This window comes from Labrus mixtus, chromosome 9 (assembly GCF_963584025.1).
Source record: "Labrus mixtus chromosome 9, fLabMix1.1, whole genome shotgun sequence".
NCBI classification, from domain to species: domain Eukaryota; kingdom Metazoa; phylum Chordata; class Actinopteri; order Labriformes; family Labridae; genus Labrus; species Labrus mixtus.
In genome coordinates, this window is record NC_083620.1 from 8,104,144 (window position 1) to 8,675,671 (window position 571,528).

General features: G+C 44.0%; 30 protein-coding genes and 1 long non-coding RNA gene across 39 annotated transcripts; 16 read left to right on the plus strand and 15 right to left on the minus strand.

Moving 5' to 3' along the window:
- Nucleotides 1-925: 925 nt before the first annotated feature.
- si:ch211-11n16.2 (zinc finger FYVE domain-containing protein 1) lies at nucleotides 926-10,132 on the plus strand. The gene is made up of 12 exons (XM_061045634.1): nucleotides 926-1,151; nucleotides 2,787-3,068; nucleotides 4,040-4,262; nucleotides 4,371-4,588; nucleotides 4,710-4,816; nucleotides 5,432-5,540; nucleotides 5,762-5,859; nucleotides 5,961-6,078; nucleotides 6,701-6,871; nucleotides 6,980-7,166; nucleotides 7,297-7,395; nucleotides 8,337-10,132. Exons 1-12 carry the CDS (start codon nucleotides 1,044-1,046, stop codon nucleotides 8,567-8,569), a joined length of 1,953 nt encoding a protein of 650 aa, XP_060901617.1. The 5' UTR covers nucleotides 926-1,043; the 3' UTR covers nucleotides 8,570-10,132.
- A 6,841-nt stretch (nucleotides 10,133-16,973) lies between these two features.
- numbl (NUMB like endocytic adaptor protein) lies at nucleotides 16,974-69,946 on the minus strand. 2 transcript variants are annotated; one of them, XM_061045628.1, is made up of 10 exons: nucleotides 69,858-69,946; nucleotides 69,527-69,699; nucleotides 31,619-31,769; nucleotides 29,591-29,665; nucleotides 27,535-27,609; nucleotides 25,319-25,459; nucleotides 23,973-24,162; nucleotides 23,190-23,459; nucleotides 20,523-20,702; nucleotides 16,974-20,400 (listed from the first exon to the last, which is right to left on the minus strand). In XM_061045628.1, the coding sequence occupies exons 3-10, from the start codon at nucleotides 31,742-31,744 to the stop codon at nucleotides 19,262-19,264; spliced, it is 2,196 nt and encodes a 731-aa protein (XP_060901611.1). In that variant the 5' UTR covers nucleotides 31,745-31,769; nucleotides 69,527-69,699; nucleotides 69,858-69,946; the 3' UTR covers nucleotides 16,974-19,261. The 2 variants fall into 2 exon arrangements, with proteins under 2 accessions (XP_060901611.1, XP_060901609.1); XM_061045626.1 differs by lacking the exons at nucleotides 69,527-69,699; nucleotides 69,858-69,946 and adding an exon at nucleotides 44,553-44,955.
- A 3,948-nt stretch (nucleotides 69,947-73,894) lies between these two features.
- Nucleotides 73,895-85,201, minus strand: coq8b (coenzyme Q8B). The gene is made up of 16 exons (XM_061045635.1): nucleotides 85,094-85,201; nucleotides 84,356-84,534; nucleotides 84,061-84,193; nucleotides 82,967-83,169; nucleotides 82,325-82,391; nucleotides 82,076-82,150; nucleotides 80,826-80,945; nucleotides 79,998-80,083; nucleotides 78,963-79,103; nucleotides 78,794-78,875; nucleotides 77,917-78,010; nucleotides 77,172-77,313; nucleotides 76,721-76,828; nucleotides 75,986-76,051; nucleotides 75,677-75,763; nucleotides 73,895-74,756 (listed from the first exon to the last, which is right to left on the minus strand). Coding segments are annotated over exons 1-16 (1,890 nt in total). The 5' UTR covers nucleotides 85,095-85,201; the 3' UTR covers nucleotides 73,895-74,450.
- Nucleotides 85,202-87,050: 1,849 nt separating this feature from the next.
- On the plus strand, nucleotides 87,051-99,766 carry fbxo46 (F-box protein 46). Its single transcript, XM_061045625.1, has 3 exons — nucleotides 87,051-87,461; nucleotides 95,362-95,986; nucleotides 96,073-99,766. Exons 2-3 carry the CDS (start codon nucleotides 95,507-95,509, stop codon nucleotides 97,885-97,887), a joined length of 2,295 nt encoding a protein of 764 aa, XP_060901608.1. The 5' UTR covers nucleotides 87,051-87,461; nucleotides 95,362-95,506; the 3' UTR covers nucleotides 97,888-99,766.
- A 1,616-nt stretch (nucleotides 99,767-101,382) lies between these two features.
- On the minus strand, nucleotides 101,383-110,005 carry slc5a2 (solute carrier family 5 member 2). The gene is made up of 15 exons (XM_061045632.1): nucleotides 109,872-110,005; nucleotides 109,711-109,782; nucleotides 108,558-108,662; nucleotides 108,375-108,434; nucleotides 108,184-108,288; nucleotides 107,976-108,081; nucleotides 106,973-107,053; nucleotides 105,698-105,927; nucleotides 104,982-105,117; nucleotides 104,744-104,851; nucleotides 103,864-104,014; nucleotides 103,161-103,329; nucleotides 102,847-103,062; nucleotides 101,865-101,997; nucleotides 101,383-101,782 (listed from the first exon to the last, which is right to left on the minus strand). The coding sequence occupies exons 1-15, from the start codon at nucleotides 109,968-109,970 to the stop codon at nucleotides 101,580-101,582; spliced, it is 1,974 nt and encodes a 657-aa protein (XP_060901615.1). The 5' UTR covers nucleotides 109,971-110,005; the 3' UTR covers nucleotides 101,383-101,579.
- A 2,302-nt stretch (nucleotides 110,006-112,307) lies between these two features.
- Nucleotides 112,308-118,296, minus strand: si:dkey-260j18.2 (uncharacterized protein LOC325231 homolog). Its single transcript, XM_061045633.1, has 5 exons — nucleotides 117,993-118,296; nucleotides 116,914-117,067; nucleotides 116,667-116,745; nucleotides 115,582-115,809; nucleotides 112,308-115,376 (listed from the first exon to the last, which is right to left on the minus strand). The coding sequence occupies exons 2-5, from the start codon at nucleotides 117,065-117,067 to the stop codon at nucleotides 113,879-113,881; spliced, it is 1,959 nt and encodes a 652-aa protein (XP_060901616.1). The 5' UTR covers nucleotides 117,993-118,296; the 3' UTR covers nucleotides 112,308-113,878.
- Nucleotides 118,291-295,592, plus strand: sars2 (seryl-tRNA synthetase 2, mitochondrial). Of its 2 annotated transcripts, XR_009674099.1 has the most exons (17): nucleotides 118,291-119,607; nucleotides 120,999-121,094; nucleotides 121,384-121,413; nucleotides 121,552-121,692; nucleotides 121,903-121,957; nucleotides 122,065-122,128; nucleotides 122,259-122,364; nucleotides 122,470-122,517; nucleotides 123,409-123,517; nucleotides 123,678-123,723; nucleotides 123,813-123,900; nucleotides 124,473-124,585; nucleotides 124,739-124,832; nucleotides 125,086-125,178; nucleotides 125,263-125,328; nucleotides 125,582-126,488; nucleotides 295,522-295,592. XR_009674099.1 is itself a non-coding variant. In XM_061045644.1 (16 exons), exons 1-16 carry the CDS (start codon nucleotides 119,341-119,343, stop codon nucleotides 125,720-125,722), a joined length of 1,557 nt encoding a protein of 518 aa, XP_060901627.1. In that variant the 5' UTR covers nucleotides 118,291-119,340; the 3' UTR covers nucleotides 125,723-126,642. The 2 variants fall into 2 exon arrangements, 1 of the variants encoding a protein (XP_060901627.1); XM_061045644.1 differs by lacking the exon at nucleotides 295,522-295,592 and having other exon boundaries at nucleotides 125,582-126,642.
- Nucleotides 128,860-138,427, plus strand: LOC132979811 (uncharacterized). Its single transcript, XM_061045647.1, has 6 exons — nucleotides 128,860-129,025; nucleotides 133,072-133,112; nucleotides 133,212-133,281; nucleotides 134,472-134,537; nucleotides 134,622-135,586; nucleotides 136,692-138,427. The coding sequence occupies exons 1-6, from the start codon at nucleotides 128,980-128,982 to the stop codon at nucleotides 136,758-136,760; spliced, it is 1,257 nt and encodes a 418-aa protein (XP_060901630.1). The 5' UTR covers nucleotides 128,860-128,979; the 3' UTR covers nucleotides 136,761-138,427.
- LOC132979817 (inositol-tetrakisphosphate 1-kinase-like) lies at nucleotides 137,881-144,136 on the minus strand. Its single transcript, XM_061045655.1, has 10 exons — nucleotides 143,788-144,136; nucleotides 143,455-143,479; nucleotides 141,848-141,970; nucleotides 141,612-141,729; nucleotides 140,717-140,818; nucleotides 140,553-140,593; nucleotides 140,280-140,445; nucleotides 140,061-140,128; nucleotides 139,030-139,192; nucleotides 137,881-138,950 (listed from the first exon to the last, which is right to left on the minus strand). The coding sequence occupies exons 1-10, from the start codon at nucleotides 143,868-143,870 to the stop codon at nucleotides 138,817-138,819; spliced, it is 1,023 nt and encodes a 340-aa protein (XP_060901638.1). The 5' UTR covers nucleotides 143,871-144,136; the 3' UTR covers nucleotides 137,881-138,816.
- On the plus strand, nucleotides 144,148-149,542 carry LOC132979831 (proteasome subunit alpha type-6-like). The gene is made up of 7 exons (XM_061045674.1): nucleotides 144,148-144,451; nucleotides 145,044-145,138; nucleotides 146,987-147,068; nucleotides 147,226-147,381; nucleotides 147,576-147,754; nucleotides 148,530-148,624; nucleotides 148,776-149,542. Exons 1-7 carry the CDS (start codon nucleotides 144,376-144,378, stop codon nucleotides 148,831-148,833), a joined length of 741 nt encoding a protein of 246 aa, XP_060901657.1. The 5' UTR covers nucleotides 144,148-144,375; the 3' UTR covers nucleotides 148,834-149,542.
- LOC132979845 (uncharacterized) lies at nucleotides 151,841-164,343 on the minus strand. Its single transcript, XR_009674103.1, has 2 exons — nucleotides 163,287-164,343; nucleotides 151,841-153,015 (listed from the first exon to the last, which is right to left on the minus strand). It is a non-coding gene; the product is annotated as an uncharacterized LOC132979845 (long non-coding RNA).
- LOC132979824 (homeobox protein otx5-A-like) lies at nucleotides 170,026-174,942 on the plus strand. 2 transcript variants are annotated; one of them, XM_061045663.1, is made up of 3 exons: nucleotides 170,026-170,825; nucleotides 171,956-172,122; nucleotides 172,346-174,942. In XM_061045663.1, exons 1-3 carry the CDS (start codon nucleotides 170,726-170,728, stop codon nucleotides 172,982-172,984), a joined length of 906 nt encoding a protein of 301 aa, XP_060901646.1. In that variant the 5' UTR covers nucleotides 170,026-170,725; the 3' UTR covers nucleotides 172,985-174,942. The 2 variants fall into 2 exon arrangements, with proteins under 2 accessions (XP_060901646.1, XP_060901647.1); XM_061045664.1 differs by having other exon boundaries at nucleotides 170,032-170,825; nucleotides 171,971-172,122.
- LOC132979934 (piggyBac transposable element-derived protein 4-like) lies at nucleotides 199,710-201,165 on the plus strand. Its single transcript, XM_061045757.1, is given in 3 exon segments — nucleotides 199,710-199,897; nucleotides 199,951-199,997; nucleotides 200,000-201,165. Coding segments are annotated over 3 exon segments (1,401 nt in total).
- LOC132979822 (gap junction delta-2 protein) lies at nucleotides 237,229-262,264 on the minus strand. The gene is made up of 2 exons (XM_061045660.1): nucleotides 260,976-262,264; nucleotides 237,229-238,694 (listed from the first exon to the last, which is right to left on the minus strand). The coding sequence occupies exons 1-2, from the start codon at nucleotides 261,044-261,046 to the stop codon at nucleotides 237,845-237,847; spliced, it is 921 nt and encodes a 306-aa protein (XP_060901643.1). The 5' UTR covers nucleotides 261,047-262,264; the 3' UTR covers nucleotides 237,229-237,844.
- Nucleotides 269,099-279,097, minus strand: nop53 (NOP53 ribosome biogenesis factor). Its single transcript, XM_061046106.1, has 12 exons — nucleotides 278,870-279,097; nucleotides 277,330-277,406; nucleotides 277,032-277,131; nucleotides 275,387-275,589; nucleotides 275,080-275,135; nucleotides 273,640-273,735; nucleotides 272,625-272,726; nucleotides 272,368-272,529; nucleotides 271,951-272,126; nucleotides 269,889-269,955; nucleotides 269,448-269,524; nucleotides 269,099-269,298 (listed from the first exon to the last, which is right to left on the minus strand). Exons 1-12 carry the CDS (start codon nucleotides 279,070-279,072, stop codon nucleotides 269,238-269,240), a joined length of 1,380 nt encoding a protein of 459 aa, XP_060902089.1. The 5' UTR covers nucleotides 279,073-279,097; the 3' UTR covers nucleotides 269,099-269,237.
- On the plus strand, nucleotides 280,451-287,188 carry LOC132980157 (histone H3.3A). 2 transcript variants are annotated; one of them, XM_061046108.1, is made up of 4 exons: nucleotides 280,451-280,588; nucleotides 285,126-285,269; nucleotides 285,439-285,592; nucleotides 285,765-287,188. In XM_061046108.1, the coding sequence occupies exons 2-4, from the start codon at nucleotides 285,142-285,144 to the stop codon at nucleotides 285,891-285,893; spliced, it is 411 nt and encodes a 136-aa protein (XP_060902091.1). In that variant the 5' UTR covers nucleotides 280,451-280,588; nucleotides 285,126-285,141; the 3' UTR covers nucleotides 285,894-287,188. The 2 variants fall into 2 exon arrangements, with proteins under 2 accessions (XP_060902091.1, XP_060902092.1); XM_061046109.1 differs by lacking the exon at nucleotides 280,451-280,588 and adding an exon at nucleotides 284,040-284,194.
- LOC132980156 (histone H3.3A) lies at nucleotides 280,455-282,976 on the plus strand. The gene is made up of 4 exons (XM_061046107.1): nucleotides 280,455-280,588; nucleotides 281,531-281,674; nucleotides 281,840-281,993; nucleotides 282,076-282,976. The coding sequence occupies exons 2-4, from the start codon at nucleotides 281,547-281,549 to the stop codon at nucleotides 282,202-282,204; spliced, it is 411 nt and encodes a 136-aa protein (XP_060902090.1). The 5' UTR covers nucleotides 280,455-280,588; nucleotides 281,531-281,546; the 3' UTR covers nucleotides 282,205-282,976.
- Nucleotides 290,285-304,239, plus strand: rinl (Ras and Rab interactor-like). 2 transcript variants are annotated; one of them, XM_061045618.1, is made up of 11 exons: nucleotides 290,285-290,570; nucleotides 290,707-290,872; nucleotides 294,546-294,657; nucleotides 296,355-296,427; nucleotides 297,294-297,382; nucleotides 297,488-297,570; nucleotides 299,262-299,463; nucleotides 299,809-300,516; nucleotides 300,609-300,926; nucleotides 301,058-301,189; nucleotides 301,979-304,239. In XM_061045618.1, the coding sequence occupies exons 1-11, from the start codon at nucleotides 290,470-290,472 to the stop codon at nucleotides 302,446-302,448; spliced, it is 2,454 nt and encodes an 817-aa protein (XP_060901601.1). In that variant the 5' UTR covers nucleotides 290,285-290,469; the 3' UTR covers nucleotides 302,449-304,239. The 2 variants fall into 2 exon arrangements, with proteins under 2 accessions (XP_060901601.1, XP_060901602.1); XM_061045619.1 differs by lacking the exons at nucleotides 290,285-290,570; nucleotides 290,707-290,872 and adding an exon at nucleotides 292,245-292,374.
- Nucleotides 304,240-310,561: 6,322 nt separating this feature from the next.
- meis3 (myeloid ecotropic viral integration site 3) lies at nucleotides 310,562-321,722 on the minus strand. Its single transcript, XM_061046110.1, has 13 exons — nucleotides 321,268-321,722; nucleotides 320,862-320,965; nucleotides 316,548-316,687; nucleotides 316,052-316,226; nucleotides 315,896-315,946; nucleotides 315,761-315,811; nucleotides 315,504-315,653; nucleotides 315,169-315,277; nucleotides 313,636-313,781; nucleotides 312,997-313,073; nucleotides 312,137-312,195; nucleotides 311,936-312,022; nucleotides 310,562-311,719 (listed from the first exon to the last, which is right to left on the minus strand). The coding sequence occupies exons 2-13, from the start codon at nucleotides 320,871-320,873 to the stop codon at nucleotides 311,520-311,522; spliced, it is 1,257 nt and encodes a 418-aa protein (XP_060902093.1). The 5' UTR covers nucleotides 320,874-320,965; nucleotides 321,268-321,722; the 3' UTR covers nucleotides 310,562-311,519.
- A 12,736-nt stretch (nucleotides 321,723-334,458) lies between these two features.
- Nucleotides 334,459-342,877, minus strand: LOC132980159 (thymus-specific serine protease). Its single transcript, XM_061046111.1, has 13 exons — nucleotides 342,609-342,877; nucleotides 341,886-342,061; nucleotides 341,525-341,624; nucleotides 340,612-340,741; nucleotides 339,634-339,757; nucleotides 339,200-339,277; nucleotides 339,009-339,056; nucleotides 338,795-338,914; nucleotides 337,886-338,050; nucleotides 336,702-336,843; nucleotides 336,433-336,612; nucleotides 336,202-336,356; nucleotides 334,459-335,486 (listed from the first exon to the last, which is right to left on the minus strand). Exons 1-13 carry the CDS (start codon nucleotides 342,676-342,678, stop codon nucleotides 335,409-335,411), a joined length of 1,566 nt encoding a protein of 521 aa, XP_060902094.1. The 5' UTR covers nucleotides 342,679-342,877; the 3' UTR covers nucleotides 334,459-335,408.
- Nucleotides 342,878-346,737: 3,860 nt separating this feature from the next.
- Nucleotides 346,738-347,621, plus strand: LOC132979912 (lysophosphatidic acid receptor 6-like). The gene is made up of 2 exons (XM_061045737.1): nucleotides 346,738-347,370; nucleotides 347,490-347,621. Exons 1-2 carry the CDS (start codon nucleotides 346,738-346,740, stop codon nucleotides 347,532-347,534), a joined length of 678 nt encoding a protein of 225 aa, XP_060901720.1. The 3' UTR covers nucleotides 347,535-347,621.
- Nucleotides 347,622-362,664: 15,043 nt separating this feature from the next.
- On the plus strand, nucleotides 362,665-363,587 carry LOC132980160 (lysophosphatidic acid receptor 6-like). Its single transcript, XM_061046112.1, has 2 exons — nucleotides 362,665-363,336; nucleotides 363,456-363,587. The coding sequence occupies exons 1-2, from the start codon at nucleotides 362,707-362,709 to the stop codon at nucleotides 363,498-363,500; spliced, it is 675 nt and encodes a 224-aa protein (XP_060902095.1). The 5' UTR covers nucleotides 362,665-362,706; the 3' UTR covers nucleotides 363,501-363,587.
- A 1,671-nt stretch (nucleotides 363,588-365,258) lies between these two features.
- Nucleotides 365,259-366,497, plus strand: LOC132980162 (lysophosphatidic acid receptor 6-like). 2 transcript variants are annotated; one of them, XM_061046114.1, is made up of 2 exons: nucleotides 365,277-366,045; nucleotides 366,165-366,497. In XM_061046114.1, the coding sequence occupies exons 1-2, from the start codon at nucleotides 365,416-365,418 to the stop codon at nucleotides 366,207-366,209; spliced, it is 675 nt and encodes a 224-aa protein (XP_060902097.1). In that variant the 5' UTR covers nucleotides 365,277-365,415; the 3' UTR covers nucleotides 366,210-366,497. The 2 variants fall into 2 exon arrangements, with proteins under 2 accessions (XP_060902096.1, XP_060902097.1); XM_061046113.1 differs by having other exon boundaries at nucleotides 365,259-366,497.
- Nucleotides 366,498-368,054: 1,557 nt separating this feature from the next.
- On the plus strand, nucleotides 368,055-368,954 carry LOC132980164 (lysophosphatidic acid receptor 6-like). The gene is made up of 2 exons (XM_061046117.1): nucleotides 368,055-368,766; nucleotides 368,886-368,954. Exons 1-2 carry the CDS (start codon nucleotides 368,134-368,136, stop codon nucleotides 368,928-368,930), a joined length of 678 nt encoding a protein of 225 aa, XP_060902100.1. The 5' UTR covers nucleotides 368,055-368,133; the 3' UTR covers nucleotides 368,931-368,954.
- Nucleotides 368,955-371,339: 2,385 nt separating this feature from the next.
- Nucleotides 371,340-378,648, minus strand: LOC132980163 (integral membrane protein 2C-like). The gene is made up of 6 exons (XM_061046115.1): nucleotides 378,401-378,648; nucleotides 376,679-376,822; nucleotides 375,690-375,878; nucleotides 375,066-375,176; nucleotides 373,680-373,830; nucleotides 371,340-373,460 (listed from the first exon to the last, which is right to left on the minus strand). Exons 1-6 carry the CDS (start codon nucleotides 378,491-378,493, stop codon nucleotides 373,369-373,371), a joined length of 780 nt encoding a protein of 259 aa, XP_060902098.1. The 5' UTR covers nucleotides 378,494-378,648; the 3' UTR covers nucleotides 371,340-373,368.
- Nucleotides 378,649-379,849: 1,201 nt separating this feature from the next.
- Nucleotides 379,850-392,977, minus strand: cab39 (calcium binding protein 39). Of its 2 annotated transcripts, none has more exons than XM_061046118.1 (9): nucleotides 392,482-392,977; nucleotides 388,195-388,350; nucleotides 387,572-387,736; nucleotides 386,176-386,294; nucleotides 384,330-384,498; nucleotides 383,912-383,971; nucleotides 382,997-383,062; nucleotides 381,954-382,097; nucleotides 379,850-381,870 (listed from the first exon to the last, which is right to left on the minus strand). In XM_061046118.1, the coding sequence occupies exons 2-9, from the start codon at nucleotides 388,306-388,308 to the stop codon at nucleotides 381,682-381,684; spliced, it is 1,026 nt and encodes a 341-aa protein (XP_060902101.1). In that variant the 5' UTR covers nucleotides 388,309-388,350; nucleotides 392,482-392,977; the 3' UTR covers nucleotides 379,850-381,681. The 2 variants fall into 2 exon arrangements, with proteins under 2 accessions (XP_060902101.1, XP_060902102.1); XM_061046119.1 differs by lacking the exon at nucleotides 392,482-392,977 and adding an exon at nucleotides 390,163-390,662.
- Nucleotides 392,978-395,530: 2,553 nt separating this feature from the next.
- her8.2 (hairy-related 8.2) lies at nucleotides 395,531-397,302 on the plus strand. The gene is made up of 4 exons (XM_061045703.1): nucleotides 395,531-395,816; nucleotides 395,941-396,036; nucleotides 396,131-396,209; nucleotides 396,577-397,302. Exons 1-4 carry the CDS (start codon nucleotides 395,754-395,756, stop codon nucleotides 396,930-396,932), a joined length of 594 nt encoding a protein of 197 aa, XP_060901686.1. The 5' UTR covers nucleotides 395,531-395,753; the 3' UTR covers nucleotides 396,933-397,302.
- A 4,198-nt stretch (nucleotides 397,303-401,500) lies between these two features.
- Nucleotides 401,501-404,011, plus strand: her13 (hairy-related 13). The gene is made up of 4 exons (XM_061046120.1): nucleotides 401,501-401,635; nucleotides 401,803-401,889; nucleotides 401,997-402,078; nucleotides 402,777-404,011. Exons 1-4 carry the CDS (start codon nucleotides 401,549-401,551, stop codon nucleotides 403,241-403,243), a joined length of 723 nt encoding a protein of 240 aa, XP_060902103.1. The 5' UTR covers nucleotides 401,501-401,548; the 3' UTR covers nucleotides 403,244-404,011.
- Nucleotides 404,012-411,252: 7,241 nt separating this feature from the next.
- Nucleotides 411,253-427,867, minus strand: LOC132980167 (period circadian protein homolog 2-like). The gene is made up of 22 exons (XM_061046121.1): nucleotides 427,728-427,867; nucleotides 423,216-423,785; nucleotides 421,484-421,576; nucleotides 421,032-421,186; nucleotides 420,672-420,793; nucleotides 420,355-420,556; nucleotides 419,655-419,706; nucleotides 419,191-419,333; nucleotides 418,960-419,038; nucleotides 418,698-418,804; nucleotides 418,267-418,420; nucleotides 418,074-418,182; nucleotides 417,674-417,953; nucleotides 417,213-417,372; nucleotides 416,990-417,123; nucleotides 416,605-416,811; nucleotides 416,235-416,480; nucleotides 414,910-416,144; nucleotides 414,565-414,787; nucleotides 414,163-414,400; nucleotides 413,895-414,045; nucleotides 411,253-413,765 (listed from the first exon to the last, which is right to left on the minus strand). The coding sequence occupies exons 2-22, from the start codon at nucleotides 423,668-423,670 to the stop codon at nucleotides 413,607-413,609; spliced, it is 4,704 nt and encodes a 1,567-aa protein (XP_060902104.1). The 5' UTR covers nucleotides 423,671-423,785; nucleotides 427,728-427,867; the 3' UTR covers nucleotides 411,253-413,606.
- A 7,075-nt stretch (nucleotides 427,868-434,942) lies between these two features.
- pik3cb (phosphatidylinositol-4,5-bisphosphate 3-kinase, catalytic subunit beta) lies at nucleotides 434,943-496,877 on the minus strand. 2 transcript variants are annotated; one of them, XM_061045598.1, is made up of 24 exons: nucleotides 496,585-496,877; nucleotides 483,862-483,941; nucleotides 464,102-464,297; nucleotides 460,390-460,618; nucleotides 458,550-458,779; nucleotides 454,465-454,644; nucleotides 453,288-453,455; nucleotides 450,777-450,863; nucleotides 449,888-450,142; nucleotides 449,680-449,776; nucleotides 448,724-448,854; nucleotides 447,847-447,897; nucleotides 446,912-447,100; nucleotides 445,491-445,612; nucleotides 444,048-444,191; nucleotides 443,821-443,920; nucleotides 442,587-442,783; nucleotides 442,384-442,493; nucleotides 442,185-442,263; nucleotides 440,337-440,504; nucleotides 439,131-439,254; nucleotides 438,910-439,055; nucleotides 436,882-437,014; nucleotides 434,943-436,658 (listed from the first exon to the last, which is right to left on the minus strand). In XM_061045598.1, exons 3-24 carry the CDS (start codon nucleotides 464,258-464,260, stop codon nucleotides 436,521-436,523), a joined length of 3,237 nt encoding a protein of 1,078 aa, XP_060901581.1. In that variant the 5' UTR covers nucleotides 464,261-464,297; nucleotides 483,862-483,941; nucleotides 496,585-496,877; the 3' UTR covers nucleotides 434,943-436,520. The 2 variants fall into 2 exon arrangements, with proteins under 2 accessions (XP_060901581.1, XP_060901580.1); XM_061045597.1 differs by having other exon boundaries at nucleotides 450,777-450,866; nucleotides 496,585-496,876.
- Nucleotides 496,878-510,919: 14,042 nt separating this feature from the next.
- Nucleotides 510,920-512,555, minus strand: foxl2a (forkhead box L2a). Its single transcript, XM_061046122.1, has one exon. The coding sequence runs from the start codon at nucleotides 512,317-512,319 to the stop codon at nucleotides 511,399-511,401; it is 921 nt and encodes a 306-aa protein (XP_060902105.1). The 5' UTR covers nucleotides 512,320-512,555; the 3' UTR covers nucleotides 510,920-511,398.
- Nucleotides 512,556-571,528: the final 58,973 nt, after the last annotated feature.

A 571,528-nucleotide genomic window follows, 5' to 3' on the forward strand; every position in this document is an offset into this window, starting at 1 on the left:
GCAATGAGGGAGGGAAGGAAGGAAGGCAAGAGCTCTGCCAGGACTGTAAAGAGCAGCAATGCTGGAATTTCTTCCTCTTTGTCATGTTAGCAGCAGTGGCGCCGCTCTGAAGCCATTCAGTGACATGTGATATTTATAGATCTGTGCTAACAAATATTTAATGAACATTAGCAAGGAGCTCTAGCGTAGCAGCACTACCGTGTTAGAGCTCCACGAACAGTTAAAAGGAAACTTTGATTCTGTGTGCGTTGCTTTGATTGAGTGATTGAATTTAATACTTTAATAGGGATGATGCAATTCAACACAGTTTCAGTACAAAGCATGACCCTGATGTGCTGCATGTGGAGTTTATAGCTATTGCTTATGTCCAACTCGTGTCCCTAGCTGGGCCCTATGGGTAAACAGAGTATAAATATGCAACATCCAATAACATAAAATCACATAACACTATATGAGGATACATTAACATACATATGCCACAATATGACAATACAAAAATTCTATAAATAGAAATTTAACACACAAAAATTAACATTGGGTACAGCTCTGGTTCCCTTTTAGCCCGTATTTCACCTTTTTGTGGATTTGTGAGTTATGGTTTCCATTCACCATGCTTGACATTACCCTGATTTTGCACAACTTCCTATTTCAAAATATGTACTAAGGAATAAATATAGTATGGCATCATTTTAGATAATGTATCTAAGTTTTAAAACTCAATTACAGAACACAAACATGATTGACAGGTGCCTGATGGAATCATCTTATTTTATGTTTTATTGTCCCCCTGGTTGAGTGAAATTTGTTGAATGGCAGGCTTTGTTGCATTCTCCATTTTAACCACAGGGTGGTGCTGAAGTGGCGGATTTACACGTAGATACAGTACGTCTTTACGTCACTGTTTACGTGCCTTCTTAGCTCCTCCCACAGCGCTAGCAGTACACGCGCTGTTGTTGTCACCGACTGTCAATCAGGAGTCATGATCAACTTTCGTTTTCGCCGTCACAAATACGGTACAATAACCGGATCGTAACTGATCGAACATGTCAGAAATATTGCTGAACAAAGGTGAGAGTATAACGAGCAGTCCAATGAAGGCCGAGGAGTGTGTCCGGAGCTTCCTGCTCGTGGATGAACAAGAAAACCTCCAGGTAAAGTTAGCTAACATGTAGCCGCTATGCTAACACGTAGCCTCTGTGCTAGGGGAAGTCATGAGAAAACACGTTTTATTAAAGGTCATTAACCAACAGGTGTCAGTGATGCTAGAAGATGGTACATGAGCTCTAAAGATGTCTCATCTTGTTAACTTAAATACATGTTACAAACAATGTCTCATACCATCTTAAAGACAGCAGCAGAGTGGGTTCTTATTGGGAAAGTCCCGGATGAGTCATACAGTCCAGCTGACCCATAGGGAGTCAACCTTTCATTGTGTTGTTGTTTTTACTGCAGTACAAAGTGTAGGCTGATAAACATTATTTATCTCCAGCCCAGAAGCTCATTGTTGATGAACGCAGACTTTATTTGAGATTTGTTGTGGTGGTTATAAGAAAAGCTGTTCTGTTCTGCAAAACAAACAAAACGAGTCCACTTTAAGTGAGGACAGAAGACATTTAAACTTTTAAACTTTAGCCTGAGCTGCATATATCAAACTGTATTGTGGGCTCATGTTTTTTTTGTATGGGTGGGATGTGTATGTATATATATATGTGTTGTGTTGTGTGTTTGTATGTATGCTGGCTGCTGGAACACCTACATTTCCCTGCTGGGATGAATAAAGAAATGCTTACTTGTAACAAATGGCCGCTGATGCGTTCAATGTCCAGTCGAGAATCACTTTTTTCGTCAAAGCAGACAAACAAACATTTCACGCCGCATCTCATTGACCTGTTTGAAGAAAAAAAAAAACCTGTGTCCCCTCCCTGTTGCGTGACCTCACAGTGACATACTGACCCTTACCCTGATTGGTTGGTAAGGTGCTTATACGCTGATGTTCACAGAAAACTAAATCCTACAGTGAAATGTTTTCCAGGCTGAGTATTGTCTCAGAGATGATACAACATGGGTGACCTAGTTCTTTTCTTTTGCTTAGCTCAGGCTTTCCCAACCTTGGGGTCCCATGAATTCAAATGGGGTCGCCTGAAACTTTGCAATATTGATAAATAAAAAAAAACATGATGTAGCATTCTGCCCTTAATTAAGCTTGTTAATTAAGGCTTTTTTTGTCCTGAACAACAACGCCTTAATTAACAAGCTTGGGCTTTGTTGTCTGAACTGAACACAGGCGATTGTGCGCCCTAGCCAAAATGCCAAAATTGGACAAACTTGCACTATCTCTTTTTCTATCTCAGTGAAAAGGGTCCGCACCGTGAGAGGAAGGGAGAGGTGGAGGGACAGGAAAACAAGAATTTAAATTGATCATCTGTTCTAGTGAAGCTCAGGTTTGAACCCTGCAGACTGTAGTCTCAGACCGATGCTGTCAAAACCAGTCTGTGCTTCCAACGTGTGAGATTTTAGTGTGAGGTTTGTCGTCTTTTGAAGTGTAAAAATGTTGTTAAGGCGGGATGATCTGTTGCAAATATTAATAATCCTGAACATTTGAGTAAATTAATATAAGAGGAATTTCCAGAAAGTATGACGTCATCATAAAGAAAGACTCAGCGGCCTAAACTGAATCTGACTTCCAGCGTCCCTGTCATGGCGCCAGTGATAAGATTGTGTATCTGTTTAAGACTGCTCAGCATCCTCTGCCTCTAAAGGCTATTGGTTTGGTGTTCCCCCTCCAGGTCCGCGATGAGTCCCAGTTTTTGGACAAGCTCGGCTGTGGAGACGTGGAAGGAGTGAAGGTCCTCTCCATCTTTGGCAACACGGGTGATGGCAAGTCCCACACACTCAACAACATCCTATTTGATGGCGAGAGTGTATTCTACACCTCCAAGTCCCCCAGCTCCTGCACAGTGGGAGTGTGGGCAGCGTATGACCCTACCCTCAGTCTGCTCGCACTGGATACAGAAGGCCTGCTGGGGGCTGCAGCCAATCAGAACCAGAGGATGAGGCTGCTGCTGAAGGTAATTAAAGTGTTAGTAGCTTTGTTTACATGTACACAATTACTTCATCCAATCAAAATCATTCTGATTGGGGATTCCAACTTCACTGTTTTCATGGACGCTAAATAAACGTGATTTAATTATGATGCATCCATCAAGTGTTTGATCAGAAGAAAACCATTATGACATGCACAGAGCAGTCCTGCTGGTCTGATCTGGAAAAATGATTTGCTCCTTCCTGTACATCAGGTAGCAGACGTGTTTCTGTCAACGAGGGTGTATCAAAGTTTTTATTCAATGTGTGATCCATTTCAAGCCAAACTCAATCCCCGCTGTATATACTGTATATTTCCAATTATTATTTTCGGTTTAGTTCTAGTTATCACGCCAGAGTCACCGTGCAACTATACTCTCCCTGTGATGTAAACAAACACAGCCATGGCGGCATGTCTCCAGAAGTTGCTCCTGCATTTCCCCCCTCGCTGTGCAACAGAGATTTAATTCTCCTCCTCTCTCGCGTCTGCGACTTTAGATGTTTGTATTTTATTTGACCTTTTTCTTTACTTTTTTTTTTCTTCTCTTCTTCATTAAGTTGCAAGCTCAGCAGTAGGCTACATAATTGCCCCGCAATCAATAAAAAAGGAAATGACTGCGGGGCTGCAGGACCTTCAGACATGCGCAGTGACAATAGATTTACTCCAACCAGGAAGACGCAATCGGGTCAAGTGTGTACATGGACATTGATTTGAACAGTGATCGGCATAAACCGCCCCTCTCGATGGGAATGACATTATTTTCTTCCAGAAAGAGCCGGATTGGATCAGTCTCTTCTGGTTGACGTTTTCACATGAATCATGCTTTTATTCTGATTAATTGTGTCCATGTAAACATCACTGGATGTAGAATTCTCTCTTCATGATAAAGCATAATTTCCATGTTTTTATTGCCTTTGCACTACTACATCTATATGTCCTGTTTGTTTTTTTCTCCAGGTGTTGGCGGTGTCTGATATAGTCGTGTATCGCACGCGAGCAGAACGCCTCCACAACGACATGTTCCTGTTCCTGAGCAGTGCCTCGGGCGCCTACCTGAAGCACTTCACCCCGGAGCTCAGGGCGCTCTCCAGCCGTTGTGGACTGGATGTGCCGCTGTCTTCTCTTGGGCCTGCAGTTATCATCTTCCAGGAGACGACACACACTCAGCTGCTTGGTTATGGTAGGGGAGAAAAATAACCAGCATGCATTTATCCTTTAGCCTTTCCAAGATGCCCTTTGATGCATTAACTGTCCCACTAGGATTCACCCGCTTTTCTTTTCTTTGCAGATTCTAAGGTGGCCGGGCACTCCGACACACTGCTGCAGAAACGTTTTCATGACCTGGGCTTGGGGACGGAGGCCTTCAGCTCTGTGCAGTATGTGGGCACCCAGACAATTACACCTCCCACTGATTACAGCAGGCTGCTGGAAGCCGTAAGGCAGCAAGTAAAGAACACTCACACTCGCTCCCCACGGCAGCCTGGGATAGTGTTTCACGCTCTGGAGGTAAGTGGTGAACCAATACCCTCTCAAATAGACTTTAAAGTAAGCTTTGCTCCTTGTTTGAGTTGATGTGATTGTCTCTACTCGTATTTTCCTTCATCTTCCCTTTACCTTTTTTCCTTAGGCACTGAGTGATCGTTTCTGTGGGGAACTGTCCGACGACAAGATGACCCTGTATTCTTTCTTCCCCGACGAGTACTTCACCTGCTCTGCTGTCTGCCTGAGCTGCAAGTAAGTCAATAGAAAAAAACTATTGTGAGCAGGAACTCACTATTTTATGTCTTCGGTTTCACTCTCATGTCACTTAAAGGCAGGGTGGGTAATTTTCTCCAGATACACTTTTTAAGATTTTGGTCTTTAGGTCCTGACAGAAATCAATAACTCATGTGCTTTGAAAAAGGAACAATGAAAATCTAGCATCTGTATCAGTTTGTAAGCCTGTAAAAACTTCAACCATTGTCTGCCACGAGGTACCAATCTGATGAACCAATCTGACGCCTCCCTGTCTCCCTGCTCATTCTCTACCTCTTGCATGCACTAACCCACAATCAAATCATGAGCTGAGGTCCGCTTCTGGACTTAGGCGCTTGTGCATGTAAGTGAGGGGCGTGGCTTTTGAGGGAGCACAGAGGGGAGGGGGTGGGTGCAGACGGAGCACAGAGGGAATGCTACTTTCAAAATCATGCTAGTCTTTCGAAAATGACCAACCCTGCCTTTAAGTATGCCTGAAATCTGATCACTTTTTGGTGCACTGAAGACGCATTCAGGCATTTTAAGAAACCATACAGCTGTCTCTGACTTCTGTTATGTTGTTTTGACACTTTCGGTTGTCTGTCTTGTTTCCAGCATTCGCTGTAAAAATGGAATGAACCATCTGAGAGACAGAGTCCCCCACATGGCAGATGGACTTTGCCAGTACGCACACCAGTATAACAACAAAGTCCTCATCTGTAAGGTGAGTGACTCCTGACACCAGTTGCTCTGACTTGTACTGTCAAGCTGTGATTCAAAATGAGTGGTCTGGGCCCCTCCTCCTCGGCTCATCGCCCCCATAAACACACCCTGTACCCTGTAGTGTGTACGTTGTGGACTAATGATGATTTGAATTGATGATTTCACAGAGGCAGGCTTGGAGTCTTCTTTATAAATATCTGTGTCTTTGTTTTATGTCGACAGAGGTGCTATGAGGGGGGCAGAGAGGTGATCGTTGTCCCCAAGACGTCAGCTTCCTCTGACAACCCGTGGTTTGGACTCGCCAAGTACGCCTGGTCAGGGTAGGTAGATACACCCCACCCACCCCCCCCCCCCACCCCTCCACACACGTGTTAGTTGCCTTTCATCCAATCATCTCGTACTGTCTCTCCATCTCTCCCAGCTATGTGTTGGAGTGCGCTAGCTGTGGTGTTATCTACCGCAGCCGACAGTACTGGGTGGGAAACCAGGACCCTGAGAGCGGCGTGGTGCGATCTGAGGTCAAGCATGTTTGGGAGGGGGTGAGTACTCCACGCTCCTCCTCTTCCTCAGGTTCAGAACTTAAATAATTTCTTGGTCAGCTGGTTAGATTTTGTTTTATTGTTAACGCACTTCCCTATTCATCGAGGTCAAACCAGGTCATCTGAGCTGGCAGCATTTTTACAGCTTGCTTCCTCATTGGCTATTGTTTCGTTCCACCTGACAATCCACAGAGGTTGAGCTCGGCCGACCTCGGTGTTCTCCTCACACATCAGGATTTCTGATCAATATTTACGATTTATTTTAAATCGGGGCGGGGGTTGAAATAACTCTAAGCACACCTCACACCACAGGAACATCTGGCTAGATCATCTTTGGATCCATCAGATAGTCGGGCCTTTGCTGACTTTGTTCGGGGGGAATTGGGCATAAAATCGGCCGAATTATCATGTAGTGTGTACCCCGCCTAAGATAGAGGTTTCTTCTTTCCATTGATCGCTGCTTCATTGAGGACACAGTGATTCTATGACTGACTTTTCCATTCATCCCATTTCCTCAGTCTGTCTCTCATCTGCTTTCTCTTGTAGCAAACGTTTTCACTTGTTGACTCAAAAACTCAGTTGACCGTTCTGTACTGTGTTTCCTCCCTTGTTTTCCTCTCAGTCCGATACTTTCCTGTCCACGCATCAGAACGCTGCCCAGATGGTCCTGGACGGGATGAACTACATGATCCAGTCAGTGTCGGGGTACAGCACCGGCCCCACCAAAGCCGTCACCGGCTGGCTCACTGACCAGGTGGCCCCCCCGTACTGGAGACCCAACACAGAGATCACTGTGAGTATGAAGAGCTGAAGCTGATAAAAACAACAACACTGCAGATTAAGTTCAATTAATTAAGTTCTGACCTTTGATCACCTTATCTTTCTCTCCTCCTCTTCTCAGGCCTGTCATGGCTGTCAGAAAGTGTTTGCGGAGGCGGAGAGGAAACACCACTGCCGATCATGTGGTGAGGGGTTCTGCCATCCCTGCTCCAGCCACAGGATGCCCGTACCAGAGAGAGGCTGGGGCAGTGGTCCTGTCAGGGTGTGTAAGGCCTGCCACAGACAGGGGGGGCCAGCTGACAGCCAGGGTGAGAAACAGGGAGAATGAGTAGACAAAACATTGTGTTGACTTGAAATAGATCACCTGCATCATAACCTAAAATCTTTGTGTTCTGTCTATCAGTGTCTCTCTCTCATGTACATGCATCTTTCCATTAGTGTGTAAGGTGGAGCCTCGAGGTCTGATTGCTCGCAGGGTGACGGAGGTGGCCCAGTCCACGCTGGATATGGTGACCACAGCTGTGGACTACCCGCTCTGTGAGTGCAGCTGAATTACAACACGACACATTCTGACAGCGCAGAGCAGCTGGTTACACATTACTGGATGGTTTTAGACATCATTCTAATTTTTAAATTGTATTGTGCAAGTATATGATTTGGCCTGTTGTGTCATTAATGACATCACCACTGGAACCTTTTAAAGATTTATTTTGGGGCTTTTTTGTGCCTTTTTTTAATGGGCAGATAGGACAGTGGATAGAGTCGGAAATCAGGGAGAGAGAGTGGGGAATGACATGCAGGAAATAAGCCACAGGTGGGAGGTGAACCCGGGCCCCCCGCTTGAGACGACAGCCTCCATACATGGGGCGCGCACACTAACCACTGCGACACCGGCGCCCCTACTGCTGGAACCTTTTAAAGGGGACATATTATGAAAAATCCACTTGTACAGTGTTTTTGAACATGTATTTGGGTAACCTGAGTGTCTACTGACCCACAAAATGTGAAATAAACCCATCCAGTCCTTTGTGTGTGGTCAGCATAAGTCTTACAACACAGAGAAAAATGCTCTGTTTCAAATGTGCTCTCCTTGTGATGTCACAGTAGGATTCTGGAAAAAAAATACCCTTCTCTTGTATCTCCACCCATGGACTCCACCTCCAGCCTAGAGCAAAACATTTGCGCAGGTCGGCCATTTTTATTCTCGCTACAGAAGAGTGATGTCTACGGGGAAAACTCAGGGGGAGCTCATTGCATTTAAAGAGACACACACACCAAAACGGAGCGTTCTGAGAGAGCTGGTTTATACAGGGTCACAAACCTCCTCTGGTGCTTGATTCATGTTATATTTTGACCAAAGCACAGCACAGATGTTTCATTTAGACCACAGGGGGCTGTTTGAAAAGGTGGAGTAGGGGTATAATATGTCCTCTTTAATTTGTTATGTTTATAGTTGCTGTTCCTTTCATTCCCTTCAGGTTTTGTGAAAGATGTGGCTCGACCGGACTACTGGGTGCCAGACCAGGACATCACACAGTGCCACCAGTGCTCCAAGACCTTCACTCCAGCCATGTCCAAGCACCACTGCAGGGCCTGTGGACAGGGGGTGTGTGGCCCCTGCTCCACACACATCAGGCCTGTCCCGTCCCGAGGCTGGGACCACCCGGTCCGAGTGTGTGACGGCTGCCACGCCCGCACAGACAGTCTGTGAAGTCTTCCAGATTTAAAAAAAAAAAAAAAAAGAAACCTACTCTCAAGTGCACTCGGTCTTCCTCAGATGATCCACAAAGACGCTGTGAATCCTGGTCACACTGCGAAACAAGGAGGATTCAATCTGTGGAAGTGGATCCGCCTTAGTTTTGAAGCTTAAACTAGTCCACCTCCCGTCGCTTTAGAAGTGCTGACTACAAGGATCAACTTTCAGTTCATCTGCCTTCCTACAACCTTTGATTTGAACTGACATGAAGAGACATTTTACATGATCGTAAAATCCTCCTCTCTTGTGAAGTCTGACTCCTCTGGCTCGTTTTTTCGCTGCAGACGAACAGACCGAAATGTTTTAGTCCATACATAGAATAGATTCAAAGGTAAAAACAACAAAGGAATTAAAGGGCGAGTGATGTAACTAATGTGTAGTCGATGTGAACCCACACATGGTGGAAGCAGAGCCTTCACAGAAGTAGACACTGTGCAGAGCTTTCTTTGTTACTGTCCTCCTCACAGACAAAGAAAAATACTCTGTGTTTGTTGTCCCCGTGTGACTCCAGACGGAGAGAGTTGCAAGACGAACAAACACAAACTTCAGAGTGTGCCTTCATGGGAATCTTGACTCCTATTGCTGTAGCTGCTACGTAAGATTTGCAGTCGGGGGAACTTAAAGTCCGTCTGTACCAGGAGTGTTAAGATTATCAATTTACAGCCTCTCACATAACTCTTAAAGGCAGGGCTGGTCATTTTCAAAACCTAGCATGATTTTGAAAGTAGCATTCCCTCTGTGCTCCCTCAAAAGCCACGCCCCTCACTCACATGCACGAGCACTGTTGCTCCAGAAGCGGACCTCAGCTCATGCTTTGAGTGTGGGCTAGAGCACGCAAGAGGTAGAGAACGAGCAGGGAGACAGAGAGGTGTGTGATTGGTTCATCAGATTGGTACCTCGTGGCAGACATTGGTGGAAGTTTTTACAGGTTTACAAACTGATACAGATGATGGATTTTCCTCTTTCCTTTTTCAGAGCAGATGAGTTATTAATTTCTGTCAGGACCTAAAGACAATTTCAACCAAAATCTTAAAACATGGATCTGGAGGAAATGACCAACCCTGCCTTTAAGCACTGCATTTACAATATGGTGAGATCGATAGTGTCAGAAAATGTGTAGCACAAGTTATAGACATTCCAATGTATGGACAAAGATTTGTTCGGAAGTAGATGCACTTTCCTGCGGTTATTGTAGAGCGTGTGTTCTTTCTGAAAGCTCTCTTCATGTAAGTCTTCATTGTATAAATGTCAATGTAAAAATGAAACTTTCTCCACAGCAGACTGGATGCATAAACTCTGTTTTATCTGTCATTTTCTTCTTAAAGTTGTTTTTTTTTCTCACTAAAAAGTAGCAACTGACAATCAGTTTTTATCTCGTTCATAAATCAGGCTCATCAAAATCTAAAGTATAATCTCCTCATGACGACTTGATGCTTTATTTGCAGCAGAGTATTAAACTGTGAGGCTAAAGTTAATATTTGGAAACTGAAAAATTAACAAATTCAATAAAATCACAAATTATGAGAAATTTGGTGACTATTTAATATAATGTTTTAATTAATTTACACCACAAATGAATGATGAAAGCATCTCTTGTTATCTGAAGGCTTCTGTGGGTGGAGGGATGGTGTTTGCAAAACTCTCATTATCACATTTTTATGCAAAAGATTCACATCGGTTATGATTCTAACAGCTCGCTTCTTGTGCTTCACGTTAGAAGAAAATAATCCATTTATTTTATTCTAATCAGAAATGGATGTGAAGGTGAGACGTCCTGCCCTCTGCCTGCATGTGTTTGGGTTTGTTTGGCTTCCTGGCTTGGCAGACAGTAGGCGGAGTCAGGAAGGCCTTAAGTTAGGTGGGTAAACCTGAGTCTCTCCTCTCCATCCCGGACCGCCACCAGATGGTTTGTTTTTGTTTGCACTTCACAACCCTACACTCATCCATACATCGCATTCATGACTGATTTACATATTTATGATTGTCTTAAGTTTAAAAATTACTTAACTTCCTTTAAACCTTGTTTCTAGTGAGATACCCTTCTACACGTTGGGATAGCAGAGATCATTTTCAAACCAGGGGCGGTGTTGTTGCTGCCAAATGACAGTTTCTCTTTGTATAATCGAGGCCGTTCTGCAGACATGCATCCATATATCAAAGTCTAACTCATTGCATTTGTTGTTTTCTCAAGATCTCGGCTTTTTATCTCTTTATCTGGAGATAAAAATGTGATTTTAACATAATGCAAAAATGTTTGCATGCAGTTATTTTCTAAATGTATTTTTCTTGAGTTTTTCTCAGTCTTGAGTCAGGTTCAAGCTGTCTGTAAAGGTTACTGGAACAACTGTACGCCTACAGACACGAATACATAACAGGGGCTTGAGCAAATCCAAAGGGATCTACAGCCGTAGTGGTATAAAATAGGTTGTTGGGTAAATTTTGTAATGCCACATTTGTACACAAGGGCGCACTACATGAGCAGAAATAAAGCAGCTGCACCATGGTAAATATTGCATGAGACCACCCACTGCTAACTGTCCTGGGTGAGTCCCAGCAGGGGCAATCTACTATAAGCTGTCCTATTTGGAAGTCAGAAATTAGCATCTCTGCTACTAAGTTATTCATGTTTTAAGAGGCTCAAATGGCTCCTCATAACCAGAGCTGATCATTCAAAGACGGTACAGAGGACGGGAAACATACTGTTGTAATCCTCGGCACATGAGTCACATGTAATACCAGCAGAGATGACTGAGTCTGTACATGAACGCATGCATGTGTTTATTGACAGATGATGTCATAATGCATCATCCCCACATCATACTCGGAGGAGCTTTACGTGATTACATAAGAACGAACAGTTGCAATAATTCAGAGTGATCAAAGCCTTCGCAGAGATGAGATTAGAAAAACAGAAACATTAGAGGATTTTCTCGGGTTGTTGACAATCTGTCATCTGTGCGATGGCAAACAGTGACTGAGGAAATGAATCAGCTTGTGACTAAGCACTCGACTGACTACTCATCTCCGTCTCCTTTAGGCTTGTTAGGTAAAACAAAGCGGCCTCCTCCATTTCTGTGGCATCATCACTAAATAAACCATCAACGCTTGGATGGTAGGAACAAAGCAAACAATAGTCAGGGGGGGGGGAGCTGACTGGCTCTCGTCCTCTTTGGCACACAACACTAATGAGTGACAGCTGCTGGCAGGGGGGGTGGCATGAGCTGACACTGTGTGTGTGTGTGTGTGTGTGTGTGTGTGTGTGTGTGTGTGTGTGTGTGTGTGTGTGTGTGTGTGTGTGTGTGTGTGTGTTTGTGCATGCAGACTGCAGCTCTAGGTGTGCCTTTGTTGTTTCACAATCCTACAACACACCAAACTTTAACACACCATCTTGTCTTGACCCATGCCTCACTCTCTGAGGCTGAGAACTGAAGCAAGAAAACTGCAGTTTCCTGAGTGGCCACTTGAGACCTCATATTAAAATGCCTTTCATTACAGCAGAGTTAAACATGTTTACAGCCTGGTACAATCCGCATATAGGTCTCTGTAGCATATTCCTGTCCTCATGACAACTGAACTGGAGCTGAACTTTTATATAACTCACTCAAGCAGATTATAGAGCTCCATCCATCCATCCATCCATTTTCTTCCAATTATCCGAGGTTTGTGGTCTGCGAGCGCAGTAAGTCGGCCCAGACTTCCCTCCCCCCCAGCAACGTTTTCCAGCTCCTCCTGGGGGATTCCAAGGTGTTCCCAGGCCTGACGGGATAGCCCTGTGAACTCTGAGTCTACCCTGGGGTCTCCTCCCGGCTGGGCGTGCCCGGAAAAAACCTCCAAAGGGAGGCATCCACGATTATATAGCTTAATACACATAATTAAGGGCACTGGCGGACTCAGGATGTTTGAGGGCAGGGGGGGGAAATATTTTTTAAAAAGGGCACCTGCTCTATGATGTGGGGCACCAATGCACCCTGAAGGGCACTTATTGTCCACTAAGAGGGCATATAAGAGGGAACTCGTCCACTTCACTTTTCACGTTTTTTCTGGACAGTGAGGGTCGAACCTGCAACTTTCATAGACAGTTTAGTTCCCACTATGATAAAAGTGTATCCTCTAAAATATAGGGAAGACAAAGCAGCTTGCAGCACTCTGTGTGCACTGATGTTAAAACCAAAAGTGTGCATGATCACACCTTTTTTCCATCACATTTTAGATTGCTCCAAACCCTGAAGGATAATATCAGTGTTTCTTAGCGTCTGAACATATCTACATTCACATCCACACTCAACCTCCTGGAAGCTTGTCATAGCCTGATTTCTCTTTACACAATCATTCAAATGGATCACTGCTTTACCTCTTTAAGCCTCATCCTTAACATATCCGTTATGTAAAGACCCTCGCATGCTTCTGGAACCAGCTGTTTACCAAACAATAGGCAAGCTGCTGCACTAATCAATACCGAACACATGCAATTAATCACTGTAATTACTTCCTCCTATAGCTTCAAGACCTGCAAGGTCACGTTGCAAACACTACATCCATTGCAATTAGCAGAATCACGTCTGTGTGTTTGCAGAGAATATCAGATGTGCGTACCTTTTGTGTTGTTTAGTTGTGATAAGGAGAAGGTGTGTGTGTGTGTGTGTGTGTATGTGTGTGTGTGTTGCATTGATGCATTGTCCAGCGCTGATCTCACAATCCAGGCACGGCCCATTACACAAAACACCATTACTGAGTGTGCTCTCACACTGCTGTCACACACTGCCATCACACAGACAGATGCTGACACACCTGATCACACACTGTACGCTGCACACATTCTTCTTTTCTACACCTACTTACATGCATCCAAACTTCCACACAAATTTGTTAATAAATATTCTTTTTTGCAGACAACCACTAAGAGCAGTGAAGACAGAGAGGGAGCAATGATTGGAAGCAAAACAGTGACACACACACACACACACACACACACACACACACACACACACACACACACACAATAACACACACCCTCTAGTATTATTAGCCTATAATCTAATTACAGTTCTTGGCTGCTTCATATAAAAACCTCTGACTTATAAAACAAATAAAGGACAGGGGAAGTCTTCCCACTGACACATACACACACACACACACACACCCACGCACGTACACACACGTACACACACGTACACACACACACACACACACACACACACACACACGCACGCCTACATTTGTCCTACCTGTCTTGAGAATAAATTAGGGTGAACCTGTATCTCCTTTCATTCTGGCACTTTAAATTTTACACCAAGGGGACATTTTTCGCCGACCGCAGCACTTTTCATCTGTTATAAATTACTCTTTCATGGCTGTGTAGCCATGGCAACCAAGCATCATCATCTACTATGTGGGCTGTTGCCACCAACTTTTTCTGTACAGTAAAATACACTGTGAACAAGAAGGTGTAGAAAATTAACTTAAAGGTGTTGTTATAGTTATTTATTAAAAATTCAGATATCTACTGACTTTAATCCTAAAGTGACCTTCCTACGTATATGATCAGACATTAAGGAAACATGCTATGTTGAAGTGCTGGCTTCTCTGACAACAATGCAGCAGCCAGTATGTCCTCCTTCTAACTTTAGATTCTGCTCCTGAATGCTCTGGATTTGTTTGGACCAGAGAAGGTAGGCGGTTTTAAGACACCCCCACACGGCCGTTTTGGACGCCCCTCAGTTTGTCAGATATGAGAGCAGTTATCAGGTCAAACCAACAGGTGTTGCAGTGATGGAAGCGGGCAAGAGAACTGGTTCAGATAGAAGTGATTGTACCCGACCTAAAAAGCCTCTGCATGTTTCTAATAAGCTCCACGAGCAGAAACGTGCTCAAACTAGGATCAATATTGAAGATGCTTTTGAAAAATGGAGAGAGGTTAGAACACAGAAAGGTTTACAGACCCATGCAGAGCTGACTAAACACTGAAGCTTCAGTCCACCACATGGCAACCCACAGGTATATCGGCTCTCGAGAGGACGAAGACATTTTTGTCAAGATTTTGTTTGTCATTATCAAGCGGCAAACTCATTCGTTCAAAAATGAATCCAAAACGTCAGTTCATAAACCTGCAGTTCCTCGAGTGTCCACTTGAGGCAGGCTCCAAAAGCTCACATACACACCTATTCTGTCCGAAAAAAAAAGCCTGTTATTACACCAGAAATGTTTACAGTCTCGTGCAGGTCAAAGCTGGCAGTTAAAGAGAGAGGAGGGAGAGACTGAAAATCTTGCCGCTTAAATAGACCGCTCATTAGGAGGAGGAGTTGTCAGGTGATTGTTGAAACTGAGGCATGACGAGTGTGGAACCAGTGCAGCTCGAGGTGACTGCCTGAACTTGCTCGCAGGCGTCGCCTCATTTGTGTGAAATGCATCTGACTTTAGATCCATCCCATGTTCAGATACATTGTTGTCTTCATAAAACTCAGTTTGATCTTTGTTGTGTTAATGGGTTTTAGAAACCACCATTGCCAGCTTTGCCCTGCACCAGAACTGAGCATTTACTTTCAACAACATCATCCACCTGCAGGCTCCGACGGGGGGTTTAAGCTATTATCTCATCACTCTTCAAATTTCTGCCGCCGGTGAAGTAAATCTACGAGGAGTCATGAGGTTGGATCTATAGACGCCATACTCAAACGATGCTTTTCTGCTGCAACCACAAATGTGAGTAGTCTAACTGTGATGGCCTTGTAAAAACTGTATTTGATTGAACTCTCCAATAGGCAGCACAGAGCGCAATGAGGGAATAACAGTACAAAAAGCTATTTAAATGATGCATTCAGCATCTTTAGTTTTTATCACAACGGTTAGTATCTCTGATGATTCTCCTCCTTTTCCTCCTCAGCATCACACACTCACTGACTCTGTCCCAAGAGGACAATGGCCGAGTGAGAGTTACTGCTACCACCACTCTCAAGAGCTCAGTGTGTGTGTGTGTGTGTGTGTGTGTGTGTGTGTGTGTGTAGTAGTCAGCCCCATTTCTCACGACCCTTAAGAAGAAAAGAGGCCTTGTCTCGTTCCATTAGTGACCTGAGCAGCAGCAGCACCGCTTGGCCCGGCTGGCTGGAGGACAGTGTTGGTTAGACAGCAGTGGCATCCTGGGGCTGGTGGAGGGGGTTGGGGGGGGGGGGGTTACACTGAGAGGAGAGAGACACCGTGCAGATGAAAGGACAGTGTTGAGCTGACATACAAGTGTAATAAGGATATGAAGAGTCAACTGTTTCAATCCGTCACAGAAGCATTTTCTTTGATTTTGTCTTTAGGTGAAAGGACGACGACTTTGGGCCAATCTGCAAATGTGTCTTCAAAAGTATTCAGCGTAACAGTCAGTTTTTATGATAATGCAGCACTTTAATCATGTGTCCCAGTTGCATGCAGACAGTCTATGGCCGTGCACCCATCGCAGATGATAAAAGTAACCACCCCCTCCTACTCGCACGAGTGAATACAAGCAGGAGAACTCTGGATAATGACTCAGGCTGTTTTCACATCTGCACTCCAAAAAATATCTAGATAATTTCAGGAGGAATACTCTAGATATTCTCCTGACCTGGTTGTTCACACATGCACCTCACAGCTCGACCAAAATCTCTGATATTTTTTGACCAATCAGATTTATTTCATGAAAACGTTGTACCGTTTGGACCTCAGAAGGTACATAACATGTGACAGAACAAAGAAACCCAACAAACAAACACGTTCCAAAAGTGCTTTAGAGACTTTTTGACAGACTTTTTTTTCTAGGCACACAATTGCGACCCATTGAAAATAGCTCCAGGACCCACAGTTTAGAACCACATATGGCGCTATGAGAATATTTGCTTTTATATCTATGCTATGTATAGTTCAATGGAATCACAATATGAACTAAAGAGCGGAGAAGGACACGCTGGAGAACAGAACATAATGCAGCATGTTAATTATGTGCACGGAGATCGAAGGCGGTCGTGTGCAGACAGTCTATGCACTGACTCCAGTCACAGTATATAAACGTCACTGTCCCTCTACTGACTCAAGGTGAAGTCTCCTGAGAATATCCTGCTGCGTCAGCTCACTCTGACTTGCTGTGGAGAAAATACTAGGGGTCAGGCAGGAGACACTCCGGGTGAAGACCGAGTGAAAAATTCATAGTGTGAAAGAGTCAGATCTAAAAATGAGAGACAGGAGCTGAGAACCTCAGACATAAATGAAAAGCAATCAAAGGATACCAGAAAGCACAGAGAGATAACTTGAAAGAATCAAAAGGTCATAAAAGGATGGAAAAGAGGAAGAGACATTTACAGCTTTGAAGGGAACAATAAGCAACAACGAAGACGCGAACATGTGTAATATTATATTACTTTATTTATCTTTTGTACAATGTAATTACAATACAAATATGTAGGTTTAAATACAAAAATTCTGTAAATAAAGATTAAAAATAAATTCCACTGGTTTGCTTTGTTACCATCACTAAACTATGGTTTTACAATCAAGTTTATGAGGTCATTAAGTTTGCTTTAACGTGGAACATAATGAACCTACATTTATCATTTGGAGGGCGTGCAAACAAGAGTTGAGGACTAAACTAGACTTTCAAAAGAAATGATTTCATGAGTAAATCAGTTTGTCTTGTAGAGAGAGCGGGAAGAAATATCAATTGGTCCAAAAAAAAACCTGCGAGGACACAAACGTCTCAGATCTCCGAGAGGCAGCCTGTCAGACGGGATCACTGCCACAGGAAGAGAGCCAGTAAGTTAATTAAACTGTGGGGAGTTAATAAGCAGAAAACCTAATGAGTGGCCGTCCATATCCTTATAATTCAATTACAAAGGGCCGTAATAAGAGCATCTCTGGTCATAGAGAAAACAGAAATCATAGAGACAAAAAGCCCTTCTCTAAAGAACACTTCTGTGCTATGTCGCTCTTAAACCAGCCTGAACCTCATCGCACGTTTCAGCACAGACGTTATTAAAGTTTGAACTCTTTTTGTAGTTGCACACACTAAGAAGGAATCGTGTTTATGACCCTGTTGTGTTGTTTGATGAGTTTGAAGAGTTGAGGAATATGATGTCAAAACACATCATAGAGTGACGGGATGTTGGCTTAGCAGAGAATGAATAAGCCTTTGTTCCCAATTTTTTTCCACAGACTGTCGCCCAATCAAATCTCTGTTACCATCATATTCATTTTCCTTTCATCAGACATCCTCCACCTCATTATTTCAAGGTATCACTCCTTTCTCTCCTTCAGTCTTTCACATGCAGTTCATCCCTTCTTGTTTTCTCTTGCAAGCTTTTCTTTAGCTCTCCTCTTCCACTTTGATTTACTAAATCACAAATCAGTCTGCGTCACTCATGTACCTCCTCTCTTTCACCTCTGATAATGAGCACAGTACTACACAATCATACCTTATTATGTGATGAGATTATACCCTGTGTTTGAACATATTAAAGGACTTTTTTTTTGAGTGTAGGAAAGTCGAGCAACCAGTTGCACAGTGATGTAGATTTTTTTCTTTTTTTTTTGGTTTGTTTCCACTGAGTTATAAACATTCCTTGGATGTTTCGGGAGTAAAATGGAGACTGCTGTGCTGTATTGTCCAGAGTGTCAGAGTGATGCATATCCCGGTAGGCTAACCCTTGAAGCGAAGCTCTAGGGGCAGAAATGGAGCATAGAGCCAAAGTGAAGCCATATTGACACAACAAGCCTCACCGGCAGTGAAGCGTTTATACGTGAGAGGCTGACAGGTGGAAGAAACATGCTGCTATATACACTACTGTGTCATACTGTTGCTGTTGCCTAGCTGTCAGCTCTTGCTACTTGTTTCCCCCGCTTCTGCTGCCCTGATACCTGTCTGCTACCTGTAGTTTCGCTCCTGTTAAATAAATATAGCTCCTGGAACACTAAAAATTTAGATTTGCATGTATATATAACTTGTTATAATAAAAAAAAGAATTACAATAAATAAAATAATTTTCGCCATAAATCTCAACTATTAGTAAGTCCTTTCATGTTGAAATGGCCGGGTCTTACATCATTGGCAAGTCCTTTCAGGTATCCAGACATTTTGCTGTGCTCGGTTAAGATCAGCATCGGTCTGATCATCTCCTCTGCTTCTCTGCAGGTCTTGTGATGTAGCCATATCTGCTTAGTTATCCCCAATATTCTCCACCAGATAAAAAAAACAAAACATCTCATATGTGGATTGGAAATGCATCTGGATGGAGTCCCCTTTGCAAAGAAAGAAACCACTGAGGTGCCCCCCCCCCCCCCCACATTGTCCTCAGTGGGCACATACAGTACATCCTGGGACTCGCAGCAGGTAAAGCAAAGCGTGAGTGGCGATGTGAACTCGGGGAAGAGAGGTTAGCGGGATGAAGTGAAAAGATTCAGCCCATTTAGCGTAGTCATCTAGAAACCCGACTTTCCAATGGCAGCCCAGCAATCTGACAACTTCCTCCAAAACTCTCAAGGGAGTGCAAAGAAAGCAATAAGGATCATAATAGCATTGACTCCAATGAGGGCTTTTAGCAAGTTACCAGGCTGCCACAGGTCCGGTGCTAGGCTAACTTGAAGGTTCTGCATCCTGCTGTCACTAAGCAGAGATGCTGGAATTGGTGCCAGGCTCCCTCAGGCTTTGATTCCAGTGCTAGAGCTACAGCTTTGGGAGGACCGATCTGGCTCAATCTCAAAAGTCTGTTGGAGATTGTTGGAAAAAGGGTTGGCGGCCGCAGCTGGCGCCACATTGCCAGGATGAGCCGCTGGCTTGGCCTCCAGTGCCGCCCACTTGGCCTCAAATCGATCATCGTCTTGCGCAACGGTCGGTGCTGGAGCTGTTAGCTGGCTGCCCTCTGGCGGCCAATTGCTACTGCTGCTGGAGGTCCCATTCTGCAGGTCCATCATGCTACTGTGCGGTGGGAGGCCATTAATAGTTGTTGATAATGGCGGAGTGGAAAACCCTCCAGTGTCCCCAACTGCTACTGGGTAAGAATGGTGCTGCCCAACTGATCCAAGTGTTCCCACTTTCGGTCCTATTCCTGCCGAGCCCATGGTGCCCCCTGCACTGGACGAGCCTGTAGCTGTGCAGAAGACGTTAGCCACCATTTGTGACGGTGTGATGCCAACCACAGGCACACTGGCATTGGGATAGGTCATACTGCTGGCCAGGCCTGGCATGTAGGTCTGCATAGGCACAAAGGCCGGTTGGACAGGCTGACTGGCAAACATTCCCACAGGGGCTGGAGTGACATCAAAAGCCAAAGGAAAGGGCTGCATGGAGCTGGGAAGGGAGCCTTGAGGGATGGGGGGCTGCATCATGGGTGCCCCAGTCATGCTTGGACCGGACATCGTGGGAATTGACATAGAAGGTAGAGACATGGGGGGGCCTGTTACTGGAGGGCCAGGTATTAAGGGAACTGATGATATTGATATGGGTTGGAGGGGCAATGGGACCTGACCTGAGAGAGCGGAAGGGCCCGAGATGAGGGGTTTTGAAATGTTGCCAATGGACAGGGGGATGGTGGAAACTGGGGCAGCTGCTATGGCTGCCTGACTGGACATGGAGGGTGGTCCAGGGATTGTGGGGATTGTGGAGCCAGGGGGAGGAGTCTGTTGAGCCTTGACTGCCTTGGAGACCTCCTCCAGCCATCTCTCGGCTTCGGAGGGTGTGCGCCTGTGACCACACTGCATCTGCATTTGCATCTGCATCGCCACGGAAACTGGAGGAGGAGAGTGAAGCGGAGGCTCCGGCTGCACCCAGGAAGAGGTGGCTGGAAGGATAAAATTAAAGACTTTGTAAGCAAAGTCTAAACATTTAATCACCACTGAGTTCAGTTTAGAATGTGTTCTTTAGAAAATCAATCACACTATTGATCTAATGCAGATTTCTTACCCTGCATTGGCGCAGGTGGTGGAGGCAGGATAGGGGGGACGGGGCAGGTTGGAGGACCATTTGCAGACAAAGAGGGGTTGGTGAAGATCTCGTCTGATGGCTTGGTGAGCGCGGCGTTCATCTGGCCACACAGAGCGTTAATACAACCCTCTCCCTCGCCTGGCAACCCCATATCCATCTCTGGTACCAGCGAAAAGGGGAGCCACATGGGGGAAGGTGAGGTGGGAAAGTTGGAGGATAGAGAAAGAAAGGGAAAGAAATGGAAGCAGAAGAGAGGAGAAGAGGGAGATAAAATATGCATTAGTTTGTGTCAGAGACCCAGTTATCATCAAAAGCCTCCAAACTGGAGCAGATGAAGGCTTTGATGCCGGCCTCTGCTGGCCTGAAAAAAGCATCACAAATACAAGATCGTCAGGACGAACATGATATTGTGTTAATAACCAGTTTCTTCAAAATAAAAAGGTTCAAACTCAGTCAGAACATTGCTAACATGCCAAGCTTAACAGTGTAAACTATCCTATTGTAAGTAGAGCTACTATACTTGTACATAACGCTGACTCAGCAAGAGCTATTTTGCTTGGCTTATCCACATTTTCAAACCATCTGTAACTGATCTGACCAGTGACGGGTTAAGCAGCATAATATTCCTTTCTGACTGCAGCTTTGAGCCTCTCCTGCGTGAACCACAGATATTAATAGATATCATATTGAACTCCTTTTTCTTTGTCCACTGGTGTTTGTTGTTTCAGAGAGAAATGACGATCCTTTCTTCTTCTATTCATTCAAAGAAAACATTCACTATAGAGATACAAATTCTGTAAAGATGAATCCATATGCTGCAGAAAGGGACCCCAATAATTTAAAGTATTTCTGATTCTGATATCACTTTCTTAGCCAATCACATCGCTGCAGGTTGGCTGTTCAACGTGAGTCTGGTTCTACACCAGATTTCTGCCGGTTAAAAGGAACATTTTCTTCATTCTTCTTTCATGAAGGAGTTTGTGGTGGGTCCTTAGACTAGACCAGTTGAGAACCACTGGTCTAGACCAGATCTCAGCGTGATGACTTTAGCTATAAACATGATTAAACAATGATTGACTGAATGACAGATTAAAAGAGGGGAGTGATGACAATCCATTACAGTTTGAATTGATGTGGAAGAGTGGGCTTAAATTGAAGTTATTAAACACATGATAAGCTAGGGGCGCGGTAGCCTTGTGGTTAATGTACACGCCCCATATACGGAGGCCTTGGTCCTCCAAAAGGGTGGCCCGACCTGTGGCTCCTTTCCCACATCTCATTCCTCTCTCTCTCTCTCTCTCTCTCTCTCTCTCTCTCTCTCTCTCTCTCCATTATTTCTGACTCTATCCACTGTCCCATCTCTAAAATAAAGGCATATAAAGCTCCAACAAAGCAACAAACATGGTAAGCCATGATTCGTCAAACCCTTTAACCTCCGTGCTGCGACTTTTCTTACACATGAAAAGCTCTCTCGTACTGTGAGCTCTGCGTTCCTACAGGCCTTGAATTATGTAGAGGGTGCAGAGGGTGCTGGAGTCGCGTGTGTGCAAGGTCTCCCATAAAAGATACAGTAGAGACCCACCCTGTGATCCTGCTCTTTACCTAGACACCTCGATGTCCCACAGAGTTCAGAAGCACTCTAAGCACAGTGTGTGTGTGTGTGTGTGTGTGTGTGTGTGTGTGTGTGTGTGTGTTTGTGTGAGTATATGTTTCTTTGAGTGCAGTGGCAGGTTCAAGAGCGGACAGAAGGCTTGCTGAAGGCTAACCAGGACAGCTGAATGACCGCACAGATCAATACACTCATTGTTCAGAAAGTCACAAGGGAGCAGGGAGGCCGTGGAATCGACAGCTATACGGCTAAGTGTGAGCATCTGTGTGTCTGTGTTCGTGTGAACTAGAGAGGTGAAGAGAGGTTTCTGCATGAAGGATTCAACCTGACTGAAATGCAACACTTCTGATTGTTCACGCTCATCATCGTGGGGTAATAAGAGACAGAAGTGAAAGAGGTAAAAATGAGAAATAAGAGTGAGAGTTGTGATTTAGTATTCCAGTCAGTCAACCTCTCTCGTCTGTCGTAATGATGATAATCAGCCTCGCCGCTCAGCGCTCTGATCCTGTGGCACCACACCGAGTGTGCGTGTCTATGTATTCATGCTCCTGTGTGGATGTATATTAACCTGTGAGGGATAAGTCACCCGCACAGAGGTTTGACTCTGAGGACAACACAGTGCAAGTCGAAACGTTGGTCCTTTACATTTGAATGAATTGCCTTAAGTGATTTGTGTGCTCCAGTGTTTCCCTCAGACTCTGCCTGTGTGAAGGAGTCCATTGAATCATCTTTTAGACGTCTGAGGTCTTTCTCTGAGAGCACCGACCTCCGACTGTGGAGGGGGCTGAAGCCCAAGAGATTCCTTCAATAAATGAAATGACTTTTCGAAATATTAATCAAACTGTATTTCTGTTCTTCCAACATTCCAGATATTCTGTTTTTGAATTAAAACTTAATGAATCCCACTGCAGAGACCTTTGTTTTCTGCTGAAGGGCCTAAGACGTTCACATAATTTCCCACCCGGCCTCTGACTGAGGAAGAGGAAGTTCAGCCAGTTCCTCATAGTTACTCTGACCTCAGGAAAGTCTCCACTCACCAGGGTTCTTGGTCTGGAAGTCGGTCTTGCGTTGCAGTGTGGATGGCAGGTCGTTGAGGCGGAGCGACAGCTGCCTCTTAAACGGAGAGTTCTTCTGGCTGAGAGCAGGAAATCCCCTGAACGAGCCCTGCCGTACCAGCTGCTCAATGGGCGCGTGGCGGCGAGGAATGGCATGAGGCCCGCCAGGTGCTGATCGATCCATAGGGGAACCCGCTCCCTCGGGTGGCGAGGCGTTGCCAGGTGGGAGGACTGTGATTGCAGAGGATTGGTCTGGTGGAGGAAACGAATGCATGGCCATTACATTACTCCCATTTTACTGAAATGTTTATTAATATGCAATGTCCCTGTAAAATAAAAAAAAATAAAAAAATAAAAAATAAAGCCCCTATCATATAAGGTGTATATAAAGTGGACGTGAAGTCTGGATTCAAAAGTGAAGACAATGCAGAGATGATTGAATCCTGCATTCTCGCTAATGGCCAGCAGGGGGAGACTCCACTTGTTGCAAAAAGAATTTTGATAGCATGAAACTAGCTGTGAAAATTAGCCTACTTCATTAGTCATCAAATTTTTACCTCAGCATTAATTTTCCCGACATGTTTATGGTCTAAATCTGTAGTTCGAAGTCTTCTTCAACATAACATGATGGTATGGTGACCGTAAAATACTGAACTCAGTATTTGCTCTTCAAATGTGTGACCTTTACCTTTTTAGGCAATTTTTCTAAATGACACGAGAGCAGAAATGCACACCGTGAGTATAAACCCCCGCTCCCTCGCTCACCTTTCTTCTTGTCCTGCATTTTGTCATCGCGCTCGCTGCTGGATGAGTTCACTCGGAAGGAGCCGTCTCGCACAAAAAGGGTGCGAATGGCGTCAAAGGAAGCCGTCACGCCGCACTCCTTCTCCCTGCGCTGCTTCCTCTCCAGACACGCAGCAAATGCACAGCCGACCGCATGGCTCAGTCTCTCGCCCTAAGGAAAGGAAATTCAGACAATCCAATAAAGTTTGATGTACACCATACACAGTTATATTAGCGCTGTGAAATTAGACTGACATAAATGATAGAAAAATCAGTTAGTGGTGCAGCTTCTTCCTGAAGTCTTTTAAATTAAAATAGACGTTTGTGCTCGTCGGCACTAAATGGAACTAATTTGAAACAAGCCATTTGCAAAGGCCTCCACAAAGACTGCTGAAGAAGAGACAGTTTAGTTGCAGATGAGCACATAGAGATACGGAGAGTGTGTGATGGAAATAGAGACAGAAAGAGATGGACCAATAACCCCACAGGCTTCTTTCTAATCCCCTCTCCTAATCCCGCAGGTCTGTGGCATGCTCGCTTCCGTCCACATTAATAATCCTACTCACAGTCTAAGCTGATGAAACCGCCGCCGTGTTGGAACAGCAGTGCTGCAGGACGACTTTGATTTTGTTGCAGATGGTTTTAGAAAACAACCTCAAGGTCAGCGAGGCATTACATCGCAGAAGGTTATAAATCACCAAACAAGTAGAACTACAGGACAAACAAAATGAATGTTGTAACCCATTTGGTCTGTTCTGAATATTTCACTTCAACTGAACTTGATCTGCTGGCAATGCAGAAGAGTACGGGTGTTTTCTAATGCGTGCGTCCATATGTGGGATATATGGTCGGTGGCACAAATAGTTATGTATCAGACTCTTGCATGTGAGCGTGTGATTGTGATGTTTTTTCTTTGTGTATGAAGGCCCTGTCACACCAAGCAGACGGCAAAGAACTAGTGGTCTTTTGTCGCCTTTTGTCTTGGCCAAAAAGTTGCAATTGAACACACCGCAAAGACTACAGCAGATGGCCAATCACCACGTACGTTCTGCACATGCCTGAGAGGAAGCCCTCTCACTGACCGAGCCGATGCCGATTCAACATGTCCGGTACCAATAAAAATAGCACCACACCCCGATTAAAATGTGTGAAATTCATAAAGGTTGTAATTTCTTATGCACACGTTGATGCCAATAGGCCCTTGACTTTCAAAGAAACGGTGAGAAGAAGTAGCTAGTGGAACATGAGGCAGAGGATCGTCGACTGTTTGTTTAGAAAACATCCCTGAGGGGGTAGGTGAAACATTAACTGCCCCCCCCCCCCCTCACCGAGTCTTTGATAGCCATGAAGCAGTGGCACATCCACCGTCTGGTCGTCCCGTCTCTACAGATGTAGGAGAAGGCCTTGTCGTAGTTCCGATCAGGAGCGCAGAACGAAACCTTCTCTATGGTCTGGTCCACGATGAGGTCCTGTGGAGGAAACGAGAGATGCAGAGAGGTCAGAGGAAATCAAGTTGTCCCAGCAGGTGGATCACATCAAGACCCATCTTGTGTCTTGTGTACCAGCAGCTTAACCTTTGCCAGAAGACAGGAAGACAGATCCAATAGATGACACACCCCTTTTCAACCTCAGTTAACCCCCTGAGTGCCGCCTCACTCCACCCTATTAACACGTCTACCAATGACAGTGTCCATAGACTAATAACACCGAACCCCCTTTTCATCACCGGGATGTTTCCACCACTCGTTCCTCCTTCTACAAAAGCGTTATTCAGCCGGTCTCCAGTGTCTATAGTCACTATAGAGGAAACTAAGAGGGGCCCTTTCCTTTTTCTCTGTGTACATTCAGGCCCCCCCCCCCCCCCCCCCCCCCCCCCCCGGCTCCCCTCTTTGACTCACCGACGAGTGGGAAAACAAGAGGCGAGAAGGGGCAGAAAGAGAAAGAGGGTTCACACACTCATCCACTCACTCACTTCAAGTGTCGCAGAAATCAAAGTGTGTGCGGATTAGGAGAGGAAGGGAGGACAGGGAGGGAAGGAAGGAAGGAAGAAAGGAGACAAGAAGGAGGGACGTGAGGGGGGAAGCGGAGCAATACGCTAGAGACATATCTTTGTATCTGAAGAGTATATTTGATGGAAAGTATACGAACAAAGAGTGTGTCCATGTGTGTTTGTGTGTGTGAAGGTGACTTAGATCATGTCCCTGCACGGCTGAAAGGAAGAATAGCAACATATGACGCACCGTGTCTCATCTCAGCAGAGAAGCCTTTATGGCCTAAACACAAAAAAGACTTGTCTGTTCTTTCTATTCATGCCTGATGAAGGTCGTTCTGCACACACACTTACTGTAAATACAGTACTTTTCACCCAGTGTGGGAAAGTGTCTGAATAATGGTGGTGTGGGCGTTATAAGGCATGCATTGCTGATTCATAGACGGAGGCTGAGCTGATGGTGAGAGGTGAGAAGAGGGAATAAAGAGAGTGAAAAACTTTGATGTGATTGCTTATATAAAACGTTGAAAGTGTCGAATTCCAAGTATCGAATATGTGCTTGTGTGTTTGCAGAGGAATGAGATAACGCAGGTTTGGCTGCACACAGTATTTTATTTTCTAAAGCATCATTTGTTTGTTGATTTGGGATTTGTTCATGATCCTCCGTTAATACGTGCGGATGAAAATATCTCACTGAAGGCAGGGCAGGAAGGAGATTAAAGAGGAGGGAGAGAGGAGGAGGAGGAGGAATATGGGATGTGAAGAGGGGAGGTCATGTGTGTGGCCTCTAAAAATAAGAAAAAAGGGGAATTTGAAAGAAAGAGGCTCTCTCTCTCTCTCTCGGCTATTCTCTGCAGCTCTTTATTCTGCTCTGCTTTGAATAGAAGCACAGCGAGCTGCACTCACTCTGCAGGATGCCTCCCAAACCACCAGACACTCCTCAAGTGCATGTGTGTGTGCCTCTGTGTTTACTCGATCTCCCCTCCTCAAGAAGCACCCTAAAGCTAGACACCATGAGTAACATATGTCAGCTCGGAAACTGCACACACACAGATCCAGGCTGGCCTGAGAGCATCAAGGAAGTAAATGTATGGTGGCTGTCTCTGCCGTTGGCCTTAAGGGGGGAGGGGGTCATCAAACTGGGACAGAATGAGACATTTGTTGGTGGTCTGAGGATAGAGAATGAATCTTTAGAAAACTGAAACTGAAGAAATGCGGCCACCGATAGCGGTGAAAGAGGGTTCACACACTCATCCACTCACTTCCTTCAAGTGTCGCAGAAATCAAAGTGTGTGAGGATTAGGAGAGGAAGGAGGACAAGGATGGAGGGAAGGAAGGAAGGAAGGAGCGACAAACAGAACGACTTTTCTCACAACTATTCAGGAAGCGGTTCAATTTGATTGACAGGTTGATGCCGCTAGCTTTCTGTTAGGTGTCACCTCGTCTAGTCACTGAGCCAAACCTCTGACCTTTGTGTTTGTTGTTAGCACCTTGTAATCAGAAGCACCACACACACACACACACACACACACAAAAAAAAACTTGTTTACTCACCTTAGTTTTGTCATCCACCACCCTGAGTCCATCCGCTGAAACCCACAGCACTGCTTTGACTGTCTTTTTCCCGCTCTGGAACACAGAAACAGAAGCAGTAGAGTAAATAATTCATAACTTTTAAGGCAGGTGCATTTTAACGGTTATGAGAAGTGATCATTGCATCCTTAGCACATGATGCAGCGGGGAGTTAAGAGGGGCGGGATGGGGAAAAGGTAGAAACTGTGCCAGCTGGTACTTGGAATCATTTTCTCCCGAGGAGGGCACCAAGCAAAGCTAATAACACACCCAGCGTGGGCCGGGCTAAAAATACATGGCAGAAAAAAACAGCAACTCAACGTGAGTGCGGAAGAGTGTGTGCTGACTCTGTGTGTGTTTGCGCATGTGTGTGTATGTGTGCGTGCATGTGTGTGTGTCAGGGAGGGAAACAGAATGCAGGATCACTGCAGGAAATGGTTTTGAAACCCACGGCGAAAGCGACAAGGAGCCTCGAGTTTAGCATAATCCCACTGAGGCGAGGTGAGGAAACTGAGAGAGGCAAAGAAAAGAGCGGAGGAGAAGAGGGGTAGGCTACATGACGAGGTGGAACGGGATAATGCAAAGCAAACGATAAGTCTGGGAGAAAGTTTAAAGCGTGAGAAACTGCAGAGAGGTGAGGACGCTGCTAAAGAAAATGCTGACATGGATGAATGGAAAGAAAAGAGTCGTCAGAGAGCAAGGAATAAAAATAAAGGAGCAGGCTAATGAAAGGAAAAGGTGACTTTGTTAGATACAGTTATTATTGTCTGAACGCACACGCTAGATGATTCAGCCAGGCTGTAATGCCACACACCTGCCGTTTGTAGTAACGCTTCCACAGACACGAGATCTCACAGAAACTTACATGATCAAACGTACCAACAGAAGAACATTGCAGGGGACTTTGTCACATTTTTTTAGGGCGCTACCCACACATTTAGCTGTGTTGCACGATCCTGCACGATCCTTACAAGTTATACTTTGTTGTAAAGGTGACTAATCAGGCTTTCCAACGATATAAAACACAACACCAATCAGTATTATTAAAGGGGCGAAATAAGTGACCAAAATAAAGTTTCCAAATGTTTTTTGAGGAGTTTATTTTGGACAAATAATCGGAACACGGCTTTTGTCTAAAAAAAAAAAATAATAATAATTGTACCCGCCCTGATTATTCAGAGCCCTAAATCTGTCCTAAAATCGTCTAGTGTGCAGCCAGCCTACAGTCAGACAGCAGCTTCAGCATCAGCGAACAACGAAGAAATGAAAGTTCTTCCCTGACGTTTTGTCCAACCAACTCATGCTTGGGATGAAAGTCTATTTTTTGGTCTACTGATTACCAAAAAAAGAAAATACCACACGGATGTAAAGACATCGGTAAGTTTAAGGTTTGTATGCAGCACGATGCAGTTTGTAAAAAAAAAGTTATGCTGCTTCTTTAATAAGCTTCCTGACACTCCTGCTGACCTCGTCAGAAAGTTTCAGCAGCTTCTAACTTCCAGAAAAATGAAATATTTATCATCCCAGTATAAACTTTATTTGTATTCGTTATATTAGTTTGATCGTTTCCGTAGTGAAAGATCAATACTGTGCTTCAGGAAAAACAGCCACACAAAATAACGTGGACACTATGCTGCATCGACTTTCTTCTCCCAAAGCTCCAGAAAGAAGTAAGGAAAGGAAAATAACAAGACCAGAGAGGCACCTGCAGAGAGTACAAACGTATGTGTGTGTGTGTGTGTGTGTGTGTGTGTGTGTGTGTGTGTGTGTGTGTGTGTGTGTGTGTGTGTGTGTGTGTGTGTGTGTTTGTGTGTGTGTGAGCTCACTCGGGTCGATCCTTTGGGAATGAGCTTTGAGCAACTGGTTCTTTAATGACCTCCAGATAAGTGTGTGAATCCTTGAGGTTATAGCGTTTTGTGCAGCCTCTACAACTAAATGAACCTCCAGGGCTGCAGCAGTGGGGTGTGTGTGTGTGTGCAAGCTGTGTATGTGTGTCTCTCTGCAGGTGTGTGTGTGTGTGTGTGTGTGGGATACTTACAACTTTGAGTTTATTCACTGCCTCCTCACATACATGCATCCCCCTCGACTCCTCGACCTCCACCAACCCCAGGTACTGCACGAGAAGAAGAAAGTAAAATGCAATTTAGGTATTTTATTTCCACTGTACGTTCATGTTTAGTAATATCCCTCATCAATACACCAAGAAAGCACGACTGAGCAGATCCTAAATATGATATAAAGGCAAGAAAACTCTTTTAGACTATCAGTATTTTTGGATGTGACAGGCAAGCATCAAATAATCCCCAATATTGTATTTACAGACGCTCGTTCTGCTGATAATAAGGACAGGAGAGAGAGGAGGCAGAGATGTGAGGAGGAAAGATTAACGGGGCAAAACAGAGGAAGAATCTTAATAAGAGAGTGAGAGATTTTTTAAGGCTTCACTCTTCACTGCCCGTCACATCACAAACTCTTTGGACCGTCGGAAACATTTTTTCATCAGCCTTGAATTTCTCTCTTACTTCTACTTTCTCCAGCGAGTCTGCGGCTTTCTTCCTTTCCTATATATCTCGTTTCATATCGTCACGTTGTCTCTCCGTCCCCTCAGTGTGCCCTCATCCCTCACCCTGTCATTTCCTGTGGAGTCCCTAATCTATTTTACACCGCCTCGACGTCTGCCCTCCCTCTCAAGTCTCCATTATATCTGCAACACTTCTGCAAATCTCGCCACCTCTCAGAAACAGAAAAAGCATCAGGTTGATGCTGCTTATCTCTACATGTCATGAGGCCATTATTGAGCCTCGTATTTGCACTTATTACATACGAGCCTTTAATCATGGGTCTAATGGTTTCTGATTCAAATCATGATTTGTTTCTCTAAGGATCAAACCGAGACGAACACGACCTGGAAGATGCTGAGCAATTATACTTCCTGAATGTAATGTAGACTTCATATAGACGTTCATAGTGTGTCTCCTCTCATTGTTAAATTTACTTTAATGTGTGCCTCTTGGTGGAAAAATGTACAGGAGAGCTAAGAATGACATGCTAGTCAAAACAAATGGTCATAATTCACACCCTAACTAACCATCAAAGTAATTAAAACGTCAGCTCAGAAAGATAATGACAAAATATCTGTTTGCACAGCATGCCTCGTCTTTTGTCTCTAGAAACAACTTATGTTGGCGGAACACCAAACGACTTGTAAAGCAATGTTGGAGTCAAAGATACATTTCCTGAGTAATTTCATGAGAGCTTTGCGAGAGTTAGGGCGCACTCCTTTGGTCTCAGCTGTCCGGTGTAAGGTGGTGATAAAACTCAGTCCAAGCTGTTTTAAGACGGTCTCTCTTTCTCTTCTCGACAGATACAGAACATGCTTCACCAGCAGCAAACAGGAAACAGAAAAGTAGTAAACATGGACGCTATGTGAAGGAACGTGCTGTTCTCCTGGGCTGTTGAAAAGCAGGAGAAACTAACCGGTGGAGTTGTGGAGAGAGCAAGAACGCCTCTTTGACGCGTCGTCCTCTCTGTACCTCCGTAGAGTGAAGGGGGACAGAAATTGCTGCGGCCCACGAGATCCCGTTGAGCATGCATCCCGGTGGCATCCCCGGATTATACCGGGAATACAAACTCAATCATTATTTTCTGGATTTCGAGGGCTGCAGTTATTCCCGTCCACACTTTTTCCCTCTCCGTTCTATGGAGGTACAAAGAGGAGGACACGTCAAAGAGACGTTCTCCACAACTCCACCAGTTTCTCCTGCTCAAAAGTATACATTTTCACCAAGTGCATGGTGGGAATCTAGTTGTAGTCTTACAATTAGTGACCAGGAAAGATCCTCAATCTGTGACTAAAACTCTGAAGTCTTCTCGTGTAAGGAAGTCACACAAACACATCAACACCCCTGTTTACCATTGTTTGGTGATATGACAGGATTTTGTGAGAAATCTTCTCTCAGTGCATTCGTTCAGCACTTGTTTCATCAGTGGATCACACAGATTTAATGACTGTTACTTCATACTGCTCATGAACAAAGCCGAACTGGCCCGAGCTTCAGATACTCACCCGAACAGGGAAATTACATTTGCCCTTTCGTACGGCCTCCTCGTCAGCCTGCCACTGATACGGTCTGCTGGCCTCTGGCAAGCAGGTGCCTTTCTTCCTCCTCAGGCTCTGACGAAGCTTGTTCATCTCCGGGGTCACGTGCTCCCTGGTGCTGCGTGGACACAGAGAGGGACGTCTGCTCAGTTTGGTTTTCTTTAAAGCAACATGTTAGATCTGCACATTTCTCCACAGACTCAAAACACAGGAAAAAAAAAAAACACACACCGACTGACTCCCCTCCTGCAGAAACTACAAGGGGCATTCATTCAGCACTTGTTTCATCAAACAAATGGGCAAATTAAACCCTAATTAGAAGCAACAATGTGAAACCATAATGTGAAGAAATGCCACTCTAGAGCTTTGTGCAGACACTATAGAGGATTATGAGTGAAGGGGTGGATTTCATTGATTAGCTCAAGCTCATAATGCTGTAATCATCCCTAACAAGGCAGTGAGTATATAAGCGTCACAAACACTTCCCGCCATGATACTCCATTGATTCCCTGTTCAGAAACAAGCTGTACAAATCACACAGGTGGAATGCTAATTAACACAGTACTGCACATATATTAAAAATATCACATTTATGCAATGTACAACTCTTGCTTTCATCTCTTAAAGAAACATAAAAAATGCTGAGCGCATGCTGAGGCACACACACGCGTGCACACACACACACACAAGCCTATCTGCGCTGCTTAATTAGACCATTCAGCCCGCTGGCCTGTTTAGCGATGCTAATTTCCCGGCATAATGAAACATGAAGCCATCAAAACATGACCTGCTTAAAAACGATAATTACTGTTTTCATTCCTCTGCAGTCACATCCCCCCCCCCCCCCCCTCAACAGAAGACCTGGACTGCTATAAAAACATCTCTCCCAGTGTGCATCCTCTGACACTGAATCAGGACTGAATAAACACCTCCTGAAGTTTTCATTTGACTGCACGGTTCATCAACGACCTGTTTTTACCGGGTTCAATCCACCCAAGCCAGTCTCTCTTCTCTCTTTCCCTGGCTTGCTACACACTGACTAGACCAATGTTTTTCAACACGGGGGGGTCACCAGGGCGGGCTAGGGAGGTCCCAGAAACTTGGACGAAAGAGTTGAAGAAATGGAACATACACATAGAAATCAAATTACAACATAACTTGTGAAAATTACTTGAAAATGTTTTTGAGATATTAATCACTGCATCACTGCATGCTCTTGTACTTTTGATTGATGTAAAGTCAGAAATAAAAAAAAAAGATATTGAAGTACTAGCCAGCCAATCACAGGGCTGACATTTAGAGACAGACAACCAGACACACTCACATTCACACCTACGGGCAATTTAGAGTCAGCAGTTAACCCAACGAGCATGTCTTTGGACTGTGGGAGGAAGATGGAGTACATGGAGAGAACCCACACATGCACGGGGAGAACATACAAACTCCACACAGAGAGGCTCCTGTCAGACAGGGATTTGAACCAGGAACCTCCTCGCTGTGAGGTGACTGCGCTAACCACTGCACCAACTTGCTAAATGTTAACATAAATAAGGAAATATATTTAGAAGTTTAAAGTCAGATTTTTTATAGTTCCCATCTTAATCTTAATGTACAGGAAGCGGGAAGACATTTTAGAAATCCTGCATGAGAAAGTTCTGTGCAAGAGGGTAATGCTCCTTTGCATGGCAAATTTTAGTGAACCCCGGCACCAGACGATTATTAGGCCCGATTTTAAAAATAAGTTCAAACCGTCCTCATGTCTGTGGTCTGCAACGTTTTTAAAATCTGTTCAAATTCACCTTGGCTGTGTCCAGACTAAGTTGATAAGAGACACACCAGCAGGCTTTAGCTTCAGCACACTCCTGGCAAATACAAGAAAAAATCAAGAGCAAAGCACTGCAAATAAAAACAGCAACATTTCAGAGGGACAATAGAACTATTTATCTCTGTCCCCAGCTGTTTCTATTCCCCAATATCTCTGGGGCTTGGCGGAGTAAAAGAAAACAAAGCTGTATAATTTCCTTACCATCTGGTTGCCCCACGAATCACCATCCTGGGTTTAACAAGTTTGTTTAAACACACAAGTATCACACTGAAAATATGAAATGTTAGTGTAAAGGCAGTGAAGGGCCTCTTTACTCTGCTACACTGGCCAGGGTTTATAAGCAAGTATATATACCCGGACAGACATCACTTCTCATAATCACTGCTGTGTTCCTGGTGATGGCTGCCAAAGGCTGGTGTGCTGGAAATGCCAGTAAGTAGATGTTCTCGTATGTCTGACACACACACACACTGTTGGGCCTCTGTGTGTGTAATGCATATTATTCAAATGCAGCAGATCAGGTGGCTTTACTCATTTCTGGCATGTGTGTCATGCAGCCTCTGCCAAGTGCAGGGCAGGCACACACAAACAAAAACACACGAGTCCCTCTGCAGCTCGACGCACAAATATATCCCGGCTGGTGCCAGGCATTTCTGGGCAAAGTGCCAGCTGAAGGGCACCTGGGTGTGACGTGAGTGTGTGTGTGTGTGTGAAATATAGTCGATGCATAATGCAACACATGTGGGGATAGGTCGGGTAGGGTGGGGGGACAGATAGGGAAATCTGGGAATACAGCATGCCCTGTAACTGCCCTCATATGGTTTGGGACAGCAGAGGAGGAGGAGTTAGAGAAAAGGACTGGTAACTGATTCCAAGCCACAGGGGACGGGGGACACAGAAATGAAATGATGGGAACCGAGGGGCACAGGCTCTCGGACTAACGACAAAATCAGTAACGAGGTAAGAACACATGAAGCTATCCCGCTGGTCACGTTTCAGTCATCCAGTTCTGTGAAAAAGGAGACATGTGAGCGGTCGATAGCAGCATGAGAGGCCAAAAAGAGAAGAGAAAGAAAGCAAAAAGAAAAAAGAACAGAAACGTTTAGTGTTTGTCGGAGGTCTCAGGAGGAACGCCATGACGCTAAGAGACAGTGCCATGATGGCGGATGAGCAACAGATGCTATGATGACAGTTGTTGCCTCTATATTGATACCACTTGTCATTGGAAGTATTCACAGTGGAAAAGAACAAACTGGCAAGCAGAAAACAAAACGATGGTGCTTCACAACATGCAAGCAGGATATTAACCCAATCACCTACGCGCTCACTCTGGCTGTTTTTTTGCTGAATATTTCCTGCTGCTTGCGTTCATACATCGACTCAACCTGACTTCATGCAGACATTTTACTATGAGGCTGGCAGGAAAAGCTGGTGAAAAACCCAGCTCAACCATGGTTCAGGTGTTTTGTGCAGGAGGATCTAAGACTATGAGCTGAGTCAGGCTTCAGTGAAGAGAAGCTGTAGGTCACTTCTCTTGCTGAGCAGCACGGCATGAAATGAGCAGAAATAGAAGGTAGAAGGACTCTTTTAATAGAGAGACACATTAGGGTGGAGACATTACCCAGCATGCAGCATGCATAGCTGTGATCTCACCCCACAACAAAACAACATCTGCATGAGAGAGAAGGACGACAAGCGGCAGACAGACGGGGTGGGCGGGCAGGCAGACGAGGATGAAAAACATCAAAAATAAATCTATAAATCAATGGCACAAATGAAGTCCCGCTCTCCTCATAAACCCACGCAAGACTCTTGAGCACTTCAGCGTAGACTACACAAACAAGAGGCTTGCTGCCAAAAGCCCACAGATTTGTTCCCCATCCAGGGTTCCAGTTAGCATCCATCTGGAACGTATTGCTTCAGAGGAGATGGCAGGAGACACGTCTTACGATCATTCAAAGTCATGTCGTCTCAACCCGAGTTAACCCCCCAATCTCCTCTGCTCCATTCCCAAATTCTTCTTCTTCTTCTTCTTCTTCTTCTTCTTCGCTGGTGCTACACTCAAAGTCTCTACTTTGCAACAACGGACACAAAAATGAGCCTGAAACGTCTGCTGCTGGAGGAAATGGGTTTAGCAGGGATGAATTTAGCAAGAAAAAAATCGCCTACGCATACAGATGCATAAAATGTGGAGGGAAATTGTGTCAACTTTTTAAGTAGGAATTTTAACTGTTAGTAGGTCGGGACATTTGTGTGTTTTTCTCTTTTTTTAATATCAGCCTGTCACCTCTCTCAGTCTGTGTTAAGACTGCATGAACTCATGTGTGTCCAGCTGTGTTTAGTGATTGCCAGCAGAAAGACTGATTGATATCTTTGGCGCTCTCCTTCTCTTTCCCACACACACACACCGATGTACATAAACACATAGACACACCCACACCCACACACACACTACACACATAGTGATCCTTTTGGTCCAGATGTTCTGTGTACGACAGCCGCTCAGAATTTTTTGGCAAAACGGCTTGCACTGCACTCCACCCTCACACTTCTTCTCCACCCAGATGCTCTGAATACACACCTCATATGAGGAGGAGGAGGAGGAGGAGGAGGAGGAGGAAGAGGGGGGTGGCTAAATACACACACACACACACACACACACACACACACACACACAGTGAGTCATTGCCACCTCACATTACGGTAAGCCATATGCTCTTGAAGCTCCAGAGAGACAAGGAGGGGATGGCGAGGGGAGTGTGTGTTTTAGTATGTGTGTGTGTGTGTGTGTGTGTGTGTGTGTGTGTGTGTGTGTGTGTGTGTGTGTGTGTGTGTGTGTGCAGGGGATTGTATGGGCTTAGTCATCACCGAGCTGACCACTTAACATGGACACCATGTACCTCGGTGTTTCCTTCTCTCTGTTCGCTGGAGTTGGAGCTGTGAGTTGTCGGTTGTGGAGCCGAGGAGCTGCTGTGTTTTTAATCCAAAACGTTTCGGATGATTCAGAGTGAATTCAAAGTGGGAGTTAAAGCATCGACTGCTTGATATAACGCAAAGCTATCACTGTTCGGTTTCAGGCATTTAAAAAAAAAAAAACCTACGCACCTGACAAGCATGAGAACCGCAGTGATTTATTTTTACCCTTATTTTTGTTTTTTCAAAACCTTTCGAGCATAACAACATCTTCTCCCCACAGTGATTGGATTTCAGTCCTCTTTTCTTCTAGCATGATCTGTTTTATTGTCCTCATAAGCACCACAAATATAAAGGCTGAAATAAACCCACTTAAGACTATAAAGGCAGCATAGCACCCAATGTAAGAAATAAAATAAAAGGATTCTTCAAAAACGAGAAACACGTAAGTGAACAAATCCAAAATGTTTTATTTATTCATTAAAGACAGCACACTTTTTCCTTGCTTCCCGTCGTTCATGTGCTTCCACATCCTTAAGACAGGTATAAAAACATGCCTCACAACAGAAAACACCTTTGCACATCCATTTCATAAGGCAGGTGTGTAGAGCAATGTGTCCATCAACAACTTAAAGGTAAACTCCTGCACACTGTCTCTAACTTACAAACATTTATCGTAAGGCAAATAAACGCCATTCACAAATATAAGAATTTCCGGTCGTTCCTGCACTTCAACTTCCTTAATACAGGTGTATAAATCGCCTCATAAATATAGGAATTCATTTGAATGATTGAAACGTTATGGACCGATTAGTGCGTTGTGGTTACAACACTTGTGGAAACAAGTAAAAATCTCGTCATAAAAAACAAAAGGCCTCATCAACATGTGATCAACACATCAAAACAGACAAAGACGTGTTTCATAACTGCAGGATTAATAAATAATGTATTAACCACTAAGTGACCGGCTAAGTCGTAGATCTGTTAACGCCTTATGGCAGTTTCCGACGACTGCAGACTACCTGTGCAGGCGCCAAGTGACGCATCATCAACAAAACAAAGGTTGGCGGTGGCGGCAGTGAACGCGTCTTACTTCTGAAATGATAAACAAACTGAGGTTCTTTTTGTCTTGTTTTTCAGTTTTCATGTGAACTGCAGGATGACGACCCTCGCCCACCAGTCCAACCATCGCTCCCTTGTCCTAGTGACACCAGTCAGAGGTGAGGACGTGTTTCATATTTGCGAACACTCTCGTCCCCTGTTGCTGGAACTGAAGCCGTATCTGCAACGCCATGTTTGCATTTAATGCTAAGCCTGCCATAATCCACAGTGGTCTCATTGTTCTCAGATTTCAAAGTTGCCGCGGTTGAGGGATGAGGCTCATAACCGGGAAACTCGAGTCCATGTAAACGCACTCAGTGATGACTCATCATTGCTCTCACAGTCAACAGTTATGTTAGATAATAGAGTTATATTTAAAAACACATTTAGACTCGGGAGCATTATGCTGACACACAGGAAACTGACCCAGTTTCAGGCCCGTGCAGATTTCAACTGACACCGAGCGACCTGGATAGAGACACGGGCGCTCTTACTTTCATCCGAAAATCCCTCTGCCCCTAAATCTCACACTACAAGTGACAGGTGGTCAGTGTGTGTGTGTGTGTGTGTGTGTGTGTGTGTGTGCGTGTGCGTGCGTGCGTGTGTGTGTGTGTGTGTGTGTGCATGAGAGAGAGAGATTGAAACACAAAGGGGAGTGTGGTGCAGCGGGGATAAACCAGGGCACTCGTGTTTTGACTGGAGCCTGACCCAGGACGGAGCGCCCTTAATTCATTGCAGTAGTTAATACTGCTAGATGCACGTACGTCTGCTGGAACCAACAGTCTAAAATGTATTTGAACATCGTCACCATCGAAGCGCTCTTACACGTCACATTCACCCACTGATGGTAGAGGCTGCTATGTAAAGAATCGGTCAGTACTCATTAATCCCATTCATACACATTCACACGCAGCAGCGAGAGCCACTTGGGGTTAAGTGTCTTGCCCAAGGACACGTCGTACACGTGGCTGCAGGAGCCGGGCATCGAACCTCCGACCTTCTGATGTGGAGACGACCGACTATACCAGCTGAGGCACAAGCGCCCCTGCTGCAAGTTAGTTGATGGATGTTGATGGAGTGCTAATTTAGTTATTTGTTATATTTGTTATGTTGAGATGTGCGACCTTGTTGAAAAATGCCACCATAGCACAAAACGATAGCAGAGGCTATATCCTTTTGCACACTGAATATTACATTACTGTCACTTTATTGTGAGCGGACAGCGGGATTCATTAATTCACTCACTCCATATGCATCGAGTGTCTTGAGCAAGTTTTTTTAAACTACTCGCTAAATGTACACTTTAAGGAAACAGGAAGCATGTTTGTATACTCCATCATAAAACCTTAGAGGAGGCATTTCTCCTCGACCGAATAATGCTCCCTGTACTGCACAGAGCGGCATGGCAGCACCAATCTCTTTGGGTAGCACTTTCCAATAGAACACCGACCTCCGTACTGAATGCACAAAGACTGGAACTACTTCTATTAATTCAATTTGAAAACCACAGTATCTCTAACATCTAGAAAGCCATGACAACCCAGTTAGAAAGCTGGTTATCTTCAATATTCCTCCGTCAAATTAACTGCTAGAAAAAAAACAGATATATCTTCCAGTTCCATCAAGAAGTCATTTCTAAATGAATTGAGGGAACAGAGCTGCAGAAAACAGTTAGCACAAGCCTCATCTGTGACCAATGTGAAACGCATAACGCCCTCGGGTGCTGCAGCTACAGTGAGCAAACATAAAGAAGTGAAAGCCTCGCTCGCTGCAGCACATACAGAGCAGTCTGAAGCCGTATGCAGTGCGGAGTGTAGGTGGTTTGTAAAGCATACTTTCTGTAAGTGAGGAGGCAAACACAGCCGGTTGTTTTTTTGTGTTGAGATCAGGAGTGTGTCGAGTGACTGATGGGCAGTGACAGCTGAAGCAGAGCCGTGTGTTTAACCATCAGCCTGGCACCCACTGTGACTATTGTCTCTGTCAATCTCTCTCTTCCTGTCACAGTCTTTCTCCTTCTAACACACACACACAAACACACACACACACACCAGGCCTATACCTACTCTTTAAGAAGCGGCCTGTGAATCCACATACTGTGTAATGGAAATTAGGAATCATCTACTCGTGTGCACACATCCAGCCAAAAATGCACATACAGGTGCAGGACAAAAAAAAAGTACTGACTGCAGAAAGCAGAGAGAAAAGACTGTTTGTCTCCTGCCACATTTGCCAGAGGAAGGTGTTGCAGATTAAAATGTTGCTGAATAAAACTGCCATCGGGAGCTGACCAGTCTGCGGACCTTTTCTCTTTTTTTCTGCCGTTTTTTTCTGCAGAGCTCATTCTGTGCGGCGCTGCAGCTCTCAACATTTCTCAAAGCAGTGAATAAAATGAAACACTGGCATGTCCTTGATTCTTTTTTTCCCAGGTACTGCAGGATGAATTATTCACAGAGTCAACTGTATTTGCTCGCGTTGACAGTTTCCAGTGCTGAGTGTAAGGTTATTTATTCAATGTAACAGAAAGAAAACAGGGAGACACTCACTGTTTTATATATATTGTTATCACCTACAAAGACCTCCATAACCTCGCTCCCTTCTAGTACCTGTCTGACCTCCTCCACCCGCACTCTCAGGTCTGCTGACATAAACTTCTTGTCCCCCGCCTGCAGGACCAACCATCCTTCCTGGGGGGGGATAGGGCCTTCTCCATTGCCGCTCCCACCCTCTGGATCTCACTCCCAAAAAAATCAGTTGCCCCCCTAACTCTCCTCCTTCAAGAAACCCCTAAAAGCTGATCTCTTTTACATCACCTACAACCACTAACAATCTCTGTTCTCGTTCCTTCTTCTCTTGGACTATTTCTTCTTTGTTTTGTTTTGTTTTGTTTTGTTGTTGTTCTTTGTTAAGCGTCTGAGTATTCAGAAAAGCGTCAAGTGGCTTGCTTTAACTCACATTTAATGAGGAATTATATCGTTCATTTTGTGTTTTTTGTTCCACAGTCTGTGAAGATGTGTCATCAAGAAAGATAAAAAGTTAAATGAATGAAGAGGAGGATGAGCCCGAGTGTCCCACTGTCAGAACGGTGAACGCCAATTACCTCAACACTGACGGGTAGACACACAAACACATCCTGTCCTTCCTCTGACCCTCTAATGCAATATGATCTTTCAGGGGGTGGGGGTCGGCGCTTCATGGGTAAAGAATGGGGAGCTGTCTCAATATAATTATAGGTGGGTGGTCTTCTTGCATAATGAGACTGAATGGCCTCTGTGACTCAGTGTGGGAATGTGTTGCACTATTACAGTAACAGGGGAACGGAGGAGCTGCAGAGAAATGTCACAGCCTGACGATCCTGGATGGATTCTGACACTCAGAACTCTTCTGCATCCAGTGATTAGGTCAAAGAGGGAAAGGGGGGGGGGGTGGTAAATGCACAAACACTGACAGTGGTCCTCGTGTTTTATCGAATAACCAAGAAAAATAAGCGTTTTGAGGAAAGTATACAGACTGTATCTCAGAAGTTGGTGGGGAAGTGTGTGCAAACTGCATCCTTTCGAATGGCCAGCAGGGGGAGACTCTCTTGGCGACGACAAGAAATCCGACTGCATTAAACCGTCAGGAAAATGAGCCAACTTCTCAGGTGATTCATCTGCACGCTAAACACTTTTGTGCAGAGACAACTCTGTTTACTGTTTGGCAAATACGTATATAATAAGTACAATGTTCAACTAGGAGGCAGGCTAACACACGAGCAAGGCCGCTCACAACGGGGCAGAAAGGGGAAAGCTTTCAGGGGCCCAGGCACATGGGGGCCCCCTTAGGGTGTGGTACATTTAAGCAATCATAACAAATGTTTTTAAGCTTAAATAATCAGCATTACCTATAAACACAACAAAGACACACGTTTTATTCATTGTTGCCTGTTTCTAAATGTGAATCCCCCTTTCTTAAAAGGGTAGGAACACAAAGTTTTATGGACATTAAAGCTGTGGGTGAGCCCATTGAAAGTAATGTCAGGCTGTGCCAGGTGCAAAGTCAAGCTGCCAGAATAGAAAGGCGGCATTTGACCCCGAAAGTAGCTTGTTAGCAAATGTTTTTAAAGTAAGCTCTAAAAGCTGATCAGAGCTAGGCAGAGGAGGTGAATGTGAGCCAGGAGGCTAACGCTAATGCTACTGATCCAACAGGTGTGTAATGATATTATTTAATGACACCTGTGGAGGGCCCATTCACTTGACCTTTCAGGAGGCCAGCCATTTCTGTAGACGGGCCTGCACATTAGCAATCTGCAAGAAGTTTCTAATTTTGTTTCAAAATAAAAGCAGGTTTGTATCCAAACAGGAAGTTAAGTACCCTTAGCTTAAGACATTACAAAGTTAAGATATACGATGGAATTTTATAATCGTGATTAACTTCTGAAAAGCAGCTGACATGTAGTCGTTTGACAGCTCATAGTTCATTCTCTTCCTGCCTCGCTCATTTAAGACACAAATTGAGTTAAAGGGACGGCGAGCGGGCCGGCAACGCTGGGAGTCTGAGAAAACATCCTGCAATTAAAATGATCTGCTTCCCAGTCTTTTCTGCAAATAGGGTTTAGCTGAGAAATTTCAAGTGATTGTATAAGCTTCACAGAGAGGGAGAGAGAGAGAGAGAGAGAGAGAGAGAGAGTGTGAAGCCTAGGAGACATGTGTGGAAGCTGCGAGAGTCCCATGTGTGTATTCACACGCACACACACACACACACACACACACACACACCAACACACACGCACAGACTGCTTCCACACCTATTATCCTTTTTCCTCCCTGCTTGTCATGGTGCTGTGTCACTGCCCCTCCCTGTCTCTGTTTAAATTCACACCCACCAAAGTTAAGCCTTGAGAGCATTGTGTGTTAGAGTGTGTGTGTGTGTGTGTGTGTGTGTGTAGGAGAGAGACAGAGAGAGGGCAACCTTCTTCCTCTCTCTTTTTGTATGAAATCTACTCTTCTTCTTCACTCTGCACATTATTGCATTGCTGCACAAAAAGTCTCTGCACGCTTGATTGTGCTTGTACAGGTGTGTGTGTGCTCTTGTGTGTGTGTGTGTGTGTGTGCGCATATTGGTTCCAAGACTCAAATGAAAAGAGAGAAAACAGATTAACATAACAATCCCCCTGTGCCCTTGGAACAGCAGGCAGAGAGGGCACCTACCGTAATAGCTTTATGTGTGTTTGTGATTTTATGTGCACCTGTGTATGCGTTCATTTATGAATGGCGTGCTCCTGCATTCATGACAAGGCGTTATGTCTGCATGCATGTCCCTGTGTATCCGTATCTATGATGGGAAACAGGCGTGTGTGTGTTTGTGTGTGTGTGTGTGTGTGTGGAAGTTAATCCAAACACGGTGCAGCCATGCATGAAGTAGAGCAGTCTAGTCGATATGCTCCACTATCGCTGCGCTGCGTTCACACTTTGTATTCCTTCCTATCAGTCTAGACCAGTGTTACAGGCCTGCTTATCATCTGTACTACATGTCTGATACGACAGAGGAGAGTGTTATACAAAGCCTCCTCTCGGGTCAAAGATGAGACCCACAAACCAGGAACATTATATATACAACTATTATCATTCTAACAATGCTGGAAAACTCCATATTTCCACTAACTGACACTTCCTGCTTTAGATGAAAGTTTATTCTGGACAATGGGAGTTTACTTTAAGGACTTAAGAATCCAAACTTGATATCAAAATGCACTTCACTCACACATGTTCCTGAACTAAAGACCCTATTGTTGCCGCTGTAATTTCTCAAAGTGTTGTCAACCCCACCCTCGTGTTTGCATTGTGCTGATTTTACGTCAGCCTCTTGGGTTCAGAGAAGAGCGCCAAGTGATCTGGCGTGGCTCTGCAGCTGAACTTGGAATTTGTGTCTCTCTTAAACATTGATGCATTGTTGAAAAAATTCACATTGTGCAAGTTTCCTTCCCCTCTTTTTAAGACTTATTGAGCCTGTTTTGTTATGCTCCTTTCTCTCTTCAAGACGCTCAAGTTATACATTTTCGCTGAAGGTGATGATAAAAGAGCAAAGCTGATAATTAATATCTTCTCTACTTGATTTTTTCCTCGCACGCACTCACTTCCCTGATCCCATTTTACACCCTTCCCTCTCAAACTTTCTCTCTTTCACACCTCCCTCCTCTCATCCTCTCCCTCCTGTTGAGTCTCCGTCCTGCTGATCTTCGTTTGTCCTCGTTTCACTCACCACACAGGTCTCTGTCGTCTGCAGTTTTCTCACTCTTTCCCTTGCTCTCTCTCTCTCTCTCTCGCTTTTTTTTTTGCAGCACACATGAGAGCTGTCCTATTCATTATATAATCATGAGGGCAGAGAAAGAATAGAGTGGAAGAAAAAGAGAGGAAGTGTTACATTTGGGAGAAACTGTGAGTAAACCGCGCTCCCATCAGCCTGTTAGCATTAGCAGGCTTAAAAACACAAATCTAATCTATAGAGGGATGTATGAAAGATGTGGAAGGGCACAAAAATGAACAAAAGCACAGAAATGCATGCACTTGCGTCATACCAGAGCAGAAAAATGTTGGGTGTTTGAATCAATCTAGCAGGTTTAATCTCTTCCATATGCGCATGGGGGCTAATGCATCTGCTTAGGCTATTAGCTGCTATGAGCCCTGTGGATACAGGCTGGACTAGACCTATTATCAGTTTGGCAGCGACTGAACATTACCACTGTAGCCAAAAGCAAACAACAACAACAGCCACAACAAACCAGAGCTATCAGCAGCAAGTAAAATCACAGATTTCTCGCAGACCTCAACAGAGCCTGCAGATTTACGCCTGTTTAAAAAAAAAAGGGTCAACTTTACGAGCAGAAAAAAAAAAAGAGGCTAAGCTGAGAAAAATGGCCAAAGGTGTTGAATGCGATGATAACAGTTGACCCAGTTTGAAACCACAATACACCCAGGTGCACAGTCACACACAGAAATGCACGAGAACAGATAAATGTATGTGTAGATTCAAAAAGCACCTGCAAGAACAACGCAGTGCACACCTCCTACTCTGTATTTCACTCACCTGAGTTCGATGGCCTCCCCCATCTCGCCACAAGAACTCATCTCACACAGAAAGGTCAGCAGATGAGAGGAGATGCAGAGATGACAAGCTGAGAGGAAGTAGTCCCTCGGACTAGCGGCCACAGCATTAACAACAGCACAAGAAAAGAATCAGGAGGAGGAGAGGAGCGAGAGAGAGCATGTGATGATATTACGTTCAGAGTGAGGGACGGAGAGGAGAGGGAGCGCAGAGCGAGGAAGAGAACCACACCTCTTCTTAAGGGATTAACTCAGAAAAAAAAAAAGAAAAGAAGCCGGTGACATTCACAAACGCACACACAGTGATGCACCCAAACACAGTTAAACTGACCACAAGCCAGCATGGACGAGCGTCTGGTATGCGGATACACACAAACAAATATGGTGCACGCACGCACATACCCTCACAGCTGCTCTAAAAATAAAGACAAATCAATGTTTGATGCTCCAAATCCTGGGAGTGAGGGACGGAGGGAGTGGGAGGATAGAAAGAGAGAGAGAGAGAGAGAGAGTCAAGGGGAAGAAAAAAGGGGAGGGGTGATTAAGCGAGCCATGGCTGGTGGTGACACAGTTTTCTTTACTCTCCATCTGCTATGGGCGCACTGGTCAAGAGTGCATTGGGGGAGAGGGCAAGAACTGGGGCTGGAACCCGGGGACAGGCGCCACAGCTGGAAATAGGGACCGGGGCCAAGGCCGGCGGATCCGTTTAAATGGAACTCGGCCTGGTAGTATGTTTCCACGGGGGTGTGACTGGACAGGAGGGAGAGCGCGGCTTCCCGGTATTGGATGCCGAAGGGTAGGCCGCAGAAATGAATCAGGCCATGTTCCCGACAGATGAGGAAGGAGTGCTTCGCTGTGTGTTCAAGCTGAAGGAACAAACCAAAATCAGCTCCAGCTCCTGGCTGTAAGAGCATTGCAGGGCTTCGGTTTGCACAGGTTTTTTGGCTGCGGATTTTAAAGCTATAGGAAATATTTGTTGGTGCTGTGGTGAAGTGAGGATTGCCTTCCAGCGTTGTCATAATACTCAGGATCACTGTAAGACAGCAGAGCCAGCGGGACTACATTCAAAGTCATGCACAGGGAGTAGGACTTTTTTTTACAACCATTCACAGCCCAGATGGAGGAAGGGCTTTTCCAAAAGTCAGTTCAAAAGATTCATTAACAGCGTCCTTAGCTCGGTGTTCAGATCAGAAGCCGCCAGTAACAGGATTCAGACTTTTTTAAGCTAACTCAGAGCTGTGATTGAGTAGAAAGAACCGTGTCTGCGGCGTGTTTGAGATACTATAACCCAGTGTAGTGTTTTGTGTTAATGCTCTCCGTCTTCTCACACATAGCTTCCATGATGCCAGTTTATCCCCTAAGCTGTTTAACCTGCCACACTAAGAGCCAGAGATCAACAATGTGTAGGAGCGAGAGGGATCACGGCGTCCTTGTTATGTGCTAACTTTGTCCCACGTGTCGGTCACAGGCTTAGCGTCCCGGGTATAAGCAGCCAACTGGCATCATTCATTCAACACCATTCCTCTTAATGTGCATTGACAGAGGTGACAGGCCTAACTATGACTCTGATTAACTTAAAGCTCCTGTGAGGAGTTTTCTGGCTGGTTAGGGAACAGATTGAAATTAATATTGAAGCCTTTTTACGACCACCAAAATCAAACGTGACCATCAGCTTAAATAGCGAGCAGTTCTATACTGTGAGTGTGGATGTCTGAAGCTGCTGCCGGAGAGTGAGTGTCAAACGATGTGTTTGAGGGCCTCTGTCGCCCATTTTAGAGCCAAAACCAAAGCAGTTCAGCGCTTCCAGTGCTCAGCAGCGCCCAGTGGAAATAAGTTCAACTGTTGGAACACTGCCACACTCATCAATGTCACTTCCCCCTCATCGACCAATCAGAATCAAGAAGGGGCTTCTGATATCAGCTTTGTCAACAACAATGGCCAAGAAGAAACTCATCTGACTCGTCCTTTTGAGGGAACACATTTTAGATCTGGAGCTGATGATAATGTCAGGAAAAGTTTCTTGCATATTTTCTTGGTGATATCATCATCATCATCATCATCAACCTTTATTTAAGTTCTCGAAGAGATCATTGAGGGCGACCCTCATTTACAATGATGCCGAGAAAACATGCATAAATGATAAACAACGAGAAATGAGATAAAGCTACTACAGAAAATAAAATCAATAAAAGAGCAATAAGAACAATAAAATATATCTACTAAAATAATTTAAAAGCTTGAAATGACTACAATGATAAGTCAGTAATTAAAATCAAATAAAACAGTTACAGTCAGGTATTGGGCGGTTAAAAATAATATTTATAAAGTGTCCATAAGGGATAAAAGTGCTCAAATTCAGGTCCTGTTCCAGGAGTTTGCAGCACTAACACTATAAGCATATGTCTTTGGGGCAGAAGTAGTTCAGGGAACCGGAGGTGCCAGGGCACTTCTCCAGCTAAAGGAAAGAAAGAAAAGAAAGAGCCAAGTCATCTAAAAAAGACAAAAAGGTCACTATCAAGGGAAGAAGACGTCAACAGGCCCAAACTGCATGCCGCCCAGCAGACTTTTTGCGTCTGTAGAGTTGTCCAAATGTACAAAAAAGATAAATATATGTATAAGCCTTTGGAGCTAAGACAAACATGTACACAATCAGGTTCATCCCAAACTCATGTACATTAGCAGGGAACATTTTAGGCTACAGATCAACCCTGAGAGTGCAAAGTGACCGGACATGTGAACATTAACGGCACTGTGTCGTCTCAGTTTGATGGAAAGCTCGGGGGACACACATGAAGGGGACGCACGAGGACGTCTACGATTCTGTCGACACAATATTTTCAGACAACTGGGTGGATTTTTATTGTTGAAAGTAGACAGCAACTAAGATAAACATAAAACCCAGCTTCACCTTGAGGTGTAAATTCTGATAATCATTTTGCGTATCTGAAGTGAATCAAATTTCCTTTAAGCGGATAGTCAACAACTTTTAGTGTTTTTTAACAGCTTTAGCCTTTTCTGTTCTTGTGTTGCAAGTTCAAGATGATACAAAGTCGACTTAAGATAGAACTGCTGACATCGAGCTTCTCTTTAAATTCACCATTTGTTTATTATCACGTCAACGTTTTGTGTTCATTGTTAACATGTCCTCCTCCTCTTTTCCTTTGGTACTCCTCCTCAGAGCGAGCTGCGCGGGAGGGTGAGAAAGAAAAGGAATCTAAAATTAGTGACGAGAGGAGAAGACAAAGCCACAGGAGAAGACAAAGCCACAGGAGAAGACGAAGCGGCTTCAATTTGAAACTCCTAAGAGTCCTAATGTGATCTCTATAGGGCTGCACATTAGTAGAATAGCTGCACGGCTCTCCTGTGGATGTGCTTGTGTGTGCAGGTATCTCATGTCCATGCATATTCATCAGCGTGGTGGTGTGTATCCATCTACTTGGCAGACGTTGCCATAAGCCTTTAAAGCCTGCTGTAAAGTTATAAAACATGATCTCACACACCAGGTGGTAGCAGACAGACATGCCTCCTGATCACATTAAATAAACCCTCTGGCTCGTGTCTCAACTGAGCTTTTCCACCCGCTGGAGACAAAACAGAGAAACCTAATCGTGTGTGTTCCATGTGTGTGTGTGATCAGTGTGTGTGTGCCTGTCGGCGAACATGTTAATCTGAAACTCTGCGGTCTTACAACCAGCATGCCTCAGTGACTCCACAACAGCCTTATTACTTTAACCAACACTTTCTGAGTGTAAATTATGCTCCCTACATCTCATGCACAACCAAAGTTAATTATAAGTGGGTTTACAAAATATCAATTATCCAAATCTGTGTGCTAATAAGCAAACACACAATGCACCAGTGACCAGCATGGACCAAAGCACACATTTTAAAACAGTAACAAGCCTTAACCTACTTCCTGTAGCCTCTCTGGGAGCTGTAACAGCAACGTGATAAGTTATAGGCAATATGAGTATTTAATGAATTCAGTGGAATTTTTTCTTAGGGCCACTTTGCCTTCCAGTTTCTGTTTCTTTATTTCAACAAACAGTATTCAGACTATTCACTTAAAAATCAGACCAGTTAATGTTTCTATTCATGAAGCGTTTTGAATTTAGTTTGAAAGGAATCTAGTGTTCGGCTAACTTTGAGTGCAAGCCATAGAGTGTGTAAAAAAAATGGATGACAAGATAGCTCCCTTAATGTGAAGCCAAGACGTCCGGTGCTCCCCCTTCTGGCTGGCTGCAGTAAAAGTCATAAGATAAGCCTCGCCTCCTCCATGTTAAAGGAGAAATATGTAACTCTAACACCTAGTGTTTAAAATGGGTACTGCTGTCTAAATTCTAAACATTGTAGAGAGCTGTCTCCCCCCGCCCCCTCCTCTCTAGAGTCGATGCTCACACAGGTTGCCATGTGGTGGACACTGAAGCTTCAGTGTTTATCCAGCTCTGCATCGGTCTGTAAACCTTTCTGTGTTCTAACCTCTCTCCATTTTTCAAAATCATCTCCAATATTGATCCTAGTTTGAGCACGTTTCTGCTCGTGGAGCTTATTAGAAACATGCAGAGGCTTTTTAGGTCGGGTACAATCACTTCTATCTGAACCACTTCTCTTGCCCGCTTCCATCGCTGCAACACCTGTTGGTTTGACCTGATAACTGCTCTCATATCTGACAAACCGAGGGGCGCCTGACTTTCCAATTTCCAATAACTCCACACTCACTTTTTTAATTTATGGATCAGCCAATCAGCGCTGTCAAAGAATCCCCTGAAATCACAACTTTTATTTTCTTTTGCCACGCTCGGTGAAGCTGCACTCAGATGGACACGCTGTCGAATAGGGAGGTGTGGCAGCTAAATCCACTGCCTTATCTTGACAGACTGCGTATCGATTTTTGCCTCTGGTCAATACCACTCTCCTTAACTTCTTCTGACTCTTCCCTCATCCGTCTTTCCTCTCTCCATCGTCATATACCTCCATTATCCCCGACTTTGCTTTCTCAAAACCTGTAGTTACAGACAAAGCCTCATTGACCTGATGGAGGTGTGTGTGACTGTGTGTCTTTAAGAGACTTTGGACACACACACACACACACACACACACACACAAAGCCTAAGTGTGTGTGTGTGTGTGTATGTGTGTGACATGTAGGCCTAAGTCAGGTGTTTGGGACAACTCGGCAGCAGCTTGACTTCAGACCTCACATCCTAACTCCACATCTCTCCTCCTTCCCAATCAACATCCAAGCTCCGACACGCCTTGATGGGCATGCACACACGCGTGGACCCTGTGAAAACCTCGCTGCTGCGTGGCAGCTGGGTCCCATGGCAACCAATGGTATGTTTTTTTTGTGGGCTAATGGAGAGAGAGGAAGGCTAGAGGCAGAAGGAGATGGGGGGGGGGGGGGGGACTGGTGGATATTTGGGAGAAAAACAGCAACAAAAATAGAAGAGAGGAAGGCAGAGGAAGTAGCATGAATACACAAACCCACACACACACACACATCTCTTTCACTGGGCTGAGATCAGATGAGAGCCAGGAGAGAGAGACAGACAGTAACAACATTGTGGGTGAAAGAAGACCCCCCTCCGCGCTGATCACAGAGAGATCTTCCCGGTGAGGAGGTTTTTTCAGAAAACTGAAAATTTCCCAAATTTTTCAGGGTGAGCTGCATGTGTGAACTTTTGTTCCCTAGATTTCCAACTTTGCATGGACGCATTCTTTGCAATTTAAATTAAATTTGGGGATTACAATGAAAAGTGGTGCGAGTTTGAAGTGATGAATATCTAATGATGACGATGATGCAATAACAATCAATAATATTGACCTGTTTTCAATGAGCTGTTTTATGGATTATAATCTGATGTATGACAGGACAACGTTTAGCAGATCCCAGAGGTACTTGGATTTTATTATCAATTTAAATCACACATAACTGGTTTATGGCCTTCAGCCTTGTAATTTCTAAAAGTTGAACTCCCTTATTATTCCCTACGTCCCCCGTCTGTATGGTACCACATCTTTGCATCAGTATTAGTGTGTAGTTTTCTATTTCAGGGACAGACTATGTTCAAGGAAGTAGAGAGAGAAGGAGAGGCCATGGTTGCCTGTGTAACAGCACCCCTGCTGGATAGTAGGAGTAACACACCCTCACAGCACTGAGCCAGACGCTTGTGTGCTTTTTGTGACTGTGATATTATCCAGGTCACTTTGCATGACCTGCACCTCTGACCTCCTGTCAGGTCCGTCCAGACGGAGAGACTTTTTCTCTCTATGTTTTTGCTGACACATAACTCGAATGTGTGCACTGAATGCAGAACACACAGCTGTCTCCCTGCGCGCACACACACACACACACACACACCATGTCAAATCACCTTTTCTGCAGATTTCTGGGGTTCACTCCAAATACAAAGCAGGCATACATAATGCATGTTTATGCATGTAAAGCAACTAGATACAAGAGCAGAAATCAATAACACTTTTAAAAGCTTTTAACATCCTCGCTCCGTGTCTGACTGCCCGTCTGAGGAGCTCCGGTTTGTCTTTGCATTCCTAAACAGGAAACATTTGAAAGACGACAAAGTGATTATATGTTCTGTATTTAAAATGCAGATCTGTTGAAATTAAATATGCGATTAAATGAATTATTGCTTACTTCAGATAGCCGTTTGAATTAATAAATAACCGCTTTTGCATCTTTTTCCGAATCTTCTTTGGTCATACTACAATCTCTGCTCTGCATCTACGTATTTATTATCCATCTGTCTGTCAATCTATCTATGTCCATGTGAGATGCACCATCTGTCTGCCTGCCCTCATATCTGTGAGTCTTGCAGAGTTTCCGTGTCACAAGGAAGCTGTCACCTACTTTTAGCCCGCCACTTTCCCACTAAATCGTCCTCATGGCAACATCTGGTGACACAACAAAGATAATTTCTGCGTTGCAGAGTTGTTTTCATCTCTGCAGCACAGAGCGAATAAAATGTTCTGAAAACTGCAAAGAGACATGAGAAGAAAAACTTACAGTCAATCTGTGTCATCACTGCGCTGGTAAACAACGATGCCACTGACCAGGTTTACAGCGCTTTGGGGAGTTTGGGGTGTTGTGTTGTGGAGCTGCAAGACTTCATGACCTTCACGGGGGGGGGGGGGGGGGGGGGGGGGACTCTTATCGAGCGGCACTAAAAGCTTCAGCTTGTCAGGCAGAAGCACAGACAGAGGAAATTGGTTCAGAAATTCAGGCAGACGCACGGTGTGCCGGCGCTGCAGCACACTGCTCATGAAGGTTTCTGGAGGCCCTTAAATCTAAAAACATTTGGAGTCTCATAATAACATCTAATAACCATCCATCCACCTGTTATAGGGCTTTCACACTTGGACAAAACTCCTGAAAACTTGAGCTGTATGTGCGAACACAAACAGCCGAATTTATCACTCTGACTTTACCTGGAGTTTCTGCTGCCACCCCCCGAATGTGACCGCAGAGAGTGTATGCATGAGACCGGTTCAATCTCCATGCACACAACAAAACTGCTTCTTCATGTTTATGTCCACCAGTATGCGCTTCTCTACTCTTTAGTTCATATTGTGAATGTGTCGCTCTACACATGACATTGATATAAAGGCAAAAATTCTCATAATGGCGTCGTTTAGGGGACTGTTTCTTTGTCTGCCACTTCCGGGTGAGCTGCATGTGTGAACACACAGACTCATTTTTTTTTACCTTCTTCTCCCTTTAAGTCCCCTGGTAAAATTTCAATAAGAAGTCAGGGTGAGCCGATGTGAGAAGGCAACGAGAACATTCACTGTGGACAAGTAGGAGGGTGTGATGATGTATATTTCATGTGAACGTGGCGACCATTGTGGAGACAGCTTTTCTGGATGTACGTTCTTCCTCGTTCTTTCGTTCTTTACGATTACTTTGATAGGAAGGCAAAAACTGCCATCATAGCAAAAAAGCAACTCAGGCAGATTTGAGGGGTCGGGCTGTCAGAACTTTTCTCGACATGTTCAGGACTGCATGAGAGTGGCTTAATTCAAGAGGATTCAGGAAAGAAAAACTGTATGGATGATAAACTCAGGAATAAAAGAATCAAAGAAAGAAAACAGAAACAAGAAATCAACAGAGACAGTGAGGTAAATACATCCCACAGCAACATCCAGAAACTCTGCCATGTTGCACCTCCAGAAGGACAGCAGTGGAGAAGAGTAAACAGTGGTGCGGTGAAGACCCTCAGAGAGTCCGGGTCACCTAAGGCCAGAGAGCGAGAAAGAGAGACAGCGGAGGGACAAGTGGACTGGTGTTTAGGCCTGTTGCTAGAAAACAGGCTGTCAACAATGGTCACTTTGACATCCCGAGGAGAGGAAACAGAACATTCTTGTAGTCTCAAAGATAGGAGCTTTACATCTTATAACTCTAACAACACACACACACACCACTTGAAAGCAAAACAAAACCCCGTCAAAAGCACAGGGAAGCCAACCTCAATAGGCTTCATGCCCCCCCCCCCCGAAAAGCGTGGCGGGACAAAGGCGACGGATTCTTTCAGAAACCGAGAAGTGTGCGTGTGTGTGTGTCTGTTTGTGTGTCTATGTGCAGTCACTACAGATTACAGACAAACACCACAGATGGCCAGCGCGTCTCGTCTTTTCACCGCCACCACCGCCGAGAATAATGGGCAGCGGTGGCCCCTCCTCCTCCGCTGCCTTTCTCCTTTGACAGCACGTGTGTCCGTCAAATGGAAGCGTGTGTCTGGGACAATGGCAGCGAGACAAAGAGCCCGCCTACCCCCCACCAGGAGGCTGAATAGGGGGGCACGTGGGCCTTGTCATCGAGGGAACAATAGCTCTAGGGGAGAGGGGGAGAGAGAGGGTGTGGCATCCGTGCACCCAGGCTGCACCTCACTGGGTTGGTGAGCAGCAGACTGGGTGGCCTGAGTTCAAATTTGAACTTGTAGGGTTGGATTAGGAGGAAAAATAAAACGCAGCAAAGACAGGAAGCAATTTACAGATAAAGATTTTTTTCAGAAAAGAGTCTCTGTGCGTCTGTGGATGCTCACAAAATGTCATCTTAGTTCTGTTAATGTCATAAAAAGGAAGTAGATGCTTTATTTAGTTGCATGTTTCAGCTCACATACCACCATATTTCATATTTTCACAGAGTTTCAGGACAGTCTGTCGCTGGAATCTTCCTGAGTTGATTATTATTACCACCTATCCCTCACAGAGCGACGTTTCGCCGGTCAGACAGAGAGGATCTCAGGAGGCAAGACATGACATCAAAGAAACACGGAAATCCAAGATGGCAGACAAGGCGACAGAGTCTGACACTTTGACAGTTTTTGCCGTTATGTCAATATGTGAAATGAAGATGTATTAACAGTGCCAACTGGAAAAGAGCAAACTGGCCAGGTGCAGCTTCATCCTGTGCACAAAGACCACACCGGTTGCATTACATCAACGTTATGTCTGTGATGTTTCATGAGTGTTTCCTGCTGCGTTCACACATCGGCTCACCAAGATTTCACGTGGAAACTTTAGGGGGCTGGCAGGAAACCGTCCATGCAGATTCAGGGTGAAAAATATGCCCTGCAGATCATCCTAAAAGACTTTGTGCATGTGTAAAAACAACAACTGTGAGTGTTTGCTTCAAACCCGCACAAGAATCTGATGTGCTGTGGACTGAACACACCTGAGGGGACCTTTCCGTTTACTTCAAGTTAAAGTGTGTTTTGGTTCTTCTGTTGGAACTCTGGCTCCAGATGACATCAGCATGCAGTGCAATATGTTTATGACAGAAGGTGTTTTGGTTTTGAGATGCTTGAGACATGGCGTCCATCTTTACGGTCAATGGTATGAATGTGTTATACCTTTAATTTGCTACGTTCACTGTCTTAGGGCACATATTTTTACAGAATAACATGTTTTTTGCTTTCAGATTTGTGTAATTTGTCTCTTCATTATGTCTTGTACTGTAAGCCCACATGTCTCCATTTCAGAGTCTGACACTTCAACAAAAGCGTTTCAGTTCTACTTTTTCATCAGTTTCCACATAGCTGACGCGTATTTAAAGAATCAGCTGCCCAGCTCAAGGTTATTTCAAGTTTTGGACAGTTACATTTCATAAAAAGAAACTGATGACTGAAAGGAAAACTTTCAGAAGGGGTGTTAAATATTCACACTGTGACTTCCCCTCACAGTATAACTGATGCTCTTTACAAGGCATTCACCAGAAGAAACTAAGTCCGCCCCTGAAGGGCCAAGACCCAGCTGGTGGATTTACTCCAGCCTCAGGCGTGTGCTAGCTGGTCCAACAGAGTCCTAACACATCCATCGGCACTCCTGAGACACCTTTGATGTGACTTATTGGATTACTGACTCGCCTGGGTTAAATCTCTGCTGGTAATGTGCATGTGTGCACAGTCAGGTGCATGCACACTTGTTTGTAAATGCAAAGGGGATTTTTCTTGTTTTTATCCTTGGGGGTCAAAGTGCACAGTGGCAGGGAGGAGAGCAGAAAGCTTGGAACAGCTGGGCTGAGTCTGCAGGGGGGGGGGGGGACAGGGCCGAGGGAGAGCTGAAAGGGGGGAAGGGGGGGGGTAATACAGGCGGGCAGGCAGGCTGCTGACGGACCCTTTTGAGGCAGCAGCTGGTTGGATTGGGGGTCTCACCAGCTGTGCCTTCGCTGACCTCTCCCCACACTTCTCAACCTCCTCTCCAAACTCAACATCCCCTCCCCCCATCCCCCCCGAATGTAGCCAGCAATGCACACATGTAGAAACCTCGCACAACCATCTGCGAGTAGGAGGAGAGTTGTCTCTGCGATTGCTCCATCACAGCGTTGAGACACACTGGGTTTAAAAACACGGCACCACGCCCCGAACAAATCCCCCAGAGAGAGATGGAACTATTCTTAACCCGACATCTTCCAACAAGCCTCCTCTGACGCCGCAAACCCAGAGACGGCTTCCCTGGATAGATCACTACGGTTCAAAGCCTGTGACTCATACATCATTGTGACACGAACAAGAGAATCAAAATAACCTGCAACAGAGGAGGAAAAGAAGGCGGAAAGAGGCTTATTTTTACCTGACATCTTGTGACATCTTCTAGGGATTTAATAGTTATGCTTTAATAAGCAAATTTCAGTTCACTTTATGTTGTCTCATAAGATCAATGAATACAGATTTTGTGTCAGTTAACTAAAGTTCATTCCTTTTATAATAAATTATTTATACTCATTTCAATGGCAAATTACAACGATTCAGTGGCAAGCTTATCTTTTACTAAAATCACCCTGCGATTCCAACAGCAGCGCTCATATTTCACATCTCAACACACCTGAAAGAGAGAGGCTAACTCATGGATCTCTCCGCCTTCCCTGTTTGCCGCCTCCTTCATTATAATCTGCAGCCATGCAGGCTGACAGCAGATCAACGCTCATCGGCTCTGATTTATGCGCAAAGAAAAAGTTGCCTCATCTGATGCAGCCAGCATCAATTCAGAAGTGCTTATTCAGAGCCACACTAAATCAAGTGCATCCACGGCGTAATTGATTCAAGCTCTGTTCTTGTTTTTCACCCCGTCATGTGTAGCTGCTGGGCTGAATCTGCTGTGTGGGGGGAAAAAAACATAAAGAGCGAGCGAGAGAGAGAGAAACAAAGCCAGAGCACGGTTTGCTTTGCAGAAAGAGAAACTGAACATGAAATATCAGGCGCAGCATCAGGCCCTAAGTTATGGAGGACCTTAGTTATGGAGGACCTTTTCAAAAGCACTGACAAAGTCGAGTAGGCTACATCACTTCAGAAAATAATACCTGATTTCTATTCTAAAATAAACCAGAAACAGCCTTTCATTATCTACAACGCTTTTCCCATTCGAGGTTGAGGGGCTGAATCCGATCGTAGCTGTCATTGGACAAGAGGCGGGGTTACATCCTGGACTGTTCACCTGTCAATCACACGGCTGACATAGAGAGACAGACAACCAGACACACTCACACTCACATTCACACCTACAGTCAATCTAACGAGCATGTCTTTGGACTTTGGAGAGCTGGTGTGTTCCCTCCAGCCAATGACAGCGCACAGGTGAGTTTAGGAGCGGATACAATTCAAACCGGTGAATATGACGGACGTGGACGTAGCTGCATAGAAGAGTAAATATAATCACGGTGAGGGTAAACGTAGAGTGGATAAAGCTCGTTCCAAAACAAGGGTGAACCTTGTGTTGTCTTTCACCTGCAGATGTGGAGTTGGTCTGCTTCCTGTTGGACAGGCAGGCGGCAAACACCGGCGGTTAGCTTGTGCTGGCGTGTGGTAGCTTACAGTGTAGTAACAATACAAGCAGTAAAAAGTACACACTACCTCCTGCAGTGAGTGTGACGATGAGCCGAGGAGGAGAGGCCAAGTTTGAATGATGCGCAAGCTGCAAAGAACATTTCTACTCACTCCACCTTTAAAGCATACAGTAAACGTCTTCAACCCAAACTCCTGAGTTCATTCGGTGTGTGTGTGTGTGTGTGTGTGTGTGTGTGTGTGTGTGTGTGTGTGTGTGTGTGTGTGTGTGTGTGTGTGTGTGTGTGTGTGTGAACATGACAGTGAGTGACGAATCAATTTAAAGTATCTTGCATACACATTATTTTGAAATCATGGCTGCTTAGTGCCTGCAGCCCACGACAGTGACTAACTGAGAGCAATAACATTTGCTTAAGTGTGCATCTTTTCAGCAAGTGTATATAAATCTGTTTTGTGTAGGATTCCCTTTTAAAGTCAGGAGACTTCCAGGAAGAGTTCTGTTTATTGGCAAGCAAAGTCCTGTTCACTTTTCTCCCCCTCCTCCCCTCCCCTCTCCCCCCTCCTCTCCTCAGTCTCTTTACCCTCAAGGATCATCAGTGTGAATATTAGATAGTGACAGATTGTATTAGATAACACAGACCTACATAAAGCCGTGCAGAGATTCACACACAGAGGGAGCTTTAGGTCGAACTCTGTCAGTGCAGTTTGATTCTCGTTGAACATCCCATATAACAGTGCATATTTCTGTTTCACGTCTAGTTAGTAGACAGTAAGAAGACGACTGATACACATGGGAATAAGGAGCGCATGCAGCACACTGGGGGGACCAAACCAAATCTCTCCTAGCTTTACTTTGTAAATCTGAAGCCTCAGGCGATCACCGACATTCAAAGACTTTCTTCACCAGTTAGGCAAGGTTTAAAAAAAAAAACAACTGTAGACGCTCACCGAGGGATTTGTGTGAATGATTGTGAGTGACAGAAAACCTCAGTGGAGACGAGCGATTGGCAATTAATCAAGTTTGTATTTCAAGCAACGATTTTGGCTTCCCCGCGATCCCGAAAGCAAAATAATCGAGATTGCTGCATAACGTGTTGACCAGCCTCTGATAGCCAATGAGAGCCTTAGTTGATAGGAGGTTCCCGCCTCTGTTCTGATGAATCTACACCAAGCAAATTGGACGCAACGGTGTCCATGACTGACATTTCTTGTAGCCAATGAAATTCTGAACACGTTGACATGCTGCTTCACTCAATAACTCGCATCCCGAAAGCATGGAGGAACATTTGTAACGCCAAACAGAGGGCGATCTTCTGCGTTATTTGAACAGTAGAAACACATTCTGGAACGACGGAGTGTTAGCTTTCAGAAGAGACCTTAATGGTGCTTGTCGTCTAAACTGTTAAAGAACAGCATTTCATTTCCTCGGGGTAAGTCTGGACAGGCGTTTGAGGCCAGTTGAACAGGCTCCATAACATCCAGTGGAATTAAAAGGGTTGAAACTCGCAGCTAAATCATCTCCTCGTGCACGGTTTGACTAAGCAACACCTCAGCAGAATGAAAAATGCCTGCAGTATATCCTCCGCACAGCCTCTGACTGCGACACGGGCTGTGGCAGTTCGCTTGCAGGATGTAAACAAAATCCATGTGAGGGGAAAAAGAGCTTTGTGTTGTCAGTCTGTGGATGTGACAGAGAGAAAGAAAAAAATAGTTCAAAGCTGGTAACACAGCTGAGAAGAGGGGGTTAAAAGGGGGTTGAGATTTTCCTCTGACTCTGAGGAATGCGGAGCAAGAGTAATAACGCATTCCCTATGTGGAGCACAGTGAGCAACATGGGAAGGAGAGCATGTACGCACACTGACAGCGAGTCTTGGACTGCTCTCTCTCTCTCTCTCTCTCTCTCTGCACATATCACGCAGCCATCTGGTCAACTGGACAATCCAGGACATAACTGTGGCAGACTGTTGTCCGGCCTGCAGCCATTTGTTTTTCATTCCCCTCACAATCGTCTCCCCGACTCCCGTCGTTTGAAAACAGGGAGACGAGGGGAGGATGTGAAATGTGAGGGATGCAGGGAGGTTTAAAGAGAATGGTAGATGCACGCTCACCTCCCCTGACATATTGACTTCACAGAGCGGGTGTGTAGTGGTCTTACAGGGTGAGACATGAAGGGAGAGAGGCTCCTCTCATCACACCGTAGTGTTCTTATTACATCAAATCATTTCCGCACCGGCTGGGTGTCGCCTCGGCATCTCCACAATATTCCTCTGTGATCTGGGGCGAGAGCAGACGTGGCCTGTGGGAGGACAGTCTCTATACTTTTCTATTGATCTCCTTGTTAGGGCTTGTTGAAGCCTGAGGAGCCTGGAGCCTCATCCATTAAAACATAACCCAAAAGTAAAGAGTAAAAAAGAGAGAGAGAGAGAGAGAGAGAGGGCGAGAGAGCACTCTGGCTTTATTCTCAATTTCATCATGCTTGTAGAGTGATCTCAGAGTGAAGCCGTGAAAGCAATATCAGAACGGGTGGTGTTGTAGGTAATGATGTAAAGTAGTTTCAGCTTTGAAATGTAATAGAAAATCAATGTGGATGAATGTTTTTGGTTTCCCATCCCAAAAGGGCTTGGATGACGGAAGACACAGGAACCTTTTCTTACAAGAAATGAGTTTGATGCGGCGAGAGACCGATAGGCGGATAAGCTGTGGTTGTACTTTCACGACTTCTCTTGTGCTTTATTTTGTATCTGCTCCCTCGCTATGTCTCTCTCCCTCTCTATTTCTCTCTTTCCCTCTCTCCCCCTCGTCTCTCTCTCTCACTTTAATCATTGAGTACATATATTGAGTTTATTTGGGAGGTCACTTCTCTTCTTGAAGAGGGAGAAGCAGAATTATTGTTTCATTAAAGCCAAGTAAATAACATTAACCTCATTATATCTCCAATCGGCACAAAAAGCCTTTGCCCTTTTAGTCTTAATTCCATCATGCACATTTGCTCAGGGTTGGAAACGTTGAACATATAAATAACCTGCTTAAAGCTCTCGTGAGGAATTTTCAATTTGTATTGATTTTGGCGCCCCCTGTGGACAGAGCAGTACGTCTTCTTTCTTTGCAGATTCTTCCCTGCACATGTGTGATAGTAGGGGAGTTTTTCAAATACATAAATCTCAAAGTCATTGCACATTTTGGTTATGCTTGCAAAACATTCAAACCAAGGTCTCCACTCTTCTTCATCTGTTCTTCATTACAAGCCATGAGTGCCTAGCGTACTACCTGACTGACTGGCGAGATATACAGAGCAGGAAGGCCCTGGCTTGAGTGTCTGGCTGATTTACAGGCGTTCTGGGTGGCTGGCCTCGCAGCAAACAAACCCTGAATACCTGCCGGGCTTGCTGGGTTTACTGGGAGCACTGGCTACTCATCTTCCTACAGTGCGGACAGACAAAGGCAGGTCTGTTCCTCTGGGAGCCAGCAGGCAGCGGCTGCCACTTCCCCTGACCGGGAGCGAGACGGGAGGAAAGAGATATGGATGGAGAAATTGATGTTTTGAGAGCAAAGGGAGAGGACAAAGAAAAGATAAGGAGCAGAGTAGAAAAGACAGAGGGGAGCTTTTTAACGACTGAGAGGAAATTGGCAAACGGCTGAGAAGAAAAAATTAGGGAAGAAAAAGAGCGAAGGTCTGCAGGTCAGACGCTGCTTTATAGCGGTATATCGTCCAATATGGTGTAATGACCTACAATCTATCAAAATGTTGCTTTCTATTTGCCCTTTTCACAAAGTATTCGCCTCACAGCCTCCGAGCAGTCCCAACAGGAACAATCCACTCTAAATGCTAACGCTACAATCTCCATGCTTGTTTTTTTTTTTTGGTTTTTTTAACTCTAGCTCCGGCTTTTTCTGCATTACTGCAGCTCATCTGCGAAACAAGACACCTCTCCCTTCTCCATTTTCCCTTCTTTCATCTCCCTGTCTGCTCTGTCCATCTCTCCAGCACCTACGATGGCTCATCACCTCGTTCCTCTTGGCCTCCAGCCTGATCCATCTGCTCCAGCAGATAGCTGCTGTCGTGTGAAAACCAGTCTGGACGGTTTGGATTCCCCGGGACTTCTTCACTACATTTTTTTTTCTTCTTTAAGCTATTGTGCATTTTTCTCTCTTTTATTTTACATTTTAACTTATCGTCTTTGGATAGGCTGTCTTTTGACTGCTTCACTGTAGTTAAATCCAAATCATTTTCAAAGAAACTAACAGACTGGACAGCTTTGAGATCATGATGAGCAATGATGACTTTTGCATTGTAAACAAATAAAGTAAGTGAATTAGCTAACACTTGTGTCATGTTTCTTCTTCTTGTTCTTCCTCCTACTCTTGATCCCTGCTGTGGAACGTTAAGAATGCAGCAGGAGTCACATTTGTCAGCTGAGCTGTCAATCATGACCTTAAATCCACTTCTTCCTCCATCAATTTACTAATTAAAACTGAACTTCTCAGAAAAGTGAACACTTAGGGCATAAATCAGCATGCTAACCACTAACTATGATGACAGAAAAGCATGTTTTTGACGTGTATTTCATTTTGGAGCTTGCCCCATTTCCCCCATTTTTAAGGGAGGAGACGACCACCCGCCCAGCCACCACCATCAAACTGTGTCGTCCCCACAACCACCGCAGTCCTCATTCATGCACGGCCTGCTCTGACCTCCACCTCAGTCGCAAGGAAGAGTGGACAAGAGGAACATGAGGAATACAAAGGAGAAATCCTTCCTGCATCTATCCCATTTTTCTTAACAATGACTATAAGGTCTGTAACCCGCTCTCGAGATAACACTCGTTCTGAAAGGTTACAGCTACAGCCAGTCAGCTCTAAATCTTTTGGCTTCACTTCCATGGGGGGGATGTTTCGTCCATCTTTTTATAGTCTGTGGTGTCTACTGAAGCTTTGCAAAGCTTAGCAAAAGAAAGCGCTCGCTCCTCTCCAGCACCTCCCTCTCCCTCCAGATACGGTTGCTTCTGGCTAATGCCAAATATCCAACCTGAGGTTTTTATATTCGCAAGTCATTGTGATGTCACAGCTGTTGCATCCATCAGTCTAACTCCAGAGCATCTCTAAGATGTTGTTTCTAATGAATAGCCTCTAATGTCAGGCAATGAAGTCTGACTGTGGGATTCAACTGTGACCCTTCACTACTTTATCGTCTTTTTCCTCACTTTTTACATTCCTGTAACGACTTTCAGAGTGTCTGTAGCGCTCCTGTATGAATCTACAGCTCTGCAGTTCAGGTGTTGTTTTTAGTATTCTTCCTGATATTTTTATCATCCTCGCATGTGTTACGAGCTTTACTACGCCTTGATTTTCATACTCCATCTCATACTCTTTTCCTTTGTGATCTCGATGCCAACAGCTGGGGGAGAGTGCGCCGCATCTGGAGCACAGCTGGCCACCACAGAAAGACAGGCAGAGGGGACTGAGAGGAGAGCAGGAGAAAAGAAGGGAAGACGAAGGGCGATAGTGTGATAAGAAAATCTATATTGAGGTGTATTAGAGGTTGTTGAGTGGCGCAGGAGTAAAGCGGGACAAAGGTAAAGAAAAAAAAAAAAAGGAACAATGAGGAGTGAAGTGAAGGTCACAACACCTGCAGATCTGAGCGATGAGACACAGAAACAGCAGACCAGAAAAGATTTAAAGCATAGATACTGGATTAAAAAGACGGGCTGATGGACAGACAGAGAGGACGAGAGTACAGCGGTGTTCTAATCAGCTGCGTTGCTGTCAGAGCTCCCCGCCATAGCAACCCATGAGTCATAGCAGCGGTAAACACAGCAGAACGTTTGTATAAACCAAAAAGCCTCACTGGCACATTTACACATTAACAAGCAGACTCTAGCAGGAGGTGGGCCACAAACTGGTCAGCACAGAAAACAACATGTGCTGCTTACAGGAGGTATTTTCTTCCCCTTCACTTATAACGGAGATTACGTCAACTTTACAAGGAACTTGTGGGAGTCTGGGAAACTAAAACCACAGGATTCCTTGTGATTTTCTTTACCCAGCGAGCAGTGAGTGGGAATTCAATGATGTCAACAGGCTGAAACAGGTCTGAACGTCTAACAACTCATTTCAACTGTTTTTCAAAACATCTAAAACACTGTTTGACATCAACGTGTCAGAAACAGTTTTGTTTCATAATTTTGATAACCTTTTTATACTTCAGCATTGAAAGGGTGAAGGAGATGACGACTGTGTTACTAGTCCAAACTCCTTTTTAGGCGATGCATGTTGGTGCAGTGGTTAGCGAGGAGGTTCCTGGTTTGAATCCCCATCGGACAGCAGCCTCTCTGAGTGGAGTTTGCATGTTCTCCCCCGTACTCCGTCTTCCTCCCACGGTCCAAAGACATGCGCGTTAGGTTAACTGGTGACTCTAAATTGCTCCTAGGTGTGAGTGTGAGCGTGGCTGGTTGTCTGTCTCTGTATGTCAGCCATGTGATTGACTGGTGAACAGTACAGGGTGTAACCCCGCCTCACGGCCTATGACAGCTGGGATCGGCTCTAGCCCCCCTGCGACCCTGAACATGAGAAGTGGTATAGATAGTGGATGGATGGAAACATGTATAAAGCACTTTTTGGGCTGTTTTATGTTACCAAGAAAGTTTACAGACATCGACCCCGAGAGCAGTTTACGCATGCACAGATACTTTCCAGCTCTGACTCCCTAGACACATAGAGACCCCTGGGTGCTGAAGTATTTGATATCTGACAGGATTTGGCATTTATAGAAATGCCAGTAACTGATGTTGGAGAGACTGGGACTCGGATGCAGGGAGATCAAGTCCCAAAACAACAGGCCTACCACGCATGCTTCTTTAGTGACTGTCATGCACTTCTCATTATACAATAAAAAAAACATTTCAATCTTCATGCTCCTATTTGAGCCTGAATCTAGATCAGCCCTGTCATGTTCCAACTCCACACATGAACATGGACGCACACCCAAAAAACTTTAGCAGCAGGCATGAACCATTTTTCTGTACTTGTTCTTTCTTCAGCTATAGCGGTAACTCTTCTTTGCTTTCTGATGTAAACCTGCCATGTCTGACACACACACATACACGCAGGCATGAACGCACACACATCTTGAATCCTTTGCATGTTTCCTATATGTGCAAAACACTCCCGTCAGCTGTCCTCCATCCTTCACTCCCGTCTCCGGGTCTCTGATTCCTACAGATCCAGTTGTCACCCCGCTCCTGCCTTCCCGCCTCACTCACTGCCTTCCCTCTCTCTTCTTCCCTCTCTCTCTCTCTCTCTCTTTCCTTCTCTGCTCCTCTCATAGCGCGGTGAATGGGCCCCTCTGTGCTCTGGAAGATTTAACTTGGATTCTATCTGTCGCTCACAATCTCTTTCCCTCTGCGTCACTCTGAAATAGTGCAGCAGCAGAGGAGCAAGTGTCATATTAACAGCAAGACTAAAGCTCAGCAGCACACTCACTGTAGGCGACTGGCTTTGAATTATAACACAAGAGTGCAGTGGGAAAGCCATTGTACGTGGGCTGTAGGCACTGTAAATAACACAAGATCAGAAGCTAACGACGCTGGTTTTCCTCTGATGTATTGCTGTGCAAAAGGGCAATCTGAGCATATTTACCTCCACATTTAGATCAAATAGAGAACCATGAATATGCTATCACAGGTTATTTTAGTCAAAGGGAGGGCGGAAAGCATGCATACTATTCTGTCATGATATTCTTCCATACTTTCACAAAAATCCTATCAAACAGGAAGCACACTTTATGACACATAAATGGCCTTAGCTAACTTACATAGAGCTGTAAGCAGGCGAGCGTGGTGATCTGTGGACATGTGAGAGACACTATTCTTCCTGTTGAAAGTTGTTGTACTATTAGATCGACTTTGAAACTGCAAATTTAAGGTAGGAATGTTACATATCGTTGTTCTTAAAGCACTCTTTATTAGAGATTCACTACAGAAGTAACATGTGAGAGCCAAGCAGTGGCTAAAAGCATGTAGAAGGGCACAGATCAATCCAGACCCTGAGGGATGGATCTGCTGTTCAGAAGCTTGTTTTAGCATTTTTAGGTTTTTCACACACACACACGAGCCTCACTGAAGTGTTGCATCACAGCCTCAACAGTCACACAAGTCTAAACAGGCTGAAATAGGTCATCACAGGAAGATAAATCAAAAGATGAGACAAACAAAACGCGACCCTGGCAACTCAAAGTGACAGTTATTAGTTGCAATGAGCGCCCCACTCGGAGTTGTGGCTGCCAAAAAAAGACCCATTTCCACTTTCCTTGTTATCTGCAGAGAATAACGCCAGTGAAGCAAAGAAATAAAACTGCTGATCGCCAGAGAAACAGGGGAACACACACACACACACACACACAAACACACATCACCAAACATGCAGAGAGAAAAACACAAATCGCTGCCTTCACACATGAGTGTCCACTAGACGGGCGTTCAAATCCATTGTTCCAATCATTTATCAATCCAGATCAACATAATGCACGGTAATAAAGGTTCACAGATGGACACATAGATGAAACAACACGCCTTTCTTTGCACTGTGAGCATGCCATTAGCGCGTGCAGTAATGGAGGTAGATGAGGGAAAGGAGTGGTTGCATTTAACTAGCCTGCAGAAATCAGATAACTCCACTCAGCACATATTGAAGGCACTTAGGCATCAGACAGAGGGGTTGGGAGTGTGTGTGTGTGTGTGTGTGTGTGTGTGTGTGTGTGTTTCTGTGAGTGTGTGAGAGGAAGGTAGAATGACGTACACATAAATGTTTGGAGGACAAGTCCATGTTTAGTGTCACAGGTTCTGTGCAGACTGACATAATCACGTCCAATGTGAGCTCCTGCCAAAAGAATAAATAAAGACAGCAACCAGAGAACAAATGGTTCCCAGCATCCCTGTTCACACTTCTTGCTCTCCCTTCTGTTCATCCATCTCCCTCTCGTTCTTTTATATTATCTCTCTCTCTGTTTATCTCTGTTCTTCCAAATCCGCAGCCTCCATCTTTTTCGCTCCGCCTCCCTTCATTTCTATTCTCCCTCTTTCCTCCTCATCACCCTGCTCTGTCTGTGAAGCACTTCCCCCTTTCTACCACTCATCTCTCCATCATTCCTCTCTTCTTAACCATCATTTGAGTACCCCAAATCTCATTATCATATTTTATTCATCTAATGAATCCCTCCACCAGAATTATTATTTTTTGCATCCAAAATTGGGCCTTCTGTTTCGGGACCGGGAAATGTGACCTCAAAGCTCCTGTGAGGATTTGTTGCTGGTTATTAAACTCTCTCGTTGTGACCTACAAAAGCACACAAGACCATCAGTGACAAGATCGATCGCTTGTATAATGTTATTTAGAAGAAACAGCTGCCATGGGGTAGGTGTCAGGAACTCTGCAGGCGCTTTTAGTTGCAGGGTTCGGTTTAACTTATCGCACTGAAGTTTAAATCTAAACTTTTTGTGCTCGTGCTCCTTCAGCATTAAGGCTCAACAGTTCATCCAGGTAAATATCCTTGTTCCCCTTCAACTGGGCGAGCCCCTGACCCGCAGTCTAACAGAGTGTCCAGAGGTCGGTGGGACTCTGAAGGGAGCCCAGCGTGGTTGCCGGCAGTAGCAGGGCCGGGCCTGGAAGTGAAGCTGCTTGTTTAGCAGACCCACCCTGACCAGCACAAAAGGGGGGCTACACCATCCTCCACCACCAGCCAACCCAGACAGCACCCTGATTGGCCAGCTGGATGACCTTTGATCGCTGCTGTATTGTGGTCTCAGCTGCACCAATCCTCCCCCTTTGGGTGTGTGAGCGTGTCTGCCCGTAAGTGTGTGTGTGTGTGTGTGTGTGTGTGTGTGTGGACAACAAAAGAAAGCCAAGTCCTAATGCAGCAATCAGCGCTGTGGAAAAGGGGAAGTGGTCAGAGGGGAAATGGAGTGTGTGTGTGTGTTTGTGTGCACTTGTGTGTGTAATGCTGCCGAGATGGATGTGCTGTAATTATTATCTAGTTGAGCTTGACCTGCAACAGTGATTAGCTACATAACAGCCCATTTATATCCAGCAGCCATCACATGCTACCACCTCTCCATCTCAATGTTACAGCCAGCCTACAGGCCTCATATGGCCTCAGATTTCAACTGGTCGTTGTCATCCTCCAACGCGTGAACTCAGGACCAAACCATGGCTTCAGTGTCAAGCAACGGATTTAAACAAGTTGTACTCATCCTTTAGCTCCAGCCCAAGACCAAATGAAGGCTTCTTCTCGCCCTAAAATCAAACATGATACCATTCTTAAGCCCAGTGTTATTCTAGCCCTGAAATCAAACATTTCATTGTCACCATTAACTCGAAGTCCAAGACCAAAGCTAGGCTTCTTCTAGCCCTAAGATTAAACATTTCATTATCAACCTAAAGCCTAGGCCAGGACTAAACCTTCTTCTAGTCCTAGATTTAGACCAATCTTTTAGCCCCAAACTTTGATCAAACCTAGTCTTCTTCTAGCGATAACAAAAACCATGTCGGTGTCCATCTTTAGCCCCAGTCCAAGACCAAATCCAGCCTTCTTCTAGGCCTTTAATAAAACAAATACCCTTCTTTAGTCATGTCCAAGACCAGACCCAGCCTTCGTTTAGCCCTGGATTGAAACCAAACATTGTCCATTTTTGAGTCCCAGTCAAGCAGAATGTTTACATGCACTTAGAAAAAGTTTGAATTGTGTTAGTCTGACTAAAGCTGGACTTTAAAAATGCATACTAAGTAGAATTTTAGTAGAAAATTGAGGTTAGGCTAACATGGATAATGCTGCTGGGGATCGATTTATTCTGCATGTTTACGCCTCAGTTGGACTCAAAGTGGCCTTGACGTTGTGTGCATGCTTCAGAGTCGCCTGCCTTCGGATAATGCCTGAAGTTAGAGTTGTCCGTTTCACCGTTTGACATTAAAACAGTTTGCTGCTTGCTAGCTTGTCAACAGGAAGAAGGTCCAATAGTGACTAGTTGAAAGGGGACATATTGTCACCTACTGTGGAGGAGTTAGACGTTTCCTTAATAAATAAATGTATACTGGGACAAGGACAGTAGTCCAAGAAAGTGGCCTAATCAATCTTTACCATGGCTCAGTTTAACTGTGCATGTAAACGTACGTATGGAACAGACATTGCCTTTCAGCCCCATGCATCTGCAGACCAATCCTAGCTTTCCTCTTCTTCCAACTCCAGACCACACCTGACCATTTTCTAGGCCATCTTAGCAAAGCTTTTGACCAAACTTCTTACCCAAGCATTCGAAGTTCATTAGCCAATTTGTTCGACCTCTGGTGCTATTTTAAAAAGCCCAAACTTGGCCTATCTCTGACCCAAATGTGGCCCACCTCTAGCCCGAGATCTAGACCAAACCTAGCCTTCCTCCTTCCTAATGTTAGGCCCAAAATGAGGTCTTTTTAAAAACCTTGTTCTGGGTCCTGCATAGCACCCCAGCCTGGGACGGCACTGTCTTTGCAGTATGTCCACGCTTACTGTCTGAACACACCCCATGTGACTCTCTCGCTGTCTGTCTCTTTTTTTTCAAAGGCAGTTGGTCAGGGTAGACCACCCCCTAACATCATGACAGGCTGGGTGAGGAATGCCATGTCATGGAACAGATGGAGCTCCTCAGACAATAGAGCCTCATGCATTAACTGGCCCTTTATACCCAGGCATGTGCCAAGAGTGCAAGGGAGGGTGTGCATCACTGCCACAGTGTCTAAAGTCATTTAAAAGCCACACTTTTTATTTCTCATCTTCACTGAATCTTTTTCTCAGGGAACAGGAAGTGTGAGCACGATCACATGAAAGTATACGCTTTCTGAAACATGAGTGGAGTTGCTCTCTGGAAGTTTAAAAACGATGCAAAACACAGAGCTGGCAAGGTCGTATGATGCAATGGAGCGAGATAGAGACGATCCTGCAGAGAGTAATGATTATAAATGTATTCAAACTGAGGGCGCGTGTTTCAGTGGCCATGCTGTCCCGCAGAAAACACATGAAAACACCGCAAACCCAGAGCCAATGATCACCCAATAATCAACGTGACTCCTTACAGATTTATCCACAAGATCTTATTCTCACGCCAATAATGACGCAATTACGTCAATTCCATACATTTACATACCAAGTAAGGTTAAAGGTCCATATTATCTATAATAAGGCATAAAAGTTACACGTTTTATCCTAACCTGACATGACGAGAGAATTTAACATCATGGCTATATCGGGGCAATTTCCGAGCTTGTAGTTTTGCTAAATCCAATCAGACCTTTCTCTTAATTAGGAGTCCCTTTGCTGATGCATTGGCGATGTAAACCGCTATCAAAAGGCTGGAGCTGCCACATTTCATTCATATCACACACATATCCATGGGCCCATTGGCGAGATCCTGATCCACACTAAAAGAGCTGTAGTTGTATCCAAACAGCAGAACTAAAACACATCAATCATTACGAAGCAATTTGGGCGGATGATCTGCACTTCTCCGTGGTGGATTTATGAATCAAAAAAGAGGTTTTTTGTTTTTTTTATATAATCGGGTCTCCAAATGTTCCAATCCTGGAAGAGTCAGCAGCCTAGACAGGGATGCCAGATTGGACGGAAAACCAGTGAACTCACCCAAGAGAACGACGGATGATCGGCTCGCCGCTCCCCCTCGGTGTAAATCCAGGACCCCGGACAAGTAAAATAGCCTATTCACCAGAATAATCTGCGATGCGTAATTTCACAAAATCCTTCTGATCCGCACTGTGAGAGCGATGATTGGAGGCGATGTGGAGCCGCAAATCAGCCTGGTCGCAGCACACACACACACACACAAACACACACACACACACACAAATAAAATTAAAAAAAAAAGGTTTACAACAACGCTTCAAGTGGTATTTCAGGGGGAAATTAGCGTATCTGTAGTAATCTCGGATGCTTTGGTTGTTGACTGTGCACTTACTGAGCAGCTTCCCCCGGCTCCACCCGCTAACCCAGCCTTCCCAGTGCGCCCATTGGCACAGACGCCCGGACATGCAAATCTACTCTCCCCATTGATGTTTTCCAGAAAAGAAAAAAAAAGGGGTAAAAAAAAAAAGCAGGGATAGTTTTCAGTCGCTCCACTGCGCCACCGTGTGGCAACTCATATACTGTGATAATGCCATTAGGGCCTTTACTCCAATTTCCCCTGTAGGGAAATTCCCTTCTGCTTTCAGAGAGTAGCCTAGATTCAGCTGCAGACTGGACAGCACAGGGAAGAAGGAAGAGATTTTAACAAGAACCTGTTTTTCTAAATTATATTAGTTTAAATGATTCATATTTATCATGTTGTTATGTTGTTTGGGCGGGTAGGTTTCCAGCCTGTCTCCATAAAAAACTATCATATTAGCTATTTTTTGACATTTACATAATTTAAGATGTAAATCAAAATTCGTATTTACCTGTTTCTTTGAGAAAAATGTCAGTAATTCAGATTTTCATAATCATTTAACTAGATAAGATAAGATAAAATAAGATAAGATATACTTTATTCATCCCAGCAGGGAAATGTAGGTGTTCCAGCAGCCAGCATACATACAAACACACAACACAACACATATATAACACATATATACATACATATCCACCCAAAAAAAAAAAACATGAGCCCACAATACAGTTTGATATATGATATATGCAACTCAGGCTAAAGTTTAAAAGTTTAAATGTCTTCTGTCCTTACTTAAAGGGGAGTCGTTATGAAGTGCAATTGCAGTAGGTAAAAAATCTGTCCTTTTTGCAGCTTAGCTGCCGTAGCCTCCCACTAAAAACACTCTTTTGTTCACACATGAGATTGTGTAAGGGATGCATGTTATTGTCCATAATGTTCAACAGTTTCTGTATCATCCTTCTCCCCATCACCACCTCTCCAGCACAGAGCCAGCCCTCCTAATCAGCTTGTTAATCTTTTTAGAGTCACAAGCCCTGATGCTGCTGCCCCAACAGACGGCTGCAAAGAAAATGGCACTTGCCACAACAGTCTGATAAAACATGGATAACATTTTGCTACACACATTAAAAGACCTAAGCTTCCTCAAGAAGTAGAGTCTGCTCTGACCCTTCTTGTAGACGGCCTCTGTGTGCTGCTTCCAGTCCAGTTTATTGTTCATGTGCACCCCCAAGTATTTATAGCACTCCACCACCTGCACCTCATCCCCAAGGATAGAGATGGTGCTTAGCTCAGGCCTGTCCCTCCTAAAGTCCACCACCATTTCCTTGGTCTTTGTTACATTTAACACCAGGTGGTTCTTCCCACTCCATGCAACAAAGTTACCCACCAGCATCCTGTATCCAGCAGAAGATCATGCTGTACAGGGCTTGGGTTGGGAACCGTAGGGTCACCGGGTCAAGTCCCTGGCTGTGTGGACCAACATATGGAAGGTAGTCAGGTAGCTGGAGAGGTGCCATGTCACTTCCAGAGTACCACCAAGGTGCCCTTGAGCAAGGCACCGGACCCCCAACAGCTCTGGTGCGCTCCCTGCAGTGCGTATCTGACATCTCTTTGGGCGGCTGTGGCTCAGTGGTAGAGAGTCGTCGTCTCTCAAACAGAAGGTCGAGGGTTCGATCCCCTGCTACTCCCTGGTTGATGAAATGTGCGACAAATTAAAGAGCTTCTCCAGAGTCCACAGCCTGTTTCATAGTAAAAGTCAGGAGATTAAATAAAAACCCTAATACAATAAGATAACCAGAAAGCATCACGATTAAATCCTCATGGTCATAAAAACTAACAGTGAAGTTCCACTAAAATGAAGCCAGTTCTGCTTATATAAAGTAAACAGTGAAAGCATGGCGGGCAGAGAGTCTGCCCCACTATGCCCTCATGTTTTCTGTGACCCCCGGTGGACCGTTACTCTAAAATAACATCATTTTTTATTTAACCACGTAAATTATTCTCAATCTTGTTTTAGTGGAAACATCCACGGAGATTAATCTTTGTAAATAAAGCGGACCTGGGAGAAACAGCCCCTCCCCAGGCAGTGCAGCATTCGTCCAGATGAAAAGAATGTGAAACTTGGGGCAAAGACGAGCACAAGAACTGAATCCAGCTGCTTCTTACACGCAGAGAAAACACTCCAAACTTTCCATTGCGTGAAACTTCAAGAGAAGAATGTGCTTTTTTCTTCCCTCCACATGTGCTGCGCTTATTAACTGAGGCCAAGTACAAAAAAAGGAGGGATAAGTAAACTGTGATTTTGATGTAGTGCAGCAGAGCCAACCAGCAGCTGCACGATAACAACGCTGAGCACAGAGACACTAACAGCAAGTGCTAATGGAGACACAGTAAGAGTGTGCATCTCTCTCCTCCTGTGGTGTGATCAGCACTTTGTAGGCCGCCTGCACTCAGCTCTGTAGTGCTGTGATGGTTTGATTGTGGACAAAAACAAGACAGCGCCGCCTTCAAACCAAAATAGTTTCTTGAGAAAAGACACATCAATGCCAACCATTAGCTCAGCTCGAACAATTTGCAGAGCTAAAAGCATTGCAACGTGATGTCCAACGGTCAATACAAGAACAGTGTGGGCGGACAATGAGGTCGAACATGGCCTCCAGTCAATGACGTCTTCCCAAAGAGGTCTGGGACTGAAATGGAAATATCAATACGGAGTGAAAGAAGTCCTTATTGGCTCACAGCCTCTTCTTGACACCTGCCAGTAAAAGCTCTATGAGAAACAGAGACTAATCTCCCATGTTTTATTTCATGGAAACAAAAGCAAAGCACGCCACACATCTGTCACACACACAAACAAATGCCCTGAAATAAAACACAATTTTCACATTTCTTGTTGTTGTGGAATCCACGTTATAGAGCGAGCGCCAATGTGTCTGCAAGTCATCCCATTTAGAAGAAAGCTTCATTTTTGCCAACTCAAAAGTTGCACACAGAGTCATCCTGAAAGACAGAAGCACTTGGCAGCATCAGACAGGCAACGCATGACTTATTATGCATCTTATTGTGCATCTTCTTATGTGTCCTTAAGGCAGCAAACAGCCACTCAATTGGGAATCTGGATGACTGTGCTGTGCGTAGATGTCAGGGTAACTCTTTGTATTAAAGGTGCACATGCTCACCATTAACCAGCTGCTCATTTGAATTCACATGAATAGCACATTGGCTCGTTTAAAGATCATATTCCTCTCTTATTCTGCCATATTATTTATAAGCTACATTCTATAAATGCAAAGGGCAACTTACGACTTCTCTCTTAATCGCCTTCCAATTATTATTTACAGTATGAAAACGTTTGCAGAGTAAGGCATAAAGAAATGCTTTGAAGGTCCAATCAGTGGGATGTGTAGTGAGTGAAATTATAAAGTGATCTTACTATATGATCAGACATTAAGGAAACATGCTATGTTGAAGTGCTGGCTTCTCTGACAACAATGCAGCAGCCAGTATGTCCTCCTTCTAACTTTAGATTCTGGTCCTGAATGCTCTGGATTTGTTTGGACCAGAGAAGGTAGGCGGTTTTACGACACCTCCACACGGCTGTTTTGGACGCCCCTCGGTTTGTCAGATATGAGAGCAGTTATCAGGTCAAACCAACAGGTGTTGCAGCGATGGAAGCGGGCAAGAGAAGTGGTTCAGATAGAAGTGATTGTACCCGACCTAAAAAGCCTCTGCATGTTTCTAATAAGCTCCACGAGCAGAAACGTGCTCAAACTAGGATCAATATTGGAGATGCTTTTGAAAAATGGAGAGAGGTTAGAACACAGAAAGGTTTACAGACTGATGCAGAGCTGGATAAACACTGAAGCTTCAGAGTCCACCACATGGCAACCTGTGTGAGCATCCACTCTAGAGAGGAGGGGGCGGGGGGAGACAGCTCTCTACAATGTTTTGAAATTAGTCTGCAGTACCCATTTTACATAGTTAGATTTTGCTCCTTTAAGAGCCTCCTAATTAACTACTGGTAATTAGGAGGCAGTATGCTAATAACATGCATGCTAATGAGCAAGAAGTTAATGTGTGACCTTAATATAGAGTGTAATTGAAGAGCACAGCAGCAGTTTACAGTACATGTAGTCTTTAGAGAATCACCATACAAAGGTTCCAGGTTGTATACCGTTCGCTGTGATGAAAGGCATAACCGTCAGGAAAACATAATCACACACCCAACAACACTCAAAATCTATTAAATAATCCTCTCTTCAGTGATTTTACAGATTTGTTTACATGATAGAAGCATTTCAGCTTCAGCAATGTCTCTGTTATGGCACACGTGTCACCATTATTTACAAAATAATCAAATGCCACGTGGTAGTTGTTGAGTACTTGTGTTTACAAGTAGGTAAAGACGTTATTGGGGGAGTGTGTGTGTGTGTTTTGTAGAGGGTTCATGATGTGAGTTAACTGCAGCACAGAAGGGAGACAGGTATAGAGTCAAGCATGGTCCATGGTCTTAGTCGAGCCTGATCCAGTTTTTCCACTTGTAGATCAAGGCCTCCATGTTTCTGCTCCCTTCTCTTAGCAGTCCACTCTGAGGAGTATCGTTGCAGTGACCTGGTCTCCGAGCGTCTATGCAGCAGCCTTTGCCACCTGCTCCGCCTGCCTCCTCTGGTTGTAGGCGTTGTACACGTCCAGGAACATGTCCTTGCACGATATGCGAGCGTTCAGTTTGGAGCAGATGAGGAAGGAGCCGGCCATCTTGCGGTGGAGGGAGTACGTCTCCTCTGGTGGTGGGGTGAGACGGTGGCGCAGCATGACCGGCACGAGGCTCTGGATCCGTTGGGTGGTGCTTTGGGTGCCGAAGTCGAAGGGCTCTGAGGACGTGAAGGCTTCACCGAGGATCATCACAGCCTCTACATGAGCATCTGCGAAGGCCTGGTGGAGAGAATGAAGAACTGTTACAATGGCTCTCTGTGTGAAGGAGAGCAAACAATGTCACACAAACTGACAACAAGCTGCAATATGAGCTTTTAATCTCTGAAGATGTTTGAGGAAATGTTTACTGGAGGGTTATGTCCTAAAAGGAAAAGCAGGCAGAATTAAGGGCGCACTCTCCTGAGCATGGTCACCTCTACATACGTCACAGTCTTTATCATAAACATGTCAGTCATTCCTTTCCCTGCAACGTCATGTGTCCACCAAATATCTCAGAAATTCATTCAAGAATATAAAATCACTTTATTCTCTACAACAGGGGTCTCCAACAGGCAGCTCGGGAACTACCAGTAGCTCGCGGGCAGGTTTTCAGTAGATCGCCTATCGGTTGACCGACTGTTAAAAAAATTTAAGAAAATCTGATGACAGTAAATGCAGCTCTTCCCACTATTCATATATTTGGCCCATAAAAACAAGTGTAAAGTAGTCATGTTTTCTTGGACATTGATGTGATTTTTCAGCAACATAGCTTACTATGCGGCACAAAAAGAAGTGTAAAATATTCATGTTTTCTTTTTGGACCTTGATGTGAATTTATGATTATTGATAAGCATACATACAGTAGCTTAATTCAGCTGATGTGTGCTATGTAAATAAATGCAAGCGATTTGATGCAAGTAGCTCTTGGCCACTTTCATTTTTTTCAAAGTAGCTCTCAGATGAAGAAATGTTGGAGACCCCTGCTCAACAAGATACATAAAATAGTCTTAAGAGGAGACGTAAAAAAATCTTGAATCAAGTTCAGATAGTGTCGGTAAAGTAGGAGGAGACACATTCATCTGAAGAAGACATTAGAGACAGAGGAGGATAAAGTGTATCAAAAATAAATGAGCACAGCGGCAGAGACTAAAATACCTCACCTTGGCCTCGAAGCCTGTCAGAAATTTCAGGTCCTTGGATTTGGAGAGGACAGTAGCTCGATCGCCCACAGACGCTGCGTGCACCACCTGAACACACAGCACACAAAGTGATGACACGGATGTTACGATCATGTTTATTCAAAGAGCTCCGCTTTAAGCACTGCCAGACTGCAGCAGCTGCAGGTAGCAGAACGGGTACACACACTTGTGATGGTGTGTGACTGTTTTCACTGGTGCTTCATTATTCACAGATATATCTTGTAGAAATCCTGTTCTGAGGTTCACTGGCTGCTGTCAGACTCATCGTACCTGTATGTAGTCATCTGTGAAGGACTCTGGGTAGCTTCTGCATGCACCGAAGTCCAACAGAACAACCTAAAGACAAGATACAACTGTTAGGCCTCTTGCACAATATAAGGTTTATGCTCTTGTAGAAACATAAACATATTTATTTAAAGGGGACATATTATGAAAAATCCACTTGTACAGTGTTTTTGAACATTTATTTAGGTAACCTGAGTGTCTACTGACCCACAAAATGTGAAATAAACCCATCCAGTCCTTTGTTTGTGGTCTGCATAAGTCTTACAACACAGAGAAAAATGCTCCGTTTCTAATTTGCTCACCTTGTGATGTCACAGTGGGATTCTAGTAAAAAAAAAAAATACCCTCCCCTCCTGTGTTGTCTCCGGCTGCCATGTTTTTCCCAGGGGGCACGCTGACGAGTTGCCATGGAAGCTTGAAGCTGAACTCGTGTCGGCACCCGTTGGCACACCCGCAGGTTGAGGAGGGGCTCATTGCATTTAAAGAGACACACACACCAAAACGGAGCGTTCTGAGAGAGCTGCTTTACACAGGGTCACAAACCTCCTCTGGTGCTTGATTCATTTTATATTTTGACCAAAGCACAGCACAGATGTTTCATTTAGACCACAGGGGACTGTTTGAAAAGGTGGAAAAAGGGTATAATATGTCCTTTTTAACAAGGAATCTCTTCCTATGTGAGACAATGCATTCACAACTTGACCACCAGTCTCCTCTCACCTTGTTGGTGTCCGAGTTGTAGAAGAAGTTAGACCAGTTTGGATCCGTCTGCATGAACCTGAACTCGAACAACTCCCTGAGACACAGCTGGAGGATGCTGAAACAGATCTGCAGGCAAGAAGAGAGCAGAGGTTTTTTGTTAATCATGTTGTTTTTACTTGTACTCTAGCATATTGAGCACGCACCATAGACTGTGTAAATCCTGGACGAAGACTCAGTGACGTCACCTATCGGTTTCTGAACATTGGATGGGCGCAACATTTGGAATGCTTTGTCGAGGTAATTTTCAGTCAACCTAAAACCAGACTAAAAGCTGGAGCTGAGGCGGCCTCCTGCCCCCTTCAGTCAGCATTCCCAGTGCATCCTTCCCATTGCAACAATATTGAGGAAATACCTCCACAAATGGGAACCAGGAGCATAAAGAGTGAAAAAAAAAAAAACTCAACCATACCTGGTTCCTGGTCTCTTGGTCTAGGTCTACACAACGGTCCAGTGGGACTCCCTGTACCAGCTCCATCGCCAGCACCCTGCGGCCCGACAGCTCATCGATCACCTCAGGGACTTGGAAAAACTCCTCTCCCTCCAGCAGGGACCTGGAGGACAGACGAGGATGTTGGAACAGAAAGTTAAAAACACATTCGGGTGCCGGTTTTGCTCAGAGGTTGGATTGTGCGCCCCGCTTAGATGTGCTACTGTGGGCCCTTTGCTGCATGTCATCCCCCACTCTCTCCTCCCAACATTTCAAATCTCTTCAGCTGTTCTATCGACGCTGTGTTGTGTGTTGTGATGCATTCGAGTACTGCAGGAAATTTGATTATTTACAGAATTGGTTCTGTGTCTGTATTATTTTCTCTATTTTATGATGATTTTTGTCTCCAACCCTGAAGGGGGGATGGTTAGAGCCAGATACTTGCCTCTATAAAAAATAGTTTTCTTTGATCTATGAGAAGGGAAAGGTCAGGAACAGAAAACAGGATTTAAGCTGTCTTGAGTTTGTTTATGTTGATAGTTTTCAGCTCACTTTTTCTTTTTTCATCTTTCCTGGTTGCACTTATTCAATTATTATTATTATTATTATTATTAAATTATAGTCCACCGATTGGGACCCTCAACACTGCCTCCTAGGTCACCATAAACCCCCTGACTACACTACCCCACAGGTAGGCTTTAGGGTCCAATACACAACACAAACCTACCTGAACTTCTTGGCACTCTCCGCTTCCCTCTTGTAGTCACACTCCCATGCAAGCTCCCTCTGAAGAACATCCAAGCTGCTGTCGGCAAACAGACCTGTGGTGAAAAATAAACAATACAGTAATGTGAACTAAGTGAAATACAACAGTGAGATGTTTGGTTAGAACATTAGTGTTGGAGATTCAGCATAACAGGGAAACCAGTAACATGTAACTCCTCTTCTGTTTGTCACTTACTGACGATGAGCTGTGAGTACAGCACCACCTTCTGGTCTAAACGGAAGTTGTGAAAATGCTTTAATGAGAGGACAGAAAGGAGAAGCATGTGTACTCAAGAGGGGCATTCAGAGGGACGAGGCGCTTACTGTTTTCCCAGGGAGCACCTGTGCCCCGAGAGAGCACAAAAAGACATTTAGGGGCACGATGAACACGTATCAAATAATGTGTTTTTCTGTAATATATGTATATATTTTTTTATTTAAAACGGACAAAGCTACAAAAGACGGGTGAGGCGATGAACCAGAGAAAATGACATTATTGGCATTGCCGTGCGCAACATGGCTACTACTGAAAATTGTACTTATAGGACGTAAGAAGGTATGTTTTGAAAAATCAATTATTGGACGTTTTGAATCGATTCATAATCTGAAGAAATGATTCTGACGCGAATTGACTCTTTCCAACAGCTCTCTCATTTAAGACGAAGAACTCATTCATCAACTTTTAAAGTTGCAACAATACGACGTGGCAGCTGCCAGAGCCTTTTATGTGTAAGTGCCTTCACCTGACAGAAGTAGCTGCATTCAATCATTAAGGCATGTGTATAAACAGTTTATCAGTGAAGGCAGGAAGCAGAAAGATGTATTGACGCAGTCGTTACCTTCTGGAAGGACCACGCTCATTTTCAGAACTGACATCAGGTTATTTATGTCGCTGCTGATGCTCTCTGCAACTCCAGGGTACTGAGGGAGTCACAGGAAGGAAAATCAATGCAGGCGGAGACAGACAGACGTTATTAGGAGAGATGGAAATAGAGCGTGTTTTATTACCTGGATCTTCATGGCGATTTCTCGCCCGTCTTTTAATACCCCATGATGCACCTGGCCAATGGAAGCCGCAGCGAACGGTTTGTCCTCATAGGATGAAAGCTTCTCACGCCAGCCTGCTCCCAGTTCCTCCTCCAGAACTTTCTACACATTCAGAAAAGTGGAGAACACTTTCACTCTCTAAGGCACCAATGAACAGACAGACTTAAAAAGAGAGACCGGGGTCTCTACATGTTTCTAATGCTCCTCTAATCAGAAACCCTCACAGTCTATAAGATGACACATGGTGCGTTCCATTTGATCTCGGAAGTCGGAAACTCCCGGAGTTACCGGTCTGAACTTCCATCATAAGTGTGTGAGCTTGGGGCGCTGGTGGCGCAGTGGTTAGTGCGTTCGCCCCATGTATGGAGGCTGTAGTCTTCCAAGCGGGTGGCCCAGGATCGAGTCCAGCCTGTGGCTCCTTTACCGCATGTCATTCCCCACTCTCTCTCTCTCCCTGATTTCTGACTATCCACTGTCCTATCTCTCCATTAAAGGGACAAAAAGCCTAAAAACAAATCTTTAAAAAAATGAAGTGTGTCAGCTGGAGCGCCGAGACAAAGGAATTCCTGCAGTAATTTGACGGATTCACTCGCGACAGCACAAGATAATACGATATATGTGGTATTAAACTCTAAATAAACCTTAGAAACACACAAACCGTCATTTTTCTGAGTGTTTTATTCTGAAAATAAACCGGATGTTTTAATGTTGTTATGGTGTCTGACTTCCTGTCCTGCTTGTTCTTTTTTATGCAGAGACGCAGTGCAGCAGAGCCAGTGGAAGCAAACACACCGAGTTAAAATCCAACATGGCGGCTACCTGCAACATCAAGTTTTTGTGTTATTAAATCAATCACACCGATAGCATCGTACATGTTCTATCTGTGGACATGTACGGTTAACTCGGGTGTGATGTCATTCCCAGCTTCGAGATCTGAGGGAAATGGAACGCACCACAGAAGTGTCGGACGCAGACGGGGGAGGAGGTCATGCTTACATTCATCTGCCAGGTAGGCATGAAGTCTGCGCTCTGCCGGACCCTCTCAAAGATCCTCTGCAGCTGGGGGTTGATGAAAGAGTTGTCTGGAGGAAAAATCATGAAAGGCTGTAAGAAGGGAAAAAAAAGGTGCAGTACCTGGAACTCCTCAGTGACCATGAGAACATCAGCATCAGACCCGTTTCCACCAAGCGGTCCGGTTTGGTTCAGAACAGTTTGGTACCCTAACCCCTCATCTTGCTCGTGTTTCCACAGTTAGCTGTTACTGTAAGCCGGAAAGTGATAGCTGTGTCAGCTAAACAAAGGGCAACAATGGAGGACATCCATGCAGATTTCTGCACCTTCGAGGTCGTCCACGGGGCTGAGCTACACGCCGCCAGTAGTCGCAGATCACAAAAAAAACAGCCTTGAAATTACTCTCTTGAAATCCACGGGATTTTTAAGCATGACGCGTTTAGTGTTTGTTCTTTATCACAGCAAGTGTCAGAAGTGACGATTATTTCAACCAATCAACAGACTCCAGTGTGTCTGGCTAAAAGTAAAAAAGTATGACGATACGGATTGTTTTTTTTTGGTACCATTCACAACTTTTGAAGGTGGAAACGCCAACTGAACCGTACTGAAATCAACGGGACCGCTTGGTGGATACGGGATTATAAAGTATGATTCAAAGTGATGCTACTGCCACATTGTAGGCATCTATCATTTCTGTGATGTGGAAATATGACACTTGAAAGTCAACTGGATTTAAAAAAAGGTCGTAATACATGTTGTAAAATAAAAATGGATCAAATGAAATGGATTATGCCGGTCCAGAACAGCGAGTACCTTGAATGCTGAGCATCTGTCCAATCTTGAGAGCGGCCCCACGGACCTTGCACAGTGTGTTGACTATTCTCTCAGCGTTGGCCTCTGACAGGAGCGGAGAGTCCAACAGCGCATTCACGTCTACAAAACAGAAAACATGTACAAAAGCATAAACGAGATGAATCTGCTTGAGGAGTTATCTGGTTCCCTTTTTAAAAACCTGTGTCCTACATTAACCACTCTTCACTGAACATATTCTAAAGGCTGTTTGTATGTTCTGGTCCAGAGCTTGGCAGGTGGCGACATGTTGAGAAGAAACTTCTCTGGGGCTGACCTGGGGGGGAATACTGCATAGTTCACAGAGCAGATCATTAAGAGATCGTGCTGTGAGGAACACGGCTCACTGACCAATCGGTTCTCATGATGGTGGAGGTCTGTGCGCTGATCAAGAGAGGGGAGAGAAACATGGAGGACACTGAGTGTGTTTTCCACCTGTGGCTTGATCGCTTTGTTTGGATTCAGACGGGAAAGTGAAACATTTTTGCATATTTCCTTTGAGCCATTTTGTGCTCACAGTGCAATATTTTAAAGCGTGCCAAATCAAGCCCCAACGCAGGGCTGTCCGTACACCATTACATCATCGCTTCCATTTCCCAATGTGTAGGTAAACAAATGCTATGAGTTCCAGTTGCACTTTGCATTGTGGGACACCGCAAAAACCTAACCTACCAAAAAAAAACAAATCGTGGGTTGCCTTGCAGCAGCGATGAGGTCAAATTCCTGTCAAATGTTTGACACTGCTCCCAAAAACACAGAATACTGTTAACAAATTTGTGGATCAGCGCATGAGCGAGAGGTTTCACTGTTTAATGTGTGCTCCTCTTAACTGGTGACCTTGAGCTGCAGCTGAACTAAAACGTCTTGAACATTCAGACATATGATGAATAATGAACTTAAGGAGAGAAACATTAGTTATTATATTCAAATCTATTGTTCAATCATTTATAAGCCTTAATTCACTGTCTGTGTCTCAGTTTTGCCTGAATTTGTCGCTGCAGTTGTTTTTTGATTTTGGATTCTGTTTTTAAACTTCTTCATATTTGCTTAATACCACAGGTCGCTCTGAGTTTGTAAAATATGATCATAGTAGTAGTATGGACCCCAGATGCCCATCAGTGTGCTGCATGTGTAAAAAAAAAAAGAAGTTTTTTTTTTTATAAGCATGGAAGGAGCATCAGAGGACAAGAGAAACAAGAAGAGGACATCTTTACCTCCTTTCTTTTTTCCTCCAAGCGACTGTTTTGCCACCTCTGCAATGGCACCAATCCCGAGTCCTACAGCCAGCCCTGCAGCGGCGAGACAGAGAGACAAGAGATTTTACATTAAGGGCCACTTAACACACCTTTCCTAGGTCATAGATCTGTCCATCGATGACTAACTTGGGTTGTTTGAATGTTTATATTTCTATGATACCAGCAAAAAAGCAAGCTTTATATTTTAAATGAGCGTAATGTTCTTACCACCGAAATTAACCAGCCTGCTGATTCTTGTGGCGGGCACCTTCCTCTCTCTGGCACGGTCGCTCAGCTGAGGGAAGATGTATTGTGGTTATAAAATAATGAACACATCAATTATCTATAACATTGATGATTAGGCGTTTGGAAGCGGTTTTGGAAGCGTTTGTGCGCTGAGAAGGAAAGCGCTGCACGTCCAGCCTGTCTCCATGACAACAGTCTGTTGACAACGGCCGCTGTATGACCGACACTGCTCTGTTACTTTTTACTGAATGTTTTATATTTTAGATCGTTTTTCACCCGATCAGATATGAAGCAAAGAGGATGTGAGTACAAGACACGATCTGTAGGAGGCTAAAATACGGGGAATATCATACATTTAGAAAAGAGCGTCTGTGACGTCAACAGCGCCTTTCTGAAAAGTTGAGAGATCTTCAACTTGAGCACTCAGAGCGGCCGCACAAAAACGGCAGAGCGAGTATAAAAAAAGACGCTGGGCGCTGCGCATTTTGTCCAGGAGGCCGCTTTCTGCTGCGACCGCTCTCTACTCTACAACTGAAAAAAAAGACGCTGGCACTGAGGAAAAAATCTTAGGTGGACACGGGGCCTAAATCTTGTTCATAGAGACGAGTTAGTTTTTAAACCCACCTTCTGTCTGGCAGGTTTGACCAGCGACTGCTTCGCCTCCCTGGCTTTCTTGATGTCCTCTGGTGTGAGTCTGGCCACCACCGTGTCGTGGACAGACCGCCTCTGGTAGTAAAACCTGTGGAGAGCGGGCGATGTGTGGAGGAAGCGAGCGCTCTGTCCTGGCCATCCTGTCCCTGCAGAGCCTGCGCCTGGGGGAGGAGGACCTGATATGGGAGTGTAAGGGCAACGTTATAGAGACCCGATCTACTGCTTTAAAGTCGTTTTATATACCGTAGGCCCTGTGTCTGGCCTGTTGACCCTCAAGAAAAACCATATAAGACAAAAAACAGAGAGTGTAGCTGCATCTCAAGTCTCTTAAATGCTGTCTCCTCACTCCTCTGTTGAACCGGAAGCAGTTCCTGCCCCCATTTTAAGGAGCACGCAAAAGCCACTAAAGCTGCTCGGAGAAGAGAGGAGAGAGGTAGGTTGATCGGAGCGATGAGCGAGGATACATGAGAGCAGAGTTAAAGAAAACATTTTTACCGATGAGTGGATATCACTCTGTGATTGGACGCTGCAGAGGATCAAACTTTAATGACACTTCTCAACATCACCCAAGTCTAATAGCGGAGAAAAGACGGACCTTAAAACAGACGCTAAACAGACACAACGCACTTGAGCCGTGGAAATGGTCTGTGTGGTTTAAGCAGAACGCCATGCACAGAAAAAACAGACTGCAGGTTGTTCATGTACGGGTGTCTGTTACCAGGTAACATACAGAGACTATACACCGTTATCGTGAGTATTTTATTAGAATTAATAAAGCGCTCATGTGTGCAAACACAAACAGCTGTTAAAGCCGCCTGACAGCTGATGTCATTATCACAAACAGGCGTTGCTCCTCTTGATGCTTCTTCTTTATGATGATAACTAATAAAGTGTAAAAAGTTATTCCACGGCCGACCTTTTTACCCACCATGAGTTGGAAATGACCGCAAGTGGCTTTTTTGATTGTAAAATTCAATACAATCCTGTTACATTCGACGGGGCCAATGACATTAAAACACATGTGCCAGACTCTTTTTCCACCCAGACTTTACTGGCGTCTACAGTACCTGTTGGCGTCTCGGCTGCAGCTCCGGCATCAGTCGGGAACTCTGAGCCCATGGCCCATTTGGCCGCCTCATCAGGGTCCACGTTCTCCCAACCTTCAGCGTCCGGGAACACATCCTCCTTCACTGACTGTTGCTATAGAGACGCAGCAGAATTGGAGTAGTAATTATAACCAAAAATGTACTCGTGTAAATATAACTTGGGCTGCATGTAGTTGGTACCTTAATCGTTATTTAATCTTTACATTGTTATTAATTAAGTGCAGATAATGTGGGTGTCACAGGTGAAAGTTCATACCGCGTTTCCGCCCATGAAGGTGCCAACCAGACCTTCCACCACATCCTGCACAGCTTTGACCCCTGCTCCCATGGTGGAGTTGCAGGTCATTAACCGAAGCTGTTCTCCCTGAGTGTTGACCATGGCGGACCCCACTTTACCTGCCCCACGCAGCACCTGCAGGACTTCTGAAAGCATCACTGCACACCAAGAGAGAGAGAGAGAGAGAGAGAGAGAGAGAGAGGAGAGGGTCAGGCTGCATTGTGTAAATGTTGAGGGTGACAGTAAAAGAAAATGATTTACAGGGCACGCCCACCAACAAATGTATCCTAAGTGAGAACATATTTGAACATGCATAATACATCCGAGTTGATATTTCTTTACGAGAAGCAGAATACGGGATTATAGGGCAAACATGTTGAATGTACTCATCATGTCAGGTAGTTTAACCTTGGCTGTGTCAGGTTACATGCTAATGTCTTATGAACACGTGTGGCTTAACAGTGTAGAGAATAACTGCATTAAATATAAATAACAACACATTTACACAAACGTTATACGACAACATCACGACACACTCTCAGCCACCTTTAATAAAAGTTAGATATCCCTGTTTATTGTTGGTGTTAAACAAGTTGTGTAAGGCCAGCAGAAATCACAAGCTGGCGAAACATTCAAACACATTTTCACGAGGGTTAATTATTCCACCTGAAGACAATAAACTATTAAAACACACAGTATGACAATAAAGAGACTCACTTTTTATTTAACTACGTTATCCAGGTTTTTCTCGGTGGATGTCCTCCTCCACACCACTCTATCTTCTCTGTTTTGCAACGAGTCAAATCCCGGAAGTTGAAATTTAACAGACACCAACCACAGTCCGACCTTTGATATGTAGGCGGGACCAATATGACATGTAATCATTATGCCAATGGCAGTACAGAACATCAGATGGAGGCGTGTCTAGTGGGGCTGATTGTCCAACCACAGTCCTCTGAAGGCGGGCTTAGAACGGCATAACGTCAAATGAAAAATTAGCGGGGTGACGTTGTGGTGAATCCGTTCGTGCACGTGCAGCTGTTAGCAACAGTTACCAAACAAGAAAGCGGAAGTAAAGCATACAAATTAATATTTTATTATAAATCTCTTTATATTTCTAAGCAACGTTTTACGGTCATAAATGTAAATTTACCAGAGTAAATCCCCACTTTCTGTATTTTCATAAAAACTAAGTTATGCATTAAAAAAAAAAGAAATTGTGAATTTGTGCTCATAATTTAATTTTTATTCTTAATGTAAACTTCCTGTTTAGTTGTCATTGTCATTTTTTGCTTTTTATTTGTTTCATACTTCTTTTTTAATTTATGTGTTTTCATTATTGTTCAATAGTCTTTTACACCTTTTCCTACACAGGATATATTTTTTATTTTCTTGGTATAGATGTATGGGTTTTATACGGGGGGGGGGGGGGGGGGGCTGTACCATCACTGGGAGTGTACTAGTATAGAATAAGCGTATCTGGTTTGGGCATAAAGCAAACTTATATTGACATTAAGGTCTCGTTCTACTTCAAAGAAATACTGTTAGCAGATGGATGGATACATGGGGGGCACACTGTGCATTATCTGGCCCTCTGCTGGACAAAGGAGGTGCTGCAAGTTTTTCTTTTTTACTCCAAGCAAATATGAGCAAAACATAAACCACACAAAACACTGTATTTCCCCCCACCACCTTTACTGTTGATCGATCTGTTTCTGCTTTAAGGATATTTTTTACAGACTGGCCTTTAAGCTAACAGATCATTTTATCAGAGCTCATGTGTGCATATCTTATCTTTACTGTTTCATTTAGTTATAACCTACATTTGACATTTGCTCTTTTAACTTGTGTTGTGTTTTAACTGAAGCTCTGAATGGTCTCTTTTAAATTGCTTCTGTAACGTTAGCATTTTGTACTCCAGTCTCGAGAAGTGCTCTACAATTCAAAGTATTATTATTATGACCATATGTGGTATACTGTTAGTGTATAGGTATATAAGTATATGATGAGGGTTTAATTTGCCTGTGCACTTGTCTTTTTTTCTTAATAACATCTTTATTTAAATGATCATTCAGGAAAATGAACAATTTCAAATTCTTGCTCTTAGATTTCACAAAATGTACATCTGAGTTGTTTGTTTTCTGTGAGAGGTCAAAACAATCATGAGATATGGACATCCATTAATGCAGTAGTTCCCAACATTTTTCTCTTTGATTATTTTCCCATTATGCACTTCAAAAAATCAAAATAATAAAATTTGAAAAAAGCATTTAGTTGAAATACAATTTGTGAAATTTCGATATTTTCTTTCCATTTAATGTTAATTTTACGTAGCCCCTGAAGTCCCAACAAGTGAACAAAAATATCTTGTGTGCACAACATGATATTTATTTATATAAAGACTTTTGTCTCTAAGTGCATACAAAAAAAACCCTCCTCTCGTTGTTTATTTCTCTGCCTGGCTCTAACCTTCTTCTAGAATTGAAACTGAATTTAATTATATTATTTATTACACCTTGTCGACACAGTGACCTTTAGTGGTTGTGATTTTATGGGATGTCCAGTGTAGTGACAGTGAGAGGGGGGTCGGGGGGGGCAGTAGAGGGAGGGAGCAGAGCCGACGCCATATATGGGCATACCACCGACTCTGCTCTGCTATTGGCTGATGGCTCTATGCAGCTGCTTGTCAACAAGATGGCCTTCCTCCTCCTGCCGTTTTGACACTGATTATTTTGGTATCCCCGAGAACATACCGTAAAAAGCTTGTGTCACTTCTAAATAGATAGCGGGAGAGCGACTGCTCGGAGTCCTAACAAGGCATACAGTCAGCTAGGCTTTGTCCAGACAACTGACAGGCACACCAGCCTCGACAGAGACCATCACTACACAAGGTTGATAACAGAAAGTCGACGTTAGCCAGCTAGCTAGCTACTAAGCTAGCTTAGCTACGTGGACACGAATAGTTAACTCGTGTCACCTGCATTCAACCAAACTGGTTTGTCTCGGGCGAAATACAATAAGGAAACACTTGTCATCGACAGTTTGCAAGTCAAGAAGATTTCCCCCGTGGATTAACCTTGCTAAGGTGAGTAAAGGAACGAAACGTTCAGCTAATATATATTTTTACCTTGTTAGCTCGCTAGCTAGCGCTGTCATGTTATTATGCAGGTAAGTTGTGCTATCCAGTTAGCAAGCTTGTTAGCCAACAGCGGGTCTAATTTACTACATTAATAAACCAATTTAAACTATTATGCTGCTATGAACTTTGATTTTTAGGTCATAATTAATGTTAAATATCAGCTGACTTAAACATACCAGGTGCTGTTTATAAAGAACATGAACATTTTACTACGACGGTCACTGTTTGATAACAAGTTGTTGTTTAAAGTCGAGCTGTGGTGATTAATAAATGTATAATTAAATATCAGAGGAATCTGTTGATGTTGTGGATGTTTGGGACACAACACTTGTTGTTTGTAACTAGAGTTGAAGTTGGTATTATGACATGAAGTATTGTAGGGTTAATAGGAGAAGTGATATTAAAGTGTCCCTCAGGCCTGCGTCTGAACTTAACATACAGTAAGGCCTACATAATGATTGTCTTTACATACTAGTTAACTTTTTTAATATTGAATGAAGGATTCTAATGAATGTACAACACAGCCTCGCAATCAGACAGATAGGCTAACATATACAAGTCCCAGAGTAAATCACTTTAAACATCAGCAAACTAAATTAACATGTTGTCAGTGCTTTAATGTGATCAGTCTTGAGGACTGTCTGAAGAGATACTGTCAAACAATGTTTGTTTGTTTTTATTTATATCCCAGTTAGCTTTTGCATGACAGCAGCTCTATTCTTCCCGATTTCCAAAATGACACTACAACAATACGCATAACATCACAGTACAACCAACAACAATATAGCAGTATAATGATAGCACTGAACACACGTCAAAGTAAAACATACAATTACTACATAATAATAAATGAAACTATTCACCAATACGTATATACACAAAACAAACACGCTCCTTACTATTCACCCACACTTAGACACACACACACCCACACAAACATGGGAGAAAATAGAAAAGCTCAGACCATGTGACCCTAACTGCAAGACTACCAATTACTGAAACTCATCTTTAAATAATGATCTTTAAGTTACTAATATTGTGGTGTTGTGTGGTAGAAAAAGGGAGTGAGTTCTTTCATTGCTCTGTACATCAGAACTTTGAACTGATGTGTTGGATTTTGGAAAATGAATAAATAGGATAATATACTACGTATGTTGAGACAGTGGCCTTTGTGATTGCAGAAACAAATCTTGAATCAAAGTCTTGTGGCGATGTTGCAGCAGATACTCCCACAGACAGTCCCTCACAGTCAGACAGCCACTCTTCCTAGGTGTCCCGACAGAAAGGCGGCTCTCAATGTAATAATGTTTCTGAGCAGACTGCTGGAGTGATGCACTCAGCTCCATTGTTCTGCTGACAGTTTGCTGCAAAGCTGGCCTGCTGGCTGCGCTTCTGTTGCATTGTCTCCACAGGCGCGCATGCAGTGAGGGAGATTGAGCTAAGATGTTTTGGCATGCTTGAGTATTATCATTCGTCAGCTTTGGGCCATCTGGCTAAAATGCTGTGAAAAGTGCGAGAGGACAGTTTGAGTGATGCTGAGTTGGAATGGCACTATTTTGTATTTACTTCGGTAAAGTGGTATACCAGTTAAATTAAAGATTTTAATTTATGTGGCACTCTAGGTTCAGATAGTGTCTGTAATTTATGCAGTGAAAATATGATCCTGATGAGGTCGGTTGCCAAACTGCTATTGGTTTGTGTAGGGAAATGATTCACTCTAGCAGAAAATAAGGTTTCATATGTTGGGGAAAAACCTGTCAGTATCTTGCAGATGCCAACAGCTGGATAGATATTTGTGAAAACATCCGCATCTTGTAGATGTGTTGTGTGCAACAATTTTGTGAAATTGTACAGATTTTCCCCTCTCTGACTGCAACAGTAATCCACAAGCATTTGACTCTTAAGCCTCGTTTACACTTGCACAAAACTCCTGAAATGTTCACTCAGGCTTCATCCGTAGTTTCTCCTGCCAGCCCCCTAGTATTTGTTTCTGCAGAAAGTCAGAATGAGCTGATGTGAGAAGAACTCAGCAGGGTTAAAATCAGGAGAATTCACCTCGAGCAAGTGGGAGGGGGTGGTGATGTTTATAACCTGTGATCAGTGCGCAACTATAGACTGTCTGAAGCGTCCGTTAAGATCTCAGTGCACGTAATTAAACCGCTGCATCATCTTTTATGACAAACAGAACAGAAAGGATTTCAGGGCAGTCCTAGTGAAATTCTCTAGAAATTTTAAGGATTGCATATGTGAAAACAGCTATAAAGAACAGTGTGAAAGGCATTTTTGTATTTAGGCATTTTTTCCGCAATGTTGAGAAAAGCTGGAGCGAAAGCTTCCAGGGGAGTAATGATGCACACAGTTACCGACATAATGTACATGGCTGTATGTGTTTTTTTGTAAAAGCTTTAGTAGGACCATCACTGCACACTTTCACACTGCTACTTGTGTCACTAAGGTTGAACATGTCTTTCCTGCTGGCTTCATTTTGAAGTGATAATTATTCTATATGTGTAAATAGTTCAGTGATAATAGATTCAGAAATGTCTTCATTCTCCTCTGGCTGTGTATTTGTCAGACAACTTAACACCTAATGTTGCAAACCCTGGCACTACAGTGTTGCTGCCGCTGTGCTTGGAAAGGATTTGAAGGATTAGGTTGATGCAGAAAGCTTAAAACCAAACCCAAGCCTTCAGTTGCAGGGGCTGTTTCAAACGAAGAGAAACAAGTAAAAGTAGTTTCAGCACTAATTTAAGCCAACCATTTGGGAGTAATGCGACGCTATAATGGGAATATTTGTCTTTATATCAATGCTATGTGTAGTTTGACTGAATCACAATATCAACAAAAGAGCGGAGGAGAACATACTGGAGAACAGAAAACATAATGCAGCAGCTTAATTACGTGCACGGAGAGCATAGCAGTCATGTGGAGACCGTTTATGGTCGTGCACAGATCGCAGTACTCCCCAATGAAGTACTGAAAATGGATTGAGATTGGATTGACTCTCTGACCGTGTGTGGATGTGAGATGGTGGTATGTGACCGTGTATGTGAAGTCTCTTAAGCCGTTTTCACATATGCACATCTCAAAATTTCTAGGGGATTTCTGAAGGACTGCACCTGAAATTCTCCAGACCATCTCTGTTGGTGGGGGGGGGGGGGGGGGGGTCTCCTGAGAAAAGACGGTGCGTAAGTAGAATGACGCAGAAGTGAAAGACGGAGCAACAGAGTCCGCTATATGGCGCTAATTTGCTTTTATATCATTGCTATGTGTAGTTTGACGTAAGGCCCAAAACCTTACCTTTAAAGTAGGGCTGAACGATATATTGTTTTTAACATCGCAATGCTGATGTCAGCATGTGCAGTACTGACATCGCAGGACTCTGAATGCTCAGGGGAGGTGATTGGAGCTCCTCATTGTGGTGTCAATTAAAAGCTGCATCATGTTGGTTGTTCTAATTGTGTAGTTCCCCGTCTTCTTGCCATATTTGCACACAGTTTTTGTCTGGTCTGTTATCTTCTCACCTGTTTCATTTTCTGCCTTGTGGAAGCCAAAATGCTTCCAGACCTCCGATTTAAAAGAGGGCAGTGCGTCCTCAATTTTAAATCTTGCTCTGTTGTGTGGCAGTCATTTTAAGGTCTTTGTTACAGCTCATTTTGTGCAACGATAAGATCACTAAAAAGAGCCGTTTTCATAGATCTTTGTTTGTGTTGCTAGTCGACATTTAAAGCATTAAACGGTGAACTACAGTGAATAATTTTCTGTTTTACCTTGGATATCTCATGGAGTTTATACATTTCAATCATTTGAAAATAGAGATATTAAGATATATATGCTTTTTCATCAATGCAATAAAACGTAAGGGATCGTAGAGAGCAGGAGGTGACAGAATGGAGTTTATCCTGCAGAGACCAACAGGAATAACCTGGCTGTGTGTTTCCCACTCCTTGCCAAATGTTGGCTGCACTGCACAATTATCTTACTTGCCAGATAACAGAGGAGCAGTGAAATTTTGTATTCATCTTGAGTTTCAGTGTAGATCGAGCGCTATCCAAAGTATCCCGACCATCCTAAATTCACACCCAAGCGAGTGCTCATAATTCTGATCTGTGGTTTGTTGAAGTGGCTGACGTCCAGTGTGTGAAGTGGAGCACTGCAGTGGGTGGATTGTCTCTTATCTGGCCCCTCGTTTAAGACTGTCCAGTCTGTTATGAGAGAGATGGATTCCTATGATGCGGTGAGAGGGAGGTCAAAAGAGGAGTCGATGGGAAGAAGGCAGAGAATAAAAGTGGTTAAAGAGAGAAAGTCATACGGGTTCACGGAGAGAAAGGGCAGTAAAAAGGGTTTACCAGCTTTTTTTCTCAACGGTATAATCTGCCTGCTCTTAGCTGTGTTGTTGCTGTGTGATTATGGGGAAAGCATTTGAGTTGTTCCAAACACTGTGTGGGTGGTGTGTGTGTGCTTTTTGCACCTCCTTTGAGCCTTTCCATTAGTCAAAATGTACAAAGCTCCTCCCGTTCAGTGTGTCAGACGGAGAAGAAGAACAATGGCCTGTCTTTATGAATTAAAGGACTCGGAAACCAATCAGGGGCAAATGTGTCAACCTTTTGTAAAAGAAGCCCCTCTAACAATTTTGTCATGTGGTAGGCAGAGCTCTGAGTTCATCATTGAGACCATTTAATTTTAAGTGCGTATTTGTCTATTGCTGTAGAGGTCTGCCCTTCTGACAGTTTTTTTTGGGCCATTTTCCTCTTATGAGAAAAGAGAGGTCTGCACACTGTGCAGCTCCCAATGAGCAATTTTATTTTAAACAGGGCAACGTTCGATCAAAAAGATCTTCCTCAGGCAAGGATTTTAGATCGAAACATTGCTCATTGGGGGCTGCACAGTGTGCAGAGTGCGGCCCTTTCTCTTTATTGTGTCCTGCACCTGTATGCACTGTGTAAAAACACAGTGAGTGAACAAAGAGTAAATTAATAAGCAGGAAGTCAACAACTTTCTAAAGGAGAATGCAACTAGTCAACATAGCTACACACCTTTTTTAAATAATTGTCTCTGATAACTAGATCCAGGAGTGGTTGACCTGTGGTTGTTAAAAACCCGCCATTCAGCTAACAGACTGGGCTTGTGGTCACATCTGGTGCTTCCTTCTTACACCCAAAGCTTGAGACTCGAATGCTGATGCGAAGAGTTTGGTTGGACCCAAAACAAACCGAACAAAGTAAGGGGGGCTTAATACTAAATCTTAGTTTTCAATCTGCTAAATTAAGTTTCTCTCCAAAGTAGAGGTGGGGAAAAAATTGATTTATGTACAAATCGAGATTCTTATCTTCTGAAATTTTAAATAGATTCATAACTTCCAAAAATTGATATATATTTTTTGGCTAAGTGCTAATGCTAGCTCTTTCACTCAGTAGAATGCCAAATACAATACAATACAAAATACAATTCCTCATCATCTAAGCCTTGTGAGTCCTAATTAGCTAACAGTAGCTAGTTAACAGAATCACTGTCAGTCAGTGTTCTGGGGCAGTAATTTGAGTTAAAGGCAGAAATATTTTGATCAAGTCAACACAATATTTGATGTCAGGATGAGGTGAAGTTTCCTCTTTTGTTCTTTAAACTGACAGTGGAGCGTGCAACAGCAGTACTCCACAATCTCCTCCTCTGGGTTTTATTTCTCTGATTAAATTTTGTAGAAACACGACTCTCTGCAGCATGAGGCAGGCTTGTCACCTCGCCGGTTAGCGCACCCAGTTGAACAATAACTGTCTTCCATTTAAAAATTAAAAATTAAAACTAGTTAAGACACGTAGGTTGCAGCTGAGGGTGATACCTTCACCGTAGCATGCAGCAGTAAGAAGCCTTTCTTGCCCGACAGGTGGGTGTTTCCATAAGGGTGTGACTTCATGGGAAAGCTATGAATACTAGCTTGTATTGTCCACTGAAACGCACCCTGCATGACATTATAATGTCATTATTCCAAGCTGGAAGTCCTGGGGATGTAACTATTAGTGCAAGTACACTTGAAAACTATTTCACATTGACTATGTGAGTTATTTAGGCTGTGGCACGTTGAGGTCTGCAGAGAGAGACTTTGTTGGTCTAGGTTTTTGAACATCATAGACCGGGGTTGAGGATCAGGCTAAAGCTGGAGTTCTTGCCACATGGAGGGAGTTTGTGAGTAAACGGTAAATACATCAAACTTAGCTTAAATGTTTTTGTTTTACAATTCATTCTTAGATCAATTTAGATGTGGTGTTGCTTTGTCAAAGAAGAAAACTGTATGATAGTAGAGGTTAGAAGCTACGCTAAACAGAAAGAATGATGGGGACGGTGGGATTTAATTCTTTAATGTATAATTTCAAGCAAAAGTAAAGTACTTGTTGTCAAGCTTTTGATCAGTGATGTATTATTTTATACATAGTGTTGGCCCATTTTGTCATTGACTCATTGATTTAAAAAAACACCTGCATCACATGCATTTATCGAAACCTTAACAATCTTAACAATTAAAGATTCTGAACACTTTGAAAAACAAGCAAGTTGGTGATTTGTTTTGTGTCTTAATTAAAACTAAAACATTGATTCGGGGTGGCTGTGGCTCAGTTGGTAGAGTCGGTCGTCTCCAAACGGGAAGGTTGGGGTTTCGATCCCTAGCTCCTGCAGGTGCATGTCTGATGTGTCCCTGGTCAAGACACTTAACCCCCAAGTTGCTCCTCCTGCTTTGTCGTCTGAATGTGTATGAATGGAATTAGTGACTCCTGATGGTCACTTTCCATAGCGACCTCTACCATCAGTGTGTGAATGGGTAGGTGTGACTTAAGTAGTCAAGTACTAGAAAATTGCTATACAAGCTCAAGTCAATTTACCATTACCATATGCAATGGTCTTAGCCTCTTTTTGAATTGTTCCGTCACCTAAAGTGGAACCTTGTAAAAGTCTTGTCAATCCAACCCCATAAAAACTTTTAATTTAAAACTTAAAGGAAGCCGCTCAGGACTGACGATCGGGTGTGATTTTGGGTTCCAAGCTGTCCCTCAAATCAGCAGCGAGCTCAACATGTTGCTTCATTGCCACTTGTTTCTCTGCTTAAGCATGCAGGCACGTTCCTGGCAGACCCTACAGCTGGCATAGCTGCAAAAGCAAAGCACGCTGCATGGAGTTAAGCCTGCCCCCCTCAGCCGGTAGCATAGGCTCTTTGACAGGGAGAAAGGGGTGAGGACAGCTACAGCAGTTTCAGTACTACCCCACCCCCTCCTGCTGTTAGCTAAAAATAGGTCCAGCATATGCCTGCATGCTCCTCCCTGTGTTGCCTTCTATTAAGCAAGTCCTCTTTGATGCACTGAGATGCAGGAGAGGAGCAGAGAGAGAGCAGTGCATTTGTAGCTTTTGTATTTCCATCTCTCATCCCTTTCATCTGCAGGCCGCAGACAACAAACCTGAAATGGAATCCCTTTAATTTAATTTACAGGCTCCAAAGCTGGAAGATGATCCAAGCATACAGTAGCAAATGTAATTGCTAATTGAGTTTGGCCAAAGTAGGAGGCAGGCAAGTTGAGATAAGCTGATGAGAAGTATGATTATTGTTCTTTTCTCTCCAGTCTAGCAGCTGGCTCCGGGTGTACAATGCTAACACCCTCTTTGATCTGTACCACTAGGCATCTGTTCAATATAGCCTCAATTGGTCATTGATTATCTCTATGATCCTGGCCCCTGGCAATCAATGCTGCTCTAGAGATGCAAGCTCTGTTTTCAGTTGCTGGGCTGTTAAATCAATGTTATTTTTCTGTTTCCCTCATTCTTACTTCTCATCTTTACTAACTTCTTTTTCTTATTGATGCAGGTTGCATGCACTGTGTTGCTGGAGAGCTTGTCGACAGACAGTGCCCATCACTGGCACTGGGACAGGGAGTCAACAATGAGAGCTCTGGCTCTGGGTGTTCGCTGGCCAGCATAGATGCCGATATGCCCCTGTGGTCCTCATCCTGATGGACCGAGACACGTTCTCCCACATCCGCCTGTGGTGCCCACGCCCCTTTGGCACCTACTCCCAGAACAAAGCCAGGAGTCCAGGCTCAGGGGGCAGTGGTGGAGGCAGTGGTGGGACAGGGTCCCCCCCCCTTTGCAAGGCTGAGCCCTCCTCAGGTGCCAGAAGGACGGTGGATGGAGGGGAAGATGGGGGGATGATAGTAGGGGTTCAGGAAGAGAATGGAGAAGTGGAAGATGTGGGCTTGGAGAATACTCCACCTGAACCAGACCTCGTCCCCAGCTCCCTAACACAGAGCCAGGGCCCTGCTCCCTCCTCAGCCCCTCCTTCTCCACCCTCTTCTGGGTCCCAGATGGAAGATGGCCGCGTGCTGTTAGACACCTGGTATGTCATAAAGCCAGGAAACACCAAGGAGAAGATAGCCTTCTTTGTTGCACACCAGTTCAGTGGAGCTGGCCAGCCCAGACCCAGCGCCATGAAGGTAAAAAGCTAAAACCAAAGATGCAAAAAGATTTCTGCACAATTTTAGTTATTTGTCATCTTAATGTGATGTAATGTCCCCAACAGGTTAAAGGTAACTGGGCAACTGACTGCAGTAAAGCCAAAAGACGGAGACGATGCTCATCCTACGACCCTCCAACTCGCTCCCAAGCCTCAGACCCACACCTCAGTCATGACTCTTCTCCTGCCCCTCCTAGCCCTGATGAGCAGCTTTTAGGCGGGGTTAATGAGACGGACCTGCTGTCAGTGGCAGAGATGGTGGCCTTGGTTGAACAGAGGACTGCTATGGCCCTCCAGGGAATTGTGGCTGCTCATGGGAACCAACACAACCAGCAGGCCCCCACTTCAACTCACAGTCAGGACCTGACCCCCAACCAGCACACTCTACTACGAGGAACAGTGTCAGACCCCACCCCTGTAGTTTTTGTGTCAGACAGTTCAAGTGGCCAGCCCTCCAAAGAGGTCCAGGAGTCATCGTCTCCCATCCAGACAGACCAGGAGCTGGAGGAGCAGCAGGAGTCATGCAGGGTAGCCCAGGCCATCGCACACTTTGAGTCCCAGAACCTGTCCAGTCTGGGGGCTGGGCCAGGAACAGACTCTTCTAATCAAGAAAGAGACAGCGAGCGGAAAAGAGGAGGGGAGTCCAGCATGGTAACCCCTCCTCCGCCCCCCAGTCACAGTCATGGTGAGGTTAGGATAGCTTTCAGAGTGTCAAATCTGGATCCACGGTCTCAGTTGGAGCCAGCTGGCAGGTCCCGCTGTATGTTTATGAGCTGTGGTGGTGGAGGTAACCAGGCAGCAGCCAGGGCCAAAGAGAAAATCACCTGTGACCTCTACCAGCTTGTCAGTCCCTCATCTAGAGACCCCGGTAGTCTGCTGCTTGCTGCCACAACTGCTGCCCCCAAACCAGATGGAGACCTCCATCACCCCGACAGGCAAGCCTGTGGCAGTCCAGATCCGACCCAGGAGCTTTCCTCTGGGGAGAAGAAAGCTGTGGGTGTGGGGAGGGAGCGGGTGACTGGCTTCCATGTGGAGGTGGTGGTGACAGGTGCTGTTGACCAATGTGTGTTTTATGGCAAAGACAGTACAGAGAATGTGCAGGAAGAGACCGTGTGCTTTGCTATGCCCAGTGGGGGAGGTGGGGGTGTTGGTAATTCCTCTGACTCCACATCGGACGATCCCCCACCTGGTCAACTCTTCTTCCTCCAGCCCTCTAGGGGCCAAGAGGAGGATGTTAAAGGAACTGTTGCTGGAAATGGGTCAGGAATGTGTTCTTTGGACTGTGCCAATAACAACGGCCCTGGGGCTGGCGTGGCAGTGGGCTCGGGGGAGCGGGCAACTCAACCAGATTCTCCTAATGTTGGAGAGGACTGTTCAGACCCTTCCCTTTGTCGCCTCTACCGCCACGTGTCCCACGATTTCCTTGAAATCCGGTTTCAGATTCAGCGCCTCCTTGAACCTCGTCAGTACATGCTGCTGCTGCCCGACCACATCATGGTCAACATCTTCAGCTACCTGCCCACGCGCTCGCTGGCTGCCCTCAAGTGCACCTGCCACTACTTCAAGGTGTTGATCGAGACATATGGGGTGCGGGCTGTAGATTCACGCTGGAACCAAGACCCTCTTTATCGGGATGACCCCTGCAAGCAGTGTAAGCGGCAATATGAGCGCGGGGATGTTTCCCTGTGCCGTTGGCACCCCAAACCTTACCACCACGACCTGCCTTATGGACGTTCCTACTGGATGTGTTGCCGGCGTACAGACAAGGACACACCTGGCTGCCGTGTTGGACTCCACGATAACAACTGGGTCCAGCAGCCTGCTGATGGCTCTCAGCCCATTCGCACCAAGAGAGAGGACAGGAGGGAGGAGGCGAGGTAGAGAGAAAAGAGTACACCTCACCCAACTCTCATCTCCTCCTGATTACCTCTTTCTTTCTCCCTCTCGCCTCTGTTCAGACGACGAACAGGAGTTGAGAGAGGGGTGTAAGGAGGAATCAGCACTCCAGGACCGTTTTTGCCTGTCTTTGTTCCAGCACTCCCTTCTCATTCTTCCCCTCGGTAGAGGAAGGTGAGAGGTAAAGAAGGAAGAGAGGTGTGTCACTCTCCTTGCCTTTTTGTTTTTCAAGCCCTCCAGAATCCCTCTGTCCTCCCGATGTGCTCCAGAGTGTCACCTTTTTAAAAGTTTGCATACCAGGGTTGGGGTCCCCTCCTGCTGCTGTCAGTCAGCCCTCTTTCTGCCTCTCACTCATTTGGGTTTCTGTCTAACTCAGTACATGGTTGTTAGGTAATTCATGTGAAAACTTGCAGTGTATATGATTGAGATTAGCATTCATAAAAGTGACGCATAGAAATGTAATGCCCTAGAGCCTGCTTACTGTTCCCGATACATGTTCTATGTTTTGTGTTGTATCACAAACTTCCACGTTAGCTGTACAATGGTGCTTTGAGGAATGAGCTGTACTGAATCCCAACAGATGTAAACGTTTTCAGTGGCGGAATGTTTTCAGCATTGCTATAGAAATGTGATTGTATAAAGCAAACTTGATTTTCCGTTGTACCAGATTAACATTTGTACCTGTCCCGCGCCATGCGTTTCTATTTCTCTGAATGTGCTGTAACATTGTGCTATGTCCATCAGTCCCCTGATAATGCTGCTGAAATCATTGCCTGTGTCACTGACACAGTTGATTCTGAAATAGGAATACCATTTGTTTATGATGGACACCGTCTCACAGTACTAGCCAGAAACACTGGCCCCTGGGACCTGTTTTTTTTCTCCATTATTTCAGAGTGGACCCTAACCTTGCTGACCAGCCATAAAGAGGAGCCAACACGTACTGTCTGGTTTGCACAGAATTATGGGAGATGGACTTAAATGATTAAGAACAGTGAGATTGAATGGGATGAAAAAGAGAAACTTGATGTCACTTTGGAAAGGCCTGATGTCACTTTGTATGGTTTGATTGACTTGCTTGTTTGCCATTTTGTTTTGTTTTGTTTATTTTTTTTGTTTGACAGATTTATTGGGGTGTGTGTCAGAGAATGTTTGCTGTTATATTTTGCTTTTATTCTTGAGGACTGCGTTCTCCCCGTTATCAGTCTGTCACCCTACTACACCTGCAGAGATGTATTTTTTAAATACTTCATCTTTGTTCTGACCCCCCCCAGCTCTCTTCCTTTCCTCCTCTCCCCCTCCGAACCGGCAGAGGGCAGTGTTTGCCAAAAACGTCATTCATGCTTCGAAGCGGGTGAAACCGACTACCACAGACCGCAGAAACTCTCTACACCAGCTTCCAGCCTTAAAAGCCCCCTACCTCTTACCCGCCCTGCAGGAGATTGAGGCGTCAGATACCTCACAGATGATCAAGAGTAATGGGAGTTGCACAGGACCCTGTAAGAGGCTAGATTTCAGATGCTTGATTGAGTCCATCCAGCTCTACTGGATCCACCCAGAACTCTTTTTGTGGGAGTGTAAGATGAACAGTGCCTGGTTACGGCTCTGACCCTTCAGTCTTGGAAAAACCTCCTCTCCTCACCTCCCTCCCTCCTTCTCCTTGCTGTCCCCCCCCCCACCCCCCTGCAATCTGACAGACTGGACATTACAGAACTCACACGATGAATGATGAAACTCTGCATGGAGGTGGGATGATGGTTGGGTAGTTTTGGGAGAACTCTGTAGGTCCCAGACATGTACAATGCTAATGGGAAATATCTGCTTAAATAAAAACAGAAGTGATGATTAAAACTGGAAATCTGAATCACTATGTGGTTTGTGTGGTGACTGATAAATAGCAGGCAGCTTTGAGCAATGTGTATTTAACAATGATTGATTAAATTATTTGTCCTGTCCCTCGATGACAGACACCAGGCTTCTCATGTTTTATCAGAGATCATCCCTTTTTTGAACATCTCTCCTCTGTGTGACTGCAGAACAAAGCTACAATCACAAAGTTTTTAAACCCAAGGATGAGCCTCGGGCCTCATCAAAGCAAAGTAACTGCAAATAAAAAAAATATCTATTTTTCTACTCATTGTATTAATGCTATTCTATACAAGGCTCTGTTTCTTCGTTTTTTTTCTCATCCACTTCACATTTTTTCATGCATGTTTTCAGTCATACTTGATGCTTGTTGTGATACTTTTAGTGTAATACTGAAGTTGTATCTCATGGTGCATTCATGTGGTTTCAGGCACATCAGGAAAAACGAGTTTCTGCGAGTTGTAAAATGCACATGAACGTCTGCTCAAGTCGGAACAACAACTAGGGAACTCGGGTAAAAATGCTGCATTCAGGTGCTGCTCGGGTGGTCCAAGTTTCTGAGTTGGGAAGTCGTTCTCCCGACTTCAGTGTGTTCATGTGATTTCAGCTCGAAAAGTTATACTTGAGCAAAAAGCTGACTTGCATTAGGGGCTGAAATGACTCAAAGAAAAATCGAATCTCACCGAGCATGAACTCGGGTATTTATTGATAACCAGAGGCGCTGCTCATCAACAGGCAAGGCAGGCACCTGCATTATTGATGTTGAAACCAAAAGTTTTTCAAAGTCAACGAAGAAAGTCATAGAGGAATTATCTGTCTACAGGAGAGAAAAAAAGAGAGGGAGGAGTAAGTGGGGACACTAGCAGATATAATGGTGATGAACACTGGTTGGAGGGGGCCCCCATTTGGTTTTTGCTTAGGGCCCCAATAGACTCCAGAATCGCCGCTCTTGGAGTGAACATTTATCCAGTTTCTGAATAGCTGCTTTCATCTCACACCTTTTAGGCGCGGCCCTGTGATTGAATCAAACGTGTAACCGTAGACAGTAATGGCATTCAAACTCGATATAAACATCTCAGACGGAAGTAGACATCGTTTTTAAAAACGTAGACATGCAGTGAAGTGTGGAAACCGTTAAGGGTGTTAAGGGTCAGGGTATGAAAAAAGTGTCAAAATAAAAGCCCAGGGAACAGATCGCGACAGATAGATTGATAGATACATTCATACATCGAGTTTGGCAAGAGATTTCCTTAAAATTAATTTTCTTTTGACAATTGATCACGTAGTTTGAAGTCAATATAATGACATTTTACTTGATTGGTTGTGTGACAACCGCAAATGTGTAGTCACAGTTGTTGAAGTTATTATATGAGAGAAAAGACGAATTGAAATGTATGCTTGTGAGGATTTTTAATTGTATTTATAAAGCTGTAGTTACTTGGATACGCCACCAGAGGGAGTATCCCCTGAGGTGAGCACTAGTTGTGGTGGTGCACTTGTGTATTTTGGTCAACACCGGGACTTGAATCGGCAAGCCCTCGGTTCCCAACCCAAGTCCCTGCGGACTGAGCTACTGCCGTCCCAAAGATCAGGATGATGATCCACCACGCTGGAAACCTTGTTAGGAGCGGTGATGATGACTTCCTGTGCAGTCTATTATATTTTATAATCTGTAATCTCTGGCGAAACGTCTTTGTGATGTGTCCTTATAACTTGTATTTGGTCTTTGTCTTTTCAGTGTATAATTAAAATAGAAAAACAGAGATCTACTCACATTGAACACCCACTTTTAATCAGGTTAAGTTTGAAAGTTAAGCAAAGTAACCCCACAGAAAACATGCCACAGCCATCATAATGAGGGCGTTAACATCCGCAGTGTTCTTCCACACCGGGTCTTCGCTGATGTCAGGCAGCTTCTCCGGTTCCTCAGGTGTGTCCTGCTCTTGAACCTGGTTCCCGCCACAGACCCGACCGAGCCGACCACAGATGCCATCCTTATTTTCCTCTTCAGCCACTAAGAGGGAGGGGTTAGTGTTTTCTATATGTATATGTGTGTCCTGCTTTTTAACTGTGGCTTTTTTTTCTGTCTTTCTCACCTTCACTGGTGTTGTTCTCCCTCATCCTGGACTCAGCCTCTCTCCGGGCTATCCTTTCTTTTTCCTGCTGATCCCAGTCCAAATCCTTTCTCTCCTCTTTGGAATGACGCAGGCTGAACACCAGGCGATGGAGCTGTAAGGGAAACACAGACGCTTACCATCTGCAGTAAGTACAGTACTTAAAGGTCACACATCCTCCTCTTCAACAAGTTTAAATAAGTCTCAGAGCTCCCCAAAACATGTCTGTAAAGTTCCTAGTTCTAAATCCACTCTGATCCTGTATTTGATCATGTATATAAACCCCTCTGTTTCAGCCCTGCTCAGAACAGGCTGTTTCTGTGTCTGTACCTTTAAATGTAAATGAGCTGTGTCTGACCACGCCCCTTTCTGGAAGGGCTCGGGTGTCTCGGGCAATCTCACTCCATGTACTATTGTTTACGTTGAGAAGGCAGATTCAGAGGGCAGAACAAACACCTAGCTGTGGGAGTGTCACCCACCTGGGGGAGGGGTTACTGCCCTTTGTGATGTCATGAAGGGAAAATCTCCAAACAGCCTGTTTGAGCACACATTTTTTGAAAAGTGGAGCAGGTAAAAGACAGAGAGGATGGACTTTTCTCATCATTTGATGGACTAGGGACACATATTAGTGTTAGAGAAACATGGTGAAGTGTGTTTTGTAGAATATGTGACCTTTAAGTAAATGATCATGTTACTGTCCACCACTTCCTAAACCACAGCAGGGGTTTCAGACATTAAGAATTATACATCTTTAAGCGGATGTTCTGGTTTATTTTTAAAGGTCATAAAGAGGCAACACTTTCGACTAAAGTGTGTTTCACAGCCAGTAATAAAAATGAACATGAGCTTTATGGGATGTTATACAAGTGATTTATTTGGCTCAGAATCGTGTTCTTGTTACCCAAACGTTTAGGATGTTCTGTATATTTGAATCAGTGAGCAGAGTTAGTAAGAAGACACTCACATGTTGATCGTCTGTCGGCTGGGTGCAGTAGCTCACCAACAGTACCAGCACTGAGGTACAGAAGAAGAGTATGATGGCAAAGTAAAGGTAATGGATCCCACAAATGAGCACAGGGCAGTTGGAGGGGAAAATACAGCTGCCGGTCCCAAACCAGAACTCAGGCACCATCCGACACAGACCCATGAGCAGGCCGCCTATCAGTCCCCAGAATGCACCCTGCAGGATGGGACAGAAAATCACATTTTCTCTTGATATGATTTTACAAGGGGTAAAACTATGATTTAATGATGTATATAAAACATTCATCATCTCACTGTCTCATTGATCCTCTTGATGAATACAGCCAGGAGGAAGACTGCGGCGATGGGCGGGGCCAGATAGCTTGAAATGGACTGGATGTAATCAAACAGCTGACCGCTCTGAGCCGCCTGGACGATGGGGATCCAACAGATGCTGACGGCCACGATGCAGAGAACCCAGACTCTAAAGAGAGAGAGGACAAATGTGGAAGGTTTGTGACTCATCCAAACTCAAACATTTACCGCCTCACAAACAAATCCTGAGACACATTCACTGTACAGTAAGTCAAAACTGCACTTTTTTAATTCTACAAAGCTTCATGTAGTTTATTTTAGTTGTGGTAGAATTCACCTCGAGCGAGTGGGAGGGTGCGAGTGGTGCACGACCGTAGACTGTCTGAGATCAGGAGGATTTCAGGGGCAACATGTAAAGATGTGTTTCAAAAAAGTAAAAAAAACAATTTGAAAATATGCTTCTACATGTGTTCTTTATATTCTAGTCCTTTCTTTAGGACATTGTTTTTTGAGTTTGTGAATAATGGGTGTTTTCTTCATGTATCGTGTGATCCTCTGAGGTCATTTAGATATTCGCCTTCACAGTATTGCATCATTTATATTTTGGACGCTTGCATGAGTGTGTGAGACTGGGTTGGACAGATGTCGAGGATTTGTCCGTGGCCTGCCTACAGGAACATGGTTCACTTTGTTCACTCTTCACCTGCCGACAATTATGAGCTCACGCTCTGTGGCCTGTGGTCGGATGCGGGTCCAGATGTCCATGGTGAACAGCGTGCTGCTGCTGTTAAAGATGGAGGCCAGAGAGGACATGAGAGCGGCCAGCATCACTGCCAGCATCAGACCTCGCAAACCTGCACAGAGGCGGCAGGAAGAAAGAGGATCGCATCGGGTAATGTGTAAGAAAACAGAAGTTCAATTCAAAATTGAAACAGATATATCGGCCGATATCTTTCTTAAATCTAGATGTTCCATCTGTGGAGATAGATATAGATACACACATTTATTGTTTTAATTCCTCAAATGCAGTTATCGAACACTTGTGGAAAAGATTTATAATGGAGACAGGATGGTCACTCAACTGGAAAATAACTGAACATGTACTGTACATGCATCACCACTCGACACTCTGGGGAGTGATGATGCTTGTTGTAATCCATCTAGCGCCCTCTGCTGGTGAAAGAGAACTGCTAGTGTAATACAATAATATTCAAATTAAATGCTGTTTGACTGGTGAGTAATATCGCCGCATATCTGCGTTTAAAAATAGTCGATACCGATTGTCACTGGCTATGCTAATATCGGCCGATATTATCGGCTGGCCAATTAATCAGTCGGGCTCTAATCGCAACCAACAGTGAGAATGAGTGTTCTGTTACAGCAAGAGGGAGGCCGTCTGAGACACCTCCCTCATGAGACGGTTCAAGTGAAGTTCTTTTTAAGCTCATAAACTGGGGGTCGAGACGAGACCCACAGGGGAAAAATCAATAAGATCACTATTGAATCACAGATGAGATCAATATAGAGCTTCAGCCATCACTCTGTATCTGATTCATTTTAGGTACAGGTATTTTTGTCCTCACCGTTTGGCATGATTGACACCACCAGCTTAGGATAAGCAATGTTGGAGCAGCCCACCGCAGTGCCGCACACCTGTTTGCAGATCTCGGGGACAACACAGCCCACCTCATCTGCATGGAAACACACACACACACACACACACACACACACATCTCTCAGAATGGTCTCTGTATGTTCTCTGCTGTGTGACATTTCTCACTTTTTGTGGTTTCCAAAGGTTCTGAAAGGTAAGCGACAGACCTGGGTAGAGGACTCTGCTGACCATGCCGGGGAACACCATGAGGAACATTGGCAGCAGTTTGAGGTAGCCACACATGATGCAGCCGGCCTTGACGTGGGTCAGACTTCGAGCTGCGAGGCACCGCTGAACAATCACCTGGAGAAGAACACGAGAGCAGACATTATTTCATATTTCCAAAGACTGTGGTCAGGGAGTTATGCAGAGTTTGTCTTCACACTGATGGAGAAGAAACTGAGAGTTGTCTATTTTAATTTGAATCAATATTGTCATAAACACAGATTTTGAGGAAGCAGCAAAGAGGGCTGGTAGCCTAGTGGTTAGTGCGCTCGCCCCATGTACCGAGGCTGGAGTCCTCCACGTAGGCCTCCTGGGTTTGAATCCTACCTGTGGCTCCTTTTCTTTACTCTCTCTCTCCCCAATTTCCTGTCTCTCTAATGAAGGTATTAAGCCCGAAAATAAACCTTTAGAAAAAAAATGCCACAATCAAAATCAAGTGGCTCTTTGCTTCTATCGCTCACCATATCTACATGGCTACTCTCCCCCTTTGATGCCGTGCTCAGAATGGGAGGCGTAAATGCGTCTCATTCTGACTGATAGTTCTGTCTAAATCATTCACCTCTAATCTATTTTTTATCTTATCTATTCTTTTCCAGTGAAAATCTAGAGCCACATCGGCCACATTTCAACTGACGAGGGTATTCAGAGGGGTTTTCACCTGGTCTGTACACCAGTACCAACTTCCCACTATGGAAATCCCAAACAACACTCCCGGCCAGGGCAGGTCCCCTGTGATGGGGTCCCTCAGCAGGCTGAAGGCGTCCTGTCTTGGTGTGTAGCAGTGGGGCGGTATGCTGTAGCTCTGAGGATCCATGGAGGACACGTTGCTTGGCTTTGCAGCGCTGTATTTGTCCAGCAGAGCGCTGTAGCCTCCTACTTCAACAAAAGCTAGAAGTGAAAAAGAGAGAAGAGTGAGTTCTTTGACTTTAAGGAAACATCAAAGAAAGGCCAAATGCTCATCTGGACCAGTATGGTGAGTTTCCATACAGTTTTACGACCATCACTTCATGTCCTTCTTCATCTCAGCTCCCTTAAATTCACTATATAATCTGGATAATATTGTTTTCACCATCATCACATGTAAAACAGGACGTACTGTCTTAACTGAAGAGATGAGTCAGCTGCTGAGACAGCATATTCTCCTCAACGCATCACCAGCTCACAAAGAGAGGGGGTCGTTTTTTCCTTCTCCACTGGTTCCTCTGACACTTCTATCTCATCTGACTGCTTTGACTTAAAGGAAAACGTATTCTGCAAAATCCTCTTCACCATGTTTCTCTAACACGAATATGTGTCTCTTGTCTGTCTGTAAACCAAGAAAAGTCCATCCTCTCCGTCTTTTGCCTGCTCCACTTTTCAGAAAATGTGTGCTCAAACAGGCTGTTTGGAGATTTTCCCTTCATGACATCACAAAGGGCAGTAACCCCTACCCCAGGTGGGTGACACTCCCACAGCTAGGTGTTTGTTCTGCCCTCTGAGTCTGCCTTCTCACCGTAAACAATAGGACATGGAGAGAGAAAGCCCGAGTACACCCGAGCCCTTCCAGAGAGGGGGCGTGGTCAGACACAGCTCATTTACATTTAAAGGTACAGACACAGAAACAGCCTGTTCTGAGCAGGGCTGAAATAGAGGGGTTTATAGACATGATCAAATACAGGATCAGAGTGGATTTAGAAAAATAAACTTCACACACATGTTTTGGGGAGCTCTGAGAATATGTGACCTCAAATCTTTGATCTGCATCAGGATCAGACTGAAATATATTGACATGTTGTACTTTGGCTCTGCAGCGTCAGCATCAGCTGAAAAATGAATGATTACTAACCCTGGTTAATCTTGAGCTGCTTGGGGGGGGGGGGGGGGGGGACGACACAGCTGTGTGTTGTGTGAATGAAAATCAATGTCATAATATATAGCTCATGGTTTTACTCACAGAAGCCGGAGAGGATGAAGGCTCCGGCTATGATGACAAAAGTCTGAACTGTGTCAGTGTACATCAGAGCAGCCAGGCCACCTGGTAACACACAGACACACAAGCCTTTAAATGTATACATGTACAGCAATCTTGATTAAAGGCATACTTCACGTTTTAAATAGACTCTTCGGGTTCGGGGGACTTGAGAGAGGCACGTTTAACAAGAAAGGTCAAAACCCATCAACAAACTTCAAGTGGTCCAGAGTCTCGAGAAAGCCCCCCCAGTTAATCACATCACTCCCGTCCTTCAGCAGCTTCATTGGCTCCTGCTTAAATATCGTAGCGACTTGAAGATTCTGCTCGTCACCTTCAAGGCCGTCCATGACCTCGCTCCTCTGGACCTCTCTGGACTCCTGCAGGTCAACACACCCACCCCGCACTCTCAGGTCTTCTTCTTCAATTCATCTCACTGCACCACCCTCCCGTCCGTCTGTCCACCATGGGTCCAGGGCCTTCAGCTGCTCTGACCCCCCCCAAGCCTCTGGAACTCTGACATCCCTGACATTAAATCTGTCTCCATCTTTAAATCTCATCTTAATACACATCTTTCGATCATCGTTTGATCATTATCCACCCTGTCTCTTGAATCGTCTTCACAATGATTTTATGCTCTGTTTGTCTTTTCATTGTTGCCTTGTTGTTCATTTTTTATCTCTGCTCTGAAGGTGACCTTGAGTTTTTTGAAAGTTAGGATGGGACAGCATTTCCAGCATGGAGACCGCCATCAATGGGACTCCCATGCCCCCTGCAGCAACAGTCGGCTGATGACTCTCAGGTTTTTTTGTGTGAAATATTGTTTTGATATGTTGTGTCTTATTTGTGCTTTTTTCTTCAGGGCCATCATAGAACAATGCAGCTGTTCAATGTCTGTAAACGTTTTCATTTCCGGTATTTTATGCAAAAATGTAAGCCGTAAATATTCTTGACATGCGGGTCAGTTCTTTACATTCTGCAAACATACCAGTGACAGTGTACAAGGCTGTTATACACAAAAGGCTGATGACCGCCACGTAGATGTTCCACCCCAACGCCTGCTGGATGAACACGGCTCCTGCAAACATATCCACCTGTAGTGAGGCAGAGAGAGGGGCAATGCGGGACAATATGAAGAAAAATAATACACAACTGTTTGTTTTTCTGGCTGTGTGCGCGCCGACAGGATGACTCACTGAGATCTTGGTGAAAATGTAGAGGAACAGAGAGATAATGGAGAGGTAGAGGCTGATCCTGGTTCCCCCAAACCTCTTCTTCAGGTACTGGGGCATCGTGATCACCTAACACAGCACATTTATGCAATTAAAATGAGAACTTACAGGAGGCATCGCATTGTTGCATTGATCATTCAGCCTGGACTTCTTACCCCAGCTGTGAGGTAGACGGGTACAAACAACCAGCCGAGCAGCAGCACAATGAACAGCGCCTGACACACAAGATAAACAACTCCCAATCATACTGTGTGTAACCAAAATACAGCTGACTGAATTGGAGCACGGTCATGTAAAGTGAAGGATTGTGCGAGCCGTGAGTGTGAACTGTGACTTACAATCCACTCGAACCCTCCGACAGCAATGCCACTAGCTGCTGCAGTTCCAGCCAAGCCCACAAAGTGTCCACTGCCGATGTTGCTTGCAAATAAAGATGCACCAACCTTAACGGGAAAATGGACAGGTAAGAGCTTCACACACACAAATAGACAAATAAATCAACAGTTACAGCAGTAGCCTACAGTACAACAACATATTCCCTAAAGGTCACATATTCTACTCATAATTAACCAGTTTAAATAAGTCTCAGAGCTCCTCAAAACATGTGTGTGAAGTTTCTTGTTCTAAATCCACTCTGATCCTGTATTTGATCATGTCTATAAACCCCTCTATTTCAGCCCTGCTCAGAACAGGCTGTTTCTGTGTCTGTAGCTTTAAATGTAAATGAGCTGTGTCTGACCACGCCCCCTCTCTGGAAGGGCTTGGGTCGTTCTGGCTTTCTCGCTCCATGCCCTATTGTTTACGGTGAGAAGGCAGACTCAGAGGGCAGAACAAACACCTAGCTGTGGGAATGTCACCCACCTGGGGGAGGGGCTACTGCCCTTTGTGATGTCATGAAGGGAAAATCTCTAAACGGCCTGTTTGAGCACATATTTTCTGAAAAATGGAGCAGGTAAAAGACGGAGAGGATGGACTTTTCTCATCATTGGGGGTTTTGTAGACCGACTAGGAACACATATTAGTGTTAGAGAAACATGTTGAAGTGGATTTTTATATGTGACCTTTAAGAGCACAACAAGAGGTGAATAAAAAGATTTATTCTGTTCTTGATCCAAAAGGTTCTAAAGTAAGATGACAAACTCTTTCTTTGTATTCCTTTCTTCCATGACACAATGTTTGAGGTGACACATGTAAACTTATTTTGTTTGGAAGTAGATGGTGAACATTACATTCATCAGACATGCATGTGTGAACACACCCGGCCTGACTTTATCTGGAGTTTTTCCTGCCAGCCCCCTCGTAATATTTCCACTAGAAGTTAAATCCTAACTCATTATGACCTATGAGCAGGACATTTGAGTGCCCTCTGGTGGACATGTGATGGTAGTAATATTTTTGTCTTACTTGTAAAACACTTTAATTTAGTCTTTTCTCATTATCTAATAACTACATGCTGACAATGTTACAGAGTTTATCTCTTTTTGAACTCACCGGCCCCCAGCTCATGGTGCGCCCGGCCAAGAAGTATCCTCCAACGGTATTACGGTTTGACCGAAACATGGACTCAAACAGAGAGGACATGGCTGTTATTCTCACAAACCATATGCAAAGACAAGCTGCAAACAATATACCTGCAATAAGTAGACTCTTACCCAAATGCCAACGCCAATAACCATGATGAAATATCCAACGATGACGCAGATGTCTGCTGGGTTGTTGATGGTCCCTTTGTTTGATGATGGATTCTCCATTGCTCCAATTCAATCTAAAAGTACTTCAACAAGCTTTTTGTACTCCGCTACTTGCCTGTGATTATTCTGCTGCTTTGCTTTTCAAAAGATATCACCGGCACTTAGACAAACATCAGGGTGACAAACGAGACATCCTGTGAAACACTGAGGCGTTCAGTCGATTTAAGGGGGGTATGGTTTGAACTTCGACCAGCTATGAGCATGGGCAGATTCAGCAATTTATACATTAGACTAATTATTAACACCAAACAATGGGAAGCAGTTTCAGCCGTAGTTTCACCAGCGTTCAGCTGTTCACCTGCAGACATTCAGATTTTGTCTTAAGCCCAGTTTCCACCAAGTGGTCAGCTTTAGTTCAGTACGGTTTGGTACCGTAAACCCTGATCTTGCTTGCTTCCACAGCAAACCGTACCCGTACATATCACTAAATCACAGCGGTGCAACATAGTGGAGACAGCCAATACATACAACAGAGAAGAAGGTGACACAGGAAACAAAGATCAATGACTCCTAGGAAGGTCTGCATCTCCGAGGTCGTCCATGGGGCGGAGCTACGCGCTCACATTAGTCTCAATAAACAAAAACAGCCTTAAAAAATCCACAGGAAGTTTAAACATGGTGGGTTTTGTGTTTGTCCTTTATTACCGCTGTCGCACAGGAAGTGAAGATTCTTTTGAGTGCAGTGTGTCCAGCTCCAACAGAAGGACAACATAAAAGTAGGACAGAACAGATCAGTTATTTTGGTACCCTTCAGAAAATGTTGACAATGGAAACACCAATAAATGTGAACCGTACCGAACGGAACTAAAGCAGACCGCTTGGTGGAAACGGGGCTTTAGTGTAAACAAACAGCTGTTCATGCCACTACAGTATAAATGTTCACTGTGACGTCAGCTGCTGCAGTTAATGTCATCAGAAGTTAAAGAAGAAAAAAAAAGGCAACAGTTCATTAAAAGTAAGCAAATAGTCCTTTATTCAGTTGATCCAAACACCATGTTCTGTTCTGTTCAGTTCACACTCTTCATCAGATCGTACAAATGAGGGCAGCTTCACTTCTCTGCGTGGACACACACCGTGTGAGCGTTGTAGTGGAAAAATACTGTCTGTCTGTTGTCTTCGTTTGACCTTAAAAGATTAGGATGTTCGTGCGTCATTTAGCAATTAGAAACTGTTTCTCTGTAAGGCCTTGGTCTGTATCTCCAACAGGAACACTCCTCAGGATCTGGGTACAGCATGATCCTAAATCAGTTCCCTCTGAACAAAAGAGTTTCTGTTGGTGTTAGATACAGCAAACTAGCAGAAGGCGTAGTCACTAGGGCAAGCTGAAACCAATGACAATGTATTACTCATGTATATGTAATATGATATTTCACACTGTGAAAGTAGAAATATGCTCCGCAACCAGGACTGCCCTGGGAATCTTTGATGCACTTGTGACTGATGTTACTTTTGTAGCTGATTACCCCTTTTGCAAAAGAACTCTTTACTATATGCAATAAAATACACAAAGACAAAAGACTTTGACTTGAGATCTTTCATTACCAACAGAAAAATCCACAACAGCGTGGACGTGTTGAACAAATGTACGCCTCAGCATAGAAAAAAACATGCATGCATACACACATACCGTAAGCGCACCGATGGAAACAAAGACTTAACCTGAAAGTTTTAAGGTGAAGATTCAGAGCATGGTGCCTGAAATTAAACAGCGCAGTGTGATTTGTTTTTGAAGGAAACACAAACTTGCTGATGTCTGTTAACCATTCACTTGGTTTGTTGTTTGTTTGCCTCCGTATCGGTACCATTTCCTGCTGTGTTTCACTATTTAAACCCCATTTCTTTTAAAGTCAAAGGAATTGCGCAGCGATCCCTTTATTGAACGTTTATCAGTTTCCTGATTTGGAGTGCAGAAATCCAAAATATCCAAACATATACCTTCAGACTCTGTGAAGTAAGGAGTCCTAACCAGTGGTGTAGTGCTGCCTGAAGAAGTCGAGTATACTCTTAATATTCCTCTAAATGTTTTTATTAAGTGTCCGGTCCAGCAGAGGATAAACAGCCTCCGTTTTAAACAGTGACATGTACAACTCCTCTTGCATGTTAAGTTAGTGTCCTTGCCCGTTAGAGACAGAGAAGGGAGGGTCGTCCCTTCACCATGCTAGGAACAAAACTGCAGCATATGACTGAAGACTGTGAATCAAGAGGATTTAGAAGAGGGTACACCATATGGATCGTATACCCTGCACTACACCACTGGTCCCATCAAAGCTTCAACATAAACCCCTAGTGGACATTTCCTGTCACTGTTTGGGAGTTTGCAATCTGAGGACGACGGTGTCTGAATGTTGTCATCCAGCAGACGTCTCTTTATTTGAGCAATATGAAGAAAACAGAAAAAAAGAAGAAAAACAATGCAAGAAAAAAAGAGTGGCTAAAAGCAAAACATTGTGCTTACATGTATGAGCTCATCTTTCTGACCTCGACTAAAATCATCAGTTAAGATTTGAGTTTAAACCCTCATTGACTATCCAATACATCAGCTCCTGTTTCCCCCGACTGTCGAACGTCACAGCGCCCTCCAGAGAGAAAAGCAACGTTTATAACAAAAATAACCTTTCAAAACACATTTCAATAAATTAAGAAGAACGCTAAAGTATTCAGATAATCCATAGCCTAAACATTCAGAAGTCCTGTAGCTGGAGGAATTCAAACAGAAATAAAAAAAAAGAAGGTCTTTTTGACGCAGCTACAGAATCAAGTAAAGACACAAATTCACCGGGATCCAAGGTTTTGGGAATCTGCTGGACAGTGCTCGTTCAGACACAAGGATACTGAGGGTCATCTTTACAACAGTCGGCATCATTGTACCATCATGACTATCTACTTTAGGTCTTTCACAGTGGATTATCAGCCTGCACAAGTGTCATGATTTACCTGCACGATCATGTATGTGCAAGACGTTAAAAAGATCCCATCTCCTCCTCATGTTCACCTTTCAGGATGTCAGTCTGTGACACTTTTAGAGCAGCATGATGTGCAGCTCCTAGAACTCCTTATTTATCTGATACTGGCTTCAGTAAAAAAAAAAAACTCATTTCAGCCTCTGCCTGAAACAGTTGTTTTCAGCTGCTGTCTCTTTAAGGGAGGGCTGCTCTCCAATGCTGGGAGAAGAGAACCAATGTAAGAGGTTTCAGCGGCTTCCGTAGAGGCTTGAAGTTGTCTCTATGGTGTGATTTGCAGGACAAGCTGTTTAGCCCCCTCTGCAGACTCATCCTGGGATTACTCCAGTATGAATTTGCCTCATGATCTGACACTTTACCCACGTTTAGTTTGGACATCCAGCTTTGTAACACTGTGATTTTTTAAAAAGAGGATCAGCAGAATAGGTCAACTTTAACATCGTCAGCGAATTACTTTTACTGCCAGGGTTTTTCTGTATCCTTGTGTCTAAACTGAACAATACTGAAAACTTCACAGCATTAAAAGATTTCCAAACAGCCTTGAACATATTTCACCAGTAAGAATCTGAAAATAACATTACACAGTTCAAGAAAGAAATCAATGAAAGGCCTTTTTTTTTTTATTTCTTTCTCAAAAGGACCTGACTGCTCGGACCAATAGTGGATAAGGTTACATTCAGGTGCAGGACGCCTGACCGCCAGTTTGTGGCTCCACTTTCTCTCTGCCTGAATATTTCTGTATTCATTTCTATAAGATCCATGTGCATCCATTACAGGCCTTCTCTGTGGCTGCACTCACATCGTACAAAATGGTTTCTTCCTTGTTACTTCATCTGAAGATCAAAATGTATTGAGGTCAAGAAGGAGCTAATTCAACCTCCGCCTGGAGCCCGTCTCTGTGTCACATGAACAACAGACTCCACTTCCGTCCTACTGGTCTCCATTCAGCTAGTCAACTGCCTTCTTGCAGTTTTCTTTGGCTAGTCTCAGTCTGGACAGGATGTGTTTCTTAGGGAACTTTAAGGTGGTACACCCAAACTGGCTCACCCCTCCAGTGTCTCCGGGGAGTTTCTCCCGTCTCTGGACCCAGCTGCGCCAGCCGGGCTTCCAACAGTATACACTGTCATAAAACCGTGAGCCATTTTCCCCACCCAGCACATAAATCCTGCGTTTCCACCTGGCCACACCCCCCGCCGCTATCCGCCGAGGCAGCCCTGGGAATACCACAGGGCTCGGCGCTCGGTCGCTTCCACCACCTGCAACCCCCCGCTGCTCTGCGCTGACCATGACTCCTCCCCCAGTCACCTCCCTCTCTACTCCAGACCCCCTGCCCTCCCTGAAAAACAGCACACGCCCGGTGGCGTCTAAAGTCTCCAGATTGGTGTAGTTTCCATCCAGGAACTTGGTTGTATCTCTCATATATCCTCCGATTGCACAGACCCCTCCTCGAACAGCCACTCCTCCAGCGAGGCAGGTGGCACCAGAGTCCAGAGACACACGCGTCCAGCAGTCTGTGAGGGTGTGATAAATAAGCACCCCTGAGTGGACCACAGCCCGGTTCTGTTCAAGTGTAGTTCCACCAAGAAGGTAGAGCCGCCCACGCAGTGCTGCACAGGCAAAGGCGCGCAGAGGGAGCGGTAGTCGAGGTCCCGGAGCCCACTGCAGTGTAGATAGCTCCAGAGTCTCACTGGAGTCCAGCAGAGCAGAGCGGTTACTACCACCCAAGGCATAGAGTGAGTCTCCACAGCCCAGTAGACCCAGCATAGCTCGGGGCTGAAACATACAAGGCCTCTCCATCCAGCGGTCAAGAACTGCATCATATTCATGCACAGCTGCAGACACAGAGCCCGTCCGCAGGATCCCACCCGCTACAAACAGCCGGTCCCCTACAGCCGTACAGCCGGGACTGACCAGAGAACCCAGCGCCGCTAACTTCTCCCACTTCCCTGTCCGAGGATCAAAGCAGTCCACTGTGTAGTCTCTTCTGGCTAAATCCTCATCTTCCCGAGGTGTCAGGTCCACACAGACAATCTTTTTCTCAAACATGCCCTCCCGAGGTCTCAGCGGCCCCCCAAGGCCCTCACCAGCTGCGGCGGGCCCCAACTCCTGGCAAAGTCTTCTGCTCTCTTCTTGGGACAGCAGCCCGGGTCGCAGGTGGTGAAGCAGCGCCGGCATGTGGGCGTAGCGATCCAAGGGTTGGTGCTCTGCCCAGCGACGTGCCGCATCGTAAACCTCTGCTTCAGAGTCCACCCCCAGACGGTCGGAGCTCAGGAGGCTTCCTAAGGTGCCGTGGTCGAGCAGGAGGAAGTCTTTCTGCCGGGCCACACGGGGGAAGTGCTGGGCTACCAGACGCAGGGAGGCACGCAGCAGCAGCTGGTCATGATGAGAGCGAGCAAGAGAGTACATCCCCAGGCAGTTATCCACCGAGAGGTGCTCGAATAGGAACCTGGAGCGATAAGGAAAAGGACAAGTGGAGAGAAGGACACAAGGAAAAAGGAATAAGAAGATGAAATTGGTGAGGAAATCAGACAGGCAGGTGGAAAAACCTGAAAAACAGAGCAGAGTCTTTGTTGTGTGAAAGCAAAAATGTGACTAGCTCGAGTAAAAGATTAAAAACCTCATCATCTGTCCCCCTCTCACAGCAGATTTACCTGGAGCACAGGTCTTGAAGAGGCATGACCTGAAGCCGGTTCGCGGCCACAAAAAGGTCCTCGGCTGTTTCCAGAGAGAGCCCCGCCTCCCCGGTGTACACAAACTGAATGACGGTCTCCATGACGGACGGTGTCACCTCCTCCAGTCGGATCTCGGTGAGGCGGGACTCAACCAGAGGGCTGGTGAACATCGCCCGGAAGTACGGGCTCACGGCCGCCAAGAGGACTCTGAGGGGCGAGTAGGACGGAAGGAGAGACGATACTCACTTGTACAGTAGATTACATTTCCACATTTTATTTTCGTCTGCGCTCACAAGAAGTCGTTTGTTAAACTGATGGTTAAACCAAGCTTTGTGACCAATGACAACCGTGTTTTACTTTATGTTTAAAGAGGAGGTAGTGACATGTTTTAGATCAACATGGTATTCAAATTCACAAACAAAACAATCAATCAATAACACCAGCAGGGCTGTGTATCTTCACTAGTCTAACGATTCGATTATGATTATCCCGTCATTCGATATTAGATGCATCCTCAATTTTCTATCTTACTGCCCATGGCTACTTTTTCATCAATGAAGACGAGCAGTCAGATAAATATGAATCCCTTTTTAATATTTAAAAAAATCCTTTAGAAATCAGAGTCAGCATAAATGTCTTTACATTGTCAAACAAAATAAATTATTTATATAGGTACAGCCGCATCAGGAAAATCTAAAAGCAACGTCAGTAGTAGCCTATGAATCGATTATGTTCTGTCATCGGTGCAGAGTTCTCCACGTCTGCATCGTAGAAATGATAAATGTCGACACCTGTAGCTTCCAGTCATACCTGGTGAGAGTGACAGCAGAGCTCAGAACAGCGTGCATAAACACTGCTCCTTTTTAAACGCTGTCGTTCATAAAGAATGAGTATTAATAAAAGGTGGTACAATCGTTTTGAACAGACGGGCACCACAGTGCTTTTCTAGCATCTGCATACCGTTCAAGCTGCATCCCCTGAATTGCTGTCTTCCTTTGAAATAGACTTCATGAATGACTTTTTTTCTTTATCAGGTTCTTTGTAACATGAGATAACGGTCAAACCTGTGACACATGAACTTCTTCCCCTCAACAAGCAGAGTGACATCACACAACTGCTGGGCATCCAGTAGCTGCTTCAGACCTAAAACACAGCAGCAGCAGCAGAAGAAGAAGAAGGAACAGTGATTAGAAGAGGCGGTGATGGAAGGCGAGCCGTGGAATTAAACTGGGAAGAACGCAAACTGGTTTCTAAACTCCAGAAAACAACCCCCTCTCAAACCTTGTACTTTTTTTTTTTTTAATGTCTCACCATGTGTGATGTAGTCTCCCAAAGGGGTGGTGCTGTCGTCGGGGAAGTCCTCCTCCTCTGAGTCGCTGTCCGACAGAGGTTCTCCTCCTCCCCCGTCCCCATCCTGCCATGGCTGGGGACGCCAGGTGACTGTGCCCCCGCGCACAGCATTCATCTGATGAACGGTAAAAACACAAAACTCAAGAGTGGGACGCAAATCAAAGGCTTGAGTGGAAATAAAGTGAGAACATCAACGAACAAAATGATACAATATTAGCACCGAATATAGAGGAAGGTGAGAATTACCACAATATCAACCAATCAGTCACCATATGTGCATGCATGAGAGGCCAATAACTCAGGGGGTCATCAACTTTGCAGCACGTGACCCCCAAAATGAAGGGGCCAGAGACATGGGACACCCCACTGCTACAACATGTATGAACCAGGTAACAGATAATACTTTCGCGCAATGCGCAAGAGCGGCGCGCAGGACCCCCGCGCTGTGCTCAACTCGGCGGGAAGGAGATTGCGCGGTGCAACCCAATACACAATGAATGGGCTTGACAGCGGCGCGCACCCCTGGCCACGTCCTATCGCGTGCTGCTCAGGTGGTCCAAGTGTCCGGTTTGGAAAGTCGTTCTCCCGACTTCAGTGTGTTGACGCGATTTCATTTTGGAAAAGTCCGAATGTTGTAACAACAGCACAAAACAGCGTTGATGCTACAAAGAAGATCTGTGGACTGTGTGGAATTATTTTCAGAGTTTCTGAGTTGTTGTTTTTCCGACTTCAGCAGGAGTTCATGGACATTTTACAACTCGGAAACTCTTTTTTTCCAGTGTATCCGACACCACGTGAATGCAGCAAAAGTTCAACAGATTTTGGAGTGACTAATAAGATTTGAAGGGGGGGGGGGGACCCAATGCCACCCCTCTGGACACACCCCTGCAACCCTGCATAAGTCAGTGCCCCACGTGAGCCACCCCAGTCAGAAAAGTGTGGACACGCACCTGACTGGATGGAGAATGAGGACATGATGAACACAAAGCAGAGAGCAGCATCAGTGTACCGTTTGCATCTTTAGCTTTGCTCTACATTACCTTGGCTCTTCTTCTCGTTTCCACCGTGAGGGTTGGTTGGGTCCCACCTTCAACAGGAATTGGTGAGGCACTTTGGGCCAGGCTAACCGTCTCACAGTACCTGGTTAACACCAGAGGTCTCGACACACTGTCCCGGCTCCCATGAGGAGGGTGACTTGGTCCTCCGGGCTCAGCTGAAAGGCTCGTCCCGGCCTTTTTTGAGGAGACGCGTCAGGCTACTCGCTGCTCATCCAAACACAACATCACCAGCAGCAGACGGACCAAACCAGCTCCCAGATCCAGAACGACCCCCCACCCCCCCCCCCACCCCACCACTGTGCAGAAAGGCTTCCCGTCCTAACACGCATCAGTCCACCATGGCAGTGCACACGTCCGACTCTGTGCCAAAACAATGAAGATGTAGTTTTAAAAGCCTGCAGGGCAGAAAATTAGTCCAGTCGGCCGCACTTGTCACGTCTGAACCGGATTACCGCAACGTTAAACTTCCGCTCATCTGATTGGTTGACCTTTGCCTCGTGACGAATGTTTGGGAATACGCAGTACGTCGTTTTTTGTCACTGAAAATAAATTAAAATCCATATTTATTGTTCTAATATACGTGTCAGCAGTCTGCAGAACAGCTGCTTTGTACTAGAGTAATATTTAATGACAGATTATCAGTTTATTTTTTATTCAATTCACCAAAATATTAATGCAGCCTTAAAGGTCTCATTGGAAATGTCGTATTTACGAGTTATATGTACATGGACCGCACTCCAAAATCGCAATTACGACTGGGAAATTGGGAAATCTTTTTTTTTTTTTAGGGCAGGAAAAATGGATGAATGCTTGTAAACAGTAACTGTAATTTAAACAGTTACAGGGGTATTCTAACAAATCTCAGCTAATATTAGTTAATCATTATGATGTTATTTAAACTTAAATACCACTAAAATAATGCATGCAATTCAATCTGCTACTGGAGAACACACGAGCTCTGTCCCACTTGCATCGGCCACGAAACAAACAACCTCAGGCGTTCATGTTTGTTGTTTTGTTTTCCCAACTACAACTGGGACGTACGACATTTCCTTGAAGTACATGAAGGCACCATAACTTCCGCATTTATGCTGCATTCAGGGCCGATACGACCGTTTTTACAACTATCAACCGTTCCGTTTGCTTTGATGTAAATACATTTTAATCTTAATATTATACTCGTATATGTTTTGTTTTATTCAGAAGATAACATTTATTTGGACGAACAGCTTTTGACGTGCATAGGGAGACGCTGACCAAGATTCCTCAAAGAGCACAATTGCGAATATTTCTACACCCGCTAAATGCAACATCAACCCAAAGAGAAAACATGGCGGCCTGCTTCAGCATGGTCACAAGAGTGACAGCACTGGCTGCTGTGTTCAAGCCGGTGTCCGCACATTTATCAAGGCCGGGGGCAAATGTGTGTGTTCGCTTTTCGCACGGAGTCCGGAGCAGTTTGTACGAGCATGTCCGTGAAGGTTACAGTGACAAGCCGGAGCTGGACATGAGAGCAGTGTGTGAGGAGACCGGCAAAGTCATCGCAGACGTAGAGAACAGGAAGGGCGACCTGCGAGGGGACGATGTCAGGAAGATTGTGAGTGTGTGTTTGATATTTAAACCACGACAACTGAATCTGTAAAGAAAAATAAACTGGCTGTGCGGCTCCTGTAAACTACAAAACAACAACACAAATTAATTATTATGTTGTGAAGAGAAGAGAAGAAAGTTGTCCAGTCCTGTTTTTATCCGTTCAGAAATATATCAAAAGGTGAAATCACTCCTGTCACTCGAAAATCTGGAAAAACTCATTCATGCTTTTATTTCCTCCTGCCTCGACTACTGCAATTCATTATACACCAACACAGTCTCAGTCAAAAAGAAATCCACCTCCCTCAAATAGTCCAATATTTAGCAGCCCGTCCAATCAGTGAGATGTGTAGTGAGTGAAATGATAAAGTGATCTTACTATATGATCAGACATTAAGGAAACATGTCATGTTGAAGTGTTGTCTTCTCTGACAACAATGCAGCAGCCAGTATGTCCTCCTTCTAACTTTAGATTCTGGTCCTGAATGCTCTGGATTTGTTTGGACCAGAGAAGGTAGGTGGTTTTAAGACACCCCCACACGGCCGTTTTGGACGCCCCTCGGTTTGCCAGATATGAGAGCAGTTATCAGGTCAACAGGTGTTGCAGCGATGGAAGCGGGCAAGAGAACTGGTTCAGATAGAAGTGATTGTACCCGACCTAAAAAGCCTCTGCATGTTTCTAATAAGATCCACGAGCAGAAACGTGCTCAAACTAGGATCAATATTGGAGATGATTTTTGAAAAATGGAGAGAGGTTAGAACGCAGAAAGGTTTACAGACCGATGCAGAGCTGACTAAACACTGAAGCTTCAGTGTCCACCACATGGTGACTTATTGGGAGGAGGAGGAGGAGGGGGCGGGTGGAGACAGCTCTCGCGAATGATTTTTGAATTGCAGTACCCATTTTAAACACTAGGTGTCAGAGTTACATATTGCTCCTTTAACAAAAAACAATAAATGTGCTCACATCATTTTTAGGCTTGATTTTAAGATTCTTTTCACTTCTTTTAAGGCACAACATGGGCTGGCCCCTTCCTATGTTTAAGAGTTTTAACCCCTTATGAACCAGAATGCAGTCTGTGACTCTCAGGCTAAGCTCTGCTGGCTCTTCCCAGGTCCAGGCTGAAAACTAAAGGGGACACGGCTTGTTCTTTCAGTGCTCCTAAACTGTGAAACAGTCAATCTTTTGTTCTACCTCTCTGTTTGCTTTTATTACTTGTTTGTTTTTATTGCACACCAGTAATCATTTTGTTACCTGTCTTGAAAAGTGTTACACAAATAAAGTATTATTTTCAAAAAATGTTATTCCACCTCACATGGGAGGCTGAAACTTTTACAGCTCTAATATTCTGCTAGCTCTCAGCTGATGTTGTTGTTTGTTTGTTTGTTTGTTTGTAGGTTTGTGTGTGGCAGGAGCTCCAGGCAGTGAGGACAGAAATCTCTGTGCTCGAGGAGCAGAAGAAACACATCAGTGAAACTGTCAAAGCCCTGGTGGTCAGTACTGGTCATTACAGCAGTGGTCACAGTCCCCAGTTTTCTGATGGATGTTTATTGTTGTGGTGAAAGTATAATGTTGACTGCTAATTTCACTTTCAATACTTTATTTATTTATTATTTATTTATTTATTCAGAACTTAAATATGATACCTACATCTCCAAATGAACACTTTAACTTAAATCTCGTCCCATGTTTGCACACTTTAACCTAATTAGATTTGTCTTTGTGATAATAAGCTGTGTTTTAAGATGCATCCATCATTTTCACTTCATTTTCTTTTCACAGGCCAGTAACAACAAGAAAGCCCTTTCCAGTGTAAGTTTACCTTTTGCACTTCACTATTAAAATGTGTGAGTATCCACAGTATCATTTTATATTGAATGAGTGCGTGTTTGTTTCTGCACTGGTCGGACTCGGCGATGCCTCACATTTCTCCTGCTGTGTATCGCACAGCTTCCAGAGTACACGCAGGCTCTGCAGAGGGGTCGGGAGATCCGCATCAGACTGAATCAGCTCCATCCTCGAGAGACGGAGCTGGATCAGGAGCACTACGGACGAGCACTCAGACTGCCCAACACCTCCCACCCTGACGTGGTGAGGAGGATACACACACACACACACACACACACACACACACACACACACACACACACACACACACACACACACACACACACACACACACACACACACACACACACACACACACATACATTCTCCAAAGCATCTGTGGAGAGATTTTGTGAGAAGGGTGTGTTGTTTGAAGAGTCCTAATATTAAAAAACTTTTTTCTTTTTTTTTTAGCCAGTTGGGGATGAGAGCCAGGCGAGGGTGGTGGAGCTGGTCGGACAGAAACCAGGTGATGGATGTGACCTATGGCATCATTTATCCAAATAGTTAGATCATTTATCACCACATGTGCTTTTATGCAAAACATTTCATCTCCTTTTTTTCCTTCTTGGGTAGATTTTGACTTCAAGCCCAAAGGTCATGTGGAGCTGGGGGAGGAGCTGGGTCTCATCAGGCAAAGGTCAGGGGGTCTGATTGCTGGTTTTAAGGACTTCTTCTACCTGATTTTCCGTTGGCTGTGCCGTCTTTTGAAGTCTAACCTTATTGATATGAAAGTGTGTCATTGTGCTTTTTTTTGCTCTATTCTGCAGACATCTAGCTCATGTGTCAGGCCACAGGTCCTACTATCTGAGGGGGGTCGGAGCCAGACTTCAGAGTGCGCTCCAAAACTTTGCCCTCGACAAAGTGCTGCGACGGGTAAGAGATGTGTCTAAAAAATATTATATGCAATGTCTGCAAAATGCATTCACATTCATTTACCAAAACAGAGCCCAACTTTGTTTTTTCTTCTTACTCCTGCAGGGCTTCATCCCAATGGTTGTACCTGATGTGCTGAAGGGGGCAGTATTTGTGAGTAGCAGAGCGTGTTGACTCCTGTTTGTAACGTACCAGGGCCCTATTCCTGAAATGTGTCTTAACAATGGCTGCGTTAAAAAACTGCAGGAAACAGTGACCCCGAATCTATATTTTTTTGACCGTGTTAGCAGCATTAGTCACATTGAGGGTTAACTCAAATCAGATACGGGCCAATGTGACCTCAGTCTGAATTCATGAGACTCTGATGTCATATTAGTGTCAGTGTTTCTCTGCCTGGTGTCTCCTCTCTGACTTAGAGACAGTAATTCATGCGTTCTTCTCCTGTTCAAGACTACTATAATTCTTAGTATACCGGGAAAAGCCAGTCGTCCCTGTCCCGCCTGCAGCTGGTCCAAATTGCTGCAGCCAGGCTGCTGACTGGGTCCAGGAGGAGGGAGCATATCACACCCTGTCCTAGCATCCCTTCACTGGCTCCTTTTAAGGTCGCACTGTTTGTTTTTAAAGCCCTGAATCGCCTGGCTCCCCTGTACATAAACCTCCATAGCCCTTAAACTTCATCTAGGCCCCTTAGAATGTCCGACGCCGGCCTCCTGGCGGTCCCTCACTCACAGCTCAAGCTCAAAGGAGATCGTCCCTTTGCAGTCAAAGCCCGTCAGCCAAACAGCCGTCCCCCCTTCCATCAGGTCTGCCCCCTCTGTTGACTCTCTTAAGTCCCGCCTCAAATTGTATTTTTCTATGTCAGCATCTCAGCCGTCTGGTCCTGACTAGTCCCGTCTCTCTGGTTTTCTTTATTCTTATAAATGTAGTAAACTCCTGCATATTGTTTCTCTAACGTTGGGTGCAGCACGTTGGTCAGCTGCTGTTGTTTTTAAATGTGCTTTATGAATAAATGTGACTTGACGTCTCCTCTTCATCCCTGTCCAGGAGGGTTGTGGGATGCAGCCCAACGCTCACCGCTCTCAGGTCTACACGCTGGATCCAGCCCGTTTCCCAGACCTCAACCTGGCAGGGACCGGAGAGGTCGGCATTGCAGGTTAAACTTCATTCTTCCTTATCATAATCCATGCCCTAATTAGTAAACGTCTTCAAGACATCAGCATGAGAGGCCAAAGAGAGACTTTCACATCGAGGTGATGGACCAATCCATGAAACACGTGTTGAGTAATGATGTGACGTGTGTCTCTCACCTCCAGGCTATTTCATGGATCATGCAGTGAGCTGGAAGGACCTGCCTGTCAGGTAGGAGGCAGAACCTCAGATTGTGTAACTCAGATATCAAAATAACTACAGCAGACTAGGACTGACATGATCTGTCGTCTGTGCTGCAGGTCGGCGTGCAGCAGCACCTGCTACAGGGCGGAGACGGACACAGGCAGAGAGACATGGGGCCTCTACAGAGTTCATCACTTCAACAAGGTAACAAGCACAAAAAACATGAATCTGTCGTGCACACTTTTGGAGCCTCAAGGAATATGCCAATTTTTACCATACGTACTGGACAAAAATAAATGCATGCACAACTTAGGACAGAGAGGGGCCGCTGTATCCATAACTTAGGACAGAGAGGGGCCGCTGTATCCATAACTTAGGACAGAGAGGGGCCGCTGTATCCATAACTTAGGACAGAGAGGGGCCGCTGTATCCATAACTTAGGACAGAGAGGGGCCGCTGTATCCATAACTTAGGACAGAGAGGGGCCGCTGTATCCATAACTTAAAACAGAGAGGGGCCGCTGTATCCATAACTTAGGACAGAGAGGGGCCGCTGTATCCACACGGGTTGCCATCATCCTTCATTCATGAACACACCGTGTATGAGTGTCCCATATTTAAAGTCAGTTTGATGACATGTACAGCTCATTCAAATTTAAATATGTATGTTCAATTCTGCTCTTTAACAACACCTCTCTGTAATCTACATATCGACAGAGATGACATCACTTTATATTTGTCCACATTTACGGTGCGTGTGTGTGTTTATCCGTCCAGGTGGAGATGTTTGGAGTGACAGCTGATGAGACGGGACAGGAGAGCTCTCAGCTGCTGGAGGACTTTGTCTCTTTGCAGAAAGAGATTTTCTCTGCTCTGGAGCTACACTACAGGTGAGTGTTCAGGTACTGTGTTCAAGTCCAGGACTGGAGTCCGACTCAAGCCCTGATTTTTGACTTGGACTCGAGCATTTGGACTACACCGGGTATTTGGAGGATTGGTATGAGATGTGGATCATTTGTTGTACCTCTTGTGTTTTTCATCAGAGTGCTGGACATGCCGACGCAGGAGCTCGGTCCTCCTGCACACAGGAAGTATGACATCGAAGCGTGGATGCCTGGAAGGGACAGCTATGGAGAAGTCAGTCTCTTTACATCACCGATACCTACTAACCTTTTTTACAATATTACAAGTCAGAAACAAAGGATAGTCTGACCTGCAGCTCCTTTCCCTGCATGTTATTACTCTCTCTCTTTACCCCCGATATGCTTCTCTTCCTGCTGTCATCTCTGAGTAGAGGCATAAAATAAATCTTAAAAATACAAAAACAGGGCTGCTGCAGATTCTGATGACCCCTCTCTATCTCACTCTATATATATGTATATTACACCAGATTTCCAGTGGGTCAAACTGCACAGACTACCAAAGCAGACGCCTCAACATCCTGTATGAGAGAGAGGACGGCAGCCTGCAGTACGCCCACACAGTGAGTGCTCTACATCAGTGCAGGTTTGGCTTTCGGCGGTTTACCAACTAGAGGAAGTGTGACGGGATTTATTTTGTTCTCCAGGTGAATGCTACAGCATGTGCAATCCCTCGAACCATCATCGCCATCCTGGAGACTCACCAGACCAAAGTAAGACAAGTCACGGTTACAGGAAACCTGGAGGTCTTTGGAGCAGGTTTCTCAGTTGTTTCATTGTCGTAAAAACTGATAAATGGAAACAAATACCCTGAGGGGGCTTTAATGAGTGACATAGGGACATTTGATTAATCATAAAAAGCAAACTAACTATTTAAAGGGATATACTACCACATGATCGGATGGAGCCCAGCTCTTCCATTTGACAGTCTATTAATGATGCTTCTTCATTCTTCATTTTTTTCAGGAGGGAACAGTGCGTGTCCCCCGAGCTCTGCAGCCTTATTTGGGCCTAGAAGTCATTGAGAAGCCAAAGTACGCCCCGCTGAAGTACATCGGACCCAACCAGCACACTCGACCCCCCAGGCCTGCTCCAAAGACTAGATGATCAAAATACCAGTGAAGTGCTTTAAAAACCAGCCAGCGTCCACGACAACCTGACGTGGGAGCCAGTTCACATTCGACACCTTTAAAGACGGGTGCACACGGTACAACTTTAGGCCAACTTAGGCCAGACTTTTGAGTCGTACGGCTGATTGTGGCGGGTGCACTGAGGCACGACGGCCGATCACGGTCTGGTCGGATGTCTTCTGACATGTTTGATATTTTTTGTCGCACAGTGACAGCTGAGACTTTTTTTTTCCTGAATATGCCTACGCAACCTGACGGACAGCGTACGAAATCACCATGGCAACAGCATAGACATAATCTGTCTACCCCTCTGATCGTGAAAGAAGAGCTGGTACAAGATATCTGCAGACCTCCAGCTGATGGAATGTTTGTTATGATTTAGCCTCTAGTGAGCTCGTGTTTATCGGTGATGGTGAGTGTGTGAGAGAGAGAGCGTTCTTGATGGTGTGTGTATTTGAGCCATGCATCAGACAACTGACATACACATCTATTGAGAATAGATTGTGAATGCTCCGTCCTGATAAAACTCATACAGTGGCCGCTCTAAGGTTGTGCCCGACCACCATCGTTAAAGTCAGTGTTTGTAATTTCCTTGAGATCCATGTTTTAAGATTCTGGTTGAAATTGTCTTTAGGTCCTGACAGAAATTAATAACTCATGTTCTCTGAAAAAGGAACGAAGAAAATCCGTCATCTGTAGCAGTTTGTAAGCCTGTAAAAACTTCGACCAATGTCTGCCACAAGGTACCAATCTGATGAACCAATCAGATGTCTCCCTGCTCGCTCTCTACCTCTTGCGTGCTCTAGCCCACACTCAAAGCATGAGCTGAGGTCCACTTCTGGAACAACGGCGCTCCTGCATGTAAGTGAGGGGGCGTGGCATTAGAGGGAGCACAGAGGGGAGGGGTGCGGGTGCGGGTGCAGGTGCAGACGGGGCACTGAGGGAATGCTACTTTCAAAATCATGCTAGTTTTTGAAAAATGACCAACCCTGCCTTTAAGTTTGAGCCGACATTCCTCCACGTCCTATAAACAGTCGTACAGATGTACGCTGGGCTGAACTCAGAAAAGGAAGATGTCTAACACTCATAAGGATGTTTCAAACAGTCTGACTTTATGAATTGAGTCTGAATGAATCCTCGATTGTTGAGTCATTGCATCAGTTCTTATCATTAAGGGGTTTACTGTATCTGTTAATATATTTATATCTTCACTTGTTGAACGCCATGAGGATTATTTTCGGGGTAAATAAAAAACAATAAAGATAAATGTACTGCTTACTCGTCCTGTGTTTGTCTTGCAGTTCAAACTGTTTTACAAACTTGCATTTGGCCGTAATACAGACGATGTTTTGAGCTGCAGATGAAGCATGCTGACAGAGGTGGCAGGCCGGTTAATGAGCGTTATATTTTAGGCTGCTATAAAAGGTCAACGATTAAGGCAACAATATGTAACTCTCCCACTTTAAAAAAGCAGTTTCAAAGTCGACCTAATAGCGTATCTCCAATGTCCACGGTCACCTGCTCATCAGCTGCAGAGCAAGATTTTAAAAATTGAGGATGCACCAGCGTCTTTTAAATCGGAGCTGTGGAAGCATTTTGGCTTCCCTAAGACAGAAAATGAAAGGGGTGAGAAGATAACAGACAAGACAAAAACTGTGTGCAAATATAACGAAGACAGGGAACTACACAAACAGCACAACCAACATGATGCAGCTTTTAATAAACACCACAACGAGAAGCTCCAATCACCTCCCCTTGTTGAGAGGAAAAAAGGAGCTCATAAAATAATTTTGTTGAGTAAGATGAAGCTCAAGCGAGCAATTTGCTACGCTCAGATTTATTGGTCTAAATTAAAAAACTTATTTTTAGAAATATTTGGATCACGATGGACGTGTTGCAAACAGCGGATAGCGATAGAAACTGTGTTTAATCAAAGCCCTCTGAAAAGCCCTTCATATTATTGAACAATGTTTTCACATATTGAATGTTTCTCATATCCTGCAGCCTAGCGTGCACTGGCCCTGTGAATTCAATGACAGCTGTTACAATCCAAATCTCAGCGGTGCATATTTGGTGGGATTTGGATAAAGTGGAATTACAGAGGAGTGCAGTATGTTGAAATGTTTGCACTTCTAATGAGCTCCAAATGGGTCGAAGGTCAAAGGTCAGGCTTTGTGATACATTAAATAATAATAATATATAAATTATTAATAATTACTTTATGTATATAGCACCTTTTTTAAATCACAAGTTTACAACCTGCTTTGACATTAAGCAGAAACCTAAACAGAACAAAGAGAAAGAACCCAAACACAGAAAAAGAAACCAATATGAACATATTTAACCCATCCATCACAGGAACCATCGTAAGAACCACCATAAGACCCTTCATAGGAACCCATCACAAGAACCATCATATCACCCCATGACCCATCATAAGACCTGAAAAAATGACCGTCCTAAGAACCATCACAAGTAAATAAGTTTATTTGTATAGCAACTTTCACAGATAAACATCACAATGTGCTTTACATTAAAACAAGTACACAAGAGATAAAATAGCAGATAACATTAAAGAACCCCATGACCCATCATAAGACCTGAAAAATGACCGTCCTAAGGGCCATCTCCATCACAAGAACCACCATAAGACCCATTATAAGAACCATCATTAGAACAATCATAAGAACCCCTCAAAAGACCCATGTCAAGTACCAAACTTGGGATCAATCATAAGAAACATTATGGGAACCCAGGCAACACAAGAACCCAACCACACGAGCTGAGACCAAGAGGACCAAATATTTTAAATGTCAGAAACTAAAAGGCTTAGAAACAATAAAAAGAGCTAAAACAGCAACAACAAAAAAAGGTAAAAGCGTGATTTTTAAGGAGGGATCTAAAAGAGAGGACAGATTCTGCAGCCTCGTCTACAGCAGGTAGCAGTTTGTTAACACAGCGAGAAAACAGGACGATAAGCTGACATCTCTGGCACCCAACAGGGTCTGATCTGGTCACCTGACACCTCGTACACACACACACACACACACACACACACACACACACACACACACACACACACACACACACACACACACACACACACACACACACACACACACACACACACACACACACTGTGCCTCGGTTCCACCTCACGCAGCGGCTGTGTGGAAAGAGCCAGCCCCGTCATTTCAAGGTTATCTCCTGCAGGAGCCTCTCTTTTCGGATCCTATGGGATACCTGGTCACCGCGGTGTTTCTGTGGGCTGCTGTCGGAGGTGAGTGTGTTTATCATGTCGTTCATTGCAGACCACAGTGGTGAGATTATCAGCGCTCAGTGTGACAACATGACGATACAAAATGCGAGTGATCGCTCAGCCTCATCTCTGACACTCTCCTGCTTCAACTGAGACCATTTCTTTCCCCTTTAACCGACACTCTTTAAGGGGAAACATAGCAAAGTAAAGGCGTTAGAACAACAGAGTGAACTGAAAGCGTATGTTAACTTAATGCGAAAGCCGCAGGGCTTTAGACTAATAGGCTAAACAAAAGCGTCGTTACATAATTCATGATTCGCCCACCTTTTTCCTTTCTGAGCTGAAGATGCTGCTCTTACCGGGTGTGATTTTATACACATGCTCATTTACTAAACACAGACCTCAAACTGTCTCATTTTACAGCATATGAGAATTAAAGCGGCGCACAGGTGAGCGGAAAACAGTGGCGACATGTGCGCGTGTTTTCTGTGAGGCGACGTTCCAGTGACACTATTATAGTAAATGGACTTGAGCTTGTATAGCGATTTTCTAGTCTTCTGACTACTCAAAGCGCTTTTACACCGCAGGTCACGCCCATTCATTCGCATTCACACACATTAATACGCCGACGACAAAGCAGCGGGAGTAATTCGGGGTTAAGTGTCTTGCCCAAGGGCACATCGGACATGTTGCTGCAGTGAGAGAGACGACTCTACCAACTGAGCCACAGCCGCCCATGCTATTAGCACATGTTAATTAATTAAAATAGGTGTGTGATTGAGAGAGAATCTTCCACCCACACAGATGTATGTATGAAATGCTTTTATAGTAGTCTGCAGTGGTGTTGAACGTTAAGCAGTGTCACAGGGTAACCTACATATAGAACTTACATAGAGCTGACTATAAACTGAAGAATTGTTAAGATGTTGCAGTCTTAGCTGCTGTACCACACCATGAAACTGCAGCATCAGTTTCAATAACGAGGCGGAGTAAAATTATAAACTCGTTTTTCCCACATAATAGAATGTGTTTGTGTCTCAGATGAAGCTTCTGAGAGGCAAGACGTGATGTAAAAAAAGAGTGATGCTGAAGTGTTGGACGAGTCCGCTATACCACGCCATGATTACAATATTTGTCTTTACATCAACGCTCAGAATCACAATATGAACTAAAGAACACACTGCAGAACAGAAAACATAGTGCAGCAGTTTAATAACATGCATGGAAATTGTACCGGGCGCATGCAGACGGTCTATGGTCGTGCACAGATCGCAGGCAACTAGCTTCATCCATTCCCTACTCTCTCACTCCTTGATTTCCAGCTCTATCCACTGACTTATCTCTACATTAAAATCCCCAAAATATATCTTTAAAATAAAAAAATGCTCTAGTTTGTAGTTATTGTCAACTTTAACGCAGAATTTCTCAAATCCACTTTGCTTAACTGCAGCTCCTGAACTTTAAACTGGCTGTTGATTTATTGACAACAGGATGACAAGCCCATAAAACCAGAGCCTCATCACGACTTTTGTCATTTTGTCTGGGTGTGCGAACTTTAAGACCGCCTGTGTCGTCTAAACCCTCGTCGCATGGACGTTCTGGAGTGGATTGTTAATTAGAATCCATTTGATTGGGCGAGACCAGCCTGTGAATCTGTGTCGGGTGGGACGGTAAGGCTCTGTGGTCAGTAGCCCTTTATAGATGCGTATCAACCTCATCTCTGTACATTCATATTGATTCTGCAACAGCTTAAAATAAGTGTCCAAGTCTGTGAATTCAAGTTTCGGCGTTGCAGAAGCATGGCACAGCGGGAGCTTCACATACACACACAGTCAGACATGCACACACACACAGCGCTGCACTCCCCCGCTGACTCCACTGATATATATTTTATCTTCTCTCCGATTGTTAATAGTTTGTTTTGGTGATTTTAGAAGCCTTTTTTTGTATCATCTCTTGTTCTCCTTTGTCTTGATGTCTTGTTTGAAACACTCTGAATGTCCTTGGTGCTGAAATGTGCTGTATAAATAAAGTTGCCTAATGCCTACAGAGCTAGACAGTGGGCAGCTCACGTGTCTGCAAGGGGGTCCAGCAGAGGCCACGGAATCAATTAGGCCCATTGATCCTGATCTGTACTGATGTGGCTGTGAGCTGACACAGACCCACATGTGTCACGTCGACGACAAGTGTGAATGATCTCTGAGTGTCCAATAGTTGTTGATTTAGTCAATTTGGGATCCAACTGTTGTAGTTGACATCAAGTACAGACAACCAAAGCAAACTCTAAAGGGTAACGGGTAACTAAACCCCCGGAGTCTCGGCTAAAGTGCATCTACCCTGGAATTTAGAAATGCATTCATGGACAGTGCTGGGGGGAGGGGAAGTAAGGGGATGGGGCGTTACCATCAGCCACAACATCTGTGTGACACACACACACACACACACACACACACACACACACACACATAAATTGATTAGCAATTTTAGCTAGGTTAATTAGCTATGCAAAGACACTTGAGTGGCAGAATGTGGTTTGAAGTCGTGGACTTCTCTCCTCCAGAGTCAGACCACGACCACGGCGGTCCAGAGCCGCGTCAGTTTGAACCGCTAGCACAGGCAGCGAGTGCTGAGACAGCTGATGCAGAGGACAGTGAGGGTCCAGGAGAGGATGGGGGACGTCTCTGATTGGTGCAAATAGCCTCATTTGAGCACTTTGCAAACGCCATATTTCACAGCAAGCCACATAGATTTCAGGTACAATCAACCGCGCAATTCTCTCAACACACTTGACTCCCTGCAGTTTGCTGAGTCGGTTGACTTTTTTTGGGCCATTTTTGGCTATGTTTGGATAGGACAGCTGAAGAGAGAAAGGAAATGTTAGGATGAGAGAGTTGGGGGACGACATGCAGCAAAGGGCCGAGCCCGGATTCGGGCTCACGACCGCTGCGGCGAGGACAGTACAGTATAGCCTCTGTATTTATTGGCTTTGATGCACATACGCAAAATGCCTCCAGATCAGCCAATAGAAAAATGTAATTGCAGTAGCATAGTTTCAACCTGTAGAGGGCAGTCACTTTGCATATTTCTAACACAATATCCATCCATTATCTATACTGCTTGTGGGGTTCCCGCCCTGGACTGGATGACAGTCAATCACAGGGCTGACATATAGAGAGCCAACCAGACACACCTATGGGCAATTTTAGAGTCACCAGTCAACCTAACGAGCATGTCTTTGGACTGTGGGAGGAAGACGGAGAGAACCCACACATGCATGGGGAGAACCTGCAAACTCCACACAGAGAGGCTCCTGTCAGACGGGTTAATCAAACCAGTACCTCCTGCACCACCATGCAGCCTTTGTGTAAATGTAGAATTTAAATACTTTCAAAATTGATCAACAACGCTAAATTAATACCCATACACAAAGGCTTTCAGCTGAAAAAAGGAGTCCGGGGGTTCAGTTTCTCATAAAGAAAGTAGTTCCTTCAATTCACCTTTTTTTGGGAACATTAATGTTTAATCCAAGAGAGACTGTGACCCAAATAATATCGGCTGACGTTTAGACTAAGGGCTAAATGAAGATGCACTTATCTCTGTGTCTGTGCACCAAACTCATACCAAAGAACGGAACGGTTGGCGTCTGCAGGCCCAACATGGGACGTGATCTATTTGGACTTTTAGCTTCTTGTTAGTTTCAGTGCATCCCTGTGAGAAGAAGGCCCAGATGGCTCTGTTAAGTGTGCCTTTAATGAATTACTGGCAGGCGTTGATCCGTGACTGATTTAGCCCGGGTGGGAAACTACCTGTGAGCTAAAGCCTTTTGGAATATCTGGCTCCTGCAGAGAGAGCGAGGTTTAAGCTTCTTTGCTGGGTCACTTTATCACGGTGCTTACCTTAATGAGGAAGCAGCTCAGCCCATGCCAGTGCATCACAAACCACTTCTGCACAAACTAGTTCAACTCTGCTGCACTGTGAAACATTTCTGTGTCAGAATCACCACGATATGTAGATCAGCGTTCCCGTCCTCCCTCACTCTGCATTCATCTCTGTTTTGTGTTTTTCAGTGGGAAGCCGGCCGGTAACCTCACCCCTTGATGATGCAAAGGTCGGAACGACGTCCTTTCATTTCCCTCATCACTCAGTAAATCACATATCTTTGCTCTACCAGTAACTGTGTGTGTGTGTTTTCTGACTTTGTCTTCAGGTTGAATGTATTATTCAGGAGACGCTGAATGACGACGGGTCACATCATGAGTGTGGCCCACAGCTTGCAGGTGACACATCTGATTATCTTGTTGTTGTTTTCTCAATATTTGAATGTTGAGACAAAGAATTATTCAATGTATGAACCACTATGAATTTAAATATAATGACAAACAGTTGATTATTAAAGGCAGGGTTGGTCACTTTTCGAAAACTAGCATGATTTTGAAAGTAGCATTCCCTCAGTGCTGTCTGCACACACTCCCTCCCCTCTGTGCTCCCTCAAAAGCCACGCCCCCTCACTTACATGCACGAGCACCGTTGCTTCAGAAGCAGAAACTATGTCGTCCCATGTCTCATTTAGTGGTAAATAAACTCACAGTATAAACTCCATCATCGGAGACGGGGTAGAGAGCGAGCAGGGAGACAGGGAGGCGTATGATTGGTTCAACAGATTGGTACCTCGTGGCAGACATTGGTTTAAGTTTTTACAGGCTTACAACTGCTACAGATGACAGATTTTCTGAATTCCTTTTTCAGAGGGGTTATTAATTTCTGTCAGGACCTAAAGACCTGGAGGAAATTACCAACCCTACCTTTAAAGAATCGCAACCTGAGTGCTTTTTGATCCAGCATTGTTATGTGCCGCTTTCATCATGTTAAGAGCATTGATTGGCTTGTGCAGCAGCCGAGAATTTGAGAATTGAGAATTTTCAAACACAAACAGCATCACCCTCAGCTTCAAGATGTTTCATTTCTGAAACCATGCTGTTGTGGTTAGGGGAGTGGCAGATTTTTGAGTATCTGTTCTTTACTTGAGTATCATTTTGGGAAGGAAACTTTCACTTTTACCCCACTACAATTAAAAGATAAATATTGAATGAATGTTCTCGTTATTCACTACTTCAATGTGGTTTGTCTAAGCGGTGATGCTGTACCTGTACATTGTGCGTCTTTGTGGTTGAACGTAGAACAAACGCACTCAGACCAGGCGGTCGTGGTAATGATGGTTGCAGCAGGGAGGGATAAGGAGTCCTAACCTCAGCACTCATGGTCCCCGACTTGCTGCTCTATAACGCTATGTGGTCATCTATCACGAGTAGATTTGAAGCGTTTTAGCTGAATCTTTCCTGCGTCACAATCTGTGATGTTCGACACTTTCCCATTGTGAATTGTCTGCTGCTCTAGTGTCAGCTGCTCTGTGTTAATACATGCAGTAGTTTGTTTTTCTGTTTCATAGAAGTAATTGTTTCTTTTGCAGAGGAACTTGATGAAGTGCAAAGACATCAGGGTCTGCTCAGGGAGCTGCAGAATCTAGCTGGTGATGGTAAGCGGAGAAAATGGATGTTTTCCCGTCATGTTTGGATGAATTTTAACATCACACAGTGCTGACTTCTGGAATCTATTACAGAGGGAGAAGAGGAACAAGACGACGAGTACAACCTGGCTGAAGACGAGGGCGACTTTGAGGGTGGAGATGAGGAAGGGAAGGAGGAGAGAGACGTGACCGACCTTGCACAAAAGACTGATGAAAAGAAAGAAGTGAAGATGGAAGAAGATGACACCAAGGAGAAGACGAAGGAGGATAAACAGAGTGAAGACAAAGGGAGGGACACTGAGGAGGAGAGAGCCAAGGAGCTGGAGGAGCTGCTAGCCGAAGAGATCACTAAGAAAGGAAAGGAGGAGAGGAATGATGAAGAGCTGAAAGAACTGCTGAAAGAGCTGAAGAAGAAACGATACGAGGCGGTGAAGGAGAGGGACAGCCACAAAGGCGCTGGAGATGAGCAGAAGGAGGAGATGAAGAAAAAGGAGGACAAAGAGAAGGAGGCAGAAACAACGGTGGACTTAGAGAAACAGAGGATGGAGGAGAGGAGGAAGAGCGAGGTGGAGCTGATGGTAGAGAAAGAAAAGGTGGAGAAGGAGCTCAATGAGCTGCTCAAAGAGCAGGACAGCAAAAGCCAGCCGGAGCAGGAGAGGAAGAAGAAGGAGAAGCAGGAGGAGCTGGAAGAACTCGTCAGGAAGATGAAACAGGTGCAGGAGGACGAGCAGGAGATGCAGGATGTGAAGAAAGAGGGCGGCATGGGTGACAGGACGGCGGAGGAGAACAGCGGGAAGAAGGAGGGTGGAGAAGAAAAGGAGGCGGGGCAGAAAACTGAGAACGACGTCAAGATGAAGGAGGAAGCCGGGGAGGTGAAGCTGCCGCAGCAGAAGAGGGTGATGGAGAAAGCGAGCGATGAAGCCACACGGCAGTTCGAGCGGGAGAGGTTGAAGGATGAGGAAGAGGAGGACGAGGAGGACGAGGATGAATACGTCAGAGAGGATGGGCAGGACGAGGAGGACGGTGAGCAGGGAGAAGCTGACGAAGATGAAGGCGAGGTAAGTCATGTGTTAGTATAATAAAACATCTTTTATTATACTTTGTCCGGTATTCGATTCTGATTGGTCGAGGTAGCATACAGCTGCTCTGAATAGCAGACCGGCTACAGACCCAGTCCAGATCATTGACTCTTCCGGACTGTGCCATCAGCAGAAAGGAGTCCAGTAAATTAAACATCATCCTGTTGACTGTGTCGCAAAAAAAGAAAAGTAGGGAAGCGATGAGAAGGAGAAAACCTCTGCTGTGTGTCTGCATCACCCTGTCAGGGTTTATCGTTTAATGATGATCCATTGCTAGGACACGAAACATTAGGATATGGTTGATAAAATAAAAGGTACGATACGATCCTTGGTCCTGGCACGCTTGGAAAAGGTGTGCTTCGGCATGGAACAGTTCATGCATGAGCACAAGCACGGGAATCCCGGTGTGTGTTCTGGCTGCATCCGACTAGAATTACTCAGAATAAGACACAAAGTCAGTAAAGTAGCTGTCATGTTCTCTGTGTTGTGTGCGGACGCGGACTCGACCGGGCGTCCCTTTTATTTTATTATTATTTAGTCCGCCTGTCTTCTAATCTTAGCTCGCTTCATGGTCACGTAAAGCCATGCATGTGTTGTATTACGACGTTGAGGAAGTTAGTCGGCCCGGTTAGTCCTGGAGGAGTGTGAGTGCAGGCCAGCGGGGGAATGGGGAGGGGGGGGGGGGGAAACATGCGTCAGCACGGTACGGGACAACCGGGCCTAGTGTAAGTGCACCCTTAATCTTGTTTTTTGGAGACAGAACTGACCCTAATAAGACTTGAATTCAACACGGAGGAACATAAACTCATTAGTAAATGATATCTGGGGTTACATATTTCTAGCCATCAGAACAAATGCAGGTTTAAGTCACTTCTGCGTAGACTTCACGGCTTCTTCCACTTCATACAGTCAATGATTCTTCTTTTAATGTTTAATGTATATGTCTCTGATTTTGAAACGTGCCGGATTTGAGGAGAACGTGTGTGTTCGCTCCGATGTTTGCTGACTGTATATTATAAACTGAATCTTGAATCTGGAGTTTCTGTTATAGCCTATATATATTTATTTGTTTTTCTTCCCACAGGAGCTGCTGGAGATTGAAGCAGAGCTGCGCAAAGTTGCTGCAGAGCTGAGGGAGCTTCGCCGAGGATGAGACACACACACACACACACACACACACACACACACACACACAGCTGTCAGACTAAACCCTTTGTTGCATTCACAGTCACACATTCAGCTCACACATTTACCAGCCTTTAAATCCCTTCAGCACTGAGAGAAATGTCTTTAGTAGAAACATTAGTAGAACCTGTACACTTCCTGCCCCGGAGAAAGAGTTCACCTTTTCCGCAATGCTCATCTGAAGCCACTTGAGTGTTGAGGAAAAGGAGACGCATTTTTCTCCGGTGGATTCTTAAAGGTCTTTTGTGTCCGTGTACACCCGAGGTACTGGTTTGTCTCAGTCCCTGTGAGCGCTGTTTGTAAGGTAGACAGGTGATTGTACTCGTTGTTATAAACCGCCATGGATTGTAAAGCATTCAGCAACACACACACATACACCGTCGTCATGACTACCAGTGCTTCTTTTCTCTGCAGGTAGCCTACAAACATTGAAGGTGTATTCTTAACGGGGAAACACAGATTCTCCGCTAGAACTAAACGTGTGTTTCATTGTGTATTTTGTGCAATAACTGATAACTCTGTGTAGGCGGTTCCTGCTGACTGTTATGACGATATGTAGGCCTACTACTGATATTTCTACACAGGAGTCAGTCATTATTTACTCCGTTTCTTTGACGATAGGGTAGAAACAAAAGGTTTGTGTTTCATTTGGCTCACGCACTGTTAAATCCAGACTGTTTGAGAAGAACCAGGGTGACACGAGCAAAAACAGACGACGATAAATGCCGCACGCCGACACTTGAGACAGATGTTGAGGAACGTCTTTAAGCGTGCGGTGACGACAGGGTGTGATGTACTTAGAGCTTAAAGGTCTAAAAGTGTCACTCCGGGTTCTCAGCGAGCTTTGCACTCTTATCTTAACAAGCCAAGGAGGAGTCGAGGGGAGAGGGAGACACTAAAGCCATTCTGTTGTCTTTTTTGGGTAACGTTGATAATTACTCAGTGTTGTTACGTCACACTTTTCATGGCCGTTGTGTCATTTTTGTAAATGTAAGATATCACGGTCTGTAAGCCAAGGTCATTGGAAATATTAAGCAACAGCGCCCCCAAGAGGACACTGAGTAGAAATGCAAACAATGCAGGGTAAACAGGGTTACAAATGGAGGCCAATTTAATGCAATAACACGATAAAGACTACAGCACACGTGAATGCAATCATTAGCCAAATACTGAATAACTTAATGTATTTTAATATGTAAGCAACGTGCATCATAATGTACTCGTAACAGGTATAGTCTCTTTTTTCTACACAGCCAAGATTTACCAAACTACTTAAGAGTATTTGAACGCTGGCGACATATCCAGTCAGCTGATGTAAACAGGAAGTAATAATCACACGTAATCAGTCATCACTGAGGAGCTCATTGTACTCTAAAGCTTTAGAAAATATAAAAAAATTAAGAACTTTCTTTTTTTAGAAGTGTGAAAAATGTGTTCCTAACAAACCAGCAAGAACGATGTTGAAAATGTCGGGGGAGGGGGGGGGGGGGGGGGCGGGGGGGCACAGAGGACATTTCAAACAACAGGATAACAACACCATTTGTAATATTACTGGCCAATCAGAGTGCTGTATTTTGTGCCTGCTGTATCTTCTTCTATGCTACCTGTTAATCAATAAACGGAAACTCTATTAAACCGTGATGTGTCGCCTGCTTGGTTTGTCGGTGCAGAAACACATCAGAACAACTTTAGTGTCATTTAGGTCGAGTCCACATGACGGCATAGAGCCTATTTTTTAAATCAGGTTTTTCCTCCTCCGTATAAAAAAATATCCCGTCCACACACTCCAAGTCCTCCAAAACATCTTCGTCCACATGGAAACTTTAAAAACTCACTGTTTTCCAAAAGGTGCGTTTTCAGTGACATAAAACACAATTTGTGTGTACCAAAGGCCAAAACAAACAAGTTTCAAGTTTTGAAAGAATCTTATCCTTGAACAATCTGGGAACTTAAAGAAAACTTCCCGCAGAAAATACTCGGTAACATCCTCAGGACGTTTCAAGAACATAGAACTGCGAGCTGAGTTAGAGGCCGGTGGTGGCAGAAGATGTTGACTCAGGAGAGTCGGTAACTTGAGGACCGGTGTAGGTTTGTTTGTCCAACACAGACTGGATATGGCTGAGCAGACAGGAGAAGAACTGGGGCACTCCTTCATAGCCTGATGGAGAGAAGACGGGAATCAGAACATCAGTGTGTGTGTTTGTGTCTGTAAATGTGTGTGTGTACAGCTGCAGTACCTGGGAAGATGTTGATGTCGATGACGGTGAGGGTGTGTGTATGTGTGTTGATGATGACGTCCACGCCGAACAGGGCCATGCCGAGCTGAGCTCGGAGCTCTCTGACCAGGGCGGCCACAGCCTCAGAGCTGGGAGGGGGCAGGCACGGCATCTGCTCATCCAGCTTCAAGGGCGAGGAGGGAGAAAGGAAGAGTTGAGGTATGTTTAAAGCCTTTTTTTATATAAAGTTTTTAGATTAGCAATCTTTTTTAGCAGTTTTTTTTAACAATAGGGAAAAAGTTAAGAAAATTCTGCCATGCAGTATTTTACATGACAACAGAAAATGTCTGTGTTTTACATCCAACACTAATGTGTCCCTAGTCTGTCCAATCCACTTCACCATGTTTCTCTACCACTAATAAGTGTCCCTATTCCGTCTACAAACCCCCCAATGATGAGAAAAGTCCATAATCTCTGTCTTTTACCTGCTCCACTTTTCAGAAAATGTGTGCTCAAACAGGCTGTTTGGAGATTTTCCCTGCATGACATCACAAAGGGCTGTAACTCCTCCCCCAGGTGGGTGACATTCCCACAGCTAGGTGTTTGTTCTGCCCTCTGAGTCTGCCTTCTCACCGTAAACAATAGGGCATGGAGCGAGAAAGCCAGAACGACCCAAGCCCTTCCAGAGAGGGGGCGTGGTCAGACACAGCTCATTTACATTTAAAGGTACAGACACAGAAACAGCCTGTTCTGAGCAGGGCTGAAATAGAGGGGTTTATAGGCATGATCAAATACAGGATCAGAGTGGATTTAGAACAAGAAACTTCACAGACATGTTTTGGTGACCTCTGAGACTTATTCAAACGTATAGAAAGGGACGATAATATGTGACCTTTAATGACAACAGAACAACAGTTATGCTGGGGTTTAAACAAGGTGAGATTGTCCTCTTATCTTATCTGGCTCTCTGTGACATGTTACAAAATAAACATAAATGAATTCAGGTGACACTAGGATATGAGAAGTTGTTTAATGCCCCTTTAACCACTTACTTCTGTTAGATCAGAGCTGGACTCTGGTTTGGACACCTGGTGGCTGTTGAAGAAGATCGTCTCTCTGTCTGCAGAAAGGAAAGAGCAGAACGGATCAAAGAGTTAAGAAGAACAGAGCAGGACAAGACAAGACAGGAAAGGTAAGAACATGACAGGTACAGGTGAGGACAGGTAGGGGACTAAAATATATATATTTCTTTTGATCTGGTGCTTACTGACCACAGGGACCAGAGGGAAAGTTCTTGAGTGAGGGTCTCTCTACACAGAAGTGTCTGTCTCCAACCACAAACACCTTGTGCAGGACAGCTCCGTGGTTGATGAAGCTCTGGAGCACACAGGGAGGATTCACATCAGCCAGACTGCCTATGCTGAAGATCAGGGACATCTGCAATACACACACACACACACACACACACACACACACACAAACACACATATGAAGATACCTACAGGGATAACAAACATCGAGTAGAACTGAAGCAAACATCTCACCTCATGGGAAAGGGATCCATGTGCCACTCTGGTTTTACAAACTGGACGACAGAGAACAAGAGGTAAGTGTTTCTTTAGAGCTCCTGGGAAGAACGTTTGTTCACCTAAATGTTTGTATCATTGAATGATAAGAGTTAAAGGGTTGAGGAGAAGGATGAACTGACTGAGAGGAAAGCTCAGGCCCTGGGTCGTTACAGCCTGCTGAATGGACGACAGGTCACTGAGGCTGTGGATCTCGAGGTGAGGAGGACTGCAGATACGCCAGTCTGTAGGGACAGAATAGAACAAAAAGTATGTAGAACAAAATGTATACAGGAAGCAGTATCCATCATCCATCCGTTGTAGCACTGTACCGCTCTTCCCGATCAGGGTCGCTCAGGTTGCTGGAGCTGATCCAAGATGTCACCGTGCAAGGGGGGGGTAGGGTACACCCTGGACTTGTTGCCTGTCAATACAGAGACAGACAACCAGGCACACTCACATCCACACCTACACGCCAAGTTCCCGGAGAGAACACATGCATCCACACAGAGAGGCTCCTCCTCAGACAGGGATTTGAACCTCGCTGTGTGATGACACCACCGGGCAGCTCAGAGTATCAATCGATCGTTAAGTGTCTAGCGCCAATTCATAACAAATGATATCTCAAGACAAAAGCAGGTCCAGACTGCACTTTGTACTACATTATTTATGGAAACCATAAATAATGGGTCTGGAGCAATACACGGTGCTGTGTGGATTCCTGATCCTCCGTCCCCATTCACCTGTGACTCCCTTATCCCTCTGCCTGGTGCTGTGATTATACAACCTGTGCACAGGTGTGTAGGTGATGTAGCAGCTGAAGCAATGTTTATCACACATACACACACTGTGACACACAGCAACTTGGCAACAACAATGAGCACAGCTATGGCAACCTTTAGCGAGTAAAAGCCATCTGCTGCTGGGCTTGCAGAAAGAGAGATAGAAAGAGTCTTCAGCAACAATCCAGATGAACCCACGAGACAAGGGAGCTCAGGAACTCCAAAAAAACAGTAAACAATAATATACAGTATTTACCTCGGAGTGAATTATGCAGCTTGCTCATGATCTGATAGGAGGCAAAGCGGTCTAGAAGCCGGGTCATGGCAAGAAGGGGGTCCAGGAGGACTGTAGTGGGATGAGCTGACACATACGTCTGTAAAAGACAGAAGGAGAAATGATCTACACTCAGTACTTGTTGTATTTATCATCATAAAATAAATACAGTCTAATGTGCCGGTAGGATGTTTGGCACAGACAGAAAGCAGCGTTACCTGGAAGTTGGTCAGGAGCTGCTGTGATTTGCTGCTACGCTCAGCGTCCACGATGACATCAGAAAGCTTGTGAACGATGATGTCGAAGGGTCCCTGAGGCGCCAGCGGCTGGGTGAGGTCAATCTGACAAAGGGAGAAAAACATGTTTACAACCATGTAGAGGATCGTGTTGTACCAAAATACTCATCCATGCATGGGTATTATTTGTGAGTCAAAGGGGACATATTATGAAAAATATATATTTGAGTAACCTGAGTGTCTACTGACCCACAAAATGTGAAATAAACCCATCCAGTCCTTTTCTTGTGGTCTGCATAAGTCTTACAACACAGAGGAAAATGCTCCGTTTCAAAAGTGTTCTCCTTGTGATGTCACAGTGGGATTCTGGAAAAAATAAATCCCCTCCCCCCTGGTTTATACAGGGTCACAAACCTCCTCTGGTGCTTGATTCATGTTATATTTTGACCAAAGCACAGCACAGACGTTTCATTTAGACCACAGGGGACTGTTTGAAAAGGTGGGAAGGGGGATAATATGTCCTCTTTGATATAAATGATGTGCAAAAATAAAGATACTATTGTATACTGTCTGCATTTAGTCCAAGGGAAGGATATAAATTAAAGCTCATCAATGTAGAAATCATCAGTTAGCCACAAAAACTGCTTCAAATTGTCAACAATGTCGTGCTCAGAATATAAAAATATTCTCCATGAAGTCAGTTGTAACACCGTCCTCTCTTGATATAGACTTTAGTCTTTAGTTTCTACTAATAGCAGGAAGACCCTGGTGTTAAACCAACAGCACTTAGTCCTGAACCCTCACAGACGTTTTACATGTAATAGCTCCCGGGACTCAAACTGGTATGAATAAGAGAGGAAAGACTTCGCTATTCAATTGACACATATCAGTTTATCTGATATGACAAACGCCCAGGTGTAAGCCCTCCAGTGTTTGTTACAGTTTGCCCGTCTGAACACTTAATTTAACATCACAACCCTAGGGGGTGAAAGTAGGCCGGTATACTGCGTATCTTTACAGGATTCAGTGTCAGTACACAGTCCTGGAAAAAGAGGAGAGCAGCCGGCTGCCAAAACCCGAAGGAGTCAAAACCAGTAACAGTCGCACTTACAGCAAGACAACACATTACATAATGTCATCTTAAAAAACACTTTGTCTCTCTGTTAATAGCTTATAAGTCATTCCTGATTGCTTCTGAAGCGTCCGTGCTGATTTGTGCCCACTGTTTAAGATGTAATGTCAAGTGAAATGCACTGAAAGACTAATTCTTTATTGATCTGTGTACCAAAAAAAAAAAAGGTTTCCTCCTGCCCCTGTACTGATATTTACATGCTGTGAAATAACGCTTCAGTTACAGCCAGGCAGTCATTTCTCTCTGAGTTTTTAGGAGGGGGCTGCAGGTGGCTGTGACATGGATGGATTACCTGTCGTGGACATCTGCACATGACACATAGGCCTGTGTGTAACGCTCCACCTGCTATTTATGTTTCCCCACCTTTAACCCAACACTTTCTGCATGTCTCCGTCCTTTCATTACAACTCTTAGTGGTTGTTGTTATTTGCATGTACAAGTGAATAAAAACACATACCTCCACCACTTCCACTCCATGCCCCCTGCAGGAAAAACACTGAAATGTTTATTTATTTATGCAGATTATTTCACAACAGTCACCTGATTGCAAAACAAGGCTGACAATGACTAAGGCTGTTTAAAAGAAGAACACAGCTGCATACTCACCTGTATTTACAGGTCCTAATAATTCATTGTTACATTGTTTGCCATGGGGCCCCATCCACTAAATACTAAGTAAGGGCCCCTGTGAGAGCCTGTAGGGGCTCCGCTGATGCAAGATACACCCACCACACAAATCAAGAGATAGCCTAGAATTGAATTACACAGACAACCATCGGCAACAACTTACGCACAGAATTCTCTAAACGCGTCCAGGTTCATCCTCCGGCGTTTCTTCTCGCTGAGACAGAAGCCCACCCTGCGGCCTGACATTAGGTTGTGAGTGTAGGGGCCACCAGCAGCCGAATGACACCAGAGACAGTCGGAGAGGGGGGCTGTGTCAGTCTGTGCCTCGTCCACTTCCCTCCATCTAACCCTCCTCCTCCTCCTCCTCCTCCCCCTCCTCCCCCTCTGAAGTTTGTCCGTGACAGTCCTCACCCCTTTCGGAGATTTTCATCACCTTTTCGACTACAGGTGGAGGTAAAGAGAGAGGGCAAGTCCGACTGGTAAAGTCACTCCACTTCCTTATTGCCGCCTCCATCCAATAATAATGAGAGAGGCCGGTCTTTGGGCTGAGCATCAACAACTGAAACAGAAAGTAAAAAAATCTTTCGGGGAAGTGACTCCATTATTACACTGCATGTCGTCTAGCTGCAGCACGGCCTTCATTCCTCTGATTAGGTGACGACGTTAAAAGTTTAAGGATAAACCAGGAAAAGAGACTTGAAGTCGCCAACGTTACCTGAAGTTCACCTGAGGTCACGAGGGGAGACGGAGAATGTCGCGCGGGTCAAACGCAGGTTTCGACCGACACATCACCATCTTCTCACCGGAGGGCCGCCTGTACCAAGTCGGTAAGAGACACACCGGTTATTCACAGGTGTTTCTGTTACACTGACGGCTGTAGACACACAAGAGAAGCTCACAACCACGATTTACAATTTCTGCTGAAAGTAGAGAACAACCTGCCCTCTGCGAAACATGTTAGTATAGCCTAATTATGTTGCTAACGTGGTTAGCTTTTGGATTGAATGTAGTTTACATTAAAACTTGTACTTTAACATAAAGTTCAAAACCCTTCATCTTTATTAAATTCATATAAAAACTCTGCATGACTTAATGGTTAAAGTTTTTCATCATGATCATTATTTGCATTGTAAGAAGTAACTTTAAAGCATCACATTGTCTGCAGGTTTTGAGTGTTTCCTTTGTGAAGAGGATTTCATCATGTGTACTGTTTTAATGTGGAGGATATCATCATACTGTTTTAATGTGGAGGATATCATCATACTGTTTTAATGTGGAGGATATCATCATACTGTTTTAATGTGGAGGATATCATCATACTGTTTTAATGTGGAGGATATCATCATACTGTTTTAATGTGGAGGATATCATCATACTGTTTTAATGTGATATGACAAACTGCTCTTCTTTATCTTGCAGAGTACGCCTTCAAAGCTGTCTCCCAGAGTGGGCTGACGTCTGTGGGGGTCCGGGGTTTAGACACCGTGGTGGTGGTCACGCAAAAGAAAATACCTGTAAGATATGACACACACACACACACACACACACACACACACACACACACACACACAACCACACACACTCAAACCCTCGCTTGGATGATGTGAAGCGAAACAGTGAAGCCCTGCAGGAGTCCTGACTCCAGCGTTCTGCTGAGCTGACAGTCGAATATATGAACAAGAAACTGATATTAAAAAAAGGCAAGCTCTCACATTTCCAATCCGAAGAATACTTTAATGTTGACGACCTCGTATTACTTCAGCTACAGAAGGAGGACATAACAAAGGTTGTCGTCCTGTATCCCATATCCTCCTCATGTTCTCCTTTCATGTCGTCAGTCTGTGAAACCTTTAGCGAAGCTTTGCACGACTTGCATTTAAAAAAAAACAAAAAAAAAAACTCCTTACTTATCTGATACTGGCGTCAGTGAGTAAGTGAAATGAAGCTGATGCGACTCTGAACAGGAGAAGCAGTATAGATAATGGATACAGGATAAGCGTCATTCACAAGAAGGCGCGTCGCTGACATGATTGACGGGCGGGCTCGATGTAACGGTTTGTGAAGAGGCTTAAAACCCGCCTCAGCTCCAGCTCTCAGCCTGTTGTTAGGTTGACTGAAAGTTAGACTGAGACATGGAGACCGCCATCAATTGGACCCCAAAGCGCCCTGCAGGAACAGACGGGTGACCTCACTTAGGCTTCGTCCATTAAAGAGGCCATATTATCCCCTCTTTCCACCTTTTCAAACATCTGTGCTGTGCTTTGGTCAAAATATAACATGAATCAAGCACCAGAGGAGGTTTGTGACCCTGTATGAACCAGGCGTCTCATTTAGAACCGTTGTGTACGCACAAAACGGGGTCTGAAACTGGCGTACGCCTTTTCCCACGCAAAGTTTGTGATCTATAAAAACAAACCTGATGGTAAAATGTGCTCACCGGTAAGCAAACTGTGACCCAGGCGTACGTTCATTTTGGAGGCAGGGGAAATTGGCGACACAGACGGTGAAGTGGTGAATTGAAGCCTGCAGACTGTATATTGATGTCTCTTCCACATTTTATTTCACTAAATATCAAACTTTACTGACAGATCCACGTCATCAGAATCATTAAAAACGGCCATTGTTTTATTTAGACTATAATTGTGCATGTAGTGAGCTGTTTCCAATAAGTCTCTTGAATTATGATATAAACAAATACAAACAGAAAATAAAAGTCCGCCACATACATATTGCATCAGTGCCGTCTCGCCTTCATTATCCCGGACGGACCTCAGAGGACCGGACCTGTACACTAATGTAATCACTGATGTAGAGTTAAACATTAGACTAACACAAAGACCATAGAGCCACCAGTTTTCATTAATATCTTTCAATATCGTGCATTTATCATCAAGTGTGTTTTTAGTTTTAATAAACATAACTGCGTCAGGACACACAGCGCACAGAGACACGGCGATGGCTTCACACATTTCGCCTCCTCCATACTCAGCATGTCTTCATCAGCTGCACGTATTTATTCTGTACATTTTTTACATTTAAATTATTTTACCAGAATCCCACTGTGACATCACAAGGAGACTGGATGGGTTTATTTCACATTTTGTGGGTCGGTAGACACTCAGGTTACCCAAATATATGTTCAAAAACACTGTACAAGTGGGAGCCTATATTAAGAGGTTTCCCCAGCTTATACGTCGAGGCTTGAAGGTTTCATATCGGGGAACTAGCACATGATTTGCAGAACAACCTGTTTAGCGCCCCTCTGCAGACTCATCCTGGGATTGTGATGGGATGTATTGATGTTTGTCACTAAGGTTTGATTCAGTAAACTGGAGGTGACTCTCTTTTGTTTCTGGCTGCAGGACAAGCTGCTGGACCCTTCAACTGTGACCAACATGTTCAAACTCAGCCATCGCATCGGCTGTGTGATGACTGGTCATAACGGTATTTATTCACCACACACACCGTTGGATCAGATATCATGTCATACACACAGGTTCTGAGAATCTGGCGTCGTATTTAAAGAACTTTTCTGTTTGTGGATGATTTTGATACGACATCGTTATAAAGCTGCACTCTCCTCCTTCTCTGCTCGTTGCAGCGGACAGTCGTTCTCAGGTTCACCGGGCACGGTTGGAAGCGGGCGAATGGAAATACAAGTTTGGTTATGACATCACGGTGGACGCGTTGTGTCGCAGGTTGGCTGATATCTCCCAGGTCTACACACAGAACGCAGAAATGAGGCCTCTTGGCTGCTGTGAGTCGGGGTCTTGTTGGTCATTTCCTTTTTTATCCTGCTCTTTATTTTCAAGTTTGTATTTATCAGTAATAAGTCATTCTGCAGGGAAATCGTTCCCTTGTCTTCTCTCAAAGCTCGTACTTTTCTTTATGTTTTTCTGTCTGTGTCATCCCTCCTCTCTCCTCCTCCTCCTCCTCCTCTGCTCTCTGCAGGTATGATGATGGCGGCCGTCGACCCCCAGCAGGGTCCTGTCCTGTATAAATGTGACCCCGCCGGTTACTTCTGTGGCTTCAGGGCGACAGCAGTGGGCGCCAAACAAACGGAGGCCAACAGCTATCTGGAGAAGAAACTGAAGAAGAAGCCTGAGCTGACCCATGACCGGACCGTGCAGGTTGGTCGTTTGCTCGTTCATTTTGGGCGTGTGAGATGTCAGAGAAACGACTTTAACTGCCTCGTTAAAAGTGACCGATTGTTGGAAGGCCTCGACCATCACAGAAGAACATACATCATCATTTTGCATGAAGGCTCCACGCATTTAACTTGAACTGAAGCAGCTTAATTCCTTATTTATGATCCGTATATTAGTTTTAAGAGGGGATCATTTAGGCCCCGTGTCCACCTAGCGTTTGCATCTTGGAGAAAAAGTGCAGCGCCCTTCAGAATCTCTCTGTAGAAGTCACCGGCGCTCTTTTCCAAATGTATGATATTCCCTGAAGTTTTGCCGCCTACGGATCGTGTCTTGTACACGCATCCTCCTCGCTCCGTCTCTGATCGGGAAATAAACGATCTCAAATATAAAACATGCAGTAAAGTAACGGAGCAGTGTTGGTCATACAGCGGCCGTTGTTAACAGACTGTTGTCATAGAGACAGGACGGGCAAGCAGTGCTTTTCTGCCCGGAAATAACGCTATGTGGACACGGGGCCTTAACACATTGGTCTAAATGTCATAACTGAAATCATGTGTGAGCAGGTGATTACCTTCTTATTACAGTCTTGAACTTCCGTGAATGATTTGGACCTGTGGTGGACATTTACGGTAAACCATGTTCACAGATGCTGTCAGATCTCTCAGTGCGACCCTCCTCGACCAAAAAAGAACATTTACTGAATCTTTTACGTGTTCGAGGGAATCACCAAAGTCAACCTTTCTGTCCGTCTTTGCAGTTGGCCATCTCGTGTCTGTCCTCGGTCCTGTCCCTGGACTTCAAGGCCGCTGAGCTGGAGGTCGGGCTGGTCACCAAGGAGAGCCCAAAGTTCAGGTAACTTCACTCGAAACCTCACACTGCTCTTGATATTGTGTCACATACTCAGGAGTCGGGTGCATTTTCATTTCTTTTAATGTGTTATGTTAATAATGGTTATGTCTCCCACGTTGCCCTTTCCTCACCCCCTCCTGTCCTCCTCCTGCAGGACGCTCTCGGAGGCTGAGATAGAAGTTCACCTGGTTGCCATCGCAGAGCGGGAGTAAAGGTTCCCTTGCAAACTTCAGACCACGATTTCAGAGTATCGTAGTGTCGTCAGGGAGCTTCATTTTTCCATTTCACATCTTTAAAAACAACAAAAGTACAAAATCTTTCACATGTTCGTCCACGTAGAGTCACCCTGCAACTAGGGATGCATCGGTTCAACATCGGTATGTCGGCCCCCGGCAAATAACGTGGCACGAGGTGGCGATGTTTATTTGTTGTGCCAGATCGATTGAATGCTGACATCTAGTTCCCCTAACGACTGATTTACAGAAGAGGGTTTTTATTGGGCAGCTGAAGTCACCTGTTGGACAAACTCTGACTTGTTTTCATGGTCAAACATGAGAGGAAATGTTGCATTGTGGGAGTCTGACACCAAATAAGTCATGAAACCTTAGAACCGGCAATCGGCTAAATTGTTGTTTGAAGAATCGTTATCGGCCCTGAACTGCCCAACCGGTGCATCTCTACCTGCAACAGGTTTAAATTCTGTGCTTCTCAAAGTGGACTTTTCAAAAGGAATCCGTTTATTTTAGTGATTAAAGTTTAAATTCTAATTAAGCATCTTATGTGCAAAGATGAAGAAGGCCTCCCTGAGAATTCATGCAACATATTTTTTTAAAAACACCAACCAGGTCGTCGTCTGAACTCTTGAGAAGAAGCAATAAATAAAAACCATTCTGACTTATTATAACCCTTATAACGACTGTCATAAACAGAATTGAATAATAAAATAATAAAAAAAAGACTGTTCTGATTTTCTTTTTTAAAAACTGAGAGGAGCATTTCAACTTCTGTCACTAATGACAATTCAATCAGGAGTGAGTGAATAAAGAAAATTATTTATGACAATTAATAACATGGAAATGTGACTGACAGAAATACTTTTGCGATTGGACTCTTTGAGGGGGGTGAGAATAACAATTCTGAGCGTCGACAGAATAAATCCCCCCCATTGGAGTCCAGCTAACGAGACAGCTGATTATCCAATGACAGCCCCAGAAAATGACAGCGGAAACGTGAGTGAGCGTGCAAAAAGGGATGACTGAGAAAGACCCCGATCGTGAAGTCTTCCTGACTGAACTTCCGCTAGAGCTTCATTAAACTTCAGGTTATCGTTCCCTCCATACGGAAAGTATCCAACAAATAACACTTCCCTGTGTGAACAGCAGATGGCGCCAGTGAGACGATGTTGGAGGTCTTGTCATGGACTGTAGCAGGTCTGTGTGATCCTCCTTTTACCACCTGACCAGCGCAACACATTTATTAATATTGTTAGGAATAAAAGCTGCACCATCCGGGTCTTATTTGCTTTACAAGATAAATAGGATGAAAATCCTGGCTTTATTTTCTTTTTTAGACAAAAAGCTGCTGACTCGATCTTTAATGAGAACTCACGGCCCACATGTCTTTATATTTTTCAACCAATGAGATTTATTTAATGAACAAGAGAAAGAAGGGCAGTTTGTTAAAAACGTGCTAAAACAAGGAGACGGAACAAAACAAGGTCCACATTCACAGGCCACTGAAAACAGCTCTGCGACCCACTTTTGGGGTACCGACCCATCAGATGAGAACCACCACGTAGCCTACATTTTTATTTAACCTATTATTATTATTCAATTATTTAAGAATAATGCAGATTAACACCAGCACCTCCCAGTTCTCTGAAGTATTCCGTGGGGTTGTATTACCAACAACCTGGAGGGCAAAGATGTCTGAATCCACAACAGAGGATATTTTTAAATTTGTAAATGAGCTGACGAGGACTCAGAATTAAGAGCTATCGTTTAATAACAAAGACTCTAGCATAGATCCCTCTGTGTACATGGTATGTATCTTCTTTGTAGTCCTGAAATGTCTCCACAGTGATGTATAATCGTTTATTCATTCATGCAAATGCACTCTGAATTTAAATGAACTTCATCAAGTGACCACTGGATGGCAGTGTTGCGTCTTTGCCTTCGCCTCCCCTCCATAACAACGTGCATGATGCTTGTCAGTGTGTAGCCTACTTCACTATTTGCGGACAACTATTTTGATCTTTGTAAACAAATACGCTTCCGAAGTCTTCGGACATTACGTGTGTGTGCGCGAGCTGGTGTGTGTGTGTGTGTGTGTGTGTGTGTGTGTGTGTGTGTGTGTGTGTGTGTGTGTGTGTGTGTGTGTGTGTGTGTGTGTGTGTGTGTGTGTGTGTGTGTGTGTGTGTGTGTGTGTGTGTGTGTGTGTGTGTGTGTGTGTGTGTGTGTGTGTGTGTGTGTGTGTGAGACAGCCGATCCTGGCATGACTTGTGTTATGTGCGCTTCTCTCCGTGTGTCCGTCGCTCCTGAGTTTCCACAGCACTGACCCTCAGATCTTAGGTGACGGATCACTGTCCAGTCCAATTAGTGAGCGTTGAGAGCGGTGTGAATGAATGGGCACAAACATAAGATAAGCTATACTTTATTCATCCCAGCAGGGAAATGTAGGTGTTCCAGCAGCCAGCATACACACAACACAACACATATATACATACATATCCCACCCATACAAAAAAAAGAACACTCAGGCACATGAACACACACTGATGCAACTGTTCAGCTTTATTTAAAATACAATGTGACACGTTGAAGAAAAATGCTGTACATGTACAGAATATATAAATGTTAATTTACAGGGTTTCCTCCAAAAGTTTCCTTTCCCTTACTCACCTTCAGAGCGTTAAGTTGATTCAAACTTTTATCCAGGCTTTCTCTGTGAAGAATTAAACGTCTCGGTTGTTAGAAATTACTTAACGCTTGGAAGCACGCATGTACTGTACATGGGGGGCAGCAGTACCTCAGTCTGTAGGGACTTGGGTTTGGGAAGCGGATGTGGACCTAAATATGGAGGTTGGTCTGGTGGCAGGAGAGTTGCCAGGGCACTTCCCGAGTACTGCAGAGGTGCCCTTGCGCATGGCATCAAACCCCCAACCCTGTGTAGCAGCCCCCTCACTCTGACATCTTTTCTGATGCATGTCCACAGGTCGTGTTTGTGCGTCTGTGTGTGTGTGTGTGTGTGTGTGTGTGTGTGTGTGTGTGTGTGTGTGTGTGTGTGTGTGTGTGTGTGTGTGTGTGTGTGTGTGTGTGTGTGTGTGTGTGTGTGTGTGTGTGTGTGTGTTTCAGGCCAATGTGTGTGAGGAGCATGTCTTTCAGTGACAGAGTGTAAACCCGAGTGTCCCCTCTGGGATTTATAAAGTCTGTAAAATAAATAAATTAATAAAATGTCATGTAAGTCTGCAGGCTGGGGGTCTAAGTTCCAAAACAAATCATAAAAGGCGATTAATTTTACAGATCCTTAAAAAAAATCCTCATCTGACTGCACAGATTTCCTGACTTTTGAGGACTGAGAGGAGAAATGGACGGATAGTGGATCCTCCGTTTGTTTGCAGACACAATTAGGATTTAGAGCTGAGAGGCTTGTTGCAGTGACTTACAGTAGCAGCGGTAAAAAGCCCCGCTAGTCCCCTTAAAGCTACTAGTGCGAGACGATCCCAAGTTATACTGATAGGCCTCTTAACTTAATTCTTCTCTGTGTCCATTTTACAGGCTGAGGCGTTACACTGCAGCACTTTTTATTTAATGCCCATTAAGGAGGCAGAAAAAAATCCCAAGTATGACAGCTAATATAGAGAACTCATACTCTGGAATTTTGAAAAAAAATATGTGGACTGTGCATGTTTTTAATATTGCTCTACTTGTGGAGGAGACAGTGCCGAGAGTATCAGAAACAATAGAGTCAGAGCGCCACCTGCTGAGCAACTTTTAGCCGTTTTCACACATGCACTCCGCATTTTCTGGAAATTGGGGCCCCGAAAGTGTGCAAGCTGTCTTTCTCTTTGTTTTTAGGGACATTTCTGCAGCACCTGCCCCTCTTTGGTTTGGACGTGAATGTTTCTCGATTATTGTTCAGCCGACATGAACACCATGCCAACCGCCTTCCTGATGGGTTAAAGTGTTTTTCTGCAGTTTAACAACAATAAAAGACTCATCACCACAAGTTTGAAACATGAAGACATGAGACTACAGAAGGGCAATGTAAACTGGCTGCTTGAGTTAAATGAAAGAGATCCGCAAAAGGATTTCAGTTTTCGATGCCTTGAAGTTCGACCCGTCTCCCGTTTGTCTCTCCGAGCGCCAATCTCGCTGCTCCACGTGCGTGATAACCTGTTAGGACACAGAAAAGAGAGGCGCCGTAAGAACCGAGGCGTGCTCACTGGCAGGAAGAAGATGATCCAGAAATCAAACATCCAGCTCGTCCTAAAGTAAAGCTTTGTACCGCCTCAGCCATCAGTCCACCAAGTGTCCTGTTTCTCTCAGGAGTCAAAGCGGCCGGTTTGAAGTGTCTATGGCGTGCTAATAATGGCGTCCCATGTGCAGTTTTCCACTTTCATACTTGTTAAAAAGCTAAATATGCATGTTGAGTACGGTGAGTCTGGTAGTTTAAAACCAGAAATCAGAATTTAATACTCTGCAGCACTAATGCTCTACCGCTGTCGGCATGGCGATCTTCGCATTTTGTGATGTCACTGCTCGGAGGATCTTAAAACACATCACATTCACATCACAACATCTGCACATCTAATGCTAAAAAGGGAACTCAAGTCGGAAGTGCCGGACAATTAATCGAGTTTCAATTATGATTACGATTTTGTCTTCCCCACGATCATGAAAACAAAATGACGGAGATCAAATGATGACTGGGATGTCACAGTGGGATTCTGGTAAAAATATCCCCTCCCCTGGTATCTCCACCCATGGACTCCACCTCCTGCGCAAAACTTTTGCGCAGGTCGGCCATTTTTATTCTCGCTACAGAGGAGAGATGTCTACGGGGAAAACTCAGGGGGGGCTCATTGCATTTAAAGAGACACACACACCAAAACGGAGCGTTCTGAGAGAGCTGGTTTATACAGGGTCACAAACCTCCTCTGGTGCTTGATTCATGTTATATTTTGACCAAAGCACAGCACAGATGTTTCATTTAGACCACAGGGGACTGTTTGAAAAGGTGGAAAAAGGGGGATAATATGTCCACCTTAATGGACGAAGCCTAAGTGAGGTCACCCGTCTGTTCCTGCAAGCGCGTTGGAGTCTCATCGATGGCGGTCTCCATGCTGGAAATGCTGTCTCAGCCTAACTTTCAGTCAACCTTTCAAACAGGGGACTGTTTGAAAGGTGGAGAAGGGGGATAATATGTCCTCTTTAAGAGTCCTACTTTTTGTCCAACCGATCATTGTCAAAGATTTTTAAGTTCTTTTAGTTTTATGCCGCAACAAACGTCTTAAAAAAAAGTGGCTTATCAGAAACTAAATGCTGTCCCCTGCTGTTTTGAAATCTTTCTGTTTGGTGATCCAGAGAGTCTGCAGTGGAGGTTTTCTGCAGAAATCAGCTGCATGCCTTGAAAATGAACTAATGATCTGAAACAGGTGAGCTGTGGCGGAGCATTGAGTCGACCTCCGTAAAGCCGAGAGGAGCTGCAGACTCAGGTGATCATTCTCATTACTGCGCGTGACCGTTAACACTTAACTTGTTTTTCACATTGTTATCTGAGATATTATTGTCTATCATAACCACAAAAAAAAGAGTGTGTGACGTGATTCTTCTGTAGGGAAACACAACAAGTCAAAGGGGAAACAAACAAGGCGCTCTGAAGGAGAAGAAGACATACATTAAGTCTGTACTCTGTGTGTGTCGAACATGCAACACAAACATAAATCAGGATTACAGAAACACACAAACAGGAAGTTATGGACGTGCCAGAGTGTGTGTGTGTGTGTGTATGTGTGGGGGGGTGGCAGGGGGGGGGGGGTCTGCACACCAATGAGCGCCCAAGCAGTTTTTCTTCATATTTTTTTGCTGGTTTTGCCTCTATAAGACGGGACAGCTGAAGAGAGACAAGACGTGTTGGGAGGAAAGAGCGGGGGATGACACTCAGCGAAGCGCCAAGGTTGGATTCAAACCCCCGGCCGCTGCAGTGAGGACCGCAGCCTCTGTACATGGGGCGCGCAACATAACCGCTATAGGCACATCAGCGCCCTGCCCAAGCATTTTTTTTGCTAGCAGTGCCTTGCTCGACAGGGTTCAGAAAACAACTAGCTCGTCTCCAGCAACAAAACCATCCCCAAGTCCATGCATTGGTCCTACTGGGACTTGAACCGGAGACCCTCCAGGTCCCAACAAAGTCTCTACGAGCAGAGCTGTAATGCCGACCCAGAAAATAAAAGGCTTTCCTCACATGCTGAATGAACGCTAAAGAAGGCTTTGTTGCTGTTTAGTGTGGCTGCTGCTGTGCTTGTTTTAAACATTAATGTTCACTGTGATAAAACAGTTTTGACCCCTCCCCGAATCTCAACCTTCCACTACCTCAGCCACCGTAGCCTCCTTATTGCGCTCCTCCACCCTCCACCACTACCTCTGTCTGTCCACTGTCCAGACTACTTCACCAAGCCACATTCTCCTCCCCTCCCTCCCTCCCTCCCTCCCTCCCTGATGTGAAACGCTGACCCTGTGGCTGGTGTCCCCTGGTACTGGGGCTGCCTGCCAAGCTGAATGGGCCCAGAACACCGGGTAGCCAGCCAGTGTGTGTGTGTGTGTGTGTGTGTTGGGTCACGGCGTGGGGATTAGGAGTGTGTGAGTGATTGAGGGTGACAGCGGCCCTAGCATTAGGGGCCCTGTGGCAGATTTCGTAGTCCTGTTTTAGACACACTAAGCTGGATTTACCAGCAGCAGTGTGTCAGCAGTGATGCAGCCTGCCTGGACCTCCTACAGAACACACACACACACATACACACTCACACACACAGACAAGAACACACAGGTAGATCCCGGTCCCCTCTGACCCTACCTCTCCACCTTTAACCTGTCTGAATCAACCAATCACCCCTTTCTTAGTGTTTAATTCACTCCAATCTCAAACTTCAACGAGTTAAAAATGCCGTCTTGCTTTTTAAAAAAAAAAAACTGGGACACACTTTACGTTTCACACAACGTGTAACAAATGTACTGAGGCACAGTGGATGTAATGTGATACATGCAGATCATCAGGACCCAGAGCCAACGGGAATCAAAACTACACACATGATCCAGATCCATTCAACACCTGACTACCATCAATGACAGCTAATTAACAAGTTAGCATCCCATGTTAGTGAGTCGTGATGTGACTCTTCAAAAGATCTTGATGTTGTTTAATTAGCGAGGTCAGGATGCCATACATTTATTATTTAGGAATGATGATTCTGAATTAGTGGGGGGAAAGATGAACCCTCTTAGCATTCCACAGATAAGACGAAAGAAAGAAATAGATCAAACGTTATGGAGGGAGGGGAGTGGATGTGTAGAGGAAAGTGGAGGAGAGGGTTTGGTTTGAATGCATGGGACCGCAAGACGAGACATGGTTCTGAAACTGATATGTAGCATCACTTGATTAAGTACTCAAAGCTATAGTGTAGGAAAAACTTGCATGAACGTAAGAAAGATTTTGCAAGTATTGAAACCAAAAAGTAATTTCCCCTGAACATATAAAAGCGCTCAACAGCTCTGATGTTGCATGAAGAGTCTGCGATAGAGCGTGTGTTGACAAGCAGAGATCCCACTTGTCACTTTAATTCATTATTCCCTGCCATTTTTATGCACCTAACTTACCAATCTTGAAACTCGTCAGCTATCTTATGACGTCAGAGTAGGATGACCATACGTTCAGATTTGATCTTGACCTAATGAACCACGAGTCATTACAGTGTTTGAGGTTTGAAAACATGGTCCCCCTATGTTAGTGATGAAGGACATCTGATGAAGACTTATTTTTCCTGTTAGGAGTCGGACTTGTGACTTGAAAAGTGAGAAAGGGGTTGGTGTTGAGGAACAACATGTAAGGCGTGCAGACATCTGTACAGATATCTGTTTTGAATTGTTTTAAGGTGACCTCCCTGACACACCAAGGAGATCGTCAGCCGTCGGTCCTAGTGGGACCTCAGTGAGTAATCGTTGCCCTAGTTTTTGCAGTTTCTCGTTGAATCGGCGATGGCGATTGGCGAGAGGAATCTCTCTGATTGGCTGTCCAGAGGTTTCATTTCTCTCCAGCTCTCGACACAGGTTCAGGAAACTTGAGCATGCTGCTGTAGTATCCATGCTTTCACCCATTAGTGCGGTTTCTCCTTATTTATCTCCTCCGCCTCTTCTTTTCTTTTTCCACTAAAAGACCAAGGGCTGACAACGCCAGCGCCATTTTCAACTTTTTATCAGACATTACTCTCCGTTAGTAGGCTGCCTATAATACGAGTGGTGACTGACAGCGGTGTGAAAATGGTCTTCACGCCGCCCCTCACGCCTGCGCAGAGCGTTCTTTGAGGTTGGCCGTCGGCTGCAGTCTTTGCGGTTGGTTCTCGTGCAACTTTTTGGCCACAAGCAGCCCTCGTCGCCACTAGTTCTTTGCCGTCTGCTTGGTGTTTCAGGGCCTTTAGAAACATGAGTGGACAATACTGGCTGCTCTCCAAAGGAAAAAAAGAACACTTCTCAGACCAAAGTCCTACACACTCTTAGATTACAGACTCTCTGGCGTTAGCTTGCAGCCCAATTAGTTTACACACAGAGTTTGCAGAAGAATCTGTTCTTTTCATTGCGGCCAAATGAAACATTAAGATTGTCCTGTTACAGACACAGCGTCCAGATTGTTTCCTATTTATTAAAGAAAGTCAATCTTTCAAAGACTAAATCAACACATTTTCAAAAGTAAAAACTTTGATGCAAAATCATTTGTGGCCTTAGCCACAGTGGTTTAGCCAACTGTACTGTGGTATACGAGCTAACATGCTAGCTAGGTTTTCATACTTCAGACTTTTCCGTCTGTAGAAATTATTGCCAGTGGACGCATACATGCAGCTACTTGTAAGTGTGAGAGTTTTCTTTATGATTATAGCCTACTCATAAGCCTCTCCAATTTGCAAATCACATTTTATGCATCTGACTATTGTTCATTATAGCACAGAGAAATGCATGCTGGGTATACTGCTGTATATGCGTGGTCACACAGGGGGTATGTGAGGCCACCGAGGCCCCTGCGTCCCCACACACACATACATTGAAACTGGATTGTGTGTTTCTTCGTGTGACTTGTGCACTGAGTGTTTATGTGAACACCTTTGTCCACTTGTGAGTGTGTGTGTGTGTGTGTGTGTGTGTGTGCGTGCTCCCAGATCTCTGTTACAGCCTGTCCATTGTGAAGGCGAGTGTTGAGCAAGATCCTGACCCACCGGCGGGTACTAATCAGACACATTCCTCGGGATTAAACGGCCAATTAACAATAAGAGAGCCATTGTAGCCCTGTCTCAGTGTGCGTCACAGTTAAAAGGTTTTTTTGTGTGTCGCAGCGAGTGTGTGACTCTTATTTGTGTGTGTGCAGGGGAATGTGCTTTTGTGTGTGCAAGGTGCAATGAGTTATTCAGAAAGCACTCAGTGTGGTTTTCTACCCGCTTGTTGCACTGCTCAGAGTATTGATTAACATGCACGCTGTAACTTCATTAAACATTTTGATGATGTGCAGTTAAAACTAAATCATACTTTTAATGGAGAGATGGTGCATTATCCATCCTGCATGTCAAATAGTGGCTGTGTGTGTGTGTGTGTGTGTGTGTGTGTGTGTGTGTGTGTGTGTGAGAGTGAGTGAGGGTTAATGCTTGTTGAGTGCACCTGGATCTTATACACTTACATAAAGTCATAATGAATGAATGAATATGCTTTTGTACTTCAGTCTTCATATTGGTATGTGTGTGTGTGTGTGTGTGTGTGTGTGTGTGTGTGTGTGTGTGTGTGTGTGTGTCTGTCTGAGTGCTGCTGTGCATGAAGTGTATCCACAGCATTTATTTAAAATGTGGACACATGGTGTCTTCAGTGTGTCTGTGTGTGTGTGTGTGTGTGTGTGTGTGTGTGTGTCTGCAGAGTGGGTATATGCATCAGTGTGGCACGTGTCGGAGTGTGGCAGAGGATTAGTGAGGCTCAGGGCCTGTTGCTCCACTTCCATGATTACTACTGCTGTCCACTGCCATATGGGGTTTGATGGGGGTGCAGGTGGAGGCGGGTGGTGTTGTGTGTGTGTGTGTGTGTGTGTGTGTGTGTAGCGTGGTACAGTAGCTTGCACCCCCCCCCCCCCCCCCACACACACACACACACACAAAGACACATACACAAGTATTCAACCTACCAACCACCACTCACACCAGCTCACCCACTCTTCCAATACACACAGCCAGAGGGGGTATGCACATGCACAGAAACACACACACACACACACACACGCACACGCAATGCACACAGTTCTCCATAAGGCAGTGCATATTAAAGCATGCATGAATGCACATATGAGCTTTGTTTAACAAGCTGTGGACTTAATGTGTGCATGAATGTGTGTGTGTGTGTGTGTGTGTGTGATTTGCACCTTGTTCTGCCTGACTGACTACATGCTTAAAATCTTTAATATAATAAACAAAAGAGACCTGTGTGTCTTTATAATCAGTGAAATATTAGAAAGATATACCACGTAGAAACTTAAAGGAATGCATTTGACAATAACCATGGCAACGCTCGTCGACCTTTTAGATGATTTTCTTCGATCATCCACTTTGTAATCAAAGTGTTTTCATTACATATTTTTTATTTATTCTTTAGTAGAGCACTTTAAAAAACAAAACAATTTGAAGCACATAAACTGAAATGTTTTTAAAAGATTTTTAAGGTTCATTTCCTGATGTTGTTTAATCCATGTTCGTCTTTCTCTTTAAGCTTTGCTGTTTGTATTTTACTCACAAATAAATAAATAAATTCATAATTAATTTTTCAAACAGTCGAACAGACAACGAAATGCACCTGGAATTTCTCTGCATATCTTATTCTGAGTGTATGAGTATGAGGGCATGAACAGGTGTTAACTTGTTAAACCGCAGACAGCGATCAAGGTGGGGGCCTAAATGATGACATGGAGACACACACACACACACACACACACACACACACACACACACACACACACACACACACACACACACACACACACACACACACACACACACACACACACACACACACACACACACACACACACACACACACACACACACACACACACACACACACACACACACACACACACACACACACACACTCCACCTGCTGCTGTCTGCGGTGGATTAGCAATCTGTCTACACTCGGAAGACAGCAGGACACACACACATAACCGCAGCGGGGGGGGGGGGGGGGGGGGGGGGGGGACTGTCTGTGAAATCGATCAAGAGGACACAATGTTAATTGCATGGCGTATAGAAGGAATCACCAGAATTACGATTTTAAACATTTTGTGATATGCTGAGAATTGCGATGTAACTTTAACTACGTATTAATTAAACTAAATCAAGAACTGTTTTGTCAAATAAGAAAAAAATCTCCTCATCTCACTGGAGTCGAGCCCACAAAGTCAAACTCTGTAAAAGGCTGCATGCTGCATGCTCTTTAGATCTGAACTGTTAGTGTTTCAGTCTGATCGAACTTGAACGTGAATTTTTAACAATGCAACTTGTTCAAAATTAATTGTGCAACCCCTCCAGCAATTAAAAATGTAAAAATGTAAAAAGCGTATTTACCATTAAAGGTGCGTTATGGAGGTTTGGTAGTGAAATTTCAAAGTTGGAGAAGTGAAGCAATTCTGCATTATTTTCTGAACTGAACACACAAACTTTACTCAAAAGAAAAAATGTTTCCCTGAAACGCTGTTTGGAGCTAAAAAGCTCTCAGGAGAGTTACAATCTCACTGTAGCGGGTCCACCACCATAACTTCTGGTGTAGCATTTTATCTTCCAACAGTGGACAGTGACCAAATGTTCCTCTGAGGACAGTTTGTGTTTAGAGTTATGGACATATACCACAGAATCTGTACATTTCTCCAACTTTCACATTCCTCTACCAAAACTCCACAGTGCAACTTTAAATTAGTAAAAATATCCATACTTGGCAGCCATGAGGCGATATCATTTCCCCCACCTCTAATGACGAATATATTATTATATAGGCCTACAGCAAAGATTTGTGCTGCAGCTCCACAGAGAGCGTTCAATGGTGGGGCCCACTTTCTTCATCTCTTTTTGCCCTCCTCTGAGAGGGTCACATGACAGAAAAGCTATGAATTGGCAAAACATGATGAAGTAGACAGCGGGGTCATGTCAGACAGCGGTGTAAATACGATAAGAGATCTGTCATGCAGCAGATCAGTTATCTCTGTATCATGATAATATCATCATCGTGGTCAGCTTATCAAGAGAACTACCCTGCGATTCCCGCCCTTATAAGGGACGTAGTTTAGCTCTGTCAGTGGAGCAGCGGCCTCACACGCAGAGCCTACAGTCCTCGCCGTCTTGGACGCCGACCCGCCTCCCGGCCTCTGCCCTCTGATGCATGACGACCCCTTCCACACCCGTCTGTCTTCAGCCGTCCTTTCAATAACAAACAAATGCACAGCTGATATGCAGCCTTACATAATGACCTACCTTATGTAATTCAAAGGTTAAACTGGTGGGGTTACTGGTCCTGATCTATGTCCACTTATAAACCAGTGGGTTGTCTATATGTAGACTGGACAGAGTGTATGCTATTATGCAGGTCAGCGTTATATAAGCGACCGCAGACTGACTTTATCTTTAGCACAGACTCATGGCGGCCATCTGACGACCCAAGGTCCACACACACACACACACACACACACACACACACACACACACACACACACACACACACACACACACACACACACACACACACACACACACACACACACACACACACACACACACACACACACACACACACACCTAAACATACTGCAATAAGCCTGCAATCAATTACTGTAAAACTTCTATTAATAGTGCACGCTTTTATTTACTTCAGTCTATAAAATGAGCCTGCCTTTATTTGGGACAGGCGTCGATTTGATACAGGCTTTTAGTTATTTTAAAACAATACAATCGTGCACAACAAAGCTTGAAAAGAAACAAACAAGAATATTTAAATGTGCACAAAATTAGGATATCCATTACACTAAATTAAATATGAGTCATCTTGATTTTTGAGAGAGCACGGCCGGCACGCATTCAAGCATTTCCCTGCATTTCTTTCCAAGACTGATGTTGGAAGTTCTCCTTCATTTTCCTGCTGTTTCAAGGGGTTCCCAAACTTTTCAGCCTGCGACCCCCAAATATAACGCTGCTAGAGGCTGGGGACGCCCCTTGACCCTGGAGGTGGTTTAAACATTTCCTGGTGTAGCGCACAGCCAAGCGCGCTATTAGGCAAACACACAACAGCACACTGTGATATTATTTCTTGTAATTCAGTGTAAGAAACTCTAGGAGCCGAACACACAATATCTCTTGAACTACTTTTTTTGGAAGGAATCTCATGACCCCCCTCTTAGTGTCTCGCGACCTCCCAGGGGGTGCCGACCCCTACTTTTGGGAACCACCGCTCTAGTTCACCATGGCCACAACCACGACCACCCACTACGACGTCAATAATCAATATGAGGTAGAATCATCACCTTGAAGAGAGACGCGTCCTAAAAGTAGAACTTATGGTACGTTTATGGATTGCATTAGATTGCACAGGTGGTCTTAATGTTGTGGCTGATTGGTGTGTATAAGCATCGACTAATGTGGCCGCCTGATATCAGAGCGTAACCTGCCCGGGTGCCGGGTGTATGTGGGACCTTCATATCATAAAGCCCTTTGTGTGTCAGCTAGAGGAGGAGTGCTGTGCAGAGAAAGACACATGGCGTGGCTCAGACTCACGCACAGTAATCCTCACATCACATTAATGAGGAGAGAACACACACTGACCTCAATACACACACACACACACACACACACACACACACACACACACACACACACACATTCATTTCAAATATATAAGCAAGATGCATCAAAAAGACATTTTGTTAACAACGAATAAATCTCATTTATGATGAAGTCAGAGCAATATTTTTAACTGAATCCAAAATAAAATCAGGATCACGATTTGCAGCAAGACCTTCCTCAGATGGACGCCCCTCCCCTACCCCATCTGGCTCTCTCTCTCTCTCTCTTCCTCCACTCATTTCTGCCCCGTTTTATCACCACGCTCCTCTACTCTTCCTTCCCTACGGCCCACCCCAGCTCTTAACTTTCCACCCAGTTTTCTTCCAGTAACAATTTTTTCCCCCTCTCCACCAGTTCCTGACACAAAGCAGCACATGCCTTCCTCCTGCTCTGAGACTGTTGTTCTTTCCCTCGCGCACACACACACACACACACACACACACACACACACACACACACACACACACACTCCCCACCGTGACCCTCTCTCTCTCTCTCCCCCTATCTCTCTCAGCCCGGCTTTTCCCCATAACGCTCAATTACCTTATCAATAGTGATCGATCCAGCCTCAGAGCTGAAGGTGCTGCTCTCTGTCTGTGTGCAGCGAGCGCTCGGTTCTCTCCATCCACCCTTCCTCTGTCAATCTGGCCACAAACCCCTCTTTCCTCCCTTTATCCCGAGGTAAGATACTTACTTTTCAGATAAAGCATATTATGATAAATCGGCTGAACTCTGTGCGTGTGTGTGTGTATGTGTGAGTGTGTAACTGTCACACACTCTCACACACCATAAGCACACAGCGTGCACACACAGACATACAAAAAAAACCCACAGTGTGTGTATCGAACAACATGATGTCAGAGGTACTTAATAGCTGGGAAAGTGTTTACAGGAGGGGTGTGTGGGGTTTGTTTTTTTGTGATGTGATGGTTTGTCGTCCGTCATTTCATTAAAAATAAAACTGGAAACTAGGGCTGCACATTTAATCCCATTTTCACCGTTATGGCGATATGAGCGTTTGCAATCATCAGTTGTCATAAATCTCTTTTTTGTAAACGAGCGAAGCTTTTTCACTCAGCACCGCTTTAAAAAGTCCTGAATAATGTTTCATAAGGCTATGTGGGTCGTGCAATAACGTCATGGTGTAATTATATGATTTTATATTCTCTGACCTTTAATATCTTATCTCTCATGCTGTGTTTCTGCAGATCTTGTGTAATATATGTTGTGTTATTTTGCATTGGTGTGTGCCTCTCTGTTTACATGTGGATGTGTTTTTCTATTGTTTTTTTTTAAATTATTGATTCTAGTGATAAGTGAATGTTTGGCAGCACTTTGAGTCCAAGACAAATTTCCCCCAAAGTGACAATAAAGTGTATCGTATGTCATCGCATCTTGTTGCATCGTATCACATCGCATCATGTCATATCATGTCGTATCGTGGCATGCATGCATTTTAAATATCGGCTGGAAACCTGGGTATATTGTCCGTGCCTTCACATCATATCGATGCAGTCAGATGAAGTTTGAGCTCGCTATCAGCTACCCTCAGATTAATTGGTGCCAATTTAGTGGTGAAAAAAACAACAACTTATTTTTGTTTTCGATAATATCGGCTGATATTTGCACATCCAGTGACTATCGGTATCGACTAATTGTATCGCAGATGTGCGCCAATATTTCTAGATTTATTTGCCAGTCAACTAGCATTTCATTTGAGTTTCACTGTATTACACTTGCAGTTCTCTTTCACCAGCAGAGGGCGCTATATGGATTACAACAAGAATCATCACTCTCCAGAGTGTGGAGCGGTGATGCTCCTACATGCTCAGTTACTTTCAGATCTAAAAAAAGATATCGGCCGATATATCAGTATCAGAATTTTCGTCTTCCTAATAGTTATATCGTGCCCAAAAATCCCGTATCGGTCAGGCCCTAATATGCACACTTTAACATTCTTTTTTTTCTCATATGGTGCAGGCCTAATGGAAACACAAACATCATCAGAATCATTTATGCAGACAAACAGTTGGCTGGAATGAAACAGACATGGGAACTTAATTTTCTGTCTGTTGACGGAAAGAAAGAAGCTGGGCCTGCTGTAGTCTCTGGTGATAAGAAAAAGGGACCTGCACGCTTCATCAGAGTTGAGTTGTTGTGTGCTGCTTTGTCTGACTCAAACTTCAATCTCATTTCCATTTGAAAAATCCTTTTTTCGACAGTGATCTGTTGGAGTGGTTGCACAGCGGATGACACAGATGTGCATGCACGAAGAAGAAAGAGTGTGCGTATTTCTTTTTACTTTAATTGTCTGGGAATGAATGCCTCATGAAAACAGAGTTTGTTAATGAAATGGGACGACGGGAATAGTGGAGCATATGGGCCGATGTTTCTGCGACAGGGTGGGCTGGACGTTCAGGTCAACGAGGGGAATAAAAGGGAATAAAAGAGTTTGGAGAAAATGAAAACTAAATGAAAATACAATAGCTATGTTTTCCTTGGGGAAGTGTGCGTGCTTGTTTCAAAATGGAATGTTTATGAAATGTTCTTTCTGCGTGTGTGCGCGTGTGTGTGTGTGTGTGTGCAGGAGTCTAGATTAGATGCACTAAGCCTCTTATGTGCTGCTTGTCCTTAATTTGCGTCTGCTCCGGGTCCTAGTGCGTCCAAACTCACCAGCAGTCCTTCATCCCAGTTTCCACACAAACAACACAATTTACACGTCGTGCAACAATAAAACACAAAAATCTGGATGTTGACCTCAAAGAGCATTAAAACAAAGAACATTTGAACTTCCGCGTATATCCAGGCACTATACATCTTTTTTAGAACACTCTTCTAACTTAATTTACAGAAGAGGGAAAATAACATCTGAAATAAAAACGAAATAAAAATAAACAAATTAACCTTAAAAAAACAATCTGTCCGATAAAAACACATCTATTAGGAGTTTTTTTTTATCATGCACTGTAAGTGACAAAGAAACAGATTCCTTTAATAAACTGTGCATGGATGTTCACTTCTTAGTATTTTAAAATGCTCGTAATTTGGGACATTCAAACATTTGTAAATCGTCGCTTCTGCTGTCATGATCAGGCAGGTCATATCAAAAATATTCATTACATTTCGTTGTTATTATTTTACTCAGTTTATTCTTTAGAGAGCCATAAACAAAGACCAATGAAAGGATGACTTACAATTTAATAATTGAATGTATTTTAATAATAATAATCATATAATAATAATAATAATAATTATTATTTTTGTTTGTTTGTTTGTTCCCATTTCTCTCTTACCTTATACATACACGGTCCTACACGACTCTGGTTATGCTAAATTGTTTATTTCCCTTTTTGAAAACCAATAAAAGTGTTATTATAATATATATGAATCATTTGTATTTATATAGAAATAAACTAAGGGAAATTAATTACATTAAGTTGTTTATTGAGGCTTTATTTGACTCCTTCATTGAGGATCATTTGATCTCCAGTACGACCCTCTTTTTTTTGCCTCATCTAACAATTTATTATTTTACATTTATTGTTAATTTAAGCGTGGGGCTTCTGCTGGGGGGAAAGGGGGGATAGAAAAACAAACAATTGATGACATCCTAAAGTTAAAAACACACAAAGGTATAGACCTAAAAACGTCGAATAAACAGGTAAAAAAATCGATTAACCGATGCCTGTAAGTGTCTGTTAAATGATGAAGAATACAGTTCTGGAGTTGGCCCTCAATTTAAAACAGAGTTTGACAGAAGCGAGGGGCGTGAAGTGTGCGCGTGCACAACAACAGTGTCGCGCGCTATAAGGCATATCAAAAGTCTCTCGATTCTTCAGTGCTGCCTTATTCTGTCTCGAGACAATTTATTTTAAATCGCTGAACTCCCACAGGTACAGCTCGACTTTCTGTCCTGCTACAACAACACAAACACACACGCGCAGGCTACCTGTAGCAGGTGAGCAAGAGAGGAGGAAACGTCAACTGCACGTACGCACACGCACGCGCACACACACGCACACACGCACACACACACACACACACACACACACACACACACACACACACACACACACTCAGAGGCCTCTCACACTCAAACTGCTACACACACTCACCTGAGCAGGTGAAGACACTTCAGTGGAGGTTTTTAGAAACGTTCAAACATGTCGGTAAAGTCTCTCTGTCGCTCTGTGTGTGTCTTTATATCTCCGCTTTGGCTTTACACAGCTAGATAAACCCCTTATACAGTTTGGGATGTAGCTACATGGGTCTGTGTGTGTGTGTGTGTGTGTGTGTGTGTGTGTGTGTGTGTGTGTGTGTGTGTGTGTGTGTGTGTGTGTGGATTTTAAACTATAAGAAATCCGATTCAATTAACAAGCGCAGAGAATCGGCTTTGGACACTGTGAAATTGTCTCTCTGTGCAGAGGAGTTGAAGAGGCCTGAGAGCAGCGCAGAGAGAGAGGAGCTCGGTGTCTGCAGCAACTCAGAAAATACAAACACACCGAGCCACACTTACACACTCAACACAAAGAGACCTCCACGTTATATGACACCTGTGTGCAGAGATTTAAAGCAACGAAATCACCTGAAACTTTGCTCATAGGACCGAAACATAAGAAGAGCTGTGAGGATAATACAACATCAAGGTGTCGTCTAAAACAGTGGTCTATCCTCAGGACCCACCACCAACTCCCTAACGAGAAATAATGACCCAAATTCCTGATATTTCTCAACCAATCAGATTTATTTAATGAAAAGTTGTGCAGTTTGGACCTCGGACGGTGCAAAACATCTGACACAACAAAGAGACTAACAAAACATGATTAAAATGAACCTCATTGACTTTTTAGAAACACAATCTTTTCTCACTCGCGACCCGCTGGACATTTCTCCTCGACCCACTTTTGGGCCCCGATCCACCAGTTGAAGACGACAGGTCTAAAACAAACGACACCTGACTCATTAGTTGGTTTATTCAGTCAACTTTTTAAAAATACATATTACAATTATTGAAGGAGTTATTGAGCTGGACATGTTTCCTCTTTAAATCGCTGTACTAATTAGACGTTCACAACAACAATATTAGCCAATAAATAAATGACCGACTGTCCTGATTATAAACAAAGTTCATAGAGATGAAAAAGAAGTCCGAGTCACTCTTCCCTGTTTAATAAAAGATTTTTAGACTGCATCTTTTTCTTTACAACGAGCTTTCTTTATAATTTATTAATCAGCTATTTGACCTCCTTGAGGAGCATGACTGATTCTTCCCTACTTTTTTTATTTTTTATTTTTTTTTTACCTATGCAGTACTTGCTTCATCATTTTTTTTCTTACACAAAAATAATTTAACAAACTAGCCTACTGTATGTAAACCAACTAGTCAAACACATGTATTATTATCCTCATTATATTATTATTATTATTATGATGACAGTTTTGTTCTTATTTACTTTGGCTCAATTCTCAAATGAATTCCTTTTTTTTTCGTTGAAAATTTAAATTAAAATCTCTGAACAGTTAGTTCGTTTTTTGTACAACAAATTAGGATTTATTTTTCATTCAGGCAATTAATTCTCATGTTTTGTGCAAAAGACTGAGCAGCCTACAATTGTCTACAAATTTTCACAAAACTCTTCAAAACTCTTCAAAACTTGTTGTTTCATCGTCTGAGCCTTCACGAGCACAATCTATTCAAACATTTATATTCATAAATATCAATAACATGGGATGTTTGTTGGGTCTGATAAACCTGACAATGAGCTGCCATCTGACACACAGGGGTCATAGTGGATCATTTTTTTGTGTCTGACTTTTCATGACAGAGCAAAAGAGAATTTTCTAACAGTGCATGCAACTCATTGTTACACAAACAAAGGTACTGCAGACATAAAGATAAGCAAATCTTTATGGATACTGCTGAATCTGCTATACCCACTTCTAAATCCCTCATATTAAGAACAAAGATTGATTCACAATATTCAGTCGTATGCTGCCATTTTTTTCCCAGGGTGGTGAAGAGGACGACCTTCCCTACTCTGTCTCTAATTTGTGAGTATACGCACTGACGAAATGTGCAAGAGGAGGGAGCATACCCACTTCTTCAGAAATCACTTCACCACTGATCGTACATTCTGGATTCTTCCGGGTGAACTTTGACCTCATGTTGAAGTCTGAATGTAAAACGCTCAGAGTGATAGAGAATAAAGGAGCATTCACAGAGTCGACAGTAAACAGTCAGGGTCAATAAACGTGGAAAAAAAATAAGATTTTCTTGGTGACAAAAACATGAAAATTATATATTTATTTTAAAAGGCCGAAACATTTGGACCAGTACGACTCACAGGAGGACACAACATTTTTTCATTTTGGTGGCATTGACCGATTTACTGACACAGCAACGACTAGAAGAATGAAATGTTTGGGTGCATTATGAGCTTTTATAGAGTTCTGATAGTCCATTAAACAGCTGTGATGATTACACTTTAGAGAATATGAAGACTGTTTGAGCCAAACCGATCGAGGAAACTTTATTATTATTATTATTATTATTATTTGCTGAAGTGAATGAATGGTTGAAAGGCCGGAGGAAGCATGTTGGGGATCAGGAGGGGATTTAATTGCAGAACAACGTGCTCTTTGTGCAGCTTTTAATCCGCCCTGGACCCCCTTCTCCGCCTCTCCGTGGCTCTACCTCTGCCTCCACACTCCGGCGGGGTCGCCCAATTATTTTTAGGAGGCCAATTTAGAAAATTGGTCCCGACTAAAGGTTATAACATGTTTATCCGGGTTTCCTAAAAACAACAAGCCGGGAGACGATTTATTCAACATAGATGTGAAAGGTAAACACTTTAAAATACTTTTATAAACACCACCTAACTCTAGTACGTCATAAATCCTTTATTCTTTATTTCTGAGTTTTTCCAATCAAACTAATATGTGAGCTTCAGATCAACAGGTGTCAGAGTGAATGCTGCAGCTACGAAAACGTGTTGCTTGGTTTGTGAATAATCAACAAATTTAAATTAAAAACATACGGAATGAACCCTACACAAATATTATCATCTTCAACTATTAATATCTGGAACTGCAGGCTCAACACCAACATATAACAGACAGTACATGCGCGCTGGAATATCCGTGAGCGCGCACCGGAGAGAGGGAGAGAGAGAGAGAGAGAGAGAGAGAGAGAGAGAGAGAGAGAGAGAGAGAGAGAGAGAGAGAGAGGGGGGAGGGCTCTAAGTGTTCTACTTGGGTAAGAAGTTACTTCTAATTAGCCAGCCTCTTCTTGCTCGCCTCACTTGTCCACTGTGCAGATCCGGATCCTCTCCTCTCTCTCTGGGACCAGGTACCACCAGAGGCCCCTGCCTACACTTCCCAGCCCCGATCAGACCTCGGACAACTAAACTGCTGTGGATCTTCTGCTTTTTGGGTACCCTTCACCTGGCGACGTCGGTGCGCACCGAAGTTACGCACGACTTTTTGTGGAGGGAGAGACAGCATCCTAGCACAGGTCTTGATAAAGCCAGCCTCTATCATTCTTCACTGTGGTGTCTGAGTTCATAGTCTTGGGTTGATTTAGGTTATTGTTTGCCTTTTTATTCGGATAGAAAGAGTTTAACATGTATGTGATTCAGCTGTGATTTTCAGGTTAAAACGGTTGCAAAGGCGCGCGGCTGTTATCTAAACAGTTAGAAAATCACAGGTGCCTGGTTCAACTGCACTAAGTCAGAGCAGCAGCAGCAGCAGCACGAAGATAGAAAAGGACAAAATCAAAATCAACAACAAAGAGACAAAGAACCAAGGCTAAAAGAAAAACAGAGAGGGAGGGAGTGACAGAAGAGAGCGAGAGAGAGAGAGAGAGAGAGAGAGAAGAGAGAGAGACACCCCCCTGGAGACTAGCTAGGAGACCCGGCCCCCGGCCCGAGAGAAGGAGAGAGAGAGTGAGGGAGTGAGGGAGTGTTTTAAAGCCGGCAGAAGGCATGATGTCCTACATTAAGCAACCCCATTACGCCGTGAACGGGTTAACGCTGTCCGGCCCGGGCATGGATCTGCTCCACTCCGCCGCCGTTGGATACCCCAGTAAGTAAAAGGCCTTTGACTTCTCACTGAACCATTTTTTAAAATTATTATTTTAAAGTTTTGATTCATTGTTGTTTTAAAAGAAAATTATTCTGAAATGTAAAAAAAAAAAAATCTGGAAGAATTCAAAGGAAAAATATTCGGTTTTTATCTTCGTGCGTAAAAAACGTAACTTATTATTTTTTACATTAATCTGCGCGGTGATGCTTTGTGATCATGAACTGCATCTCTCTCTGATTCTCCAGCATTCACAAACATGTGTTCCCTTGACCTATAAGATGTGCGGATTACAGAGTTAAAACAAACAACAATAACACATTCTGTGTGTGAATGGAGACGCAGCCTGTTCACACAGACTCCAAGCTGTTGCTCTTATCATGTAACCTATATTCACAAAAAGGATCCTCATTGTTTTATTATTATTGTTATTACACTTCTGACATTGTTCTGACGGGATTCATGGCCTCCTCGGCATCTGTCACCTTTAACAACAGAGTTTAAACTAAATGCTGCCGATCTCTGGCACTGATGGCACGAGGCGTGAAACAAAAGCTGATGGCCTTCCTGACGCAGCAGAATACTTTGAATCCAAAAATCCATCATTTCTTCTTAAAGTAAAAATCAATGTGTTTCGTTTTTCGATTTACACAAACTGTGTGAGAACAATAAGACCAAATCTATCATTTTATGTTTTCATTTTCGATCAAATACTCACAAATTTATGAAGACATTTTTGCCGTTTTCTCCTGGTAGATAAACGACACAAGACATTTTTTGACGGAAATAAATGTACATTTTCTTCCAGAGACATGGACATATTTTATGTGGTGTATTAAATGTTGCACCTGGAAGAAATTCAGTTATTTAATTTGTGAATTTAAGAGAAAATGAATTTGGGTAAATATCTATTTTATTCATTCTTTATTTAAAAATCTAATTCAACGTAAAAACTGCATATGAAGACGAAAAGCTCTCTCCAATGATTCGGCCTCTTGACTTGCTTATACATTATTTATTTTAAATCGAAAGTTTAAGAAACATGGAGTCCTCTTTGAGGCGTCCAATAAATGTTTGATTTATTGTTGGACTAATAACAGAATAACTATAGCGTAATAAATGTGCTGTTGTTGGTTTTTTCCTTGAAGACACACCGCGTAAACAGCGCCGCGAGCGCACCACCTTCACGCGCGCACAGCTGGACATCCTCGAGGCGCTGTTTGCCAAAACCCGCTACCCGGATATCTTCATGAGGGAGGAGGTGGCCCTGAAGATCAACCTGCCTGAGTCCAGAGTTCAGGTAACACACAACGAACCGTTTTTACTATTATTATATTATTATTCACATTGAGGCACGAGTCATACAACTGGCTCATTGAAGTGTGTGTGTGTGTGTGTGTGTGTGAGGGAGAGAGAGAGAGAGAAATAAAACAGGTTCCCTTATATTGCAGCTTTTACTTTTAAATGACTAGATGTATAAATGAAGTTCTGATGTGATAACCGCCTCCTCTCTGACCCTGCAGGTCTGGTTTAAGAACCGTCGTGCAAAGTGCCGCCAGCAGCAGCAGCAGAGCACAGGCCAGTCCAAACCACGGCCCCCTAAGAAGAAGGCGTCCCCCGCCCGAGATAGCAACACAGAGGCCAGTGCCAACCCCACCAATGGACCCTACAGCCCTCCGCCCCCTCCTCCGGGCACCGCCATCACACCAAGCTCCAGCTCGGCCAGTGCCACGGTGTCCATCTGGAGCCCGGCCTCCATCTCCCCGCTGCCTGACCCACTATCTGTCTCCACCACCCCCTGCATGCAGCGCGCCACCAGTTACCCTATGACCTACACCCAGGCCCCGGCCTACAGCCAGAGTTACGCAGGCTCCTCCTCCTACTTCACAGGCCTGGACTGTAGCTCCTACTTGTCCCCCATGCACCCGCAGCTGTCGGGCACTGGTGGGGCCCTGAGCCCCATCACGGCCTCCTCGATGGGTGGGCCCCTCAGCCAGTCCCCGGCCTCACTCTCCTCCCAGGGCTACACGGCCGCCTCGCTGGGCTTCGGAGCTGTCGACTGTCTAGACTACAAGGACCAAGCTGCCTGGAAGCTAAATTTCAATGCCACTGACTGTCTGGACTACAAAGACCAGAACTCCTGGAAGTTCCAGGTCTTGTAAATACTAAGAAGTGGGAGGTGGGGAGGCAAGGGGAAGAAGTGAGAAATCAAAAAAACAAAATCAAAATAGGTTGAAAAAAACTCCAGATTGCATTTGGTGTGTGTGTGTTAGAAGAAGGAAGACACTTTGGGACACAGAAAGAAAATTAATCCAAATGAGTTGAAGAACCAATCAGCTGAAATCACGTCTTCTTTTAAAGCTGTTTCACAAAAACATGAGTGGAGGTAAACGGATCTGTTGATGCGTGGCTTGATTGTGACAAAGATTACTGTAGTGTTTCTTAGCTGAGCAACTTTAAAAAAAAAAAAATCAGCGGTGGAATCAAAGAGCAGCGAGGAAAAGCAAACATGATTTCAATTACTGTACAATAAAATCCAGTTAGTGAGAAAGAAAAAGAGCTCCTCCTATAAGGAGCTCAGAATCTCTGTGATTCAAATACAGTTGAATTTAAATTACTGACGGCGATCGACTTTGAAATGAGCATGTGTGAACAAAGAGGGCCGCTCGGGCACATGCTGACGGCTCTTTCTGAAAAATTCAGGAGCTTTTTGTTCACACAAATGTAGTCCATCTAATTTATTTGTGAAGCTTCACTCAAAGGGTGACCGGTCTTGACTGATTTGAAGCAGAGCTTGTTTTCTAAAAAAAATCAGGAGCCTTGAGATCGATGTATCGAAGAGCCCGAGCTCATGTTTGTTTCTTCCTTCCGGACTTTGTCTTGTATTTATTTGTGATGTTTCACTTTTGCAAAGCTGCTCTTCATCAGCCGGCTGACTTTAATAAAATAAAAAAAAGTAAAGAAAGAAGCTTCGAGCCAAACAACTCAACTTCCCCGACCCGACATCTTTACAGGGCGTGTTTACAGGATGGCAACTCTTATAACGCAGACAGAAGCTGATGACTCAGTAGCCTTGTATGATATTACGGACCCTCTGCGTGCGACACAAGCAGAGGGCTAGAGTTGGTCACTGAGGTGACTGCAGTACAAACCTGTTGCCTTTGAGCATGGTTGAAATCATTAGCAGAGCGGCTCGTTCATTGTTAGTTTTAATAGGATCACCTCCAGACAATTCAGGCAACAATGGTTGCTTTGTGGCTCTTGGCAGCCAAGAACAACTCCCCCCCCCCCCCCCCCCCCTCCATCTCAGAGTGTTTGCACGAGGGGAGCAGGTTGTTGAAAAAGTAATTTTTTTAGACTCGGTGATAATCGTGTTTTGCGGTGAGGTATTCGATGGGAGAGAAGTCTGCACCAGAGAAAGGGAAGGGACTGGGCCGCCCCGCAGCCCGCCCCTTTGCACAGAGAGTTTGGTGCCTCTCTCAACTCCGACCTGTAAAGATGTGATGGCTCCACTTTGTGTTTGATGTATCTTTTGATTTTTTTTTTGTTTTTGGTATTAGATTTAAACAATTTTATGTTTCTTTTAAAAAAAAATTGTGAATTCGTTGAAGTAAAAATGGTGTTAATTTGTTTTGAAGTTGATATTATCAGTATTATCTTCATGAATATTTTGTCTCCAGCTCACACAGACATGCTAATAACTTTTTTTTTGTTGTCGTCTTTTTGTAAATATTAAAAACTTGAAAATGCAATCATGTCTGGTATCAGCGGCGAGCTGATACGCAGGCGCTCCACCCAAAACAATCTCTCTCTCTTTCTTAATTTCTAGAAAAACTGCCAACTTTGTATTTTTTCTCTGTTTATATTTTTCTGGTTTCTTCTTCTTCTTTTTTTTCAAACTCAGGGGTTTATCCAATAAAAGTAGCAGTAATAGGTCACAATGCTGTTTATGCTGACTGTACTTTTATCTTTTGCATTTACTATAATCTTCTCTGCTTATTTTTCTGACATGAATTATTTTGTATGTTTCATTCGTCTCCTGTGTTTGACCAGTCTCACCACTACCATGCTAGATAGCGATGATGTTTCTGAGACATTAAACGACTTCCTTAAAACTCTGGGATCGCTGTCTTTTTTTAAAAATGTTTTTTAATCATCTGAATATTTGCTGAGATTGTTGAAGGGCTTCACCTGTGACATGTTTCATCCCTCTCCTCAGCTCCGCCCATGGGGGCTGTGTGAGGAGAAAAGGGGACTATGGAGCATCCAGAGGGGGGACGGGGGAATCAGTTTCTGGGAGCGTTCCAATAATCCCCATAATGAGTGGGTTTAAGGCAGAGATGAGAGGGAGCAGAGCAGAGGGCTTCAAAAAACAGATTAGAACCAACAAATAAAAAACGAATCCCAACGCTCAAGCCGGTCCGATACTCAAATATGAGAGAGGGGCAGATTATTAAGGCTTGGCAAAAGTTTCTGAGGTAGCCAGAGGGTCCGGGTCAGGGCCTCAGGAGTCACGAGAAGCGCACTGATCAAATGTATCTCAACCAAAGGGTCAAAGATATCTCTATCATGCATGAGGGGCCATTTGTTTTACAGCCAGCAGTACCACACCACCGTCACACTAACGATAGAAAATTACAAGGAATCATCAGAAACACACTTAACTGTTTGCAGTGTGAAGTGTCCCCTCTCTGGATGGGGGGGGGGGGGGGTACAGGTTGGGGGACAGGATGTAAAAAGGACGCTGCTGTAGTACTGTAGAAAAGATATCTAAGATGGCGGGTAAAGCAACGGAGTCTGACCAAGTGGCTACCTCCAGTGTTGAAAAATGAGTTGGTGCAAATTCCTGCAGTTCCTGGAGTGTCCACTAGAGGCTGGCTGCAGACGCACAGGAAGTCACATACACACCCATTCAAAAAAGCCTGTTTTTACAGCAGAGATTAACATGTTTACAGCCTGGTTCAAGAACTGAAATGGGTCTGATTAGCTCATGTCTCAATCGGCACACACTGTACGGAGGGTGAATTTTAATGATGACTAATCTGTTTTGATTTGACCGCCATCGATGGGACTCTAAAGCCCCCTGCAGTAACCGATGGGTGACGTCACTCAGGTTTTGTCCATTGTTATTTAAAGTCTATGATTAATACCCGTGTTCAAATTCCCACATTGACAGTAGACACAGCTATATTTACAGCCTGGTTAAAAAACTATGTGGTATTAATAGCTCATGTTTTTATTGGTAAAAACTGTACAAGGAAATTTGTTTTTACTGCAGATATAAACATGTTAACAGAGCTGGAATTCAACCTGCAAGTGTTGCAACATTTTTCTGAGGGTGTTTTCACACCAATAAGCTTGTTTGCTCTGGTCTGAATCACAAACCAGTTTGTTCCATTGTTCCATAATTACATCAGGTTTGGTCTGTGTTCACACGGGGACATTTACCAGTGGACCAAAAATGTGTGAGGCGCCAGGAAAATGCGTTCTGATTGGTCGGAATTCCTTGCTATAAAAATCCTGGAAGTAAAAACAACATGTTCAGAATTGCATTGGCCACGAGTGACATCAGTCATCGGCACAGTTGCTTGCAATTGGCTGGGTACACATACATCAGAGCTTAGTCTGCGGGCGAGCCGTCAGATTTTTAACAGGTTTTAACACATGTTCAGAAATGATTAACAGAGCGGATCATTGATGCAGTAACTTAAAATCCAAAAAACACAAAGCTTCCTGCAGGTCGGGTCGAGCCGCACCAGACTCTGAAAGAAAGTGGACTGAGATCAACCTTTTCAAGTGGTCTGGTATTCGGTTGTCCGCACCAGGGTGATTGACAGCTTTCACACCAGCGCAAACGAAACAGACTCGAGTTCATTTTAACCAAACTCAACAGGCTAGGTGTGAAAACGCCCTTAGATCCTGAAGTGAAAAGTTACATGAAACTACAGGTAAATTCATCACACAGATTTGAAATGCTAATCACTGTTACACTACGCCTCGACCACTGTTACTTCTCTCGGCTGGTGACTGCACCTTTGTAATCAAATTTGCCGAGTTACAGCGAGGCTCTGCCTTCTGAATGGGATTTAGCCTGAGAACAGAGAGCGGAGTTCAGCCTCACGGTGACACAGCATAACCCCGACCATGCAGCCCAAAAGCTCATTACAAAGGGCAGTAGATTACGATCACTAACCAGCTTGGGATTGTAATGGTTGGTCATTTACACGACACTTGTAGGAAATGTTACACTTTTGCTTTTTGTGTTTTATACGGATATGCAGCATAAAAACACAGACTTGAGTATCCCGGTTATGAGTCTTATCCTGGTTTAGATCATATTTAGGATGTGGTGTTTACCTGCACACAGTTTAACCTGGTTATTAATGCATCTTATTTGTGCAAGCTGCTGCAATTTTAAAATCTGAGATAAATGACTTGAATAGGTCAACCTTTTGATGCTTTCTGAACTCCCAATCATATTTAGTTCTATTATTACCGAAAGAGTCGGGATTCTGAAATCGGGATATGATGTTGCATGCACAAACGTAAAAACTAGTTAGAAAACCTGATCAAAACCGGGATAGTCCATGTAAACACATTCAGTGATGGATAGACATAGTGTATAGATAAGAGATAATAGATTGACAGAAGGACAGACAGGCAGACAGACTCCTTCCTGTGCTCTGCAGGCAGTGTGTTCCTGTAATCCTCCAGCAGCAGCATATGGGCTCTGAAGCACAGAGACACAGACACAGATACACTCAGGACTTATAAATATGATTCATTTCTTTCCTCACTCTAATCCCTCGCAAACAAGCTGGTGGCCAGCCTGCTGTGGACGCACACTGTAATCATTCTACAGGCTGCTGCCAAAGCTGACCGGCCCTCCACATCATCCCCCCCCCACACTCCCCCCGGCCCCCCCACCTGCACCCTCCATCCCTGCCTCCATTCTTCCTCCCTCCTGCAGGCCCGCAGTCCATTTTCCTCTTAATCAATTCCTAATCCTGAGGCCACCGTGCACACACACGCTGAGCACGTGCCCGAACACACACACACACACACACACACACACACACACACACACACACACACACAGAGACAATATGCATACATGTACAAACAGACAGTCAATATCAAACATGCTGCAGACAATAGACTAAGTGCACATTCACACAGACCACTTATTAAATCGTTTGTTTTTCTGTTTTTCTATCAGGACTAGAATAAAATACAATGAAAAAGAAATCCGTTATAAAACAGAGTTGAATGACGATCCCGTCAGTGTCAAGTGAGGGACATTTTGCTCTGTTGTGTTGGAACAAAACAAAGTCAAACCAGGCTGAGCAGTGGTCCACAACACTATTTATAGGCTGTTTGTGTTCGCTGTAATTAGGAGCCGGATCGTGTGTTCATTAGAGCTTAATTCAGTGTCCCGAGATTCTTCCTCAATCTGTGTCTGCACATATGTCAGTAACAAAAGAGAACTCCTGTTGGCTTTGCTTATTTGGGTTTAAAGTGTGACCTAAGGGCGCCCTCACACTAGGCAATCCGAGCCCAAAGGCCACTTCATTTGACGAGTGTGAGAGTACACTTCACTGGCCCTGGCACGGTTTGAAGAGGTGGGCTTCAACACGGTACTCTTGCTAATGCACGAGCACAAGCACAGGTACTCAACATGGACATGACGTATAATCAATGCAACTGTTCCTCCTGACAACTAGGGGGGGAACATGCTTCGGCAACTGGGCCCTTAAACACTGAGTCCCCTCTCATGTTTTCAGTCTTTGTATTTTGTATGATGGATGTGCAAAGCCACTCTGTTGTCACTCATCGCTCAACAGCTCAGTGAAGTCTCGGGATCTGTTCCTTAATAAGAGGAAGTGTCGATGGTCATCGTTTTGTAAATAGAATTTTCAAGAATAAAGTTGTGAATGGGGAATACCAAAATCACAAAGGGACACATGTGGATGAACATATTGAAATTAATCAACACTGCTTTGAGATGAAATCTCTATGGTTATAGATTCTGAATAAATCTGCAGAATCTGTGGGCGCAGGACTGGACTCAGGTATCGGAAGAGGTTCTGTATGTAGAATGAGTTTAATTGTCCGCTGGGATTTCAGCAGACTGAATGCAGAAGAAACAGCCGGTGTGGAGGGCACCTATCCACGCTCATCGGACAACAATGTAGCATGAATTATTCTCTATAAACAGACTTCGGAAGTGATCGAGTGAGCGGCCAATTCGTTTGTTTTGGCAGCAAGACTGTGCAGAATTTGTTGAATGGAGTTTATGGTGACTGAATGATGTTTTGCTTGTTTTGTGGAACCCACTCAGAGTTTTGCTTTTGGTGTGGACGGTCTCTAGAATTTCTGAAGGACACTGTTACGGACAGATCTTTAGGTTTTTGTTTCTTTCTGTCTGTCGTTTATGAAAGAGCTGGTTGTGAACAGGAAGTGCTGCAGCTGGGTTTTAATGTTTTGGGTGGACTACTACAAATCCCAGTGCTGACAGCTTTTGGGGAGGAAAAAAAGAAGTAATTGCCTTCCCAACTGTTGATGAGAGGCTGCCGATTGGACATTGGGCACACCTGTTCAGGACGACCAGCGCTACACACTCTCCACTCTCGTCACAAAAATCAAAACAAAAATCTGACCTCAAAGGGAAAGGGAACGGGCTGGCGGCTCAGGGAAACTGATGATGGGGTCCGTCGGACCGCGGTGACAGGACGCCTTCAATCGAGTAAGCTGCATTGTTTCCACTCGCCTTTCATTTACAGATCAGCTCCTATTTTTTGTTCTTTTTTATGTTTTGTTTAAGGTGCGGCATAACATCACAGAATAAACGGAATAACCAAGGACACTTCCAGACTCGTTCATGTCCTTAAAAAAGTCCAGAGACCGTCAACACAAAAAGCCAAACTGCATTGTTTTGAAAGTTTGAAACTTCATACATGGGCTTCATACTGGGAACTGTTGATGGCTGGGATGCAATGCACAAAGTTTTAAATGGAGCCTTGCGTTAGTTTAGGCGAAATACGGTAGTCTTTCCCGCAGGCGGCTATCAGTTGATCTAAGAACCGCCCCAATGCCAACCAATAAGGCGGTCTATTCAAACCATTCTGCCTCTCACTCCTCCTGCATCACATCCACTCTGCTGTGCAATTCTCCCTTCACCACCACGACCTCCACCAGCTTCAGTCAGCACATTTTTATATTCTAGGGTGAATTACTGCTGAAAGCTAAGAGCAGAACCTATACCGCCAAAGACAACTGTATAAACCACAAGTGCAATAAATGGTTAAATCTTTGATGAGAGTATTCCTGACAGAAACATCATCACTGATTAGTAGCAACAAGATGACAAATAAATATGTTAAACTTTCAGCAGGAGCAGAGAATCATTATCTTTTTTTTTTACAAGGAAATATTTTACTAGATAAATAATTCCCAGTGATTCCCAAAGTGTGGCCTGAAGTTATTTGGGGGAGGAGGGGCAAGAACCAATGCACACTGTTTTGCACTGCCAGCAAAGGGCAAAGCATGCTGAACTTTGTGAGAGGTAGACGTAAGGCTAATGAATCTACACTGGATGTCACAACTATACCGAAACAAAGACAACACAATATGAATAGTCATGTCTCACCCTCGGCTTCATCCCGTACAGCATTGGGTAATAATAAAGGGAGACACACTCCTTCCTTATTACACATCCTATTGGGGATGTAACGATTCACTCAACTCACGATACGATTCTCTCACAATTTATTTTACAAAATTAGACTCTAGACAAATTATGAGACAACTGAAAAAGATTCCTTTAAATTTTACATGAAAACATACCAATGCACCTCGTAATCTCTTAGGCTATTGGTATACTGTACTCTAAATTTCCCACCCAAATGTTTTTTAAGTGACGCGTCCAACAGAGTATAAACGGCCTCTGATATAAACAATGACATGTAAGACTACTCTTGCATATTTAGTTGCATACTAGCCAATTAGAGACAGATGAGGGAGGGTTATCCCTTTAGCATCCAAGGAAAAAAAATTCCAGCATACCACACAATATTGTCAATTAGTCATTGGTGTGAATCAGAGGAGTTTTAGAAGTGGGTATACCCTTTGCAGAGTGAAAAATAAGGGGTATACCTGCGTATACCCTGCACTACACCACAGCTTACAACCAACCGCCTCTGCTCTACAGCTCATGATATTATTGCGATTCATTTTTCAGAGTACCAATGTGAACCTTGACACCTTTGAATCGATTTTTTATTGCCTCACAATTAATCTTTACATCACTACATCCTACCTATGAGCTGTTTTTTCTGCAGTTGCCTCAATGAACACAGAAAACAGATCAAATCTAGTCATTGAAAATGAACAAAGAGCGTCAGACTCACAGCTGCACCGAGACTTAGATCTGTAGCACTAAACATGCCCACACCAGTCGTTGAAATTATTGTAAATAAATCATCCAACAGGCATGAAGAAGTCATTTACAGTTCTTACACCTTCACATTAAACATCTGTAACCCAGTCCAATGAATATGAAACCGTTTGAATAACTTCATACAGTGGTCAAATTTTCTGAAAACTCCATCAGAATAATTTGCACGAGTCATTGAAAAAGATTTGTGAACGTGCGGTAATGCTGCTAAATCACGTCGTAGTGCTGCTGTGTAAGTAGGTGTGAGGGATCTGCAACCCGTGGTGGTAACAGGATCAGTCTTACAGTGTGAATGGATCAACCAGCGCACTGTCAACCTCAGCATACACTTCTGCTAAGGGCTTTACCACAGATTACAACTTAACACCTAGTTAATATCACTAATAGTAAAAGTCAGAGTTTAGAGGCACAGATTAATCATATGTCCGACTAAAACACTGGATTACGGCACCGTTTGGATTTAGTTGAGAGAACGTCAACAAAAATGTCTTTGTTGCTTCACTCATGTTTTCATGTGTTTCTGAACGCATGGATGGAATATTTTCTAATTCACAGGTCCCTCTTCCTCAGACCCCCCCCCCCCCCCCCCCCCCCCACACAGACACACACACTTTGGAGCTGCTTGGTGGTTGTAGCTCTTTATCCAAGGGGTCTACATTAAACATAAGAGTGTTAAGTTTGTATTTGACCCTGATTCCAACTTGCACCCCCATTTTTGTTGCTTCCAACCTCTACAGATATTTATTTTCTTCTGTAAAGGCCTCCGCCTTTCTCCACCCTCATGTTTCCTCATGTGCCCCCTCCTTCCTTGCCACCTCTCCCAGCATGCCCCTTTGCTCCCTCCGCTCCACCTCTCCTTGCAGTTTGTTATTCTTGCTGATCTAATTTAGAGAATGTCCCAAATCCTCTTAGTGTCCTGCTCCCTCAGCGCAACACTAAGTGAATTAGACAGGATTACTGTCTCCATCTTCCTCATCCACCTCCTCTTCTTCGTCTCCATGCTGTCCCTCTCTCCTCGTCCCCCTATCTCGACGTCCCTATGTCCATCTTTCTGCGGACATTTCTCTCTTCGTCGGCAGGATTTAATCCTTCTCCCTCTCCAGATGACAAATTGGTTGCAATGTTCCCCCGGCGACAGATGCTCTCACAGGCCCAGTGCATCATGGGACATAAACTATCGTTAATTAAACTTTGACCTCTTGCAAATAAAAATAGAAAAAAACTCTGACATAACACAGCAGGAAGTGCACCAGGCATCCGCACGTACAGCTCGTACAGGGAGATGTAATGGTTGAAGAAATAATGATGCTGCCAAGTCCAGTTACCATCTCTCACTGATCTGTTTATTTCTACCTTCTACTCTCAGGTGGAACAAGAATAACCACATTTTGGGTGAAAGGAGCAATGTCAGAACCATGTTTTACATTCTGTCACCTTGGAGAATCCCTCAGTCCAGTTAGCCAATCCAGTTCCAGATTCAGTGCAATATACTTTAACCTGTAGTCTGGCTCTCAATCGTACCAAAGCAGACACATTTAGGATGCATATTTTTTCAGGACACAAAACTCTCCTCCAAAAAAAACAAACACTTTTCAAGTGATTTCAGAGTGGCAGACTATTTTCCAAACTCAGAATAAAATGAGAGATGTGCAAGATTTGGGGATTTGCAAGATTTTTCAAGTGAGGCCGGCTGTTTGGTGTGAGGTGATCGTAAAAGTCAATCTGAGTTTGTTTTAGCGTAGTCTGATTCTCTTGTCTTGACGGTTACGATAAAACCAAAGATGTTTAATATTATCACAGGTCTTTAGTCTTGTCTCATGCAAATTGTGATGTTCAATGATGTGACCAACCAATAAGGAGCCGTCTCGCCAGCACCAAACAGGAAGTTGCAAACTAGTAATGGAGAAGTGGAGAGAGCAACAATGCCTCTTAGACGTGTCCTCCTTGTTGTATCTCAATAAAGTGGATGTTAGAACATACTCGGTTCTAACAGGGAGTATGAACTCAATCAATATTTTTAGGATTTAGAGGGCCGCAGCAATTTGTGTCCACCTTTTTTCTTTCTCCACTCTGTCGATGTACAAAGAGGAGGACGCGTCAAAGAGACATTCTTACTCACTCCACAAGTTTCTCCTGCTCTTCGGTTTTCTAGACTAAAGTTGAAAGTATAAATTTTCATCAGGTGCATGATGGAAAATAATCTCAATAGGTAAGTAGTTGTAGTCTTAGGGTGCGTTCAAATTGTCCTTTTTGCTTAGGAAGGTTCCTAACTGAGAGAAATGACCCGGAAGCATTGAAGCGGTGGCCATGATAAGAGCCGTTCGAATTCTCTAAACTCTAAGGAAAGGTGGATCAATGCTTCCTTTATAACCTCCTTTAGCATAGGATACACTGGACCATCCTTTACGAAAAGGAGATGAGATATGCCGTCCCACATTTCATTGCGGCTGCAACATTTAAAGCAAGTCGCGCATCCGACCGTTCATGAAAATGAGTGATGACCGTAAAGGGATGCAGATCATGTCAGGGACATTTTTAGCCAGATGATGTTTTATTCAACATATTTCATTCTTAAGAATTCTTTGTGCAATTTTGATCAATATGCTTAGATATCGATCTAATAATACATACAAATGACAGGAATACTCAGATAACTCATCATAGTACCTTCTGATATTTGTTAAATAATTATGTGTGCATTGTTTGTATTTGTACATACTGTACTTTAGAAACAGTACTAAAAGTACAGTATGATCTGAAGTGCACATTTGTGCATGAGCTGAATTTGCAGCAAAATCGTAATATACATAACAGTGCTGTAATGGCATGGACAAAAACTATATGCAAAGTGCACAATTGTGCCTGACCTGAATTCACATCACCCACAGTGCCCCTAGTGGAGAGGGGCGTCATTACAACGGGGAAAAAAATCGATCTCAGGATTTCCCTGAAATGATATTGAATTGGTAAAATAATAATTGCAATGCATTGATGAATTGATATTTTTAACCAGCCCTATTGCAAACTATATGATAATCCTGAGTTTTATGGCATCCATTCCCAGATGTATTGGTTCATTTTGTACAACAATGACAACATTCATATCTCACCGATACACGGTTCAAAGGCTTCTTCAGCTGCTACTATCAGAGGATTTATAGCTTCCAGTAACGGGGAAAAACAATCAAATTTCTACTTCTTACATTTTCACTAATGCATTTAAATTCAATAGAAAGCCACACTTGGTGTTTCGTTGTAAATGACTTTTTCCTCTCTATCATCTGAGAGAGTGCAGAGCTCTCTGTTGGCTCCTGCTTTTAACCTTTGACCCATCACTTCACCATATTCGCTTCATTTTTTTTATCTGACTAACTTCGATGTGAATGCACATTTTATCTCCTGCTAAAATGTTTTTTTTAAAAAAGGGTTTCTGAGCTCCACTTCAAACACTTAACTGCATGTAAAGCATCTGACCCCATACAAAGACCATTGTGTTGTTCAATCCCTCTTTTTAGCGTAAACCCCTGCATATCTTCACCCCCCCACCTCTTTATGTTCCCCTTTCTTTGTCTCAATCACTCTCTCTCTCTCTCTCTTCATTTCTTCATCTGCAGGCCATCTGAACATCCCTCCTCCTCCTCCCCACTTCTGCTCCCTCACTTTCAGTAATTCCAGCGTTGCCTCTCTCTCGCTCGCGTAGCTCGGCCTAATCCAGCCCTGACCTCAATCCCGTGATGTAACGGATCATGTGATGTGGGGAGAAAGAGAGAGAGAGTAATAGAAAAGAGAAGAGAGAGAGGAACAGGGGACGTGAAGTGGGGAAACATGGTCTAATCCTCGATGCTGGAGCCGAGGACCAATCACACACTGATGGAGGGGGGGTCAGGGGTGCCTCCATTAAGTTACAAAATGTTAGTCAGACACACACTGATGCACTGACATACCAGCACACACACACACACACATGGGTCCTGTAAACAACAAGTCAACATGTTTGTTTCATCTGTGACTCAATGGTTATTTACATGCCAGTACATGCCTGTGGGCTGCCAACAACAAGCACATCAGCCAGTCAGACACAAATATTTACTGCGTTCAATAACAGAAATATGCATATACCTAATTTTCTGTTGCTCAACCAAAGTGTGGGTGTCAACGCTTCAGTAAATTCAACCAAAGGCATTTTAGCCTCTGAACAGATGAAAGACTTTCTTATTGTAAAAATCAATGTAGCTGTCCTTTAAATACTGATTACTATCATAAATAAAATACATGAAGGCCTGGGGCGCTGGTGACGCAGTGTATGGAAGCTGTAGTCTTCCAAGCGGGCGGCCCAGGTTCAAATCCGACCTGTGGCTCCTTTCCCGCATGTCGTTCCCCACTCTCTCTCTCTCCTCCATTTCTGACTCTATCCACTGTCCTATCCTTCAAATAAAGGCCCAAAAAGCCCAAAAATAAACCGAAGGCCAGTTTCTGCTTCCACTTTAAAAAATCTACCACACAACTTCTTCACAGTGACTTTTATTCTTTAAAGGAAGAATGTGCGACATTTTGATCCAGTAGAGGTCGCCCTTGAGCACCAGAATTAAACCAAAACAAACTGCTGTTTGGCCACGCCCTCCTCCATGGAACGCACCATGCGTAAGCGGTGGAAAAAATTGTCCTTTTCTCGAGCTGCAATCACCTGTTTCATGCATTGTTGTGTTAGCATGCTAATGGGAGTGTAAGCGACGTGGGTGTGTGAAGGAATAAATCAATCCAAACATGTTCTGGGTCTTTCTCATAACTTTTAGTCGCACGGTACATTTAACAACCTCTCTTCTTCCCTTCCCCTTTTTCTCTTACTACCCAGCTAACTCCTCCCTGAACAGCGCCCCTGATAACAGGATATTAACATTACTGCAAACAGACCTGTAACCAACATTGTAGCAATAATTTAAGAACATACTAAAGTTATATCTGCACAAAGAAAGAACATAATAAACATATGTTTCTAACTTATTTGCATATCCCATTTTCACTCTTACATTAGCGCTCTTTAGTTAGCTCGTAGCTTCACATTGCATGTAAATTGACACAGAATGAGCGTGATCTAAAAACTTTAACATCCAAATAATCAGTGAGTATGTTCTTCTTCTCTCTAGTCCTTGACTAAAACAGCTTTTATACACAAGGGGAGGAGCCGGCTGTCCCGTCCATGTAAACACGGCTCTGACAACAACACAGCCAGCAGGACTCGAGCTTCTCTCTCATTGTAGACAGTCATGACTCAGAGACACATTTACACAGGATAGACTTGATTTATGATATATATACTGTATGTGGAACATGTTGCACATTCTTCCTTTAAAGAAGTTATGATTTCATGACTCGTTCAACTTTGACATAAAGTATGCAAATATAAAATTAGGTAATGTCTCATAATCATGGCAGAATTAAAGAAAGATTTTATTACTTAAAGACACGTGCAATATTATGTTCATGGGGTTTTTAGTTACAGATGGGACAGATCCGATATCGGTACCAGGTCCGATTAGACGTACATATTGGTTATTGGACTGACAGCGAGTGAGATGGTTTGGCACTTTGACAGTTCTCAACTCGTACAGTCTCGCTGAAGACGTTCAGACTGAACTGTAAGTGTCCATAAATTGGCCAGCACGATCGGGTCTATCGCTCATTCATCCCTCTAACGCACTCCCATCTCAGCTGTCATTTTCTGGGGCTGTCATTGGGTAATCACAGTCATAGTCATAGACATAGTCACGTCAGCAGTATCATCTAACAAATTCAGAGACTCCTGGATGCACACACACGCACGCACAGTATGTGTTGTTTTGCTTATTTCTCCTTGAATGTGATGTTTTTGGTTTCACTGTGAGAGACTTTTAAAATCCACGTGTTAAAGGTACAGTATGTAGATTCCACCACCAGGGGGCTCTCAATCAATCAAACCAGGTAGTGACTACGCTGACACCACCTACCCCACCGCATGGCCTCATCTGGTCCCCACAGCTCAACTGTGTAGACGGGTGGACAGCAAGAGCTAGGACATCATTGGGGTCCTCAAAACGATAGCCATGTGTTAGGTTTAGTCACACTTTACATCTGTCACGTTTCCTAAGTTTCTTGTTTGTTACCATCATGTTTCACATCTTGTGCTTCCTGTTGTATCATGATTCTAACCCTCGCGTCTCGTTTCAAATCCTCCATATAGCGGCTAAGCTAGCGACTTAAAGTCGCTGAGGAGCTACATAGACGGGCTAATTAATTGATGCACTTGCCGGCTTCGCTCCTGAGTGTCTTGTGAAATAAGACAGTCCAATATCTTCTTTGTTTATGGAATATTTATTTCTCTTTCCACCGTGGTCTTCATAAATGTCATATGTGCACGATTCCAACAATGGTCCATAAATTTCACGCTCACTCTGTGTTACCTCAGAGCGTAGCACAGCGGTCAAAAAACTGTATGTGCTCTCCATCTATAGAAAAACCTGACATCCCAGTGAAAGTTCCTACCTATGAAGAGTTTCACCTTAACTTAAAGGTTACACCTGCTGGAACAATGTGTGTCTTGCACTTCATACTCCTAAACATGCTTCCTACTCCGCTTCCTGCCGTCACCTGTGCCTGCTTCACCTGTGTAGTTGTCTCCACTCCCCTTGAGTATTTAGTCTGGCTGTTTTGGAAACCGTCTACTATCCTAGTAGTTCGTACTGATTTGGCCAAAATACAGCATGCAGTATGTGAGCAAATGTGAGCTCTGAAGTGCACAGAATTTTCCTTTGTGTGTCTTGCATCTTGCGTTTGGTTTCTGTGAATTATGGTTCAGTGTGACAACATTGCTCTTAGCATTCAGCAGTGGTTAACTTACTGTTCTGGTCTTCCATTTAAACTGTGGTCTTGATGTTATTTTAAATTTCTACCCAGTGAATACCACAACACTTTGTAGGTGTTTTATGCATAGCTTCAGTTTTTCTGTAACGATGTGTGTGGCTTCATCGACCCCTGCAGTTTTGCTACTTGACTAGCAGATTGTGCTAATGGCTAAACATGCTTAATCCCTGGGAGCAATTCCCGACGCCCTCTGGCCCCTAAACCTCAGGTTTTCCAGCCCCCCACTCACCATGTCTCTTTGTGCGCTTGTACACTACATTAATCTGCGCCCATGTAGTCTGAACCCACTCACCCCCCCCCCCCCCCGGGACCAGCTCTGACCCTCCCACCACATTACTACAACTTCAACACACACTTAAAGAACACTATTTTTTTTCTGCCATTTACAGCCAGTCATCCCTCAACAGCGACGTAACTCACAAGCTGTTTTCACACATGCACTTCAAAAAATTTCAGGAGGACTGCTCCTCCGCTTGGCATTGTTTCAGCTGTATTCTTTAAATAATTATAATAATAATTTAATCAAGCTTACTCGTGCTGAAGAAGTTCCCCTTCATAGCGATGAGGTCTTAGCATGCTTCAAACATTAGATTGGATTAGACATACGCTTCCAACATTAAATAAATACTTTGACACACTCCCTGCTGGCCAGGGAAACAATAGAGGCTGTGGTCTGTGAAATAGGTTCATCACACTCTGAAACTTGTCCAAACGGTACATGTACAGAATATATGTCTGAACATGCATTTTAGGGACATTTTGTAGGATCTTTTAAAGGGTTTCACACTTAATTCAATCTCTCTCTGTGTCTCAACTGTAACTGCACTAAGACATTTTATCTGATTGAGCAATGACAAATACTTAAAGACTACAACCACTGCCATCTATCCATCCATCGATTCATCCATAAATAAATCCATCATCTTTCATCCATCCATCAAACACATACAAATCTGTCTACAGGAAATGTGTTCCTGTGCTTCTTCCCCCCTAAAAGAGGCCCCCCCCGACACACACACACACACACACACACACACACACACACACACACACACACACACACACACACACACACACACACACACACACACACACACACACACACACACACACACACACACACACACACACACACACACACACACACACACACACACACACACACACACACACACACACACACACACACACACACACACACACACACACACACACACACACACACACACACACACACACACACACACACACACACACACACACACACACACACACACACACACACACACACTACCATTTGTGTACTAATCTCGGGTCAACCTCTCAACCTGCTTCTACCAGCTGTGCCCCCCAGTCTTCCCCAAACACACACACCTCTCTTTTTTCTCTTTAGCTGTTTTCACACATGCACCTCGGAAAATTTCAAATATATTTCAAGAGAACTGACCCTCAAATTTTCCTGTGTTGCTTGATTACACTTGTCCCTCACAGCATGACATTTTTTCCGTCAGTCAAATGAGGAGTAAGGAAAGGATAGGTTTGGTTTCAGTGAGTGAGTCAGCCTCTTGCAGGAGGGGAAAAATACTAGGGGGGAGAGTGGGGGTTTCTAGGAAAAGGTCTTGCTGAAAAAATATACCAGAAAAGGTTATTTATTTATTTTAAAACGCTATTTCTCTCTCATTCTTCCTCAACTTCCATATCCACCTCTCTCCTCCAAACACATCCCATCTCTCCATCTCCCATGCACCATCCAGACCACCATCTTTACCCGCCGACCCCCACCCCTACCCCTCCACCGACTACCAATCCCAGCACTGTGTTAATCTGGTGCTGGTCTGACGGTCAGCACTTTGAGAGGCAGACAGACAGATTGGCTTTAATCCCCTGAGTGCCACAGATGGAGCGCCGCTACCCGCACGAGCCCACGCACACAAACAAACACACACATATACATACAGGGGTCTTATAAACATAGACATTCTCCCAACCTGCCTTAAAAAATGCACACTCAAACATACTGTACATAACCAAGACATTAATCTGATTTTTTTTTTACACAAATCTTTCAAGTCTTCCATTTTAACTAAATTAATCTTTTAGCATCCAAAAAGGCCAGTTAAATGTCTTGGTCTTGACTTGGTCTTAAACCCTAAATGTCTTGGTCTTGTCTCGGTCTTGACACCTTAATATTTTAGTCTGGTCTAGGTTTTGGAGCACTCTGGTCTCGGGGATTGTCTTGGTCTCGGTTAGTGTGGTCTTGACTACAACACTAATTCCATGTGCTTGTACATATCTTATTATTTCTTAGGATACTCTGAACAATGGTACTTCATGCTCATTGTATTTAGATTTTATTCTATATATCCATCCTTCCTGCTTCTATCTCATGTTCATGAGCAACTGTAACGACCGACCCCCCCCCGAGATGAATTGTACTTCTGATTGTCTGAATCTGAAATAAAAACACAGTAATGATCTCTGGATCTTGATGATGACTTAGCCTACTGTTTTCTGCAGAGTGACTGTACACGCCTGCTTTGCCACGTTTGTGACGTCCAGCTCCTGGTTTGCAAAATGAAACTCCGTGAAAAGTTATTTCTAGATTATCCACATTATGAAAAATAATGAACTCATTATAATTCATATTTATAAGGCTTATTAATAAAAAGCCCCACTCTGCTAGTCCCACATACAAGGCTTTTCTAAGTATTTCCTCCAAATCCTGAAAGAAACGGTTCTTTGAAATGCCGCAATATAATCCTGCCGTTAGATTAGCAAAGGGTTAGCTTTTTTATGCTAATCCGAGAATGAAATGATTTCATGTGTAATTACCTGTGTGAACCCAGAGGGAAGGAGACGAGGAAATATCAGGTATCAGATTCTTTGGTTAAATTGTTCCTGAAACTTTCAAACTCAATACAGCCTGTCGGTTTTTTGACTGCTGTGTGTATGTGACTTCCTGTGTTCCTGCCAGCCTCAAGTGGACACTCGAGGAACTGCAGGATGTTGCACATTCCTCATTGGCTTCAACACTGGAGGTTGCCGCTTGGATAGGACACACAGGTGCTGACAGGAAGTGACCAGAGGAAGAGCACGACATCGACAGCTGATCTTCAGAGTTCAAATCAGCATCAAAACCATCCTAAATATCGGCATCGTCAAAATCATCATGTGTGACAGCGCTAATTAAAACACAACAATCTGAACCGTGACCACCCATAGCATGCGAGTTCAGAGTCAAAACAGCTCAAGGCTCTTCAAGAGAAATTTAAAAAACTGCACAGAGAAAAAGAGAAGTCTCATTTTAACAAAGTGTAATATCATGTCAACAGCATGTTATAATAAAACACCAAACCCAGAGGGGGCATGTCGTGGTGGAGGGCAGAAGCACCAAGCCGGCGTATAAAATAAATTATCGTCCATTCATATTATTCAGCAGCAACGCCATGCAGACTGTTCGTGTCACCCAAACACCTTACTGGGCGAGAGTGTGTGTGTGTGTGTGTGTGTGAGACGACCACAGTAGTTGTGGATCCCATTCAAAACAACAGGATTACAGGCTGCTGTTTGATTAGATGTCAGTGTGTTTCATTGTAATGAGTATAACTGAGGCCCCAGTGACATGGGTGAATGTGTGTGTGTGTGTAACAAATATAGAGGAGGGCATGTCTTTATCCCTTTTAATCAAGGAAGTAGAAGGATGAACTGAAACATTGATGAGGGGAATGATGTTAACCCCTAAAAGGATATTAATTGTAATAAGTGTGTGTCTCTGCGTGTGTGTTTGTGTGTGTGTGTGTGTGTGTGTGTGTGGTAAGGGGGAAGTTTGTGAATATGGATGCAAAACACACAGTCTACTGTAGGAAAAATAGAAATCTTGTTATGAATAAAATGTTATTAAGAGGCAAATAGTTATTGTTTTAATTTCACCAAGAATTTCATTTTGTTTAACGGTGCAACAATAAAAATGTTTCTGTAAACTGAATAAAAAAAAGGATGAAATAGATGCAGGTTTGAGTATGTTTAAAACTTGGGCCACGGGGATGAGTGTTTCAGGACAAACAAGTGAAATATGACTTAATGCAAGATTTAAAAAAAAAAAAAAAAAAAGCATTCATCTGTTAAAAGTACTGACAGTATCATACATTTTCAAGATGAAGCACAACTTAATATCAGCAGGAGGTCAATCCCTGTTAGAAAGACTTCTGCATGTTGATAATAACCAAACATGGTGTTTGACCGCCCTCTAGTGGTGCGTCTCTCATCAAGGTTTGAAGCCAAACACGGTATAAAGGCTGCAGAAGAATGTATTAAATGACTTTATTGATGTGGGATTACAGATCATGTCATGTAGGACAGGGTCAACACAATAGAGCTTCACATTTATTGATCTAATTTTTGATTTATTGATTGATTGATTGATTTAAAACAATTTAGAGTGTCCAATGTTTGATTGTAGGGGAAACTGAAGCACTCGGAGTAAACCCCAAGAAGACAGAGGTAACCGCTGAGTCGCTGACCTCAGAAGTTTGTGGAGTCTTTAGGGAGTTGTTTGGTGTCACAAGGTCAAGGTTGGATAAAGAGCTCAATGAGTGGAGGAGGGTCAGAGATTCAGATGTCAGATCATGGGAGGTCATCATCCTTATTCTGAGAGGGCTTCCCCTGTATGGCAATGATCTTAGCCTGTGGCCCACAGGATGTAGATTTTATGTTGCTGTTATAGGAACGAACAAATGGCATATAATTTGGTTGTTTGCAGTCTGGTGAGTGAGAGGCACCCTCCTGGATGGAAGGCTCTTCCTCTGTAAGCGGTTCATGATCTCGCTTGTATATCACATATTTGTCACTCTTCCTTTAATCAGGGTATCTGCAGGTTTCAGCAAGTCAAATTTAAGACTTTTTAAGACCTTTTTAATGCCACCTTGAATGAAATTTAAGACCGAAAACACTATAAATATAGGCGATGGTTGGGGGATCCTGCTGTATTACAACCCAAGCATAGCATGTGTGTCACTCAATGAGACTCATTCAAGTTTACTTTTTGTCTGTTTATTGAACATAAAGTGATACTCAGTGCTCTCTGGTTCAATAGCTGTACGTACAAGTGCAGTTTAACTGCATGTTTCCGACCAAGTATACAAAAAAATATACAAAAATACAAAATATACAAAAAATATAGTACATTTAGTCAAACAATAGTGTGCAACTGGAAACATCCAACAAAAAAAAACAACTACTGGACCTACTGAACACACACGCATGTCATGATGAGCCTCAGGTGAGCCTCAGTTCTGTGGCTTTAATCTCCAGTTCTGCCTCTTTTTTTCAGCTCACTCAATTTATCAATTTGACTTTGTGATGAGCTGAGCCATCAAGGACTTACCCTCAGCTTGCTCAGCAAACATGTCTGCATCCTTCTCCAGAGAGCCACATACCTCCAGGAGAGTTTGCTTTTTTTAAGCTCAGCGATGTGGTCTTCTGCAGCTTTCCTCTTCTGCCCTTGTGCAGCACTTTGGCTCTTCCTCTTCTCCAGGTCAAGGTGTTCTCTGTATTTTGACCTTGCTGATCCCACCGAGGTCAGCGGCTCCTTAGTGAGAGGGACATTGGCAACCCCCCCACAAACTGCAACATAGTCACACCACCATACTGCTCAGCGTGCTCTTGCTGTAGAAGCTTAAAGAACATCCAATTTACATTGGGTCCATCCATGGAGATAGACACCATTCCTCAGATTCAGCTTCTCCACACACTCCTGAGAAAGACATGAATATGATTATAATGACATGATTGCCAGTGGTTCAGTGTAATTTAACATTCTGTCTGCACACATCCTCAGTTAACATTAACTCTCTCCCTCTTCCTCATCCATCCACTCCCTCTCTCCCTACCCCCTCAGATACTCCCTCTCCCCTGCCCGCTCCCGCTCTCCCGTCCCCTCTATCGCTCTCTCCCTCTCTGTGGCTCTAAATAATCAGGGAGAAATGACTAGCCTACACAGCATCATTCCCTATGTTAGGCCTACCATTATACTGAACAGGCCTGCATCATGACATTGCCAAAATCTGCCAAAATGCATATAAAGTTAACAATTAGTCATTAAAAAAAAAAATATTACTTACTTTGAAGTGGTGCAGTAAATCTTGAGCTGTTGCGTGTCCCATGAATTGCGAGTCAAAGTAACATGAATGCACTTGATCTCCGACCCAATACCGTACGTGCACGTCGAGTTGCTTATTTTTAGTGGCGTGGTTCAAAGTCTCATCGAACATTAAAACAAAAAAAAGACTTGTTGACGCTGCAGATTAGCTCGCTTCTGATGAAAGGCGCTAGTCCAAAACGAGTTATATAGGCCGTCTTGTCCTTTCCAGAAGTAAACATGCACGCCATTTGTGAGTCAGGGAACATCAAATGGAAGAGATCTCCTATCCCCTCATTGGAGTTGTAAGACTGCTGCTTGACCACTGTGTTTAAAATCCACAAAACCTCCGATATCAGTGTTGGTGTCGCACCAAATGCTGCTCTCAGGTTAGTGCTAGTAGCAGCGGGGACCGTTGTCTGCGGCGCTGGCCCCGGGGCAGAGACGCAAAACTGTGATATGGCTGGGGACTGTTGGCTCCTGGCAGCGGTTTTGTGCTTTTCGCACTGCATGTGGCTCTCGACAGACTTAACCCCCATGGTGCCGAGCTTGAAGGTCCTTTTGCACAGAATGCATCTGGCCTCGTCTGGGTTGGCAACAGACGTGAGCCAACTTTGAAAACGGACGTCGTCCAGCCAACTCTCAATAAATTTGCACTTACCCATAGTCGCAGACTAGCTAGCAAGCATGCAGATAACCATTTATATCAGCAGCTAGTAAGAAAGTAGCCTCTCTACATGTCCTTCTCGAAAAGTCCCGCAAGAAAAAAAATTAAAATATATAACATTAAATAGTCCTGCCCCGACAAATTTAAGACCTTTGAGTAATGTATTTAAGACCAGCATATAACATTTTTAATGAATTTAAGACATTTTAAGGCCTTAATTTTAGATACATGAATTTAAGACTTTTTAAGGATGCACGGACACCCTGTAGGAAGTTTTTGGCAAGGATGCCTAGGTTTTTGAACTTCACCTTTAGATCACCTGTTAAAATACAATGTCTTAGGTGATGATTTCAGTCTCTGGAGTAAGCCAAAGACAATAAAAACTAGACAAACAATTTTTGCTCTCCTTACCTCTAGAGTATTTCCAAGAGAGTGTCTCTGAGGGATGAACTACGGTTTCTTGCCCAGGTTTTGAAGAGCCTGTATTCGCCCATCTCCTCAGATACTGTGGTCCCCTCACACACAGGATGTTCTAATAATGGTGACACAGGGATTCAACATTTGCCCGTCCATGGGTGACAAAGGCTTCTTCAGAGCGGGCCAGTTATAATATCGAGCCCTGCAGACGATGTCTCAGCGTGTCTATTTAGGCTGAGCCTGGTCTTTACATATTTGATTACGGGATATAACCGTGTGCATACCTTGAGGATCCCACTCCAGTCATCTCCTGTGCACACTTGGTAGAGTGTGGAGGGCTTTTCCAAAGTTTTTAAAATTGGTGTGCTGATTTAAACCCTGGCATGGATAATCATCAGTGCATTCTGATAGACAGAGGGAAACAAAGGAACAGTCACTCAAGTTTCCACACACTCAATATCAGAGGTGTCAAGTAACGAAGTACAAATACTTTGTTACCCTACTTACCCTAAGTAGAAATTTTGGGTATCTATACTTTACTGGAGTAATTATTTTTCAGCCGACTTTTTACTTCTACTACTTACATTTTCACGCAATTATCTGTACTTTCTACTCCTTACATTTTAAAAATAGCCTCTTTACTCCAATTTCATTTCGGCTTGTTTTCATTCTGGCTTGTCCTCGTTCAAAAAAACACAAAAAAAACCTATCCAGATAAATCGTGCCATCCGGATAGAGTGAATTTGATTGTGGTTGGATGAGAAGTATAAACATATACCATTCCGACACCCTATTGGTTTGTACACTATCCATCGCACCTGCACATGACACAAATCACATCATACTCCAGCAAGGAAATAGCAGACGCATGTGGCCTAGTACGAAGATGTCTGTGGCAGAGACAACCATACAAGGGTAATTGTTACTAAGCCTGCCCTGGGTACACCAATTTTCTTGTCCAGTTTTGTTGTCTTACATCCGTTGCCCTCACAGATTCTAGCAGCTAAGCTTGGATGTACATTTACATTCCAATTCATTATGGCCTTTAGAATTTTTTGGGGAGGTGGGGTAGTGTACTATAGGCCCCAAGCTTTCGTCCTTAATGGCATTTTTTTCCCCTTACATTACTTTTACTTTTATACTTTAAAGAGCCCATATTATGCCCTTTTTGGGGTTCATATATTTAATCTATGTACCCACTAAAGTATGTTCACAATAGCTAAAGTTTTTAAAAAGTGTCTGTTTTCATGTACTGCCGCTCCATGCACCGGCTCGCTTCTGACTCTCTCTCTAAGGCTCTGAAGTGCCCATGTTCAGAGTCCCCACGTGTGCCAAGTCTGATCTGATTGGTGGCCTGTCGGCTCTGCCGTAATTGGTCAGTCGCTCAGCACGGTTCTCGGAAATGTCCCGCCTCTTTTACCATATTGGGAATGCAGCCACTTTGCCTCCGAGGGGAGCATAAACATTAGCACCTTAGCACTACTGTGCTACCGCAGGCTACAGCATATCGTGGGCGTGCTACAGAAGTTAACGGGCGTGCAACATGAGCTGCTAGGCTTGCCTAGCCTAGCCAGTGATCTCACACTGACAATGACGTCACACTCTTTTCGAGGGGGGCTAGAACCGAGCGTTACATGCAGCTAATGCTACAGCTAACAGGAGGACGTAGGAGAAGCCGCGTTAATTATTGCAAATAGATGTGCCTAAACATGCACAGGACACTTGGAAAACACACTAAAGAGCATATAAAACCAGGAAAAGCATAATATGGGACCTTTAAGTAGTTTTGAAACCAGTACTTTTACACTTTTACTTGAGTAAAAAGCTTGAGTTGATACTTTTAAACCCTAGTATCTATACTTCTACCCAAGTAATGAGTGTCAATACTTTTGACACCTCTGCTCAATATGCTGGTTTAAGAAATTCATCAGAGAGGTGTTTAAGTTAGCAGACAATTCAAACCCCCAAAATTAAATGTTCAAACAGCTTTAACTTCAGCACAACCGTGAATGTGATCTGTTGCTCACACATTTTTTTTTCACACTGAAAATCAATGTAAAAAATTTAAATCACAGGCTGATCCAACTAGCGTGAATTCTATCACAACGACTCATAACGGACAGATTGATACCCCTAAAGTTTAACTGACTTGGTTTTACACTGCAGACGTATTTAAATTCCCTTGCAGTTAGCTGATGAGTAAATGTGACTTACACAGCTTTAATGTAGATATCGAAGAGATGTTGCCAGACATCCAATTAAAAATATATTGAACAACATTGATAACAAATAAGAAGTGGAGTAAAGCCCTTACCAGAGGAAAAACTCGTTATATAGGCCTATGTTGCCTACAACTGGTGTCGGCCAGTTAGACTAACGCACACTGTAGTCTACTTGTGTCTACTTATTAATTATAAGTTTGTTTAGAAATAAACAGTGACTTAGAAATAGGCCTACTGTTAAATGCTTGAAAATCAACAGCAGTTTCTGCAAACACATTCTGGAACTTATTTTGGAAACATGGAAACCTGCAAAGTCAAATTATAATAAACTGTTTTCACATCTGCTCTCCAGATAATATCTAGATAATTTCAGGAGGACTGCCCTGGAGATTCTCCTGACCTAGCTGTTCACATATGGTCCTCACACGCGGGAGATTATCCCTGTCAGACTTAATAAAACAACGCGGAAGTATGACAAAGCAACAGAGTCCGCTACACGACGTTATAATGAGAATATTTGCCTTTATATCAATGCTATGTGTAGTCTAATGGAATGACAACATCCACGAAACAGTGGAGAACAACATAGTGACGAACAGAAAACATAAAGCAGCCGTTTAATTACGTGCATGGAGATCGTAGTGGTCGCGTGCAGATATTCTATGCACCGTGCTGCAGTCCCAAATGTCATTTTCCCTCCTATTCATAGCTTTCACGTGACGTCACACTCTTATGGAACTGCCCACCTGGAGGGCAAGAAAGGCTCTCTATCACGGTACGCTACTGAGAAGTTCCTGGTCTCAGTGGCCCCCTACGTGTTTTTATCTGTTTTATTTTTTACATTTTTAAATGAAATACAGTTATTCTTTAATGTGATACACTAACCGTCGAGGAGACAAGCTCAAGTTTTGCTTCAACAGAATTTAATCTGAGAAAAAAAACAAAAAGGAGGACGTTTGTGGATTAATGCAGTTAGACCCTCCGTGGCCCCTGTGACTGGAAACATCGGACTTCTCATCCTGACATCAATTATAGTGTTGACTAAATTTAGATATTCCTGCCGTTAACTCAAATTACTGCCCCAGAACACTAAAATTGACAGCTGATACTATCCAGATACTATCGCTAGCTAACGCTAACTAGCTAACGCTAACTAGCTAACGCTAACTAGCTAACGCTAACTAGCTAACTAGCTAATGTTAGCTAATTAGCACTCACCGATGCTTGAGTGATGAGGAATTTGTTGCCATTCACATCTTAAACAGCAGCATTATCCTCCCAGACCGATCAATAATACATAACACAGCCTGTATGTTTGTAGACTTTCATCCTACAGCGATGTAAGGAGAGGGATTCTCCTCTAAATATCAGCAATATCACTGGTGTTTCAGTGAAAAGAGTAACCTGATGACTTTCAGACAAATGTGACTTAACCCTTCTATTGTGTTAGGGTCATTTTTGACCCGTTCTCAACTTCAGATATGTAAAAAAATGCCTTTTATTTTTTTTTTATTGGCACAAGATTTTATGATATCCTCAGAAAAAGCTTTATAAACACACGAAACAATTTTTTACCGTTTAAGTCAATTCTGAAGGTCTCTTAACAAAAAAGTGACATCTGTGGTGCTACGGGTCAAATATGACCCGGCAGGAAAAAGTGGCTGTTGCATGCATCCTTTAAGTTGTGGGTAGCTCTATGGATCAAATCTGTCTCAAAGAAGATTCATATTTGACTCTGCACACCTCCCCACCCCTCCCTTGGTGGGAACAATTATTTTCCCATAGTATGGACTTGTACTCTCAATCCACCTGGCATCCTCCCCCTGCGGGAACACAACTTTTTCCACAGAAAATTGAAACATGTTAACCAAAACTGAAAATCAGTGTTTCACGCACACACACAAACACACAAACACATGCTTCACACACTTTCTTTTGCTCCACATTTTTTTTTCTCGTAGCCAGGTGTCATCTTGAGAAGGAGGGGCATGAACAACATTATACAGAATTCTCGCGCAATTGGTATCTATAAATAAGGCTTGTTTGAGTTATTATCAATTTCATTGTGCTGTAGCATGCAGTGTATTTCATCATGAGCAAGAGGTTGACTATCTATGAGGCCATTGACCATATCTTTGGTCATGAGAGTGATACAGAGGACAGTCTGAAATTGAGGAGGACGTGTCTGAAGATGAGGATGCCGTTGAGTATGAGCCTGAACACGATGAAGATTAATCTGATGAAGAAGTGGGCCCAAATGAGACAGAAGCTCAACGGGAGGTGTTCTTATCAAAAAAAGGTGACATATCATGGTCTTCCATCCCTTATGACAGCCAGGGCAGAGCACCAACTGAGAACATCCTCAAAATGACCCCGGGGCCAATGCTGTGTGACATGTACAAGACATCAAGACAACATTTGAGTTCTTCATTCCAGCATCTATTGAGAAAATACTGCTTGACATGACCAACATGGAAGGGAGAAGGGTGTTTGGCAACAGCTGGGTGGAGGTAGACAAAACACACATGGACGCTTATATAGGGCTGCTGCTGCTTCTTGCTGGGGTGTACAGGTCCTGTAATGAGGCTACTGCTAGTTTATGGGATGCTGAGTCAGGCCGGAGTATTTTTCGTGCCACCATGTCTCTTCAGACCTTTCATGTGTTATCAAGAGTTATCCGATTTGACAATCGAGAAACAAGAGTTGCTCGCCGTGTAAATGACAAACTTGCTCCCATTAGGGAACTGTGGGACAAGTGGGTGGAGCGCTTGCCGTACATCTACAATCCAGGGCCAGAGGTAACCGTTGATGAACGGTTAATCGCTTTCCGAGGTCGCTGTCCCTTCAGGCAATATGTCCCAAGCAAACCTGCAAAATACGGGATCAAGATCTGGGCAGCCTGTGATGCAAGAAACAGTTATGCATGGAACATGCAAATATACACCGGGAAATCTGCTATGGGGGTGCCAGAAAAGAATCAGGGCAAGCGGGTGGTGTTGGATATGACAAAGGGTCTTCGAGGGCACAACATAACGTGGGACAACTTTTTCACGTCATATGCCCTCGGACAAGAACTGCTGCAGAGAAAGCTGACCATGGTGGGAACGGTTAAGAAGAACAAACCTGAGCTTCCTCTTGCACTTCTCGGAACAAAAGACAGGGCCCTTCTCTCCTCCAAGTTTGCGTTTACTGAGACGACCACAATTGTGTCATACTGTCCCAAAAAAAACAAAAATGTCACTGTGATGTCCACTCTCCACAAGGACGCCGCTGTGAGCAGTAGGGAGGACAAAAACAAAGGAGGAGTCGACAATCTCGACATGGTCACTGGTACATACACATGCAAAAGGATGACCAAAAGGTGGCCAATGGCTGTCTTTTATAACATATTGGATGTCTCTGCATACAATGCATTTGTTGTTTGGACTGAAACAAATCCGGGAAGGAACAGTGGTAAACCTAACAAAAGGAGGCTTTTTCTGGAGCAGCTAGGGAGGTCTCTGGTGAATCCCCACATTGAACGTAGACAGCGGCTTGAAAACGAGTAGGATATTGCAAGTTTAAAGTTCCATGGGACCATACAAATTCAATTTAAACCAGTCTTTGCATGGATATGATTGCATAATAACTTAGTTATAAGGTGAAAAACAATATTGGATGAGAATGATTGTTTTTAGAGTATTTTAGGCTGATTTAAATCATGGGTCAAATTTGACCCGCTAACACAAAAGGTGTGTACAACTTTCTAACACATTAGAGGGGTTAAAGTGTCCTAACCAATGCCTCTTTGTTCCATTTTTGTATTATCATCAGAATCAGGTTTTATTGCCAAGTACATTCACACATAGGCCTACAAGGAATTTGACTTGGTGTACTGGTGCTAAACAATTAACAAGGAAATAACGCAGAACTAGCAACAACTTAAATAGTACAGTATAAGAAGCTATTACAATATATACAATAGAATTTAGAAATGTAAAATATAAAAAATAAAAAGCAAAATGTACAAAAGGTGCAATGTAGGAGCTGTGTAGTAGACTATGAGAAAACATCTTACAGTGTATGTAACCTACTCACAAAGTGCATGTAAAGAAAATATATGTCAAATGGGCAGTAATGTAACGCATAAAGAACAGTTTCAGCATTCACATTACTTTGATGTTTTTCTGACTGTGGGGCTGATGAGAGTCTGGGTTATGTGGGAGGAGGGGGGAGGGCAGGGTCATGTCAAAATTACCTATGAGATATGTTTTAATGAAAGCTAAACAAATAGGCTTTCATTAGGACACGTAACGTACGACAACCAGACTCACTCGGCTGACAGGCACCAGTTAACATGGTAACTCTTTTAACCGGCACGGACTTTGCAGTTTCTAGCGACATAAATAGTGTCCCGTGTGCTGTTAAAGTATCGCAAGTGCCCCAAACTCAAAGTTTATCTTAATATCTTACTTTTGCTATGGTTGGCAGGTGATGTAAACATGTGTCGTTTATAGGAGATGTTAAATTAAAAGCCTATGCTGCAGTTCCATAGGGTTTTCAACGGTGGCCGTTACTTGCCTGGGCGTTTTTTGCCCTCCAGCCTTCCGCGCTGGTGACATCACTGAAAGCTATGAATATAAACGTCATTCTCTTTCTATTGGCTTGAGGTGAATTCTCCGGAGAATATCCTGCCGCGTTCTCACATCAGCTCACTTGGACTTTCTACTGAAAAAATACTAGGGGTCTGACCGGAGAAACTGCGGGTAAAGTCTGTGCGAAAAATTTTCGTATGGTTTTAATGTTAATGTTTATAATCGATGTAAATATGTTGGCCTAATAGGCCAATTGTATGAATTGTTTTTTTACAGTGATTTGGCAATCACACCACTGATTTGTTTGTGCCAATAAAGCACATTTGAACTTTAACTTAAATAATAATATAGGCTATATTAAAAAAAGACTTTCATTTTATTTTTATAAAATCTGTGACAGGTGAAAAGAAACTTTCAATGGATCAATCCAAGTCCCTGTTTCTGGACCTGGGAATTGTCAGCAGATTTTACTGTATAGTTTTTTAAATAATTAAAGGTAAAGTCTGCTCAAACAGCATTGAGACACTTTGATATTTTATTGATTTTGATTATTTTATTTTTGAAATATCTGTGATAGGTGACAAGAAACTCAATAGATTCTTGTTCCTCATGTCCCTGGCTGTGGTCCTGATAATATTCAGCAGATTTTACTGTATATTTTTTGAGATAATATAAAGTTGAATTCCACTGAAATTGCATTAAACACAGCAGCAACCAGATGTCTTTGGCATGACTGATGAAAACGAGGGAAATAAAGACGCTCCTCATGGGACATGTTACATACAGCTGCAGGTTGAGTCAAACTCCCAGGACTGCTTTTAAGTCACAACCTGTCTCTGGACAGTAGAGGGCGACAGAGTACCTCAAGAGAACGACTATGAAGAATCACTAAGACTGCTGATCCACCACTCTCAGTTTAAAAGTCGACAAGCTCAGCTCTCTTTGAATTCTTTAACTGTGAAGAAGCTGCAGATGGTGTTGAGACTGATTTGATTAGATTTTTTAAACTGCACACCGATCATTAATGTTTTAATGAGCAGTGTTTAGTCTTTATGAAAGCAGGAAGGTTTAAAAACAAGAAACAATCATTTACACCACAGACTATGAGCAAGAGGCGATTCTAGAGTCTGTCGGGCCCTAGGCAAAAGTTAATTATGGGGGCCCTCCCACCAGCGATCAGCAGGGCAACCAGAGTGAATGTTGTCAGATGGGGCCCCATTAGGGAGGTTTCCTACTGTCATTGCAAAATTTGCACATTTTGGGCTGCTGCGATTCAAAGTTTGTCAGCCCTCTGGGCCCCCCTACTGGTCAGTTGCCTGCCTTGCCTGTTGACAAGCAGCGCCTCTGCTATGAGCTGAATGAAAGAAAGAAGAAAGACGGTGTTACCTGCTCTCTGTGATCATCTGAGCGCTTATAGGTTGTGAAAATGTTTATATGTCAACATCAGTTTAGTTTTCCTTCACAGAAGGAGGAAGAGGGGCCATGTCTCTGGAGGAGCAGCCGCCATGCTGTGCTGTACGTCTGGATGTCCTGGAGGATCCAGTCCCTGCAAACAGTGTATCAACTCATATTAGGACTAGTCTGGATCACCAGTCTCCTCCTAAAACAGTGAAAAATAATAAACACCTGAAGCAGTTCAGGTTCACTGCTTTAAACTTTTGAAGCTTCACGACTCTGCGGACCTCATCAGAGAGCTGATGGTGACCTCCAGCCAGGTACAACAGACAAACACCTGAGAACAAACAGAAAGAGAGAGAGTGTGTTTATAGGTGTTTCAACAATGTTTGTTTGGTGTGTTTAATCTCAGACTGAAGGTTGGTACAACCTGGTCAGGCAGCAGAGGAAACAGATGAAACCGGCTTTCTATTGGACACCTTTCAGGAAGTGTCTAATGTGTCCACAGTACAAATGGATTTGAGCTTTTATAGTCTTCTGACTACTCAAAGTGCTTTTACACCGTATGTCACAGCTACACATTCACACACTGATGGCAGAGGTTGCTATGTGAAACCCATTCATACACCGCTGTTGAAGCAGCGGGAGCAACTTGGGGTTAAGTGTTTTTCCCAAGGATACATCGGACATGTGGCTGCAGGAGCTGGGGATCGAACCCTCGACCTTCCGGTTGAAAGACGACCGACTCTAACAACTGAGCCACAGCTGCCCATGCAGCCCATAAATAAAGATATTTTTATATTATTTGTTTTCATTGGGAACAGATACTGAAACGACAGATGTCAGATTCCTATGATGACACAGGAAATGGATATGCGATATCAACTAAATGTTACATCTTCATCCTGTGTTCCTGTGGTTCAGAGCAGAGGATTTTAATACGGCTTGTACTGTACCCCAAATAATCCCTCCGTCTTTTTCTACGTCTAATTTACTAGTCACAGCTAGAGTTAAAAGCACATATTTTAGTTGACAAAAAAAGCAGAGAAACAAAAGATAGAGAACAAAAAGATGCAACAAAAATAGAATCATTGTTACACAACAACTTGGCAGCGGTTAGGTAATCAGCCGTCGTTTGTGCTCTTTCCAGGTGAGTGCTAGGACTCAAAGTAATTCATGAAATGACAGGGGAGCGCAGAGACGGGCTGAACAACAGACGCATTGTGTTGGACAGAGATTTAAAGCTGAAGAGGGAGAGCCTGACAGCAAATGGAGTGAAGTATTTGGAGGGGCTGCAAGTCTGCCAGGTATTCATTCTGTTTAACCTGTGTCAGCTTTCACCGATGGGAACAAACAGCCCGACCGGCTCAGAAAGCAGAGAAGAGACTGTGCTTGAGGATCGGAGGGGAAGCGTAGGAATCTGTGCTTGATTCAAAAGCAGACTCGTGGGCCTTCTTTTCTTTCTGACACTGTGTATCTGTGCTGTGCTTTGGTCAAACTATAACATGAATCAAGCACCAGAGGAGGTTTGTGACCCTGTATAAACCAGCTCTCTCAGAGTGCTCCGTTTTGGTGTGTGTGTCTCTTTAAATGCAATGAGCCCCCCCCCGAGTTTTCCTGGTAGACATCACTCCTTCGTTAGCGAGAATAAAAATGGCAGACCTGCGCAAAAGTTTTGCTCTAGACTGGGGGTGGAGTCCATGGGTGGAGATATCAGGGGAGGGGAGGTTTTTTTTTTTTTTCCCAGAATCCCACTGTGACATCACAAGGAGAGCAAATTTGGTATGGAGCATTTTTGTCTGTGTTGTAAGACTTAAGCAGACCACAAACAGAGGACTGGATGGGTTTATTTCACATTTTGTGGGTCTGTAGACACTCAGGTTACCCAAATATATGTTCAAAAACACTGTACAAGTGGATTCTTCATAATATGTCCCCTTTAATAAACGTTACTATATTATTGCAAAACCAATAAAATATGCACACTTCCCATGTAAAAGCACAAAGACAAAATAGACAAAGGGATGGAAAGCCATGGCACTAGAGTTGATACCTTTGTGCTGCTGAAGCATTGGTCGGATAAACATATGGACCAATCAGTAAAGAGTGACTGGCAGAGGGAGTGAGTGAATGCGGAGTAGGGAGTGGATGCATAGATAGATTGCTTACTTGACCTGAATTTCAATGCTTTCACAGACCTGGCTGATCATTCTTATGGTGCCAGTGAAGTCAGAGCACCGTGTGTGTGTGTGTGTGTGTTCCTTGCAGGTACATCTGTGGGAGTGTACGTGCGTCATCCTACACGGAGATTGATGACTATTGATTGTGATCTGTTTGGTTTTTAATTTCTATATTTTTCATGCAGCCGTGGTTAGAAAAAAACTCAAAACAAATCATTTTTTTTGGCCTAGATGTCGATTTATTTTCATGATGAACCCCCGCTGGAATATTCATGTATTCAAATCAAAAGCGCTGCTCTTTGAACTTGATTTTTTTCCGTGCTGCTGATGTATTCATATCGTTTATTTAAGTGTGGTTTGATGCACCGTTTTCATATCCCCAAATGTTGTTTATAACTCATGAATTTTTCATTTTACGTTAATGGAAAAGTGAACCATGCAAAGGCTTAAAGTTTGAGGTCAAAAACAGACACGCACTATTCTGTGCAAACTGCAAAAACTCAAATCCTACCAAGTGTATTTATCTCAATACAGTTATTATAACCCGTATTTATCTGACAAGTCCAAATAAACATCTGGATTCAAGATGAAAATAAGGCCTTGCTCACTATACAATTCTGGAATTCACTTATCAGACGCTTTTATCCAAACCTCAGAGAGTAAGAACAACACAAGCAAGGATCTAGAGAGGACGGAACAATGTCAGGAAGTTCAAACAAACAGCTTTAAGTCTGATGTTCTCCTTGTGATGTCACAGTGGGATTCTGGTATAAAAAAAAATACCCGCCCCTCCCCTGGTATCTCCACCCATGGACTCCACCCCCAGCCTAGAACAAAACTTTTGCGCAGGTCTGCCATTTTTAATCTTACTAGCGAAGGAGTGATGTCTACTGGGAAAACTCAGGGGGGGGGGGGGCTCATTGCATTTAAAGAGACACACACACCAAAACGGAGCGTTCTGAGAGAGCTGGTTTATACAGGGTCACAAACCTCCTCTGGTGCTTGATTCATGTTATATTTTGACCAAAGCACAGCACAGATGTTTCATTTAGACCACAGGAGACTGTTTGAAAAGGTGGAGAAGGGGGATAATATGTCCTCTTTAACAACAAAATAGGAAGTATAAGTCCCATAAAATCAATATAATGGAGTACAGCTCCTGACTTCTATATTTGATTTGTTTTCTGATTCACCATCAAACACAAAGTTCGTTGATATTAAGTGTTAAAATCAAAAGATCACAAACGACTCTATCAATACAATAAGCACACACAAAAAAACTGCCAAAGGAACGAGTAAACTTTACTTATGGAGTGTCTTGAAATAAGATGCATTTTTTGATTTGGATAGGGACATCTCTTTTTAAGACACTCAAGTAAAATGAAGAGCTAATAGTAATAGTGTCATTATGCCATCTCAAGCAACCCCACCCCCTTTAAATCCATCATATTCATGCCATTTGCTTGCTATGTTGTCAGTGAGTAGCAGAGATAAACTGGCATCATTAGACCACAGTGAGTGGAAGGCTTCAACACTTATGAACAAATCATTTCGCCCACTCCTCTGCAATGCTCATCACAATGACTATTTTATTTCTCATAAGCTGGGAAAGGCAGAACCGCTTCCCCAGGCTTGTTAGAAGAAGAAGTCTGAGGTTTCCTAATAGCTGCTCCCCTGCGGCTTCCCACGTTTTACTCTGAGTTGGAAGTGACGGCCCTGTGGGGAAGCCATTAGCCACTGGCTGTCTCTCTCGTTCTTTCTCTCAACTCCCACCTCCTCCTCCTTTTTCTGCAGGGATACGTACACTTCACATCACATTCACATATGTGCATGAACAAACTGCTGTAGCTTTCCTGAGACCATTAGTGGCTGTCAGGGTTGTTTTGCTTTGACCTGTTCCCATCAGGCCAGCGGAGGCCGTAAATGTCTACAGACTTGGCAGGTGGGCCATTAGTGGGCAGTCATACTGGGCCAGTTGCTTAAATATGGACAGTCACTGGGAGGGCAACTGGAGGGCACAGAGTGAGAACCAACAAATAACTTAATAAATGCTTAAAATTTGCTGACTTCACATTTGGTAGACAGCTTAAAAATGAATCAGTGCCAACAGGATGTTGCGAGCCTTTTGTGATTGTTGCGGCCTCAAATCCCAATTTGGCGGCAGCTCAATCAATCATTATTTTTATAGCACCAATTTATAATAATTGTGGTTATCTTGAGGCACTTTACAAAAGAGCAGGTAAAAGGCCTGAAAAATGGGATAAGATGCAGAAAGGATTTCTCCTTTGTATTCCTCGCGTTCCTGTTGTCCACACTTCCTTGCCACTGTGGTGGAGGTCGGAGCAGGCCGTGCATGAAGGAGGATGGTGGTGGTTGTGGGGACGACACAGTCTGATGGTGGAGGCTGGGCGTCAGGTGGTAGCAGTGCCAGATCACCCCGCCGTAGGTTGGGGGAGCGCCGTCTACTCAAGAGCCTGGTAACATCTGGTTTCCTTGGCAACGATAAACATGTCGTGTCTGTCATGGTGGCAGCTACTACAAGACTCGTCCTGTTGCAACTATAAAATTACGGATTTCTCAGGCTTTGATAACTGTTGGAAATATAATGTAGGTAATCAATTTCACATGCAACTGCTGGAGTTAATATGACGTCTGTTCTCTCATCTTTTGTACTCATTACAATGTGTGTGTATGTGTTTTGGGCATGTGTGTGTCTCTGCACATGAGCACAAAATCACCACCTTGTGTTTTTTTTTTTTTTTTTTTTTTTTTTTTTTTTACACACGGCTGTTCTAATTTCCATTGACAGAATCAGTTAATATTTTGATGAACAGCATGCCGACTCCACCCACACACTGCGCAATTATACAGCAACAATTATCTTGTAGGGAGATGTCACTCAGCCAAACATATCAAAAGCTAGCAGAGCATGCTTTAAGAAGGAGACCGCAATAGACTGTAAAATGCTGATACACCTCTGAATTGAATCTATTCACATAATGTGCATTGAGCACACACACACACCCACACACAAATACATAGCCTTACAAAACCTGGGCTGGGCACATGCAGACACAGGGGCAAAGATAGATAGATCTTGTTCCTAACTGGAGGATACCTCTACCTGAGTGCTCAGGTGTGTTTGTAACCAATGGACATAGCAACACTGAGCTTCACCGTTTCTGGAGGCCCCACCCAGCTGAGCAGACAAAGCAGACGACCCTCCCAGCTCCACCTACATGCAAACACCAGACACCTGAAGGACTGAGAGACAAGCGAGCAGACTGTCCGGCAGAGGGGTCGTCACAGGCTGCAGGTGTAGAATGATTGACATATTTCTCAGCTATTCATGATGCTTACAGAAAGCCAGTCGTTCTGCAATTGGTTACGTCACCATGCATTTAGCCGCCCTGACCACAGCCCGCTCTAGACTATTTCTTGTTCACCTATATGAGCGCTGGCACATGGTGCAGCCATCATGCACACATCAACTTATTTAATTATCCCATAGGATTGAACTCTGTTAATAAGAGACATGCTACTCAAACAAATACAAATCACATGCACAAACTGGACCTGCATTTATGGAGAGATGTCAGAATGGGCTGCTCAAGGAGCGCACCTGAGCTGGTGGGGGTTCGGTGCTTTGCTCAAAGGCACCTTGGCAGCACTCGTGGAGTGACCTTGCACCTCTCCAAAAAAAGGATCAATTTCTATACTTTGCTTCCCGACATCCAAGTCCCTACAGACTGCATTACTGCCGCCCCACGGAGTTAAAAGCAAGCACATCCCCAGCCTGCCGTTTCAACACCGAAAAAAAAGTTTCTCTGAATCTTTTAAACATGCTTGTAAAAGAAACACACACACAATAATACAACATCCTGTAATCGGTGCTCGTGCATCAGAGGGATTCATTAACTCACTTTTTAAAAAAGGCCTACAACTCTCATCATCACGTATAAAGAGTGCTCCAAATATTCCCATCTCCTCCTCATCTCTCCATGTAAGACAGCAACTGTACACACTGTACGAGTATTCCCGTTAGACAGTTGAGACTTTTCAAAGTGTCAGCTACATAGCACCAGATGAATAATGCAACAGAAATAAAGGGCTTTTTTCTGCACGGCAGCTATGCGAGCTATGATACATCAGATGTAAGTAGTAAACTGATGCTAACCTCAAAATGTTTGCGCAGCTTGCCATCTCTGCTGAGTGACTTCTGAATGACTCCTCACGACAATGACCCTTGTGTTGTGTTGATTATAACGGGTTCTTTGAGTGTTTAAATGAGTCAATGAATGATGTGTGTTCAATAGATTTAATGCAAATAGCTCTGCTGGATTTGCTCTCGCTGCTGCTGGAGATTAATGTATGTACATTAAGGTTATAAATAGATGTTAAATTAAGGTTAATATATTATACATTTCATATCCTGTCACATTTTTCCTTTCCTTTACCATTACCAGCTCTCCCCCTCCTCATTTCTGCACTCTATAACCTTCTCCTGTAAATGGCACATGCAGGTCTGCTCTTTTAATGTTTAAATGCGGCACACACGCCATCATTTCCGTTCACGTTCTTCTCTAATCTCTCCCTCCCTCCGTCTTTGTCAGCAGAATATTGAATGTAGCCTGTGGTGCATATCAAGCACACATGCAGCTCCAACACACACACGACAGAAAACGAGCGCGAGCGAGAGAAAAAAGGGAGACGGGTGATTCAAAAGGACTCCGGGATCGAGCTGTGAATCATGAATAACTAACAGCATATTCATATTCTGGCTGTTTGTTCACGGTGTCATCAATCATGACTGTGTCTTTTTGCTCCGCTGCAGCTTCATTAAGCCGATAATGGACTCTGGGCTGCACGTCAAGCAGGCGAGATCTGCCTCTATTCAAACTCTGATTAAATAACCTCTCTGAGCAGACAAACCCACTCCACAGTGCGTTACGTCTCGTATCATTTATCTGATGAGCGCTTTTCATTGCTGTACTCGCTGGCTCACTGCACACCACGGCGGTTCACGACTTCAGACATAAGCGCCCCTTAATGTCACAATTTTTATGGTTAACGTGAATCATGCAATATTGTTTTATCCAATTAGGAAGATTTTTCCTCGGTACTTGATTTTAGAGTCCTGCAGGGTCAAACTGCATGGGAACACATTTTGCCCGGGCCATTTTGATTTGGATCGGAAGACTCTTTCCAGTTTCTTTAGTCCTTCCTTTTTTCCCCCTAAAGCTAAAGGCCAGTTTCCTTATGTCTTCCAGCCAGCGCTTCCTCCTACTCCCCTTTCCTTTTCTCTCCTATAGACAGATACTTCCTCTTCATTTTTCTTGGTTGACTTTGATTGAATAACTTTGGTTTTCACACAAATAATGTAGGCAACGGAAACGAGAGTAAGGGCTTTCAGATGGGGCCCCCTAAGGCAGATTTCCTACTGTCATTGCAAAATTTGCACATTTTCGGTCACTGCTTTGGTTTAAGTTTGTGAGACCTTAGGGTTCCCCTACTGGTCTGGGGCCCAAAACAGTTGCCTGCCTTGCCTGATGACAAGTAGCACCTCTGATTACGGCAAGGGGCAGTATGCACATAGTTGGTTTGCAAATCCGCTAAGAATGAGAAAGAAGAAGAAGCAACCATTGCAGAGTCCATCCTACTAACTGTGGATGTTTTTGTTATTTCTGAGACGCCAACAACGACCCTCTTCCTACGTCCACATCTACCCTGCAGCTCAGACGATGAAATGGTTCCCCTCATGCATGAATACAACAATTCTTCGTCCACTTCCTTGTTTGAGCCATGACCTGAAGTACACATGACTCGTAACCTGAAACCACCTCTTCAAGCCAACTCGGGCCCGGTGTCATAGTTAAGGTACTTTTGGATACGATCACATGTTCATGGAGATTGTATTTATTTCTCAATCATGCACTTTCGAAACAGGATTGAATTATCAATCATTTTGAAAACCCCGAGGGTAGCTTGCAGAACATTTTAGGACTTACGTCTAAACATATAGCTCGACTGTTGTGAGGACCCTCGGGATCGCCCCGGAGCACTCAACTCACCGCTTGATGGGCGTATATATACCCACTGAAAAGTGGGCTTGTTCCGATTTTCTCCTGGACTTCTCAACCCACCCTCTATATCGACGTAGCCTCAATGAATGCACCTGATTGGATAAACTCACGTCTAGTCCCTGGACTCATTTACATAGAATAGAGCTCTGGTCTATTCTTGTCTTGAATATCGCAGCAACAATCCAATTTGCTCTGCTTGACTGCCACTCTCCATAGGAAAAGAATAGAAAGTGTTAAGACACAATCTGTCGTCAGAACCAGTGGAGCCTCATGGTAAAGCGCCATCAACCTGGCTGCAGCTGGTGATTTATTTTGAACTTGTCAGATTGCCGGCCCGAGCCTGGTACCATGCAAGTCAATGATTGAATTGCTGTTTATAAAAGCATTAAATCTGTTATTGGGAAACCTTTTCATAATCATAACCTATCCGTCTGTCTTCTTCTGTTGCCCGCCTCCAACCAAACATCCGGACCCTTTGCTCTTTGAGGTGATAAGCTGATTAGAAAGACAACCTCGTGTCCAGAGAGGCACGCAGTAGGAGGTCTGGTGAAGCCGAGCCAAACCTCTGTCTGAAAAACAGATTGCTTCTACCGTCTACCAAAACTCATTTTTTTGAGATTACCAGATTTAAGCCATTCTTTTTTTGTATCTACAAGCTTTGGCTTTCATAGATTATCCCAAATCTCAAAAAGTAAAATGCTCTGTGATAATAAAAAATATTCTCCCTGGCAGTTTTCAAACCTTTATTCTTAACACGTGTGTGAGCAGGCCTGGTTCTACGAGGGTGTAAAAACAATCAATGCCCCCTCATTTGAATGGATGCAAAAATGACAACAGTGACTCACATGGTGTTTACAACATCCGTGATCTGACAGGTCATGACAGGTGCATGTGACCTGTCCGTTAACCAGTTGCCACACGCAAGACCCGTAACACCTGTGCTATTTTTCATCACTGTTGCCGGTCACTGTAGCTGCTGCAACCCCTTTAATTCCAGATGCACCTCAAGTCATTTTGTTCTCGAACCCGGGCTGTGTGTGAAGGTTAAAGGCGCCTGACGGACGATCACACAATATCTCAACAGTAGGCAACAGTACCTTGTGACACGAAGCTGAAGACGTAAACGAGGAGGCAACAGGTGAGTCTATCCAAAGGGACAAAGACAGAAGACGGGTCAGAGGCTGGCAGAGTCGAAAACATAGCTCATCAATCCAAGGGGGTTGAAAGGGCAGGAAAGTTTTGCATCAGGGCTAAGAAAAATCTGGCAATGTGTAGGTTAAAAGGAGAAGCTTTTATACTGGCTTGATTGCTGCTGATGAGGAGCAGCTGTGTGCACAGGTGAGCAGAGGTGAGCTTGATAAAGTGGGCGTGGCTAGCAGGCAGAGTGGAGCTAGGTGAGTGGAAAAGTACTGAGTGAGCAGAGGAGCAGAACTGTGACAGTTTGAAAAAAATGTACCACGGACATGTTCTGTACATAATATAAAACACATAATCTGAGGTGATAAAAATATAAACTTGATGTATGTTGTTGTTTTTCTTACCCCCAATATAACCATCCCAGCCTCTCTCCGCAGCTTAATGTATTTATTGAAACATGTTAGTCTGACAGTCACCATCTGGAGCTGTCACCAGGGGTAGGGGTTTCTCATCACTGCCGTCCGTCTATCGCTGAAGCATCCTCGCCCCAGAAAACTCCCAAAGCAGACTGTAAAAAGCAGCGAGATCTGTTCGCGCTGACTGGAAGTGACGTCAATAAAAATCCCTCTGAGACAAACTTGTGATTTTGGGTTTTTATACTCAACACTGACGTGACTTGTCAGTTCACTTCTGCTTCTGCACGTACACACACAGAGCCTTTTTCACACAGCAGTGGTGAGGCAGCTGCAGCTAATGAAACGAAGAAAGGGTAAATTTGACAGCTATGTGCCAATTAGCAGTAATACCGACTACCGCCATTATCTGTGACTCATTAACAAACCTAAATCAGACTATGTAACTAGTTAAGTTTAATAGCTGCAGCTGTTTTTGATCCCTTTACAAATAAATGTTTGACTCATCAATATGCCTTCATGTCATATCATACAGACAGTGACTGCACACATCTGGCTCACGTCAGCATCACTATTGGTGAAAAGAACTGCAGGAGTCTTCAACACGCTGTGGCAGGGTGGATATTAAAGGGACAGTTCAGGATTTTTGAAGAGGGGTTGTATGAGGGATGAATCAAAATCAAAGGCTTGATTCACAAAAGGAATGTGTGGATTTTGTGCACGTTGAAAAGGTGCGAAGGCCAAATCTGATTTTATGTGTTACATTCGTACGGTGGCCGGTGGGGTCACACACTCAGCAACTGATGAAACGACATACATTGATACACAGAAAAACGCGCAGCATATATAGAAACGCTACACATTCAAAAGCAAATGCAAACTAGCACAACAAATGCAAAGGCTGAAACGCACTGCAAAGACACAAACGTGCTGCAAAAGAAACAAACGTGCTGCAAATAGGCAAAACAACTGCATAAGCATCAAACACGCTGCAAGTACAGAAACGATACTTAAGTCAAAACACACACAACCAGAAAACAACAGCAAACACAGAAACGCTGCAAGTTCAGCCTTAAACTGAAGTGCTCCAGGCCTGTAGGGGCGCTGTGGAACTGTTTATTTACGGGATAGAGTAAGAGAGACAGCTAGGAACAGAAAGTTATGTTTAGATAAGGAAGTTGTATTGTTGAAAGACACAGAATAACTTCACTGTTACCGAAACGCGGAGATAAAGCGAGTCCGACCAGGATTTTGAGCGTTTGACCCCTACCGGCCACCGTACATTTGTGTGTCTTAATCATGCATCAGGAAATGCACACTCTACTCTAGGGTATTTACATGTTTTATGTGCTGTTTCTCTAACACTTATATGTGTATCTAGTCTGTCTACAAACCCCTCCAATGATGAGAAAAGTCCATCCTCTCCGTCTTTTGCCTGCTCCATTCAGAGAATGTGTGCTCAAACAGGCTGTTTTCCCTTCATGACATCACAAAGGGCAGTAACCCCTCCCCCAGGTGGGTGACACTCCCACAGCTAGGTGTTTGTTCTGCCCTCTGAGTCTGCCTTCTCACCATAAACAATAGGACATGGAGCGAGAAAGCCAGAGTCACCCAAGCCCTTCCAGAGAGGGGGCGTGGTCAGACACAGCTCATTTACATTTAAAGGTACAGACACAGAAACAGCCTGTTCTGAGCAGGGCTGAAATAGAGGGGTTTATAGACATGATCAAATACAAGATCAGAGTGGATTTAGAACAAGAAACTTCACACACATGTTTTGGGGAGCTCTGAGACTTATTTACACTTTTTAAAAAGGAGGAGAATATGTAACTTTTAAAGCGGACCATAAGGATGGTGCACTGGTGTTTTGTGTAAAGTCTGTTTGAGACAGATTTTAAAAAAGAAAAGAAGAAAGGTGATGACTCTGGTTCTGCTGTACTCCTCTGACTGCTGATACCTATTTCAACTGTCCATCATGAGTCCAAAAATTTATTAAAAGTGTGATTCTAAATTGGTACTCTTTTAACTAAAATATACACCAAAAAATAGTCAAACATGATAAAAATAGCTCGTTTAAGCTGCAGCTTCTTTTATCTGGGCCGACAACAATGCCAGCGATGTCTACTGCTGTTGTGTGAATGCAGAATAAACTCCCTGAATCCGGTGAAGGGATCCAACGTGTAGGCCTACTGAACTTGTGAGTGATTAGAGACACATCATAGACTTAGTGTGTGAAAGCACAGCTGTTAGTTATACCCTGGGGTAAAGAGGCTTACTATTTAGGCTTAAAATAGGTCTTTTACTCTTTTTGAATCACTGAAAGCAAAAACTACGACTGGCCCTGTAGACCGGCTTGATATACTGAGCGTTTTTTAACGAGTGACTCGAGTCATGTCGATCCTTATTGAGTTCTCATCTTTAGTCGCAAAGCATCAACAGCGAAGGGGATTTAACAATCAAGCACATATTAGTGTTCTGAAGCACAAGAGAGCTGCTGTGTGTAGCTGTGTCTGTTAATGCAGTGAGAAAGGGACAGCGAACTTCTGGTGTTGAAGTCAGTTCTTAAAACTGCAGTTCCTCAAGTCTTGAGCTTGTAGACTTCTGACTACTCAAAGCACTTTAAAGGTCCTGACACACCAAGGAGATCGTCGGCCGTCGGTGAGTGGTCGTCACCCTAGTTTTTGCGATGTGTCGATACCCGGATTGTTGAATCAGCGTCGGTCATCGTTGGTGCGGATGGTGAGAGGAATCTCTCTAATTGGCCGTTCAGCAATAAGTGAAACAGGGGAGCCAGTGCACGAGTAGAAACACAGAAGTGCCTCTTCTATTCTCGTTCCACTAATAAAACATGGGCTGACTACGGCAGCGCCATTTTCAATTTTTTATTAGACAGTATTCTCGATTAGTAGGCTACCTATAATACGAGTGGTGACCGACAGCGGTGTGAAAATGGTCTTCTCGTATCATAACAGTTTAATATCCGTATTCTTACTCGTCCTCTTCTGGTTTCCCCTTTTTGGAATGACGATTACAGCCTACCGCCACCTGCTGGCATGGAGAGTAACGCATTCGGTAGTTGGCCGTTGACTGTAGTCTTTGTGGTGTGTTCTAGTGCAACTTTTTGGCCAAGGCAAAGGCGATGTGGGGCGACACATAGGTGGCTTTCCTCGCCACTAGAATTTTTGCCGTCTGCTTGGGTGGTCAGGGCCTTTACACCGCAGGTCACCCCTACACATTCACACCCTGATGGTAGAGACTGCTATGTTAAGTGACCATCAGAAGTAACTAATCCCATTCATACACATTCATACACCGCAGATGAAGCAGTGGGAGCCACTTGGGGTTAAGTGTCTTACCCAAGGAGACATCTGGGGATCGAACCCCCGACCGTTTGGCTTGGAGACGATCAACTCCACCAACTGAGCCACAGCTGCCCCCAAGTCTCCACTTATACATAACAGGTTTAGTCCATTTTTAACTGATTTCAATATTTTTGTGTAAAAATTCCAATACGATTCTGCATATTATATATTTAAATAAATGTGTTTTCTTTGTTTTATTACTCAGCATGACAATCTTACATTGTGACACATTGTGACTCCTAAATGTGCTTATAGGATGTGCTCTGCTTTATGCAAACACAAGCATGAATATGTCAAAGCTCATCGACATCACAAACGCTGTCTTCTCCCATTTCTTAATATCCTTATCTATCTGTCTTCATCCTTCATCCTTCCCCCTCACAGTTTCATCACTGTCCTGTCCTCCTTGCTCTTCCTCTGCTCATTTATTCCCTCTGACATGCCCATAACGTCTCTTCAATTTCCTCTCTCACCCTTCACCCGACCGTGAACACATCCCGCTCGACCTTACTCATCTGCCCCACCCTCCTCTTCATCTTCCTCGCCGCCTTGTGCTTTCATTTCACTGAAGTCCGAGTCATACTGTATGCAAATGCTGGACTTTAACTTGAAGTAATAACGGCAAAAAAAGAAGAAAAAAAAGGCCTGTGGCTGCAAATTCAGCATCTCTTATCAGCTCCTCTTTCTCTCTCTGCTTTCCCCGCTCTACATCTCTCTTCATCCTTCCCCTCGTACACGCTCCGTCCATGCATGCAATCAGAATGTACTTCATCTCATTGAAGCACCGAGGTTGAAAGCTAATTAACGAGGTTCAAGCTTAATATGTGCTCAGCAGTGATTTTCATGTCATGCGAGTCTGACAAACAGAGTGGAGGAGGCACATACTGCAGCCATCAGCCTCTCGACTCATCTTTTTCATCTTCCTCGACTGTACGTGTCACCTCCAGCTGTCCTTCCTCTATCACTTAGACTTTAGAGATTGCATGATTGCATTCATTCTGTGCTATGTAAACCCTTCTATGACTAAAAAGTGAATTCAGCTACCTGCTTTCAGAGATTTACTTCATATTTTTATGTGCAAACATTAAAAAAATTTAACCTTTTTTCTGTTCTTCATGTTACATAAGGATGTGTTTCCCAGGTGAAATGCATATTTTGAAAATGAACTAGCTGCCTGCAGGGTTCACTGGCCTTGTGAAGATCACAGAAGGTCAAAGTTGATCTGCTCTGTGATTTCATGATTGCATCGTTGCCCCCCCCCCCCCATCATTGTATTTCTCCCGCTTCCTATCTCATCTGACCCCTCTCCTCCTCCCTCCCTCACACACTACAGGGGATTGCTTCAACAGAATCAGTCGTTGTGCCTGCTCTTCTTTTGATATATTTAAAAATAATACTTATAATAATTCAAGCAACATACTACTATTGCCCCCATCTCCCTAAGATCCAAGATCCATCCTTCCAGAGAAAATAATGTTTTGTATACAGAAGAAAGTTCTGTTTTCCATTTATGATTTATTAAAGAGGACATATTATCCCCCTTTTCCACCTTTTCAAACAGTCTCCCTGTGGTCTAAATGAAACATCTGTGCTGTGCTTTGGTCAAAATATAACATGAATCAAGCACCAGAGGAGGTTTGTGACCCTGTGTAAACCAGCTCTCTCAGAACGCTCCGTTTTGGTGTGTGTGTCTCTTTAAATGCAATGAGCCCCCCCCCGATGGCCGACCTGTGCAAAAGTTTTGTTCTAGGCTGGGGGTGGAGTCCATGGGTGGAGATATCAGGGGAGGGGAGGGGATTTTTATTACCAGAATCCCACTGTGACATCACAAGGAGAGCACATTTGAAACAAAGCATTTTTCTCTGTGTTGTAAGACTTATGCAGACCACAAACAAAGGACTGGATGGGTTTATTTCACATTTTGTGGGTCAGTAGACACTCAGGTTACCCAAATATAGTATGTTCAAAAACACTGTACAAGTGGATCTCCTTTAAAGGCCCTGCCACACCAAGCAGAAGGCAAAGAACTAGTGGCGACAAAGGCCGCCTATGGCATTGTTCAGAAGTAAATCAACCTAACTCTTTTTGATTATTTCTCGCTATTTTCCAGGGGTGTCACGACCACAGTGGAAGCCGCTTTCGTTCCCCCCCCTTGTGCTTGTTTGCTCAACTTTCATACAGTTTAAACAGTTCGAGGAATCCAAGCGTTTGGTCTGTCTGCAACCGCACACATGATTTACTCTCTCATGTTGTTTGTGTATCTTATGGTGATAGCCTTTGATAAACAGCGACTTCAAAATGAACCCAGCTGAATCCTATACAAACATCACTGTCCTAAATTATACAGGGTGATGGGAAATTAAAAGTTTAAATGTAACGTGAACGTGTAAAATATACATGATGAAAATAATATTTTAATCCTGAGGCGATAGAAGTACGCAGACGAACAGATGACAGCACATGTTCGTGAATGCATCCATGCACATAACCCCACATCTAAAACCCCTTAACTCACACACACACACACACACACACACCATCTGCCGGATGTGCAGACGCAGGTTCCCTGTGACTGACATCACAGTCAGACAGACTACGGTCTGCATCGTCCTTGCTGTTGGCCTGTGGAGTGATTCAGAAGAAGCTGCAAGGCCAGCATATGTTTCTCCAGAAAAACAATGATTTGTCCCTGCTAGATGCTATATCATATTTTACATGCTAACATATTCATAAACTTATCTTATCTCTTACTCACGATTGACTCCTTTTGTCCTCAAATTGGACAAACATTTGTGAACTGTGCTCACAGATGTTCAAAGTGTGTATTGACTGCAAAGCTTGAGCGTGCATGAGTAATCCATATGGACTAATTTCACCTTAATTTCTGAGGTCAACCACACACAAATGTCATGAATGGTTCTCCCACTTCCTCCTGACATTCATCATTTTTTTTCCCTTTGAAGAGGCAGCTGACTCATCTGTCCATCTGTCGGTCATACTGCCATCTCCCTCAAGGGCGAGGATTACTGATGGAGCTTTTGGCTTGTAGCTTCATCTGAAGTCGGAAAACTAACGGCTGACAGACAAACTGAGAGAATACAGAGGCAAAGTGGAAGTATGTTTGGAAACTCTCAGGAGATACAAAATACCTACCAACCCCGATGGATAATATTTCAACAGTTCATGAATGACTCCACAAAATTTGACCACATTAATAAAGATTTTGCTAAATGAGCTAACGCTAATGCTACATAGCTGCATTAAAACTTGTATCTTTTGTATAACTAGGGCAGTCAAGAGAAAAAAAAAGCTTTGTCAAGATGAACTTCTGAACTTCAAAAGTTAATCAAAATTAATTGTATTTTAATTACAGGTTTGAAATTCCATTATTTTGCATTTTCAGTACGTATTTGTTATGCTGTCAGGATTAGGATGCGTCTGCGCCCTGACGAGCTGAGCGCAGTGCACACCGCATCGTATCTGAAAGTCCCTTTAAGCTAATGGTACTTTACTTCCAGTTTGGATACAACCCTGCTTTTATTTTTGAAAGAAAATAAGGAACTTGTGGAAGACATAAGGTTACAACAGTAACTTAAACACGGAAAAAAATAGTTATTACGGAATAAAAAAAATAAAAACAGCCGAAGAGGACGATGACAAAGGTAAATGTTTGATGTCATAACGAGGATATTATTTTGGATTTGTCAGCTGAGCTGTCTGAGAGTTTTTTTAAATTGGAAATGTGTTTTTTTTGGTGTCTTTTGGAGCAAGCCTCAAGTGGACACATGAGGAACTGCAGTTCTTTGCACTTCTGCATTGCCTTCATTTTTCAACACTGAAGGCAATGCCTTTTACTTAAAATGGAGCTTCATGACATTGTTTTCTAGTTAAGTAGAGTCGAGGTGAACAATCACTGCCCCTTATTTTGTCTGTCTTTGTTTGCTGTCAGCTCTGTACAACATCTGAGGAACAAACGGTCTAAAAACATCCTCACCATAATTGGTCTGAAGGGAAGTGTTAACTAAAAGGTCCAGTTGTGAGGGATTACCCCCCTCAGGTTTTTGTGCCTTTCTTCTTTCCTGGCATGGTCGTAGCACAGGCTTCCAAGTTATTTTTTTGCGTGTGCCACATCGCTCAGCTTGCCCTAAACAAAGTGGCAGGGGCTGGAGACGCAGTTACAGAGACGGATTGGAGCTTTAAAGCCTCTGTAATGATCTCTAGTGGCGAGGATTATATAAGGAGAGTGTTTCATGGAGATGGAAGGTGGAGCTCTCTGGTCTTTGTATGCACGGGAAAGCAGAGGAGGTCTGGGTGGAAGGGGAGTAGGTTCAGTAGGTTCATAGGGGGAAGTGTGCATGCACGTGTATTTGGATGTATGTCTGAGTATATCTCAGTGTAAGTCACCTCGCTGCTGTCTCTCTGTGAGCTCTAAGCGTACACAGTCCAGCAGAAGAGCTCCAGTCTAATGTCCGCCGTCCCTCTGTCCCTGGGAATTATGTAAGGCCACACTGGGGCCTCATTTATAAAACATGCTCTCTGACTTCATCCTGGATTTCATCAAGCAAGCAATCATTTCCACAACTGTGATGACAAAAGAAATAAGACATGAATTGCAGATATGCCGCACTGTTCCAAAGGCAAGGCTGGACTTTGTTCCCAGGTTTTGATAGGTCACTACATTTGGATAAATCCTAAACATAGCAAAACAATATTCCAGGATGTGAGCTCCTTTGAACTACTCCTCTTGCAACAACGCAGGTAAAAGAAATCAGAGAGAACAGTAAAACCTTCTCTTGATTTGGAAATTATCGCTTTAATTAAAATCATCTCTGAGCTTCAGATCGCTCTCGTTAACCCTGAAAGCTTGAATTGAGACATTTTATGAATGAGGTCCTTTGTATTTATAGCCCACTGCAGAGGAGAGGTGTGAAGCCTAAATTGCACTGTCACCACGGCAACAACAATGGACAAACTCGCTCGGAAACGGTTAATAATTCATCGAGAGTCTTTTAAAGATCGAGAGGATGGCAGGATGGCACAGGAAAGGCCCAGTTCTTTTGTTTATTTTACGACTTGAACGATGATAATTAAAGCGAGACTAAAATATGTATTGTTTAAAAAAAAAACAGAGTGAAAAAATTAGGTCAGAAAAAGATGATAAATCACAGGGATTACTTCATATTCATGACGTGAACAGTATGTGGTGTAAGTGCCGGCTGGAGACAGTAAGAGTCGGGATGCTTTAAAGGGCATGTCAGGTTGAATCTTTGCTATTTATGCAACGCATTACGACCCGCCGTTTGAAGCCTATATAACACCCTGAAGGTCACATAAGAGGATTCAATGAGGTCAGCGGGCAAAATGAATATTTTCATGTCTAATGTTTTCAAACACACTTTGAGTCCATTAAATCTGAAACCAATGAACGTGATGAGATAATTCTTTAAAACTTCCACATGACCTCCGCGGGACACGAAGACACAGAATGAGCTGAAACTCCAGACTAGTGTTGTAGTCAAGACCACATCAACCGAGACCAAGACATACCCGAGACCAGAGTGCTCCGAGACCAGACCGAGACATTTAGTGTTTTAGACTGAGACCAAGACCAAGACCAAGGCCAAGGCAGGGGGAAACCGAGTCAAGACCAAGTCCAAGACATGCCCAAGACCAGAGTGCTCCGAGACCAGACCGAGACTAGACCAAGACCAGGACCAAGGCAGGGGGAAACTGAGTCAAGACCAAGACCAAGACCAAGACAGACCCGATACCTGAGTGCTCCAAGACCAGACCGAGACATTTAGGGTCTGAGACCGAGAAAAGACCAAGACCACAAGGCCGAGTAAAAATGCTTTCAATTCCGAGACGAGACCTTCAAAAAGTGGTCTTGAGACCAAGACCAATTTTGAGTTCTACAACACTACTCCAGACACATCGTTACTTTAAGCCTCCTGGTTTGTGAAGAACAAGTTGTTTATTGGCGTCTGATCCTCACAAGTATCTTTACAAAGATCTAATTTTAACTCACACTTTTTTGAGTTTTCAGTACAAAACCAACATGCTCGAGTGTTTTCAGCACTTAGAGCCCTGAGCGCAAAAAAACCCCTCCCTCAGCGTCCGCTGCGCTCACAGCGTTCTAAGTTGAAAACAGTTAGGATCAAGACGGTGCAGGACGGACAACCTCAGCTTAGTCAACAACAATGGCGGAGGAGACGCTGGTCTGACTCCAACGAATGGCAGGTGTAGAGCTCTTCTTTCTGATCCTCTCGAGGTGTTCCAGATTGGTTGGGAAAAACAGCCACCTACAGGTTCCTTCACATATGTGTTGAAATGCTTCGCCTTAGCAGGACCATTCAAGGGCAGCCTGACCGCTCTCCAGCATTGTATTGGCTGTATGCTTCAGGTCATCGTCATGCTCAAAGGTGAACTGTCGCCCCAGTCCGAGGTCATGCCTCTGCAGACTATCTTCACAGACCTCTCTGTAATAGCAAATCCCTCCCTCAATTCTGACCTGCTGCTGAGAACCATCCTCATATGTGTCGTTGGTAACGCACCATGTAGTGAAGGAGCTAAATTAGAGAGAGAAAAATGCAGCTGACCTGATTTGTGGTGCCACAGCCAAGGGCCTAACTACTAATCAAACAAACATCTGAGGATGTTTGCTGTAAAATCTCTGGAAAGCTGGATGCTAGAATGTATGATTTTTTTTCAGTGAAGCCAACAGCTGCGCCTTTCCTAAAGATCTCAGCTGCCTTTGTCCCATACGCTCACAGTGGATTTGTAAAGTGTAACACAGGCAACAAAGCCTCAAAACATTACGACAGAAAATTGAATTTGAAATCTTAGTCCCCAACAATCACAGGTTCAGTGCTAGAGGGACGGACTAATGAATATGGAATATTGAGTTTGTTGAATTTTGATGAACAAGCAAAAGCAGTACTTACTGAAACCACTGTAAAGACCCTTTTCCCAAAAGAATTTCCAGACATTGTCCAGGTGGGCTGCACATGTGAACCTGATCCATACACCAGGGGCAGCTGTGGCTCAGTCGGTCGTAGGTAGGTAGGACAGGTGATTAATGAAATCATCTCGTACAAGACATCCTCTTCAAGTGAGCATAATCAGGTAAGAGCTTCATGTGATCATTACAGACAAAAGAAAATAACTTGTAGAATAACTTCAAAATACCCAGCACTTCAACTCGTCCAATGTCTAATATGTCAATTCTAAATTAAGTAGAGAACGTCTGATTAGGGTTCCTTCATCAGCAGTTGTCTAACTTCATGTAATTGTGTGTTTCAGTCGGCGGACAGCAGCAAACACTGAGATGCCACCGCAGTTATGTTGGTTTGCAAGATGGCAGCGCCCACAAATCTGTAGATGGGGCTCTTATATGATGGTGCTGTAACGCTGTGTGACATGCAGGCCCACATACCAGTTCCTTTACTCTAGAGCTCCTGTGAGTGAGGATGTTCGTCTCACTTTACAGCGATAGGTCGATGGGTTGCGCGTGTGAGGATGAAGCGACAGAGACTGTGGCTGAGTCGGTCTTGAGAAGCAAGCCAGACATCGCTGGGACACCGTGTCAAGCCACCGAGGGCCTGCCAACTGACCTCTTTGTGTCCAGTGTGTGTGTGTGATACAGTTAGTCCTGTGTTTTTGTGCGGGTGTATTTACTGTCTGTTAGCAAAGCTGGAGCAGGATCCCCCTCATTATTTCACAAAGTCTCTGTGTGTGTGTGTGCGCACGTGTTAGTTATCTATCTGTGTTTGTGCTGGCGGTCAAGGAGGGCGCCTGGGAGGACTGGTGTTTGATTGGCGCGTGCTGCCGAGATCTGCTCCTTCCTGTTAGCGCACGCATCACTTCCTCTCACCCTGCCCAGAGCTACTGCCTCGCCGTCTCACAATCACTCTGACACGATTCTCTCTCCTGTCCTTATTTCTTTCTTCGTCTCCTCCTCTCCTTCTCTCTTCCTCTCGTGACTTACTGTCCCGCTTGCCTTTATCTTTTTTTTTTTCTGTCTCATGACTCAGATTTTCCTGAAATGCCTCCTGCAACCCTCCTCTCATTTCACTCTTCATCCTCCTTTTCCTTTTCCACTTGTCTTTCGATCTGTCTCTGTCCATTTTCACAGCCCCCCCCCCCCCCCCCCCCCCCCTGATCTTTGCCCATTTGTCTCTCTCTGCGCACCCTCTTAACTCTCAGAAGGCCACTTTTGGCTCTAACAACTTGACAGCCAGTTCATCATCGTCGATGAGGCATTTTCTCTCCTCTCGCTCATCGTTCTTCCATCCATCCGTCCCTCAAATCTCTCTCTCTCTTCCCATATCTGCTCTGTATTCAAACCCACAGCAACCATTTCTCCCCCTCTGCCTCACCCTCTTCCTCTCCTCCTCCTCAGCTGCTCTCCCTGAAGACAGAGCAGATGCAGCCAGGCAGAACAGCCAGCATGTTCCCATGTTCTCTTGCCCCAGCTCTGCGGCTGCAGCAGCCCTCCTAACCCTCTCAGTTTCTCTCTCCATCAGCCCCTCTCCTCTCTCCTGTGTTTCATGTTCTCCATGCACACGCTACATTTCTATGTATCGTACTTTTTGTTTTAGCTTTTTCAATTTCTTCTGCCATCCAAATTTTCCTCGTTTTCGTCCTTCCTTCCTTCCTTCCTCACACTGTGTGTCTCCTCTGCCTCCTTTTCCCTTCCCTTGCCCCCCGGCTTCATCCTTGGTCTTTGCATCTCTGTTCTATCCCACTTCCCCGCCTAAACATTGCTCGAGGCCTTTCTTATTTTCTTCTTCACGAAGCCCTTCCCTTGTCTATCTTTCCCCCCTGTGTGTTTTGTTTTTACCACAAACGATATTGCTTCTCATTTTCCTCTCTCTTTCTCCCAAATGTTTGCTTCCTCTCTGCTCTAAAACTACTCTCCAGTAATTCCTTCTCTTCTTGTTCAATTGTTCCAGACTCCTTGATTCGTGTCAGTGTCCCATATGGGTTCAAGATTATTGTAATGACTCTCCTGCCTTCTCACTTTGCCCGCAGCCTGTCACGTCATGTAGGAAGGGTACTTTAAGGGCCAGCGGCTGAGTTTAAAAAAAGGAATAAAAGTAAGCTAATTTAAATAAAAGTCAAAGACACAAAGCACTTCTTGAAGTCCGTGTCTGTGATTTCAGATATTTTGGTCTTTATGATGCTGCTATTTTCTGCTGTTTGCTGTCTCTTTTAGATCTTTGTTTTCCCTTTAAGGTCACACTTAAAATAAAACACCCCCCATCTGAAGCGTCAGGCAACGTTCTAGTTCAGGCTTCTGTGTGACGTCTTCACACAAAAATCTTTAAATCGTTTCTTCACAATAACTGCTTCGGACTTCTGACGTTTTTTAAATATTGACATTTCCAATAATAGCAATTTGTTTAGGGTTTCACATCTGCACTCCTGAAAATATCGAGATCATTTCAGGAGGACTGCCTCTGAAATCCTCCTGACCTGCAAGTAATTAGAGCAGGGAGATCATAGCGGTGGCGTTCTTTTTTTAAGTCCTTAAAGATAGAACATTCTGACCATGGTATCAAACATAAATCTAGCTGCATGCCGTGTTCTTCATGGTAATTAGCTGATTAAGAAACAGTCACAGTATGATTGTAAAGTTTCAGGCAAACTTGTGAACCATTACTTATCTGCTGAGTGAATCACCAACTTACAACTTTCCTCCACCTAAAAATGGGCTTTACTTTTAGTTTTTCAACTCTGTTATGGTAGCAGATGAATTAATCAGTGATCTCTGCTTTAGAGGCTGTTGTATACATTAAACTGATGAAGCATGCTCACCTAAAATCTGATTTTAAAGGTCACATTCTGCGAAATCCACTTCACCATGTTTCTCTAACACTCATGTGTCCCTAGTCTGTCTACAAACCCCCAATGATGAGAAAAGTCCATCCTCTCCGTCTTTTGCCTGCTCCACTTTTCAGAAAATGTGTGCTCAAACAGGCCGTTTGGAGATTTTCCCTTCATGACATCACAAAGGGCAGTAACCCCTCCCCCAGGTGGGTCACACTCCCACAGCTAGGTGTTTGTTCTGCCCTCTGAGTCTGCCTTCTCACTGTAAACAATAGGTCATGGAGCGAGAAAGCCAGAGACACCTAAGCCCTTCCAGAGAGGGGGCGTGGTCAGACACAGCTCATTTACATTTAAAGGTACAGACACAGAAACAGCCTGTTCTGATCAGGGCTGAAATAGAGGGGTTTATAGACATGATCAAATACAGGATCAGAGTGGATTTAGAACAAGAAACTTCACACACATGTTTTGAGGAGCTCTGAGACTTATTTAAACTGGTTGAAGAGGAGGATAATATGTGACCTTTAATATGTGTTCTATGAGCTTGGGTTGTGCTATGAGCGCCAGTTTGGAGGCGTAGTGTGATGTGAAAACTTGAAACATCTAGTGCAAACCCTTTGCAAAGATTTCACATGCATCTCATGTTCTTCATCTGCGTTGGAGTTTGACAAAGATGAAAAGGGGGGGTCATGCTGAAGAAAAATAGTTAAGTGCATAATGATTATTAAGCAACACAGGAAGCAACAGAAGCGTCTGTCGTGATTTAAATGGTAATAATTGCGTGGAGAGAGAACTCTGTTATAAGTGACAGCTGAACTAATGTGTGTAACAAACAGCATCAGTGTTGCATGTTGTTTCATCATTTACTGCATTAAACCACCACACCAGGTGTGTGTTAAAGGCAGGGTTGGTTATTTTCTCCAGATCCACTGTTTAAGATTTAGGTTGAAATTGTCTTTAGGTCCTGACAGAAATTAATAACTCATGTTCTCTGAAAAAGGAACAAAGAAAATCCATCATCTGTATCAGTTGTAAGTCTGTAAAAACCAATGTCTGCCACGAGGTACCAATCTGATGAACCAATCACACGCCTCCCTGTCTCTAACTACAAATCTTTAATGAACTTGTTGACCCTCAAAAGAGGTTTCGAAGTAAAACATGTATTTACAAAAAAAACCAAATGTATTTATGGTTCATTGATAGGGACGGACACAAAATACATAGATGAACTGAAAACAAAGCGGATGCTAATTTGCAACAACCAAAGGACGGGCGTGCTGCAGAGCACTGACACTGAAAGGCAGAAAAGTTTCCTAAATTTGAGGATTATTTAACATGTATTTTAATTTCTTATTTTTGTTTTATGTTTTATTACTTCAGGATCTGGAAATGTTCTTTTATTAACCCAGTAAAGCACTTTGCATTGCCTCATGTATGACGGGTGCTCATTAAACGCGCCTTGCTTCACCCTTGTGTTTATTCTGTGATCTGTGGGAGAGGAGCTGGAGCTGGCAGGTAAATTCATTTTTTTTTTAAAGGCCTATTGTATAGATAGGACAGTGGATAGTGTCGGAAATCGAGGAGAGCGAAAGAGAGAGAGTGGGGAATAACAAGCAGGAAAAGGTGCCACAGATTTGAACTGTCATTTGAACTTTCACGCCGCAGTGTTCTCACCTCTGAGCTCATGGAAATACTTCTGGGAGTAAATCAAGAAGTCTTTGTGTGTATGAGGTTTCCACCGCCCCTGAACCATGAAGTCAGGCCCTGCTTCTTTTATTGTGATGGCGTGCTGATGAATGAAGGGGGGGTGGGGTATAACCGCCTGCCTGGTGTATTGATCCCCCGTTGGATGAGGGCGTTTTTCATTAATGACCAAGGCGCTTTTAGATGATGGCGAGGGTAATGGATCCGAGGATGGAGAAAAGAGGAGCAGTGGTTATAGTGGGAGGAAGAGGATGGTTTTGATGAGGATGATGAGTAATGATGGTGATGATGGAGGTTGCTGCGGTAATGATGATAATGTGCAGTTTAGGCGGATGGCTCTGATAATGGTGTTGGCGTGGGGAGAAAGATGATGGCATGCCTGTGTATCTGTATGGTTGCACGCGACGGAAAGTAGTGGTAGTGGTCGGACAATAATAATGAGGATGATGATGGTGAATATGAATCCCGTGCGTGCGTGTGTGTGTGTGTGTGTAATAATGTGTGTTTCAGGAAGTGACGCTGAGCATGCAGCCATCTGTCGACAGATTAATCCTGGCTGTGCTTAGAGATATTACCGGCTGGCTTATCGCCGTGGCAACAAGCCTTCAATCCCAGTCCAGCGTAGCCACCATGTGACCTTGCTGAAGAAGGTGGGTGGGGGTTGGACACACAGATACACACAACTTGCACACACACACACACACACACACACACACACACACACACACACACACACACACACAAATAAAAAAGAAACACACACAGAGGTTTGGTAACGTGATGCATCCACGCACACGCTGCTGCATGCACATAAACTGTGCATCCACTGAGAGAGGGATTTAAGGGGAAATATGATTGTGCTCTAAAGGTTTTAATCCTGCTGAAAGGTTTCGGTGTCACCTATCGAGTTCAGAAATGTCATTACGCCGACCAGCTGGGCTGCACGCACCGCTCTGCAAAAAACTGTTTTCAGGCATGCTATTTTTAGACCAGTATCAATAGGAATTGTTGCCACCTTTGTTCGCTCCCCTTCACACCGCAGCAAGCGTTTTTCTCATGTCCTAAATCCCATCACTCCCACATCGTCTAAAAAATCCACCCACTCACGTTTTCTAAACACACATTCCACTGTACAGTAAACACCACACACGCACACTCGCTCGCTTTCAGGTCATAAATCAGCAGGCACGAGGCCAGTTCAGGCTTGATGTAACATTCAAGGTTTTATTCAGTCTTTACATACAGTACACCAGTCAGAAATATACAGTGAACCTTCAACAAAGGTCCGTCAGCTACACTGTAAAACCTGCATTCCACAGATTTTTTTTTTAAAATGAGGATTACAAAGCGTGAGCGTGTTTGAGCGTGTGTTTCTTTGTTTCTGTTTTTAGTCCATGCTTTTACATCCGTACAGACACAGCAGAAGATTATGCAGAAGACGTTTGAAGGGCAGGGATATTTGACTATTTTCTCTTATGTATGATCGCCACTGTATGATGCCAAATATTGGCTAAACTTGACGTTGCTCCCCTCGCTCCCCGGACACGTCGGCGCTCAGCTTTCATCCCTCTTTCTGTGACATCGACCCTCTCGCACAGCTTACAGACAGACGTCATGGCGTATATGAAGCCGGGTCTTAGCTCAAGAGGTCTTTGAGGATAAGTGGAAAAAAAGGGGAGAGGTGGGTCTGAGGTACGCTCTTCCTCTGCACCACATTTTTTTTTTTCAAATTTAAACTCGAACATCTGCACAGTTCTAGATTTTTGGGAACACAAAGTGAGGTTTTCTCAGGTCATAGTCTCAAATCCAAAAACCGAGCAGTAAGTAAGCAGTCACAGAGCGAGAGAGAGAGGGAGAGAGAGCGAGAGAGGGATGCTCGGGGGCTATTTGGCTTAACTCGACTCTGCCTGTGTCTGCCACTCAGTGTAATTAGATGAAGTAGTCACAATTGATATTATTGCAGATTAGTGGGAGGTTGAGAGGTCCTTCTCTGAACCCACAAATGGTTATAATCCAGACCACAGGAAAGCAGCACCAGTATCCGACAGGGCCGGAGAGGGAGGGGGGGAGCGAGGGCCTATTTTTAGAATGAAATGAAAATTACATTGAACATCTGGATAAAAGGAGCTTTAAAACTTACACTTTTCTCTTTCATTAAACACGGTGAAAAGCCTTTTTTCATCGGATACAAGATGCCTGATTTTCAATTAAGATGATTCCCTAATTGCCTACAAATGAACGTGATTAATCTCGGCCCGTGAGTGCACATTATACTCTTTCAAAGTAAAGCACCAAGTTACATTTTTAAATGTACCTCTTTCTTTAAAACTATGGCTTTCAATTTGTATCAAGGAAGAAGCCCTTCGATGTAAAAGAGGGACATGTCCACAAATTCTCAAGGTGGGCTAAACGAACCCTTCAGGATTGGCTTCTTTTGTCAGCGGTATGAAGAGTTGAGCTCGATTACGCACCGCAATCCTGAGGAAATCAAATGATTTGCTACTGTTCTGCTTCGTTGGGGGATAGATTCATAAAAACATGCTGCAGGCGTTCTCACATGAGCCTCTTTCTTAGTAACAGTCGTTAGTTTTTAATTTTTTATTTTGTAAGAAATCCTGTGTTGCTACATGGCTCGAAGTACGTATTCTAGATTAAGTATTCTCTGCTGCAGTCGTCTGGTTTCATGTTTTCGGTAAAGAGTCCGACCTCAATAGCACCAAGAGGTAAATAATCCGGCTCACAGACTCGTTTAAAAGGTTGGGCTCTACAGTATTAAATAAAATGAAAGTATGCTCATAGACCTTTATATAAGAAGTGGATTCATCCTCTGGTTTTTAAAATTTGAAGCCAATTTTGGAAATATCTCAAACCTGCATTCTTCCAAATGGCCAGCAGGGAGAGACTGCACTGGTTGTAAGAAAAATAACAACCGTCCCAATGGGTTTAATGTCTCGATGGCTGCCTTTGATTGACAGGTCACTTACATAGCATGCCTATCAACCAGCAACCCTTACAGCAGAAATTAAGAAGTTTACAGCCTGCTCCACTTCATGGTGGGTGAATTTATTTGAATTAATAAAGCCTAAAAGTTATTTGCATGTTTGCATAATTAAGGGGCGTGGCTGAGTTGACTGACAGGTGAGTGCCTTGTACAGTAGCCGTCTCTACGCCACCTTTCTGCCTGTTTCTAGTTTGATCCAAAATTAGGTTGAGATAGCATTTCCAATATGGAAACCGCCATTGTGGGGCTTCCAAAGGGTGACGTCACTGAAACTACCACCATGTTACACAGTCTACAATGGAGACAATCTAAAAAGTGGTGGCTGGCTTGTTTCAACAAGCCAAGCTGGCACCGGCTTACATGTCGATATCGATGCTTCAAAAAGGCGTTTTGCAAACCAATGGCTGACATCATGATGGTCGCCGTCCACTTCTTATATACAGCCTCTGTCTATAAAAGTTTCTTGTCTGTTAATGTAGAAACAGCTTTTATTTTTTTCACTAGAAAAGATTGTTGTAAAAGATCAGCATTGTTGTCGGTCCTGAGTCTGCTGTCCGAGTCCTGTACCCCGTTAAGCGTCCACATGCGGAGCATCACTGAGTTTTGATTCACGCTGAAAATCTTTGAGGCTCTTCATTGCAGGTTGGTGACACATTGTGCGGGGTGCTAAACCCTGGAATGTCGCGTATCTGACATCTCATGTCAGTGTTTCACCTGTAAGCTAACTACATGTACCCTGTTTTACAGCAGACTGATCGGCTTATAAATTAAACATCTTCTTCAAATATTATAAAGGTTTATATTCATGTGCAAATTTCTTATAAAATTAGAACATTAATCTGTACCTTGTGGCTTACAGAATATTTTTGGAGTATAGGAACTGAGACTGAATGTGTTTACATGGACTTGAGTATCCTGGGTTATACGCCTCATCCCGGTTTTGACCATCTTCAGGATATGGTGTTTACATGCACACAGAGAAACACAGATGTTTGTGATTGCAAGCGTCTCGTCCAGGAGGTTGTAGCTGGATCAGAACCATTTCTGAAGTTTGGTCACCGTAAGACAAAAGTCAGTTTGCTCCAGGAGTAAGGTGTAGCCAATACCAGTGGTTACCAAAGCTGGGGTCTGGACCCCCTAGCAGGTCTATTCAACTGGCCCGTGGATGACATCAGACTGGCCTTCTATCTAAAATCAAAAAATAAATAACTAATAAACAGGGGGAAAACTTGTGAACGACTGCCATTGTTGCCCAGTAAAGTTTTAAAAACAGCACAGCGCTCCCGTTTATTAGAACATCTTTGGTCCTGTGCTCACAAGCTTGTGTTGTTGATGGAAAAATAAAACGGCTTTCGCGCACTTTACTGCTGAGGTGGGCTTGCTTGTCTGGTCCCTGGGTCCTTAGCTTTCTGAAAATTTGGCACCCTGAACAAAAAAGTTGGTCTAGGGGGTCCGAGACACTGAAAGGGGGGTCACGAGATTCCATATCAAAATGAAAAATGACTTAAAATTGCATATTTTACCCATTATTGTGAAATTAAAAAGCAGTTCAAGAGATGACTTATTTTCTACTTCTAGTGTTTCTTACAATTAATTACTAAAATAAAATTGCAGTGTTGTTCTAATGGCAGAGTTTGGAAAGGCCGTTTAGTGCGCCCCCAGTCTCTAACCCCTTATTTTGGGGGTCGCAGGTCGAAAAGTTTAGGAACCCCAGGCCTATAGGATGCCACAAGACAGGGCCATTTTTTAAAAACTTCTCCAGGTAGCAAAATCGTCGTTTCTCAAAATCTGGATATGATGATTAACGTGCTCAAACACAAAATAGTGATCCTTTAAAAACCCAGATCAGAAGCGGGATACTCAAGTCCTTGTCAACTCACTCAGTGATAACCTGTAAGTGGAAGTTTGAACATCTCTGAGTCGGTGTTTTCTGCCTGAATCTGTATCAGCTGAAGAACCGGGTGATCCATGTACACACTTGGCATCAAGACGTTATAGCTTCGCTCCACAGTTTGAACTAAAAAAAAAAAAAAAGTTTCCTGTAGAAGAAAAACATAGAAACATGCTGTCATAGCCATTACACATGCAGTTAGAAATAAAAAACAGTCTTTGAAAATTAATAAGTTTTGCATATCACTTTGGCAAGGGAAGAAACATAATGTTTTTTTTTCTGCTAGTCTTATATTTTGACATTCTACCCTTGATTTGTACACGTTACAAAAAAATTGTTCCTTTACATAGAAAAAAAAAACATCGTTCTTTTTTGATATGTCACTGCACAAAAAGAGCAACAGACAACAAAATGAATCCACAAGTCAAAAAAGATAAGCAAATGAGAAGAAAAAAAAAGTTGCATAATTCATTTCACATTGACAAATAGAAAAAAAAAAGAGGAGACCGTGTGGGGGGGTGGGGGTGGGAGTGGTGGACTGTCGGAAGAGCCGGGGCGTGCTTCTCCTTCACTGTTAAAAGTTCAGGAGCTGTGCGAACACTGGATGAATGTAAACCAAAGAAGACCAGGACACATTTATGGCCCTCTACATCCTCGCACTGTGTGTGTGTGTGTGTGTGTGTGTGTGTGTGTGTGTGTGTGTGTGTGTGTGTGTGTGTGTCTGACCTGAATGAAACCAGACATAACAGCAGAATCCAACAGGAAGTGGACCTCATGTAAGACGCTCTTCCTGCATTGAGATTTGCTCGTTTTTCTACGAATGGTTATATGTGCAGCGTTCACTAAAAATAGTCGTCACCATAGCATTGACCTGTGCCCTGCGGAGATTAGATCTGTTCTGCACAGCGACTGCGGACAGCACAGGACATCGGCTTGGCCTTAAAGCTCAAGGTTGACGTTTAAGCCTCTCCTCCAGAAGCACGGGGTCTCAGCAGCGAACGAGGGAAGCCGTCATTCAGCCCCGTGGCGTACAGTACGGCGCTCTGGCGTCGCCCTGTGAGCTCTTATTGGTCCTTCTTGGTGCACACAATAGAGTGCCGGATCCCTTTGAGCCACGGAGATCCTCAGAGGAGTCTAAATCTGGGGATAATCACCTGTAAGAATCACGGAGATTATGGCAGTCAAAGGAGTGAGAGAGAGTTTGATGGATCGCTCTCTTACGTCGGCTGTTGTTGCAGAGCGTGTTTATCCTCCACACAATCTATTATATAACGTGGAGTCATGTCTCGGTATTTCCAAAGCAGCTGCAGCGGTGTGTGGCGTTTAAATACACATATTTCTCCTCTTTAAAAAAACTACAAAAATAAATAGGAGGGGAACATTTTGAAGCTAATGTGGAGCTGAAGTGATTCGCTTTAAGCTGTGGAAAATGTTGGCAGTGCATCTTATTTATTTCTTCCTTTTTCTTGGAAGTTAAGTCGCTTTGCTGACTTGTAGGATTCCTTCTCTACTTCTCTACATCACGTTTCCTTTTATCGTACCCTTACTATAAGGACTGAGGAGTTTTCCAAAGGCATTGTGGGAAATGAAGGAAATCACAAAGCTAAGCTAATATAAGGCAAGTGAAAAAAAGAAAATCGGATCCAACAAAAAGTTAAGTAGCAAAATCAAAATGTCCAATTTCATACAGTTAATGCTGCGATATATCGTGCTGTAGCTGCGAGGTGTGTGTTGTTGTTGTTATTTTAATGCATTCATACGTGTCGTACAAACGCTGAAAGCGAGATTAGAATTAGCGCTGGCTTTGCGCTCAGGAGCTGAAGCGTTTGTGCATCCGTCCTGTCTCTATGGCAACAGTCTGTTGACAACGACTGCTGTATGGCCGACACTGCTCTGTCACTTTTTTTATATTAGCCTATGTTTGTTTTTAGATCGTTTTACCTGCAGACACGGAGCAAAGAGGATATGGGTACAAGACACGATGCAGAGCCTATAGGCGGCCAAAATACGGGAAAAACATACATTTGGAAAAGAGTTCTGGTGACGTCAACAGCGCCTTTCTGAAAAGTTGACAGATTTTCAACTTGAGGGGCGCCGGGGGCCAAGTGGATTGGTGCGTCCCCCGTGTGCAGAGGATATGGTTCCCGGGGCGAGCGGCCCAAGTTCAGGCCCAATATGTGGCTAATATGTGTCCTGTCGTTCTCTCTCCTCGATTTCTGACTCTGTCCACTGTCGGTGTGATTTCTATCCGGGCAGCTAACGATCACTACTCATTAAAAACAATTGAAAAAAAAGACGCTGCCGCTCGGTGGACCCGGGGCCTTAGTCAGAAATCAAACCTGCGATTGTGGCAGTGCTAAGCTGCTGCAGTGTTGAGCTTCATGTAAGGCCTTTCAGTTTGACGTGTTGTGGCTGGAGTCGGGGTTAAAGCTGCGGTATGTTGAAGACCGAGAGGATTTTAATCAGTATTATCAGTGCGAGTAAACCGTCTCAATATCGCAGAGAGCTGCTCTGAACAGACAACATCTGAGCTTGACATGAGCTGATTTGTGTCTGTTTATCACAGTCTGCAGAGTCCTCACAGAGGAACAGGACAACACCATGCAGGTCCAGTGTGTGTGTGTGTGTGTGTGTGTGTGTGTGTGTGTGTGTTTTGAATAATTCAAGAAAGATGTTTTCCACTGAAATGTCTGGTTTCACTGGCCTGCAGTGCGACTTGTTTTAAATGATGCATTTCTCGGATGTGTGATCCCAACACGACTTCCTTCAGTCCGCCACTCTCCCACATGTCTTCATTAATCAAGGTGCAACACCCTCCATCATATTTTTCCCGTTTTCTTTCAGGTCATTCTTCACTCTTTACAAGGCATGCATGTTGAAATCCAGTCGGGGAAGAAATGCAAAAATTAAAAACCACCGTGATTTCAAAAACACAACTTTCCCTTTAGAGTCAATATACTCATCAGTTACATATCTGATCATTCAAGAAACATCACGTCGTGTAAACATGCCTTTTTTTTTTTCTAGCGGCTCACAGGCCGCGGCGGCTTGAAGCTGTGCAGCTAATTGAGAAGAAAACCAAGGCTCTCTGTGGAAAACACACCAAGAAAAGAAGTGTAACAGTGGCAATAAATATGTCCTTAAAAGCTGCAGATGAAAGAATCAGCTGCACAGCCTCACTGCGCTGCACTCGTCCCCCATCCCCCCCCCCCCCCACCCCCATCCATGATGGTCATCAGTCCCGTCAGTGAGATGTGCATCAAGCTAATCCAAAATGAAAGGAGACAGTTTATACATTTAAAAAAAAAAAAACAGCAACATCACGTCCCGACCAACCCGCCGCAGAGATAAATAAAATCTATTTGGATATATTCTAAATGGATAAATATTAATACCATGATATACTCTATATAACTTCTCAACAATAATTAAATATCTTAAGGATGGCACCATCGCTTTCTCAAAGAAAAAAAAAACATAACTCATGGTGATATATTTTATAAAAGTAATAAAGTGATCCTCCTCTTCACGTCTCTCCCTCGTCTCTCGGAATGCTGCGCCGAGGGAAGTTTGTTTTGTGCTTCAGGAGAGAGACTGATGTTTACACTCGAAGGGTCGTCCCATTAGTTTGCTAGTTCCTCTCCAAAGTTTTCACAGAAAGAGAGCAGCGAGGGTCATGACTGTCATGTGACGCCTCTGGGTTCTATGTACGTAGCTGCCAACCGTGGGGAGCAGAGAGAGCGAGGCGGGGGAGAGCGAGACGGGGGAGAGCAAGGCGGGGGAGAGGGTAGGGGAAAAAGTGTTTATGCTACTCGCTCGCTCTTGTTTGTGTTAAAATCCTCTTTTGCCAGGAGACAAAACATAAACATCATCAGTCTTGTCCTCGTGGTTTTGGCTTGTGACGACGTTTCAACAGAGGCGAGGATGACACTGATCAGACGCAGCTCGTTCTCTCCTGGCTTGGGTCAACACCGAGTCTCCGGCGTTGACAGGAAGCAAAGAAAAACCATCCTTTGGTTGTGTCATCTGTTTTTCTCACAAACTCACCTTCTTCTTCTCGGGTCCGTCATCGCCCTGACAGTTCTTCCGTTCCTCTTTTAATAATGTCGCTGCTCATCCTCCCCGTCCCATTTCCTATCCTGTCTTTTCCTTTTTTAATCGAGGCTGACACAGTCCAGAAGAAAAGCACCATGGGATGCATCAAACACCGCCATCATCTTCCAATATCCCCCAAAGAATACAAAACAGCCTCTCATCTCTCACCTCCCTTCTTTTTCTCATCTCTAGGCCGTTCCTCTCCAGACCCTCGAGGATCCAGGTCCACAAGAAAAGGAGGGGCAGGGGAGGGAGCAATTAGTCAAAGAAAGAAAAACGTATAAAATGGCAGTTGAATGTTCTCCCTGTGAGACCATAATGTGTTCATCGTGTTCAGCTTTTGGTCCTCTTTAATCCTCTCTCTCTTTGTAATAGTCTTCTTCCTCTTTTCTTTAATGACTCATCAAGTCCTGGAGCCAGAGGTTTGGTCTTTAAATTCAGTTTCATTCCTTGAGCACAGAGGAGAGGTCATCTTGTTTGACCTCTCCATCATCTTTATTAAATTAAAATCATAATTAATACATATCCTCGTCCCACTCCTCCTCCTTTTTCTTTTCTTCATCAGACGTAGGCTGATTCGCTGGACTGTGTGCGTCCCAGATTGGGTGGTTGGGAAAGATGCGCCATGTCCTTCTTCCTGATCTCACAGATAGACTTCCTGCGGGCCTGGACGCCCCTGATGGCGGCCTTGATCTTGCGCCAGCCCAGATGGTTGAGCTCGGCCAGGTTGAGGACTACGCAGATACCGCTCACTGCAAACATGAAGACCAGGAAAACCGTTTTTTCCGTGGGGCGAGACACGTAGCACTCCACCTCTTTCAGACACGGGTAGCGGTCACATTCGAAGATCCCGGGGACGCTAAAGCCGTAAAGGAAGTACTGGCCCGCCAGGAAACCGATCTCCAGCGCGTTTCTGAACACCACCTGGATGATGTAAAAGCGGGAGATCCCTTCTTGCCGGCGCACCTTAGAGCTCTTTCCATGAGTGAGACCACGGGGGGCGTTTGGGATCTCCTTCACCTCCAGGCAGTCTGGCTCTTCCTTCCCTCCTCCGCCGTCACCGCCATGTTGAACAAGTATCCCGTTAATGTTGCGAAGCTTTCGCGCCCCGTCCCTTCCCCCGTAGTCCCTCTCCATGATGGGATAGAGAAAAGAGTAGCGGCGGTCTTTCTGCTTGGCCGACTGGTGGACGGAGTAGGTGATGAAGCAGAGGCTGGGCGTGCACACCAGAATGATCTGGAAGACCCAGTAGCGGATGTGTGAAATGGGGAAGGCTTTGTCATAGCAGGCCTGGTTGCAGCCCGGCTGGAGAGTGTTGCAGATAAACATGGTCTGCTCATCCTCATACACGGTCTCCCCAACGATGGCCACGATCAGGATACGGAAGATCACCACGACTGTCAGAAGGATCCTGCAGGAGAAAGAGAGAGAGAGAGAGAGAGAAATGGGGTTAATCGTCGGAAATGCAGAGTGATTTACTGTGTCAGGAAGACTTAGATGTCCTCAGATATCCTTCCCCAGAAGAGCCTCTTCAGATGTGTTGAGTGTGAGAGGACAGAGACGTACAGCAGGAGAGACAAATGAAGGGGCTGGAAGAGGACGGGAGCTTTGAGAGGAGTAAAAAATGGATCATAAAACATCCTAAATGTCAGGGACACAGAAACATAATAAATGTCAGTTTGCAAAAAGACAAGCAGAGCCTTAAGGATTCATTTTTGTTATTTTATGGGATGAATCCTGATGAAGTTTTTGCACCAAATTCCACATGATTGATTTTGACTAAAAGGATCTACAGTAAAATATGCTGTAAAGACGCACTTTTTAATACCTCATTTTTTTATTTTAAAAGTTGGCTGCGTCTTATACAGCGGTGTGACCAATATACCAGTAAGCTCATTAATTACCGCGGCTGCAGAAGCCACCATCAATGCGAGCGACCTGACACTATTTTAAAAAAATCATCCTCATTCTGTTTTTGTTTTTGTTTCCATTGTGTCCAAACAGGTATCTATAATGTTGGTATTGTGACAACCTTGGCGTACACAGTATTACATCTGGGCGGTACTATAACAGAAGTATGAGGGTGCAAAGGCGCTCTGGGGGTAATACGAGGACAATCTGATAAAGGATACCAATCAAGAGTGGGAAAAATAAGCGAGAGTTCATGCTGAGAGGACGGATTTGAAATTGAAATCACAGCAGGGCGCCTGTGAAGGGATTGTGAACTCCTTATTAATCAGAAAATAGAAGTGAGAGACGGGCAGAGAGCGGGAGAAAATAAACGCCGTGCTGGTGATGGAGAGGGACATTGTGTTAGCGTTCAGTTGGTGTTCCTCCCTGATAAAAACCAGAGAAGAAGAGCGCCCAACAAAACTCAATCCATCAGCCGTGAGTAAACACTCCAGGAGAAAGATCGGTTATGAGCGGAGTGTGGATGTGTCGTCAGCGATCATCAACTCTCGGCCTGTTAACTGTGATTCAACTTAATGTGTGCGTGCGTGCGCATGTGTTTTTGTGAAGGTGTGTGCCGGTTGAAACACGTGAGGCGACACATCTGCTCCAATTTTGGTATCTTTTGCATCATTAGTCCCAGTTACCACGGCAACCTTACAGTCACTTAGGTTGCAGGTGTGATTAGTTTTGACACATCCAACCGCACACACACACACTCTCTCTCTCTCTCTCTCTCTCTCTCTCTCTGCCGTTGTCATTATAAACAACAGTCTGCAGGTTCTCTCCCGTCCTTTACTGCCATGGCAACAGGTAAGAGAATGAGTTGAACATTATTTGCAGGTTTGGTACCACTTCTGCTCGGGCTGCGGCCGAGAGATATGGCGAGGTTATCTTCTGCTGAAATTAGCTCCACTTCAGTTCACCGTGTGTGCATGTTAATGTGCGTCTATTCTTAGGCTGACATAACATTTCTGCACACCCCTGTTCTGTTTCCTTTCGCGCAGACATCTCTCTCTTTGTTCTTTTCTTACTTTATTCATGTCTCATTTATTTTTAAGATCTGAGACCGAGCGAGCACTTTAGTAAGCAGCTCTTTTTGCTCCGTGCGTTCCCGTTGGTTGTCTTGCACCGTGTGGCTAAACAAAGTCTGGATCCAGGCTGCAGACTGCACACAGCCCTGGACATCGCTGTTAATCTGTTGATTGATTGCTGCCTCGCATCGCAGCCAGACAGATATGACGGAGTTCAGACCGACTCCTGCATACCGTTAAGATCAACTCCCACTAATCACCAACATTTATATTAATGATAATCCCATAAATGATAAATCTCTGTCATTACTCTATATGAACGCAGAGTACACATCCTTACAGTGGCCCGTCAAAACCTAACCTCATTACATTAATCATGGTTTTATGGGGGTTTTGTGCATACAAAGTCAATAGATGCTGACATATAAGAACGGCTTTGGAGGCGGAGCTGACAGGCGCCGCAGCCCGCTGCAGGATGAGCACGACACAGAGCGTTTAAATGTAAAAATAAATCTTCATAGCAAACACACTGCGAGTGTTTTTACTAAAATGACAAACTACGTTTACATGTTGGTGTCTGAAAAGGAGCCTGAGTCACTTCTGCATTAGCTCTCTACAGGCCTCAGGTCTGAGTGAAGCCAGCTGCATCACAAGCAAAAGCACACGACTTGAATATGTGCAAACTATTCACTAGAGAAGGAGGCAGGAGATGCTAAAACACTGATGGTCTGGACCACAAAATTCAACTTTAAAGGCCCTGACACACCAAGGAGATCGTCGTCCGTCGGCAGTGGCGGTTCTAGACCACTTTTAACCAAAACCAAACTGCGGCCAGTTGAGGGAACATTAAACCCAGGTGAAAAATAGACAAAGATGATTGCTTAAAAAAAAATATATTATGCCAAATAATAGCGCACATCACTAAATACCACAACATTAAATACCATGATTTATATTTGTTTCAGTAACATTATTTAATTCTAGATTGTTAGTTCCATTGTTGAGTCAAATACTGTGTATGTGTTATGAGGGGGGGGGGGGGGGGGGGCTCTTCCTTTTGGAGGGGTGGCTACAGGGGGGACCATGTTCAGTGTTACATGGGCACTGGCCCCCGCTTGCCCATGCCTAGAACTGCCCACGGCCGTCAGTCCTAGTTGGACTGGGCGGTCGTCGCCCTAGTTTTTGCGATGCGTCCAGCTCCGTAGCTTAACCCGTCAGCTCCCGTCTGCCATTTTTTGGAAGATTTTTATGATGCTTTGTGACGCTTTCCATTTTTATTTAGAACTCATTTAAGGAAAGTCATTTTCAGTGAAGCTCCTCTAAGTGGGGAGTGGGCAGGATTTTTTATTTTTTTTTAAAGATGTGTTTTGGGGCTTTTTGCCTTTATTTGATAGGAGAGCCGACAGAGTAGGACTTCGGGAGAGAGTGGGGAATGAGAGGCAGATGGTCAGACTTGAACCCGGGCCGCACACTCTGAGGACTATAGCCTCCGTACATGTGGTGTGACCTAACCCCTATCTGCTAATTGCGCGACAATTTTACACAATTTTCTTCCCTGACAGCTTTCCATTTAAAATCCTCCTCCTGTAATTCTTTCCTCCATTTCACCTGCAGCGCTCCCTCCAGAAAAGTCTGGCTTTTTAAGAAGTTGTCACTTCAGAGAACCCGAGGCCAATTCGCTGTTTTTTAGAGACAATTTACATTCAGCAGAGATTTACCAAACTCAGTTGCTTATCTGAACACCATTGTGACTAAGCAGTGAATCCGTAAGGGAAGGGAGGGAGGGCGGGCTTTTTCACTGCACTTTAGATGTTGCCAGATAATCATTAGATGGCATTTGGCTGTGTGAAGGGTAATCTACCAATCGCGCCGCAGCTTTGCCAGTCTTGTGCGGAGTCAGAGGGCAGCGTTAATCCTTTCCAGAGTCTGACAGCGTGTGGCTCACATGTACCTCTCATCAAAACTGAGGGTCAGCACTCATCACCTCCAAATTGAAAAATAAAATACTTTTTCTTTTCTCCAATCCGCCTACATGTGCAGGGAGAGAGAAATAAATGAAAAATAAAGAAGAAGAAGAAAAAAGAAAATGCATTTGCCCTTGTACTGACTCCATTAAGAGGCTTAGTGAGCAGAGAATTCACAATACCCCTGTGAGGGAGTATTGCACCACATGTGCACACGTGTGCACACAAACATGTATTCTGAATGGCCACGCACATGCACGCTCGCGCTCGTATCCACACAACAAAGAAAAACACCATCTAGACAGTGAGCAGGGAGACAATCTCAGACGAACTGAGTACTGACACAAGACGTCAAATCACTGTTGAAGATGAATTAGTTCCAGACAGGGATAAAAAGATTATAAAGTCACCAAAAAAAAAGAAAAAAAACCCAGTGTGCCTCGGACATCTCCTTAAATTAAAAGAGAAACCTGCCAGTTCTGGGACAGAGCGCTCGAGATAGAGGGGGGGGGGATAGTAGGAAAACCAGCAGCGCAGGAAAATCTCATCACAGAGAATGAATTATATAATAGCTTGCACACGCAAACCCACTGCTGTAATCTGTGGCTGGGCCAAGGGAGGATTCTTGCATTAGGTTTTTTTTTTTTTTTTTTTTGTTAATGCCAACGAATAGCTGTAGATTATATGCCAAACAGTAGCCCCCACCTGTTTTTTCTCTCCTGCAGAATATCTTTTCTTTATTTATTTTTTTACTGTCATTTGCACTCTCATGGGGCCCGCTCTGAACCCCCCCCCCCCCCCTCCCTCAGTCATGAATAATCTCCAGATTGTGTCTGTAGTTTTCTATGAAGGGCTTTCTTTCTCTGTGAACACTCGCCTCTAGTTTACCACTAAAACTGATCTCATTCCCGACAAAATTCCACCCAATGCTCACTCTAACTCTCGCTTCATGCTCTGGAGGAAACGCTACACACGCACTTCATTCTGCAGAACCACTTTCCCCGCGTTTATTACCACCTCTGTCTCCTGTCATTTGCATTTTAAATCAACTTCTTTGCAATGGTGGAAACATAGCTGACCAGATGACGTACCAGAGTCATTACAGATTACATATTTTTGAGCATCAGTATTATGTTACCAGAAATGTGTTTTGCACTTGTTAATATGAGCGATCTCCTAATACACTATGCACATATGCACTACAGCTACTAGACCTTTTGGACTGGGGTGGCCCAACTGGGGCTCTGACTTGTGCAGGGGTGTCCTGAAGTTTGTGTGCAGACACATGAATTAAAATGTTTTTTCCCCCCTTCTGTCTGCATTGATCACACTGACTCAAAACAATATGTACGTCCAAAGTAAGTCCGGTGGATGTGCCAGTTTAACCTGACACAGCAGACGTAAAATTTGATCTCTTTACATTTTGATTTAATATTTCATTAATCAATCAAAACAAAAACAGTATTTTATGATAATATTGACAAGATTAGACGTCTTTTGTCAAACATAAAGTAGAGACACACTCGCACGTATCTTCACACACTCGCAGCAGACACTGTTTGTTGTTCCCTTTCACTAATATGTTGACTGTTTTCACACAAATGGTGGTAATTATGCATCAAACATAAAGCCAGCATAACTCCAAAACGCCTCCTCGCCTCCAGCTATTGTGCATCCTCGACCCGCCGCCTTCATCTTCTTCTCTTCCTGATTATTTGACGCTGGATTTGTGTTATTCTCTAAGCTCTCAGTACTTACAGGCAGTTCATTTTCTAAAATTAAGTGTGAACAATAATCATAGTTTCTGCGTCTGACAGGGAAAATCCTACAGCCCCCACCCCCTCTTCTATTCATGATGCACATCATGCTCATTCATATAGTGTGCTCACACGTGTGCATCACACGCGCTCACACAGCTATAGTCAGACTATTCCAAATGCTGTGGTCTCCCTTTGTGTTTTTAATGTTGGTCTCTTTAAATGAAACCTTCAGCACGGTTTGCAGCGAAATGAGAGAGGATGATGAGCTGCATAAAAATAGAAGTTGAGGCAAAGCAGAAGTGGAGCGTCGCTCAGTGAGTTGAGCTGGAGGCGAGAGGTAAAAGCAGAAGAAAAGTGCAAACCCTTGTGTTTAGAGTATTGTTACTCTTGTTCATTAAAGTGTGGATTAAACTTGGCCAAAGGTAAAAACAAAGCAGCAAAACAAAAAATCCAGAAATTGCAAATGGAGGAGAAAAACAGAGGACAAGAATAAACCAGGAGAAGACGAAAAATGTAGGAGGATAATTAGGAAGAGGAAAGAGAAACAGGAAATAATTGGCCCAGGATCAAAAAGGAGGGACTTTTTTTTTGGAGAGATTGGAAGATGTGGCGGTGGAGATAAAAAAAGACGAGTGGAGGAAGAGAAGCTCGGCTGTGGTTCCTTTACCCAGAAACCCCAAACAACCCCCCCTCGTCCCTCCTCCCTCCTTTCAATTTCACCCTCCGCTCAACTTCCCTCCGCTAGTTACCACGGCAACAGGCGAGGGGGCAGAAAACGAAGGGAGATGAAGAGAGGGAGAAGTGAGCAAGAGAGGAGGTAAAAGACGACCACAGAAGTGCAGGGTTTCTGCTGAGGAGGGGAGCAGACGCGTTGCTGGCTTCGGTGCTTCAGAGAGCTTGAAGCAGGTTTACTTCATGCAAAAGAAAAGTTCGTAGAAACGAGATACGCTGCCAGCGCCGCGATCCAAGTTGTGCTACTCTGCAAAAAATTTCTTAGACGGTTATTAATGAGGAAAAACAGAACATCATGGCCTCCTCTGAGGCTCTCAAATGAGAGTTTCTTTTCCCCCATTGACCAAAAGCCTCAGATAAGAAAGGCTTTAAAATATGATGTTTTGAAAGTAGGCCACTAAACATTTTAGAAGATGGATATGTAATCCATATTTAGAGTTTTTTTACGGCGTTGACTCGAGACAGATCAGATCATAAAAAGAGCAGCTCTGCCTCTGAAGGCTTAGAGGTCTGTCATCCGCTCTGGATTGTGAAGTAAACAAGTCCAATGTTACAGCTGACCTGCTAATCCCTTCAGAGCGTCCCCTTTAGCCCCCATCAATACCTGTTCTCTACCGTCAAGCTCTGCCTATTCTCAGAAGTGAACCCCCCCCCCCTCTTCTTTCTACGCCTGCAGCAGCTCTTATTCTGCTTCTAATTCATCCATTACTTGTCTCTCTGCAATTTACCCGCAGTTCCTATCTGAAATATGAACCAATCAGCCCTCAATCCTGTGTCTTTTGTCTTTTGATTCACATCATGCGATCCTTTGACTGTCAATGTCAGACTGTAGAGCCATTTAACGCTGAAGCCCCTCTCATGCACTGCTCTCCGACTCGTTCAGCCCGTCTTTTATGCAGACTTTTCCTGCAAGCACAGTGTTTAAAATGTCCATGCACGGTCAGGGAAATGGATGTCTCAACACAACAGGTGATTTGGTGCGTTCCATTTACCTCAGATCTCGGATCTCAGAGCTGGAAAATGACATCACACCTTAGTTAACTGTGTTCCTGTTGCAAGTTGACAACAAGTCAAACAGGCAACATCCAGGAGTACCTTTGTTTTGTTAGCTAATAGGTCTCGAAAATAACATGACAACAAGTCCACAGAGAGAACTGTCACGATGCTATCGGTGAGATTGATTAAATTACAGGAAAAGAGGACTAAGCTGCTAATAAAGAAGGTAGTTACAGCTCAAACGATACTCTTCATGCATGTATCAGCCGTGTTGGATTTTAATTCAGGATACTGAAAGTTCTCAGAGTTTCCAAGTTGGAATTCAAACTTCAGGGGAGCGTGCCTGATGACCTTTCAGACAGGCAACTCGGAAATGATGACTTCCGAGATCTACTACTTTGATTTAAATTTAATTGAACACACTTTATTAATCCCTGAGGGAAATTCTGACTAACAATCTGTTACTGAGAGACATGCTTCTCTAGCACATCGGCCTGAAATACACACACATGCACAAACAGGACCTGTGGACATGCAATAACGGAGAGATCAGAGTGAGGGGGCTGCTACGCAGGGAGTGCAGCAGAGCGGTTGAGGGTTCGGTTGGAGCCTCAGCAGTGCTCAGGAAGTGACCTGGCACCTCTCCAGCTAACAGACCAACCATAATTTTGGTCCGCACCGGGACTTGACCCTCGGGTTCACAACCCAAATCCCTACAGACTGAGCTATTGGCACCCCAGGTCAGTACTGCGGAAATGTCCTCTAACGTGTTGCGTGTTGCTATGTTGGATTTCAAAAATTAATCCTGATTCTTAATGGTTTTTTATGCCATTTTAATTCCATTATTTTGCACCCCAGTCTTTCATTGCCATCAGTGCAGAAACACAAAAACACATTCTCCTGAAAAATGCCAATCTCAGAACAAATCAGAGATCGTCTGATGACAGCGGCCCAGTGGAGGGACTGCCAAGTATTTGAGGCTTCTGCCATGAAGGACTTCTGGAAACAAGACTGTTTTTTCCATGCATTGCTGTCGTTTAGACTCCAGCAACATGCAAAGCAGGAAACAGAGTCGGTGACATCTCAGAGTGGCTAAGTGGGTTAATTTCTGTCAGGACCTAAAGACAATTTCAACCAAAATCTGAAAAAGTGGATCTGGAGAAAATGACCAACCCTGCCTTTAATTCAGCTCCAGGCGTCAGACAGGCAGAGAAGAAGAGGGAGAGATGCACAGTAAGTATCTCCAGGATTGTTTTACAGTGAAGCCTCCCCACAGACTGTTCTCCAGAATACAATCAAAGCTCACATTTGTATGCAGAATCTGTGACTAGAGATGAGACAAACACAAAGATTGTCATGTTGCAGATACAGGGGGCGGGATTAAAAACTTCCCTATGGGTCCATTTCAAAAGCTCTATAACAAATGGAACATGTTGTCCTCTAACTTTAAAGGGTTTTGATAAAGTACTGAAATATAAAAAAAAGCCCCGAAGCCAAAACAAACCACCGCTTGCTGATGAGGAGTGACCTAAGATTCGCAGAGAGGATCAGTGGTTTGGGAAAGTCTGTTCTCAGTCCCTCCCTCTCCGAGCTTTATCCTTATACTCTCTTCCCTGAATTCATCTTTTTTCCCCTCGCCTGAATGTTTTGACATTCTGTCTGTGTTTTGTGTCTTAAGGGTACCAGGTGGTAACCCAAATCCAGCGCGCCAGAAGCTCCCAACAAATCTCATCCCGTCACATCAGATATGGGCGGACACTTGTCATAATCTCTCTCTGTCAGTCTGTGTATTCACTCGCCAAGGTTTATCAATAGCTCGTAGTTCACGGCGGGTCGCCAGGGACCAAGCTGCTTCTCGAGCCTCGCACAGGAGACCTCGGAAAACACACACACACACGCACACACACACACACACACACACACACACACACACACACACACACACACACACACACACACAAGCACGCACACAAGCACGCACACACACACACACACACACACACACACACACACACACACACACACACACACACAAATACCCTGAAGGGATGTTCCGGTGCTTCAGGCCAGTGACAGAAGGAGTGAGGGGGCTGCACTCTCCCCTGTTGACAGACCTTCATCTGCATTGCCTCCAACCTCCTATTACACACACACACACACACACACACACACACACACACAAACACTCTCTTACTATCACACGATGTTAAAAATACACACTGTGCATTAGTGTGTACACAGAAACAGAGTCTCTAAGGACAGACGTGCACATCTGCACACACACATTTTAATCAGAGGCAAACACACACACACACACACACACACACACACACTATTCCAGCTGTTCGGGGCGTCACAAAGCCGATTGTGTCTGACATGAGCTATCGGGTGTTGGTTTCATTCTCTCAGGAGTAGATGAAGATGAATACCTTCCCGTGTTATTGGTTTTACTCTCGTCTGTGTGCGTTCGATCTCCGAGTTTCATTTGGTTCATTTCAGGTGAAGCAGTGGCTACATGAACCACCGGGGCTTTTAGGGATGAAAAAAAAAACAACTTAAACCAATAATATTGAAAGGAGAAATTCACCTCACTTACACAGCAGCCATTTTCCCTCTGAGGGTGGAAAGCTCAAATGCTGCTGTGAAGTTGCACCACGGTGTTCCAGTTTGTGAAATCATACATTTGATATTCCGCAAAGGTTAGGGGCGGCGTTAGCACGACTGCTGCTCACATCGATTAGAAATCACGAGCAGCGTATTATCGGGAGAATTAGAAATCACAAGAGAAGTAAACTTCTACACCAGTGACACAGATTCACTAAGGAAGAGACGTGGACCTTTACTATCTCAGTAAGGGGGTGCTGGTGGCGCAGTGGTTAATGCGCGCACCCCAAGCGGGTGGCCCGGGTTCAAACCCACCTGTGGCTCCTTTCCCAAATTCATTCCCCACTCTCTCTTTCCCTGATTTCTGACTCTATCCACTGTCCTATCTCTCCTATTAGGGCACAAAAAGCGCCCCCCCCCCCCCCAACAAAAAAAAAAATGGTGTATTTTTCAAAGCTGTCCAGAGAACCTGCAGATCTTATATCGGACAACAGGTTGTTCCACAGACTCGATGCGGCTCCAGAGAAGACCCGGTCTCTGAAAAGTGATCTGAGGGGCCTAGCTGTGCTCTATGGTGATAAGAGTTCAGTGATGTAGCTTTGATGGGTGTAGGGGTTAATGCTGTCGGATAGGTTCCTGGTTTGAATCCACAGGAGCCTCTCTGTGTGGAGTTTGCATGTTCCCCCCCGTGCATGTGTGGGTTCTCTCCGGCTTCCTTCCACAGTCCAAAGACATGCTAGGACTGAGGACATGTTAGGTTAACTGGTGACTCTGGATTGGCCGTGTGAGTGTGGCTGGTTGTCTGTCTCTATATGTCAGCACTGTGATTGGCTGGTGAACAGTCCAGGGTGTAACCCCGCCTCTCGCCCAATGACAGCTGGGATTGGCTCCAGGCCCCTCGTGGTGTTTAGATAATGGATGGATTATTTCCAGTGAAAGGATGCTAAGAGGTGTGATCTCTTCGTTGCATTGGCTAAGACGTCTGGCTGCAGCATTTTGAACAAGTTGTAGACACCGCCGGTGGCTGGCTGGGGGTAAAAAATTAGTAATACCACATGTTCACATGAACACACACACTCATGAAGACGCTCGGCTAATAATAAGAGGATAATTATAATTTTTTTTAGTTTATAAATAACACAAGACAATCCGACGAGATGTTCGAGATCTCTGGAAGACGTAAATAGCAGCACAGAGATTAAAAATAGACTTCTTCTAAAATCTACCCTGAGTGATCATTCACTGCAGATCAATGGCGGGAATGAGGAGAAGTGACATGAGCGGTCACCATGGCAACAGACGTGGAGCATTGGTTTTTTTGGGCAGGGTTGTGATTGAGTGGAGGGGGCGGGGGGGGGGGGGGGAGGCATGAGCAGGAGAAAGAGCAGCAGGAGGGAGAGAGGGAGAGCGAACGTGTGGGCGGTAAGGAGGGAGCGAGGGAGGGAGAGAGAGAGAGAGAGGGAGGGAGGGGAGGGGGGGGGGGGTCAATTCAAGGGAAATACAGAAAACGTGTGCGCGCCAGAGAGAAATGATGGGCGTAATCCGGATTAAAATGGTGGGTTTTTCGACAATCCCGAGTTAGGAGCGCCGCGTCAGTGCCAACTGCCCACCCACAGCAGCTACCCCGTGCCAAGCCCAGAACCAAATCAGCCGCTCTGGCACATGCAGGGAGCCTCCATGACACACAAGCAGACAGCACATGGCCGTGCAGGGAACATCCCCGAAAACACTCCAGCCTCCAAAAAGTCTCTTCTGCCTATTTTTATACGGTTTGATTTTCTACTCTGCCGCATGGTTCGAATGTAACAATTAAAAACCAGGAGGGGAAATGACATAATGTTCTCTGTGTGTGATCCATATTCAGAGCGGGAATCTGTTTCATGACAAAAGTGTCATTTCTTGCTTTCCTTTTTATAAAAAGACATGTCTTAATGTTAGAAAGGTGGAAACTGGGGCGCTGGTGGCGCAGTGATTAGTGCGCGCCCCATGTATGGAGGCTGTAGTCCTCCAAGCGGGCGGCCCAGGTTTGAATCCAACCTGTGGCTCCTTTCCCGCATGTCATTCCCCACTCTCTCTCTCTCTCCCTGATTTCCATCTCTATCCACTGTCCTATCTCTAGAATAAAGGCACAAAAAGCCAAAAAATAAATCAAAAAAAAAAAAAAGTAAAGTGTAAATTAGTGTTGTAGGACTTAATCTCGTCTCGGAATCGAAAGCATTTTTTACACAGCCTTGTCTTGGTCTCATAAGAGCGGTCAGACCACCACTAATCGGCTATTTTTCCTCTCGGCCCGATTATCCTGCAGTGTGAGCCAGGCTTCACGATTAGTAAATACGTTGAGTTTTACCTTCCCTTTGTTCCAAAAATCTACTGTCCAAAAGTCAAGTTGTTGTTATTTTTGTAGCCACGCTGTTGACCCCGTGTCTCTGATCGTGCCGCTAAGAGCCAATAGAATCAGTCCTACATCACAGCACTGTCCTCATGTAGCTTTTTCACCATTGGCTCGGAGAGACGTGTGAATGTAGCATATTGCTGAGGCACAAACACACACACTGCATCGTTTCACTGCCTAATTAAGAAACTGTGAATGTGATCATGTGTGTGTGTGTGTGTAGGTGTCAATGCTTTGTCACACTCTATCTGGTTGCTCGTATGTAATGTCAGACCGGGACACGCTCGGCAGCATGTGTATGTGTGAGAAAACGTGCCTATGAGTGTGTCTCCGCCCCAATGAGTGACGAGTAAATGTATCAACCACGCTGCAAGCTTGCTTACGCACATGTTCGTATATTTGGAAGACCATCTGGTTGTGAGTGTGTGTTTTTGTTAGTGAGCGTACACACAGGTGAGGGGGGGGGCAGTGAATCAGATGTCTCATTATAGATTGTTGGTCCTGGCAGAGACGGTGTGTGTTTGGGCGAGGTGTCAGGTGTTTGGCTGTATGTGCTTGTGATTTTTTATTCATGTTGAGTCAGTCTTAGCGGTGCAGCAGCAGCAGCAGCAGCTTCTACCGCCTCTGAGGAACACAAACACGCTCAAAGAGGTGGATGCACTGCGCTCTAAGTGGCTTTATCAAACGCGGCTCGAGATCGAAGATGCAGCCGGGGATGGGAGTTGAGGGAGGATGAGGAGGATAAATGAATTTTCAGAAGAGCGGCCTTCTCATCTACAAAAAGCGAGATAAAGTAAGATAAAGAGGCGAGGGCGAGGGGGAAGAAGGACGAGATGTGAAGGAGAGCAGATTTATCACATCATCACACAAACTTAATGATCAATCAAACAAAACGAGGGAGTCAGCTTTACGGTCCTGACATAGGAATGCTGTTAGTCATGTGTTATTAAAGCAGATGCTGAAAATATCACAGAGGCCTCCCAGCCACGGGTTCACACAAACACGCACAGCCAAGCTAACTTCAAAAGCTGCGGCCTCGCTTTGTACCGAAGAGCAAAGATGGCTGATTGTTTTAATCCTATGCCTCATATTTCAGAAAATTATGTTCATCCAACTGCACAGAGGACAACAGTTTTTTTTCTGTAACTGGCAGTTTCCACAGGATCCAGCTAGCAGACAGGAAGTGACACACGGGAACGCATAGAGCATCCAGTCAATTTCAAAATAAATCACCATATACAGACTCCTGATTGTATATCCCATCACTTTGTCAACATAACATCAAAACAGGCACCACATGAACAATGACTCGACCAAATGAGGCTTCTGTGAACCCTTTACAGTTGACCTTTTTAAAACTCACACATAGTGTCACGTACCCTGACTAAACGTTGGCATAGTTTCAGATCATGAGGTAAACGTATGTTGGAGTAATCCCAGGATGAGTCTGCAGAGGGCGCTAAACAGCTTGTCCTGAAAATCATCGATAGTTCCTCGATATGAAATCTCTTCCATAGACTCTCTTCTCCCAGCACTGGAGAGCAGCCCTCCCCTGGCAGCCCTGCAGCGTTCTGCCCCTCAGGAAGACTTCCAGAGAGCTGACCAATCAGAGGAAAGTGGGTTATGTGGAGAGGGGGGCCTTAAAGAGACAGCAGCTGAAATGAACCGTTGAAATTAGGGTTTTTGCTGACACCAGTATCAGATCAATCAGGAGGTTTTTGAGCTCCTGCAAAAGCTGCTCTATAAGTTTCACACATGAGGAGGAGATGGGATCTTTAAGTTGTGTGCTGATGTGGCTTTATCTTCCTTCCAGCAGCTTTTTAGGGTAAGACTGTTGAACTGTGACAGGTATAAGAAGTCAAGGCTCTAACGAGGTATAACATGACACTCAGCGAGCATTTTATCCTGACTTGTTTGCCTGCCTCGCACGCACATCATGTCAACAGGGCGGGAAAATCTTTGTGTGGAGATGTAAAGCCTGCCTGAGATAAATAATTCATGGCGTCACAGTTACCATCATGAGGTAATGCAGACGAGAACAGGGACTGCCTCGCAAGTTTGGAGTATTGATTTCCTATTAACATGCAGAAGATCTTGGCAGGTGAGTTTTAATCCTCGACTGTCAGATCCAACCACAGGTCCCTGAATGCAGCAGCACGTAAGAGTTTTTCAAATTGGATTCTGCTAACACACACACACACGCACGCACGCACACACAAGCACTCCTTCACTCATAGGGATGGATTTTTAATAAGCACAGTTTCTCTTTGGGTTAACAATCACTGGGATTATGGGTTGTGTTGTCTTCAGGTTGTAACCGTCCGATAGCCTTCATTACAGTCGTCTTGTCCACTGATTACTGTCCTCCCTCCATGGTTATTGTAGTCACACATGACTTCCGCCAGACCCTTTCATGACGCAACCGCCAAGATTTAAAAAAATATCAAACATGTTTATAATCATATTTGCGCCGCCACCGACGATCTCCAATGACATCGGGGATGTTACGATTGGATCTGTATATTGCTCACACTACAAGATAATCTGGGAAGATAATCGGTTCCGAGCAGCCTTGAGTCGGGAACAACCCTGTGAATGTCGGGAAGGAGGAATTGGCCTGATTATCCTGTGGTCTGAACCAGGCTTTAGTGGCCCGGGGTCCCAAGAAGTGGCCCGTTGACAAGCAGCACCTCGGTGAGTGAACAACCAGATCAGGAGGATTTCAGGGGCAGGCTTCTTGAAATTCTAGGAGTGCATATTAGAGACCATGGCGTCTTCTCAGTGACGTCAGTGGCCGTCACTATGTTTGAAATACTGTCGCTGCCTAACTTTGGATCTATCTGGTTACAGGCAGAGAGGCTAAAAAATCTGTCAGCCAAATAAACCACGCCCCTCTTTATGCAAATGTATGCTGTGTTATATTCAGAATGTACCAATATAGAAATGAGCTAGTCAGACTAAAACTGCTCATTGTACCAGTTTGTAGACATGTTTAAAGATGAGCATTTTTACTGTATATTGGATTTGATGGGACCGCCCAGGCTTTTTGAGCCGGCCTCAAGTGGACACTAGAGGAACTGCAGAGGAGGCTGCTCGTTCTTCATGCTGCTTGATGCTTTTCATTCGACATGTTTCCAAAAAATGTGCATGTGACTTAATCACAGATTATGTTGCAATCTTTGCAGTGTTTTGTCCTCTGTTTGTATGTGTGCGAGCTGATGTCCGGGTTAAACAAACCCCCGGTATCATCCGAAAGCTGACCTGCTCCCTCCTCTAGCAAGGTGCTAACGCTAAACCTATAAGCCTTACTGAGTCACGCTGCCAGGGTCGGTCTCTCCCCGCGGCCCTGCAAGGTGAAATCTGTCTCACCTCTGACCCCCTTCACTTGTTCTAATCCCTCTGTCTTTATCCGTATGTCTCCCACTCTCTCTCTCTCGTTTGACAATCGTTTTTGTTGCTTTCTGATTTTTTTAATCCAGCAGCACGCTGCAAAGACTCGAGCCAAGAACATACCGCTTGAGGATACACCTTTTAACCACATAATATCTGATGGACACACACTTGCAACAGGAGCTTAATCGATTAATCCATCAGCATGAAGACAACTTGTAAACCCTGACCTCAGCATATGTGGACTGTGAGGATCAAGGAGCGGCTGAAAACACGAATGGGAATGAGGCTGAAGTGTAAGCGGGAAGAAATGAGAGCACAAGCTGCATAATTATGTGCGGTTTCTCTCCCAACGCTCCCCCAGCTACAACTCTGCATCTCCAACTGTCCCTGCGGAGGCTGGTTGTAGTTCTCCAGTCATGAAAGGCTGCGAGCAGGAATACAGAGCATCTCTCTCTGCTGCATCCCAGGGCTCATTTCCTGGATGTTTGTATCTCCAGAAGCAGAGCTAGAGCAGATCGATTCTGCTATAATTAATAACACGAACACAAATACACGCTGCAGCTTAAATAATTGATTTATCGTTGTTTTAAAGATGTGCTTCCTTACTTGGGGTTACATCAGCGACTGTTGACGCATGTTAGAAAACGTCTTAAAAGCAGGAGGAATTACAAGCATCTATCTCATCCTGGGACTCACAGCCTCCCTGTGCGGAACATGTGAGGTCATTTTAATCACCAGTTTCTGGTGGTAGCACGGGGAAGGCACTGACATGGTAGGCGACATCATCCCTGGGGTCATTACATATGGATGGAGGAAGTGTGAAAGCGGCCACATGCCTTCTGTAAGTGTCTCTTTTTAAAAAGAAAAAATCTCTCAGGGGAATCTGGCACGAGTGCGATAATATCACAGCCTCCTTCTCACTTTCTTCTTTTATGCAATGGAGCACACATTTGCAAGATAAGCCCCCCATTCTGTGCAAACTAAATCATCCATCATGTCCATGGGGGTTGAGAACGCTCCACAGGGAGTTGACTATATAAAAGCATGATGATCTAAAGGTCATTTGAAGCCAGAGCTGTAACCTGTCAACAAACACACGCATGCTGAACTAATAAATATTGGTTTTGGCTTGGTGGAAGCGTGGTACCGTGTTGAAGGAGTGCACATGCAGTACACAAACACACACACACAAACACACACACATGCTTTCCTTTACGGACGGGTGAGTCGAGAGCTCCAGAGTGACAACACTCAGGGGAGTCATGCTGAGCGAGCTGGTCGTGTTGAGAATGAGGTGTCGACCCTCTCTATAGGAGCGCACTCCAACACGGACTCCTCATCACCTCCAGTCGTGTGAGCATGAGTAGAGGCACGCTGAGATTCAAGCAAACCCCCCACCATTTACCGCTTTTTACAGGTTCTACCTGCAGCTCTTAATGAATGAACAATGTTTATTGTTTTGACTTATAGTGCTTTGAAGCAGCTTTAAGGCTTTAAAGTGCTTTCTGATCATGGAAGGTTCTGCAACGGCCTTTCCAGCAGAAGAACTGGAAAGGGTTTCATTTACAGAACAGTCCAACATGTGTAAACCAGCTTCACTCTTTGATGGGCCAGGGGTGAGAGACGCCAGGTGTAGGAGATTATTTGTTATGTTTTGCTCCTTCTATGGGTTTTATGAAGTTTCCTGTAATTTGCAATGGGCGTGGTTTACCTTATTTTTTTTACCTATGCATTGGTTGGACGTGAGGCGAGAAAAAGAGGCTGAGGGGGTTTGAATATTTTCTGTTGACCGTCATCTTTACCCTCATCAGCATCATCGTAATTGTCATCATCTTTTGGACTTTTGTTTTTAGAATTATTTTCTCACTCTTTTGTTAAATAAATCATGAAACATATCTGGACGTTTAATTCTATTTAGATACGAACGAGTCACAGGTACAGGCCCACTTAGTCTCTGTGCGGCATTTTTCAATCTTAGGGCACAAAACCAGGTTTATAAATAAGCATTCTGACGCCTTTTCCTTGTGTGTATTCAGGTATAGACAAAAATATGAATGGAAATAAATATTGGCTAATCCGGCTGTTAGCTAGCCGGAAAAAAAATCTAATTTTACTGTTTTGTCGCGACTGTGTTATGTGTTGTGTCACTTCTTTTATGACCTCTCCCTGGCTCTGCACACAGAAAAGACACACTTTACATCCAGCATGATGCAGCTCTAAACACAGTCAGAGTCGTCTCAAGGTGATTTCCTGGAAAAACTTTAGGGCAGGTTAAAACGTGAACAGCCAACCCCCCCCCCCCCGACTTTCATGCACTTTTATACCTGCCAGTCTCCTACAGCAACATATCCGTGTGAAGTCGGGGTGAGAACGCTGCAGGACATATTCAGAAAAATAGCGAGCTGGCAGGGGGGTGATGACATTTAAATCACACGATGGGGAACACTGAAGGAAGCTGCTTCACACTCACACTCTTTACAGCATCGATACTTTGATTAAGTCATATGTCATGTCCTGCATCCTGATCCCCCCCCCCCCCCCGCCCCCCCATCATGTCAGACAGGTAACACTTAACGCTGTAAGGGACATTTGTAGGAAGAAGATTTCAGGGGCTGAATGCAGCGTGTGAAAACAGACACTTCTGTCCGTCCTCGAGGTGTTTAACCATTGTGTTCACGTTGGTGAGGATCAACATTTGGACTGCTAATTACTGACGAGGTTTATTTTTACCGGCAAAATGTCAATATGGTACTTACAACCTTAATCACTCTCTTAGCATTCCCGTCTCTGCAGCCAGTGAGTGCATTCGTATTGCAAATGGACAGACCCTAAAGACTGTTTCATTAAGTCCCCCGTCTTCTTTCAAGCTCTGCTTCCTATTCCATTATTGGAGATCAATATCAGGGTGGTGGGAGGATTCATCTGCATGTTAAGCAGTCTCTTTTTGAACCAATGGCAGCTTAGGAATAGGGCTGGAGCCTATGGGAGGGTGGCATGAGAGATGTGTTGACAGTGTTTAGGTAAAGGGTGCTTCATCATGACTCCGGGGTCCCACAGTCCGCAACCTGGTCCTCAGGAAGTTGATTCTCTCCCCCCCTCATGGATCATAATGGCCTGAAGTAATCGCAGGTAGCAGCAGGTGAAAACGCAAACAAACACACGCAGACAGAACCAAAACTCATCAACGCCCACAGAGCACTCTGAGCTCGCTTTTTCCTATTCCTGCTTACACACAGATCCTGACCGTAGAAGGGAATCTCTCGGGCTGTTTGTAATCTTACACACACGAGTGTTAGAGTCCCACTAATGTGTGTGTGACTCATATATGACAAATGGACTCGGGCCTGCAGGCTGTTGTCATGGTGGGCTCTTGAGAAAACACGCTGGCATCGCCTCAGGGGCAGAAACCTGTCCAATGCTTTCCACAGCAGAAAGGCACCTGCACCGACCAATCAGATGCATGAAAGGGCAGCCGGACTGACCAATGGGTTTGAGGACTGAGGGTTTATAAAAATTTGTGTCAGCAGTGATGTCCCAGATTAGACAGCACTGAGCAGTAGAAAAGCTTGATGCAGAGACGGCTCTTCACTGAGGGGAACGTGCGAGCTGTCAGAGCTGCAAACAGATGACTCTTTTCAGATCGTCAGCGAGAGCCCGAAGTGATTAAAGTGCATGTGATGAACAAATTATTAAACGATATTTTTGACATCCTCCTTCTTATCTTTTTTAGCTTTTAACGGGAGAAGCAAAAATAGCCCTTTTGATTTCCTCTAAAAACAGACCAGAGAGTTTGAAGGGATGTTTGTGAAGACAGCAAACGTCCAATAAATAACTCGTTTGAAATGGAGACGACAGCCTGTTCTCCATCAGATGAACAATGTGTCACTCAGTCAATATGAATGCATAGAGATACTTTACTTTCCAAACCGTTTTTATTTGATGGTTTCGCATCGATTTCTAGGAGACAATATGACAAAGTGGCTACAGTCCTGTTAGCGGCTCTGACGGCTGAAGGCACCGTGTTGGTTTGACCTGAAAGCAAAAATCAACACGCTGTAGCTACTCATAATAACGATTCAAAGGCTGTTTTAGAAAACGCCTACTACTACAATCTAATGCAGTATTCAGTATATACTGTATATGCTGCTTCTTTGTGTTCAAAATAGTCTGTAGTCTGACCTCCAGTCAGTGGTTATTCTGCATTATACACGTCTAAATTGGTGTCTTGGAATGAGGAAGTAAACAACAGCCTAGCTGACGACAAACGCCGCCTCAGTGTCGCGTCCACTTACAGTCTGAAAAAAGCTGACGAGAGATTCATTTAGAGGTTCATGATTTAAAGAATCAACAAAGATAACTGGTGGTATCTTTGTGTGGTTCAGTCTGATTGGGATTATTTCCTCTCTGACCTGGCGCTTTGCATTGTGGGAAACTGTACGTGAGGGAGACTGGTCTGATGCAGACTGCAGATGTTTTCTGAATCGGTACGACATCCTGGTATTTTTTGGCGTACTGCGGATCTTGCATTTGTTCTCATACTGCATGCTGCATTTTAGCCAAATCTGTACGCACTAGTGGGTAGGGGCAGGATATGACGTACAAAGAGCGATGAGGAAATAGCGGATGAAGCAACAGAGTCCCAAGATATAATCTCTACAACATGTTCTGGGTCTCCGACCAGCCCAAGTCCCTGAGGTATTCATGATGTCTGACGGCTGACGTTCACTGTCATGGCAATCCGAGTAAGAGCCGTTGATCTATTTCAGGACCAAAGTGTTTGAACAAGTGACTGACACTGACATCCCCGGGGAGCGCTAAGCTGCCTGTGTGACTAAAAATACTGTTAAATTTGAACATCAGCTTCTAATGCAGCTCATAAAATCATTACATCCTTCAACATGTCAATTTGACTTCAAGCCGCTCGACAGCCACACAGCTGGATTATCCTTTAAAAAGCTCTGAATAGCTTTCCTATATTAGCTCAAAAGAGCTGTTGATTTATCTCTGAACTCCTCGGGCTGGTTGTTGAAAAAAGCATGTTCTGTATTTTCTTTGCAGGACTACATTTGTAAGCCTTCAGATTACAGATAAAACACTCCATCTATGGCATTGCTATTCTGTAAGCTAATGCTGTGAAGCTAAAGAAATGCAGGACTAACTCCAGGGGGGGCTGCTGGAAATCCTTCATGTATTATAATTTTGGGGTGTTTTGAACACTTTTGGCCGGGCTCCTCCCGCCGTCTGAACATTTTAAACTGTCTGGACAACCGATATAATCTGCGTGAAGATGATCTGAGGTTTTTTTTCTCTTTTTTTTTGCCGCTGGTTGTGTCCTGGTCGCGCTGCTCAGGTCATGACATGCAGCACCATCTCGTGACGAGACAGTCCTGTTGGCTTCCTCCCAACGCCCTGCAGACTGAGACCATGTGCCTGCTCGCTAGTCTGTGAATAACTGCTCTCCTCTGCCTGCTCCTTCACTGTCTTTTTTTTTTTACTCTTACTCCATCATATGCTTCCCGTCTGTCCCCTCTCGCACTCAGACTGTCGCTTCAGCTCGCTTCTTCTCTTGCAATCAAACCCGTTTTCCTGTTTTTTTTTCACTCTCTCTCTTGTTGTTTTCCTTTAGCTGTTCCTCCTTGTTTACCCTCTCTTTCTGTCCCTCAGACCCCGCAGCCTGGGTGACTCGTCCGGATGATGAGCGACACTTTGCTTCCAGTGAGTGCCTAATGAATGAGGGGCGACCAATTATTCATCACAACACCAAAGGAAACAACTCTAACTATTCAACCGACAGAAACAGGACTCTAAATCACGTCGGTTTCAGATCTTGTCACGAGAAACTTCACACTCAGAGCTCGGTCAGCGGGAGACGAGTCATCCGTCAAAACAGAAATATCTGCCCACATAATTTCCTCACAAAATGGGTGACATTTATTCAGCCAACACTGCAAGAGAACCACTCAGCAGTGAAGCTTCAGGGGGATTCACTCCAACAGCGAGGCAGAGTCGAATGAACCCGTGCTGAACCTGCGGTTTTCAGAGATGTCCCAAGAAAAACCCCAACTCAGGAACATGTCATGAACTAGATGTAAAATCAAAACCAATACCAACTTCAGAGCTGATGTGCCTCTGTGGCTAAAAGGCTCATCAATTATTGCTCGTCCTGTGGCTGATGAGAACGAGTTATTTAAACTCAAATACAAGACATCCCAACATGTCCAGGATGCATAAATCATAAGTTCTGTAAGCCTGAGTTAGTCACTTCTCTCGGTTCTGAAATGACTTTGTATAGTTTACAGAGAACGAGAGAAAAGGGAGAGAGAGCAGAAAATGATTAGAAAAGCTCATGTGAGGGACTCGCTCTCGAAGCAGCGTTGACATTAAAGCGAGAGGAAAAAGAGAGGAAGACGTGAGAATGGAGAGAAGTGTGAATGAAGGCACTGTGGATATTTAAGGTGATTTGTCCTCACACTGCTCCGGATTGTCTGTGGTCCAAAGCCTCTGTGTGGACTAAAAGTGTCCCTCCTGGAACCTAACCCTCTCGTCATGTCACTCAGAAGGATTAAAGAAGCTAAGCCCCCCCCCCCCCCCCCCCCCCATCCCTCTCCCATCAGCCACGTTTGACGAGGAATCACTGACTGAAAGCAGGGAGGGATTTATATTTTACATGTGTGTGGCATTCTTTATTCTAAACACCCTCCTGGTTGTACGCTCTGACAAACAGCAGAACACGAGGTCTGATGATGAAACATGCATAAAACATAGAAGTGATCCGGAGCAGGCAAGATGAGAGATTCCCAAACTTTCCAAAATAAAAGCATCATTCTGAAGAGCACAATCAACACAGCAACTCAAAGAAGAGCTCACCTTCCAATCATAGTAGAGTGCTGCTGCACGGCGGCCTCTAGGAGGCGCTCCAGGATGGTCCATTCTCCCATGGTTGGAGTTTGGAGGCATCCACTGGGCACAGAGAATCAGAGCGGACCCCACTTCAAGCGGGTTTCCAAGTCAGCAGGGCACCAGCGCCGGTGTCAGAGTCCTCTTTTTTGAGTCTTTAAGTCCACTTGTTGAGTAGAGATGAGGTAGGCTGTGGCTTCAGACGGCTTCTCAGGTGTAAAGAGCAACCAAGCAGCTCAGTGGCACCTCATTGTTGCCGCTGTGATCACCCTTCTCCTTTCTTTTTGACAAAATCCCAAAATAAAAACCAAGCCTTGAACTACACCTGAGATGCTTGGACTGACTCTCGTCTATCTGCTAGCTGCACACACACCCATTCTCATGTCTGTGTGTGTGTTTAATTCTCCGTCCATGCACGTGCTCAGGTGAACGTGTCAACTTCTCCTGCCTTTTTCTCTGCTCTGGGTGCATATGACCCTGTTTAGCCCCCTAAACAGCTGCTCAGTCAGATGTTCTCACACAACACACACACACACACAAGCACCTGGGGACACCAGCGCTCATCTAATTCTACTGAGTTTCAGGTAGCAATGGTGGTTTGTGCAAACAGGCACCCATCACTCACACACTAACAGTGCGCCCTCACACTGGTTCTTTGACAGCATCTTGTAGTAACTCTAGGGGGGGTGGGGGGTGGGGGGGGGGAGGTTCAAGTCCATGCACTCATGTGAGCCGGAGCAACCAGGGATCTGTGTGTCTGCTCGTTGTGCACTCCTCCATCCTCTATTCTGTCCCCTTGTTTTCTGTCCTCTCTTCAAGCTTATTTTTCAACGGTTCCCTTCTCCTCTTCTGTTGCTCCTTGCCTTCTCTCCTGGTTTGGATCATGCAGCGCTGGACTGAAGCATCGCTCACTCCTCCTCCTGCTGCTGCTGCTGCTCCGTCTCCTTCCCTGTGCTCCAAACCGTCACTGGTTTCTCAAGTCCTCCTCCTCCTCCTCCTTCTCACTGCCTCTCTCTGTCGCTCTCCGTGTTTCTCTCAGCGTAGTTTACGAGGGGCAGCTATCCTCTCCTCTCTTCCCTTCATCTTGTTTTTTTCCTTCCCACTTGGTCTCCCTCTCTCTGCTTCTGCCCTCCACCTGCCTCCGTCTCTCTCTCACTCTCTCTCTGAGCCAGTAGGCAGCCAGACCAAGCGTGTGTCTACAGGATTAGAGCGAGGAATCATCTCTGTGCTCCTCCCCCCTCTCGCTCCCTCTCGCTCCCTCTCGCTCACTCGCCATCACTGTGTTTATCCCCCCCCTTCCTCCTCCTCCTCCTCTTCATCTCTTACTGCCTCAAACACCACACAAATCATTTCCCACTCTTTTCTCCAACACCATGTATTGCTCATGATCTTGTCTTCTTGTCTGTTTGTGTTGATACACACGGCTACGAGGATGATGCTCACTGTGAACACACACACCACACACACACACACACACACACACACACACACACACACACACACACACACACACACACACACACACACACACACACACACACACACACACACACACACACACACACACACACACACACACACACACACACACACACACACACACACACACACACACACACACACATACATACACCAAACGTGAGACAGGAGGGGTAGTGCCATACTGAGGCTATGCATAGAATGTGTGTGTGACATGGAAATTAAATTAGTGACAGTCATCAAGAGTAATTTACAGAGGATGTGCTGTCACACACACACACACACACACACACACACACACACACACACACACACACACACACACACACACACACACACACACACACACACACACACACACACACACACACACACACACACACACACACATAATGTAATCATGGCAGACTTTTTTTAAAGCAATGCAAATCGTTTAATTATTTCCATTATCCATTAATCCTTTTAGACTTTAAATAAATAAAGAGGCGCTCATACGCCATGTTGGGAAGGTTAGTCCAGCGAGGGAGAACACTGGGGTCATGATGACACCTGTTATTGGTTATTTTGGGGTTTAAATGTCAAAGGTGGTTATTAGAAATCAACAACTACAGACCCGTAACTTGGATCATCTGAGGCTCAGATGGTTGTCTAAACCGTCAGGGGTTCGATCACTAGCTCCTGCAGCCACATGTCCGATGTGTCCTTGAGCAAGACACCTAACCCCAAGTTGCTCCCTCTGCTTCGTCGGCGGTGTATGAATGGGATTAGTTACTTTGGAGACTTCACTTAGCAGCCTCTACCATCAGTGTGTGAATGTGTAGGTGTGACCTACGGTGTGAAAGCGTGATACAAGTTCAAGTCCATTTACCATTTTTGTTATTTTCACACATGCACAAAACTCCTGGAAAATTCCCAAAATTTTGTCAGGGAGAGCGGTGTGAATGCAGCAGGAAGAAGTCCCGAAAATGCAGTGAAATCTTTGAGCATCTTAATCTTTACTGCTAATAGTCACATTTAACTACCTGGAACCAGCAAATATTTGACTCTTTAACTTGTTAACTGACTTTAAAAAGCTATTAACAAAGTTCATATTGTCAATGAAAATCATCCTGAGACTCTGCAGATGCACTTTGTCTTGGTTTCACGTTCTGTATCTTTCTTGTCGATATCAAATTATCAGGCAGCTACTGTATCTTCACTGTAAAGATGTCTGCACTCTTCCTGATTAGCACTAAATGTCAGACCAGCAAAGTTAGTGACTAGAACACCGTGGAGCATTAAGCGACTAAAGCGTGAGATATTTTCCTCTGGAGACGGAGGGCGACAAAATATTGAAAATATCATAGACTGTAAATATTAATGAACAAAGTCGTCTGTTCCTGCAGGGGGCTCTGGAGTCTCATCGATGGCGGTCTCCATGTTGGTAATGCTCTCAGCCTAACTTTCAATTGACCTAATGACAGGCTGAGAGCTGGAGCTGAGGCGGGTTTTAATCCTCCTGACAAACTTTACACCGCGGGCGCCTGTCAATCAGGTCAGTTACACGCCTTATTGTGAATAACTCTTATTCTTCATCAAATCAAAATAGACGAGTTATCAAAAAATGAATCTTGTGAGAAAACATTTTGTGTCAATACAGCCTTTTTAGAATGGGTGTGTATGTGACTTCCTGTGCTTCTGCTGCCAGCCTCCAGTGGACACTCGAGGAACTGCAGGATTTTGCACTTCCGCATTGGTCTAATTTTTCAACTCCACAGGTTGCCACTTGGAAGTGTTTACAGAGGAAGAGGAATTGGAATTTCAAATTCCCATCTTGGATCTGTTTCAACCTCCGTGACAAAAAAACATGTTTTGCCTGAATGTGAGCCAAGCCACGCCCATGACCCCAAGAGGCCGACTTTCCTGCACTATTTTAAATGCGGGGTCAACTTCCAGCCTCCAACTTTGACCTCACCTGAGACAACAGGTAGGAAACTAATTCACTTTAGTTAATCCACTCAATTAATTACCAATGCAGAGCAGGTACCTCGTGTTCCTGTGTATTGTGATGGCTCTGATGTTTCATATGCAAAATGGGAGTGCTTCTGGCAGTACATTCCTTCTCTCAATGGAGAGAACCTAGTTACCTTGCGTGCTAGTTTAAAAAAAAAAACACAGAGCTTGTTTTAATTTAAGTTTCTCTCAGGTAATAATCCCCCCATGAAGAGTGCTTTCACACTAGCACAAACCTACTGAAAACTATCTGAAGTTTTCGGGCTGCGCAGACATGAGAACGCAGCAGGAAATATTCAGGACAATTCATCAGATGCAAGTGGGATGGGGTGGTGACGTTTACATCCTGCCACCGACGCACAGCCATAAACTGTTTCTAAGTGACTGGTGCGATCTGCATGCTAGTAATGAAACTGATGCAGTATTTGTTTCTGTTCGCCTGCATATTCATCTCTGTGATTTTGGTGATATTGTGAATGTGTCAAACTACTGAAAGCACTGATATAAATGCAAAAGTTGCGTTGTACAGCAGACTCTGTGGCTTCTTCCACAGCGCTATTTTACCTCCTGAGAGCCCCCCTGGTTACAGCTGCCTTAGCCACCCCTCCTGCCCCAGGGTCTCAAAATCCTGCTATATCTGGGCGACTGGTTAATCTGTGCCCCCTCCTGAGATCAGGTAATCCAGGACAGGGACAGGGAGATGGCCCTGGGCATGTTCAGATGACGGGAGGGGAGAATAGAAATGTTTGTGATCATGCGTGAGAGTACATCAGAGCGGTGAAATGCATTCAGTAATTTGATATCTCGATTTACCTAAATTATAGAATTAGTAGAAGTAGAAGTTGTGCATTTATTCTAACTTCTTCAATTTTTTTCAGTTCCTATGTCTGTTTGGAAGAGCATTCAGACAGTCGAGTCCTAAATTCCAATGTCAGAACATCCAGCCGCAAACATTTTCCAGAGTGTCACTTTCAAACAACCCGAACATCGGAGATTTCTTTTTCGGATTGGGGGGAGGGGTCTAAGGAGGCATGGTATGACGTTAAAAAAGGACGCTGCAAAAGCAGGACATGAGTAAAGTTTACAATGTGGTCCGGGGGGTGTCTGGGGGCGGCTGCTGTGCGACCCGACCATGAACAAAAAAAACACATTTTCCATCAAGCTCCTCAGCCCCTCCCTCCACACATATCATGGATAATGTTGCCCTGACTTTTAAACCCCTACTGCAACCCCTTACCGCCCATCCTAAGCACTACTCCAACCCTCACCTTTCACATCAACAGCATGAACACACATGCTCAGTATTATGCAACTATCTCACAGTCCTCCAACACTGTATGTCTTGCATGCTCGTTTTTTGTAACGTCTAGCACTTAGTATTTTAACACACTTCTGCACGATAAAAAAAAAAGATAAATTCAGCTGTTTGCGTTCTAAGTTGCAGCCCACACTGATCATTTTTGGGAGATTTTATCATGAGTGCAGTGTGCTACCATTTTTGAACAAATCGTCCTATCAACACCGTAGTGGTGGCGAGACTTGTATCTGAAGGACTGTAGCCGTCTTTGGCACTCAGAGCTCTTGAGGCCTTCAAAGAAAAAGGTTGAGTTAGGACATGGACACGACTTTGGTTACATAAGATCTGAAGGGGCGGGACAACGGCTATAATTCAATTTAGACCGAGGTGACAGATATCCTTCCATCCCACAGAACCATAGCTACATTCCTAATCTTGATTATTTCTTGTGCTTACTTCAGGTTGCACAGTGGCATGTTGGGATGGGAGCTCAGCTGGGCTGCAGCACAGACCTCAATGTGTCGATGTGTTTTTTTTTTTAACGCGTCCTTACAAAGTGTCTGTGTGTCTGATACATGAAAGAGGTGAGGCAGGCAGAGGGACAATGAGCTGCCATGTGTTTGCATGTCACTTTGCAGCAAACAAGCGAGGAATCACTCAACATTATTCATTTAGATTCTCATAGACGAGCACAGAGGCAACATCTCTGTGCAGTGCAGCTAAGTGTTTTAGTGGCTTCCCCTGTCGCTGCCCGTATCACCGGACCGGAGGAGTAGTAATCTACTAAAGAGGTAATGAGTGATTGCCCACACGTAATCTGCCCTCGCCTGTGCCAAGACAATCTGCCAACACTGTGTCTCACACAGAAGAGAGTACGGCAAAAGGGACAAAAACACAAACATCCTGGCCGCAATCCTCCGTCTGGCATACTTACAAGAAACGCCAGATATTTCCCTTACCACCCTCTGATAACCTTTCAGAGAGACTTGTTGCTTTACAAAAACAGAGCTTAATTCCTACCCACTCTGGTGATAGTCTGCTGTTTTCTCTAGTGCCAAAATGAAATTGACAATTATAGTTTGAGGTAAATTGTCCTGCAACTAATTTATGGACTTTCCTGATTTATGGTTTTATGATGTGATCATTTTTTCGATCAGACCCCCCGAAGGTTAAGATCACAGAGAACTTAAATAGTTGTTTTCTCGTGAAAAAATCCTAGAGAACTTCAGGAGGACTGCTCCAGAATTCTTCCTACTGTGGTTGTCCACATATGCACCGCACAGCAGGACACTATCCCTGTAGGACAGTGGGGGGGCGAGGGGGGCTTTTAAGGCAAGGCAGGATGTTAAAAGAACGACGTGGAAGCAACTGAGTCCGCAATGCGACCCTATAATGAGAAGTGATGTGAAACATAAAGCCGATACTTAAGTGCAAAATCCTGCAGTTCATCGAGTGTCCATTAGAGGCTGGCTGCAGAAGTCTATAGTCTGTCTACAAACCCCCCAATGATGAGAAAAGTCCATCCTCTGTCTTTAGGCTGCTCCACTTTTCAGAAAATGTGTGCTCAAACAGGCCGTTTGGAGTTTTTCCCTTCATGACATCACAAAGGGCAGTAACCCCTCCCCCAGGTGGGTGACACTCCCACAGCTAGGTGTTTGTTCTGCCCTCTGAGTCTGCCTTCTCACTGTAAACAATAGGACATGGATAGAGAAAGCCAGAGCCGTTCCAGAGAGGGGGGTCAGACACAGCTCATTTACATTTAAAGGTACAGACACAGAAACAGCCTGTTCTGAGCAGGGCTGAAATAGAGGGGTTTATAGACATGATCAAATACAGGATCAGAGTGGATTTAGAACAAGAAACTTCACACACATGTTTTGAGGAGCTCTGAGACTTATTTAAACTGGTTGAAGAGGAGGATAATATGTGACCTTTAAAGACATCACCTCACCATCCAGTGTGTTTGGCTCTTAATTCCTCTAAGTAGAAAAGTAATGAACGAGGTTCCTCTGGGACAAACGGGCTTTATGAGTCTCCGGTCTGGTTAATTCATCAGCAGGTAATCGCCATGAAAACGTTGATAAGCTACTCCAATGGGAGGTGGTCCAGGGCTCACTCCACTCTCCGTCTTGTGATGGGGAGGGAGATCAACTGATTCAGCCGGCTACATGGGTGGGGGGGGCTTCTATGGACCCGGAAGGTAAAAGATTACATTTTCGCACTGATTAACGGATAAGAAGCTTTAGCCTATAGCTGCAGCCATCATGGGACAGAGATGCAGTGTGTGTGTGCGTGCATGTCCTCGTGCACACCAGCAGGAGACTGAAGGCAATTATGGTTTTAAGCCAAAGGATTGGAATCAATTATCACATGCCAACTTCCTCAAGCATCTGACTGTTTTCAACCTGAGGCACCACCATCCCACTTATTCTTTATCATTTAACTTAAATTAAGCAGGGCTGTCAAACAATTAAGTTCTTTTACTCAAATTATTTGCATAATTTCAGTAGACGCATGTTTGAAAATCCATTATTTCACATTTAAAACAAGAAATTGTATGGCTTTTTATTTTGAATATTTGTAAAGTCATAGGGTAAGAACATGCAGCATGTCGGGCTGTGTCGCAAGCCATCTCATTGAACTCCCATTTTTAAAATACGTTTTGAAAGGACCATACTGTAAATGGACTTGAGCTTGTTTGGTTCTTTTCCCGTCTTCTGACAACTCAAAGCGTTCTTACACCGCAGGTTACACCTACACATTCACACACTGATGTCAGAGGTTGCTAAGTAACGAACCCCATTCATATGCATTCACACTCCCCTTAGGATGCAGCGGGACCAATTCGGGGTTGTGTCTTGCCCAAGACCATGTGGCTGCAGGAGCTGGGGATCAAACCCTCAACCTTCTTGTTGAGAGACGATGACTCTACCAACTGAGGCACTGCCGCCCTCTAAAAATAAAACTACCTCGTGTAAATTAACCATTTGTTACACCCTTACATCTATCATGCTTATCTCTTTATTTTTGCACTCTTCACCATTGTCTCTTAAGCCTCAAACATTTCAGACTTTGCATTACGATCCTCGTGTTTACAACATACCTGGCCAATAAATCTGATTTGATAATTTGACGCAATTCCAAGAAATGTAGGTATTTATTACAAGGTTTACATGTTTGAATTAAAGGAAGCCGAAGGAACAGCTGATGTAAACCTGACCTTCCCATACCATGCAGTAGATCGTCCCGCTTCTTGTTTCAACCCGCATCATTAACTAAGCTGAATAAAAAGTGCTAAATATGATCAAACATGAATGACCAGTGATGGAATTACAAATATTTATTCATCAGTTGATGTTTGTTTTTGTCTGAAAGAGTTATTAACGTGTATGTACAGTTCAATTATGTCGGGTCGTGGCTTGAAATTCTGTCCAGTCTCGTGCGTCCAGCTGCGGCGGTCGGCTCTATGTGATCTCTCTAAAAGCCCTCTTCTCCTGATACTTGACCTTGAGTCTCCTCTTGAACCTAAGATACAGGGAGGGGAGAGGAGGAGGGTAAACAGAGAGCAGCACATTTTAAAATCAAAAGACACCTTCTTGTGTGTGTGTGTGTGTGTGCGCGTGTATCCCTTTGTGTCTGTGATGAGGTGTTATGTAAGAGGATCAGGTCCTTACTTGGCTCTTTCTCTCGGCTCGATCAGGTTCCTCTTCTGCAGACTCTTGAAGCGGTCCTTGAGGACGCTGCCCTCTGGCTGCAGAGTCACAAAAGTACAAGCGATACATCCGCGTGTGAGAAATGGTCTTTGAATCAATTCCTTCTCAAATCAGATAATTCAGCCTGGTTTAAGCTTCATTCAGAGACGTCATAGTGAGAGATGAGAGCAGTGCAGATAGTTTAAATTAAAGTGGAACAGTCCCCACGGGGGGAGGGGGTGCGAGGGCTGTCGCAGCGTTAAACAAAAGGATGAAGCTCAGAATAAGACAATACAGAGTGCTGAAGATAAGCGACTAACTTAATGAACCAGAACTCATTACAGATAAAGATTGCGTGTACGCCCTTTAAAAAGGGTCAAAGACGATCAGCAAGTTCAGCGGTTACAACAGCGGGTGAAGTACCTTGAGTTGTCGCAGGGAGCCAGCCAGCTCGTCACTCAGCTTGACCTCCAGGTCCTGAGCCTGAAACCTGAAAATAAGCAGCAGCATGTTATTAGCATCGATTTACTTTCAAACCAGATGTATGCTAAGACAATATAGTCATATCCATATATGTGGACCTGTTTCTCCTCCCCCTCTCCCTGTGAAACTAAAAAGCAGCAGCAGCATCATAAAACACACAGCTTTGTTTATTTTTTCTTGCTGGAAAGGAACATTTTGATGCAATACAACTATTTTCTATTTCACAAGCGGGAAGTTTATTTTTGTCATTTTTCATGCACCGTATTTTCCGGGAGTCTCCCAAAGAGACAAGTTCAAACTGTCATCCTGCGTATGAATATTTCACGTGGTCATTTAAGCATTTCAAGGGCTTTTTACATCTATTTTAGAGATAGGACAGTGTATAAAGGCAGGAGACAGGGAGAGGGAGAGAGGGCATGACATGCAGGAAAGGAGCCAGAGGTCGGATTTGAATCCCATGACGCACAGCCTCCATACATGGGGGGCAAACACTAACCGCTAGGACAGCCCAGTTAAAAGAAACAATCAGTTTTATCGCTGTAGATCAACACTCAAAATAATCAAAGTTATTTTTCTCCCATGCTTTGACTCGTTTATAATCTCTGATCGTTTTAAAAGAGCCATATTACTGCAATGCACTCTGGGAGTGACGTCCAATGGTTGCTTTGTTTTTTCTTCCCAGACTGTTGTCATCCCTGAAGCCTTTTCATTTCTACCTGAGCACAGTGTCAGTTAAGAGGGGGGTTCCTTTAAGCCCCCTCAGAGCCAACAACTAAATGCTGTTCCAAGTTCCACCTACTTTGCATTTCTTGGACAGTTTCAATGTTGAAATAAAGAAATGTCATTCATGTGTGACTATATTATTCTGAGGTGAAATACATTTGGACTGGCTAACAGCTACAACACAATTTTGAGATTAGAGTTCTGCACACTCTCCTCACTTAAACCACATCTGCAGAAAGATGAGGTCAACTGAGGATGCAGTGACCTCTAGTGGTTGTTACGGGACATTGCAGCAAAACAGCTTCATGAGACATTGTTAACTTTGTCCTAGACATAAAGGGCGTTCACACATGCACAAAACTCCTGATGTGTGATGCCATGTGTGATGGCAAAGAGCCACATTTCTCCCCTCTGACTTCACCCGGAGTTTATCCTCCAGACCCCCTAGTTACTGATTATGTGAGAGGACACAAGAGGCTTGAGATAGAAATATTAGATACAGCAACACTATCTATGCTACGGTGTGAGCAGCACATCCTCAGATCCCAGGACACCATTCACTCAACGGTCTCCTGAGCTCCTGTGTGTCTTCTTCACATTCCCATGGAGGAAATACTGGGAGCGCAAGGATGAGATCATCACGGGACAAACACACAGTCCTCAACAGACATATCCACATTAAGATATTGTTTAATTCACCTCGAGCCAATAGGAGGGGGGAGTGACGGCATAAAACCTTAAACGGACAAATCAGTTCTGTTTCCCTCAGTGCAGAGTAGAAACATTTAAAGGGATGTTACATCATCTCAAAATCAAGTAGATTTCAGTCAAAGGAGGAGCGTTGAGCTTTCGGTTCAGGTACAGTTTTTTTTATTTTTACAGCTCTGCTCGTTGATTTCTGAAGCATCAACAAAAGGCATCGAGGTTGGGTAGGGTTAGGGCTCAAAAGTTAGGTCTCAAGTTTTGACTTTGAATGTTTAATGGAAAGGCAGTGTTAATAAATGAAGTGATGTTTTTGAGAGGATCTGAACAAAACCTGCGACAGATTCATTACAGGAAAACTGAGATCCAGAGTGTTTTTTTATCTAGAAAGTTGTCTGCTTCCTAAATACCAGTGCGATCAGTATACCAGTGTAAAATACTGATGCATGTTTGAACCAGACTGCATCTTAAATACCGGTGGGAGTCATATCACAGATTTAATGGTAATCCTTAAATCAGTGAAGTAGCCTTTAGCGTGCTGCAGCAGGTGCTTTATGAGTGTGTCGGGGGTGCGTACTTGAGTTTGCCGAGGCGCCTGGGCTGAGCTTTCTCGGCCTCCTGGTTAGCCTTGCGTTGTTTCTGCTTGGTCTTGGTTATCTGGTCCTGCTGCTTGATGGACGCCTTTATGGAGCGAAGCTGGAAGAGCTGCTGCCGCTGGTCGATGTGCCGTTTGCCGGCCAGCCGCCGCTGCGCCTGGGAGAGGAAGAGGAAGAGGAGCAGTGAAGTCCTGGATTATGAGCTACAACCAGACTATGGTAGCTTGAAAGCAGTTATTAACACTCTTAACGTTACTTGATTTTTAACTGTTTACTCTTCTGGTTCTGCTCCCTGGATTTACAACAATTCAAAACATCATGTCAAACAGCCCACACCTCCCTCTGAGCGTCTTCTATACTCCTAAAATGAGTCGGGTCTTAAAAGTAAAGGTACCTACCTTGACTTTTTCAGCCCTCTCTTTCTTCCTCTGTCTCTCCGTCTTTCTGTCCGACCGTGTGATTCCTCCCACCGTCACACCCCCCTCCTCCTCGTTAGGGGCCGCTGCCTCTTCGTTCTCTTCTTCTACCAAACCTTCCACCTGCTCTCTTAAAATCGTTTCCTTCAGAACAGAAAAAAAAAAACACGTAAGATTAAACTTTCAAAGCATTAAGACTCAACCAAAGTCGATGTTCGAGCTGGTATAATCCTTTGTACCTCTGTTGCTGTGTCTTCTCTGTTGACAGCCAGCTGTCTCTGTATTTTGTCTTCCTCCTTTTTCTTCTTGACCTCCACCTCGTGGGCCTCCTGGAGCAGGGACTGGGTTCACAGATTGACGGAGAGATATTATAGTGCAGGTCAAAAAGACTAGACAATAAATCCCAGAACTTCCATCAGATACATGCACACTGTGTGCCACCTCAGCTACAGCTCTTTGCTCCCTCGTCCATCAACACCCACAGACCGCGTTCTCAGAGCACAGAGCAGGCGTACAGCTGGAGCCGTAAATTTCTGGGCAATTACAGATTCAAACTAAATCAGACGATGTTTGTGGTTTAAAACCCTCAAACACAAATGAGGTCATTGTCGAGCGTTTTATTCTGAAATTAAGGCGGATATTTTAATGTTGTTACTGTGTCTGACTTCCTGTCCCACTCGATCTGCTCTGTGGTAAATTGATGCGCCCTTCTCCGGCATCCGGCCCAAAAAAAAAAAGAAGTTATTTCTGCAGAGGGCGGAGCTTAGACAGAGCTGAGATGCAGCGCAGCCAGCGGAAGCACACACATTGAATAAAGTAAAAACCCATCAGCCAATCAGCTTCTATACCGCAACAGAGCGAAGACGCATCTGGTGGAATTTAGCAGACATCTTCTACACGACAGCATGTGTTGATCAGAAATGTATCTTTCCCTAATCGGGTCCTCACAGCACGGTTTGACAACCTGTTGATGCAGTAACAGACGGACTGATGCGACTGATTCAGAGGGAAACATCTCAAATCTCTGCAGGCTGTTTCTGAACATGCTACTCTAAGACGAGCCAATAAGATTGTCAGTAATCTGTCCCATGATCTCCGTACAGAGCGGCTGCCCTCTGACATCACAGAGGAGATGAATGAGCTCCAACTTCACATGTTTAATGAGCAACAGTCCTTTATTTAATAACCATCCTCATAGAAAATGCTGATTCTTCTTTTTCACAGCATTGTAAAGCGCGTCAAGCTGCGGCTTACCTGATGGGAGAAGAAGTCTGGGTTGTACGATCCTCCGGGAGCAATCACCTCCACCGCAGGAAGCACAGACGGCTTCTGGTTCAACTTCTCCGGGCGCTGACAAAACAGTGATGAGGACACATGAGACAAAAAAACAACCACGGCGTGCATTATTACGTTTCCTACATGCAGCGTCTTTGGAGTCACAGTGGAGTGTGAGAGTTTGGAGGGAACTGCTGGTATTGTGGGTAACAGTAAACTCTGCCATGTTACGGTTTATCATTCTCCTGGATTTCACTTTGGTCAGAGGAAATAAAGTCGCACACAGAAGCCGAAAAACACGACGAGTCCGGACGTGGCGGGCAGTGCACATGGATGTTCGCTACCACAATAAAAGCCTCTGATACACAGAGAGTGGAGAATCATGTAACAGGCTAAATAAGAGTGACATGTATGTAAAATGACTGTACATTTAAATACCACATAAACACAAAACTACCGTAAGGCCACGTGTCCACCTGGCGCTTTCTTCTCAGCGCCAGCGTCTTTTTTTCAGTCGTTTTCAACGAGTACAGAGCGTTCAAAGCAGAAAGCGGCTGTCTGGAGAAAAAGCGGAGCGCCCAGCATCTTTTTTATAAGCGCTCTGCCGATTTTGTGCAGCCGCTCTGAGCTCAAGTTGAAAATCTTTCAACTATTCAGAAAGGCGCTGCTGACGTCACAGGCGCTCTTTTTAAATATGTATGAGATTCACCGTTGTTTTTCCGCCTACAGATCGTGTCTTGTACCCACATCCTCCTCGCTCCGTGTCTGATCGGGTTAAAAAACGATCTAAAATCTAAAACATGCAGTACAAAGTAACGGAGCTGTGTCGGTCACAGCGGCCGTTGTCAACAGAATGTAAACACTCCTGAGCTTACAGTCAGAGCTTTTCTGCCTAGAAAAAACGCCATGTGGACACGACAGGACAGTTTGCATGTGAAGTTAAGTCACCAACACATTCTCCTCGACTTTTGTCTGATTCACACTGACTAAATATCATCACAAGTGTGCAATTGATGGAAATCCGTCGTAGCGATGCAGAACTTTAAACCCCATTTGTGAGATATATAGCGTTAAGGTGTAAGGCAGTAGTGGGCAGGACCCAGAGGTGGGTCATGGAGCTATTTTCAGTAGTTCACAAATGTGTGCCTGGAAAAAAAAACTTGTAGAAAAGCCTGTGAAGCGCTGTTTAATCATGTTTGTTTGTTCAGTTTCTTGCTTCTGTCACATGTTTTGTACACACTGAAGTCCAAACTGCACAATTTTTCAGTGAAAAAATGTTTTCATGGACGAGTTGGTGGTGGGTCCAGAGGCAAGATGAGTTGGCAACCACTGGTGTAAAGGGAGTCATTTAATCGGACCTCTCTATCGGATCACTCAAACACATTTTTGGACTTTCTCACTAAAGACGTTGACTCTTACCTTCACTCGCGACTTGCCCGTCTGTTGAAGGTACCAGGGGTCGGCTGGGTTTGGAGCTACATTGAGAAGAAAGACATAAGCATCCATGTTTACACATTTTTGAAATAAATTAAAGATTCCTGCTCAGGTCTTTCACAATGTTTGATCTACAGGCGTATCCTCAGATCCCAGACGACTGTTCACACAACAGTCGTCTGAGCTCCAGGTTGATCTTCACATTCCCCGTGAAGGAAATACTGGGAGCGCAAGGATGGGATCATCACGGGACGGACACACGGAAATACACAAGAGACGTAAAAACACTCACCCTCTTGTCCCCACATGTCGTAATAGTCTCTGTCTGGGTTGTTATTGGCTTCTGTCACTGCCCTCTTGGCCGTCCTTTCCACCGACCTTCTGTTCAGCAGCTGTTTCTGCCTCCGCGGCACCACGCCTTTGGCTGCCAGCTGCTCGGCCTTCTGGGCAATACGGCGGAGCTTCTTGGCGTTCGGTTGTTGGAAGGCCAGCACACTGGGTGGGGGGAGGGGGAGGGGTCAACCGATTATGTTAGAGTGGGGTTGTTAGAGGACACAAGAGGCTTGAGATATAAATATTAGATACAGCAACACTATCTATGCTACAGCACATCCTCAGATCCCAGGACACCATTCACTCAACGGTCTCCTGAGCTCCTGTGTGTCTTCTTCACATTCCCATGAAGGAAATACTGGGAGCGCAAGGATGAGATCATCACGGGACAAACACACACTCCTCAACAGACATGTCCACATTAAGATATTCTTTAAAATACATTAAGATAGAGAATACAATCCAACTCCACTATCCAAGTGACTAAACCTCTGTTCAGATTCAAGCCGCAATATTGACGACGCTGTGATGTTTCGCGTTCATTCTGAGATGGGGGGTAATGAGGGGACAATATGATCCCCCTTCTGTACTGTCATCTGAGGCCTTAAGGCAAGGTGAATTCACAGACCGGGACACCAGTATAACGCCGTATGAATCAATATGAATGTACTAAGATGTAAAAACCTGCCATGTGCCAGATAGCTCTATAATCTACCTGCATTTGGCGCTTGGCAGGTGTTTTTTTCACACCCTGTGGACATCACTAAAACATTTCTAGGTACATCCATTTTGTTGAGCTGCGTCCTTATTGGCTGGTCTGGATAGAAATCTTACATGTTGTTTTGTCAGAAAACTGTCTTTGTGCACTTATTTGCACCTGATGTCTGCTGTTAGCCGACACATTTTATTTCTATTAACACCTTGGCATGCACTTTAAGACCCTGACACACCAAGAAGACGGCAAAGAACTAGTGGCGACAAAGGCCGGCTGTGGCGTTGCCTCTTGTCTTGGCCAAAAAGTTGCACTGGACTGTTGTTATGATACGAGAAGACCATTTTCACACCGCTGTTGGTCACCTCTCGTATTATAGGCAGTCTACTAATGGAGAATAATGTCTGATAAAAAGTTGAAAATGGTACTGGCGTTGTCAACCCTTGATCTTTTAGTGGAAAAAGAAAAGAAGAGACGGAGGAGACAAAGAAGGAGAAACCGCACTAATGGAGACTACAGCGGCATGCTCAAGTTTCCTGAACCTGTGTCGAGAGCTGGAGAGAAATGAAACCTCTGGACAGCCAATCAGAGAGATTCCTCTCACAGACCACCTCAACTCGTCGAGTCGAATCGGATGCGAAAAGGCGGGGGCCGGCAGGTAGCGCCAAACCTACGGCGACGACCGCTCATGGACGTTCCAACTAGGACCGACGATCTCCTCGGTTTGTCAGGACCTTTACACTTTACATTACCGGTCACTGTGTTAATTTATGTGACATTCACGTATACCGAACCTCTGCACGAACATCTGAGAGGTGACACAGGCTTTGTTTTGCATGAGAGTATAAACACATTCAAAGAAGCACAAAGATGATGCCACGTGTATACTGACTCTTTAGGTGGTGGAACCAGCGAGTCGTGCTGCAGGATGAGGTCTATCCTCAGAGGACGTGAATCTCGCCCTTTCCTCCTCTTCCCCTCGAGAGGTGCAGCTGTAACCAAGAAGACAAGAAAGATATTTTACATGAAGCATCAGACACACAGATTAACTTTACATCTGTAAACCATTATGAAGCATTTCTGTCTCCTGTACGATTTTATTTAAACACATGCAACCCTAAGAAAGCTGGACTATTTGTTTGTACTTAAACATCTTTCATCTGTACATGTTCAAGAAAAGGATTACTTGCCCTTCTGTTCGGCTTTCTGCGGCGGTCCGACATCCAAAAAGAACAAACTGTCGTCTGGTTTCTCGCACAGCAGACCCCTAAAAACACACAAAGATCACATGAGGTTTATTTAGAGTTCAAACAAACGTCATTCAACGACTCTAGGAGACTCAGGTGATGTCTGCATGTCGCTCATTCTGTTTGTGCCAATGGCCATGATCCATTAATGTTCGATTCACAAGGATGGGAAAGAATGCTAATCTCCACAAAGAGATGCGCTACAGGTCTCTGTATCAGGTCTGATATTGACGTAATTTATCGGACTGATAGCGCTGATAAGGAAAGGTCTTTTGGCTCTTCAAACATTCTCGCTCGGTCTCACTTTGAAGGCGTTCGGACCATGACGGCGTTCAGACGACATTGAACAGCTCCTTCCATCTGATCAAAAGTACAACTTTTAAAACATTTAACATTTAATTTGAAAAACCGTCGTCGTCGCTACTTCCTGTTTGTTTGTGCAGCCAGCACACTGTTCAAACAAAGACTGATATTTTTTTTTGTGACTGGGACTTGTAGTTTGGTGACTACTGAATAGAGACCAGCTGGAGCTGCTAATTACATAAGAGCAGCTCCCTCAGCTGAACCTACGGCAGAACTCGATTGTCTTATCTTACAAGAACTGCTGAACTAAATCCTGGGGAGAAGGAAAAAATTAAATAATAATTAGTATGGGGTTTATTCTACGCTACGGTGTGAGCAGCACATCCTCAGATCCCTGGACACCATTCACTCAACGGTCTCCTGAGCTCCTGTGTGTCTTCTTCACATTCCCATGAAGGAAATACTGGGAGCGCAAGGATGAGATCATCACGGGACAAACACACACTCCTCAACAGACATGTCCACATTAAGATATTCTTTAAAAATACATTAGGTATATTACACCCTTGTTCTCTTATTTTACAAGTACTGATGAACAAAATCCTGGGGAGCGGGAAACATTAAATACAAATTTACTTATGCACAAAAAAAACAATATGCGGACAATATCAGCCGATACTTCCATATCCAGTGACTATCTGTTCCACAAGTGTTTGATAACTGCATCGAGGTATCAACTCAATAAATGTGTATCAGTATCTCTCTACAGATCCATGATAGATCTTAGAAAGATATCGGCATCTGATTTCTTGTTTCTCTGTATCGTTATCGGTTTCAGACCAAACACATGTTATCGGTCGGGCCCTAATCCAAAATAAACACAGCATGCAAGCCCACAAAAAAAAAACATTTGTAACTAAACATGAACATTTATAAAATGTGTTAGAAAGAGGGATGTGTTGGGGGGATAGTCATTTCCTCTGACTCGACATTAAACATTTTGGACTTTATTTATTCTACACGGAGTCGACGGTAACAACGGGACATAAACCGTAAAAATCCACCGGAAGTCCTGAATCAGAGATATTCTCAGGTGTTAAATACTTTGTAATGAAGTTTAACATGAACCACATGAAGTATGACAGTGTTTCTGCTCCACATTAAATAAAAATAAACTCACCCCGTGGTCCTCTCCTGGTGTCTGACGTCCTGTAGAAACTCGTCTACGTCTTGAACGTCGCTGTGTTTGTTCCAGTTCTTCTTCTTATTCTTGTTCACACGTTTTCTCCGATCGCTGATCGAGTTCCCGTCGTCTGAAGTGGACTTTAACTTCATAAAACCCGGCTGCGAGGCCACCACGCGTTTCAGCCTCCTGGCCGCCATGTTGGGAAAATGAGCGAAGGAAGGGAAACACGTTTCTTCTTCTTTGGTGCTGCAGTGACGGCGACGGCGCCACCTGCAGGAAGGACAGGGTACTGACTGTAAATGCTGTCTAATTATAAATACATCATTTATCACGTATAATCCACCTAAAAGAAACATGTTCTTATCTTTAACAAAGTGAGTGTAGTTAACATTTCAAAGAAAAAAATTAATGCGGGCAAAGAATTAAAAGTAGAAGCAGCGATTTTCTCACATGAAAATGTATAATGCTTTATAAAAAACTAACTGTAAATCACATTATCACATGTATACACACACACATCCCCTTACTTCTTTTTGTGCAATAATCAACTTGGTAAAATTCGCCTTTAATAAATCATATTTCTCTCCTGCAGAAAACACATTTCTTACCGAAGTTGCAATATTTACATTTCGGGCTGTGCAATATATAGGCTCTGTATAATTATTTACTTGTCCCTTCAAGCTCCTTTTTCTTACCGTGCAGTAAACATCACCTGCTGTCAATATATTATAAATACAAACTGTCCATCTTCTTATTGCTGATGGCTGCCTGCACTTAAGGTGAAGCATTTCTAATCTCGTTGTAAAATGACAATAAAGGTTTTCTATTCTGTTCTGTAAATAAACAAACGTTTAAGTGTTTCCAACATGTTTAAATAATAAAATAAAAAAAACAGGCTTGATGTGTTTATCACAGACGTGGAAAAAAAAATCATCCGTGTCTGAAGAGTCTGAAGAGTAAAGAAGACAAACACAAAAAGATATGCAAGGCTCTGCTCCGGTACAGAAGTTAAAAAGCTTTTATTCATTCATGGCTCCAGGTGAAGTGAAACATGTGAGGCACACTGATGTCATTTAAAAACGGAACTTTTATCATGAGTTATATAATATTTACAAATGCGATCTATAAGCGATTAGAAAAACGTTTTTTGTAATTAACAGCATTTGTATCTGCAGACTAAAAGAAAACATCACAGTAAACATGTACAGGATGATTGAAAGTAGGCTGCAGAAAATTCACATCAAATACATTTGAATTAAGAAATGAAATGGAGATGGGGGGGGGGGGGTGAAGTCTTTGTAGAGATTTTAAACTGTTAAAGTTTTTCATTGTATTTTATATATTATAATTGAATGAGCTCACTCACACCAGGTGAATTCACTTACCTGTGAATTTAGATCTGTGTTGGTGACATTTGTCCATTTTATTAAAAATTAAAAGTACACACAAGTGTCTTTCTGTGTTTTATCTCCCCAGAGACCAAACACTATATTCGTCCTAAATAAACCTAAAAGTATTTTGTTATTTGTGTATCGTGCAGCATGCCTGTGACATGTTTGTCCAGATGCATCATGGGAAACGTGTCTCCTGTTGCTCTCATGTTTTTTTTCTTCGTTTTTTTTCCTCCCTTCATTTTATTGCGAGAACAACGCTTTAGAGACTCAACAATAAAGTCCCATTTTCAAGCTCGGATCGTCCACTGAGTTATCAAAGGTGGGTATCAGTATTTTAATAAAGCTTCAATCTATCATTTGGTGTTAGGTTAGTTCCTGGATGGATGTTTTTAAAGCGTTTATTCGGTGAAAAAGAAAAACGCAGAGCAGTCGAGCTATTCTCTGCTCTCTCGGGGAGTCGGGGACCGAACAGGCGTTTTGACGATCCAGTTGAATTTGACTCGGAAATGCGCCTAAAGTGAGGGGTCATCTGACAAAAAATTGTTCACCAATCGATCCCTTAACGTTTCTAGTTTCATCCTAAAAAAGTATTTTCACCTCTCACGCCGCGGTTTTTACACACTTTCGACGTTTTTTATCGTCACCTTCGTCGTTTTCTACAACGATTTTCCTTCCCGTTTACATTCTCTTAGCCAGCCGTTAGACATCATGAGAAGTGCGCTTGTTTTAAGACACCGGGCAGCAGGGGCGGGCGGTGTCGCTTGGTTTCAGCCGAAATAGCTCATTCTGAATAAAAAATCTAGGGTTGTTCGCAACCGGGGCGTACACTGTGAAGAAACGAACGAATCGTAGCTCAATGCGCAAGGGGCGGGGTTTGCCCGGTAGAAATCGTGCTGTGATTGGTCGAGAGGTTAATAATATCCCGCCTTAGCCACTCATAAAGAGAGTGTGATTGGTTTACGTAGTAAAGAGCTCTGCTATGATTCGCTGGCCTTGCCGTCTTTTTTGTTTTTACTCAGGTTATTGCATAAACTGCCTTGGATACATTCAGAAAATAAAAATAAAATCCGGCTTCTGATGTTAATTGTAAATGTAAATAACACATCCAGAGTTACCAAGGTGAGTCAACGTCATAGATTATATTTAAATCCATCTGTATATTTTTTTTATCTTTATTCTTCACCTTTGCATTCAGCAGATAAACTATTGCACACGTCTCTCAAATTATTTCACTTGAGCAAACTTTGTTCTGTGTCCTCAGGTGATCTTAAGTAGCCATGGCTCGTACCAAGCAGACTGCCCGTAAGTCCACTGGAGGCAAAGCCCCACGTAAACAGCTGGCCACAAAGGCTGCTCGTAAGAGCGCCCCGTCCACTGGTGGAGTCAAGAAGCCTCATCGTTACAGGTGAGACAAGGGGAGACTGCTCAGAGGACCTGTGGTGTGTGGGATTAAAAGTTCTGATAGATGAGAGGGGGCTAAACCATGGAGTGACTGAAAAAGAAGTGATAACATTTTAAAATGAATTCTAAAAATCCAATCTTTCATCCTTTCTATGCTCTTCCTCTCAAGGCCTGGTACCGTGGCTCTGCGTGAGATCCGTCGTTATCAGAAGTCCACTGAGCTGCTGATCCGCAAGCTGCCCTTCCAGCGCCTGGTGAGAGAAATCGCCCAGGATTTCAAGACTGATCTGCGTTTCCAGAGCGCAGCCATCGGAGCTCTGCAGGTCTGCAGCGCTCACTATTAAACATCTTTTATTTAATATCATATTTTATTATTCTTACTAATAAGTCTTTTTGACTCTGCAGGAGGCCAGCGAGGCCTACCTGGTCGGCCTGTTTGAGGACACCAACCTGTGCGCCATCCACGCCAAGCGCGTCACCATCATGCCTAAAGACATCCAGCTGGCACGTCGTATCCGCGGGGAGCGTGCTTAAAACATTTTTTAAATTTGTTGTATGCTATTCTCTTGTCTGTCCAGCACTCTTTACTTCCTCTATACTTAGTTAGTAGTTTGGGTTGAGGTTCTATATCTATCATCTGATCGTGATAACCGTAAATTGTGTGATCATGTCCACTTTGGTGCTACTAGAAGCGAAGTTTCCTTAGAAATATCATATCAGTCACACTCCTCACTCTCTAGCTCAGAGGGGACGCCTTCTCTTCACGAGGAGGTTGTCTGTGCAAGTTAAGAAAGATGGTGCGTGAGATGAATTTGACATAGGACACAGCCTTTAGGTTGAGACATTTCCACCTTATGTGAGACGTATACATCGATTAAACTGATTAAACAGTCTTGTTCTATTTTTTCAAATAGATATTTGTTGTAAAAGTAGTGGTTATTTTTTTTAATTATTATCACAATAATGGTGTATTTCTACTGTTACTGTTTAATGTGTCCAAAATCTAAAGTTTGATTCTGGTTGTCAGGAAGAAACGTCATCGTGCTTTGATGACTCTGCAGTTTTTGTCTGACTTTACGCGGCGTATATGTAGCAGACCTATGTTGAACATACTTTGATTTCCAGCCACGTAACTTTGTCAAGGTCACGTTTGACTTTTCGTTCCTCTCTCAGGTTGATATGACCGCTTTTGTTTTCTACTGTGTGTTTTGGTTTTGTTTTCAGGCATTTTTTTTTAAAAAGCTAAATATTTGTACTCCTGAATTCACAGACAAAAATAATAAATGGATCCTCGTGGTTGAATAAAGCTGTACGAGTGGATGTCTGAATAATAATTTATTATTATTTATCAGGGAAAATACATGTAGACATTGTTACATTAAAGTGCCACTGATGCCATGGCTCGTACACAGACGTGATGAAATAACACGACACAACAACACTGTGAAATACACATAAAAACAAACTGCTGCAGACTGTGGCCGTCATTTCTGATGGACATAATTTGTCCATTTTGTTCGTTAAATTGTCAGTGAGTTATTTTATGGTTTAGTCCTGAAGACTGTCCCGTTGTTGTGAATTTGTTGTTTTGTTAGTTCTTCCTTTTACCATGAAAAGGATGAAACTTAGCTGTTGTTCTAATTCCAGTGTTATGCCGAGAGTTTCATGTGTTTGAAAACAGTAGGCCATAAATCTTATTTCTGGGGTCAGATCTGCGACGACAAAGTTGGTGAAGTTTATACTTAATAATTGTAAAGTGTCCATATTGTTCTGTATACTCGGAAGAAGACTCATTTTCATAAGCCAGCGTAATTATTACCTGCAGACAGTGTTTGACTCTGACTGTAGAGGAACTTTAAGGGTGAAAACACAGCAGTGTGTAGAAATTGTGTCTGCAATATGTTGAATTGTCCTGCAAGGTGTGTGCAATCCTCGTCAGCCGGCAGGTGTGCATTTCTCAGCATATTACATAGATGCGTAATGCTAATAGGCCAATATTTATTAATGTGCCTAACTTAATCAATAAATAAATAAATAGTTAAACTCTAAGACACAGTCAGAGATCTGACACAAGTTTTCAATTATGTTTTCCTCCAAGTTAATCACGTGTAGGAAAACTTTCCACTTGTAATTCTGATTATTATAGCGCTTTTAAAAACTCATTAAACAGTTTACACGTTTAGAAAATAAAAGATCGAATAACTTTTCCGATGCCTCGTAACTTTCTGCCTGAGAGTAAATAAAAGTGGTAATAAGTGCGGAACACGCGGAAGCATTAACAGGTGTTGTTAGGCATTAACTGATTCATCTATTTATGTCTCTGTTGAGTTAATTCACCTTTGTTTGTTAAACTGAGAAAAGAAGTGACCACGGATGTGTTGTGGTCGTACTGTTGCATTGTGGGACTCATGATTGACGCGGCCGCCATTTTCCCGCTGGACGCTGCTTCCCATTGTGGAAACGAAGAAGAAAATAGAGACAAGCGAAACATTTCTCACCACTTCTACTCGCTTTCCCCCCACAGGTAAGCCTCATAAAACATGCCCCTGTGTCTATGTGTCAACTTTGTATTTTTAAGTTTTTGTTTTGATGGTTTGTCGCGTCTTTTAAAGGAGATAAACCTTGATTTTTGCCGTGTATTACAATAACAAACAGTCGAAACGACGGTGAAACGCAGCCGTTACTGCAGTCGTTCAGATGAGGGGGAAATTCTGTTTCAAATTATGCGCCGGTTCAGCTCGGTGCTGCTCAGCGGTGAGAGCCCGTTCAGCTCCCCTAGTCCTCTCTGTCGGTTCGCTGAAATGTCTTCTGTCTTGTTGTGTCCTTTCCCGATACACTGGTATTGCGGTTATTTGTAAAATTTGAGTTGTTTACGTGCTCCTCCTTTGCTCGTCTGCCCCGGGTCTTTATCCCGTTTGCGCATCAACCCGCCGCCATCATCAGAGCGGCGAAGGCGGGCCTAGCAACAGTAGAATGCAGCTGCAGAGCCCGCCCACTTTGAAAAACTCTGCATGCTGATTCGTTCAAACGTTGCATTTTGTGTGACGTGTTTTTCTCACAGCCAATAGTCTCGTCGTTATCCTTTGATCGATGTTTTGTCTGTCTGAGTGTGATAGGGAATATCTTGTATGTTTACATGCCCAGAAAGTTTACTTTTCCAAGTTTCATGTTCAGATTTAATACTTCACGACATAATTAATACTTGAATAAAAACACACTGCCTCTGTAGGCAATGTTAATAATCTTTATTCAAGCAGTGTCTTATCAAGAAGAATGTAGTTAAATTGTATAATGTACATGCATTCACGATCACATTTCTGAGTAATAAGGTGCCAAAAAGAAATCAGAAAATGTCTTGAAAGTAGAACTCTTGTCCATGAAATATGCTGTGAAGATGCATTTCCAATTTGAATTTAAATTCTTTATTCTTCTTTCTTTCCCCCTATCTTTTTCAGGTAATCTTTAGTAGCCATGGCTCGTACCAAGCAGACTGCCCGTAAGTCCACTGGAGGCAAAGCCCCACGTAAACAGCTGGCCACAAAGGCTGCTCGTAAGAGCGCCCCGTCCACTGGTGGAGTCAAGAAGCCTCATCGTTACAGGTGAGACAAGCAAATACAGTTCATCACATTATCTCAATCACTAGATTTTTAGTTCTCACTTAATAAGCAGTACGTTTCTTGCTTTGTGTACTTAAGCCAATTTAAATGTTGATGATTCAGAAAAGACATCATATACACATTAACTTACATTTCTTTGTGTATTGTGAAGGCCTGGTACCGTGGCTCTGCGTGAGATCCGTCGTTATCAGAAGTCCACTGAGCTGCTGATCCGCAAGCTGCCCTTCCAGCGCCTGGTGAGAGAAATTGCCCAGGATTTCAAGACTGATCTGCGTTTCCAGAGTGCAGCTATCGGAGCTCTGCAGGTCTGTATTAATACACTTTACAAATTATGAGCTTATCTATTAATCTATTAATCAAGACATCAAGTCTATAAAGTGTCGCAACTAATAATTATTCCCTCTATATAGAAATCGAAGCAAAATGCATTTATGCTCTACTGATGGCTGTTACATTTCCTGTGTTCCCCCTCTGCAGGAGGCCAGCGAAGCCTACCTGGTGGGTCTCTTTGAGGACACCAATCTGTGTGCCATCCACGCCAAACGTGTCACCATTATGCCCAAAGATATCCAGCTGGCACGTCGTATCCGTGGAGAACGGGCCTAGACGCTCTCTCCTCTTTATCTTTCCCTTTTCACCCCTTCATGCCCCCTCACCCTTATCCCCCCTCCCTCTCTCCCGCCCTGTGTTAGTAGTGTGTAGAGGGAAACTGATTATATTATGGATAAAGTGTATAGTCGTGTTTTCTTAGTGCTCTCGGCAGCAGACTTCTAGGGTACTCTCTTTTTGTGCATGAACCAAAGCTTTGGTGATGAGATCTTCTCAAGCATTTCTCATACTCTGTTTCTAATCAGAGTCTGTGCTGTTGAGGTGGATTTCTGGATGGTCAGAAAGTCTAGTGGATTAGAACAAAGCGAACGCCTGGAGGGGACAGTCGGGAGGAGAGGAAGGGTTTTTATCTGCTGGGAGGCTCTAGTCTCTTTCTGCAGCAGGGTGCTAGAAGAACTTCTCTGATCCTCTTCTCCTGCTCTCTAACCTCTGCCTGCCTCGCCCAGAAATGAGGGTGCATGAGTGTGGGCTCTGATCACCACAGTCAATTGTATACAATCCATCAGCATCTTTGGATTTGCTTTATGATTACCATATTGATCTTTGCTGTAATTTGTCATGTTAGTGTTTTTTCCTTTCAGATACGTCTTACACAAGATGTTTTTTTTTTTTTCACTTCAATCTATTTGTGGCTGACATGGAGATGGGGGGATGAATGGGATTAAAACAACCGCAGAGAACAAAGAAAAACAGACTTCAAGAGATTTTTCTACTGATATGCAAAGCCACTGACTCGTTTGTTTCGCACCAAAGTTTGATCCTCTCGTCGACACTCTTTCCAAACCGACACAAGAGTTTAACCTCGTCTGAGTGTTTTTTTTCTGGTGTTAAAATTGATCTCCTCTAATAATTAAGCCCAAGAGTTTGAGTACAGTGTTGGATAAACTTTTTTAGCCGTGTCTCATTTTATAATGACAGACCTTTTTATGACAAAGGTTCATTTAGGTTTGTAATGATCTCTAAAAACCAAAAAGTGTGCAATTTTTTAAAAACATAATAACTGATTAAAATGTGAAAAACTATTGTAAATGAGTGTGACATGACTCATCGTACTGGTCATGTTTTCTGCATACGTCCCCCCTTTGCTTCTGTTTTTTTCTCCCCTCCAGATCTGTTGATCGTCTGTATACCGTCTCTCAGGTTGACTCTTCACCTTTATCACTTAATTTTTATTTTTTTGCTCAGTTTGATTTTCTTTTTATTTGAAATGTTGAGGATAATGTTTCAATCAAACACTGTTTGTAATTTCCAGATTTGTCATATAAGGTGGTAATAAATGGATGTTACACACACTACTGTTTCTGTGGTTCCTCTTTTTTTGGCTCTTTTTATTGAAAGGACAGCTGAAGACGGACGGGAAATGTTGGGAGGAGAAACTGGGGCAGACATGCATCAAAGAGTCACAACCAAATGTGGGACTGATGGGCTGAGGCTTGTAGCCCCTGTTAATGGGGTGGCTGCTTCACCAACTGATCCTGGAACGTTTCTTACCATTGACCCTTGACCTTATCCTTTTGCCTCACAAAGCAGGACAGAACGGGGTTCCTGCCGAAGACCAAACTAGAGTCAGGGATCCATAAATTCCTAGACTTTGGAAAGTATAATTGTTATTAGCAGACTGTCTTGTTTTGTACAGTGTGTATGATAATTCATATCGATGACGTGCTGTAACTTATAGCATTTATTTGCAGACGTGTACACACCTATTGTACAAACAAGAGAGTGGCTAAGCAGGAAGGCGACATTCAAACAACTGACCTCAGCTGAATATACTGTGGACCAATCACAACCAGTCTTACTCAGCAACCAATAGGATTGTAGGTTATTAACTCATAACTTAAACAGTGGCTGTGTCTGAAATCACTCCCTACTCACTATATAGTGGACATGTTATTTTGGACACCCCACGATGCCCCACCAGCCAATCAGGATCTTGTTGACATGCACTAATGGAGTGAGGGGGCTGCCCACAGTCAGCGCTCCTGGGCTGGTGGGGGGGATTATGTGCCTTGCTCAATGGCACCTTGGCATCGCTCAGTGAACTGAACCGGCACCTCCCCAGCTACCAGACCAATTTTCCAGACGTGGACCGCACCAGGACTTGAGCTGGTGACTCTCCGGTTCTCAACCCAAGACCCTGCAGACTGAGCTACTGCCACCCCCAATGTCAATAAATTACATATTCCAAGTTATCATTGGCTGGACCGGATTGAGTTTTTGTAATTAGTTACTGTGTGATTCTCATGGATTTGCTCTATTGAAGTGAGATAAACGAGAGAGTTGGTTTGGTGTTAATGCTACGGGGATCATATCCAAAGCGACCCTGCTCATCATCTTGTCCTTTCTTTAATCCTTGGTCATACCTGAGCTCAAGTTTCATATTTTTAGTGTCAAACATCTGCATAGAGCGACACCGTGTGGCTGTCATGGTGAACTACAACGGTCCATGACAAATACGTAGTCGCAAAGTTTGATATTTTCAGGAGTGAATATGTGAAAACAGCTCTAGAAATAATTGTAAGAAGATACACTTGTATGTCTAAATTTACATTTAAGACATTGGTACAAACTGCACCTGTGGAAAGTGTTTTCAGTGAAGAGCTAGTGCAGAAGTTAAAAAGAAGAGAAGAGATCTTTCGAAGTGTCTGGGTTAGCTATTTAGAATTGTTCCTGTGTGATGTTGTGGTCCTAAGTCACCACTAAGGGGGACTTCCCCATAAACACAAAGCATCTCTCATTGTTTTCTTATAGCCTTCTATCTGCACTCTACTCTTCATGTCTCCACCCATCAGCCATGATAAACATCTTGTTTTTCTCTCCAGGGGGAGCTGGAAGACTCGGTGAAGCAGGCGCACACCAGGAATGACAGTCAGGACAAGAAAGAGAGTAGAGAAGCTGCAACCAAGAGGAGCTCTGCATCGATGGCCCCAGAGCACAAAGCTTTTTCAGAAAAGAGACTGTAGTAAATGGACTGAATTAAAGAGCACTTTTCTAGTCTTCAGAGCACCGCACATATCAGAGGTGGGAAGTTAAAATCAGCAATTCTGGCTGTTAGCTCTTCTCCGTTTTGTACTTTCAATGATCAATTTGGACGTCTTCTTTTTGAGTGCTCAGAAGATTAAGAATGGGAGATGGAGATGTTGCTGCTAAGTTCAGTTCCACAGTCAACCCGCACCATCCATACATTTACAAACAAAGGGATGGGGTATGTCAGAGAAAAACACACATGTCAGTACTTGACTGAGATGTGCGCTGGCTCGCTGGCTCCCTCGCGTGGCCCTTTTAGGTAATGACACACATGGGAACATGCTTGAAAAGCACAGTTCACAAGTATATAAACTCTCTGTGATTAGACAATAGAACAAGAAACACAATAAAGAAAATATACAAAAAATAAAGAGCGACAACAGGAGCGCTTCTGGTTTACCTCAAACCACCGGGGCTCATGGGGGGGAATAGTTCACCTCAAAAGGGGAGGAAAACTTAAGAGTGGGTGACACCTTGAAGAAGGCACAAGCCGATATGTGTTGGCGTATTTTAAATGTTTCTAGCCTGATGTATTTCAATCAGGAGAGGCGAGTAAATAAATCATAGATAAGAGGGAGATAGGGTGATTGAAGATGTCGCCAAGATCTTTCAAGTTCTTTCCCTGGAGCTTCATTAAAAGCCTTTTATACTTGACAAACCATCCTGAGCAAACTGTCTGTGCCCCCCTCTGAATATGTCAGTGCCACAGATGGGACACCCCAATCAAAATAGTCTGGACCGGCCCTCGCTTCTACAGGTGTTAAGAATTATCTGGAGCAACTTTCAGCTGCTGACATTTTTTATTCAGCTGGTTAATCTGCAACACTACAGAGGTTATAAGCTGGCTTCTGGCTTTGATTGGGGGCCTGCTGAATTCAAAGAAATGGCTCAATCAGAATTGAATATAGCACTTTGTGTAAAATGAAAACTATGAGTGTCATTGCCATGGAGATGTTGACCAATCAGCAACACCTCCTAGCTGCAGCTAACCAACCTGTGAACACATGAGATCAAATTTAAACCTGAACCTCATGTGCTGGATCAAAACTGAAAGCATGCACATTGAGTGTGTGCATTTCCCTCTGCAAGATAGAATCTGTAACACGTAAGAAGCCGAATCTTCACTGAGTTGTCATGAAGCATTTCAAGCCCAACTTTGAAAGTTTTACTCTGATCATGTGCGAGCTGAAAACAGAGACTGTGGGTCATGAGAGAATAAATAGAAACAATTGCGGCTCTTCAGAGAACACGCAGTCTATTCAGTGTTCAGCTGTGTACAGAGTTGGGTTAACCACATGCAGACCTGAGTGGAGGGGAGGGTGAAAAAGGTGCTGATGAGTTTTACATGAATATGGAAAGTGCTTCCTTTTAAAGCTAGCGTGCACATGCGACAGAAGAAGGCAACGGTGGCAGTCAAACGACAAGTTACATGACAGCAAAATCATCCGGATTACGCCAGAAATCTTCATGAGGATGTATTCATGAGCAGCGTGACAGCTTCCTTTTTTAGCCCCGTTGGTCTGTTGAGCTCTGAGGCAACAGTTGCATGGTACAGAAAGGAAAGAGTTCTCGAGAGAAAAGATTGCAACATGACGAGAGATGTGCCGATAGTGTGAATGAGAAAAGACGCATGACGGCCCAACACATGTGAGTATCAAACTGGCTCAGTACAGTCAATGTACTAAAAGTCTGAATTTATTATGATCCCTTAATGATAACTAAAAATGAATTGTCCAAAAAGCTTCAACTCGTTATGACCATGCATGCATATGTTTGTGTGCAGGGCGGTTCACAGGTCATTGAACGGCACCACAGCCATCCCATGGAGGAGGAGCAGGAGGAGGCTGTCCCTGCTGGAGCAGCTCAGGGGGTGTCAGGACGCCTGGTGCCCCGGGGCCCCCTGGGATAGAGAGGGGGCCCACCATGCGCTCTGTGGAACACCTGCTGGGGTGAGCTGTCCTCCTCCTTACTACAAAATACTAATTCTTTTGATTTTATCCACAATTCAACTCAAAATACTGGCATGTTCAAACATTTGAAATGCACATAGTTGGCGTAGTGCAAACCTTCAGTAATGAATTTTTCAGCGTTTTTCTCATTGGAAAAGCTGAAGCCGTCATGCTGGTTGCATCATAATCCACAAGCAATGATCCCCACATCGTGCCTGAAACATTACTGCAATATGATCGTGACAAAAATCCCAAATCCATGTCGTCCCATGAATCTAATCAGCTGATCCTACTGGACTAGTGGTCTCGGACTTTATCATCTTTCTAGCTCTGGGCAGCGGCGATTCTAGAGTCTGTTGGGGCCCCAGGCAAGAAATAATTCTTCCTGTTTCTCTCTCCTGAAGACAGACAATCCCTCTTCCTCTTTTTTCTTTGACTTTCATTGACAAACGAGGTTGAGTCCTGTCAGATGGGGCCCCCTTAGGGAGGTTTCCGACTGTCATTGCAAAATTTGCACATTTTTGGGCAACTGCTATGGTTCGAAGTTTGTGAGCCCTCAGGAGCCCCCTATTGGTCTGGGGCCCAAAGCAGACAAGCAGCCCCTCTGCCTCTGGGTGATCAATAATGTCCTCTCCACCGTGTTAACTGGCATTCATATATTTCCCTCTCTGTTATTTTTTCTTTCTCACTTTCCTTTTTAAATCAGAGGATGTGTTGTTGTTTTTTGTGCTCATCCTGGCCGTCACTCCTCTCACCGTCCCCGTCTCTCTGCATTCTGTGATCCTTTCATTAGTTTTTACCCACGTTTCTTTCATCCTGTGAAGTTGTTCAGTTTCCTGCTTACTGTTTGAAGGTGATAAATGATGCTTTGTGTTGTCAGCTGTGCTTCCTTACTGTCCTTTGTGACTCACTTCATCTGGTTAATGGTAAATGGACTTGAGCTTGTTTATTTATTTATTATTGTTCTGACTACTCAAAGCGCATTCACACCGCAGGTCACACCTCCACATTCACACACTGATGGTAGAGGCTGCTGAGTAAAGAGTCCATCAGTATTAACTAATCCCATTCATACACATTCATACACCGCCGATGAAGCAGTGGGAGCAAGTGGGGTTAAGTGTCTTGCCCAAGGACACATCGGACATGTGGCTGCAGGAGCTGGGGATCAAACCGACTCTTCCAACTCAGTCACAGCCGCCCCACTGAGCCACAGCCACTCCCCAAGAAGACAATCAAACATACTTCAGGGATGTGTGTTTGCTTCATTTAGTGTTCAGTCTACATAAGGATATTTTTCTAAAGAATCATTGACATGCAAGCCTGACGCCTCTGTGGCAAAAAAAAAAAAAACAAGTTCCCTTTTTTATTGACCTCTGATAACACAACAAACACTTCTTTTGGCGCTGAATGCAGAAGTAGCGGTAGGTTAAAGCATGAGCAGAGCGGGGAAATGACATGAACTGGACATGAACTGGACACAACTGCTGCAAGGACAGAATGTGAGTACGTCAGAAAATACTTTTTTACAGTTGTGTGAAGGACAGCGGTGCAAATACAAAACTCTGGAGCAGCCAAGCGCGGCCCTGTGAGTATTCAGTGACAGGAGACGGTATCAGGGTTTGTTTGTTTTTTACAGCAGAAGAGATCAGAAGAGCTTTAAGGCGTGAAACTCTGCACCTCATGGCATTTGTCGGCCTGCTGATTGTTTTATGTCTCCGCTGATCTGCTGCTTGTCTCTGTGCATCTGAGTGTATATGTGTGTGTTAAAAGTTTGGAGACCTACTGTGAACCTGTCTCTATTTCTGCGCACACAAAGCATGAAAGCCACATCCTGTGTGTGTATTAGTGTGTTCTCAGGATTGCATGTGCTTTTGTTTTACCCAAGTTCATTCTGTCTCAACCAACTGCTTTTCTGTTTGAGCCGCTTCCAAGAAGGCGAAAGAATCCGACCTACAGGATCTTACGAGTTAGACATTTACAACAAGAAGCAGAATCTTTGCAGAAATGTAGAGCAGCAAACACTGATGATCATGTTGACTTTTATTTGTATCTTTCTAAAGTCTTAAAGGCAGGATTGGTAATTTCCTCCAGATCCACTTTTTTTAAGATTTTGGTTAAAATTGTCTTTAGGTCCTGACAGAAATTAATAACTCATGTTCTCTGAAAAGGGAACAAAGAAAATATGTCATCTGTAGCAGTTGTAAGCCTGTAAAAACTTCCACCAATGTCTGCAACGAGATACCAATCTGACGAACCAATCAGACGCCTCCCTGTCTCCCTGCTAGTTGTCTACCCCTTGCGTGCTCTAGCCCACACTCAAAGCATGAGCTGAGGTCCGCTTCTGGACCAACGGTGCTCGTGCATGTAAGTGAGGGAGCACAGAGGGGAGGGGGAAGTGCAGACGGAGCATTGAGGGAATGCTACTTTCAATATCATGCTAGTTTTAGAAAATTACCAACCCTGCCTTTAAGTTGGCGTGGGTACATGTTGTTTTTTATTATTTATTAATGAGGGTTCAGTGTGCAATGACATCGATCATTTATAAGACGTCAATAAAACTTCACTTAACAAAGGACAGTAAGGAAGCACAGCTGACGACACAAAGTGCATTAACTACATAATAAAATGTGTTTAACGCTGTAGGAAACAATACGATTAAATATTAATGGATATGTGTATAATCGGTTGCATGGAGGCCTTGCTGGAGCTGATCCCAGCTGTCATTGGGCGAGAGGCGGGGTTGGACTGTTCACCAGCCAATCACAGGGCTCACATATAGAGACAGACAACCAGACACACTCACATTCACACCTACGGACAATTTAGAGTCAGCAGTTAACCTAAGGAGCATGTCTTTGGACTGTGGGAGGAAAATGGAGTACCCGAGAGAACCCACACATGCACGGGGAGAACAACGTGCATGTGGAACCTCCTCGCTGTGAGGTGACCGTGCTAACCACTCCACCACCGTGCAGTGCCACACTGCATGATATAAGGGACAATATGATACACAATAGCTGCATTATAAAGTGACAAAGATTGATATGAAGGGGGATCAAGACTTAGCTGTCTCAAAGCCATCTTTGATGCAATGGGTGTTTCAGCTTTTACTTTATAACATTAAGAAAATAAATGAGATAAATAGTCTTGATGAAATACACACACAAACAGGATCCTGTGGACATGCACTGATGGAGAGATGTCAGATTGAGGGGGCTGCACATGAAAGAGTAATTGGAGCAGTTGGGGGTTCGGTGCCTTGTGTAAGGGTCCAGCTACCAGATCCCTTTCCACACTTGATCCGCACCGGGACTTGAACCTGCGACCGTCCTGTTCCATAACCAAAGTCCATACAGGCTGAGCTACTGCCACTGGTTCTCAGCCTGTGTGAGTCCAAAGTCATTTCAGTTTTATGAGTGGGCAAACAACCCTTCAGCTTTTATAAACTGTGGAAAATTTACAGTTTCTGACTTTTAGTTTTCTCTGTGACCTGTCAGCATGCTTGAATTTGTTTAACAATGTTTCCAGTCTTGTCATAGAAACCATGACATAGTGTGCTTTCTGCACCACAATAAGTTGGAATCCTTGAGTGTGCATTCAAGAGAAAACGTTTTCCTGCTCGACGGGTTTCTGTAACACTTGAAAAATGAGTCACTGTGTCTCCCTCCAGAGTTTCCTGGTTGTGCGGGACTCTGCGGCGTCTCAGGCCAGCCTGCTGTGTGTGTCTGCGGGCGGAGAGGATGAAGTAGTTACTGATTATAGCATCGAAAGCAAAGGAGCAGGTAATTGCATGCCAACACCTATTTCTTTCTCTATCTTTTTTTCATGCGTGTGTGTGTGTCTATGTAGGCGTCTGAGTCAGTCACTGTGTCACTTTTAGTGGTTACTGTATGAGTCATTGCTCTCTCTCTCTCGCACACCAGACTACAATAACTCATTTAAGTCATAAACTTTTTGGTGTTTAACTTGAACATGGCAACAACAGAAACCTATTTAAGTCTGTCCAGGTGGGAGCAGGTAGTCTGGCACTTACCTTCTCAAATGCTCTCAAAATGCTAATTCTGCTTCCTTTGATTGTGAAATAACTTTAAGCAACACTTTGCAGATTTTTACTTCACTTCAGGTTCATGTATTGCAGATTAAATCATTATCTAGGTGCCAGAAAGAAACAAAGAACTAATACATCAGGACTGCAGCCTCTGCACAAACTCACCGCTAAGCCATCAGGCGCCCCCAAACAAGTCTATCAGGAAACACAATCAAAATCAAGATTATCACCAAGAAGGATTACACTAGAGCTTGACCGATAAATCTGCAAGCTGATAATATCGGCCGATATTAACATATCATGTGACTAGCGTATCAGCTAATTTTACCTCTGATATGCTGATATAACTAGGTTAATAACCAAGTAATTTAAGTTTATTTTTTATTTGTATTTAGTTTTTTATTCATAATTGTTAATTTCTAATTTAAAGGCAGGGTCAGTAATTTCCTCGAGATCCATGTTTTAAGATTTTGGTTGAAATTGTTTTTAGTTCCTGAAAGAAATTAATAACTCATGCGCTCTAAAAAAGGAACAATGAAAATCCGTCATCTGTATCAGTTGTAAGCCTGTAAAAACTTTAACCAATGTCTGCCACGAGGTACCAATCTGACGAACCAATCAGACGCCTCCCTGTCTCCCTGCTCGTTCTCTACCTCTTGCGTGCTCTAGCCCACACTCAAAGTGCATAACAGCTGACAGAGTTTATACTGTGAGTTTACTTACTGCTGAATGAGACATGAGACGACGTAGTTTCTACACAATGCAAGAGATGAGCTAAGGTCCACTTCTGGACCAACGGCGCTCGTGCATGTAAGTGAGGGGCGGGCTTTAGCCCTCTAAGCACAGAGGGGAGGGGGTGGGTGTAGACGGAGCACTGAGGGAATGCCACTTTCAAAATGATGCTAGTTTTTTTTAAATGACCAACCCTGCCTTTAAGTTTTTGATAACAGCATTAGAGGGATCACCGCAATAAATGTGTGTGTATATCTATATCTATCTATCTATAAAGATTGAAGATAGATCCAAGAAAGATATCGGCCGATAAATCGATATTTGCACGGACACAGTTAGTAAAAATGTCCTCCAGAGAGCTTTGTACTACGTCTCTCTTCAGTTTGTACTTTTATTTAGTCAGTCTTTTTACAACCTCTGGACTTCTGAAGTACAAAAAGTGTGAACTGTAGCAACCTCAGCTGACGTCACCAGAGACCCTTCAGACCAGAGGAAACATGCTCAGCATCAGTAACCGCACAGCATCAGGAAATAAAAGTCTAAAGGCTAGTGAAGCTGGTGTGAAAATAAACTAGATGACACAGTCACACTTCTCTTATTTAGAAGTCCCCTTTGAATCTTCCTGGTTGATGCTGTAGTTTCCAGGAGAGTATTTTCTGACACATCTTGACAGTAACCCCCCCCCCCCCCCTCTGTCAGTGTTTCAGCTGTCTGAGTCTCGTCTCTGTTTCGCTGACCTCGCTCAGCTCGTGCTCTTCTACTCTCTGACCAGGTAAGGACCCGATGTATCTCTGATGCAGATATTTAACATAAAGCTACATTTTAAATATGTTAGCAGTTTATTCTTGTGGATCTCAAGTATATAAACTATTGTAAGAAAGAAGAATGTAGGAGCTGCATTTAAATGCATTTTACTTGCATTGTTTGTTCATTTTTTCTGCATTGAATGTGTTATACATTGTTAGTGCTCAGCCTCCGCAGGGGGTGAGGCGCAGGCCTGTAAGTTAGTGTGCAGACAGCAGACAGGTTACAGCCAAGCGGCAACTTCTAGTGTTGAGAAATGAAGCCAACGCGAAGTGCAAAATCCTGCAGTTCCTCAAGTGTCCACTAGAGGCTGTCAGCAGGGCCTCAGGTGTGTGACGGGTGACGTCACTCAGACTTTGTCCATTAATATTTACAGTCTATGGTCACCATCATTGACCACAGGCTCAGGGCATTCAAGCCACTACACACATTTATTTGCATTAGATCTACAAGCAGCTTTAAACATCCCAATGTCACTGGATTTATTTTTTGGATCTAGTCTGCGTGCGTGATGAACTGTTCTGGAGCTTTTGCAGAGGTTAGAGGACAAACCTACACTTCAAAAATGATGGAAAAAGTGATGAAACGTTAAAATAAAGAAAAGTGGGAAATGACAACAAGCTGCCCTCCAGTGTCGAGTATGTACAGGAAGAGCAAACTAGTAAACTTTGGTTAACAGCTTCAACACAAGTGTTTTCCCAGTGCTCACCGTGTTTAACTCTGTTCACACATTTTGGTTTTTGTGGTCTGGTTTTAGGGAAACCTAACCAGTTCATGTTTGAGCTCTTTTAGAGCAAACGTCTGCTGCGTGTTTATTTGATTTTTTTTTATCAGGGATGTGTTGCTTGTTTGTCTTTCCATTCCTCGTTGGCTCTACAGCGTTTCTGACAAGAACAAAGATCGTCTCTCTGAGCTTCAACCAGGTGAGTTTTATTTTTCAATCTGTCGACTTTCTTTTTCATATCAGAACCAAAGAGAGAGATATTTGTCAGGAGCTTCACTTGTTTAACACTAACTCTCTGATGCAGAAACTTGGCTTCACACACCAGTTGAGCAACACACTGATGAAATGTCCGACAGGGAGCCAGGCAAAGTGATGTGCTCCATACAGGTAAGCTGTGTGTGTGTGTGTGTGTGTGTGTGTGTGTGTGTGTGTGTGTGTGTGTGTGTGTGTGTGTGTGTGTGTGTGTATGTGTGTGTGCGGGCGAGAAGACTGAGAAACAACAACTTGTTTGTTTCACTGTAAACAGATGAAGTGTCAATGTTCAAAAAGAAGATAAGCCTCAGCCTTAGAGAGAGGGTGAGGAGCTCGGAGTAGAGCCGCTGCTCCTTTGCATCGAAAGCAGCCAGTTGAGGTGGTTTGGGCACCTGTTAAAGGGCCCATATTATGCTTTTTCTGGTTTTATATGCTCTTTAGTGTGTTTTCCAAGTGTCCTGTGCATGTTTAGGCACATCTATTTGCAAAAATTCAGCGGAAACGCTGCTTCTCCTACGTCCTCCTGTTAGCTGTAGCATTAGCTGCATGTAACGTTCGGTTCTAGCCCCCCTCGAAAAAAATGTGCCAGTGTGACGTCTTGTCAGTGTGATATCACTGATCTAAGCCCATTGGCTCGTTGTGGCAAGCCCGTTACCTTCTGTAGCCCACGATATGCCGTAGCCTGCGGTAGCACAGTAGTGCTAAGGTGCTAATGTTTGTGCTCCCCTCGGACGGAGCCAAAGTGGCTGCATTCCCAATATGGTAAAAGAGGCGGGACATTTCCAAGAACCGTGCTGAGCGACTGACCAATTATGGCAGAGCCGACAGGCCGACCAATCAGATCAGACTTGGCACACGTGGGGACTCTGAACGTGGGCACTTCAGAGCCTTAGAGAGAGAGTCAGAAGCGAGCCGGTGCATGGAGCGGCAGTACATGAAAACAGACACTTTTTAAAAACTTTAGCTATTGTGAACATGCTTTAGTAGGTACATAGATTAAATATATGAACCCCAAAAAGGGCATAATATGGGCTCTTTAAGGATGCCTCCTGGACGCCTCCCTTTAGAGGTTTTCCGGGCACGCCTAACTGGGAGGAGACCCCGGGGCAGACCCAGAGTTCACTGGAGGGATTATATATCCCGTCTAGCCTGTGAACGCCTCGGAATCCCCCGGGAGGAGCTGGAAAACGTTGCTGGGGAGAGGGCAGTCTGGGTTGACTTACTGCGCCTGCTGCTACCGCGACCCGACCTGGGATAAGCGGAGGAAAATGGATGGATGGATGTTTTACCACCAAAACTACTTTGCAAAACAGACCCTATACAGCAGAAACACAAACATGTTTTTTTTGGCTTAATGTCTAGATACGGCTCATTGGGAAAGAAGTGGAGGTATTTGTGGGGGGAGATGGATGGTCAGGACTTTTATTCAGCCCCCCTCCCTATGATGACTTATTTTTCAAAAATATATTGATAACAGTCACGACAGTAGTGACTTATATATTACTTGAGACTTATTCGAACCCAAACCTCATCTATGCCCTGAACCTAACCATGTGGTTTTTGTGTGTTGACCATTGACTTTATATAAAGATGTACGGCGTTATATACAAAGTGAAGCCAAACTATCAGTGCAGGCTGTTTTGTTGGCAGAGTTGGGAGTGAGACTGTATTTAAGACATATGCGCATACAAAATATTGCTTTACATACATGCTCTATCTTTATTTTTGGTACGTTATTTTGTCACCACAATACTGAACAATGTTAAAAAACATTGTTATTGTGCACATCAAGAACAAACTGTATATGTTTGTCTTTGTTCCCTCAGCTGACCTCCACAAACGGGGCCCTGTGCATCATCAACCCTCTCTACCTTTGCGAACATGGAGATGATTGGCTCACGCAGCCGCCACGTTACAAACAAGAGCGACGCCTCAGCACCACCAGGACCTGGGCGGGGGCGGGGCTACGAAGTAAAAGAACAATTTCGTTGGACCAGGAGTCCTCTGCCGCCTATATGGAGAGTTCTGGTGAGAATGTGTTTCTTTGATACATGAGCTGAGAGCTTATTAAAAAACTTATATTCCTATTTTAGAGGGCTGGTCAGCAGAGTTGCAGTTTGGGGGATACAATGCAATATGATGGACTTCCATGCTGCACACATTGAGCTGCCTCACATCTAAACGCCCAGCTCATGAGTTCCAAAGCTTGTAAAAGTAAACCGCACTTTTTGTCAAGAGTTAGTTGAGAAGCGTGCACAGACTGGAAAACTCGCTGTTACCTGATCCCATGTTCAAATCAGTCACAGAGGAATTTCCTTTACTGGTATCAGTATCAGAACATCTCTATTCATGATCCATGTTTTCCTTGTTCAGGTCCAATCAGAGCCAAGTCAGCGGATTTGCCAGATTGCCCACTAACCCCATCAACACCAGCAGCTCCGGCAGGTGTTGTTCTTAGAAGGTCCAGCAGAGACTCTGGCTGCAGCCTCCCTCACAAAGCGAGCACAGAGAGTCTCCCTTTGTCCACCCCCTCCACCCCAGGGTGTTCAAACCGCACATCATTTGAGTTGCAGCCCCATGGCAGCCCCGTGCCTCAGTCTCCTCACAGGGTGTCATGGATCGAAGATGGCGTCTGGCTGCCTCCACCCAGACCTTCCTCTTTGCTCCACCCACCGTCGCTGGAGCTCGACTCTCTGTCCATCAGCAGCATGGAGGAAGAGCAGGACTGCCAAACGCCCAGCCCCATCCCGCACCACCAGTCGGCGCACTGGTTGGCTGACAAGGTCATACATCGTCTCTCAGCGGTGGGTCAGGCTCTCGGCGGGCTGGTGAGTCAGAAGAAAAGACTGACCAATCGCGTGCAAGAGTTGAGCGAGCGGAAAGGCGCTGCGTTTTCAGAAGCTGTGAAAGGATTTGTGGAGACAACACTGAAGAGAGGTGTTTGTCCCACCGGGTTGATGGGGTCAGAGTTCTTACAGGAAGTGAGGTCATCGCTGACATCACTGAGGGAGACACTGTTAGATTACACAGAAATCCAGGCATTGTTGGACAGCATGACTGACTTCAATGACTCAGAGATGGGTGAGTCATGTGATTTGACCGTAGAAAAATAAAATATACTCTGTAGATCAATATTGATTTACTCCTCCATTACCTTTTGTTCCCCCCTCTAGACTCCCTGGTGGAGCTCTCTATCCACAAGGTGGCCCTGAAGCCCGTCTCTGCACACCTCTACTCCTGCATTCTCACTTCTCGGACTGATGACCTCACTTTTGAGCGTCTCCAGAACAACTTGCATGTGCTGGAAAAGAAAGAGATGGAGGAGCTTGGGGGATCGTCGGGGGTCGGTGTGCCCGACTCCCTCAGCCTGGAGCGGATCCAGCAGAGGTGGACGAGCATGCATGAGGTCTACTCCCCGAACAAGAAGGTCCAGATCCTGCTCAAAGTCTGCAAAAGCATCTATCACAGCATGAGTGCTAATTCTAACTCAGGTAGCCAGGTGTTTCTGTAAAATGATTTATACTTCGAAAGCTCCTTTCACGTATGCACTGCAGTGTCAGGGTGGCTGCGGGTGAGCTCACAAATCTCCAAATGTGTTGACCTGAACTCTCCTCCCCTGCAGGTTCAGTGTTTGGAGCGGATGATTTCCTCCCCTGCCTGACGTGGGTGCTGCTCCGTAGCAACCTGGTCACCTTACAGATAGACACAGACTACATGATGGAGCTGCTGGACCCCACACAGCTGCAGGGAGAAGGTAAGGAACATCAGATCCTACTGCACAGACTGGCTGATTCATCAGTTGCCATCTTTGTTGATCGAGATTGGAAAACAATTATGTTTTTTTGACTGAGCCTATTTATGAATTAATCATTCATAATTAGGCCTGTGGCTGACTGATGGGGAGCATGATAGCTGTTTGTCAGGAAGCTCAAAATCTGCCTCAGCTCCACCTCTTTACCTGGTGTTAGTTGGACTTAAAGTTAGGTGGAGACAGGATTTCCAGCATGGAGACCGCCATCCAAAGCCCCCTGCAGTCACTAATGGGTCAGGTCCCTCAGGGTGTTTATTTACAGGCTGCAGCCGTTTTCACATCTGCATTCCTGAAAATGACTAGACAATGTCAGGAGGGATGCTCCTGAAATCCTCCTGACAGAAACTCTGCGTTCGCACATGCAGCTCCTCCTGCAGATATCAGGAGTTTGTCGGGAGTTTTCTGCAAGTGTGAAAGCGCTGTCAGACTTTCTGCAGATTAAATACTAGAGGGTTGGCACTCCTGACAAAGTCTGAGGGGAAAATTCAGCTGTTTGGGTTGACACATGCGGAATAAGAAACTTTGAAGCGGTAATAGGCTTAGACTGATGTCCTGGAATATTCAGCAACTAAACAAAGAAAATCAGGAGTTTGAAACTAACAGACAGAAGAAGAACTTTTTTTTAGATCTATGAATGTTGTAGATTCTCCACCAGTTAGTGAATCCAATCATTGAATTTATATCCTGTTGATTAAAATGACACATCCCTCTCTGCATTCCCCGTATCAACAGGTGGCTACTACCTCACAACCCTGTACGCCTCTCTGTACTACATCAGCAGCTTCCAGCCACGATTGGCTGCCCGTCAGCTCAGCGTGGAAGCCCAGCACTCCCTGAATCAATGGCATCGCAGGCGCACCCTGCACTGCAACCAATCACGGCGCAGCAAGAACCGACGGACTATTCGTAGAACGCCGTGCCGGGGGAAAGGTGCCCAAAACTCACAGACAGAAACCAGGAATGACGAGGAAAGTGTGAAAAGAGATGCTTCTGTCGATAAAGGCGAGTCACAGCAGCAGACGGAAAGCTCCACAGAGGCTCTGCTGACCGTGAAAGAAGAGGAGAACAGAGGCAGAGGAACCGAGGAAGAGTCCCAGGTGTCCCCTCCAGCATCAGACTTTAATCAGCAGGATATAAAAAGCAGCAAACAGGAGGACGGACTGTGTTCAGCAGACGAAGGAGAAGATCACAAAGGATTGTAAAGAAGAGGAACAGACATGAGGTGCACAGAATGACCACCTGACACACATTTTTATGAGAAGCTTAAATGACCTCAACGATTTCTTAGTGGATCAGACACACCTGAGGCCCGCAGCTAAAATCATCAGCATTTAATCGTGAGAGATTGTTGCTCATAATGCTGCAGCTGAAATAAGTTATTGCAAACAATAGGCGGTATATATAGTGTGTTTAACAATCAGCTTAATTTTAAGGAAAAAGTTATACTATTTAATTTGAATCTACTGCAATTAATGCTACAACCTGGTTACCTAAACAAGAAGGGATTTGGTAAAGAAACAGGGAGCCACCCTGTCAGCTGTAAATGTTTCAAAAAGACAACAGGAGAAAATTAAATGTACGCTTTATCGCCAATTTAAACACCAATATCAACCAAAATAAACTGTCATTGGAAAAAAATATTGTCCACCTTTAATGTCCAAAATTCAATCCAGGAACCCAGACTCTAGAATCGCCACTACTGGCGGCATGTTAACTCTGTAAAGCTCTTTCTTATTTAAAATTAAGACTGAATATATTGCTGTTAAACTACCTATTGAGAGTGTTGTCTTCTTTTAACACATGCATCTTCTCTCTAATTTAATTATTTTTATTATCAAAGACACTTCATAACGGCAGAGCCTCACTGAGCATCATGCTGTAAGTTTTCCATTTTCACCACTAGGGAGCGGCATTAAACCTCTTGTGTGATGAGCAGGATTTTTTCCCCTCCCTGACTGTTTTGTTTCCAGTGAGTATCCAGTGTAGGGAAAGTGTATGTTTTTCATTCACATAATAAATCAAATTAAATATATTTCTAAAGCACATTTAAACACAGACAGAGCTGACCAAAGAGCTGCACAGTATGGTTACAGGATACAAGCATCCTACTTAGGACTCAAAAACCAACAGACATGGAAAAGCACATTTTGAGGCGGGTTGAAGCTCGATCCAAAGGTTACTGGACCTCTCCTCCTCCTCCTCTTCCTCCTCCTCCTCTTCCTTCTCCTCCTCCTCCTCCTCAGGCAGGCTTCTTCAGCTCTAAACTTACTGTTTGACGGAGCTAGAAACAGTAGCCTCTGTTGATCATTAGTCTTACATTTCTAGCTCTGTCCACCAGTTAGTTTAGAGCTAAAGAAAACTTTACAGAGGAGGAGAGGTGAAACGTCTTCAAGATCTTCAACTAAGTCCAGTTGCCTTTAGATCAAGCTTCGATATACCATGACCGGGATGACTGAGAACCTACACCGACGTCTTGAGACGAGATTTAGAAGATCCGATGGAGGGTGCAGCTGAGAGGCCTTCATCGAAGAGCTCGGCCGCTTCTAAGTTAAGATCGCTTTGTGTCAGAACATGGGGGGAAAAATGCACTTTAAAGAGTTCAAGAAAAGATTTGGAGCGGCTGCGGCTCAGTGGTATAGTCAGTCGTCTCTCAATTGGAAGGTTGGGGGTTCAATCCCCAGCTCTTGCAGCCACACATGCGATGTGTCCTTGGGCGAGACACTCAACCCCAAGTTGCTCCTGCTGCTTCATCAGCAGCATATGAATGTGATTAGGTAATTCTTTACAGCAGCCTTTCTTTATATCTACCATCACTGTATAAATGTGTAGGTGCTGGGGTGTGTCCAGAAGGGTGTCCACTCCATGGAGCCATCCAAAAATCCTAAACTATGATTGGCTTTTTTCCTTGCCAGAGGTGGGACTTAGAATTTTCAGTGTGCAGATGTTTGTTTGCAATTAAAAAAAAAATAAAAAAAATTGTGATTTTGGACGGACATATTGTTTTGAGTCCTTGAAGAGTTAAGCTTAGAAGATGTATAGGTTGCCTTTAGTTTGTGTTACTTAAACGTTGATGTGTTTAGTGCAGACATAAGGGGTAAATAAATGCTCTTTATTCATGTGTGTGCACACAAACTTCAGGCCACCCCTGCACAAGTCAGAGCCCCAGTTCGGCCACCCCAGTCCAAAAAGTCTAGACACGCCCCTGTGTAGATTTGACCTGCGCTTTGAGTAGTCAGAAGACTAATAAAACTGAATTAAATTTACTATTATAAACCGTGTGCATGATATTTAATAACAGTTTCATATTTCAATTATTTAATTGAATTATAAATGAAATATCTCACACTGTATCGAGTTTTATCATCATGTTGTTTTTTTTGTTATTGGTCTAACTATGAAATGTTTCCCACCCTGTAAATTCAAATGTAGCTGATCTTGTTAATGAATGCACATACATCCCGCATGTACACATGTAAATAGTTATACAGGGGGCCTCTTATGTTAATGCACACACGCAAACACACATGCAGCGCTTCATGTACACACACATATGGAACCGTATCATCGCTGCATTCTAAATGATCCAGCCAATCAAATTTGCCTAATGAGACATCTGGCGCTCTGCCTGCATGTGGATGTCAAGCCCAGAAACAGCTGGGCATACACACACACGCACACACACACACACACACACACACACACACACACACACACACACACACACACACACACACACACACACACACACACACACACACACACACACACACAGTGCCTTTCTCTTCTCACACTTTATCAGTGCTGTCAGATCTGGAGGAAGACGGAGAAACACAAAGATACATGCTGGATCACACTTTTTTCGGGTACACACACACACACATAAAACATTACAGCACAGAGGGAGGATTTTGGTCCTGACTGTATGGTCCAGTACAAAGTATCACACCCTCCCTCTCCCACACACGGTTCTTTCACACACGTGATATATTATGCATACATGAGTGTGTGTAACGCACTCACCACAGCCATAAATTAGATATATGGCAGCGGTGGCGGCGTTGGAGGAGGGGGTCCGTGGAGGAGAGAGGAAGAGTGTGTGTGAGTGTGTGTGTGTGTATGTGTGTGTGTGTGTGTATGTGTATGTGAAATGAGGGGGGGGACAGATGGTTGTGGCCTGAGGCAGTTGAGGTACTGCAGCTAAACATGGAGACTGCAGCACAGAAAAACACACAAAAGAGGAAGTGTTGTAGGAGGCTGTGTGTGTGTGTGTGGGTGTGTTTGTGTGTGTGTGTGTGTGTGTGTGTGTGTGTGTGTGGAGGGGGGGGGGGGTCGGAGGTTCACATGTACAATACTTAAACATATACTGTAAACATGGGCGCCATAGTAGAGGGAAATGTTGGACTGACTTCCCAGGTTTTTTAAAGGCTGTACTTAAAGCAGGTAAACTGCTCCACTGTTGTTTTCAGTGTAACAGCGTATCCGTCTATCCATCATCCATCCATCCGTCTATCCATCCATCCATTCCATCCATGGGTTTGAATCCGACCTCGGCCCTTTGCTGCATGTCATCCCCAGATCTGTACTCCCAACATTTCCTGTCTCTCTTCAGCTGTCCTAACAATAAAGAAAGAAAGTAAAGAAAGATTTGCGTCAGATATAAAAAATTATGATGTAAGCCCCAATTCCCCCAGAGAAAAACGTTTGCCAGTACTTTCTGTTTACCTGGAAACGTAAGAAAATGTAACCACTACACATTCATAAAAATAAGATTACTTCTGTTTTGTTTTATTGGATGAGCTGATTTATGGCTCCTCAAACTGCGTTTATAATGCACGAAAGCTTCACTTTAAACCTAGCTATCATGTTAAACAGGTTGGATAATGTGCAGAGTTTGTCTTCATCTTTACTGTCAGCGTCCTCATCTGTCACTCGCCTCCCATAAAGCATGTAAGTGTCTTTGTTTTTGCTGTGGCCTCTCCAAGCCGGTCGCCATCTAACAGCTTGCCTCTGTCGCGGTGCGTTCACCCGCAGCAACACAATAAAACTTTCACCCATTCTCTTTTAAACCCTCCTGCTCCTTTTTTTCCATTCCTTCTCTCTGTCATTCAGTCCCTCCTTTACCCCGCTGCATTCCTCCATTCCTTTCTCTTACTCCCCCGACCCTCTTTCTTTTTTACTCCCCTCCCTCCCTCCCTCCTCGACCCCTCCCGCCCCTCCCTCTCTCCCACTTGTCTGAACTCTGACAGGTGTGTAATTGAATGATTAATGACCGCCAGAGTATCCCCCCTCTCCCCACACACACACACACATGCTCTATATGTTAAAATGGAATCGTACATATTTATGCTCACACATATTCATGCTGACACTCGCAGGCGTGCACATTTACACTTTGCACAACATGTGTGTTCATTTTGCTTTGATAGCACAAATGGTCAAATTCAAACCAGTGGGAGTCTTGAAATGATGGGGACATTACGCATAGGGAGCAATACAGCGACTGCTATAAACGTATGGCTAGACATCCTACACTCGTCAAACCTGCAATGGCGCTCATCTGAAATGACAAAAAAAATGTAGAAATACATGTCCCAAAATGACTGGATTGGTTTGTTTTTCCCCAAATTCACCCAAATCCTGACCCCTCTGGTTTGCAAAAACATTAACTAATCTAGTGCAGTAACACACACTCCCCCATACGCACAATACACAACCACAGAAATACGATGCAGGCAAACACATTCAATCACTCTCTGCATCTCTTTCCCCGTGTCCTCGTCAACATAAAGCCAGATTTTATGCAGTCTAATTCCCACCAGCTAATGTAGTCTGTGCTGCTGGGAGAAAGAAAAGGCTGCCAATCTATCTGAACCAATCATACAGTCAGGCTCTGTGGATGATTGATACTGTGTGACAGAGGAATAAACACTGATGTAAGAAATAAGAATCTTCTGTTGATTTTTCTGCTTTGTGGAATCAGTGACAACCCTCCCGTTTTCCTTTTCGTTTTGGCCCTTCTTGCTCGTTGCTTTGTTATTGTTTACATCTTTAATTCTGTGCTTATTTGCCATCTGCACGTGAAACACAATATTACTATCCGTGATATTGATCGGTTTTCAGTGCACATGACAGTTTTCACCAAATGTTTAAACCAAACGGCAACCTCCAGCTTTGAAAAATAAAGCCAATGCGGAGGTGCAAAATCCTGCAGTTCCTCCAGTGTCCATTTGAGGCTGGCTCCAGAAGCAAAGAAGTCACATACACACCCATACAGGTTTAAAATTTCATTCAGCCCTGTGTCTGAAAAACTTTTAAAGGCAGGGTTGATCATTTTCTCCAGATCCATGTTTTAAGATTTTGGTTCAAATTGTCTTTAGGTCCTGACAGAAATTAATAACTCAGGTTCTCTGAAAAAGGAACGAAGAAAATCCATCATCTGTATCAGTTGTAAGTCTGTAAAAACTTCCACCAATGTCTGCCACGAGGTACCAATCTGATGAACCAATCAGACGCCTCCCTGTCTCCCTGCTCGCTCTCTACCTCTTGCGTGCTCTATCCCACACTCAAACCGCTTCACCGATGACAGAGTTTATACTGAGAGTTTACTTATCGCTGAATGAGACATGAGACGACGTAGTTTCTACACAATGTAAGAGATGAGCTGAGGTCCACTTCTGGAGAAACGGCGCTTGTGCATGTAAGTGAGGGGCGTGGCTTTAGAGGGAGCACAGAGGGGAGAGGGTGGTTGTGTAGACGGAGTACTGAGGGAATGCTACTTTCAAAATCATGCTAGTTTTAGAAAATGACCAACCCTGCCTTTAAATAGTTGTTAATAATCAAGCAAGACTTACTATGATTTCCACAGGAAGACGTACTGTAGAGTATTAGTGTTGTGATCTAAACTATTGGTGCTTTGTCATATTATCAAGAAAAATCTTGTACCCAATTTCACCCAAACAAGATTTTTGATGAATCCATTTACCATCTAATCTTAAAACTGTTTTATAAGAGATGTTGTAGAGAGAGTCGGGTGGAGGGACTGAAAAGTGAAAAAAGAGGGGCCAAACATGTCCTGGTTGGGGGCGTTGGTGTGCGAAGCGACAAAGAGAAATGAAAAGTGTAGGGGTGCTGGGGTCAGGACCTGGGTGCAGGGGAGAACAGCCATTTCCTGTTGACCTCTGTTTGCACTCCGGCCCCTGACCCCCCCCCCCCCCCCCCTCTATGCTCCAGGCCGAATGGGGGGCAGGGTGAAGGGTGGGGATTCAGTGGTGTTTGTTGTGTGTTTCGGGTGCTGTGGGTGGGATGTAGGGTGGCTAAAGGTGTGTGGATGTTTAAAGACTGAAAGGATGCAGATCAGAGGAGGGGTGAAGGTTATGGATAGGATGCAGGATGCAGACATCAGGAGGGCAAACTTATGGGGCTTTACCACTAGCTGAATTCTCCTGAAAAACTCCTGAGATTTCCCGGAGGAGCTGTATGTGTGAACGCAAACAGCCACATTTTTCACTCTGACTTCACCTGGAGTTTCTCCTGCCAGACCACTAGTATTTTTTCCACAGCAAGTTCGAGTGAGCTGATGTGAAAACACAGCAGGATATAATCAGGATAATTCACCTCGAGCCAATAGGAGGGGGAGCGATGTTTATATACTGTGACTGCTGACCGGTGTTTGGACCTGATGAAGGCATAAGTGATATTAATGATGAAACTGATTTCTTTAAATGAAGAAAAAATAAGTTTGACCTTTTTTTTTTTTTAATGACTTTTGACATTTTTTGACTTCTGTTGAATTCAAATTGTTATTAATTAGGATCGGAGAGCGCTGAATTGTTTGGGTGCCTGTCTCAAAGACTGGGTAACGCATGGATGCAGTCTCGATGACGTCACCCATTGGTTTCAGAAGAGGCATTAAGAAGCCCAATGATGGTGGTCAAATATTGGAAAATGTTAACACAACCGTTCAATCTAACAAAAGGAAAAGAGGAGGAGCTCAGGCAGGCCTAGTGGTGTGTTCTATTTGATCTTGGAAATTGGAAATTACCAGTTGCCGTTCTGATACTTCATCTGGATTCCCCCCTCGAAACCGGAATTCCGACTTTGAAGCTCGGAGAACCTTTAGTAGCCCGAGTTATAAGCTGCGTGCATCATCAGTAACATTTAAGCTGTCAAATTTGTGTTCATTTGCAAGATCACACCATTGGTATCTATTGACATGTTATTTTCGCTTGCAAACTATCACATAGTGTATCGTCCGGCTTACAAAACAAAGTTACCCCTGGAGGCGTCCGCGTCGCTTGTCCGACTTGTTGCCAACTCGCAACAGGAATGCAATTAACCCGGGTGTGACGTCATTCCCTGCTCTGAGATCTGAGATAAATGGAACGCACCACTAAGCCCACAAGCAAACAGCTACGTCCCTATTTATGCAACTCTTTGGCTTGGATGTATCTATTTTGGCACACATTTTTGCATGCTATGTAACGGCAGTGACGCATCATAGTGCGGGTAGTGTCGGACTTGATCTGTTAACTTTTCTTCGCAACTTTCCGCCATTGTTGGAGCCGCTCTCTGGCGTCTCCGATGTTGGATGTTGCTCCTAGTGGTTATATGCATGTTGCATCTCGCAGATGTGCAGCGCTAATTTCTGCGGACGTGCACAACCAACGCTCCAAACCACCTCAGGATACGCAAGGCTGATGTCATGCGTTCACATAGTAAAAAGCAAGTATACTCAGAGATTTATGCTTCGTGTCTCTGTCTCAGACTGAGGGGAATCCAGGGTTAGGGGTTAGACCTTAAGACTGGTCAAGACCACCACTGATAGGCTATTTTTACATGTTCCCGGTGTAATGGTCTAAGTGAGGGACTCGCACCCCTGCACACAAGATGATGATTTCTCATTGATATCTATGGTCTTGGTCTTGACTCTGTTTCATCCTGCCTTGGTCTTGGTCTCTGTTAGTGTGATCTAGACTACAACACTACTTATGCTAACTTACTAACTACTCATGTCTGCTGCTGCCATCAAAAAGCCTCAAATGAATCGCTTCTCGCCTTGAGCCATGCACTGTTCTCCAGTGGAATCAGACAACACATGCAAACACATGACCAGTGACAACAACTCTTACAAAAAAAACATTTTAATACTTTAACGGTATTTTCAAACATCCTTCAGAAATGTTTCAGCAGTCTGAGCAGCGTGGAGAGGGAGCTGAATGTTTGAAGAGTCCTTTGGCTGCAGCTCCCCTCACACACTGAGGTGACAGACAAAAAATGTTCTAGAAATGCTTACAGAAGAATGTGTGTGTGTGTGTGTGTGTGTGTGTGTGTGTGTGTGTGTGTGTGTGTGTGTGTGTGTGTGTGTGTGTGTGTGTGTGTGTGTGTGTGTAAATGGCCTTCAGTGTAGTGTGTTTTGCTATGTGTGAGCATGTAATGTGTGTGTGTGTGCGAGTGTAGAAAGGATCGAAGGTACGGGACGCCTGTTGGCATCTTAAGGAGGTCAGTGGTAAGAGAGCGAGGCAGAATGGAAGTCATTCATAGTGTTTAGCTTCATGCTGAGGAAGAGCACTAATATTTCAACAAGCTTAACGTGAAGCTGCATCGGCCTGGAGCGGCACACATAAATAGAAAAATAGAATAAGAAAAAACTCAAAAATCCGCTTTAAATAAAGTGTGTGTGTGTGTGTGTGAGACGGTGTGGAAGTCAAAGTGTTGAGGAAGACGGGGAGGAGTGAAGAAGAAGGCGTGTTCACAGGATCAGGTCCAATCCGGTAATGTCTCGTGTGCTGCAACAAAGTCTGCGGATAAATCTTCTCCGATCTGGTTGACTGTCTTCCTGTTGTATCAGCCGGCATGATGGGAAGTGTAGTTTTAAAGCATGTGTGTCTCACCCACAGGACACAGTGGAGACGTTTGGAGAGGAGGAAGCACTTCTACTCTGACAGAGGTATGGCTTTAACCTGTGGGTCTAGACTGAGAGTGTGTGTGTGTGTGTGTGTGTGTGTGTGTGTGTGTGTGTGTGTGTGTGTTAGCTACATTGAGGTCAGTGTCTTTCAGTGGGGAATGTAAACCTTCAGAGCAATTTGTCTTTTTTTCTTTAAATAGTGTTCTGTATGCACATACACCCACACACACACACACACACACACCCACACACACACACACACACACACACACACACACACACACACACACATACATATATACTGTATCTCAACGCACACACACTCATTCAGTATTATGCTCACACACACATCCTGACTCCCTCCCTCAGCTAGTGTGCGTGTATATCCAGTCCCTGAGCGAGGAGCGGCTCTGCAGGGTGTGCGTGTGGCGGCGGGTGTAGCAGCATGGCGGGGTGGGGGTGAGGTCCAGGGTAGGGGTGGAGGGAGGGTCCCGGGTGGGGAGGGTAGCCCGACTGGGACAGCAGAGCGCCGGGGTAGTCGCCCTGCAGAGAAGACATCCCCTGGAGACCTGGTGGGAAGGCAAAAAGGTTGGATTTACATTTTCAGCTACAAACTATGTGTGTGTGTGTGTGTGTGTGCTTTACATGGAAAGGAGCGACAGGTCAGATTTGAACCCAGGCCACCCGCTTGGAGGACAACAGCCTCCGTCCGTGGCACACTAACCAATATTCCCATGCACAAAAATTGATTTATTGATTTAATTTTGTCAGCAAAGCTACCATACCTGCTGCTCGAAGCCCGAGGTGGGCTTGTCCGTCCAGCCCGTAGCCTCCGAGAGCTGCCCCCTCTGGGCTGTAGGGACCACCCTGACCTGTGACATGACACACATTATCAGACACAAATACACAACACACACACATACACACACACACACACGAGTTGTTTGCATAGCGACCGTCCAGCTGACAGATTTATAAACACCGACCTGTTCGATTTGACTGGTCGATCATGGGCTGAACTATTCTCCTCCTGGCGTTGATGAACCTGCAGAGGGGAGAGAGACATAAAGAAAGAGTGAGGCGGATGAATCTGACCTTTAATGGAGAAAAAGGCTGACCAGGGGACTATTAACCTTTTTTCCATTTTACAACCACTTAACCCTTTCAGAGGGCAGAGTAAATCAACGTTAGGGCCGATAATTGATTGATCTGCATTGATTCAGTCACTCTGTACGTGCTCGCTGCAGATAAAAACACCAAAATGATCAGATTACAAAATCTATTGTTCCACATGTAACACACACTTCATACTCGTGCGCCTTTCTTTACCAACATAGCAGAAAGTGAACTTTATGAAGATGTTCTGCCCGTGCAGAAACAAGCGCGTGCACGGAGAGTGGACGGGAGACTCAGGAGCAGTAAACATTTCGGATTATTGGATATTGATTTGCAATTCTGTTTTATGAGCATATAGCGAGTTCCTTCACCGTGCTGAAGCTTAAGAATAAAAAATGCTTAGCAGAACATTTCTTCCCGTGTTACAAGCCGATTATGGTCGAACCCCAAAGTCTTGTAAAAGTGCCTCCGGTCGTTAAATCAATATTTTAATGTGCAAAAAGCATCTTGGATAAAGATTTATTAGGAGAAAAAAGATGCAGTTTAAGTGAGTTGTAAAACACAGACACAGCCATTCCTGCAGCAGACTATAACGTGGAAGTAGTATTGATGTGGCAGCGAGCACGTTGTTAAATTAAAAGCTGATGCGTTGCATTCAAACATGACAGTTTAACTGATTATTGATAAGCTGTACGTCAAGAATTAGCGTATCGATCGGGAGTGCACTGACCAGTTGTTGACCTGTAGGATGGTCAGTCCGGTGTCCTGTGCCAGCTGCTTCTTCTGCTCCTCAGACGGGTACGGGTGCTGAGATGGGACACATAGAGAGTCAGGGTGAGGCAATCTGTGAGGCTACCAGAATTATGAATGTAGCTTCAGCGTCAAGCTACAATAAAACAGTGTATGGAAGGAAAATCTGAGCGTGAATACCGATGACCTTCCATCTGAATTCACATCTGCGCTCACATTTTCAACCCTTCGCTCTCTCTCTCTCTCTCCGTTTTTCTCGGCCATAATTGGAGTGAAGCAACATTTGACCTGCTTCATTTAGTAGCTAATTACCTCGGCAACAATTACTCACTCCATTTCTATCACATCCATAGTTATTCAATAGCCAGCATATTCACATAATCACTTAATCCCCACGATTTTTCATTTAATTTAATTGACCTCCATTATACACCCCGTTCCCCTCTCCATCTATTCTTGTCGGCGGCGTTTTGCCTCACGTTAAATCCTCTCTGTTGGTAATTGTTCTCCCACACAGATATACAGAAAAAAGCTTTCTTTGTCTTGTTAAAGCTCTGCAGGATGGTTTTAATTGTTGCCCTAACTGCGCTGATAAAGGAACATGAAAAAGCGTCCTCACCGACAGATGCTGGAAGAGCCACGCTCTCATGATGTTGGTGGCCACTTTGGGGAAGATGCCTCTCTTCTTGTTGTTCCTCCGGTCTCTGTCACAGTCGTCGTCCTCGCCTGTACTCGGGGAGGCCATCGCTCCGTCCAGACCGTCTCCTGCAAGCGTGCACAGAAAAATACCTCGAGGGGTCACTACAGGTTCATCCTGATAAATTTATAATCCCACTTTTGAAGATAGTTTTCTCATTATGATTCATCCTTTTTCTGTCTCTCTTGTAGAACTCGACACTTCTCTGTGCAGCTTTTTTCTAAAACTGATGAAAACATGAATGCATCCTTATGTGACTACTTGCTTTTTTTCTAGTTTCAATAGTACGCCCCCTGACCCCCTCTACTGGGTCAGGGGGCGCCTAAGGTGGGGGCACCCCTACATCAAACAACCGGAGACAACAAGAAATAGAATAATTACAAAACCTGAGGATGAGTTTCACTTCAAAAAAGGTGAGGGGAACGAGTGAAAGGATGTTTTGTCTCCTCTTAAATTGTACAGCCTACATTTCTCCTCCCAGTTATCTTTCAAACCACCCCTTTCAATATGTCTTTAGTTCCTGCTCGTTTCCGTTTTGTCTTGTTTTTTTCCATCCTAAGCATTAACACATGATCTTACATCCCTACAAAGTGTTGCTACTGTAGTGTCTCTCACTTGTCCTGTACTGTTCTGCATTATATAAATTAAAAAATCGAGTTTTTAATCGAGTTTGAAATACAACACAACAAAATGATGAAATGTCCGACTTTTTTCCCCCCCCATCTTTGTCGACAGGAACGCTGAACATATGAGGAAGAGAAATTGGGGATGAAATCCTGGATGGATGTGACCGTGAACCAGCGACCTGCTGCATGAGGGACCTGGTCTCTGTGTACTGAGGTAAAACAGCACCCCAAGAATTAACACCAGTTTATTTTCAAATGCCAAACTGTCTGAAAGGACTTCATAACCATAAGTAACATAGCTAAAAAAAAAAACTGTAATATTAGAAAAGTGGGCGCATATTTGCACTGAGTTGAGTTGGACAAGAGAGACTGTGCAGCAGGTTTTCTTCTGACAGGACGTCGGCTTCATTATCTCATTGACTGCAATAAAATTATTGAATTGGGATGGACTGACTGTGTCCATGGACAATGCTCAGAATTGCAGGATTAGCTTCTCGGTGCATTGCTCAGGGGCACAGAGGCAGTACTCGGCACCTCTCCAGATACCAGACCAACCATATTTTGGTCTGCACCGGGACTTGAACCGGTGACCCTCTGGTTCCCATGCCAAGTCCCTACAGACTGAGCTACTGCCGCCCCAATTTGGATAATGGTGTATTGTTTGTGCTCCTTTAAGTCCCACCCCTGGTTGTAATACTCTCTGCTGTTAATAAAGTTGTTTGTTTCAGTTTAGGCTATCACAGGCATGCACACCTCTGTTTCCATGAATGCGTCCCTGCATCGTTTTCTGTGCTTTAGTGTGTGTCAGTGTGCGTCAGTGTGTGTGTACCTGTGTCGCTACAGTTGTCTCCTGCGCTGAGTGAAGGCAGGCCACAGGTGCCCGGTGTTCCCAGAGGAGTGGTGGCGCATTCGTCTGGCTCCCGCAACCATGATGCATTCTGCAGGGAGAGACACACACAGAGAGAGAGAGAGAGAGAGAGAGAGAGAGAGAGAGGAGGTGTGAGGGAGAGTGATGGCGAGGCGGGGGAATTCCCAGCAGGTGAAGAGAACGAGGAGTCACTTAAGCACGTGGTCATTGTTCAGACACCCAGAGGACGCAGCTGGAGCTGAACGCCGCAGCCTCTCATACTGTGTTAATGCACGCTGTGCGGCAGCTGGTCTCACCTGCTCTGAAAGACTGGAGCAGGATCCAGTGAAGTCCTCCATGTCCGACTTGGAGCCGCCCTCCCGCTCGTCCAGGATGAGGTCTGTGGGCATCTTGCCCTTCAGGCAGGTGATGTAGCGATGGCAGAAGTTATCACACAAGTCGTGCACCTGCAGGAACAGATTAACATTCATCAGTTTGTAACGAACACTGAAGCGACATCAAAGACACGGCCTGATGATTTACTCTCAAATTTAAGTGAATGCTTCGATCTTACCTTTTCTAACTCCAGCAAATGGAAGCGGAGCACCTGAATGGCCTGGATCATCTGTTGAGAGAAGAATCCAGATTACTCACATGCGTGTGAAAGTGTTGTGTTCATGTTTCACTCTGACGTCAGCGTGCATCTTACCAAGTTATCCAGCTCAGGATTGGAAGAGAAGATGGGTTTCTCTGAACGTATCTGAAACACACAAAATAGCCGTTTCATTTTTCAGATCTCAAAAACTTAAACAGACCTTCTTCTTCTTCTTCTGTTCTCTTATTGGCTCTCCCGGCTGTCACTCACCTGCTTTGCAAACGAGGCGATGTCATCGTTGAAGGAATCGGAGGAGCAGACGTCACTGTGATTGGTCATGCCGGGGAGGTGGGAGGTGGCTGACATGGAGGCGGAGTCCCGAGGGGAGCAGGTGGCGAGCTCGCACTTTTCAAACACTAAGGCCAGCAGTGGAAACAGTGGGTGACTGCGCACACACGCACACACAGATACACACACACACACACACACACACACACATATATATACAGTTAACATACTATACATAAACACAGTAACAGTTGACAGAGCATACACACGATACATTTAAAGAAGGTGTAACAGGAAACTTTATCACACAGTATTTATGAAACAGACGGCAGTAAACACGTCTCGTGTATTTACATGGTCATGACACAAACATAAACTGCGATGTGCTCAGAGTGCAAATGTAATTGAAACTGTTTTTCCGCCGTCCACGGGCCACATAAATCACATCTTGGGTTTCAGACTGAACACACACACATACCCATAGATCTGGTCTTTGTGGTGCTTGAGGGAGTCGGGGATGGCGGGTCCGTACTGTGGGGGAGGAAACGGCCTCACATCGTCCCCGTACCCCCCCACCGACATGGCCTCCGACCCTGAGTAGTGCACCAGCTCTTCATACTGAAACACAATTAGAGAGAAAGACAGTTCATGTGAGACACGTTGGACATCTGTGCCGCTCCGACATCAAACCTGAGAGTGATTTTATTAAACATGGCGGAGCTGTCAGGGGGGCTTCACAGACGCGGCTTGCTGACCCCCCAGTCACTCAGATCCACTGCTGTGTGTTTAGATTCTGGTTCCTGTTAAACCTGCAGATCGTATCAGAACCTAAACATGACGCATCTTATGATACGTTTATTACTGATGAGTGAGACAGTTTTATTGTTCTGCAGTGGGACCAATAACATCTTTAAGTGGAAAAAAAAATTAAATTATACATTAAACATTTAAGAGAAAATGAATCTCCACATACTTTGATAATCAACAAATCCTTTCAGTGGTAAGAAATGTCAAATAAATGAGCGAGTCCCGGCTTCTTAAATGTCGGACGTTCTGCTTTTTTGTCGCTTTATAAAATAAACGTCTTTAGATTTTGAACGGTTCGTCAAATGAAGAGATTTAAAATGGTCACTTTGGTGGTTTTTTTTAATATAAAATGTTCACACATTCTATCGGCTGCTAATTGATAACGCACTCGAACAGATCGACCTGTCATCAGAATATAATTGGCGGTTTAATCAACACAAAAATATTTAACTCACTTTCAGAGACAATTAATGAAAAGCAGAAAATTTCACATCCAACGAGTTAGAAGAATTTGTGGCATTCTTATTGGGGTGCCAGATGGCCTAGTGGTCATGTTGCATGCCACATGTACAAAGACTGTGGTCCTCATTGCAGCGGCCATGGGTTCAAATCCCAAATCGGCCCTTTGCGGCATGTCATCCCCCGCTCTCTCTCCTTCCAACATTTCCTGTTTCTCCAAAAAATAAATATATATTTATCTGCGTTGATCAGTTTTTCTGTAAACCAGTGACAGCGTCTATAAATATATATATGGGTGGATCTTTGTGTTTGCAGGGTCTTAAAGGGAAAACATGTCAAACATTACAAACAATACGAGCAACCATGTCAAAGTCAGGAACTTCTTTAAGCTCAAAACCACTGAGACAAATATTCACAACGAGACTCAATGATCTGCATGAACTGATCCAAGTTGTGTGTGTGTGTGTGTGTGTGTGTGTATTGATAGAATTATGTCACGACAGTTAACTGTACATGTGTGAGTATATCCCCGATCCTTCTTGCAGATGCAGCTGAAAATTCAATCTGTGTTTGTATTGAGAAATTCTTTCAAAGTGAATCATTTAAACTCAAAAATCCAGAGCAGGTGGAGATTTTTTTAAAACACTTCAGTTTGGAGGAGGAGGAGAGGAATACAACGAGAGAGATGAGACCCTTGGAGGAAAAACAGTGAGCCTGCTAATATCTCCTCCTCCCTCCTAAACACAGACGAGACAGGAGCCGTGCTGAGACGTCCCTCACGACCCGCTGTGACAGCCTCGCTGGGGCCCGCTCACACACGTTACTAAACACACTGATTCAGACACACATATGGCACGCTCAGACACAATCACACACACACACACACACTCCCTGACAGAGCAGCACACACACACACACACACACAGCATCATGAATATACATGTTTCCCCCTCTCCTTCTCTGTGTTACTGAGCTCATTTGTTCTTCACTGCAGCTTCTGTCTCTGCTCAGGGCTGCAGATCTGTCTCTGTTAGTCTACCTGATACCTGATTAAAGGGCCTCAGTGTGCGGGGGCCGCCACGATCACAGACACACGGCACCTGCTAGCCGGCCTGGCCTGGGACACCTTTCACTTCTGTGTTATTTTAACCAAGCCGTGAAACATTACGATCTGCTTAGCCTGCTTCTTCTGAGGACACTTTAGCCAAGGCGGGTGGCCACAAGAGGTTAAAATGTACTCGTGAAGTGTGACTGGAGGCGACAGCAGGGACTCCTTTAAATTTGTTCCTTCAGATTGGCATTACTTAAACTTATTTTGATGGGTTTTTTTTTTTTTACTTTTAAAGCTGTCAGGACTCAAAAGGGGACAAGATGTCTGTCCAAAAATGTCCAATTTGATATATCAACTAGGAAAAACAACATAAAATAAACGTATCTCTTTGTCAGTACAAGAGAAATTGAATTATATCCTTCATGTGCAGGCGCTGCTCTCCTCCTGTCCTCTCCACAGGACCCCTGGAGGTCCCCACACCACCCTTTGGGAACCACTGTCCTAAATGGCTTATCAAATTGTTGTATTTCTGAGTCCCATATGGCCACCGGGATCACAGAAAGCACCTGCTCTGAGGCCCTGGCCCGGGACACCTTCTAGTTTTTATGGAGGCCGGCTATTAACACAATCACCGCTATCGGATTGCGCGTCTCTCTTTACGCACGGCCCCTATCCGGTTTCTGTGCGTCAGGCGGATCAAAGCGCACAAGTCGAGATGACAAATTCCGTGAATTTTCCCTTTTTGTAAAGTCACGGAGCCGGCGAGCAGGCCTCACATGGCAGGACAACATTTTCATTGCAACTTTTAATTATTATTGTAACGAGGCCTAACAGACGCTTCAGCTGGGGAGACGAAAAACATGATAGAAGAATAACGTCATTTACAGGTCTGTTACAGGGGAAATGTTGAACTGAAACTTACACTTTCTTTATAAAAAAAGAGGAAATTTAGGGCTCAGTTTTGTATTCTATGTCAGGTGCTCTGAAAGGTCTAAATTAATTAAATGAACCAAGAACGACGGGTCAAACTTTGAGCGCCTACAATCTCATTTAATTATCTTAAACTAAAGCGCCCATTAGGCCTTAAAGAAATCAGGCTTTAATGCTAATTCAAAAACATTTTCTCTGTGATTTAATTTCGAAAGTAAAAGCGTGAAATGTGATTCAGTTTCTGCTACATTTTGCATCAGGAATTAATTTAATTATGCAAGAACATCTTCCTGAATTTGTTTTTAAGTTTCGTATTTTTTCTGCGAGTAAAACAAAAACAAGACTGAGAAGAAGAAAAAGTTGGAACAAACTATAATGAGGAGGTTTTTAAAAAACATGTGTGCAGAAAAATACAATTCACTCCTGCACTGAAAGCAGATTATACAATTTGAGAACAGACCTGTTGAAGATTTAAGGTCGATGCCTGTAAAACAACTGACTCTTTATTAACACTTGCATTGCCCTTAACTGCGTCATGCATGCACGCATTTGACCACCAACCCCTCATTTGATTTTCTTTTTTTAAACGATCACTTTAAGAAACTTGTAGACTTTATATATTACACCTGAAGTGGACCATACTTGCTTTTTTTTTTAGCATCCTGTAAATGTGGCTGCACAAATAACCACCGAGTGACGCATTTATCTTGTTAAACAAACAGCCTATTTAATTTGAAATATCTTAATTTGAAGATTGTTTTCTATACAACGCTCTTGTTTATTTCTCCGTGTACTGTATGTGTGTGCATGGACGTCTCTCTCCTGCTCGGTGTCCACTCTGCACTGATTTTCTGTCTGCACACTGTACATCTCTAATTGCCCTCTTTCCACTTTGAGGTCTCAGTCCGCCTGCTGCCCGTCAGCCTCGGCCTGCTTCTCCTCCTTCCATCTCCATGCCTCTGAATCACTGTAGCAAAAAAACTGACCTACTTACCCAGTTGAAGAGCTGCATCTCCTCTCCTCTCCTCCGCCTCTTAATGACCTACTCTAACCCTGATGTGCCATTCCAGCGCGTGGCTGACATTCCGCAACAATAAATCCACATTAACTATAAAGCGATGGTTAAATATTAGAACCACGTTGACTGTTTCTCTTAAGACAAAATCTGACAGAAATCTTCACCTCCACTTTAAGAATATGGCATTTTAAAGTACTCTTGGAAGTTGTTACTGTATGTTTATTTGTAGGTTTGTTGTGCTAGCCGATATTTTTTTTACAGCACTAAAGAGGATTTCTCTGTGACTCTGTAGTTTCCCCTAAAGTCCATGCCAGTGCAGTCCACTAGTCTGTTTCCAGAGGGCCTTGTGTTTTGCATGGTTGCTGAACCTACAGTGTGCAAAGAGGGATCCCAGCCACATGCTCCTATCGTGATGCCTTTCTAATTAGCTCTCAGTCCCTCAAACCTGCATGCTGCCCCGGCCATCCTGTTGTGATCTAAACCACAATCATCATTCACAAAGACAATTTAAAACACTGCAGACCTACCCTCTTCTCCATGCGACTCGACAGCCAGTCCTACACCGGAGATGATGATGCGCGGCTCGGCTAGTGCAGCGAGCTTTGCTCCCTTCCTTCTGCCCCCTTGGGTCCTGGAAATAAAAGTAAATATTTTTGTTTAAAAACGTCGTTTGCACTAAAAGTTACAAACACGATCATTGCAAAAACAGCCCGCAAGAATTTAACGCACAAAAAAACCACACAAGAGTGTGCATGGACAACAGTCAGCCCTGCGTGCTGCCCCTCTGTGTGTTTACTCCGAGCCCATCTCCGTTTTATGTTTCAAGATAATGGTTATGATGTGCGCGTAATGGTTTATAATGCACTTAGCGCTAATAAAGCTTGCAGCCTATTAAATGCTATGTGGGCTAGTGATGTTGAGTAATATACAAACCTCCGGTGAACGGTGTAAAATGTCCCACCGAGATGTAAATATCCGCTGTATCCAGTCCTGCTCGGACTAGTCCAGAGATCCGGTTGTAAAGGCAGCAGCGGCTCCTGCAGCGCTTCGCCCCCGCCTGGTGTACCTCTTGCTCCGGCTGGCGGTCCGTAGAGATGCTCGGTGCTGTGGGAGGACAGACAGAAAGCGTCCCTTCTTTCCTTCCTTCCTTCCTTCCTTTTTGGCTCCTTGCGCTCGCTGTCCGCGCAGCATACGGCGACAGGCTGGAGAGTGTCAGGGGTGGGAGTGAGCGATGGTGTTTTCAGTCTCACGAGGAGAGAAGAAGAAGAAGGAGGAGGAGGAGGAGGATGGGGAGGAGGAGGAGTGATGGTGGTGATGGTGGTGGTGCGCGGGGAGGTTTCGGAGGGTCAAAACGCGACGGGGTCTCTTGCCCCCCCCCCCCCCCCCCCCCCTCTCCCTCCTCTTCTTCCTTTACTCCTCCTCCTCCTTATCACACACACAAAACACCAGAGAAGAAGACGAAGAAGACCCCTTCAATCGTTTTATCTCGGCTCTCCTTCGAGGTGATATCACTCCTCCACCCCTCCCTGCCCTCTCCCCAGCCGTGCTGCAGCTGCGCTATTATCATCCCGGGAAAACTCGGGTTAGAATCAGTGATAACACCCTCACCGAGATACGGAACATGTTCAACTCCTGACAAAAACATTTAGGAGAGGAGAGAGGATCGTGGAGTCACACAAAAACCTCAAACACAATGTGCAGAATTAAAACTTTGAGTACAAGCTGAAGTTGTGCCTTTTAAATTCTGTACATGAATGCAAAACCTGTTTCTGCACTTTGTTCAGCTGCAGGAGAGTTCATTTAAGATCATTTTAGTCCAAATACAGGCTTAAACATCAAGCTGACCGCGTCATAAATAAGGCTGAAGCGTGCTGGATGACAAGAAAGTAACAGGCTGGTAATAGCTTTCAAAGTGTTTTATTGTTTGTGTCGACGTCCTTTGTAAGCTCATCCCTTTTTGACGCGACCCAAATGTCACCCTTTGGCTCTTTTTGTTGATTGAGAGAAGTGAGAAAACAAAACCAGTAATGTGGGAAAGTTTAATTTTAACTACAGTGAGAGGGGGGGGTCTTTGACGTGTTAGTGGAATATCAAACCCCTCGGTGTTGAGTTGTAAATGACGCCTCGGTAACATAATAATTATTAAAAACGCTCCTCGTACCCCGGGCCCGCTGTGAGGGGCCAACAGGCGGCTGCACTTCAATCAGCATCGGCTTGGCGGGGAACAGTGGGCCGGGGCAGGCGTCTCCGTGGGCGGCATGCAGTTTGACCGTGGGGCGGTCTGTAAGGGCCCTGCACCGGTCCTGCAGCCTGGGGGTCTTTTTAACTCTGCAGGGCGCTGGTGTCCTACAGGGGTGATCACAGCGCTCAACCCCCTCCTTACACTGAGCCGGTAATACAGGCATGAAGCGGCTTCAATGGGCTGGAAAAGACGATCCAAGGCTTGTTTTGTTTTGTTAACAGGCTGAATGAAAGGGATTAACACTGGCAATGTGTGCATCATCTGAAGAATGCATGTCTGTAGGGATTTAGATTCCCTTCCTCAACCCTCATTCACAAATTATAGCTTAAATGTCAGGCACCGAAACCTCTTCATTTTCCTTCAAGACTCTTAAAGTGGCTGCTTGTTTTGGACCATAAATCTTCAATCTGCATCATTAATCTAACAGACTATTATCTTAACATGTAGATTACGCTCATTAGCATCACAAACACTAAAGGAACTGCCCTTTTATCACATCTCCTTTAGTGTCTGTGTGGGAAAACACCTACTTTTCTTCACATCATATGTTAATGTCAGCACTTTTTAACACAACATATGTTGTTAGGCCTGTGCTGAAAGGTTACAGTATGGCAGGGTGTGTGATCCCACAGGAGACCTCAGATGTCTGCAGAAGAAAAAAAAATCAAGATTTCAAAGATATGTTTATCATTTAGAGTTAATAGATCTGTGAAAGGGGCCGTGCAACATGTCTATATATATATGCTGCTGCAGGAAGGTGTTTTTACATGTCTTGTGTGATCTCTATTTATGTACTTTTCCTTCTCTTTAGGGACAATAAAGTATGTCTTATATTATCTTATTACATCATAGATCAACACGTTGGAATTAAATAAAACAAGCCAGAAACAATAAGAGTAAAAATCTAATCTACAAGTCTATTTTAGGTCTGTTTCCTTCATACCTTCTGACCTTCATTAGTCAGACGAGAATAGGGACTTATGATCTTTGATCCAAGGACATTTTCTAACTCTCTGTTCCAAAAGTCAGAACTGAAAAGGCACTTAAGTTAGCTGCTCCCTTTGAACGAATCAAAAGAGTTGAATTTAACAAACTTCTCTCGTTGGGTGATTTTAAGAGAATGTTAAATGACTTGGAGGCGGACACATCTGGCTGCAGATGTTCTCCCTGATGTGTTACTGGATGATTTTGACAAATATTTGCTGTTCATATTTGTTATTTGTGTCTTTTAATGCCTAATGATGTATTTTTGTATTTGTATGTTTGGCTGCTCATTGTTTGCGTGTAACTCTGTTAATTGTGCTGCTGACCGTCTCGGCCAGGACGCTCTTCAAAAAGAGATTTTTAATCTCAATGAGTTTTATTCCCTGGTTAAATAAAGGTTAATAAAAAGAATATTTTATGGACAGAGTCACAATCGGTAGAAATGTACTGTAACAATACTTTTTTATTCATTTGTTATTGTTGCTTTCACACCTGCTGACCTCTTCCCCTTTTAACATCTTAAACACACACACACACACACACACACACACACACACACACACCTTGTGATTTTTCTTTAGTTGCATAATGACGTTAATTTTCACTGGTTAGATGTTTAATAAAGGGCCTTAAAGGGGCCATCTAATCTCCCTCTGGCTGGCTACCATCAGCCTTTAGAGTCGACTGAAATAAGTTTGTTAACAGCTTTGAATTTAATTTAATGTGTTGTATCTTTCTCTGGAACGCTGAATTCCTGTCTGCACAACAAATTTTCCTTTGGGTACAAATAAAGAAACCTTGAACCCTGAACCTTAAAGCGCTCATGCTCTCTGGAGAGATCTGGTCCAGTTTGGTTGTTATTTTTCTCATATATTTGTGTTTTATACAGGCAGCAGAAACAGCTGGGCCCCTGAAAGGTCCAGGGAATGGTCCCTCACATGGATATGATTTAAATCAACGTATGCACATTTGCTCAGTACTGTTAGCGCTAGCCTCCTGGCTAACGTTAGCACCCTCTGCCTGGCTCCCATCAGCGTTTGGAGTAGACTGAAATAAGTTTGTTAACAAGTTCTTGTCGGGGTCAAATGCCCGAGCCATCTCCCTCCTTTTCTGGCATCCTGACTTTGTGCCGGTCAGGGAGCGGCTTTACTTCTTCCATCGTAACTGGCACAACAGTAAAGTTCACTGGGCCCACTTACATCGGTAACATTACAATTTTAAGAAAAGAGGGGTTTACATTTTGAAACAGGCAACATCTTAAACAACAATAAATACAATGTTTGTTTTTGTTGCTTTTAGAGGTAACGCTGAGTTTTTAGGTGTTAGGTGTTAAATAAGATGTGAAAATTGTTGCTTGAAATTAGGACAGACCATGTTTTAGCTATGGAGCCTCCAAGCTTTCCCCTTTATCCCCCATTATGGGCGGCCTTGCACAGTACCCTCCTCAAAGCGGTGAGTAAAGTCACATCAGAATTACAGAATTTTGTTTATTTAACATGTAGTATAGCGAGCCTAAAACAAGGATTGTTCCTTTAATCATTTGATATTGAGTTGGTTAAGGCAGTGGTTCTCAACTAGTGGGTCAGGACCCAAAAGAGGGTCGTGAAAAGTTTTCAGGGGGTCGTGAATGTGTGCCTGTTAAAAAAAAAACATGTCTTAAAGGCTGTGAAGCGCTTGTTGCTTGTTGCATGTTTTGGACCACCTGAGGTCCAAACTGCAGATTTTGTCATTAAATAAATCTGATTGGGGCGCTGGTGGCCTAGTGATGTCGTAAACAATGTACAGAGGCTGTAGTCCTCGGTGCAGTGGCCTTGGGTTTGAATCCTCCCAACATTTTACTGTGTCTCCTCAGCTGTCTTGTCCAAGAAAGAGCAACAATACCCCAAAAATATCTTTACAACATAAATAAATAAATGTGATAGGTTGAACAATTTCATACATTTGGGGTTGTGATTTTTCATGAAGGATTTGGTGGAGGGTCCTGAGGCTAGACCAAGGTACAGCAGGGGGTTGGAACCTCAAATGGTTAGAAATACCAGCTATCTATTCCAGCATCAACAACAGCAAAAAACTGTAGATGCATCCTTCAGCCTTTTGACGTAGCTAATATTTTCTAATCTTACCATTTTGATCTTCTTAAATCTGAACGTTTGGGCGTCATGTTGCATGTTTTCAGCAGCATATCACATGTGTGCTTTCATCGACACTTCCAGGTGAATTCAGCCCGATACGGTTCTCTCCTGTTGTGCAGCTCTCCTGTGACAAACAGCATCTTTTTTATGTGCCACACAGCTGAATATCCGTCAGGCAGGTTCACTGTGGGACCATTCTGCATGTCAAGGCTGCTGCAGTTATTTGTCACTCCCTGTCAAGGCTCAAGTGCTCGCTCCTCCGCACCCACCAAGGCCTGCAGAGAGGGGTGCGCACAGACGAGCATGTGCGTGTTCATGACAGCAGTCCCTGTGGTGAGCAGGTGTCCACGCCTGTGTGTACGGCTTTCGATGCTCATGTTGAAGGGGCCAAGTCAAGGTGCACTTCTCAAAGTCTGACGTCTGCAGGTTGTTCAGGTGGAGCTGAGATTATGTCTGCAAAACTGCACCGATATGAGATTGTTGAGGCTGATATCCAAATTAGGAAGAGTATTGCATATAATTTAAAGGCAGGGTTGGTAATTTTCAAAAAGTAGCATGATTTTGAAAGTAGCATTCCCCCTGCACCGTCTACACCCCCCCCCACCCCCCCCCCCCCCCCCCCCCCCGTGCTCCCTCAAAAGCCACGCCCCCTCACTTACATGCACGAGCGCCGTTGCTCCAGAAGTGGAAACTACGTCGTCTCATGTCTCATTCAGCGGTAAATAAACTCACAGTATAAACTCTGTCATCGGTGATGCGCTTTGAGTGTGAGCTAGTGAACACAAGAGGTAGAGAACGAGCAGGTAGACAGGGAGGCGTCTGATTGGTTCATCAGATTGGTACCTCGTGGCAGACATTGGTCAAAGTTTTTACAGACTTACAACTGCTACAGAAGATGGATTTTCCTCTTTCCTTTTTCAGAGCACATCAGTTATTAATTTCTGTCAGGACCTAAAGACAATTTGAACCAAAATCTTAAAAAGTGGATCTGGAGAAAATGACCAACCTTGCTTTTAAAGTACCGGTGCAATATGTATTTATATTTGTTACTTGTGGCAAGCTTCTTTATTTTACTGTGCAGTGTACACCACCTGCTGTAAATATCTTAGAAATACACACTGTCCCTCTTCTACTTGAATGCAAGGTGAAGCAGTTCTAATTTCGTTGCACATTGTATGAAGACAATAAACACTAAAGGCTTTCTATTAGTTTATAAGCACTCTAAGAGCGTCTCTTGTCCATTAAAATAACTTGCTTAGATCATGTTGTATTAACAGAATGATAATGACGCCAGCTGTTTCCCCCATTCAGATTATACAGAATCATCTGTGAGGTGAAAAACAACAACCTCTGCTGCAGCTAACTCCAGTTCCCTTGACTCTGCCAGAGACAGAGATGTAGGGGAGGTGAGAGGCCACACAGCCTTGTTGACTTCAGTGACTCCGCCATTAAGGAAATATGGCTGCCGTGACCTCTGGAGAAACCGCACACAGGCACCCAAAAACATCAGAGCGCTGCAACCCTCCGCCGCCTGCATGCATGAGAGCGAGGGAGCAGGGTGATGGAGGAACAGAGAGGACGAGGGGATGAAACAGAGAGGGGTAAAAGTAGTAGGGTTGGGGGGGCCGAGTGCATTTTTATGAGCCTATACCTCTCCAGTTTCTGGGTCGTCTGGACACGTAGACATAAATTTTCACCCCCTCCCTCCATCTTTGCTGCTTTCCTCTGGCACACTCACCAAGCAGACCCACGCTTATCTGCTTCTGCAGCCTGTTTGCAAACTTTCTTTTCCAGTTTCTTCCCCCCCCCCTCCTCATCATCCCCTTTCCCTTCACCCCCTCCCTCTCTTACCTGGGCCTAACATCCTGCTCTCCACCCTCCCTCCTTCCTTCTGCTTTCTCCTTTTAATTTCTTTTTGTTTATGGTAAGCCAACACTACCTTTCCACCTTCTGTTATTTTCTTCTTCTCCGACCACCTCCCCCCCCCCCCCCCCCCCCCCCCCCCCCCCATAGATGGAGATTAACTGGGGAGCGCAGCGCCATCCGTCCTTGCGACTGTTTGTTGTTAAGGAGATGGATGGAGGCTCCTTCTGCCAGCCCCACGCAGCCGCAATTACACCAGCCGCCATGAGGGATGGAGGGGAGGGAAAAGGGGGGAGGTGGGGTTGGAGAGAGGGAGACACAGAGAGGGGCATCTATCACGCCCCTTAATCTACCTGTCACTGCAAGGGCTTGGATGGAGGGGAGGGGGGGGGGGGGGGGGATTGTGAGGGGGAGGAAGGGGGGTAGGCTTCAAATTGACGGATGGTCAACAGTTTATTTCTTTTCTTTACCCTGAATTCGCTTTGCTTTTGGGAGAATCAGGGCCAGCGGTGACTGCACTCATTAAATGTCCTGATCACTCCGATTGATTTCCCAGAGCTTATTGGATTCTGTTGAACATAGCTGCTGTTCGTTTTGTGTGTGTGTGTGTGTGTGTTTGTGTTTCTGACAGACATCAACATTAGCAGAGGAAGCTGGGATGCTGTTGGGACCGCAGTGCTCCATCTGGCCAGAGTTTGGACACCCCGATATCACACTGGTGGAAAACACTGGGTGCTGAAATACATTGACTAAAGATTATACTCTCTGATAGTACACAGAGACCACACATGACACAATTTGCCACCTGAAACTGAACAATCATTGTTTTGCAGTTCGTTGGTATCACTGATATTATTATCCTGACAGAATTTTGTGATACAAGACGATTCACAGGTGAGTGGTGACTTTCCATATAAGGTCATGCTTCCATGCAGAAGTTCTAACATTACATATCACACGAGATAGTATTTTTTAAACATAGCCTACCAACACATCCTTATATTTAAATATTTAGCCCTAATTTAAGAGGAAGGTGGGGGAAGGTAGTGAGAGGGGAAGAGGGAGGGTCTTTCTTCCTCCTGGTCTAATTATCTCTGCTAGAGTACTGGATATTAACAGCCTGCTGTATCGATCAATACTGGATCTGAAATTGTACTTTAGGCTGTAATAGAGGCTGATACCTATACAGTCACTGTTCCTGGTATCAGAAACTAAACCATTCTAAAAAAATCCCCCCCTGATGCATGACGTCTGATAAATATAATATGTAAAATATTTAATCTCTGGGATGTTGCACCTGCAGTCTGCATTTGTTTTACCAGGAAGAATATCAGGTGCTGCAGTCTGCATTTGTTTTAGGACCAACTTCGAGAAGGTCTCTGGTGTTCCTTTGCTCGTGCACGTCCGTCGCTGCATGACATCACTTCTCTCCTCAGTGTATTTCCTGTCCCTCTTGAACTCTCCATACCAATATGACTATCAGCTATCAGCACAGTATTTAATTTAAATCTGAGTTTCACATTTTGATCATTGCGTGTCACTCACAGCGGATAAATGAGTGTGTGATCCGTCCAGTTTTTTTTTTTTTAAACCGAGGTGGCACAGTTTTTCAAAAATGTTTGACTTTGTTGCTCTTTTCCCACGTCCCTCACAGTTTCCCACACGGTAGATAATCCCTGTCAGACGGGAAGTGAGGGTGAAAGGGAAGACATGATGAAAGAAGGCCGCCACTGAAGTCCCTCTCAATGTTTACAACATATCCAGAGGGGGAGACGAAGCTACAGAGTCCGACATAATGATGACAGTGTTTGCTTTGATATCAACATAACGTGTATTTGGACGTATTCACAGAATACACGAATGACTGGGAAAAGGTGCGGCACTGGCTCACATTACCTGCTGCGTTCATGTGATGGAAAATTCAGACGTTTGTGTTGGAAACAAAAATGTCAGGATATTTTCAGGAGTTTTGCACATGTGTGAAAAAGACTACAACAGGCCTGTAGATGATTTCTACTTTGAGCTGACTGTGTGAGCGCTAAGTGTCTATACACCTCAAATTACACAAAGTGTTTCTTCCTTCAGTTTAAATAGTCCAGAACCAATCAACTTAAAACTGAAGGTCTGTGGAAACACATCCCAGAGCGGGGGTTGATGCATATCCACAGGTGCATTTGTGCAGACTTCACATCGCTTTGTATGATACCTGGAGGTTTTTTGTCTTTAAATTGGGGGAGAGGAGTCACTATGTCGACACAGACTGTCAGTGTGGATGGATCTGTAACATGTTGAACAAAACATTAAAGTCGTCCAGTAGCTTTTATTTATCTAGAACTATTTGCGAAAATCATCTTTATTTCACTGTGATATTTTTGCACAAATTTCGGATCTTACTGCAGAATATCTGTTTGCCATCTTGCAGGTATTTATTCTAAACATTGACGAAAGCATGCTCGTACATGGTTCAGGGAATAAAAAACTGGTGGCACTTCTGGCTCTGTATAAATATCCAGGGCAGCTCCGACACTTTTATACCTCATCGTGTGCACGTGGAGCTCTGTCGCCTTTCTGCAGAAAAAGAAAAACATTTTTGCATAGACCCCATTCTAGGCATTCAAACACACATTGCATTAACATGCAAACACACATGCACTCTGCTTCGCTACGTTTTTTTGTATAATCAGATCTGCATTTATTGCCCTCACACGCTCAGCTCGGCAGCATCCTCTGCTCACATGCATACTTGTTGAAGCAGTGACCTATCGTCTAGTAAATCTGCATACATAACTTATAATTCCCCCCAGTATACAATGCTACAGAAATATTATGAAAAGTAATCTGAGGTCCTCTACCCTTTATCCCCCCCCATCCTCGTCTCCCTCCTCCACCTCCTCATCTGTCCAGAAGAGTGAGAGATGGGATGGAGGGATTAATACTCTTCCGCCCAAGCCAACCCTGGGAATGATAGATGGACAGATGCAGGAAGCGAGCGGAGGCGGAGGAGAGAGGTGGAGATTAAAGGAGAGAAGTCTGAGGGTTCATAAATCCAAAGTGGGAGACCTGGTCCGCATCACACACTAATAAGATCTGCAAGAAATCCATGATGAGGGGGAGAGAGGGAGACAGAGGTGGAGTGAGGAGGAGAGATGGGAGCGGTGTAATAGCATTAGATGTAATCTAATCACGGCAATAAGATGTGAATGGATGAGTGTGAGCATGGTGATTATGCAGAAGAGGGATGGCGGTGTGTTGATGAAGCTTTGAGGTGTGAGGACAGGCCGGGCTATTGAAGGCAGCGAGGAGCGAGCTTTCTGCTACATACTCACAAAAATACAGTCGTTCTTGTAGTTCCTATCAGAGTTTGTCTTTCAAACTTGCACCAAAATGAAAGCAGAGGTATCATGTCAGATGCTTCATGGCTGCAGAATGTCTCAATTTGTGAACCAGGAAGAAAATGTGACAATTAATCAAACAGCATGCATAAAAATACCTTATTGCATGAATAAACGTTTACTTTTTCTATTTATTCTTTGCTTTTAAAAGTATTTTTACTTCTCTGAGTGCAAGTCGGTAAATCAGGGATGTTTGTGGATGTAAATGTACATATCAGTATTTTATTTTTTAATAAAGGGGATTCAAAAATATACAAAAAAGTGTTGATTCATGTGAAAGTCTGTCGGTCTGTGTGTCACTTTTGCATGAATAATTTTTCCTGTTGTTTGTCCAATCACTGTCCACTTATATCTACAGTTACTTTATGTATTGTATCATTTTAATGTGATAGTTTTAGTCTACTTTGCACACTCTTTCCCTTTCCTGTTCTGGTTTTTAATGCTCCATGTGGCTCTGACTGTCTCCCCGAGGACGAATAAAACGTTTTGTTAATTGAATAGAATTGAAATGAAACATTCGTTTTAAATGTGCTTACTTTTTCTCAAAGTGTGTACAGAAAAAGTAGCTCCTCCTGTGACGACTTTTCAGTTTGGGTCCATTTTGGCGCCCCTCGTGGACAAATTGGTAACTCTTATCTCTTTGCTGATTGGTCCTGTGTGCATGTGTAGCCAACTGTTTTTTTTGCAGAGAAATGTTGCCCTGCTTTCTTTTGACAATAAAAAGTATCACACATACACTTCTGAAAATATCTAGATAATTTCAGGAGGACTGCTCTGGATAAATTTGCGTTCACACATGCAGCTAGAGACTCTTTGCCATGCATGTAAAAAAAGACTGTACATGCCGGGCACTGTGAATCACCTCGTACGACACCTGAAAACTTCTCACAGGAGCTTAAAAGCCCTGAATCCAGCGAGCTGTCCAGGATCTGTTCAGTTCGGTTCGGTAGGTATTTATCGGCGTTTCCACTGTCAGAATTTGGGAATGGTACCAAATAAACAGTCTGTACCTTCCTAATTTTTTTGCTACCCTTCTGTTGCAGTGCCATGCGTTCTGATCCCACCCTAAAGAGGGGTTGTTGACACACGGCAGTCAGTTGATTGGTTGAAAGAATTGTCCTCATGGGAGCTTTAAGTGTAAGCGACTAAATGCGCAAATACAGGAAGCGGCTTTACAACAATGTATGAATGTTTAAGTCTTTATATTTGTCTATTAATCAATTGTTTTACTTGTGTTGTATCGCGGAACCTCCAGAAAAGATCTCAATATGTCCTTCTTGTTCAAATAAATGATATATTAAAAAAAAAAAAAAATCAACCTGAAGTGCAGGCGTGACCTGACTCGGTTCAGATAGAGTGCTCCTTCACCTCCCTCCTCCTCCTCTCCCCTCCGCCTCGACCCTACCACCATTACCCTCCAACCCCCACAGCCTCCCCTGCATCCACCCGGGCCACATTTTTCATGGCCCAGCTGTCGGAGGGCCATGATTGGTTGGCTCTGCAGACAGATAGCCGATAGGCTCTGATTAATAGTTGAGGCCCAAGAACTTCCTCATTGATCAACAGGACAGGCTGCAAGAGGAGGCGGGGGAGGAGAGAGAGAGAGAGAGAGAGAGAGAAAAAGTATGCCCTGTCGCTCTGCAAGTGCGGCCTGATAACCCTGATACTGGCTCTCTGGTCGTGTGTAGAATTGTGTAAGTGTGTGTGTGTGTGTGTGTGTGTGTGTGTGTGTGTGCATGTGATTATGTGTGTGCTTGTTTACAAAAGCAAATAAATGAGGGGATGTTACAAACAATATGAAATGGCGGCACTGCAGTGAAAAAAAAGTGCTGAAGGTTTAGTCACATTCTTTCCATCTTCAAAGCTCTCTGGTCTTGTGTAGAATTGTGTAAGTGTGTGTGTGTGTGTGTGTGTGTGTTTGCGTGTGTGTGTTTGTGTGTATGTGTGTATGTGTGTGATAGCATCTTTGAGCCTTACATGAATAAGAAAGCTTGTGTGTTATCAAAACATGCACACACACACACGGCCTACTTGGCTGAAAGCAAGCAGGCCTGAGAGGGCTGTAGGCATGTGATTGTGTGTTGATGTGTGTGTGTGTGTGTGTGTGCGTGCGTGCGTGTGTGTGCGTGCGTGCGTGTGTGTGTGTGTGTGTGTGTGTGTGTGTGTGTGTATGTGTGTGCGTGTGCATGTGTGTGTGTGTGTGTGTGTTTCAGCTGAAAGTTCAAATAAATGTTTGATATGAGGACGTCATCAGTTCACAACAACATAAATTCATCGTATCGGATACAAATGAGTTTTTTAAGTCTATTTGTTTCCACGGCGCATTTGAAGGGTGTGTGTGTGTGTGTGTGTGTGTGTGTGTGTGTGCGTGTGTTTGTGTGTTACAGTATTTAGGTGTGTGTGTTTGTGTGTGTGTTTCCCCCCCTGCTGCTCGGTCCAGCCCCTAGTTGATTGATGATCTCCACTCCCACAGGGTCAAAGGGGTCGTGACCTCCCACTTTTGACCCCCTACCGAGAAGGTCACACACTCACTCACTCACACACAGACACGCACACACACACACATGCACGCACGCATGCACGCACGCGCACACACACACACACACACACACACACACACACACACACACACACACACACACACACACACACACACACACACACACCAAGCAGCCCGTATAGAAACAGATGGCCTTGGGACAACTGGTGCTTCGTCACCTTTCTTGCACAAACTCTCCACGTCTTAATGATTTCTCTCACTTTTACAAACGCAGCAGCGCAGGGCTATCACATCAGCTGATACACAAAACACTAAATTATCAAAATAATATATGACTTTAAGTGTTTAAAAGCTCAAAATAAAAAATATATCCTGACTTTATTAAGTCAAACCAGTTAGTGTCTGTATGAAAAACAACAAGACTGACATCAGTCTTTTTTTATTGTTATTATGAAGAACAAGAAATATGTTGCACATGCAGCAAAAACGCCCCCTAGTGGTACTACACGGTTATGGCAACTGTAAATATTGAAAAGCACAACTACAGTATAATGCAATTTATATTTATGTGATATAAAGAAAAAAAAAGTTTTGCTATGATAAGTGGCGTTAGACTTTGATTCATTTCTCAGGCTTTTATTCCCTTCAGTCCATGATGCCCTTTATTTGGGACAGGCGTCAATACAAGACGGACCTTTAATTATTTTCAAACAAAACTTGTGCATAGCAAAGATGGAAAAGAGAATAATAATTTTTTTTTTTTTTTTTTTTAAATATGCCCAAAGTAAAAGTTAGAAATGACTCTTTTGATGTCAGTACGCCGACCTGCTGCACGGCCGGGACGTATAGGAGCATCATGTTGATGTTCATCTTTGTTTTATGGCTCTTGCTGCTTTTACTCCAAATTTTGAATCTGCTAATCCACACTAAATGCATCATGGCCTCTAATTGAGACCTGCCTTTGGTTGTCAAATCATGCACAAACCAAATGGACAAAAAAATAAAAAATAATTAAATTAAAGCCGCTTCCACACATTCACTCCTGACAATTTCTAGAAAATATCAAGACAGCTTGCCTTTATTCACAGATGCCCCTTACAGTGTGAAGTTCTCCATGTCATTTCAGGAGGTGGCGGGGGGTCTCAGGAGGCAGGACATGGTGTAAAAAAGACGGCGCAGTTATCATGTTTACATGATATCCAAGATGGCAAGCGCAAGGAATGATGCTATGACAGTTTTTTCCATAAAAATGGATGCTAAAGGGGCGATAGCCTGGTGTCTACAAAGGCTGCAGTCCTTGTTGCAGCGGGCCGTTGGTTCAAATCCGACCTCTGCCCTTTGCTGCTCCCCCCTCTCCCCCGCAGACATTTCTTGTCTCTCTTTTGAGCTGTCCGATCCAGTGGAGGCAAAACTGCAACTTAAAAATAATAAAAATGTAGGATACAAGTTATTGGAAGTATCACAGCATCACCTCAACTACTCACTCACTTCCTGAATATTTCCTGCTATGATGACAGACCAGATCACTCCTTCACACGGACGTTTTACTAGTAAAAGTCTGAAGAAAGTCGGGGTGAAAAATCCATCCATGTGCTTTCACACCTGCAGCTCACCCTGAACATTTTAGTACTTTTCAGGAGTTTGGTGTATGTGTGAAAACTTAGATTACAATAGACTGATGCACAGAGCAAAAGGAGCTTTAAAAAACTTTAACACAACAAAAGTCGTACAAAAAGACCTGTGAAATCAGAGACACAAACACCGAGCCCAGAGCTGTGGGACAGTTATGGATGGATGGATGAAGAGGAAGGAGGTTGGAGAACAGGAAGTTCCTCGGACAGGAAATGGAGGAAGATGAGGACAATGATGAAGCAGAGCAGTCAGGAACACCAGCTTATTAACCCACTGCTTATCAGTCTGAAGGAGGAAGACTGATAAGAAATGATCAGGTTATAAAATGATCAGAGTCTTTTCTTATTCTCGACCTGCTCCTGAGCGGCGGCCATCCTCAGCCAGCTGTACACATGCGTCTTTATCTCCTGACAGGAGGAAAGATGGAGGACAAAACAAACACTCAGTGAAGCAGCCATGCAGTATCAGGTATGTTTGCTGCATTACAAGAATATATATCAATAAAGTAAATCTTAGTTTCAAGACAAGACTTCAAATTGTTATTTAGGGTTTCCATATTTTGGCATCGCTTCTTATGCGTCAGTAAAAATCTGCATATTTCTTCCATCTTTTTTGAGTTGTCTGCAGCCTAAAGTCCACACGAAGGCGGGTATGTTTTTAATCAGAGGTTAAAAACAAATTCCCGTCCACACGCTCAAAAACCTCTTTGCCAGCATGAAAACACAAAACACACTGTTACGAGTGTCAAGAGCATGCCAAGTGTAAAACGATCTCCTAAAATGCAAAGATGTTCTCGCAATTTCTCTACAATGACCGTTTCATTTTACAAAGTTGTCCATTCAGGCGTCTCTGCTCGTCAACATCGTGGGAGAGTAACTGTGTATGTATGTGTGAGCATGTAAATAGTCCAGTTAGCAACGTTAGCACCAGCGCTAGTTTGGGTTAGTCTGCCGTCGCACTAATCTCATGTAGGCAGACATTGCCTGAAGTTGTGGCAGAAAGCTCCAGAACACGTCCAGTAAGTTGACCGTTTTTTGTGACATATTATTGACGTCTTTGTGATTTACTCATGTGGTGTACAGATCATAAAATAACGTATAGTTAAAGACTACATGGGTCTACCTCTCTGGCCTTCCTGAGCGACCAGCGGTCTGTGACTCTGCTGCTCGACATATCAGCACAGTGAGCCGTGTCCTCAATGAAAACGGTCTGAGCTTCTTCCCCTCCCTCCGTCCTGTCTCGGACCACTGACAGCTCCCTCCATGGGTCGACTCCACCTGAGGGTATCAATGTACAAGTTAGTCTCTTAAAAACAAAGGAATGATCACTGCTCCTCTCCTCCTTGGGACGCACCATTCACATACAGGACCCTGTGTGTTGGGGGGTTTTCCCCTCCAAAGTAAGTATTTGTGAAGGCAATGTGTCCAGGCAGGGAATGCTGGGAAATGGAAAACACCATGGGGCAGACTTCAGTCAGGGTTTTCAGGGTCACAATCCCAGAAAACGGGCAAGTGGCGTCCTCACAAGTCTGATCTACACACACACACAGAAAATGTAAAAAGGTTGTCATCACACAGGGATAATAGCATTGCGTATTTGTGGCCGTGTATGTGTATGCATACAGAAGCCAAACTCAGAGCAGGTCTGGTAGATCCACGCTCTCTCTGCTCTCCTGCTCGAAAGAAGAGACGTGTTCATCAGGTCCTTCACTGACGTCTCGCGGGAGATGTCCAGACACGGCTCCTCACCGGTAGAGCGGTAGATCTGCAGAGGTCACACAGAAACACAACAACATATGGAACTTCTCCCCCTTGGGTCCCTGACTGCATAATAAGCAAGAGTAACCCTGAGCGTCCAACCTCATGGACGTGGCTCTATGGTGACATCTTGTGGCTATTATGTGGACCTACAAGGAGGAACCACAAGCACAGGTCAGGGTCAGATTTGATCAAATCTTGAATCTAATTAGATGAGGAAAAAAAGGGGGTAAGGATTCATATTGGACAAGATCCTGTTCTTGCTTTTTATCCAGAAAAAACTAAGTTTTGTGTTGTTGAAAATTTTTTTTACATGCTTCATTAATCCTTGAGGGGAAATTCTGGTTTACACTCCGCTATTGAGACACATGCATCTCAGACAGGGCATGCATTAGTGGAGAGATGTCAGAATGAGAGGGGGGGGGGCTGCTAACAGGGAGCACTCTTGAACTGGTGGGGGTTCGGTGCCTCGCTCAAGGTCACCTCAGCAGTACTCAGGAAGTGACCTGGCACCTCTCCAGCAACTAGACCACCTTCCATACTTGAACCAGTGACCCCAACCCAAGTCCCTACAGACTGAGCTACAGCCGCCCCACAAGAATTGGGTTACCTTTGATAAGAAAAATATGATCATCCTGATCCTGATTTTAACAGCACTTATGATTGTTTAAACATTTTTATGATATTTTTCACTCGACTTGCTGAATAGAATCAGACATAGAGGTTAAGGTTGTGGCCAAAAAGTAAAGGGTTTCATCCCATTAGAATATTTCAGCACAAAGCTGTTAATATGAAACATTCAATTTGTAATTAAAAGCAATTTGTAGGATCATTAGTTTGCACGGGTTTTGGCGCATCATGGAGAAAATGTTAAGTATGACGTCTCATTAATAGCTCTGTAATCCGGATGTGGTTATCTTTGGTAGAATGTATCTGTGCCATCAGTTTGGGCTTGAAAACTGATGTAGAAATCAAAATCAGGTTGATTAAACATCGGAGGACAGCAGGAGGACACCGTCAGTGCCAGTGAGCGTTTTTTAATTTCATACCTGTGCTAGTTCAACGAGGCGGTTATAAGGCTCCATCGTCTCCTCGTTTGCCTTCCCTTGATTAGTCATTACACCACAGAGCTCGTTAATAGTCATGAGCACTCCTTCCTCGTTGTACTGCACTGTTCCCATGACGATGTCGGCCAGGCTTTGCATCAGCTCAACCTGAAGGAGAAATGAAGGGTTAAAAAAGAGAAGTTAATTTTAACTTTTCGAACATTTAAGAACCAATTAAAAAAAAAATGTGAATGAAAGAACAACGGAACGAGTGACTCTCTGGAGTCAATGCTGACGCAGGTAGCCATGTGGTGGACACTGAAGCTTCAGTGTTTAGCCAGCTCTGCATCAGTCTGTAAACCTTTCTGCATTCTAACCGCTCTCCATTCTCCTAGTTTGAGCAGGTTTCTGCTCGTGGAGCTTATTAGAAACATGCAGAGGCTTTTTAGGTCGGGTACAATCACTTCTATCTGAACCACTTCTCTTGCCCGCTTCCATCGCTGCAACACCTGTTGGTTTGACCTAATAACTTCTCTCATATATGGCAAACCGAGGGGCGTCCAAAACGGCCGTGTGGGGGGTGCCTTAAAACCACCTACCTTCTCTGGTCCAAACAAATCCAGAGCATTCAGGACCAGAATCTAAAGTTAGAAGGAGGACATACTGGCTGCTACATTGTTGTCAGAGAAGCCAGCACTTCAACATAAAAGTAAAGAATGGGCTAAAGATGAAGAGCTAAAAGCTAAAAGGCTAAATGGAAGAACAAGTTAGCTCACAAATGTATAACTGGTTGGACTAGCTAAAGCAACATTGAATATAAAACACAAAGACAGTTATGTGTCCCTCTATAGGTTAACCAAAACTGCCACTTATATAGTTTTCTTAAAGCAGCTCATAAAGCTAAAGCGTCACCTGATCATTCAGATCCTTTGGGACCTGACAGCAGCCAAAGTCAGCTGACACTTTGCTGACATTACCGGCCATCAGTGCAGCTTCCACTGCAGCAAACGCTCTCTGCACGGCGGCCAGACACTACAGGAGGAAAAGATGAGGGAGACTTTAACACCAGACAGACTGGCATTATATATCAGTCATATGATGCACGAACAGGTGGCTGACTTCGTACCTTCTCTGAACCACCAACCGCTTCAATCGTGAGACTCAAGCCTGCAGCCTGTAACAGAAGGCACAGATGTTGGAGATAGAATTAAATTTCTCTGGGGAAGGCATTCACGCCCATAACTTGGGTACTTTGAAGATCCTTGCTATGACTCTGGTGTTATGCTAATTCTGTGATCATGGAATGTTCCAGCGTACGTTACTGTAGGCAGAGAAGTCCAACCTGGCCGTGACAGGAGCAGATGAGGCCACAGCTCCAAACACCAGATGGGGAAACTACAAAGGAAGAGAGACAGGGACATTTTAAGAAAGACGGTTGCATTCATAAAAAATATATACATTACAAAGATTCTTTTTTAAAATGGGTAAGGACCTATGACTCCTAAACACTCTCATACTCATGCTTAAATTTTCTCCAACTTAAGGATCATTCACGTCATGGTCTTTGGAAGAATAAAAATCTAATTTTACCCAGTGGAAGCATATAATGTAAAGAAAATCAGTCCCAGCACTGAACCTTGTGGAACTCCATCGCTAATTTTGGTGTGCATAGAGGACTTATCATTGTTTAAAACAAAGAAATGTTCAGCCTTATGCAGCTTTGAATACTTCCAGAGCTTCATATCGTTCACCTTTCCTCTGAACCAGGACGACAGAGCTCCAGAGTACGAGCCTCCAAAGCTGATCCACGTGTTTGTGAGGCTCAGATTGAAACTGTGGCTGATGAACTGACGGAAAACGGCCAAGTCAGCGAGCCTGGATACAAATACAAAAGACACACACATTACAGTCTGTCATCATTTCAAACACAGGTCGTAAGTTCAGCCTTTTCACAGATGCAAGGACATAAATAAACGTGTAAGCAGCCAGTCGAAAAAACAGAGGCATACACGAGAAACATGCAAAAACACTTCCATAGAAACACAATGTCACAGTGAGAAATTCAACAAAAGGTGGAGAATCCCCGTGCAGAAGAACAACAATGATCTATTTCTCAAAAGACATAAAGGAAAAACAAACGCTTAACTAGTATCACAGTACAAGATCAGAATGTGCAGAATGTGCATGTACTAAATCTAAAAAGACACCACTGACAGGTCAGACGTTATGAACCGACACAGAAGGGAAGGAACACTGTGCATTCAAGTGGTTTCAGAAACATCTGAAAAACGAGTTGGAAAATGCTCATGAACACCTGCTCAAGTCGGATCAGGTGAATGCAGGTGAAACATCCCAGGAGCACCTGAATGCAGCATAAATACAGGGGGGGGGGGGGGGGCACAGGTGAGAACAAGGAGGGCAACTGGAGGGAAACACTAGACATGATACACAGGGGCAAAAAATACAAAATAAAACAGGAAACCCTGAAAACTAAACTTGGGAATGTTACAATAACAAAAAAACACAAGAAATACAAGAACAAGAGAAGGGTGAAGGGACAAAATAAAACAGGAAATCAAAACTATACATGAACAAAGAAATGATAAAAAGCTGAACAAGAAGTCATGACACACAGAGAGAATCCTGGCTGAGGGAAAAAAGCTTGAGACAGAGTCAGAAGGTTGCTCTCGCTTTAATACACACACAGACACACACAGGCCGACACTCACGCCTGCTGGCTGCTCAGGTGAGCCAGATTCTCGGTTTTAAGGCCATCGGGGATGATGCTGTCACCATAGAAACGATGCTCCAGAGCCAATAATAGAGCTCCGTGATCTTCAGCCATGTCGACGTGATGACCTGAGAAGAACACGGTCAAAGCAGCAGAAATGATTCATAGTGAATCAGGGTCGAAAAAGATCTCTGAACAAGACAAAACACAACAGTGGGAAGATAGAAGAAAGTGAGTGTTTGAGGGGATGACTCAAAACATGTCTGTGAAGTTTCTTGTTCTAAATCCACTCTGATCCTGTATTTGATCATGCCTATAAACCCCTCTATTTCAGCCCTGCTCAGAACAGGCTGTTTCTGTGTCTGTACCTTTAAATGTAAATGAGCTGTGTTTGACCACGCCCCCTCTCTGGAAGGGCTTGGTTGTACTCTGGCTTTCTCGCTCCTTGTCCTATTGTTTACAGTGAGAAGGCAGACTCAGAGGGCAGAACAAACACCTAGCTGTGGGAGTGTCACCCACCTGGGGGAGGGGTTACTGCCCTTTGTGATGTCATGAAGGGAAAATCTCCAAACGGCCTGTTTGAGCACACATTTTCTGAAAAGTGGAGCAGGCAAAAGAGGCAGAGAGGATGGACTTTTCTTATCATTGGGGGGGTTGTAGACAGACTAGAGACACATGTTAGTGTTAGAGAAATATGGGGAAGTGTATTGTGTATAATGTGGGACCTTTAAAGAAATTCAAAGCTCAGCTAATGAATACATAGACCGAAATATTGAGTTATGAGGCTTATGGTGTAAAAAAACGAGAACAGTACAGAAGTATCTGTATCTGTATCTGACTGTGAGTATCTGGCAGAAAAATACGTTGTTGCTTCATGCATTTTCAGCTGTTCTGAACATGTGTTGCCGTACCTGCAAGAACATCAAACTCAAAGATGGGGCCTTCTCCTCCAATGAAGAGGAACACTGGACCATCAGGACGCCGCCAATATGCCTCGTTCACGAAGAACCTCTAGAGAGCAAAAATGATTGTTTTCTTTATTGTCACCAGAAGCAGCAGAATGACAATGGACTCATTTGGCAGCCTTAAATGGCATAATATCTTTATATTATGATGTGGTCTGCTATATCATGCCCATTAATGTTTAGACTCAAGTGTTACGTTTCATGCTCCAAATGTGAGGCCACTTTTCATGCTGTCATCTCACCCAGACTAGTCGATATCTGACTCTGGAGGTGTAACTGTTTAAAGCAGTATTCAGTCTTTCTCTACCTGTGAGAAAGTGCGAAGGTCTTGTGGGTTGAAGTGGTCCAGCTGCTGCAGGATCCTGCCCTCCTTCACATGTTGGAGAGGCCGATGATACCCGGCTGTTTGCGCCAGGAGACGCTGCTTGACTCTCTGCAGCTGCAGGTGACGTGCACGCTCCTTAATCTTCCACAGTATCCTTCCTGACATTAAAAAAAGGGAAAGAGAGAAAATGCAAAGTGATTTCTGAGTTTTCAGGCGTTTTATCTTTCCTCACTCAGTCCTGTGTTACGGGGTTTATAACACAAAGGTTGAGCCTGAAAATATCAACCTTTTTTTTAACGAGATATTTTTTTCTGATGAGACAGTTGATTTTATTTACTTCTGTAATTATTGCATTTTTTTAATGACACCCAATGAAGATAAAATTACTGTCAGGGACAACAGGCTAACACATTTTCCTTCTGCTACTTAAGTCAACCCTTTTAACAAAAAACTTCAGCCAAAGTCAAACGATTCAAGTTCCTAATCTCGGAGTGGCTCCTGTCTGACGAGGATTCAAACCCGGAACGTCCTCACTGTGAGGAAACAGCACAAACCACTGCACCACCATGCAGCGTAAGAAATCCACAATTTCTACAAAAAATGCATACACCATGTACACAAACTAGACATATGTGCAAAGAGCAATTTTCAGTGTATAACGTGAAGCTCCTTTTGAGCCTTTATTTTTTCAATTCATCAACTCACCAGTGTCAACAAAGTTTAGGAGGAGCAGCAGGATGAGACAGCGTGCTGGTGGAAAAACCATCATTAGCATCGACTGAACTCCACGGTGAATCTGTAGGACTGAGGAGGATCTCTACGTCTCAGCTCCCTTTAAATGCCCTGAAAGAGGCCGGTGGTCCCTGTAAGATGAGAACATGTGAGATCTTTGACATGACCTGAGCGTCATTATGATCAGCATCGAGCACGGAGAGACAACAGACAAAAGACTGTGTGTGGGTGACAGAGAGAGAGAGAAGGAGAGAGGGGGTGTGTGTGTGTGTGTGTGTGTGTGTGTGTGTGTGAGAGAGAGAGAGAGAAAGACAGAGCGAGGGAGAGAGAGAGAGAGAGGGTGTGTGTGTGGTGTATATATATATACAAACTGCTCAGCAAAATAGAGCGTCAGCTTGGTGATATTGAGATCATCTGTCTTGTAATCGCTTGTTCTGAGAGGTCCAGTTACAGGAGCATTCCTCTGATGAACAACTGCTGCATCAGTGTGTGGAGGCACCGACCTGTAACCACACGCACACACACACACACGCACACACACACACACAAAACCCCTATTTGTGAGTGTGTAACGACCCCGAAGACCCTTTTTAGATAGGTACGCTAGTACACATACATACACACACACACACACACACACACACACACACACACACACACACACACACACACACACACACACACACACACACACCAGACCATTCAGGACCTGACTGTAAATTTAGGAGGAGGACATACTGGCTGATGCATAAAACAACTTTGTCATCACATCTGCAGCTTAACTATGTGTGCATTCAGACAGGCAAGCAATGCACCCAGAGTGAAACTATATATCTGTTATGACGCCTTGTAAAAGCCAAAACTTGATGATCATGCATTTCTTGTTTTTGATTAAAATGCGATCGGCCTTGAAACTATAAGCCAATCATCTACCGCCTGTTGCTTCATTTTAACTTTTAAACACACAGATATGAGAGAGATACAGATGTTCTGATGCAAGAAGGTTTGGCCAGTTCACATCTTTGAAAAGAACTTTAAGTTTGTCAGGAAAGGGAGATAAATACTAGCCGAAAGTAACCTTTAAACATCATAGTGCAGTTTCCTCTAATCCACATTCTGAGCACTGCAGGGGCGTCGAGTGATCTCACTTTTCTCAGAATACTTGGTACATGTTATCAACATTTGATTTTCCACTTAGATTATAACAGGTCTATAATGCGATGAAGCGCCATGCTCTCTTTCCTGTTGATAATAATCTCATCAAGCTGTGGTTTGCTAACGTATTGCTGTCATTACTGATGGTGAGAAATTCAAAGTTTGAACACAAACAACTGGTCACACTAATAAAACACATTTGTACAAAGACCGGGAAGGGACATGGATATGTGTTTTTTTTAAACACACGTGTGTTTCAGGCTTGTTTGTAACGAGGAAGTGGCTAAATGCTAATGTTAGCGGTAGCTAGCAGGTTATCAGATGCATTTTTAACTCATAATACGGCCCCTTGTGACTCCACATTTTCAGTATCCGTTGTGTACTTTCTCATCAATCTTTAAAACTCATGAACTGACACAGAAGGGAAGAAACACAGAGGGTGCGTTCAAATTGTCCTTTTTGCTTAGGAAGGTTCCTAACTGAGAGAAATGACCCGGAAGCATTTAAGTGGCAGCCATGATAAGAGCCGTTCGAATTCTGTAAAAGTTAAGGAAAGGTGGGTCAATGCTTCCTTTATAACCTCCTTTAGCATAGGATACACCGGACCATCCTTTACCAAAGGAGATGAGATATGCCGCCCCACAATTCCTTGCGGCCGCAACATTTAAAGCGAGTCGCACATCCGACCGTTCATGAAAATGAACGATGATCATAAAGTGACACAGATCATGAAAGGGATAAAAAGAGACATTTTTATCAGATGATGTTTTATTCAACATATTTAATTCACTTAAGAATGCTGTGAAGTTGAACATTTGTATGCTTAAAATATTATGTGTAGGCTATCATAAATGTAACAATTAATTTCATACAATCATATTTATTTTGATGTTGATTTCTGAGTGGACAGGAAGCTGATGGTTTCACTTTTCTTACTTGTAGCCTGGTAGTCTATATTGCTTTTATTTAAATCCCAACCTTGTGTTAATAAGGATTATTTCACCGGCAAGAAGGCACAGGGGAATGTTTTTTAGATGCGCTTTTTGTAGTCCATTTTCAGAACATTGTAGTTTCAACACGGCGGACACACGTCATTAACCTCCGCCGGCCCGTCGCATTAAATTACGTCGCCTAGCGGAAAATGTGGTCGGATTGTCAGAGCAACACGATCGCCTTTCCCAAAGTCCTTTATGAATTCTCCTAACATCTTTCCTTAACCTCATGACATTTTCCCCGGGGTTAAGGTAAAGTGGATAGTGAAAGGACATAGGAGGGACAATTCGAACGCACCCAGAGACTAAATAGATCAGGTAATCAACCACAGGTGGGACTAACAAGACACAGGTGAAGACAATGAGGGCAATCAGAACTGGAAGGAAACCAAAGACTGTAAACAATAAAGGGATACTTCACCCGTTGAAACATGAATCTGTATTGACATTGGGTCATATATGTAGTAGAAATGTGAAATACAATTTTGAAGTTGGTGCCTTCTTGGCCGTGAAAAGGCAGAAAGTGTCTTTTTGGCTCATGTGGATGAAAGACATCAACTCCCAGAATGCACAGCAATGCAGGCCACTCCCACCGATCTAGGGTCCTCTATTTACAGACATGAACTACAACACATACGGCCGTTTCCTCAACTGATTCTGAGATTTCTTCCAGAAGGAATTGGCATCCTGGAAATTCCTGGTAGAAAACAGACTCTATGTCTGTGTCCATAGGCAAACAGTGAGAGCACCGACATCACCAGTCCGCCCCAGCTCGAGCCGGCAGGGGCCGAGACACCAGACCGGCCTGTCGGCAGCAGCCGCCTCGCCGCTATATTGCAGCCTGTAGAGATAGCCATGAACATCCGATTCAAGCACAAGACCTTCAAAATCCCCTTCATCCATATCAGTTTGAAGTTGAAACATACTTTTTTCTCCATAGAGCCTGTTAGCATAGCTTCCAAGCAATATGGCAGACGTTAAGTTTCGATTCTGGGAGTGAGTTCCCACCCACTGATCTGTGATAGGTCTGTAGCTTCAGTGGTTGAAAATATGAGGAACTAGAGTTGTAGTTTCATCCCGCTAACCGCAACAGCTTCTGATGATGCAAAATTACGATTTTTGCGTCACTGGAAGCTCCTTTTCAGACTTAGAAATACAAAGATTTCCCGTCTCAGGGGAAAATGAGGGAGGGATGCACGACCATTCAAAAATACTACCAGGTTTCTAATGCTACAAAGCTTAATGCATATGGGTGAAGTATCCCTTTAATGTATGAAGCCTGAGTGACATCCCCCGTCTGTTCCTGCAGGGGGCTCCAGAGGCTTATAGGCAGCAGCCGCCATGCTGGAAATGCTGTCTCACCCTGACTTTCAGTCAACCTAACAACAGGCTGAGAGCTGGAGCTGAGGCAGGTTTTAAGCCTCCTGACAAACTGTTACACCGCACTCGTCTGTCAATCAGGTCAGCTACACGCCTAACTGTGGATAACACGTATCATTTTCAAAATCAAAACGGAGCCTTTTAAAAAAAATCACCCCCCCCATATAGTTTGTGCCAGTGATGACAATAACTAATCAGACCTATTTGTTTTTTTGAATCAGGCTGTAATCATGATCATTTATGCTGTAAAAACAGCTTTTTTGAATGGGTGTGTATGTGACTTCCAGCCAGCCTCTAGTGGACACTCAAGGAACATGTAAAAGCTCACATTATTTTTTAATGGACTTGCTTGCAACAATTTCCAAGAGCACTCAACTCTTCACAACATCCCACGACAACTTAGAACCACTGTGACGTCAAGTGGAACTTTTAGCATTTTAAATCATCTCAATCTGACATATCGTGATCTCAAATCACACAGATAAAGTTCAGGAAGAGGAAACCATGTGAAGTGTGTTATATTGCAACATTCATTTCATCACAAAGACACTTTGCCGTTCTCATCGGGTGAAGACATGAACATTACTGAAGTGGTGCCAAAGCCACAGTCGCTTTACTCTGTGGTCTTTGGCTGTATTCTAGCGCTGGGTCTGCCTCTTAATGCCGTGTCACTGTGGACTCTGCTCAGACACCACAGCCTCAAATCCCCCAGTGCCGTCTTCATGGTGAACCTGGCAGTGTCAGACCTGCTGCTGGTGGTCTCTTTACCAATGAGGGTCTACTACTACGCCACAGGCACCTGGCCTCTGGGCAATTTGGTTTGCAACTTGATTACAATGCTCTTTCACAACAACATCCGCTCCAGCGCCTTCTTCATCACCTTCATCAGCGTGGACCGGCTGCTGGCTGTGGTTTATCCTCTAAGGTCACGCCACCTTCGGACCTCGTCTAACGCCTGGAAAGCTGTGGTGTTCGTTTGGCTGCTTGTGTTGGTGATCAACATCCCAGAGAATGTGCTCTTTTCAAAGTTTTTAAACAAGTTAAATGAATCTTCCTGTTTTGAATTTATGCAAACTCCTAGATCATCGATGCATTACATTCAGCCCGTGCTCATGTTCACCATGCTGGTCATCAACATGGTGTGCACGGCTCTGGTGTCTTGGACTCTTAGTAGACGCCTGAATGACTCTGCCAGGGTCAACAAGAAGGTGAATGTCATGCTGATTTTCGTCTTGAACCTGGTTATGTTCATCATATGCTTCATACCTCCGTCTGTTGGTATACTTTCAACAAAGATTCATGTAACACCTTTAATATGTCTCGCCAGTGTGAACTGCTGCCTGGATCCTTTGTTGTATTACTTTTGTCTTGATGCTTTCTGGAAGAAGAAAGAGGATGTGGATCTTCCAGGAGAACAGCAGTTAAAGGACATACGATCTCCATGTGTTGGTTTGGAATGATCATTTGGCTTAAATGTTTAAAGTGGGACAAAAAAAATCTGTGAAACTTACGATTGTGTAAAATATGCTTGTTAATAGCTGCCATAGTTTGTGTACCTGTGTACTGTATTTCCATGATTGTTGCATGTTGTTGTTTAGCTACGGCAAAAGTTGTTCAAAAGAATCTCATGCCAATGTATTAAACATGTATTTGAACTTCATCCTAACAGCTTCATGACCACAAATGATTTACGTAGACGCCTCCTGCATCAGGGGCGTGTTCAGACTTTTTTGAGTGGGGTGGCCCAACTGGGGCTCTGACTTATGCAGGGGTGGCCTGAAATGTGATGTGTGCACAAACACATTATGAATATCAATTAATTACCCTTTTCAACCTCATCAATAATATCTACTTTATAACACAAGATATTGGCAACATTATGACACAAAGAGAAGATGCCTGTTCAAAGTCACAAAATAAAGTACTTAAACATGTATATGCAAACTCCTGCACAGTCCAACTTGCAATGTTTTTGTCCCGACACATTGCCAGTTAGTTTGCTGCAAGTAAGACAGTGTGCATTACTTTCCTGTGCCCCGTCTTATGAGATAGATGTTAGAAGTTTTTAATTACATTTTAAAGTACAAACAAAAGAAAAAATGCTACATTGATATGTAAAAAAAACTTTAATCAGCATTCTGCAAAAAACACTATTATTGACAGGGCAAATAGCCAGGGTGGCACCTGGGGTTGCGTAAATGTGAATATTAAAGGACAAAGCCTGAGTGACTCACCCGTCTGTTCCTGCAGGGGGCGCTGGAGTCCTGTCGATGGCGGTCTCCATGCTGGAAATGCTGACTCAGCCTAACTTTTAGTCAACCTAACAACAGGCTGAGAGCTGGAGCTGAGGCGGGTTTTAAGAGTCTTGACAAACCGTTTCATCGCGCCCACCTGTCAATCATGTCAGCTACACGCCTTATTGTGAATAACACGTACTGTTCATAAAATCAAAACGGAGCTGTTTAAAAAGAATTCAACCACGTACGCCAAAGCGTGTAATAGACACGTTGGTCCACTAGAGGATGCGTGTCAGTGTCACGCATTGCCTGTCTTCAGTGTCAAGTGTACACGCCTGTGATCTGTGCCGTACCAGCAGGGGGCGATAATTTACTCAATGTCAACATCCATCACGGACAAAAGAGAAGCGTTTCAGTGTATTCCAAACCTGTCAGGTAAGAGTAATTACCCGGGATTAATATTTATTATTAAGTTATTATTAACCTAAGTTTGAAATAGTTTAAAGACTATCTCTACATTAACGTTTTCTCAAATTAAACCTGATAAACCTGGGCTAATATTATATCTAGCTAAGGTTGAAGCAGTATATCCCCCAGTACTAGATAGATCAGTATTTGGACCTGTTTCTGTGTCATCTGATGGCTTACAGCCTAACGCGACCGTGCTCTTCGCAGTAACCGCAGCCGATAAACACAAAAGGTGTCCACGCAAATTCCTCAAAATGCACTCTTTAGATACGTCTGTAAATGAATGATTTAACCAAAGAAGCTCTATCTGTTTCAGCGTCCGTTGTGAGCAGGACACCAACAGACGCGTTCGGCTGAAAGTCTCCAGTTAACGCGGTCACTGTTTACACCGTAACACCTGTCAGCCCATTTCTGTTTTAGCTTTTTATCTTTTGTATACAAAGGGCCATTTAATAAATCCTAACTTTTGTCAGGCCTCCCTCTAACATGAAGACTGGGGAGGTATTTTGTCTATGGTCAGTATGGGATGACTATTGAATAACTGGTTATATCAGTAAATGACATCGATGATTCTGACATTTTTCTCCAGATTAGTAACCTACGGCTTCTATATATCCCAACGTTAGGCTACTACATAATAGACTTTGGTTTAAATCATAGACTGTAAAAAGCTTAGTTGGCGTGCTCCTAACATGACAGCCAGTGGGAGCTGTATTTTCACTGACTTCTATTTGTGATGTGGCTTTGATTTGATCTTGTTGACCAGTTTAGTAATTCATTCCCTATTTTGGTAACATTCATGCAGTTTACATGCTAAATGTGACTAAATACAGGTCCTTTAGGAAGCTGTATTCATTACATGTCACAGTTATCTTCCCAATGACGTTACAGCTCAGGATTCTATAATTTGAGAAATCCTGGAAATTTTGCTGTGGATGAAATAACCTTTTTTGTGTTCTTCTTGTCCTACAGACCCAGTCCATCCCTGTCTACCCTTATCACCTGTCCATACCCCTTTATTACCTTAAACCAACGGCTCTTTTAAGAGCCATTACACCCGCTGCTACAGCACCACACATAGACACACATTTGCTCTCACATTTGTCTCTCTCTCTCTCGCTCTCTCTCTCTCTCTCCTTCCCTCCCTCCCTCTCTCTCTCTCGCTCTCTCCCTCCCTCTCTCTCTCTCTCGCTCTCCCTCCCTCTCTCTCTCTCGCCCTCTCCCTCCCTTTCTCTCTCTCTCTCTCCCTCCCTCCCTCTCTCTCTCTCTCTCTCTCCCTCTCTGTCTCCCTCTCTCTCTCTATCCCTCTCTGTCTCCCTCTCTCTCTCTGTCTCTCTCTCTCCCTCTCTGTCTCCCTCTCTCTCTCTCTCTGTCTCTCTGTCTCCCTCTCTCTCTCTCTCTCTCTCTCCCTCCCTCTCTCTCTCTCGCCCTCTCCCTCCCTTTCTCTCTCTCTCTCTCCCTCTCTGTCTCCCTCTCTCTCTCTCTCCCTCTCTGTCTCCCTCTCTCTCTCTGTCTCTCTCTCTCCCTCTCTGTCTCCCTCTCTCTGTCTCCCTCTCTCTCTCTCTCTCTCTCTCCCTCTCTCTCTCTCTCCCTCTCTCTCGCCCTCTCCCTCCCTCCCTCTCTCTCTCTCTCTCTCTCTCTCTCTCTTCCTCTCTCTCTCTCTCTGTCTCTCGCTCTCTGAGTATTTCTCCTCTTGATCTACCTCTCCCCTTGGTTGATCGTCTTGAAGATAAACTTGTGGTCTTCAAGTAAGTAGTTCTCTCAATTATTTTATTCATTTCTTGTCCTCATTCCCTTACTATACAAAAACAATGATTGATTAGAAAAAGCACAGTTCTCATCAGTTTAGGAAGGTTGGGTGTCAAATGCACAGCAAAATTGAATGATAAAAAGAACTGCCATTGGAAAAAGAAAAGGGAATCGCTGAACATATCACTCTCTTGAGGGTCTCCAGATGAAAAGGGAGGGTGGTTTTTCTGTTATTTGAGTCATGATCTTGTAGAAGTAATAGAGAAAATGGTATTTATTCTTTGTTAAGCTTTCACATAATTCTAATTTTTTCACTAAGGGCCAAAAAATGAAGCAAGTGGAGTGGCAGCCATGCACACTCTGGTATGTATGACTTTTCATTGGTTACACATAGCTGCGTACCCACATAATATTATAAATTATAAACTAAAGAGTTTTTTTTGTATGCAAGTCAAAGTTTGTTTGAACTGTGCCGCCATTTAAGAGGTGCTTAGTCTAACTCACCAGATGAAAAGAGTCAGGCCAACTTCAATACAGATTCTACAAGTCTCTAGAAGTGTCCTGGGTGATGGAACATCATTAATCTAAAATATAATCTCTCATTTGGTGTTTAGACGGTGGCTGTGATAAACCAGTACCTGCCTACAGTAGCTCCTGTCTTTGCCTCTTCGTACTTCAATAGCTACGCACGTACGCATAGAACTTAAGTTAAATCCAGTAAATACTAGTTTTCTAGTTTGCGGGGCTTTAAAGAAATCTGCCTGCCAGACACAAGGCCGAACTATTAATGAATCCTCCCCCAATACGAGACAGTGAGCAACGGCCACACCGCCGGTGTGAAGACCACTGCCTGAGAGTAAAGAGACGAGCTCAAGAATAACTTCAATAATTAAGATTCAATGAAACAATCTTCAACTGGGACTTTTTTAAAGGGAGGATATTGATATATCCCACTAAAGGATCAGTTTCTTAGCTCTATTTTGATGTACTTTGAGGAGGTTTAACTGAATAAAGCCACAGTCTTAGTGAATGGATGCAGAGGAAGACCAAATAAAACTGACACCTTCCCTGAACAGAGAGCAGCCCCTCACCTAAGAATGTGAACACTATGCTTTTCTTGAAGAACATCAAACCTAATGAAGCAATTTAAAATAAAAATAGTGGTAAAATGAGTGGTCCAATTAAATTCTGACTGGTGTCTTCTTGTTTACTTAACCTGTTGTTAGAATTAATATTTGATTTAGTTTACATAGTTAATTATCAGGAAAGTAGTTTAATCTATCTACCATGTTTTTCCATGTTGTTAGTGAACCCATTATCTCTTTTTCTGTTATCCCCCCCACACCCAAATGGAAAAAAAAAACACCAAGTATGAACTGAAATGTGGCTACGAATTGAGGTCTAGACTAAACTATGCGCCTGAAGTCTCCATTTTCAGAGGAACAACGTATTTACAGTCTTTACTGTACATGACGGCAAAGAAGGTGCAGTTTTCAAAAGTTTGCACTCTGGAGCCCGATTGCCCGTTGCCATTGTCGTGTAAACGGACAGCTAAACCATGACAATGGAAAATTGTGTCACGTCTAGTGTACATGTTCACATATTGTGTCAGTATGTGATATTAATTTCTGAGTTATAAAATAAGATACTCCTTTATTCATCCCACAACCGAGACATTTACAGTGTACTGTTGTAGGTAAATTTACAGTTATAATAACATGTGGACCTCACTTAACTTATTTTCTATCAGTGAAGACATTTGCACAGACATATTGCAGTAAATTAAAGCTCTCATATAGCAAGATCTCAAAATATAACAGGTACTGAATAGTTGGGTGCATGGATTAGGCACCTACATTAACCAAAAACCAAACTGTACACAGTAAAAATGCAAGGATCCACCTAGTGTTTTTATACATTTTTGTTGACTAGTTGATCTGTTTTTTTTCACATCCAGTAATAAAAATGTACTTTAATGCAGCCACTGCAAAACAGCGACTTTAGTCTCCATGTGTGTTTTAATGTGTCTACAGTATTTCTGCTTAACTAACATCTCAACTCATCTTCCTTTGTGTTACAGTGGAAAGAAGTGGCCATTAGAGTGGGTGGCGGATGAAGACACGTGCTGATTCTTCAGTTTTATTAAGTGCCCAAGATCCTGGAGCTGTCACTGTTTACCAAAAGACTGCTTCTTGTGCCCCTCAATTGCAGATTGTGACTAAGTTTTATTTTGGCAGATGTTTCTGAAAATAACACTTAAGTACTTTGTTTACACTCCAGTCATTGACGATTAAATCGATGTTCATTTTTTTTTAACTTTGTTATGAAGTAATTTATTCTTTAAGATCATACACTATACTCAAGTTCATTACCTCAACATCCAAGATAATAAAATGATTCAGGAATTTGACTAATCTATGTATAGCCAAACTATAAATCTGAATGCACATTCTGTAGTTCACTCAGTGTTTAATATCAGATCATACCACTTACTCATACAAATTTATAAAGCACATATTTTAGCTACACTCTCCATCTATATTATTCAGTGGAATACAGCATTGATTTCAAAATACCAAACCATTACACAACTTCACAACACTATTTTCCTAACAGTTATAATGGGCTTAAGTGTTAAGTGGGAAGTTCAAATGAACAGGTAAACTATCACCATGGGCATCTGGTCAGAATGAAAAGATCCAACGAGGAAACTTCAAGGAACCAACAAAAGTTTGTTTATTTATCAAAGCAATTCAGTTTAATAAAGGGGACTAACAAACACATGGGATGTTTCAAATGTATGAAATACAATAAACTGAATATTAAAACAATAAATTATGACAAATTACATTAACTCTTCTAAAAGGATAAAACAGTACTAAGGATGAATTAATATGGACAAGACCAATGGTGTAGTACAGGGTATACGCAGGTATATGGAGTATACCCACTTATTTTTCAGTAATCACAGAGTATACCCACTTCTAAATCTCCTGTGATTCACACCATTGATTGATTGACCATATTCAGTAGTTCGCTACAATTATTTCCTAGGATGGTGAAGGGATGACCCGCCTACTCTGTCTCTGATTGACTAGTACGTACTAACTGAATGTGCATGAACAGTCTCACATGTCACTGTTTACAACACAGGCCGTTTTCCCTCTGCTGGACGGGTAACCTGAAAAAAACATTTTGAGGGGAAAATTCAGAGTATTCCCACTTCTTCAGTCACCACTACACTACTAGGGATAGGAGAAAAGCACCTTTTAGTCCTGAAATGGCAAAAAGAGAGTGCAAGGAAGTGCAGTCTTTAAATAAGGAGTGGTCAGGTAAATTAATTTAGGCTAAAAAGGACTGACAGGGTGCAAACAACATCAACAACAAATCGATGGTGAGGAAAGGAGAAATGAAGTGAGGAAAATGAGGTGGGGTAGGTGAACAAGGTTAGTGATTAAAGGTAACTGATATTTACTACTACAACAAGAGAAAGAATAATACATGTATATTCAAGGTAACAAAGGGAACGATTATAAAACATGTGTTTGAGTAATCACTTCATTTTAAAATGTGAACTTTAGCAAGGCCTACCAATCAAATTGTTAACTTTTGGCCAATGAAAAGCTTTTATGAAGACATTTATGTTCCTTTAGATAAATATAGACATTATAAACTCAATACAAATAAGAACAAACAGTAAAATGAGGATTATAAAAGGAAACAGTCAATGCTCACAGACTTGCTTCAGTTTCAGCCACTGTTTTACTTGTTGTTTTACTTACTCTGTCATTTTTTTTAATTTCAGATGGAAATGTGTTCCAGAGGTTGTTCCTCTTACTGAGAAAGATAACTTAAGTAGATGATTTCCAGGGGAGGTGATTTGTTACTATTATCTAAAGACTCCAACAACTAGCCCTTCAACCTATATGATGTTATAGGTTGTCTGTACCCTCAAATACGAGACACTAAGAGATTTTTACTTTTTAGCCATAATTAATGGCTAATAAAACCAATCACTTCAGGCTGCCCTCCAAGCCTATAGTTCCTCATATTTTATGATATACTTACACCAAAACAAACAAACAAACAAACAAAATAAAAAAATAAAAATAAAAACATTTTATGTACTGGGCTTTGAAAGTGCTCTATGAAAGTATGACTGCAAGACCCCTTGCCTATGAAATGAGAATATTACAGTTTTTGGCTTAGAGCTGAACGACATACATCGTTGGAAAGGTCTCACCCTGGAGAGTAACGTATGTGAAGATGAGGTTTCTACATGACCCCTGTTGTTTTGAAATAATGACCTTTGAACCTTGAACCAAGGGCATGTTTGAAGGCTTATACCTCAGCAACAAAAGGGGCTACAGACATGGGAATAACTGTTTTAGAGAGGTCTTGGAACAAAGTATCATGTGAGGGTAGTCAGCTCATCAATACAATAGGGGGTGCTGCTAAATATAGTTAAAATACATTTTGACAAATGTATCAATTATTTTTTAAATATCTGATAACATAAATGTGTTAACCATCCAATTAAACTCCCCTGTGTACCCTCAATTAAATATATATTACTTCTTAGGTAAGGTAAACACTGAGATTTGTCTAAAAGACTACAATTCCTTAGAGTCAAGTCATACAGCTTGATACTGAATGGCGCCATAATTGTAGTCTTTTCAGTTTCCAAAAAAAGGTTGTAACTAGTTTTATAAAAGGCTTACAAAAGATATATTCACTGAATATGTCACGTATTTCGTGTAGCCGAAGTATTTATTGTATAGTACATATATGATCTATGTTAAAATAAAGTACATATATCACATAACTTCTGATATTTTGACTGTTATTCTAGAAGCGGTCATTTTGGTCTGTATGTCTGGGGGTTTTGCAAAGCGCGAACAAAATTAGGGGTGTAAAGATGTATATCTACCCACTATATCTAATATTTACAAAAGCCGAATAGGTTTTGTGACATAATCTAGACTATATATATATTTTAAAAAGTGATGGTGCTGGTTTGATTTACACAATTTTGCGATTTCAGTAGAAATCGCGTTTTGTTTTGAGAATTCTTCCAGTTTCAACTTTTAATACATAAATATACATATATCTGCTGAATATATCTTATTTAAATTACAGCCGAATTAGCAGTAACATGGAATCTCTGCAAAAATAGGTAAGAGAACTAAAGTTGATTTCTGATTTCATACAATTTAGACAAATGAGGACTCGAATATGCTGTGGATTACAGCTTCCGCATGATGTCATTGACTTGCAGCCAATGGAGAGGCTACACAAGATTTACATAGTGTAAATGTACATCGATAGCTATTTTTATGGCGTTTATCTATGAATAGGGCAATTCTATAGAATCATAAAAAGACTTAAGATTATTCATACATACTCGATTAAATGTATAAAATTGGTAGTCATAAAGCAAATACAATATGGTTGTAAGCTTACATTTATTGGTTGTGCAGTTTTTTTCTTTAGCAATATTAAAGAAGATATATGGCTGTAGATTGATTTATTACTCAGTTGATAGAAAATTTTGAAAATGTAATTTTGCACAATTTCAGTCACTTAAATGTTCTGTCCACAAAGGATATACAATGCCATGTGCAATATACATTATCTGCTCTGATTTGTCTTTTTTTTTAATAGTCTCTCTTGAATGCAAGTTGTTTGTTGTTTTGAATATCTTTATGTTTGTGCACTTTGAGGTGAAGCATTTCTAATTTCATTGTACAGTTGAATACTGACAATAAAAGCTTTCTATTTCTATTACAATCTTATTGAGATACAAAAGACAAGTCCACAATTCCCCATACATATTATATTTTCAAGACAGAGAAAAAACAAAATAGCACCTCTGCATAAGATATCTACATGCCTTAAACCACATAGTGTTGTCCTTACCTTCAGTACTGGCATGGCATATTACTTTATTTTGTTGGCATGATAAAACAAGCAGTGATAACAACTGGACACATATAATCAAGACTCAATATTTGTACTGATCACTGTGCATTTAGAGACCTCTCTTCTGAGATGTAGACATAAAGCTACAGCCATGTGTAAAAGAAAACAAGCAGCACCCTCCTGTGTTGGAAAAATGAGACCTCTGTGGAAGTGTAAAAAAAATGCAGTTTCTGAGTGTCCGCTTGAGGCTGGTTCCATGAGATACAGGAGTCATATACACAGCCCATACTAAAAAGTCCATTTTAACAGCGGAAATAAACTTCTTTACAATTCGTTTACAAATGATTTAGGTCTTATTAGTTAATGTCTTTATCAGCAAATATTCTACAGGGATTGAGTTTATTTAATAAGCCACTCCTTTTGATTTTATGAAGGATACTAGTTATTAATGACATGACCGATCCGACTGCAAGCGAACACATTTTAGTGGTTTGTAATGAGGCTAAAGACTTGCCTCAGCTCCAGCTCTTTGCCTGTTAGGTTGACCAGTTTGCCAAAGGTAGCATTTCCAATAGGCAGACCGTCATGGGTAGGCTACAAAAACAGCTCTTCAGAAACCAATGGGTGACGTAACTCTGGCTTTATAGTTCTATTTACAGTCTATGATAATTTAAAAAAAACAATAACATCTTCCGATGACACAACACAGCCTCGTTTATTCACTCCGAAGAAGCTTACTGAAACCTGCCTGATTTGTATTGTTTTTGTGTAATTGATCCCGACATTTCAAAATATTTGCTTCAACCCACCAGATGAGAACCACTCACTGTTTCCAAATCACTCTCATCAGAACTCTCATAATCTACTTCATTATGGTTCACTAGTAATCCTCCAGAAGAGAAACAGCATTTGGTCCCAATGCCTGGCTGTAACTTGAGCAGACAACTTGGAACTTCTCCTCGACATCTGCAAGCCTTCTCTGAAGCAGACATAGTAGCCCACGATGCCCCTCTTCAGTGACACTGCCTAGAAAAACAAAAGAGAAATGACATCATTCCCATCAATTGAATGTTGCCCAGCTAGTCATAAACTTACTTTCATAAAGAACGACAGCTATAGTTTTAGTGCCAAGGAATTAAAAAGGCAACAATTAATAGTCTCAAAGTGATGATGGACCTTCTGTTTGTACAAATGTTCTCCAATTTGCTATTAAATATGACTGATGTACTTTTTGACACACCAACTCCTTCCATGTTTCAAGAACAGTTAGGCCCATTCTTCAAGATATATTTTAATCACCAAACAGACCTTAAACTGGCACCAACATTAACAACCTAACAATAAGAATGTAGCTGAGCCAACTCTTTATAAAAGAGTATAAAATCAGTGCTCTTCCCCTCCTACTTCATTATCTTGCATCTTCAACTTCCTCATAACATTTGTGAAATACCATGTTCTACAGACAAATGTATCTACATTTCTGATATGCTGTAGGAGTGCCATTGTCACTGAAGTTAACTTCATTACATAAAATAATCAGACTAACTATGTTTGTTCACAAATGGGTTTGAAGACCTTCAAGTAGGGAGATACCATTTTTTGCATAATTCGCTCTAGTATAATTACAAGTAGGCAGGCCTGGGAAGTATTTACTGCCTGGAAGTATTTCCCAGCAACACAAATGTACCTAACAAAATATAAATTAGCAACAGGAATTATAACTAACCCTTGATTTCTTAAAATGAACTGTCTTGGCACCATATTATCTCAACCTGCAAAATATAGTGGGTTTTCGCACGGACAGACTATTGACAGGTTTTGGCTGCACATACTTAAATTGAGCTGGAGTTAATTGGAATAAAGGAAATTGACCTTAAAAACTGATTCTATAGTGGTTTTCCCTGTATGGCTCATGATTTTGGACAGCAAATGCAATAATATAACTTCTGCAGTGGGGGTTGCATGGTGTCATTGTCTTTTAGCAGATATGTAAAGCTAGCTTCTTACCACTGCTTCTACCAGAAGACATTTCTTCTATCACTGTCCTGATGATTTCAGGCCAGCCTTCTGAGGTAGGTGCAGTGCTGTCTCATCTCTCTCATCAAAATGATCTTTTCCTCTTGAAGCCGCACTTTTGACATGAACACATCAAAAATCTTCTTTTTGGTGAGGATATTTCTGGATTCTGGAGTCATAAAAGAGAAAACAAAGGTTTGATCCGTACATTGGAAACAAGCAGGCACCTGCAAAAGCCTACAGACAGTGTGTGTATCCCATACCTAGATACAGGGGCAGGAAATTGCATTCATATAGTAGAGGACAAACTGAAGATTTGCTCAGTTTTGGGACTTTATTTCAAGGACTTCTGCTCAGCTTCGTAGAAGCTTTTGAAAATGTCAGTGTACCTTACTAGAGATGTAAAGACTCAAAAGGTTGTTACCTATTAATAAAAAAGGGAGTCAATCTTCAGTGTATGGGTATATTTCTTTCCCCTTTTACCTTCATTCAGTACATTTCATATTATCTTTAATATAATATCCAGTGTTTCATCAAAATTTAAATAGGCAATGATGCACCTCCACAGCAAGAGAACATGTAAAATTACAGTAAATATTGTACAGTAATTGTGCCACTCACAGCACAGAAATACATGCATGCACGCACGCACACAGAATGTAGAAGCATATGTATGCAGATATCAGAAAACTAAAAGACTACTTCTTAAAACTGAAAAAACAATCAATTAATCAAAATGTAAGAAAAAGAAATAACTTGAATAGCATAAAAGGCCTACTTTCTTTTAAATCAAGACATAAGGTATGTGAGCTGTAGACTTCTCCATACCAAAACAATCCAGATGATGCATCTGCAAGTAATATAAATGGCACATTTTGACTTATCAACTTACCAGTGTGATTATAAAGGCTGGCTTTTTTTTATGGACACCAAGAAACATTTGTTCAATTGACAGCTGAAGATTATGTTGGTCGTCACCACTGGTAGCTGCTGACTCTGACAAAAACAACAGCAAGAATATCAGTATTCAATTATTATTTAATTTATGATCAAATCAAAGCCACATCACAAATAGAAGTCAGTGAAAATACAGCTCCCACTGGCTGTCATGTTAGGAGCACGCCAACTAAGCTTTTTACAGTCTATGATTTAAACCAAAGTCTATTATGTAGTAGCCTAACGTTGGGATATATAGAAGCCGTAGGTTACTAATCTGGAGAAAAATGTCAGAATCATCGATGTCATTTATTGATATAACCAGTTATTCAATAGTCCTCCCATACTGACCATAGACAAAATACCTCCCCAGTCTTCATGTTAGAGGGAGGCCTGACAAAAGTTAGGATTTATTAAATGGCCCTTTGTATACAAAAGATAAAAAGCTAAAACAGAAATGGGCTGACAGGTGTTACGGTGTAAACAGTGACCGCGTTAACTGGAGACTTTCAGCCGAACGCGTCTGTTGGTGTCCTGCTCACAACGGACGCTGAAACAGATAGAGCTTCTTTGGTTAAATCATTCATTTACAGACGTATCTAAAGAGTGCATTTTGAGGAATTTGCGTGGACACCTTTTGTGTTTATCAGCTGCGGTTACTGCGAAGAGCACGGTCGCGTTAGGCTGTAAGCCATCAGATGACACAGAAACAGGTCCAAATACTGATCTATCTAGTACTGGGGGATATACTGCTTCAACCTTAGCTAGATATAATATTAGCCCAGGTTTATCAGGTTTAATTTGAGAAAACGTTAATGTAGAGATAGTCTTTAAACTATTTCAAACTTAGGTTAATAATAACTTAATAATAAATATTAATCCCAGGTAATTACTCTTACCTGACAGGTTTGGAATACACTGAAACGCTTCTCTTTTGTCCGTGATGGATGTTGACATTGAGTAAATTATCGCCCCCTGCTGGTACGGCACAGATCACAGGCGTGTACACTTGACACTGAAGACAGGCAATGCGTGACACTGACACGCATCCTCTAGTGGACCAACGTGTCTATTACACGCTTTGGCGTACGTGGTTGAATTCTTTTTAAACAGCTCCGTTTTGATTTTATGAACAGTACGTGTTATTCACAATAAGGCGTGTAGCTGACATGATTGACAGGTGGGCGCGATGAAACGGTTTGTCAAGACTCTTAAAACCCGCCTCAGCTCCAGCTCTCAGCCTGTTGTTAGGTTGACTAAAAGTTAGGCTGAGTCAGCATTTCCAGCATGGAGACCGCCATCGACAGGACTCCAGCGCCCCCTGCAGGAACAGACGGGTGAGTCACTCAGGCTTTGTCCTTTAATATTCACATTTACGCAACCCCAGGTGCCACCCTGGCTATTTGCCCTGTCAATAATAGTGTTTTTTGCAGAATGCTGATTAAAGTTTTTTTTACATATCAATGTAGCATTTTTTCTTTTGTTTGTACTTTAAAATGTAATTAAAAACTTCTAACATCTATCTCATAAGACGGGGCACAGGAAAGTAATGCACACTGTCTTACTTGCAGCAAACTAACTGGCAATGTGTCGGGACAAAAACATTGCAAGTTGGACTGTGCAGGAGTTTGCATATACATGTTTAAGTACTTTATTTTGTGACTTTGAACAGGCATCTTCTCTTTGTGTCATAATGTTGCCAATATCTTGTGTTATAAAGTAGATATTATTGATGAGGTTGAAAAGGGTAATTAATTGATATTCATAATGTGTTTGTGCACACATCACATTTCAGGCCACCCCTGCATAAGTCAGAGCCCCAGTTGGGCCACCCCACTCAAAAAAGTCTGAACATGCCCCTGATGCAGGAGGCGTCTACGTAAATCATTTGTGGTCATGAAGCTGTTAGGATGAAGTTCAAATACATGTTTAATACATTGGCATGAGATTCTTTTGAACAACTTTTGCCGTAGCTAAACAACAACATGCAACAATCATGGAAATACAGTACACAGGTACACAAACTATGGCAGCTATTAACAAGCATATTTTACACAATCGTAAGTTTCACAGATTTTTTTTGTCCCACTTTAAACATTTAAGCCAAATGATCATTCCAAACCAACACATGGAGATCGTATGTCCTTTAACTGCTGTTCTCCTGGAAGATCCACATCCTCTTTCTTCTTCCAGAAAGCATCAAGACAAAAGTAATACAACAAAGGATCCAGGCAGCAGTTCACACTGGCGAGACATATTAAAGGTGTTACATGAATCTTTGTTGAAAGTATACCAACAGACGGAGGTATGAAGCATATGATGAACATAACCAGGTTCAAGACGAAAATCAGCATGACATTCACCTTCTTGTTGACCCTGGCAGAGTGTCTATTACACGTTTTGGCATGATACCGGGTTGCACGTACAGTGTGTGTTGATTGAGACATGAACTAATCAGACCTATTTGGTTTTTGAAAAAAGCTGTAAACATGTTTATCTCTGCTGTAAAAACTGCTTTTTTTAAATGGGTGTCTATGTGACTATGGAGCCAGCCTCTAGTGGACACTCGAGGAACTGCAGGATTTTATACTTCCGCATTGGCTTCATTTTTCAACACCGGAGGTTACTGCTTGAGGGAAACACACAGGCAGGAAGAAACTACAACATAAAACAGGAAACACTGAAAACTAAACTCAGGATTATCAACAGAAAAATAAACAGGAAACAGAGAAACACAATTGACAAAATAAAACAGGAAATCACAACCAAGCAACAAGAAGGATACACAAACTAAATCATGAGACCCTCCTGCTAAGGAAAATAAAGATTGGACTGGATTACTGATGAATGACAGTGAATATGTAAAAGCTCAAACAAACTTCTAGTTCCTCTTACACATTCTTCTGTTTGTGTTTGTTAACAATAATAATAATTTCTGTCACACATGGTATATAATGAGTCTCTGTGGTTTTGAATGAACTAGGTTGCAACAACTTCCAAGAGCACTCAACTCTTCACAACATCCCACCTCAACAATAACTCAGAACCACTGTGACGTCAAGTGGAACTTTTAGCATTTTAAATCATCTCAATCTGACATATCGTGATCTCAAATCACACAGATAAAGTTCAGGAAGAGGAAACCATGTGAAGTGTGTTATATTGCAACATTCATTTCATCACAAAGACACTTTGCCGTTCTCATCGGGTGAAGACATGAACATTACTGAAGAGGGGCCAAAGCCACAGTCGCTTTACTCTGTGGTCTTTGGCTGTATTCTAGCGCTGGGTCTGCCTCTTAATGCCGTGTCACTGTGGACTCTGCTCAGACACCACAGCCTCAAATCCCCCAGTGCCGTCTTCATGGTGAACCTGGCAGTGTCAGACCTGCTGCTGGTGGTCTCTTTACCAATGAGGGTCTACTACTACGCCACAGGCACCTGGCCTCTGGGCAATTTGGTTTGCAACTTGATTACAATGCTCTTTCACAACAACATCCGCTCCAGCGCCTTCTTCATCACCTTCATCAGCGTGGACCGGCTGCTGGCTGTGGTTTATCCTCTGAGGTCACGCCACCTTCGGACCTCGTCTAACGCCTGGAAAGCTGCGGTGTTCGTTTGGTTGCTTGTGTTGGTGATCAACATCCCAGAGAGTATGCATTTTTCAAAGTTTTTAAAGGAGTTAAATGGATCTTCCTGTTTTCCTAAGCGTCCTTATAGATCACCGATGCATTACATTCAGCCTGTGCTCATGTTCACCATGCTGGTCATCAACATGGTGTGCACGGCTCTGGTGTCTTGGACTCTTAGTAGACGCCTGAATGACTCTGCCAGGGTCAACAAGAAGGTGAATGTCATGCTGATTTTCGTCTTGAACCTGGTTATGTTCATCATATGCTTCTTACCTCTGTCTGTTGGTATACTTTCAACAAAGATTCATGTAACACCTTTAATATGTCTCGCCAGTGTGAACTGCTGCCTGGATCCTTTGTTGTATTACTTTTGTCTTGATGCTTTCTGGAAGAAGAAAGAGGATGTGGATCTTCCAGGAGAACAGCAGTTAAAGGACATACGATCTCCATGTGTTGGTTTGGAATGATCATTTGGCTTAAATGTTTAAAGTGTGACAAAAAAAATCTGTGAAACTTACAATTGTGTAAAATATGCTTGTTAATAGCTGCCATAGTTTGTGTACCTGTGTACTGTATTTCCATGATTGTTGCATGTTGTTGTTTAGCTACGGCAAAAGTTGTTCAAAAGAATCTCATGCCAATGTATTAAACATGTATTTGAACTTCATCCTAACAGCTTCATGACCACAAATGATTTACGTAGACGCCTCCTGCATCAGGGGCGTGTTCAGACTTTTTTGAGTGGGGTGGCCCAACTGGGGCTCTGACTTATGCAGGGGTGGCCTGAAATGTGATGTGTGCACAAACACATTATGAATATCAATTAATTACCCTTTTCAACCTCATCAATAATATCTACTTTATAACACAAGATATTGGCAACATTATGACACAAAGAGAAGATGCCTGTTCAAAGTCACAAAATAAAGTACTTAAACATGTATATGCAAACTCCTGCACAGTCCAACTTGCAATGTTTTTGTCCCGACACATTGCCAGTTAGTTTGCTGCAAGTAAGACAGTGTGCATTACTTTCCTGTGCCCCGTCTTATGAGATAGATGTTAGAAGTTTTTAATTACATTTTAAAGTACAAACAAAAGAAAAAATGCTACATTGATATGTAAAAAAAACTTTAATCAGCATTTTGCAAAAAACACTATTATTGACAGGGCAAATAGCCAGGGTGGCACCTGGGGTTGCGTAAATGTGAATATTAAAGGACAAAGCCTGAGTGACTCACCCGTCTGTTCCTGCAGGGGGCGCTGGAGTCCCGTCGATGGCGGTCTCCATGCTGGAAATGCTGTCTCAGTCTAACTTTTAGTCAACCTAACAACAGGCTGAGAGCTGGAGCTGAGGCGGGTTTTAAGAGTCTTGACAAACCGTTTCATCGCGCCCACCTGTCAATCATGTCAGCTACACGCCTTATTGTGAATAACACGTACTGTTCATAAAATCAAAACGGAGCTGTTTAAAAAGAATTCACCCACGTACAGTGTGTGCTGATTGAGACATGAACTAATCAGATCTATTTGGTTTTTTGAAAAAAGCTGTAAACATGTTAATCTCTGCTGTAAAAACTGTTTTTTTTAAAATGGGTGTCTATGTGACTTCCGGGGCTCCTGGAGCCAGCCTCTAGTGGACACTCGAGGAACTGCAGGATTTTATACTTCCGCATTGGCTTCATTTTTCAACACCGGAGGTTACTGCTTGAGGGAAACACACAGGCAGGAAGAAACTACAACATAAAACAGGAAACACTGAAAACTAAACTCAGGATTATCAACAGAAAAATAAACAGGAAACAGAGAAACACAATTGACAAAATAAAACAGGAAATCACAACCAAGCAACAAGAAGGATACACAAACTAAATCATGAGACCCTCCTGCTAAGGAAAATAAAGATTGGACTGGATTACTGATGAATGACAGTGAATATGTAAAAGCTCAAACAAACTTCTAGTTCCTCTTACACATTCTTCTGTTTGTGTTTGTTAACAATAATAATAATTTCTGTCACACATGGTATATAATGAGTCTCTGTGGTTTTGAATGAACTAGGTTGCAACAACTTCCAAGAGCACTCAACTCTTCACAACATCCCACCTCAACAATAACTCAGAACCACTGTGACGTCAAGTGGAACTTTTAGCATTTTAAATCATCTCAATCTGACATATCGTGATCTCAAATCACACAGATAAAGTTCAGGAAGAGGAAACCATGTGAAGTGTGTTATATTGCAACATTCATTTCATCACACAGACACTTTGCCGTTCTCATCGGGTGAAGACATGAACATTACTGAAGAGGGGCCAAAGCCACAGTCGCTTTACTCTGTGGTCTTTGGCTGTATTCTAGCGCTGGGTCTGCCTCTTAATGCCGTGTCACTGTGGACTCTGCTCAGACACCACAGCCTCAAATCCCCCAGTGCCGTCTTCATGGTGAACCTGGCAGTGTCAGACCTGCTGCTGGTGGTCTCTTTACCAATGAGGGTCTACTACTACGCCACAGGCACCTGGCCTCTGGGCAATTTGGTTTGCAACTTGATTACAATGCTCTTTCACAACAACATCCGCTCCAGCGCCTTCTTCATCACCTTCATCAGCGTGGACCGGCTGCTGGCTGTGGTTTATCCTCTGAGGTCACGCCACCTTCGGACCTCGTCTAACGCCTGGAAAGCTGTGGTGTTCGTTTGGTTGCTTGTGTTGGTGATCAACATCCCAGAGAGTATGCATTTTTCAAAGTTTTTAAAGGAGTTAAATGGATCTTCCTGTTTTCCTAAGCGTCCTTATAGATCACCGATGCATTACATTCAGCCTGTGCTCATGTTCACCATGCTGGTCATCAACATGGTGTGCACGGCTCTGGTGTCTTGGACTCTTAGTAGACGCCTGAATGACTCTGCCAGGGTCAACAAGAAGGTGAATGTCATGCTGATTTTCGTCTTGAACCTGGTTATGTTCATCATATGCTTCTTACCTCTGTCTGTTGGTATACTTTCAACAAAGATTCATGTAACACCTTTAATATGTCTCGCCAGTGTGAACTGCTGCCTGGATCCTTTGTTGTATTACTTTTGTCTTGATGCTTTCTGGAAGAAGAAAGAGGATGTGGATCTTCCATGAGAACAGCAGTTAAAGGACATACGATCTCCATGTGTTGGTTTGGAATGATCATTTGGCTTAAATGTTTAAAGTGTGACAAAAAAAATCTGTGAAACTTACAATTGTGTAAAATATGCTTGTTAATAGCTGCCATAGTTTGTGTACCTGTGTACTGTATTTCCATGATTGTTGCATGTTGTTGTTTAGCTACGGCAAAAGTTGTTCAAAAGAATCTCATGCCAATGTATTAAACATGTATTTGAACTTCATCCTAACAGCTTCATGACCACAAATGATTTACGTAGACGCCTCCTGCATCAGGGGCGTGTTCAGACTTTTTTGAGTGGGGTGGCCCAACTGGGGCTCGGACTTATGCAGGGGTGGCCTGAAATGTGATGTGTGCACAAACACATTATGAATATCAATTAATTACCCTTTTCAACCTCATCAATAATATCTACTTTATAACACAAGATATTGGCAACATTATGACACAAAGAGAAGATGCCTGTTCAAAGTCACAAAATAAAGTACTTAAACATGTATATGCAAACTCCTGCACAGTCCAACTTGCAATGTTTTTGTCCCGACACATTGCCAGTTAGTTTGCTGCAAGTAAGACAGTGTGCATTACTTTCCTGTGCCCCGTCTTATGAGATAGATGTTAGAAGTTTTTAATTACATTTTAAAGTACAAACAAAAGAAAAAATGCTACATTGATATGTAAAAAAAACTTTAATCAGCATTTTGCAAAAAACACTATTATTGACAGGGCAAATAGCCAGGGTGGCACCTGGGGTTGCGTAAATGTGAATATTAAAGGACAAAGCCTGAGTGACTCACCCGTCTGTTCCTGCAGGGGGCGCTGGAGTCCCGTCGATGGCGGTCTCCATGCTGGAAATGCTGTCTCAGTCTAACTTTTAGTCAACCTAACAACAGGCTGAGAGCTGGAGCTGAGGCGGGTTTTAAGAGTCTTGACAAACCGTTTCATCGCGCCCACCTGTCAATCATGTCAGCTACACGCCTTATTGTGAATAACACGTACTGTTCATAAAATCAAAACGGAGCTGTTTAAAAAGAATTCACCCACGTACAGTGTGTGCTGATTGAGACATGAACTAATCAGATCTATTTGGTTTTTTGAAAAAAGCTGTAAACATGTTAATCTCTGCTGTAAAAACTGTTTTTTTTAAAATGGGTGTCTATGTGACTTCCGGGGCTCCTGGAGCCAGCCTCTAGTGGACACTCGAGGAACTGCAGGATTTTATACTTCCGCATTGGCTTCATTTTTCAACACCGGAGGTTACTGCTTGAGGGAAACACACAGGCAGGAAGAAACTACAACATAAAACAGGAAACACTGAAAACTAAACTCAGGATTATCAACAGAAAAATAAACAGGAAACAGAGAAACACAATTGACAAAATAAAACAGGAAATCACAACCAAGCAACAAGAAGGATACACAAACTAAATCATGAGACCCTCCTGCTAAGGAAAATAAAGATTGGACTGGATTACTGATGAATGACAGTGAATATGTAAAAGCTCAAACAAACTTCTAGTTCCTCTTACACATTCTTCTGTTCGTGTTTTTTAACAATAATAATAATTTCTGTCACACATGGTATATAATGAGTCTCTGTGGTTTTGAATGAACTAGGTTGCAACAACTTCCAAGAGCACTCAACTCTTCACAACATCCCACCTCAACAATAACTCAGAACCACTGTGACATCCACACAAGTGGAACTTTTAGCATTTTAAATCATCTCAATTTGACATTTCATGAACTCACATGACACAGTCAGATAAAGTTCAGGAAGAGGAAACCATGTGAAGTGTGTTATATTGCAACATTCATTTCATCACACAGACACTTTGCCGTTCTCATCGGGTGAAGACATGAACATTACTGAAGAGGGGCCAAAGCCACAGTCGCTTTACTCTGTGGTCTTTGGCTGTATTCTAGCGCTGGGTCTGCCTCTTAATGCCGTGTCACTGTGGACTCTGCTCAGACACCACAGCCTCAAATCCCCCAGTGCCGTCTTCATGGTGAACCTGGCAGTGTCAGACCTGCTGCTGGTGGTCTCTTTACCAATGAGGGTCTACTACTACGCCACAGGCACCTGGCCTCTGGGCAATTTGGTTTGCAACTTGATTACAATGCTCTTTCACAACAACATCCGCTCCAGCGCCTTCTTCATCACCTTCATCAGCGTGGACCGGCTGCTGGCTGTGGTTTATCCTCTGAGGTCACGCCACCTTCGGACCTCGTCTAACGCCTGGAAAGCTGTGGTGTTCGTTTGGCTGCTTGTGTTGGTGATCAACATCCCAGAGAATGTGCTCTTTTCAAAGTTTTTAAACAAGTTCAATGGATCTTCCTGTTTTGAATTTAAGTTTCCTCATAGCTCATCGATGCATTACATTCAGCCTGTGCTCGTGTTCACCATGCTGGTCATCAACATGGTGTGCACGGCTCTGGTGTCTTGGACTCTTAGTAGACGCCTGAATGACTCTGCCAGGGTCAACAAGAAGGTGAATGTCATGCTGATTTTCATCTTGAACCTGGTTATGTTCATCATATGCTTCTTACCTCTGTCTGTTGGTATACTTTCAACAAAGATTCATGTAACACCTTTAATATGTCTCGCCAGTGTGAACTGCTGCCTGGATCCTTTGTTGTATTACTTTTGTCTTGATGCTTTCTGGAAGAAGAAAGAGGATGTGGATCTTCCATGAGAACAGCAGTTAAAGGACATACGATCTCCATGTGTTGGTTTGGAATGATCATTTGGCTTAAATGTTTAAAGTGTGACAAAAAAAATCTGTGAAACTTACGATTGTGTAAAATATGCTTGTTAATAGCTGCCATAGTTTGTGTACCTGTGTACTGTATTTCCATGATTGTTGCATGTTGTTCAAAATAATCTCATGCAAAAGTATGAAAAATGTATTTGAACTGCATCCTAACAACTTCATGACCACAAATGATTTACATAGAGGCCATCTCCTGAGCAAGATAAGGACTGATCTCACTGTCATGTCTGCATAGTAAATATCAATCTGGAGCACTGAAGACTGAAAACAACACAGCTAGCCACATAGATGTGAATGCATTAATGAGACTGAGTCCCAATATGGACAACCATATCTGGAAATTGGTCTGGTAGCTGGAACCCCCTACCAGCTCAGGAGCGCTTACCCTTCACTTGACATCTCTCCATCAGTGCATGTCCAACGGAACCTGTTTGTGCATGTGTGTGTGTGTATGTGTGTGTGTGTGTAGCATGTTCAACAACAGTGTAAACTGAATTTCTCGTGGGATTAATAAAGTATATCTTCTTCTTAAACAAAAGACAATTTATCCTTTTACACAACAAGCTCCGACGGCCTGCAAATATGGAGTTAGATCAGTCTCAATATTCACAAATGTATTTCAATGCACACACAAATATATTTCATTCTATATAAATGTAAAACAAATCCACAAATACAAAAATAAGATTCACAAATGTATTTCTGATTCACACACAAATATTTATAGTTTTGTATATACACTGCCTGTCCAAAAAATAAGTCGCCACCTGGATTTAACCAAGCAAATAGGTAAGAGCCTCCCACTGGATAATAACTGCATGGGCGATTATCTTTCAGCTGGCAACAAGTTATTTAACCCCAACTGATGCAATGAGTAGCTTCTCATTTCTTAAACTACTATGTTGAAAGACCCATCCTGTGGTCGTGGAAAAGATGTTAAGTCTGTTTGAGAAGGGTCAAATCACTGGCATGCATCAAGCAGAGAAAACATCTAAGGAGATTGCAGAAACTACTAAAAATTGGGTTAAGAACTGTCCAACGCATTATTAAAAACTAGAAAGAAGATTTACCCTGTTCCAGAGTGATCAGGGTAAGAAGAGAGGAAGATGAAGTGATGCACCCATCATGCCTAGTGCCTACTGAACAAGCCTGTGGGGGCAGTGCTATGATCTGGGGTTGCTGCAGTTGGTCAGGTTCAGCAACATTATGTGCCCAAAGAATGAGGTCAGCTGACTACCTGAATATACTGAATGACCAGGTTATTCCATCAATGGATTTTTTTCTTCCCTGATGGCACGGACATATTCCAAGATGATTCATCAGGATTCATCGGGCTCAAATTGTGAAAGAGTGGTTCAGGGAGCATGAGACATCATTTTCACACATGGATTGTCCACCACAGAGTCCAGACCTTAACCCCATTGAGAATCTTTGGGATGTGCTGGAGAAGACTTTTGCGCAGTGGTCCGACTCTCCCATCATCAATACAAGATCTTGGTGAAAAATTAATGCAACACTGGACGGAAATAAATCTTGTGACATTGCAGAAGCTTATCGAAACAATGCCACAGTGAATGTGTGGTGTAATCAAAGCTATAGGCGGTCCAATGAAATATTAGAGTGTGTGATCTTTTTTTTTGGCCAGGCAGTGTATGTAGACTGAACAGTTTCTATACAATATTTGTGGATTTCTATTACATGTATACAAAACTATAAATATTTGTGTGTGAATCAGAAATACATTTGTGAATCTTATTTTTGTATTTGTTTCACATTTATATAGAATGAAATATATTTGTGTGTGCATTGAAATACATTTGTGAATCCTTCTGTGTGCATTTGTGAATATTGAGACTGATCTAACTCCATATGCAAACCACCGAGGGAGCAACAATCAACGCGTCTGTCAGACCATCGGCAAAGAAACAAGAGTTTTTACTGTCTTTAGACTCACTATTTAAAGATTTACTGAACTCTCATGATCACAATATCCAAGAGTACCAACTATCCAAATGCAGAGAAATATTTAATCCAAAACATATCACCACAACTGGTTGCCTAAAATGTGTCACCCATATCCCGCTGTATTTCCAGTAATATTTCATGTGCATCAAAATGGCGACCGCACTCTGACCTTGACACCTAATTGAGCCAATTAGGAGCTTCCATTCAGCCGGCCTATGAATAGGAATGTTGCATTTATCTTTTAAAACATCCTGACTGCAGCTGTCGCCTCTGCTATGCTGGATTATTCTACACAAGGTTAACGTGATAAAACAAAAGATAGGGAGTTATTTTCACGACTTTATTCACAGACAGATTTCATTGGCAAACAAAATGTACAGCTCAACATTGTTGTTGTTTGTTAAACTAACATCCCATGTATTGTGCTCCCATTTCTGGTAGCTTTGACTTTAATCCAGACTCTGGACTAAGGCATTATACGTTGTTTTACAAAACATTCTAACAGTGCTGCTTTGCTCATATAGATTACACATGCAAAGGGAAACCAGGACGTTGTTCAAAAGTATTCACAGAGGCCATGGTTGAAGGTGTGTTAAAAAAAAAAAAAGCTTTACAGCCTGTCCTAACAGCACGCGACGGGAGTGAGCGTCAAAAATCAGCCTGATTCTACTGTTTACGTTTATATAGTGTCAAAAATGGTGCGCCGTTTTTCTGTTTTCCTCTCTGTTGCTCACGTAGACGGACAAGGGACGAGGAAGGAGGGGGGCTCCACACGGGGCTGACACTACAGTGTTTCCCCTAGGTTTACAGCGTTGGGGGGTGGGGACAAGCCGACATGAAGGAATCTTGGTGTTCATGTGTTACTTTTAATGACAGCTGTCCTTTTGTATCGGAAAGGTATCCTTAAATGACTTCTTTCCCTGATTTCCGACTATATCCACTATCCTATCTCTACAATAAAGGCACAAAAAGCCCAAAAACAAATCTTTACTTGACCTTCAGGGGGGGGGGGGGGGGGGGGGGGGGGGGGGGGCACCCCCCTAATATAATGGTAGGGGAAACACTACACTCAGTCAACAGAGCTCATTAGTTTGTTGTACAAAGTGGAGAGAGTGGTGCATCAATAATATCCTCATCCGTGATTAAAATGTTGAGCTCTGACTTGTGTCAGCACCGGAGAAAAAAGTTATTTTCGGGTCGCCGCGAGCCATTTATTGACGCGCCCCCGAATCTGCACATAGCCTACTCCGTGCTACTCCGTTTTTGCTCCTCGCAGCGTGTTTGAAACAGAGGCACTGGTGGCACGCTCCGGGAGACGGACCGCTGCGCTCGCTGTGGAAACACAACTTGACTTGAGTGGTAGGGCAGCGGCGTATTTGCTCGGCGCTGACGGACCGCGGCGCGCACGGAGTATGTGCCGGGATTGTGATTTGAGTCAACAGCTCCTCAATAGAAAGCAAAACGCTTCAGTTTGTCCACCTTCAGTTCAGAAGCACTACGTGTCATAGCAGAGGATTCAATATTTAACGGATGCAGTGTGGACATCATGCGCGATACGCCAAGATATATATATCCCTCGCGTGCTGTTAGGACTCAGTGTATGTCTATGACTATATAATGTTTAGAAATGAAAGAACAGAAGATGACGACTAATGGCAGCATCAAAAAATAACTACAATCTTCAATTTCAATAATCTATGATCTGATGCATCATGAGCCGATTTCTACATCTACTTCCATGAGCGTGCTTCTTAAGAAAGACATGAAAAGCAGGAAGTGAAGCGAGGATGCAACAGGCAAGCAGGAGGGTAAATGCGCAAGCAACAAGTCGTCAGCAGTTACATGATACTCTAAAAAAAATGAAGAAAGGGTTGAATAAAGTTTGCTCAGGAATGCGCGCAGTCATGCTCTGCACAGAAGTCTGTGTTGACGTGAATGAAGAGACACCTCCTGCACAAGAGAAACAACAAAGTACCGTCACCTTGACAACACAGGGAGACAGCCATCTCCCCAAACAACAGAGACAAAATCCCCGGAGGAAGTGAGGAGGTGTTGGAATTGTGTTCATTATTGGCTTCAAAGACTGTGCCACAAGGAAAGTCCTGTGATAACACGAGCAGCTTAGTATTGCATCACATGTCGGGGTAAATATTACCTATGGGACATCCAGAAAAACAAGAACAAAGGCAGGGTTCAAATGAGAACAAATCTTTTACAAAAGACATCAAAGGCAAATAAAAAGTAAAGTGCGACTCGGACGAGATCGGATCCACAGGAGGATGCTACAGTGGCTGGGGCAGAGATGGAGATGTGCACTTTTGGGTGGGTGGGGTGACACGGGTGGCCGTCGTTGTTTTACGCTTCATCGCAGATAACCGTCTCCACCACAAAGGTGTTCTCAAAGTGACGGATGTGGTGGCAGTCCTTGGCCTCGCGCTTGTTGATGCCTGAGAGGGAAACAGGATGAGACGGAGAGAGAGCGGATCAGTGATGTGAAAACCTGCAGATCTCATCACAACATTTGAAAACATTCACGCTGCTCTCATCCCTGAAACACAAACTCAGAGCGACACATTCGATCAGCCGACTCGGGGAGTTTTTACACGATACATTTTTTTTATTTTTTTTATTTTTTTACATTTTCCCCTCCATCAGCTGTTACTTACGCCTGCGGGTGACACGGCGGCTCAAGCGGTACGTGTCCTTTCCATTGCACAGGCGGTTGATGAACGGTCCCAGCTGACGCAGGTTGTGCACTTTGCCTGTTACCACCATCTCTTCGTGGATGATGTAGGTCTGAGGCAAGTATGTTCCCTTCTGCAAGAGAGACGAGTGCAATTACAACGAGCGTCCAGAGAGAGCTTTAACAACAGAAACACTAAGGGGGGGGGGGTCAAAAACGAAGCTCATCGAGTGTTTCTCTCCTAAACAATGTTGATATTTATGTGAAAGTAGAGCTAGAGAGTACAAAACCAGGAAGCTATTAGTACTCTCCATGTTGTGAATCCCGCTTGTACATCTCACTTCACTAAAGATGAAGCGTTTCACTCTCACGGCCTCAAAGTGGTTTACTCATGTGGCTGTAACTGAGAAGCTTCTCTGTGTACGTGTACCGTTTTTAAAACCAGATATTTAAATTTCACTTACAGAAACAATATGAAGGATTTCACTTTGATGCACTAATGTGATTAAGAGACACAGTGCTTTTAACGCCTTCCCCTCTACCACCCCCCAAACATCACTCTGCTAGCGTCTGCAGCTCGTTGTTGAGACAACTTTTAGCGTAAGATGGATTTATTGATTATTGATTCTTTGAATGCAAACCTGAGTCATAACTTGGGTTGGACGACTCTCTGCACCCGCCAGCCTTAAAGGCTCATTTGTGTAATAGCTGTTAGTTTGCCACGGTGGAGAGACACTACATGACAGAGTCTGTTGCAAAATCTATGAAGACACCTGGATTCATTTGTCACGCTGCCTCAAATTCAAGCTATTCTCAAGGAGACATAGAACCTTTCTGTCCATCCATTTTCTTTCCCTTAACCGAGGTCTGATCATGGACCAGGCGAGGTAGGTCAACCCAGACGTCCCTCTCCCCCAGCAACGTTTTCCAGATCCTCCTGGGGGATTCTGAGGCGTTCCCAAGGCCAGAAGGGATAAATAATCCCTCCAGCGGGCTCTGGGACCTCCCCGAGGTCTCCCCCCAGCTGGGCGTGCCCGGGAAAACCTCCAACCGGGAGGCGTCCAGGAGGCATCCTAATCAGACGTCCGAACCACCTCAACTGGCTCCTTTCGATGGGAAGGGGTAGTGGCTCTACTGCAAGCCCCTCACCCCATCTCTCCAGACACCCACTGGAGGAAACTCAGATCGCGTTCTTATTCTTTCTATCACTACCCGTAGCTCGACAGGCAAATAAAAAGCTTGGCCTTCAGGCTGTATGCTCAACCCGCTCTTCACCAGTTTTCTGTTTTTGTTTGTTAACGCCAAACGTGAACATCCCAAACAGGAAACAGTGAAGGCTACAAGTACAACCTTTCATAAGCTGTGTTACCTTGACGTTGATTAGAAGCTCCCAAAGGTTGCGTGGCGGCATCACGATGGTGGTGTTGAGCTCTATAACGTAGCACTTGTCCAGAGCAATGTCGTGGTAAGCGGTAAGTCCCTTGAAGAAAAAGCAGTTTTTTTTAAAAACATGTATGAGCACAAGGATTGATTTTTTTTTGCTGATGTTGCGGTTCCTCTTGTTGTAAAACGTGAATAACCGCAGCTAGGAGCAGATGTAAGCTGGATCCTACGTCCGCCATTTTGGTTTGACCTGTGATATATCTTACTGAATACTGGATTGATTGGCACCGGATTCTTTCAGGATGAATCCTGCAGACATAAGTGAGCTGCCAACGTTACATCTCGCACCATCATTAGATTCATTCATCAAAAAACCTGAACAGCAAGACACAATGTTTAGATGATGTTCACACCAACATGCTTTACATCAGGATGTTAGCGCTGTCGTCATGTTGTCCTGAGCACTAAGCTAAATGCAAAGTCCAACCTTAAAGGGCCGGTACCATGGCTGTAGACAGAGGTCTTTTTTTTCTGTAATATGAAGGCCATTTAGAAGTTAGTGATGTTAGGAAACATTGCTCTGTTTGTATGTGTGTGTTTGGGTCCTCACTCTGTGGAAGTCATGGATGATATCAGCGGGGTCGCTGCCTCCGAAGTGAGGCACGGGCACGGTGATCTTCTCGTAGTTGTCGGCCAAGTAGATGCCAACATTCTCCTCCAGCTCCTGACGCCCTCGCAGCGGGGCGTACGCAGAGTCTTCATAGAGCACCCTGCAGTGGAACAGGTTCTCCTCTGGGATCTACACACACACACACACACACACACACACAGACACACACACACACACACACACACACACACACACACACACACACACACACACACACACACACACACACACACACACACACACACACACACACAGAATGTAGATCAACACACCAGCTGCAACACTTAAAAACAAGTCTGCAGCAGAAATATTCCTCTCATACAGTACCGACCTGAACAAAAAACAAATCTGAGACGAGGGCTGTAACTGAACTAACGTAAAGATCCCCTCTCCTCCTCATGTTCACCTTTCATGTTGTCAGTCTGTGAAATATGCATAGAGCTATAGAGCAGCTTTGCAGGATTCACAGCTCAAAATCCTCCTTATTTATCTGATACTGTCGTTAGTAAAAATCCTCATTTCAGCCTCTGCCAGAAACAGTTCCTTTCAGCTGCTGTCTCTTTAAGGCCCCCCCTCCCCACGTGCCCACTATTCCTCTGATTGGCCAGCTCTCTGGGGCAGAACGCTGCAGGGCTGCCAGGGGACGGCTGCTCTCCAGTGCTGGGAGAAGAGAGTCTATGGAAGAGGTTTCACCGGCCTACATAGAGGCTTGAAGACGTCTGGTGAAATTCTTGTTTTCATATCAGGGAACTACTTTTTAGAATAAGCTGTTTTTAGCGCCCTCTGCAGACTCATCCTGGGATTACTCCAACATACGTTTACCTCATGATCTGAAACTTTGCCCACCTTTAGTCTGGGGATTGTTTTAAAATGAGGATCAGCAGATCATCAGTAACTAATAAAATCTTGTCGTAATAACCAAATCTTACATGAGGTATGAAGTAGTAGCGGTAGACATAAATGGAGGCGAGGACCAGACCAGCCATGAACACAACCAGGCCGAACGTCAGGCAGCACAGGCCGTTGAGGGGAGACTTTTTGGGGCGCAGCGGCAGGACCAGCTCCTCCTCATCCTGGAAAACACAAACACACACGTTGAATGCACATATAGAAAACAAAGAGTTCACTCAAATGGCAGTGCTTCATTTCAAACAGGAATAAATAGCACTGAGCACAGCTAGAGGAAGAGATGAGGAAGCACGTGTTGTTGAAATCTAGTCGGAGATGGTGGGCGAGTAATTTTCCCAGACGCCTACAGTCTAGCAGCCCATCTGACGGTGCCACGAGTCCAACAACCTGTGTGGGCACAGTGACACTACACACAGATACACACAGATAGTAGCGACTCAGTGACTGTGCGCTTCCTTTCACTGAAATAATGACAGACAGAGAAGCAGCTCAATGAGTGCCGTAGCCGTGCTGAGGCGACGGCTCTGTAGAAGAGTGGCTCTAAAACTGTGGTTGCTATTCTTAGCTGTGAGTACGAGGATCAAACGATTATGAGAAAGACAAAGACACAGCTATTGTAAGAAACTTCAGAGAACAACGATGACAATCCTCCTGTCTGAATATGTTGCATCATTTTTTTTTTAAAAAGGGTCAAAGCATCTCCTGTTTCACAATCTGTCTTCAGAAGAATGCGGTACATGTCTGCACCTACGTTGGACAGTGTGTGTTCTGTGTGTGTTCAGCGTTTCTGCTCTCTGTGGAAACATTTGGACGCAGAGAGAATGGGCATAAGGACACGGTGGCGACTGTGTTTGTGCGAACACACACTTGTCTGAGACTTTGTGTTCTCCCACCACACAGAGACAGAGAAGGGCTCTTTCACACCAGCTGACAGCGTGACACACCATGAGGCCCGACAAACTCCTGTTCAGTACATCTCAGGGAGCAGATTTTAAAGACACAGCCACTCCATCCCGAAAATGCACTTTTGCTAAATCCTCTTTAAATGCATGCCTCGTGTCCTATATGGTATGTTCCACGATGGTGCATCATCTTGGGGGGGGGGGGGGGGGGGGGGGGGGGGGGGGGGCAAGGTCATGTATCTTTAACGAGGGTTGAGGTGGATGCTAGGGTGCTGCTACTGCAAAGTTAAGGACTCCACTGCTCTCTGCTCTGCCTCCATCAGAGCTGGGAAAAAATAATCTTGCATGCGCTGCGAGCACCAGCCTCCCTGCCATTTTGTCAGCTGAATCTTGTACATTTCTGGCATTGAACCCTTTCTTGAGGAAGTAATTTAAATACCATACAAAACATACATCCCATACATTTAAATGATTGTCAGCCTCAATGCAACTTCCACAGCTAACCCAGAAATACACATTCCTCATTTGCTTTCTGCTTGTAATCTATTACAGTACACAGTCCTAAATGAAGAGTATGCATGTTATACACTTGCATCAAGCTTGCAAAAAGGAGGCTGAACTGGTGCACGGGAAAGGAGCAAAGTAATGGCATGTTTTGTTTGCAAGTAAATGGCGACAGATGCTGTCAAAATGCCCTGCTGTTGATGTCTGTGCAGGTGCAGGATGCAGGCAGGAGAGCTGGAGCTGAGCAGGAAGCACATCGCGGTAGCATTGTGTCAGGAGGACAAAGACAGGAATTATTCTGAAGACATGCACAACAATGACCGACGCGTTACTCACCATCGGATGGGGAATGAGGATTTCGGTCTTGTCGCCATCATTCTCCTTCTCCACTTTCTGTCCCGAGACAGACTGGAAGCTGATCTTCACCATGGCTGTTTAAAAACCTGTCAGGCTGCAGGTTTCCCCTCTCTCCGTCAGTGTGAACAAAAAGCTGGACACCTTGTCGATAGGTACACCTCGTCGTCAGGCCGTCCTCTTCTCACTGCTGCTCCTCTGTCTTGTTTCTTTTTTTTTCCATCCAACCGGAAGTGGGCTGTTTTTTTTTTGTCTTTCTTTTTCTTAACTGCGCCCTTAAAGGAGCATTTCGCTGCTTTCTGAGTAGCTTCAGTATCACTGTGAAAGGGACGCACACCATTTTAAAGGCGTGCAAATGTATCATCTCCATATGTCATTATCTCGGGGTAACAAAGATTGTTTTCTCCATATAAAAAGATGACTTAATCTGTTACAACGAGGAAACCAGCTTTGTTTTCTCACTATAAGGCGCCTTCATGGAATGTATAAAACATGGACATGGTCACCCGGTGGATGGTGAAGATCAGTTTCATGGTGGTAGCCATACTCAAAAGGATGTCTCAACCAAGCACGGCACTACACCGTGGCTAGGGGGCGCTATAGCCCCATCACAAATCTGTCTAGCCCCCGGTTAAGCGCCCTCACGCATGTCTGCTTTTATTTGGGGGGGGAAAAAAAGAGAGAACTTAAAAAGTAACTATGAGTTCATGAAAATCGACTATTCGTGGCATTAGTCAAGCTCCCCTCAGCACCAGAAGAAAAACAATCCTTTCGGGCAACCTAAAGTCCCTGACACACCAAGGAGATCGTCGGTCTCAGTTGAACCATCCATGAGCGGTCTTCGTCCTAGTTTTTGCGGTGTCTAGTTCTTTGCCGTCTGCTTGGTGTGTCAGGGTCTTAATATCAGATAGTGAGGCGAGCCCTAAACCTCCAGACAACCAGATACAACACGTCTGTTTGCAGTCATATATTGAGCATAACTCTCGTGCTTCATCAAATCAAAACGGATGACTTATTTAAGAAACAATTAAGACATGCATCTCAGTATTAAGATCACAAAATAGCTCCCTGGTTGAACTCCCCTGACAGGGTAGGGTTTGTTCATTCTGGGTCATTTCAAAACTACATTTGAGGTCTTCTAGATCCCCACGGTCTGCTGAACGCTTACACAGATTCTGGTCCATCAGGTGTGGCTCAGGACTGGAGAGCTGAGACAGAGATGCTCTGGGAGAAGATGAGAGCCTGAATCATATCAAAGGACTTGTATCTTAAAAAAACACAAACGAGAGACAGTGTTGTGTCATAAAACTAGGAGAGGAACAAGATGTGGAAAATGGATCGCGTACTCCCTTCATGAAACCAAGCTTTTACGGAATATTACGAGGGAGTTGTTATTGTGATTTCTGCACACTTAAAGAAAATGACCACAGCTTTATTTTATTCCAAATGTTGTTGTTTCTTTATTTCGTTTGTAGGGCCCAGGCCTTTGACACTTCTGAAAGCACCCACACGCTCTTTGCTGGAAAGTGAGTCCCAGTTAGTCAGCATCCAGCCAAGAGTTCAATTTGACATTTCAATGTTGTTAAATATTGGAAAAAAAGTAAACAATTCCAGTACAACACCTCTAGTACAGCATCATGCACAGCCAGCGGAGGAACATGCACGTTCAATGTGTTTGATGGGAGGAGCTGAAGACGATCTGAGCAGTGCCGTCGTCTGCACCGAGACGGTTCTGTATGACGCCGGGTTGTTCGCTGTAAAGGAACAAATCTGTTTTGTTCAGCACCGTGAGGACAGCCCAACATGCCCCAATTACTCTGCTACCCACAATGCTTTACACTCAATTGTACTGGAATTATAATCCCTATGAAGAGGGAGGCTCAAACAGGAGGAGAAAAATAGGAGTCATATTCCACGTTGTGTCCTTAAGAGGAGTTCACCGCTGATGCACGCTCACCGCGAGGACACGCAGCCCTCCTTTTGCCCCTCGCAAAGAGGCGAGAATGAGAAATAAAAAGAGTTAATGATAGCGTCGAGGGGAGCGGGAATCCCTGCAGCCCTCGACTCTGGTTAGCTGATGTTGATCACTCAGCACCTCACAAAGTGCACAAACACAGGATTTATATTTCTGTTAATGCTCTCCAAACGACCCCTCCCCCCTCCCCTCTAAAGCACACACTCCCGCATGTTCAAAATGTAGATGAAGAAGGTTAACAGATCCAGAGCTAACACCATGACATTCCTCTGCTGCACAAACTGTTATCTTATCCGTGAGCTGGCCCTCGCTTATGTACAACACAATCCACCAGCAGCAGCAAAATGAAATGCAAAAAAAACAAAATCACTTCGCTTGTTTCTTTTACTGTTTAAAATGATAACAATTTAACCAAAAACCTGATGTTTAAGGTGATATATATATAATATATATTCATATGTCGAGGTTAAACAAAAAATCTACAAAGCAAAAAAAAAGGCATATGTACATGTTCACCCCGTCCCAAAAACAATAAAGAGACCTAAATGCATCCCTCGCTCGCTTCCTCGTGTGCTTCAAAGTGCTGCGTCGAATACAAAGCACACGGGAGGTTCATGGTTCTGTGTCATGGCCTCTGAGAGTTTGTCCAAATGAATTGTTAAAATGAACCACTGTTGTTGCTTTTTCTGAAGGGGATGAAGCTTTAGCGGTTGTTGTGATGCACGTGCGTTACCCGTGCGGGCCAACAGAGCTGACACTCGAGTCCAGCCGTGGATCTATCATCACATCTCAAGGCATGCAACAAACACACCAATGTTCAACTTCACTCGTACCATTCCCATCCCAAGGAGTTAGCCGATATTGTTTCAGTGTGTGTGTGTGTGCGCATGGTTTTTATGTGTGTAAACGTGTTAACTTTTGTTTATCAGGAAGTCTGCTTTCTTTAAACTGACACTTCCTGTCACTTTGTTTGACGGACTGTTGTCTTTAGAATATACTTTGACTGTCTCAATGTGCAGGGAAGCAGCAACATCTATTATTTCTTTTGAAGGAATAAGACTTAAAAAAAAAAAAAAAAAAAAGCGTTCGAGGAGGAGGCGAGGAGTTGGCCACTTCCTGATGAGTTGATAAGTTGGGTTTTCTCATGTTTCCTCGTTTTTTTTTTTGTTCAGAAGCCAGAAGAGCAGCTGCTGATGGATCCGTCAAGCGGACATTGTCTGGGTGTTGGTCCAGACATGATCCTGGTGGCTCCCCAAACCCCCCCCCCCCCCTGCCCTTGTACCATTCCTCAGGCCTCCTGTGGGGCAGGCCTCTTCAGGTCCCTGATCTGTTTGACCAGGTAAGTCTTTTCATCGTTGAACTGTTCGTCCTCCGTTCTGTCGTTCTGGAACTTGCTGAGAAACTCGATGAGTTTGGTCTGGTTCTTCAGCAGGATGTCCAGGATGGGCTGCGTCTTGTTTGGGTTGGCCACAAACACCTGGCAGTGGAGGAAAAGGGCGAGCACGTTAGCATGAGCAGAGGCGGTGTTCTGAATTTAAAGATATAGGCAAAGCTGCTTACCTTAAAAACGTGGAAAGCCTCAAACTGGATGTTGCGGCTTTTGTCCCTTAACAGATTCATCATTAGTTTGAGATTTTCCGGCTTGCTGATGTATTTCGTCATGATGGTGAAATTGTGCCGGTCAAGAAGCAGCTCTCCCAGTAACTGGATCCCAGTGACAGACAGAGATAAAGATTAATTTGTGGGAAAGCCAAAAACATTCTAACTTAACTTGATGCCGTCACTTGTACATTTGCACCTCTGTTTTTTTAGCTACCTTAGGCCCGTGTCCACCTAGCGTTATTTACTGGGTGCCAGCGTCTTTTTAAAATTATTTTCAAAGAGGAGAGAGTGTTCGCCGAGAGAAAAAGCACAGCACTCAGCGTCTTTTTTCCAAGTGCTCCTTCTTTTTACCCTCAAGTTTTTCCGCCTACAGATTGTGTCTTGTAACATCCTGTTTGCTTAGTGCCTGATCGGGAAATAAACGATCTCAAACATAAAACATGCAACAAAAAGTGACAGATCAGTGTCGGTCATTCAGCGGCCCTTGTCAACAGACTGTTGTCATAGAGACAGGCAGACAGGCAGACATGCAGTGCTTTTCTTCTCAAGGCTTAATGCAAACGTTCTGCAGCACTCAGCCAGCGCTTTTCTGCTCGGAGAAAACGCTAGGTGGACACTTATGGGCCTTACTGTACACAGAGCAATGCAGGAGCAAGGCTTCACTTTTTAAAAGGTTGTAAACAGGAGCAGAGTTATCAGCCAGATCTCCTGTAACTGTCTCCTGGTATGCACAAATACAAATTATGGCTTCTGAATCATAAAATGCATGAAACTAAACTTGGCACTAAATGAGGTCAAAGACATAAACCTAGTGCAAAAGCATGTCAAACATGTACTTGCTGCCACCACTAGATGGCGGTCATGACAAGGTGATGGAAATGGAGTGCACTGCAGAAATCCAACACTCTGCACAGCCCCCATCTTTAAATAGCTCTCTGAATAGAGTTGCAACATAACATACATGAGACGTGTTTACTAGCACGAGCATGCAGGTCCCTTACCTTCAGAGACTGCCTTTTAGTCACGTAGTTTTCTGAGTGGAGTAACTTCTCATACTCGCTGAAGAACTACAGAGGGCGAAAAGAGAGAGAGAGTCAGGTATAATAGAGAGAGGGAGGGGAGAGAAAACCTGCCAAGTGGTGGTTTTCATGAGGCTTCTACATCTTGTATAACAACACAGTGATAGGAAAATTAAAGATTAGCCCTCGCAGACTGTCGTCGCCTTTGTTTCCAACGCCTACATATGATGTCAATAATGATCGGTTAGGGATTGTTAGGGACGCCGTGAAAGCCACAGATTAAATTTATGTAAGCGGAAGAAGAACAAAGAAACGTTCATCTTGTGGTTTTTTGAAACACTCCAAAACTTCAAATTAAGGCCCAGCGCCGAACAGGGCTCAAGTGTGATCCCGTTCATTTTCTCCATAGCGGATTTGATTATTAGCCATGATGTCATAACCATCACAGGTAGACTGACCACGAGCTACCTGTGTGAAACGATGGTTTATGCTCCATTAGGAGACACAAGTTTGTCTGATATCAACCTCGTTTTAATCTCTCTGATTGGTGGAGCTCGCTGTTACCATGACAATGTCCCCCCCCTCGGTGTAGATGCGAAGGGATAGTTTTGCTAGCAGGCTAGTGAACAGTATAAACACGATAACAACGACTGAATTTACATTTAAGAAGAAGAGGGATCATGTGCAATGCATTATGGGATGTGTAGTTCCTTCACAGCCTTCTAGTCGTCTGACCACTCAATGCACAGAACATCAGAACATTTTCACATGTTGACAACAAACGTCAGCAGTCAGGACGCTGTACTTCCTCTCCTCCACGGAGCAGATTTAAGGTATGAATAACTTCGGGTAACCCATCCCGTATTAATATCAGGTTTCAGTTTATTATAGACTTACTCTGTCGTAATGTTGCTCCAGGAACTCTGCACTCAGTAGCTTGTGTCTTGTGAGGAGGTCCTGCAAACAGACGGTTCAGATTAGGAGACAGAAATGTAAACATTTTGGATGTGACTCCTCCCATTTTGGCGGGAATTATCTTTAGAGAAAAAAAAAGAAACAAATAATTTTCACGGCTCGTGGCTCTGCTCTCACTGTGTGCAGTCGTACGACAAAAATATCAAACATGCCAGAAAGATCATCAGACCGGTCGAGAGCAGCTGATCAGGCCGTGATCAACTTCCCGATTAATGACGTGCAATTGGGCTGAAATTCGTCCCGACTTCAAAATCAGCTGTACTACTTAAAATGGCTGTCTGAAATAGTACAGTGTACGCCCCACTCAGGCGCCAACAGCTGAACAAGTTAGGCGACTTACTTTGAAAGTGGCAAATGCGTCCGAGGCGATATCGAATGTGGACATCTCCACGTATCGGAAGAAGTCATAAAACTGCTCCGACCACAGTGTGATCTTGGCCAACGGCTCGTGTCTGATGCACTCCCTCAGCATGATCCCGCAGTTTAGGGCGATCTCTGGAGACTCGTACCTGCACACACCAGAAGGACTTGTCATCATACTGGAGCAGAATACATTTACACACACACACACACTCATTCATTCAAAACAAATAACAAAGCAGATATGGAAATTTGTTAAGCCGTAATCATCATAAACGTTTCTGTATATCCCCCCCCCCCCCTTTAGACGAGCTAACAGAGCGGAGAGGTGCAGAGGAGGACAGCATGTTTTTTTTCATTCTAGTATTTCTGGCCTTTTCCAAGAAACCGAACCCCGAGCGGTTAGAGGACAGGAAGGTTGGTGAAGGCTATTGCATCACTACACCAAAAACAACCAACGGTCCACGCTAACTATAGCAGTGAGCACACCCTTTTCCTGTGGACTGTAACATACTTGGATATTTACAAGCAATAAAAAGGCTGTTTCTTCTTCTTTTATACTTCTTAAGATTTGTAGTAGAGCTGCAGGATCTTGGAAAAAGCTGACAATGCAATATGAAAAAATACAGAAAATCAAACCGGATGAATGCAGTGTGTGTTTTTATGCACATATGAGGTCTGCATGATGTTTGGTTACTTTGGTCAAAATTACAAATAACGTAATTAAGTGTGGTAAATACACAGAAACTAAAGAGTGCACGTTAGCTACAACTGTTCTGCTGTTCTTCATGTTTACACAATAGCTGTTTTTCTCTAAACCACTAAATTGGAAGCAGTTCATCTGAGGGTAGCGGACCGTTCGCTTTGGCTTCCTGGTGTTGAAGCATGGCCACTAAACATGGGCCTCCATCAATCCGGTTAAATGTGCACATACTGAGTAAGAAATACATATCATAGGCTCTTGATCGTGATAAATTTAGACTCTTGCGATTTATTCTGCAGCCCAAATTTGGAGGACAATTCAGCCAAGGAACCAAATCAAATATCTGTAGCCCTCTGCGTTTAAGAACTAAGCTCAGCCGTCATCATGTCTTTGTACATTCATACTGATTCCACGATTGCGTAATATTGAGGTCCAAGTCTGTGAAGTCACTTTGGGTGTGAGCATTTGCAGAAGTACGACACAGCGGGAGCTCCACAAACACACACAATCAGACCTGTGCTCCCCCGCTGGCTCCAATGTAACTGTCTCGTCTCTGCAACGCCTCTGTTACTACCTCTGAAGACGGTTCAGAGGGGGGAAAATCATCACCCCATTGCGCGTCAGCGACATTCAGATTGCAGGTGAAGCATCACAGTGGCTTGAAACGGCAGTCTGAACAGTCGGAATGTAGTACTTTCTTCTAAAAGAACTACAACTGAAAATCACAAAAACATTTCACTTTTAATCAAATAACTTTTTTTAACGCCTTTATTGTAGAGATCGGACAGTGGCTAGGGTTGGAAATCAGGGAGGGAGGGAGAGAGAGCGAGAGAGAGAGAGAGAGAGAGAGAGAGGAATGATTCAGGACAGGAGCCACAGGTCTGACTAAAATCCTGGCCACCTGTGTCGAGGACTACATCCTCTGGGGTGCGCACCCCCCAAACATCAAACTTTAAACAGCAGTTAGACAACCTGTGTCTCTCATTTCCTATTTGAGGGGACGCTGTTAGTCTTTTCATTTATTTGTTGACAGATATTGGACATACAAGATCAAGAGGGTAATGAGAATCTAAATGATGGATTGAGGATCACTCTTAGTGTTAATGTTCATGGACCTCCTTACCCTTTAAGCAACATGAAGAGGATGTTCTGCTGCGTGCACAGGTATTCCACTGTAGGTGTCCGTGTGCCAATCTGACGCCTCAGGATGTTGTTGAAGATCTGAGCCACATCTTTTTTACCCTGAAGGTCACAGAATAAAGAAGAAGTTAATGCATAGAAATCAAAGATTACAAAAGACAGAGGTCAAAGGTTTGAAACACACTCCCACACGTGTGTCGAAACATGCAGAATAAGGAACGACTGTATTTTTAATACAGAAATCTATGCTGTTTCAATCAGCCTTCTTTTTCATTTTCAGTGCTTTGGTGAGCAGAGAGGAAAGATAGATTTCTCCTAAAGATAATGACAAATAGCTAAGATCATAGAGTCTTAATAACAACAAAACATTGTGCAAAAATGGCACAAAAAAAAACATTCTCTGGGGTGCTGGCGGCGCAGTGGTTAGTGCGAGCGCCCCATGCATGGAGGCTGGTCCTCTGGGCGGGCGTCCCAGGTTCGAATCCCACCTGTGGCTCCTTTCCCGCATGTCATTACCCACTCTCTCTCTCTCCCTGGTTACACACTTGTAATTGGATTTTTGTTTTACCAGCTATACTTTTGAACATGGCGGGCGGGTGAGAGAAGGTAAAAGAGGAAGAGAGAGTTCACACTACACGGTGAGTCATGCTGTGATAGGATGAGTCAGGGAAGCCTGCAGCAGCAGTTACCACACCACTCTGACATATTGCAGTGAGACACTGAGTTATCAACATGTCAACATTGGCAGGTTTCTAGAGAATTTCAGGCGGAGTCAGTTTTTCTTAGGTAAGACATGACGTATAAAGTGGTGGACGAAGTGGCAGAGTCCTCTATACGACGCTATAAAGAGAATATGTGTCTTTATATCAATGCTACGTGTAGCTCAACAGAATCACAATCTGAACTAAAGAGTGAAGAAGAACATACTGGAGAACAGGAAACATAATGCAGCAGGTTCATTAGAGCGTGGAGATTGTAGAGGTGGCGTCACCACCCCCTCCCACTCGCTCCAGGTGAATTCTCCTGATTATATCCTGCTGCGTTCTCACATCAGCTCACTCTGACATTACGCAGACAAAATACTAAGAGGCTGGGGGAGAAACTCCACAGAGAATAATTTGGCTGTTTGCGTTCACACATGCAGCTCACCTCAAAAACATCAGGAGTTTTGTGCAAGTGTGAAAGCATCCTTATCATAAAGAGAAGACAGGGAAAACGTCACTCTATGAGGGACACGTGTGACTAAGCAACTCAGGAAGATTTCTGATGCAGACTGTCCTGAAATTTGCTAGAAAATAGCTACGGTAACCACTTTCCCGTCTCAAGTGCACTGACTAAACATTTTCTCTCTCTCACTCCTGTGACGCATGAAGTCTCACCTCAAAGTCGATGAGCTGCAGATCTGCTATCAGGGTGCTGAGCAGGCCGCTGTTGTAGAGCTCCTGGGCTAGCTGAGCCACTGCTTCTGTTTGGGGCTCTTTCTCGTTAGTCCCGTACAGGATCTCCTTCATGGCCACCAGGCTTTTTGACACCTCCTCTGTGGCCTGAATCACATGCACATGATACACACAGGTAAGGCTGAGCAATATAGAAAAATAGGCTTGTGGAAACCAGACACTTTTATTATTAAACACATAAGAATTGCCTGAGGCCATATTGTCTAACCATTACAATTGTAATGAGTGAATGTGCAGTAGTCACATCACAGGAGGTGCGATTTTAGTCACATTAGTCAAGAGCATCTTGCTGCCCCTTTTTTTTGCTGTTTGATGCATTTTTATTACAATCTTATATCGACCAAGTCAATGTTTTAATGTTTTCTTAACTTTGTAAAGAACCAGTATGGGGATGGTTTTGTCACCTAGCCGACACAAAAAACTACCAAAGAGCAAATAATGATTCAAACAAGTCACAATGTGATTTAAATGACATCCTGTTGACATTTCAGAGTGAATGACTCCAGTAAGGTAAAGAGGAACAAATCGAGTGGCATGATTCCTACCTTCTCTGCCTTTTTGTCAGAAATGTCATGCTTCTCGAGCACCGTCATGCTGTCCTTAAGGTTCTTGACGATGTCCGCCGGTGACTTGTGGGACTTGCCAAAGGGGAAAGGCATGGCGGAGCGTTACCACGAGCAACCAGGCAGCGGACTGTCCACCTGAGGAATGACATGACAAAAACTGGATCAGAACATGTAAAGAAGAAGAAGAGGGGTGCTGCTAGCTAAGGCAGACGGCTCGAATTTAAATCCAAGCTGTGGCTCCTTTCCTGTGTCTCTCTCCCTGATTTCTGACTGTAACCACTCCAAATAAAGACAGAAAAAGCTCAAAAAGAAAACCTGAAAAAAAAGGAAGAAGAGACTTAAAGGTAGAGTCAGCAGACATGTGTGTTGCAGGTTGTAAACACAACATTCAAACTGGGCCCCTCCTGCTGGGCTCATCACCCCCAGAAGCTCTCACTCTCTGCAGGACATAGTGTGTATGTTTACTGCTTGTAAAATCTACCTACGGGTACCAATAAAGTTACCTTACTCCTAAACCTTACCTTTCCCAACCAAAACAAACCAGAACAGTAAAATCCAGTCAGAGGACAGGGTCTCTGCAGACACAGTCACCACCACATGATGGAGCAGCTTTACTTTAGTATAAGTGTAATCTGTATTTTATTTTTAGGAAGAAGCTACTGACTCTATCTTTAAAGCATGCTAACCACCAAAAGGGATAGAAAAAGACAACCACCAGTCTTGCTGTACTATATTAAAATGTTAGCAAACTATTTTTTGCTAAATGTTAGCCAAGGATAACTTTGAATCAAATACAGTGCCTCTTTCCTTCAAAGGATGAAAAGGAACCAAACGCAGCTAGGGAAATTTCCCACACACAACACAACATAACAGAGCCGTTGGATCCTCTTGTTCTGAACTTAAGCTCTCAGGCTTTTCCTCAGATTTCCATCCCTATTACAGAGCGTCAAAAAAGACAGCAGACCCCGAGAGAAAAACAGGTATTGCTGTTGGAGCTTATCCCCAAAAAAGGTACTATTGGCCAGCCAATTTTCCACCACTGGAGCCCAGCGCTTTAAACTGAGAGTAATATTACTCTGCTGTGGTCACCTTAAGCAGGGAATGGTTTCATGACTGGCACATTTTAAGAAACCCAAAGAAATGCCCCATTAGCTCCTCCTCTGCAGGCGGCTAGCCCCGAGTGTGGAGCGTGGGTTGAGGCCTTGTAGGGAACTAATTGTTTGTGTTAACAAACAAATCTCTATAAAAACGCAAAATGGGGAAACATGCAGGAAAAAGTGATCTAGATCTGACCTTTCCAAGCATCATTTAGAAATATTAAAATCAGCTCAATACTCTGGTCTGGTTAGTAAATGATTAATCATGCTGTGTCTGCTATGACATCATCAGCCATGACATAGTCTCAGATCTTTGTTTGACCCACACCCTGAACAGTGAACTCCAGCAAACACACTGTCAATGAACTTCCTCAGATGATTTAAATCAATACGCTTGTTTTCATAGTATACCCCACAACGGCTATTTTACCCAGGATAAAACCAACCCCACAACAGAATACACGGCAAACAGAGATAAAGTAAAGGGGGGGATGCAACTGACAGATGTCACATCCATATCTCGCAGCCACTCTTATTTAACTGCGTTACACAACAAGAACTCTTATCTGCACAAGTCCCTGACCCACCCAAGTACCTTACTTTGGGGCTTAAGTGCACATGAGTACAACACACACACACACACACACACACAGCAGTCTAAACTTACTTTCTTTTTACCCATTTAGTAGATGAAGTTGGAAGAAATACTACGTTTTTCCAAAGCCAAAGACAGAAATACAATGATATAAACTGTAAGCCAAATGTCTTGACATTTAAAGATAGAAACATCAACACATTTATCTCCTTAAGTCACTCAGATGTGCATTAAAAAGAGGAATATAACACCAACCTGTTGCCAAGATGGGATCCTCTAAACTGTGAACACAAACCCTGGAGCAGTCACACTCTTCCTCTTATGTCTTGGCAGGCAGTCCACATTTAGAAAGCAACGCTGTGGGGGCCAGGAATATAAACCAAGCAGCACCCAAGTGGGAGGTGCACTCCACCTTTCATATATGATGTGTCATGTGTGACTGAGCTGCAACATAAAACACGTCCCCAGATTCACTGGTGACCCATGCACGCACTTCAGTTGTGCTTGCTTACATGTTTATTAATCTAGAACACACACACACACCTAGACTTCACCAGGTGGCCAAATCCGTCTTTCGCAGAGGCTAATGCTCGTTAATGTAGCCAGCAGCCAGCAGCAGAGCCGCCTCTGTACTCCTGACCCGCTTCACTGTCAGTGACGCAAATAGGGTTGAGACACATATGGCAGGTTCACAATCAGCTGGTCACCTACAATGACTCCGTTACTAATCAGGCATCGAGTGAAGGAGTGGGCCGGACTTTTCCATGACCTAACCCAGCATGGCCCAGTGGAGAGTAAGGAAAGTCCACTCCAAGGTATAATAGTTTGGTTTCATTAGTTTTAATCTTAATTTTGTTTTTAAGATTTTTAATTGGATTTCAATTAGAGCTGGGGATTGTCAAGAACTTCACAATTCAATTAGATTTCAATGGGTCACGATTCAATGATCCCCCTCCCCACACATATTCAAGACTGCACTGACCCGGCCACATTCAAGACGAAGACATTTGGGGATCGAGACCGAGTCAAGACCAAGACTGAGACAAAACCGGGTAAAAATGCTTTTGATCCTGAGACCTTCAAAACTTTGTCTTGAGACTAAAACTGATTTCGAGTACTAAAACACTACCAGTAGGTCCAAATTTATATAATGGGCCCCCACACCCCATCCCTCAGCATGCACATCAACAAAAACATCGATATAACTAAACCCACTGTCAGTCTGGCCCTTTTCGACAAATTCAGAATTTATCTCAAGCTAGAAAATAAATAGCTGCTTCAGTGTGACAACAAATTGACAAAAGGCTTTTACAAAGGAAGCAATTAAAAGTGATACTGCAAAATAAACCACCTGTCATAACCACAGGTCCCAATTTAGGAATCTCGTATTGTCATGTGGTGGACACTGAAGCTTCAGTGTTTATCCAGCTCTGCATCGGTCTGTAAACCTTTCTGTGTTCTAACCTCTCTCCATTTTTCAAAATCATCTCCAATATTGATCCCAGTTTGAGCACGTTTCTGCTCGTGGAGCTTATTAGAAACATGCAGAGGCTTTTTAGGTCGGGTACAATCACTTCTATCTGAACCACTTCTCTTGCCCGCTTCCATCGCTGCAACACCTGTTGGTTTGACCTGATAACTGGTCTCATATCTGACAAACTGAGGGGCGTCCAAAACTGCCTTGTGGGGGTGCTTTAAAACAGCCTACCTTCTCTGGTCCAAACAAATCCAGAGCATTCAGGACCAGAATCTAAAGTTAGAAGGAGGACATACTGGCTGCTGCATTGTTGTCAGAGAAGCCAGCACTTCAACATAGCATGTTTCATTAATGTCTGATCATATAGTAAGGTAATGCATTCAATTCTGTAGATATATTCCATATTGGACCTTTAATAAATGCATTAGAGTTGCAGTCCCAGTGTTCCCAGTAAGCAGTCCAACATGAGGCTGACAGCGAGCACCGCCCCTCTCTGTTCTCCATGCCTGCTTTGTGATGGTGTGAAGGCTGCCAACTTAAATACGCGCTCACAGCGGTATTGTTTACGCCTTTTTAACGCCCTAAATTAAGCTACGTATTTCATTTTACCTTCACCGTAGCTGCTCACCTGTATTTGCTTGATAACATTAGATAACATGGCCCACACAGTTTAAATCAGTGTTCATTAAACAACATAGCATAGCTAGCTCTGGGGCTGCTAGCTCGCTTGTATAAAAAGTTGTTGTTATCGGCACACAGAGGACATCAGATGGCCAAATACTAAATCTTTCAAAGCTGCTTTCACATAATGTAATACAGCAGGTAATCATCAGAAAGTAACATTAATGTGTGGTATCCAGTTTTGCTGTTTTCTCCCGTATGCTAACTAGTATGGCTAGTTAGCAAGCTAACCTAGCATGATGTTAGCCAGGCCTGGCAGTGGCTGACTTTATCAGATAAAAAACTGCATGTTAAAACGTTTCTACTCACAAAGAGAGTAAATGTAGTTAACAAGCTGACCTTTCATGCCATATGTTAGCATTACACCCACAATGTTAGCACATACACACACACAACATGACACACACACACAATACCTTGTGAATGGTGTTTTCACCTCCTTCTCTCGATTCGTCAAGACAGAAAAATGAACCTCAGGTGCTCCTGGAAACAATAACAGTGTGGTTGTCCTTGCTTGTCGCCTCCCCTTGTTTATAAATGACCGTAAGTGTAACGTTATAGTTAGTTTTGCGGCCACTGTTTCCTCTTTCTCTGATCAAACTAGTAATGCTGCTGCCAGGCAGGCGAGCTGTTGTCACTGCAGCAGCGCCGTCTATCGCCCCCTCTGGTCGTCTCCTGTCATTGCACGTGATGGTGTAATACTCTCGTGTTTTTTGGCGGATCGCAAACATGCCGCCACCTACTGTACAACAGTCTGTCGTGTCATTTACCTGTACTTTACATTTTGCCTGCCAAACTTGTTTAATGATAACGATAAAAGAGCTCTCCTTCTCCCTCTGTGTCCTGTATTCCTCCCATATTCCACTCACGCCGTGCAGCTCTGATTTTCTCTTGCAACCTCTCTCTCAGTCAGTGTTTTTTCCTTGTTGGTCTTGAATGCAGCCTCCTGAAAGTAGGTCAGCTCCTCCCCTTGTCCAGCCCCTTAATTAGCTGAACCATATATAAAGCACCTGTGGCAAGACAGTCGTCTTGTTTTGTCTTGTCCGCCTGTTCTTTGCGCCCCTGTCTGCCTTGTGTGTCCTGTGTCTGGTTTGATAAGTGTCTTTTTTCCTGTTGGTCCTTTACTTGAGGCTTAAAGACTTACCTGAAGTCTGGGTAGCTGTCACCTTGTGTAAGAGTAATAGTGAATCCAGTTAAATGGCCTTTTATTGGCTGCTGTTTCGCCTAGTGTGGCTGTTTTGTGCATTTAGTGTTTAGCTTTGAATGATTAGTTTTTTTATGGATTTGCTGTTAATTGGTTAAATTGTATTATGTGTTTTTAAATTGAACCAACTGCTTTATTTGCTTTTTTATTTTGTTATTTCCCCTTTAATGAAGTGTCTGCTGGCTGTAGGTGGGGCTAGGCTCTCTAGGTGGTTTGTAGTGGTAATCTGCTGGCACCACTCACTTACCCCTCCCATTTTGCTACTTTTAAAGTACATTTTAATGGAAGTGTTATTTTAGAATAAAATAAATTATATTGTAATAAACCTGTTATACATCTTCCTAAATTGATTGATTTAACCCATTACAGTGTTAACTAAAACCCTTCTCTTCACAGATACTCCCAGTCTAAGTTTTCAATAAATTTACATTTTCTTTTGGAACCACGCCTCTGTCTTGATTCAGTTGTCGAACCTGTGTTGCCTTTGTCTGATAAAGGTGTTTATATATTCCCTGGTGGTGTTGTTGGGTCAGTTAGATTATTGTTTCTTGTACTCCAACCCTGAGTGCCCCTTGCCACATTCGCACAATGATAACATCCACATTTTCCTTGATTCCTCATCTTTCATATTTGTCAGTTCCTTTCACCTAGTTTGAACATTGTCATTCAACCCAGTATGACCCAACTTAAGTACACTCATTATGATGAGTTCCTCCCTTTTGTTCCTTTCATATTACAACAGACTTTTGTATTTTGGACAACCCCCTTCCTTTCTGATCATCATAGTGGTGATGGAAATGTTTTCTTCTTCTTGCAGACTTTAGGCATGACATGCACATTGCTGCCAAGAACCAGTGTGATGATGATAATGATTTTGCCACTATCAGACCTATCTCCTGGAATATAACCTGTGTTTTTTAAGAAGCATATCATTGTCTTGGCTCTCTCTTTTTGTCAATCTCCATTTTCTAATATTGCAAAATAGAGAGAGAAGGTCTTAGCGCTAAGTTTTGTAAGTGCAATAAATAACTCCCTCACTCCAAATGGACATTGCATCAGCATGTGCAAAGCTGACTCCAAGGACTCCACGATGCCCACAGCAGCCAACAGCTGTGCTGCCCTACTAGCACCAAGCCACTGGCTATCCCACAGTGTCCCAACCTCAACCTTGCCAACCTGACGTCCTCACTTTGTGGAATGCTAAGAGCTAGCCTCAATGTGTTATGAAACCCACAATTTACAAGACGCTGTTGTTAGTATTGCATGAATGGATTATAAATCGGACATTTATAATGCTTATAACACTTCATAAACCTAGCTATAAGTTGTTATAAACACATATAAATGTTCTCATATTAATAGGTTGATAAAAATATTAAAATAGACTGAACTTGTATTTGTATAAACTCTGCACAGATTGACTAATTTGGCTAAACCAATATGCAACATGTTGGACTACAGGTGCTATTGGACTACACCAGACTTAGACACTGGTCATCATCCACTGGTCACCTGCCAAAGTCGTCCCCTCCTCCTCCTCCTGCTCCTCCTGCTGCTCCTCCTCCGGCCTGTCCACTCACTCTGGAGGTTATTACGCTCTTCATGCTGATTAGGTCTGAATGAATGGCTGTCTTTGTTCGGCTCCGGTTCCCACGACCCGGCATTCGCCTGGCAGTCGCGTGGCTCTTAGAACAGGGGCCCTCGCTTCAAGGGACCCCAAAGGCTGGGAAGGGCGGGGGGGTGGGGCATGTGGTCGATCTGACATCTGCTCGCTAACAGATCCCACCAGCAGATGTCTTACATTTGAAAGCATTGAAGGTGATCAAAGCTTGCTCATCGTATTTGAAACAAGTCCATAAAAAAAAGACATCTAGCAGAAGGAGGATTTAAATGAGAAACAATTCAAAGTTATACTAATTTACTTTTATATTTTTGAGAAGTGCCTTTTAAAGTCGAGCCTGTCCTGTAGGCTATATGGGTTGATATATTCTCAGGTGAGTTTTCGGTCCATTGTGTCTCTCGTGCGCTTTGAGGGAATAGGTCTGGCCTTTTTTTGTAAAGTGTAACGTTGCTCCTGAATAGATAAGTCGAGGGGCTCCCCGGAGTACAACATGGCAACTACATACTCTTGTTCCTCCCTGGGAGAAGAGGAAACAGCAGTTTTGTCTTTTTTTTTTTTTTTTTTTTCTTGCTGGGTGGAGAGTTGGGTGGGAGGGTGCGGAATGGTGCATGGTTTCAGGCTGGACATCTGTCGCTTGTAGGGGGTGGGGGGTGTTTCCAGGCCGGGACTCTCGGTTATTGAATGGAGCTAGTGACCTGTCATTCTTGACTGATGGGACCCCGTGTGTGGGAAAATCCGGCAGCCAAAGAGTTGGAGCATTCACATGCTAATTGCGTCCGATAAATAAGAGGGTCGCGCCGCGCCGAGGGCCCTAGAGACGCACTGAGATCCAGAGCAGAGCGCGCAGACACCCGAGAGGAAACATGACTGCTGCATCCATGGCGCACAACGTGGGGAAACATGCCAGTGCCAAGGCGGAAAGAAAGGTATTTTACTGCTTGGATATGCTATAGATCTACTTCTCCTTAAGGTTTGGACACATGGGCTCCAGCGTGACGGCTCGCCACCTTTGCCGCCTTTAACTGACGTATTTTTTTTTTACCCTCACAGCTGAGGAAGCCGCTTATTGAGAGGAAACGACGAGAGAGGATAAACAATTGTTTGGATCAGCTGAAAGAAACTGTTATCGGAGCGTTCAGGCTGGATGTGAGTACATGTCCTCACGTCTCTCATCTCATAAACAAGTAAACAATGTGTTATGGATCAAGTTGTAACTCCAATGATGCTCGTTTCCTAACAGCAATCCAAACTGGAAAAGGCGGATATTCTAGAGATGACAGTGAAGCATTTGCAAAACATCCAAAGCCACAAAGTCAACGGTACGTAACATGGATTTTTACTGCTACTTTTTTTCTCTATGGGGTCATAACTTCCGGGTAAGCTGATGGTTATAGTCAGGTTAATGTTATCTGTTCATGTTTGTCTTGGGTCAATAACAAGGAGATTCCAACTGAAATATGCCATGAGTTTGAAATCCCTTGTGATAGTTATTTTGAGACAGCATCTGCACAAAACATGTATAATGTTCTGTATGTAGCTCTAAAGTGGATTTAAGAGAGGTGTTTGTATTCTGGTCTGGTGTATTGTTTTTAGGAGTTTCCTGATTAGTTGAAGCCGTTTTACTATAGATGCATGTTGTGCTGTCACCACCAGGGGGTGCTATAACTTCACACTTTTTCCTTGCAGACCCCACAATAGGCCTGGAGGCCCAGCAGAAATACAGCACAGGCTACATCCAGTGCATGCACGAGGTCCACAACATGCTCCTCACCTGCGACTGGATGGACAAAACCCTGGGCTCCCGTCTGCTGAACCACCTCCTCAAGTCCCTGCCCAGGCCCACTGATGAGCGACCCCTCCATCCCTCACCCAGGCACGATGTTCCTCCTTCCCCTCCTGGCACGGGGCTCCACTGCAGCCCCCTCAGAGGGGACCTCCAGCTTCAGAGAGAAGCACCCACCTGCCACGTGTCTGGACCCCCAGAGAGAGCTGCTGTCCACAGCTCCCACCTGGGGCTGCTGGACATGTGGAGGCCCTGGTGACCTGGTGGATGTAATGAGCTTGGTTCTCAATTTTTGTTAGGCCATCCTCTGTTATGTATCTTATAGATATGTTGCTCAGAAAACAAACGTGGGGCAGTTTTGTTCCAGTGGTTATTATTATTATTGTAGTTTTGCTATAATGATTCTTTCCTCAGTACTTCCCTTCAGAAGTCAACTTCTCGTAGCCTGCATTGTAGAAGGCTCTTATTACTCTTCTGTGTATTTATTGTATTAACAGCTTTATTTATTGGATTTAATATTGCTCTGCTTCTTAGACCACTTGCTTTGAACTATATAGAGATGTTTATGTCTTCCTTCTTTGCTTTATAATTAACCCAAATATTCATAATAATAAATAAAAAGTATTATACACTCTTGACTTTTTATCCAAGAACAGTCTTCTTTTCAGTAACTGAAATTGCTCCTGTAACTGGACATTACTGGATAAGTGTCCATAGAGTGCAGAAAGACTAAACATGACACGAGCCCGGCTCTAGGCATGGACAGAGTGGGGCAATGCCCTCCAAAAAATGTTCAGACAGCTCCACAAAATCATCCTTCATATCAATATTACGTAATAACGTAACGTAATAAAGTATTTTTATTTCATCCTTTGTCGGTTTGACCAATCATTAAGACGTCACATTCAAATACATTATGTGCTTATGTATTTTTAGATTCTACAGCTTTAGATAAAGATAACAGAGTACCCAAGTCTTGAAGTCTGGCACTAAGTGATATTACTTAATTGTGACCCTGTATAAACCAGCTCTCAGGGATGATTGAGCAGCAATACTTTCTAAGTCTTTTTTTAGGGTTAAGATACTGACTCTATCTTTAAAGAGGACATATTATCCCCCTTTCCAAACAGTCTCCTGTGGTCTAAATGAAACATCTGTGCTGTGCTTTGGTCAAACTATAACATGAATCAAGCACCAGAGGAGGTTTGTGACCCTGTATAAACCAGCTCTCTCAGAACGCTCCGTTTTGGTGTGTGTGTGTCTCTTTAAATTCAATGAGCCCCTCCCTGAGTTTTCCAGGTAGACATCACTCCTCTGTAGCGAGAATAAAAATGGCGGACCTGCGCAAAAGTTTTGTTCTAGGCTGGGGTTGGAGTCCATGGGTGGAGATACCATGGGAGGGGAGGGGATTTCTTTTACCATAAGCCCACCGTGACATCACAAGGAGAGCACACTTGAAACGGAGCATTTTTGTCTTTGTTGTACAACTCATGCAGACCACAAACCAAAGGACTGGATGGGTTTATTTCACATTTTGTGGGTTGGTAGACACTCAGATTACCCAAATATACTGTATGTTCAAAAACACTGTACAAGTGGATTTTTTAATAAAATGTCCCCTTTAAAGTGACCACACTTACAATTAAAGAAAACTACCAGCAGACTTTTAAAACCAGCCAGAATAGTTCATTTGTACTTAGTCCCGCCCCTTTCTAGGCAAATAGCTAATTATAGATTTGGACTTTGGGGTGGCCAATCATATAATTTAAGGGGGGCCCATGCCACCCCTCTAGACACAGCCCTATAAACAAGCATCAAACAAGGACCCAGAAACTGAAGCAGTGTTTGGGGAAAGAAACGTTCTCTTGCTGTGTTTAATGTCTGTTTCCGTGCTACTAGAAAGAAGCTACTGAACAACTTTAGCCTTTGTGTGACAGTTTTGCCCCCAAATGTTTGAACACATTTCCAGAAACTGAGGCTCAATTTCTCAAAACTCTAAAAATAAACTGTAAAGAGTTCACTACATTGTCTGTGCTCTTAAACACACAATTACTGACACATCAGTGTTCAGTTGATGCTCTGAAAGATACAATCATTTCATAACTGCAGTTATGAAATGATTTTTCAATTCAAAACACGACCATCAATAGTGTTCACGTTTGTGTTGGCCATGTTACATATTCACATGCAGACAAGTGTTTGCTTGATTTTTGTCCTGAAACAGCTTTTACAGTAATATAAACTCAGCTCACCTGTAAGGACAACGAGAAACACAACAGAGAAAATCAGTGCACTGATACAAAAAGGTAATGAAATATTTAATCGTTACTGCAATACAAAGAGTACATTTGAACTGACAAAACATGAGCAAGATACAATGAAACAGATCACTGTGTACCTGATTAAAGTGCGTCACCTGAGGGGTCTTTTAGCCTCTGACTCCGAGTCTCTCTCTTAATTGAGTTTGCACAGTTTGAGCAACATGAGTGAGACGAATGTGTTGTATTTTGAAGGCCAAAGTTTCTCGGTGAACAAAAAGTGATGAGATTTGTGTTCAGAGATTTGCAGGGCTGCCTCATAGTCACACTCAAAGCAGATATTGGTTCATGGTCGTCAGCAGTGCAGGGGGGGGGGGGGGGGGGCTTAGGAACTCAAGCTTCCAGTTCACTTTTACTCTGGTCCATGTGAGACTTGGAGCAGCCAATCTCCACCCAAATGTTCAAAGCAAAGCGTAGGGATTCTCTGAGTGCATTCATCCTGCAATCATGATGTCTTACTTTTCAAATTTCATCTTTCGAGGCTTTTAAATAGCACCACAAGAAATGTGGAAAGGATGTGTGGAAAGCTCCAAAGAGGCCAGTTGGACAATTATGGTTTGGTTTGGGGAGTGACTGATGCATTTATCTGCAAACAGGTGTTTAGTCTGAGGTATTAATGACACAGATCACTTTTTACACAGAATTGGTGATGAATGGATTCAAAATTAAATCGTTTTATGGCACAAAAGTGACATTCTTTATGAAAATGTGCCCTTTGTAGATCCTCCACATTCATAATAAGTCAGATGGAGGGATAAGGGTCGTTGTGAGCCGTGAAGTCTCAACACAGCCTTCTCAATTTGTGCGCACAACTCGTCACGAAGTGTCCACATGTAGGCGATAGTCCTGGTGCCATTAAGTTAAAAAAAAAAAAAAAAAAAGATGTACTGCATCATTGGTTTCAGAACAGTAAAAACCTCGCTATTATTGTCGTTATGATTGGTCGCCACATGGAGCCAGGCGTCTGGTCCAGGTCTGAAGAGAGGAAGACAGAGAGGGGGGTGCCTGGTCCCTGAGCGGGGCTCACTAACAAAAGCGAGTCGAGACAGCTGCTCTCTCCACAGTCCACACCATTAAAGATCTGGAACAGAGATCTGGAGGTGGCGAGGTGCCAAAATCCTCCCACTTGAAAGGTCTGAAACTCTTCCTTCATTATGGGCACTCGAGTTTTTGTGGCGCTTCAGGCGGAAATGCTGCGCAATTGTGGAACCGTGCGTAAAATAGCACCTGTATGAGTACATGGTTTAATTCACCTGGAAGGTTGCACAGATGCCCTCGTGCTCTCCTTTTCCATCAGACAGAACTGTCCTTTTGTTGTGGTGATTTGCATGATAATACACTGCACCCAACATGTATAATAACGAGGGCAGAGAGGGCGCTCTTATTAGGCCTCAACAAATAGACAGTGTGCGCAAAAGTCTGATTACGCTCATCCAAATTCAGAATGTCAAATTATTGCTCAAAACTTAAATTGTTTTTTGATGAATCTTCTCTTATTTTGCAACATATGACGCAGTCTTAATATCCTATAACTGTGAGTTTTTAACGAAACACATCAGACATTTTCTGCTTTGCTGAAAACTTGAGATTGCAGTTGCACAGAAATCCAGGAGTCACCAAACAACGAGGAGAACAAACGAGGCGCAGGGCAACACCTGTCGCTTTCTTTGGAGAAGGGCCCTTAATTCCCCCGGCTGATTCAGTTTGGGCCGAGGGGCCGCCAGCAGCAGCTGCCAACTGAAGGCATCGCGTTACATCCTCCAAACAGCCGGCCGGGTAAATCTGCTGAGGCTGAGGCAGAGAGGCCAACAGAAAGAGGACTCGGTAGGGCAGAAACAAAAACAGAGCCAGTGCTGAGACTCATGTAAGCAACACTGATCTGCTCTGATGTGTAAAAGTAGTCAAACATCGTAACAATTAAAAGAAAGAAGCTGCCTTTTCAACAAAGAATATTTTATTTCGAAGTTTAGACCTACATCATTGCTAACAATAATTAACCTAAGAGTGCATTTAACAGTTACTAGACCAGTAAATAAGGTTTTATTATTATTTTTCAGTGTATGTATCATTCAGACATCTACATATGCTTCTGCAAAATAATGAACTTTATACAGCTGGATTAAACTGCACTACACACAGTCAATTGGAATCAACACTTGGAGAAAAAACAGTGCGTTCGGTCCCCTAACCCAACAAACTGTCTGATTAAAACCATCCAGATCCTCGGGGCGCAGACCGGGTCTGACCGGAGACAAAGGGAGTGGGCGCTCATTGGCTCCGGCCGTGTGCGCTCTGTTGTCCCCCAGCGAGAGCAGCCCAGCCCCTATTCACATGTTAATAAGCCCCTATAAATACTAACAACAGCCCCTCAGCGCTGGCACCACGTCTCACTAGGATTGCACAATAAACACAGGGCGCCTCGCCTCTGAGTTTCCTTCTTCTTCTTCTTCTTCTTCTTCTTCCAGTAACCAGTTCCGTTTGCCAGCTGCTCCTCGCTGAGGATTGCGGAGGAAGAAGCAGCGGTGGGAGAAGCCAGAGAAGCGGCGATACGACCAACATGGCCCCCGCGGCTCGGCCCAGCGTTACCGGACCCGGTTCAGAGGACGATGAGTCCTACTACGGGGTTCAGAGGGCGGACAGAAAGGTATTTGTTTGGGGAATAACACGCACTTGTCACATCGGCTTAAGCTTTATTACTACAACAGCTAGTAACATAAAAATGCATTAGGCTACTTGAACTCATATCCAGAAGAAAAAAAACAATAGCCTGTCTTTTTGTGTATGAATTAAGTGTGATGTTTGTCCCTGCAGACCAGGAAACCTCTGGTGGAGAAGAAGAGGAGAGCTCGCATCAACGACAGTTTGCAGGAGCTGCGGACCCTCCTGGCAGACACAGACGTGAGTAGTACATCAGTCCCCTCCCCCTGCATCTCTCCACTTACCTGGACAGATGACACACATGGAGATTCTGGTTCTGATCGAGCTTGTTTGTCTGGTTTCCACAGTTTCACTCCAAGATGGAGAACGCAGAGGTGCTGGAGATGACGGTGAAGAAGGTGGAGGACATTCTGAAGAACCGGAGCCAAGGTCTGCACATCTCTGTTCACCCACACTCTGGAGTATTATCTGTAAAAAAAATAAGTGTGATGGAGAAATGTTATGCAACCAAACGGATCATTTTATCTCTCAGCAAATAATCAAACTCATTAATGTTGTGTGACCTGACTTAATTTAAACAACCAAGTCATCATTTAAAATGTATCACCATGATTCTAAATCACAGTCAGAAGTCCAGATTGATATCACGAGGAGTATTTCACAGTTCTACATTTTACAGGAAAGACCACAACCCTCACTGTAACAAGTAGCTTCACTCATCCATGTTTTTTTAAGGGTCGACCCCAACAAATGGTCCCGGGGTTTTCAACTGGAGAGTAAAGCAAATTAAAAATGTAGTCCTGCTCGAACGAAGTTTTTTTTGTTGCTTGACCCCTTCTGGATATTAGAATCAGAGTCTCCACAAATGTAGTGATTAAGTGATCCCACGGCAAAAAGGTTGGGGACCATTTATTAAGAGCATAAGAGCAACCTTGAGTCAGTCTGTGAATGGGTACAGATCCGATTCCTTTACATCTGGATAGCCAGAAAAAAGTGACATTCCTTACATCATTCCTTGAAGTCATGAGATTTGTTAAAGACCCTGCTGCTATAGCGTGGCTGGGACCACGAGCAGCCTGATGCACGACTCTCCAGTCATTTCATTGTCTTTGTTTGTCCTCCAACAGAAACAGACACGCTGAACAGAGAAGCCAGCGAGAGGTTTGCAGCCGGCTACATCCAGTGCATGCACGAGGTCCACATGTTCGTGTCCAGCTGTCCGGGGATAGATTCCACCGTGGCGGCGGAGCTCCTCAACCACCTGCTGGAGTGTATGCCACTGAACGAGGACCACCTCCAGGACGTGCTGATGGATCTGATCACTGACACGTCTGGGAGCAACGGCAGCACTTGGCACGGAGGCAACGAGTCGCTCTGCACGCCTCTTGATTCGCCCGGAGGAAGGAGCATGTCCAGCGGCTCGTCCTCCGCCCTCTCTCCAGCCCCCTCCACCACCTCCAGCGAGGACCTGTGCTCCGACCTGGACGAGACCGACAGTGAGCACAACCAGAGCTCCACAGATGCCTCGGAGAACAGGGAGGCCCTGAGCATCCACACGGTGGCCTACCCTCGGTCCATGTGGAGACCCTGGTAGGGTCTGGATTTGGACGCGGTGTAAATGGAGATGTATAAAAGATCCTTTCGTCTTGTTTGTGGACTTTTTTAAAAATCCGAGACACTGGGCGGAGGAAAATTCCAACCTTTGACTCAGGAACATTTCAAACACATTCACCCCTGCAGATGTTGTGGCCACATGCACATAGGATATTTTTGGGGGATTTCCAACATTACAAGAATCAGTGACCATTGTGTATACGGTTATAGGACAAACTACATCCTCAGAAGAAGAAAACTCAGCTGCGCTTTGGATGGACATGAGGAAGTAGCAGCCTTCTTTGCACTCTGGGAAATGTAGGAAACCCCTCAGTGGGGTAGAAGTGAACCATGTAAGTCGTAGAGCAGTCTTTTCTTTTTACGACAACACATCTGAGGTTCAGACAGAAAGCAGCCCCTCGTCCTCTTTTCAGCCGGGACTCCCGGGCTGCTGGTTCTCTGTTGTGACTCTTTCTCACTCCTGGAAAAAGCGGAAACCTAACCCATCAAAGGACACTTGAGGAGCAGTATAAGTTCACACTTCTGCCTGTGTATATTGTGTTTGTATGTGGAGGGATAAAAAGCTCTTTTAGAAACTCAGAACTTTGGCGATGCCTCTGATTAATATAAATATTTCTATTGTATTTCTTAAAAGCCTGTAGTTTATTGGACCAGTAGCGTCTTTCAGAATGACCCCTTAATGTTGTAACGATATTTAGGAATGCCAATAAATGTATGAATTTGTTTAATAAAATAATGTATAGAAGAAGCTGCTGCTCCTTTGTTTTGACTCGTGACTCTGGCGACCTCAGACATCCAAAACACAAAACGGCTGTTTGCTCTTTTAATCTGTTTTCAATCATGTGATAGTTTTTCTACTGTGTTGAAGGTAAACTTTCATCTTAGAGCACATTTAAGCTTCTTGGTGTTTGTTATTGTGGACAGAGGAAGAGAGGATGGGAGGACATTTCTGCACGATGGAGACAGACAGACGTAAGCTTCTTGTTTTGGCTACGATCCACAGCAGCCTTTGTTCAATATACAATATGATTATTATTGGTCAATAATTAAAGACTTGCAACACAGTGCTCCCAAAAATATAACTACATATCATTTAGGCTCCTTGATGCATTTTAAAACACCGACCGAGCTCTTCATCAGGTGCTCTAAACCAGTCGTTCTCAACTGGTTTAGCCTCAGGACCAACCACCATGAGAAATCACAACCAGTCAGATTCATTTAATGAAACATGTTGCCGCTTTGACCTCAGCTGATTCAACACGTGACAAAAACGAAAAAACGTGTTTAAAAGGCACTCCATGGACTTTTTGACGACGTTTACTCATTTGTGACCGGCTGAAAACAGCTCTGCGACCCACTTGTGGTTCCCGACCCACCAGTTGAGAACCACCGCTCTTAACGGGTTCAGGTGTTAGTTTTCAACAAAATCAGTCAGAGTCTGAGCCGCGGGCATGGACATCAGGGTTGAGCAAATCCAACCATGTTGCATTAAACTATATCATGAATTTTTTGTATATTTTCTGTTGATATCTAGAGAGGTGTGAAATCCTGTTTCATATTTACAGACTGTGTAGGTTTAAAGTCCTCTATGTTTAAAGCTTATCTAGTGAACTTGGATGTCCACTCCAACGGGTGGGACTCCAAGTGTGATTTGATTGATAACTAACCCTTCATTCATGTTCTGTCGGAAAGTTGTAAAAAGCTCATGAACACCCGCTCAATGCGGAACAACTACCCTGGAAACAATTAGGCACCCGACTTGACATCATAATCCTCGTCACATGGGGGGCAAAAGAGGTTTTGTTAATGTTCAGATAGTAAGTCATGTATTGCACATCAACCTGTTGCTCAAACCTGTAACAGACATTACACATCCTGCATGCTGTTTGGGTCACGTTCTGGAAAACAGGGAACTGGACCCAATTGTAGATTTATTAAAAAAAATTATTTTAACAAAGAAAGCAAACAAAACACTTACTTGATTTAAATTCCAAAACGTCCAACAAAATTCCACAAAGGAAAACTTGGAGTCAAACACTGGAGGGTAGAGAAGAAGCTAAACACTGAGACTAAAGACAAGGTGCAATCAAACACAGGTGAGGCAAACAACACAGGTGAAGACAATCAGGGTGATCAGAACACACAGAGGCAGGAGGACAGACAAGAGAAGAAAAACTGGAGACAAAAACTAAAAAAATCAAACAGGACACAGACTAAACTAGGACAAGAAACACCAGGGAAGAGTGAGAAAATCTAAACTCTGAAAATATACAAAGCCAATTAAGACCAAATCATGACACTTTGTTGTTGTTTATTTTTGCAACATTCAGCCTTTCTGAACTGAAATCACATGAACACACTGAAGCTGGACGGACGACTTCCCAACCTCAGAAACTGGGACCCTCCGAGAAGCACCTGAATGCACCATAATTAACTGGACCTGTTTATCATACAGCACCACATGAAGGGCATCGGTTTGTCGGGTTTGAAAAATGTGTTTGTGTAAACATTAAGTGAATAAAATGTGATACTCGAGCCACAACATTGAGAGTCTTCTTGAATTGCATCCGGCAGTTTTTTACGACTCTGCACCTGAAGAATTGATGTGTGTGTGTGTGTTTGCTGACTTTATCACTTTTCATCTTCCATACATTCCCACTGTAAATAAAATCTAGTTTGGGGGTTCCTGATAGCCTAGTGGTTATGTCGCTCACCACATGTGCAGAGGCTAAAGTCCTCATTGCATCGGCCGTCAGTTTGAATCCGGCCTCGGCCCCCTTCCTGCATGTCATCCCCCCCCCCTCCAGTGTTTCCTGTCTTTCTTCAGCTGTCCTCTCCAATAAATCCAAAAAGGCCCAAAACATATCTGAATAAATAGAAGCTTGTGTAAAGTGTGTGTTGTGCGTTTTCTCTCCTCACAAAATGCTTTTTGCTTCAGTTCCACATACATTCAATCTGCAGAATAACAGAACCTCATTACAAGCTTTCCTCTTCCTTAACAACACCCCAGGCCTGCCGTCACTCCTTTGACAAAAGTCGCGCCTCCCAGATGTGTCTCCTCTCTCACCTCACATTCAACGAGCACATCATCAAAGACCTGTGAGATCCTGTCTGTTCTGCCCGGACCAACCTCAGGGACGCACCAACATACGCCTTCACTTCCTGCTTTAGGAGGGAATGAAGAATAAAATGAAAGCAAGCTGTGCGTTTTATGTCCCAGAGTTGAAAGGGAAGATAAGCCAGGAGAGGATCAGGCCACATGTCAGTATGCTGGTGCTTCTCTAAGCCTTACAGCGGATGGAGGAAATCAAACCTCTGCAGAAATGTTCAGACTCAAGTGCAGCCTTCTTGAGAGTGCATCCTCTAAATGTAGACAGGATATTTTAGTTGTTCAGAATCATCACTCTAGGAATAGATGAGCAGTTTCATCTCATGTAGGCATCCGAGGGAATCACACAGCAGGTCACCTCGCTAAAAAAAAGTGTTAAAAGCAAATCAGGTGCAGGTAGCAGTTCTGGTAAGCAAAGCAGAAACTAAATCTGTTATATGGAGCAAAATCAAAGAGCAGTGGCGGGTGTTACGGGACAAAGACACTAAGGAGAGGCGTTTTATATGAGATCCAGCAGGACGTCAGAGAGGGAAGGTCACAGGGGAGAAGAGTGCCTGATCAGCAGGATGAGAGTCCAATCCAATCCAATCCGACTTTATTTATAGAGCACATTTAAAAACAACAGAGTTGGCCAAAGTGCTTTCCATCAAATAGATGAAAAGCATAAAAAGAGAGAAGGAAAAATAACAATCGAGGAAGCAAAACAAAACAAACAAACAAAAAATAATAAAACAATAGAAAACAAACAAAGTCTCATACTGGGTCAAGGAACCCCAAAGCATACAGATAAGCTTTTAGATGAGATTTAAACCCAGTGGGAGCCAGCCTAACCTGGGGGGGGGGGGGGGGCAACTGGCTCCACAACTGAGAGGGCCTGGTCTCCCCTATGCTTCAGGCTAGTGTTAGATGCAACCAGAAGTGACTGATCAGCAGACCTCACTGACCGTGATGGGACATGTAAAAGGTCAGAGAGGGAGGATGGAGGCCAGCCCGTTCAATGATTTGTGAGCAAACAGCAACATCTTAAAATGGATCCTAAAATGGACAGGGAGCCAACGAAGGGCGGCCAGTTCCTGTTAGGAGTGGGTCACATCACACGAGATTCATCGCTACACTTCATCTGGAAACATCCGAGCAGAACGTCTTCAACCAGGTGGAAAGTGTGTTGGATCATGTCTTTTATTATCTGCCTCAAGAATGCAAATGAAAGAACTATGTGGAGAGTGAATGAGTTACATGCATTGATTTAAAAACAAAACACTTTTTAAGCATGCCTTCCCTTCCTGTCTGTTTCTCCTCTTGTTTCACGGTTTGGTTACCTGACTGTCAGATCTTTACAGCTGTAGCGTAAGGCGAGCTCTCCTCTCCTTTAAACGGGGAGTTTCAGCTTCTCCGCTCCTGGCTGTGGGTTTGTTGTTGCTCCTAAAGGGAGAACAAAACTCTACAGGAACACTTTTCTACCTGCAGCACTACTCAACAAAGATCGCACAAGATGATGCACTTGAACCATGTGAGGATGTTTAAAACTTTTGGGTGGGTTGTCTGTGTAAGTGCCATGTGATGTAATCGACTGTGTCAGTATCTTTGGAACTCTGAATCTCTTGTCTGCACAGCCTTTTTAGGTAAACAGGCCTTCTTATAAAGAAAGCTTGGATCTTGAATCTGCAAAACACTGGACTGATAACAAGGATGTGAGAACAATGAAGGTTTAATATAACAGTAGGCGGCGATAATGCCCCGCCTGGTAGCAGTCAACATTAAAAGAAGAAGAAGAAGAAGACAGAGGATGATTTCTGTAATATTCGGTTGAAATTCACACTTTCATTATCTGTTGGCAACTGACACTGGAGTCTTAAAAATGATGAATAGATTTGGGTGGAGCAGGAGGTAGAGGAGGCCACACACACACACACACACACACACACACACACACACACACACTGGACTCGGGGTGTGAACAGTCAAGGAAACACATTGAAATGGGAGCGGGCAGACACGCTGATCAAAGCTGTGACCATTTGACAGGAGAGTGTTAAACAGCCGCAGCTACAAAGGATACAAGCAGGCTCCCATTCTTCAAAGGGACACACACACACACACACACACACACACACACACACACACACACACACACACACACACACACACACACACACACACTGCTCATCAAGACCTCCAGGCTGTGGGCTGTCAGGGATGAACCCTTGTTGTAGGTGATGGAAAAAATATTCAGATATTATTAAGACATTAAATATACGACAGCGGCTGAGTCTGCATATGAATCTAATCCATACTGAATATGACGTCACACTGAGTAGTATGATCTGAAATTAAACAGTAGTATGCAATTTAGTGTTTGCGAGCCATGTAGGCCTGTACTGGACCAGCTAGAACTTTTAAGTTTGGTTGTGTTTGAAATCACACTCTCTCTCCGTCCTCCATACTCCCTTCATCTGTAGGGGACTTCATAGTGCACTCATTCGGCTCATTGGAAAGACAGTTCAGACACTCCTCGCTCTCTAGCCGGCCTCCGACTGACAAAACCAGACAGGTTAAAGGACCCACAATGCAATGCAGACTCACACAAAGCAGAGTTCAATAAACAGTTCACGTCGGTACACAGGTAAGCAATCAGAGGAGCAGATATCGGCCTACTGAACAGTAGGTCCTAACAGGATACAGCACGCAGAGAAGGGACTGTCCACTGTCAGACTGTAGAGGCACTTTGAAATTCAGAAGCACCCAGGAATTATATACACAGACAATCAGGGGATAACAAGACACAGGACGTCGGAGTATCCAGAGAAAACGCCACAAAGAGAGGCTCCTGTCAGATGGGGGATTCAAACCAGGAACCTCCACGCCTTGAGGCAACAGCACTAACCACTGCTCCACTTTGCAGCCATCACATATTTATCCTCAATTGAAATGAATTAAACTACTTGTAAACCGACAATTAAAAAAAAAGATAATAATTCACAAATGTCCTCTAATCCCTGCCCCCTTCTGTTTATCCTTTCACTGCTTCTCTTGTTGTGTTTTCTCAACAATAAAAGGGGGAAGAAATTGTGTGTTTCTGGCCCATCAACGCCCCCTTCATGTCACCACAATCTGCAAACCAAAAGCGACAGACGACAGGCTGGCTGCGTTAACACATTAAGCTTTTAGAGGGAAAATGTATACAATAAAAAAAAAAAAAATCAAACAGGAGGGAAAACTTTTGTGTCCAAAAGCATCAGCTGTGGCTTTTGTGACCGTGCATATGAATCCTGAGGTCAAAGGTCAGTGTAGTGCAGCAGTTGGCGTGAGAGTGATGCAACGGCAGAGAGACGAGCATATGGCGCTGAAACAGATCCCCGAGGGGATTCTCTGCAGACCTGGGGTACTTCTCAACTGTCTGTGGGGGAACAATGACTCCTGTGGTCAGCAGCGTGCAACACACAATACACCAAAGCAAAGATGTTTTCTTTCATATCAAGGAAACGACACATTACACACATAAAACAAGGATAGATCAAATGTGATAGCATCTATATATACACACATTTATGCATTTATGCATACCCTATTTACCGGTATGTACAAATGTTGATACAGAAGAAGAGTGAAAGGAGGATGCATTTTTTGGGGACCATTTGGCCGAAACACTCTCTGTTTTTAATGTCAGCTGTGCAGTTATGAATTCCATAGGAGATAAGAATAGAAAAGGCAGCATGTGGTGATTTAATGGCTGACCGTGGTCCTCCAAAATATTCCCACTTAGACAGTTGAGTTTGTTTGCGGCCTCTGATTCGAGTTTAATCATTATTATTTCATTTATTTAAACTCCTGTATGCTCTAAAATCACTGAAACAAATTCCTTGTTTGGGTAAATCTACTGTCGTTAAACCCGATATTCTGATTTCGATTCTAATTTTTGCCTTCACAAATGTAAAAGTTTTCCTCAAAGAAAGCCACGACAAGACTGATCATTTCCACATTGTTATTTTTAATGTCTGTAATCGCTGCTCTGGGGTCGGTGTAGGCAGTTGTGATTTTAAAGCCTGGTCTGGTCCTGAGGCAAAAATCAATTGGGGGGCCATCTCTCCAAAAGAGGGTTAAGATGGATAATTCCATAATCCTTGAAAAACTTTGGTTTTCACAGCAATAATGCTGTAAAGTGATGCTCAGCAGGGGAACAAGAGTGAGTGCTGTCAGGTGGGGCCCCCTTAGGGAGGTTTCCTACTACCATTAAAAACTTTGCACATTTTGGGCCACTGCTTTGGTTTAAGCTTGTGAGCCCTAAGAGGGCCCCCATACTAGTCAGGGGCCCCAAGCTGTTGCCTGCCTTGGCTGTTGACACCCAGCAGCGCCTCTGGGTGAAAGACGAGAGGATTGACAGCACGCTGCACAAACAAAGAGTATTGATGAGTGTGATATGTTAGACTGTTTTAAGAAAGCCGGATGACGTTTTTTTTGTTGTCATGAACTACGTGTACACAGGGTCAGAAAAAATAGATTGAGTTACCACTTTGTCCACAGGGGGGCGCCAGCATCAACACAAACCTGCAGTTCCTCATTGGAGCTACGTTTGCAATGATTCACAGTACCAGTACAGACAGGATTGTGCCTCTCCAGATATGTTTGTAAAGGTCTAACTTATTTCATGTATACGTTTTTGTAGGGTTTAAATTTGAACCTTTGTTCGGGACGTTATAGCCGACATGATGATGGTGGTGGCAGGTGTTGGTAGATGTGACAGATGTTTCTTGTCATGCCTCTTGTAAGTTTGTAAAGCGACCTTTTATACTTAAGAGGTCATTTTCTTTCTTCTTCCTGCAGCCTATGACCTTTTCATGTTGATCAAGGAGCTAAAGAAATCATCCGAGGGACACACATGGTTATATTTCTGTAGTTTTTATTACAACATTGTCTGCATGTCTCAAACAACACCACATTACCTACAAAAAAACGCACTGACCTGTGCCAGGTTCTTACAGCACAGATTCATACAGCGTCAAACATATTTACATGACCATACACAGCATCGTGTGAGAGTACCGTGTGCATTCCCCCCTCTGTGAGGATAAAGGCTTTTAAACTCTGCAGCATCATCCTCTTTATCCCAGCTGACAGAGAACAACAGATTCTTTCCACATTTCTGTTTCAATATCATTTAACTACATTCTTGTATTCGTGATAGGTTAACCACAGGTGAGTGTTAGAGGGGCTCGTCCTCTCCCTGCTCGAGCCCGTCCCTCACCGGAATCACTGAAGTATCGGACCCCTCTTGTCCATTGCGCTTTGCCCACATTCATACACATGGTATGTGCTCCTTTAAACGTGACCTGGGATTTATTAGCGGTAGGCTCCCAGATGACACTTAAACACTCTTGATGCAGATGTCAAATAAAATAAAAAAATAAAACACACCAAAGAAGAATAGAAAAATAGAACAATATTAAAAAACATTCTGACATCTGAATGAGAAAACAAAACAAACAAAAAAAAAAAAAAAGACAAAAAAGACAAACTAACCCAGAGGGATGCTCTTGGTCCAGTCTGTTACATTCACAAACCCTGACAGCGTCTCTGCTGTAGCACCACACATGTTCCCACCAGTATTAACCTCGACTGGCTTACATGGAGCCAATGTGGACCGCGTTTTCCTGAAGACTTCATGTAACGACGACGGAGGGCTCGCCGGTGCATGCATGCCACCACTACCCATAAGTATCCCAGGGTAAGCAATAAGGTCACTGAGGCAATATGGTCCCCTTATTTGCTACAATTGTAATGCTGTTTTTTTTCCACCATGCTGTAATATTTCAGTGCTGATGCTTGGTATTGATATATGTTGCTAAAAAAACAAAAAAAAAACATTGTTTTGACCAAATACTGAACGATCTGAACTGCAGCACAGCGACCAGTACAGACGATGAAATAATCGTCCTGATGGTCGTGCGTGAAATACACCAGTTCTGTTTGACAGTCGCTAAGAGTGGAAATAATCTGAAGAAGAAGAAATGGGAAAGTCTCGAAGAAGGATGCAAACAGAAACAATATCATTCTGCATTATGTAGAAATCCAAAGATCAGCACCGGTTTGGTCTTCAAATGACACTTTGTAGTACCATATTATAGATAGTGATGCACCATATTTACTTTAAAAAAGAAAAGAAAAAAGATATTACCAGTTTTGGCATTATTTGGTAACGTACAGGGCTGAAACTCAAGATATAAAAAAGAGGTGAAAGATAAATAAGAGATCCAAAGTGGAATTATTTCTCCCTCTGTTTTTCTTTTTTCCTAACAAACACATGTCAGCATTATGTTTGTGATCCTGACAAATTTTTTTCCCGAAGCCATCATGCTGTGTTGTTGTCCACAATAGAAAACAACATGAGACCCCGGAGACAGAAAACAACCTTTTACATACGAGGAGTCCAGAGTAAAGAAGAACTGAAACATTCTGTGTTTTTCAAACCAAAAAAAAAAAGTTTACAACTGTGTGGATTTGGCTTAAACTTTAGACGATCTATTGTAGATACATTTTTTGGTAGAAAATAAATAGGAACCCCTCGCACTACGTTTCAGATTGTCACTTTTGAGAAGGTAAAAAAAACATTCCCCACATGACTTCATATTCACTCTGGAGTGAAGTGCTGTTTGACCTCTCCAGTAAAACTAAAGTGCTGCTTCTCGCCCCTAGACCCAGCCGCCTACATCGTCCAGCGAAAACCTCATCTATTGTACATAGGGAGTTCCTCGTGGGGTAACAACGGCGATCCTGGGGTTCGAACTGGACCATGTGACATAACATTAAAAGACAAAAACATAATGTCTGGTGGTGAAGGACTTGAACGGCAAAGCAGCCGTATCCTTAAATTAACTCTTTGTAAATCTCTGCCTCTGGAGAAGAGGATGGAAAACAATTAAATAAACTGTTATCTTACAGGCCACTGGTCACAATGTCTAGGCCCCAATGTGTGTGTGTGTGTGAGCTGGCAGAAGTCCAACATCGGCGCCTTCCTGCTTCCTGTCGGTACATTAAGATCTGCACTTCAGCAGCAGTCCTCTGCACAACACGCACATGAACAGGCGTGTGGCATGCATCCTCATTTTCAGCGGAGCGGCGTCACAGAGTTCTGATGAGTTCATGTTGTGTGTGTGCATCACGAGGGTCCATGGCCGGTATAGTGTGTCCCCCTGCTCAATGGCTGGCAGGCTGTGTGTGTGTGTGTGTGTGTGCACGCTCAGGAGCCAGTGTCCTGTTGAGGCTGAGAGGCCTCTGATTGGCTCCTGGCGTTCCGGTCCTCTTGTCTCAGCTCCTCGGCGAGATCGCTCATTTCCATGTCGGGTAGATCCTCCTCGATTGGAGATGCCGCTGCCGCATCTTCGCAGTACACACACTCCTAAAAACACCCACACACAACGGAAATGTTAAATAAACCAACCAAGACCTTACATCTCCACCTGACGCTGAAACACAGCTGCTTAGCTCAGCTGATGTTTGAGGGGCACAACAAGTGTTTGTTCTGTACCTTTACATTGATAGCGGCTGGTAGCCCGCCCCTCCTCATCCAGGGGTGCTGCTCCAGGAGCTCTCGTCGCTGGTCTGACGTGAAGTGAGGCTGGCTCTTCTGCATCTGCCTCAGCCTCTCCTTGTCTTCTCGCAGAACCCTCTGGATGTCCCTGCAGGTCAGCAAACACACACATGTAAGTTACTGAATAACAATTAGTGAAACATGAAGAGAGGACTCAAATGTAGTCATTTGTTATGATTCAGATCACTGCAGGCCAGCGACTCACTTGGATGGCATTTGATACGTCATCATGACCTTGTCGTCAGCGTTGGCCATGAGCAGCCAGAGGGGCTCCTGGAGAACATATCTATCGAAAGGATCTCCGTCCCCTTGGGTTGACACCTTGGTCTGGGACTGCCTTCCATCAGAGCCCCCTTCGCCTCTCGTCTTGGCTTTGGCTTGGGTCTTGGGATCAGGTTCCAGGGAGTCAATACTACCAAAGTATTTACTGGTGTTGCTGCTCCCTGTACAGTTTAAGAGAGAAATGAAGACAAAAGCAGAATGAGTATATTCACTTATATAAAGACTTTTTAAACCAATTCATCAGAAACTAGTACCATCATGGTTTTGTGTGAGTAGAAGTGCAGTTTATTCAGTGGATAGCTGTCAAGCTAACTGGGAAACTGACCTGTTCTGCTGCCAGAAGCTCCACTAGCTGATGTTCCAAAGCCTGAGCCAGATCCTGAGCCCGATCCAGATCCTGAACCGGAGCGAGATCCTGAGCCCATGGAGCCGGAGGTGGCCGATCCCGTGCCGGAGTGGGAGTCCTCTTGCTCCCGCAGCAGGATGTCCAGCAAGTCGCAGGAAGAAGAGTTACCATCGCTGTGGGCTCCGTCTCCTTGAGAATCCAACTGAAACACGAGACGGCAAATGATCAGAGACAAAGCGTCACACTTCAGAGCCGCAGTGTGAACGGCTGAATGTGTGGCTGTGTATGAGTGCTATGAAAGATTAAGCTCATTGCATCTTTTACCTGTTGGAAACTTTCAGACTTGAAAACTCCCATCTTTTCCACTGCTGCTCCACCAAATCCTGTTGATAAACTGTTACCCTGGAGTCCAGCAGGGGGCATTGTGCCGTCCTGTCTTTCCACTGAGCGCTGTCCCTCCTCCATGTTGAGCAGGTTCAGTTGCAGCGGCGAGCTGCATCGCGACTCAAACAGCGGCGGTGACGTGGCAGGGTCCCTTGCTCCAGAGGCCGGGGTGGAGGAGCGTGAGGCGGCCCCTTCTCGAGGCTCCACAGCCAGGGCTTTGGTGGAGTCAGCGGTGAGGCTGTAAGGGAAGGGCTGTGCTGGATACGGGGCTTGAGCCACAAACTGAGTCTGAACTGGGAAAGAAGGCTGGGCAGCAAAGGGCTGCTGGGTAGTGTAGGTAGGCTGAGGGGCTTGGAATGGCGCCTGGGTGGTGTAAGGAGTCTGCGGCGTCTGGAAAGGCTGCTGGGTAGGGAAGGTGGTGTGAGCAGTTTGGAATGGCTGCTGGGGAGTAAAAGCAGTCTGCACAGGGAACGGCTGTTGGCTGGCGAAAGGGGCTTGAGTCTGTATGGTGTAGGCCGACTGTGGGGGCTGAAAGGGTTGCTGAGTGGTGTATGCAGGTTGAGTCTGGGACTGCTCAGCATAAAATGTGGGTCTCGGAGCAGCCCCAATCTGCCCTAACTGTCCTATCTGTCCAATCTGACCTAACTGTCCAATCTGACCAATCTGACCTATCGGTCCTATCGGTCCCATCTGACCTAGCGGTCCCATTGGTCCTATCGGTCCCATTGGTCCTATTGGTCCTATCGGTCCCATCTGGGGGAAGAGGTAATTGGGTAACACCAGAGCCACCACAGGTGTAACAAGGGGTGCAGGAAATGGTGTGGCAGTGGGTGGGGCTTGGGTGCTCTGCCCCTCTGCAAATCCGGCAGAAAGGGAAGGGTCAGGGCAGGGGGCCTGAGCTGGGGCAGTGGGTGCTGGGGGGTAGAGGGGGTATGTAGGCACCATGGCTGGGTAGGAAACGTTAAAAGCTGACTGGGACGCTTCTGATGGAGACCATGACGTTTGGTTGAGACCCTGCAGAGGGGGCCGGGGTTTGCGGTTGGATATTGCGCTGTCTGACGAATCAGGATGCTTCATCCTGGGCTTCTTGGACTTCCTGTTGCGGTTGCCCTTCTTGGTGGTAGTCTCAGGCTTGGAGGGGCCCTGTTTGGCTGATCCCCGTGGTCCAGATGGTTCTGAGATGACACACAGAGGAGTCAGACGGTTATTTTTCAAGAATGCTTTTAATTGAAATGTTGTCATTTGGATATCTAAACCATGCGTACCTTCTGCGATGGCTGGACCTTTCTGTTTGTGCAGATATGCGGAGCAGCCTTTCTGGAGGGTCCTGGGGTTAGGGACCTCTCGGAAGCGGCTGAGGAAGGCTTGCTCTTCTTTCTGCGTGTGTGCAGCCAGCACCTGCTTGGTAAGCCCCAATCGCTTGTAGGGCTCCTTCTCTTGGGTGGGCAGGGACACGATGCTGACAGGCAGGGGTGGGGGTGCAGGACTCTCTGCCACATCCTCTATAATCTCTGTGGAAGGAAACAAAGGCATAAACATCAGTCAAGCAAAATAATGTATACAAGTAAACACAGGATGCTTTTACAGGTCTGTTTCAATATCACATCTTTAAAATAAGTGGACTTCAACACTCACCCGACTCTGGCACAGGCTTCTTGTCTCCCACGTGGACGATGGTGCTGCTGTAGCTGCACTGCGAGGTGATGGACACCACGCTCTCAGCCTTGCTGGGCAGTGTGAGGGGAGCCAGGGGGCCGCCCACCACAGCAGCAGCTCCAGATGGAGGCTTCTTGGGCACTTTCATGTTCGATAGACCTGGCTGAGCTTCAAGCATCAAAGGGTCTGGATTGGGAGAGAAAGATCCAGTTAACTTCAAGATCATAGATTACTACAGTCTTATTAAATATGTCAATAACTTGAGGGATGTGTTTTAGTAAGATTTTGACAATGCAAAGAGAGATGGGATCTAACATCATCCTCAGTGTGTAAGATATGCATGTGTTACATTTTGTGTACATGCCTGAGTTTGCATCCTGATGCCCTTGCATGCCGTCTTCTAAGCCCTTGTCTTCATCTGAGTTGAAAGAGGAGGTGTTGGAGGAGAACTGGTACTTTCTCTTCACCGTGATGGGGATGTTACAACTCTCAAGGTACCTGAGAAACACAAATGAGTTTAATCAGAGAGTTCACGCTTCACACACTTATGAAGGTTACCCTTCATAAACCAAAGCAGCGGCCCTCACCTGATGACACTGTCGAGGCAGCTGATCTGCTGGTACGAGTGCATGGTCTGGTCCTTACAGGGGAAGTCTTCAATGGTGGCTACAGTACTGTCTCTAGCCTGCAGAGGGGGCGCTGAGTCCTTGTGACGAACTGCTGAACTCTTCTGAGCTGCAACAGCAGCTGGAGGGCAAAGACGAAAGAGAAAGTTCAGAAACACAGACAGATAACAGACGGAGCTGAATTCAAATATCAGCCTTTACTTTGTTCTGTTTTATATAAGACGTTTCATATTCATGTAGCCTATACCTGCAGCATGAACATGACGCATGTGATAACTTACACTAGTTATGGGTGCAACCCTTGTGTTATAGCCCTGAGTTTCAGCTTCAGAGAGCTTACCAACAATCACAATAAAAGTGCTCTTTGTGATGAACTATAAAGCCACAAGAGTCGCAGTATCACGGTATATAACTGTACTCACTGTCAGCGGTCTTTTTCAGCTCAGGCTTGGACGGCGATGGTAAGGGCGAAGAGTAAGGGGAGCGCAGGCAGACCTGGGAGTCCTGGTTCTTCAGCATGTGGACCCCTTTACAAATCTCCTGGAACGTCCTGGGAGGTTTGGCCTTGCCCGTCTCCTCCGCTGTCTTCCGCGCCGTGTCTTTCCCGTTGCTGTCGCTGGATGAACCGATGCTCACCAGCTGTTCATGGGAACCATTGCTGCCGTGGCTACCGTAACCGCTGGAGCCCACGTTATGGACCGGCTGCAGAGAGAGAAGGTTGTTATATTAACAGTCAAATGTGTGTGTGTATCTATTAAAGTAGAGGTATAGTGTGTGTGTGTGTGTGTGTGTGTGTGTGTGTGTGTGTGTGTGTGTACGTACTTGGAGCAGCAGCCTGTGAATCTGTTCACTAATTTCCTGGATGTCCGAGTCCATGATCTTCCCTCCATGGAAAGCTGGTGCAGCAAAAACGTCTTCATTCACAGGACCCCTGAAACACACACACATGCCTGTCATCTTCCATGTTCAAAGTGACATCTGTTCAAAGACTGACTCATCACACTGGGACACTTACATGCGGACTTTGTGCCTGCCGATGACAAAGGAGACCTTGCGGCTCCAGGGGTTGACAAAACTGGACCAGCTGGTGTCGATGGTGATGTACTCGCCATTTTTTGCACAGAAGCGGATCGAGGAGTGATCGAATGGCTGACCAGCGTACTGCAGAACTGTTGGAAACAGGGGAAAGAGTACGTTTTAGAGACGATACTAAGTATTCAAGCCTAATGATCTTTCATGCTTCAGTCATTGCACCAGGCTTGTGTCTACATTTTAAACATCATTTACAGTTTACAAAAGATCTTTCACTCTTGTACAAAGCTGGTTGCAAACAAATCAGTGGCGAGCGGGTGGGCGGCGCCCTAGTGCCCTCTACTGGCCAGCCACCACTAATAGAAATAGAAAACCTCGCAAAAATCCAACTAAGGGATTGAAAGGGGTTCTTACTCCTGCGATGAACAGCCAGCATCAGGGGTCGGTCACTTGGGTGCAGATTGAGTAACACAGGGACCCCGATCAGGTCCTGAGGGAGGTAACCCAACAGAGGAACAGCCCTGATGGAGGAACAACGTCAACGTGTTAGAGGAAAAAAAGAAACTCAATAAACTGAATATTATTGTGGTTCTGACAGGGAATCTCCTGGAGCTCAGATTTTTGTTTTATACCACAGGAGCAAACTGCAACATATCAACAAAGAAGACGCACTCACCTCTCATCCACATCCTGGAACACACAGTTAGGTGTGTGTGTTGTGGTGAAGATGCGCTTGTCAGGAGGGATTCTGGGCGCTGTTGAGAGAAAACGAGATCAACATCAGATTGGCCAGTAATAGAAAAGCTATTATAATCGCTTTATTTAAATGTGATCCCTAAAAAATAAAAGCTACAGAGTCTGTGGGTAACATGTTTGAGGGAGGAGATGTGATGAGTGCAGGTCTCACCTTCATATCCAGAGTGCACTCTTTCGGCCAGCAGGAGACAGCAGAACTGTTCCTCACCCAGCTCGGCGTCCTGGACTTTCATCAGGTAAGGAGTCATGCGGAACGGATAGTACTGGATATTCCCTTCATGCTCCTTTCCACCGCTGCAGAACAAACAGAGCATGATTTTCAGTCACTGTTTCATACTAAAAGGCTGCTACCCAAAGATGCTTTGCCTAACCATAACCCTAAGACTTTGCATATTGAGTAGAGTACAGCTACTGAATATTTTATAACTGAGATCTGATCATGTGAAATGATATTTAACTGTAGCTGCAATGCCCTATCTAGCCACTAGGTGGCAAAACCATTGCAAAGCTCACAGCTGCTGACTTCCTCCCTCCTCTCACATTCTCTGTGCTGACTCAGAGCTAGTTTGAGCAGGAAACTATGGATCATAGAAGCTGCCGTTCACTGTCACTCACCTGATGCGGCAGAAGAAGGACTTCTCCTGCATGCACTCCGTGGGAGACGACTCTGAATAAGAGACCAAAAGAAGGTGGGATGAATATATCACCAAATGCATGAGATTGAATACTTCCAAAGCACCCATCTGTTAGTCATCCATGTTCAACATGCTGTGAACAGGACCGGAGAAAGTCAGTCTCTCTTCTGAATACAGGAAGTGTTTAATAAAAGCAGGAGAGGCCATGCAGAGTTTACTACAATGATGCAACTGTTTGTGTTTTAACTGTGACAAACATCCATAGAGAAACAGGTTTTAATAAAAATACAGCTGCTCAGAGATTCCTGCCACTCTGACACAGCCAGTCTGAAAACAGCTCCCACATGCAATAACTGTAAAATGTTCAGGATCTACCACAGCATCCAAAGTGCTCTGACAACAGAGGAACCACACGCTATGTCAGCAAAAACCTCAGTAAATGATAAATGATAGGATGAGCTGCAGAGCATGTGCAGGAGCGGTGCATCACATGAGTGGGTGTATGTTAGTGAATGTGTGATTGAGCATGTTAATGTAATAGGTGCTAGGTGTGTACGAGCATGTGTTTGAGGGGGTGGGTCATATGTAGGAAGTAGGTGCGTGTGTGTGCTGCATGTGCAGATTAGGGTTACATGTGTCCTCCCCATGTGCCCTGTCTGGGTGATGGAGACAGTCGTTACCTGTTCCGGTGCACATGCTCCATGAGGGCAGGCGGTAGGGCGTGGTGAAGCTGTAGAACACGCTGACGTCCTGCGGTGTCAGGAACTCCACGAACTTGGCGTTGTTGAACACTTCCCGTTTGCAGTTCAAGATGGTCGCCGCCTGGTCCGAAATGTAAACAATCTTCCCGGTGATGAGCGAGACGGCCACGGCGAATATATCCTGCACATCCGAGGACAAAAGAAGAACTTTGAGTTTGTGACACGTCATCCAGCCACTCACAGCACCCCTCTACTCACAGATGAATTTATCTCCTCCTTTGTCCCGTGGTACTTACAGTGTTTTTCAGCGTGTACTCAGAGGTAATGCTGTTGATTTCCTCGATGGTGTACGAGGAAACATCAAACCCTGGCGGCTGACTGTCGTTAATCATCAGCATCTGGTAGTATTCCTCATTGGCTGCAAAATGCACACATCATTTCAGCTGCAGAATGAGGAGAGTTTTCTTTGCACATAAACATCAGAGATTTGAGTTTCAGTTTTCAAACTCAAAGTCACAGACTGAAAACTGAAAACACTCCCGCTTACTTTGAAATGTAACCGTCCTCAATATCTCTGATGTTTACTAACAACAATGTAAACACAGGAACAAATGTGCATTAAAAATAAAAAGTTGTCAATCGAAATGGGTTCTTACCTTTCACCTGTTTGACGCACCGCAGCGCATACTTGAGCGTGTTGACGGTGCTGGACTTGCCCTTGCTCCTCTTTTCCGATGGTAGGTGCATCTTGAGATCCTTTAGGGTCTTGAAGACCTCCTTCTGTGTCTTCGCTTTGGCCGACTGTTCGCTGCTGCAGGGCGAGCATGAGACAGATACACGTGTGTCAAAATAACAAGGTCTCACCATCGCTTTCACAATCGGGAGGAGGGAGGCCTTCCAGAACAGAGAGCAGAACAGGAGGGGGGAAGCTAACGTGCTAACCAGCTAACCAGTGTGTAAGGGGGCTACATGTAACCCTGACCTAACTTTTCAGATCTTTGTACCTTTGCATGCATGTAAGAAAAAACCTGCAACAAACTCTACCTCTGAAGAGAAATAACTGAGTCCTCTACTGTCTTCATTTAAATCAAGAGAAGAATTTACAAACCTGCAGCCGCTGGTCGAAGGGTTGTCCTGCTCCGAGCTCACCAGACTGAAGGCGTTGGAGCTGCTGGGCGGCGACGGGCTGTGAGAGTTTGAGCTGTAACCATAAACAACATGTTGTGTCACTGAAGATGTACAGAGAGACCAACAGAGAGGAACATTGTGACAGCACAGTTAGAGCGCCAAAACAAAAGCTGAGACCAAACACAGGAAGTCAAGGACTTCTATGATGTTTCCTAAACATCAACACACCATCTGTATCACCCCCCCGGATAAATACGGCTATAAAAATATGGACAACAGCTAGCAGGTGCAAAACAGAAAGGTCCAACATTTACTTCTTTGTGTTTGAAAATAAGAGGCACAGAGAGTTCATGAAAAGCATGTCAAGACAGCTCAAGGCGACGGAAGAATAGGAAACCAGATTAGAACGTACAAGTTTAAAGTTCTGAGCAACAAAACAAGTCCAACATGTGTTCTTCAAATCAGGAAACTGAAGGTGAGGCATGAAGCCTCCTCCATGTCTTCACTCACTTTACTTCATTTCATTTGTAACTCCTTGAACCTTGACAGAGATTTGCAGGGGGACTTAACCAAGGAACCCCCCTTTAAATCATGTAAATGGAGGTCGTCATCTCACATAATGTCGGCTTCTCATGATGACAGCTGACTTTAACTGCTCTTTTACACCTTTTTGTTGCACTTTAGAGTTTTCTTTCACACTAATCAGAAATGCACCGACGCACAAATACGACTGCAAGGGTGCAACAGTGTTTCCTGTTGGTCACTGAGTCATCCAGGTCCTGGTAAATCCAACCTGGATCCAAAGGCACCTGGACTAAGTTAAAGATCTCTTCTTCTGAATCCAGTCGCCTTTGTTTGACCCTTTAGAAGAAGTTCATCTTTAAAATAATTGATGCAAAAATAGAGCAAGGCAGGCAACATTAGGGGCCGCTCGTCTTGTTTTGTGCCAGGAAATAAGCTTAACTAAAAATAATGTGCTTTACAGCTAACGCCCTAAGAAGGCATTTATCCGCTCGGCCATTTATCTGCTGCAGTCAAACGGCATCACGAGTTTGAAGCCGTCAAACTGAAGCTGGTGGCCCACGTCCTACTTTTGATTCTCCTGAAGGATCACAAGTGTGTCAAGTTCCTTAGCTGTGTGTGTGCCTGCACATTCCTGCATGTAGCATCATCAATCAATGAGACAGCAACAGGCCGGCTCAGCGGTGGACCGCAGAGTCCACGCAGGGCGGCGCCGTTTAGATAAGTGTTGTAGTATTTCACACTGGAACTCATGTAGAAGAAGAACGACTCGTGTTTAAAGCCTGTCAATTGATGCTCCACTTTGTGGTGAGGAGTACTCAGCTGACCTCCAAAACAGGAGCTACATTTTATTTAGAGAGCGAAAGGGCGGCGTCTTTAGCCCTCATCACAGTACAGATCGAGCCGCCATATTTACACCTCTGTGGCGTTTGGCCTTCAATGTGAGTGTTGCAGAAGCCTAATAGGGGGGACGAAGGGATCCCACCTCTGTACCGTGTTTGGATTTAGTAACAGAGGTTACTCACCGCTGTCCTCAGTCTGATTCACTCAACAATGACTCACATAGGAGAAAATGGCCCTTCCATTACATTTAATGAACCTTACTTCCGCGACCTAGATGGTCTGCTGCCCCATTTGTTGTGGAAAAAAAACTTCATTAACCACGATTGAGTGCATTTGATGAGTCTCACCTCTTGTTGCTTTCGGATGACTCCATAATAGCCGAGTCCTTTCCATTGCCGTTGGAGCTGCCCACGGATTCATTGCCATGCGACTCATTGCCATGCGACTCGTTTCCATGGGATTCTGTCCCGCTCCCACTCGAGCCGCTGCCACCCATCTCTACATCCTCATGTAAAGGGGGGCGCGGTCGCTTCCTGTCGTCGTGCGGGGAGCCCGGTGAGGCCGAGTGCTCGTGGCTGCTGTCGCTTCCCTCGGAGGCATGTCCCAACTCGGCCTCCAGTTCGGCCCCATCCTGCTGGCCACAACCCTCGCTGTAACCGCTCGCCATTCTGTGAAGTTGTCTGATGGAGCTGCAGGGAGAGTGCTCCTCTTCCTCCGCCTGGAAGCCGATCCTTTCCCGGTTCCTTTCGCGCCCCTCCAGGGTTGAGTACAGGTAGTGCTTTGGGTCACTGTCCTCAGACATGGGACGAGTTGAAGGGCAGAATATGGGAGATTAAGTTACCTTCCACATGGCACTGCCATGAAGTGCATGGCACCAGGAGGTAAATGGAGTTGATCCCTCTTGGTGGGGGTGCAGTCTAAAGAAGGAAAGAAAGAAAAAACACAGGCACTTAGCAAAATCATTTATAATACAGTGCACTTCTATTTAAAGCAGATCTATAGTGAAAAAATCAATAGAAATGGACGCATTACAGCATGAACATTACAGCAGCCCGGGTCTCAGCACTTGGAAAGCCAGTGATGAAGAAGGGGGCACTGCAGGATAGAGAAAGTAATCATGTTGTTGTGTACTTACACACACACAACTACACAAACACACAATCACAGCGGTCGGCCTCCGTCAAAAGGTCTGCACAGTAAATAGGCCAGCGTTTGCCCTTTCCTGGCGGACTAAAGCCTCAGACCGGTGTGATCTGGTTGAATCTTTCAAAAGAGCTTTTTCACATGAAAGGAGCGTCTGCAGAGATGAAAACACAGCTTTGACGACTAGACACCAACAAAGGACTTCATCCAGACCGGCACAGACCAGCAGGAGTGACTGCTGCATCCTTTCACCTTTTATCCACTTTATCATTCAAGATGACACAAACGTGTTATTTAACAACACCTGAGTACGTCGTGGCAGATTTCATTTATTGAATCCCCCGCCATGTCTGATGAAGGGTGGGGGGCCCCGAGACGTCACATGTGGGGATCAAATCTATTCAATGTGAACTGGAGCAGCTTCTGGTGTGTGGACTTTATTTAGTCCAGCTCCCAGTACTCAACGACTCTGTTTGATATCTTTATTTACTGAATTCCCCCCCAAAAAAAGTGTTATCAAGAATCTTTATTTAAAGTCTTGAGGATTATTATCGATGTTATCCTTAAAGTAATATTATTTGATTTCTTCTGTTGTTGTCTTACTGTCGAGGTTGACGACCTGAAATAAAGTAGAAAGTATTTAGACGTTGATATATATGTTTGTGTGTGATTGTTTACGTGTAATAAAAACATCAAGACGACACATTTGAATAATAATCATAGTTCCCTTCTCGTCCTCTGCCGCCCGGCTGTTTGTGGATTATCTAATAAACTCCCTGAGGAGAACACGGCTCGTCCTCATAAACAGTCTCATTATCATTACTGCCACACAAACAGGTGATAAGAGACGTGTCGGTGCACTCTCCACGGTCATCTAAATATTTAAAACACAGCCGTTATTATGATCATCCAAACTGGTAACACAACAGTTTCACAAGCAGAAACTATACATCAGAATAAATGATAAATGGACTTTTCTAGTCTCCTCAGAGCGCTTTCACACCGCATGTCACACCTTCACATTCACACACTGATGGTAGAGGCTGCTGTGTAAAGTGACCATCAGTATAAACTATTAAATGCACACACTGCCCGACGATGCAGTAGGAGCAACTCAGGGTTAAGTGTCTTGCCCTAGGACAGATCGGACATGTGGCTGCAGGAGCTGGGGATCGAACCCTCGACCTTCTGGTGGATGACGGACTCTACCACTGAGCCACAGCCGCCCCTGTAACAAGAATTACTGTTCTTAACCAGTCTTTATCCTCCTCTTCATCCTCCTCCTCTAGAGCAGCAATAGTTGGAGCTATTTATGTCCCTTAAATCCAAATTAGGAAACACTGGAAACGAGCTCAGCAGCCAAACCCAAAGTATTTCATTGTTTCCCTGCCATCTAATCCAACATGAGTATTTATGTAAGAGTGTAAACTGGGCTGCTGGTCTATTCTTCTCTCTTTACATAAGCTCTTTTACATAACTCTTCAGTCTTTAAAAGAAAGGATTTGATGTGTTTTTGGAAGAATTGCAAGAAGCTAGCAGACGTTTCATTCACTCACACACCCGCCCGCCGACACCTTATGAAATGACCCACTCCCGAGTGAAACCGAGGCCACGGCAAAGCCCTGAGACGGGACTTCCTATTGGCTGCTGCAGTGTCCAATCAGAGGAGAGCAGGGAATGACAGCAGTTCAGAGTGATGTCAGCCGAGAAGGAGGAAGTTAGGGTCTGACAGCAGGTTAAAAACATGTCAGAAGAAACAATTAAAGGCTTCTTTTTTTTTCCCTGTTGTCACTTACGAAACAGGACTACATCAAACTAAATCATACAGTGACAAAGTGACCAATGAATGAACAGGGAAGTCACTCAGTATTACTCAGACAGAAGCACATTAAGGGCAATATTAGACGCCACAAAAGACACAAATCTAAATTGAGCTGAACTGTAAATCATTGAAAACACAAACGATCTGCTGCTGCTGCGTGAAGAGCGTCATAGTACAGTCATGGAAATATTCAATACTTGGATGAAAAAAAAAACCATGATAACGTGAACACAAAACCAGACCAAGCATCCCAATCATTAAAAGCATGTCCCGTGTGTATCTCTGTGTTTTCACAGAGCATGCAGAGTGAACATGAGCTTACCAGAGACTCCTTCCTTCACGCGCAGCAATAAACAGTCCAGCAGGCAAAAAAATCACAAAAAAATAGGCGACTGAACTAAACCTTCAACAAGTGTCTGAGTCGTGATCACACACAAACACAGGTCTGTGAGAAGTGACCAGCGGAATGACATAATAATGAAAGTCCCTCTGCTCAGCACTGCCTCAGTCAGAGCACTGAATCACACAACACACTAGCACAGATCTCAGGCATTACACAATGCTGCTGCTCCAGTCACATGGATTAGGCTATACAGCATAGCACAAACCAGTGGTAGCCCTGTTTCATAAAACCACATGCTTTTCACCAGCAGGCCTATCCGACACACCACTCTTATGAAGTGACACATCTACTGTGAAATGTGACACACATATTACATGAGAGATTTAGACTTTGTAACGCAGCTGAGAGAATCACAATTTACACAATGACGTAAATCACAGGGTGAGACGTAAAGCAAGGGTTACCTGGAGAGGATCAGAAGACATGCAGAGAGTGTAACGAAGGAGTAATGAGTGGGTTCATTCTCACTTCTTCTCCAGTACATTACAATGACATACAGCAGGCAGGGAGTTACATCACCGTGCCTGCACTCAAGTTATTCCATTATTTAGACCTCACCAACCATGGCAGGAGGACTAACACGCAGTGAAATGTTTCATTAACATCTAAAAATGGTTCTTTGTGTCGTTTGGTAAAACAACATGAGCCACATTCAATCTGGTTGTGTTTGTTTTAAGAGGTAAACTCCCAGCGTTGCCCATATATCCTCAATACTTAGTTATCAGAATCAGCTCCATGTCTCTATCTGAGGTTATCTATTTGAAATGTCCTGCTTAATATTCACATTAAAGGAGAACTTAACAGCAGTGTAATGTGATTATCATATCGACCTGACAGCTACAGGTTGACTTCAGTGAACAGACAAGAAGTCCTACAGTGATAGTTAAAGTTATACTCTTATTGAATGACATTAAGGAGTAGATATGTAGACTTTGAGAGCATGTTATAGGTTATATGTGGGGGGGAAGCACATCAAATGTTGCCTCTATCCTCTCTGAGTCCTAACATCGGGATTAAAAACGGAATAAAAGCTTAATTTTATCACAATGACTGTGTTGATAATGTTACAAACTGTAAAGGTTATTGAAATAGTGCATGTATTTAAAGCATATTGTGTCATCAGTAGTTAAACATCCCTTCCCCCCCTCTAACTCCCACTGACCTGCTATTCACAATCCTCACACACGTTGACCTGCAATCCAGTGCACGGTACACTGACACAGTTATGTAAAAGTAACGAGATCGTTTCAAACACGGAGAAAAAACACGGACACTCAGCTGCCGAGGGGCCGCTTCACCAAGGGAGACCCTTTCCCTCCCCCAAGAGTGACAAATAAAACCACAAACCGGCTTATTTTGTTATAAAAGTACAAGTAGAGCAGGCAGGGACTTCGCGCATGCGCACATCGGATTGAGTTATGCAATTTATTTTTTCTCCGCTCGTTTATCCTCTCTTTCTTTAACTAAAGCTTGAAATAAAGCGAAACCAACCTTTGGAGCAGAAGGAAAAATCCACTATTCAGTCGTCCTCGTTGTCAAGTAGAAGAAAAAATGGACGAGAGGGTGAAACAGTCGGTAAGTGTCCAGCAGTCTTCATTGGGAGACAGGAGGCAGACGGGTTGACACAGTAGTGAATGGGTCCTCCCCCGGCTCTCTCCAATAACTTCTAACCAGCAAATCGGCGAGCTCTGCGCTCGACCTCAATTCAGGCTCCTCCCCGTGCCTTTTCCGATTGGCTTAAATCTGCGGGTTTCCATGGAGAACGCGACGCATTTGTGACAACAGAAGCCCATTGGTCCAGAGCGCTGTCCGTCTTTTTACATAAACAAGCCATCCCCTGCACGTGGAAGTCCATGTTGCATGAACCGTGGCGTGTGAGAGCGGGTAGTTACGACCACGCGTAAAGCAAAACATCGTATCGAGTGTGGAAATTACATAAATGCAAAAGTCCGAGGAGGAAACAATCAGGAAACGATGGACTAAGTCAAAATACCAGTCTCAAATCCTGTAACGTCAGCTCTGATGAAGGAGCATTGTAGACGGAAATGTGGAATCTGTAGCGATTAAAAATGTTTTATTTGTCATTTTTAGGTGTGGCGTCCTATAGCCTACATTCATTCATTCATTCATTTGCTCATATCAGTGTATGATTTCCAACACAGTAACACGGCATATACTTGTTTCTAAAAATACTTTGACTCAGTCCATGAACAAAAAGCAGCAAGAAGCAGAAAAAGAAGACGATAGCAACAACCACAGCACACACACGTTGAGATGTCTAGCAGGGGCGTGTCCAGACGGGGTGGCCCACCAAGGGCTCCGACTTATGCAGGGGTGCAATGAAGTTTGTGGCTACACACACGCAAATTAATTTAATTTATTTACCCTCTCCATCCACCAGAATCAGAATCGGGTTATATTGCCAAGTACATTCACACATAGGCCTACAAGGAATTTGACTTGGTGTACTGGTGCTAAACAATTAACAAGGAAATAAAGCAGAACTAGCAACAACTTAAATAATACAGTATAAGAAGCTATTACAATATATAAAATAGAATTTAAAAATATAAATCCAGTGGGCGTTAATGTAGCGCATAAAGAACAGTTTCAGCATTCACATTACTTTCATGTTTTTCTGACTGTGGGGCTGATGAGAATCTGGGTTATGTGGGAGGAGGGGGGAGGGCAGGGTCATTGTTCATGAGGCTGACAGCAGAGGGGAAGAAACTGTTCTTGTGGCGAGAGGTTTTGGTCTTGATGGACCGCAGTCTCTTACCAGAGGGGAGAGTCTCAAACAGTCCATGTGCGGGGTAAGAGGGGTCGGCCACCATCTTACCTGCGCGCCTCAGGGTCCTGGAGGTGTACAGGTCGTGGAGAGATGGCAGGTTGAAGCCAATCACCTTCTCTGCAGAGCGGATGATGCAGCCTGCACTTGTCCTTTGCTGTGGCTGCAGCATACCAGACTGTGATGGAGGATGAACTCAATGATGGCAGTGTAGAAGTGAACCATCATGGTCTTTGGCAGGTTGAACTTCTTCAGCTGCAGCAGGAAGTACATCCTCTGCTGTCCTTTCTTGATGAGGGAGATGATGTTCAGCTCCCACTTGAGGTCCTTGGTGATGATGGTCCCCAGGAAGTGGAAAGACTCCACAGTAGACAGTGTTTTCGTCGCACCAGGTCACCAGGTGGTCAGCCTCCCACCTGTAGGCAGACTCATCCCCACCAGAGATGAATCCAATGAGGGTGGTGTCGTCTCTTGACAGACTGATGACGAGCAGAGGAGAAAGAACGCAGCCTTGAGGGGAGCCAGTGCTGATCGTCCTGCTGACCGAGACATTCTTCCCCAGCTTCACCTGCTGTCTCCTGTCAGACAGGAAGTCTGTGATCCACCTGCAGGTGGACTCAGGCACGTTCAGCTGGGAGAGCTTGTCCTGGATTATTGTATTGAAAGCGTAGGTTCCTGCTGAGTCCAGATGCTTGAGCATGAGGTGGAGGGCCACGTTGACAGCATCATCCACAGACCTGTTGGCTCAAGGCTAGCGGGGAATCATGGGAGGGATACTCTCTGTCCTCCCCCCAACCACCAATGAAAACGACCTCCGAGCTGACCGTAGTCAAGACGAACAGGTGAGTACGACCTGAGGAAGAGAATATATTTACAGACGATCATTTACATGAGGTTTTAATCACAGCAGCACATAGAGCAACAGCACAGCAGCTTTCAGTAGCAGCTCACACTTCCTCATGTAGCAGCCTTTGGCGCAGCATCCGGTGTTTCCACGGCAACAGTAAACATGTTTCTGTCATGGCAGCCATTACGACTACACACGTCCCGTAACAACTACAAAGGAATGAAGGATTTCTCTGGATTTGATAACTGTTGGAAATATTTGCGGTAATGTAAGTACTCGACAAACGTTACAAAGGTTTAGTGTATTTTTAACTGTATTTTTAACTGTATTTTTAACTGTATTTTTAACTGTATTTTTAACCGATAACTGAAAAAAAATTGCATGCAAACTCTTGTGCGCTGTCTAATTTGCAACAATACATTTATTTGCAGGAACGTCCTTTGACAGGTTTGACAGTTTGCAGCAGTTCTTGCTTGGACATTTTTATTGAAAGCGCAAAGTATTCATTTACAACTGAAAGTACTTAGTCAATAAATATATGCCTACTACATTAATACGTAACAAAATCTACCAGCAGCCTGTTAAAAAAAACAAAAAACGCCAGAATAGATTTTAACTTAAGCCCCGCCTCTTATTAGGAAAATACCCAATCATAGATTTGGATTTTGGGGTAGCACCTGGAGAGACTAATGAGATATCAATGGGGGCCTATACCCCCCCTCTGGACACGCCCCTGCTGAGTCCAGAAAGAGTCCAGAAAGAGACCCTATATCTTATGTGTAAAGTTCACAGACTTTACAGAAGTTATATATCTGGAAGTGAGGGGTTGTTGATGTAGCCTATAACGAGACATATTTCTTCATTAACTGTGTCTCATCTTCTTTGAACTGCAGATTGTGATTATTCCACATTCTGGTGTTGAAGCCACAACACCACATTTCCTCCTGCCTACAGTCGCCCTAGAATAGCTCAGTGCATTCATGTAAATGCGCTCTGAGTAATAAGTGTCAGTCTGAAGCGGCAGCAGCAACATCCCTGCTGAGTCGACTCCTCGGGACTCCCCGCAGTCTGTGTGTGTGTCCACTCAGCAGAACATGTGAGAACCGAGTCTGTCACACACGGCCTCTGAATGACATCACACTGAGAGCCCAGTGCGGTGAAAGGTTGGATTGTTGGCTCTCTTTTCCGAAGTATCCAAGGAAGCCTTTCCAAAGATCCCAATGCACAAAAAACAAACATGTTGCAGTCACAACAGAAAATCCTTAACACACCCAAAAACTGTCTGACTAGAGATGAATGTACAGATCCTCTAATTAAACACACACACAGTCTCATTTAATTGGCTGGTTGTGGAAGCATCATGGGAGATCTTACAGGTGGGTGAAACTCCCTAAAAACCTGGAATCACAATGTGGTTGGTGTCCTCTGCAAAGCCCTGGAGCTTTGACCAGTGGTCATGATTATCTAACCAGATATCCATTACATTGAACCACATATGTTACTGTGATAGTCTTGCCACTGAAGACATGATTAGTACATACAGGTGATATAAGAACATTTATTTGAAGAGTGGCATGCAACACTTATGTGCTTGGTGATTTCAAAAGTGTTCGTATTTGTGCATGCAGTAATGGTAAAAGTACTCATATTACCTTAAACAGAGAATTAGAGCCTCCATTCATCCTTTATCTAAACCACTTTCCAGTTCTGGGTCGAGGGGGGTTCGGAGCCATACACTCACATTCACACCTACGGGCAATTTTAGAGTCAGCAGTTAGCCTAACGAGCATGTCTTTGGACTGTGGGAGGAAGCCGTAGTACCCGGAGAGAACCTACACATGCACGGTGAGAACATGCAAACTCCACACAGAGAGGATCCTGTCAGACGGGGATTCGAACCAGGCACCTCGCAGTGCACCACCGTGCAGCCCATAATAAGAGCAGTGATTCCCAAAATGTGAGCCGCAGCCCACTGTGTTCTGAATTAGATGCACCACTGTGTTATATTAATCCCACTAACCTTAAATATGTATTTACCTAAACGTAAGACCTCCAAAGATGTGAATAAACTGAGAGCCAATACAACAAGGTCAGTTATGTTTATGGGCTGACATTCGGTGTACAGCACCATTTTAATGCATTTCCAAAATCCTTTCCAAAAGTGTCTTTCTAGAGCCCAGGCCTGGTATACACAAAGTTTACGAGCATCATTTAGCGTTAAGTGTGTGTGTGGCACACAAAAAGTGGGGCAGCATGAAATATGTGTACGCTGAGGTTAAGGGAGTGGAAAACAGTGTCAGGGATGCATCAGTGGAAGACCAAAATGGAGTAGCGCCAGTTAAGTGCTCTGTCATGGAACATCTGTGTGATGGATGCAGTATTCATTGTGTTCAAAATGAGGAACATCCGCCACCTGTTTCACACAGGAAGATGGATGTGGAGGGAGCACCTTAGCACAGATGACATAAGAGACTGTGATGGATTAAAGGGACGCTCACTTGTTAGGTATATGCACACTCCTCCATGTAGCCATGTTTATTGACCGTCTTTTTCACTTAGCTTGGATTGATATTTTATTTTCAGATTACTTCTCAATATTTCCCGCTCTTTTTCACTCCCACTACAGTCTGTATGGGATATCTGCCGCTGCATCTGCACTCCCTATGAACCTTCCTCTTTTATTCCCAGGTTATTGAATTATGTAACTGCAGTGAACAACAACAGCACACACTCTCTCTCTCTCTCTCTCCCTCTCTCTCACACACACACACACACACACACACACACACACACACACACACACACACACACACACACACACACACACACACACACACACACACACACACACACACACACACACACACACACACACACACACACACACACACACACACACACACACACACACACACACACACACACACAGACAGAGCAGCCAATTTACACTGAGCAACAATTGTCAGTAATTTAGAATCTGAAGGTAGAGACTGTTAACACTTCTCAGCGGTGAAAAGAAAAGTGTTTTCTGAGTCATACAAAAAGAAGAAGCATTTTAGTGAACCTCAGCCTGCACACAAAAGGAGCGTCGTCACGATGAGGAAGTGAGCGTCTCAAAGATCCCCTGCAATCCTTTCATTTCAGTTAATAGATAGTTCACAACAGGCAAGTGCAGGAACACACACACACACACGAACACACACTGTCTCCTGTAAAGTAAACACCCCAGAACAATTCACTCTGCTTAAATCAGCACACATTGTGTACCTGAAGAAGTGAACATGAACTGTTTTTGATGCTTCGTTTTCTGCCTTTATTTGAGAGACAGGACAGTGGATGGAGTTGGAGATCAGGGAGAGTGGAGAATGACATGCAGGAGGGGAGGACGTTTGGAGGACTATAGTCTTCATATGGGGCGCACACACTAACCACTCTATCCTGATGCTTCATTGTTTTTGCTATTTCCTTACACTGAAATGATTTGACTGAGGTGATATGTTTGAAAGGTTCTGGCACAACTAGTTAAAGGTGCTCAGCCCATCATACACCCCCTTTTAATTCACTACAGGACTCAAGTAGCAAAAAAAAAAAAAAGTGTTTTCTAAATAGTAATTAAGTTAATTTTGGTTGCTTGGAGAGAAATGATAAGTGTACAGACTTGAGCTTGGTCGTCTGCAATTAGAATCTAACAGTTAGCTTTATCAAGCAGCAACCTCCGGTGTTGAAAGATAGAGCCAATAAACGAGTGCACAAACCTGCAGTTCCTTGAGTGTCCACTTGAGGCTGGCTGCAAAAGCCCCGGAAGTCACATACACACCCATCTTAAGATGCCCTTTTTTTTGTTTTTACAGTAGAAACAAACATGTTTACAGCCTGGTTCTAGAAACAAGAGGTCTGATTAGCTCATGGTTTTATTGGCAAACGCTGTAATTTTTTATAACTGATGCATTTTGATTTAATAAAGATTCATTCATAAGAAGGGGAAGCAGCTGATCAGACTGATCTCATCTGCCCCGTGTAGTGTGTATCAAGAGGCCTAATACCCACCTCAACGCCAACTTTTTATCCTTTGCGAGGTTAACCTAAAGTAAGTTCGACACATTTTCAATATGGCGACCATGTTATAGATCACATGTACCTTTTTTAACCATTTTAAATAAGTCTCAGAGCTCCCCAAAACATGTCTGTGAAGTGCCTTGTTCTAAATCCACTCTGATCCTGTATTTGATCATGACTATAAACCCCTCTATTTCAGCCCTGCTCAGAACAGGCTGTTTCTGTGTCTGTACCTTTAAATGTAAATGAGCTGTGTCTGACCACTCAGAGGGCAGAACAAACACCTAGCTGTGGGAGTGTCACCCACCTGGGGGAGGGGTTACTGCCCTTTGTGATGTCATGAAGGGAAAATCTCCAAACGGCCTGTTTGAGCACACATTTTCTGAAAAGTGGAGCAGGCAAAAGACGGAGAGGATGGACTTTTCTCATCATTGGGGGGTTTGTAGACGGACTAGGGACACATATTAGAGTTAGAGGAACATGGTGCATTTTGCATTATATTTGACCTTTTAGTTGTGTTTTGATTTGGTGGTTTGTTCAGCTATTAGCTTAACCCTCATGCAGGGATAAGTAGAGTTTATCTATACCACAAAAAACTGCATTCTGCAGGCGAATGCCCTGACTGAGCAATTTCAATCAGAAAAAGTCGATTGTTTAGAGAAGTAAATATTAACAGCGGCATTCACTCCAGAGCGCCCTCTGTTAATCCCACCACTCCAGCTTCATCGATATCGCATCGACTACAAGATTTTGCTCGTCACCTTTAAGGCTGTCCATAACCTCGCTCCTCTGAAGTCCTACACATCAACACACCCACCCGCACTGTCAGGTCTTCTCACTTCACCGCCTGATTCGTCCGTCCGTCCGTCCGTCCACCCTTTAACCGCTTGTTTTTTCATACTTTGCCTTCTTCATTCAGCAGGAAACGTTTGCCCGTTCGTTCTGCTTCCCCCCTGGGATGCAGTCACTCATTACACATGTACAACAATCACGCTGAGTGCAGGCAGACATGTAGCGCGGTGGAAAATAACTTTAATAAAACTCCTATGAAAACAAAAACAGCGAAACAATAAAAGCCTGTACATTTGACAATATCCAGTGTCTAAGACGTTTGAAGGCGAGTGGTGCGACGCAGCGCTGCAGCACAGAAACACCGACAGAGAAAAAAAAAAACCATTATAGGCTTCGGCCCGGGCCGTAGGTTTTATATAATAGGATATGGTTCATATACTCGGATATTGCACAAAAATAAATCACAGACGAGAGGCGCCCTGTGTGTCGGAAAAATAGGAAGTAGCTTTGCATCGCAGTGTAATGTCCATTAGGATAAACCCCGCCCACACAGGTCCCAGGCTCCACCCACACCTGCTTGTATAAAAACAAATACACTTATAAAGGAGAGCGACACGATTTCACATTCAGTTCAAAAACAGAGAATTAAAACCACAGTATGAACAAGACAATGAGTACAGACGGCCTTTAGGTTTTGGTCCTGTTGAGATAAAAGCATCAGGGGTCAGAGAGTGAGGCTTTAAGATTTTAGACTTTAAGAGACCTCACAGGTGACGACGCACTGAGGCCGATAATTCACTTGTTTTGAAAAATGAACAAAGAGACGAAGCACTCTGCGAGTTTAAAATGAAATAAAAATGAAGTGTTTAGTTAAAAGACAACTTGAAATTTCACGTAGACATCTTTTTGAAAACATTCCAGTGTTCGATGGTCCGAATGATTCAAACGCCCGACCGACAGGCTCAGGACGTTTCTTCCTCTAACTGCAGCTCCTCTTTCATCATCGTTTCTCTGTGGGCGAATAAAGTAGTCTGGCACATAAACATCTGGTAATAAATTCTTAAAATGGCAAAATTAAAAAAAAAGTAAGGTCTTAAAAAATACAATCTTCCTGCAGTTTTGAGGCACGCTTAGAGGCAGCGGTGGAGAGACTGTTAAGACGCACTTCCTGTGGGCGTTGTGCACATTGTTTTCAGAAATGGGGGTCAGACCTTTTTTTTCAATTCCGCCCTCTCCACTTCCCTCTCATATCTCTGCTGACCTAACAGCAGTGGAGGGGCGTAGTCACACCTCAACCCGCCTCAGAGTCCAGTCCTGTCTGTCCGACAAAGTTCAACCGATCCAGAACAGGATCTGTGATGTCAGCTCGCTCCTCAGGGGGGCCGGCCATCTTTAGTGTGGGCAGACTGGGTGCTTCAGTTCCCCTTCCTTTGACTGTGCGCTCTTATCTGCTGTTGTGCCTGTGCAAAACTTGCAATGATTTTAACCCACCATGATTCCAACGAAATGTCACACGACCATGAATCCGGATTTTCAGGACGCACCACGCCGGAGTGATGCAAGGCGAGGAGGAAATCAGAAATTAAGGGTGCAGGCCAACTGGACTGTGTGGAGAGTAGGTACGATACACAGGGCTGATTCTGCTGTTTTTGGATATTCTGCTAATTTCCCTTCTTTAACCCAGGTGGCTGTCGCTCTGTTTCCTCGCCACACCTTTTCCTCCCTCGCTCCCCGCACACACACTCCTTCTCCGTGTCCCCTCGGCCCCTGACCCCCCCAGCTTTAAGGGGTCTCAGCTGCTCTACGAGCGGTTGTCTTTGGCCACATTGTGGGCCATCCAGTTGACTTTGGTTGTCCAGCTCTCTCTCAGGGCCTCGTCAAACTTCTGCCTGAACTGCTTCAGCGCCTCCTCGTCCGTTTTACCCAACGCCAGAGAGTCCTGAGGAGAGACGCATTGAGGGAGAGGGTTAGCTGCTTTAAGGGGGGAGTTGAAGGATTTGACAGAAATGTTTGCAAAATGTTGATACTTTGAGGTTGGTAAAAAATTTGTGTGTGCGTGTTTACCTGTGTGTGTTTATTCCTGTGTGTGTTTGTGTGCTCCTGTGTGTGTGTGTGTGTGTGCTCCTGTGTGTGTGTGTGTGTGTGTGTGTGTGTGTGTGTACCTTTAAGTACTGGATGTCCTTGACTGAGGTGAGCTCAGGTAGTCCAGCGGTCAGCATGAGGGCGAACAGCGTGATGAAGAGGTTTCCATTCTTCCTCAAGATGAGATAGGCCTCCTCGCAGTACTGACGGAAACTACGAGACCAACACACACACTTCATTACACTACATCATCAACAGGTATTCCAGTACACGATGTTGTTCACTTGTGAAGTTTGCTTTCAGGGAAATTAAAACCATCATCCTCTTTCAACACGCTGTAAAGAAACGCAAACAAAGCAGCGTTTTGATGATGACCACAGCTCCCGTCTAATGACTGACATTTCTGCTTTTTAAGAGGTTAACAGATTTAAAAAAAATCTAAAAGTCTGTGGTTGGGTCATCGTCATGCTCGAGTTGAAGCAGATCAGAAGAAGTGCACACTTTGATCTTCATCGCGTTGTGCTGATTTCCTCTCAGAGAAAACCTAGATCTGCATCTCTGTGAGTAAAAATGAACGAGGTTATCACCACCGGCTCCTGAAAGGTGACACACAAACACTTCATGTTTTAAGACTCTCTGTCAGCATGAGGTCGATTTAAAGTTCTCATTAAAAAGCTCTGAGGATCAAGAGCAGTAAGTAAAGTTTTCTGGAAAAAAAAAAGGCAGTCAGTAAAGCTGCAGTCATGTTCTCTGTGTTGTTCTCCTTTGTGCTGCGACTCGATGACCTCGCTTCTCGTAAACAAAGTGTCGCATTACGACGTGGTGACTTATGTATACTGTAAGAGGTAACCGTGCTCAGGTTTGGTCGGGCCTCGAGTAATGTGAGTGCAGGTCATCGGGGGACTGGGGAAGGGGGGCAATAGAGCTCCGGCACAGGACTCGTGTGAGTCAGTATTAAAACAACAACAGCAGCATGATGGGAACTGCAGAGGATATTAAGCCGATTTTTCTTTCTCGGTGCAATGTAGTATTTTCTGCCATCCAAAAACATAACAGCTGGGGGGGTTGTTTATATTCAACACTTCCTCTTTCCCGATGATGCCTCAGAGGACCAGATGCTCACCCGACTGTTCTTGTTGAATAACCGGAGAGACAAACATCATTGCCTTGGCTTCTACTGCCCTCTGCTGGTGGGAGAGGATACTGCAACGACTCAAACAAGCTGTGTTTCTGTCCAATCAAAGGCTTGTTTGTGCTGCTACGTAGGAAACACAGAAAGTTCTTCTGCTTTTTTCCTGACCGTCATTTGGTTCTACATGTTTTCTAGTCTTTTAGAGAACGCCTAAAGAACGCCTCTTGCTGTCAAAATGATGAAGGATGATTCACAAGGTCATTTATCACCCGGAGGCACAGACAAAACAAAACAGATGCTGCATATTGTAATTTACCTAATTTTGACAAACATTGAATTCAAAACTGTGTAAAGACGATATCTTGATATAATTTATTAACATTTGACTTCAGATGAGATGTTTTTAAATTCAGGTTTGTTGCAGATTATGCTCATTTCACTTCTACAGATTTGTGCTGATTTAGTCTCTGTGTCCACTTAGCGTCTTTTTTCAATAGTTTTCAATGAGCAGAGCCTTTGCAACAGCAGTCGGGTTTGCAGGAAAAAAAGTGAAGCGTCCAGCGTCTTTTTTTCTGAGCTCTCCACCTTTTTTGTGCAGTCGATCTGAATGCATAAACTGAAAATATTTCATTTTTTCAGAAAGGCACTGGTGACGTCACCAGCACTCTTTTACAAATGTATGATATTCCCCGTAGTCTTGCCGCCTACAGATCGTGTCTTGTGCCCAGATCCTCCTCACTCCGTTTCTGATCAGAAAATAAATGATCTCAAATATAAAACATGCAGTAAAAAGTAACGGAGAAGTGTCGGTCATTCAGCGGCCGTTGTCGACAGACTGTTGTCATGGAGACAGGACGGACGTGCAGAGCTTTTCTTCTCAGCGCACAAACACAGCAAGGAAATAACGGTAGGTGGACACGGGGCATTCATGATTAAAAACTTGATAACTTTTAGAAGAAGTTTGAGTGGAACAAACCTGCCAAATTTCTCCGTGTATCCCGTCTTGCCCTGCTGTATGACGTGGATGAAGTCGTGCGTGAGGATAAACGGCACGCGCTCCCTCTTGATGCCGAACTTGGACTTGAAGTTTCCCAGGATGTGACCAAAGTCTATGTGGAAGAGCTGACGGACGAAAAAGAGCCAATCAGTGAGCAGCATGAAACAAACAGAGGCTGAGTAATGAGCCGGGTGACTCACCTGTCCCGTGCTGCGGACCATGATGTTGTCGCTGTGGCGGTCTCCGATCCCCAGGACGTAGGTGGCGACGCAGTAACCTGCGCAGGACAGCGTGAACTCCTCGATGACTCGCTCAAGAGCATCGCTGTGAGACCAAAAGACCAAAAAAATTAGCTCATCGATCACTACCGCCTCGAACACCTCGTTAATCAATCAATCAATCAAGCTTTATTTCAAAAGCAGAGTTTTACAGCGACGCAAAACATAACACCTCCATGTACAGAGGCTGTAATCCCCCAAGCAGTCGGCCCCGGGCTTGAACCCGATATGTGACATCTTCTTCGCTGCATGTTCATCCCCCTGCGCTCTCTCTCTCTGATTGAAAACCCTTTTAAACGTAAAGTAATGAACTGATCAAATCCGACATAAAAGACTGATTTCATTGTTTTTAGTTTCGTTTTAAATATATTCATATTCTCAGCTCCTCTCAGGTCCTCCTGCAGACCGGGCCAGCGTCTCGAAGCCTCACCAAACGTCTTTGTTCTGACGTGGTACAGCAGGAGAACCGTTCTCCGTAGTCCAGCCTCAATCCTGGATCAGGATGATCCTGGTTTATTGGATCGAAGTAATCCTCATCCTACTAAAAAGTTAGGACAACACAAACTGAAGATTTGATCCAGAAGAAAAAGGCTGTGTTCGGAAACCAGGAAAGACATGCGAGAAAGGAGCCACAGGTCGGCCGGACCTGAGCCTCCTCACATGGGGCGCGTGCCACAACCACTGCGCCACCAGCGCCCCAACTTCTGGGGACTTTTTGAAGAGGAACTATCCACCAGGGTGTTCCCTGAGAACCATAGGTACTTCTTTCTGTTTGTATTCACACTGCCATGGTACCTAATCTGAAGCAGGAGCTACAAAGGTTCCTCTAAACCAAGTTCTAGGAACTAAAATAGTTCATAGTTACTGTGGTGCAGAATCAAGAAAAAAGGGGAGGGTTCCAACAGTTCCTAGAACTATGAAAAAGTTCCTGCGGTCTGAAAGCAGCTTTTGTTTTTTCTGTTTCACACCAACCATGCTCTGATGTTTATTATCAGCTTGTCTGAGGCTACATTACAGATCAATGTACTGTTGAGTTCATATATATAGTATTCTATACGACCAGTGTGGCCTCTGCAGTAGACTCTGCAGTGCTCCAGTATTTAAGGAGTGAGCAGCACCTGAACTCACCTGGAGTTTCTCTCCTTCAGCCAGTTGAGCAAGGCGTCTTTGTTGAAGGCAGCAGCTGCGGCTACGTTGCTGCTGGTCAGCTGGATGTTTGCGATTGTGTCTGCCGAGGAGACGACCTCGATCAGCCCCGCTCGGTCCCCTGTCGCTAGGCAACCATACGGAACGATCCTGAGAGAGAGAGAGAGAGAGCGAGAGAGAGATATAAGACAAAGGGCTTAATGCGACTGATTTTAAACATTGTGACCGTATGCACCCTGATCTTAAAGTGTGAATGAAAAATGACCCCAACAAGAGCTAAAAGCCGCTGTAACACTGGTAGTGTTAATACAGCTTGCTGTATTAACATGCTGCTGTTTACCCTGAGACGAGACGGCACAGATGGAACCATAAGGGGAAAACATTTAGATGATTATGGGATGGGCATGTGGAGCAGACAGATGATACCGTTTCCTCTTTCACATTGTTTGTCCTTCTCTTCTTCAAGTCTTCACTTTGCAGGATGTAGAAAAATAAGATGACTCTGACAAATGTTCCACAGGAAGCTTCCTTCTCTGCTCAAATGTACTAACCCGAGACTTTTAATCAAGCAGCTGAGATGGCTCAGTCAAAGAGACTCCATGTGTATTTTGTTTGCATTTTAATTTAAGTCTAGAGACAAAACATCGCCAAGGTAACGGGGTGAGTGATGAGTTTCAGGCAGCTGATGAGTGATGATCTGAGCATTTTGAAAATCGAGAAATCCCAGACGCAACTCACATCCACCACATCATAAAGGTTTCATTACATCGTCCCTTTCTTCATTCCTAATATCCCATCCTTGTGATCGACCTGTGAACCAGCGTCCTTTGTAATGTGACGCACCGTCGCCGAGCTCAACTGTCAAAACAACCCCCGACACCGCTCAGCTCCAGATGTGTCAGAGTATGACCAAGAGGAACGGTTTGTAGACGTGCAAGAGTGTGGATTTGATTAGGATGCAACGCCTGTGTGTGTGTGTGTGTGTGTGAGAAAAGCTAGGGTGTAAAAGGGTCAGAGGTCAAACTAGCATGGGGTTATTTAGTGTGTCCTCTCCTCTGCTGCAGCCTGGCAGAGCTTCCTCTTCCCCACCGAGAGCAGGAACAAATAAGCTCGACAAAGTCTTTCTGGTAAACAAACACACAGACACAGAGAGAGAGAGAGAGAGAGAGAGAGAGAGAGAGAGAGAGCGAGAGAGAGAGAGAGAGCGAGAGAGAGAGGGAGAGGACCCTGCCCCACGGGCAGGTTGTAATCGCTGTTAAACTTTATGTTTTATCAAATTAATCGAGCCTGACCGATAAATCAGCCGGCCGATAATATCAGCTGATATCGGCATTGGCTGATTTGATCTCTGATACGTGGCGATATACAATGAGGTTTATTAAATTTAAGTTTATTTATTTTCATAATTGAGCTAATTGTAAAAAAAAGTTATCTTATCTTCATTATAAATCTTTACACAAGTGTTTGATAACAGCAACAATCGGAGTGTACATCTATATCTATCTCTTAAGGCCAAAAATACATCGGCCGGTAAATCGGTGTCTGATTTTATCGGCCCCAAAATTTCATATCTGTCGGGCCCTACAAAATAATCCCCATTTTTTTGGAGATTGCAGTTCTGCCCATTCCTTTTTTTGCCCACTGGTCCACTCCGCTCAACCTTGCAGGTTAACATTTTCGTACATGCACTTTCTGTTGAAGCAAAACTCAGAAATTCAACATCGACGTCAAACCTTCAGTCAGAGTTGCCGTTTGATCCATTTTATATAAACATGTAAAAGAAACATGATTATAGACTTTGGTTTAGCTGCTCTAGACGGACGAACTCACCGAAGGTCCAGGTTAGCCTCCTTCCATAGCAGATCCATTAACCTCAAAATCTGGAGGGTCAACATGTCCTGCCTCAGGTCTGGGGAGAGAAAATAAGTAGAAAAGAGGAACGTTTACTTTACTTTGTGGAGTAAATTTAACTTAAAGGTGGTTTTGAATAACTTTTCATCCTCCCCTCCCCACTTTTGAGCCCTCCTACCATCTCCATTCTTGAAGATGATCCCCAGGCTGTCTCCGCCCAGCAGCTTGTTGTTGTAAACAATCCAGAGCGGCTTCATCTTAGAGTCCATGTACCGACACCTCTCCACACTGATGGATGAACCAGAGAAAGGGGAAAATGAAGACGTCTGACAGAGATAAAAAGTTCAGCATGATACTCTGATCTGAGCGCTGTCGCCTCACTTGATGCCTGACAGCAGGATGTTGGGGTTCAGAGGGGAGTGCAGGTCTGACAGAGTCTCCGAGTAGCCGCTCTGCCTCAAACATGTCATCATGGCCTCCTTGGTCAACATGGCCTCCTTGGTTTTACTGCGAGCGTTCTTGATGGTTCCCAGCTTGATTAGCTCGTTCACTGACTTTAGCTTACTCAGGGCTTCCACCTAAAACCACCACAACAACAAAAAGAACGATTAAAACATGTAAATATTTCCTTAAAAACACGCCGTCAGCATTGTGATCCCAAACACGTGTGCACATTCTTCCAAACAGGGAAGTGGCTCAGATAAATATCTGCGCTGATGAGGAAGCATGAGGAAGTGTCGAGAGGACTGACTGTCAGGATCTGCAGAGGGTTCAGGTTTAAGGGTCGGAGGGGGACTCTAAAAATAACAGAAATCTAGTTCCTGCAGGGGTTGACAAAACAATTCAGCTATTCTCATTTTTCAGTAAGAAAAAGTAGAGTTCAAGTCTGAAGCGATAAATACATGAATGGGACATAATGCATGTTTGGTCCAGTTGTTTGAGAGTAATTTGATCGGACAAGTTATTGGGTTAAGGCCCTGACACACCAAGGAGATCGCCGTCAGTCTATCCTACTTGGACCGTCGGTGAGCGGTCTTCGTCCTAATTTTTGCGGTGAGTCCGGCTCCGTCGGTACCCGTCTGCCTTTTTTTTGGGCCGATTCGACATGTTGAATCAGTGTCGGCGGTCGGTTAGAGGAATCTCTGATTGGCTGTTTGGAGGTTTCATTTATCTCCAGCTCTCTTCTTTTCTTTTTCCACTAAAAGATCAAGGGCTGACAACGGCAGCGCCATTTTCAACTTTTTATCAGACATTATTCTCCATTAGCAGTCTACCTCTAATACGAGTGGTGACCGACAGCGGTGTGATAAATGGTCTTCTCGTATCATAACAACGGACTACCACCCCCTGCTGGCATGGAGAGTTATTTCCTCTCACGCATGCTCAGAACGTACGTGATGGTTGGCCGTCGGCTGTAGTCTTTGTGGTGTGTTCAAGTGCAACTTTTTGGCCAAGAAGTGAGGCGACGCCACAGGCGGCCTTCATCGCCACTAGTTCTTTGCCGTCTGCTTGGTGTGTCAGGGTCTTTAAACTGCTTTCCACCTTCAACTCTGCTCTGTGTTGCGTCTCACAGACAGACTGTACCGCTCTAATTAAACTCATGCAAGTGACCTACCTGTTTTTTTAGGACCTCAATATGAGGGATGCTGCCTCGACAGTAGGCCTCCAGAATGAGGGCAAACTGCACTGAAACAGCAGGCATGTGGATCTCTGACCTGTAGAGGGCGGGGGAATACAACAAGTCAGAGGAGGAATCTCTGAGGACTCAACTGTTGTCCTTTACATACGCATGTCTGTGTGTCTGTGTGTGTGTGTGTGTGTGTGTGTGTGTGTGTAGCTCACCGTAGATGCCAGAAGAGGAAGTGTCCAATCTTGCGGTTCCCCTGAGCACGCTTCAGCAGGAAGTGGGTGAGGGCGCAGTCATAGTAGGGCTCATAACGCAACACCTGCACCAACTGTAGCAAATACTGTGACAGCTCCTCATCACTAGAGAGGAGAGAGAGAGAGGACGATGGAGGAGGGAGAGGTTTTTATAGCTACAGATACTGATACTAAAACTCCTGTGAGGACTCTAAATCTCATCCTGCTTTCTTTGAAACAGTCAAACACAACGATCATTGTTAGGACTTCTCTGGGTAAATATTAAAGGACGCTGTTTAGGCGGTAAGCTGTTAATCATCTACTGTTAATCGTGTGATACCAACCTGGCAGCAGCTTTTATTTGCCTTTATTTTAGAGATAGGACAGAGGACAGAGTCAGATATCAGGGAGGGGGAGAGAGAGAGAGAAAGTGTAATGACCTGCAGGAAAGGAGACACAGGTCGGATTCAAACCCGGGATGCCTGCTTGGACGACTATAGCCTCCGTACATGGGGCTCGCTCACTAACCACTAGACTACCGACGTCTTCAAACACTTTTAATACCTGCTTTTTTCCTCTAAATCGTCGGCTGTGTCCCATACACTGGTGGGCCCAATATATTAGAATAAACTGCTCAGGCGCCGTCATGACTCAGTGCTGCAGCCGCTACCATCACACATTGTACTCGACCTGACACGGTTGAAAATTCAACCTCCCCTTTCATTGTGTACTGCATACTGTTCTGGGATACATAGCGACACAGAGCAGGCTGGCAGCGCCACTTTTTAACATCTTTTCTCCGTCTTGAGGTCGTAATCCTGCAGGTTTACTGATCAGTGCATAAAGCGTGTGGAGCGCTGGTTGAAAAACTCCTCAATAAGTCATCGAGTGACCATCGGAGGTGAGCAGCACGACTTGCAGACTGTCGATCAGTACTTCACAACTTTTCTCCGTACGCTGAGAGATCAACTAGCGTACTGTAGCTACAAGAAGTGCAAACAGACGGTACCAAAAGAGCGACAGAGCTGCACAGAAACTGACTGTTGTGGACTTCATCATGCAGGACGACAGCTTTTTTCTCTCTGAGACACCCCGAAAAATAAACTGCGTCTTATATATACCAGTTTAGACGGGATATGGAAATAATAAATCTCCTTGCTGATCGTCTCTTTTGCTTTTGTAGTCGATAAAGATGCACCAGTATTAATTCCAGTATGTTTCATAAACCAGTTACAAACGACTCACAGGAGCTTTAACTGGTGCATTGAATCATATCTGATAAATACAAACTGGAAGGAGGAAGGGGGATGTGACAACATGTGCATCGGGTGATATAAATGAAGTTTGAATATGAGAGAAAGAAAACAGAAAGAAGGCCATGTGTGTTATAAAACAATGTCGGTGTGGGGGGATAGATGAGTTCACCTCATGTCCCGCAGACAGCCCACAGCGTATTCTCGGACATACTGGTCAGGGTAGTTGAAGTCCAGGAGCTCCAGAGCGTCTCTGGGACACAGTTTGGGCCAGATCTGAAGGAGCGCCTGCAGCTGAGATCGACATACAGACACAGAGAGAATCAGAACATGGTGCACATTTATCAGAGACAGAATGTATAAAGCTCTGTGAATGAAAGGTTTCAGACATGTTATGGATAAGGCTGCACATTCTCCCTTGGCATATTATTAACAGCAGAGAAGGTGTAAAGGTAATACTTTAGGATCAGATTTCTGTGCTGCTGCACTGAAGTTAACGCCCCAGGTGTCTGCCTGTCACAGGTGTTTGTTTGCTGCCTGCTGTGATTGAGCAGTCGCTGCTTTTCAAACATTATTCTGTCTGCAGGCTGCATCAGCGTCTGTCCACGAGAGACATGAAGGCTCCATCTAGACACATTTTCTGTGTCAAAAGGAGGTTTATTGGTGTGCACAATTGTGTCAAATTTATCTTTAACAAGTCATGTTAGCGTCATGTGAAAGATGTTGAAGCAATGTTTAAAGAATGTGGACAGAGGAGGACACAAAGTCTGATCCTGAGGGAAATTTAAAATCTTTTAAGGCTGTAAAAACTTTTTTATCTCCTCCTTGATGGATGTTAAACCATCAAAATCCTGTGCCAAAGGTCAGTGGAAACCAGTAAAACATTCATCTAAGAGGTCATAGTGTTACATTTTGAGACAACGTTAAACTACATGGGCTGTTTGTACAGAGACATGAAGAAGTGTTTATATCAACAAAGAGTGACAGAAGATTTGAAAAAGAACCGTTATGAACTTTTAAAATGAGTTCAATTCAAAGAAAATCACCTGCTTGAAAGACATTTCTCTAACAAATGAGAACAATTTATAAAACAATTTTAGATTTAGAAGTCTTAGGACCTGATCACACAAAGATGTAGCTCTCTTTCTGGATGATGTTCTCTGCTCCAGTGTTTTTTTGGGCGTGCATAAAAGTAAAAAATCAAATGAAGTAGGAGGATTTACCTACGCTTTTTAGGACTTTTTCCCCTCCTTGTTTAGGAGAGAATCAACGACGAGAGCTCTACAATCGCTTGAATCTAATTTTTCCCCACTTATTTTATTCACCTGCACAGACGCTGCTGCAGCCTGCAGACAGAATAATGTTTGAAAAGCAGCGACTGCTCAATCACAGCACGCAGCAAACAAACACATGTGACAGGCAGACACCTGGGGCGTTAACTTCAGTGCATTAACACAGAAATCTGATCCTAAGTACACCGTAGGGAATTAAACTTCTGCATAGCCTGTGATGAAAGAACTATTTAACTTGTTTTCATCTTTAATTTCCAAAGTTGTATTAAGGGCTGATTCAACAAATCAAACTCTGGACTACCTGGGCCATGTCCTCGTGTTTGCTCCACTTGACGGAGAGCAGCAGCTTTGGCAACGACTGCGGGAAATTCTCCCGGCAGTCGTAGCGTAGTGTCCAGATCAGGTCCTTCTCGTTTTCACACAGCTGAGAGAGCGGGTCACGCTCCATGATCTCCTTCAGCTCTATGTGGAACTTCTTACCGCCACGACCCTGACAGAAGCACGGAGAGGAGGGAACTGAAGTCAGATGATGTTGGGAAGTTTGAGACAGAAAAGAGCGAGGAGATGTGGGGGAGAGAAACAGGGAGATGTGTGGACGAGAGAAAACCGAGGAGCGCAGTTACTAAAGGACTCTGATGGTGAGTAGCAGGAGAGTCTGTTAAAGAACCACCAGATGGCAGGAGTGTATCAGACATCCGGCTTTTTCTCTACCTTCACTGAAGTTAATCAAAATTCAAACTAAGGACTAACATCTTCAACTTGTCTCTGCTGGCGGGTCGCATGCTGTCTGACATATGAGCTTTAAGTAGCCAGCAATAATAAATCTAACAGAGTGAAGGATGTGTCGAAATAAAAACAGCAGCTCACTTTAACATTTGAGGAAATAAGTGGAGCATTTCACCTCATGCACATAGAGTGAAAATAAACCTGAAGTTGTAGCTGTAGCTGATCCATGGTTTCCCGACACACACCCACATTAAAGGGCTGCGTTCAGACATGCCCTCTACATAACACAGGGTTACATAACCCGCTGTAACACACCTAGAGACGTGTTTGTATCTGAGGGGCTGACACAGGAGAACACACAATCATCTGATTAGCATCTTGCTACTGTTAAAGGGGACTGAAATGTTTGTGCAGCTTCACTCTGTCAGAGTGGAAACAAAGGATTCCCCAGGAACCTGTCAGCGTGTGCATGTGAAGTAGAAGTGTACTGTGATCTGTACGTCGACTCACCATGGGTGCACAGTCGCTCGCTCTGGCAATCTGTGCAGCTTTTTCCAGTATCTGTAGAAAAAAACAGCACTGTATGAACACATTCATAAAGCACTTTTTGAAACACAGGTGCAAAGTGCTTCACAAAATCACAGATTGAGGACAGGTGGACAAGCACACACACACACACACACACACACACACACACACCAATATAAATCACATAAACCAGCACGCATTCAAACTCAGATACAAGTAAAACGCACAGACAGACAGAATTTATTAAAATGCTGACCCATAAAAAAATAGTTTTTATCAGTCGTTTTAAAGAAACTACAAATTCAGTAGACCTAATGCTTTGGGGAAAACCTTTAAGGAAACGCACGATCACCACTGGATTTAAAATATGAACGAGGAAGTGTTACAGCCCTGATCAGAAGATGGGAGAAGGTGGCTGCTAGATTAAGGACACAGTGATTCAGTAATGTATGTAAGGGCCAGGCCCTGCAGGGCTTTGTATGTAATGAAGAACATTTTGAATCCTAGAGTGAAGTGGAAGCCGATGAAGGGAAGGCAAGACTCATGCACTCGTACAGAGCATTAGTGAGGCGGAGCACATCCTGATCCCCTCACGCTAACAGCCACCACTTCATCATAATCACTACGCACCATTATGAAGAGCACCGAGCGACTGCCATGACAAACTGCAGTCAGGTCTGTTTGTGAAACGGCCTCATCAAAGCGTTTCATATCGGGCTAAGTCTACAGATAGTAATGTGAGAATCCTTTCAGACCGATCGTGTTTGAATCCATGCCAGCAGAAAAGACAGATTCAAGCTCGCTGCCGCGTCCAGATAGTGGCTAGAAGGGATATGAGACGGACTGTGAGCTGTCTGACCTTGTCGAAGGGAGGGAAGATGATGGGGTGTGACGAGTACTCGGGGAAGTGGATGTGCAGGGCTGTAGCGTTCTCGGTGTATGGGTTGGTCTGAATGGTTCCTATGGGGTTCAGCATCTCTTCAAGTTCGTCTGGAAGAAAAACAAAAACAGGGTAACTGTGAGGCTGCACATCACTGGAGAAGCTAAATTAGCCCTAGTTACCGTGGTAACTACATGAAAAGTAAGCATTGGTGTTTTCTCACATGGATAAAACTCCTCAAGATCTCAGGCTGAGCTGCATGTGCGGATGAGTACAGGCATATTTTTCCCGCACTCTCTCCTACCTGCCTCATAGAACATTGTTTGCATAAAGCCGGGGTGATCCGATGTGGCAAAGCAGCAGAAACTTTCAGGAAAATTCTCCGCGAGCAGGTGGGATGATGATGTTTATATCACACATCTGGTACGCAACAGGTGCATCTGTGCAAGTAATAAAGCTGCTCCAATCTGTTAACTTTATTCCTTTCCTTTGTTTGTTCATTCTGTGAATACGTCCAATAAGCATGACATTTAACAATATCGGCCGATGTTAGCATATCACATGACTTTCGGCATGACCTAATTTAAGATAGAGATTAGAAAGATATCGGCCGATATATCGGCATCAAATTTAATTTCGGTATCGGCCCCAAAAATCAGATATCGGTCGATCCCATAAAAAGAAGTAGCTGATATGAGGGCAAAAAGATGCCGTTACAGTTTCAGACTCTACCAGCTTGGATGTCCACAGCATCTCTTTTACGTTGTGTCCTCCCTGTTAACACCCCCCGCCCCTCCCTCATCTGACAAGGCAAACTTCCCGCTATAAGGGACATGTGTGAATGAGACATTTCAGGGATATGTTGTCCTGAATTTTTTGTGAATTTCCAGGAGTGCATGTGTGAAAACAGCTCCTGAGTGTTAGTCTGTGTGTACCAGGAAAGGAGGACCAGCAGTGCAGGATGATGTCTCCGGTCTTGAGCTGGCCTTTGTAGTCAAACACCATGGTGTTGACCCAGGCTATGGGGTAGTGCTGGTTCACACAGAGAGAGAAAAAGTGAAATTACTATTCAGTCTATGACATCATAAAGACGCTCTCTTCATTTGACCCACTGCCACCTGCAGAGAGTAAACACCTTCTTACCACTTTCCCTGCTTTGCGGATGGTCTGGTATTTGTTTATGTGAGCGTTTTTGGTTGACTTCTGCTTCTTGACTTTATCCATGACGGCGTAGATGGCAAAGCAGAGGCGGGTCATGCGCGGCAGGTCGCAGACGGAGATGTCAAACTCCAGCGTGCTGTCCTTCCACGTGTGGTCCGAGCGCCCGTTGCTCTCGCTGCTCACCGCTGGCTTGCACAGCAGTTCCGTGCCATGGAAGAGCCCCGCCCTCACCTGGACCTGAGTGGGAGGGCAAATAAGAGGTCAAGCAACACTGTAGTGTCATACTTTATATACTACAAGCCTGTTTAGTACAGCCCTTAAAAGGTAGAAGTAAATAGTAAATGGACTTGAGCTTGTAGCACTTTTCTAGTCTTCTGACTACTCAAAGTGTTTTTACACCGCAGGTCACACCTACACATTCAGACACTGATGGTAGAGACTGCTGTGTAAAGAGTCCATGAGGAGTAAGTTATCCCATTCATATACTAACGAAGCAGCGGGAGCAACTTGGGGTTAAGTGTCTTGCCTGAGGACACATCGGACATGTGGCTGCTGGGGATCAAACCCCCGACCTTTAGGTTAGGAAGCGACCGACTCTACCAACTGAGTCATAGTCATAAACTCACAATACCCTCTGTAATCTGTAAAATCCCCCCTCCACAAATGTGAAACAGTTTAAATACCTGAGACTCTGATGTGAAGTATTTAAATAAAACATGAGGCATCTCAGCACTAAAGAAAAACTGACTGACAAAGCCAACGCGTTCCTATCGTAAATGTGAACTGTGTGGGAGATGTGGGTGTGTTTGTCTGTGTACACAGTTGATTAACAGAACACAAACGACTGTTTTATGGACAGCAGCAGGCTCACCTTGGCAGTCTCCTCGGCGTTCACTTTGCTGCCTGTTACCAAAACTATCTTAAACGGGCTAGACACGCCCCACACACACGTCTGTACCTGCTGCAGCGGGAAAGAGAGAGAGAGAGAGAGAGAGAGAGAGAGAGACACTTAAGTGAGCAATATCAGCATAATGCACTGTGAAAATATGTACTCCTACACACACTGCTTCTTCATTTCCACCGCTCCCCTGCGCGCACACACACACACACACACACACACACACACACACAACACACACACACACACACACACAGGCAGGTCAGTCTGATGTCAAGCCAAGTGGATTTGCGAGGGTCAGCAGTCAGCAGGAAAAACAGCATCACATGACCTGTGGAGTGTATGAACATGACTAACTAGCACACTTCCTGCTGTTTGTTGCCTCCGTCTTTGTGTGTGTGTGTGTGTGTGTGTGTGTGTGTGTGTGATTCACCCTCTTGTCAGTAAAGAGACTATATTTGTGTCAGCCTCTTCCATTACAAGAAGAACCACAAGTTTTCTATACTGTGTCATTTCTTAAAAACAAACCCATCCTCGTGTCCTATTTTGGTTTTGTTTTGAGCAATTATCAGTCCGGCTTCCTCCAGCACAGCAGTGACGCGTCGATAACAGGTTCCTCTCCTGAAAATAAATCTATGCTCCAGTCGCAGACACAGAAACTGCTGTGGTGACATTATAACAGCCTTACGAGAATCTCTGTCTGCGTCTGTCTACTTTAATGACCCCCCCATTGTACCTCACTGGTATGTAATTCATTTGACAATCTAAAAATACTTTTACTTGGCTCAGAACAGGCTGTTTCTGTGTCTGTACCTTTAAATGTAAATAAGCTGTGTCTGACCACGCCCCCTCTCTGGGAGGGCTTGGGTGTCTCGGGCTTTCTCGCTCCATGTCCTATTGTTTATGGTGAGGAAGCAGACTCAGAGGGCAGAACAAACACCTAGCTGTGGGAGTGTCACCCACCTGGGGGAGGGGTTACTGCCCTTTGTGATGTCATGAAGGGAAAATCTCCAAACGGCCTGTTTGAGCACACATTTTCTGAAAAGTGGAGCAGGTAAAAGATGAAGAGGATGGACTTTTCTCCTCATTGGGGGGTTTGTAGACGGACTAGAGTAGTACTACATAGTAGTGTTAGAGAAACATGGTGAAGTGGGTTTTACAGAATATGTGACCTTTAAATGTATCCCAACAAATGTGCCAAGTGTTTTTGCAGTTAGCGTCTGGTCTAACTGGAAACCAAGACAAATGTTAATCATGATGGAGGACAAGTTATGAAATAATCACTGTTGTGATTTTATGTGCTAATATAGTGTGGTATCGTTTCATAAGATGATTGGAATCTGTTATTAATTTGGAGACTTTCACATCACCGGGCACTACAGTAAGCATGGCAGCAGGCAATTAAAACCCCGGGAGACACTTCTAACAGAAGCCAATTAAATTCAACCTGTAATTTAGCATACAAGGAGTGATGTCACTGTGCACCTGGCAGCAGCAACAGCAACAGCGAGGAGCTGGCCATATTTTGTGACAACCTGGCAGAATACTCCTCCTCCACACTCTGAACACGGCCTCATAAAGGACAGGTGGCAGCTGCAGATGACTTGTTTGCTAGGTAAACCGCATTGTGAACACAGACTCAGTAAACATACAGCTATATTACAGTAAGTGCTTGTTATCTGGAATACATGAGAACTTCCTCAGTATTTTTAAATGCAAATAAACACGGAGGAGGAAGTTAACCACGTCACTTACCGGCAATGACCTCAACCGTTTCAAAAACAGTCGAAGAATGCAACTCAAGCATAACCAAATATTGTTTTGACTGCACTCAGTAAAGAAGGAGTCATGCCTGCTCCACTTTGCAGAAAATGTGCTCAAACAAACCAATTGGCATGTTTTTGAAGTGTTTGTTGGTTGGTTGTAATACTTTTCTTGGCCATCGGAGTCTGAAGCACACCACCACTACCGAACACTAACATGTTCTATATCTGACTAAAAGCATTCATGCTGGATTGAAATGAAACTTAAAAACTATTTGTACCCCCTTTAAGCACATTTTCCCGATCTTCCACCGAATCGATTAACTCACCAATGCTTTCTGCAGATGCAGGACCAACTTTGGTCACAGCAAGGGCCACATTAATTTAATCCTCACTGCGTTGTAGTGTACAAAAATCAATGATGTCTCAAATTTAACTCAACATATGCCAGTGCGCAAATATTATTATGGACATATTTCTGGTTTTCATGATTTCATGGCAGATTTTGTCATGTTTCCAATTAACTGATATGTAAAAACTGACCTGAGGGCCACATTGATGGGGGCCGCATGTGGCCCCCGAGCCGCCAGTTGTCCACCCCTGTCCTAGATGCTATTTTCTTTCTCAACTCCCCCGTAAATGTTGAAAAGGCCAAAATACCCTGCCACAAAACAGAAGTGAAAAAGCACATTCACGCAGCTACACGAGCAAGCAGACTGACCGTGGGAACTCTTCTCTTGGGAGGTAGTGGTAAAGGTGGGTTGGAGGACTTGCGGCTAACCACAGCTCCGATGGCGGAGATTTCCTTGTCAAACATGGCCTTGACGGTGCTGGTGTGGACCAGGGTGAGGTGTGGAGGCTCCTTGGCTTGCAAGCATGTGCGGATGTACTGCAAACAAAACAGGACCGGAAACCTTTTTAATAAATGTGCACATCAGTGACACACACACACACATCAAAGATCCGCTTAATACTGTAACTCTCTATGCTGAAGCTGGGCTTGTTGACTTAGATACAAACATCTTTATGTAAGGCTCAAACACAAACAGTTCAGTGTGCAAATACAGGACTATATGAGAGTGCTTTTAGAAAGTTAGCTGAGCAGCTCAAACTGTTCCAACTGAAAAATATTGCGAGCAAGAAAGACACTGAAATGTACAACACTTATTACGTATTTTTTGTATTTACTGGAGATTCATGTTTACAAATCTCTGAGCTTACTACAGAGACTTGCCAGCATGCTAATGTTTGCTTCTCCTGATTTGAACACAACCTGCAGAATAAACCATCATCTGGCTGTTCTTCTTTTATGTCTTTAGCACTTTAGTCTCTCTTCTGAAACTGAACACTGACAAAATGCCACATGTCGCTCCACTCACAGCGGAGGTTGATCATGAAGTCGTTCGCAGAATATGGCTTTCCTTCATATTTTCACACACGGCCATAATGTTGGTTGCATGTTTGTTTCTAAAACCCCAAAGAAGATGAATAAATGAATGGATGAATGAAACCTTTATTGCCCCTCGGGGGAATGTGCCTCACACCGAGAGCATGAAAACACAATTCAAAAAGACGTCGAAACCATTCACAGGACAGCTCATAACAACAAAACCATCAAACTATCACATGTAGGGATTTCAATTGCAAGTTCAAAACAGTGCAGAGTGCTGACTTCCTCCTGTATGATCAGAGCTTATTAAGCAGCTGAATGCTTCATGATACAAAGGATGTGACGCCTCTTTTAGTCCTCATCCTGGTCTTTCTGTACCTGCACCCTGCGACTTCCTCTGTTGTTTCTGTGCATGACACAAAAGGCGACAAATGGCTACTTATACACACCCAACCACATCGACTGCAGTATATATACTGCATATATATATATATATATATATATATACCTTATATTGACTCAGGGGGTCGTCTCCACAGAGGAACTCCAGACAGTGGCTGACCCTCAGTACGTACTGACCCCGCCATGCCTCCTCCTCCGGCCCGTGGGTGGTTAGCCACTTCCTCACGGCCTGCTCCATCAGCTCAGTGGGGGTGCAGGATGATGGCACCATCACACTGGCTGAATCCTGACAGAAGACAGGAGAAAAACAAGAGACAGAGGGAGAGGGATTGACTCTAGTGTTTACTTTTAATCGAAGTGTACTTCTTGAAAAAGAATAGCAGAGCAGAGAAATGTTTTAAAATGAACACATTTTCTTGTGTCAAAATTGGACAAAAAGTTGCTGAAAAGCTGCAAGGAAAGAAACATCATGACATTGAATCAATGAGGCTTTAAAGCACAGAGGACTTCAATATTTCCTGTTTATTCTGCACAGTGTGTGTAATAAAGCAGCAACCTCCCGTGTAGTAAAAATGAATCCGATGCTGAAGTGCAATATACTGCAGTTCCTCGAGTGTCCACTAGAGGCTGGCTGCAGAAGCACAGGAAGTCACATACACACCCATTCAAAAAAGCCTGTTTTTACAGCAGAGATTAACATGTTTACGGCCTGGTTCACAAAACCAAATAGGTCTGATTAGCTCATGGCTAGATCGACACATGATTTGATTTGATGAACGTCGCGAGTTTGTGTGTAATGTCATATATGTCATTGCATATACCTGCACAACTGTACAGTTAATCTGTTTCACCTTTTTACATTTGATCTTATTCAAAGTCCCTTCACAGCAGGAGAACGGCGGTTTTACAGCTTCTAATTCTAACTATAATAATTCTACGTTCATTGTTTTTTGCCGCAAACAACCAAGTCAAATTCCTACTTGCCAATCAACCTGATTCTGATGAATACTGAAGATAGTGAAGAGGAATTTAAAGATAGAGACACATTATCGTTCCACCTCTGAAAAACAAATACATTCATGTGATCACATGAACGTGCGATCACATGCACAGAGTCTGTTGTTTCTGCCTCTCATTGGTTGTCAAAGCTACACTGAGGCTAACTGCTTCCTGTTATTTATAGCACAGCATCGACCTTGTACCTGAGATGGAATCATTGTTTCCTGGAGGTTTGGATGAATTGCTGCAAATGAATAATTAACGACATCCAACAGATCCGTTATGAGTGTCTTCAAAAACCAACAGTGCTGAGATCGACTGCAGTGACAATACATCTTTTTTTTATCCTTAAGGCAGACACTTGACCCTAAAAACATTTCAAGCAGATTTTGTTCAGCATAAAACACGTTGTAGTTAAATGAACAATTTAGGGGTGCTGGTGGTGCGGGCGCCTCATGTAGTCCTCCAGGTTCAAATCCCACCTGGCTCCTTCCCTGCATGTCATTCCCCACTGTCTGTCCCTGGTTTCCAACTCTATCCACTGTCCTATCTCTCCATTAAAGGCACAAAAAGCACAAAAATAAATCTTAAAAAAAAAATTTTATGAACATTTTAAACAAAAATGATCCAAGGCGAGCTAAAGTGTCCGCTCATGAAGCCCCAACATTTTTAAAAACATTGGACGTTTCTGAAAGGCAAACTTTCAAACTATTCACACTCAGACGAGACTGTAGACTAGAAACTCCCAGGATGTTTACTAGATCGGACAGAAACCTAAGTCTGATATGGGTTCTTCAGATCCCTGTATACATTTTAAATAAATAATATCCTGGTTTATGATGACTGCATCTTGTTTGTGCAGGCGTCTGTGATGTTTATTTTTTACAACACAAACTGCAGCAACTTTGAAATGTGAGAAAAATCACACACCAACATGGCGTTGCAGATACAGCGAGTCCACCTAATTTCCAGAAGTTTCCAGCAGTTTTACTGCAGATGTAAGACGCTCTCATTGCCGCCGCCATGATTGTTTTGCTGATACGTCGCTTGGTTGAGGCCGCCCCTGTCAGAAATCGTGTTTACAGGCGGGATACTGCGTTTACATGCCGCAGTATCCCGTTTTCTGTTCTGTTTCTGAGTTCTCCTGGTAGGGCTTAAAGCACTGAGCGAGCGTACTGTAGACCTTAAAGTATAGGAGCGCACTCTGCAAAGGACATCATCCTTTTCTGCTTATTTCCTGTAACAAAAATAATTTTATGAACATCTGTGATTGGCCCGTATTAGCTGATAATAGCAGCCGTCAGATATGCTGGTCGGGCTCTAATGGTCATAAACAATTTAGCACAGTAAACCACACCAGCACACTTCCTGTTTTATTGTGGCGTATTGTGTCTGACCCCTGAATAAGACTTCCTGTCTGTGTGCACCTGAGCGCAGAGGCACAGATGGCCTTGTCTTTGTGTGTGTGTGTGTGTGTGCGTCTGTGATGTTGATCAAAACCGATACACACAGAGAGGCCTGGACGGACGTGACCGTCTGCTTTATGGTTAAACAACGTTAAGTCTGTGACAGACGCAAAAACTGAAAGAGAGAGAGAGAGAGGAAGACGGATGGGAGGAGACAGAGTTCAGAGAAGAAGAGGAATCATTTTAATCAGCGCCTCTGTCCCTGGAGCTGCCATGCTAATGTGTGTGTGTGTGTGTGTGTGTGTGTGTGTCCGGGAGGATGGCATAATTTCTCTGATGATTTTGACCCACTTATTGTCGTCACATGACTTCCTTTTTGGCCTCAGTCACGTGAGTTTTGTGGAGCTGCCAACTATGAGCAGAAAAAAGACTGTGAGCTGCTCCAGTGGAGTCATGGAGTCTTTTTTTCAACTTAAACAAAGTGTTTTTTATGTTGCTGTGAGGACGCACCGAGTCAGGCTGTTACTGTTCACGCTGCACTTTATGAGTTTTGGCTAATGGGGTTAACAATAGATTTTTCTTTTCAATTAAATTACAAAAGTTATGACAAAGATTCAGAGAAAAACGTCACGTTTGAACTTACAATGAGAATAAGTGTCTTTGAGTTTGATCGGCCGCCTGAAGCTTGATATATTTCATTGTTGATTTTGTTGGTTGGATGTTTCAAACACTGACAGCCCTGCACCAGAAAGAAATCAATTTGATTGGTTTCTCTCGGTTCATGAAAGGCTTGAACTGCCCTCTTTAACCATGTGACGTTTTATCCAGTTTGGACATGGTTCCTCTGATTTAAATGTAAATGGACACAAGCTTGTTTATTTATTTTCTAGTCTTCTGACTACTCAAAGCTCTTTTACGCCGCAGGTCACACCTATACATTCACACACTGATGGTAGAGGCTGCTGAGTAAAGAGTCCATCAGTATTAAATCATCCGTTCATACCATAGACTGTAAATATTAATGGTTGAAGCCTGAGTGATGTCACGTCTGTTCCTGCAGGGGGCGCTGGAGTCCCATCGATGGCGGTCTCCATGCTGGAAATGCTGTCTCAGTCTAACTTTCAGTCAACCTAACGACAGGCTGAGAGCTGGAACTGAGGCGTGTTTTAAGCCTCCTGACAAACCGCTACATCGCGCCCACCTGTCAATCAGGTCAGCTACACAGCTAACTATGGATAACGTGTCGTTGTGTCGTTCATCAAATCAAAACGGAGCCTTTAAAAAGATTCACCCCCGTACAGTTTATGCCAGTGATGACAATAACTAATCAGACCTATTTAGCTTTTTGTACCAGGTTGTAAACATGTTCATTTATGCTGTAAAAACAGGCTTTTTTTTGCTGTTGTGTGTATGTGACTTCCTGTTTTCCTGTAGCCAGCCTCTAGTGGACACTCGAGGAACTGCAGTAGTTTGTACTTCTCCATTGGTTTCATTTTTCAAGACGGGAGGTTTCCCCTTTATTAATACATATTCATAGGCCGCCAACAAAGCGAGAGGAACTTGGGGTTAATTGTCTTGCCCAAGGACACATCGTACATGTTGCTGCAGGAGCTGGGGATCGAACCCCCGATCTTCCGGTTGAGAGACGACCGACTCTACCAACTGAGACACAGCCGCTGATTTAAGTGTTCAAATTGAGCATATTGACCCTGTTGGGGATCTTTGAGAGAAAAATGTGCCAGTCAGCAGTTTTTAGCATTTGAAGCTGTGTTCTTCAGACTCTCACCTGAGACTGGTCGAAGTGGATAATGACTTTCAGGTCGACCTGCCGCTCGTTGAGCCCGTCCGTGATGGCCGTCCCTGCCATGGGCTCTAGTTGTGGGGAGAAGCAGGCCTGCAGCCACTCCATACACGTCATCATCTGGACCCGCTGCATCCTCTCTTCACTTAAACGAAACATCTTACCGCGAAAGTCCTTCACCTCCTGGTCGTTCATGGCATCGAGTTCATGGAGTCCTGGAGGCAGACAAAAGGATGTTGTTACATCACTGCTCTGAAGTGGAATGTATCATTTTAGGAAGACGTTAGATTTCAATGGAGCGGAGGTCACAGCCAACAGTGTGCAGACGGGACTGGACCACGTGACATCGCTGCACTTCCCCTGCCTTTCCTTTTGCACCAGACACTAACCTAACATGTGCAATTTTATGAAATACTAAAGGGACCCTGTGAAAGGGTACAGCCTTGTTTTTGTTGCAGAGCAGAGACACACACACTAAACTAAACTAAACACGGCACCTTCCTGCAGGATTTCGCGGGCGAGGACGTTTTTATTGGATCTTGATTGATCAGAAAACAGAGTCTTATTTCTCAGATTCACAGCTTTGTTCTCATTTTCAGCTCTCACCCTCTACAGTTACTCTTCATGTCACTCCACCTGTCTCTCTCTCTCTCTCTTTTGCTCACAGCAGCTACATATGATTGAAGATCAGTAGAATCAGAGATTAACATATGTACTGTTGCAGAGGTCTCTTATCCTTTACAGAGCTGGATTTGTTCTCTTTTCTTCAGAAGATATTCTTACAAGTCTTAATGTACCTGTTGTTGTTGTTGATGTAATAACAGTGAACTCTGGGACAATAAAAAAAAGGATAAGCACCTGTGCATACTTGACGCCTCTGCTGGTCCTGAATGTGTAAAGAGGATTAGAACAGCAGTCTGAAGCAGATCCTCCAAACATTCACACTGCTGCTAAATGCCAGGGCTCTGTACTGTTCTTCAGGCGAAACAGACTTTATCTCTCTGCTCCCTGGTGAGCTTTTGTCTCTGGGTTTTTTATCACAGGGTTTTTGCACAATTCTCTCTTGGCAATAAAAAACAACACGCTGACATTTAAAGCTATTGAACATTCATATGACCCTGAGCCGCAATCATAGAGGGACTCTGGACAACATTGGCTGCTTTGGGAAAGGAAATAAAAACATGGTTGTCTCCGCTGAGCTGGCTCTCAGGACGCGCTTCTTGGAAACAAAGATAGCCTAAAGCCATGCGTGTGTCTTCTTACGAGGTGATGACGTATGTCCAAGAGGTAACCGTGCTTAGAGCCGGTTTGAGCTGGAGCATGTGAGTGTAGGCCACTGGGGGACTGGGAAGGCGGGGGGGATTGTACTTCAGCACGGTATGGCGAGCACCCTCCTCTATCTATGAAGAGGTCACCACAGAGGAGTAGACTTCTCTTCAGTACTGATCGATCCCCTCTGCTGCTCTGAAAGGCCTTATCTTCACTGGAGATAACACACAGTGACAGGTGATGGGAGACATGTCAGGAACACGTCCAGTCCATCCCCACGCTCCTCTATCAGACAGCCGGGCCTCTGACCGGAGCCAGCTGCAGGCGGGCCCCTCATGTCTTATGGCTCGGTGGATGTGACGAGAAGGAGAGCTACTCATTGTACTGGAGGAGAAAGATTTACGGCGCCACTTACCAACTTGTAAGTGCTTTCCTTTATTGGGAGTGTCGAACGAGGACAGTAAACCAATCAATCAGGGAGAGAGTAATGTGTGTGAAAGCTTGCATGATAATCTGCTGTCTTATATTAGAGGGAAATAAAAGTTATGTTGCTTACCCTTGCCAATGAGCACGCCTATCTTGGAGTCCAGCAGGCGCTCTGCTCGGCCGCAGTTGCGCGTCACCAGCTTGAGGACCGGCAGGAAAGGGCGAACGTCGCACAGACGGCGGGTTTCGTCCTCCAGTTCTTCGTGCACGGCTGCCTGGTTGACACACTCGAACATGTGGCTTTCCATCTCGCCCAAAGCGGGAAACATGGGGAACGACTGAGCCTGCTTCCATAAGAGCTGGAAAGGAGAGGAGGAACAAATATGTGGTTACCACAGGGAGTGTTTTTAAGTGTCCAGGAGACTCGATTTAATCATTCCTACATTCAGCGTGCAGCCAGGATAGACAGCAGCGGTATTTTGGCAAACAGGAGATTTTAACAGGTGTTTGAAGAGTTAATTATTTCATTAATTTAATTATGCCATTTTAAGGCATCATATGAACGCAAACAGGAGCATCACTGTTCTTTCTGAGTCTGTAGAAATGTCTGCTGCAGTTTGTAAACACAACATTCAAATGTGGCCCCTCCTCCTGGGCTCATCACCCCCAGAAGCCCCGCCCCCTGCAGGACGTAGCGTGTACGTTTACTGCAAGCTAACACATGCTAGCACAAGCTAACCGCCTGTGTTTGTCACCTGCCTGTCCAACAGGAAGCAGACCAACTCCACGTCCACGGGTAAAAGACAACACAAGGTTCACCCTCGTTTTAGAACGATGGTGTTTCTCCTCACTGTGATTATATTTTCTCTTCTTTGCTGCTACGTCCACGTCCTTCATATTTGCCGGTTTGGACCCCGTCCAATCTCTGAATTATCCACTCCTAAACTCATTGGCTGGAGGAAACACACCAGCTCCGCCCAGAAACATCCCGAGTCAACCAGAACAAAGCAGAACAGTAAAATCCAGTCAGAGGACAGGGTCTCTGCAGACACAGTCACCACCACACATGTATGGAGGCCCAGAAGGGACAATGGAGCAGCTTTACTTTGAGGTCTGTATTTTATTTTGAAGGGAGGAGCGTCTGACTCTACGTTTAACCAAGCCTTCAAACTAAAAGAAACACCAAACAATGACATAACTACCAACAAGTAGGTTTCACGGTCAGGAACAAACATGACTCATGGCAGCATGGCAAATCTTTTTGGCGAGCTGATCAGGATGTGAATAATATGTTCACCGGCCGATCCCGTCATGATTCATGTCCCTGTGATGCCGCAGCATGAGCTTTGAGGGCTCTGTGGTGGCACACTGTAAACAGGACACTCTTGTCCCTCTTCACAAACACCCCCATCTCCAGGAACACTCGTGATTTCATGTTACATTGATCCCATCTCATGTGCTCAGTGCATAAAGGATTTCATTTTTTGCTATTCTTATAAACCATGTGTCACATGGTCACTTTCATTTTGCACAAGTTTACAAGTCAGCTGTCTTCACAAACTACAAATAGAATCCTTCAATAATGAGTTCAGTTGGCCAAGAAATCAAAAATTTATGCTTTCTGGGAATTCTTAACTGGTTTATGGATGACTCATTCATAAATCTGCCCTTCTCTGATTCTTGATAAGTCATACAAGAGTCTAGTATGAAGTTTCTGGAAGCTTTGCAAAGGTCAAACTTAAATCCCTTTCTGCTTCCCTCAGGGAATGACGATATTTCATGTGTGGATCTAGATCCACTTCAAGTGTAAATTTAGTCCGATATACTCAAAGAACGCAGCAGTCAACTTCACCCGTTGTGCAGTTCCTCGAAAACAAACAAACAAAACCTTCCTGGAGCTGCTTTCTCTGAAAGTCAAATGAAGCTCAAGCTGTTTTCACACATGCCAGCGTTCGGGAGATTGACCTTGAAATCTTCCTGGGTTACTTATCCACATATTGTCCCTAACAGCGTAAAGTTCCCCCTGTTTTTACAGGCGGGGGTTGTCTCAGGAGGCAAGAAAGGGCGTAAAAAAAGACGCTGCAGGAATCCAAGAATGTGGATGAATGCAAATCAATCAAGAAGAGTTTGAAGCAGCTTCATGACGTGCATGGTGATCGCTCGATGGTAAAACTCAGATAACTGCTTAACTGCTGCCTTCACACATTAGCTCATCCCAACTTGAGATTAATTTTACTTTTTACCAGTGAGCTGGCACGGGAAAGTTAGGGTGAAAAATGTGTCAGTTTGCCTTCACACATGTCAGGAAATGTTCAGGTGTTTTGTGTACGTGTGTGTGATGACACCTTCAGATCGCTGCTTTGGCTCTGTTACAGGGCGGAGTGTGTGTCTAGAGAACTACTTGGATCCAAAAAAACATCTGCTGTGAGAAGTTTGTACATTTGAAGCTGTTGTTGGTGTATTTGGTAGCTGTCCATTGGTTCTCTATAGTAGTAGCCTAAATCAAATTTTTAATATAAAAACAATGAGTTAATTTAAGCTACCGTTAAAAGGTCACATCATCCCCATTCATAATCAGAAAAACTGAAGTGTGTTACACTAAAACAAACCTTGTGTTGCTTTCTTTTAAAGTCTCTTTTTTAACAAACAGAGGGATCCATCTGTAACCTCTGATCGCCTCAGAATCAACAGGTTGACGAGCTACTCACAAACAAACAAAAAACACCAGGCCACTGGTAACAGCCACGTCTGTGAAAACAGGCATTAGATCATGTCTGGCTGAGCAGCTGTGTGTGTGTGTGTGTGTGTGTGTGTGTGTGTGTGTGCTTGTATGTATTATAGACTGGTGTGTTGACTGTTTTTCCTCGTTTGGACAATAGGCATGTAAGGACAATAAGATAACGTCAGGACACATAAACAGATACATCGATTTAAAGCTCCTGTGAGGAGCTTTCGGTTTGTGTTGTTTTGGCGCCCCCTGTGGACAAAGTGGTTCCTCTTATCGCTGTCATTTTGTCTCGGACATATGTCAGTCGTGTTTTTTTAAAGGTTTATTTTTATAACTTTATTGAAGAGACAGGACAGTGGATAGAGTCAGAAATCAGGGAAAGAGAGAGAATAGGGAACAACATGCAGGAAAGGAGCCACAGGTTGGACTTGAATCTGGGCCACACGCCTACAGGACTACAGCCTCAGCACATGGGGTGCACGCACTAACCACTAGGCTATTGGCGCCCTGTAATTTGTGATTTTTTTAAACAAAAATCTCCCTTTCGCAGTGACTGTGAATACTTTCAAGGTTAAAAAGAAGAAGGTTATGTTGGTGCAGTTCAGTTAATTTGCTGCCCCTGATCAGAACAGGCTGTTTCTGTGTCTGACCACGCCCCCTCTCTGGAAGGGCTTGGTCGTCCCAGGCTTTCTTGCTCCATGTCCTATTGTTTACGGTGAGAAGGCAGACTCAGAGGACAAAACAAACACCTAGCTGTGGGAGTGTCACCCACCTGGGGGAGGGGTTACTGCCCTTTGTGATGTCATGAAGGGAAAATCTCCAAACAGCCTGTTTGAGCACACATTTTCTGAAAAGTGGAGCAGGCAAAAGACGGAGAGGATGGACTTTTCTCATCATTGGGGGGTTTGTAGAGAGACTAGAGACACATGTTAGTGTGAGAGAAACATGGTGAAGAGGATTTTGCATATGTGACCTCTCTTTACTTGTACATGGGCAGATACCGAGAAAAGAAACAAAGACTTCTAATGCAAGGTCTTTCATTAGTGAACCAAAGACTATAACTTGCTTTTTAAAACCCAAACCGATGCTTTCCGACGCACTCCTTGCCACTCACCAGTTTGATGTGCTGAATGGTGGCCTCTCGAGGAACGTCCATCTGGATGTAGATACCGGTGGGCAGCAGAAAGTCCACAGTGATCGTGTCCAGAGCGTGGCCGGCCAGGGGCGAGTGGCCCGCCCATATGTCCAGGAGGTCTGTCATGGCAGGAGGCATGGCAAGGGGCAACACACACCACCTCAACCATAAGGACCTGGAGGAGCAGAGGACAGATACAAATACTACATATCAGACTGATTGAACATGTCTACTGTCTGCATGGTCACAAAAACAATCAAAGGGCTTTATTTCCCCCCTCTTCAAAGGAACGTCAAAGGCTCCCTTCAGGTACAAACAAGGTACTACAGGAGTCATTCACCCTGTGCTCTAATCTTGAAGGTCAACATACTTCATTAATGATCAAACATGTTGTGCTGAAAACACTTCCCTGGAATGGTTGCAGCTCTGGGTTTTATTTTGTGTGTCAATAAGTCATTCTTCAATGCTAACTCAGATGTTCAGGCTAACTCTAACCTAGTTTCAAATATTAAGATGCTAATGCTGCAAAATCATCACAATGTTATCGTCATAATGCATGTATCCTTCACTTATTTCCCTTTCCCTGCTTTCATTGATCCTCTAAATTAACATGAAGGTGACAGGGGCATGGTTCAGTGTCACTGCCGGTCTGTGGGGGCAGCACTGTGCTGAGTCCAGTGGGAGGCAGGACAATTTGACTTGGGTGAGGGCCAGTGCTCAGAGGAATGCCCACTAAGCAAACAGAACAAAAGGTCAGCCTGCAAACCCCCCTCCCTCCCTCCCTCCCTCCCTCCCTCCCAACCCCCTCCCCCTTCTGACAAGCTGGTCGCCATGCAGGCAGAGAACACACACACACTCTCTCTCACACACACATAAAGAAAACACTTACACCTCTGCATTAACCATCAGTAATGTAGACATAAGAGTGCACATAAATACATAAGCATCCTGTACACTGTCCCATCACACACACACACACACACACACACACACACACACACACACACACACACACACACACACACACACACACACACACACACACACACACACACACACACACACACACACACACACACACACACACACACACACACACACACACACACACACACACACACACACACACACACACACACACACACACACACACACACACACACACACACACACACACACACACACACACACACACACACACACACACACACACACACACACACACACACACACACACACACACACACACACACACACACACACACACACACACACACACACACACACACACACACACACACACACACACACACACACACACACACACACACACACACACACACACACAGCGGCTGCTGCTGAGGTAATTATTGAGCAGGAGGGGGTCACCATGCCACTGGTCCTCTCTACACATTTAAAACCACAGGCTGAGAGAGGCTATTTCCTCACAATTCAGAGCATTAGAGCTGCACGTTGAATTGTATTTTATTTCTTATTGTGAAAAAGAGAGAACATGTGCGATTAAAAACTCTTTGCAAAAGACAGCTTGTAGTCCCAGAAATTAAAAATAAAAAACACTGACATTTTGCCATGCATTCTCGCTCAGCATGCAAGAACTTGACCAATCAGAAGGAGCCCTGGATATATTGGCCATGCATTCACAACATTTGGCTCATCAGTCGTTGGGTGCCCTTTAGACTGAAATGTGTCAATTAGTGACTGCAGGGTTTGGATAGAGAAGCTGGTGAAGGGTCATTGTTGAACTTGTGGTAGATTACTCAGCCCCTCTGCTATTTGGAATTAAGTTCCTCTTGTAAAGGTTATTGTAACACGTATCTTCATCAATTGCACATTTCAGCAGTGAGAGCATGTCATTCCAGTAAAATAAAAACAAATGAGGACATAAACATTTGCAGGAAAGCTGCAGCGAGTTCCAACGAACTGCAGTAAGTGGCTTTCCATCCGCTGATTTAAAACCAACCCAGTTTGGTTTCCGTTTGGGCTCGTGCCTCGACCACAGCTGTACCGTCACACCACTTCCACCCGCCTTTTTCTCATTACCGAGGAGTCCTCAAGTGGCCCGGAACATTAACTCTTCCACTAGTCCACAGGTCCATCTCCATTTCATCTCCATGCTGCCATTAAAAACGACAGCCCTGATTGCCTCTAATGGTCTTTCCCCTGAAAGTTAAGTGCTCGAGCTCCGAGCGGGCTTCAGGACGCTGCAGTGTCTGCTGCGTGTTTGGAGCCACCATCTGGACCACTTAACATTATCAACCAGGCAATCTTCAGTGTGGGATTCTGTGTGTGGCTCAAACTGTATTCTTCTCTTTGAACATGTATTAAAGAGTAATTGGGCATATGTAGATGGAAGCCGTTTTCCTCTGAAGTGGAATCTTTAAATGCCGTTAAAATCGTACCACTGCCTCCCAGGTAGCCTTAAGAATAAAGGAAATCTGAAACATCATTATCACCACTTTAAGATTCATAAGGATCTTCAAAGAAAAGAAATAGTAAAAATAATCTGAAAACAAATCAGGCTATATTTTGGACAGAATATTGTACAGCCCCTCAGCCCCCGATCGCCCTAAACTCGGCTTCTCCAAAAACGCCTGAGTGCATCTTGGGGAAAGAAGAGCTGGGAGCGCCTGTGCAGCGGGACTACATACCTGAGCTCTCACCAGGAAGGGGGCGTCCAGTTTGGACGTTACACTCCTCTATTTCAGATGAACAGTACGTAGCCGTGGTAACAAAACAATGACACAACTGCAATTAGAAACAAACTTGTTTCAACGTGGGAAGTAAGCGATGTAATTATTAGTTTCAATGTTTTGATAACAGTTTGAAGCAGGTACAGTTAATCGACTCGAGCTTGTACAACATTTTTCTAGTCTTCTGACTACTCAAAGCGCTTTTACACTTCAGGTCACACCTACACATTCACACCCTGATGGTAGAGACTGCTGAGGAAAGAGTCCATCAGAAGTAACTAATCCATTCATACACAGCCAGCACAGCAGCAGGAGCAGCTTGGGGTTAAGTGTCTTGCCCGAGGACACATCGGACATGTGGCTGCAGGAGCTGGGGATCAAACCCCCGACCTTCCGGACAACTGAATCTGCCAACTGATCCACAGCCGCCCCAATGTAAGGATGTAAGGATACACTCAAGTCCCGATAGGATAACAAGATTTTCTAACCCTGAGCAATAACTCAGTTTCTATGTCGTCTGATGTTGTTCTACAAAATATTTGTGTTTGCATCATACGTCTACAATCCAAAATAAATTAAAACTTCTAAATTGAGCTCGAGTCTCATCTGTCTGCATCTGAATAGTGAGAAAGCATGGTCAGTATAATCCAGTCCTCCATGGTAACAGGTAAAACAGTATGCATGCTTGTTTAGAAAAAAACTCATCTTATTTATTCTGACAAATCCCGACTGTTTCCATGAGATAATTGCAAATGTTCAAACTGTGATAGCAGTGAAACTGAGAGTCTGTGCAGCCATACTTAACAGGAATTCTTCTGTTTCAATGACACACACTTCAGACAGCAGCTACTTAAAACACAACACAGGAAGCCATTGAAATGAAGAGGCAGAGGGCAGAAACTGACGAGTTTGGAGCGTCACGGAGGTGCACGGTTACACACATGAAAAGTAACTCGACACTCGGCGAGTCTGTGTGATGGTGAGTGGACAACGACGCTGGGTGCTCGGGGATGAATGTTCATGTTTATGCATACAAACACTCAGCTCATTAATGATGGGTTTCAAGAACGACCTTTTTTTTCACAGCAGACGGCTTGAATAGCGTCTCATCTGTCTGGGATGCTGACACATCGGGCCTCTCTCTTTCATTCTCTCACACACACACAGTACATACACAGGTGAGAGGGGTTATTGAGGATATGGTGGCAGACAGCCAGAGGTCTGCGAGGAGGTCAGGTTTCAGCGGCTGCATCAGAAGAGAACAAGCGGGCTTGTGAGATGAGGGAAAAGTAGAGAGAGAGAGAGAGTTTCATGTGACAACAAACGGCGCAGCCCGAAGGGAACGGAGCAGTTAGCTCCAATATCAGATGTAAACCATGTTCCATCATGGGTCCTTCAGTCCACAGATTCACAGGCAGACTTTGAGGACTGTTTGTGTTTGACGGTGCAGAAATAGGATCCTGCTTACTTTTGCTTCACCCGCTTTCTTAGCAAACAAAGGCAGATTATCAATCGATCAATATGTATTTGTGTAGCGTCATTTCAAAACAAATGTTATCTCAGGACGCCTTCACAAAAGACCTTACGCATTGTAATATTATCTACACAGAGCAAATGTTAATCCATCATGAGCACTTAGCAACATCTAGCAACGTTACTGTGACCTCCTTTAAGAGGCAGAAACGTCGAACAGACTCATGATGAACAGAGACCGTGTGGGGCTTTAAAAATGGAAGATGCAGGAAGAAGGATAGAGACAAACAGAGCAGCAACAACAATGAATAAGACAAATGTTTAGCTACAATGTCAGTAATCAAGGTAAAAGTGTGTGTAGCATTAGCAGTAACTACTTAGTGTGGTAATCATAGAGGTTGAAGTTGAGCAGCTGTTAGATTCTCTTCAGTATTTATATTAATCATTAAGATGTAAGATATTATAGTTGAAGTCAGAGGCGGGGGGGATTTAGATTTGACAAACTATTTCAAATAGGCTCCTGATTGAAATCAAATGTATCATTGCATCATGGACCAGTAGGGATGTAACGATTCGCTCACGATTTATTTCACGAAATGAGACTGTAGACAAAGTATGACTGATAGAGATTCCTTTAGGGGCTGATAACCCGCTAGTCAGTGTGGTTTGGCCTTTTAATGTTTGTTTTCTCTCAACAAGGGGAGGTGATTGGAGCTTCTCGTTGTGGTGTTTATTAAAAGCTGCATCATGTTGGTCGTGCTGTTTGTGTAGTTCCCTGTCTTCTTGTTATATTTGCACACAGTTTTTGTCTCTTCTGTTATCTTCTCACCTCTTTCATTTTCTTTCTTGGGAAAAGCAAAAATGCTTCCACAGCTTCGATTTAAAAGACGTTGGTGTGTCCTCAATTTTTAAATCTTGTTCTGCAGCTGCAGACCGCCTCTGCTCTAAAGCTGCTGACGCTCACCATGTTATTGTGATTCATCTTTCAGAGTACGGATGTGAATCTTGACACCTTTAAATCGATTTACCACAATTTTACGATGAATCTTTACATCCCTACCGACTTGAATATTGCAAATCTGATTTTCCCCCTTAGAATAAAAACATACTGTTGAATCCATAATAAGCCCACGTTGCCTCTTTGTGGATTAGGGTTCACATTTTGTGTCTGCAGGAGATTTGTGTGGTCCCAAATGTGCTCTTTCTTGTTTCCTTTTACAAAATCACAGCCGCCCTGGGATGCTTTAGCGTCTGGGACTGCTTTAGTCATAAGGACACTTCCACAGGTGGGTAAGAAGACGGAATTCAATCAGCTCAAACACACAGTTCACGTCCTCAGATAATCCAGGCAGAGCAGCATGAATGGGAGGGGTCCCTCTGAGCCGGTGACAGTGACATGTTGTGAAGGCTTTCATGCCAGATGTGATTATGGTTATTCAAACACTGGAGTTACTCAGCACTCTCTTTCTAAAGCGCTTTCTGTGCGACAGTAAGACGCCTGTGAGGGGCTCCACAATACAGAGTGTGTCCACGCGTCTGTGGGTGTGACTGCTTGAAAAAGAAGGCCTAACATTAATGTGTGTGTGTGCGTGTAAAATAAGAACGGTCATGTCTGGTGATTAAGGGTCCTGTGACACATTTTCTTCCACACTTTGGTAAAAATAAATTCAACAAAGAGGATCTAAGAACTCATCACCTCGACCGACCCCACACACACACACACACACACACACACACACACACACACACACACACACACACACACACACACACACACACACACACACACACACACACACACACACACACACACACACACACACACACACACACACACACACACACACACACACACACACACACACACACACACACACACACACACACACACACACACACACACACACACACACACACACACACACACACACACACACACACACACACACACACACACACACACACACACACACACACACACACACACACACACACACACACACACACACACACACACACACACACACACACACACACACACACACACACACACACACACACACGTGAGACTGCAGAGACTGTAGCCTTGTTCACACTTCTGAAAAACTCCTGAAGTTTTCAGGTTGAGCTGCATGTGTGAACACAAACAGCAACATTTCTCTTGCAGAGTTTCCCCTCCAGTCTCCTCGTATTTATTCTGCAGAAAGTCAGAGTGAGCTGATGTGAGAACGCAGCAGGATATAATCAGGAGAATTCATCTCGAGCGAGTGTGAGGGGGTAGTGACGTGTTTTCCCTGCCAGAGTCTGTTGGGGCCCTCGGCAAAAGTTAACCTCCAACCAGCGTTTGTCACCATGACGTCTGCCACTGTCCCGATGCGTACTCCTCTTCCTCTTGATTTTTCTTTGACGACTACCTTTGACAAACTTCAGTTTTCCCAGCAATAAAGCACGAGACGCTTAGCAGGGAAACGAGAGCGAGTGCATTCAGACGGGGCCCCCTTAGGGAGGTATTCTACTGGCATTGCAAAATTTGCACATTTTGGTATCACTTTGGCCCCCTACTGGTCTGGGGGCCCAAGTAGTTGCCTGCCTCTGTTCCTTGCAATCAGTGCACCTGCTGCATTATGTTTCCTGTTCTCCAGTATGTTCTTCTCCACTCTAGTTCACATTGTGATTCTGTTGAGCTACACATAGCATTGATATAGAGACACATATTCTCATTATAGCGTTGTGTAGCGGATTCTTATTGGGAGGAAGAAGTCACCATATTGGACAAACTCTGACTTGTTGTCGTGGTCAACCATGTAAGATTCTGTCGATCTCTGAGAAAGATCAGCGACCTGCATTTTATACGACATGTTTCAGAGACGATGCTCATTTGAAAATCTGAAGCGAACAAACATTGGTATCAGCGCAGTAGTTATTCCAAATATCTGTATCGTCCCTGATCGTCACAGTCAGTGCATCTCTAAATTATACTCCTGTCAGCGCTACTTCCACACATCTTGTTTCACTTTCAGCCGCTAACCACGAGAACTCAAGAGAGACGAACGGCAGTGATTCTTCATGCAGCTCCACTGTATACACACACGCATACACACACACATGCATACACACACACACACACACACACACACACACACACAGATACACTTCTTTTTGTGTCTTGAGATTAAAGACGGTAAGTCAACAGACACTGAAGAGAAAGAGAGAGAACATGATCCATTCATTGAGAGGATACTTCTGATCTTTACTGACGTCGACACAGCGCCTTGAACTACCTCAGGTAACTCTCTCAGACTAACGCAACGTGTCATAGCGGCAGAGATGAGGAGGCGTGGTTGTAGCGCGGCTCACAGTGTACTGACTGTGTGGAAAACGAGCTTCATATAAGTGCTTGTTGGCCTGTGTGTGTGCTTAAAAGAACAGTGTGTGTGTGTGTGTGTGTGTGTGTGTGTGTGTGTGTGTGAATCAGCAGCAGAGCACTACTTACTGTATTTCGGGGTGGATGTAGACGGTAAACACACCCATGTGTGAAACAGCTCTTTAACCTCTGACACAGAGCTCAGTCAGTGAGTGGACGTGTTTGTGTGCGTGCAAGTCTGAATACATTTCAACAGTGACTGAAGCGTATTTAAAAAAAAAAATTTAAAATTTAACTTCTCACAATACACTCGAGACATTTTCTGCAACAAGTTCCTCTTTCTCCTTTCGCTATGTAAGCTTTAGGTGTGAATCACAGGATAAATCAACAAACAGTACACTACGTTATGATCAGATACTTTATGTACGACCCGTTCTGATACGACAGAATACAATCAAATGCAAAATGACACACAATATATGATCCGAGACGTTAACATACGACACCATACGGTACAATCAGCTAAACATACGACACAACCACATACAATATGACACAAGCGATATGATATGACACTACAGCCCGACCGATTAATCGGCCAGCCGATATTTTCGGCCGATATTATCGTATCAAGTGACTATCGGTAACGGATGCTTTGTTGCAGAGATGCGCCGATATTGCTAGATTTATTCACCAGTCACAAAGCATTTCATTTGCGCTTCATTGTATTATACTAGCAGTTCTCTTCTACCAGCAGAGGGCGCTATGTGGATTACAACAAACATCATCACTACAGAGTGTCAAGAAGTGATGCTCCTACATGCTCAGTTACTTTCTAGTTGAGTGACCATCTTGTCTTCATTATAAATATTTTCCACAAGTGTTTGATAATTGCATTTATTATTTCTGTATCTATATCTAGCTCTACAGATCTAAGATAGATCTTAGAAAGATATCGGCATATATATCGGTGTCTGAGTTTTTTCTCTCGCTAATATCGGTATCGTTGTCTGACCCAAAAGTTCACATATCCGACTGGCTCTATATGACACAATATGCGATACCTGGCCCACAATGACGATAACACCATGAAACAGCATTTCTGTGACGACTGATAAACTGCAAGACAATCATATAATTAAACATCACAATATCCGATTAACCTATGACAACACATTTCCTCTAAAAAAATATTTTTTATTTTTTCATTTTCAGCCATTTGGCCTCAGTCTGACCTTTGATCTCTGTATGACATCATGCCAATGTCATCTTTTTTTTTTTAATCTCACCTACTCAACTACTGTCTTTCATCTTCCCCTCATAAGTGATGCGATGATGAATTGTATCAAATCATCGTCTCAGTGCTGCTTCCTCCAGGAAACAAAGCTGCATCATGCATGCTGAGAACTAGCAAAGAGGAAGTGTGCTGAAACAAAATCCACCGTAAAAATATTCTAACAGTCCCAAGGGAATGAATCATCTTCATACATACTGTATCTGAGAGGACACGCAGACGAAGTGAACGAGTGGGACCCTGTGTTAATGAAAGAGTGAGTCTATTTGTGTGCTTGTGAGGACGTGTGTGTGTGTGTGTGTGCGCGTGACCACATCCGGACAGCTAACAGTGCTCCGTCGCTCTAACCACCTCCAGTGACACAGTGGCACACGGCCGCCTCTCAGACAGGAAGCGATGGCACCAAACAGGACACGAGTGACAAACAACAACCAGAGCAAACGTCCCGACCACTCATTCATAAAAACGATGATGAATGCTGAGTCACAGGCTGCGGTTCCTGGAGAGTTATTTTCAGTGTTGCTGACTGTATTCCAGACGAATCAACGGGATCTTAGATAACAAACATTTTGACATGTCTGGAAAACAAGACACGAGTTAAGAGTACACACAAGCACCTCTCATTTCATCACATAAGAGTAACCCTGATCTAACTTTTTCTGGTGATCCATTAGTATTAACAACGTTTCTCACAGGAAAATTGACAATTAAAGTTGTAGCTGGGAGAGGGGGGACAGACTGTCTCAGCCTAACTTTCAGTCAACCTATCGACAGTCTGAGAGCTGGAGCTGAGGTGGGTTTTAAGCCTCCTGACAAACTGTTAAACTGCGCCCACCTGTCAATCAGGTCAGCTACACGCCTTATTGTGAATAACTCTTATCCTTCATCAAATCAAAACTGATGAATCATCAAAACATTCACCCCCCGTACAGTGTGTGTCGATCGAGACATGAGCTAATCAGACCTATTTGGTTTTTTGAACCAGGCTGTAAACATGTTAATTTTTACTGTATTAAAAGACATTTTTGAATGGGTGTGTATGTGATTTCTGGTGCTTCTGCAGCCAGCCTCTAGTGGACACTTGTGGAACTGCAGGATTTGGAACTTAGCATTGGCTTCATTTTTCAATACAGGAGGTTTTCGTTAAGCGACGACACGATACAATGCGATGGACTTTAGTGTCCTCTTGGGGAAATTTGTCTTGGCGCCATATGTAAACCATATTGGGTTTTGCTAGTTCTACCCCCCCAAGGTCAGTTGCCCTGTGCTGGCCAATTAATGTCTCAAGACTTATGTTGACCCTTGTCATTGAAGTGGAAACATATTGAGTTCCTTTAAAGGTTCTAGTCCCCGTGGTAAGATCCTGCTGTTTAAACATGGCTTTAAAAAAAACAAACCTCATAAAGTCAGTGAAGCACCCGCGTCCTAAAATGATCACACACACGCACGCAACATTTCTCTTGCAGAGTTTCCCCTCCAGTCTCCTCGTATTTATTCTGCAGAAAGTCTGAGTGAGCTGATGTGAGAACGCAGCAGGATATAATCAAGAGAATTCATCTCACACACACACACACACACACACACACACACACACACCAAGGTCAGTGTGGACGACATGTTCTGGGCAGGTTCAAACTCACGCAGCAGTGAAATGGAACTTGTGAGATTATGGGTTTTTTTCGACATGGAAAGATTAGCACGTGACGTCATCAGTGTTCAAGTGACTCAAAGAGGCCATTGTTGCTAGGCAACTGATTTCAAAAGCTGAATGTTGCCTTGTTTATCTTTTTGAAAAGTGATGAAAGATTCCCATCATTTCAGAGCGCCGTTGAAAGCATGCTTTTTTCACACTCACTGCAGGTGTTTTTTTTTATATTACAGGGTCGGTCGCCGTTCCTGATGTGATAATACTTCAGAGTTTTTAAAGACACCCAGGTGTAGTAAATACTAAAGAAAATGCTACAGTAAACACCTGGTTATATAAGCAGGAACCTCAATGAAAAAAAGACACGCACATGCCTCAGTGGGTGCTGGATCCAAAAAACACAGATAGGTAAGGAAAGCGAAACAGCTCCTGTTTGAAGGATTCAGACTACTAGTCTGAGGAAGAGCATGTTGGCTCGAAACGTCACTTAATAAATCCTTCAAACGGGAACTTCTTGGTGTGCCGATCTTGTTTTGCTTTCCTTACCTATAAAGCAGGAAGCTCATCATCATCCTGAGTACCCCTGAGGTATCCATACACGCCTTGACAACAGGATTTTGATGACATGACACCTTGGTCCAAAAGAATCGCATCCTCTGCATCGATGAGGACGCGCAGCTTTTAAATGGCATTTCTCTCAAATATTAAAGGGGACATACTATGAAAAATCCATGTGTACAGTGTTTCTGAACATATATTTAGGTAACCTGAGTGTCTACAGACCCAAACAATGTGAAATAAATCCATCCAGTCCTTTGTTTGTGGTCTATATAAGTCTTACAACACAGAGAAAAATGCTCCGTTTCAAAAGTGCTCTCCCCTCCCCTGATATCTCCACCCATGGACTCCACCCATGGACTCCACCCATGGACTCCACCCCCAGCCTAGCCTAAAACGTTTTGTGCAGGTCCGCCATTTTTATTCTCACTACAAAGGAGTGATGTCTACCGGGAAAACTCAGGGGGGGGGCTCATTGCATTTAAAGAGACACACACACCAAAACGGAGCGTTCTGAGAGAGCTGGTTTATACAGGGTCACAAACCTCCTCTGGCGCTTGAGTCATGTTATATTTTGACCAAAGCACAGCACAGACATTTCATTTAGACCAAGGGGGTCTGTTTGAAAAGGTGGAGAAGGGGGATAATATGTCCTCTTTAAAACCGAATTCAAGTGTTGAGTTACATTTTTAACTCTACATTCAAGAGTCTATTTAAGTGAAAGATTTTGCGGCATAAAATATCTGCCAGTTGCTTCGTTCTAAATTCTGCATATTGTCCGTTTCATGTAAAGACACAGAGGCATTAAAGTGGCGGCATGGACTTACAAAATCAAATATAAACACAAGCATGATTCAGTGTTTTTTTTCTTCAGACTCAAACAGCACACAGAGAAACTACAGATCTGTATTCACAGCTGCAGCGCGTACTTCAACAGTGTCTTTATTGCTTTTAGCGAGTGTTTGGAGATGTGTTGCTTTAAGAGCCATCACGTCAGCAGTGTGCATGAAATGGATCCTTAACGAACTGCACTTCCCTCGGTCTGTCTCGCGCCGGTCACCTGACTCGACCTGATGCAGATGTAGAAACAGGTGGCGAGGAGTGCACATCAGACGTCGTGATGTCATTCAAAGTCGAAACAGTCACAACGCAAATTTGCAGAATCTAACAGGTGTATTGACTAGTCATGACGTCACAGGTCGAGGATAATATGTGATTCTCTTATCTGTAATGTAAGAAAAGACGCTGCACTGGATAGGATGAGTGTCTCGTATTACAGAGAGCTCATTTAATTACAGCTGAATTAAACCATTCAGAGTAATGCTGTTAGAAGTTTAGGTTTGCTTAGGATAGAACTACAGAGAGAACGTCATCACATGGTATTAAAAGAGCCATTCAAGGTCTCTGTGCTTCTTAGTCATTACTGTGTTCAACTTCTTACATCTGAAGAAGGAAACGAAAGGATTTTTAGATGATACCATGGCGGTGACAAACAGTAAATCCATTCCAACTTGTTTTTCAGAAAACCCTGAACAGCGTGCGGCAGAGGCCGGTGTTTTTCACCATGTACGCACTGGCAGCCCACGTCCCTGCTGAAGCTCACATTTGTATTAAGGCCCCTTTGTTTTTGCAGATAAATGAACAGTTGTGAATCAAATGTGTTCAAACTGGCTGTTCTTATGAATCACAGAACAATAGCAAGAACTCCCACACAGCGGCCGGCTCACTGCTGGACTATTCATTAACCTGACGACGAAGGTCGAATGGACAGAGAGGTCGATATGGTGAATATTTCAGCAGAATATAAATAAATAAATATAAAAAAAGAAAGACAGTGTGTCGTAGTTCTGCTTTGGTTCTTGAGTTGCATTTTTAAAGATTTATTTTTGGGCTTTTTGTGCCTTTAATGGAGAGTTAGGAGAGTGGATAGAGTTGGAAACCAGGCAGAGAAAGTAGGGAATGTCATGCGGGAAAGGAGCCACAGGTGGGATTCGAACCTGGGCCGCCTGCTTGGAGGACCACGGCCTCCATACATGTGGTGTGCGCACTAATCACTGCGCCACCAGCGAGTTGAGTTGCATTTTGAAGGATATACTCGGGCTGTAAGGCTTCACAGGGGTCACGTTTCTTTAGGCTACCTTCTTCAGTTCAAGGTTCAACATGAAAAAGCAACCAAGACTCTAGGATGTATAGTTCTAGGTTTCTATCTGTTGTTGGACACCTGTTTTCTTATGCCTTGCTCCAGGGATTGGCACCTCTGGGTGATGCCGTCTAATTTTCATTCGAATGTCAAACGTTTCCCCACACAGCTTAAGATCTTAAGAAGCAGGCAGATCTTCGAGCATCTGGCTGCCGTATAATCCTCCTCTTCTTCTTGCCGTGTTTGTTTTGTCTACTTCTGGATGTTTTGTCTCTACTGCTTTATGTGGAACAACGGCTTCAATTAAAGGCGAGGGAGAGAAACAGCGGGAGCAGGAGGTTAGTGAAGACGGCTATGCAAGATATTAATAACAATATTGTTGCATCAGTAACCATGGCAACATTCCTTAATTCTGACAAAAGAACATAAAATACCCAAACTGTAAATGGGCCGCATTTATGAAGCTCTCTAGTTTTCAGACTGCTTTGCAGTGCACGCCATTTCACCCAATCACACACTCACACAAACGTCAGGAGCTCACATCTTGAGAAACTGGCAGTAAAATATTGCACATGACAAAGCCCGATACAATGATTAGTATTACGATGTTTTAATTACATTGCTAATAATTCAGGAGGTATTAAATATTTGGATTTTAATTGCCATATCAGATCTGTCTGCATAATAAAGATGATGAGTTAATCTTTTTGGCTTCCGTGTGTGTGTGTGTGTGTGTGTGTGTCTTTGGTGAAAGTGTGATGTCCCAGAGAGCTCGATTCACTTCAGACACGAGGCGACACACAGGCGTGAGTATGAGAAGTGTCGATCGGTTCACATGACTCAACATTCAGACTTCTCACACCTCTCTGAGAGAACAGGAGAGGGGACGGGAGGATGCTTCAGAATGAGTGGAGACGGAGTCTGCAGCCGGGATGAAAGGGCGGGTGACAGATACAAGATGTCGACGGCCTTGAAGGAGCGAGCCGGGGAAACAGATGACGGCTGAATACACAGGTGAGGATGAACGATGACGTCAGACTGAGGCCAAACCAGAGTGGAAGTGTGTGATGGCGTTGTGAGAAATGAGAAAGAAGAGACGGTAATTTGGGTGGATACCGAGAGCAACAGTGTGACACAATGTGTGACTGTAGTGCGTGGACCCGACTGGGCTGGGTGTCCACAATAAGCCTCTGTTTTTGGCAAGTGTGTGTGCGTGTTTGTATGTGTTTGTGTGTGCGTGCCAGTGAGGTCGGTCCCGTGCCCTGCACAAACACTGCCCTTGTAATGCCCTTGCCCCCATCAACCCCTTCACAACAAACCGGCCCCCCCTGCAGCATTTCTCTCTCCCTCACAGACAAACACACACACACAAATATAGACACACACACACACACACACACACACACACAGGCGGAAACACAAAGCCCTGACCAGCTCTGCCTCACAGACAGATAGACACACTGAGCTCCAGTAAAAACTCAGGAGGGGCAACAGGGTCACATGGCATGGGTCACACAGTCCCCCCCACCCAAACAAAACCCAGCCTAACACACACACACACACCCACACACACACACACAAGAGTCAATGCTAATGACATACGACAGACTCACTGCTGCTGTTAGCCTGTACTGTAACGCTACCGGCTATGCAAACACCTGTAACCACCGCAGGTCATTATTCAAAGTATGATACATGCAAACACAAATACACACACTTAAAGCACAGACGGCTGAACAAAGACAACACGCACATACAACGTTAGATTTCCAATTAATCTGATTCAGTGATACAGAACGTCCTCTTTGTGATACTGAGAGTGAAATGAACACGAATGGAGCAAGTTCTTGGAACATTTGTACAAAAATAAAAGCTGCTCTTCTCTGAATAGACATGATGTCATCAAAACAACAACCAGTAGATCTATTTTTGGATACTTTCTTGTGGGGTACTTCCCTGTTTCTGGTCTTTCAGATGGAACTAGATGAATGACTGAAGCGGAGGTGGATGAGCTGAGGTTTGTATTTATCACAGATGATCTGCAGATTTTTTTTAAAAAGGCACAGAGGAAGCCTTCCTCGGAAACTCTGACAAAGAGGAAACAATTAACAGCGATCATTAGGGGAGTAGGCGTGTTTGGTTATAATATGGAGGTAAATATTTGTCCATTACAGGCGTCATGAACCTTTTTTAAACACCATATACATCCTCATAAGAAAAGTGGTCCTCTCTTATCAGTTAACAGATCCATCCCATTCTTTCATTCTATGTCACAAATACAGACAGTAAATATGTGTCATTACAACTAGAGCCTAACCGATAAATCAGCCAGCCGATATTAGCATATCACATGACTATTGGTATCGGCTACTTTGTCACAGATATTACTCCATTTATTCACCAGTCAAATAACATTTCATTTGAGTTTCATTACACTAGCAGTTCAGTTTTAACCAGCAGAGGGCGCTATATGGATCACAACAAGCATCATCACTCTCCAGAGTGTCGAGCGGTGATGGTCGTTCATGCTCAGTTTCTTTCCAGTTGAGTGACCATCTTGTCTTGGTTAAATATTTTTTCCACAAGTGTTCGATAACTGCATCACAGCTTGCCCACATTCTAGGTTTACTGAAAGTCTTTGAGTTTTTCAACATGGCGACGGCCAACAATGGACTTCACAAGTGCACATAAAGGCAGGGTTGGCCATTTTCAAAAACTAGCATGATTTTGAAAGTAGCATTCCCTCAGTGCTCCGTCTAACCATTACTAACCACCTCCCCTCTGTGCTCCCTCAAAAGCCACGCCCCTCACTTACATGCACGAGCGCCGTTGCTCCAGAAGTAGAAACTACGTCGTCTCATGTCTCATTCAGCGGTAAATAAACTCTCAGAATAAACTCCGTCATCAGTGACGCGCTTTGAGTGTGAGTTAGAGCACGCAAGAGGTAGAGAACGAGCAGGGAGACAGGGAGTCGTCTGATTGGTTCAACAGATTGGTACCTCGTGGCAGACATTGGTTGAAGTTTTTACAGGCTTACAACTGCTACAGAAGACAGATTTTCTTTGTTCCTTTTTCAGAGAACATGAGTTATCAATTTCTGTCAGGACCTAAAGACAATCCAAAATCTTAAAAAGTGGATCTGGAGGAAATTACCGACCTGCCTTTAAGAAACCAATGGGTGACGTCACTGAGACTACGTCCATATTTGATACAGCCTCTGGTCTAATGCCTTCTCCTCAGCAGCCCTGGCTTTATTCACGATGGACAGAATGTACACGGCTAATGTTGCTGTTATTCAATTACGATGTACAGCCTGAGCAGCATTAGTACCACTCTGCTTCAAAGTATCAACATAATTTATGACCACGACAGAGGAGTCTGATGGACGTCAAAAAAACAAGATCAGCACAAGGACAGCCGAGCCGAGCGAGAGGTTGTGTGAGGTCACTGACGGCAGAACAACTCCCTGCAGATTCAAATATGGAGTAGTGTAAAAATAACACAGAAAATATGAAATTGAAGACACACCGCCTCCACAGCTGCCATCATGAGTAAATACGACAAAACCAGAAATACCACAGAGAAGTAAGAGAAACTATCAGCGAGCTGCTGCTGCGAATGAAGCGGGGACAGCTCCCACACACACACACTGCTGATTTTTCAGGATTAGCCTCCCAGCATCCTGCCAATCCACCATTTATCTCCCTCATGAACAAAAGGCCCCACACTGGCACTGAATGACACACACACAAGCCTGGAATGGGAGACATTTCTTGGCTGCGGCTGTCATCTTGCTATAGAGGTGACTGGGCTGCTGGGAAAACTCTGTGGTAAAAAAAACAAGCCGATGCCCACCTCTCCAATTTATACATCCATCTGTGTGTGTGTGTGTGTGTGTGTGTGTGTGCGGCTAAAGCGTCTACTTCTGTTTCACTACAGCACACACAAGTCAATGTTTTCCACAGGACTCAATGCCAAATATATTGTGTTATCGTTGTCATCTACAGAGACACACGCACAAATACATCGCTTGTTTCTTCAGACATGAAAATATAATGATTCATTCATGAACACTGCCTTTCTTCACCGTTGGTCTATAATTAGGCTGTGCTAGTACACGCTGTATTGTCCAGAACACCACACGCTGGTTTAATTATACTCCGAAATACATCGGGTTGCAAGGTCACTGCGACGAGTATAATGCCATCCAAACACACTGCTAAGAATGAGCCTGAGGGCAGGGCTTCCTAAGATTGTCTGAGTCAAAGAGTTTCAACATACAGTTCTAATACTTACAGCAATAAAGGTCATTTCCGGGGAAAAACAAGTCACGCAGAAGTTCCTCATGTGTCTTATTGGAAGCTATGTAATGATCTTGCAGTGCCATTGAACCTCCCCTCTGCTCGGCGGTGATAACAGCGGTGTCAGTGGGAGGATGACCGGAGGACATAGCATGAGTAATCCGATCAAGTTATTTTTTCCACATTTTGGTGGGAGTGAAGGCGGTGGGGGGGGGAGCAGAGAGTGCAGGTGGAACACATCTGAACTGATCATTGGTGCTTCATGGACACCTGCACAGATTGACAGAATGACATGCGGCTTTTTCTGAATACAGCTTCTGAAGCTGCACCTGTAAGAACCCATTAGTTCAGCTAGCTGATCGGAGTGGAGGAGGAAGCTCAGACAGTGTTTACCTCTGTGAGCTCTGCAGCTGGTACACATGCCAACAGGGCAGAGAACAGCAGGAAATATAACTGGATTACCCCCTGGCTGCGACATACGCTTCTTCGTCAACATTGGTTAATGACTCTGGGATGAATCCATTTATCAACTTGCCCTTAAACAAAGAATCCTGTGTCTTCTATTATTACCAAACATTTAAAATTACAACATTTGAGTTTTTTCTTATTATTTCAACAATTAATTGGCCCATCCATCCACTACTACACCGATTATCCCGTTAGGGTCGGGGTGGAGCTGATTCCTGCTGTCACTGAGCAAGGAGGGAGGGTACACTATGGACTAGTCTCCAGCCAATCACAGAGCTGACATACAGAGACAACCAACTAGTCACATTCACACCGACACACGGTTAGCCTACCGAGCGAGTCTTTGGGCGGTGGGATGAAGTCCACGCATGCACGTGGAGAACATGCAAACCCCACACAGACAGGCTATGTCCGACAAAGGTTTGGAACCAGGAACTTTTCAGTGAGGTGACGCACTTCACCAAGCAGCTCACCATCAATTGATTAAAAACTCTGTGTCAATCCTCAGCAGAATTGTTGGACAAACTGTGTTAGCTGAAGTATGCTAAGAAGGTAAAGAAGCGAGAGAGTAGGAAGTGAGTTATGACGGAAAAAAGGACAGACCATAATGATCCAACAGCTGATCAGCAGCAGGCCTGCACACATCACTTCGGGGACGGTCGACAAATTGGGTCAGTAGTTCTGAGAGTAGCACAGTTCACTACTTTAACGGTTAATTTTACTTTGCAATCCAACCAATCAACACATCTGTTCTAAAAACGGGGCCAGCCAATCAGATCACAGGGCACATACAGGGAATGAGAAGCATCTGTTACACGCACTATGTATGCACAGTAGGTACAAGGGGGAATCCATTGTGCATTGAATGGTGATCAAAATGAGCATCCAGTTTGAGGACTGAGGTAAACCGAGGCCACTACAGAAGTCAGAAATCACAGGAAATTCATTCAGTTCAACAGAACAGAACAGGAAATCGTTGAGGTGCGCTGACGTTAGCGAGGCAACATGTTGACTTCCCCATGAGGCTCAATAGTCTATGACTAACATCAACAACCTTTATAGTCGGGGAGCCAGGTCCAGCCCTCAGGATGATTTTTGCTTTCTGTTGGCATGCACCTTAGGCCATCACAAAATCATAAACACCACTCCCAAGTCGAGGCCGTTTGGTCTCCAGGGCCAAAAAAAACCCTTTTTTTTGAAAGATGCTTTTGGCTACATGATGTCAGTGAGTGCACATTCAGAGTTACTACAATGGCATAAACAGTCAGGATGCGGTGTCCCAGCCGCTTTGACGGGGAGTATCCTACAATTTATTGTAGCTCACCATGTTCTGATTTCATTTAGCAGATGATTTAAGTACAACACAAGCGAGAAGAAGACATGAGGAAACAACATCAATAAGTGCAACAAACTGAAGTGACACAAGCAAACAACAACACAGTCGGGACCTTTCCCTTTAACCGCCCCGACAAGTTCCACAGGGCTTCACCTGAGCAGGAAATCGAAGGTACTGCAGTGAGAGTGCACACAGCAGCTGGTGCAACACTGATCTCTGACATGAAAGTCGAGCATGCTGACTGACTTCCACGCATTCCCCGCCTGTCAGGACGAGGCCCACTCTCCCTGATTCCCGCTGAGTCAGCACTCTGCTGCTGCTCCTCTACCAATAAGGCACACGGGCGTAAAAAGACGCACACACACGCACACAGCAGCAGCACAGGTGAAAGTAGGTCGAGATAATTACAGGATACAACATGTTCCCACACATAAGGGCAGAGGTTTTACCTGCCGTTTCCTGAAGTCTCTTATTTCCTGTGCCTCCGCTCCTCACAGGGGGTGTCTGGACAGCGGCTGGGACACTGCATCTGATTGGAGAGAGGGAAGAACAAACTGACTGTTAGAGGAGGGGGTGGGGGGGTTGACCTCAAAATGTAATAGATGTCTTTGTATGTGTGTTTGTTGGTAAGAAAAAGGAGAGCACGTTTAAGAACAAGTTGAGGAGACGGTCGATACACAGACAGTGGAAAAAAGTGATTGAAGTGATTCCACACAGAGAATGAGAACAGAAAATCCTGAGTGAAAGTCTGCACTTTGCTCAAGTGGGCATCACAGTAAGTACACTCCCACCCCCTAAACGGGGCCCCCAGCTGCCCCGTCATACGAGATAAGACAACAGAAAGTACAGAGCCCTCACAGCAAAGAGCCCCCTCTGACCTCTCTTCACTCTCCCTCTTCTTACACAATCCATCCCCTTTGATTTACTGAATTCAAACATGTAATAGTACAGTGAGTGGATATACTAATGTCACACCTTGTACTGTAGATGCGTCCACTCTTACTGCAAGAAAAGATGACCTCAGTCTGATTTTTTACTTTAAAACATGTCCGATTGTGTTTCATGCAACAGTGATTGTCCTTGTAAGAACAGCTGCACAGGACTAAAAGTGGAAAGAGTGAATCATGCACTTGTTTTTCACTCATGCTCTGATACATCTGCTTCAGAGTTTCCACAATTAAAAACATCCCTGCAGGATGAATATTCCTGTTTGTGTAATCTTATTAAGTCGGCGATTACTTAACTCTCATTTCAGGCATTCAGACTGGAGCTACGGGTAACTGCAGACAGTATTCAAAGTGTTCATTTACGAGGTGTGGATGTCAACGGACTGAAGTGCTAGCAGCGCTAATGTTAGCCACCCTCTGCAAACCGAGACCTGCAGAGCAATGCAAAGTGCCGCACATTTTAGCAGCATTTAGCAGATCGAAGAATGGGATTCAGTTTCTGAAAAATAAGCTGAATGTGACGTTGTTTTTAGCTATGTTGACGTACTTTGAGTACTTTCCTTAGCTTCAGACAAGTGGACTGTAGTCTAAATTGAAACCTCTGTGTATTCGTCATGGTCATTAGTCAGGAGGAGCATCCCTCATGTAAATATAGGTTATGCAGTGTCGAGCTTCTTAAAGGTCTTATTAAGTTCTTCAAAGGTCATGACCTCTCGTGTGTCTGCACATGAGATACAGAGAGCCCATAGGCCTCTCAATCAGTCATCTCTCTGCAGTTCAAAGAGCTTCAACCATCAAACGCAACAAGTGATGCCGTAAACAAATATAGTGTGATCAAGAGCGTGCAGCGAGCCTTTACACGCTGATGACACGCAATGCAAACACTCTGATTGAGGCCGGTAAACTTCCTGTTCTTCCCCAGCGGTCATGATGCCATATCTTGTTTACCGGGGTGTGACACAGACTGGTTCACAAAAACAACCCCAATGCTCTAGTGTGTGTGTGTGTGTGTGTGTGTGTGTGTGTGTGGATGTGTCATATTTATACCCTTCTGATGGGCTTGAAGAAAAATCCAAACAAAGAGGTACAAACATTTCGGTTTCCCCCAAAAAGAAGGTGAGAAAAAATATTTAGTCACCCTCGAACACAACTACAGTGGTACTACAGAAGGGGGGGGGGGGGGGGGGGGGTGATGACCAGCTCCAGGAAGTGTGCTGTTTAACACAATGATAGAATCTCAGGCCAGAGAGAGTCAATGTTGAACTCCCTGACTGGATTCATCTCAAAGCATCACATGATCCACATTGTGTGTGTGTGTGTGTACTGCCCTCTTCATTTCTGCTAATACTGGACAGTGCACACACCCACGCTCTTACGTCGATGGGTATGTTGGGGGGGGGGTGCTGAAAATAATCAGTTTAATGACAGATTGTAAGTTGTTTCAGATTTCATCGAAGCATGAAAATTGGGTTTATTGCTTGTTTTTTAGCAACTGAATTTCCTAAGGCTACGTTTTTTTCATCAGTTTTTATCCAAGCAGCGACCTCAGAGGTTGAAAAATGAAGCCGATGCCGAAGTGCAAAATCCTGACGATTTGTCAGGAGGCTTAAAAAAAACAGCTCCAGCTCTCAGCCTGTCGTTAGGTTGACTATTGCCACGACATCAGACAAGGGAGCAATGGGTGAAGATCCACAGCCGTGACTGGAAGCTTCCCTGTTTGTGTTGCTGATGTGTCACTTGACGCCACGCCTGTGCAGCTGTCAAACTGTGGTAAGGGGTATACATGCCACAGTATCCAGTTTTCACTTAGGTGGCTAAATCAGGTTTCTCAAAGACGAAATAAGGGCTTGTCCTGGTTTCTGAAATCAGGATATGATGTTGACATGCACAAACACAAAATCGGGATATTCAAGTCCATGTAAACACACACAAGTGACAAAGTTCATCAACTGCAGAATTGGATCTCAAAACTGAGAGACCAAGAGTGCACCTTGTTTGTTTAAACAACTATTCTCTATAAATCTGTTGTTTCGAGGGACAACAGCGCTGTGAAAACTATTTACAGTTACCTCAGTGGTTTCTAACACGAGAAGAATTGAAGTTTACACGTGCACCAAAATATTTTTTGGGCAGAGCCTCCCCCTGAAATTATCCCTCTTATCATTGAACAAACACCAGAGTGAGGATCTAACTCTGATCTGACTCTCTCTCCACAGATACCCCTTCCACACACACACACACCCTTCCTCTCCTTCACTCATGCTCTGGTACAGGAATGTGAGGAATGCTAAAATGCTAAATGACCGTGGGCTTTAGCCGCCAAGTTTCTCCCAGTCCCTCACCTTGGACCACTTCCATATGCACTCATCCAAACACACCCTGTTTTTTTAACCAGTATGTCACAAAAACTATTCTTAATGTTTGTACAACCTTCTGGGGAAAAAGACAAATGGTGTCTCCAGTTGTAAAGAGAGAAGTTATGACCCTGAGGTCATCAGGGTCAGAAAACAAGCATCATAAACCTCCTGCAGGCTCCCATCATGAGGCCGCACCATTTCCTATTTACTGCACAAGCAATCCCACCCCTGGCAGCCCTGCAGTGTTCTGCTCCACCAAAGGCTCCCCAAAGATCAAGGATCAAGGACTTAAGATTAACACATGCATGTGACACAAAAGAAAAATGCAGAAAAGTATGAGGATGCATTAGGGATCAGGAAAGTGCATATTCTCCAGGGGTTGCTAGTAAGCGCTCAGAATTCAGGCCAATCAGCCTGAGAAGTCCCAAAGGCCCACAGCAGGAAGAGACACTGTTATAGCGAGTTATTAGATGTGCAGCCTTAGAGAGACGTTTCAGCTCAGTGGGTACAGCAGACGCCCCATGGGCAGAAGCAGAAGTCCTCAGTACCCTGGTCTGTGGTTTGACTCCCAGCTGGTGAGCGTTTTAATGCAGGTCATCCCCCCACTCTCTCTTCAGCTGAGAAGAGGAACGGCTTAAAGATCATCTAAAAAACTGATCGGTGAATATTCAGTCTCACAGCTAAATCTGACACATTCACAACACATTTACTGTTTGACGGTTCCTTTTACGATCACATTTGTAAAATTTACATTTGAAAGGCTTACTACTACAGTTATGTAGTAAAGTGTTGACAGAGTTACCTAAGCCCCTTACATACATGCACTGCACTCCTGAAAATCTGAGAAAGCTGCATGTGTGGACGCAAATGGCCGAAAGTGTTCACCTCCTAGGACTTTTTTCCTTAAGTAAAATGTTAACGTAGCAGGTAACAGTCTGGTAGCGTTCATCGTGAGTCGGGTGATGACGTGGTTCAGTTTATCTTCTTCTTCTTAACTGCCCGTGACAGTTTCCTGTATAACGTTCTCTAATATGGCATTTCTTTAACGTGAAGGTCGTTACACATGTCGTAGTGATGTTAACCCAGAATCAGTCATATTTACAAAAAGCTGCTCCTCCTCCTCCTCCTGCACACACCACCCAGGCTTCCCTTCACCTTAAACAAACCAATTCTTTAAAGCTATGAAAATGTGTCAGACATCGACAACCTCCCCCCGCCCGCTGAGGTACATGTGTGAAAGACATGAAACAAAATGTCAGATGCAAATGTCCTGAAATCATCTCGAAAATGTCAGGAGTGCATGTGTGAGAGGGATTCTAGAAAATGTTTTTGTCAGCCCTGGAACTAAAAACTATTCTTAGATAAATGATTCATTCTGTAAATACGCAGACCATAATTGAATCAGGGAATCTTGAGTTAGTCCTACTTTTATACCACTGTTTATCACAATCAAAGCAGCAGCTTCATAGTGATATGCAAACATAAGTACAACTCTGTCAAGCACACAGCACAGGAGGTCAAACTCGTCCAATCAGAGAAGAAACATTTTTCCTTGTGAAGTCAATCTCTGGAAAGCGTAAAGCAAAGGCGATTAAGGTAATGGGCTCAAAACATGCAAAAAGGAATGCAGGAGGAATGCACCAGAGCACACATCTCACACACTCCCCTCACCAAATGTGGTCTGAGGGGCCGTTGCATTTGATTGCCGTCATCACTGCCTCGCCGTAAACAAAAGGGCACTGTGTGTTCATTTCTAAAAAGAAAAACAATACACACCCACTCGTTGGCACAGTGGGATGTTTACAAGTCTTTGACACAGAAAAACACACACACACAAAGTGGGTTTATCATCAAAGCTGAGTAACAGGTCTTTCATATGCAGCCATTCAATACGTGTCTGTCTATACCCATGGCCTGTACTTCCTGCTGTCACACTTTATATAGCTTCTTGCCTCAGCCTCTATTTTGAAGGCGCTATTGTAAGGCTGCCCTGCGGTGGGTGGAGTGCGAGTTTGTCTGTGTGTGTTGTCAAAAGTTCCCCTCGGATGCTGTAAATCAGTTACCTTCCTGCCGTCTGACTGAGCAAAGGTCCATCTGAGCCTGGGGTAGAGCCCTGCCGATCACTCAGATACACACACACACACACAAAAGGGTCCCGCCATTATTACAACCCAGACAGACACATGATGTAGCAGGCTGAGATCACTCGTACGTCATGCAGTTCAGCTCGAGGAAAGAGAAGCAGAAGTGAGAGAGGGAGATAAACTCTGACACTTTCCACACTTTGTGGACTTAATGAACCGATGACATCATGAGGAAGGCATGAATTTCTACAACAGCAACGTGTAGCTGTATGTAGCTCAGGAGAAATCTGTTTTTCTACACCACGCTTTGAGGTCGAGAAGCTCAAATGCTTTGGACTGCGAGCGTATTCCAGGTTGTATAAATGAAGGGTTTTGAAGCAGCAAACATGAAGCCAAAACATTTGGAGCTCCCCCCATTGACTGACAAGGGTCTCACCGATCCAAATTCAGAAAAAATATTTAATCCAAACACATCATATCCATAAAGATCCACGGACTGCATCAAAATGTTGTTTCTTCTTTGCACTACGCTAACTATAACGCAACGAAAACGGCTCCTCCTTAACAAAGCTCATCCAGGTCTACACTCCCTCCTGCCCTCTACGCTCCATCAATGAAAGGCGTCTGGTCCAACCTTCACAACAGGGCCCTAAGTCTCCAACTAGAATCTTCCCCTCTGTCGCCCCCCATGTGGTGGAGGGAAAACCAAACTCCATTTGAGTCCCTTTGCACCTTTAAGAACAAGCTAAAGACCCAGCTCTTTATGAACAACTACGACCTTAATGATGAAGATGGGACGATGGTGATGGTGATGATGGTGGTATTTAGGATGGTTTTGATGCTGATTAGAAATCTCAAGAACAGCTGTCAATGTTGTGCTCTGCCTCTGGTCACTTCCTGTCACCACCTATTCACCGCCTCTGGTCACTTCCTGTCACCACCTATTCACCGCCTCTGGTCACTTCCTGTCAGCACCTGTGCTCTGCCTCTGGTCACTTCCTGTCAGCATCTATGCTCTTCCTCTGGTCACTTCCTGTCAGCACCTGTGCTCTGTCTCTGCTTACTTCCTGTCAGCACCTGCACTCTGCCTCTGGTCACTTCCTGTTACCACCTGTGTGTCCGGTCTGATGTACGTCCCATTTCATAAAAACGTCTGATAATTGAACTGTAGAATCGTACCAACTCATGCACTCAGACCTTTCGATTGACGCCTCCTTTAACCAATCAGGATCTATATTGACCTATAGCCAATTAGAGTAGAATCAGGACTTTCTATCTCTCCCTTCATGACCAACATTAAACATGATACAGACGTGTCCACTGATAATAAAAAAAAACGGAGAACAACAGGGTCGGCAGTCTCATCTCCTCGGAGAGTCAGCTGACTTGAGCTGGCAAAAGTGAATTCAAGAAACAAAAATGCTGTTAACAGAAACAGAATTTACCGGAAGTTAAATGTTCCGAGAATCATTTTTCAGATTAACCTCCAAGTAAAAAAATCATAAACTCTGTAACACAGATAATAAACATTTAAGGGATTAACGGTTGTGTTCTCAGCTCTGCATGACGACAGGCCCTGTTTACAAGTGGTGACATGACGATGATGGGAAAATTAAAGTTGGATGCAGTATTTGCACATTGGAGTTAATGTGGCTTAAAGTGTCTCTTGAATCTTGAAGTTTCTGACCACAAATCACTGAGATTGATTTAAAGGAAGCCATTTTTACACTCTAGGGTTGGAAGTCTTTGGGTGTCTCACGATTAGATATCAATATTTGGGGTCACGATTCTATTGAGAATCTATTTTCGATTCAAAACGATTCATGGACTCAAAGTCTATTTTTGAATTAGTACATAGCCTACTTCAGGATCTACTCCAGTCATCTGTGAAACTGGCTGTATTTCTTGCTGCTCCATTTGGCATTCTAGTGAAAAGAGCTAGCCTTAGCACTTAGCATGGAGAGACTGATCAGCCCATTTTTGGAAGTTATGAATCTATTTAAAATCTGAGAATTTACAAATCTCGAGTTTGGCACAAATCGATTTGTTCCACCACCCCTAGAACACTCTGTGACAATTCTCTCTCAGTCCATTACGTCTCCCTCTCTCCCTCTCCTGCTGTCTTCCCTGCATTCCTTGGCAGGTCCCGGCCTGCTGTGCAGCAAAGAGCAGAATTTCTGCAGGCAGCTCTCATCTTACTGTCAGTCCCATTTCTTGCCAGGGCGGTTTCTATTTCTACCTCTGGTTTTATGTAAGGCACTGAGGTTCAGTGGACTTCATCCTTCGTTAGTACATTTGTAATCATGCATGCTACGGTAGCAGAGAAATCCTGAAAGCCAGCTTGTACACACTCATACATCAAATGAAACAAACAAACACATGCCCAGACTCCCTCGTCATCCATCTCTTGAGAGGATGTTACACAAGCCTTTCAGCGTAATGAGGGCTGATTACTCTAAAACTATAGCAGCAGGAAGTGTGAATGAGTGCGAGAGAGTTCAGCTGGAGAGAAATAGAAAATACTGACGATAATACAAACAGTAAATGGTAAAAGCTGTAAACACATACAGGAGGTGTTGACCTGCAAAGAAACACACGGATAATAGAAGATAAAGGTGGGGCAGCTGAAGTGGGTCTGAAAAGACATGGAGGCCTTTCATATGAACGTGTTTGTATAACGAAAACCTTGAAGGACACAGTTTTCTCTAATGTCCTGCTGCATGGTGTTCTGCCTCTATGCAGTTAAATAAAGCTGCCATTCAGTGCCACAGCAACCTCTGACTGTATTCAAACGCAGCAGGCAATCAATGTGACTGAAACTCAAAAAAAAAGGTAGAGAACACATTCATCAGGAGAAAATCAGCAGCTCAAGGATCATTGAAATAAAACAGAGCTCCAGAGTGCACACACAAACACACACATCGAGAGTAATTGTTCTCTGTGTTTGTCCAGTTTCTGATTCTTCTTTTTCCATCTCTCCTCTACCTTTCCTACACTCCACATGATGGCCATTCTATCGTTACTGTACCACCTTCAGAGAGGCCGAGGCATTACCCAAATTGTTGTGTTTTTAATCGCAGCAGTTCATATCAATTTAAACTTTTAAGTTGCAGCATTTACTACATTATCAGCATTTCAGTTTCCTATCCTGACCCCCAATTTCCACAGACTCCGTTCGCACCTTGGTACGTTGGCCCCGCCCACTACTGTGCTGTTCGCTGCTACTCTAGTCCATGCTCCTGTTTCCACAGCGAGCGCCACGAGCCGTCTCTGGAGCGTGCCAGCAGCGCCACTGCGCTCTGCTCCGTTTCAAATACGCTGCGAGTCTATTTGAGTACGCTGCAAGCACGCGTCAAGCGGGACAGAATAGAACAACCCGGACAGGAAGTCAGACAAGGAAACGAACAGAGCCTCCGGTCAATTTCAAAATAAAATACATTACGTCAATATAGGCACCGAATGAACAACACATCATCCTCAGAAAGACAAAGCAACATGTTTGCACGTTTTTCTCTTTATTCCCATGTGATCTTGAAGTTCTCCTGCGATCTTGTAGTTCTCCTGTGATCTTGTAGTTCTCCTGAGATGTGTGTACAGCTGATGATGGCTGTGCTCACACTCCAGACACTGACCCAGTGGGGCAGGAAGCGCGCCATCCGACGGAGCAAAGCCGTGGCGTTGACAGAACAAATGGACCATGTGGACATTGGCAGTGTGATTGAATCTGAAAACATCCAAAAAAGTCTGAGGCCGGTTCTGAGACTTAGTATAGGGCACAACCGATTAATCAATGATATCGGCCGATTTGATCACATCCAGTGAGGATCAGATCGTCACTGGATGCCCCTTTCTCCCCAATATCAATATTCGCCCCAAAAATTCCATATCGTTCAGGCCCAGCTCAACACAGCGGTTTTACGCAGTCTGCAAGTGTTAAGAAACTCTACTCCAGGAATAAACAATGAAGAGTTGACTTAGAGCTTTCACACCAGCATGGACGCCAACAACCTTGAAGCTCTGAGTCAGCTATTTCACCTGATAGCCATTGTTTCATGTCAAATCCAAGATGGAGGAGAGGAGCCAAAACAATGAAAAGCTATCACTTACATGCTGTGCTGCATGTTTAGTCTCACCATGATGCCGGCTTTAACACTTGGAGAGTCTTTGCTGCATGTGTGTCTGAGGAAATACCTCGCTAACAACCTGCTTCGTGTGAAGTCAATCTATCAGCCGCTCATCTCTTTGCTCTGAGCTCTGCCTCATAGTGTCACCAAGACCAGACTCACACACTTTCTCTCTGTTCAGCTCCACACCCCACTTCATGTTCAGGTTACTCAATCGGAAACCATCATTCAAATCAGAAGCTTTTCACAGAATATTGCGTCACATTACTTACAGTAGTATTCAAGTTCAGGTCAACGCTGAAGGGCATGACGTCAGCGCGGTTGCAAAACTTTTCTTCGTGGTTTGTTGTTTTGTGGCACAGTTATTTAGAATTCTGCCGTCATTTGTGCCCTGATTGTCGAGGGAGGCCTGCCTTGGGACTAAATCTGGCGGGGAGTAAATAGCTGCATTGTTGGCTGAAGCCTCTGGAGTGACGTCAGTGAGTCTTATCAGTGTTCTCTAACTTCACCTCCGAGAGGGGCCTGAAAGCAGACCCCGCCCAAAGCAGGGCGTCCGGGATCATCGCCTGATAGATACAACGTAGAACTTAACCCCCGCTTGTACTTAACTCTTCTTCTCCTCTTTTGGCTCGTGATTGTGTGGCTCGGAGCTTCTCTCCCTGCAAACACTGATCGATCACAGTTTGTTTTTGGATATTTTCCTTTGTCGATTGTTGCCTTTATAAGACAGGAGAGCTGGAGAGAGACAAAACATTGGGAGGAGAGAGAGCGGGGGGACAACGTGCAGCAAAGGGTGGAGGGTCGGATTGAACCCGAGGCCGCTGCGACGAGGACTATAGCCTCCATACATGGGGCACGCGTCATAACCGCTAAGCTATCTGCGCCTTAACACTGATCAAAGTTTGAGTTATTAACAGCACAGGAAGAAAATATCATCCCACCTCAGAATCAACTAGGTGGGATGATAGATGATAGATTTAGTGATGATTTACAGATAGTACACCGTATTGGTTTTAAATATTATCTTAAAGGCTTTATATGCGAGCATACCAGCAGGTGTCGCCCTTGAGCACCAGCATGAAACCAAAACAACTTGCGCTGCATTGTTGTGTTAGCATGCTAATGCTAGCGATCTTTATTATGCTCGTATCTTCACACTGCATGTAAATTTACCTGAAATGAGCGTGATCTAGAAACGCAGTTAAGCAGTGAGTACAGTATGTTATTCTTCTTTTCTCTAGTCCCTCAATTAAACAACTTTTATACACGAGGGGAGGAGTCAGCCGGCCGTCCCGGCGATGTAAACAAAGTGAAGATAGGACTCTGAAAACTCTGAAAACATCACAGACAGTGGGACTCGAGTGTTACACCCATTGTAGACAGTCATGACTCACAGAGTTATTTTCAGAGGATATACTTGATTTATATTATATTTAAGTGTGAAAAATCACATATTACCGTAAACCTTTAAAGTAGCTTACATTACTTGGGGTCTTGGAGGGGTCCCATAATGCAAAGTACGACTAGTATGCATGGCATTTGTTTACCTACGCAGCGGGGAAAAGTGGGCTGTGATGTTATTTTAAGTGTGAAAAATCACATATTAAGCCTTTAAATGCAGCGATATTACATTTTTGACTGAATGCTTTACATTGGCATACACTGGGGGCGCTGATGGCCTAGTGGTTAGTTTGCGCAGATCGTGTACAGAGGCTATATTTCCACAATTTCCCAGTTCGGGATCAATAATGTAATTTCTATTCTGTAGTACTCAAACTGGGCAACCTCGGGTTCAAGTCCGACCTTTGGCTCCTTTCCCCACCCTCTCTCTCTCCTGGTTTCCATCTATCGACTGTCTTGTCTAAGTAAAGGCATACAAAGCTGCATGGTACTTAGTGACATAAACTTATAAAACTACAATGTAAAAGTGAAAATGCCGCGAGCAGTCCTAGTCAGTGATTGGATTTCTGGAGATGTCCTAATACATGCAGGGACATTCAAAGGACAGCAGCCTCTGGAGAAATGTCAGAGTTTAAAAAGAATAAATAAATAAAATCCCTCAAAATCATACAAAGCCAAGACTAAAGCTGTGTGCTCAACACACAAGGTCAACCCCGTACACACACGCACGCACACGCACACGCACGCACACGCACGCACACGCACGCACACGCACGCACACGCACGCACACACACGCGCACACGTACTAACAAAGCTGCAGGTAACATTGTCATGCTGACATCAAGATCTCTCTCTCTCTGTCTCTCTCTCTCTCTCCTGACACACATTGAGCTGGAAATCACAAATCCATGTCCTTCAGCCTGTTGTTAATGAAGAGCAGAGGGTTCCTCCTGTGAGGTAAACCCACCTGAGGATGTGTAAGGGCCGATGATTTCTGAACACAGACATGCACGCTTAACTCCACAGTCACAAAATCCACAATCCCAGCTAAGAAAAGGATGTTTGAGTTATGAGATGTGATGTAACGTGACACACATTGCTCGTCGTGAGGAGTGTAACCGTCTCGTAATCTTCCTTTACGTCTTCTAGCTGCGTGTTATTGTCGACTTTAAGCTCTCCTATTTTAATATTGAAGCTTCAAATGACCTGTTCGGACGCAGGCGATGTGCAGAAACTTAGCAAGAGCCATCCACAGCTGACGTGTTTTTATGAATCAGCTCGAGTTTGAGGATGAAACAAGGTAAACCCTTCAAACAGCAGGTCATGACTTCTGCCTCTGAGCGGAAGACTTACCATGTAGTCATTGTGAATATGGCACAAAAAGCTGACTCAAGCGAAGTCTCCAAAGTTTCCCATCCTCTTTTAAATGAAACCCACAACTCTGGCACTGTTTACTGGTATCCAGTAGACTTTTGGTTTCGTTGATCTGGTTCTAGAGGACATAAGGGGGTCAGTCTGTGTCAGAATAAGTCAAGGTTGAGCTTAAGACAACCAAATGAATCCCTCTGACTTGACTTTGAATCACAGGGATTGATCACATGAAAGCTTACAGAAGACATACTATGGAGGTGCAGTGTTTTCAATTATGACATTAAAACTACAGGTGTGAGCACATTTACAGGTATAAGGACAACAATGACCACTGTCCCTGTATGTTCACCTGTACAGTATGTAGAGGCAGCCTGTACAGCACAGTCACTGAGGAATGCTACACTCTGTACTCGTTTGGAGGGAGCATCGAGCACTGAACAAACCCGGTTTACAGATCTAACAAGTTAGTTGTATCTCTGATAGCAGGTGTAGTCCACGCACGACAAGCCATGTTTGAGTCCTGAACACATCAACAGGGTCTGCAGGTAAATTCGGCTTCAAAATATTCCCGGGAACAGAAGTGGACTTTCATACATTTGCTAATTAATTCAAAGTGTAGACTAGTCGAAGCCGACTAATACCAATTAAGTAGGACTAAATGTTGTACCATGAGAGGTTTTCTACTGAGGCCTAAATGATGAACTAGTTTGTTGTAAAGCTTAAATAACTTGGGGGGGTTGACATTTAAAGGACGGCCAAAGCAATGCGACATTAAATTGGCAGAAAGATGAGTGGACTTTGGTGTGACGTCCTCACCCTGCAAATGAAAAAGGACGCAGCTGAAATCAATCCCATGAGAAAAAAGAAGGACACACTGAGGGGCTTACCTTGAAGTTTGCTCTCCGCTGGGAGGTCGTTGAAAGAATGAACCAGCCGGGGAAAACAGCTGAAAAGTTAATACATCTGTCAGGTCTTCACTGCGGACAGTAGTTTCACATGTAGTAGTTTCGCAATAAAATTAAAAAAAAAAAAAAAAAAGTCTACGTGACGTTGGAAAAAACCGAAACCTCCACAGCCGCGGTCGGATGTCTCCCTACGCAGTCCACAGTCCCTCGCAGGTGGACAGGAGCGCTGCTCTCGCTTCCTGTTTGTTTCAGAAGGTGAACCACAGCCGCTTGCTTTTTCCTCCGCCAGCTCTCCCTCCGCCAAGTCAAGTCCGAGACAGTGACACGAAAGTAGAACTTCCGCTCAGCCTGTTTCAAAATAAAACACCCTCTCAGTGAGTAGTGACAGATTTAGGCATGAACGACGAGCAGAGGCGCTGCTTGTCAACAGGAAAGGCAGGCAACTGCTTGGGGCCTCAGGCCAGCAGAGTGGCCCCCCAACGCCTGACAAAGTTTAAAACCACAGCATTGCCTCAAATTGTGCACCTTTTGCAACAACAGTAGGAAATCTGCCTATAGGGGGGCCCCATCCGACAGAACTCACTCTCAATGCTTTGCCAAGCGTCACAGCATTATTCCTGTGAAAACCCAAATTTGTCAATTAGGTGGAAAAAGAAAGAGGAACATTTATTGCAAGGGGCCTCCAATGAACCTTTGCCCAGGGCCCCAACAGACCCTAGAATCGCCCCTGAAGGCGAGCTGCAACGTTAGGACTGATTGAGGAGAAAATCCGCCCTCATTGTTTGGAGCTTTAACTGTCGAGCGTTTGTGAATGTTAATCAGAGCAAAAAAAGATTCAAATTGATAACGTCCTCCTCACTCAGATTACATTCTTTAGGAGTTCGTTTCAGTGCACATTTAAAATCGTGACGAGAAAAGATAAACAGAGACAGTTATGTTGTGGCTAAAGATAAATTCTGAACAAATAAATACACCCAACAATACCAGACGGCTATACTCTTAGAATAGTTCTTTGGAGGGCAGTCCTTCAACACTTTGAACATTTGAACACATCATGGTATCGAGGTCAGAATTAAAAGTTCTTATCTTATGATGACAAATAGGGCTGGGCGATATGGACTAAAACAATTGTATCTCGATATTCATAGCTGAATGGTGATACATGATGTAAGCTCTATCTTGTATTTTTTTGAGCCAAATTCCAAATGTCACACAGGCACTTTTATTAAGAGCCAGCTGCACAATGTCGACATGTGCATAAGTGAGGAGACATGGCACCACTACCACCCGACGTCCCTGACACCACCATCAGACTGTGTCGTCTCCACAATCACCTCCTGACGCCCAGCTATAAAAAACGGCTGTGCATTTTGTTCTAGGTAGTTTTTGAGTTTTGCTCGGCGAGGCGGAGCAGGAAGATGAGCGGCAGTCAGAGAGTAGAACTGGCAGCTCTAGAGAATAAACTTATAACATTATTTAAAGCAAGATACACTACATTGAATTAAGGGAGATTGTTTACCCTATCTCCTTTGAACATATCGATTTATCTTAAAAACCCAATACATTTTCCAGCCCTACCTGAAAACACATTCAGCATACAAATCCCAAATTGTGCCTGATTTGTCCCGCTGACTGAGCACTGTGTCTCCTTTTTAATGTCTTAACTAAGTGCCAATCAGATTATATTCCTATCTGATGGCGGTCTTATATCTGTTGAACAGAAAGCGTCTGAGGAAGCTCTAAAGGGTTTGATTATAAAATTGAAACAGAACTGAACAGGTTGTCAACATTTCCGATATTTTTAAATAGCCTACTTCTCTTAAGAGGCTTTTATTGTGAAAAACCGGATCCTCTGGCGTGTGTCAGCAGCAGCAGCAGCAGATTGGTGCGTTTCTCAGTCTGAGGCATCGAGGGCAGTCGGCTTTCTTTTTACAACTTCAACTTTTACAACACCGGCGCATAACTTTTGGGCAGTGATTGAAACCGGAAACGATACGTTTTTTCAACCTCTGCTTTCCACGACTCCTGTCCACGGCGCGTGTCAGGCAACCTCCAAATTTGAAACACATCGAGATAATAAACATTATCCAATAGCATGTCTCTGTGTAAGTTATTAAGCTTTATTGTAGGTATTTACCACTCAAGTAAGCCACGACAAATCCTCATTTATGAGTTATTTCTTTAATATTAGGATATTTAAATACGTACGACTCTGCGAAGGCCAAAAGTTGGAAATATGAGCTTTGCTGCCCCCTGGTGGTCAAACCGGTTCATACAACTCTGAGACTTTTAAGTGGAAGAGATTCAATAAAAAAATAGGTCACATTATTTTATATAATTGATTGATTGAAGTCTGTGTTTCGAAAAAAGGAGTGGGGAAAAGTGTGAATCTATTTAACCCCTACCCCTCTCTCCATTCATCTAGAGTTAATAATTCAGCACAGACTTTCTTAGAATCAATTGAAGCTATTGCCAGACTGTATAATATAGCTCATAAAATGAATGGACCCCCCCCCCCCCCCCCCCCCCCTCACCACACACACACACACACACACACACACACACACACACACACACTCACTCATCACTGTACTGCACTTTCTCGCTTTAACGTCATGACTTTTCAGAATTATAAAAACATTTACTCCATGTAGTTTTATCAGACCCACAACAACAACTCGTCTCCAGCATTTAGTGCTCAGTACCAAGGTCCAACACGAGCCGGGAACGCATCCCTAGATCCCTCTTGCGTTGATTAATCCTAGTACCGGCTTACAAAAACAGCTGAGGTCAGAGGTCGTTCTTTCATACAGACACTAAAATGTGGAATGATGTCCCACATTATATCAGGACAACAACCTCAGTGATGCATGTCAAGCAGGTGTAGAAACACCACCTGATGAATGGACAAACTCTGATTGAACTCATCTATGTTGATTTGATTTTGTTCGGGGTGCTGACTTATGCAGCGGTGGCTTAAAGTTTGTGGGCACACTCACACAAATTAATTTCATTATTTACTCTTTCTATCCCCCCTAATATGTTCTTATAAGTAATAGAATTTGACAACATGTAAATCTAATGCTCTTCAGCTCCTCCACAGATGGAGGTCGGCGCTCTCAGATAAGAACATTATAATAAAATGTTTTTAGTGGACTCATTCATAGACAGAATCCAAAGAAGATACTGGAGCACATGATTCACTGAAGGCAAATTTATTGAGGTGAATAGGACAGAATTAATGTTTCAACATGTACTGCGTCTTCCTCAGAGTCGTCAGTGTAAAGATGGATGAGCAAAAATCAAAACTTAGAGTACTTAGACAATCACATGCGAACTCTTGTCTAACTTTCAAAAGTTTTTAATGTCAGGTAAGTCCTTTGCAAGTTAGACAGTGTGCATGAGTTTTTGCTTGGACATTTTCATGGACAGAGAGAAGTATGCAAAGTATTTATATACAAGTTAAAGTATGAACAAAAGAAATAAACCACATCATTAAAACGTAAAGAAAACTACCAGCAGCCTGTTGAAAACTTGAAAAGTCAAGGCTAATATCTTATCATAGATTTGGATTATGGGGGGCCAATCAGATTCCAAGGGGGGGTCCGTGCTGTCCCCCATGTGGACACGCCCCTAGGCTTGAGGTAGACTGACCCATGGATAGCTGAAACAACCCCAAGACATGTCTGTGGTTTCATTATATTCTCTGATCTAATTTCTTTACACGTTAGGCTACATTTCAGTTTTGATGAAGACATCAAAAAATGTGTTTATTTTTTTATTTAAAAATAAAAAAGTCCGTCCAATGGCGCAGCACGTATTGAACACTGACCTTAAAATGCTTCCTGTTTGTCAGAGCGCAATTTTTCAATTTTCGCTAGTTTGTTTGCCACATGTTTGTTTGTTATCAGTAACAAAAGTTTCCATGTGAAGACACTGCAAACAAAATAAACTGCAAACAAAGTGATGATGAACCTGTGAGGCTCATACAGGTGATGTTTAATGGACTGATAAAGATCTAGATAACCGGAGGATAGGTACGAGGAAGAACACCTGCCCGCGTCTTTTACTGAGGATTCTAGGGTTGTTGATGATACCAATACTATCAATAAAGTCAGTGCTCACCGGGAGACTTAAGAACAACTGTTAGATGACCAAGAGAAGACTGTTAGACCTGTAACCTGGTGAAAGACAAAGGCCGGGGACAGCGACAAGAATCACGGCCTCTAAAACATGATAACAGCTGGATTGCCTTATCATGAAGACATGAAAAGGTAGGTGCGCCTGTCTTTGTGAATGTATGTTTGTGGCATGGGACAATGTTGATTTGTGAGCTGAAATGTTGCTGATGTCCTAAATGATCTTAGTGTCTGAGGGTGAATGTGATGCTTGCTGTCAGTGCGCATGTGCAGGCCCTGTGTGCGTAATTGCCTAGCTGCATATTCCACCTTTTGTTTAGACTTTACAAATGTCGCGAGACAGACGTGTTCATGCAAGCTTGTGCGCGTGTGTTTGCGCATCAGAGGAGTTGGTAGCACATTCACTTGAGCACCCTGTCACTCAAACGATGAGCGCACAACATCCAGGGCGCTGAAACAAAAGCAGGAGACTGCGGGGTCAATCGGGGTCATGAGTAAGGAGGAGGAGTTTACAGGTTATAAAAGGTCCCTCTGAACATTTGTCAGGTGTGTTTACACTTCAAACGTTGGGGGTTCTTCTAATAAATTGGCAATGCTGAGTAAGAGTAGTGTGTTTTCCATGTGACAGATTCAGATTTCAACATTAGGTGAAAGTTTACTGAGAAGAATCCAGACTGTACGATACAGCAACATGAAGATCAGAACATCTGTATGCAGTGACTCTGTTTGTGGAACAAGGTGTGACATGTATACAGATCTTTCTCCTTTGCAATTTCATACAAAGTCCGATAGAGAAAATCAGACACTGAATGACTCCCATGTTTGTCTGTGTCTCTCAGTCATCCAGGTCGAGTCTGACCCGAGGGCAGATGGACTTGTTGAAGATCTTGAAGACGTTTCGCCTCTCCTGGATTTCTAGCTCCGTCCAGCAGATAGTTTAGAAGGAGGAGAGGTGAAACGTCTTCAACATCTTCAACATGTCCAGCTGCCTTTGGGTCAAGCTTCGACTCCCATGTTTCCTCGGTCATTGCGGTCAGCTGGCAGCTCATTGGCCGATTTATCAGACACCACTAACATCCCATGTGTATGAATATACATGACCCATGTTGATGACTGAATAGATCGTTTAGTTTGTGATGGCTCAGATGATGAAAGAAAGTTGTGCAGAGTTTGACGGTTTCACTGAGAATCAGCGGATCAGTTTTGATCAGCAGGGTCGAGGTCGTTATTGTGCACATTTGTAGATTATTGTTCTCAAACTTTTACACTCATGAAACGACACATGAGCGAGTAATTGATCACTTTATTCATTCAGTACTTGTCTAATTTTGTATAGCTTGGTATATACTGTATATTTAGTTCCCGTTGTCCTATTGTTCTCGCTGCACTGTGATCACTTTACCCACTCAGTATTTGCTGCTCTGTGTTTCATTTTAGTCTTCGTGCTATGCACTTTTGAAATTCCACCCCAAATAAAGTTTTTTTGAATTGAATTCTTGTGAAAAACCAAACTAACTGTTCAGAGATTTGAACTTCATGTTTTATGAAAAGTGATTCTCATTTGAGCATTTAGCCAGAGTCAATGAGACAAACCTGTAAATGGAAAACAAACTGTTTCAGTATTTATTTTTGCATGATCCGCACTTTGATGTATAATCAAAGTGTGAGTCACTTAAACTCACCTGGTTCTCCTCGTTCTGATGACTTCCCTGTGGAATAGTAAGCATGGCTCACTGATGTTTTAGAATGCGGTCGGTCTGATCCAAATACTTTCTGAGCAAGTGAGAGGTAGACATGTCAACACCTCTGAATCAGTAAGAGGTGAGGCTCATTACTGCAGTGTCAGCATATGTTGTACCACCAGGGGGCAGCAGAGACCAGCAGAGCAGACGTTGTGTTCACTGTTCTCTTTTGAGTGCAAGACTGAGGAGTGCTTTCATGGTGAGCACATTTGTGTAACTTCTGTAAGAAATTAGGTCCCATTGTGACTGCTTTCAATGAAATCTGAATGAATGGTATTTAGTGTCACTGCTGCAAACGGATCCTCGCCTTGTCACGGAGCCATGTGTACAGATCACAGATCATTAGTTCTGTCACAGCTATGCACATTTAACCATCTCCTCATGCTTCAAATGTGTGTGATGCAACCTCTATGTGATGTCGAAGTGAGGTGGTGACGTGCTTGACCTTGACCTCGTGCTGCATGGGCAGCGGTCAAAAGGCTCGCCCTCAGAGTTCCCCTCATAACGTTCTCATTGTTTGAAATGTACTAAACATCAGCCGGGCTCAAAGGGAGCAGCCTATGCAGAGTAATCCTGAGTCCAGCATGCTTCCATTACTGCTCCTCTTATTCGATTAAATGTACCCTAACTCAATCCAAACCCTCTCTGTGCATAATCTCATCACGGCCGATAGGCGTGTAATAAAAAGCATATTTAACATGAAAGGGCGCCTTATGTGAATGCGTATAATTACGGATATCAAAATATCGTCATTTGTTTAATTGTGAGGCCTTGCCAAGAGGTATGTAATTGCTTGAAAGAAAGATGGCTGACATTGAACTGCACACTCTGAGATTTGAAGTTTGGCCTTGGGAGGAGGCGGGACAAAGGTCAAGCCCGAGGCCAACTTCCTGTTTAGCACACTTTAAAGTTAATAGAGAGAGATCCGATACACAAATTGTGATTATAAGACATGAAAATAACAATCATACAATGAAGTACACATTTGCCGGGTAGATTACTATAAAAGCCAATAATCCACTGAATCATCATTTAATTGAATCGAGGAGTGCATCATTAAACTCCTCTCATGCAACCACAGGCCCAAACTGTTTTGAAACTTAAGGAAATCCTGATAGTACAAATGACTGAGCACTATGGGCTTGTTTTGGTTGTGAAATAAGCTCATTGTTTGGCATTCATATCCGAATGAGGTTATATTTCTATCAGTGATGGAGGGCTGATGTTTCACTGGCCTGCACTGCTTCTATGTCTCACACCATCCCCAGAGGTCAGCCAGAGTCTGACCATTAGCACGCACTGCTTTATGATCCAGCCTACAGTACCCCTGGAACAGGTGCCGGGCCTTAATGATCCCAGCGGGCATTTGGTTTCATCTTTGATTAATTGGAATGTTAACAGGAGAAGAGTTATCCTAATAGCTTCTTGTTGCCAACCCTGCGGAAGTGTTTTAAGGGGGCGAGAAAGGAAAGAGAGAGAAGAGAGAGAGGGGGGGGCTTTTAAAAATAGACTCCATCAGTGCACGCTGGGAAAAAAAGGGGCTGCCATTTAAATCCCGACAAAGCGATTTGCAGCTCATAATCAAGAGAACGGAAGCATTTTATCGCATTTCCCTTTACAGTATAAGCTGGCAAGTTCCGCCACAGCCGAAGAAGAATCAGCTGCTAAAAGCTGCCTTCTGCTTTTGTCTGTGCAAACGGCTTTGTTTGGCACGAGAAACTTTTATTGCTTTTTTTTTAAAAAAACACAGAGTTTATTGTATAGTGCAGACAAATAATCAGATATTTTACATCAGTTAGTGCAAGAAATAGATCAATATGAAGAAACTAGTTCCCATCCGTGCGTAAATGTGCTTTTTCATTGTATTTGCAAACCTTCTTCCTCTGCATCCATCACCTCTCCTCTCTGCAGGTCAGAGTCGTGCCCCCCCCCCCCCCCCCCCCACCATGTTCACAGGCTGTGTAATGATGGCGCTTATGTGACATCTGAGCGGCTGCAGTGTAAACGGAGGTCATGTGCGTGATGATTTTCTCCGTGAATAGAGGACAGTCCCTCTCCGCTCTGAATAGATGACACTGCTGTTTATTTATAGAAACGGTATTTGTAGACACACAAGATGAACCTCTGTTGAACCAGGGGCCCATTTAAACAAAACGCACGGTTCCTATTTATAAGCTGTGCTGTATAATCAACACACTCTATTGTCATTATTTTGGCGTATTAACGAATTATTACGTGTAATCTATTGTCTCGCGGGGCTGTGATGAAGATAGAGATCAGAAGTCAGTGAAAACATCACGTAGATCACCGTGGAGATCCACCAGAGGGAAGATAAACACCCCTCCGTGGAGCAATGTCATAGAAATAGACCTGATATCAAACTTGTATTATTTCTTCTCAGACAACAGAGCAGGAGAAGAAGAAAAAAAAACCTCACGCTGATTGGAACAATCGCCGGATTTTCTGCGAATCAAATCTTTGCATATTTTCCTGTTTGGAGCAGATGTATACCAAACAGTGGTGACCCCCACTCTCCTTTTCAATGGGGCCGGGGTGATGTGCGCAGCTTTAGGTGGAAACTGTTGCTCCTCAGTCTCAAACATTGGTCGAGAATGTCAGGAATTCAATTGTGTGCAGGCATTGGGGGAACCTGCAACCTGCGCGTGACACGACCGGTCCGGCCGGGTCGCATCGCCGGTGCCCCGTCGAGCGTGCAAGCTGTCACACCCGGAACGAGAGTAGGCCCGGTGCACGCTCCTGTGCCGCGCGCTCCTGTGTGTGTGTGTGTGTGTGTGTGTGTGTGTGTGTGTGTGTGTGTGTGTGTGTGTGTGTGTGTGGGGAGAGATGAGGGTCAAACACGTTGCTCCTACACACGGCGTTGACCTCATTCGTCTTGTTGATTCTAATCTGTCATCTCATCTGTGAGCGCACAACAAAGGATACAATCACGGTTATTCAGCGCGCGGGTTAAAAAAACGCAGGAAGGCCAAACCGAGCTTTCCAAAACCTTTTCATCTCGGGCAGAAATAACGAACAGAACCGTCTATTTATCACTAATGCAGCTCACTCACATCTCTGTAGTGTACACTGATGCGTTTTTGGACGTTGGATAAGGATTGTATTTCGGCACGTGAGAGCCTTTTAGGTATAAATAAGGTTCATGTTGGGAATGGAAATGTGCCAGTTTGTTTCCATTTTTAATTAAATTCAAATTCTTAATACAAGAATCTAAAGCTGAATCATGCATCAACTCCTTTGTCCACATACTGTGGTTTATAATGTTGCGCTGAAACAGACGTGAAAAGAATTAAAGTGTTAGAATGAATGAATAAAAACACATCCTGGTCATTTAATAGATTTTAAATACATATAAACAACCAAGGTAGAGGATATATTCCACAAACCTAACAGCCAGGGGAAGAAGGCTGACGCAGCCTGCTGGCTCTACTCAGTGTGAAAGAAGACTTGATTTAAAATGCAGCCTGTGTGGGAGCCATGAACCTCGGCTGGCCTTATCTCTGTCGGCCCCTGAGACATCCTGTATGCAGGCCTATTGTTCCCCGCCGCCCGGCTCAACTGTCAACCTCTCCCTAAGCAAATGCGCACACCTGCCGCGCCCGAGTCCGCACCGACAGATTCGGTTTTTAGGAGCTTTACAGGGGAGAATGTGTAGGACAATATTTCTGCATGTGTATCAATGTGTAATCCTGGCATGCATCAGTAGTTAACAAATGGGCTCTTTCAGCGAAAAAACGCACAAAAGAAAATAAATAAATGGAAAAGAAGACATTATTTAGACATCTACCGTGAGGTCAGACTGATCTACAAGCTACTAATAATAGAAAAATCCATCAAATATCTGAATGCATGATGCAGGCTTTCACGAGGTCTAACCGAAAAGACTTTAGCATCATTGAATCCCTCTCAGCCTGCAGTTTGTTGGAAAGCTTGGTTACACTCGTGGAGCCCTCATTTCTCTGTAAAACACTTGTATTTATTATGTTAAGAAGAGTGTTTAGGATACACTTGCCTTTCAAACGCGCCCTTATCTCCTTCTTGTTTACAAAACATTAATGTGAGGAAGCAGAGAGGACGCAGCGAGGCTACATTTCATCCTGGAGATCCGCGCACACTGGACGATGGAGGATGGAGGAGAAGCGTGTCAGAGCCACGCAGACCGCAGGGGGACAGGGTTGTTGATTATTCACGAAGCTGTTGGCACTTTTATTTCATGTTTTTAAAGTAGACTACGGCTCAAACGGAGCTGATCCCGACGGCTGCTTTACTGTAAACCTTCAGCCATGAGAAGGGACAACTGGAGAGTAGAGCTGGAGGAGTGTCTCATACTGAACTGTAAAGTTCCTTAATAGCCGGTCAGCTGAGATTTATTGGCCTCATTTAGCCTGATGTGACACATTTCATATAAATCTTCCGTGTGTTATTATCTGAATATATCAGGAAGGAGTAAACCAGGAAGACGTTTTTATTCCTTTTCTGTAAACCTTTATCTTTAATTTTAAGATTGAATATATTTGATTTATATTTCATATTTTAAAATAATCTGAATCCTTATTTGTGCATCTGATTCTGTTGTCAGGTGTGTTTCTTTTATTGTTTTACGTCGTGCGTAAAGATTGAAATGGAAATAAGCGACTCGATAAATCTGGTGCAAACATCTTTTCATTTTTCTTTTGCATAAATGATCAAAGTCATTGCACACTGTCCCTTGATAAATACAATAAAGTAAATTAAATAATACTAAAATATAACCTTACAGGGATGCAGACACTTCAAAAATAGTCAACTTGAATCTTCAGTGAAGGAACAAATCTCTTCAAATGAACCTGAACGTGTGTGAGGTCTAACTTTATGTCGTTAAATACATGTCAATGTTCATTTCTTCATACATATATATATATATATATATATATATATACACAAGTTAAATTAATAATCTCCACCTCTCCTCTTGCATTCAAAGACTGGTGTTTAACAATGTTTGAAATATTTAAAATGGACTCTTGAGGCTGAGACTTTCTCTTTGAGGATTCAGCAATAATTATTTTTATCATATTTAAAAATAAAAATAAACGAATGAAATGTATGATTAGCTGAATGCATGCAGATTCATTTAGTGTGACTCTAACCTCCTCACAGATAAACCTGAGAGCTCCTTCAGTTCTCATGAGATCGGTTTGTAAAAAACTATGAAAGACAAATGAATGTTTCAAAGATGAACAGAAAATACATTTAGCTTCAAATGCTTCTCAATATGAAATATCAGGATGCTGTAAGAGATGTGTTTATGGATATGTGTGAGGGACGGCTTGTTAGAGGTTTGTTTGTTTCATTTTGTGCTTGTGTGTGTGTGTGTGTGTGTGTGTGTGTGTGTGTGTGTGTGTGTGTGTGTGTGTGTGTCTGTGTCTGTGTGTCTGTGGTTGTTGTTTTTTTTAGGAGAGGGATCTCCTTCCTTTTTTTTTTTTAATCTACTGACTTAAAATACTTAAGAACGTCTTTGTTTATTTTAAATGAATGCTGCAGAAATAATACAAATAAAAAATCCAAAAAACTAAATAAACGATGAGCAGAAGTGAATGCACACTCTGGTATTTTATGTGGAATACTTCCTGGTATTTTTTTGATGTGATACTTTAGATATAAATATTTCTGATATGATACTTTAGAGTAAATATAAGAAAACAAATATGAAAGCTTGTAAACTCCTGGAAATATTGACCGTCGTCTTCAAATTATTTCATTCTGTGCAAAGCCACCAAAAAAAAAAAAAACATGCAAAATGACTTTTTCTGAAGGGGACAAATTATTTTATATTGTGTGTCATTTTGTCTTTTTTCCAAATGTATTTATTTTAAATCTTCAGGTTTAAAGGAAAAATAATCTCAACTGAAGAACGAAAAATCTACTTCCTGTCTTACAACATTTTACTGATTTACCTAACTCCGCACACACTCATTAATTTATTACTTAAAATTAACCAAAACCTCTGTATGACTTAAACCCCACCAGGAGGAACACCGCCTGTTTATAGCCTGTCGTTTTAAAGCCTATGAGACCGCTGCCTGCACCGGGTCGGTGTTCCTCCTGATTCAGCCAATGAGGGTCTGTTTACAGTTTCAGAGAAGATTTACGGTGACTGATATCATTTACTTTAAAATACAGAAGGAGGACACTTCTGTTCAGGATGAGTTCAGCAGACAGGTCTGAGTTACTGTCGTGTTGCAGCTGAATGCACAATGACGTGTCATCAAATATGTCAATAATAAAACATGCACTCACGTGAGTCATTCATTAATACACCCCACCGTTACTACAAACTCAAGTAATTGCTAAAGGTGTCTACGTCGTGTTTTCTATTTTTTGAATCTGTTTCTGTTCGACACTGACTCTGTGTTTTGACGTTTTCTGTGGAGACCAGTGGTTGGATGGATGAATAAAGTCACGTTTTAATTACTCTGCCTCAGATGTGAAGACGTCCTATTAGGTTGCACTAAACAGAGTATATCCCATCAGTTAGCTGTGATAGTGTGCTTTTATGAGGGATCGGTCAAACATGTTTTAACCGTAAACGTATCCGTTTTTATTTTGGACACCAGCGCTGCTGGTCGTCAGGGCGACGGGATGCTCCTCTGCATGGGGCTCACGCGGGATCATTTCTGCATAATTAATTCATCAGACTCGCGTTCAAACCAAACCACGAAGAAGGAGCTGTTAGAAGACTCATTTCAAACTCTGCACACTCACACAGAAGTGTTTCTTTTGTCAGGACAGCAGTGGACATTATTCCCCCTTTATGTGGTTCCCTTCCACACCGTGTGAAGTCTTAACACCGATCTCATGTTGATTTTATTTTATATAATTTAGTTTATAAATAAAGAATTGTGTCTTTAGTTTATAGCTGCTTATTTGTATGATTTTTCCTTAATTTAAACTGAAAGCGAAAGCAAAACGTGACCTTTCCCGATAATAAAAAATGAAATAAACATCATTGCTATAATTTATTTAAATGTCAGTGTTGATGTTGTTGCTGCTTTAGTGCCAGAGCTGATATCATTATCATTCTCTGTATGGAGCAGGAAAAAAAACAACCTCTTGAAAATGTTTTTTTTTCCTGCTAAAAGGACACAAAACCTTGAAAACGTGTATATAGATATTTAGTCCATATTGTCCTCCCTCTCTCTGCTTTTCTACAGCACAGACTTATTGCTTGATATTTTAATTACTTTCATATTTGATTCATATTTGATTATAACTATTTTTACTGCTATTTTGTGTTTTAGTGAAACTGTAACCTCCGGGATTAATAAAGTATTTCTGATTCTCTCACGTACATCCATCTCTCTGGACATAACCCGAGGAGTCTTCACATTTAAACCTCTACGTCTTTTCTTAAAGTGATAAAACTTAGAAACAAACCTGCATTAAATATGACCTCACATATCAGAGAGATGTGGTTGGGTTTTATGTGCTGGGATTTATTTTTATTTTGACGAGGAGTGATTTAAGAAAAAACATGAAATACAAATCCAGAAGATTTGAGTTATTACTGAGGGAGAAAAATAATAATATAAAAAGAAAAGAGAATAATGAAGACATGAGCAGCATTAAAGTCGACAGAAATTATAAACGACACTGAATGCACCTTAATATTATTATTGTTTCGATATTTCAGGTGTGACACGTTTAATCTGTTGGGATAAATCTAATCCTTATTACAAAGGTATAAATACCGATATAAGAGGAACTTTTAAAATATAAAAACATTAATTATATATTGGTTTTATTAGTTGAATTAGTCGTATTAGTTTTCCAGGAGACGCTGTGCCGGATCAACAAACATTTTACGCGTTAAACTTTGGAACAAGTTCAGCACCAAACCACACAAACATGTGGTGTTTTTCAAGATTTAACATTCCTCATTCAAAGATCTGCTTTACGTGAACAACATTAAACTTTGTGTTGCGTTCACGGACAACTGTGTTGCTGCAGTTTGTTTAAAGCCAACAGTGGAGCTCGCTGCAGCCTCTAAATGCGTCGAACAGAGAACGTCATGACCACTGCTTTACTTACAGAAATACAAGTTTATTAAGAAATTCACAAACCTAGAAAAGAGGGGAAAGTGCTAATTAAAATGAAACATGGCCCCAACATTAATGAGACAATACAGCTAATCACGTAATAAAAAACTGAGAAGGATGAACAGAACGTGGCACTGCTGGCGAGTTTATCACACATCACAAAATATGACAAACCCTGAACTGTTTTTTTTTTTTAATTTTTTTTTTTATAGTTACTGGATCAAAAGCAAACTTTGAACTTTTACCCCAGTGGAGTTCATGGCAGGAGGTGAAGTTTGAGCACGCAGGCCTATTCGGTTAGAGTCAATCAGGAGGTCACACTGAGCTCTGATTCAGGCTCACAAAAAACTGACTGGATTCAGGGCATCTCATCGTCTCCTCGTGTCATTTTGGCAAATAGTGAGGAAAAGCTGTTCGTATAAAAAAAGAGATCTTTACGCACACAACACGCAACTGAAGTAACATCAGCCGCGTATGTCCCCGTGAGAGTGAAAAGGCACACTCAGGACTACAACACCAAAATGCGTGGCCATCAGTCCAAGTGTAAAACAAGCGCACGAAATGGCTCCATGAGTTTGTGCTACCTGATGCGTCCTGGTGACTTTCTGAGCTCCAGATCCAATTCAGTAAAATCTTACTTACTTACGCATACCTTCCGATCGGCCTTTTGTGGGTGTCTGCTGGACCCAAACAGCTCGGTCTCTTCAAAAAAATAAAATCAAACAAAAAAAAAACAACCCCTCTAGGCTCTGTTTTGAAATCACAGGAATCATCGCTCACTCTCAGAGTCCTCATTTTGCACAGACCATTTGGCAAAGTTTAAATATCAATCCTCGTGTGTAACGCCGAGTGTTTGGTCTCGTGTTCCCAGTAAGAGCAGTGCATCATGGAGAGCTCCGCGGGCTGACGGGAGCACGCGAACTGAAGGCCCGCTCCGTTACTGGAGGAGACCGGAGGAGGTGCCGCGGTGGCCGGGCTCAGCTGCTGGGCATGGTGGGGATGCGCCGGGTGGTGATGGTGACTCATGCCGTTGTAAGAGTTCACCATGCTGGGGAGTGCCATGCTCTGCACGCGGGAGTAGGGGTTATAAGACGAAGGGGCTGACAGTCCCTTCACGTTCACTGGACTCACGTTGCCGCCCGCCATCTGACAGGACGTGTACGACATGGGAGTGGGCGGCTGGCCGAGCGACCAGGAGTTGTTCATAAAGCTAGACTGCAGGTACTTAGGCGGGGACAGGTAGCCGTAGCCGTCTCCCCCGAACAAGGACTTCCCCGGCTGGAAGTGCGTCGGTGGAGGTCTGAACGGCCGCTTCATCCTGCGGCGCCTCCTGTAGTTCCCCTTCTCAAACATGTCCTCACAGGCCGGGTCGAGGGTCCAGTAGTTCCCCTTCCTCTCCCCGCCGCCCTCACGCGGAACTTTGATGAAGCATTCGTTGAGACTCAGGTTATGCCTGATGCTGTTCTGCCAACCTTTCTTGTTTTTCTCGTAGAAGGGGAACTTGCTGATGATATATTGGTAAATACCGGACAGAGTGAGGCGCTTCTCCGTGCTTTCCCGGATGGCCATGGCGATGAGAGCGACATAGGAGTACGGTGGTTTCTGGGACGGATCCGGCTTCTCCGGGACCTTCTCCTGGACCGGCTCCTCTTTGGGTCGCTCTTTCTCCTTGCTCGTGTTGGTGTCGTGGATCATTAATGCCATTGCGTCATCCTCCGGGTTTTGGTAAGTGGCCATCATTGCGCACACCAAAACAAAACAACTCCAGTCCTAATGCCAATGCGCAGACTTCTTCAAGGCGCCTGTAACCCTCAGAAAAGATGTTGCAGAGCCCCAGGATGCACCGCGCACTCAAAGCTTTCTCCCAAACTGTGTGCAGAGAAATCGTTATTTTGCAGCTCAGTGGGTGACATGCAGCAGACCGTCTTCAGCGAGGGTTTTTCTAAACTGGTTTCTGATGGAGGCGCAACCCAAGTTGAGCTTTGAGAGTGTGTAAGCCCAGCCCTTTCCCAGTTTTTTTTTTCAGGCACACTCACAGGCTACTTTTGCTCCAATGCTCTCCGTGCAGCGACGTATACTGTGTTGTGATTTGCGCACATTTGAGTTCCGCCTCCGGTGCTTACAGTGAATGAAAAAAAAATAATAAGCTCGTCTGAACAGACTAGAAATCGTTTTTTTCATCACACATTGGTCAACCTAATACAGTGTGGACATGAACACAATTAAATTGCCTTGCAAAATTATTGAAGAATATGATGAACATCAACGCTGGAAAAATATAGACATTAATTTCTACACATTTTAGGAACTCGTTTGAGCATATATATATTTTAGAATATTTATATATATATTTATTAATAGCATAAAGAAAAACATGACCACAAACTTTCTAAAGAAAGGAAGAAAGAGAAAAAGGTTTTCTTTAATTCATCTTCAGATTTGTTTCCCATACATCAAGAAAAATGTTGCGAACCAGGTTTTTAGATTTCTACATGCCTTAACACTTGGACAGCCAGTTAATTTAAATGTATGCAAACCATAGCCGCATATCAGAGTATTTGACTGAGTTGGTTCAAACAGAGGCCTTCACATCCAACTCTCACACCCACCCTGTCCACTGAGCTGTGAAAGTCTGCACAGACAGTGCAGCTTCATCTGCTCACATATTGAGAGGGAAGCGCAGGAGAGGTGTACATTTCTCCGGCCACCCATGAGGGTCCCCTCGGCTTTCTCCGGGAGTGTATTTCCGTGCTCTGGGAGTCTGTGCAGGTGGAACAGCATTGGCATGTGTGTCATCACCCTGCACCCAGTCTGCAGCCTGCAGGCCGCAGCAGCTGAACGGCGCTGAGAGCCAACCATCTCTCAACGTGCAATTACCGCAGAGTCCCAGACTGAAGCGTCACAGCGCCGTGTTGTTCCATGTTTCTGTGTCTTTTTCACATGTTTAAGACCCAGAGCATTTCCTGATAATCTCAACACCACTAATACACCCCCGCTCTGTACGCCTGTGGCTTAGTTAAAACGTGACATCATTCAGTGTGTTGAATATCCGACGGATTAAAGAAATAACACGGCTATCAAATAAAACATGAAGCCAGAAATCCAGAGAGCAATTTTCAGATCAATGAATCAATTATTTAATCCACGTTATTAATGAACGGACACACACACACACACACACACACACACACACACACACACACACACACACACACACACACACACACACACACACACACACACACACACACACACACACATGCAGTGAAGAAGAGGTTCAGTTTCCTTCACGCTTTCAGGACTTGTTTAGTCTTCTCTTCTCTCTTGTTTCTGCAAAGAAATAGATGCATAGATCGATTTATACATTTATAGTTAGATTTTATATTTTTCATGGCCTTCACAATCACATTTGACGAACCAGATGCATTGTTTGGTTGATTTTTCTTTTAGCAAACATACTAATTATCCACATTTATTCACTGGAGGCTTTTAGAGAGAAAAATAAAATAATGAGAATTAATATTATAATACAAAGAGAAATGAATCACATGCATGTTTGAGTTATAAAATAATAAAGAGGTAAGAGTCACCAGAAACTCTGAATCAGTTGCATCTTTTTGTTTTCATGATTTTTTTTTTTTTTATCAAACTATTTTCATATCCAATACCAGTCCAAAGTTTGGACACACATCAATAATACAGTTTACTATATTATTATAATATACCCATTGTAACTGTAACTAGGGCACACCTATTAGCCTAATAAAAAGTATTTCTATAGTTTTACTAGTTTCCACATTTTAGAATAATAGCAGATATTAAAACATTAAAAATAAAACATTTCATTTCATGTTTTGGAAATAAATGCAGACGTGACATTTCTATCAGGTGTGTCCAAACATTTGACTGATACTGTATGTATATATTTAAATTGACTTTAAAGAAGGAAGTTAAACTCGTTGACATGAAGTGAAAAAGGTGATTTTCTGCATTATTTCAGAGGTTGAAACGCTCATTATTATGATCAACACATTTGATCCCTCACTCTTAAAACACACTGATATGAGTCCTCTTATTTAAAGGGTCAAATGCTAAATGCTAACGTGCTGCACTCAGCTCTGTTCCGGCTCCCCGGTTCTTTAAATGTGCACTGTGTTCTTTCTCTTCACTATCTCTGCTCTGCTGTAACAGTACTTTCTCCTCTGTGGGATAAATATAGGTTTATCTTATCTTACATTTCCTTGGCTTATAAGCAAGCTAAATGGAAAATATGACATTTTCTAAATATGTTACAGGCCTAATCTATTCTGTGGGGATTTGAAAACGAGATATTCATGTCAGCCTTTCTGTTCTAAAATAATAAGAATAAAAAAAAAAAAATGTGGCAGGCTAGGCTATAGTTTGACAAACTATAATAATTACTATGGCAACCGACTCTGGACTAATTAGTGATCATCGCTTTGAGTCGTTACAACAGTTCCTCCCGGTGCAAGCGTTCGTCCTTCACCCTTGACATCGTGTCTTCAAACTCTTCACCTCCTCCTCCTCGTCTACTTCCGGTATACCTGTTGTAAACCTCAGCGGCTCCGCGCGGCCGCAGTCACGCGCGTCACGTCACAACACAACTTGAAAGGAACCCGTCGCCGACAATCCGTAAACAAAACACGGAGCCTGAAACACGAGCTGCTCACAGGCTGCAGAGAGGCGCTGCGGAATGTTAATGTGATGCTACAGCCTGTTTCCATTGGCTAAAGGAGTTTAGTGGGTGATAAATAAACATGCAAACAAATTAATTAATTAAACCAAATAGCAACAACAACAAAGGAATCGTGGATTTAATTTAAAAGCAAACACGTGATCATTTGTTCGCTGTGATGTGGAATCTGGAGCTGTTTATCTCTGCACAAACTTATTTATTTGCCTCGTTAAAAATTCGATTATTTTGAGGTTCATTCTCTTATTAATAAATAGAAGATGATACTCCTGGATCATAAGACATGTTTTATAAATGAAGGAACACCTCAGAGCAGGAGCAGAGACACTGACTATTATTTGTCTCAGTGTCTACTTTTAGAAGCAAAACTCAAAACCTATCTGTTCTCCAAAGCATATGAATAGTTATTTTTGTTGTTGTGTGTGTGTATGATCACTCTTGTGGTTTGATGTTTTCTTCGTGGTGTGAATGACTTCAGTGATTAGATCTCTGTATCTTGTTAATCACTGTGGAAACACTTTCTGTTGTATGCTGTGACGTTTTGATTTAGTTTTTAACCTCAATGTAAAGCACATTGAACTTATCTGTAATGAAATGTGCTATATTAATAAAATTGCCATTTCTATATATTTATTTAAAAGTACGTGAAATGTGTCCTCTCAGTAGGTCAGTGCATCATGCTCGTGGATTAAAGGTATTTTCTGAGATGATGCACGAGACACTGAGAGTCCGTGTTTTCTTCTTAGATAAATATACATCCTCTGAAAGTCTTTGAATAGACTGCAGCTGACACATACACACTTCAATAACTGTACAAAAATCAAATCCATATAGCCTGATATTTATACCACAGTGCTATTAATAACTTGAATTGTATTTTTACTGATAAGACCTGTCAGTGTCTGATGCAGGATCAGATAGGCCGCAGATAGCTCTCCCACTTATCAGAGAGGAGCTGTAGGCTTTATTTAAATAAAATCACGTGTACATTCACAGACTTCCAGGTTTGCTGTAATAACTCTCTCTATATATTCTATCTGTTCTTCGAAATGGCTTCAGTGTGTTTTTACAGCCTTTACGTGCTGTGTGTGTGTGTGGTGACAATAAATCGAGGAGCCATCATCGAAACGGGCCATAATGTAATTTGAAAGAGTGGAATTCCTGTCCTCGCGCACTTCCTGCCCCTCGTTTAGGATGTTTACGATAGCGCGTGCGGGTGGAATGCGCGGCGGACGGATCCGCGAGGTCAGGTCGGGACCGGAGAACACCCACCTGGACTAGAGAGACTTCATGTCAGGCTCTCCTCTACAACAAGGTAGACACAGATAAAGAAGAGTTAGTGTTTTATTATATAAATACAAAAATACCTGTCTATACAGTGTGTACAATATCAAACTCATCGTTTCCTTAGCCTGTTGGAATATAAATAAATGTTTTAATTATCAGAAAATCCGTTTGATTGGCTGAGTATTTGAGCACATACCTGTTGGAATTTGAGTATATTCCAACAGGTTGAGTTCCGGTTTTCCTTCAGTCACATTTACAGATGAACAAATTAACAACCAGGACAAGTTAGACAAAGGCAGCTCAGACACATGGAACTAAAACTATCAGGGGTGTGAATCAGCAGAGGCCCCACATACCATATCATCATGAAACTTGAATCACGATTTGATATTATTGCGATTTTAAACATTTTGCTGAGAATTGTGATAAAATATATTGCGATTACGTTTTTTAACTTCAGAATATGTCCACAAAATTAATATAAACCATGAACTGTTTTGTCAAATCAGAAAACATTCTCTGTCTGTTCGTCTCTCTTCAGTCTTTTTATTTCTGCACAGTGAGAGTAGAGCCCTCAGACTGACCGACACTGTGATCAAAGTGAAACTCTTTAAAGTCTGCCTGCTCCTCACAGTCTGACCTGTTGGTGTTTCAGTCCGATCAAACTGAACTGAACATGAACGGACGACTGAACGACTGCAGGAATTTTTAACAATACAACTTGTTCAAAAATGATTAGTGCAACCCCTTCAGGGATTTATAATAATAAAAAAATAAAAAAGCTTATTTTGCTTTTAATATAATGAAATGATCAACACTTGGCGACCGTGAGACGATATAATATCGCCACACAAAATATTGCAATATGATGCTGTATTGATTTTTCCCCCCCACCTCTAAAAGCTATGCTGCTTTGTGCAGGCCTGATGGAAACAGATATATATTAAAATATATAAAAACACAACAACAGGAGACATTAGTGCAAAGGTGCAGCAGAGTAAACTACTGTTGAATCAGAATCAAGAGGACGGTGAATTACAGTGGCTCCGGCCTTCTGTGCAGTACTCAGTTTGATTATAATAGAACGTGTGGTGTTTCTATGGCAGTACATTTAGCTATAGTGTAAAAATAATTATGATTTCATGATTTCAGACGCCTGAATATAATCGTCTCTTCTTGTCTGTGTTCTAATGGGACCTGTGGTGTAGTAGTGCAGGGTTTACGCAGGTACACAGACTATTCACACATATAGAAGGTATAAACACGTCCAAATCTCCTCTGAATCACACCAATAATTGAGTCACAATATTCAGTCGTATGCTGCATTTTTGTTCCTAGCATGGTGAAGGGATGACCCTCCCTACTCTGTCTCTAACTGGCTAATACGCACTGACTAAATATGCAAGAGGGATTTACATGTCACTGTTCACTGTCAGTATTCTCGGCAGGAAAAATGAAGGGAACAGTATACTCACTTCTTTAGACTCCACTAACCCACTGACTGTGATGTATAAATGTTCTCTTTTGAGTCTTCAGCCTCCAGCTCAGTGTTCAGAGTTACCCCCTGCTGTTTAAGGATAAAATCACATCATTGAATATTATTTTATTCTGTGTGTATGAGAAATATCCCAAATCCCCTTTCATCGTATTTCAAAATGAATGCATTGGATTGAATAACTTTGAATTGTTCCTTCTCGGTGATGTGAAAGTATTCACATGACAGTCTGTGGATTTCAAAGTGAGCTGGTTTTATTATCTTAATGGCTTAAATAATGATTATTGTCCATCTGACTGAATAAATGATTTTTCTAAATTTACAGCGATGTCATGTCGCCTAAGAGATAATCATGTGTGTTTAGCCTGCAGAAATCTTTGCTGCTACATCGGTGCGTTTTCCTCATTGGAGCATGTGTGAGGAGAAGCATCTCTCTCTCTCTCTTGCTCTCTCTCGCTCGCTTGTCCCAGTTTTATCTCTGTAGTCTCGGGTTCATCTGCATCTGGCTTGCCTGCATGATTACACAGCAACAAGAAGTTGCCTCTCCTCAATGGAGTCCTTATGAGGTGCAGGAAAGAGATGGGAGAGGAGAAGGGGGAGGGGGGGTATGGAGGGATACAGAGCAATGAGGTGAAGAGGAAGACGAAGAAAAAAGCAGAAGGATGTACCCTCAGCCCTCATGCAGCGTCTCCAACATGACTCTTGTTCCTCTCAGAAAGAAGAGAGAGAAAGAGCAAATAAACACTGACCACCAGGTTCCACCCATCGCCTTTACATCTCCGCCTGCATGGATTAAGGTTAAGGGAGGGGGGGGGGGGGGGGGGGGGGGGGGATGCAGATGGGGCGGGGGATACAGGAACATAAACACACATGTACATGCACACATAGTCTGACTTTCGGGGTGTTGGATACATATGCATGCACTGTCATTGGAGAAAAATGTCTTATTAAGAGGGATGCTCTGCAGGTGGTGTGTGAGGGTCACTTCCTTACTTTGTACAGTCCGCCCCCCCCTCCTCCAAACACTCCGATCATTGTGTGAGAGCAGTCCCCCCCCCCCCCCCCCCCCTTTACCTTATGATCACCCTTCATCAGCTCCAGTGTGAGTCTGATGTGTTCTCGTTTTATTGCACGCCGTGTTTACGTTTCTTATCGGCAGCAGGAAGCCAATGGGAAGCTCTCCGGCCTTCCAACATTAACTCGTGTGACGCGGACATATGCATGAAAAAAAAGTGAAGACGCTGTGAAATCATTCCACACAGAGTTACACACTTCTCTTTAGGTTTAAATACATATTTATCCTATTATGCTGTTTTATATAATACATCATTATTACAATAACTCATGCTTTGCTTGAGCTTTTTAATATTCTCTTTTGATTTATTTGAATTCACTCCAAGTTTAAGATTTTTTGATGCATCTGTTTCTGTCTTCCAGAAGTACAGAAGTCATGTGACTTTTTTCTACCTGTGGGTCGATTTGTTTTGCAGCCAGCGGTATTGTGACAAGAAACTACACATTAGAGAGAAGGAGAACTATTTATAACGTGATAAAACATGATAATAAAACTAAAATAAAACTACCAACTGGAGCATACAAGATAAAGAAATATCAACCAATAAAATCACAAATAAATAACCTGGGTTAGAGGTTTCTGAAAATCAGAAGTAACTAATAGATTCATACACATTCATATGCTGCAGACGAAACAGTGTGGAGCAACTTGGGGTTAAGTTTCTTGCCCAAGGACACATCGGACATGTAGCTGCTGGAGCTGGGGATCGAACCCCCGACCTTCTGGTTTAGAGACGCGCAAAAACAAAATATCTACTTATTTGTTCACAGGGGTCACCAAAAATGATGCAAAGTGAAAGTTCTTGACAGGAGCTTTGAGTCGCCTTTAAGGCTAAAGGGGTTAAATACTGTTACACTGTTTGTAAAGCAACAAGTTGAAGTAAAGAAGCCTGTGAGGATTTGGTCTGTGGTTAGCTACAAATACCTGTGTAGCAATAAAATGTAGAAATCAAAGATGGCTGTTGATTCTGCAAGAGCAAAAACAGTCAAATGAGCAAACAAGAGGATAACAAAGATTGTAGAAAAGAGCACAAAAACAATGGTAAGAGAGAGAGAGAGAGAGAGAGATGGTAGTAAGGTGAGGAGAGAGGAGAGCCACATTGTGTTGTTGCTAACCTTTTCCGGAGAGGTGAAGTGCCGCAGCCTCCAGCCAACAAGATTCTCTTTGAGGTTGTGTTGAACCGCTGCCAGGGCTTAAATGATTCACAGGAGCAGGAGTATGTGAGGACTGTGAGTGAGTTCAAGCTGAGCGAGCGCTTTACAGTCAACAACATTTTTTTGTTTTTGTGAGCTTGTGCATTAATTTTATAAGAATGTGAGAGGTTAGGAAGGAGTTCATAGACACATGAAGGTGAGCTGGTGGTTATCAGAGCTCTGGTTGGGTGTGAGGGGAAAAAAAGAAACTTTCAAACAAGCCTGGATTATTCTCCTCGCAAAACTCTCCGTCCGAACCTGTTTCACCCCTGAAACATCCCCACATAGCCAGACTCACACTTTAAAAAAAAAAAAAAAATCCCCAAGTAACCTCAAACTGGTTTCCACGTCTTCATCCCGGCCGGGGATTAGATTTCAGGCCAAATCAAAACAAGTCACTACGTTAGAGGTAATTACACAGGTAGCCTACCTCACTGGGCAAACAAACATGGCTGCCAGCTGACAGCATGAAGACAGATCAAAGCGTGGACTGACATGGAACGGGAACACACTTTCACACTCGCACACACATACGAGCTGTATGAATGCCGTTTATGTCTTCACACACTTGCTTTATTTCGACAGGGGATTCTGCAGTTGAAAGATGGCGGGGGGAATCAGAGGTGAACAGAGTGACCTTTACAGTCGAGCTGCGTGTGAGAACAGTGTGTGTGTGTGTGTGTGTGTGTGTGTGTGTGTGTGTGTGTGTTAATGGAGCAGAACAGCAGAGATGAGCTGTGTGTGTGCTGTGGTAGGGGTAGTCCTCTGCACTGGTGGTCTGTGTGTTAGCCCGCTGAGGACTGATATCAGATATGGTGGATGTGTTAGCTGTCAATGTGGCTCTTTTATTTGACAATTCTACTTTAACAGCCCGAGGTGGCAAAGGCACAAACATTATTTACCCGAGTAGCAGTGCAGATACTTTTGTATAACACGACTGATAAAAATAAAGGTATGATTTTAATATTTTAATAGAGAAAAGTTGAAACCCCATGTGAATGTGAAGATAAAACATTTTAATTGATTGGGACAGGGACACACGGTATGCTAACAAGCCTAACTTCAGCACTAGAGCTAGCTAGCTAGCTAGCTACGTGAATGTTTGCTCATTCAAATGTTATTTAAGCTTTCAAACTAATTCAAACTACAACCACACACCTGATGTTCAGTTATGTTCTCCATTCTGCAGCTGAAGCACAAAGGAGCTCTGTGATTCTTACTTTTGGTAATTAAACATCAGCCACAAGGGGCGATGGAGGCCTAGCGGTAATATATAAAGAGGCTTAAGTCCTCGAGCGAGCGGCCCGGGTTTCAGATCCGACCTGTTGCATGGTTTCCTGCATGTCGTTCCCCACTCTCTCTCTCTCTCTCTCTCTGATTTCCTACTCAACTCACTCTCCTGTCTCTGAAACAGAGCCACACAAAATAACATAAAGGCTCCTGTACCCTAGAGCTCAGCTGTTCTTCCTGCGGTCCACATACAAAAAAAACATATTAATATAAATATAAAAAACATTCTTAAGCACCATAGTCCACACAAAACATCAAATTTAGAAGAGGGCATAAAAAATATACTTTACAGAAAACAAATACATTTTAGAAAATACATTAATCTTTACAACGTTCACTCTGTGGATGTGTTTCTGATTTCTGAGACGCCAACAATGACCCTCTTCCTACTTCCACATCTACCGTGCAGCTCAGAGGATGAAACAGGCCGTGCTGCACGGATCCGACTGTTTTCTTAAGCGACAGGAGCCGTTTAGAATGACGTCATATAGCGCTCGTTTGAGCACGGCTAAGTTCACATCTCCTGTGGACCGTACTCGAGTACACATTAATCGGGCCTGAGACCAAATCTTCAAGCGGACTCGAGTCCGGTGCCTACTGTAGGTATACAGTACGTTTGTGTTCACACTGATCAAATGAACCGGACTTTGGGGTAAAGCCTTGATTCTGTTCCCTCTTCGAGACATTCTCAAAGTAACAAAAAACTGCTTTTAGACTTGTTTCAGTGAAGACTTTGCAGATACCTTTGATTACAGTGTGTGTTTCTTTAATTACCCCTCTGTGCATTTTGTAACGTAGAAGTTTATTTCTGTTTTAAGTTCTCAACCTTTAGATTTTAAACTCTCTGCATGAGTAAAATAACTACTTTCACAGTAGTCACTTTTTTTTTGGGTGAGGGTTTCGGGAGTCAAACTTTCTTCAGGCACAACAATCGTTTTCTGACAGCTGCATGTGACGTTTTAGTCATGAATACTTAAAACATTCTTGGGAAGTCTATTTCTAAAACACTCCAAACACACGTCTGACTCTTTCTCTCTGGTGTACACACACACACACACACACACCCACCCACGCCCTGCGGCCTCGCTTTGAACCAAACTGTTGTCAGAGCAACCCGGCGAGGTTATTCTCGACATGCCGGCCTACCCGTGTACAATGGAGCAGAGTGTATGTGGGTTGCAGTGGATAAGGTAAAAGATGTTATCTAATCGTTGCATGGAAAAGAGAGCAACGGGAAGCCAGACAGTCTCCTCTGAACGCCATCTGTCCTCTTTGCTTTCTCGCCCTCTCGTTAGGCTTCCATATCGCTCTTGTGTTGCTCTTTTATCTCCCCATCTTCCTGATTATTCATGAAACTGCAGGTAAAGCTCCAGGGGTGCATGCTATGCTACCTTGCTAATGACAATCTTACTGATTGGTTTGACAGAAGCTGCTGTCAGAGACGTCCATGCTTTGCAGCCATGTAACAGTAAAGAGGTTGTAGTTTAGGCTCTCTTGGGCGTAGTTTTTCTTAAAGTTTTGAACATTTACCTCACTCAGGTTTCGGAGGACGCTTAACCAGATTCTCCACTTTAATTTCCTTCTGCGTTGTAACTGTTTCAGGTCTCATCTCCTGAGGCTTTAAGGTGCTGTTACGTGTGCACATGTGAGGCAGACGTTGAAGAGAAAGGAAGAAGAATTAAAGACGCAAAAAAAAAAACACATTTTAAGATTTAACAAGTGGATTAATTTCCAAAGTGTTTGGTTTTAATAAATACATTGGTGATGTTAAAACACAAAATGAAGAATACATGAGCATTTTCTTTTTGGAAACAAGTGACCACAAAACAAATGAAACTATTGGGCAATCGAGTTTCCAAAAGGGACTTTCTGAGAACCTGAATTTGGCCGTCGATTTCAATCAGCACGTGATATCGCCAACAATGAGACGTGATGTCCTCGGCCACTGCTGCTGACTTCAAACGGATCCACAGAATATATTTTGAGGATGTGAGCTCTCTCAACCACACTGCGACCACCAAAACACACAGCGCTCAGCCAACAGAGTGTCTCTCTGCAGGATCTGCTGCACACGGCACGCTGCACAAATCCTCCCTTGATTCCAGCGCCCCCTGCTCTCCATCATGACCGCAATAACAAACAGGAAAACCCGGCAATGGAACACACACGCACAGAGACACAAAATCACACAAACAGCTGTACAGTGGCTGTGGTAACCAATAGCGATGGTTTAAGAGCGGGTTAGTCGGGAGCAGAGGGTGAGAGGAGAGTTTATATTTACGGTTTCTGACTGGAACGCAGCCGAACCCCCTCAGGCTCGCTCGACCCGGTTATAACCACACCGTCATTACTGCTGGATGCAGATGTAGCTCAGAAAAATATTGATCTGATATACACTCACTGGCCACTTTATTAAGTACAGCTGTTCAACTGCTTGTTATTGCAAATATCTAATCAGCCTATGACATGTTAGCAACTCAATGCATTTAGGCATGCACACATGATCAAGACGATCTGTTGAAGTTCAAACCGAGCACCAGAACGGGGACGAAATGGGGCTGGTCTGAGTATTTCAGCAACTGGTAATCTACGAGGATTTTCATGCGTGAAAGCAAGTAAACGACTTAAACTTTGTATCAGACATTATTCTCCATTATTAGGCGACCTATAATACGAGTGGTGAGCGACAGCAGTGTGAAAATGGTCTTCTCGTATCATAACAACGGACTACCTCCGCCTGCTGGGATGGAGAGTTATTTCCTCTCAGGCATGTGCAGAACGTACGTGATGGTTGGCTGTCGGCTGTAGTCTTTGTGGTGTGTTCAAGTGCAACTTTTTGGCCAAGACAAACAACGACGTGAGGCGATGCCACAGGCGGTTTGCTGTTTCTCCCTCAGCCATGATTTAATACCTGTGTTCAAAACATTGAGAATAACTACAAGGAGGAAAAATCTAAATGCATTCACTACTTATTGTAAACAGGCATGAGATGATGGCTTCTCTTTTTTCTGATTCATTCATATAATATATTTAATTTAGGAGTATTCCTGTGGCAGAGATGTGTGACTAGATAACACTTTTGTGCACAAGCCTCATAAGTATTCAAACAGGAGGTATTAGCACGGCGGTGGAAAAGTTTTGAGAAACAGTTGGCTGTCAGAATTTGAGATCATGCAAGGTGACATCCATCACTGTTTGATTCAGAGTCTCAGGGGGGGAGAGGAGGAGTATTAAAGAAGAAGAAGAGCACATCCCGGGGAGAGCAGAGCAGGACGAGGGCAGAGAAGGGGGGAGAAAAGCAGGGAGGGAGCGCTTCCTTTGGTGAGTTTTCCCCTAAGGGCAGAGACGAGGAGGAGGAGGTGGAGTGGGGCTGCTCCCCTGACAGATCTGAAGATGTCCTGTTTTGCTTTTCCTCTGCTCTCCCTCTTCCTGCAGGAAGCAACATCACGCTGGGCACCAAAGCCTTGGCAAGCGGCGAGCGTTTAGGTCTGGTAATAATGTGCGCTGTCTACAGATGTGACGGTACAATAATGGACAGACATGCAGTTGTGCACCGAGTCAAATGTAACTGAGGAGAAGCCGAAGTGGTTGAGCCGCTGTGTTCATGTTTTAATAGTTAAAAGTATTTATCATGTTTCATGGAACAAAACTGGATTCACTTTTTTGGTAAAACCAGTAAAAAATAAACGCTTCATCATCAAGAGAACTTCCTTTGATTCATTGGAAATGTGTCATATATATTTTTTGTTTTTTAAATCAACTTCCAGAAACCTTTTTCAAACGTTAAAAGATAATTATGAGTCATTGGAATCAATTTATGCGTGTAGTTCTGCTTATAACTGAACTATGTGCAGAGGAAAAAGTAAAAAGAAAGAATAATTAATTAGTGAAGCTTGAAACCACAGACTGTGCATATGAATGGACGTCGCCCGTCTGTTCCTGCAGGGGGCTTTGGAGTCCCATCCATGGCGGTCTCCATGCTGGAAATCTTGTCTCATTCTAACTTTCAGTCGACCTAAGGACAAGCTGCGAGCTGGAGCTGAGGCGGGTTTTAAGCCTCCTGACAAGCCGTTACATCTCCATCCCTTTTGGGCCTCCGTACCTGTGTACAGTTTAAATATGAGACTTCAGTCAGTCTTCAGACCCGAGCTGCATGCACTCGTTCTGATATTACAGTGCATGAAGCCGCTCACACACACAGGTCACACTCATTCATAAAATCTGCACACACACACACACGTACTGAGGTCAGTGGTGACTTTTGTTCTCATATCTGTCCACACGTTTCTACTTCACACTGACATCACCACCAACACACACACACACACCCGGTGTAGACTCTGCAGCCGGCGGTCTCACGGGACTCTGTTCAGCTCTTACAGTCCAGGATCGGACCCTCTCGTTCTGTTTCTCTTTTCTAAATAAGTCACATTTCTCTCTTTCCTTTTTCGCTCGCCTCTCACCATTCATCCACACGGGCTGCCTCTGTGTGTGTGTGTTTTCCTCTCATTCTTAGCGAGAGACTTTATCTCTGGATCAGATAAGGCTCTTCGGTACTGGTCTTAAACCTTCAGCAGATCTGTCCAAACACATGAGCTCATGTCCGAGCGCCGCTGCTGCCTGTTAACTCCATGAGCTAATAAAGAGTCCATGTGTTCGTTATTCAGACCATAGGGAGGCGTGGTGGGCCCAGGCTCTTTTTTCTTCTTCTTACATCTTTAAGGGTAATTTCTTGTAATTTTTGCATCGTGTTGCTAACTTCTGATTGCTTTAGTCCAGATTTCTGACCCATTTTTTAAACCTCTCTTTTAGCCCACATGGCTCCAACAGCTTTAATTTGATCACTTTATCAGAAGTGGAGATCTCAAACACAGGGTGTCGTCAAGACAACAAAGCTGGAGCCACACAGGTAGAGCTGTGTGAGACCTGCATGATGGTTTCTTTGGTGATGTGCGTGTGTGTGTGTGTGTGTGTGTGTGTGTGTGTGTGTGTGTGCGCGCTTGTGTGAGGGGTGTGAATGTGCATGCGTGTGCTACATGGTCTGTTACAAAGAGAACACTGGCTGGGTATGTGAATTTTGTGTGCGCACGTGTATTTCATCACCCTGTGTGGCTGTTCGGTGACTGGCCTGTGTGTGTGTGTGTATTACATCCCTGCAGGGAGGGGAGGGGGTCCGTCAGGAGGGGACTAAGGTTACCCCCTGATAGAGGCAGCGCGGGGTCATCCCGCGGCGGGACACTTCTCAGGGGCGACCCCACCGCCCCTTGTGGCCCCCCGAGCAGACGGAACTTCTGAAGAGAGAAGAGGAAGGACCAGAGGAGAGACCCTCGGAGAACAGGACCCCCGGTCTGCCCTAGATCCCGGCACCCCTGCCCCGACAGGGCCCGACCAAGGCCCAATGTGTTCCCAATCAGGGGAAACACAAACAATACTTTTATTAAAGAGAGCAGGCCGGCAGCACACACACACACACATGCACACACACACACTCACACACACACACACTAAATACAATCTGGACCATAACGTATCTTTAATCAACAAAGATTGGGCGGCGGTAAATCAGTACAGGCAAATAACTGTCCGATCACTATTATCACCATCACCCATGACCCCGGCTCCTGCCTTCCCCTTCCTCCTCCTCCTCCTCTCGCCTCCATTCTTCTCGGCCTCTATCCGGGAAAACAAACGGAGGGATTAGGGATTTGTGGAGGGGTAATGGGAGCCAGGTGGAGGAGTGTGACTGTGGGGGTCTCCTGCCAGATTAGGGGGAGCAGCAAACCCCAATCCCTCACACTCCTTCCTAAAGGCAGCTAATGTTTCTTTTGAAGAAATGATCCCGTTTGGCCATCTAATAGCACTTGGCAATTATGAGCCTTTGCGGGGCATGTTTGGTATTACCAGGACCGGCTACCTGCAGGGAGGACGGAGAGGGAGCGAGGAGGCAGGAGTAGAGAGAGTTTATCGATGGCAATGATTCAGTATCTTTAACTCGTATATTATTATATCAAAGTATAGTTTGAATATCCAAAAGTGATCCAGATCCAGACCTGTTCATGACCTCCTCTTCTTCTTCTGTGGTGTTTGGTGACTTAATGCTAGTCTGTGGAAGCAGCACTTTGAGTCCATGACAAATGTCCCTGAGGAGTATCGTATAGTAAAGCTGAAGATGTCGTTGAAGATGAAGGTTTGCAGATGACATGCAGCAAAGGGCCGAGGTCAGATTCAAACCCATGGCCGCTGCGACGAGGACTACACCCTCTGTACATGGGACGCATGACATAACCACTAGGCCACCTGCGCCCCTATCACCGAACATTTTAAATTTATCCTGGATATTTCTCTTACAAAATGTCCCAATGAATCGGAACCTCGAGAGTATCTGACTGTTGTGTTGTGACGTATATTTTCCTATTGAAACAGGATACAGCCGATCACAAGATAGAAGGCGGGGCATAACACTAGGATGAGTTTGATGGGATCGTTAGCTTTGACAGCTTTTAATCGGTCATAAGTTAGGCACCCGCAGTGTAGGATGAGTCATCAGTAGTGCTAGGCGACATGTCCTCAAACCAATATCACGATTAATTGAACATTTTACCTAACTGAACGATGATTTTACGTTTTTGTTGTGTAGAATTTAACTAAATAACTTTCATTTCTTGCATACAGTTTTTCCTGCAGTGTTTACATTTGACTTATTTTGGTTCGGTGTCGTCTTCCCTATAAAGACAAAATGTGTCCAAACGACGGACATTGCTTCCATGTCGTGGATTGGACGTGTCCTCATGTGACTCTGCCCTGAAAATAATCCAAATAATCAACAAGGATTACGTCGGTTAGAGATTTTGAATGTCGGTTTCGATTAATTTTCAATGAATTGTCCCAGCTCTAGTCATCATCAGACATTCAAAAAGTTTTACAGGAAGGGAAAATAAAGTTATTTAGAATCAATAATGCTTTATGGAAATGTATTTGGCAACATTTAAAACAGAAACGCTGGAATAAAACCAGGAAAATATATTTTTCATAGATGGGGGACTAAAAAAAACCTGTTTCTTCAGCATGCTGTGAATTATCTTATTGTCACCTACCCCCATGTAGCAGCTTCAGGCCTAAGAAATAACTTTATAATGATCAGCTTGTCTCTGGTGGTCTCGTTTGCTTTTGTAGTCCATAAAAAATATCACAATCATATTCAGTCTGTTTCCAGATAAAATCTCATCCCAGGAGCTTGAACAGTTTTTGTCCCGACCAGAAATGAATCGAAGCAAACGACGTCGAGACGACAAAATGCTCTAAAGACATTTTGCTCGACATCTCTTTGAGAAGTCTCACCTCTCTCATCCTTTGATTTTTATCATTTCTGATCATTTTTCATCCGCTCCTCGGACTCCTCTGAGTTGTGAGACGGCTGAGTAAATCATAATTACTCTTCAAAAAATCATGTTTTCTTCAGTTTGTTTTGCCAGTTGTCTGAGGATTCTGGACTCGGCTCATATTAAAGCCACACATTGACCCAGATCTGTTGCCCCCTTGTGGACTGCAGCACAGAAAGGAAAGCTTTTCCATCCTGTCTGTCTGTCTGTCTGTCTGTCTGTCTGTCTGTCTGTCTGTCTGTCTGCCTGCCTGTCTGTCTGTCTGTCTCTCTCTCTGACTGTCTGACTGTGATCCCAGCCTGATAACAGTCTGTTAACAGTCTGTTGTGTGTGTTTTGTAGATGTGTTATTCAAAGCACCTCCTGTCTGCGGCGGATACACTGGGAGCTTAACAAGCCCCGAGGAGAGATACTGATGTCAGAATTATTTCTTAGTTTGAATGTTTTATCAGATTAGTTACACAGAAGTCACACTCCACAAGGCTTTTATTTTGATTGGCCTTTAAAATACAAACAAATCGACATCAAAAGAGAAGTTATAACCACCATAAGACAGCCACAACTCAATGATAAAGATGCAAAGCAAATTCACACTAAAAAACATAATTTAGGTTTTTAATTTATGACCAGATGAACAAAAATGTGCTCGGTGCAGGACTCAGGGTTGTGTTCGAAACGATGAAACTATTAGTCGACAAAGCTCTTCCTGCAATAACACACGACGGCACATTTACTCATCTGTTGCCACTTCAGACCCCCCCCCCCCCCCACCCAACCCCTCTTCTTAAATCTCAAGTAAGCCGGATGGAAAGGAAGAATTAACCCCTATGCAGCGGGAGGTGAATTAGAAGTCAGACTTTTCACACCTTCTCAGCACACACACATGAAACGAGGGCATTCTCCGTGTGAGCTCAAGCGTAGGATCCAGCAGACGATGGAGAAGTGTGTGTGTGTGTTTGGGATGGGGGGGGGGGGGGGGGGGGACCTTATCAGCTTCGGTCTCTTCATCATCTGTCTGTTTGTCTCCTTAGAGGGTCTGAGCATCATTTGTCATAACTAGTTCTGTTATTTCTGAAAGACATCGCTCACTCGTCTGTGATTTTTACAGGGTTGGTCATTTTCTAAAACTAGCATTCCCTCAGTGCTCCGTCAAAAGCCACGCCCCCTCACTTACATGCACGAGCGCCGTTGCTCTAGAAGCGGACCTCAGTTCATCTCTTGTGTAGAAACTACGTCGTCTCATGTCTCATTCAGCGGTAAGTAAACTCTAAATATAAACTCCGTCATCGGTGATGTGCTTTGAGTGTGGGCTAGAGCACGCAAGGGGTAGAGAGCCAGCAGGGAGGCGTCTGATTGGCTCATCAGATTGGTACCTCGTGGCAGACATTGGTCGAAGTTTTTACAGGCTTACAACTGATACAGATGATGGATTTTCTTCAGTCCTTTTTCAGAGCACATGAGTTATTAATTTCTGTCAGGACCTAAAGACAATTTCAACCAGAATCTAAAAAAGTGGATCAAAAGTTTATTGTCATATCAGCTGATTAAGCTCCTCCCTGTAACGATGAAATGTTCAGATGTTTATCCTGATTGAGAGGGAAAGAAAACACTCCTCCTCTCCTCCTTTGTATTCCTCCCTTCTTCCCTCCTCGCTCTTCATGCTCTTGTCCAGAGAACAGATAGTTCCGGGTGGCAGAGGCGAACGTTGGTGTGTTGCACATCAAAGGCCAAACTCACGCACACGGAGGAACACGCCTGAAATAAAAGGCCTGCAGAAAAACAAACATGGCCCTTTGTTCTGAGGCCTGAGCTCTGCTTCTGCCGTGATTAGAGAAAAGAGTAAGCGGACGACGAGTAAGCGTCCACTTTTGCATCATCAGCCTCTTTGAGAGGGATCTGTAACAGTGAAAGAACCGGAGGGTGTCAGTCAGCAGAGCCCCCGCCGGCAGGAAGCGTCACTGTGGTGGGGTCACGACGATGGCACGACATCGCTAATCACTAATTTGCTGATTAGCTCTTCCGTGCATAGAGATAGCTTCTGGAGATGAAGTGCGGCTGCTTGAATTCAGAGGAAACGTATAAGAGCTATTTTATAACGACAAAGAAAGAGTTCTTTAGAGGCAGATTTATGCAGGAGCTGACTCAGCAGTCAGTCACACTGTGGCAGGCTAACGTGGACTATGTTAATGTCTGAGTGTGAACCCAGCAGATAAGTAGTCTGGAACATTTACCACTAGTGGACAAGGTTAATTTATTGTTAAACATGAGCTGTTTCCCTCCTTTTATACTTAAACGCCATCCCCCTCATTAGTCGACACCAGAAATACCTGTTGGTTAAACACATTATTCATATTTTTTAACTATAGGCCCTATGTAGCGTCCGAGCTGTAACGCAGCCGCATACCACTAGCCGGTGCTCTAGCTCCAGTTAGCGGCTACTTACGTACTGCCATCATGCTCTACCACAGTGTTTCTCAAAGGGGGGTACTTGGGAGTCCTGCAACAAACCGATATAATGGTTTCTGGGAAAATCTATACATTGAGACAACTTAATTAACAGCATATGTTCTCTATGTGACATCAAATAGGGCACTATCTCCAACTGGAGTAAATTAATTTTTAATATAGCTTGCATTATGTGCAGAGCCGCTTCGCCCTGAGGGCCTCCGTCTGTTGACGTGAATTGTCCAGCGAGCGAGCACATACGTTCCCATGTAAAACAAGAGCGTGGCCAGGAATATAAAAATTGACAGGTGGTTGAAACGGGGTGACGAATCAGTTGGGGAAAATGAGGTGGAAGTTGAAGAAATCATCAAAAAGAAAAGAAAAACAGATTTACAAAAACATTGTCAACATCAATTTATTCATGTTCTTATCCCAAATTATTTCCTGAAAAATGTTTTTTCAGGAAATAATGTTTTAATTTGCCGATAATTTAAACCTGGTCACCGTTGTTCTTTTAAAGGTTTATTTTTGGGCTTTTCATGCCTTTATTTTTAGATAGGAATGTGGATAAAGGTGAAAATCGGGGGAGAGAGAGTGGGGAACGACATGTCTCAAGTCGGATTCAAACCCCGGCTACAGCCTCTTTATGGGGCGGATGCACTAACCACTAGGCTACCGGCGCACCCTGTTTTTTTATGAATGATAATAATTGTACAAACCTAAAGCATGTAGGCAGGGATTGATTCCTGAACAAACTTTGTCTTCATGTAAATCAAACTTTAATTATCTCTCCTAAATAAATAAATCAGATATTTGACGCGTAACTTTCCCACTTGTTTGATATCTAAGAAGTACAGCTGTAGATTTCTTACACTTCTCACTCTCTTTGTCCCGTAGTCGGATATCAAGAACAGGCCTCCTCCTCTGCAGTCTTGTTTCGGCGTATCGATCTGAAAAAAGAGCTGTATCTCTCTCTGGTCGGGGAGATTATATCCGACGGCTGTAAATCGGACACAGGTGGATGAACTTCCTCCTTCCTACGTCTGCCTCGCAGCTAACCCCTCTTTTACCCTTTTCTTTCTCTCTGTGTCAATCTCTCCTCTTTGCTTCCCCTTGATACACCCGCCCTCTCTTTATTCCAGTTCAGGCTGTCATGAAAATAAAAACGGGAGAAGAAAGTTCACAGCTCCGTCAAAATACCCCTGCAAGGAAATATTTCAGATGTCCGCAGAGGACATGTTCTAAATGCTCGAACATCTTTGGAGAACATTGATGTATCAAGAGGTAATTCCATAATAGTGCATTTTTGTACACAGTCATGAGAGCATGTCTCCTGTGTTTCACTAACCTGCAGACACAGCACTCTTCATGGAGTCTTTTTCTGAGGCGGAAAGACGGCTGTTAGAGTAGCAGTACTTGTTTCAATGAACAGCAACCTCAGGGACACATAACGTCTGAAGTTTTGATCCATCAAATCATTCAATCTCAGGGATTTTAGTCACAAGCACCTAATTCACAGGCTGTTCTGGAAATGTTACACTGAGAAAAATGGGATGTGGGTGTGTGTATGTGTTTGTGTGTGTGTATTTTAATTGTTTTATTTATTTTATTTGTATTTTTTTTGGATCCTGATGATGAGAAACGCTCTCTCATTTAGCTTTCACTACTGTTGTATGTACAACTAAAGGACAATAAAGCTTTTGAATTTGAATCGGACTTAGAAAACCCTCTGAGAAGAAGTTAATCCCAGGATGAGTCTGCAAGGACGGCTTGTCCTGCAAATCACGCAGTGATTATGAAACCAAGAATTTCACCAGATGTCTTCAAGCCTCTACGTAAGCCGCTGAAACCTCTTACAAAGACTCTCTTCTCCCAGCACAGGAGAGCAGCCGTCCCCTGGCAGCCCTGCAGCGTTCTGCCCCAGACAGCTGGCCAATCAGAGCAGAGTGGGCATTAGGGGAGGGGGGGCCTTTCACTGACGCCAGTATCAGATAAACGAGGAGGTTTTTGACTTGCAAATCATGCAAAGCTGCTCTATAGATTTCACAGCCTGACAACATGAAAGGTGAACATGAGGCGAAGATGGGATCTTTCACTATCCAATCATTCTTCATGTCCAGATTAAATAGTAAGAAACTGAGAGACAAATTATGATGCTACCAACTCTCCAATAATTTGCAAACCTTGACCACATCGATGTAACATTACAGCAGGTCTGACTTCCACCCTGAGCATGGCGTCACTTTTTCTTCTTCACTGACGCTACTATAAGGCTAGATGTTAGGCTATTTATTTTTTTAAATACATTTTTTGTGCCTTTTTGCCTTTATTGGACAAACAGTTGAAGAGAGACGGGAAATTTTGGGAGGAGAGTGTAGGGGTCGAGGTCAGATTCGAACCGGAGACCGCAGCGCTGAGGATTGATTGTGCTGTACATTGGGGAGCATGTCCTACCCACTTGGCCATCGGTGCCCCAAAGTTATTCATTTTTATTCACAGTTTGCACGTCAAACTCTACTTCCTTGTGCTTTGTTCCGTGTTTGTCGGCATGTACAGCAAACAATCTTTAGACACACAAATATTCCCCAACATGTTACTACTTTAAAAGATAAGGCTGAACATTCCTGAGCGAAGGCCATCGTCGCCCCCCCTCCACCACGTCGTTGTGTCCTGGGACGCGGCGGGGCAGCAGCGGTGTGACTGATCGTCACAGACATCATCAGGTCAGAGAGGAACCAACTGTTCTCCAAGTGTTCCTCAAGGGTAAAGCCTTGGTCTGCTGCTACCGTCTGACCTAAAACTGAGCTCCATGCTTCTTTCAAACATCCTTTAAGAACTGTGTCAGCTGCTCTAGATGAGCTGGATGGAAGATTTCACTCACTCGACTCACAAGTTTCTTCTGAAATATGGAGGGTTTAATGCTTTAAAAAGTGTATAAAAAAAAAAGGTATCTTGTTGATGCCATATTTTCAACATTTATTATTTTTGGCGGTCTTAGTAAAGACTACAACACCTTCTAACTCTTTATGTAGTTTATGTAGCTGTATTTAGTTAAATACACACTTAAATCTTAAGGCATGCAAATGACAACTGGTTTTTCTGATGTGTAAATGTTGAAGGAATGATTGCCAGCGTAATCTGCACGTTTAAAAAAACAGAACCGCTGTAGGCATAATACTGTGCTGCGTGTTATGACAGGTGTAACACCAATATTGTGACAGCACTACGGAGTGTTTAAAAGACATTTCAGAGGTAATAGGACGGAGGAGATGCATTTGCACTTCCAATCAATTTGCATTGTGACGGCATTCATGTGCAGATGAGCTTATATCATCGTTGGAAATCAATCGAGCCATGACAGACGCTCGGAGAGAGGGTTTCTATCTCACACACTGCGGGGACGGCGTGGAGGAGAGTGTTATGAAAACAATACAACGCTCAGATGGATGGAGATGAGATGATTTTTAGAAACACAGGCAGATTAACACACACAGTTTCCGTTTGTCCTTCGCTTCGGTCAGTCGGGTCATTTCAGAGCAAGTTCTTATGAGCGAGGCAGCATGGAGTTTGGGAGAGGGCAGTGCGGAAGAACTGAGGCAGAGGTTAAAGGCATTTCACGGTGAAGGACGAACTCGATCAGGACAGAGTAAAAGTAAATACACAGCAAATAGGAATCTTATTATAGGTCCAGGAAGGCAACAACTAGAAAAAAAAAGCTGACAGATGATTTTATGAAGTGTACAGGACAGGACTCATAATCCAAAGGTTACGCTTTCCCAACCTTGGGGTCCAGACCCCAAATGAGGTCCCTGATATCTCAAAGTAAAATATACTGGAGCATTCTGCCTTCTTTAATCTACACGCCGTTAACCATTTCAGCATTGACTTCTGAGGGCTAACAAACTTGCAGTATCTCGGTCTGTCTCTCATCTGTGCATCATGTGTCCAGCTTTAATATTCAGTCTTGAAATCTGTGCACAAATCTCAACCTCGACCTTTCTGCCTCGGCCACAATAACACTCCTGAAAAAGCCCAAATGTGTGGGAAATGAATATTTACTTTCAACATGTGACAATGCCACCTTAGTCTGCTCAGTGAGACTTTCTGCATGCACCTTGCTTGGTTACTTCGTCTTCCTTTTCCATCCAACACCTGAATAATACACTTTTCACACACCCACCCACTCACTTACTCTTCTGACTCTACTGACATAAAAAAACTAATCTCTTTTGCAATCTCTTCTTTAAACTGCTCTCCAACCATGTCTATGAACTTAATTGTTCAGATCATACAGCCCATGAAGAGCAATATTTTTGGTTTGTGTATATTAAAAAAAGGGTGTGAGGTTACATCTTTGTGTAGAAGGGATTTCATCAAGCGGCAACCTTCGGTGTGGAAAATTGTGGAAAATCCTGCAGTTCCTCTAGTGTCCACTAGAGGCTGGCTGCAGAAACACAGGAAGTCACATACACACCCATTCTAAAAATCCTGTTTTTACAGCAGAGATTAACATGTTTACAGCCTGGTTCAAAAAAACAAATAGGTCTGATTAGCTCATGTCTCGATCGACACACACTGTACGGGGGGGGTGAATGTTTTGATGACTCATCAGTTTTGATTTGATGAAGGATAAGAGTTATTCACAATAAGGCGTGTAGCTGACCTGATTGACAGGTGTAACGGTTTGTCAGGAGACTTAAAACCCGCCTCAGCTCCAGCTCTCAGTCTGTCGTTAGGTTGACTGAAAGTTAGACTGAGACAGCATTTCCAACATGGAGACCGCCATCGATGGGACTCAAGCGCCCCCTGCAGGAACTGATAGATGACGTCACTCAGGCTGCAAACATTATTATTTCCAGTTAATGGATTCTCACCCAATGCTGCAAAATGACTTTGGAGAAATATTGCTAAAAGAGTTTTTTTGTTGATTGAAAAAAGGTCTTTGACAGAGCGACCCAATTTCACCCTTTTTTTCAAACCAAATGTTTCAACGTTAAATCTTAGTAAGTGCTAATTGGGAGGAATGAAAACACAGAAACATAGAGAATGAAAAAAATTAAACATGCTGTGTGGATTTATCTCTATTTACTTCCCGTGCATCCGAACTAAAAATAAATATTTCTCCAACAACAACAGCTGGAAAGACTTGAATTGTGTCTCTCGCTGTGGAATCACCTGTATCACAGTGGCAATCACTCGTCTGTCATGTCCTGACCTTACTCTATCAGTCTCTCCAGAGGTGTTGACACTCACCATGTTCCTGATATCTGGGAACAACCATCCCTGCAGCCCCCTCCTCACCCCTTCCTCCTTGTCACAGCCGAGGCCACAGGCCTCATGGGAATTGCCGATCTCTACCCGGCACCCTATCAGATTGTTGACACGAACAGATACCCTCGCAATGAAAATATTTTGCTTCTCCTAACGCTGACATTGGCCTACATGGACCGACATCTTTAACCCAGCTGGGATAAACAGCTCCTGTGTGTGTGTGTGTGTGTGTGTGTGTGTGTGTGTGTGGGCAGCTGTGAAGGCTTGTGGGTTCCTTGTTTGCGAGCAGGTGCTTTATTTGTTTTTAATATCGCGGCCAATGTGAAGAGTTTATAACAACCTTTGTTAAGGGGGTTAGTGATACATGGACAGAATCTATATTTTTTTGGTGCATGTTGCATATTTTTTATTGAAATTCTTTTTTTTGGTTCCTTTTGCAATGAGAGCAGCAGTCTCAGCTCTCTCTTTGATTTGTTCCAAGTAAAGCGAGTAGCAAACTTAAACGCCTTTTCGCCAGTTCAATTCTGACTTTGGGAACAGACGGTAAGAGAAGAGACAGAAGACCAAAGATTGTAAGTCCCTGTTCTCTTCTGACTGATGGAGGTCAGAAGTTTATAAAGAGAGCAGACCTAAAATAGACTTGTAGATATAAATATGTCAGTCTTTAAAGGCCCTGACACACCAAGGACATCGTCGGCAGTCGGTAGGTGGACCGTCGGTGAGCAGTCGTTCCCCTAGTTTTTGCGCTGTGTCCGGCTCCGTCACTATACCGGCCGGACTTTTTTTGGCCGATACGACATGTTGAATCGGCGGTCGCTGAGAGGAATCTCTCTGATTGGCTGTTCTGGGGTTTCATTTATCTCCAGTTCTTGACACAGGTTCAGGAAAGCCCCTCGAGCATGCCGCTGTAGAATCCATGCTTCCACCCATTAGTGCGGTTGCTCTTTATTTGTCGCCTCCGCCGACGGGTAGCGACAGAGCCAGACACACCGTAAAAACTAGGACCGACGGCCGACAATCTCCTTGTTGTGTCAGGGCCTACAAGTCTACATGTGGTCAAATAAGACCGCCCAACACGTTCAAACAACAAACAGTGATGAGTGAGGGATGTAATATTAACGATGGACCTCAGAGCTCCGTGATACACAGAGTGTACAGCATGTTAGCTTTGATACGATTTAGCATTTTTAGCATCACATATCAGCTTGCTGTTTTGTGCAGTTTTGGAAAAGTATTTTTTGCTGCAGTTAAAATGACTGAACAGTAACCTCTCCCTGCCATTTAGAGTGGCCAACTGTGTATTTATAACATAAAGTGAGCCAAAAATACCTGTAGACTTTTCAACGTGAACTGTAGCAGGTAAGATGAGAATCCTGAAGAGGCCGTGCAGCATTCCTGACTACAAACCTAAACGCTAAAGTCACTTCCTCTCTGTCCTCCCCTCCATCCTACACACTCCCCCTGGAGGATCTGCAAGAAAAACAAATCAGCCATCTTGGACCCCAGTGGCCGAATGCGACCGTCTGTGGAACTGGTCGATTATTTTTACCAGACACAGGAAAGAGCCAACTCACAATAAACTCAGAGAAAGGTGGTGACAGATCTTGTTAACCCTATTATGAATGAAAGGGAGAAAGCGGTACGGGGGGCAGAAGGGTGCGAGGCGAGCGTGTGCCTAGATGTCTCTCCGAGGTTAGGTCATGACCTTTAGCACAACCTGATGGAGAACACACACGCAGATATGCACAAATATGTACAAAGAAGTGAAGTGTGCATCATGTCCATCTTTGGCTTTGAACAGAGTTTGGACTCATGTATATGAATGAAACCAAAGTGCTGTAGAGAACCCCATTACTGGGTCTGAGCAAATAGTCATGGGACCAGATCTTTGTGGCCAGAACTTTTCTGTTAGCTCTAATATTTTAGCAGCTATATCAACAGTAATCTTAGCCAGACCAGGTCCCTGGCAGATGTTTGAGGGGCCACTCATACCCGACAGACAGACAAGAGCACATGTCCTCAATATGTGATGACAGAGCGGTCAAGCTGATGTTCTACCAATAAGTTCATATATTTCCTCTGCATTCATTTAGAAGTTTGCAGACAATGCTTTGAAAGTCATGGTGGACACTACTGAAGTGATCTCTGCCTCAATATCAATCAGTAATAATATGTATAGCGCCAATTCATAACACAGTCTTGTCTCAAAATGCTGTACAAAAGAGCATATGGGATAATATGCAGGACGGATTTCTCACGATACTGTCGTCCACTTCCTCTCCGCTGAGGTGGAGGTCAGAGCAGGCCGTGCATGAAGGAGGACGGTGGTGGTTGTGGGGACGACACAGTCTGATGGTGGTGGCTGGGCGTCGGGGGACGTCGAGTGGTAGTAGTGCCAGATCACCTCGCTGAAGGTTGGGGGAGCTCTGTCTACTCAAGAGCCTGGCTGCCGGGGCGAGGCCTCCTGGGCTACTTACAAACTGACACAGAAGAGGGTGGGGGTCAATAGCAGCAGCCGTCGACACCAACAATCCAAAGAAACCTACAAGACATGAGTTGGCATCAATATAGCTCAGACAAATTATGTCTGTTGTGGGAATCTGAGCGTAACTTACCATATACTGTAAATCCGTAAGATACACAAATATTCTACAATACAATATACATACTTCTGGTACAGATTGAGGTGCAACGTGTCATGTTAAACCAGAAGCTTCTTGTGCCTTTGTTTTTATATTTTTCTGCAGCTGCTTGCTCTGGATGTCACTCATATTTTCTGCATCTGTGTTTCTGAGACTTCACTCCGCTGACTTCTCGGTGAGGTGCTGCATTAGCTCACAAGCCGTTATCACTCACAGTGCCTGGTCTGAGTACAAGATTTGATTGGCTGAGTAGCGTCACGTGGCGATTTCTGATGAATTTCTTGATCTGTGACCTCCCTGGCCCCAATATCATGCTGTTGAAACCGCTACCGTAAAGGCAAGAAAGCTACACCAGTTTTTTTTTTACAGTAATGAAACTGATGCTGTCGCTATTCTCACACACTGCGGGATACCACATCACCATATCACCACCAAAGCCTGTGATGATGTTTCTGCTGCTGACAACAGCTTATGTTCACGCTCGTTGTCATTAAAACGTACCATGCATATTGTAATGCTGTCTGTGTCCTGAAGAGGACCCAACAGGAGAAGCTTGGGGTCTTCAGGGCTCTCCAGGTCACTTCATGTATAACGGTCAGCAGACGCAACGCCTCTGAACCTGTTTGCATCGATATCTTGAAGAGGTCTCTCCCAGTGAACACAGAGGCAACTAAACACTGAAGCTTCCTGGCACTACCTCAGAACTTGGAGCTTCGTAATCTTCAGGTTTTTAATACGCTTACAATGTTTTACAAACTGGACTAGCAGAAAGGAGAGTGCTTCTTAGGTTGGTGTTTAAAAATAAAAACGGGACACGCAATAGGTGGAGAATCAAACACAATCAACAAGAAGTAGAAAAACATTGGGCCCAGTGTGGACTTGGCTGCTGGCCATTGTTCTAATAAGTGCCCATTAGGAAATGGACTGATTCCCTCGCAGAGACCTTAAACTAATTTCCTGAGGCTTACGACTCCTTTGAAGAAGGGGGGCACTGAGAGGCTGCGTGTGCCACCGGGTCGCCAAGGTGACTGGACATCCCGGCAGGAAAAACAGGAAGTGAGGGCAAGGAGTGACTCTGATTAGACCCCTCCTCGCTCGCGTGCAGCTCCTTTCCCCTCTTTCATTTGTTGTACAAGTGTTAATGGGACTGTGTCACCCAAAATAAACATGGAAACCACGTGAACATGGTCCGGACTTTCATACTGCTCTGACTCTGCATGCACATAAATACACACAGTTCACCTAACCGACCATCACAAAAGTGTTTTGAATTCAAGGTAATGAAACAACTCGAGCTCTGCCTTTTTCTTCATGTTGGTATGACTCTGATGTTCTCAGATCTCAGCTACTCCTCCACACATCTGGACTCTAACTCCATGATAGGATGCAGATTAGAAGTTATTGTTAATTAAACTGTCCCCATTCTCCGTTTATCTCCTGAACTTGTCCTTGGACTATTTTTGTCAGACAAAATACTTTCTCCTTCACTCGAAGATGAGCTTTCAGAGCTGAAAGATGAGCATTTATCTTTTAAAGGTCACATATTCTCCTCCTCTTCAACAAGTGTAAATAAGTCTCAGAGCTCCCTAAAACATGTCTGTGAAGTTTCTTGTTCTAAATCCACTCTGATCCTGTATTTGATCATGACTATAAACCTCTCTATTTCAGCCCTGCTCAGAACAGGCTGTTTCTGTGTCTGTACCTTTAAATGTAAATGAGCTGTGTCTGACCACGCCCCCTCTCTGGAAGGGCTTGGGTGTACTCGGTCTTTCTCGCTCCATGTCCTATTGTTTACGGTGAGAAGGCAGAACAAACACCTAGCTGTGGGAGTGTCACCCACCTGGGGGAGGGGTTACTGCCCTTTGTGATGTCATGAAGGGAAAATCTCCAAACGGCCTGTTTGACCACACATTTTCACATTCTGTGTGGAGCAGGCAAAAGATGGAGAGGATGGACTTTACTCATGACTGGGAGGTTTGTAGACAGACTAGACCAGACATGGGCAAATTACGGCCCGCGGGCCATATACGGCCCGTTGGGCTTTTTAATCCGGCCCGCCGAACTTGTCCAAATTATATTATTATTAAATAAAATTTTATTATAATTAAACCTTGCTCGTTTTCCCCTGTAATGCCCGCGTTTCCCCAATAGATGGCGCACTTCAGAGTGTGGTGTATTATTCCCTTCTTCACTTTTTCGCTTTGCCCTATGAACCCGTATGAGCCCTTCTGTAAAAATGAGCGGATCAAAGAAAAGAAAAGTGGACAGTGAATGCCGAGTGTTCAATACGGAGTGGACAACTAAATATTTTTTCACTGAAGTCCGTTCAAAGGCTGTATGCCTGATATGCCAAGAAACTGTCGCAGTTTTCAAAGAGTACAATATCAGCCGTCACTTTGCTACAAAGCATGCTAACTACGCTAGCAAGCAGTCCCCGCAAGAACGGGCGGCTGCAACTCAGAGGTTGAAGGCTAATTTACAGACTCAGCAACATTTTTTTCACCAACAAACTGCGATTCAAGAGTCAACTACCAAGGCAAGTTTTTAGCTGGCATTCAAATTAGCAAAGGCTAGCAAGCCTTTCTCCGAAGGCGAGTTTTTAAAAGAATGCGTGGTAGAGACAGCAGGTCTCTTGTGTCCGGAGAGCCAAGGCCAGTTTGAAAAAATCAGTTTATCACGCAGGTCTGTGACTCGCTGTGTGGAACTGATTGACGAAGATATAGCCAGCGATTTAAACAAAAAGGCTGAGTCTTTTAAGTTATATTCACTAGCGCTGGAGGAAAGTAATGACGTAAAAGACACTGCTCAGCTCCTCATTTTTATCCGAGGGATTAATGACAGATAATGGAGGAGTTTTTGACCATGGAGTCCCTGAAAGGAAAAACGCGAGGAGAGAACTTGTATAACCAGGTGTCTGCTGTCATCGAGAGAATGAAGCTACCTTGGAGTAAACTTGCCAATGTCACAACGGATGGATCGCCAAATTTAACTGGAAAACATGTTGGGCTGCTGAAAAGAATCCACGATAAAGTGAAAGAGGAAAACCCTGACCAGGATGTTATTTTCCTTCACTGCATCATCCATCAGGAATCTCTGTGTAAGTCTGTATTGCAGCTTAATCATGTCGTGAATCCAGTTGTAAAACTTGTTAACTTTATACGAGCAAGGGGACTTTAGCATCGTCAGTTTATTATGTTCCTGGAGGAAACTGATGCGGATCATCAGGACTTACTGTACCACTCTGGTGTCCGCTGGTTAAGTTTGGGCAAAGTGTTTCAACGAGTGTGGGAGCTGAAAGAGGAGATCAGCACATTTTTGGAGTTAATGGGGAAATCCGACGAATTTCCTGAGCTAAGCGACAAGAACTGGCTTTGTGACTTTGCATTTGCTGTGGACATATTTTCACACATGAATGAGTGTAATTAAATGAATGCATTTGGAAATCAATTTGTACAATGAGCCTTGCATATTCATGCTTTGCTACCTGTTAAAGGCCAAATCCTTTCATGTAATGGCTTTTACATGTCATTTATATTAGTTCACACAAACACTCCATCCATCTGTTCCTGGCCCTGTTAGAACCCATTGTGGCCCGCGAGTCAAAAAGTTTGCCCACCCCTGGACTAGACGGATATAATATTTCACATGGATTGTACATTGAAATGGTTTGACTTATTCCGAGGTCAGACTACGATGGTCACTGGGTCAGATTAGGCGATCAAAGAGTCACAAATTGGTTTTTGATTTGACTGACAGACATGACAGACTACACGATGATACCCGACCAATCATCATGGCCAACGTGATGACATTGGAAGGAAGAGGGCGGGGCTAGATGACATCCGGAAAAAAGACTGAACAAATTAAAAGAAAACTGTAATTCCCAGAGCTTGACAAACTTCCACAGTCTCAGAGTTCCATCTTACAGCACCAACCTCATCATTCTTTGCTCGTGCTCCCATTGGTCAACCTCACTGATGTGGCCTTCATAGTTTTTAAGGACATGCCTTCATTAAATGGGATAAAAAAGTCGGTCCTGAAACCCTACGTCTGCCCGTCGAGCTTTAATTGTCTTATGATGTGTAGCCTGACGTCGGCATTCGGCAGGAAGTAATGTTCCATGGTGAAAATGTTTAATCTGAATGACATTACATGTGTGAAAGGATTAAGGCTAAAATGTAAAAACACAGATTCCCACAATAAATGTCTGGTGAGGTGTGAAGCTCTACTTAATCTTCACCCACCCCCCTTCACAAGCTCACCTGAGACCCCGCTGCACCTGAGTGCAGAGATGTCGGGGCAGGGTTGGGTTGGGGGGGGGGGGGGGGTCTGAGAGCTCGTCACAACATCGGGCTGCTCACACATGTCCCGGGACAAAGACCCCAACACCTGTGGGTGCAGAGGTCGGGGATGAGGATGGGGAGGGGGTCTGTGGGTGGGTTGCAGGGAGCGTATGAATGCTACGGAGACATGCATGGTAACCGAGCTAAGTGCTTGAAGGCGTTAAAGAGGATGTGTGTGTTTGAGGCATAACTAGCAAGAGAAATGAATGAGAAAGTGTTGAGAGTGTGCTGCACATGTGTGTGTGGTGTGTGTGTGTGTGTGTGTGTGTGTGTGTGTGTGTGCAGTCCTCTCCACGTCGCTGCCTCTCCATACAGTCCAGGTGTGCTTTGGGGTCTATTGTCATCCCACTGGACTTATCGGCCCCTCTTCTCTCTGTCAGCTACCTGCCCTTTGATGTCTGGGAAGTCTTTCACCCTGTTTCCGTGTGGGTCAACATTCCAGCAGCCACACACACACACACACAACCACACATGTACACACACACATCAACATACAAAAACACACCTGCGCGTACACACACACAAACATCACGAGATGTTCCTTGAAACGCACACATTCGCAGAGAAGCGAGGGAGGGATGGGGAGAGCGAAGGGAGGAATAACAAAGGAACAGGAGGGGAGTGAAGTACAAGTAAACACTCGCTGTGTATCAAAGAGACTTTAAACTGAGAGAAAAAACACACGATCAGGGCGAGCATGAGTGGAGAGGTGGTGTTCGTCTACATTCACTACAGCCGAGTACTGTTGACACATTAACATTAAAATCATTTGTAAGAAACACTGTATCTGTATTCTCTGGCTGACTTCAATGTGCATGCAAAGTATGGAACTGACAGTGTCTCCTTTCTAATAACTGACATTATCAGCATCAACATGTATCAATGCATCGTCGTAAGCACTAACGAGTGGAGGAAATGCAAAATTTTGCACAGTACACGTTTGTGTCTGCACATTTAATATGGAGCTAGCTGGGCGCTGGTAGCCTAGTGGCCCCCATACAGAGGCAGTAGTCCTCCAAGCAGGCGGCCCCGGTTTGAATCCGACCTGTGGCTCCTTTCCTGCATGTCATTCCCCGCTCACTCTCTCCCATGGCATCTGACTCTATCCACTGTCCTATCTAAAAAAATAAAACCCCAAAATAAACCTTAAAAAAAGAAAATATGAAGCTACAGATAGCAGAGTTGTTGTTGTTGTTGATGATGTTTTTGCTCCGCCCATGTGTCTCTATCTTTCTTTCTTTCGGCATCTCCCTCTATCACACTCTCCAGACACAGTCTCAGCGGATGGCGGTGCACCCCATGTACAGAGGCTATAGTCCTCGTTGCCGCGCCCGTGGGTTTGAATTTGACCCTGGCCCTTTACTGCATGTCATCTCCCCCCCCTCCCTCTCTCTCCTCCTAACATTTCCTGTCTCTCTTCAGCTGTCCTATCTGATAAAGGCAAAAATGGCCCAAAAATGTAAGTTGTGGCAATTGGAACAACTGCAAAAACTTCTCCGTAGCGTGCATCAGTAGGAAGGCTTTCTAGACCGCCAGGTGAGCCGCAGCTATGAAGGAATTGATTCGAAGTCGAAGACAAGTACCTTCAAATTGTCAATGAGTGCATAACCTGAGTATGTCATTTGATCACTGCTAATAAAGAGATATCCAATAAAACAGACACTAGACATAATGTAGGTCACTTGTTTTTTTTCATCATCCCTTCACACTCATGTCCTGCAGAGTAACTGTATATCACAGCTCCAGAACCATAAGGTCTAACCAGAAGTTTTGTCTCGAGTAACGCTCTTCCCTGCTCACGTTGTGCCTGTCTGTGTCTCTGGTTATTTTCTCAGCGCTCTTGATGACTACAGCGCTGACAGACGACAGACTGTCAGGGGCCTCTGATCACACAAACAGCTCCGGCAGCACACTTTCACTCACTGTTACACCCCATTTCAATATACTCAGCTGGACTCGGCACTCCAAACACAACAGCAGAGATGGAGATGGCTCCAGAAGGAGGGTTTAATCGTCAGGATTGGACATGTTGTTAGCTGCTTTGTGTAGAAAGAATCCTCTCTGTTCGGATGTACATTAAAATGTTGTGTTAAAGCAGCCAGCAGGGCCGTTTTTTAAATGGCTTTTATCAGGACAGAAAAAAATATATACAAAATATCTTCTTTTGTTAAATTCTGTCTGGAAAGGAGAGAAGGGGTGGTCTCAGGGTTCAATTTCTCGATTTGACCTCTGCACTTGATGGTGTAGTTTTACATTTCAGGTTAATTGGTGCAGAAATTAAGCCTGTGTGTGTGTGTGTGTGTGTGTGTGTGTGTTTGCTTCTGGGCATGCATGTGTGTGTGTGTGTGTGTTAGGGTTGGTGCCGGGCCTGTATATCTCAGCCTCCCTCTCACAGCCAGGTGCATGGCAACGCTGTGGAGCTTTTATCCCAGGCAGATCCCTGGGAATGCAGGGAATTTCTCCCAGACGCTCCTGGTCACAGTGCCCCGGCAGCTCCTACTTACCAACACACAGACACACATATACACACTCTACACCTCCTCCGCCTCCACCCTACTAACCCCGACATCATTGACAGACACAGCCCAAAGAGCAGACACCTGGCTTCACATGCACACAAAGACACACACACACACACCCTGGGGAACGGCGGGGAAAGTCAGGGATCAGCAGAAACACTCTAGAGAAACAGGAGAAGACAGAAGGGACCAGATGCAAGATAGTACTCAACAAGAGGAGGGGGGGTCGGGGAGGGGCACAAAAAGTGAGACTGAAACAAAGACAATGAGCAAAGATTGAAAGGTTGTCATGTTGAAACATCAAAACACTACATTCACATCTAAACCAACCAATAATGAAGGAAAAAACATCACGCTGCAAAGTAATTCCTCAAGGATCAACATCAATGTCAAGGTCAACTTCACGACTCCTGTTCAGTGTCGGAGAAAGTCCGGGGAAGGAAGAGTTAAACGGCTCTCTGAGGGAGCGGCCTGCCTGTCAGTCAGGAGTTAACACCACCTGAGAGTCCTGTCAGCCTCACTTCCTCTCCTTTCTACCGCCTGCCAATCAACCTGCCACACATACCTGTGTGTTGTGTGTGTGTGTGTGTGTGTGTGTGTGTGAGCGTGAGTGTCTCTGTGTATTTATATGTCAGCTTTGTATGGATTGAGAGTAGAGATAACACAAGGATAACAAGAGTTTGGGCTCTCCTATGTATGGCAGGCCAATTAAGGAAGTGCAAAATATGAAAGACTTATCAGATAATGTGAAAAGAAAACAATGTGGTGGCAGAAAGCAGCTCTGCAGTGGCATTACTCCTTGTTGTAGCACTGACGGGCATGTGCGATAATGTCTTGTCTCAATTCACACGCTGAAAGAATGAAAATCATTTAGCTGCTGGGAAGAGAATCCACATGCTGGTTTTGTCCTCACACACACGCACACACACACACACACACACACACACACACACACACACACACACACACACACACACACACACACACACACACACACACACACACACACACACACTCATTGTCTAAACACTGCAGGGCATGGTTCTCCACTCCCCTCCTCTTCTCTCCTGCTCTGTGTCTGCACCTCTGAGGCCAAGGCAAACACTATGTGTGTGATACACACACACACACACACACACACACACACACTGACACTGACTATTCTGACACCATTTTTCCCTCTCCAGTCCAAACCGATTCTGATACCTAGATTTGCTAATTTCAAATATCAATATGATACCATGCAGCCTGACACAATACGATAGAGTACAATAAGATACGATATGATACATGATGACTGTGGTTCCCAAACTTTTTCTGCGAGTGGTGAAGGGCATGTGAAGCGTCCTCAGTGATGCAGACCGCTCTCCTTTCTGCTGCACTCGTCTAAAGTTCTGACAGTGTTGGATTTGAGTTCAGTCGCTGATTTTCGCTGTTTGAGGATTCCAGTGAGTCTTTCTCTTGCATTTCTCGGTGAGAAGGTTGCACCAGGATAAACCGTTAGATGAGAGGCCTCATCCAACCAGTGACAGGTACACTGTTGTTAGATAATAGGTCAGATGTTTGTATGTTTGTGTCTCGTCTTTATTTTTTTGTTGCAAATGGAGCAGCTGTGATGCAAGACAAATGTCCGACTGTTTTTGACAATGAGAGAGAGATATCACTCAATCACTCAATCAATCAATCAGTCTAATGATGTAAACAAGTTTATTTAGCAGTAAAGGGATGATAACAAAGGGCTTTAAGGACACAGAAAACGGCCCAGCCTGTCAGTCTGTACAGCTGTGAGGTGTCTCTGTCAGTCGGCTGGTCTCTGTTTCACACAGGATTCCTCCTCGGCTCTCTAATAGGCTGACAGCGATCCCTCCAACCCCTCCTTTAAAGCCTCACGATGCTGACCTGCTATTGGATCCCCTGGGGCCACAGACCTCCCCCACACTAATACAGATACACACTCTGCACTTACACGTGTACATGACTGTGCGTGTGTTTTTTGTGTCACCTGGCTGTTGTTGTGCCGCTCTTTTTAAACATAATGTGTAAAAAAGGAGTCCCTGATCCACAGACGCTCAACACTCACTTTTTACATTTGTGGATGTGAAGCTGAAATTCTGAAGCAAAAGAAGGACGAAGAGTTTGAAACACAGACGTGCTCCCTGTCCTCTGAATTTCTATTCTGTTTAGTTTTGAACGGAGATGCATCAGTGGAGAGATGGCAGAGTAACGGAGCGCAGCAGAGCTGTTGGGGTTTGAGACCTTGCTCAAGGGCACCTCGACAGTACATGTGATGTGACCTAGTCCCTCTCCAGCTACCAGAACGTCTTCATTACTTTGGATCCGATCCCTCACACTAAGCTACTGCCGCCCAAACTCAATGCATAACAGTAAAATCTTCAGTCCTCATATTAATGTTCACATCATTTAGTGTTGCTGTGGCAGTTTGAGAGGAAACAACTCTCACATTTGATATAACCCTGTGGTCTTTATCAATATGTAGGTATCGTTCTTTTATTAGTTCTCTGAAGCCGACAGACTCAACAGTTTATATGAAGCACGTCGCCGTCAACATACCTGTCTATCAGTCTGTTTAGTCCTGACTTACAGATGGTGGAGCTAGCGGGGATTTCAAATCAAGCCCGGTCTGTTGTCTGTAGATGGAGTGCATCCTCCTTGGTCTGCAGAGCTAACGTGAGCTGCAAGATATTCTTTCTCTCAGGATGCTGTGCTGACGATTGCGTAACCGCAACATGTAAAGTAACAAGTGCTTTGAAATGTCTGTAATTGGTAGATACATGACTCGTTACTGCATAGTGGCATTACTCCCAACACAGCCTCTAAAGCAGCTGCTTGGAGGCTGATGGTGCATGTGAGCTGGCTCCAAGTACAAAGAATCTGTATTTGAAAAGTAGCTTTCTGTTGACTTTGAATCCTCTCAGTCAGCTGTTTAACATTCAGTAACTCCTGCAGCAGAGTTCAGGTTGTGCAGGAGGTCGAACCCTGCAGAGTCACTGTGCCCTGTACTGTCACACACCGGGCAGCATGATAAAAACTATACTTTGTTGCTTTTATATCAAAGTTAATGTCATATTGACATGTCTGAAAAAGTCACCTAGCTCATTGTCTTCTGCAGCTGAATGTCACAATTAAAACACAAAGGACCTATGAGTATGTTTCCCCTGGTCTATCCACACTGGTCACTTATTTCATGATGTTAAAGCAGAAGTAAAGCTTGAATTGCTTGTAATGAGTGAGATTCATGAAATGACAATGTCTTACTTCAGCTTATTCTCACTCTTCATACGCTTCTGCTACACGCTCAGGCTAGTTAAGTGTCTCCCCTCCGACCTCAGGTGCATTATTTGGGACCTTATTATCATTTTAAAGCTCCAACCAGCAGCTCCACTCGACCTAACAAATAGGGCCCGACCGATATCTGATCTGATACGATAAATTGGCCGATATCATTCTTTGGATTTATCCCTCAAATGCAGTTATCAAACACATGGGGAAAAGACAAATAGTACAACGAAGACAAGATAGTGACAGTAACTGAGCATGTACGAGCATCACCGCTCGACACTCTGGAGAGTGATGATGTGTTGTAATCCATATAGCGCCCTCTGCTGGTGAAAGAGAACAGCGAGTGTAATACAATGAAGCTCAAATGAAATGTTATTTGACTGGTTAATAAATAGTAATATCGGAGCATCTCAGCAATAAAATTAGCTGATAGCGATTGTCACTTGACACCCTAAAATAGGCCGATATCGTCGGCTGGCCGATGAATCGGTCGGGCGCTACAAATAACCTGAGCTCACGTCTAATCATCACACCTGTGTAGGTGTGCAAGAAATATTAAGGCTTAACCCAGGACTGACTGGCGAAATTAATTTGCTGCATGAACTGCTCAGAGCTAAATAACCACCACAAATGCTGTTAGTTCAACTTAGGCCAGCTTTGATTACTGAATTTGCATCATTGAACAACATGTGTCAGGAGCGTGTTCAGACTTTTAGGACTGGGGTGGCCCAATGTGGCACTGACATGTTCAGGAGTGGCCTGAAGTTTGTGTGCAGGAGGTTCGTGTCAGCAGACTTGAGTGTGCCGGTAAAGGAGCTCAGGCAGGTAGGGGGGGAGCCAGGTTATGGAGGGCGTTCAGTACAGTACTTCTAGCACAGTCGGTCACAGTCACAGGGCTCTGAATGACAAGCGGCCATCTTTATCTCAATTGTCACTCTTTTGTTTGGCAAGTAAATGAAGGTCTACTGTTACATGTGCACCCTACTAGCCTTTACATTCCCATAGAAACAGACAAACATGTAAACTAATAAACTGTTTTCTTTCTTGTTTTGAGTGTAGGCTCAACAAGAAGAATAGTTACTAGAATAAGAGGACTGATGCAGTCTCTCGTTTCATAGAGGTCGTCTGTTCAACCTCCGGTCTGTAAACGGGACTTTTCTCTGGATAAGTGTCTGACCCTCAGGGCAAATAATCCCAATGCTGTTTGATAGTTCATTGTCCATTATTGAGACCACACTTTGAGCAGAAGTGTGTGAACCTTGGGAGGTTTTCCACAAGTATGACGGGAGAAAATACAGGAAGAGAGGGTTAGAGAGGAGGTAAGCTGAGAGGAAATAAAGGACAGGAATCTTTCACAGAGATTAGCTCTGTCAGGGCTCTGACAGGAGATCTCACAACAGAAGGAAAAGAAGGAGTGGATGGTCATGTCATGCTTATGTGTGCTGCTGACAGTAATGGTCGATGGACTCAGCGTAAAGCTCGCTGAACATTAGAGGTCGTGACTGTAAGGTTTGAAAGAAAGCTGCATGAATAAGAGGATGTGTTTGTGCACAGGGAGACATACTGTAAAAAAAAAACTCCAATCCCATGAGTCACTCTGACGTTGCGAGCCGCACTAATTGGCGAAAACAGGAAGCGGGAAGATAGATCGAGGGATGAAATGAAAGACGGGAACACACGGACTCTCATCTGCGGCTCCACACCGGGTGCTTAACAATCTCTCCATCATCGTCATGTCATCACTCAATTAAAAGGTTAGGCCATGTTTGTCCTTTCTATTAGCGAGATTTGGAAAACATCAACAAGCACTTATTACCGAGCCTTACCGCCTCCGGGGCAACGCCGCTGCTAATTGTACTTTGTGTGTGTGTGTGTGTGTGTGTGAGAGAGAGAGGGGCTGCTGTTCTTTAGATACTTTTCACTGCTTGTTTTTGCCTTTACAGTATTTAAGAGAATAAAGAATGTCTCCTTTGATTACAACAATTTTGACATTTTCTTTCCAACTTGTAAAGCAAACTAAATGTATGCTGTTCCAAAATTGAAACTTAGGGCGCACTTACACTATGCAATCTGTACCGGGCCCGGCACCTTTGACCCCCAAAGTCCAGTTCGTTTGACTAGCGTGAGTGCTCCTTGTGCTTTTCCTTGGCCCTGTCACGGTTGGAAGCTGTCAACTTTGGTACGTTACAGTTGCTCATGCACGAGTACACAACATGGAGTATAATCGATCCCTGCCTCCATTATCGAGAAATCCCCGAGTGTTCTGGCTAGGTATGGCGCGGTTAACCAATTGGACCGGGATAAAAGAGAGAGACAGAGTGACACCAGCTGTCATGCTACGCTACGTTAGCTTCACTAGAGGGACCGAGCAGCGAAGCTTTGTATCTACTGAATAAACGAGAGAAGCATTTTGAGTACATCAAGAATGACCACAGAGTAATTCGACAGAGCCCCCGCTCACAAAACCTACCGGAAAAAAGTTTCAATATTAACGTTTCAGTTTACGTTAATATTGAGTGATACTACATTAGTCACTCATTGGAACATCAAGTTGGTCAGGAATAAATAAACGTGTCACTGACATTAAACAACGGGTAATAGGGAATATTTCTCAGACTATAAACGGGATGTCAAAATCCATAATCGTTGCATCCTTAGTTCTGGCTGTATCTGACTGAAATGACTCAAAATAAGCCACAAATAAGTTGATATTCTGTGTTGTTCCCTGATGTGCGGAGCTTTTATAAGATTAAATTCTGTAGACGAACAACCCAGGCTTTGACTCACATTCATCAGCTTCAGGAGAGCTGCCCAAATGTAACAGCAGAATCTGTCTTCATATGTGACTCAGCTGCAGGTTCAGACTTCAGAGTGTATAATTTTTGTACATTTGGATGCAGTTGATAAAACCCCTCATCCCGTCTGTTTCCCTGAGTCATACTCCTGCTCGTTTCTGTCAGGCTGTCTCCTTCCCATTTGTTGTTCTCTTAACTCATCTTGTAGGGACTCAGATAGGCATCTCCCCCAAATCTCAGACAGGACACACACATGCACACCACCATCTCAGACAGCGGAGCGAGTGAGTGTGAATGCCTCTGTGTGAGGGGTTGTGTATGACTGTGCACATAAAGTTTTGTGTGATTGAATCTCAACAGAGGAGATAAGGACCTTTGCTGTGATGATTCTGATTGTGTGAAAGTGTGTGTGTCGTGGCAGTTGTGTGTGCGTTGCTCGGCCAGTCTCTGGTATGAGTGTGTGTGTGTGTGTGTGTGAGAAAACCGGGAAGCTAACGACTCTGCACAACGATGCTGCCGATAAGGGGGAGAGTGCATGGTGTGCGTGTGTGTACTTGTGTGTATGTGTGTGCAGAGGTGGGATGGGGTTCAGTGATAGGACACGCTCGTCCATGCTGGTATTCGTGAGAGGCTCCCGAATACCAGGGCGGGATATAAGGAGGGAGGTAGGGTGGAGGTGGTGGGAGCTGTGGCAGGGAAATGCCCAAAGCCTGCTACTTCATCTCTGAAAGAAGAACACAGGTACTCCAACATGCGGCCTTCAAGAACAGCATGCTTTCGAGTTTCTATTTCCTCAAGCTGGGCACCCACTTCATTATGGACTTGGACAACTATGGCCTGCATTCCAGCACTGTTTGATTGTCTTTACTTCATATTTTGCAGTAATGATTGTCTTTCACACCTGCACAAAACTCCTGAAAACTGAAGTATTCCGGCTGAGCTGCATGTGTGAACGCAAACAGATAAATTTTTCTCTCTGACTTCACCCCGAGTTTCTCCTCCAGCCTTCTCATATTTATTCTGCAGAAAGTCAGAGTGGGCTGATGTGAGAACGCAGCAGGATATAATCAGGAGAATTCACCTGGAGCGAGTGGGAGGGGGTGGTGACGTTTATTCCCTGTGATCGCTGCACGATCATAGACTGTCTGCACGCCACCTCTACCATCTCCATACTCTAATGAACCTGCTGCATTATGTTTCCTGTTCTCCAGTATGTTCTTCTCCACTCTTTAGTTCAGATTGAGATTCTGTTCAATCTGTTCAACCACACACAGCATTGATATAAAGACAAATATTCTCATTATAGCGTCGTATAGAGGACTCTGTTGCTTGGTCTGCCACTTCTCCGTCATTGTTTCTAGATCTTGTCTAAAACTGGATTTTGAACCAGGCAGAAAACACGCTTCTTTCTGCTATAAAAATGTATTTTTAATATGGGACCTAATGGAGGTTTCTTGGATTGTGGAGCCTGCCTCAAGTGGACACTGGAGGAACTGCAATGTTTTGCATTTCTCCTGTGTTCTTCAGCACTCGAGCTCGCTGCTTGGTGAAATTGTTAGTGCGGATTCTTCACCTCTTGAGTGACAGGAAGAACGTTTTCTGTCAGCGAGGTGTGAATTATTTCATATAGTTGTCCGGCACATGTAGAGTTGTATGTGTGTAACTATACAAACGGTTTAGAGGAGTTCAAATCTTATGAGATCAGATCACTCATTGTAGTCGTTACAGGGGTGGGTTGGACTGAAGAAGCGCTTCTATTGGTCGAGATTTCACCTGTTTATTTCAAATTCTCTGCTTGCATTTTTTACGAGTTGGCACTGTCAATCATGTGTTTGTTTTGGCACGTAGTGCATGTATCATGTGTAAAAGCCCTTCTCTGTGAGTGTGTTTTGGCTTGTGTAGCTGCAGCTTTCACGTGTGTGTGTGTGTGTGTGTGTGTTGTGTGTTGAGTGTTGTGTGTATGCTGCAGCAGGTGTCAGTAGTGACGGGAGGAAATGTCTGAGCAGATTTTGGCTCAGAGTTCAAGTGTGAAGTGACATTCAGTACTAACACTCTCGGTGTAATTGCTGTGGCTTGCAGCTGTTCTCTAACAGAACACACACATACATTGTACACATCCCCAACACACCCCTGTGTGTGCTCATTAAAATGGTGCAAACTCGTCCCCTGCTTACACAGATTGTATGGAAGAAGTGGACACAGCCGATGTGATGGCACATGGTCTGTGGACTACTGTTTGAGGCGTAAAAGTCCCCTTTTTTCTATGACAGCTTTATTTTATTATTCTTATTTTTGGAGCCAGAAGGGACAATGCAGATGAAATTAAATAACTTAAGCACTAGTGTAGGTAGAAATTCTTGGGGCGCTGGTGGCGCAGTGGTTGCTGTGCGCGTCCCATGTGTGGAGGCTGTGGTCCTCCGGGGCGGGTGACCCAGTTTCGGGTCCGACCTGTGGTTCCTTTCCTGCATGTCGTTCCCCACTCTCTCCCATTTCTGGCTCTGTCCACTGTCCTATCTCTCCAATAGGGGCACAAAAATAAGTCCAAAAAAAGCTGAGCCTGTTTATGGATTTACTGAAGAGGAGAGACAAGTCAGTGACACAGCTTTACGTGTCGGTGCCGAGAATCAGTCATTTGCAGCTTCCACCTGCACACACGCAGATGCACCACCCTGTGTTTGTTTCAAATCTCATAAATCAATCAATGTATTTCTTCACGTTTTTTTATCATAGGTCGGTCACTCCAGGTCATGAGAGCCCTAAGAGGAGCAACATGACGGACACATCACACTCACTTCAACATGCATGCAGCTAAACTTACTCACATGGAGCAGGAAAAGAGTGATGGGACGTCTGACAGGAGCAAACAAAAGCTGTGCCCCTAAACAAACACACAAACACAATGAGCATTGAGAGAGAGCTCAACACACACACACACACACACACACACAAGTAAAAGTCCCATAAGTAGCTGTGACGTAAAGTTAGCTTATCTGCAAAAGTGTGTTTATGTGAGGATCTGTGCATTACACGTTTAAACGCAAAAGTGTATCCGTCCTTGTTCTAAAGTAGGGAGTGGTTGTGTGTGTGTGTGTGTGTGTGTGTGTGTGTGTGTGTGTGTGAGATTGTGAGAGTCGATTATCATTTTTAAAACAAAAACAAAAATTGAAAAATACAAAAAATGCTGAGATTGGTTTGTTTGTGTTTTTATAGAATCGTTAAAAGCAAAAACAATTTCAGAGCCTGTGTGTGTGTGTGTTTGTTAGAGATAGAGAGAGATAAAGATCAGTTTATGAATAATTTTAAAGCGATTTTGAAAACAAGCTTGTTTGTTTTGCGCCTCTTCAGATAAATGTATGAATGTGTGTGTTTCTGTTTATCGTGCATGATTTCATAAACATATTTTTCAAAACATTAAAAGTTAAAGTTATTCAATCAATCACACCAACACGTTTTCAGACACCACAGAACAATATTATTGAGCGTGTGATATCCATCAGCCGGCGTGTGGCACGGCGAGATGAAGCAGGAGCAGAAGGATGAACGGGGGCGGAAGGTAAATATTTGGACTACTTTAAGTGCTGGTGTTTACGTTAAGAGTAGCGGAGCTGTTTGTTTGAAGCCTCTCTCCCCTTCCAGTGTGTAAACTTGGCTACCAGATAAAGACACGGCCCCGCTCGCCCTCCCAGAGATGAAGAGGAAAGCGAGTGAGGGAAGGATAACAAAATAAACACAAAACAAATGAAGGAGCGCTGTTTCTGCCGCTCCTATCTCCATCAGAAACATTTACTGTACCGTGGCACAACAAATAACGAGGTGACAAGTGAGGCAGACATAAATAGCACTGCTGCGGACTCACACAGAGGACGAAGAGAGGGAAACAATAAGAAGTGACACAAGGAGGACACACATGGATGAAGAAATCAGCTGGAGGTAATCTGTCATTCCCACGGGCCTTGAGAACTCCAAATCATTCTGTGGAAATATGTGATCTGGGCAGGAGAGAAATGCAGGAAGAGGTGATAAAATGAGGCGTTACTGGAAATATGGGGTGATAGGAGAGGACCAAGACATGCAGCTGAGAGAAAAGAGGCAAAGAGATGTAAAGATAGAGAGCAGGCCGAGAAAACGGAGCGGGTTCAGCCGTGCCAAAGATGGAGAGATAACGGAGCCAATAAAGTCCAGAGTGCAAAAGAAAGAGGCTTTTCTGTGGAGTTCAGGGACGCTGTCGATCGGAAAATAGTCCACGATCCAGCTGAATATTTATTCAGCAAACAGAATCGAAATAGAAAGATGGAGGGAGAGATGGGTGCATGGAGTGAAGTCTAAATGTACGTGGATGGTAGGTGCATTTCATGGAAATAGAGGGCGAGTCTAAGAATATATCCAAATCCTGCACATCAGAGCGCTACCCCACTCACCTCCATTTAGACCCCCTCTATGAGTCAGCCTGATCGCATGTTGTCTGTCATGCAGTGTTCACCAAGCACGACGGCCAATCACGGCCTGATCAGCTGCTCCGGGATTGTTTCCCGGACGCACTCACAGTCCTCATGGCCCCATGTCTCTATGTTGACGTTGTGTTCAGTGTCTGCATCCCCGCTGCAAAGTGACTGAGGCAGTGTGCTCTCTGTTTACTTTTGTTGTATAACGTTTGGATCATTTTGATGAAGTTCTCATGAAATTCTAATTTGCATCGGGTTTTGTAAATACATTTCCAGTTCACTGTATCAGTGAGCGAATCACGGCAGCTGTTTTTGTTTCCTGTTTAACATGTTGTATTATGTGAAGTGTTCTCCTGTGTTTGTCTCTGCTTAAAGGTAGGGTTGATCATTTCCTCCAGATCCACTTTTGAAGATTTTGGTTGAAATTGTCTTTAGGTCCTGACAGAAATTAATAACTCATGTTCTGAAAAAGGAACAAAGAATATCTGTCAGTTGTAAGCCTGTAAAAACTTCAACCAATGTCTGCCACGAGGTACCAATCTGATGAACCAATCAGACGCCTCCCTGTCTCCCTGCTCGCTCTCTACCTCTTGCACCTCGTGCACGAGCCCACACTCAAAGCATGAGCTGAGGTCCGCTTCTGGAGCAACGGCGCTCGTTCATGTAAGTGAGGGGGCGTGGCTTTTGAGGGAGCACAGAGGGAAGGGGGTGAATGCAGACGGAGCACTGAGGGAATGCTACTTTTAACAGCATGTCCTCCTCCTCTGAGTTGGGCTCGAGGTTAGCTTTAGCTTTGGATCCTTCGAGTTTACACTGCTGGAAGAAGTCCGAACGGTGTCTTTATTTTTCCCGTGTTCTTTCGAGTTTCGGCTGTGGTGACTCATTAAAAACGTTTGAACGCCACTTTGAATCGATATTGTTAAGAGGGTGTTGAAATTGGAGTCAAGGTCAAGTTCAAGGTAAACTTTATTATCCCTGAGGGGCAATTTGCTTTACAGCCAGCAGTAAGTCTGAAATACACACAACAACAAATTACATTACAATTACATTATATTGTTGAGGAGAACAATGGTACCAGGGACAAATGAGTTTTTAAGTCTGTTAGTCCTGCATCTGGGCACAGTATATCTGCGACCAGATGGCAGCAGCTTGTACTCGGTGTTAAGGGAGTGGGTGCAGTCCCCAAGGATAACCTGTGCTCTTTTTGTTGCTCTGACTCTGTATAAGAGGGAGAGATCATCAAAACTAGAGCCAGCAATTTTACTGCACATTCTCACAATTTGCTCCAACCTCTTCCTATTTTTCAGATTGACAGACCCAAACCAACAAATAAAAGAGACGGTTAAAACAGACTCAATAAAACAGGAATAAAACATTCTCATAAATGTGCCTTTGCATAAACAGCATCTGTGTTTGCTTCGAATGTGAGGTTGTTGTCAATGATTGTCCCCAGGTATTTAAATTGATTCACCACCTCAACAGCCTGCCCATTAATTGAGGTGGGGGTAACAGGTGAAGGCTTCCTCCTAAAATCAAAGATCATCTCCTTGGTTTTAGAGACATTTATTTCTAAAAAGGAGCGTTTGCACCACTCAGCGAAGTCTGCCACTTCTGGACCATGGTCAGACTCCTGCTCACCAAGTAAAGACACAACTACCGAGTCATCTGCAAACTTGATTACTTGTCTGCCATCGTAATGACATTGACAGTCATTTGTATATAATACAAATAATAGTGGTGAAAGGACACAGCCCTGGGGAGAGCCAGTTGAAGACAAAAGAACATCCTATAAAACCCCATTTACTCTGACCTTCTGAGATCTATCAGTCACACCAGACTCTTTGAATAAAACCGCCTAATGGACTCCCTGGCTCGATGTCTTTTATGACGTGTTGCTTCCATAATATACGAAAAATATTTCAAACTATTTATAGAACTATTTTTGTCTGCAAAATGTGCAAACCAGACACGTGTGCAGATGCTGAAAAAACAGACGTGTGCGTGCGTCTGTGATTGTAAAGGTTTTATTTGTAGGGCTTTTTATGCCTTTATTTTGAGACATGATAGCGAATAGTCAGAAATCAGAACGAGAGAGAGGGTGGGGAATGACATGCAAGAAAGGAGCTACAGGTCGGAATCAAACACGGGCGGCCTGCTTGGAGGACTAAAGCCTCTATACATGGGGCACATGTACAAACAAACAAAAGCTCTCAAAGCCCCGCCCATCATTATTATGGACCATTTTGTGTAACTTCATAACATCCAGAATCATTTGTGTTTTAACATGGCAAAACGTGAAGTTGTTATCGGTTGGTGAATCCTCAAACAAAGCGATAAATGATCGTCCAAAGATAAAAAAAAAAGAAAAAAAAAGAAGGGTCCGTCTTCCACCCTGAGTGAGCCCACACATTCTCCAGATCGCTCTCATGAAAAGCCCTCGCGTGGCGGGGCAGCACGCTGATTCAGCTGCAGGTTATTGTCCCTCAAAGACGCTTTCTTACAGGGAAAATATTTTGATACATCTGCACATATTTAGCCCTCAGCCGTGCACACACTCGGGCTTATGCACACAAACACACTCCCACACTTTGAACAGAGAGGAGCCTCACAGAGCTGTCAGACGTGCTAAAACGTCGGTGGGCACTCTAAGCGATAGAAACGTTATCTGCACGTCATCGGCGGCATATCAGCCCACTGGGGAGGCCTATTGATCAATATGGCGGTTAATCCGAAACGGACTAACCCATGGCGATTTTCTCTCCCCCCCCCCCCCCCCCCCGCCTCAACTCTGCCTTTTTCTCCCCCTCACAACCGCGCGTGCTGAAGCCTTTTGTTATCCCAAAACAAAAACGACAAATGTTTCTAACTAAATGTCCAATACCACTTTCAGTGTTGCTCGCGGGTACGCATGGTGGAAATAAGAAAGGACTCTCAACGGGCCAGGAATTCTTTGAAGTGCACTGGATAGGGGGGGTTGGGGCACACACACACACACACACATCCTTGAATTGTTAAGACCTCTAAAAAAACAGAATGCTCTTATTGTCGCTTTAGCTCCTTGTTTTTAAGCATGGCAGCGCTTAACTTACTCCTTTCATTTACCATTTTTTACCACTAAATTGAACACTACAAAAATAACAGTTTGATCAATGTGGTCTTGCCAAAAACGTACCATAATGAACCACTTCTGTGGGTTTGTGGGGACGCTTGGACCCCACAGAAGAGTCAAACCTCTTGTATAAATCTTCAGTAAACCACAAACACTCGGCCCTGAGGGAGCAGTGAGAGCTCACTGAGCAGGAGAAGAAGTCATTGCAACATCCAAGCTGCATCATAATATAATGACACACTTCACTGCATCTACTGGAACTGTACGAGGCGTGAGACCTCAGGATGACCCCGCATGACCCTGTGGGCCTTTGGACTGAGGCGCCATGACAACAAGGCCTCACCGGTCGCCTCTCTCTCTCTCTCTTGTTATTTGTTCAGTATGTAGTACAAATTTCCCCCGTGTTGCAGGCATATAGGGATCAGCGCGGCGAACTGTGCCCAACCTCAGCTTACCTTATGGAGCTCGTTATGATGCCCCAGAGTTCAGCCCTGACAGATCCAATAACCCCTCCGCCATCGTTCAGGGGAGAAATTGCTCAGAGCGATCTGCGCCGAAGAAAAACGCCCCGCGCCTCACCCCGCGTTTAAAGTTATGATCCTTATCGTAATTAATTCAATAAAGCGGTAATGTGCTGCAAACCCGGCACCCCCCTGACTTGACCGGTGTGGAGAGGGGGGGGGGGGGTGTAGGCTTTCAGGTCCAGACTCTCTCACTGACTTCAGTGTCGAAGGTAATAGGGAGCAGACAGGAGTTGGACAGCGATACGTCTGCAGCGGCGCGAGTAAAGAGGCCTAATCGAATTTGTTTTAGACTTTAAAAAGATACTTTCAGGGGTTTGTGTTAATAACCTAATAATAATAAGAAATGGAAAGCTGATCCAAGGTCAACAGTGGAAGGAGGCCATTTTTAATTTGGAAAACTGGAGCGGGCTCCAAATAATTGGCTGCCATCCTGTGGATGCACACACACAAACACACACACAAACACACACACACACACACACACACACACACACACACGTGGCTCCCAGGGTCGCTGCGACATCACAGGGCTGAAGTAATAAAGTAAATGAATGCTACAACTGGTGAAGAGAGCTACAGACCGACACTGATGGAAATACTCAAGTAAAGGGTTAAATTAGCGAAATGAAACAACATAAGGAAGTAACAAAACAGAAAAGAATCAGAGGCTCAAGAAGATTTTGACCTCGACACATTTTTCTGATGAAAATTGAAAGGAGATTTAGTTTTGGTTCTGTTGGGTCAAAAGTTTGATCTGCACTGAGTAAAGAGTGACCACGTCGTTCCCTCCCCGAGCCGAGACGCATTACCTGGACTAACAGAAATATTATAAGTGAAAACACGAAGCATGTCTTCACAACATTTTAGAGTAATTGAGAACGTGACCTGGCTTTAGATGGAAAATAAGAGCCTGTATTGTGTATTTTTTTTACTCGAGCCTTAATTATTTCAACAGGCTTCTGGAGATGTAAACATTGATTAGGTGAAGGTTGTTATACGGTGTGAGTGTATGCACACATGAGATGCTGCTGAGGAAGCTTTTTAATTCCGCTGCAGTGGAGCTGCTCGGTGGCATTACCCACCCGGGCCCTGCATGGTCTCCTGATTCTTTAACACCCTGAGAAGGTGCATAAACACCACAAGGACATCACAAGAGAAGTGCAAACCAAAATGACAACGTGTGAAACACTTCAACGAGCGCTGAGATGAATTGACGACGGGCAGAACACTTTTGCACAAATTTTACAAATGACAGAATTTTGCCGTCAATTAGCTTGTTTTGACGGAAAGACTGAGCGTTTACTGTCTCAGGTGTGTTCCACAAAACGGACAAAAAATCATTCAATCATAAACTCCGTATAACACATTTTGCAGTCTTTGCGCCAAAACAAACTAATCGACGGCTCACTCAGTCACTTCCTGGTCACCTCAGCAATGGGTACTTTCCCTTTCTGGCAAGATTCTGTCATTTGTAAATTTGTCTCACCGCTCGTTAAAGTGTTTGGTATCTTGTAAATTAGTTTTCTAAAATGTTAATTTGTCTCAATTTTTGCAGTGTTTCACACTATGTAATTTTGGTTTGCACTTCCCAGCCACCGTAGTTAACAGTGACATGTGAAAATGTAATAAAAGGATGCAGAGGGGGAAAAAAGAGACTTGACACTCCTGGAAGTTTGTCTTAAAGTAGCATGAGGACTTTATAAAATGTTCTCCACTAATGGTGCTGCAGGGAAACTTTTGTATGACTGGGTTCTATTCATAAAAACAATCCTGCTAATGGTTTCATGATATGCTGCAGCGGCCTCAGTGTGCGTGGAAACAGAAAAGAAGTAGCCCCCCCCCCCCACTCCCTAATCTCACACAGTCGGTCTTTCAGTGTAAACCTCTCCAAACATTATCCACAATGTTGTCACATCTTAAAACTGTCTCAACGAGAAGGTCGAGGGTTCGATTCCCAGATCCTGCAGCCACATGTCTGATGTGTCCTTGTGCTAGACACTTAACCCCAAGTTACTCCCACTGCTTCATCTGCAGTGTATGAATGTGTATGAATAGGATGAGTTACCTCTGATGGTCACTTTACTCAGCAGCCTCTACCATCAGTGTGTGAATATGTAGGTGTGACCTGCGGGGTAAAAGAGCTTTGAGTAGTCAGAAAACCAGAAAAGAAATAAAACAAGCTGAAGTCCATTTTACCATTTATTCCTTAACAGCGGTTTTTGACACTTTTGTTAAGAAGACAAATGTTCTTGTCCGAGTCTGTCACGTCAGCATCACCCTCCCCGTTGACAACAACAAATGTTACCGTTTTATTTGGAGAATTTGTCGGCCAACGAAGGTGGCGAGGGAGGAGACTGCTCGAGAGTGAACGTGAATGTGGAGAATGCATGATTTAAAATATTGTCCACAGTCTTCTGAAACGCTCTATGAGAAAAGAAACTCACTAAATATGTTTGTTACCTCAGCAGCGCAGCTTCAAGTTAACCGTTTGGTGACTGTCTCGTTTGGTGCTCTTAGATCATTGGTTCAACAGTTCTCTCTTCATCTTGCAGCTGACTACAAAGGTGTTAAATATCAGGTAATAGAGGTTCCAGAAATGTCTTGTTGTGGAAAACGCATCTGGCTTTGTTAAGAGTGACAAATAGCGGTTATGTTGCGTGCCCCACGTGCAGAGGCTGTAATCCTCGTCCCAGCGGCCGTGAGTTCAAATCCGACTTCGGCCCTTTGTCATCCCCCCACTCTCTCTCCTCCCAACGGTTGCTGACCGTCTTCAGCCATCCTATCCAATAAAGGCAAAATGTCCAAAAAATACATCTTAAAAAAAAATAAGAGTGACACTTGGCTCTGCAAAATCTTCACTGGTTGTTCCTGATGTTCTGGAGAAGACTACCATCAGACCTGGGTCTGTTCTGGTGTTAGACTACCGAGGAGCTAAATGAAAACTTCAGTTTACTTAGATGGACACACTCGTAATGTTCCCGTCCCTATAGGAGAGGGAGACCTGGCAACAACACACAGCAACAAAAACAACAAAAACTCTCACACTGTGCACATGAAAGAATAAAGAAATTGTCAGCTAAAAGAGTCTTCAGTGAGCATTTAAAAACATTCAGGGTAACTGCAGGTTCTGCAGGTTAAAGTCAGGCTGCAGGTTGATCAGAGCTAAAGGTGCAGAAAGCCTAATAGATTTCTTCTCAGACTCACTTCAGACTTTGCTGGAAAACAAATTGCACCAAGTCCAACGGGCGAATGTCGTCCTAAATAATTCCCAGTGTGGCTTTATAAATTATGATGTGATAATGTTCGAGCAGGCATGCACTTAAAGCAGTCACCTTGACTTTAGAATAAAGGGGCTGAAAAGTGTTGAAACCGCAGTGAAGCTGGACCACCTTTGAAAACAGGAAAAAAAAAACATTGTTGAAGTCCTAACACTTAGCCGTGCTGAGCCGAGGGATCCAATGCCTCGAGGCAACGAGCGCTCTGTCGGGTCTCCTGTTACATTTTCTGAGGGACAAATAGTGCGAGTGTCTGTTTCTGGCAGAGAGATAAAAATTTAACTCGGAAATATTTACCTAAAATTTGAATATTGTGAAATCCCCCCTCAGAAGATTTGTTAAGAGGTCCTGTTTTTTTAAGCTAAATTAGGTGTTTGTGAAGCGCCTGTGACTGCCAATGCAAAAAAGTTTTCTGGAATCAATGACAATGAAATACCTGTGATCAACTGGAGGATGTGTGAAGGCTGTGTGTGTGTGTGTGTGTGTGTGTGCGTGTGTGTGCGTGTGCGTGTGCGTGTGTGCGTGCATGCGTGCGTGTGTGTGTTGCTGGGTGGTTGGCGATGAAGCGGGGGTTCGAAAGCTCCACTGTCAGCTCAGGATATTTGACCAACGATTGCACCCCCCCCTCCCTCTCCCCTCCTCCGGTCCCCCCTCAGATTGATTAAATTGGATCAAGATGACACCAATAATTGGCTCAAGCTGGGGCCAGTGCACAGACCCAACGATCCATATCTAACTCCTTTTGTTGCGTTGGTGTCCCTTTTCCCGCGCCGCGCTCCATTTGGAACGGTTTACCTTGGCTCCGTCACAAGCGTTTCAGTCCCAATCCCCCGCTGAACACAACAGGCCCGCTGACATCATGAGAGCGACAGGAAAGGTTACATTTTTCGCGGATGTCTGGGAAATTAGCGGCGCGCTGGCTCTTTTATGGTCACCCCATTCATCCCTCTTGTTCAGCGTCCCCCCGGGGAGACGCGCTGAGAGAGCGGATGATGTGTTTCGGTGTGAAATGTTCCCGTTTGATATCTACACCGATGACCTCAAGGGACAGTCCGATGGAGAAGTCCAGAGGAGGATTTATTCTGAGTGTTTCGAAACAGTGATAGGAATCTGTGCTTGATCAATGTAGATTAAAAAAAGACTCCAAATAGAGAGTGTACAATTTTGGAAAAGAGAACTCAAATTAATTTCATCAGCATGTTTTGGAAATCCAGGAAAATGAATTTCTGGTGCAGAAAGATGGGACAACGCTGCTGCTAATCAGCCTCCTTCTACAAGGCTCATTTATTTATTATGGAGATGGTAAAGCAAAATGTTTGAAGCTCTTATGAATTTAAAGTAAATTGTTACAAAGTGCAGCAACGTGAGAATAGAAAAACTTAATCAGAAACAATATACACCTCACAGCTCGGGCTGGTGACCCGCCGATGCCTGCTAAACAGTGCTGACATGTTTGTTATGCTTAGAAATTCCTGACTACTGGAATCTACTCTCAACCCTTCAGGTTGCTGATTTTTTTCCCGGCCACTGCATCGTCTTGGCCTCGCTTCTTCTGCTCCCTTTAAAAAAGGCGTACAAACATCCTGACAACTGGATGAAACTGTTGGATATGTGGAGCAGCAGGTATCAAACCATCTCGTACCTTTGTTGAAAGTAGGTGAAGCACTGAAAGTAGGGCACCGAGAACAGAGAAATCAGGTAAATGGTGCCGGTTATCAGTGCGCATCAGACGCCCGTCGACCTCCCTCGTCTGAGGCATTAAATTAGGCACTCTATCTAATGCTCTAACTCAGCCCAGTAGGCCGAGGTGATCCTGCCGCGCCAGAACTGTGCACAAAAACCCGACCAGTCACATCTGATTGAAGCAAAGCCTTGTGGATCCCATCGCTTCGTCACCAAGGTTACTAATCAGATTTCCATCCAGTACAGCCACATGCAGGATTTCCTGATCAAACGTTGCGACTTGGCCCCACTGACCGGCCCCCGGTCCCATTATCTAACATGTTTTCTATGTGACGGGGTCAAGCAGAGTGTAAAGCTCGGGGAGAAACACTATACCTGTCTTTCTGGAGCAGGCTGGAGGTAGAGCCAGCGACAGGTTAAGGAAAAGAAAAGGAATTGATCTGAGGGAGGGTCAAAGTCGGGACTCGGCTCACATCAGGGGACAAATTCCAAATAACACTGGAAAATATTAAGAGCTCTATCAATCTGGAAGTTTTCTGAAACACTATCGGATTGTTATGAACTGCTTCAGATGCAGCTTAATCTGATTTAACCTTCTTGTATTCATTCATTTTTTCAAATATGTGTAAAAGTGTTGGATGTCACACGACCGAAACACTTTCATAAATATCTTTAAAAAATACAATTTACGTGAACAATCTTTTAGTAAATTTCAGTCACTATGAGATCATTTAAGATGTAGCCCAGGTTTAGACCAATCACAGAAGGCTGCAGTGATGATTTCAGTCACTGTGGAGCCAATCACATGGTCCACTGTTTGTTGACACAGAGCTGACCTTTTAACCCCGCCTGTGCCTGCCAAGAGGTACGGTATTAGTCACGGTAACTCGATGTGTGTGTGTGCGTTAGTGTGTGTGTGTGTGTGTGTGTGTGTGTGTGTGTGTGTGTGTGTGTGTGTGTGTGTGTGTGTTGGAGTTATCTAGCTGTGACTTCAACAGCAGCCAAAGTCAATACCTGTCTAATTCTCCAGATCATGGGAATCAGAGGAGGTGTAAACACACTGAAGAGAAGCTATCAAAAGACAAATTCAGAGGAAGATGTTGCAGGAAGAGGGCCAATTATTACTTTTATCACAAACTATAGGATTAAAGAGCTGGCCTGGTTCTATCCAAAGGTAACAAACCTCTTTACGATACTCTCACACAACTTATTTATGCCTTTGGAGATTGTGCAACAGAGGAGTCAGGGACATTTGAAGTATGACCTGTGGCTCCTACAGGTGTTCAGAGAGGTCTGTTCCTGCAGTCGATTTAAGTTTTTATATACAGAGTTAGTGTTGGAGGATGCAAGTTGGTGAAGTGGTCAGAGGAGGTTCCTGGTTAGAATCCCTGTCTGACAGGAGCCTCTCTGTGTGGAGTTTGCATGTTCTCCCCGTGCATGTGTGGGTTCTCTCCAGGTACTCTGGCTTCCTCCGACAGTCAAAAGACATGCTCGTTGGGTTAACTGCTGACTCTAAATTGTCCGTAGGTGTGAATGTGAGTGTGGCTGGTTGTCTGTCTCTATATGTCAGCCCTGTGATTGGCTGTCAAACAGTACTGTGTACCCCGCATTGTGGGTTCAATTTGGCCGTCTGTAAACAATATCAAATAGGTTTGCTGAGTGTGGCTAATGTTAGCATTGCTAACAACACCAGCCGTCCGTCCTCCTTGCAGGTTTACGTTCCCATGCCTGTGCTTAATGTGATTACACATTGCTCCAGTTTAACCTGACACAGCCTACATATGACTTTATCTTCATTTTATAGATCAAAATACTGACAAAGTGTGCCACCCTATCAGATGCCCTTCTTCCACTGTCCTGTTGTTTACTTTGGGGTCATAGTTCAGTATTAGGCTGAATGGCAGCAACCACTGACCGGAGCTACAGCCCCAACTAGTGGCAGGTTGCTATAGTACACAACATTTGGAAAGCTTTGGTGGGCTTTACAAAGTGCAGTGTGAAAGCAACCAATGAACTTTATATGTGAAAGCGACCTCAGTAAATAGTGGAGGTATCATCTATACACACACACACGCACACACACACACACACACACACACACACACACACACACACACAGAGATGAAAGTTGTTGCAGTACAGTGCAGGGTCTGGTGGCAATGAGCCAAAAATAGGCCACCAGTTTTACCAATGACAGATGTGACGGGGCCTTAAAAACTTCCTTGTTTTGAAAGCTCGCTCCACATGGACTCAGGAGTTTGTTTAGCTGCCTGATGCTGGTGGGATTGGGTGTTGAAGGTGATGACAACGACTGGCTCGTGCAAAACTAAAGAGAGGCATAAAGAGTCAAACGGACAACAAATAGCGCTTAAGTGACAAACACACATCGGAGTCTTGTGGCAGCATGATAGAGCGTGATCACAGAATGAGTGTGAGGGAGAGAGACTTAGGGTTGAGATAGAGCAGGAGACAGAAAGGTTTGAGTGGTGAGAGTAAGGCTGATTCTATTTCACTTAATGTAACCATGGCGGGCTGGGAGCCCCAGTGCTGCCCGCTCTGGGCTCTTTAATGTAAATAGCCGCCGCTGCCCTAATGCTGAGGCACATGTGAACGCGCCGTAGCCGTGTTATATGACTCTGTCTAACCAAACAGCACTCACAGACACAAAAATTCCTGCTCAGGCTCTTTTCCCATCACTCGAGTGAGACTGAGGGGGGGACGGAGGGAGACTGACGGAGAGACAGAATGAAAAGAGAGAGAGGGGATCAGGAGCGGGGAGAGAGGAAACATTTCTTTGGCATGAGGCAAAATACAATTACCAGAGAGACGTAGTTCTCTGAGACAGAAAAAAAAAATCAATTTATGGATGGAGAAAAGGAAGCAGAGATCTCCTGGAGCGAAAAGTTCATGATCTCTTTAGAAATGTCCTCTGTGTGGAGTTCACCCGTCTCTTGGGGACATGAAGTGCCATGACCTGATTGGCTGTCAGCCTGAGATCCAGGCGCCTGATTGGCTGTGTCACATTCCACATTCTAACCCACTCCAACCTACATTCCCATTGATGTCGCGCTCTCAAATTATACATGGCTGCTGAACACAGTTGAAATGTGTTAACTTTGCAGAGACAGAGTCGTAAGCTTCACTTTATAAGCTGCTTCTTTATAAAAAAGTACTTGGGTCAAAATGTTGTGGCAGCAGCTGCTCGATATTAATCATTTTCATCACCGTTTCTTCTTCTTTTCCTGACCTTATTATGTCACTTCTAGCACCCTATCATATCGACTGCAGTCAAAAGTTCAAGTTCAAGTTGGTGGTTGGGGTCTACTTCCACATTCACTGGTCCGTCTCTTACAACCATCAGTCATCGGCCTCCCCACATGTGTCAAACCATGATGTTAGCCTCTGGCAGCCCTCGCCCTGTTGCCCTACGGGCTAAAACAATACATCACATCCTTCCATTGTGCCTGCAGTACCAGCCTTGGCAACCGTCTGCCCCTGCATCGCGCCTCCAGAGCCCCGGCGACGTGGGCATGTGTGTGGGTGCCCATCCTGTCCCCGGGCGTGATGCGTGGTCACGCGTGTCTCCATCGCCTGGCCAGTGGTAAGGGGAAGCGGACGTTCACACATGCATGCATAAGCGGGAATCCATTAAGCTCCATGTAAAACAAACTCAACATGTGTCGCTTCCTTTTCCTATAATGGAGAGCTTTTATCCACTCTGACCCAGAGGCTAGCAGCTCGAGGGCCGGGGTCTGCTCTGAGGGATGAAAGACAAGGGGAGACCCCGAGGTGAGTTCATGTAGGCGAGAGGTCAAAGACGGTGTCAGGGCAAATTATGACTGCTGTGGTGAATTGATGGATGGGTGACAATGCATTCTGCAACATAACCAAGATGCATATCCTTCAACGCTAAGGCAACATTTTGATTTTTGTAGAACTCAGGAAAATGTTCAGGGTGAGCTGCATGTCTGAACACAAATCTTTAACCTGGATTTTGTACCATTTATTTGTTGTTGCAAGAAGTTGGGTTGAACCAGTGTAAGAAGTTGGAAGGAAAAATTCACTGTAAGCAAGCGAGCAGGGGGACTGATGTTTATATCAAGCAACCGGTACAAGACCTGTCCAGTGCATGACACGTCCAAGATTACTCTGTGACCCATGTGATCTTCTTCCACTTAATGAAACTGCTTCAGACTCTTTTTCTGATCGCCATGTGTGTAGTTAATTACCACTCATTCATTGATACTGTGAATACGTCCAATTACATGCAGCATTGATACAAAGGCAAAAAAACTGACATCAGACTCTGTCGCTCCATCCGCCATATTATCCACATCGTTCATTCAACATCATGTCTGTCAGGTGGCAAACACCGGGGGTTAGCTTTGTGCTAGCTTGCTAAATTATTCGGCTTTACCGTGACACAAATTCAATTTTCTCAGGGAGCTTGCAGTGTTGGAACAAGAAGTAAACGTTCACACGACATCCTGCAGTGAGCGTGCTCTTCTGGTGGCGATGAGTCCAGGAGGAGGGGCCTGTGTTTAAAATCGACAGTGAACAGCTTTAACTCATACTGCAGTCAACAGGACTTACATGGTTTGTCTTGAAATCAAACCAAAATCACTTTTACCTTTGCTTTTAGCTTAATCTAGATGCAATCATTTCACTCCTAAACTACCAGTAACTACTAAATAGTCTGTGTGCACAAGCAGAGCTGAAGAAGCTCAAATGGAAGTGAAATGGAGTTTTTTAATCCAAATTAATTTCTGCTATGACCACAGCAACTTCTCTACCTGCTGGCCTCCTTGTCTGCTCATCATGGTGCTCCAAATCCTGTCCCCTCTTGTCAATCAATAACTCCAGGATCAGTAGAATCTCTGGCGCTCGTGTTAAAATCCCATCAGGTCTTAAAGTACCAAAACTGTGGATCCAGAGTAAAAGAACTGGCAGAGCACCAAGAGGAACGGATGGGAGGAAAAGTATGAAAAGAGGCCAACCCGAAAAGGTAAATGAACAAATGGAGCAACATGTGGAAAGAAAAGTGTGAATGAGGAAGTAATGTCTTCCACGGGTCAGGGGTGGGATCAAGGGCTGAGCGAGCACAAACACTTTCTTTGACTGACTCGCGCTGAATATTGGGCTTGTCATAACTTCATGTTAACAATGGGGCATCTGGAGCTTTGGCTGCAGTCAGAGATAACAGAAACCTTTCATATTACATCATGACAGGAGGATGGAGATGTTTAGTCAAACTCTCCTCCAGGTTATGAGGAACAGGAACAAATGGAACCCAATAGAAACAAAATTACACACGACGCACACTTCCACCTACGGATTTTGGAAAAAAATCGTGAAAACACTGTTTAACTCGGCCCACTTGTGCTAGCATGCACATCACAACAAAGAAGGTATGCACAGAACATAACTGAGTATTAATCATAACAGTCCTTAACTGGAGACTGCGCCTCAGCGGTGCACTAACCGAGCACAAATTTCCAAAACAGATATGGATCTTATCTATTCCACATTTTGGGCTAGGAAATTTGGAAAATCCCAAAAAAAGTTGTCAGTTTGAATAAGCGTCTCTGAATTAATCTCATACGGGATGTATGTTACAGTATTAAGCACATTAACAAGGCGTATAGTTGTCCCTCAACTGTTCACCCACACACATGCACTCATGCACAGTGTGATGCTAGTGTTGTCTCGCTGGTAATTTGAGACCAGAGGGGACTTTTCAGAGGAGAAAGCAGCTCAAAGCTAAGTGAGAGCAGCTGATGTTGCATCATACTTCAAACATTCTTCAAATTAACAATATGTCAAAGGCTACAGCGTGCTCTCCAGCACACACACATATTCACACACACACACTCAGATCTGCTTTATGATAAGAAATAACCCCGCCACCTTTACAGATAAGTCCACTCTGTGTGTGTCATCCAGTTTAAATGAGATGCTCTTAAAAACCCCACACTCCCCCACAGTCCTCTAATGCACCATTCTCAAGGGCGACGGGTACCAAAGAAGAAGAAGAAAAAAAGCACCTTTTCATACCGTTCCTGATCCACCAGCTCTATTATCATAAGGTTATGTTCTGGAGCAGCAGGGGGGGAGATTCTCACCAGTGGCGGACGTTGCAGATGTTTCTGGAAATGTCCGAGGCCAGCTG

Coding starts and splice junctions, on each gene's coding strand:
- LOC132980167 (XM_061046121.1), bottom strand. CDS start 423,670: ATGTCTGAGGACAGTGACCCAAAGCACTACCTGTACTCAACCCTGGAG. Junction 420,794..421,031: donor GTGCGTCAAACAGGTGAAAG/GTAAGAACCCAT, acceptor TGCATTTTGCAG/CCAATGAGGAATACTACCAG. Junction 414,046..414,162: donor ACGTATCAAATGCCATCCAA/GTGAGTCGCTGG, acceptor GCTGACCTGCAG/GGACATCCAGAGGGTTCTGC.
- numbl (XM_061045626.1), bottom strand. CDS start 44,593: ATGAGTTCTTGTGGCGAGATGGGGGAGGCCATCGAACTCAG. Junction 27,610..29,590: donor CAGTGAATAAACTCAAAGTT/GTAAGTATCCCA, acceptor TCTGTGTTCCAG/AGCGGGAAAAAGACAGTCAA. Junction 25,460..27,534: donor TGGTGGATGACAAAACTAAG/GTGAGTAAACAA, acceptor TTTCCTCCACAG/GACCTCATCGTGGACCAGAC.
- foxl2a (XM_061046122.1), bottom strand. CDS start 512,319: ATGATGGCCACTTACCAAAACCCGGAGGATGACGCAATGGCATTAATG.
- fbxo46 (XM_061045625.1), top strand. CDS start 95,507: ATGGACCGAGACACGTTCTCCCACATCCGCCTGTGGTGCCCACGCCCC. Junction 95,987..96,072: donor CCAGACCCAGCGCCATGAAG/GTAAAAAGCTAA, acceptor TGTCCCCAACAG/GTTAAAGGTAACTGGGCAAC.
- LOC132980163 (XM_061046115.1), bottom strand. CDS start 378,493: ATGGTGAAGATCAGCTTCCAGTCTGTCTCGGGACAGAAAGTGGAGAAG. Junction 376,823..378,400: donor TCCTCATTCCCCATCCGATG/GTGAGTAACGCG, acceptor TGTGTTTTCCAG/GATGAGGAGGAGCTGGTCCT. Junction 375,879..376,678: donor GCTACTACTTCATACCTCAT/GTAAGATTTGGT, acceptor GTGTGTGTGTAG/ATCCCAGAGGAGAACCTGTT.
- rinl (XM_061045618.1), top strand. CDS start 290,470: ATGGTACAGAAAGGAAAGAGTTCTCGAGAGAAAAGATTGCAACATGAC. Junction 294,658..296,354: donor CATCGAAAGCAAAGGAGCAG/GTAATTGCATGC, acceptor CCCCTCTGTCAG/TGTTTCAGCTGTCTGAGTCT. Junction 299,464..299,808: donor CGCCTATATGGAGAGTTCTG/GTGAGAATGTGT, acceptor TTCCTTGTTCAG/GTCCAATCAGAGCCAAGTCA.
- nop53 (XM_061046106.1), bottom strand. CDS start 279,072: ATGGCGGCCAGGAGGCTGAAACGCGTGGTGGCCTCGCAGCCGGGTTTT. Junction 272,127..272,367: donor AGAGGGCTGAAAAAGTCAAG/GTAGGTACCTTT, acceptor TTCCTCTCCCAG/GCGCAGCGGCGGCTGGCCGG. Junction 269,525..269,888: donor GCTCCCTGCGACAACTCAAG/GTACTTCACCCG, acceptor GTGACTCTGCAG/CCAGAGGGCAGCGTCCTCAA.
- LOC132979822 (XM_061045660.1), bottom strand. CDS start 261,046: ATGGGAGAATGGACCATCCTGGAGCGCCTCCTAGAGGCCGCCGTGCAG. Junction 238,695..260,975: donor CACTCTACTATGATTGGAAG/GTGAGCTCTTCT, acceptor TTTCTCCTGCAG/GATCCTTCTGACAGTCGTGG.
- LOC132980157 (XM_061046108.1), top strand. CDS start 285,142: ATGGCTCGTACCAAGCAGACTGCCCGTAAGTCCACTGGAGGCAAAGCC. Junction 285,270..285,438: donor AAGAAGCCTCATCGTTACAG/GTGAGACAAGCA, acceptor TGTATTGTGAAG/GCCTGGTACCGTGGCTCTGC. Junction 285,593..285,764: donor CAGCTATCGGAGCTCTGCAG/GTCTGTATTAAT, acceptor CCCCCTCTGCAG/GAGGCCAGCGAAGCCTACCT.
- si:ch211-11n16.2 (XM_061045634.1), top strand. CDS start 1,044: ATGTCAGAAATATTGCTGAACAAAGGTGAGAGTATAACGAGCAGTCCA. Junction 7,167..7,296: donor GGGGCCAGCTGACAGCCAGG/GTGAGAAACAGG, acceptor TCTTTCCATTAG/TGTGTAAGGTGGAGCCTCGA. Junction 7,396..8,336: donor AGCTGTGGACTACCCGCTCT/GTGAGTGCAGCT, acceptor CATTCCCTTCAG/GTTTTGTGAAAGATGTGGCT.
- meis3 (XM_061046110.1), bottom strand. Junction 313,074..313,635: donor GGCTCTTCCAGCATCTGTCG/GTGAGGACGCTT, acceptor GTCCCATCTCAG/CACCCGTACCCGTCTGAGGA. Junction 312,196..312,996: donor ATCCTACAGGTCAACAACTG/GTCAGTGCACTC, acceptor TCCCCTCTGCAG/GTTCATCAACGCCAGGAGGA.
- LOC132979912 (XM_061045737.1), top strand. CDS start 346,738: ATGAACATTACTGAAGTGGTGCCAAAGCCACAGTCGCTTTACTCTGTG. Junction 347,371..347,489: donor CTGCCAGGGTCAACAAGAAG/GTGAATGTCATG, acceptor ATGTCTCGCCAG/TGTGAACTGCTGCCTGGATC.
- LOC132979817 (XM_061045655.1), bottom strand. CDS start 143,870: ATGTCAGGCCGCAGGGTGGGCTTCTGTCTCAGCGAGAAGAAACGCCGG. Junction 143,480..143,787: donor GCGTTTAGAGAATTCTGTGC/GTAAGTTGTTGC, acceptor TTTTTCCTGCAG/GGGGCATGGAGTGGAAGTGG. Junction 141,971..143,454: donor ATGGAGTGGAAGTGGTGGAG/GTATGTGTTTTT, acceptor TCCCTTTGTCAG/ATTGACCTCACCCAGCCGCT.
- LOC132980156 (XM_061046107.1), top strand. CDS start 281,547: ATGGCTCGTACCAAGCAGACTGCCCGTAAGTCCACTGGAGGCAAAGCC. Junction 281,675..281,839: donor AAGAAGCCTCATCGTTACAG/GTGAGACAAGGG, acceptor CTTCCTCTCAAG/GCCTGGTACCGTGGCTCTGC. Junction 281,994..282,075: donor CAGCCATCGGAGCTCTGCAG/GTCTGCAGCGCT, acceptor TTGACTCTGCAG/GAGGCCAGCGAGGCCTACCT.
- her13 (XM_061046120.1), top strand. CDS start 401,549: ATGGCCCCCGCGGCTCGGCCCAGCGTTACCGGACCCGGTTCAGAGGAC. Junction 401,636..401,802: donor TTCAGAGGGCGGACAGAAAG/GTATTTGTTTGG, acceptor TTGTCCCTGCAG/ACCAGGAAACCTCTGGTGGA. Junction 401,890..401,996: donor CCCTCCTGGCAGACACAGAC/GTGAGTAGTACA, acceptor TGGTTTCCACAG/TTTCACTCCAAGATGGAGAA.
- sars2 (XM_061045644.1), top strand. CDS start 119,341: ATGGCGGCCTGCTTCAGCATGGTCACAAGAGTGACAGCACTGGCTGCT. Junction 122,129..122,258: donor CTGGGTCTCATCAGGCAAAG/GTCAGGGGGTCT, acceptor TCTATTCTGCAG/ACATCTAGCTCATGTGTCAG. Junction 124,586..124,738: donor GCTCTGGAGCTACACTACAG/GTGAGTGTTCAG, acceptor GTTTTTCATCAG/AGTGCTGGACATGCCGACGC.
- coq8b (XM_061045635.1), bottom strand. Junction 80,946..82,075: donor TGGAGGAAAAAAGAAAGGAG/GTAAAGATGTCC, acceptor TCTGTTTTGTAG/ACGTGAATGCGCTGTTGGAC. Junction 75,764..75,985: donor TCACAGATGACTACATACAG/GTACGATGAGTC, acceptor CTGTGTGTTCAG/GTGGTGCACGCAGCGTCTGT.
- cab39 (XM_061046118.1), bottom strand. CDS start 388,308: ATGCCTTTCCCCTTTGGCAAGTCCCACAAGTCACCGGCGGACATCGTC. Junction 383,972..384,329: donor ACGCATTTGCCACTTTCAAA/GTAAGTCGCCTA, acceptor GTCTGTTTGCAG/GACCTCCTCACAAGACACAA. Junction 383,063..383,911: donor TGGAGCAACATTACGACAGA/GTAAGTCTATAA, acceptor CGCCCTCTGTAG/TTCTTCAGCGAGTATGAGAA.
- si:dkey-260j18.2 (XM_061045633.1), bottom strand. CDS start 117,067: ATGAATGCTGTGCGCGGGGGCACAGTCACCTGGCGTCCCCAGCCATGG. Junction 115,810..116,666: donor AAGAAGTTCATGTGTCACAG/GTTTGACCGTTA, acceptor CTCGCCCCTCAG/AGTCCTCTTGGCGGCCGTGA. Junction 115,377..115,581: donor CTTCAAGACCTGTGCTCCAG/GTAAATCTGCTG, acceptor TTATCGCTCCAG/GTTCCTATTCGAGCACCTCT.
- her8.2 (XM_061045703.1), top strand. CDS start 395,754: ATGACTGCTGCATCCATGGCGCACAACGTGGGGAAACATGCCAGTGCC. Junction 396,037..396,130: donor TCGGAGCGTTCAGGCTGGAT/GTGAGTACATGT, acceptor GTTTCCTAACAG/CAATCCAAACTGGAAAAGGC. Junction 396,210..396,576: donor CCAAAGCCACAAAGTCAACG/GTACGTAACATG, acceptor TTTTCCTTGCAG/ACCCCACAATAGGCCTGGAG.
- LOC132979811 (XM_061045647.1), top strand. CDS start 128,980: ATGGGATACCTGGTCACCGCGGTGTTTCTGTGGGCTGCTGTCGGAG. Junction 129,026..133,071: donor TCTGTGGGCTGCTGTCGGAG/GTGAGTGTGTTT, acceptor TGTGTTTTTCAG/TGGGAAGCCGGCCGGTAACC. Junction 134,538..134,621: donor GCAGAATCTAGCTGGTGATG/GTAAGCGGAGAA, acceptor AATCTATTACAG/AGGGAGAAGAGGAACAAGAC.
- LOC132979831 (XM_061045674.1), top strand. CDS start 144,376: ATGTCGCGCGGGTCAAACGCAGGTTTCGACCGACACATCACCATCTTC. Junction 147,069..147,225: donor TGTGATGACTGGTCATAACG/GTATTTATTCAC, acceptor TGCTCGTTGCAG/CGGACAGTCGTTCTCAGGTT. Junction 147,382..147,575: donor AATGAGGCCTCTTGGCTGCT/GTGAGTCGGGGT, acceptor TGCTCTCTGCAG/GTATGATGATGGCGGCCGTC.
- LOC132979824 (XM_061045663.1), top strand. CDS start 170,726: ATGATGTCCTACATTAAGCAACCCCATTACGCCGTGAACGGGTTAACG. Junction 170,826..171,955: donor CGCCGCCGTTGGATACCCCA/GTAAGTAAAAGG, acceptor GTGCTGTTGTTG/GTTTTTTCCTTGAAGACACA. Junction 172,123..172,345: donor TGCCTGAGTCCAGAGTTCAG/GTAACACACAAC, acceptor CTGACCCTGCAG/GTCTGGTTTAAGAACCGTCG.
- LOC132980159 (XM_061046111.1), bottom strand. CDS start 342,678: ATGCTAATGATGGTTTTTCCACCAGCACGCTGTCTCATCCTGCTGCTC. Junction 339,057..339,199: donor ACTTCTCTGCCTACAGTAAC/GTACGCTGGAAC, acceptor CTTCTGTTACAG/GCTGCAGGCTTGAGTCTCAC. Junction 338,915..339,008: donor CGGTTGGTGGTTCAGAGAAG/GTACGAAGTCAG, acceptor TTCCTCCTGTAG/TGTCTGGCCGCCGTGCAGAG.
- LOC132980162 (XM_061046113.1), top strand. CDS start 365,416: ATGAACATTACTGAAGAGGGGCCAAAGCCACAGTCGCTTTACTCTGTG.
- slc5a2 (XM_061045632.1), bottom strand. CDS start 109,970: ATGGAGAATCCATCATCAAACAAAGGGACCATCAACAACCCAGCAGAC. Junction 105,928..106,972: donor CTTCATCCTCTCCGGCTTCT/GTGAGTAAAACC, acceptor TTTCACTTCTAG/CTTTTGTTGAAGTAGGAGGC. Junction 105,118..105,697: donor GGTACTGGTGTACAGACCAG/GTGAAAACCCCT, acceptor GTTCTTCTCCAG/GTGATTGTTCAGCGGTGCCT.
- LOC132980160 (XM_061046112.1), top strand. CDS start 362,707: ATGAACATTACTGAAGAGGGGCCAAAGCCACAGTCGCTTTACTCTGTG. Junction 363,337..363,455: donor CTGCCAGGGTCAACAAGAAG/GTGAATGTCATG, acceptor ATGTCTCGCCAG/TGTGAACTGCTGCCTGGATC.
- pik3cb (XM_061045597.1), bottom strand. CDS start 464,260: ATGCCTCCTGCCATGACAGACCTCCTGGACATATGGGCGGGCCACTCG. Junction 450,867..453,287: donor CCAAGAGAAGAGTTCCCACG/GTCAGTCTGCTT, acceptor TTCCCGCTGCAG/CAGGTACAGACGTGTGTGTG. Junction 448,855..449,679: donor CTGCTGGTCCTCCTTTCCTG/GTACACACAGAC, acceptor TTTTTCTTCCAG/ACGAACTTGAAGAGATGCTG.
- LOC132980164 (XM_061046117.1), top strand. CDS start 368,134: ATGAACATTACTGAAGAGGGGCCAAAGCCACAGTCGCTTTACTCTGTG. Junction 368,767..368,885: donor CTGCCAGGGTCAACAAGAAG/GTGAATGTCATG, acceptor ATGTCTCGCCAG/TGTGAACTGCTGCCTGGATC.